The 576,716-nt window shown below is 44.9% G+C and overlaps 2 long non-coding RNA genes across 5 annotated transcripts in view; both read right to left on the bottom strand.

Annotated features, from left to right (window-relative positions):
• Window positions 1-280,734: 280,734 nt before the first annotated feature.
• On the bottom strand, window positions 280,735-537,479 carry LOC134935521 (uncharacterized). Of its 4 annotated transcripts, XR_010180217.1 has the most exons (5): window positions 536,665-537,479; window positions 532,900-533,044; window positions 503,872-503,970; window positions 473,186-473,259; window positions 472,230-472,455 (listed from the first exon to the last, which is right to left on the bottom strand). It is a non-coding gene; the product is annotated as an uncharacterized LOC134935521 (long non-coding RNA). The 4 variants fall into 4 exon arrangements; XR_010180216.1 differs by lacking the exons at window positions 472,230-472,455; window positions 473,186-473,259 and adding an exon at window positions 280,735-281,935 and having other exon boundaries at window positions 536,665-537,471; XR_010180218.1 differs by lacking the exons at window positions 472,230-472,455; window positions 473,186-473,259 and adding an exon at window positions 503,092-503,329 and having other exon boundaries at window positions 536,665-537,472.
• A 27,264-nt stretch (window positions 537,480-564,743) lies between these two features.
• Window positions 564,744-576,716, bottom strand: part of LOC134933120 (uncharacterized) — a 22,288-nt gene continuing 10,315 nt past the window's right edge. The window contains exons 2-3 of the long non-coding RNA XR_010179616.1: window positions 575,100-575,196; window positions 564,744-564,877 (exon numbers count right to left, since the gene is read on the bottom strand). This is a non-coding gene — a long non-coding RNA (uncharacterized LOC134933120). The remainder of the gene's footprint in view (window positions 564,878-575,099; window positions 575,197-576,716) is intronic.

Raw genomic sequence — 576,716 nt, 5'->3', positions numbered from 1 at the left:
CGTACCACGTGCAGGACTCTGTACGCAAATAGCGTACAAAGTGCGTAGCACGTGTATTCAGGCTAGCGGCCATAGCAGCTCCACGGTAATAGTGTATCTAGAGGTATAGCTTTTAGGTCTAAGATAATATCGACATTATCACCCCCTTTCAGAAATAATTCACTGTGGTGTCGGAACCCAGCAGTTAATCACAATTGGTGTCGTGTGCTCATTGCCCTGCTAAGGTTTAGAGTGTATTAGTATTGTTATTATCGCATTGCATTGCTGTAGAAGATTTTAAGTGTATCTCTGGGTGTGTACGCGCTGAGAGTACTTTGTATCGTCAGCGCAGCGTGTGTACGCAAAGTCCGTACACTGTGCGGGACTCTGTCCGCAAATAGCGTAAGAGGTGCGTAGAGTGTGAACTAAGTATAGCGGCCGCAGCGGCTAAAGGTATAAAGTGTATTGACATTGTGTTTAAGGTATAGCTTTTATTCCTGTAAAGATAATCGACATTATCAAATGACAGCTGGGGTAGCAGCAATGACAGCTGGAGTAGCAGCAATGACGGTTGGGGTAGCAGCAATGACGGTTGGGGTAGCAGCAATGACAGTTGGGGTAGAAGCAATGACAGTTGGGGCAGAAGCAATGATGGTTGGTGTAGCAGCAATGATGGTTGGGGTAGCAGCAATGATGGTTGGGGTAGCAGCAATCACCATTGGGGTAGCAGCAATGATGGTTGGGGTAGCAGCAATCACCATTGGGGTAGCAGCAATGATGGTTGGGGTAGCAGCAATGACGGTTGGGGTAGAAGCAATGACAGTTGGGGTAGAAGCAATGACAGTTGGGGTAGAAGCAATGACAGTTGGGGTAGCAGCAATGATGGTTGGCAGCAATGACAGTTGAGGTAGTAGCAATGATGTTTGGCAGCAATGACAGTTGGGGTAACAGCAATGACAGTAGGGGTAGCAGCAATGACGGTTAGGGTAGCAGCAATGACATTTGGGGTAGCAGCAATGATGGTTGGCAGCAATGACAGTTGGGGTAGCAGCAACAACAATTGGGGTTGCTGCAATGAAGGTTGGGGTAGCAGCTATGACATTTGGGGTAGCAGCAATGAGGGTTTTGTGGTAGCAGCAATGACGGTTAGGGTAGCAGCAATGACATTTGGGGGTAGCAGCAATGATGGTTGGCAGCAATGACAGTTGGGGTAGCAGCAATGACAATGTTGTTTATCCTGATAGAAGGAGCAGGTCTTCCATACGGAATTTGGGGGAAAGCATCAGTAATGCATTTGATTCTGCCACAAAATACACAAATATTTTCTAATGGCTCTCTAAAGAACCTATTTGGACATGCAAAACAACTTAAACCTTCTATATTACTGAAGTGCATCGATTTGTTTTTCTAGGTTAATGTTTGTACAGGTTACATACATTACTATCCACAGTAAATAAAACATCCTAAATTACAAATGGAACACATGGTTAATACTGTCACAATGGTTTGAAACATAAATGAGTCCTCAACAAGCAGTAAAGAGGTTAAAATAATAAATTAAGGGGGTGATAGACAAATCACCAAAGAGATGATATAGCAGCTAGCTATCATTTTATCGAATGTACTTGACAAATGATATCACGCAGTTGATCAGTTGCTATGGGCAACTTCTCTTTAGAAGGTTTGGTACATTTTCCCTGGGAACCAACTTTTTCAAATATCTGAATGTTCTCTCATTTCACCTACCATATAACTCGGAAATGCTATGAATACTGTATATTTGAACTGGGGAAAACACAAATAATAAGAATTTACTCACCGGTAATTCTATTTCTCGTAGTCCGTAGTGGATGCTGGGGACTCCGTAAGGACCATGGGGAATAGCGGGCTCCGCAGGAGACTGGGCACTCTAAAGAAAGATTTAGTTCTATCTGGTGTGCACTGGCTCCTCCCTCTATGCCCCTCCTCCAGACCTCAGTTAAGGAAACTGTGCCCGGAAGAGCTGACATTACAAGGAAAGGATTTTGGAATCCAGGGTAAGACTCATACCAGCCACACCAATCACACCGTATAACTTGTGATACACTTACCCAGTTAACAGTATGAACAAACAACAGAGCATCAACCAATGGATGCCAACATAACATAACCCTTTATTAAGCAATAACTATATACACGTATTGCAGAAAGTCCGCACTAGGGACGGGCGCCCAGCATCCACTACGGACTACGAGAAATAGAATTACCGGTGAGTAAATTCTTATTTTCTCTAACGTCCTAGTGGATGCTGGGGACTCCGTAAGGACCATGGGGATTATACCAAAGCTCCCAAACGGGCGGGAGAGTGCGGATGACTATGCAGCACCGAATGGGCAAACACCAGGTCCTCCTCAGCCAGGGTATCAAACTTGTAGAACTTTGCAAATGTGTTTGAACCCGACCAAGTAGCAGCTCGGCAAAGCTGTAATACCGAGACCCCTCGGGCAGCCGCCCAAGAAGAGCCCACCTTCCTTGTGGAATGGGCTTTTACTGATTTTGGATGCGGCAATCCAGCCGCAGAATGAGCCTGCTGAATCGTGTTACAGATCCAGCGAGCAATGGTTTGCTTTGAAGCAGGAGCACCCAGCTTGTTGGATGCATACAGAATAAACAGCGAGTCAGTCTTCCTGACTCCAGCCGTCCTAGCAACATAGATCTTCAAAGCCCTGACTACATCAAGCAACTCGGAATCCTCCAAGTCACGAGTAGCCGCAGGCACCACAATAGCTTGGTTCAGATGAAAAGCTGACACCACCTTTGGCAGAAACTGCGGACGAGTTCGCAATTCTGCCCTGTCCATATGGAAAACCAGATAGGGGCTTTTATATGACAAAGCCGCCAATTCTGACACACGCCTAGCTGAGGCTAGGGCCAACAGCATGACCACTTTCCACGTGAGATACTTAAGTTCCACCGTCTTAAGTGGCTCAAACAAGTGGGATTTCAGGAAACTCAACACCACGTTAAGATCCCAAGGTGCCACTGGTGGCACAAAAGGAGGCTGAATATGCAGCACTCCCTTAACAAACGTCTGAACCTCAGGCAGTGAAGCCAGTTCTTTTTTAAAGAAAATGGATAGGGCCGAAATCTGGACCTTTATGGACCCTAATTTCATGCCCAAAGTCACTCCTGGCTGTAGGAAGTGCAGGAATCGACCCCGTTGGAATTCCTCTGTAGGGGCCATCCTGGCCTAACACCAAGCAACATATTTTCACCATATACAGTGATAATGTTTTGCGGTCACGTCCTTCCTAGCCTTTATCAGCGTAGGAATAACTGCTTCCGGATTGCCCTTTTCTGCTAGGATCCGGTGTTCAACCGCCATGCCGTCAAACGCAGCCGCGGTAAGTCTTGGAACAGACAGGGCCCTTGTTGTAACAGGTCCTGTCTGAGAGGCAGAGGCCACGGGTCCTCTGTGATTATTTCTTGCAATTCCGGGTACCAAGTTCTTCTTGGCCAATCCGGAACAATGAGTATTGTTCACACTTCTCTTCTTCTTACAATTCTCAGCACCTTTGGTATGAGAGGAAGAGGAGGAAACACATAGACCGACTGGAACACCCACGGTGTTACTAGTGCATCCACAGCTATCGCCTGAGGGTCCCTTGACCTGGCGCAATATCTTTTTAGCTTTTTGTTGAGACGGGACGCCATCATGTCCATCTGTGGCAGTTCCCATCGATTTGCAATCTGCGTGAAGACTTCCTGATGAAGTCCCCACTCTCCCGGGTGGAGGTCGTGTCTGCTGAGGAAGTATGCTTCCCAGTTGTCCACACCCGGAATTAACACTGCTGACAGTGCTAGTACGTGATTCTCCACCCACCAAAGAATCCTGGTGGCTTCTGCCATTGCCACCCTGCTTCTTGTGCCGCCCTGGCGGTTCACATGGGCCACTGCCGTGATGTTGTCTGACTGAATCAGCACTGGTTGGTTTCGAAGCAGAGGCTCCGCTTGACTCAGGGCGTTGTATATGGCCCTTAGCTCCAGGATATTGATGTGCAGACAAGTCTCCTGACTTGACCACAACCCTTGGAAGTTTCTTCCTTGAGTGACTGCCCCCCACCCTCGGAGGCTTGCATCCGTGGTCACCAGGACCCAGTCCTGTATGCCGAATCTGCGGCCCTCGAGGAGGTGAGCACCTTGTAGCCACCACAGAAGAGATACCCTGGCCCTGGGGGACAGGGTGATCATCCGATGCATCTGAAGATGCGATCCGGACCACTTGTCCAGCAGGTCCCACTGAAAGATCCTCGCATGGAACCTACCGAAGGGAATGGCTTCGTAAGACGCCACCATCTTTCCCAGGACTCGTGTGCAGTGATGCACTGACACCTGTTTTGGCTTTAGGAGGTCTCTGACCAGAGTCCCGAGATCCTGAGCCTTCTCCTCCGGGAGAAACACCTTCTTCTGGTCTGTGTCCAGAATCATGCCCAGGAAGGGCAGATGCGTCGCAGGAATCAGCTGCGACTTTGGAATGTTCAGAATCCAGCCGTGCTGACGCAACACTTCCTGAGAGTGTGCTACACTGATCAGCAACTGCTCCCTGAACCTCGTCTTTATGAGGAGATCGTCTAAGTATGGGATAATTGTAACCCCTTGCTTCCGAAGGAGCACCATCATCTCCGCCATCACTTTGGTAAACACTCTCGGTGCCGTGGACAGGCCGAACGGCAACGTCTGGAATTGGTAATGACAGTCTCGTACCACAAACCTGAGGTACTCCTGATGAGGCGGATAAATGGGGACATGCAAGTAAGCATCCTTGATGTCCAGCGACACCATAAAATCCCCTTCCTCCAGGCTTGCAATGACCGCTCTGAGCGATTCCATTTTGAACTTGAATTTCTTCAGATAAAAGTTCAGGGATTTTAAATTTAAAATGGGTCTGACCGAACCGTCCGGTTTCGGTACCACAAACATAGTGGAATAGTAGCCCCTTCCCCGTTGAACGGGGGGGACCTCTACCACCACTTTCTGGAGAAAAAGTTTGTGAATTACCTCCACCACTATCTCCCTTTCCATGGGGGAAGCTGGTAAGGCCGATTTCAGGAAACGGTGAGGGGGCATCACCTCGAATTCCAGCTTGTATCCCTGAGACACAATTTGTATAGCCCAAGGATCCACCTGTGAGCGAACCCACTGGTGGCTGAAATGTCAGAGACGCGCCCCCACCGCTCCTGGCTCCGCCTGTGGAGCCCCAGCGTCATGCGGTGGACTTAGTGGAAGCGGGGGAAGACTTTTGTTCCTGGGAACTAGCTGCGTGGTGCAGCTTTTTTCCTCTACCCCTGCCTCTAGCAAGAAAGGACGCACCTCTGACCTTCTTGCTCCTCTGAGAATGAAAGGACTGCATTTGGTAATACGGTGCTTTCTTAGGTTGTGGAGGGACATAAGGCAAGAAATTTGACTTCCCAGCCATAGCTGTGGAAACGAGGTCCGAGAGACCGTCCCCAAACAATTCCTCACCCTTATAAGGTAAAACCTCCATGTGTTTTTTAGAGTCGGTATCCCCTGTCCATTGCCGAGTCCACAGGACCCTTCTGGCAGAAATGGACATAGCGTTAACTCTAGAGCCCAGCAGGCAAATGTCCCTCTGGGCATCCCGCATATATAGGACCGCTTCCTTGATATGTGCCAGGGTCAGTAGAACAGTGTCCCTGTCCAGGGTATCTAACTCCTCAGACAGAGAATCCGTCCATGCAGCTACTGCACTACACATCCAGGCAGAAGCAATTGCTGGTCTCAGCAGTGTGCCAGAATGTGTAGAAACTGACTTCAGGATAGCTTCCTGCTTTCTATCAGCAGGATCCTTTAGGGCGGCCGTATCCGGAGACGGCAGTGCCACCTTTTTAGACAAGCGTGTCAATGCCTTGTCTACCCTAGGGGATGATTCCCAGCGTAACCTGTCCGTTGGTGGGAAAGGATACGCCATGAGTAATCTCTTGGAAACTATCACCTTCCTGTCAGGGGAATCCCATGCTTTTCACATCATTCATTTAATTCATGGGAAGGGGGAAAAGTCACTTCATGCTTTTTCTCCCCATACATATAAATCCTCTTGTCAGGGACAGGATTTTCCTCAGAAATGTGTAATACATCCTTCATAGCTACAATCATGTAGCGGATGGCTTTAGTCATTTTAGGCTGCAACTTTGCCTCATCGTCATCGACACTGGAGTCAGACTCCGTGTCGACATCTGTGTCAACTATCTGGGATAGTGTGCGCTTTTGGGACCCTGAGGGCCTCTGCGCTGCAGGAGCAGGCATGGGTTGAGACCCTGCCTGTCCCCCGGTTACAGTTTTATCCAACCTGTTATGCAAGGAGTTTACATTATCATTTAACACCTTCCACATATCCATCCAATCAGGTGTCGGCACCGTCGGCGGCGACACCACACTCAGCTGCACTTGTTCTGCCTCCATGTATCCTTCCTCATCAAACATGTCGACACAGGCGTACCGACACACAGCACACACACAGGGAATGCTCTGACTGAGGACAGGACCCCACAAAGGGCTTTTGGGGAGACAGAGAGAGAGTATGCCAGCACACACCCCAGCGCTATATAACCCAGGGATTACACAGTTCCTTAGTGTTTACCCTGTAGCTGCTGTTAATATATGTATATATAATGCGCCTAAATTTATGTGCCCCCCCTCTCTTTTTTACCCTCTAATGCACCTGAATACTGCAGGGGAGAGCCTGGGGAGCGTCCTTCCAGCGGAGCTGTGAAGAGAAAATGGCGCTGGTGTGCTGAGGAAGAAGGCCCCGCCCCCTCAGCGGCGGGCTTCTGTCCCGCTTAAATGTATAAAAAATTGCGGGGGCTCTGGCATATATACAGTCCCAGACTGTATATATGCCTCTTTTTGCCAAAAAAGGTATTTAATTGCTGCCCAGGGCGCCCCGCCCCTGCGCCCTGCACCCTACAGTGACCGGAGTGTGCGGTGTGCTGTGGGAGCAATGGCGCACAGCTGCAGTGCTGTGCGCTACCTTAAGTGAAGACAGGAGTCTTCAGCCGCCGATTTCGATGTCTTCATGCTTCTGCTGCTTCTGTTATTCTGGCTCTGCGAGGGGGACGGCGGCGCGGCTCCGGGAACGGACGATCAAGGTTAGGAACCTGTGTTCGATCCCTCTGGAGCTAATGGTGTCCAGTAGCCTAAGAAGCGCTACCTAGCTGCTGTGAGTAGGTTTGCTTCTCTCCCCTCAGTCCCTCGTAGCAGAGAGTCTGTTGCCAGCAGAAGCTCTCTGAAAACAAAAAACCTAACAAAATACTTTCTTATCTAGCAAGCTCAGGAGAGCCCACTAGGAGCACCCAGCTCGGCCGGGCACAGATTCTAACTGAGGTCTGGAGGAGGGGCATAGAGGGAGGAGCCAGTGCACACCAGATAGTACTAAATCTTTCTTTAGAGTGCCCAGTCTCCTGCGGAGCCTGCTATTCCCCATGGTCCTTACGGAGTCCCCAGCATCCACTAGGATGTTAGAGAAATTGGGGATGCTTCAACATCCAATGCACCCACACAGCTACCTCCTATGTATCTCACCTATTATGTGCAAAGGCCTGCAAGCATCATGCAATCCCCAGAGTCTGAGGGTCTAATTCAGACCGCTAGGCTGCGTTTTCGTACAGCCTGCGATCAGGTCTAAACTGTGCATGCATATGCATTGCAATGCGCAGGCGCGTCGCACGGGTACAAACGGATCACCGCTCAGCGATGGGTTTGTGCAAAGAATCCGCTCGCACGGCCGTTCACAAGGAGATTTACAGGAAGAAAGCGTTTGTGGGTGGCAACTGACCGTTTTCATGGATTGGTTGGAAAAACGCAGGCATTCCCAAGCATTTGCAGGGCGGGTGTCTGACGTCAATTCCGGTCCCGGACAGGCTGATGTGATCGCAGTGGCTGAGTAAGTCCTGGGCTGTGCAGGGACTGCACAAGGTCTGTTTGTACAGCTCTGCTACATATGCGATCACACACTTGCAAAGCTAAAATACACTCCCCCTGTAGGCGACGACTATCTGTTCGCAGCAGCGCAAAGCAAAAATCGCCTGCTAGCGATCAGGTCTGAATTAGGGCCCTCATTCCGAGTTGATCGGTCGCAAGGCGAATTTAGCAGAGTTACACACGCTAAGCCGCCGCCTACTGGGAGTGAATCTTAGCTTCTTAAAATTGCGACCGATGTATTCGCAATATTGCGATTACTAACTACTTAGCAGTTTCAGAGTAGCTCCAGACTTACTCTGCCTGTGCGATCAGTTCAGTGCTTGTCGTTCCTGGTTGACGTCACAAACACACCCAGCGTTCGCCCAGGCACTCCCACCGTTTCTCCGGCCACTCCTGCGTTTTTTCCGGAAACGGTAGCGTTTTCAGCCACACGCCCCTGAAACGCCGTGTTTCCGCCCAGTAACACCCATTTCCTGTCAATCACATTACGATCGCCGGAGCGAAGAAAAAGCCGTGAGTAAAAATACTTTCTTCATAGTAAAGTTACTTGGCGCAGTCGCAGTGCGAACTTTGCGCATGCGTACTAAGCGGATTTTCACTGCGATGCGATGAAAAAGAACGAGCGAACAACTCGGAATGAGGGCCAAGGTCCCAAATCTTGCTGTGGAACAGAGGCAAGGTTCTGACGTGTGAAGTCACAGTCTGGCTGTGTAAGGATGATTATCATGCAGTTTTAGGTTTAACTCCCTGGCTAAGCATCTATTTTCGGTACACATTGTACAGTTTATGAGCTGTTTTTAGACTTGACAGTATAGAAGGCTTCTTGTTTTCTATGTATGAAATTGACCTGAAAGTACAGTATGTTTATATCTACTCATTCATCCATATACAGTTCTGCTAAATAATAAAAAAAACTGGTTGTGTTCTACTAGCTTGGATAATTGTAAGAAGGTTAATGGCAAACTCAGGCTAAATGAACTAATGTTTATAACATGGTAATAAATTCAATATACTGCCCTGCAAACAGAAAAGATGCAGCTTTATGTGATACTTAGAAGACAAGCACAGGTGTTCACTAAGTGGGGAATGAGAACAATTGGAAAATCACATCTGTTCCACTAAGAAATGTTGAAAATAATCGTAACAATTACCACAAATCATTTCAGGAGATGACAGCCTTAGCTAGCTATGTACAGTACAAAATTAGACATCTGGAAATTGTAATAACAGTATTTGAATGATGTCCTGACTGTAGGTACTGTGGGGCTTATTCAGCTAACCAAAAAAGCACAAGGACAAAACCATGTTGTACTGCAGGTGGGGCAGAGAGAGTTAGATTTGGGTGGAGTGTGTTCAAACTGACATCTAAATTGCAGTGTAAAAATAAAGCAGCCATTATTTACCCTGCACAGAAACAATATGAATGACCCACCCAAATCTAAATCTCTCTGCATGTTACATCTGCCCCACCTGCAGTGCAGCATTGGGGGGGGGGGCGGTGTGTGTGTATTCTGACCCTCTCCATGAGGGAAAAAATGCTCTGTTCCTGGACTTTCCTGGTAATGTATGATTGCCATCACCTGTGGTGAGCTAGTTAATTGATAAGAAAGGTGTTTCACCACAGGTGATGGCAATCATACATTACCAGGAAAGTCCAGGAACAGAGCATTTTCTCCCTCATGAAGAGGGTCAGGTAGGCAAGTATGGTATAGTGTACATCAGGGGTATTCACCATACGGCCCTCCAACTGCTATAGAACTACATTTCCCAGCATGCCCTACCACAGTTTTAGCATGCCCTATATCAGGCCTGACCAACCTGTGGCTCTTCAGCTGTTTTGAAACTACGCATCCCAGCATGCCCTGCCACAGTTTAAGCTTTAAGGTATGATGGGACTTGCAGTTTTGCAGCAGCCACAGGTTAGCCAGGCCAGCTCTAAATTAAATTTGTTGTTGAATATCTGTTAGGAAATTGTAACTTTCTACTTAGATTTTGAGTGTTTTTATTTGATTGATGTCTACTTTCAGTTGTTCTACTGTGAGCAAAGTTCCAGCAGTTCGGTTATGGGGGCTAGGCTTGGACTGCACATTCTAATTTTAAACACAATGAGAGGTGCTACAAATGTACACTCTAAGGGGGTAATTCAGATCTGATCGCTGCTGTGCGTTTTCGCACAGCGGGCAATTAGATCCGAACTGCGCATGCACCACAATGCACAGGCGCGACGGACGGCTGCAAAGGGGAACGCCCGTCGGCGACGGGTTTGTGTGAAGGATCCATTCACACAGGCATTCGCAAGGAGATTGACAGGAAGAGGGCGTTTGTGGTTGTGAACTAACCATTTTCAGGGAGTGTCTTGAAAAACGCAGGCGTGTCCAAGCATTTGAAGTAAGGGTGTCTGACCTCAAATCCGGTCCCGAACAGGTTGATGTGAGATCGCAGCCAGTAACGTGCGGTGGGGTGAGGCAGGTGAGGCAGAGCCTTTCCTGTCATACTAACGTTTGTGCCAGAGTTTTGACTGTATAAAGTGTATGACAAATACAAAGAATATGTTTTAAATATCTTCTTTGCATTATTCTAATCATTTTTATAGCCAAAAACTAAAACGTCTATGTCAGGGGAGGCACTGTCTATCTTTTCCACACATCTCTGATCAAAACTCACCAAATTTCCAGGAGTTTATACTTCTGCACCTGTGTATAATGCCCACATGTACCCTTTGGCTCATATATTGCATGTAAATTTGGCTCAGGTGCAAGCTAGGGCCTCCTGAGCCATTTAGCTCACCGCACGTTCCTGATCGCAGCGGCTGAGTAAGTCCTGGGTTGCGCTGAGACTGCACAACATCAGTTTGTGCAGCTCTGTTACACATGCGTTCGCACACTTGCACAGTGAAAATACACTCCCCCTGGAGGCGGCGACTATCTTATCGCAGGACTGCAAAAATCGCTACCCAGCGATCAGGTCTGAATTACCCCCTAAATACTAATCACTGCTAACCAAAATAATTATAATAAAAGCTGCAATATAACAGAGTAAATTTGAGGTGCTTAGCATAATTTTGGCCAAAAATATGGTCCATCCAAATGCAAACAAGTGACCTCATCTCCTGGGTACCTAGTGCTAAGGTTCAGGTCCAGAGCATGGGACCCCCTTCCAGGCCAACACAAGCCAACCTCCCCAAGGCATCAAACTAGTGATAGGTTTAAGTCTTAAAAAGTGTTATATTAGTAGGAAGCAGCAGCTATGTGTTAACAGTGTTACATAGGTGTGAGGTAATAATTAGAGTGTTAAAAAGTATTCTACCAATGTCACACTTTTAACACTATTCTGATTAGCAGTGTTTAACATTTACAGTTTGCACATGCAATTTCTTTTCCCAGGAGAAGGTTCTCAGCCAGAACCGCGTTCAGTCCAGCCAGGTGCGGACCGTCACTGTGGAGGCCAGCTGTCCAACACAAGGATAATGCAAGCAGGAGAGAAGACAGCCCCAATGTACTGTATGCAGGTTAGTGTGCAAAAGTTGTGAGGGGAGCAGGGATTGGGTGTGGTGGGGGTGGAGTTTGGGCAGTGTGATCTGGAAGAGGACAGGTGAGAGGGCAGCGTGAATGGTAAGGGGGCAGTGTGGGCTGTGAGGGGGACTATGAGTTGTGAGTGGAGGTTGGCAGTGTGAAAACAGCAGCAAGCTCTGAGGAGGAGCTGTGACAGTGTTAGGAATGCAGTGTGAGTGGTGGTGGGGGGGGGGGGCAGTGTAAGCTGTTAGGGGGATAGTATGAGTAATGGTGTGACAGTGTGAGGGGAGCAGTGTGGATTGTAAGGGAGGTTAGTGATAGCCCCTCCTGACTGTATCCTCTTTCCATGCTACTGTAGTTCCTTGTTCATGTTAATTACTCCTGGACATTTCATGTATTGCTGCCTACAGGTGCTAACATCATCTCCAGCTCCCTGAAACTTGTGGTGTATTCTACCATTATTTCATTTATTCACTTCACCATCGTTATATTATTGCCATTTTATGCCACTGTGTTTTGTTCTGTTATTTTAGCAGTGTTCTCATACTGTAACATTATTGCTTATCAACTTTTACACTGCGTTACTTCCTGTGTCATTGCCCCCAATTTTTCAGAATCTTTTGCTCCTTCACCTTAGATCTTTCTGTCTCTGCCTAGGCTACAGTATACTTTCTTGACCTTTCTTTGTCCTCCCTTGCTTTAACTGTCATTACTTTCCTGCTCCCTCCATCCATTCATCCCAATCCCCAATACCTCACCCTTCTTTCCCTTTCACTACTGCTTTCCTCAACTTCTACCTCCAACCTCCATACCTGTGTGTCTCTTCTACCACCTGGTTAATTAGCTAGCCTGCTGTGCCTTGTATTTCTCACATACACTGTCCCTGCCTCCTATGTACCCACTGAATTGATTAGTTCACATTATTATTTAAATTACTAGGTACCATCTATGATTGGTTAATTATGTCTCTGACAAACTACTGCCTGACCATCCACCCCTTCAACTTGCTACTGTCTGATGCCTTTTCTCCCATTGAATGCACTGCCTGCTGGATGTACAGTAGCTATTTGATACAAACTATTGCATTCAGCCAATTGTGTACTACCCTGCAGGTTGTTACTGTGTAGCATCTCATATGCTACAATCTCTCAATATCTTCCTTCTCTTCCCCCAATCAACATCCTAGTACCAATGCACCTCTTTGCACACTCATTTGCTCATCCATCCATTCATCCCCTCCCCTTCTTTCTTCCCACTTTCTACACACTTACTCTGCCACCATGTCTCCTTATTCCCGTCCAATACCCATTCTCACCCCCTGCCTTCATATGCATCCTGGAGCCAGCCCACCCCTGCGCACCAGCAACCCTGCCAATCTCATCCATATCTCCCCACTTTCCTCTCTCCCTTGTTCCTGTGCCCCCTAGAATTCCAGATCTATCTGCGATAAGTCTGGATGAACTTGTCTTCCCAGCTGTGACCTCATTGGGCCAGTGGTGGATGCAGAGAAGTGAAACCTAGTGTTAGGCGCCGGGGTCCGCAATGTCCGCGCGGCCCGGCGCCTAGCAACTAGGGACGCCGTGCGCATTCAGCCGCCGGCTTCCTAGCAACGCTAGACGCCGGGCGCGCTGAGCCGCACGGACTCTAGCAACGGGGACGCCACGGGCGGACCGCGTTCCCCGTTGCAGGGTCTAGTTACACACACACGCACACACTTGTCTTCTGGCCGTGCAGCAAGGCAGCTGCACGGCATTAATACCAATCAGGCTCTGAACAGCTGATTGGAGGACTCCCTGCTAAATACCTGCTCAGTGCTGCACACAGACGCCGGTAATAGCTTCCTGCATGCTGCTTTGGTTTGCTGAACGTCTGTTCCTGTCCTGCTGTATCCGGTCATTCCTGTCCTCAGAAGTTCTGTATCTTGGAGTTGTCATCTCATCCCAAGAAGTCGTTTGGTCCCCTGTTGTCCTCAACGATCACCAGAGAATATCGTGTGGTGTTTGTGAGTTACGGCTCTGCCGTATGTTGCGGCTCAGCTGCTTTATCTTTATATTCTGTTTCGGAGCATTTGTGGAGGGTTCCGCTTCCACAAGTCCTCTCCGGAACTCGGCGGTGCTGGGTAGGAGAGTGGACAAGTGGATATTTTGGTTGTCCTTTTCCCTGGCGGTTTTTCCGCACATATTCTAGTTTTTAGTTTCTTGTAGCCCCTGGCCTGGTTGTTTAGTCAGAGGGCCCCTTGTTATCACCCTGTCTCGGATTTCCCTTTGTCTCCCATTAAGACCTGAGGGGGCATCGGAGTTGGGCAGACATAATCCGCCCTTCAAACGCGGCTGCCATGGGCTCAAGCAACCATAGTCTCGCAGGGGATTTCTGACAGCACGGGCAAGACAACGGAGTTAGGGCGCAAGGGGCTATTTTCCATTCCCGCTCCCTTCCCCAGCATTACGTTCCAGTGCTCCGGTCCTCGCATTAAGATCTCCTCAGACCAGAGTGCTGGAATCATAACATTATTACCGGCCAAACCAAAAAACTAAAATTAAACAGGGTTTAATTTTTTCTCATTCAGTTTTTGTTAAAGTTTTTTGGCCTCATGAATCCGACAGGTTTAGGGCCAGATCCTGGCCAGCTCTTAGTCAATCAGATTCAAGAACTTACTCAGATTGTTCAGGATCTTTCTCTTCGGGTGAGGTCGCAGGAAGATCTTTTGCGAGCCTCCCCAAAGGTAGTCCCTGAACCAAAGATGCATTTGCCCGACCGTTTTTCTGGTGATAGAAAAGATTTTTTTAATTTTAAAGAGTCCTGTAAACTTTATTTTCGTTTAAGACCTACTTCCTCTGGTACTGAATCTCAGCGGGTTGGGATTATTATTTCTTTACTCCAGGGGGATCCTCAGACCTGGGCATTCGGTTTAAGAGCAGAGGATCCTGCGTTGTTGTCAGTAGACGCTTTCTTTAAATCTTTAGGGCTTTTGTATGATGACCCAGATAGAGAGGCGTCCGCTGAAAGTCAGCTGCGCGCTCTCAAACAAGGTCGAAATCCTGCAGAGGTTTATTGTACTGAGTTTCGCCGTTGGTCGAACGACTGTGGCTGGAATGACCCAGCCCTGCGCAGTCAGTTTCGCCTCGGCTTATCAGAGTCTATTAAAGACAGTCTCCTTCAGTACCCCGCTCCTGAGACTCTCGATAAACTCATGGAGCTTTCTATTAAGATTGATCGTCGTCTCAGAGAGCGGAGAGCTGAAAGAGGAACATCTGTAAGGTCAAGTCCTTGTGTTTATTCCATTCCAGAAGACGTCGAGGAGCCCATGCAGATGGGTCTCTCCCGGCTGTCTCCTGAGGAAAGGACCAGAAGGCAAAATTCTGGTCTTTGTTTGTACTGTGGTGGTAAGGGACATTTTGCTCGTAACTGTCCGAACAAGTCGGGAAACGCTTTGACCAGGTGAATTGTGAGGGGGTTCACCTAGGTCTGCAGCTTATCTCCTCGAATAACTCTCTTTTAGTTCCAGTTAAGGTTTCCTTTGACAGCCTCAGTTCTTTGGTGTCGGCTTTTGTTGACAGTGGAGCTCCAGGAAACTTTATGGATTTAATTTGGGCTAAGGCCTTAGGCATTCCACAGTTACCATTGGATAGGTGTGTCACCATGCATGGCTTAGATGGGAGTCCGCTTTTCAATGGGGTTATTACCCACCGTACACCTCCCGTAGTACTTACAGTAGGAGCCTTACATTCCGAAAATATCGAATTCTATCTAACACATTGCCCAGCAGTTCCAGTTGTTCTGGGTCACCCTTGGCTGGCCTTTCATAATCCCACCATTGATTGGCGGTCCGGGGAGATTTCCCAATGGGGTACATTTTGTGCTAAGAAGTGTATTTCGTTTCCAGTCAGAGTCGCAGCTATCATTTCAGAACTCATTCCTGGGGAATACCAGGAGTTTGCCGATGTATTCTCCAAAGGCAATGCGACATTCAGCCTCCCCATCGGCCTTATGATTGTGCTATTGAGCTAGTTCCTGGTGCCGCATTGCCAAAGGGGAGATTATATGCATTGTCCGGGCCAGAAACTTCGGCTATGAATGACTATGTTCAGGAGAGCTTACAGAAAGGATTTATTAGACCATCAAAATCCCCTTTAAGTGCTGTTTTTTTCTTTGTGGAGAAGAAGGATGGCTCGCTTAGACCATGCATAGATTTTAGAGCCCTGAATAAGATCTCAGTTAAAAACACCTATCCTTTGCCGTTGATTTCTGTACTCTTTGATCAGTTACGTTCTGCTGTGATTTTTTCTAAAATTGACCTGAGAGGAGCTTACAACCTCATCCGAATTAAATCTGGAGATGAGTGGAAGACGGCTTTCAGTACTCATCGGGTCACTACGAATACCTGGTGATGCCGTTCGGCCTGTCTAATGCTCCAGCAGTTTTTCAAGACCTCATAAATGATGTGCTCCGTGACTTCTTAGGGAAATTCGTGGTCGTTTATTTAGACGACATCTTGATTTATTCTGAATCGATGGAACAACATATCACCCAGGTGCGTCTGGTTCTTCAAAAGTTACGTGAGAATCATTTATATGCCAAGCTGGAGAAGTGTGAATTTCACGTCACGGAAGTATCTTTTTTAGGGTACATAATTTCCCCTCAGGGATTTTCGATGGAACCTTAGAAGCTCCAGGCCATCCTTAATTGGGCGCAACCCACCAATTTAAAAGCAATTCAGCGCTTTTTAGGGTTTGCGAATTATTATAGGAGGTTCATTCATTCTTTTTCTGACCTGGTTGCTCCCATTGTAGCTCTGACAAAGAAAGGAGCGGATCCTACCAACTGGTCGCATGAAGCTGAGTTATCCTTCCGGGCCCTGAAACAAGCCTTTGTCTCAGCTCCAGTCCTAAGACATCCTAATCCGGAATTGCCCTTTGTTGTGGAGGTTGATGCCTCAGAAGTTGGAGTGGGGGCCGTCCTTTCTCAAAAGGATCCAGAGTCTCTGGAGTTATATCCTTGTGCCTTTATGTCCAGGAAATTCTCCTCTGCTGAATCCAATTACGACGTTGGTAATCGGGAGTTACTGGCGGTAAAGTGGGCTTTTGAGGAGTGGAGGCATTGGCTGGAAGGAGCGAAGCATACTATTTCGGTATTGACTGACCATAAGAACCTGCAATACATTGAATCAGCTAAACGGCTTAATGCCCGGCAGGCACGTTGGGCATTATTTTTTACTCGTTTCAAATTTATAATCACTTTCATACCTGGTTCCAAGAATACTAAAGCTGATGCCCTATCACGTAGCTTTCTTCCGGTTCACAATAACAATCCTGTTGTTACCCCAATACTTCCATCTTCGGTCATCCGGGCAGGCCTCACACAGGATTTATTTACCCAGTTAAACCAACTTCAACATCAAGCTCCTAGATTTACTCCTGCTGGTCGTCTTTACGTTCCTGAATTTTTGAGAGCTACTGTTTTAACTGAATTCCATGACAACAAAGTTTCAGGGCATCCGGGAATCACTAAAACATTGGAGTTAGTCTCTCGCTCAGTATGGTGGCCTAGTATTTCTAAAGACGTTAGGGAATTTGTTTATTCATGTCAGGTTTGTGCACAGCATAAGGTTCCCCGTTCCTTGCCTATAGGGCAACTTATGCCCTTAAGTGTCCCTCTCAGGCCATGGTCTCATATTTCCATGGATTTTGTGGTTTACCTTCCCCTTTCAGCTGGATTCCGAGTCATATGGGTGGTAGTGGACCGTTTTAGTAAAATGGCTCATTTTATTGCTCTTCCCCGATTGCCTTCTGCTCAAGGGTTGGCAGTTTTGTTCCTCCGCCATGTGTTCAGGCTTTATGGGTTGCCCACTGATATTGTTTCTGATCGGGGTCCACAATTCGTCACACAATTCTGGAAATGTTTTTGTGCTTCATTAAAGATGAAACTGTCGTTAACATCCGGTTACCACCCACAATCCAACGGGCAAACCGAACGAGTTAACCAGTCATTGAAACAATATCTGCCCTTGTATTCAGCCAAACTCCAGAATGATTGGTCCGAGTTTCTTCCTTTGGCTGAATTTGCTTACAATAATTCTTGTCATTCCTCCACTAAAGAGTCTCCTTTCTTTTCAGTTTTTGGTTTTCATCATTCTCCAGTCTCCTCGCTGGCATTGACCTCCCATCTCAGAGCAATTTGGAAAAAAGTGCACCTTGCTCTCAGAAAAGCGGCCTTTCGAGAGAAGAAATTTTCTGACAGGCTCCGACGTCCTTGCACTTTTAAGGTGGGAGATAAGGTGTGGTTGTCAACTCGCAACATCAGGCTTCGACAATCCTCGGCTAGACTGGGACCCAAATTTATTGGACCATTTCTTATTATTAAAAGAGTCAACCCAGTTGCCTTTCGGCTACGTTTACCAAGATCTCTCAAGATTGGAAATACGTTTCACTGTTCCCTGTTGAAACAATACGTTTCTTCCAGTAGATTTCCTCGGAGGATCTCTCAGGGTAGATCTCCAGTGGATGTACAGGGACAACAGGAGTTCTTGGTAGAGAAAGTTCTTGATTCCAAATTGTCCCGGGGTCGGCTTTATTTTTTAGTTCACTGGAAAGGCTATGGTCCGGAGGAAAGGTCTTGGGTCCTAGATAAGGATCTTCATGCCCCTAGGCTCAAGAGGGCATTTTTTCAGGAATTTCCTCAGAAACCTGGCTTTAGGGGTTCCTTGACCCCTCCTCAAGGGGGGGGGGTACTGTTAGGCGCCGGGGTCCGCAATGTCCGCGCGGCCCGGCGCCTAGCAACTAGGGACGCCGTGCGCGTTCAGCCGCCGGCTTCCTAGCAACGCTAGACGCCGGGCGCGCTGATCCGCACAGACCCTAGCAACGGGGACGCCACGGGCGGACCGCGTTCCCCGTTGCAGGGTCTAGTTACACACACACACGCACACACTTGTCTTCTGGCCGTGCAGCAAGGCAGCTGCACGGCATTAATACCAATCAGGCTCTGAACAGCTGATTGGAGGACTCCCTGCTAAATACCTGCTCAGTGCTGCACACAGACGCCGGTAATAGCTTCCTGCATGCTGCTTTGGTTTGCTGAACGTCTGTTCCTGTCCTGCTGTATCCGGTCATTCCTGTCCTCAGAAGTTCTGTATCTTGGAGTTGTCATCTCATCCCAAGAAGTCGTTTGGTCCCCTGTTGTCCTCAACGATCACCAGAGAATATCGTGTGGTGTTCGTGAGTTACGGCTCTGCCGTATGTTGCGGCTCAGCTGCTTTATCTTTATATTCTGTTTCGGAGCATTTGCGGAGGGTTCCGCTTCCACTAGTCCTCTCCGGAACTCGGCGGTGCTGGGTAGGAGAGTGGACAAGTGGATATTTTGGTTGTCCTTTTCCCTGGCGGTTTTTCCGCACATATTCTAGTTTTTAGTTTCTTGTAGCCCCTGGCCTGGTTGTTTAGTCAGAGGGCCCCTTGTTATCACCCTGTCTCGGATTTCCCTTTGTCTCCCATTAAGACCTGAGGGGGCATCGGAGTTGGGCAGACATAATCCGCCCTTCAAACATGGCTGCCATGGGCTCAAGCAACCATAGTCTCGCAGGGGATTTCTGACAGCACGGGCGAGACAACGGAGTTAGGGCGCAAGGGGCTATTTTCCATTCCCGCTCCCTTCCCCAGCATTACGTTCCAGTGCTCCGGTCCTCGCAATAAGATCTCCTCAGACCAGAGTGCTGGAATCATAACACCTAGGTGGCTTCAGGCAGTTCTTGCGCATGAGCAGGATGAAGGACTACTGATTGAGTGGAGTCTGCAGAACTGAATATGCTGATGAGTCACAGGTGGGCACTTGGCAATTGGCAAATGCCCTGAGCAGAGGTGCAGAGTCTAATCGGCTGCTGGTCTTCTCCAGTGACCCTACAAGGGGATTTGGGTTCTGCTGCAACCGACGAGAATGTCGCGGTCCACTTCTTGGGTTTCCCAGTGGGAAACCCAAGAAGTGAACCACAGATGACTTGAAAGTTGCTGGTTCTAGACGGAGAAGGTGAAACTGATGATACAATTTTATTATTCTGGAACTGATAATGCAACTTTATTAGACTGGAATTGTTGGTACAAATAACAGAGGAGAACCGATCATCCAAAAAATTGGATTGGAACTGATGATTGGATTATCAGGCTGGAATGAATGGTTAGGATATTGGACTGGAAATGATGGTCAAGCTATCAGACTGCAACTGATGATCAGCATATTGGAATGTAACCGATGGTTAGAGTATTGGACTGGAATAGGTGGAAAGTGTATCGGACTGGAAACAATGGATAGAGTATCGGACTGGAACCAATGGTTAAACAAAGTACTACCACAAGCTGCAGGAGTCTGGAGCCCAGAGATGTAGCCCAGTGAAGTGACTTTGTTCAAGGCCCTGGTAACTTGTCTGTGCAATCCTTAAATTCTCCCAGGAGAACAGTGATTGGAGGATCTGGTCAGATGTCCATTGCTAGTCCAGAGATTGGCCAGACAGAATACTGCAGCAGATAGGTGCATAGAGGTGACTGCTGCTGAGCATGTGGCTGGAGAATCTGTGATCAGCTGATCACAGGTGTCATGGTGGCACCCCACATTGCGTGGATCACCCACCGACATTGGGGACCCAGCCAGCTGACCTCAACAGCAGAACATACTAGCGCGCAGGTAAATTGTGCTGTGTCACATTGCGGTCCTTGACAGCTGTCCTCTATCCAAGATCACTTCATCTCCAACTCTCTTAAACTCCTTGCTATTGCTAAAACCTGGCTGTCTTCCACTGACATTGCTTCCCACGCTTCCCTCTTCTAAGGGGGGGAGGGGGGGAGGTCCGTCTGAGGGTAACAGCAAGTAATTACTGTACAGTGAAAAACACTTAAAATAAAATGGCGCACCACAGTCTATGATAAATATGTCAATTTATATTAACAGGCTATATCTTGGCAGGGTTTGACCCAACATGATTACCTTTCTGATAGTAGGTACATGTGTATATCTGTTTTGCATAAAGGACACTTTGGTCTAGGTACTGTAGAGGCGCACTCCTTAGAAAGTAGACAGAATAGCAAGGTGGCTTCTGCTTTCTACTGTTATATCATGGACAGTCAACGGTGGATGAGAGAGTCCCCTATGCAGCTATGCTACATTATAGTATGGGAATAGACACAGATGGGAAGGGGACAGACTCTTGTGCAACAATTCTGATTAGAGTGGGAGAAGACAGAGAGAGAGAGAGAAAAAATGTTAGAATTGAAAATAAAAATATAACAGCAAATTTGTAGAGGTTGCACTGTATATCAAATTAACAGATAATTAACAGATAACAGACGTTGGGGAAAAAAGCACACTGGATATTGTATATAATCAAACAGCAAATATAATCCAGACTGGATAAGTAGTAGCAGTGGTACAAATAAGAAATAACAAACATATTGACTAGCTAAATTAGTCTGATCTCAAAATAATTGTCAAGGTACACAGATATCAATATATCACTTAGAATTAAACATACTGTATATTTAGTCGCTGCTGTTAGCTGATTAAGAATACAGTAGTAGAGCATTTCTTTCTTCATTTCGAATATATTGGCCCGGTTACCACATACAGGCTGATCCTGCTGAGAGCAACATGACCACTGTCCAGTTAAGACAGGTCACTTCCAGCTGGAGCTGGGGCCCTAGCATTTGGAAGAACGTCATTGCTGGCACTGTGCTTATTTTGGGTACACACATTCCATGTTCTTGGGCCAGTTGCCAGGGAACGTCGCCAGATGTAGTCCATCACTGCAGAACACACAGAAGGCCTGATTCATGTTTGTAAGTAAAGCATACTTGCCTACCTGACCCTCTCCATGCATTTTCTCCCTCATGGAAAGGGTCAAGTATGCAAGTATGAAGTAAAGCAATAAAAAGCAAGCAAGTAAGTTTGTGTCTGGAACAAACCATGTTGCTATGCCAGGGAAACAAATACATTTATATTTTTTTATAAGCAGGCTATACTGTCTGCTTTTGCATGTAGCTGCTTGAATACACCCCGCCCAAAATCTAAATCTCTCTGCACGTGTTACATCTGCCACACCTGTAGTGCAGCATGGTTTTGCCCAGTTGCTTGGTTTTTAGCTGTACTTACAAACATGAATCAGAGCCAGGACATACTTGCCTACCTGACCCTCTCCATGAGGGAGAAAATGCTCTGTTCCTGGACTTTCCTGGTAATGTATGATTGCCATCACCTGTGGTGAAACACCTTTCTTATCAATTAACTAGCTCACCACAGGTGATGGCAATCATACATTACCAGGAAAGTCCAGGAACAGAGCATTTTCTCCCTCATGGAGAGGGTCAGGTAGGCAAGTATGCTTTGCTGTACACTTTGAACACCCCTAAGTACTGCTGATGTATGGATTTATATATAGTGAGGGGAGGGGGGATCCAAGCACAGGGTGCAAGTAGGCAAGTATGGAGCCAGGATCAGTTGCATTGTCAGAGGTTAGCATTGCTGCTCCGAAGGACACACAAGCTAATCAATGTGTAAAAAAAAAAAAAAAAAAAACTTGCCTGTCCAGGGAGCCAGTGTCCGCTGCTCCGGTGAGTGCTGCCGGGCGTCGGGTCCCCCATGTACTGCAATGTGACCCTGGTACAGTAAAGTGACACTGCAAAATGGCAGCGCACTTTACAGCGCCGGGGGTCACAGCATAGGAGGAGGACCCGGCACCCGGCAGCCTCCTGAAGCAGCTCGGACCGGCTCCATGGACAGGTGAGTACATTATCCTGATGGGAGGGGGGCGCAGCATGCGGGGGTAGTTGCGACGGAGGGGGGGGGGGTGTAGAACAGGCAGCGGTGGTAGCACCAATGATGGCTGGGGTGGCGCATGCGCAGCAGGACATCGGAGTATTTTTCACGAAAAATACCACAATGATGCTGCAAAGAGGCATCGCAGGGACAGAGCTTGACCGCAAGCTCTGTTCCTGCATGCGATAATTGATACATCCCTGCGATGTAATCAATTATCGCAGTGTGAGTTTGGGCGATTATATCACCTGTCATCCGCATCCTGGATGCGGATGGTGATAAATAGGCCCCTTAGACTGTAAGGGAGAACTTCAGATCAGCCCAGTCTGCTGCCTGGTTGTTTGCTTGCTCAAATTACCACTTAATAAATTGAGATACCCAAGCTTTATTAATTTTCCTGCACACTTCTATGGGAAATAAGGGAAAATAGCAATGTTACTGGACTGCAAGGGGTATATTTACTAAAGTGCAGGTGTTTAGAAGAACAAATGTTGCCCATAGCAGCCAGTGAGATTCTACTTATCATTTATCTAGCACCTCTAGAAAATAATAGCCAGAATCTGATTGGTTGCTATGGGCAACATCCCCCACTCCTAAAAACCTGCACTTTAGTAAATAAGCCCCCTAGTGCAGTGGCGTAACTACTGCCCCCGCAGCCCTCGCGGTGGCTTGGGGGCGAGGGGCTGCGGGGGCGCCACTGACAGAACAGATTGACATGCGGACGAGCGTCCGCATGTCAATCTGCGGTCTCCTCTCCCTCCTTCCCTCCGCTGCTGCCTACTGTGTACGGAGGGGCACGGAGCGCACATCGCGCGCCTCTCCTGTGTCCCTCCTGGCTCTCCCCCGGCCTGTCTAATAAAGGAAGTGCCGTTCGTGAGCTCTGATTGGCTCACGAACCGGCACTTCCTTTATTAGACCGGCCGGGGGAGAGCCAGGAGGGACATTGGAGAGGCGCGCTATGCGCTCCGTGTCCCTCCAACACAAAGGAGGGGGAGGGGAAGCAGGCACTGGGGGGGCATATACCTGGCACTGGGGGCATATACCTGGCACTGGGGGGGCATATACCTGGCACTGGGGGGAAGCAGGCACTGTGGGGGAATATCTGGCACTGGGGGGGCATATACCTGGCACTGGGGGCATATACCTGGCACTGGGGGGGCATATACCTGGCACTGGGGGCATATACCTGGCACTGGGGGGGAAGCAGGCACTGTGGGGGAATATCTGGCACTGGGGGGGCATATACCTGGCACTGGGGGCATATACCTGGCACTGTGGGGGAATATCTGGCACTGGGGGCATATACCTGGCACTGGGGGGGAATATCTGGCACTGGGGGGCATATACCTGGCACGGGGGGGCATATACCTGGCACTGGGGGCATATACCTGGCACTGGGGGGGAATATCTGGCACTGGGGGCATATACCTGGCACTGGGGGGGAATATCTGGCACTGGGGGGGAAACAGGCACTGTGGGGGAATATCTGACACTGGGGGGGGGCATATACCTGGCACTGGGGGCATATACCTGGCACTGTGGGGGAAGATCTGGCACTGGGGGCATATACCTGGCACTGGGGGGAATATCTGGCACTGGGGGCATATACCTGGCACTGTGGGGGAAGATCTGGCACTGGGGGCATATACCTGGCACTGTGGGGGAAGATCTGGCACTGGGGGCATATACCTGGCACTGTGGGGGAATATCTGGCACTGGGGGCATATACCTGGCACTGTGGGGGAATATTTGGCACTGGGGGGAGCAGGCACTGAGGGGGAATATCTGGCACTGGGGGGGGGGGGGCATATACCTGGCACTGTGGGGGAAGATCTGGCACTGGGGGCATATACCTGGCACTGTGGGGGAATATCTGGCACTGGGAGCATATGTGGCACTGGGAGCACGGCCCTAGCAACAAGCACTACCCCCTAGCAACGAGCATGACACCCAGTGCATGAAACCCCTGGCAACGAGCATGACACCCTGAGCATGAAAACCCCTGGCACCGTGCATGGAACCAAGAGCATGAAACCCCTGGCAACGAGCAGGTAATTTAAAAGTAATTGGAAGCCTTACTGTATAACTTAATGTGTAATGGGCATTACGGTGTGGTATACTATATCACGGGCATTATGTGGTATAATGTCTCAGGGTCACTGCAGTGTTTGGCATAATGTATCACGGACATTGCGGTGTGTGTCATAATGTGTCAGGCATTACGGTGTGTTGTATACTATATCACGGGCATTGTGGTATGTGGTATAATGTCTCAGGATTATTGTGGTGTGTGTCATAATGTGTCACAGACATTGTATGTGCTATAATGTATCAGGGGCATTGCAGTCTGTAGCATAATGTATAACGGGCATTGCGATTCCTGTCATAATGTGTCACAGGCATTACGGTGTGTGGCATAATGTATCATGGACATCGCGGTGTGTGTCATAATGTGTCAGGCATTACGGTGTGTTGTATACTATATCACGGGCAGGGCCGGTTCTTTGCCTTGTGGCGCCCCGGGCAAAATATAGGGGCGTGGCTTCAAATGGGGGCGTGGCCACGGCGCTGAAAGAAAAAATAAAATAAAAAAAAGTATACTTACCATCCCCGTTCCTGATCCAGACCGCCTCCGCCGCCGCTCTTCTCCTCTCTTCGATCTATGGGAGAGACGTTATTACGTCTCTCCCATAGAACAGCATAGACACTAGAGGTCAATTATGACCCCTAGTGTCTGTGCCAGTATGTTGTGCGGTGCGCGATGACGTCATCGCGCATCGCACAGCAAAGGTCCTCTTCATGAAGGGAAACTAGACCGTAGCGTCTAGTTTCCCTTCATGGAGAGGACCTTTGCTGTGTGGTGCGCGATGACGTCATCGCGCACCGCACAACTAAGGTCCCCTCAATGAAGGGAAACTAGACGCTACGCGTCTGGTTCCCTTCAAAGCGGGGGGGCACAGCAGGGGGCACAGTGGCGGATCTTGCCCTAGTGCGGCGCCCTCCGGAAGGCGGCGCCCCGGGCAAAAGTACCGCTTGCCCGTGGCAAGAACCGCCACTGATCACGGGCATTGTGGTATGTGGTATAATGTCTCAGGATTATTGTGGTGTGTGTCATAATGTGTCACAGACATTGTATGTGCTATAATGTATCAGGGGCATTGCAGTGTGTAGCATAATGTATAACGGGCATTGCGATTCCTGTCATAATGTGTCACAGGCATTACGGTGTGTGGCATAATGTGTCGGGGGCATTACAGTGTGTGCATATTGGAGGTCATTCCGAGTTGTTCGCTCGCAAGGCGATTTTAGCAGAGTTGCTCACGCTAAGCCGCCGCCTACTGGGAGTGAATCTTAGCATCTTAAAATTGCGAACGATGTATTCGCAATATTGCGATTACACACCTCGTAGCAGTTTCTGAGTAGCTTCAGACTTACTTGGCATCTGCGATCAGTTCAGTGCTTGTCGTTCCTGGTTTGACGTCACAAACACAACCAGCGTTCGGCCAGACACTCCTCCGTTTCTCCGGCCACTCCTGCGTTTTTTCCGGAAACGGTAGCGTTTTTTCCCACACGCCCATAAAACGGCCTATTTCCGCCCAGTAACACCCATTTCCTGTCAATCACATTACGATCGCCAGAACGATGAAAAAGCCGTGAGTAAAATTACTAAGTGCATAGCAAATTTACTTGGCGCAGTCGCAGTGCGGACATTGCGCATGCGCATTAAGCGGAAAATCGCTGCGATGCGAAGATTTTTACCGAGCGAACAACTCGGAATGAGGGCCATTGTGTCATGTGCATTATTGTGTGTGGAATAATGTCTTAGGGCCATTGCAATATGTGGCATAATGTATACTGGGCATTACTATAAGGAGGAAAAATGACAAATAATGTAAGGGGCATGAATCAGGATTATTTTTCTTTCCTGTGGTGGCTAACGTCTGGGCGTGCAGGTTGCAAAACTGGGGTATAAGGTAGTCTTTTCCTGCAATGCCACGCCCCTTTACGGGAAGCCAAGCCCATGTTAACGAAGCCACACACCCTTTTTGCCGGCGCGCGCCTGCGGCGCGCGCATATTTGTCCCTTTACTAGGGCCAATTATGGTGGGTATGGGGGGGTAGGGGGGGCGCCGAATGATTTTTTGGCTTGGGGGAGAAAAATTTCTAGTTACGCCACTGCCCTAGTGTCTTTGTTCAACCCATTCCAGAAGCACTTTGCAGTCATCGTGTGGAATTCATCTCCACCCTAAGGTGCAAATTTGCAAAAGTTTTTTTTTTTTTTAAGGAAGTGGATATGACATGCATTGCAACCAATCAGAATCTAGCAATTGTGTTTCTGGTAAATTTTTAGAAAATAATGGCTACAATCTGACTGGTTGATAGGGGCTACTCTTCTACTTTCCCTTTTTAGAAACACAGATTGTACAATGGTTAGCATTACTACCTCACAGCACTGAGGTTGTGAGTTCAGTTACAACCATGGCTGTGTGGAGTTTGTATATTCTCCCTGTACTTGCATGGGTTTCTTCCGGATACTATAGTTTCCTTCCAAATATACTGGTAGGTTAATTGGCTCCCAACAAAAATTTACCCTAGTGTGTATTTTTGTGTGTGTACAGGTGACAGGGAATATAGATTGTAAGCTCCACTGGGACAGGGACTGATGTGAATGGGCAAATATATTCTGTAAAGCGCTGCGGAATATGTGTGCATTATATAAATAACTGGTAAGACAAATAATAAGTAATGATAATCTCCACTGATTTCAATGATTACACGTTCCCAGTAAAGTTTTGCATAATATGTTGACACTATATTCATTTTATTACTAATTAGAAGAATGATAACAATAGTTTGCAAAGTCTATGTAGACCTCAGTACAACCACATTATTGCACAATTCTCTGGTTCTCCAGAGATTTATTATCTGCTTTAGATTTATTATCACAGACAGTAATACAATGACATTAGTATGTTAGAACTGGGATCCGGTCTGAAGGTCGACAATGTTTAGGTCGACCACTATAGGTTGACAGCCACTAGGTCGATATGGATGGAAGGTCGACAGGGTTTCTAGGTCGACATGTGCTAGGTCGACAGGTCTAAAGGTCGACATGAGTTTTTCAATTTTTTTTCTTTTTTTTATTTTTTTCATACTTAACGATCCACGTGGACTACGATTGGAACGGTAATCTGTGCCGAGCGAAGCGAAGGCACCATGCCCGAAGCATGGCGAGCGAAGCGAGCCATGCGAGGGGACGCGGCGCACTAATTGGGATTCCCGGTCACTCTACGAAGAAAACGACACCCCAAAAAAAATTAAACCTCATGTCGACCTTTAGACCTGTCGACCTAGCACACGTCGACCTAGAAACCCTGTCGACCTTCCATCCATGTCGACCTAGTGACTGTCGACCTATAGTGGTCGACCTAAACATTGTCGACCTAGATACTGACGATTTGATGAACCACACCCGTTAGAACTATCCTTACGGGGACCATGTTTTCCACCTATTACATGTCATTGTATGCAATTAGTTGTAATGTAAACCTCACTGTACAGTGCTGTACAATATGTTGGCACTTTATAAATAATAAGCCTAATAAATCTACACCCTTAAATTACGACATCGGAGAATGCTTGCCTGCGTTTTGGAACTAGTCCCAAGGGGTTTAATTATGAAGAGTTGGGTTGTAAAGTAAACCCCGGTACTTCTGATGGCGCTTTGTGCCCATTATTTAAAAGGGCAATGCTTTTATTAGCCGCTTCGTACAGTAAATAAGCCTCCAAGTGATAAATGCTGAGAGCGTTGAGATACAATTCATATCACTATGGCCCCACAGCATGCTGCACAATGCAATGTGGCCATAATAATATGATTGCCAGGGAATTCATTCAATCCCCCGCCAAGGCCACTTCACTAGGGAAGTTGGCAGGATCTTGGAGGGGGACCTGTCTTGAAAGGAGTACAGAGAACTCACTGAAATGTAGGAGATTCCAGGTAATTCTGGGAGAGAAGATTAGTATGCACTGGAGGAGGTGACAAAAATAATAGCTCCAAAGTATAAGTATAGATTTCCAACATGGGGTCGGATGTAATGGCTTGTGATATGACCGGAGCCGAAATCTCAATTTACTGATTCAGTTTTTTTAAAGCAGCAAACATTTGCAAGGCAAAACCAACCAGGTTTTTTTAAACTCAATGCGTTTACACACTATCACGCCTTGACAAAGGGGCTTACGGGCCCCGAAACGTTGGAAAAGTCCATGTGATTTGTATATTTTAATACACTTCCATTTTTTGCACAAGACCTGGAATGACGGCGTTCTTTCTCGACTCTATATATATATATATATATATAGACGCCTTGCTGCCCCGGCACTCCCAGTATCCACTGCGGGATATGTCCTGCTCCGGTGCCCTCCTCCGCAGAGGGCTTTGCTAGGGCCCCCTGAAATATTTCAACCAAAGAAAAGGTGGCACTCGGAGACTGTGAAATAATCATATATTGGTGCAAAAAGCAATCATCAACGTTTCGGGGACCAGTTCCCCTTCTTCAGGATAAGTGTTAACAGTGCACTACAAACATTTAAATACTTAGAGGTAGTACTTACCCCCCAACACACACCCATTCACCTGGCGTCTCCAGCCGGTCACGCCGCCAGTCTCACCGCCCGACGCCTCCGGGCGCGTCAGTCGCAGCCGGCAGTGACGTCGCGGGAGTCAGCCGCGTAACCATGGAGACGCTGGCAACAAAAACAGAAAAAACACAGCCAATGTCATGCTAAAATAATGTGCAAAATACCAACTGGTTAAAGTGCTGATGCAGATATAAATGCAATACTAATACATATCTAAAAACGGTGCTTATTCACATTTTCTATCAGTGCATAAATAAACATGCAGCGTGCTGCTGCTATTACAAAATGTAGCTACTAGCTGTCCTGAATCTAATCCATATCACAAATAAATATAAATACAATGTAATACATATTCTTGAATATATTGTACTTAAAGGAAACTACTCTCTAACTATATGTCAGCACGGTCGTCCACTAACTTCATAAACCCAGACAGGTTGGTCTATACGGTCCCATATACCTGCAGCATAATCAGCTATGGTCATACTGATATGACTCCTCCTAACCTGACCGTGCTAAAAAACAGTCAAGGTATAGTAAACTCTGGACTCTGTGTCCAGCACACCACCGACCCCATTACTCATATACATTAGAGAAAATTAATGAGCCCCAAATTCTCATTAAGTCCCCCCGGTTTCAGGGTTTGCAGCCTATGTATCCACATGGATTCTAGCTTTCGGCTGCGACTGACGCGCCCGGAGGCGCCGGGCGGTGAGACTGGCGGGCGTGACCGGCTGGAGACGCCAGGTGAATGGGTGTGTGTTGGGGGGTAAGTAGTACTACCTCTAAGTATTTAAATGTTTGTAGTGCACTGTTAACACTTATCCTGAAGAAGGGGAACTGGTCCCCGAAACGTTGATGATTGCTTTTTGCACCAATATATGATTATTTCACAGTCTCCGAGTGCCGCCTTTTCTTTGGTTGATATATATATATATATATATATATATATATATAAAATAGAAATAGTGAAGGTGCTCATATACTTATGTACAGTTTCCAGTACAGCAACAACAACAGGAACACCTGAAGCATAAGTGCACCAATGTCCTAAAGGATTATGAAGGACCGCTGCTCCCCTTTCCAAGTAACAGTTCCCCAGGATCCTTGGGTCCATTACCTAGCAAAAACAAGAAAAAAGGGGGCGCTTCATGCATAAAAGCTTTAATTCAACAAGCAGGTAAAAACGCACTTCCCGTAAGATGAAACTTGTACCAGAATAATTAACACTGTGGGCTGGCTACCACACGACATAATATATAAACCACCAGGCAAAACTTGTCCCGCAGACTAGCATATACATTATACAACAAGCATATTCATACAAAAATATATAAAAATACATTTGAACATACATTTCAAAGTATATAAAATCTCTCGGGTGTTACACGGGATTACTACTGTGTACATAATAATCATTAAACCTTTAAATGACATGCAAAGATTTCGTTCAAAGAATACACAGAGAATACAGAATAATAAATAAAAAAATAGACTGTCAGAACACTAGATATGGATATATGATAAATTGAACCAGATCCATTGATCTGGTTATCATATAATCTATATAAACTGTATAGTCTATACCAACACAGTTGTTACATAACCCGAATACATAGGTAATATACCAGTATCAGTCTCACTAAATCAGAATCCAATAGTGATACAATAATAAAATCTCTAACATAGTGAGACATCTTTATAGTTTCTCAATCTTCAATAAAAGGGGTTATTTCATAACCTTCATTTAGCCCAGTCTGTACTAAAGTATTCAAGATCAATATCCAGTAGGTTTTCCTTTTGAGTAGTTGTTTTTCCCTATCGCCACCTCTCTTATTAGGGGTCACCACTTCAATACCTTTTATTTTCATTCCACTTGGATCCATATTATGGCATGCTTTAAAGTGTCTAGGGACACTGGGTGTAAGCACACCTTCTTTGTTATTTCTATAGTGTTCTAGTGCTCTTATTTTTAGTGGACGTTTAGTTTTTCCTATATAGTGTCAATTGCAGGGACATGTTAATAAAAAAACAACATACATCGTATTGCAGTTTATAAAACTTTTTACACTCAAAAGTGTATCACCTATGTGTAAATTAATATTAGGTCCCCTCTCTATGAAGGGGCAGATCTTACATTTGACACAAGGCAAACAGCCACCAGTGTTTAAGAAACCTTGATTAGTCATAGATGTTTGTGGAATTTTTTCTAATTGACTTTTGGACAGAAAATGTTTTCATATTTTTCGCTTTTCTATATACAATATTAGGGGTATTCGAAATTTTACCAGCCAACATGGGATATAGTTGTTAAGTTTCCTTTTTTTTTTTTTTTTTTTTATATTTTGGAAATTTCTTTTTCGTTCTCATTATATCATGTGGTAAACAAACAATCTGAATCTTTTTGATTTTTCACATAACAAATCATTTTCTTAGATGCCTCTATATTATATGTTTCGGATAGCCTCTCTCCTGAAAGTGTTTCTCATATATCTGTTATTGTTTATCATAAGTATCAATATCAGTACAATTACGGAGCAAACTAAGAAACTGTGAAAATTAAATGTTATCTTTCCACTAATTGGAGTGACAACTAGTAGCTATTGCTGTCAACATTCTTAAAGAATGTAGATGTTTCAATATGTTGGATCTTTGGAAAATTTTTGACACTTAAGGCCCGTACACACTGGTCGATGTATCGGCCGTTCTCTTGAACGGCCGATACATCGCGGGACCGTCGGCCAGTGTGTACGGGCGATACGTCTGTGAACTCCGTCGTTCACAGACGTATCGCGTCGGCAGCACAGCCGACAGCCAATATATCTAACGATATATTGGCCCGTCGCTGTGTGTGTACGGGGCGGTCGTCCGACCGCCCGTACACATGCTGCGGCGGCCGGCGGTGATTGACAGGTGAACTGGGCGGGCGCGAACGCCCGCCCGCCCAGTTAATGACGTCAGTCCCCCGACGGATCGGGCTGTGTGTATGCACAGCACACTGCCCGATCCGTACATAGATATATCTGCAGATCAATTGATCTGCAGATATATCTAATAGTGTGTACCCACCTTTAGTGTTTTAAGAATTCTATTTGTTTACACTGAAAATTGGACATACTGTAAATGAAAGGTAATAGTTATTAACATTAAGTCTCTCAACAAACTTGTTAAAACCTGTCTGATCTCTCTCCCTTCAAAATTACTATATATCATCGATGTATCGTTTAAACAATATGACATCATCAAGAACATTACGAGTGATAGTCTCTGATTCCCACTTGCACATATAAAGGTTCACCAGACTCTGTGCACAAATTGTCCCCATAGCGGTCCCCCATATATGGAGGAACCACTAGCCAAGAAATTCAAAATAATTATGCTTTGACACAAAATTAAGGCAGTCACACACACAATTTATCAGTGCAGGATCAAGTTCAACATCACGGTTGAGGACAGTTCTAATAGTTTCAATACCTTTATCATGAGGAATTGTATATAATGATTGTATATTGTTCACACCAAGTAATGTAACTCAATATTTGCAATGCATAAGTGGATTCTTTTATATAAGAAGTACATATTTCTTTATAAGCACATTAACATATTCTGACAATACGGAAGTTAATGAACCAATGCCTGCTACAATAGGCTGACCCAGTGGCTGTTTTAGATCCTTATGAATTTTAGGCAATTGATAAAAGGTATCCATGTTTGGTGTAGTATTATGGAGATATTTAAGCATTAGAAAGCATTATTTAATTCTTGAAATGGCTTCAGGCTTTCATAGAAAGAATAGCAGCATTTATAATCATCCGAAATTCAAGGATGTAGTAAGCATATAGGCCCTCATTCCGAGTTGTTCGCTCTGTAATTTTCTTCGCATCGCAGCGATTTTACGCTAATTGCGCATGCGCAATGTTCGCACTGCGACTGCGCCAAGTAAATTTGCTATGAAGATTGGTATTTTACTCACGGCATTACAAGGTTTTTTCTTCGTTCTGGAGATCGGAGTGTGATTGACAGGAAGTGGGTGTTTCTGGGCGGAAACTGGCCGTTTTATGGGAGTGTTTGAAAAAATGCTACCGTTTCTGGGAAAAACGCGGGAGTGGCTGGAGAAACGGAGGAGTGTCTGGGCGAACGCTGGGTGTGTTTGTGACGTCAAACCAGGAACGACAAGCACTGAACTGATCGCAGATGCCGAGTAAGTGTCGAGCTACTCAGAAACTGCTTAGAAATTTCTATTCGCAATTTTGAGAATCTTTCGTTCGCAATTTTGCTAAGCTAAGATTCACTCCCAGTAGGCGGCGGCTTAGCGTGTGCAAAGCTGCTAAAAGCAGCTTGCGAGCGAACAACTCGGAATGACCACCATAGACACATGGCCATCCCTACGGCCGGTTTCGGTTATTACACCTTCCTCATGGGGTCAGCCACCACATGAGGAAGGTGTAATAACCAAAACGGGCCGTAGGGATGGCCATGTGTCTATATGCAGACTACATCCTTGTTTTTTGTATGAGAATAAATGCTGCTATTTTTTCTATGAAAGCCTGAAGCCATTTCAAGAATTATATACTGTTAATCATGGATTTAACCCATACAAGTGTGTGCGATCTCATTCTGGAAGATATAAATATATATAGCGTGGATGTGCGGCGGCACTCAAGCAGACTCATCTATATGAATAATCAGGTCATTTATTTAGACCATTGCAATGGTCTAAATAAATGACCTGATTATTCATATAGATGAGTCTGCTTGAGTGCCGCCGCACATCCACGCTACATAATGTGACCTAGAGTCACCCGGAGGGCACTGCAGCAGCTACACTTCAGGCTCATAGGAGTGCCGGGCCACCCACAGCCAGTTTATATATATATATATATATATATACATACATACATACATACATACATACATACATACATACATACACACACACACACACACACACACACACACACACACACACACACACACATGCCCACACACACAATCAAATACGTACATGCACTAGATCTTATGCTCTTGCAGCTGCTAGATGCACTCCTCTGACTAATGCACAGAACACACACTACAGCTTCACAGTTTAGTGCAGTCGAGTGTCTGCCACTCTAGAGTCCAGTTCAGCCAACTTGCCGCCACCCCCACAATCCTGCCTGCATCTCTAGATGTCAATCTCACTGCCAGCCAGAGGTTAAAGTGAGCCGGAATGGGGCGGAACTGCGTTCCGCCAGTTCCATTTGGAGACGGAACGCAGTTCCGCCTCCTTCGGCTCACCTAACCTAGGGAAATGCCGGGCGCCCGCTGAGTTTGTTAGCAGTGGGCGCCAGCTCTTTCCCCCTACGCGCTGCCGGAAGCCAGAGCCGCTTCCGGCTCAGGCAGTGTGTGCGGCTGTGCACTATGGGAGAGACGTCATGACGTCTCTCCCATAGCTGCAAGGAGCGGGCGCCAGACGGAGGCTGTGGTCCGGAAGCAGGAGCGGGGCAGGTGAGTATTGTGGGGTTTTGTTCTTGATCTTTTGTATGTATAAGCAGCGCTACTAGAGGGGGGAACTGGGGGCATATCTACTGGGCAGCAAACAAACTGGGGGCACACCTACTGGGGGCATATCTACAGTGGGCATAACTACAGGGGGCACATCTACTGGGACATAACTATGGAGGCACACCAACAGGGGGCATAACTACTGGGGGCACACCAACTGGGGGCATAACTACTGGGGGCACAACTACGGTGGCAAACCTACTGTTGGAATATCTACAGCAGGCATAACTAAAGGGGGGCACATCTACTTGGGACATAACTACGGGGGCATAACTACTGGGGGCAAACCTACTGGGGGCATATCTACAGCGGGAATAACTACAGGGGGCATAACTACAGGGGCATTACTAATGGGGGCACACCAACTGGGGGCATAACTACTGGGGGCAAACCTACAGGGGGCATATCTACAGCGGGCATAACTACAGGGGGCACATCTACTGGGGACATAACTACAGGACATTACTACTGGGGGCATAATTACTGGGGGCACATCTACTGGGGACATAACTACGGGGGCATTACTACTGGAGGCACACCAATTTAGGGCATAACTACTGGGGGCACACCAACTGGGGGCATATCTACAATGGGTTTAACTACAGGGGGCATATCTACTGGGGACATAACTACAGGGGGCATAACTACAGGGGCATTACTACTGGGGGTAATACTAATGGGAACATTGCATAGGGGGCACTTAATAAGGGGCATCACTACTGGGGACATAAGGGGCACTACTACTGGGGGCACTGAATAAGGGGCACCAATACTATGGGCTCTACATAAGGGGCACTACTACTGTGGGCACTACCACTACAGTGGGTATTGCATAAGGGGCACTACTGACGTGGGCATTATGTGTATTAGGGGTGCTACTACTATGGGCTTTGTGTATAAGGGGCACTAATGTGTGTCATAACATGAATAAGGGACAATACTATGTGGTGTAATGTGAATAAGATTGTGCTACTGTGCGGTGTAATTTGAATTGGGGATACTACTGGGTGACCACGCCCCCCTTTTCGAGGCCACGCTCCTTTTCTACAGCGTGCGCAATCCCTTTCTTTCACAAGCATTGAGTTCCACCACCTCTCTAGGACCACTTTAAGCACTGCTGCCAGCCACTTGTCACCACTGCGGAATGTCTGCATCCTGCTTTCCTTGGCCATCTCACTCAATGCCGCTGTCAACCACTGCCTGAAGCTCTACCAGGCCATCTCCTGTGCTTTACAAAGCACAGAGAGCTGTCCTGAGTGCAACTACAGCTGTCACTATAGAGATTGAGGCAGAGCTGTCTCCATCTCAAAGAAAAAAAAAAAAGACTTGGCTCGTCAGGGGGGGTTTCCAGGTACTCGGAAACCCCCCTGCATGCGCCACTGCTAATGATGCAATGGACACCTTTCCAGGCAGCAGGATACCATTCAAGACACCCAGAGAGAGATGTACTAAGTCTTGGAGAGCAAAAAAATAGAGAGAGATAAAGTACCAGCCAATCAGCTCCCAACTGTCATGTCACAGAGTTTGAAAAACAATAAGCCAGAGACAGGTGCCATGTAGGTAGCGACAGTGCTGCTCCATTGGCCTTGCATCCTGATCACATAGTCCTAGTTACTGCCGTATTTAGGAATATGATCTAGGTACCTGTACTACCTGTAAACAAAGACAACAGTGTGTAATGTAAATGATTTTACACACATTTTTTATACCTAATACGGGCCATGGGCCTTTTTTCCCGTACACCAAATACTCCTATTATAATATGCCTTACTTTACAGTGTTTTTGTTTCATTATTACATTTTTAACAGGGTGGGGGAATGAACAATTAGACAGAGTGAGCTTTAATATATTTATGCAAATAATGTAGAGAAAGACTGAGATGTATCTGATGCATTATACATTAAAGGTTACATATTTCAGTTTATATTAGTCACAAATGAAATTACTGTATACTTGGCAGATGCCATGGCATTGTAATGGTCTGTCATTGAAATTAGAATAAAGGTGAAAGTTAAACATAGGAAGTCAAGGCAGAGCTCATAAATATTCTGGTGCAAATATCTGTGTAGCTGAGCCACACAACAGACTTGTGGGTGACATTCCTAGTGCCTGGTTCTCATGAGAAATGGTTATTATATGAATGGTTATTATATGAATCCTTTAAAGGATTTTGTGGAATTTTCTGTGCAGCCCTGATTCTAAGCATAGCCTTAAAAATCGAAGTAACATATATGGATACATGGTGTATATAAAAAAGTATCACAGCAATGCTAAGCTTCAGGAGAAATATAATTTCCGATAATAAACTATGTAATACAGTGAAATTACTGTTTTAACAGTGATTTAAACATATCTTCCATTTTAATTGATTTCCAATAAAAACTTTTATTGCGGTTACGAAACTGTTTGTGCCCAAAGAAAATAAAAAGTAATCATTTTCCATTGGTATATAAGGACTGCATGTGTATATCTTGCAAAATAATCAGGTGTGTCCAATACAAGCACAATACAGTGCATACCCTACCCGGTAAAATTATGAGTTATAGATATCTTTAAAAGTATGTTTCTTAGAAAGCATAAAATCTGTATCTCCAGAGTACAGGGACAGTTCTTCATCTCTGATTGCAGCAATTTTACGGTGGACGCATCTGTGTACAAATTTTAAGTCTGCACTATAACCCTCATACACATGTGGTTGGAGTAGCTGTTGGTGCTTCTTACATGGAATCAGAATTGATAGCTCTAATATGGTAATGCGGGTGTGATACACTTTACCGGAGGTCGGGATGCCTGCCGTCACATGACCGATAATGGCATCCCGACAATGAGAATGCCGACAGGGGACGGGGCAATTATTTTACCCCACCCCTGTCCCCATTGGAGTTTCTATCATGGATGCAATGCACCCGGAGTCTGCACTGGGGGGCTTCTGCTTCTCTTAAAATGGATAGGGCTAAGATTCGGGTGGTGTCGGCTAGGGCTAAGACTTTGGAGGTGGTGGCCAGGACTAAGATGCGGGGTGTGTGTGGCGGTTATTACTAATCCCCTTCTAGTACCTAACCCTAACCCCCCCTAACCCTTACCGAGACCCCAATACATACCTTGGGAATGTAGGTGGCTTGAGTTCCTGCATTGGTATTCCGTGTGGTGTCTGAATTCCGGCATCAGTCACATGACCGCCGGCATCCTGACTGCCAGGATGCTAACCAAATCCCGGTAATTCAGAAGTAGGCATCACTGGGGAATTACGGTTCCTCCAGGGAAATGTATCTGCAGGGGTCCACTGAAGGGGTGTTATCAATCACTGGTAGGTTTGGTCATCAACATGAGAAGTGTAACCATCCCACAAAGGACATTACGATTTCTCCGATTTTCCCAGAAACAGGACTGTGTCCAATTTAGTCTAATCCATTTTACCTGTGCCTGCCTTAGTCTATTATTAATAATAATCAGTGGCTGTGGCCGGAAACCCGACCCATGTGGAGAAGAGGGCCACTTTGGCACTGTAGGGGTTAACTCTTGTGCCATGGTGCCATCTTTAAATGGACCAATAGGCGCTAAGCAACCATTTTTAAATGTTACTGGTGCTAGGTGCCATATCTGAATCTACTGTAATGCTGGCTGCAGGCGCGGATTGTATAAAATTTTATTTTTAAAACTGTGTGATCTGCTCTCCAGTGGCCATAATGTGTTTTAATCCCTGGTGTGCTGCACAGGGGTACCCATTGTAGGAAGGCGTAGTCCAAGGGCTGCAGGGCTATGTGCCGGCCGCTGGGGGCAGGGAGCTTTAGAACGCAACAGGGCGGAGTCGCTGCATACTTGGGGGAATGGGAGAGCCAGCTCCCTGTAATCCTGGAGCTCAGGGGGATCTGTAGCAGATTGAAGCTCCCTACTAGTGAGACTGGAAAAGCCAGCTCCCAGTGCAGCGCTTCAAGCTGTTAACCCTCGGGGGGCTGCACTGCAGTTGGAGAGAGCCCAGAGAGGCGGTAGACGTGACACACTCAGTCAGACAGGTGGACAAGATGCAGGAAGAAGACTGGTAGGTGGATGTGACCCAGTCAGCAGACAGGCAGGTAGATGTGACACAGGTGGGCAGACAGGGAGGTGGATGTGATGCAGCTGAAGTGGTTCCAGGTGCTATTTGTAGGAGCCTGCTGGTGACAGGGAGTTACTCGCCCACTACGCTGTGGGTGGAGTCAGTAACAGGTGGTTACTGATGGTAAGAGGAAATCCCCTATTGGCCCAGATCCTGTGGGATCAAACGTGATCACTTGGCGCAGCGAGGCGCATCTGGTCACAATGGCAACATTTGTATACTACTACTACTACTACTACTACTATTACTACTACTACTAATAATAATAATAATAATATTAATCAGTGTCGTCTTCACTTAAATATAGTCTTGCCCTCTTTAGTCTACTACTAGTACTACTACTACTACTACTACTACTACTACTACTACTACTACTACTACTAATAATAATAATAATATTATTAATAACCTGTACACATTTTAGTCTAAAGATAATACAGTATGTACCTCTGACACACTCTCTGTGCCTGTCACACACACTGACATGCCCTTTATGCCTCTCACACACTGAGACACACTATGGGGCTGATTCTTGTTTGTAAGGAATTGCACAGAAGCTTCCTTGCGACTGTGCAATTCCATGTAAGTAAAATTCCAATGCAGCAGGAGACGTCTGTAGATGATAGATGCCTCCTGTTTGCATTAGAGAGGATCTGAGTGCTGCGTTTGAGGATGCAGCCTTGGATCACCATCGCAATCATCGATCATGAGTCCCGATGGTTTTAGGTACTGGCCAGCTTACATAAGATGAAGCTTATGCAGACTAGCCTTTGGATCCTGACACACGGGTCCAGGAAGTCTGTGTCCTACAATACAGACCCTGGACCTGTCACGCCTGTCAGGAAGTGGAATCAGTGCTGTATCACCCCGACAAAGCCCACCGCCACCTCTGTGCATGGACAGGTAGCAGCTGTAGCTGTTCTCCTCCCATGCTGACGTCATTCCGCATATTCCAGAAAAAAGAATCAGTGCAGATGCTGCTCCTGCAGTACACGCTGACAGCCTGCTGCCTCTAGCCATGTCAGCAAATGCAGCATGGCCCCTGATATAGTAAATGCTGCTGGCACCGTAGGCCCCACCTCTCGTTAAAGAGGGTGTGGCTAAGATTCGGTTGGGCACGCTAGTCATTTTCCTGGCTCCCCGGTGGCCCAGTCCGAGGCTGCACAGAAGAGAAAGCCAGGAGCAGGACGCTGGACACCTGTCCTTCTAGAAACCCTACTTGCTGGATGTAGCTGCCACTGGGGCAGCAACAGTTCCATCACCTCCACCTTGTACACTAGGTGGTGGCACTAGTCACACACCCCTAGTTATGGCCTTGTTGATAAAGCGTTTGCATTTACAGACATATGGGGGACATGTACTAAGCAGTGATAAAAGTGGAGAAGTGAGCCAGTGGAAAAGTTGTCCATGGCAACCAATCAGCTACTCTGTATATTTTTATAATGTGCAAATTATAAATGTTACATGAATGCTGATTGGTTGCCATGGGCAACTTCTCCACTGGCTCACCTCTTCACTTTTATCACTGCTTAGTACATCTCCCAAAGTGCTGTAGCATCCATGGTCATTTTTTTTTTTATCACTATGCGGCGACACAGATATTGCAGCAATTTATTAGTGACATACTGTACTGTATCAACGAGGCAGCAGTGCGGTGATAATCTGCCACTGCGATACTTCATATAAGTACAGTGGAACTTAATAAAAAAGGTAATATAATAAATATGTAAAAGAAAAATATTTTATAAGTACTGCTGATTGCACAAGTTCTGTATTCCCAGAATAAAGCATTTTTCCTTTTATTGTCTGTTATCATCAGTATTTTCGCCAGCAGTGAACCAAGGGGCGAAGCTTTCTGTCATAGGATCAATATGTCTCTGGAGCCCAAATGTAATAGTTCTCGGGACGCAGGCTTCGGCAATGTAGCCGCAAGATTTAGATTTTTCATTTTTTTATAATGTGTAACAAGTTTAATTTTGCCTTAAAACATATTGCTGCTTTATATCTAGCGGCTATACTGCTGAAATCTCACCATTGCCAGCTTCTTACAGAATATTTCATTTGGGCATATGTGTTAAATAACACAGCTTGATAAATTGTTTCTTACTTTCACCCTCATGGTTCTGCAGCAGAGGCATTATGAGAGATATAACATGACAGCTTCCAGCCCTCTGATTAATATTATTCTCCCATTGTGCGTATAATATATACACTGCTCTTGTCACTCACTCTCTTCATTACTGTGAAAGCTGGATTGATCTCTCCACTCTATTTATCACCCATTATCCCAGCCGAGGAAACGGAAGCACAATACTGTTCTTTACAGGAGCTAATCAAACACATTAAATTGGGAGTGAAGAGAGGTACTATCATTACTGTTGCCGTATACATGAGAACATTTCAAAAATTATTTATATAAGTCACATTTCAAGGCTAAAGATTATGTGACATAAGCAAAAGTGTTTTGTGAGGTCAGCTACTAACACAAGAAAATTCTTTAAGGCTGGAAAGCATGTAAGGACTGGCAACATTTTTCTTGAGAGGCCAGAACAGCTAGGTGACTTAACAATCATTGTCCTTGGCCCCGGTGGTGCCGAGAGAGGGGGGGGGGGGTACACATTACCCACGTCTGATGGAGAGGCCCAGTGAAGGGGTCCAGTAGGGGCCCAGGTTCCCTCCCCATTACCTGGCAGCAGCTGCAGCTCTTCTCCTCAGCCCAACACACTCTGCTGTGTACTGGGCTGCAGTGTGGCCATGGAGGTGCTTAAAATACATTTTTTCAGTATTTTTTCTAAGGGTAAATGGCCACACCTCCTGTGATTAGGCCATGCCCCCTGAAAAGTACCTGGGCCCGGCCCGGCTCTTGACTGCCCTGCTTGGCCCATACATTAGCATGAATACAAACATATATCCAGTTTCCAGACATTTGGAAAAATGGAGAAGAAAATAGAATGAATTGACTTTTACAATACAGTAGTAGTACTATTTCCCTCACAGTGTTACTGCATATGTGCCATATATTCGATGAAGCATTTTGCATTTTCATCTGTCTCAGATTCTATATAGATGTGTTTTTCATGCTCCCATGAGCCTAGGATGAAGACAGGAAATAGCCATGTCACCACACTATAAAGTGCAGTGCCAATTTTATAGCATACATTGCCAGTATTCCCTTGGCTGTCGGGATTCCAGCGTTGGTATCCTGACCGCCGGGATCCCGACAGCCTGGGAACTAACTGCTTCCCATTACCAGTCCCATCCCCTGCCCTCAGTATGTGGAGTCTCTTCTGCCTGCCCTGCTACTCACTCCTATCTCACAGCATCCCCTTGTCCCTTCCACCTTTCTTTCACCACTGTCCTCCACTTTCTCTCTCTTGCTCCCTCTGTCTTCCAGTCATCTTGCCTTATGGCTGCTCTTATCCTGTCAACCTCTTGCACTCCACGTTTCTTTTCCCCACTGTCCCCTTTCTTTTTTATTCTTTCTTTAAGAAAAAAAAAAAAATCAAGAAAAGGAAATATTTTGCTCCTTCTATTTTCTTATTCCACCATTTCTCCCACTTATCTGTCTCCCTGTTTATCCATTCTATCTAGCATGCCTTTATGTCTGTCTATTCTCATATTATATATCTGCTTAACATTACCTAATGTCTCTTGTGTGCACCTTATTTTGTTGTCTCAACCATAGTCCGTCCTCCTTTTCCTCCCAGGATCATTTGCTGTGTATACCTATTGCATATGTTTGTCTGCACAGTCACAGTAACCAATCAACATGTGGAAATTCAGAATGTTGATACCAGAATGTTGACATATGAAAGGTCAAGAGATACATTTATATCAGCCTTTAGAGTTAGCATTGGGGTTACCATTAGGGATATGGTTAATGTCAGCATCAGCAATAGAACTACACGAAAAATAAAATACACTGTTGACATTTCAACAATGCTGACATTACATCAATATTACATCAATATCGGTATGCTGAATGTCTAAATGGTTAACGGCAATATTATGAACATGTTGCATGTTTAATGTCAACATAGTGAGTATCTGAACATTATCATGATGACTTAATGAACATTATCATTTTGTACGTCTGCATAATATACCACACCTTCTGCACCTATGTTACCCTTTCATACTTTTTTCCTCCGTCTGTTCTTGATTCAACCATACTTTCTATATGTCCCCATTATTGCACTGCTTCCTGTGCCCTTATCTGCCTACATTATTTGCCCTCATGTTGCCTGCGCCCTGCCTTTAGGGGCATACACGCATACAGTATCAATGTTTGCTTAAAGAAGCACCCATCTCTCCATGTGTATGCCCCATAGTGATAGCGATGCACGGCCCCATGCAGCGCTATCGCCGGTTCTAGATTAGATCTAGTTAGATCGCTCACTTCACTGCAATCTAGTCAGATTACTTAGAATTTAAGCACACATCGCTACAGGTGTACCCCCCTTTACTCTCTTATCCTACCTCTAGGTGACTGTGATGAAGTCATGCTCCTGTACCTAGCAGGAGCTCTGCAGCATCATTATTCAAGGTAAGAGAAGAGGAAGGGAATGAAGAAGAGCAGCGTGAGCAACAATGAAAATGATGGGGTGGTTACCTGGGTGGTGATAGATAAATAAATAAATAAATAAATAAGAGAGGTGGTTGTGAGGATATGGTGGAGTACACAAAGTCACTCCTGTTCATATAGACCAGGCATGTCCAACCTGCGGCCCTCCAGCTGTTGCGAAACTACACATCCCAGCATGCCCAGACACAGCTTTAGCATTCTCTGACAGCAAAACAGTGTCAGGGCATGCTGGGATATGTAGTTTCACAACAGCTGGAGGGCCGCAGGTTGGACATGCCTGATATAGACTATTCCCTCCAGTCACCAAACGTACCATAATAGAGCCAAAATAATTAACACTCTTTCTTTACACATAAATAAAATAAATATGTTTTGTTTAATAAGATAAAGTGAAAAGAGAACTAAATTAAAAAATATTATAAAAAAGATGCTTTATTTTAATAATAGTACAGTATTTATTGTGAGAACCACTGGGTAATGCTAACCAGAGAGGACAGCATCCTTGATAAAGTGGTAGTATCCTCTGACGATGGCTGTGATAGCCGCAATAGGCTTTGGTGGGTGTGGATTATTAGATCTACACTAAAAAGGTCTACAGTCACTAGCAATATAGAAAATCGAAGTGGTTCTATTTGGGCACACCCTGCAGCTGAGAAATATATTGCTCTAGAGATCACCAATCTCTAATTAGACAGAAATAGGTACAGATGGGGGCAAACACATATCATCAAGTGCTGAGAAATTAATAGAAAATAATGAAAATTCAAACCTTCCCTTTTGAATATGAAGAGAGAGATTTCTGTGGAAGACACTTCCCTTTAGTTCTAAATTGGAGACTCCATTCACATTAGGAATGATAACATGTAAAAAAAAATACAATACAATAGTGTAATATGTCTTCACAGGATCACACTCCACCCCAGTGATGTTGATTAGGTAAAATATGAGTGTTGAACCTCCACCAGGTCTTCATGCAGTTAAATCTTTCAACTAAATGAAGGACAGAATGTACCCCAACTCACAATAGAAAGTGGGTGTTGCAAGCATGTAAAGGTATCTTTATATGGATATAAAACCAAAGAAAGCAGTCTGATGGGCGTACCCCAACTCACAGTGACTAGGGGTGGGTGAAACCTATAAAGGTTTCTTTTAGTGTGGTACTTCAAATCACAGCGTACCCCAACTCACAGTTCAACAGATGTTTATAAGCATATAACGGTTTCATTCATTCTTCAGAAAGCCAAACAATAAAGTTGACATCAACAAAAGGATTTATTCCATAAAATGAAAAAGTTCATAAAATATTCCCGCAAGGAATAAACATGTAAAAAACATAAAAAAAGGAGCAATAATGAACAATCACACCACCTGGCTTGGACACCTGGGGCAATATTTACTAATATTCGTGTTTTGGCCGTTTTGAAGGGTGTTTGAACTCGAATGGTATCGGGTGCATTTTACTGCAACTTTTTGAATCCTGATACGATCATTCACTAAGCTGCCGAGTTTTGCACATTAGTTTTTTCCGATGTCGATGTGATTCGTAATATCAGGCAGTGTTTTACGGGAGTGATGAGTAAAACACTGCCTGAAAAAACACAAGGAATCCCTGTGAGATCCGTGCAGGGCTTCATTGTGTACCTTAAAAAGTTGATTAAAGTCTTTAAAAATCTGATAAAAATTGCATGGGGTCCCCCCTCCTAAGCACAACCAGCCTCGGGCTCTTTGAGCCGGTCCTGGTTGAAAAAATATGGGGGGGAAAATGACAGGGGTCCCCCCATATTTAATCAACCAGCACCGGGCTCTGCGCCTGGTCCTGGTTCCAAAAATACGGGGGACAAAAAGCGTAGGGGTCCCCCGTATTTCTGAAACCAGCACCGGGATCCACTAGCTGGGGAGATAATGCCACAGCCGGGGGACACTTTGATATCGGTCCCTGCGGCCGTGCCATTAAAACCCCAACTAGTCACCCCTGGCCGGGGTATCCTGGAGGAGTGGGGACCCCTTCAATCAAGGGGTCCCCCCCCTCCAGCCACCCAAGGGCCAGGGGTGAAGCCCGAGGCTGTCCCCCCCATCCAAGGGCGGCGGATGGGGGGCTGATAGCCAAGTGTGAAATTGTGAATATTGTTTTTAGTAGCAGTACTACAAGTCCCAGCAAGCCTCCCCCGCAAGCTGGTACTTGGAGAACCACAAGTACCAGCATGCGGTGGAAAACCGGGCCCGCTGGTACCTGTAGTACTACTACTAAAAAAATACCCCAATAAAAACAGGACACACACACCGTGACAGTACAACTTTATTACATACATGCACACCAACATACACACATACTTACCTATGTTCCCACGAGGCTCGGTCCTCTTCTCCATGTAGAATCCTAGGGGTACCTGTGAAAAAAATTATACTCACAAAATCCAGTGAAGAATCCGGCCTTTGAATAATCCACGTACTTGGCAAAAAAAAAAAAAAAAAAAAAAAACGCAAACCCAACCATGCACTGAAAAGGGTCCCATGTTTACACATGGGACCCCTTTCCCCGACTGCCAGGACCCCCCTTGACTCCTGTCAAAGAGGGTCCCTTCAGCCAATCAGGGAGCGCCACGTCGTGGCACCCTCCTGATTGGCTGTGTGCTCCTGTAGTGTCTGTCAGGCAGCACACGGCAGTGATACAATGTAGTGCCTATGCTGTGATTTGAAGTACCACACTAAAAGAAACCTTTATAGGTTTCACCCACCCCTAGTCACTGTGACTGCTTTCTTTGGTTTTATATCCATATAAAGATACCTTTACATGCTTGCAACACCCACTTTCTATTGTGAGTTGGGGTACGTGGAGTCTCCAATTTAGAACTAAAGGGAAGTGTCTTCCACAGAAATCTCTCTCTTCATATTCAAAAGGGAAGGTTTGAATTTTCATTATTTTCTATTAATTTCTCAGCGCTTGATGATATGTGTTTGCCCCCATCTGTACCTATTTCTACAGTCACTATGTCTACCACTAATGGTAGACATGTATTAGCTCCACAGGGTCAAAAGGTCGACATAGAATAGGTAGACCGTAAGAAAGGTCGATAGGATCAAAAGGTCAATAGGCTCAAGATGTCGACATGGCAATGGTCGACACACATAAGGTAGACGCAAGTGACTGGGAACCCCAATTAGTGCACCGTGTCCCCTAGCATGGCTCGCCTTGCCCGCCATGCTTCGGGCAAGGTTCCTCGCTACGCTCAGCACAGGTTACCGTTCCCAGTTTGTAGTCCGCGTGGATCGTAAAGTATGAAAAAGTTAAAAAATGTAAAAAATTGTGAAAAAGTCATGTCGACCTAGAACATGTCAGCCTAGGGACCATGTTGACCAAGAAACCCTATCGACCTAATGCATGCCGACAAATAGTGGTCGACCTAATGACTGTTGACCTAAGTGTGGTCGACCTAATGACCATATACCGGTCACAATATGTAGCATAACTCTCAGAGGTCCAGAGCAGGAGGAGGAGGTCCGTTCTGCATATGAGCAGAATGAGTTTCCTCTACACAAACAGCCGGCCAAAGCATAGTGGCATCAACAACGTATAGGATGTGACCTGGCCAGGTAACGCACTCCTGGCTGCAATCACATTCCATATAGTACATTAGCGCCAGGCATGTGATTAAGTGTTATCACTCCCACCCCAACAGAATGATTTGCTCAGTGCCGTACTGCTCTATTAAAAGGCTATTATATTAAATGTGATTTAACAGTAAAAGTTAATTTGGGAAGGAGAAGCTAAAGCAAAACTTATCAGAACTTCACACCTCTGCAGAGCAACATGCTCTGACACCAAATTCAATCTGCACAACGTTTTGCACATTCTGTCTGAGCTGTAGGAGAGAACTCCGTTGCAAACAGAATTTAAAAACGTTAGACTTTCAGCTCACAATTAGATAACATTCCAACAACTTTCAGATGTTTTCTACCAGAACTCCACAAGAGTTAATAGTGATAATGGGGGTCATTCTGAGTTGATCGCTCGCTAGCTATTTTTTGCAGCGCTGCGATCAGATAGTCACCGCCTATAGGGGGAGTGTATTTTCGCTTTGCAAGTATGCGAACACTTGTGCAGCCGAGTGGTACAAAAAAGTTTTGTGCAGTTTCTGAGTAGGTCTGAACTTACTCAGGCGATGCGATCACTTCAGCCTGTCCAGTACCGGAATTGACGTCAGACACTCGCCCTGCAAATGCCTGGACACGCCTTTGTTTTTCCAACCACTCCCTGAAAACAGTCAGTTGACACCCATAAATGCCCTCTTCCTGTCAATCTCCTTGCAATCGGCTGTGCGAATGGATTATTCGTTAAATCCATCGCTCAGCACCGATCCGCTTTGTATCCGTACGACGCGCCTGTTTTGACCTGATCACAGCGCTGCAAAAAATAGCTAGCGTGGGATCAACTCGGAATGACCCCCAATGTTCAATGTATTTTTATCTGTTGTCAAAAATTTATTTTAAAAAACAAAAGACAGAGGAATTACCTTTAAGGCTTTACCTGACCACATTAAGTTTCTGATACCTGTCAGTACCTGTGTAACCACATTGTAATGCTATAAAAATGGATGGTACTCTGATGCTTAAATATTGAGTATTGTGATATTGTTAAATAAATGTTATATTTTGTGAGCATATGGAAAATAGGACAGGTCATGTTAGCAAAGCAGCTAATAAGCCATGTGTAAATAGGTGCTTCAAGCTAATTATTAAAATGTTTAACACAGTACAATGTAAAACTAAAGATGTAATTAACATTCTTGTGTCCATAAAGGAAAGGTTAACTGGTTCGCATAGGCAGACAATATGAACACAGTTTATACTACGAACATCTGGGCACCTGTTATTGGGCAATTATCATTCTTCTGAGTACAGTCACCAGAAGTGATGCAGGACAGGGAGAAAGAGGAAAGGCCATGAGAGCACTATAAAAACACAGATAGACATTGTTTTCTTTTTAATTATGAAATTATCCCAGTACTGAAAGAATTGTTAGTCCTGTCTGCATGTATAATTCCTCATGTTTGCTTTAGAACTCATTAGAGCTGTGTGAAACATTCTTGGCTTCTCTAACCCTGGGTTACTTGGGCACTAAAGCACATAAATCTAAATAATGTCCAGCTGACTTTAAGCCGCTATGCACTCTCATGGAAGAATAAAAATTTAACTGATGATTAAAAGAGTTGCTTGTATATCCTTTTATCTTACCTGTCTTGAGTTACTGAGAACTATGCATTTCACTATGAAACATATTACAACATACATCACACAAAGAAGTCAGACCGCTTTGATGTGACTAGCTGGTACTAAGCAGAAGTCTGCAAAGCTAGCGCTGGGAACCAGAAGATGCTGAAGGGTACCAAGGCAGAAGCCAAAGGAGACATCAGGAAAATTCAGAATTACATGGGGCTACATGTAATGGAATGTGATTTGGTCAAAAATGTGAGTTCAGCGCTAACCTTGCACGTTTTGACCATCTTGCAAATGTAATGGGGCGTGGGAACATGTAAACGTGCATGTTTCCTGCAATCGTAAAACCCGCAATGGCAAAACTTGCATTTAGATGTCTTGCTATTGCAAGCATACAACTCGGGCAATGTAATAGGATGGGCGTTTACAACTCGCACCTAAAACATTACCATAACCTCTCCTAAAAACAGACCAGCTTCTGGCTGGCAAGTTTGCCAGAAGCATGCACAGATGAGTGTGCTTCTGTCTGAAAACATGTTGAAACAGCTTAAAAAAAAAAATGTGCAAGAACCCCCCCCCCCCCCAAGTATAACCAGCTCCAGGATCTTTAAGCTGGTCCTGGTTGCTGGTTGATAAAATACAGGGGAAAGAAGTATTTTAACAACCAGCAACAGGCGCTTGGACCATTCCTGGTTCCAATAATACGGGGAGGGGGGGGGGGATTCTTGTGGGTGACCTCAATTAACCTTGCGGTCTGCAGTAGATCGCAGGTTCCCACCCATAGACTTCAATGGGGATTTCCCCCCCCCCCCATTAAAGTCTATGGGCTGTGCTTCAGTAACCAGTCAGGAGCTCATAGTAATCAGGAGCGCTATGATGTGGCACTCCCTGATTCAGTGGTGAGTCTCCAAGTGACGCAAGAGGATCCAAGTGTGTATACATGGGTGGTCATTCCGAGTTGTTCGCTCGTTGCCGATTTTCGCTATATTGCGATTAGTCGCTTACTGCGTATGCGCAAGGTTCGCAGAGCGCATGCGCTTAGTTATTTTACACAAAAGTTAGGTATTTAACTCACAGCATAACGAGGATTTTTCAACGTTCTGGTGATCGTACTGTCAAAGTCGAAAAATATCATGATTCACATGCCTGGTACTAACCCCAATGCACATGCCCGCTGCTCGTGCACCCCCCCCCCCCCGTACGTACACATCCCCGCAGGTTGCGTAAGGGACGCTCCAACGTCTCGTGCGCATGGAGATGTGTATTTACGGTGGAGTTTGTAAGCGTCTAGCGTGCGACTCGATCGTAACATATTTAACCCAAATAGCGTATATTATAGTTAATATTCCCCTAGACAACGTCAGCAAGTATGTTTAGTTTAAACTGTTCCTGGACAGAGAGATTCCTCTTTGCATGATAGGAAGGGTCAGACAAAGGTTGAACGGTGGTGTCTAGTATCCAGCTGTAGGGTATTTTAAGGGTAATATTCCTATTATAGTTAGGAAAGATTCGCATGTTCCTGCGCAGAAGTAGAAAATAGATATAAAATTGTATTTAAAATATATTACGAATGGGGAGAGGATGAGAATGGAATTCACACATAAATTTCCCACAGACTGAGATACAATGGCCTTATTTACACTAAGCTTTGAGATTCTATGAAGAGGGCATACACCTTTGTTTATGAATAGGGCCAGGTTTCTCCCCAGAATAATGAGTGCTGAGTTGCCATTGTCTCAACTGAAAGAGACATAAACAAGGGTGAACAATATCTAGGAACAGAGTTTGTTTGGAAGATCCAAAACAATAGCTTTCCACAACATAACCAGACAGAGAGGAATTTAGAATACTAACAAGTCCTAGCCATCGCCCACTTCTTGAGCTAACCAATGATCCCTGGTGCAGGACATGTCCCACCCCCTAACCAATGGAAGAAGAGCACATAGTGTCTATTGTATTATGTCTTGAGCTAGTGAATAAATATAGCTTGCAGCAGGCTTTGACACACAAGACTCTCTCCAAAAGGCTTTCTCTTTGAATGCTGAGGGCTGGAATCCAGGACGCACTTGCGAATCATCCCCACGTATGTATATTTCTCTGTAGCCATTTTATTATCCTTAGTGTTTGCCATTTATTCTCATTCTGTTTGCTTGTGTTTGTAATTGTATGCTATTGTTCATATTATTCCTTGTTATTCTGTTTAGATTTTGATGTTAGTTTTGTAGTGTATAAGCTGTACTGTTTTTCCCTTTTTACTCTAAAGAATCATCCACGAAGGTGTTAGAGCTGGAGTGGTTTTTAAATCCAAATCAGGTCTTGTGTTTTCACTAGTTACTGTAAAGGGTTTTCTTAGCGTCTCAATCGCTCAAACAGCTTTCATATTATCAAGGTTAATAAGCGTTACATCATTGTAGTATTACATTGCTAAGGTTTTGAGTATAAGCATACCCTTACTGTGTGTTGTTAACAAGGTTTACTGTGTGTCATTCTGTGAGCGTCTGCGCCGCTCGTGTCTCACTCGCACGGCGCAGCATCCGCTACGCCGATAGCGCAGCATTACGGTACTCGGGGCGCCTTTAGCGTGTTCGATACTAAGCGTGAGTCTTTGAGCGTATGTGTCGCTCGTGCGTCGCGCCCACGGCCTAGCGTCTGCTACGCTAAGTGCGTACCCTTACGGTACTCTGTGCGTCAATAGCGTACTTAGTCCGTAAATAGTATATAGCTTATGTTTAAAGGTAATATTTGACATTATCAATTGGGGGCAATCGTCCGGTTCTCCTCATATCCGCAGCCTAGCAGGACAAGGCAGACTTTTATCTATCAGCAAAGGCCGGAAAGGTAGTATCCCCTGTTAACCGTTTTGTGGACAGGGATAGATTGGTTCTGATTAGATAAGCGTCTGCTCTGCTTGGTTTGTAGGGATGCTGGTGGGATCCGGGATCCGAAAGGTAAGAACGTAAAGCTATTTTTTTTTTTTTTTAAATCTGTGAAATTTCTGTTTGGTGCCAACTGCGCACGCAACACATGTAACACACGCACACACCTGTACTCTGCATATCTGATTATATTGTCGCAAAACAAGGTTCAAATGAGTCATATTGTGTTTGATTCAGATTGGATTGCTTATCTGTTTAAGTAGGTTTAAAAGTATATTTAAAAGTTGCTGCAAAAGCCTTGATATAGTGTTGTTGTTTTTTTAACTCAGGCCTAAAATAACTTCAGGGGCTTGCATGGTGATTTTTTTTGTGACAAAGGAAGCCGCATGGTCTGTCCTCCATTTTGTGTAACCCTCATGGATGTGGAAGGGGGAGGAGCAGCGCCCATTTTGGGAATATAAATTTTCCCCCCTAAATGGCTGATTTTCAGTCTGCTCAGGAATAATCAGCCGTCCTTGGTCAAAAAGAAATCACCATTTATGAGTTACCAATGCATTTATTTAACCCATGCCATAGTCAATTACAAATAGATTCAGATGGGGCTTAATAAAAGTTAATAGTAAGATGAATATTTGATGTAAGAACCACATACAGATAAACAAAGTTTTTTTTTCTCTTTACCTCTAGGATTCAGTTAAACTCTGCTTGTTGTAAAATAGCCATTGAAATGCAAATTAACCTGTGTGGCTGCTTTTTCCTGGCAGTGAAAAATCACCTTCACAGACAGTCAAAAGCACATTCATATGCAAATTAGAAGCACTTAATGAGTAAATGAGTCTCAGGAGACCAGTGAATAGTACATGGATATAATATTATAATTATGTGTGTGTGTTTATATCAATGTATGTTCTGCAAGATAGCTATCCAATATGAATCATATTATCGGAAGCATTGATTACTAGATTCATTTAGAATTGTATTTTGTGTATTCTGCATATCTACGCGCTTGTTGCCATTAGCATTGATTATTAGATACATTTTGACCCGTGCTGAGAAATTTGTTGCTATTTAGTTAAAAATATAAAGTAATATTTAAGGGAGTACATGTAAAACACACACGCAGCCTGGCCCAGTTATGAAGGTTTATACAGGAGATACTGTGTGGTGTGGGTAAGCGATTATAGTTGAATATCGTTTACATTTATAGAAGAGTGTTATTTGTATTGCGGCGGACGTATCCGGCCTTTGCATACGTGTCTCGGACCACGTGCGAGATTGCGTACGCAACGCAAAGGCCTACACACGTGGCGTATATTACGCAACGTGCGTATGGATACGCCCACTAAATACAAATCACACGATAGCATTATTTTAGTTTAGGCGATACGGTAGCCACGCGATAATAGCACAAATTGATCAGTATCCAATATTTAGTTTAAAAACACCTTTTTTTCCGTATTACCTCTGGGGAAAGCTATCAGTTAACAAGAAATTATTTTTCTGATCAGAAAACTATAGTTTGATAGTGTGGGCTGAAAAAGGTATGAGTGTATTGAATCCCGCTTGGTGGTCTTGGTGATCTTGGTGAAGCTTGGTGATCTTGGTGAAGCTTGGTGAAGCACGGTCTAGGTGAAAACGTGCGAGCACGGTTTTGGTGAACATGTGCGACGGAGTGTGATAAAAGTTTTCGTGGTATTACGCTCCGGTTGTTGTGGAGCACAGACGGAAGAGACTCCAATGATCCTACCATTTATAGATAACAAGTGTCTATAAGTGGTACAATTGGACCACACGGTTGTATGTGTAAACAATTGACGCAACATGATATGAGGTTGCATATTCGTGCGTAAATCTTATCCTCATACGCGTTGTAGTGAGCACATGCAATCGTGATTTGTGTAAAATAGAGGTAGGGCCTGCAACGGCTACACGAGTCTGCTAGAAGGCGGACCGGGGATACCCGGAGCAGAAGAAGCTGGTGGAAGAGCTTGGAGAATTTCCACCGTAGACTTCTGTGTTTGGTGCATTTTAGGAAGTTTTTCTGTGTTAAAAAGGTCCACAATGGAAGCCAAGTGCACAACACAGGGACGTTTAGCAGTCAGGGTTCAGACTGCAGAGATTTGCAGACCCCGGGGGTCTGCTCGATTAGTAATGTGGGGGAAGTATGGTCCCCACACTGAGACCTTTTGTGATGAATGGACACGAATGACTGTGGGGGATAAAGCACCATTTCCTGGGACAGGTAGTTTTGACTCAGAGGTATTGCATAATCTAAGGCTTAGGATCTGTCTGTTAAAGTCCCAAAAACAAAGGATCAGACACACAAACTGTTTACATTTATGGCAACGAGAGAGTGATATACAGAAGGAATTAGGTTACACAGCTGGTTCTAACCCTAACAGGAAACTGATGGCAACTGGAGAAACAATGGCTACAGAGAATGGCATACTGGGATATGATGATAATAGTGCACTTAATAAATGTATTAATGATGATAATAGTAAGCGTAATAAATGTGTTAATAACGATAGAAGTAAAACTGATAAATGTACAAATTCTAACCCGTGCAAGTTGCACCCCATGTTAAACTTCCCTCAGGAATACAAGCAAGAAAGTGAGCCCAGCACGATGTCGACACCTTCTCCAGCAGCCATCATACGAGACACCCAGGTGGGCACGGCCCAATCGGTAAAGGCAGTAGTAAAGCCCCCTTACGGAGGGTCAGGTGAGGTCGTGTCCACAGGTAAGTACGGTATTGTATGTTATGCACAGACAATTGCACCTCACATTGTAGAGTATAGAGAGGTAGCGGTTTCTGTATTAATGGATGGTTTAAAGGAAGTGTTGAGAACAAGGGTACAGACCACTCAACCTAACTGGAGAGGTATGTCGGTGGCTGCTTTGAGAGAGACCGCTATTGAGCATGATCGGAACATCGTAAAACACAGGGAGTCACAAGGGGGTAAGCAAATGACAATAAGTAGACAGGCCCTGACAACGAAGCCACATCAGCTTAAACCCCAGACCTCTGTTGGTAAGTTGAATGTGATAACATGTTATAACTGCCAGAGGGAAGGGCATTATGCACGGAGTTGTATGTTTAGAGACCCACATAAGGTATATCAACCCCCTAGACAACGACATAACGCACGTAATTGTAACCAGGGATCATATAGGAAAAATTTTGGGCCGCACCTGTAATTTGCAGCCAGTGAAGTTGATTATTAGCCTTGATAGTAAGCCTGAGGTTACAGTCGATGTAATTGGTAGGTCAATCCTTGTAGACACAAGGGCGGCCAGGTAAACTCTGTAATTATCTTTAAATATTTCCTTTCTCATCTCTGACGTTCACCAGCAGAACTACAGCTCAAACGTCACATGGCTACTTGGTCTTTTCAGAGGTCTACTCAACCCCAGTATATCTTACCAGCATCGTTGTGCCTGGCCACGCACAAAGGGTGGAGAGTGGAAATACTGGTGTGGGAGACTGTGCAGAGATACCGATGGACATGTTGGTGTGACAGCCTGATGGTGAACGGAAATCTGACAATGTTTTTTTCCTATTGTTCTCTCTCTTTTTGTTTTTTTTCATGTTCTACGGATGGTATGTCACACAACAGTTAAACAAATGGTAATGCAAGATTTATGCTCCTTACAGAAAGGTCGCTGATTCGGAAAGAATATAGTATCACTGGAGTGTTCGTTTTGGGAAGACTGAGAGGCAGCACTGTTGAGACGGCATCTGAGCAAGAAGAACAACAAGACTAGAGGACAATTATCGTAACAATTTTCTTTCCCTCCTAATTATTTTCTTTACCCCCCATTACCACTTTGTCTTTCTCCTCCTGCAAGATGGACTTACCCCAAGAGACTGCGTTCCGGGTTTTCCTGTTGACCCTGTTGTTGACCAGAGAGGTCTGTTTCGGTGAGAGTACCAGTGAGGTCGAGAAAGGATCTGGAATGGGTTCTGATGACCAGGATGGATTCGTAGAATTCCGAGAGCAACACAATCACCGAGCAAAGGCGAGTATCAGAAAATGATCTGGTAGCCATGACACTAACAGACATTGTGAAGGATTGTTAGCTGAAGAGAATTGTATCTGTAGGAATTGTGAAAATATAGTTGAGGACGGGTGCATCCAGAGATGTCAGTCCAGCATTAATATCAATATGGACCGTCATCCATTGAGTGACTATCACTCATTAGTGGGTAAGGTTTTAAACCAAACGGAATGCTGGGTGTGCTCACGAGTACCTCAAGGTCATAGAAAGTCAGGACTAGTGCCATACGCTTTAACGATAGATGAGGTACTTGAATTAAGGGATGGGAGACCGGTGGACAAGAAATTTAATATTTCTAAGCCTCCTAGTTTGAAGCTCCACCAATATCATGTGGATAGGTCCTTAACATGTTTTAACATTTCCAATCCCCGAAAGCCGGGAAATTGGGAAGTGACATGGAACAACCAAACCATGACATTCTCACACAGAGCCGATAGAATGCCCATAGACTCAGAGCTTTTACGCCAAATAGCCAACGGTGGGAGATATTTTCAGTATAGGTACACTCTTGGAAGTAGGACCATGCGAGAAGTATCACCAGGATACTGTGCGCATATCATACAGCCTGATACGTGTACTAGACAAATGAGAGAGTTAGGGATAGGATTTTTCACCTGGAAGGTTTGTAATATGGTGATGTCATATTCTGTCCCATATGTCCTCCCCGATGATGCATATTTCATATGTGGGAGGAAGGCGTATAAGTGGCTTGCCCCAAACTCAGAGGGAGTGTGTTACATTGGAAGAGTGTTGCCAGAAGTAATGACCATTAACCATGAAAAGATGAAAGACGTTCACCGCAATGCTCAAGCTGCTTACACTCACACCCATTACGAACACATTGTAAAAAGACACCTTATAGATAGGACAGAGCATGCAGTCTCTGATTTGATCCACGAATCCACCGGGATTCAACTCATATTCGCGCTAGATATCACCCGTACCGCCAGAGGATTTATAAATTTTAGGTATATAACTGCGCTAGCGAACCTGATAGACAATATCACCGAGATGTATGATGACACCTTTAGGTATACTGGGAGAGAATTGCAAGCTTACAAAACGGAACTGATCCAGCACAGGATGGTTCTAAATTACATCACAGCAGTGACAGGCGGGCAATGTGTCACCCTAGCAACTCAGTATGGTGTAAAGTGCTGTACGTATATCACAAACAGCACTGATGACCCAACCGAGGTCATAGATCAAAAGATGGACGATATCTTGCAATTGAAGTGGGAGTTCCGAAGGAGGCACAACCTTACCCTTACTTCTGTGAGTAATGAACTGACCGGCTGGGTATCATGGTTGGACCCACGCAATTTGGTTCTCAGGTTTAGGAGAATGGGCCCAAAATGTTATCGTTAGTGTAGGGAAATTCCTCTTATGTATCCTAGGAGTTGTCATAATGATTGGATTGATATTTAGATGTGTTCGGATTTCAATGAATTGCAAGCGCAGTACCAAATTGATGAGTTTGAGGAGCGAGGGCATTGTAACAACAACTGGTTTCATTTATGACCCATCAATCGAGACAATGCTGTGATAAAATGTGATTCCACGGTCCGTTTCTTTCACCTGTTTCTCCTTTGTTTTTCTCCAAGGTAAAAAGACACCGACTCGGAAGAAGATTTTGATGACCCTTTATACAAACCACTGATGAACTTTTATACAGACATTTGATGAACTTTTAGAGACTTTAACTTTATGGACACTTGAAAAACTTTGCTTGCCATTTACAGCAAAGATACAGCAACCCAGACAAGACATCAACAAGACATCAACAAGACTTCAACAAGACATCCAAGGACAATCACATACAATATCATATGAATGCATTTATAAAGCATGTTTCTTATCTTCATCTCTACTATCTTCAGGTAGTGACACACATAGTCGACAGGTAATATAGGCACATATATTAGCACTCACATATTTTCCCCCCTTCATGTATCATCAACTAATGTGCACCCCATTTGTTGGAACTAAAAAGCCGAAAAGAGCTCGGTAGAGTTTGTTAGCCCACTTACAGACCCTTAATACGGGATAAGAAGGATTCAATGTATACTTCGCAATACCTCGAAGCTTATTTTAGAACATGTACGGCACGATGATACATGACCCCTCAGACATGAATTTCATACATACATGCTTTTACTATCTCACTAGGTCATACATTTCCCACCTTCTCCTCTCCTCCCTACTCCCAACCATAAATAGATAGTTCATGGTATTATATATTTTTCTGCTTAATTGTTTAGATAAGTGGCAGTTATTGGTGACTGCCAAAGGGTGGACTGTCAAAGTCGAAAAATATAATGATTCACATGCCTTGTACTAACCCCAATGCACATGCCCGCTGCTCGTGCACCCACCCCCCCGTGCGTACACATCCCCGCAGGTTGCGTAAGGGACGCTCCAACGTCTCGTGCGCATGGAGATGTGTATTTACGGCGGAGTTTGTAAGCGTCTAGCGTGCGACTCGATCGTAACATATTTAACCCAAATAGCGTATATTATAGTTAATATTCCCCTAGACAACGTCAGCAAGTATGTTTAGTTTAAACTGTTCCTGGACAGAGAGATTCCTTTTTGCATTATAGGAAGGGTCAGACAAAGGTTGAACGGTGGTGTCTAGTATCCAGCTGTAAGGTATTTTAAGGGTAACATTCCTATGATAGTTAGGAAAGATTTGCATGTTCCTGCGCATAGTTATGCACAGAAGTAGAAAATAGATAGAGGATGAGAATGGAATTCACACATAAATTTCCCACAGACTGAGATACAATGGCCTTATTTACACTAAGCTTTGAGATTCTATGAAGAGGGCATACACCTTTGTTTATTAATAGGGCCAGGTTTCTCCCCAGAATGATGAGTGCTGAGTTGCCATTGTCTCAACTGAAAGAGACATAAACAAGGGTGAACAATATCTAGGAACAGAGTTTGTTTGGAAGATCCGAAACAATAGCTTTCCACAACATAACCAGACAGAGAGGAATTTAGAATACTAACAAGTCCTAGCCATCGCCCACTTCTTGAGCTAACCAATGATCCCTGGTGCAGGACATGTCCCACCCCCTAACCAATGGAAGAAGAGCACATAGTGTCTATTGTATTTTGTCTTGAGCTAGTGAATAAATATAGCTTGCAGCAGGCTTTGACACACAAGACTCTCTCCAAAAGGCTTTCTCTTTGAATGCTGAGGGCTGGAATCCAGGACGCGCTTGCGAATCATCCCCACGTATGTATATTTCTCTGTAGCCATTTTATTATCCTTAGTGTTTGCCATTTATTCTCTTTCTGTTTGTTTGTGTTTGTAATTGTATGCTATTGTTCATATTATTCCTTCTTATTCTGTTTAGATTTTGATGTTAGTTTTGTAGTGTATAAGCTGTACTGTTTTTCCCTTTTTACTCTAAAGAATCATCCACGAAGGTGTTAGAACCGGAGTGGTTTTTAAATCCAAATCAGGTCTTGTGTTTTCACTAGTTACTGTAAAGGGTTTTCTTAGCGTCTCAATCGCTCAAACAGCTTTCATATTATCAAGGTTAATAAGCGTTACATCATTGTAGTATTACATTGCTAAGGTTTTGAGTATAAGCATACCCTTACTGTGTGTTGTTAACAAGGTTTACTGTGTGTCATTCTGTGAGCGCCTGCGCCGCTCGTGTCTCACTCACACGGCGCAGCGTCCGCTACGCCGATAGCGCAGCATTACGGTACTCGGGACTCCTTTAGCGTGTTCGATACTAAGCGTGAGTCTGTGAGCGTACGTGTCGCTTGTGCGTCACGCCCACGGCCTAGCGTCTGCTACGCTAAGTGCGTACCCTTACGGTACTCTGTGCGTCAATAGCGTACTTAGTCCGTAAATAGTATATAGCTTATGTTTAAAGGTAATATTTGACATTATCAATTGGGGGCAATCGTCCGGTTCTCCTCATATCCGCAGCCTCGGAGGACAAGGCAGACTTTTTATCTATCAGCAAAGGCCGGAAAGGTAGTATCCCCTGTTAACCGTTTTGTGGACGGGGATAGATTGGTTCTGATTAGATAAGCGTCTGCTCTGCTTGGTTTGTAGGGATGCTGGTGGGATCCGGGATCCGAAAGGTAAGAACGTAAAGCTATTGTTTTTTTTTTTTTTAAATCTGTGAAATTTCTGTTTGGTGCCAACTGCGCACGCAACACATGTAACACACGCACACACCTGTACTCTGCATATCTGATTATATTGTCGCAAAACAAGGTTCAAATGAGTCATATTGTGTTTGATTCAGATTGGATTGCTTATCTGTTTAAGTAGTTTTAAAAGTATATTTAAAAGTTGCTGCAAAAGCCTTGATATAGTGTTGTTTTTTTTTTTTTTTTTTTAACTCAGGCCTAAAATAACTTCAGGGGCTTGCATGGTGATTTTTTTTGTGACAAAGGAAGCCGCATGGTCTGTCCTCCATTTTGTGTAACCCTCATGGATGTGAAAGGGGGAGGAGCAGCGGCCATTTTGGGAAGGTCATTTTCCCCCCCTAAATGGCTGATTTTCAGTCTGCTCAGGAATAATCAGCCATCGTTGGTCAAAAAGAAATCACCATTTATGAGTTACCAATGTATTTATTTAACCCATGCCATAGTCAATTACAAATAGATTCAGATGGGGCTTAATAAAAGTTAATAGTAAGATGAATATTTGATGTAAGAACCACATACAGATAAACAAAGTTTTTTTTCTCTTTACCTCTAGGATTCAGTTAAACTCTGCTTGTTGTAAAATAGCCATTGAAATGCAAATTAACCTGTGTGGCTGCTTTTTCCTGGCAGTGAAAAACCACCTTCACAGACAGTCAAAAGCACATTCATATGCAAATTAGAAGCACTTAATGAGTAAATGAGTCTCAGGAGACCAGTGTATAGTACATGGATATAATATTATAATTATGTGTGTGTGTTTATATCAATGTATGTTCTGCAAGATAGCTATCCAATATGAATCATATTATCGGAAGCATTGATTACTAGATTCATTTAGAATTGTATTTTGTGTATTCTGCATATCTACTCGCTTATTGCCATTAGCATTGATTATTAGATACATTTTGACCCGTGCTGAGAAATTTGTTGCTATTTAGTTAAAAATATAAAGTAATATTTAAGGGAGTACATGTAAAACACACACGCAGCCTGGCCCAGTTATGAAGGTTTATACAGGAGATACTGTGTGGTGTGGGTAAGCGATTATAGTTGAATATCGTTTACATTTATAGAAGAGTGAAAAGATAATGAGTGGAAGGAAAGATCAAAGGCGCTGCTATACAAATGACGAATATAGTAAAGGAAGGTGTGATATACTTGCAAAACCTCGTAGTCCTTCGTTAATCTTTTTCTATTAATCCAATGATTACCAGATGTTTACATGCAATAAAAACAAAAATAAACAACAAGTGTGTAGTATTGTCTATGATAAGTTCAATTTTTTAAATTTTTGTGTGTTCTCCGATGAAGCAGAGCCCTATGATGTGGAAGTTTTTCTTGATAGAAGATAAGGATAGTTTCTCACCACCACTTCACAAACATAGGTACACATACCAAAACTCACTTAGAGTTAAATATCACCATACACATAAAGGTTTCTTTTCTACTTCTGATCATAACACGTGAAACGAGCTCTGTTCAATGAAACGTACCACACTCACGTTTTCAGCAGATGGTATTCCACACGTAGCGGTTTCTTTAAATAGATGAATAACTCTTCTCTTGGATTGGTGTGAATATAGGAGAATTAAAAAAAGCACTGTCTGATATCACCAACGCCGTTTCGACACAAAGTCTTTTTCAAGGTCCACCTTGAAAAAGACTTTGTGTCAAAACGGCGTTTCACACCAATCCAAGAGAAGAGTTATTCATCTATTTAAAGAAACCGCTACGTGTGGAATACCATCTGCTGAAAACGTGAGTGTGGTACGTTTCATTGAACAGAGCTCGTTTCACGTGTTATGATCAGAAGTAGAAAAGAAACCTTTATGTGTATGGTGATATTTAACTCTAAGTGAGTTTTGGTACGTGTACCTATGTTTGTGAAGTGGTGGTGAGAAACTATCCTTATCTTCTATCAAGAAAAACCTCCACATCATAGGGCTCTGCTTCATCGGAGAACACACAAAAATTGAAAAAATTGAACTTATCATAGACAATACTACACACTTGTTGTTTATTTTTGTTTTTATTGCATGTAAACATCTGGTAATCATTGGATTAATAGAAAAAGATTAACGAAGGACTACGAGGTTTTGCAAGTATATCACACCTTCCTTTACTATATTCGTCATTTGTATAGCAGCGCCTTTGATCTTTCCTTCCACTCATTATCTTTTCACTTGTATCTCTTTGTGATCTGGATTTGGGCAGATCATAGGAAGGTTAGGATTGGGCAGCTAGCTTTTGCGCCAGAACTCACACACATTTATATTTTTGTATTTATAGAAGAGTGTTATTTGTATTGCGGCGGACGTAGCCGGCCTTTGCATACGTGTCTCGGACCACGTGCGAGATTGCGTACGCAACGCAAAGGCCTACACACGTGGCGTATATTACGCAACGTGCGTACGGATACGCCCACTAAATACAAATCACACGATAGCATTATTTTAGTTTAGGCAATACGGTAGCCACGCGATAATAGCACAAATTGATCAGTATCCAATATTTAGTTTAAAAACACCTTTTTTTCCGTATTACCTCTGGGGAAAGCTATCAGTTAACAAGAAATTATTTTTCTGATCAGAAAACTATAGAATGATAGTGTGGGCTGAAAAAGGTATGAGTGTATTGAATCCCGCTTGGTGGTCTTGGTGATCTTGGTGAAGCTTGGTGATCTTGGTGAAGCTTGGTGAAGCACGGTCTAGGTGAAAACGTGCGAGCACGGTTTTGGTGAACACGTGCGACGGAGTGTGATAAAAGTTTTCATGGTATTACGCTCCGGTTGTTGTGGAGCACAGACGGAAGAGACTCCAATGATCCTACCATTTATAGATAACAAGTGTCTATAAGTGGTACGATTGGACCACACGGTTGTATGTGTAAACAATTGACGCAACATGATATGAGGTTGCATATTCGTGCGTAAATCTTATCCTCATACGCGTTGTAGTGAGCACATGCAATCGTGATTTGTGTAAAATAGAGGTAGGGCCTGCAACGGCTACACGAGTCTGCTAGAAGGCGGACCGGGGATACCCGGAGCAGAAGAAGCTGGTGGAAGAGCTTGGAGAATTTCCACCGTAGACTTCTGTGTTTGGTGCATTTTAGGAAGTTTTTCTGTGTTAAAAAGGTCCACAATGGAAGCCAAGTGCACAACACAGGGACGTTTAGCAGTCAGGGTTCAGACTGCAGAGATTTGCAGACCCCGGGGGTCTGCTCGATTAGTAATGTGGGGGAAGTATGGTCCCCACACTGAGACCTTTTGTGATGAATGGACACGAATGACTGTGGGGGATAAAGCACCATTTCCTGGGACAGGTAGTTTTGACTCAGAGGTATTGCATAATCTAAGGCTTAGGATCTGTCTGTTAAAGTCCCAAAAACAAAGGATCAGACACACAAACTGTTTACATTTATGGCAACGAGAGAGTGATATACAGAAGGAATTAGGTTACACAGCTGGTTCTAACCCTAACAGGAAACTGATGGCAACTGGAGAAACAATGGCTACAGAGAATGGCATACTGGGATATGATGATAATAGTGCACTTAATAAATGTATTAATGATGATAATTGTAAGCGTAATAAATGTGTTAATAACGATAGAAGTAAAACTGATAAATGTACAAATTCTAACCCGTGCAAGTTGCACCCCATGTTAAACTTCCCTCAGGAATACAAGCAAGAAAGTGAGCCCAGCACGATGTCGACACCTTCTCCAGCAGCCATCATACGAGACACCCAGGTGGCCACGGCCCAATCGGTAAAGGCAGTAGTAAAGCCCCCTTACGGAGGGTCAGGTGAGGTCGTGTCCACGGGTAAGTACGGTATTGTATGTTATGCACAGACAATTGCACCTCACATTGTAGAGTATAGAGAGGTAGCGGTTTCTGTATTAATGGATGGTTTAAAGGAAGTGTTGAGAACAAGGGTACAGACCACTCAACCTAACTGGAGAGGTATGTCGGTGGTTGCTTTGAGAGAGACCGCTATTGAGCATGATCGGAACATCGTAAAACACAGGGAGTCACAAGGGGGTAAGCAAATGACAATAAGTAGACAGGCCCTGACAACGAAGCCACATCAGCTTAAACCCCAGACCTCTGTTGGTAAGTTGAATGTGATAACATGTTATAACTGCCAGAGGGAAGGGCATTATGCACGGAGTTGTATGTTTAGAGACCCACATAAGGTATGTCAACCCCCTAGACAACGACATAACGCACGTAATTGTAACCAGGGATCATATAGGAAAAATTTTGGGCCGCACCTGTAATTTGCAGCCAGTGAAGTTGATTATTAGCCTTGATAGTAAGCCTGAGGTTACAGTCGATGTAATTGGTAGGTCATTCCTTGTAGACACAAGGGCGGCCAGTTAAACTCTGTAATTATCTTTAAATATTTCCTTTCTCATCTCTGACGTTCACCAGCAGAACTACAGCTTAAACGTCACATGGCTACTTGGTCTTTTCAGAGGTCTACTCAACCCCAGTATATCTTACCAGCATCGTTGTGCCTGGCCATGCACAAAGGGTGGAGAGTGGAAATACTGGTGGGGGAGACTGTGCAGAGATACCGATGGACATGTTGGTGTGACAGCCTGATGGTAAACGGAAATCTGACAATGTTTTTTTCCTATTGTTCTCTCTCTTTTTGTTTTTTTCATGTTCTACGGATGGTATGTCACACAACAGTTAAACAAATGGTAATGCAAGATTTATGCTCCTTACAGAAAGGTCGCTGATTCGGAAAGAATATAGTATCACTGGAGTGTTCGTTTTGGGAAGACTGAGAGGCAGCACTGTTGAGACGGCATCTGAGCAAGAAGAACAACAAGACTAGAGGACAATTATCATAACAATTTTCTTTCCCTCCTAATTATTTTCTTTACCCCCCATTACCACTTAGTCTTTCTCCTCCTGCAAGATGGACTTACCCCAAGAGACTGCGTTCTGGGTTTTCCTGTTGACCCTGTTGTTGACCAGAGCAGTCTGTTTCGGTGAGAGTACCAGTGAGGTCGAGAAAGGATCTGGAATGGGTTCTGATGACCAGGATGGATTCGTAGAATTCCGAGAGCAACACAATCACCGAGCAAAGGCGAGTATCAGAAAATGATCTGGTAGCCATGACACTAACAGACATTGTGAAGGATTGTTAGCTGAAGAGAATTGTATCTGTAGGAATTGTGAAAATATAGTTGAGGACGGGTGCATCCAGAGATGTCAGTCCAGCATTAATATCAATATGGACCGTCATCCATTGAGTGACTATCACTCATTAGTGGGTAAGGTTTTAAACCAAACGGAATGCTGGGTGTGCTCACGAGTACCTCAAGGTCATAGAAAGTCTGGACTAGTGCCATACGCTTTAACGATAGATGAGGTACTTGAATTAAGGGATGGGAGACCGGTGGACAAGAAATTTAATATTTCTAAGCCTCCTAGTTTGAAGCTCCACCAATATCATGTGGATACGTCCTTAACATGTTTTAACATTTACAATCCCCGAAAGCCGGGAAATTGGGAAGTGACATGGAACAACCAAACCATGACATTCTCACACAGAGCCGATAGAATGCCCATAGACTCAGTGCTTTTACGCCAAATAGCCAACGGTGGGAGATATTTTCAGTATAGGTACATTCTAGGAAGTAGGACCATGCGAGTTGGGAAGTATCACCAGGATACTGTGCGCATATCATACAGCCTGATACGTGTACTAGACAAATGAGAGAGTTAGGGATAGGATTTTTCACCTGGAAGGTTTGTAATATGGTGATGTCATATTCTGTCCCATATGTCCTCCCCGATGATGCATATTTCATATGTGGGAGGAAGGCGTATAAGTGGCTTGCCCCAAACTCAGAGGGAGTGTGTTACATTGGAAGAGTGTTATAAAGAAAAAACTGATGAACAGAGTGTCACTGGCGCTCAATCCGTAAGGATGTGTGAGGGCCCCCAATGACGGGGTCCTATATCCCTGAAATGGGACTAGGTCCTTTCGGTGGTAAAAAGTAGCTCAATGACAATTAATATAAAATCACATGAAAATATTTATTGTTAAAAACATACAATACGTGAACACTGAAAGTGCATGGTGGTCATGAACAATCCAAAAAAGTGACTTGTGCTTTTTTAGTCCACAAAGATGCTCTCACCCTCTTACTGTGGTGCGGTGGGCTAGCTTATAAAATAAGCTGGTGTGGTCCTGGGCTGAATTAGCCTAGCACCACCGCAGAAGATTTATCAGCATGGATTCACTTCCAGTTCACATGTGCTTCTCCTCAGTCCAAAAACAACGCGTTTCGGTTCCACAGAACCTTTTTCAAGAATTGGATGAGGATTCCTATCCTGTAGTGTCTTTTATACCTGGTTAATGAGCTACTGAATTGATTAATTAGTTATGATGTCACTTCCTGTTTTTCAAAACGGAAGTGCTATGTTTGCGTTCCAGTGCCGGTCTTACAAGAATTCCTTCCCTTAAAATACTTCTCTCTATTCATATATAATATGCTACCTCATTGTGTAACAACACCACTTCATTTTATTTAAAAAATATCCAAAGAAGCCAAAGTTCCGCCGCGTCTGTGCTTCCGTTTACGCCAACCGGAAGTCACATGGGCGCTGTCTCGCATCCGCTTCCTGTCGTGGCCGAGCCGCATGCATCTCCTCCCTCCGGAAGTGACGGAAATGCGGTCCACACTTGCGTTCCACACGGGGAGGCGGGGATCTATCACAATGAAGTATGTTCAGCCATCTTGTTTAATGGATAAAGTGCTGGTATGCATATACTTTGGAGCGGCCGGGAGCACCCACTCGTTACCTTTCTTTGTGGTACTTCATATTCCCAGCCAGTCCATCCCTTTTACCCGAGTGGGGTCCCAAACCTGCTCCGTTGATTCCACATTATGATGCTTGTGTAAATGATGTTATAGGCATAAAAAGGATAAACAAGAAAAATATATATTAGAACCATGACATAGGAAAACTAAAAAAGACTAAAAAAGACATATAATGAATCAATACATTATTTATAATATTTCAAATGCCATTTAAAATACCAGCAAATCATTAAAATACCAGCAAATCATTAAAATGTCAGTGGAAAACTATTAGTGGATAATTTATGATAGCTCCAGGGACATGCACCTCGCCTAAGAATATTAATCTAAAAACCACTTTAGCTCGAAGTCTACATTATGCCCCCTGGGTTTCAAAGTATCTAAATTAAAAATCCACTTCATTTCACATTGTGCAAGACGCTTTTCTAAATTTTTGTTCTTCCAATTCGGTTTGATTTGCTGTAGTCCTAAAAATCGTTTTATATGTCCTTCACATTTGTTGTGTGTGGTTCTGAAATGGTCAGATAGTGGATGGGTTTCCAACCCCTTGCGGATATTATATATATGCTCCGCAGCACGAGTTTTCAAAGGGCGCGAGGTCTTTCCTACATATATCAGTCCGCATTTACATTCCAGTAAATAAACAATATTTCGGGAGTGGCATGTCACAAAGTCATTTATCCTATATTTTGAACCATTCACTTCAAATTCAGTGATTTTACGCGATATGTCCTCCTTACTGGTGGTGCGGCACATCAGGCATTCCCCACACCTGTGGAAACCTTTGTTACAACTTCTGACCCCTATATTTTCCGTGAGGCTACTCTTGACCAGATGGTCCTTCAAACATTTGGCTTTTTTGTAGATAAACACCGGTTTGGGTGGAAGATGATCCCCAAGCACCGGGTCATCTTTCAATATGCGCCAATTGTTCCTGAAGATGTTTTCAATCTTCTTATGGTAGCCCCCATATCTCGTAATGAAGGCCCATTGATACGGATTCTCTCCTTGCTGCTCCTTCACTTTCTCTACAAGCAAGTCCTTTCTATCTATTTTTTGGACCTTCTCTTTCGCTTTTTCCAAAAGTCCTTCATCATATCCTTTTTCCCGGAAGCGATCTGTCATTTCATCCATCTGTGTGTCCAGAATCGCCTTGTTTGTACAATTTCTTTTCAATCTTTTGTACTGGCCAACAGGAATATTCTCTAGCCACCTATGGTGGTGTTCACTATTTATGTTCAGGTAGGCATTAGAGTCCGTTGGCTTTCGATGGGTTTTAGTACAAATCTCGTTGTTTTCTATGTATATGCTCAAATCCAAAAAGGATAATTCTTCATTACTCTGGGTATAGGTTAGGATGATATTAAACTGGTTACAATTGAGAAGGTCCTGAAATGCACGAAGGGATACCTCACTCCCTTTCCACACCATAAAAATATCATCGATGAACCGCCACCAGCAAACCAGGCCCGCCCCCAGCTCTCTCAAAGGGTCCACTGTGGATGCCTCCCAGTAGGCCATATAGAGGTTGGCATAGCTGGGGGCAAACCTGGTGCCCATGGCGGTCCCCCTGATCTGCAGATAGTAGGTACCTTGGAAATAAAAATAATTATTTCTCAAAATGAGGTCAATTGCTTCCAAGATGAATTCCTTTGTGGTGTTATTGTAAGGGCTTTTTTCAAGGAAAAATTCCACTGCTTCCTTTCCTTTATCCCAATCGATGATCGTGTAAAGTGAGCTTACGTCTGCACTCACTAGAGTGCAGTCCGTGCCCCAATCCACACAGGTTAATTTTCTAAGCACATCTCCTGTGTCCTTTAGGAACGCTGGTGTATTGGTGACCAATGGTTGTAAAAAGGAATCCACCATAGCGGACAAGTTGGATGTAACACTGTTGGTGCCCGTGATAATGCCTGATATTAGAATTGTATACTTTAGCAAACTAACTCTGCAATTGTAAAACAGTTTGTGTCACCACTTGAAATTTATGTGTTAGCAGAATAATCCTGCATCATACGATAACTCGTGTCACAAATTTCTTGGGTATCTCCAACCAGGTTAATGTTTAAAAAAAGAGCACAGTGTGACACAACTCAGTGACATTTATTTAATGCCTGTTATTTGATAGAAAGCAACCACTGTTCCTGTCTAACTCATTTCGACTAGCAAGTGACAGTCTAACCAACAAGGGATTCTCCTTGTTTCCAATTACTGTACATGTCATTATTTCCTCCTTTCAGCACCCATCCTCCCACTCTATACCCCCTCCAATTTCCATCTGCCTTCCTTCTGTGAACTCTCATCCACGATTCTGGGGAGCGTGCCCCCCAGGGGACACGTCTCCTCTGTCTAACGTGGACAGCAGATTCACACCCATCCAATCGCTGCAACCTCCTTCTTACTGCAGCTACCACCCAATCTTATTCCAAACTCTTCTCTGAAGAGTGCTCTATCTTTCCGTTTTGGTGCACTCTCATTGGTGGCACAGGGTCAAATCTTTCTACGACCATACCCCTGCGCTCACGCCCAATCTCGTCCAATCTTGGAAGCTAAACGAAGGCTGGATGGGTCAGTACCTAGATGGGCGACCTCTAGGGAATACCCAGTGGAGTAGGAGGTTTTTTCTTCCTTGTTAGAAGAACACCAACAGCAGTATCACCACTTATACTTTATTTCTATACCTTTGTATCCTCAATCATCATGAACTATCTATGACAGGGGTTGACTATCAGATTTTCTTATACTGTGGGTTTTCCCACCCACTTACACAACCCAATAAAGGGTGCATTAATACAAACACAGTGTCACGATCCGGGTATCTGGACGCCATTTCTTACCTATCAGATGCCTCCTAAGGCTGGCTCAGCGCTCCAGGACCGGATCCCATCTGTCATCCTGATGTGCACATTCCCGCATCCTCGCCTGTCTCTCTGGACGCAGTCACAGTAACGCCTTATACATCTGGCATGGCGTCTCCCGCGGCCTCCGCCGCCGTCCCTGAGCTTCTTCATTCAGAGTGGCGATTACGTCAGCCGCGGCCTCCGCTGTGTCCACGTGGTTGGATGTGCATCTGTCAGCCTGGCATCTCCTGTCTCCGGTGGCCGGCGCCGCCATTACTGTTTTCCAGACCACATGGATTACAATCCAAACTTCCCTCCAAGTGTCTGCATGGGCGCAGCCATCTTGGATTCTGTCAGCTGATCTTTCCTACCAATCCGTTGTCAGTATTATTAATTTGCATAATTGCCTAGCCAATGCCTTCCTTGCTGCAGGTATAAATAGGTTGTGCCTGAGCAAGGAAGGCGTCAGTGCTTTGGTTGTCAAACCTAGTTCCAGTTTGTCTCTCTTCTGTGAATGTCTTCCAGGTTCCAGCTCCTGTCTCCAGACTTCTGCTATAGAGACCCGCACCAGCATTCCACCTGCGGTGTAGCCTGACTCTCCGATCCATTCTGGACTCACCTGTTTCCAGCTACAACATCACCTGCTTCCAGCTCAGCTTCCAGCAGTGTACAGCTTCTCTTAAAGGGCCGGTGTCCTTTCTGCAGTTTACCACTCTCCACCGGTATTATTATTTCTCCGCTCTCAAATTCTACATTTCATCTATATTGCATCGCTCTCAAGCTTTATTTATTATTTAACTGGTTCCAGCCAGTATCCACTCCGTGCCAACACCTGTCTGGTTCTAACCAGTACCCACAGCAGCATTTTATCTACAGCAGTCCAGCTTTCCCTGGAACACCAGCTGGTACGACCCTGGGCTTTCCTCATTGCTACAGTTGAGCCTGGTAAGGACTTTCCAACTTGCAGATAATAAGAACTGTCTCATACCACCAGAGCTCTGTGGCCCCTGCCACCCTGTAGTACCCAGGAACTGTATTATTATTTCTCTGCTGATTTTTATGTTTCTTTTACTGCTACTGTGATGCATGGAGTTTGTCATGAATAAATATCATTGACTTTTACTCAAGTTGTCGTGGTCACGCCTTCGGGCGGTTTCTCTTCATGTTACTTACATGTCCAGGGGTCTGATACAACCTCCCAGGTTCCGGTACACCTCAGCCCCTACAACTGAGGCTGCCTTCCGTCAGCTCAGGCCCTCAGTTGTGACAGTAAGCACTGACCTAATGAATCCAGCCGGAGACCAGGATCAAGCGGCCAGGCCGATGCAAGAACTGGCAGCCCGACTTGAACATCAGGAGGCTGCACAGGGCCACATCATCCGCTGTCTCCAGGATCTCTCTACTCGGCTGGATGGGATTCAGACAACTCTCCGTGGATCAGGCGCATCTGGGGCGTCAACCACAGTGACTCCAACTATAACCCCACCCACCTTACCCGTTTCTGCTCCACATCTTCATCTTCCAACGCCAGCAAAATTTGACGGATCTCCAAGATTCTGCAGGGGATTTCTCAACCAGTGTGAGATTCAGTTTGAGCTACAACCTGGCAATTTTCCCAGTGACCGTACAAAAATTGCCTACATCATCTCTCTTCTCAGTGGCTCAGCCCTTGACTGGGCATCACCGTTATGGGAGAGGTCCGACACCCTGCTATCTTCTTACACTGCATTCGTGTCAACATTCAGGCGCATCTTCGACGAGCCAGGCCGGGTAACTTCAGCTTCGTCTGAGATTCTCCGTTTACGCCAGGGATCACGTACTGTAGGACAATATCTTATACAGTTCCAGATCCTGGCATCTGAACTGGCATGGAACGACGAGGCCCTGTATGCTGCATTCTGGCATGGTTTATCCGAGCGTATTAAAGATGAGTTAGCTACCAGAGACTTACCCTCCAAGTTAGATGAGCTAATCTCACTTTGTACGAAAGTTGACTTACGTTTCAGAGAGAGAGCAACTGAGCGTGGAAGATCATCTGCTCCAAAATCTTCTGCTCCTCCTCCTCACCAACTGTCACCAACTAAAGATGAACCCATGCAAATTGGCCGTTCCCGTTTAACTCCTGCTGAGCGCCGAAGACGTCTCTCTGAGTCTCTCTGTCTGTATTGTGCAGCTCCGTCTCACACTATTAATGCCTGTCCCAAACGTCCGGGAAACTCCAAATCCTAGCTCGCCAAGGAGAGGGCCGGCTAGGAGTAATGATCTCCTCTCCATCTCCTCAAGATTGTAATCTCCCAGTCTCGCTTCAAGTTGCTCAACGTTATCGGAACGTCACTGCCCTCCTTGATTCCGGAGCAGCTGGGAACTTTATTACCGAAGCCTATGTTAAACGGTGGTCCCTACCCACCGAGAGACTTCCTTCCTCCTTTTCCTTAACTGCCGTGGATGGCAGTAAAATTTTTGATACAGTTATTGCTCTAAGGACTCTACCAGTTCGTCTGAGAGTGGGAGTTCTTCATTCCGAACTTATTTCACTTTTAGTGATTCCAAGAGCCACACATCCTGTGGTCCTGGGCCTTCCATGGCTCCGTCTTCACAATCCTACAATTGATTGGACGACTACGCAAATCCTGGCATGGGGTCCCTCCTGTGCTGAGACATGTTTGTTTAAAGTGTTGCCTGTCTGTTCTTCCTCCCCCAGGTCGTCTGATGTTCCACCTCCTCCATATCAAGATTTCACGGATGTGTTCAGTAAAGCTTCTGCTGATATCCTTCCTCCTCATAGAGAATGGGACTGCCCGATTGATCTCGTTCCAGGGAAGGTTCCACCTCGAGGCCGAACTTATCCGTTGTCTCTGCCTGAGACGCATTCTATGGAGGAATACATTAAAGAGAACCTAGCAAAGGGGTTCATTCGACCTTCTTCTTCTCCAGCCGGCGCAGGCTTCTTCTTTGTAAAAAAGAAAGATGGTGGTCTGCGGCCGTGCATCGACTACAGAGGTTTGAACGACATTACCATCAAGAACCGCTATCCTTTACCCCTGATTACTGAGCTCTTTGACAGAGTTAGCGGAGCTACCATCTTTACAAAGCTGGACTTGAGAGGTGCATACAATCTCATCCGGATCCGTGAGGGTGACGAGTGGAAGACCGCATTTAACACCCGTGACGGACATTATGAGTACCTCGTCATGCCCTTCGGATTGAGCAATGCTCCAGCTGTCTTCCAGCATTTCGTCAATGAGATCTTCAGAGACATTCTATACCGTCATGTCGTGGTCTATCTAGATGATATCCTCATTTTTGCCAACAATTTAGAGGAACATCGTTTTTGGGTAAAGGAGGTTCTGTCCCGTCTCCGTGTCAATCATCTCTACTGCAAATTAGAGAAATGCGTCTTTGAAGTCAAGTCCATTCCGTTTCTAGGGTACATTGTGTCCGGTTCCGGACTAGAGATGGATCCGGAGAAACTACAAGCAATCCAGAATTGGCCGGTACCCTTAACCCTCAAAGGGGTCCAGAGGTTCTTAGGGTTCGCCAATTATTCCCAAAAGTTTATACGAGACTTTTCCACCATTGTGGCGCCTATTACTGCTTTCACCAAGAAGGGTGCTAACCCGTCCAAGTGGTCTGAAGAAGCCATGCAAGCTTTTCATCTTTTGAAACAGAGGTTCATCTCTGCGCCTGTCCTGAAACAGCCTGACATCGACTCGCCTTTCATCTTAGAGGTGGATGCCTCCTCCGTTGGCGTAGGAGCGGTGTTATCCCAGAGGGCTAAAGATGGCCATTTACATCCTTGCAGTTTCTTCTCCCGGAAGTTCTCCCCAACGGAGCGCAACTATGCCATTGGCGACCAGGAGTTGCTAGCCATCAAGCTCGCTCTAGAGGAGTGGAGATATCTGTTGGAGGGAGCTTCCCATTCAATTACTATACTTACAGACCACAAGAACCTTCTATATCTAAAAGGCGCACAATGTCTCAACCCTCGTCAGGCCAGATGGGCACTTTTCTTTTCCAGATTCGACTTTAAACTCCAGTTCTGTCCGGGCTCTCAGAATCGCAAGGCCGATGCCCTTTCCCGCTCATGGGAGCAAGAAAATGAGTCAGAGTCTTCAGACAAGCATCCTATTATAAATCCGTTGGCATTCTCCACGGTAGGGATGGACTCTACGCCCCCATCAGGGAAAAGTTTTGTGAAGCCGACACTAAGGAAGAAGCTCATGCATTGGGCCCATGCTTCCCGCTTTGCCGGACATACAGGTATCCAAAAAACCCTGGAGTTTATCTCTAGGTCCTATTGGTGGCCAACTCTGAAAAAGGACGTTTTGGAGTTTATTGCATCTTGCCCAAAGTGTGCCCAACATAAAGTATCCCGCCAGTCGCCTGCGGGGCAACTGGTTCCACTATCTGTTCCCCGTCGACCATGGACCCATTTGTCGATAGATTTTATTACAGATTTGCCCATGTGCAACAAGTTCAATACCATCTGGGTGGTAGTTGACCGGTTCACCAAGATGGCACACTTCATTCCTCTCACCGGTCTTCCGTCAGCTTCCAAGTTGGCTCAAGTATTTATTCAAGAGATCTTCCGACTCCACGGTCTTCCAGAAGAAATTATCTCAGATCGAGGAGTTCAATTCACAGCCAAATTCTGGCGAAGTTTATGTCAAGTCCTCCAAGTCAAGCTAAAGTTTTCCACGGCTTACCATCCTCAGACCAATGGTCAAACTGAGAGGGTGAATCAGGACTTGGAGTCCTTCCTCCGCATCTATGTGTCCTCCTCTCAAGATGACTGGGTTCAATTACTTCCCTGGGCCGAGTTCTGTCATAATAACCAGTATCATTCTTCATCTTCTTCAACACCATTCTTCACCAACTTTGGATTCCACCCTAAAGTCCCTGAGTTCCAACCGCTTCCAGCAACTTCTGTTCCCACAGTGGATATCACCTTGCATCAGTTTGCCAATATCTGGAAGAGCGTACGATCAGCTCTGCTCAAGGCATCGTTCAGGTACAAGAAGTTTGCGGATAAGAAGCGTCGAGCAGTTCCTGCTCTCAAGGTGGGTGATCGGGTATGGTTATCCACGAAGAATTTGAGGTTGAGAGTTCCCAGTATGAAGTTTGCACCTCGCTTCATCGGTCCTTTTAAAATTGATCAAGTCATCAATCCTGTTGCTTACAGACTCCAGTTACCTCCTTTATTAAAAATACCCAGGACATTCCATGTTTCCCTGTTGAAACCGCTAATCTTGAATCGGTTTCATTCCTCACTTCCTCCAACTCCGAAAGTCCAAACTCAACGAGGCGTTGAGTATGAAGTGGCCAAGATCCTGGACTAACGTCACCGTTACGGTCAACTTCAGTATCTTATTGACTGGAAGGGTTATGGCCCTGAGGAACGTTCATGGACCAATGCTTCTGATGTCCATGCTCCAGCCTTGGTCCGGAGATTCCATTCCAAGTTTCCTCAAAAGCTAAAGAAGTGTCCTGGGGCCACTCCTAAAGGGGGGGGTGCTGTCACGATCCGGGTATCTGGACGCCATTTCTTACCTATCAGATGCCTCCTAAGGCTGGCTCAGCGCTCCAGGACCGGATCCCATCTGTCATCCTGATGTGCACATTCCCGCATCCTCGCCTGTCTCTCTGGACGCAGTCACAGTAACGCCTTATACATCTGGCATGGCGTCTCCCGCGGCCTCCGCCGCCATCCCTGAGCTTCTGCATTGAGAGCGGCGATTACGTCAGCCGCGGCCTCCGCTGTGTCCGCGTGGTTGGATGTGCATCTGTCAGCCTGGCGTCTCCTGTCTCCGGTGGCCGGCGCCGCCATTACTGTTTTCTAGACCACATGGATTACAATCCAAACTTCCCTCCAAGTGTCTGCATGGGCGCAGCCATCTTGGATTCTGTCAGCTGATCTTTCCTACCAATCCGTTGTCAGTATTATTAATTTGCATAATTGCCTAGCCAATGCCTTCCTTGCTGCAGGTATAAATAGGTTGTGCCTGAGCAAGGAAGGCGTCAGTGCTTTGGTTGTCAAACCTAGTTCCAGTTTGTCTCTCTTCTGTGAATGTCTTCCAGGTTCCAGCTCCTGTCTCCAGACTTCTGCTATAGAGACCCGCACCAGCATTCCACCTGCGGTGTAGCCTGACTCTCCGATCCATTCTGGACTCGCCTGTTTCCAGCTACAACATCACCTGCTTCCAGCTCAGCTTCCAGCAGTGTACAGCTTCTCTTAAAGGGCCGGTGTCCTTTCTGCAGTTTACCACTCTCCACCGGTAATATTATTTCTCCGCTCTCAAATTCTACATTTCATCTATATTGCATCGCTCTCAAGCTTTATTTATTATTTAACTGGTTCCAGCCAGTATCCACTCCGTGCCAACACCTGTCTGGTTCTAACCAGTACCCACAGCAGCATTTTATCTACAGCAGTCCAGCTTTCCCTGGAACACCAGCTGGTACAACCCTGGGCTTTCCTCATTGCTACAGTTGAGCCTGGTAAGGACTTTCCAACTTGCAGATAATAAGAACTGTCTCATACCACCAGAGCTCTGTGGCCCCTGCCACCCTGTAGTACCCAGGAACTGTATTATTATTTCTCTGCTGATTTTTATGTTTCTTTTACTGCTACTGTGATGCATGGAGTTTGTCATAAATAAATATCATTGACTTTTACTCAAGTTGTCGTGGTCACGCCTTCGGGCGGTTTCTCTTCATGTTACTTACATGTCCAGGGGTCTGATACAACCTCCCAGGTTCCGGTACACCTCAGCCCCTACAACTGAGGCTGCCTTCCGTCAGCTCAGGCCCTCAGTTGTGACACACAGTTTGTACAGATCTTTGGCAGACTGAAGCAGTTTAATATGTAGCTACCTTCCAATATGCGGTTATCCAGGCATAACTAAGATCTGAACATTTCATCATTTTTTCATACATAGGTCCTTTAGGGCATACTGAGTCCCTTTGTATCCCAAAGAGCAGAAACAAAGACTACCTTCCTATTTTTTGGTTATCAGTTACCTATTAACATTTAGATACTAAAACAAGAGTGCGCCCAAACAAGAGTCATACTTCTTTTCTTGTGCATATACAATTGTTTCTTTTTTTGACTCTGGGCGCACCGCCATACGGACAGATAGGAATTTCCATAAACTAAATCCATTTCTGGCTACTATGTGATTAATAACGTATTTTGAATCTAAGGTTGGCGCAGGATCAAAAACCCTCTCTTTTTTTCAGATAGGACAGAGCATGCAGCCTCTGATTTGATCCACGAATCCACCGGGATTCAACTCATACTTGCGCTAGATATCACCCGTACCACCAGAGGAGTTATAAATTTTAGGTATATAACTGCGCTAGCGAACCTGATAGACAATATCACCGAGATGTATGATGACACCTTTAGGTATACTGGGAGAGAATTGCAAGCTTACAAAACGGAACTGATCCAGCACAGGATGGTTCTAAATTACATCACAGCAGTGACAGGCGGGCAATGTGTCACCCTAGCAACTCAGTATGGTGTAAAGTGCTGTACGTATATCACAAACAGCACTGATGACCCAACCGAGGTCATAGATCAAAAGATGGACGATATCTTGCAATTGAAGTGGGAGTTCCGAAGGAGGCACAACCTTACCCTTACTTCTGTGAGTAATGAACTGACCGGCTGGGTATCATGGTTGGACCCACGCAATTGGTTCTCAGGTTTAGGAGAATGGGCCCAAAATGTTATCGTTAGTGTAGGGAAATTCCTCTTATGTATCCTAGGAGTTGTCATAATGATTGGATTGATATTTAGATGTGTTCGGATTTCAATGAATTGCAAGCGCAGTACCAAATTGATGAGTTTGAGGAGCGAGGGCATTGTAACAACAACTGGTTTCATTTATGACCCATCAATCGAGACAATGCTGTGATAAAATGTGATTCCACGGTCCGTTTCTTTCACCTGTTTCTCCTTTGTTTTTCTCCAAGGTAAAAAGACACCGACTCGGAAGAAGATTTTGATGACCCTTTATACAAACCACTGATGAACTTTTATACAGACATTTGATGAACTTTTAGAGACTTTAACTTTATGGACACTTGAAAAACTTTGCTTGCCATTTACAGCAAAGATACAGCAACCCAGACAAGACATCAACAAGACATCAACAAGACTTCAACAAGACATCCAAGGACAATCACATACAATATCATATGAATGCATTTATAACGCATGTTTCTTATCTTCATCTCTACTATCTTCAGGTAGTGACACACATAGTCGACAGGTAATATAGGCACATATATTAGCACTCACATATTTTCCCCCCTTCATGTATCATCAACTAATGTGCACCCCATTTGTTGGAACTAAAAAGCCGAAAAGAGCTCGGTAAAGTTTGTTAGCCCACTTACAGACCCTTAATACAGGATAAGAAGGATTCAATGTATACTTCGCAATACCTCGAAGCTTATTTTAGAACATGTACGGCACGATGATACATGACCCCTCAGACATGAATTTCATACATACATACATGCTTTTACTATCTCACTAGGTCATACATTTCCCACCTTCTCCTCTCCTCCCTACTCCCAACCATAAATAGATAGTTCATGGTATTATATATTTTTCTGCTTAATTGTTTAGATAAGTGGCAGTTATTGGTGACTGCCAAAGGGTGGACTGTCAAAGTCGAAAAATATCATGATTCACATGCCTTGTACTAACCCCAATGCACATGCCCGCTGCTCGTGCACCCCCCCCGTGCGTACACATCCCCGCAGGTTGCGTAAGGGACGCTCCAATGTCTCGTGCGCATGGAGATGTGAATTTACGGCGGAGTTTGTAAGCGTCTAGCGTGCGACTCGATCGTAACATATTTAACCCAAATAGCGTATATTATAGTTAATATTCCCCTAGACAACGTCAGCAAGTATGTTTAGTTTAAACTGTTCCTGGACAGAGAGATTCCTCTTTGCATTATAGGAAGGGTCAGACAAAGGTTGAACGGTGGTGTCTAGTATCCAGCTGTAGGGTATTTTAAGGGTAATATTCCTATGATAGTTAGGAAAGATTTGCATGGTCCTGCGCATAGTTATGCGCAGAAGTAGAAAATAGATAGAGGATGAGAATGGAATTCACACATAAATTTCCCACAGACTGAGATACAATGGCCTTATTTACACTAAGCTTTGAGATTCTATGAAGAGGGCATATACCTTTGTTTATGAATAGGGCCAGGTTTCTCCCCAGAATAATGAGTGCTAAGTTGCCATTGTCTCAACTGAAAGAGACATAAACAAGGGTGAACAATATCTAGGAACAGAGTTTGTTTGGAAGATCCGAAACAATAGCTTTCCACAACATAACCAGACAGAGAGGAATTTAGAATACTAACAAGTCCTAGCCATCGCCCACTTCTTGAGCTAACTAATGATCCCTGGTGCAGGACATGTCCCACCCCCTAACCAATGGAAGAAGAGCACATAGTGTCTATTGTATTATGTCTTGAGCTAGTGAATAAATATAGCTTGCAGCAGGCTTTGACACACAAGACTCTCTCCAAAAGGCTTTCTCTTTGAATGCTGAGGGCTGGAATCCAGGACGCGCTTGCGAATCATCCCCACGTATGTATATTTCTCTGTAGCCATTTTATTATCCTTAGTGTTTGCCATTTATTCTCATTCTGTTTGTTTGTGTTTGTAATTGTATGCTATTGTTCATATTATTCCTTCTTATTCTGTTTAGATTTTGATGTTAGTTTTGTAGTGTATAAGCTGTACTGTTTTTCCCTTTTTACTCTAAAGAATCATCCACGAAGGTGTTAGAGCCGGAGTGGTTTTTAAATCCAAATCAGGTCTTGTGTTTTCACTAGTTACTGTAAAGGGTTTTCTTAGCGTCTCAATCGCTCAAACAGCTTTCATGTTATCAAGGTTAATAAGCGTTACATCATTGTAGTATTACATTGCTAAGGTTTTGAGTATAAGCATACCCTTACTGTGTGTTGTTAACAAGGTTTACTGTGTGTCATTCTGTGAGCGTCTGCGCCGCTCGTGTCTCACTCGCACGGCGCAGCATCCGCTACGCCGATAGCATAGCATTACGGTACTCGGGACGCCTTTAGCGTGTTCGATACTAAGCGTGAGTCTGTGAGCGTACGTGTCGCTCGTGCGTCGCGCCCACGGCCTAGCATCTGCTACGCTAAGTGCGTACCCTTACGGAACTCTGTGCGTCAATAGCGTACTTAGTCCGTAAATAGTATATAGCTTATGTTTAAAGGTAATATTTCACATTATCAGTACTGTGATTGACAGGAAGTGGGTGTTTCTGGGCGGAAACTTGCCGTTTTCTGGGCATGTGCGAAAAAACGCTGGCGTTTCTTGGAAAAACGCGGGAGTGTCTGCAGAAACGGGGGAGTGTCTGGGCGAACACTGGGTGTGTTTGTGACGTCAAACCAGGAACGAAACTGACTGAACTGATCGCAATGGCTGAGTAAGTCTGGAGCTACTCAGAAACTGCTAAGAAATTTCTATTCGCAATTCTGCTAATCTTTCGTTCGCAATTCTGCTAAGCTAAGATACACTCCCAGAGGGCGGCGGCTTAGCGTGTGCAATGCTGCTAAAAGCAGCTAGCGAGCGAACAACTCGGAATGAGGGCTATGGTTCCCCTTACAGTCGTTGGTTCGGGTAAATGCGGTTTGTTTGTTTTTAACCCATGGATGCCTACATGGACCCAAGAGGACCAATTTAAGCCAGATATAGGTGAGGTTTTTTTTTTCAGGTAACCTATGGATTACTACTAGACAAGGGGACTGGGAGGCTTTGTGGGACAGTAGGTAAGTATGTAAGTGTGTCTGTGTATGTAAGTAAGTGTGACTGTGTGTGTCAAGTACTGTATGTTTGATTAAACTTATACTGTGTATCAGGGGCGGATTGGCCCACCAGGACAACAAGACAGATTCAGATGGGCCGGTCCCATACCCCCCCTCAGCCAGGCTTTTTTACACTCAGGCTGGGCTGGCTTACACTGCTTCCAGTACTTGCGTTTCATTGGAACGCAATCCGGAAGTTAGGCTAGAAAAGACTTCCGGGTGCCGCTAGCCGTGAAAAGTGGTGAAGCTGTTCTACCAACGAGGGACCTGGAGAAAGCATAGCGATGGTCAGAGCCGGGTTTTCTATACCCGCCGCCACCTTAGCTCCCGCACTCTCACTGGACTGGCCAGAGCGGCATCTGAGCACTGAAGGGGATCCAGCAGAGAGGTTATTTTTAATTACATTATTTCCATTATCATGATGGTGTAAAAGTTAGGGCATTCCCGGTCACAGTGTATGGTTTGGGGACTGGACAGGAGCAGGATGTATCTTGTTCTCAGGATGTCAGCTAATCAGGCTGCACTCACAGCCAGCCCTGGGACAATCTCTAATGCAAAGTCCTTCAGCCCTATAGCTGCCCAATGTCTGTCCATGATAATGGGCCTATTTATGTAATGCAGTGGCTACATATGTAATGTGGTGCTATTTGTATAATGCGGTGCTATACATGTAATGTGGTACTATTCGTGTTATGTGGTGTTATTTGTATAATTTGGTGCTATACGTGTAATGTGGTGCTATACGTGTAATGTGGTGCTATTTGTGTTATGTGGTGTTATTTGTATAATGCGGTGCTATACGTGTAGTGTGGTGCTATACATGTAATGATGTGCTATACATGTAGTGAGGTGCTACATGTGTAATGTGGCACTATTCGTGTTATGTGGTGTTATTTGTATAATGCGGTGCTATACGTGTAGTGCGGTGCTATACATGTAATGCAGTGCTATATGTGTAATGTGGTGCTACTTGCATAATGCGGTGCTATTCGTGTTATGTGGTGTTATTTGTGTAATGCAGTGCTATACTTGTAGTGCCGTGCTATACATGTAATGCAGTGCTATACGTGTAATGTGGTGCTATTCGTGTAATAATGTGGTGGCTATGTATGTAATCAGGGGCAGATTGGCCACTGGGACAGATTCCACTGCACTGGTTCTCTGTGTCTGTGTTTCACTACTTGTGTGTGCTCCCTCCCTGTACTGTGCTGTATGTAGTGTGTGCTCCCCCTCCCTGCACTGTGCTGTATTTAGTGTGTGCTCCCTCTCCCTGTACTGTGCTGTATGTAGTGTGTGCTCCCCCTCCCTGTACTGTGCTGTATATAGTGTGTGCTCCCTCCCTGTACTGTGCTGTATGTAGTGTGTGCTCCACCTCCCTGTACTGGGCTGTATGTAGTGTGTGCTCCCTCCCTGTACTGTGCTGTATGTAGTGTGTGCTCCCCCTCCCTGTACTGTGCTGTATGTAGTGTGTGCTCCCTCCCTGTACTGTGCTGTATGTAGTGTGTGCTCCCCCTCCCTGTACTGTGCTGTATGTAGTGTGTGCTCCCTCCCTGTACTGTGCTGTATGAAGTGTGTGCTCCCTCCCTGTACTGTGCTGTATGTAGTGTGTGCTCCCTCCCTGTCCTGTGCTGTATGTAGTGTGTGCTCCTCCTCCCTGTACTGTGCTGTATGTAGTGTGTGCTCCCTCCCTGTCCTGTGCTGTATGTAGTGTGTGCTCCTCCTCCCTGTACTGTGCTGTATTGTAGTATGTGCTCCATCCCTGTACTGTGCTGTATGTAGTGTGTGCTCCCCCTCCCTGTACTGTGCTGTATGTAGTGTGTACTCCCCCTTCTTTTACTTTAACATATAAGGTTAAAAAAAAGGGTTTTGTAGAATGAAAAATCAAAAAAATCAGCAGTAGATTAAAGGCATGACTGCAGTGTCAGTAGACACTGAAAGTGGGCATATAAGTCCTTCGCCCTGGCCCTTGGCTGCCTGTAGGGAGGAGGATCCCTTTATTGTGGGGTCCCCACTCCCCCAGGGAATCCCAGCCAGGGCTGACTAGTCAGGTGGAGTGATGGCGCAGCCAAAGGAACCTGTATAAATGTGTCCCCCAACTGCAGCATTATCACCTTGGCTAGTGGACCCTGGTGCTGGTTCAAAAAATATGGGGGACCCCTATATCTTTTTTCCCCCATATATATTTGGAAACCAAGGCCAGTCCAGGAGCCCAGTGCTGGTTATTAAAATATGGGGGAACCCATAGCCAGATTAAGGGGTGAATGCAGAGCATACTGTACCCCCGGGCCCCCCTTTGTCAGGGGCCCCCCATCCAGAGCACACTAACATCACTAGCTTTCCCTCTTTAGTAGCAGCAGAACCAGCAACCAGAATTATAAAAATGACCACAAAGAAGACCAAAAAAAACCCTGGTTGGAAGCACTCTTGTCTGAGGTAATGAGACAAAGATTTTTAAGAAAAAAAAGGAGATACTAATGAGAAATTATTATAAATATTAAGATTTCAAATTTTATTGGTATGCCTTAAAAATAATTTATATGGTTTTAAACAAGAGTCCTGACAGAGATATGGGGCACGGTTGCCTCAATTATTTGATCAATGACTAATCAAATGGTTGATTCAGCAGCAAACTGATAAATTGCTGAAGTACAAAGAGTTGTTATTTACTACCATGTCCAAACGAAAAAATGGAGGCACCAATCCCTCAATTCCTTTCAAAAGTTATCAGATGATCTCAAATACATGACAAAGGTATGCAGCATACAGAGTTTTGGTTCTTTTTTTGACCAATACCAAATGGTTCAATATCAGAGGTATGAGGCACCAATACCTCAGTATATACATAAATGTCAAAAATTGAGAAATTAATTTAATTACTTAGCAGAGGTCATTAACCCAAAAACTTCTAGTCTTACCAGCAGCTACTGGTGTATCTCGCTAATTTATGATCATAATATACTAAGCACATAGAGGTATGAAGAGTGGCCAAGATATAAGCAGACTCCCTTCTGCTGTTCTCCCGTCTTGCCAACAGGTATAGGACGAGGAATGAGAGAGGGTGGGTGCGTCCAAATTGGCCAGAAAGAAGAGGAAGAGGAGGTATCAAGCAAGAGGACTCAGGCGGGTATTCCCTGATGCCTTATAACAGGTAGTGCAGAGATTTAAACCTGCACATTTGTCTCTGGTGCGGTACACTCCAGAAAAGTCAATTGAGATTATAATTACTATAATAACTGGTCAATATCATCCAAATTACATGATAATATGCTTATTCTCACTTTACCCTAAACTCCTCCCATAAATACCCCAACACATGAAGGATTATTGAGAATTGAACAAAACTGAAAAAAATGAAAAAGTAAATAAAGATAAAAATATAAATATGAATGAATGGATGACTATCTTCACAGTGCCTGACAAAACCCGTTTGTCATATAAAAATCAGCTGTTCTCTCTAATACAATGTAGCTGCTGCTGCCAGTGTGGGTGACCACTGTTTTCATTTATTAATTATGACAATGGGTAGCTCCCATAGGCTCATGAGCATGTCATAATGAGCTGTTTTCTCTGATACAATTTTGTTGCTGCTGTCAGTGTTTGTAGCTGATATTGATACTTTGTCAGAAATGTTGTATCAAATGGATATGATACATCTATCAAAAGACATGTAGCTATTTTCTATTGTCCTAATCTTTTGCGGTGGAAGCAAAGAGTTTGATTGTCACGTATAAATTACACATGTATGTAATCACTGGCCACCACTCTGTCAAATATAGTTACCACTCCCGGGACAGGGTGCGGAAAGAAAGGGGGAAATGTCACCCCGGAGTTTCACATGTAGACGGCTGTACTCGTGAATAATCCCCGCCGTCTATCACCGCGCGGCGTCCCGTTCTCCTGCGGCCGCTCTGGCCAGCGGCAGGCCGATACTTCCTCCGTTCCCAGCTGCCGCACTACTGTTCTGCTGACGGACCGGTGGGTCACGTGTGCGCACCACGTGACTCACCCTTTAGACGACCTGACGTACGTTTCACAAGGCTTGATCACAGGTCATGCCTTGACCTCTCATGTCTTGAAAGAAACCACTACATAGATACTTTCTCCACGTTAACTGGGCCACACGCTGATACACAATTGACCCAACTCAAAAACAATCCCTCCAGTGACCTATGATTCAAAACTACTGCCCTGAGAATCTGTATATGGGCACATATATGACAAAGATGATGGTCACACTATCTAAATTTTGATTTATTATTTATTATATTTATGAGTAGGGAACTACCACACTGACGGACTCAAATAGAATCAACTGTCTTTGACTGAGGTCAATTAGATTAGACCATAAATATTTTTTTCATATTTTTGCAAGTAGATCACATAATTACTAGTTCACTCACAAGAAGGATATATAAATTATTTTTAAGGCATACCAATAAAATTTGAAATCTTAATATTTATAATAATTTCTCATTAGTATCTCCTTTTTTTCTTAAAAATCTTTGTCTCATTACCTCAGACAAGAGTGCTTCCAACCAGGGTTTTTTTTTGGTCTTCTTTGTGGTCATTTTTATAATTTGTATCTCTATACCCTTGGGAGCACCACTGACCGTCAGAATTCATTGTAACCATTATACCAATAGGCTAGAGGTATACAAATGATTAACAAAAGGGAAAGCAATATCCCAATAGTGTCAGTTTTTCTGAGGTAATTATAATCTGCTAAATAATTATTTTTCCTGTGCGGCCTATATCCCCAGTCCCTTTTCCCCTTTGTTCTTTCCAGCAACCAGAATGCAAGCAGGACAGTATGCGGTGCAAGCAGAGACACAGGAATATCATGTTTCATGAGCTACTGATGAAGCTTTCTGACCAGAGGAGAGATAGGAGGGTAGAGAGTGCTATAAATTATATAGGGATGGTGTGAAAAATCCAATCCTACGGGCGTTCGCAAGGTGATTGACAGGAGGAAGTCGTTTGTGGGTCGCAACTGACCATTTACTGGGAGTGTCCGGAAAAATACAGGCATTCCCGAGCGTTTTCAGGGAGGGTGTCTGAAATCAGCTCCAGCCCTGATCAACCTGATATGATCGCACTGTAGGAGTAAGTCCCGGGCTGCGCAGAAACTGCACAAAGTGGATTATAGCAGCTCGGTGTACACATAGGGGGTAATTCCAAGTTGATTGCAGCAGGACTTTTTTTTAGCAGATGGGCAAAACCATGTGCACTGCAGGGGAGGCAGGTATAACATGTGCAGAAAGAGTTAGATTTGGGTGGGTTATTTTATTTCTGTGCAGGGTAAATACTGGCTGCTTTATTTTTACACTGCAAATTAGATTGCAGATTGAACACACCCCACCCAAATCTGACTCTCTCTGCACATGTTATATCTGCCTCCTCTGCAGTGCACATGGGAGGTCATTCCGAGTTGTTCGCTCGCAAGGCGATTTTAGCAGAGTTGCTCACGCTAAGCCGCCGCCTACTGGGAGTGAATCTTAGCATCTTAAAATTGCGAACGAAGTATTCGCAATATTGCGATTACACACCTCGAAGCAGTTTCTGAGTAGCTTCAGACTTACTCGGCATCTGCGATCAGTTCAGTGCTTGTCGTTCCTGGTTTGACGTCACAAACACACCCAGCGTTCGCCCAGACACTCCTCCGTTTCTCCGGCCACTCCTGCGTTTTTTCCGGAAACGGTAGCGTTTTTTCCCACACGCCCATAAAACGGCCTGTTTCCGCCCAGTAACACCCATTTCCTGTCAATCACATTACGATCGCCAGAACGATGAAAAAGCCGTGAGTAAAATTACTAAGTGCATAGCAAATTTACTTGGCGCAGTCGCAGTGCGGACATTGCGCATGCGCATTAATCGGAAAATCGATGCGATGCGAAGATTTTTTCCGAGCGATCAACTCGGAATGAGGGCCATGGTTTTGCCCATCTGCTAAAAAAAAGTCCTGCTGCGATCAACTTGGAATTACCCCCATAGGAAGGCACACTTGCACAGCAAATATACACTTTCCCTGGGGCGGTGATTATCTGAATGCAGGACAGCAAAATTAGCAGCCCAGCGATCAGATCTGCATTAACCCCTATATTTTCACCAGATCTCTCATGCAGGTAGGGTTTTTTAACTAAAAACTAAAAACAATGCATTACATTTGTGAGTTTCGGCACCAACTTGTACCTTCTCAAAGTACGAGAAGGTGTGAGCTGGAATTTGCCTGAAAACTTGCATTACATCTGGCCCATGGAGTGAAGAGCTAAATCAAGATACTGATTCATGTTTAAGAACAAGCCAAGAACAGGATCTCTGAACTGAAGCACAAGAAAGCTACAGTACAGTGAAAGGAATGCTAGAGGTAGTGTCACTAAATGAGGAGTGACTGAGACATTGCTTTTACAGACAAGGCAGGTTTGAAAATTGGTGCCCTGGTAGTGTCAGCAGTCAGCTGAGCATAATCATCAGTAAGCCTGGAAGCCACTTGATTATGCTGCACAACATGGGTCATGGTACAAGATGAACATTAAATTGTATTATAAACCAAAACGTACTTAAGGGGTACACAATATTTTATGATAAATGAATTGTTCCTTGACTTCTGTTTATCTCCTGTAGTATAGCAAACCCTCCTATACAGGTTGAGTATCCCATATCCAAATATTCCGAAATACGGACTTTTTTTGAGTGAAAGTGAGATAGTGAAACCTTTGTTTTCTGATGGCTCAATGTACACAAACTTTGTTTAACACACAAAGTTGTTAAAAAATATTGTCATTTAATAACCTTGAGGCTGTGTGTATAAGGTGTATTTGAAACATAAATGAATTGTGTGAATGTAGACACACTTTGTTTAATGCACAAAGTTATTAAAAATATTGTATTAAATGACCTTCAGGCTGTGTGTATAAGGTGTATAAGAAACATAAATGAATTGTGTGAATGTAGACACACTTTGTTTAATGCACAAAGTTATTAAAAATATTGGCTAAAATGACCTTCAGGCTGTGTGTATAAGGTGTGTATGAAACATAAATGCATTCTGGGCTTAGACTTGGTTCCCATCCGCCTGGTCCCAAGAATTTTGGATAAGGGATACTCAACCTGTATGACACTTTCCATCAGGTACACAATGATCTGCTCATGGACTTCCCTCTTAATTTATTATTGCTGCATCACCTTTCTCAGAAGTAGTTCTACACAGGTGACAGCAATCATAAATTAAGAGGGAAGTCCATTAGCAGATCATTTTGTACGTGATGGAATGTGTCATGTTGGAGGGTCTGGTATAGGTATAGCACAGAATCCATTAAAGATATATAAAAAAAAAACCATCATTCTTGTAGACACACATCTTTGAAAACTGACTAGTATATATTAGAGATGAGCGGGTTCGGTTCCTCGGGATCCGAACCCCCCCGAACTTCACCTATTTTACACGGTTCCGAGGCAGCCTCGGATCTTCCCCCCTTGCTCGGTTAACCAGAACGCGCCCGAAAGATATCATCCCGCTGTCGGATTCTCGCAAGATTCGTATTCTATATAAGGAGCCGCGCGTCGCCGCCATTTTCACTCGTGCTTTGGAGATTGAATGGAGAGAACGTGGCTGCGTTCTCTCCCTGAAAAGCTCCGTAATCTGTGCTCAGTGTGCTACAAATATCTGTGCTCAGTGTGCTGCAAATATCTGTGCTCAGTGTGCTGAAAATATCTACGTTCTCTGCCTGAAAACGCTCCATATCTGTGCTCAGTGTGCTGCAAATATCTGATCAGTGTGCTGCATTGTGGGGACTGGGGACCACCAGTATATAATATATATATACTTTTCTATAGCTTCTACACTGCTTGTCAGGACACATGGTCACAGTTACACCGCTCTGTACTGATATATACAATAATATATATATATACTTTTATATAGCCTCTATACTGCTTGTCAGGACACATGGTCACAGTTACACTGCTCTGTACTGATATACAGTAATATATATACTTTTCCATAGCTTCTATACTGCTTGTCAGGACACATGGTCACAGATACACCGCTCTGTACTGATATATACAATAATATATGTACTTTTCTATAGCCTCTATACTGCTTGTCAGGACACATGGTCACAGTTACACTGCTCTGTACTGATATATACAATAATTTTAAATCATTTTCTATAGCTTCTATACTGCTTGTCAGGACACATGGGTCACAGTTACACCGCTCTGTACTGATATATACAATAATATATATACTTTTCTATAGCGTCTGTACTGCTTGTCAGGACACATGTGTCACAATTACACCGCTCTGTACTGATATATATACAATAATATATATACTTTTCTATAGCTTCTATACTGCTTGTCAGGACACATGTGTCACAGTTACACTGCTCTTTACTGATATATACAATAAAATATATACTTTTCTATAGCTTCTATACTGCTTGTCAGGACACATGTGTCACAGTTACACCACTCTGTACTGATATATACAATAATATATATACTTTTCTATAGCTTCTATACTGCTTGTCAGGACACATGTGTCACAGATACACAGCTCTGTACTGATATATACAATAATATATATACTTTTCTATAGCTTATATACTGCTTGTCAGGACACATGTGTCACAATTACACCACTCTGTACTGATATATATACAATAATATATATATACTTTTCTATAGCTTCTATACTGCTTGTCAGGACAGATGTGTCACAGTTACACTGCTCTGTACTGATATATACTATAATATATATACTTTTCTATAGCTTCTATACTGCTTGTCAGGACACATGTGTCACAGTTACAGCCCTCTGTACTGATGTATATACAATAATATATATACTTTTCTATAGCTCTATACTGCTTGCCAGGACACATGTGTCACAGTTACAGCCCTCTGTACTGACATATATATACAATAATATATATACTTTTCTATAGCTTCTATACTGCTTGTCAGGACACGTGTCACAGTTACACCGGTCTGTACTGATATATATACAATAATATATATATACTTTTTTATAGCTTCTATACTGCTTGTCAGGACACATGTGTCACAGTTACAGCCCTCTGTACTTATATATATACAATAATATATATATTTTTCTATAGCTTCTATACTGCTTGTCAGGACACATGTGCCACAGTTACACCGGTCTGTACTGATATATACAATAATATATATACTTTTCTATAGCTTCTAGTATTACAGTGCAGCATTTTGGTGATCTACAGTATACATATATAGTACAGTACAGTAGGCCATTGCTATTATATATTACTGGCATATAATTCCACACATTAAAAAATGGAGAACAAAAATGTGGAGGGTAAAATAGGGAAAGATCAAGATCCACTTCCACCTTGTGCTGAAGCTGCTGCCACTAGTCATGGCTGAGACGATGAAATGCCATCAACGTTGTCTGCCAAGGCCATGCCCAATGTCATAGTAGAGAGCATGTAAAATAAAAAAAACAAAAGTTCAGTAAAATGACCCAAAAATCTAAATTAAAAGCGTCTGATGAGAAGCGTAAACTTGCCAATATGCCATTTATGACACGGAGTGGCAAGGAACGGCTGAGGCCCTGTCCTATGTTCATGGCTAGTGGTTCAGCTTCACATGAGGATGGAAGCACTCAGCCTCCCACTAGAAAAATGAAAAGACTTAAGCTGGCAAAAGCACAGCAAAGAACTGTACGTTCTTCTAAATCACAAGTCCCCAAGGAGCAGAGGCGTCACTCACCTCTGTGACACCCGGTGCGGCAGCGAGGATAAAGGGGCGGGGTTTCACTGGAATGGGCGTGGCTTATACAGAGGGGCGGGGCTTCACGGGTGGAACCCGTTTTAGCCCGTTGCAGGCACGCAAAGGGGGCGAGGCTTTGTGGAGGGGCGGGGCTTCGCGTCCCGACACCCGTTTTTTTTTCCACTGGGGGGTGTGGGAGGTGAGGGCTGACTCTCGGGAGGTGCTGTCCCTGCAGTGCTGGCTGCTACACAGTTACAGGAGCCGAGTGCTGCACATAATATAACAGTGCAGCACTCGGCTTCTGTCACTCTGCAGGAGCCGGCATTTTGGTGTCACCCCTCGGCGGGTGACACCCGGGAGCAGGCCGCACCCCCCGCACCCCCCTTGTGACGCCACTGCCAAGGAGAGTCCAATTGTGTCGGTTGCGATGCCTGACCTTTCCAACACTGGACTGAAAGAGGTGGCTCCTTCCCCCATTTGCACGCCCCCTGCAACTGCTGGAAGGAGTACCCGCAGTCCAGTTCCTGATAGTCAAATTGAAGATGTCACTGTTGAAGTACACCAGGATGAGGATATGGGTGTTGCTGGCGCTGAGGAGGAAATTGACAAGGAGGATTCTGATGGTGAGGTGGTTTGTTTAAGTCAGGCACCCGGGGAGGCACCTGTTGTCCGTGGGACGAATATGGCCATTGACATGCCTAGTCAAATTACTAAAAAAATCACCTCTTCGGTGTGGAATTGTTTCAACAGAAATGAGGACAACAGGTGTCAAGCCGTGTGTTGCCTTTGTCAAGCTGTAATAAGTAGGGGTAAGGACGTTAACCACCTAGGAACATCCCTTATACGTCACCTTGAGCGCATTCATCAGAAGTCATTGACAAGTTCAAAAACTTTGGGTGACAGCGGAAGCAGTCCACTGACAACTAAATCCCTTCCTCTTGTACCCAAGCTCCTGCAAACCACACCACCAACTCCCTCAGTGTCAATTTCCTCCTTAGACAGGAATGCCAATAGTCCTGCAGGCCGTGTCACTGGCAAGTCTGATGAGTCCTCTCCTAAGTGGGATTCCTCCAATGAATCCTTGCGTGTAACGCCTACTGCTGCTGGTGCTGCTGTTGTTACTGCTGGGAGTCAATCGTCATCCCAGAGGGGAAGTCGGAAGACCACTTCTACTGCTTCCAGTAAGCAATTGACTGTCAAACAGTCCTTTGCAAGGAAGATGAAATATCACAGCAGTCATCCTGCTGCAAAGCGGATAACTCAGGTCTTGGCAGCTGCGGTGGTGTTAAACGTGTGTCCGGTATCCACCGTTAATTCACAGGGAATTAGAGAATTGCTTGAGGTACTGTGTCCCCGGTACCAAATACCATCTAGGTTCCATTTCTCTAGGCAGGCGATACCGAGAATGTACACAGACGTCAGAAAAAGAGTCACCAGTGTCCTAAAAAATGCAGTTGTACCCAATGTCCACTTAACCACGGACATGTGGACAAGTGGAGCAGGGCAGACTCAGGACTATATGACTGTGACAGCCCACTGGGTAGATGTATTGCCTCCCGCAGCAATAACAGCAGCGGCGGCACCAGTAGCAGCATCTCGCAAACGCCAACTCGTTCCTAGGCAGGCTACGCTTTGTATCACCGCTTTCCATAAGAGGCACACAGCTGACAACCTCTTATGGAAACTGAGGAACATCATCGCAGAATGGCTTACCCCAATTGGACTCTCCTGGGGATTTGTGACATCGCACAATGCCACCAATATTGTGCGTGCATTACATATGGGCAAATTCCAGCACGTCCCATGTTTTGCACATACATTGAATTTGGTGGTGCAGAATTTTTTTAAAAACGACAGGGGCATGCAAGAGATGCTGTTGAAGAATTGCGGGCCACTTTCGGCATTCAGCCACCGCGTGCTGAAGACTGGAGCACCAGCAAACACTCCTGAACCTGCCCCGCCATCATCTGAAGCAAGAGGTGGTAACGAGGTGGAATTCAACCCTCTATATGCTTCAGAGGATGGGGGAGCAGCAAAAGGCCATTCAAGCCTATACATCTGCCTACGATATAGGCAAAGGAGGGGGAATGCACCTGACTCAAGCGCAGTGGAGAATGATTTCAACGTTGTGCAAGGTTCTGCAAACATTTGAACTTGCCACACGTGAAGTCAGTTTAGACACTGCCAGCCTGAGTCAGGTCATTCCCCTCATCAGGCTTTTGCAGAAGAATCTGGAGAGATTGAAGGAAGAACTAAAACGGAGCGATTCCGCTAGGCATGTAGAACTTGTGGATGGAGCCCTTAATTTGCTTAACCAGGATTTACGGGTGGTCAATCTGTTGAAATCAGAGCACTACATTTTGGCCACCGTGCTCGATCCTAGGTTTAAAGCCTACGTTGTATCTCTCTTTCCGGCAGACACAAGTGTGCAGAGGTGCAAAGACCAGCTGGTGAGACACTTGTCAAGTCAAGCAAAATGTGACCCGTCAACAGCTCCTCCTTCACATTCTCCCGCAACTGGGGCTGCGAGGAAAAGGCTAAGAATTCCGAGCCCACCCGCTTGCAGTGATGCAGGGCAGTCTGGAGCGAGTGCTGACATCTGGTTGGGACTGAAGGACCTGCCAACGATTACTGACATGTTGTCTACTGTCACTGCATATGATTCTGTCACCATTGAAAGAATGGTGGAGGATTATATGAGTGACCGCATCCAAGTAGGCACGTCAGACAGTCCGTACGTATACTGTCAGGAAAAAGAGGCAATTTGGAGGCCCTTGCACAAACTGGCTTTATTTTACCTAAGTTGCCCCCCCCCCCTCCAGTGTGTACTCCGAAAGAGTGTTTAGTGCAGCCGCTCACCTTGTCAGCAATTGGCGTACGAGGTTACTTCCAGAAAATGTGGAGAAGATGATGTTCATCAAAATTAATTATAATCAATTCCTCCGTGGAGACATTCACCAGCAATTGCCTCCAGAAAGTACACAGGGACCTGAGATGGTGGATTCCAGTGGGGACGAATTAATAATCTGTGAGGGGAAGATGAATCGGACGATGAGGAGGAGGTGGACATCTTGCATCTGTAGTGCCAGTTTGTGCAAGGAGAGATTATTTTATTTGAATTTCACTTTTTCATGAAGCTGTTTTTTTTTATTTTAATCCATGTTTAATTATGAACATATTTCTATATTACAGGAAGCCTATATGTTGCTCTAAACGAGTGCAATATTATATGTACATTTTTTTAAATAAAGCAATAAAACAAAACAAAAAATCTACCTATAGTTTGTGTACAAGAATAAATAATTTTACCATAAGATGATCCTAAAGTCATAAATATCAGTATTTATACTTTGAAGAGTTAATACTTTTAGGATGAAATCCAATTAGCCACTGTAATTTACAGTGGCTAATTACCTTACCTGGGGCTATTTGGTTAGCCCCTATGCTGGCACTTACAGTGGATTTTGAGGCAGGCGAAACAAAATCCGTGATAGGCAACCATTTTTTCCAAGATTGCAGATGCGAAAACACACAGGTCCAAAAAATTTTATAGATCCTATGGAGGAGATTAAATTGTTTGAAAAGTCAGTTGGGTGTCTATTTTTTCCTATCTAATAGACAGGAAAAAACAGACACCCAACCGACTTTTCAAACGTTTGAATTCCCCCCTATGTGTTTTCACAAGACACAAAATTGGTGATAAAAACTTTTTTGCAAAAGATTTTTTTGCGACTAATTGGATAACTCGTTTAGCATCGTATCTAAATCATACACTACCAAAGGACATTGGGAGTATCTATAAACTAGAGCTGTGTGCTGGACCATTTTTGTTGGATTCGGATTTGACTCTGATTCGTTCTCCAGCTTTGGATTTTTTTGATTTTTCCAAACCACCGTGACTGGTTTTGGATTTGGATTTTTTTTTTTAATTGACCAAAAAAGTTAAAATCACATAGTTTGGGCCTTTTTTGTTTCTAGACTACTATTAACCCCAATAACATTAATTTCCAGTCACTTCCACTCAGTTTTGACCACCTCACAGCTCATAATATTGTTTTCACCATTATTGGCCAAAGGCTGGCTGGTTACTAAGCAACAGAGCAGTGGCACAAACACACAACAATTTATAGCGCATCTATGAAACTTTGCCATATGAACAAAAAAAGAACGGCTGTGCTGTGCATCGGGAGATAATTAGAGAGTGAGAGCCGACGTATAAAAATGCATGAATTTATTAGCAATACATGTGAAATTAAAAAGTCATATTAGAGTATTAAAAATGGTATAAAAAAGCACCCCTAAATTATCTTAAGTTATTGAATATCTCATTTAGCATTTGCTGATATTAGCTGATGTAAGTGCTTTCGGTGAATGTCCGTACTTCACAAAATTGCCGGTAATAGCTGAGATGATGGGGGTAATTCTGAGTTGATCGCAGTAGCAAGTTTGTTAGCAATTGGGCAAAACCATGTGTACTGCAGGGGGGGGGGGCAGATATAACATATACAGAGAGAGTTACATTTGGGTGGGTTATTTAGTTTCTGTGCAGGGTAAATACTGGCTGCTTTATTTTTACACTACAATTTAGATTTCAGTTTGAATACACCCCACCCAAATCTAACTCTCTCTGCACATATTATATCTGCCTCCCTTGCAGTGCACATGGTTTTGCCCAACTGCTAACAAAATTCCTGCTGCGATCAACTTGGAATTACCCCCGATAATAACCGGTAAGCAAATTGCAATAGGTGCAATCCCGGAAATTCAATTGCTTGGTATCACCCAATTATGTAGATATAAAGGTGTTTTACCTCTCTGGTGGGCTGGGATCCTGCCTCTCAGCACACCTTTTCTCAGGTTTTTGCATTAGGTGGAACCCGAACTGATCCAGTGTGATCCCTATCTGATCCGCTTACCGCTGCAGGCTGCCGCCTATCATCATACCGCTCCAGATATACCAACCCGGCGGCTATTTCACCTCCTCTCCGCTGCATAGTGTTAGTGGGCATCGCAGGACACTTTGGCCGAGGATGCTCTGCTTATGACCAGCCCACCAGAGATTTAAAACACTGAAAGCACTTACATCAGCTAATATCAGCAAATGCTAAATGAGATATTCAATAACTTGAGATAATTTAGGTGTGCTTTTTTATACCATTTTTAATACTCTAATATAACTTTCTCCCACACTACTTCATGGCAGCCCTTACTCTTGGGATTGTATCCCATACCTAACTTTAGACAGGGAATTTTTTACTCACTTAGGGACCACCCACTTTGGGTATATAGCCCTGCTCCTCCCCTTCCTCCATTAGTCTTTTTCCTGTCTCCTAGCTTGACAGGGTAATGTTTTTTTGCTACAGGATTTACCTCTATTTCCCAGTAAATACGCCTCATTGCAGCCGTACTGGAAGAGGGTGGCTCCCTGGGGAAGGCTGTGTGTGCTTGGGGCAGTCACGTAAGTCCCCGCTGTCAGCTAAAGGTGTCCGCCCGCTCTGTAATGCTGCTGGTCCCTCTCCCTCCCGAACCGCTGCCTAGAGCCGTCTCCCCGGGTTCAGGTTTCCTCCGCTCGCCGCAGCGCCCCATGTCTCCGGCGGACCCGGAAGTAGCGGTGGCCGGAAGGGCAGCGCAGTGAAGGGGATGTACGGCTGGCGGGCGGAAGCGCTGTAAGGAGAGGCAGCGTGCGGCGGCTGGCAGGCGGAAGTGCTGGAGCGGCCGTCCTGGTTAGGCTGTGGGACGGTCTGCTCAGCGCCTCTGTCTCTGTGGTTTTGTTTTAAAATAAATGGCGCTGCACACCAGGAGTGATGAGAAACTCCTATGAGCTGGGCAGGATATATGTGCTTACCAGCAGGATGGAAAGAGAGCCTTCCCCCCAAAAGCCTGTCAGTGTCCAAAAGAGGTAAGTCCTCATAGAGGGCATGTTTTTCTAGATTTTCAGTTTTGTTTTCTATGTTTTAAATTTTTTATCTGGAAAGCTTGGTTAGTGTAGGTTTTTTCAATAGTATTTTTTGGTGTTATTTTGTAGTGTGTCTCCGCCTAAGAAGAGACTGTGTAAAAATAGGCAGTGTGCAGCCTGTGATAAAATTTTTTCCTCTACTGAGAAGGTGAAGTTCTGTGAGGACTGTACACAGAGTGATATTCAGCAGGCTAATCAATCCAGACAGATACAGGTGTTAAAGGACTGGATGAAGAGATCCTTTGTTACTAAGGAACAGCTGGCTGATTTGCAGGGAAATAAAAGATCTAGATCCCTGGCTAGTACTGATTCTCAGGATGAATCAGCCTCTGGTGATTGCAACTATGTTGATTATCAGGCTTCTAGTACGGAGTCAGAGGAGAAAGAGGAGGATAGAAAATTTAACTTGGAACTTGTGGGCAGTCTCTTAAGGAATATATTTAAGACCATGAATTATAAGCAGGCGGATAAAGGTGATGATGATGAGGATGTTCTGTTTGGGGACAAATCCAGAAAGAACAGGTGTTTTCCGGTTCACAAAGCATTGAAGGAGGTAGTGTCTAAGGAGTGGCAAAACATTGATAAGAGACTTGGCAATATTAAACGAGTTGATCGTATGTTCCCGATAGAGGATGAGCAATTTGTGGGCTGGTGTGCAGTGCCTAAAGTCGATGCGGCAGTGGCAGAAATGGTGTCCAAAACTACTATTCTGTTAGAGGACGGGGCAGTCCTGAAGGATGACATGGATAAGCGTATGGAGAGTGTAATAAAGAAATTACACATGTCCTCAGTGGGGTCTTTTAAGTCTGGTGTGGCTGTTGCGTCTGTTTCCAGAGCATTGAGAGTTTGGGGATCAGTGTTGTCCACAGATGTGGGGGAAAAGATCTCAAAACAATATTTGCAAAGAAGTCTAGGTTTCATGCTTAAAGGCATAGAGTATTTGTGCAAAGCCTCTTTGGATATGCTGGATTTTGCAGCAAAGTCCATGGCGGCAGGTGTATTGGCCAGAAAGGCCCTGTGGCTTCGGTCGTGGTCAGCAGGTATGCATTCCAAAAACCGACTGGTGCCCTTACCGTACGAGGGTTCTCTATTATTTGCCAATAAACTAGAGGCCATTATACAAAAGATGTAAGGAGGTAAATCAGCGAGGTTACCTCAAGACAGAAGAAATAGATTTCCATTTCCTTCCTCCAAACAGCAGTTAAGAAGGCAAGAAGTTATAGGCCAGGACGACCTTATACGGGAAGATATTCCTCGGGGATGAATAGGCAGCCCTTTTGTCGGGCTTACAGGAAAGGTGGACGAAGACAATGACTATTGCAGGGTCCCAGTATCCTTTCCAGTAGGAGCCAGACTCCAGAAGTTTGTCAGTCAGTGGCAGAGTTCAATTCGGGATACGTGGGTACTGGACGTGATATCTCAGGGATACCGGATAGGGTTCTCCGAGGTCCCAAGAAAGGACAAATTCGTAATCTCGGAAAGACCAACTGTGAGTCTGGAATTAAGAGCCCCGGAGGACAGTTTAGAAAAACTAATCAGGGCAAAAGCAGTAGAGACTGTCCCGCCTTCAGAAAGAAAGAGCGGGTTCTATTCCAGGAATATTCCTGATAAAAAAGGCGTCTGGAGACTTCAGGACTATACTAGATCGCAGACAATTTAACAAACATTTTCAGTTTACGTGCCTTCCTTGCAGTCTGAAGACGTATCCAGGGATATTTACCAAGGTCCTGTCGGCACTGGTGACCGTGATAAGAGGATGAGGAATAGCGATCTGGTCATATCTGGACGACCTACTAGTATGTGGAGAGTCAGTTCGGAAGGTAAAGGAAGCATTGGAGGTGACGCTGCAGATCCTACAAGAGCATGGCTGGTTAATAAACTGGGGGAAAAAAAAAGTCAGCTAGAACCAAGGCAAAAGATCCAGTTTCTCGGAGTACAGGTGGATACTATCAGTTATCGATAGGTATTTCGGAAGAAAGGTGCTCAAAAATTCGGGATCTGGCTTCTCTGCTAAAAGAGTGCAACAGCGTGACACTGCGCCAGGGGATGCGTCTTTTGGGGATGATGGCCTCCACCATAGACGTGGTCCCTTGGGCGAGATGGCGAATGAGGGATCTTCAGCTAGATATCCTAAGCTACTGTCGGAGACGTTATTCCCTGAATTATCGCATAAAGTTATGTCAAAAAGCAAGGCGCTCCCTAGACTGGTGGATGGAGACTGAACTGGTCGACAGACTGCTTTGTCAGATCGTCACTATCTTATTCTAATGACAGATGGAAGTGCAGTCGGATGGGGGGCACACCTGTTGCAGCAGAACTGCCAAGGCAGGTGGAACCGGGAAGAAGAAAGACTGTCTTCAAACCACAGAGAAATGAGAGCCATGTGGAAAGCGATTAAGTATTTCCAGGAGCAACTTCAGGGGAGACATCTCAGGATATTTACAGACAATGTAGCAGTGGTAGCCTATCTCAATCGGCAAGGTAAAATTGGAAGAGGTGTCAAACATACTACGTTGGGCAGAGGGTCATTTCGAGTCCCTGTCAGCGCTACATGTTCCAGGAGTAAACAATTCTGTGGCGGATTTCCTCAGCAGACAAGAGGTGCTACCAGGACAATGGGAATTGAACGACAGTGTTCAGGCAGATTGTACAGAAATTCGGCCAGCCTCAGGTAGATCTAATGGCCACGCACATCAATGCGAAAGTTCCTCTGTTCTTCTCCCGATATCGTCTCCCAGGATCAGGCGGAGTGGATGTCTTTTATCTCCCGTGGAGATTAAAGCTTGCATATGTTTCCCTCCGTTTCCAATGATCGCACGTATTCTAAGAAAGATCAGGGAAGAAAGGGCGCAGATCATAATGGTTCTCCCATATTGGCCGAAGAGAGTGTGGTTTCTCTCAGTACTGAGGATGGCAGTAGGAGAACCTTGGACGTTGCCGCTAGTAACGGATCTGTTACGTCAGGGTCCATTGCTGCACCCAAAATCTACAGCAACTTCATTTGACGGCATGGAAATTGGATGGCAATTATTGAAAAACAAAGGTTTATCTGAACAAGTCGTGAGTTTGCTGATTCAGTCGAGAAAAAAGTATCCTCTAAGGTCTATTATAGAGTCTGGAAGACTTTCATTTCTTGGTCCGGCTCAAGATTTAGCCCGCAGAAGGCAGGGACGTCTCAGGTCTTACAATTCTTGTTTGATGGCTTTGAAAAGGGGCTGGCAGTGTCCACTATCAAGGTCCAGATAGCAGCTCTGAGTGTCCTGTTGGAGCGAAGATTGTCCGACGAGGGCCTAGTGAAGAAGTTCTGTCAGGCAATTAAAAGGATAAGACCTCTGATTAGGTCGGTTCTCGCTCCATGTGATTTAAATTTAGTTTTGAATTAATTAATGTTGTCCCCGTTTGAACCGTTACAGGACGTCTCAATGAAATTTCTAACTTGGAGAGTAGTGTTTCTGGTAGCCATCACCTCAGCCAGAAGAGTTGGAGAGCTACAGGCTCTATGGTCCGAGGAGCCCTATCTCAATTTCTTTCCGGATAGACTTGTTCTAAGAGCTAATCCAGATTTTCTGCCTAAAGTGGTGTCAGATTTCCATTTTGAATCAGGACATTGTGTTACTATCATTCTACACGCATCCGCAGAATGAGGAGGAGAGAATGCATATTTTGGATCTAATAAGAGCAATCTCAGTCTACTTGGAGAGAGTTGAGGAGTTTCGTAAAACAAAGCACCTGTTTTGTATTCAGGAGCAAGAAAGGGCGAGAAACCTACGAAACAAACCATTTTCAGATGGATTACGGGACTCCTGACGTTTTATTTACAAGCAGAATGGTCGTGAGGTTCCGGAGGAGCTAAAGGCACACTCTACCAGGGCTGTGGCAGCTTCTAGGGCTAGGAAGGCACGGCACTCGGCGAAAGATATATGTGCAGCAGCTACATGGTCTTCCATACATACATTCTCTAACCATTATGTGGTAGATGTTGTAGACGTCCACTTTGGAAAACGTATCTTTAAGGGGGCATTGAATTAAATGAGTTATGCTTTTCAGCATTAGGACAACGTCTCTTGTGTATTTATATTGCCCTCCCTATATTGAGCGTTGGTATATCCCAAGAGTAAGGGCTGCCATGAAGTAGTGTAGGAGAAAAAAGTAAATTATACTTACCGATAATTTAATTTCTCCGAGATACTTCATGGCAGCCTACAATTTACCCTTCCTTGGTAAAGTCTTAATATAGCCTGGTCGCAGGAGACACTCAAAAGACTAGTGGAGGAAGGGGAGGAGCAGGGCTATATACCCAAAGTGGGTGGTCCCTAAGTGAGTAAAAAATTCCCTGTCTAAAGTTAGGAATGGGATACAATCCCAAGAGTAAGGGCTGCCATGAAGTATCTCGGAGAAATGAAATTATCGGTAAGTATAATTTGCTTTTTTTAATTTCTCATGTATTGCTAATAAATTCATGCATTTTTACACGTCGGCTCTCATTCTCTAATTATCTCCCGATACACAGCGCAGCCATTCTTTTTTGTTCATATTGCTCTATATACCACTTCACATAGTGTTTACAGCTGCGCAGTTTCTCAGGAGAAACTTACCATTTGTATTAACATTTATATTTTGTTGCTGAGGCGCTGTATAGCAGTTATTCGTTTTTTCTTCTCTATGAAACTTTGCCACACAGCAGTGGCAGAAATGAAAGGTGGTGCAAGATGGAATTATCCTTGGACCCTCCCACCCACCATTATGTTGGATGTTAAAAAGAACATGCACACTTTAACAAACCAAGCACTTCAGCAACAGGGATTGACACTTTTGTGGTTGAAGTGCTTGGTTTGTTTGTGCCCCAACAAAACAAGTTATCAATTGGCTTATGGCAACAGTGGCTAGATGTAATCACCATTGCCATCCTCACCCTTATCAGTGTGTACATCATCATCACATAATATTAATTCATCCCCGTTGGAATCCACCATTACAGAAGTCTCTGTACTTTGACGTAATTGACAGGGAAGGCCTTCCTCATGGTATTTCCTGTTCATTTTGACGAGCATCATCCTTTCCACATTTTGAGGAAGAAGCCTCCTATGCCATTCACTCACAAGGTTCCTGGCTGTGCCGAAAACTCTCTCCAAGTACAAACTGGAGGGTAGGCAGCTTAAGTAATGTAAAGCCAGTTTGTACATGGGCCTCCAAATTGCCTTTTTGTCCTTCCAGTGCTCAAAGGGACTCTGTGACATGTTTATTTGTATGGTGTGATGAAAATAATCCTGCACCATTCTTTGTATGGTGATTGTATCATATAGAGTTACGGTAGAGGTGTCACTAATGTTGGGCAATTCTTTTAGACCTGACCAGATATCAAAATGTTGGGTTGACTTATGTGCATCACCACTGGGTCTTTTTTTGAAAGCTGAATATTTTTCTGGCTGCTGCTGAAGAAACTGAATGCGGAAACATCATAGTGCCATGTGTCACTTCGGCTGCCAACTTTTTCACCATGAGCTCTTTGCATCTCTTAAAATCTGGATCTGTTGGAAACAAAGACACAGCATAAAACCTAAATTTAGGATTAAGCATGGGTGCTAAAATGTAGTGATCAGATTTCAAGATACTGGCAACCTGTGAACCCTGGTGAGGACTTGATCTACAAGTCTGGCATATTTTGCAGATTCACTTTGTTTAATCTCCTCCTTTAAATTCTTCAGCTGATTTTCCAAAAGCCTAAGTAGGGGAATCACCTCACTCAAGCTAGCAGTGTCAGCACTCACTTCACAGATGGCTGCTTCGAAGGATTTCAGCTCCTTGCACAAGACAGAAAGTACTCTCCACTGTGCTGGGTTAAAGTACATTACTTTTTGCTGTTTCTCCATTTACTGAAGCATATAAAGGGTGGCATTCCACCCCGTTATAACCTCTTGCTTCAGTTGTTGACAGGACAAATTAATTAAACTGTTCTTGCAGGTGCTGCAATCTCCTGCATGCTCAATGCCATAAAATGTCCCAAAATTTTTCAGGCCACAGACAGCATCTCCTACACGCCTCTGTCATTTTTAAAAAAAAGCCCTGTACCACTGAGTTGATCGAGTGAGCAAAACAGGGGATGTATTGGAATGTAATGCTTTCACAATATTTGTGGCGTTATCAGAATTCATAAGTCCTGAGCAGAGTCCAAGTTGAATAAGCCATGTTTCCATAACAGCCCTTTTCTAAGAGGTTGTCAGCAGTATGCCTCTTATTGAATCTGGGGATACGCAGAGTAGCCTGTCTCTGAATGAGCTGGCAGTGTTTGTTAGATAATGCGTTTGCTGCTGCTGAAGGCAATTCACCCACCCAGTGGGCTGTCACAGTCATGTAATCTTTAGTGTGCCCACTACCGCTTATCCACATATCTGTAGTTATGTGGACAGTGAGTGCAATTGCATTTTGTAGGCCAATAATTAATTTTTTTTAACATCCTGGTACAGCCAAGGAATGGCTTTTCGGCTAAAATGGAACTGAGATGGAATTTGGTAGCGGGGACACAGGACCTCAACTGTGTAAACCCCACTGCATTAATGGCGGATATTGGATGCAGATCTAATACTAGCATAACAGTCATGGACTCAGTGTCTGCTGTGCGACTGGGTGAAAGCTGTCATACAGTACTTGATTCCCCTTGCAAAGGATTGTTTCACAGTCAGTAGATTTTTACAATACTACTACTAGTCTTATTGGTCCCCTTCTGGGATGAAGAACCACCCCCAGCAAAAGCAGCAGGCCTAGCGCTCAAGGATTCCTCTGAGGAAACCTGGAATAGGGAGTAGTCACCTAGCCTTAACAAACTGGATGCAGGACTGCCTCTGATGATTACTGAGGATGAAGGTGTTGGCTGTCTGGGACCCACCTCCTCGTCTAGGGATAAGGTTCCAGACTGTGCTCTTAAACTATACATTATACATATGTTACCGTATGTGTGTATACATATATATATACGGTATTTTATGAAGGAGCCCAGCTCATGCACTTTCTAATGGTTAGGAAAACCAATTAGGTGTCTGGCCACTCCCCCTTCTGGAGACTGGTCACACCCCTAAACACGGGCCCATACTACTCCATTCCCACGGTGAGCCCTTCATGCCCCAGTCCGACACTCCAGCCAGCCCAGAGCACAGCACCCCCACTTCACTGCTCACTCTCTGATCCGATCCCTCCATCAGCTGTGCCGTAGATATACTTCTGGTCCCGGATTCACAAGATGATTTCATCACCATCTCGCGAGTCTTCCCAACAAAAAGTAGGCTGCGGGCACACATTGAGGATGGCTCTCCCGGTTGGCGGTGACACACCTTCCCCACCGTCCCTCCTTCTAGGAAGTAAATTGCGGGCTCCGAACCCAGACGGCGCAATACTAAATATAAAAAATAAAAAATTGTGCAGTGGGATTGCTTGCTGGACCTTCGGGCCCACCAAGTGGCTGGGCCCCATAGCAGGTGATTCCCCTGACCCCTCTATAGTTAAGCCACTGTCTCCACCCAAGTATATGTGCATGGCTTTTACAGAATCAGGCATTCTTGGGGAAACCCTAGCTTGTGGCTGTATGAACTGACTTAATGTAAATAAAATAACATTTCAGATTGATACATGGTAATCACTTGTACTTTTGAGTACCACAAACGTACGTACTGTATATTGATTTCTTGAACTCTTCTTCTATGAAGTCAGGAAAATATGTAAGCAACCTGCTCACCAACTCAAAGGTAAGTATTTAGCAGCCTTATATAAATCAAAATACAAATAAGATTTGCAACAGGCAAGTATACTTTATTTTATTGCCAGTCTTTGCAAAGTGAGTAGGAAGGAATATATGTTATGAAAATATTACATTTACAAATAATAATGCCAATTCATATACACTGTGAAGCGCTGGAACAAACCCTTTTTGCAAATGTACTTTAATGGGAACTTTGTTGAATAGTTCCTAAGATTCCTAGCTGCATACTTTGGTTACCAGAGACTCTGACGCAAGTTTTTCCCTTTCTTTAAAACACTGTATACAAGCAGACTCAAGGAGAAGACGAAGGATGGGTCAGAGAAAGGAAAGAATTCGTAAGTACTGATTTCTTTAGCTTTCCAACTGGGTGTTGATATTAGGATGTGCCCAGCTGTAGGAGATGGTATCTCAGTCAGATAACAGAATGGTTTCTAATTTGACCATATAGATTAGAGCACAAAACTGTAGGCCCTGGACAAAGTTGACAAAACATCTAAACCAAATACCAAAGATGATTGCACCTTATAAAACCCCTAGCATTCTTTACAATGGGGATGGCATTGTGAAGCCACACCAAAGAATACACCAAAATAGAGACAGGCTAAAAATCTCAAGGTTTTTAGATTGAAGGAGATTTAGGGCTATAGGATGAGTAAACGATCCCGACAGCCGACATCCTGCTGACTGCTAGGGTTAGGCCATGGGGTGGGGGGTTTTAGCATTAGGCACTAAGAGGGGTAGGGTTAGGCTGTGGGGAGGGTAAGTATAGTTACCTAACTGCTGATGGTATTTTATCGGGATGCTACAGTCAGTCTTCTAATTGCCCATCCCATAGCAGTTTCCCATTACCCCCTCCATAGCCCTCTCTCAATGCCAGTTCCTTTCATATAACACTATGCCCATCGCAGTAGACACTGACCTCACAGCACTCACGGACTGCTCACATCTCATTCATTGCCTCCCAGAGCACATACAGATTGCTTCACTGCCCAACTCACTCTCCTCAGTACTCATACTATCCACTTCAGTGCACTCACTGACCTCCCTAGCAGCACTCACTACCTTTCACTGACACTCTCCCTCACTGACCCTTTCACAACTCACATGTTGCCCCTCACAGAACACACTAACCCCCTCACTCCCCCTCTTTACAGTCCACCTCAGAGAATTCCGCCCTCCCTTCAATGTCCACCTCAAGGCAAACCCCCTTCAAAGTCAACCTTAGGGCACTCCACTCCCCTTCGCTGTCCACCTCAAAGCACTCCCTGCCTTCAATGCCCCCCCATACAGCACTCCACCTCTCACTTAATTGTCCTCCTTGCCGCAGTACCCCCCCCCCCACACACACACACACCACTTCACCACTCCCAGCACCTTCAATGTCCATTTCACAGCACTCCCATTGACCCTCTTACTGTACACCTAACAGCCCCCTATACCCCTTCAAAGTCCACCTGACCCTATAGTACCGTTAGGGGGAGTTGTACTAAGCCTTGAAAAGTGATACATTTCACAGTGATAAAGTACCAGCCAATCAGCTCCTAGCTGGTACATTACCACTGTGAAATGTATCACTTTTCAAGGCTTAGTTCATCTCCCCCTTAATGTCAACCCTACACTACTCTTCCCGACATCGTCAGAAAAACCACCTGGTCTCAGGTACTTCAACTGCTGTTCCCCTATCCTGTGATCTGCTCTTCTGGCTTTACGGCAGCTATAGCCCCTGCAGTGGAGCATGCACAGTCACAACTACTGAGAGGAGCTCAGGGAGGCGGAGCCAGAGCCGACCATAGCTATAGGCAAACTAGGCAATTGCCTAGGGCATTTGATATGCCTAGGGGCATCAGCAGCTTCTGCTGATTAAAATGATATGCGGCATGCCTATATTCTGTGTGTAGCATTTCATATGCAGATACAGCCACAGTCTCACACAGTATATAGGCATGCAGCATATCATTTTAATCAGCAGAAGCTACTTGTGCATCCTAGCCACATACCAATGCATTGCAAATAAGATGCATTTTCATAAAAAAAAGGTGCCCAATGTTAGCATTGATGCAAGATTTGTGAGGACACATCTGTATCCAAGCAGAGGCAGAGGTCACAGTGTTAGTGGCAGTGTGAGTGCTGTGTGCATGTGAGTGGGTTGGTTGTGCAGTAGTGTTCAGAATATGTGTAAGGAGCATTATGTGTGTCATGTAAAAATGCATTAATAATGTGCAACATATGTGTAAGGGGCACTGTGTGTCATCACGTGTATAAGGGCATTAATAATGTGCAGCATATGTGTAACAGGGTACTACTCTATATGTGTCATTATGTGTATAGGGGCACTAATAATGTGCAACATATGTGTAAGGGGCACTGTGTGTCATTACGTGTATAAGGGCATTAATAATGTGCGGCATATGTGTTACAGGGTACTACTGTATGTGTGTCATTATGTGTATAGGGGCACTAATAATGTGCAGCAAATGTGTAGGGGGCACTATACATGTCATTATGTGTATAAGGGCATTCATAATGTGCGGCATATGAGTAAGGGACATTATGTGTAAAAGGGCATTAATAAAGGTTGTCATAATGTTTAAGGCACATTATGTTTATAAGGACATTAATAATGTGTCTCATATGTGTAAGGGGCATTACTGTGTGGAATTATGTGTATAAATGCATTACTAATGTGTGGCATTATGTGTATAAGGTGCTCTACTATGTGGTTTTGCGTATAGAAAGGGTACTACTGTGTCATCTAATGTGAATAAAGAGCAATAGGGTGTGGTGTAATGTGAATAAGGAGCAATTCAGTGTGATGTAATGTGAATAAGGGGCTCTACTGTGAGGAGTAACGTTTATAAGGTAAAGTGATACTACTGTGGGATGTAATATGAATTATGGACACTATTGCATAATAAAATGTGAATAAAGTTGCAGTACTGTGTGGCGTAATTGGAATTGGGGTTACTATTGTGTGGCCATGCCCCTTGCCATCAAAATCACACCCCTTTTTGGGCTGTGCGCCAAATGTGCGAACTGTTCCTATTTAAAATATAGGGGGTACAAACCCCAAAATAAGGACTGCTATGGGTGAGGGGTGATGGTGCTGGGAAAGAGGTGCAAGGTCAGAGGCGGAACCAGCGGTGGTGCTAGGGGGGCACCAGCCAAAATCTTGCCTAGGGCATCATATTGGTTAGGGCCGGCTCTGGGCGGAGCTGCCCAGCTGCTCCAAGTGTATTATATTATAGTGAGAGAGCGGCTGGGAGCATCTGCAGCAGCCGCCATTCTGGGTGTCTCTCACAGCCGCCATTCTGTGTGCCTCCCGCAGCCGCTATTCTGCAGCCAGGCACATATACAGTATGCAGAGCACGACTGCTGGACTGCCCCTGCTGGCATATGGCATATGTAAGAAAGGCCGGTGGTCTGGTGGACCAACACCCCCTTTCACATGCGCTCGCTCTCTCACGTGTGTGCACAAAAATACCAGGGCCGAAATGTGGCCCTAGTCCGTCTTTGCCTGTATCACTAAATGTGTTCTGACCCAGGCAGGGAGGGGCAGATGGCACTCCTGCTCCTGCCAACTCCTTCCTTGGGAAAGGCCACACTTACCTGACATTTAAATGTGATTAAGCATGTTTTTAAATTGCCATCTGTATCAATCATATGGGCTGCAGCAATTTTACTGTCCCCAAAAGCTGCTGGAGACATATAGCCTGCCTTATAATATGTCACCTCAGATTACAATAGGATTATCTTAATATATTTAAGAAAATCAGAAATATTTATAATATTCTTATTGTCATGGATACTAAATTTCAGGTACTTATCTGAAGTGAAGATATTTAAGACAACTTTTTCACCAAGCTGACATTACACATCCAACCATGGGGGTCATTCCGACCTAATCGCACGCTAGCTATTTTTTGCAGCGCTGCGATCAGATAGTCGCCGCCTATGGGGGAGTGTATTTTCGCTTTGCAAGTGTGCGAACGTTTATGCAGCCAAGCGGTACAAAAAAGTTTTGTGCAGTTTCTGAGTAGGTCTGAACTTAGAACAGATAGAGAGGAGGGGGGTGCAAATCCCCACCCCTAAATTCTCTTCCGCACACTGAAAATTACCTGTAACCATCCCTGAACCTATCTGGTAATAAAATTCAGAGAATTAGTCACAAATGTTTGCAAACACATGTTTAGCTGCTGGCCACGTCACGGCTTCTCCGATACAGCAGTCCTAACCTACATAATAGCAGTGCCCACATAGGGCCATGTAATTTATCACAGTAGGCCTCATGATAAAGGCTATTACTAAAACACTTCCAGACAGAGAGCCAACTTACCCAGGAGCCACCCCCAGGATCTCCCATTGGCACTACAAGGAACAACATGCCTTCCAAATGCTGCTCCCATTCAATGCCTCTTGCACACAAGCAGACAAACAATTTGGCAGTTGTTCAATCATACCTGGAGATAATTATATATCAGGTGCTGGAAGGGGGAGGGGTCACAGACAACAGATAGAGAGGAGGGGGGTGCAAATCCCCACCCCTAAATTCCCTTCCGCACACTGAAAATTACCTGTAACCATCCCTAAACCTATCTGGTAATAAAATTCAGAGAATTAGTCACAAATGTTTGCAAACACATGTTTAGCTGCTGGCCACGTCACGGCTTCTCCGATACAGCAGTCCTAACCTACATAATAGCAGTGCCCACATAGGGCCATGTAATTTGTCACAGTAGGCCTCATGATAAAGGCTATTACTAAAACACTTCCAGACAGAGAGCTAACTTACCCAGGAGCCACCCCCAGGATCTCCCATTGGCACTACAAGGAACAACATGCCTTCCAAATGCTGCTCCCATTCAATGCCTCTTGCACACAAGCAGACAAACAATTTGGCAGTTGCTCAATCATATCTGGAGATAATTATATATCAGGTGCTGGAAGGGGGAGGGGTCACAAACAACAGATAGAGAGGAGGGGGGTGCAAATCCCCACCCCTAAATTCCCTTCCGCACACTGAAAATTACCTGTAACCATCCCTGAACCTATCTGGTAATAAAATTCAGAGAATTAGTCACAAATGTTTGCAAACACATGTTTAGCTGCTGGCCACGTCACGGCTTCTCCGATACAGCAGTCCTAACCTACATAATAGCAGTGCCCACATAGGGCCATGTAATTTGTCACAGTAGGCCTCATGATAAAGGCTATTACTAAAACACTTCCAGACAGAGAGCTAACTTACCCAGGAGCCACCCCCAGGATCTCCCATTGGCACTACAAGGAACAACATGCCTTCCAAATGCTGCTCCCATTCAATGCCTCTTGCACACAAGCAGGTCTGAACTTACTCAGCTGCTGCGATCACTTCAACCTGTCCGGTCCCGGAATTTACGTCGGATACCCGCCCTGCAAACTCTTGGACAAGTTTTTCCAATCACTCCCTGAAAACGGTCAGTTGACACCCATAAATGCCTTCTTCCTGTCAATCGGCTGTGCGAATGGATTCTTTGTTAAATCCATCGCACAGCAACGATCTGCTTTGTACCCGTACAACGCACCTGCGCATTGCGGTGCATACGCATACGCAGTTTCCGAGTTTTCACCTGATCGCAGCACTGCAAAAAATAGCTAGCATGTGATTAGGCCGGAATGGCCCCCTATGTCTGTAAATATACCTATATAGGGGCAGATCATTGTCAAGGGGCCAGATCTATGCTGGATTCTGACCAGACAATGACAGCACTAATTCCGAGTATGTTGTACCCTAAACAGTTTCTGATTAGCTGTTGATGGACAGTCAATGCAGGCCCATACAGTACATGGTGTTATCTGCTAGGAATAGCTCTGAAATGACTTCCCCATTGAGACATACAGCAAAAACATGGAATTTTGCCTGTCAACGTGCATCGTTCCGGGTCCACAACCCTGTACTGTACCAGGGTTATTTCCAGGTGAGACCCGGGTCACCTCTAGGTTGACCGCATCCAACCTCTGTTTTTAGGCCAGGGTTGGAAGAAAAGTGTCTGATTGGCTGATCAGCTAATGGCTATAACATAACCCAGCTAAGTTTAGACTATTACACAGCAGACTGGGCAAATGCTGTATACTTACAGGAAGTTCACACATGAGAAGGGCAGATCTGAAACTAAGGAATGGTAATACTGGATGCGTTAATAGGGATGTGACTGGGAGTCAAGTAAGAAAAGAAAAGAAAATAATTACCTAGTAATACCCCTTTTCCACTAGCTCTAGAAACACTGGTAAATGAGCGGGGGCGCGCATTTACCCGTGTTTTTTCCTAGCGGAAACGGCCCCCCTGCAATTTCCCGGATCAAGTGATCCGGGAATCCTACCCGGGTAGCTTGCCGGGTTGAACATGTGTTCAAACCGGTAAGCTGTGTAGTGTGAACGGAAGCCGTGTTGAGGCGACGCGGCTCCCGTTCACAGTGAATGGAAGGACGGCGCTGGGAGATCAATGTGCCGGGTTGGTGAGCACTGTGGGAAAGGGGGCTGTAGCTCGGGTCGCAGCCATGTCAGGCTCCTGGCTGCGACACGTGCTACAGATGGAAAAGGGGCTCATGAAGCACAGCTTTAAAGCAAAATGTATTTAAATAGGAAATAAAAACACAAATTTGTCATTAACAAATATCAAACGCTGAATAATATACATGAAAGCGTCCCATTTAAATATACACCAAATTCCAGGGCAGTCCTGGGTTCAGTGTGAATGCATCTAATGGGAATTTCCTGGGTTTTTGGTGTAGTGTGAATGGGAGTCTCAGACTGAGACCCGGGAAATTCCCGGGTTGATAGACCTGGGTCATACCCATATATTTCCCAGGTCTTATGGGGGTCATTCCGAGTTGTTCGCTCGTAGCCGATTTTCGCTATATTGCGATTAGTCCCTTACTGCGCAAGGTTCGCAGAGCGCATGTGCTTAGTTATTTTACACAAAAGTTAGGTATTTGACTCACGGCTTAACGAGGATTTTTCATCGTTCTGGTGATCGTACTGTGATTGACAGGAAGTGGGTGTTTCTGGGCGGAAACTGGACGTTTTCTGGGCGTGTGCGAAAAAACGCTGGCGTTTCTGGGAAAAACGCGGGAGTGTCTGAAGAAACGGGGGAGTGTCTGGGCGAACGCTGGGTGGGTTTGTGACGTCAAACCAGGAACGAAACTGACTGAACTGATCGCAGTGTAGGAGTAAGTCTGGAGCTACTCAGAAATTGCTAAGAAATTTCTATTCACAATTCTGCTAATCTTTCGTTCGCAATTCTGCTAAGCTAAGATACACTCCCAGAGGGCGGCGGCTTAGCGTGTGCAATACTGCTAAAAGCAGCTAGCAAGCGAACAACTCGGAATGAGGGCCTATGTCTGAAAGTAGTATGAAGATACTGTGGACAGCCTCTGGACAAATTGAATATCTTCTAATTGTAGTAGATATGTATGTACTTGGCAAATACTTAAAATAGTATTAATGCAATCTGAAACATATAAAGTTTTCTCAACATATGCAAATCTCTGCTATAGAATAGATTCACAGTGGTACTTTAAGTTGATAAGTCAATAACAATGTTGTCTCATTCCCCTGCCCCGCCCCAACCCTCCAATAAGGCACATTGTGAATTATGACTCCCTACAGAGTTGTACAACATCGAACCTAAACTGTGCATGTACTAATTGATATACAAGTACTAGAGATGAGCGGGTTCGGTTCCTCGGAAACCGAACCCGCCCGAACTTCAGTTTTTTTTACACGGGTCCGAGCGACTCGGATCTTCCTGCCTTGCTCGGTTAACCCGAGCGCGCCCGAACGTCATCATCCCGCTGTCGGATTCTCGCGAGGCTCGGATTCTATCGCGAGACTCAGATTCTATATAAGGAGCCGCGCGTCGCCGCCACTTTCACACGTGCATTGAGATTGATAGGGAGAGGACGTGGCTGGCGTCCTCTCCGTTTATAGAGAGTGAGACTACTAGAGTAGAGAGAGACACAGTATTATTTACTTTAGTAATTTTGGGGAGCATTAGGAGGAGTACTACTACTTGCTGAAGTGATAGTGTGACTGTATATCTGACTTGTGGGGGAGACAGTGGGGAGCAGTTAGAGTCTGAGAGCAGGAGTACATATTTTAACGTACAGTGCACACTTTTGCTGGCACTCTGCTGCCAGAGTGCCACACTGCCATTGTGACCACACTGACCACCAGTATATATTGTGATTGTCTGCTTAGGAGTACTACTTGCAAGTTGCTGATAGTGTGACCAGTGACCTGACCACCAGTTTAATTAATCACCACCAGTTTAATATATATATATATATATATATATATATATATATATATTTGTATATAATATATATATAATTGTATATGTATACCACCTACCCGTGTTTTTTTCTTTTCTTTCTTCTTGATACATACTACTATAGTAGCTTACTGTAGCAGTCTGCGGTGCTGCTGAGCTGACAGTGTCCAGCAGGTCCGTCATCAGTCATTACATAATAAATATATATACCTGTCCGGCTGCAGTACTAGTGATATTATATATATATATATATTAATTTCATCTCATTATCATCCAGTCTATATTAGCAGCAGACACAGTACGGTAGTCCACGGCTGTAGCTACCTCTGTGTCGGCAGTCGCTGGTCCATCCATAATTGTATACCACCTACCCGTGGTTTTTTTTTTCTCTTTCTTCTTGATACATACTACTATAGTAGCTTACTGTAGCAGTCTGCGGTGCTGCTGAGCTGACAGTGTCCAGCAGGTCCATCATCAGTCATTACATAATAAATATATATACCTGTCCGGCTGCAGTACTAGTGATATTATATATATATATATATATATATATATATTAATTTCATCTCATTATCATCCAGTCTATATTAGCAGCAGACACAGTACGGTAGTCCACGGCTGTAGCTACCTCTGTGTCGGCAGTCGCTGGTCCATCCATAATTGTATACCACCTACCTGTGGTTTTTTTTTTCTCTTTCTTCTTGATACATACTACTATAGTAGCTTACTGTAGCAGTCTGCGGTGCTGCTGAGCTGACAGTGTCCAGCAGGTCCGTCATCAGTCATTACATAATAAATATATATACCTGTCCGGCTGCAGTACTAGTGATATTATATATATATATATATTAATTTCATCTCATTATCATCCAGTCTATATTAGCAGCAGACACAGTACGGTAGTCCACGGCTGTAGCTACCTCTGTGTCGGCAGTCGCTGGTCCATCCATAATTGTATACCACCTACCCGTGGTTTTTTTTTCTCTTTCTTCTTGATACATACTACTATAGTAGCTTACTGTAGCAGTCTGCGGTGCTGCTGAGCTGACAGTGTCCAGCAGGTCCGTCATCAGTCATTACATAATAAATATATATACCTGTCCGGCTGCAGTACTAGTGATATTATATATATATATATATATATATATATATATTAATTTCATCTCATTATTATCCAGTCTATATTAGCAGCAGACACAGTACGGTAGTCCACGGCTGTAGCTACCTCTGTGTCGGCAGTCGCTGGTCCATCCATAATTGTATACCACCTACCCGTGGTTTTTTTTTTTCTCTTTCTTCTTGATACATACTACTATAGTAGCTTACTGTAGCAGTCTGCGGTGCTGCTGAGCTGACAGTGTCCAGCAGGTCCGTCATCAGTCATTACATAATAAATATATATACCTGTCCGGCTGCAGTACTAGTGATATTATATATATATATATATATATATATTAATTTCATCTCATTATCATCCAGTCTATATTAGCAGCAGACACAGTACGGTAGTCCACGGCTGTAGCTACCTCTGTGTCGGCAGTCGCTGGTCCATCCATAATTGTATACCACCTACCCGTGGTTTTTTTTCTTCTCTTTCTTCTTGATACATACTACTATAGTAGCTTACTGTAGCAGTCTGCGGTGCTGCTGAGCTGACAGTGTCCAGCAGGTCCGTCATCAGTCATTACATAATAAATATATATACCTGTCCGGCTGCAGTACTAGTGATATTATATATATATATATATATATATATATTAATTTCATCTCATTATCATCCAGTCTATATTAGCAGCAGACACAGTACGGTAGTCCACGGCTGTAGCTACCTCTGTGTCGGCAGTCGCTGGTCCATCCATAATTGTATACCACCTACCCGTGGTTTTTTTTTCTCTTTCTTCTTGATACATACTACTATAGTAGCTTACTGTAGCAGTCTGCGGTGCTGCTGAGCTGACAGTGTCCAGCAGGTCCGTCATCAGTCATTACATAATAAATATATATACCTGTCCGGCTGCAGTACTAGTGATATTATATATATATATATATATATATATATATATATTAATTTCATCTCATTATTATCCAGTCTATATTAGCAGCAGACACAGTACGGTAGTCCACGGCTGTAGCTACCTCTGTGTCGGCAGTCGCTGGTCCATCCATAATTGTATACCACCTACCCGTGGTTTTTTTTTTTCTCTTTCTTCTTGATACATACTACTATAGTAGCTTACTGTAGCAGTCTGCGGTGCTGCTGAGCTGACAGTGTCCAGCAGGTCCGTCATCAGTCATTACATAATAAATATATATACCTGTCCGGCTGCAGTACTAGTGATATTATATATATATATATATATATATATATATTAATTTCATCTCATTATCATCCAGTCTATATTAGCAGCAGACACAGTACGGTAGTCCACGGCTGTAGCTACCTCTGTGTCGGCAGTCGCTGGTCCATCCATAATTGTATACCACCTACCCGTGGTTTTTTTTCTTCTCTTTCTTCTTGATACATACTACTATAGTAGCTTACTGTAGCAGTCTGCGGTGCTGCTGAGCTGACAGTGTCCAGCAGGTCCGTCATCAGTCATTACATAATAAATATATATACCTGTCCGGCTGCAGTACTAGTGATATTATATATATATATATATATATTAATTTAATCTCATTATTATCCAGTCTATATTAGCAGCAGACACAGTACGGTAGTCCACGGCTGTAGCTACCTCTGTGTCGGCAGTCGCTGGTCCATCCATAATTGTATACCACCTACCCGTGGTTTTTTTTTTCTCTTTCTTCTTGATACATACTACTATAGTAGCTTACTGTAGCAGTCTGCGGTGCTGCTGAGCTCACAGTGTCCAGCAGGTCCGTCATCAGTCATTACATAATAAATATATATACCTGTCCGGCTGCAGTACTAGTGATATTATATATATATATATATATATATATTAATTTCATCTCATTATCATCCAGTCTATATTAGCAGCAGACACAGTACGGTAGTCAACGGCTGTAGCTACCTCTGTGTCGGCAGTCGCTGGTCCATCCATAATTGTATACCACCTACCCGTGGTTTTTTTTTTTCTCTTTCTTCTTGATACATACTACTATAGTAGCTTACTGTAGCAGTCTGCGGTGCTGCTGAGCTGACAGTGTCCAGCAGGTCCGTCATCAGTCATTACATAATAAATATATATACCTGTCCGGCTGCAGTACTAGTGATATTATATATATATATTAATTTCATCTCATTACCATCCAGTCTATATTAGCAGCAGACACAGTACGGTAGTCCACGGCTGTAGCTACCTCTGTGTCGGCAGTCGCTGGTCCATCCATAATTGTATACCACCTACCCGTGGTTTTTTTTTTCTCTTTCTTCTTGATACATACTACTATAGTAGCTTACTGTAGCAGTCTGCGGTGCTGCTGAGCTGACAGTGTCCAGCAGGTCCGTCATCAGTCATTACATAATAAATATATATACCTGTCCGGCTGCAGTACTAGTGATATTATATATAAATATATATATATATATATTAATTTCATCTCATTATCATCCAGTCTATATTAGCAGCAGACACAGTACGGTAGTCCACGGCTGTAGCTACCTCTGTGTCGGCAGTCGCTGGTCCATCCATAATTGTATACCACCTACCCATGTTTTTTTTTTCTCTTTCTTCTTGATACATACTACTATAGTAGCTTACTGTAGCAGTCTGCGGTGCTGCAGAGCTGACAGTGTCCAGCAGGTCCGTCATCAGTCATTACATAATAAATATATATACCTGTCCGGCTGCAGTACTAGTGATATTATATATATATATATATATATATATATATTAATTTCATCTCATTATCATCCAGTCTATATTAGCAGCAGACACAGTACGGTAGTCCACGGCTGTAGCTACCTCTGTGTCGGCAGTCGCTGGTCCATCCATAATTGTATACCACCTACCCGTGGTTTTTTTTTCTCTTTCTTCTTGATACATACTACTATAGTAGCTTACTGTAGCAGTCTGCAGTGCTGCTGAGCTGACAGTGTCCAGCAGGTCCGTCATCAGTCATTACATAATAAATATATATACCTGTCCGGCTGCAGTACTAGTGATATTATATATATATATATATATATATGTAGCAAACGGCCGGCACTCTCTCCTTAGATATGTATATGCCTGGGTGCCTTCCAGAATGGTTTGGCAACCAAATACAGAGTCACAGATGGTGGCACTCGCAGGGCTTATTTCCAAGAATAAACGACACAGCGGTCAGGAATATTCAATCAACGTTTCGTTAATTTAATAACGTCATCAGGATACAAATAAAGCATAAGACAAACAATATATAGCCACTTACCCCACCTCGTGTGTCCCTGTATGCGCCGTCAGCGGCGGGTCCTGCGACAACACCCACCGGCGCTACGCACTTCCTGTGCGCCCGGCCGCGTCTGGCGGTTGCTAGGGAACGAAAAAACAACAACAACAGTGACAGTATGAGTGAATGTCATGCATCGGAGCTCTAACTTGTACTTCTCCCCTCCTAATGTTAGATAACTAGCATGATATACAGTAGTCCAGATGTGGAAAAGTGTCCGTAACTAAACTACAAGAATAATACTCAGAAATAGCTTGTTTTACCCACGTTGCCCCGTGTTACTAGATGTACTTAATTGTATTGTGATTGCATATCCTTGTTTTCAGATTTAATTCTTGTAGTTTAGTTACGGACACTTTTCCACATCTGGACCACTGTATATCATGCTAGTTATCTAACATTAGGAGGGGAGAAGTACAAGTTAGAGCTCCGATGCATGACATTCACTCATACTGTCACTGTTGTTGTTGTTTTTTCGTTCCCTAGCAACCGCCAGACGCGGCCGGGCGCACAGGAAGTGCGTAGCGCCGGTGGGTGTTGTCGCAGGACCCGCCGCTGACGGCGCATACAGGGACACACGAGGTGGGGTAAGTGGCTATATATTGTTTGTCTTATGCTTTATTTGTATCCTGATGACGTTATTAAATTAACGAAACGTTGATTGAATATTCCTGACCGCTGTGTCGTTTATTCTTGGAAATAAGCCCTGCGAGTGCCACCATCTGTGACTCTGTATTTGGTTGCCAAACCATTCTGGAAGGCACCCAGGCATATACATATCTAAGGAGAGAGTGCCGGCCGTTTGCTACATAGAGATTTGGTATGGGACTATCACAGGACGTTCTTTGGGACTGACAGTGTCCTCCCGATACCTTTTGGCAAGGCATCACCAAGCATTTTTGGAAATATATATCATCAGCTGCTTTTTACCTGAATACCTTATTCCGGTTTTTAAACGTCTTATGTTTTGAGTATGCAAGAGAATTCTGGCATCAGAAATATTGCTCTACCCGTGGGGGAAACCCTGAGCTTTTCTGATGTGGATGCGGACACCATCCGGTTCAAAGAACATTTTGAGCAATCAGAAGGGGGTGAATCAGCGGAACAACTGTATGTGCAACTATTGAGGCTGTCAAAAAAGGAAATCGATTTTTACCTACATGGGGTAACACTCTCGGATTATCACCGCAGTGGCCAGATCCCCAGGGGTTTTCGAATCAGAAATTCCCCCACTATAGGCAAATACAACGCGGAGTTCTGCCGCAAGTGGGCAGCCATTCTGAACAAGTGCAGTCTGGACCTGATCCTACTGGTAATAGCGGAGTCAGCGAGAGAGCTGAAAGAGATTAAGAAGAAAAAGGAAGAATTTGAAATTAAACATCTTCCTACGTTACAATTGGAGCAGGGTGCAGACTGGCTTGGCAAATTAGCAACTCAAGTAGAGAATTACCGGAGAGACCTGGTAAAGTTCAAACGGAACAAGCTTGGCCTGGTACAGAAGGATTATGCCGAAGGAAGAGTCTACCCCTGGGCATTAAATCCCAGCTATAAACGGACGTACAATCCACGACAAAGGAAGTTTAGGAGATTTGCGGGAGATACCGAAACATCTAGCGGCGGGCAGTCTTCACAAAGTGATACCGAGACAAACAGCAGATCCACCTCAGGTAAACCCCCTTTAGGGGTCAGTACCCGCGCACAGCGGGAAACAAGAGGAGACCGTTTACCCGAAGAGGAGGACAGTGGCAAAGGATCCTCAAAGCGAAAGAACAAGGCTGCAAAGAAGAAATAGTTTTCAATCTCTCCAGCAGGAATTTATCTCCAGATGAAATAAAACTACTCAATAGAGGACTTTCCTTTGTACCATCATGCCAGTTTAATGAATTCCAGTGGAAACTTGACGCATTCAGGTTTAACAGAAAATTGAGGCTACGGGAACACTTTGGGGATACGGAATCAGCTGACACGCAGACCGTTAATCCACTGATTAAAATCAAAGGTGCATCAAGCTTTGATCCTGTCAGTATGAACACTTCCCTTAGATGTTTTAATCGGTCATTAGACAAACAAGTCATGAGTTCAACTCAGTCTTTCAAGTCGGGTCACTCTAACATGTCCAAGGCTGAGTGGGACATATTGAAAACCCTCAGTCAAGACAAGAGTATAGTCATACGCCCCGCAGATAAGGGGGGCGGGATTGTCATTCAGGACTTATCACAATACAAACAAGAGATAGACCGACAATTAGAAGACCCCCAAGTGTATCTAGAATTAACGACCGATCCTACCCCAAGGTTTGAAACAGAGCTGAAATCAGTATTGGAAGAGGCGACAGGTAATGGCATTATCACCGCTGCAACAAAGAAGACTCTGATACAGCAGCACCCTGTGGCACCGGTGCTTTACACGTTGCCAAAAATACACAAAAATCCTACTGTCCCCCCTGGCCGCCCAATCATAGCAGCCAGGCAATCAATTTACTATAAAGTGTCTCAATACCTTGATGTTTACCTCCAACCTGTAGTCCAATCTCAAAAAACCTATTTAAAGGATACCACCTCATTGATAATACGGTTACAGAGCTTACCTGCCCTTCCACCAAATGCACTTCTTTGCACTTTGGATATAGTGAGTCTATACACCAACATACCGCATGCGGAAGGTTTAGCAGCTGTAGCTACGCTTTTGTCTACCAGTCCTTTATACACTGGGCCCGAATTGTCATTCTTCGTTAAACTGCTGGAACTCACCCTAAAAAGAAATTATTTCTTATTTGATTCTCGCTGGTATGTCCAGCGACAAGGCTGTGCGATGGGGTCCTGTGTGGCCCCGGCATTCGCCAACAGCTATATGTTTGGAGTAGAACAACAGGCATTTTTTGATGACACAGATGTTGCGGAAAATTTTTTTTTCTTTGTGCGCTACATCGACGATCTGTTCCTGATCTGGTTAGGAACAGAATCCGAGTTCAGTGACCTGATGACAAGGGTCAATGCCATGGACAACACGATTAAGTTCACCTATTGTACCAGTACACAACACGTGAACTATCTGGACGTGCAGATTTCCGTGAAAGAAGGTCATTTACACACCTCACTATTTAAGAAGAGCACCGACCGCAACACCATTCTGCATGCGAGCAGCCAACATCCTGCCTCCACGAAGAAGGGACTCCCATTTTCGCAGTTCCTGCGGATACACAGGATCTCAGATGATCCTGCTAATACCACAAAGGAGATCGACATGATGATCCGCCAATTCTTGATTAGAGGGTACAATCTCGATGATTTATTAGAGGCCAAGAAGAGGGTCCTGGAAATTCCACGACCACACACCCTGATTTCAACGAAGTCTAAGAAGAAAGCCACCGGTATGGACATTATCCCATTTGTCCAGCAATACAACACTGCCAGTCCATTGATTACGAAGGCCGCTAAAAATCTGTGGCCAATTGTAACTTCGGATCCGGATCTGAAGATGCTGAGTAAAACCAGATTGTTACCAAGTTACACAAGAAACAGAAACTTTAAAGACTGGCTAGTGAAAAATGATGTTTCATCCATACCAATGGGTGGCCCACATACCTTTCTGTCTAGGAAACCAGGGTGTTACCGCTGCACGGGCTGCACCACCTGCAGTTTTATGGAGTATGGGGACTCGTTCGCCCATCCACATTCAGGGGAACGTATCGCCATACGCCATATTTTGTCTTGTAGCAGTACTTTTGTTATATACATCATTCGCTGCCCGTGTGGTCTCCTATATGTGGGGAAAACCACAAGACAATTTAAAGAACGCATGGCGTTGCATAGGTCTGCCATTCAACAGGCACTGGAGGGTGGTAAAAGTGGGTTGAACCAGCCTGTAGCGAGACACTTCAAGGCATCTAATCATGGTCTCGCAACCCTGAGATATAAAATCATTGACACTGTCCCCAAGAACCTTCGTGGGGGGATAGGGGCAGGGCTCTGCTGCAGAAAGAGGCCCGCTGGATTTTTCGTTTAAGTACGATTACTCCTAAAGGCCTCAACGAGCACCTCCCTTTGAATTGCTTTCTGTAAATTATTACATCTTCGACTACATATTATTATAACAGTGTGCATCATTCTGTAATACTCAGAAATAGCTTGTTTTACCCACGTTGCCCCGTGTTACTAGATGTACTTAATTGTATTGTGATTGCATATCCTTGTTTTCAGATTTTATTCTTGTAGTTTAGTTACGGACACTTTTCCACATCTGGACTACTGTATATCATGCTAGTTATCTAACATTAGGAGGGGAGAAGTACAAGTTAGAGCTCCGATGCATGACATTCACTCATACTGTCACTGTTGTTGTTGTTTTTTCGTTCCCTAGCAACCGCCAGACGCGGCCGGGCGCACAGGAAGTGCGTAGCGCCGGTGGGTGTTGTCGCAGGACCCGCCGCTGACGGCGCATACAGGGACACACGAGGTGGGGTAAGTGGCTATATATTGTTTGTCTTATGCTTTATTTGTATCCTGATGACGTTATTAAATTAACGAAACGTTGATTGAATATTCCTGACCGCTGTGTCGTTTATTCTTGGAAATAAGCCCTGCGAGTGCCACCATCTGTGACTCTATATATATATATATATATATATATATTAATTTCATCTCATTATCATCCAGTCTATATTAGCAGCAGACACAGTACGGTAGTCCACGGCTGTAGCTACCTCTGTGTCGGCAGTCGCTGGTCCATCCATAATTGTATACCACCTACCCGTGGTTTTTTTTTCTCTTTCTTCTTGATACATACTACTATAGTAGCTTACTGTAGCAGTCTGCGGTGCTGCTGAGCTGACAGTGTCCAGCAGGTCCGTCATCAGTCATTACATAATAAATATATATACCTGTCCGGCTGCAGTACTAGTGATATTATATATATATATATATATATATATATATATATATATAAATTTCATCTCATTATCATCCAGTCTATATTAGCAGCAGACACAGTACGGTAGTCCACGGCTGTAGCTACCTCTGTGTCGGCAGTCGCTGGTCCATCCATAATTGTATACCACCTACCCGTGGTTTTTTTTTCTCTCTTTCTTCTTGATACATACTACTATAGTAGCTTACTGTAGCAGTCTGCGGTGCTGCTGAGCTGACAGTGTCCAGCAGGTCCGTCATCAGTCATTACATAATAAATATATATACCTGTCCGGCTGCAGTACTAGTGATATTATATATATATATATATATATATATTTAATTTCATCTCATTATCATCCAGTCTATATTAGCAGCAGACACAGTACGGTAGTCCACGGCTGTAGCTACCTCTGTGTCGGCAGTCGCTGGTCCATCCATAATTGTATACCACCTACCCGTGGTTTTTTTTTTCTCTTTCTTCTTGATACATACTACTATAGTAGCTTACTGTAGCAGTCTGCGGTGCTGCTGAGCTGACAGTGTCCAGCAGGTCCGTCATCAGTCATTACATAATAAATATATATACCTGTCCGGCTGCAGTACTAGTGATATTATATATATATATATATATATATATATTAATTTCATCTCATTATCATCCAGTCTATAATAGCAGCAGACACAGTACGGTAGTCCACGGCTGTAGCTACCTCTGTGTCGGCAGTCGCTGGTCCATCCATAATTGTATACCACCTACCCGTGGTTTTTTTTTCTCTTTCTTCTCGATACATACTACTATAGTAGCTTACTGTAGCAGTCTGCGGTGCTGCTGAGCTGACAGTGTCCAGCAGGTCCGTCATCAGTCATTACATAATAAATATATATACCTGTCCGGCTGCAGTACTAGTGATATTATATATATATATATATATTAATTTCATCTCATTATTATCCAGTCTATATTAGCAGCAGACACAGTACGGTAGTCCACGGCTGTAGCTACCTCTGTGTCGGCAGTCGCTGGTCCATCCATAATTGTATACCACCTACTCGTGTTTTTTTTTTCTTCTCTTTCTTCTTGATACATACTACTATAGTAGCTTACTGTTGCAGTCTGCGGTGCTGCTGAGCTGACAGTGTCCAGCAGGTCCGTCATCAGTCATTACATAATAAATATATATACCTGTCCGGCTGCAGTACTAGTGATATTATATATATATATATATATATATATTAATTTCATCTCATTATCATCCAGTCTATATTAGCAGCAGACACAGTACGGTAGTCCACGGCTGTAGCTACCTCTGTGTCGGCAGTCGCTGGTCCATCCATAATTGTATACCACCTACCCGTGGTTTTTTTTTTTCTCTTTCTTCTTGATACATACTACTATAGTAGCTTACTGTAGCAGTCTGCGGTGCTGCTGAGCTGACAGTGTCCAGCAGGTCCGTCATCAGTCATTACATAATAAATATATATACCTGTCCGGCTGCAGTACTAGTGATATTATATATATATATATATATATATATTAATTTCATCTCATTATCATCCAGTCTATATTAGCAGCAGACACAGTACGGTAGTCCACGGCTGTAGCTACCTCTGTGTCGGCAGTCGCTGGTCCATCCATAATTGTATACCACCTACCCGTGGTTTTTTTTTTCTCTTTCTTCTTGATACATACTACTATAGTAGCTTACTGTAGCAGTCTGCGGTGCTGCTGAGCTGACAGTGTCCAGCAGGTCCGTCATCAGTCATTACATAATAAATATATATACCTGTCCGGCTGCAGTACTAGTGATATTATATATATATATATATATATATATATTAATTTCATCTCATTATCATCCAGTCTATAATAGCAGCAGACACAGTACGGTAGTCCACGGCTGTAGCTACCTCTGTGTCGGCAGTCGCTGGTCCATCCATAATTGTATACCACCTACCCGTGGTTTTTTTTTCTCTCTTTCTTCTCGATACATACTACTATAGTAGCTTACTGTAGCAGTCTGCGGTGCTGCTGAGCTGACAGTGTCCAGCAGGTCCGTCATCAGTCATTACATAATAAATATATATACCTGTCCGGCTGCAGTACTAGTGATATTATATATATATATATATATTAATTTCATCTCATTATTATCCAGTCTATATTAGCAGCAGACACAGTACGGTAGTCCACGGCTGTAGCTACCTCTGTGTCGGCAGTCGCTGGTCCATCCATAATTGTATACCACCTACTCGTGTTTTTTTTTTCTTCTCTTTCTTCTTGATACATACTACTATAGTAGCTTACTGTTGCAGTCTGCGGTGCTGCTGAGCTGACAGTGTCCAGCAGGTCCGTCATCAGTCATTACATAATAAATATATATACCTGTCCGGCTGCAGTACTAGTGATATTATATATATATATATATATATATTAATTTCATCTCATTATCATCCAGTCTATATTAGCAGCAGACACAGTACGGTAGTCCACGGCTGTAGCTACCTCTGTGTCGGCAGTCGCTGGTCCATCCATAATTGTATACCACCTACCCGTGGTTTTTTTTTTTCTCTTTCTTCTTGATACATACTACTATAGTAGCTTACTGTAGCAGTCTGCGGTGCTGCTGAGCTGACAGTGTCCAGCAGGTCCGTCATCAGTCATTACATAATAAATATATATACCTGTCCGGCTGCAGTACTAGTGATATTATATATATATATATATATATATATATATATATTAATTTCATCTCATTATCATCCAGTCTATATTAGCAGCAGACACAGTACGGTAGTCCACGGCTGTAGCTACCTCTGTGTCGGCAGTCGCTGGTCCATCCATAATTGTATACCACCTACCCTTGTTTTTTTTTTCTCTTTCTTCTTGATACATACTACTATAGTAGCTTACTGTAGCAGTCTGCGGTGCTGCTGAGCTGACAGTGTCCAGCAGGTCCGTCATCAGTCATTACATAATAAATATATATACCTGTCCGGCTGCAGTACTAGTGATATTATATATATATATATATATATATTAATTTCATCTCATTATCATCCAGTCTATATTAGCAGCAGACACAGTACGGTAGTCCACGGCTGTAGCTACCTCTGTGTCGGCAGTCGCTGGTCCATCCATAAGTATACTAGTATCCATCCATCTCCATTGTTTACCTGAGGTGCCTTTTAGTTGTGCCTATTAAAATATGGAGAACAAAAATGTTGAGGTACCAAAATTAGGGAAAGATCAAGATCCACTTCCACCTCGTGCTGAAGCTGCTGCCACTAGTCATGGCCGAGACGATGAAATGCCAGCAACGTCGTCTGCCAAGGCCGATGCCCAATGTCATAGTACAGAGCATGTAAAATCCAAAACACCAAATATCAGTAAAAAAGGACTCCAAAATCTAAAATAAAATTGTCGGAGGAGAAGCGTAAACTTGCCAATATGCCATTTACCACACAGAGTGGCAAGGAACGGCTGAGGCCCTGGCCTATGTTCATGGCTAGTGGTTCAGCTTCACATGAGGATGGAAGCACTCAGCCTCTCGCTAGAAAAATGAAAAGACTCAAGCTGGCAAAAGCACCGCAAAGAACTGTGCGTTCTTCCAAATCCACAAGGAGAGTCCAATTGTGTCGGTTGCGATGCCTGACCTTCCCAACACTGGACGTGAAGAGCATGCGCCTTCCACCATTTGCACACCCCCTGCAAGTGCTGGAAGGAGCACCCGCAGTCCAGTTCCTGATAGTCAGATTGAAGATGTCAGTGTTGAAGTACACCAGGATGAGGAGGATATGGGTGTTGCTGGCGCTGGGGAGGAAATTGACAAGGAGGATTTTGATGGTGAGGTGGTTTGTTTAAGTCAGGCACCCGGGGAGACACCTGTTGTCCGTGGGAGGAATAGGGCCGTTGACATGCCAGGTGAAAATACCAAAAAAATCAGCTCTTCGGTGTGGAAGTATTTCAACAGAAATGCGGACAACATTTGTCAAGCCGTGTGTTGCCTTTGTCAAGCTGTAATAAGTAGGGGTAAGGACGTTAACCACCTCGGAACATCCTCCCTTATACGTCACCTGCAGCGCATTCATAATAAGTCAGTGACAAGTTCAAAAACTTTGGGCGACAGCGGAAGCAGTCCACTGACCAGTAAATCCCTTCCTCTTGTAACCAAGCTCACGCAAACCACCCCACCAACTCCCTCAGTGTCAATTTCCTCCTTCCCCAGGAATGCCAATAGTCCTGCAGGCCATGTCACTGGCAATTCTGACGAGTCCTCTCCTGCCTGGGATTCCTCCGATGCATCCTTGCGTGTAACGCCTACTGCTGCTGGCGCTGCTGTTGTTGCTGCTGGGAGTCGATGGTCATCCCAGAGAGGAAGTCGTAAGCCCACTTTTACTACTTCCACCAAGCAATTGACTGTCCAACAGTCCTTTGCGAGGAAGATGAAATATCACAGCAGTCATCCTGTTGCAAAGCGGATAACTGAGGCCTTGACAACTATGTTGGTGTTAGACGTGCGTCCGGTATCCGCCGTTAGTTCACAGGGAACTAGACAATTTCTTGAGGTAGTGTGCCCCCGTTACCAAATACCATCTAGGTTCCACTTCTCTAGGCAGGCGATACCGAGAATGTACACGGACGTCAGAAAAAGACTCACCAGTGTCCTAAAAAATGCAGTTGTACCCAATGTCCACTTAACCACGGACATGTGGACAAGTGGAGCAGGGCAGGGTCAGGACTATATGACTGTGACAGCCCACTGGGTAGATGTATGGACTCCCGCCGCAAGAACAGCAGCGGCGGCACCAGTAGCAGCATCTCGCAAACGCCAACTCTTTCCTAGGCAGGCTACGCTTTGTATCACCGGTTTCCAGAATACGCACACAGCTGAAAACCTCTTACGGCAACTGAGGAAGATCATCGCGGAATGGCTTACCCCAATTGGACTCTCCTGTGGATTTGTGGCATCGGACAACGCCAGCAATATTGTGTGTGCATTAAATATGGGCAAATTCCAGCACGTCCCATGTTTTGCACATACCTTGAATTTGGTGGTGCAGAATTTTTTAAAAAATGACAGGGGCGTGCAAGAGATGCTGTCGGTGGCCAGAAGAATTGCGGGACACTTTCGGCGTACAGGCACCACGTACAGAAGACTGGAGCACCACCAAAAACGCCTGAACCTGCCCTGCCATCATCTGAAGCAAGAAGTGGTAACGAGGTGGAATTCAACCCTATATATGCTTCAGAGGTTGGAGGAGCAGCAAAAGGCCATTCAAGCCTATACAATTGAGCACGATATAGGAGGTGGAATGTACCTGTCTCAAGCGCAGTGGAGAATGATTTCAACATTGTGCAAGGTTCTGCAACCTTTTGAACTTGCCACACGTGAAGTCCGTTCAGACACTGCCAGCCTGAGTCAGGTCATTCCCCTCATCAGGCTTTTGCAGAAGAAGCTGGAGGCATTGAAGGAGGAGCTAAAAGGGAGCGATTCCGCTAGGCATGTGGGACTTGTGGATGGAGCCCTTAATTCGCTTAACAAGGATTCACGGGTGGTCAATCTGTTGAAATCAGAGCACTACATTTTGGCCACCGTGCTCGATCCTAGATTTAAAACCTACCTTGGATCTCTCTTTCTGGCAGACACAAGTCTGCTGGGGTTCAAAGACCTGCTGGTGACAAAATTGTCAAGTCAAGCGGAACGCGACCTGTCAACATCTCCTCCTTCACATTCTCCCGCAACTGGGGGTGCGAGGAAAAGGCTCAGAATTCCGAGCCCACCCGCTGGCGGTGATGCAGGGCAGTCTGGAGCGACTGCTGATGCTGACATCTGGTCCGGACTGAAGGACCTGACAACGATTACGGACATGTCGTCTACTGTCACTGCATATGATTCTGTCACCATTGAAAGAATGGTGGAGGATTATATGAGTGACCGCATCCAAGTAGGCACGTCAGACAGTCCGTACTTATACTGGCAGGAAAAAGAGGCAATTTGGAGGCCCTTGCACAAACTGGCTTTATTCTACCTAAGTTGCCCTCCCACAAGTGTGTACTCCGAAAGAGTGTTTAGTGCCGCCGCTCACCTTGTCAGCAATCGGCGTACGAGGTTACTTCCAGAAAATGTGGAGAAGATGATGTTCATTAAAATGAATTATAATCAATTCCTCCGTGGAGACATTGACCAGCAGCAATTGCCTCCACAAAGTACACAGGGAGCTGAGATGGTGGATTCCAGTGGGGACGAATTGATAATCTGTGAGGAGCGGGATGTACACAGTGATATATCGGAGGATGATGATGAGGTGGACATCTTGCCTCTGTAGAGCCAGTTTGTGCAAGGAGAGATTAATTGCTTCTTTTTCGGTGGGGGTCCAAACCAACCCGTCATTTCAGTCACAGTCGTGTGGCAGACCCTGTCACTGAAATGATGGGTTGGTTAAAGTGTGCATGTCCTGTTTATACAACATAAGGGTGGGTGGGAGGGCCCAAGGACAATTCCATCTTGCACCTCTTTTTTCTTTCATTTTTATTTGCGTCATGTGCTGTTTGGGGAGTGTTTTTTGGAAGGGCCATCCTGCGTGACACTGCAGTGCCACTCCTAGATGGGCCAGGTGTTTGTGTCGGCCACTAGGGTCGCTTAGCTTACTCACACAGCTACCTCATTGCGCCTCTTTTTTTCTTCTTTGCGTCATGTGCTGTTTGGGGAGTAGTTTTTTGGAAGGGCCATCCTGCGTGACACTGCAGTGCCACTCCTAGATGGGCCAGGTGTTTGTGTCGGCCACTAGGGTCGCTTAGCTTAGTCATCCAGCGACCTCGGTGCAAATTTTAGGACTAAAAATAATATTGTGAGGTGTGAGGTATTCAGAATAGACTGAAAATGAGTGGAAATTATGGTTTTTGAGGTTAATAATACTTTGGGATCAAAATGACCCCCAAATTCTATGATTTAAGCTGTTTTTTAGTGTTTTTTGAAAAAAACTCCCGAATCCAAAACACACCCGAATCCGACAAAAAAAATTCGGTGAGGTTTTGCCAAAACGCGGTCGAACCCAAAACACGGCCGCGGAACCGAACCCAAAACCAAAACACAAAACCCGAAAAATTTCAAGTGCACATCTCTAACAAGTACATGCAGTGACTGAGAGAGAGAGAGGCATTCCCTGCCTACAGCAGCTTAGTGTTATCAGCAAGTGAACAATAGGATTATGTCGAAATGGATTCATTATTTTGTCTAAATACCTTCGGGAAGCAGAGGTGCCTGAGCTTTTTAATTAACATGTGAATTTAATTAACTGCAATAAATCTTATTCATAATTACATTTTACTTTAGTCTATAGCCAAGAGAGTGCTATATTCAAATGACTTTATATGCTAGGAGGTTACACTAAAACAACACAACTATTTATTGTCTGGTTGTATGGCGTATATGGAGTACACAAAGTATTTTCAAAGCAGGGGAATACTTTAAACAAATGGCTTTTATGAGTTGACTTTCATATCAAGGTGTGTTTTGGCTTCACCGGGGACCGTGTACAAGGCTAAAATATTTGTTGGCATAACATGTCTTTTATACTCAGCCTTGGCCATTTTGCTTCCTTGGGTTTTTGTTATCAGCCGCGGCGAGGCTCGTGTAGGAGGCAGGTCCCGGCCGTTGCCAAGCGACCGGGACACTGTACTTCCTCCAACAGCCAGCGCTTACAGGTCCCGCCCTGCGAACGCTACTGCAGGGGGGACTGGGAGCCACCAAGCACCTAGCAATCGGGACGCTAGACGCAGGCAGCATTCCCGGTTGCTGGACAACTAGCCTGGCAGTGACTTTGTGGATGTGCAGCAGCGCAGCTGCACGTCCTTTCCTTTATTATCTCCTCTCTTATTCCTGGGGCTGATTGGAGCAGCCACATACTGTATATATTCCCTTCCTGGTCACTCCCAAAACGCTGGTGATAATTCATGCTCTCAGCGAGAACCTGTCAGCCTGTGCATATCTCTGATTCCGAGACCCTGTCTGACTGCTTTCCTGATTGGATCCAGCTAGCCTTGTATTCAGGTTTTGGTGTAGAGTTTCCACACAGGCACTGTCTTTGCCTGTCTTTCTTTATCCCCAAGGAGAGTCCAATTGTGTCGGTTGCGATGCCTGACCTTCCCAACACTGGACGGGAAGAGGTGGCTCCTTCCACCATTTGCAGGCCCCTTCAAAGTGCTGGAAGGAGCACCCACAGTCCAGTTCCTGATAGTCAAATTGAAGATGTCACTGTTGAAGTACACCAGGATGAGGATATGGGTGTTGCTGGCGCTGAGGAGGAAATTGACAAAGAGGATTCTAATGGTGAGGTGGTTTGTTTAAGTCAGGCACCCGGGGAGACACCTGTTGTCCGTAGGATGAATATGGCCATTGACATGCCTGGTCAAATTACAAAAAAAAAATCACCTCTTCGGTGTGGAATTATTTTAACAGAAATGTGGACAACAGGTGTCAAGCCATGTGTTGCCTTTGTCAAGCTGTAATAAGTAGGGGTAAGGACGTTATCCACCTAGGGACATCCTCCCTTATACGTCACCTGGAGCGCATTCATCAGAAGTCATTGACAAGTTCAAAAACTTTGGGTGACAGCGGAAGCAGTCCACTGACAACTAAATCCCTTCCTCTTGTAACCAAGCTCCCGCAAACCACACCACCAACTCCCTTAGTGTCAATTTCTTCCTCCTTAGACAGGAACGCCAATAGTCCTGCAGGCCATGTCACTGGCAAGTCTGACGAGTCCTCTCCTGACTGGGATTCCTCCAATGGATCCTTGAGTGTAACGCGTACTGCTGCTGGCGCTGCTGTTGTTGCTGCTGGGAGTCGATCAACATCCCAGAGGGGAAGTCGGAAGACCACTTGTACTACTTCCATTAAGCAATTAACTGTCCAACAGTCCTTTGCAAGGAAGATGAAATATCACAGCAGTAATCCTGTTGCAAAGCGGATAACGCAGGCCTTGGCAGCTGTGTTGGTGTTAGACGTGCGTCCGGTATCCGGCGTTAGTTCACAGGGACTTAGAGAATTTCTTGAGGTAGTGTGTCCCCGGTACCAAATACCATCTAGGTTCCACTTCTCTAGGCAGGCGATACCGAGAATGTACACAGACATCAGAAAAAGAGTCACCAGTGTCCTAAAAAATGCAGTTGTACCCAATGTCTACTTAACCACGGACATGTGGACAAGTGGAGCAGGGCAGACTCAGGACTATATGACTGTGACAGCCACTGGGTAGATGTATTGCCTCCCGCAGCAAGAACAGCAGCGGCGGCACCAGTAGCAGCATCTCGCAAACGCCAACTCGTTCCTAGGCAGGCTACGCTTTGTATCACCGCTTTCCATAAGAGGCACACAGCTGACAACCTCTTACGGAAACTGAGGAACATCATCGCAGAATGGCTTACCCCAATTGGACTCTCCTGGGGATTTGTGACATCGGACAACGCCACCAATATTGTGCGTGCATTTCATGTGGGCAAATTCCAGCACGTCCCATGTTTTGCACATACATTGAATTTGGTGGTGCAGAATTTAAAAAAAAAAAATGACAGTGGCGTGCAAGAGATGCTGTCGGTGGCCCAAAGAATTGTGAGTTACTTTCGGCATTCAGCCACCGCGTGCCGAAGACTGGAGCACCAGCAAACACTCCTGAACCTGCCCATCATCATCTGAAGCAAGAGGTGGTTGCGAGGTGGAATTCAACCCTCTATATGCTTCAGAGGATGGAGGAGCAGCAAAAGGCCATTCAAGCCTATACATCTGCCTACGATATAGGCAAAGGAGGGGGAATGCACCTGACTCAAGCGCAGTGGAGAATGATTTCAATGTTGTGCAAGGTTCTGCAACCCTTTGAACTTGCCACACGTGAAGTCAGTTCAGACACTGCCAGCCTGAGTCAGGTCATTCCCCTCATCAGGCTTTTGCAGAGGCAGCTGGAGAGATTGAAGGAGGAGCTAAAACGGAGCGATTCCGCTAAGCATGTGGGACTTGTGGATGGAGCCCTTAATTTGCTTAACCAGGATTCACGGGTGGTCAATCTGTTGAAATCAGAGCACTACATTTTGGCCACCGTGCTCGATCCTAGGTATAAAGCCTACATTGTATCTCTCTTTCCGGCAGACACAAGTCTGCAGAGGTTCAAAGACCTGCTGGTGAGACTTATCAACTCAAGCGGAACGTGACCCGTCAACAGCTCCTCCACATTCTCCCGCAACTGGAGCTGCAAGGAAAATGCTAAGAATTCCGAGCCCACCCGCTGGCAGTGATGCAGGGCAGTATGGAGCGAGTGCTGACATCTGGTCCGCACTGAAGGACCTGCCATTGATTACTGACATGTTGTCTACTGTCAGTGCATATGATTCTGTCACCATTGAAAGAATGGTGGAGGATTATATGAGTGACAGCATCCAAGTAGGCACGTCAGACAGTCCGTACATATACTGGCAGGAAAAAGAGGCAATTTGGAGGCCCATACTAAAACTGGCTTTATTTTACCTAAGTTGCCCCCCCTCCAGTGTGTACTCCGAAAGAGTGTTTAGTGCAGCCGCTCACCTTGTCAGCGATCGGCGTACGAGGTTACTTCCACAAACTGTGAAGAAGATGATGTTCATCAAAATGAATTCTAATCAATTCCTCCGTGGAGACATTCACCTGCAATTGCCTCCAGAAAATACACAGGGACCTGAGATGGTGGATTCCTGTGGGGACGAATTAATACTCTGTGAGGAGGGGGATGTACACAGTGAAAGGGGTGAGGAATCGGAGGATGATGATGAGGTTGACATCTTGCCTCCGTAGAGCCAGTTTGAGCAAGGAGAGATTGATTACTTCTTTTTTTGGTGGGGGCCCAAACCAACCAGTCATTTCAGCCACAGTCGTGTGGCAGACCCTGTGGCTGAAATGATGGGTTTGTTAAAGTGTGCATGTCCTGTTTATACAACATAAGGGTGGGTGGGAGGGCCCAAGGACAATTCCATCTTGCAACTCTTTTTTTATTTTATTTATCTTTGCATCATGTGATGTTTGGGGCCAATTTTTTTAAGTTCCATCCTGTCTGACACTGTAGTGCCACTCCTAGATGGGCCAGGTGTTTGTGCCGCTCACTTGGGTCGCTTAGCTTAGCCATCCAGCGACCACAGTGCATCTCTTTTTCTCTTTTCTTTGCATGATGTGCTGTTTGGGGACTATTTTTTTAAGTGCCATCCTGTCTGACACTACAGTGCCACTCCTAGATGGGCCAGGTGTTTGTGCCGCCCACTTGGGTCGCTTAGCTTAGTCATCCAGCGACCTCGTGCAATTTTAGGACTAAAAATAATATTGTGAGGTGTTCAGAATAGACTGGAAAATAAGAATTTACTTACCGATAATTCTATTTCTCGGAGTCCGTAGTGGATGCTGGGGTTCCTGAAAGGACCATGGGGAATAGCGGCTCCGCAGGAGACAGGGCACAAAAAGTAAAGCTTTAGGATCAGGTGGTGTGCACTGGCTCCTCCCCCTATGACCCTCCTCCAAGCCTCAGTTAGGATACTGTGCCCGGACGAGCGTACACAATAAGGAAGGATTTATGAATCCCGGGTAAGACTCATACCAGCCACACCAATCACACTGTACAACCTGTGATCTGAACCCAGTTAACAGTATGATAACAGCGGAGCCTCTGAAAGATGGCTCACAACAATAATAACCCGATTTTTGTAACTATGTACAAGTATTGCAGATAATCCGCACTTGGGATGGGCGCCCAGCATCCACTACGGACTCCGAGAAATAGAATTATCGGTAAGTAAATTCTTATTTTCTCTATCGTCCTAGTGGATGCTGGGGTTCCTGAAAGGACCATGGGGATTATACCAAAGCTCCCAAACGGGCGGGAGAGTGCGGATGACTCTGCAGCACCGAATGAGAGAACTCCAGGTCCTCCTTAGCCAGGTTATCAAATTTGTAGGATTTTACAAACGTGTTTGCCCCTGACTAAATAGCCGCTCGGCAAAGTTGTAAAGCCGAGACCCCTCGGGCAGCCGCCCAAGATGAGCCCACCTTCCTTGTGGAATGGGCATTTACATATTTTGGCTGTGGCAGGCCTGCCACAGAATGTGCAAGCTGAATTGTATTACACATCCAACTAGCAAAAGTCTGCTTAGAAGCAAGAGCACCCAGTTTGTTGGGTGCATACAGGATAACAGCAAGTCAGTTTTCCTGACTCCAGCCGTCCTGGAACCTATATTTTCAGGGCCCTGACCACATCTAGCAACTTGGAGTCCTCCAAGTCCCTAGTAGGCGCAAGACACCACAATAAGCTGGTTCAGGTGAAACACTGACACCACCTTAGGGAGAGAACTGGGGACGAGTCCGCAGCTCTGCCCTGTCTGAATGGACAAACAGATATGGGCTTTTTTGAGAAAAAAACCACCAATTTGACACTCGCCTGGTCCAGGCCAGGTCCAAGAGCATGTTCACTTTTCATGTGAGATGCTTCAAATCCACAGATTTGACTGGTTTTAAACCAATGTGTTTTGAGGAATCCCAGAACTACGTTGAGATCCCACAGTGCCACTGGAGGCACAAAAGGGGGTTGTATATGCAATACTCCCTTGACAAACTTCTGGACTTCAGGAACTGAAGCCAATTCTTTCTGGAAGAAAAATCGACAGGGCCGAAATTTGAACCTTAATGGACCCCAATTTGAGGCCCATAGACACTCCTGTTTGCAGGAAATGCAGGAATCGACCGAGTTGAAATTTCTTCGTGGGGCCTTCCTGGCCTCACACCACGCAACATATTTTCGCCACATGTGGTGATAATGTTGTGCGGTCACCTCCTTTCTGGCTTTGACCAGGGTAGGAATGACCTCTTCCTGAATGCCTTTTCCCTTAGGATCCGGCGTTCCACCGCCATGCCGTCAAACGCAGCTGCGGTAAGTCTTGGAACAGACATGGTACTTGCTGAAACAAGTCCCTTCTTAGCGGCAGAGGCCATAAGTCCTCTGTGAGCATCTCTTGAAGTTCCGGGTACCAAGTCCTTCTTGGCCAATCCGGAGCCATGAGTATAGTTCTTACTCCTCTACGTCTTATAATTCTCAGTACCTTAGGTATGAAAAGCAGAGGATGGAACACATACACCGACTGGTACACCCACGGTGTTACCAGAACGTCCACAGCTATTGCCTGAGGGTCTCTTAACCTGGCGCAATACCTGTCCCGTTTTTTGTTCAGACGGGACGCCATCATGTCCACCTTTGGTAATTCCCAACGGTTTACAATCATGTGGAAAACTTCCCCATGAAGTTCCCACTCTGCCGGGTGGAGGTCGTGCCTACTGAGGAAGTCTGCTTCCCAGTTTCCATTCCCGGAATGAAACACTGCTGACAGTGCTATCACATGATTTTCCGCCCAGCGAAAAGTCCTTGCAGTTTTTGCCACTGCCCTCCTGCTTCTTGTGCCGCCCTGTCTATTTACGTGGGCGACTGCCGTGATGTTTTATCCCACTGGATCAATACCGGCTGACCTTGAAGCAGAGGTCTTGCTAAGCTTAGAGCATTATAAATTTACCCTTAGCTATATTTATGTGGAGAAAAGTCTCCAGACTTGATCACACTCCCTGGACATTTTTTCCTTGTGTGACTGCTCCCCAGCCTCTCGGGCTGGCCTCCGTGGTCACCAACATCCAAAACTGAATGCCGAATCTGCGGCCCTCTAGAAGATGAGCACTCTGTAACCACCACAGGAGAGACACCCTTGTCCTTGGATATAGGGTTATCCGCTGATGCATCTGAAGATGCGATCCGGACCATTTGTCCAGCAGATCCCACTGAAAAGTTCTTGCATGAAATCTGCCGACTGGAATTGCTTCGAAGGAAGTCACCATTTTTTTACCATGGCCCTTGTGCAATGATGCACTGATTTTAGGAGGTTCCTGACTAGCTCGGATAACTCCCTGGCTTTCTCTTCCGGGAGAAACACCTTTTTCTGGACTGTGTCCAGAATCATCCCTAAGCACAGGAGACTTGTTGTCGGGATCAGCTGCGATTTTGGAATATTTAGAATCCACCCCTGCTGTTGTAACAGTATCCGAGATAGTGCTACTCCGACCTCCAACTGTTCCCTGGACTTTGCCCTTATCAGGAGATCGTCCAAGTAAGGGATAATTAAGACGCCTTTTCTTCGAAGAAGAACCATCATTTCGGCCATTACCTTGGTAAAGACCCGGGGTGCCGTGGACAATCCAAACGGCAGCGTCTGAAACTGATAGTGACAGTTCTGTACCACGAACCTGAGGTACCCTTAGTGATAAGGGCAAATTTGGGACATGGAGGTAAGCATCCCTGATGTCTCGGGACACCATATAGTCCCCTTCTTCCCGGTTCGTTATCACTGCTCTGAGTGACTCCATCTTGATTTGAACCTTTGTAAGTGTTCAAATTTTTTTAGATTTAGAATAGGTCTCACCTAGCCTTCTGGCTTCAGTACCACAATATAGTGTGGAATAATACCCCTTTTCTTGTTGTAGGAGGGGTAATTTAATTATCACCTGCTGGGAATACAGCTCGTGAATTGTTTCCCATACTGCCTCCTTGTCGGAGGGAGACCTTGGTAAAGCAGACTTCAGGAGCCTGCGCAGGGGAAATGTCTCGACATTCCAATCTGTACCCCTGGGATACTACTTGTAGGATCCAGGGGTCCTGTACGGTCTCAGCGTCATGCTGAGAGCTTGTCAGAAGCGGTGGAACGCTTCTGTTCCTGGGAATGGGCTGCCTGCTGCAGTTTTCTTCCCTTTCCTCTATCCCTGGGCAGATATGACTCTTATAGGGACGAAAGGACTGAAGCTGAAAAGACGGTGTCTTTTTCTGCAGAGATGTGACTTAGGGTAAAAAACGGTGGATTTTCCAGCAGTTGCCGTGGCCACCAGGTCCGATGGACCGACCCCAAATAACTCCTCTTCCTTTATACGGCAATACACCTTTGTGCCGTTTGGAATCTGCATCACCTGACCACTGTCGTGTCCATAAACATCTTCTGGCAGATATGGACATCGCACTTACTCTTGATGCCAGAGTGCAAATATCCCTCTGTGCATCTCGCATATATAGAAATGCATCCTTTAAATGCTCTATAGTCAATAAAATACTGTCCCTGTCAAGGGTATCAATATTTTTAGTCAGGGAATCCGACCAAGCCACCCCAGCTCTGCACATCCAGGCTGAGGCGATCGCTGGTCGCAGTATAACACCAGTATGTGTGTATATACTTTTTATGATATTTTCCAGCCTCCTGTCAGCTGGCTCCTTGAGGACGGCCCTATCTATAGACGGTACCGCCACTTGTTCTGATAAGCGTGTGAGCGCCTTATCCACCCTAAGGGGTGTTTCCCAACGCGCCCTAACTTCTGGCGGGAAAGGGTATACCGCCCATATTTTCTATCGGGGGGAACCCACGCATCATCACACACTTCATTTAATTTATCTGATTCAGGAAAAACTACGGTAGTTTTTTCACATCCCACATAATACCCTCTTTTGTGGTACTTGTAGTATCAGAAATATGTAACACCTCCTTCATTGCCCTTAACGTGTGGCCCTAATAAGGAATACGTTTGTTTATTCACCGTCGACACTGGATTCAGTGTCCCTGTCTGTGTCGACCGACTAAAGTAAACGGGCGTTTTAAAACCCCTGACGGTGTTTTTGAGACGTCTGGACCGGTACTAATTGTTTGTCGGCCGTCTCATGTCGTCAACCGACCTTGCCGCGCGTTGACATTATCACGTAATTCCCTAAATAAGCCATCCATTCCGGTGTCGACTCCCTAGAGAGTGACATCACCATTACAGGCAATTGCTCCGCCTCCTCACCAACATCGTCCTCATACATGTCGACACACACGTACCGACACACAGCACACACACAGGGAATGCTCTGTTAGAGGACAGGACCTACTAGCCCTTTGGAGAGACAGAGGGAGAGTTTGCCAGCACACACCAAAAACGCTATAATTATATAGGGACAACCTTATATAAGTGTTTTCCCTTATAGCATCTTTTTTATATATTTCTAACGCCAAATTAGTGCCCCCCCTCTCTGTTTTAACCCTGTTTCTGTAGTGCAGTGCAGGGGAGAGCCTGGGAGCCTTCCCTCCAGCCTTTCTGTGAGGGAAAATGGCGCTGTGTGCTGAGGAGATAGGCCCTGCCCCTTTTTCGGCGGCCTCGTCTCCCGCTCTTAACGGATTCTGGCAGGGGTTAAATATCTCCATATAGCCCCCGGAGGCTATATGTGAGGTATTGTTAGCCAAAAATAGGTTTTCATTGCCTCCCAGGGCGCCCCCCTTCCAGCGCCCTCAGTGACTGCCGTGTGAAGTGTGCTGAGAGGAAATGGCGCACAGCTGCAGTGCTGTGCGCTACCTTAAGAAGACTGAGGAGTCTTCATGCCGCCGATTCTGGACCTTCTTCTTGTTTCAGCATCTGCAAGGGGGCCGGCGGCGAGGCTCCGGTGACCATCCAGGCTGTACCTGTGATCGTCCCTCTGGAGCTAATGTCCAGTAGCCAAAGAAGCCAATCCATCCTGCACGCAGGTGAGTTCACTTCTTCTCCCCTAAGTCCCTCGTTGCAGTGATCCTGTTGCCAGCAGGACTCACTGTAAAATAAAAAACCTAAGCTAAACTTTTCTAAGCAGCTCTTTAGGAGAGCCACCTAGATTGCACCCTTCTCGGCCGGGCACAAAAATCTAACTGAGGCTTGGAGGAGGGTCATAGGGGGAGGAGCCAGTGCACACCACCTGATCCTAAAGCTTTACTTTTTGTGCCCTGTCTCCTGCGGAGCCGCTATTCCCCATGGTCCTTTCAGGAACCCCAGCATCCACTAGGACGATAGAGAAATGAGTGTAAATTATAGTTATTGAGGTTAATAATACTATAGGATCAAAATTACCCCCAAATTCTATGATTTAAGCTGTTTTTGAGGGGTTTTTGAAAAAAACCACCCAAATCCAAAAGACACCCGAATCCGACAAAAAATTTCCAGGGAGGTTTAGCCAAAACGCGTCCGAATCCAAAACATGGCCGCGGAACCGAATCCAAAACCAAAGCACAAAACCTGAAAAATTTCCGGTGCACATCTCTACTTATTACATCCTACCCAACCCAACCTAGAGATCATATTTTGATTTTGTTAAGATTATATTCCAACCTGTGCATTGTTGCACTCACATGCACTCTTTATATATTTCTCTGTCTCCCTGGTGTGATCTCCACTTCCTTTGACACGATCCTCTTGTTGGTGCTGTGACTGCCTACCAGTACAATGCCTCACCTACTGTTGTGATCTCCTCCTTCTGTGACACAATCCTCCTGCTGGTGCTGTTGTTACTGCCTACCAGTGCAATGCCTCAGCTACTGGTGTGAACTCCACCTCCTGTGACAATATCCTCCTGCTGGTGCTGTGACTGCCTACCGGTACAATGCCTCAGCTACTGGTGTGATCTCCACCTCCTGTGACATGATTCTCCTGCAGGTGATGACTGCCTACCAGTGCAATGCCTCACCCACCGGTGTGATCTCCACCTCCTGTGACACGATCCTACTGCTGGTGCTGTGATTGCCTACCATGCTGCATTAGCCTTGCTTACTACCACTGTGGGTAATACTAACAAGTTGCTTAAGCCCAATTTGTGTTGGGCCCCACTTATGGCTGACTTGCTCCAACCTACATGAGGCCACTTTACGTTCCCAATCCGCCCCTGTCTGGCATAAAATAAATAATTTGCGCACCCTGTGAAATTAGCATTCAGTAAAGACGGGAGACTCAGTTAATGAATACATAAAACATTTTTAAGTTTATGTTAAAATATAAAAAGTTTAAGTGGAATATTTAATAAATAATATTTGCGAGACATCTCCAAAAACACTCGGTTTTGGGGGCTGCCCACAAATATTAACTAGCCCCTGAATGTATGTATTGGGGACTGTAATTGATATTTGAGATATCTATTGCGTTCCTCCTATTTTAAACACAAAAGCAGCCACCAAAAGTTTCTACGGCAGATGGTAAACTGTGAAACTCACCAAGCTCCAGAATGCAAAGCATTTCTGAGCTTGGCCCAGCAGCTAATGCCATTTCTAAATGGCTTTTGTAGCCTGTGGGCTACATTATGCAATAATTCCCAGGAGAAGGATCCTTGGGATCCCTCAGCATTACTGTCTGCTCTCACATACGCAGTCTGATGATTGCACATGTGAACTAGCGCAGCCGGGGTCTAAATCCAGAAGTAAAGTGATCACATTAGCAATTATTCTACTACATATACATTGCAGGGATGGACATGAGATTGGTATTCATTATGGCATAAAAGCTACACCTCTGGACTCATGAAGAGTCATCCTTCAGCACTCAGGAGAGGAAAAAAACCCTTGGGGGGAAACCTCTGGGGAACCATGGCCTCAGAATCACCCTTCCCTCTGGGCATTAAGAGGTGTACTAATAGAGGGGTCAGTATGCTATCCCAGCGCATGGGATCCCAGTGGTTGTCATACCGATGCTGGGATCCCAGTACAGAAAAGACAGACAGGGGTGATTAAGGGGTGTTCTCTCTTCTACCCACCCCCCTAACCCTGCCTGTCTGCAGTCTAACCCTAACCTCCCCCATTTGTGCCTAACCCTCCCGCGGAGGTGCCTAATCCTAACCTCCATCCCTGCTGCCTAAACCTAACCCTCCCTTCCCCGCAGCCTAACCACTCCCAGGGGTACCTAACTTACCCTACCCACAGCCTAACCCTAACTTTCCCCCACCCGAAGCCTAACCCTTTCCGCCCCCCACCCGCATCCTAATCCTAACCCCCTGCCTGATGCCTAAACCTATCCCCCCTCCTGATGCCTAAACCTAACCCTCCCCACCTGATGCCTAAACCTAACTCTCCCTCCCCCAAAGCCACCTCTGGGGGTCCCTAAACCTAACCCACCCTACCCACAGCCTAACACTATCCTCCCCCCACCCGCAGCCTAACCCTTACCCCTCCACCTGATGCCTAACCCTCTCCCCACCATCTAACCCCGCCTGTCTGCAGTCTAAGCCTAACCTCCGCTATTTGTGCCTAATCCTAACCTCCATCCCTGCTGCCTAAACCTAACCCACCCTTCCCTGCAGCCTAACCACTCCCGGGGGTGCCTAACCCACTCTACCCACAGCCTAACCCTAACTTCCCCCCACCCGCAGCCTAATCCTAACCCCCTGCCTGATGCCTAAACCTAACCATCTGCCTGATGCCTAAACCTAACCCTCCCTTCCCAGCAGCCTAACCACCTGGGGTGCCTAACCATAACCAACCCTAACCGCTGCCTAACCCTAACCTCCCCCAACCAACAGCCTAAACCTAACCCCTGCCTGACTACTAAACCTAATCTCCCCACCTGATGCCTAAACCTAACCCTCCCTCCCCCACTGCCTAACCACCCACAGGGATGCCTAACCCTAATCCACCATACCCGCAGCCTAACCCTTTCCTCCCCCCACCCACAGCCTAAATTTAACCCCCCCAACTGATGTCTAATCCTAATCCCCCTGCCAAAACCTAACCCTCCCTCCCCCACAGCCAAAACACCCCCTGGGGTGCCTAACCCTAAACTCCCCCCACCCGCAGCCTAAACTTAACCCCCCTGCCTAATGCCTAATCCTAACCCTCCCGCCTGATGCCTAAACCTAACCCTCCCTCCCACGCAGCCTAACCTTTCCCGGGCATGCCTAGCCTACCCTATCTGCAGCCTAACCCTAACCTCCCCCAACCTGCAGCCTAACCACCCCCCCCTTGCCCTCCGTGCCTGTTGCCTAAACCTAACCCCACTTGCCCAGCCCTAAACCTATGATCGTGGGGATATGGGCGTCGGTATCCTTGCCCATTCGGAGTTCCAACGTCGGGTTTCTGAAGAGTGTTGGGATCCCAGTGTCAGTATTCTGACTGCCGTAAACCCGACAGCTGGCATTTTTACCGCATCTCCTAATAGGTAATGGATATGTCCCAACTTTTGGAGCATATGTCCGCAGCTCTCCTCCCAGGTCATCTATTCAGGGATCACCCACTGCGTGTAGACAAAGAGGAAGAGAGGAAAAATCATTGTTAGTGGATGAACAAGCAGAGAGACAAACTGCAAACAGTGGTGTGGTTGTGTAGAGAGAAAATTCTCTCTATGTAAATATGTTACTCTAACTACTAAGGAGATGGAAAATACCTAAAATAAGGATAGTTAACCCAAAGGGTCCATTGTTTTTATACAATACACACATTGTGGGGGATAAGTCCCTCTCCTATAGTAATTAGTGGGTACCTTCAGAAAAGATATTTGACCAGTAAATAATAAAAGCTATAAATTGCTAACATTTAGGGGTTAATTCAATTAGGTACGAGTTACCATTTCTGCAACGTTTCAACAGCATCCAAACTCACACCCTTCGTGGCCAGATTCAGCCTATGGGGCTTCCGGAAAGTGCGGCTGTTGTAAGACAAACTCGCACCTAATTAAACTAACCTCTTAGTTGTTAAATGTGATAAAATAGTAAAATATAATGGTGTAATTGTGGGCCTGATTCAGATGTGATTGTTGAAGCGATCGCTGCTGCAATCTTGCCGTTCACAATTGCATCGTGAGTCTGAGCAGTCGTAGGCTGAGCAAGTCTCCTAGACACAGGGGGCTCTCCAGCAGCAACACAGGTCGCAATGGGTAATTTATGCACGCACATGGAACGGCGTTTGAACGGACCTGACATGCCTGTATACAGTTAGCCACCCCCGTTACCACCTCAAACACTGACTTCCTGTCAATCACTCTGTGATGGGATCCTCTATGTGAGCTTGATTTCATTTTGTGCGCAGTGCAGCTTACACGCATGCACAGTGAAAAAGCATTGAGGCACTTGGTGCAACAGCAGCTCTGCGTCCGCATCTGAATCAGGCCCCCTGAGTGGTAAGGAGAAGGACTCAAGGGAAAGGACTATGTCACCTTTATTACATGTAAAGATAGGGAAACAGTCACTTGTTACAGCTCCAATTCACATCATTTATACCATTCTGTACCATTTCATCATTTGGTTATTCTATGGGGGAGATGTATTAAGCCCTGCAGAGTGATAAAGTGGAGAGAGGTAAAGTACCAGCCAATCAGCTCCTAAATGCCATGTTACAGGCTGTGTTTAAAAAATGACAACTAGGAGCTGATTGGTTGTTAATTTATCTCTCTCCACTTTATCACTCTCCCATGCTTTGTACACCTGCCCCCAGTTCATTGATATACTGTAAATGTCAGCCATTTCACTATCTCCCCCGATCTGTATTGTTCTTCCCCCGATCTGTATGATCTGTGTCATGATCTCCCCACCCTTCCTGTTTTTCTGTATTACAGTATGTTCTACATCTCGCAACCCCCAAAAGTGTATGTCCTTCCTCTATATGTCCTATAGAGTACACCACAATTTCTATGTTTTTGTATTGTGCCCCCACACCATCTGTATGTGCTATACCAAGTTGCCCCCTTCTGCATGTTTTGTATTGCCCGCTCTCCCCACCACAGTCTCTATGTTTTGTACTGTGCTCTCAATACCCCCCACCACACACACACACACAATTACACAAGTATGGTAACTTACCTCCTGTATGCTATTCTCCAGTCACTAATTCCTCTGCGACCCCTCCCGTCGTCTTCAACTGACACTTTGCAGATCTCTTTGCCGGTCACCCGACGCTCTGTAAATCTCTTTGCCAGAACTTTGCCAAAGGATGATCTAAATAACCAGAATTTCCTGGTCAGACATACTATGTGTATAATTATACTACTACATTTTGTTACGTACTTTCATTTTTATTCATTTGCAATTTATCTATTTTATTGACTTTTTATCCAAAACCCAAGATCCTTTCTCATAGAGACCCAAGTTATCTGCTTCAGGTTTTATCTTCTCTAGTGCTAGGACCGTGTTAGTATCATACACTGGGCCTAATTCAGACCTGATCGCAGCAGCAAATTTGTTATCTAATGGACAAAACCATGGGGGTAATTCCAAGTTGATCGCAGCAGGATTTTTTTTAGCAGTTGGGCAAAACCATGGTGGTCATTCCGAGTAGTTCGCTCGGTAATTTTCTTCACATCGCAGCGATTTTCCGCTAATTGCACAGGATGTCAGCTGACCAGGCAGAACTCACAGCCAACCCTGGGACAATCTCTAATGCAACGTCCTTCAGCCCTATAGCTGCCCAATGTCTGTCCATGATGATGGGCTTATTTATGCAGTGTCTACGTATGTAATGTGGTTGAAATGTATGTAATGTGGTGGCTATGTATGTAATGTGGTGCTAATCATATAATGCAGTGCTATATGTGTAGTGCGCTGCTATACTTGTAATGTTGTGCTATTTGTGTTATGTGGTGCTCTACGTGTAGTGCTATACATGTAATGCAGTGCTATTTGTATAATGTGGTGCTATTCGTGTAATAATGTGGTGGCTATGTATGTAATCAGGGGCGGATTGGCCACTGGGACAGATTCTGCTGCGCTGGTCCCCTGTGTCTGTGTTTCACTACTTGTTTGTGCTCCAGTGCTTAAAGTGGTCATAGAGAGGTGGTGGAACTCACCCCTCCCCCTGGCGCCCATGTAATAAAAGTATTGCGCGCGCCTCAAAAAAAAGGGCGTCGTCTCAAAAAGAAAAGAGCATATTCACAAAATAGTAATAATGCCCACAGTAGTAGCACCCTTAATACCCATAATGCCGTCAGCAGTAGTGCCCCTTTTACAATGCCCACAGTAGTAGTGCTCCTTATGCAATGTCCACTGTACTGGTAGTGCCCACAGTGGTAGTGCCCCTTATATAGAGCCCATAGTAGTGGTGCCCCTTATGCAATGCCCCCAGTAGTAGTGCCCCTTATGTCCCCAGGAGTGATGCCCCTTATGAAGTGCCCCCTTTACAATGCCCTCATTAGTGTCATATCACCGCCGCGGCCACCGGGCTTGTCCCTCCGAGGCTGCTGGCTGCCCGGGCGGTCGTCCCCGCTGGCGGCCTCTGCCTTCCGGCGCTCCGTCCGGCGCCCGTAGCGAGGACGTCGCGGGTGCGCCCGACGATCACTGGGGACGGGTGAAGTCATCAGCGCCTCTCCAATCGGGTGCTGGCGGGAAGTACAAATTCAGACGCTGGGCAGAGCTCCGGTGCCTGAGTATCATCGCTACTACTGCTGTACCTGTGATCTCCAGACCTCCGTGCCTCAGCACCTCCGTGCCTCAGCATTTCTGTGCCTCAGCATTTCCGTGCTTCAGCATCTCTGTGCCTCAGCACCTCCGTGCCTCAGCATCTCCATGCCTCAGCACCTCCGTGCCTCAGTATCTCCATGCCTCCAGCACCTCCGTGCCTCAGTATCTCCGTGCCTCAGCATCTCCGTGCCTCAGCACCTCCGTGCCTCAGCACCTCCGTGCCTCAGCAACTCCGTGCCTCAGCAACTCCGTGCCTCAGCAACTCCGTGCCTCAGCAACTCCGTGCCTCAGCAACTCCGTGCCTCAGTATCTCCGTGCCTCCGGCACCTCCGTGCCTCAGCACCTCAGTGCCTTAGTATCTCTGTGCCTCCAGCACCTCCGTGCCTCAGCATCTCTGTGCCTCAGCATCTCCGTGCCTCCAGCACCTCCATGCCTCAGCACCTCTGTGCCTCCAAGCACCTCAGCGTCTCTAAGCGCCTTCAAAACACCTCAGTACCTCTTGCATTTCAGTGCCTATAGCACCTCAGTGCCTCTAGCACCACAACACCGCTCACAGCGAGCTTTTGGTACTCACCACCAATTTATCAGCACCTTTACAAGTCTTGTCTTTCAGGAGTCCTTCAAGCGCCCACCCGTACCTTCTGTCTACCATCCGAATCCTGCATGAGGAAGACCTACATCCGGCCTTCTCTTCTGCGACCCAGTAGTGGTTCCTCTTCCCGGTCACCGGAAGAAACCCCGAGTCCACAACACTTCCAAACCAGGTCAGTGATAATTAGTAGTGCCCCATCAGTAATGCCCCTGTGTAGTATTGCCCCCAGTAGTAATGTCACCTGTAGTAATGCCCCCAGTCATTTAGCCCATGTAGTTTGCCCCAAGTAGTAATGCCCCCAGTAGTTTAGAACCTGTAGTTATGCCCCCAGTAGTAATGCCCCCTGTAGTTTGCCTCCTTGTAGTTTAGCCCCCCTGTAGTAATGCCCCCAATAGTTTAGCCCCCCCTGTGATTTGCCTCCTTGTAGATTACCCCCCCCCGTAGTTTAGCCTCCCAGTAGTTTAGCCCCCAGTAGTAATACGCCCCTGTAGTTACGCCCCCAGTATTAATGTGCCCCTGTAGTTATGCCCCCAGTAGTAATGCGCCCCTGTAGTTTGCCCCCAGTAGTTAGCCACATGTAGTTAGCCCCAAGTAGTAATGCCCCCTTGTAGTTTGCCCCCATGTAGTATAGCCCCCAGTAGATTGCCCCCAGTAGCTTGCTCCCACAAGATTGCCACCAGTAGTTAGCCCCCCCTGTAGCTTGCCCTCAGTAGATTGCCCCCTGTGCTTTTCCCCCTGTAGCTTGCCCCCTGTGGTTATCCCCTTGTAGCTTGCCCCTGTGATTATCCCCCTGTAGCTTGCCCCCTGTAGATTGCCCTCAGTGGTTAGCCCCCTGTAGCCGCGCTGCTAATAGTCACACGTTTGTTTTTTTAAATCCACCATACTTACCAAGCCCCACTCCCGCGTCCGACCGCTGTGATCTCCTGGCATCTGGGTCCCCAGCACTATGGCAGAGATGTAATGACGTCTCTCTCATAGTGCGCACTGAGCCAGGAGCCGGAAGCCGGAGCTCAGTACTGAGCTCCTGCCGCCGGCTTCCGCTATGCAGGGAGAGCTGGGTGCTGCTGGTAACACAATCTCAGCGGGCACCCGGCATCTCCCTGTGCGGTGCCGGCACACATCGGGTGAGGTGAGCCGGAGGAGGCTGTAACTGACGGAACGCAGTTCCGCCCCGTTCCAGCACACTTTAACCCCTGGTGTGCTCCCTCCCTGTACTGTGCTGTATATAATGTGTGCTCCTCCTCCCTACACTTTGAAACATATAAGGTTAAAAAAAGGGGTTTGTAGAATGAAAAATCAATAAAATCAGAATTAGATTAAAGGCATGACAGCAATGTCAGTAGACAATGAAAGTGGGCATATCAGTCCTTGTATATTCAGACGTACAGATGTGCATCAGGGAAAGGTATTGTAGCAGCATATGCATAAAGGGGGTCATTCCGAGTTGATCGCTCGCTGCCGATTTTCGCAGCGCTGCGATCAGGTAAAAAAATGGCAAAACTGTGCATGCTTATGCGCTGCAATGCGCAAGTGCGTCGTACCGGTACAAAGAGCATCATTGTTATGCAATGCTTTTAGCGATGAATCCATTCGCACAGCTGATCACAAGGAGATTGACAGGAAGAGGGCGTTTGTGGGTGGCAACTGACCATTTTCTCGGAGTGTATGGGAAAACGCATGCGTATCCAGGCGTTTGCAGGGCGAGTATCTGACGTCAATTCCGGGACCTCTGTTGCTAGGATCATTGCACAGGATAAGTAACTACAGGGCTGGTCTTGTTTTGCACAAAATGTGTTCGCTCGGCTGCACATGCGATCGCACACTTCCAAAGCGAAAATACACTCCCCCGTGGGTGGAGACAATGCATTTGCACGGCTGCTAAAAGTAGCTAGTGAGCTATCAACTCAGAAAGAGGGCCACAGTCACAGGTAAACAATAGCGTTACGTAAAGCAAAGGAGGCCCCAACTGTGTCTATCTCAGAATCAGGACCTCTGAGGAGTGACCCCGCCCTCTTGACAGGTCCCTCCCCCTCAACAGACTCCGCCCCCATTAAGGGCTGCTTCCATAAATTTCCCGAGCTGGTGTTCGATCCCAATCCGCCCCTGGTTACATACCTCTAGCCTGCACGAGAACGGTGTGTATATTAGGTCATCAAGAGAGAATAAAATTTGAAGTTTAAAGTTTCTTTTTCTCTTTAAAAATCTGCTTGGAAATGTCTTTTTAAAAAAGGGTATGAAAATTAGTTCTGTTTTTAAATATTCACACTCACAGCATAAACTGCAGGTTAGAATTACCATATAAACGCCAAAAGCAAATATATAAAACTGATACAAATAGTACAAATATGAAATGAACAGAACTGAAAAGGCATAGGCCCTCATTCCGAGTTGTTCGCTTGCTAGCTGCTTTCAGCAGCCGTGCAAACGCTAAGCCGCCGCCCTCTGGGAGTATATCTTAGCTTAGCAGATGTGCGAACGAAAGGATCGCAGAGCGGCTACAAAATATTTTCGAACAGTTTCAGAGTAGCTTTAGACCTACTCAGCGCTTGCGAACACTTCAGACCATTCAGTTCCTGTTTTGATGTCACAAACACGCCCTGCGTTCGGCCAGCCACGCCTGAATTTTACCAGGCACGTCTGCGTTTTTATGAACACTCCCTGAAAACGGTCAGTTGACAACCAGAAATGCCCCCTTCCTGTAAATCACTCTGCGGCCAGCAGTGCAACTGAAAAGCTTCGCTAGAACTTGTGTAAAAAACCATCGGCTGTTGTGAAAGTACGTTGCGCATGCGCATTGTGCCGCATTCGCATGCGCAGAATTGCCATTTTTTTGCCTAATCGCTGCGCTGCTAACGAAAAACAGCTAGTGAACAACTCGGAATGACCACCATAAAACAGTGGGGCATAGCACCCAAATGTAGCACCCAAACTGGAGCAAAGTCCTGATTGTTGGAAAGTCCCCTTCAATCCACCTAAATTGGGACAGGTGGATATTATGGTGAAGGGAAATGTAAACGTCCTTCCACTATCATGTCTAATTGCCTTCCTTCTTCAAATATACATATCAGCATACACTAATAACACCTGAGAAATAAAAAAGTACTGCCTAGTAGTTGTTATGTTACATCTGTCCAAATTTAAGGTTCACCTATCCAGCTCAGGGACAAACACAGGATTTCAGCATGTTTCTAAATACTTTACAAATTATCACAAAAACTTTTTTGAGTGTAGAAGAACATCACCTACAGGGATCCGGTGAAGATGCCGGCTGTCCCAAAAACTGTCAGAATACCGACGCTGGAATACCGACAGACAGCATCCCGACCGTGAGAATGGTGGGAGGTCTTAGGTTTAGGGCAGAGGGTGGGGGGGTTAGGTTTAGGCGACACCCCGGGAGGTTAGGCTAAGGAAGGGGAGTGGTTATGATTAGGCTGTGGAGTGGGGCTCATTGGGTTATGCACCACCTAGGGGAGGTAAGGGTTAGGCACTAAGGGGGAGGGTTAGGTTTAGGCTGTGGGAAAGGTTTTTTTTGGTTTAGGCACCAAAGGGAGGGTTAGGGTTAGGCTGCTGGGAGGGAGGTATAGTTAGGGTTAGGCGGTAGGGAACGGGGAGAACGTAGGTAGCTCGTCCCTGTTGGGGTTAAATTGTCTGGATGCCAGTGTCAGTATACTGAATGCTGGCATCCCGACCACTGGTCACTCATACCCAACCTAGAGATCCCCTCAAATACCCCCAACCTCTCTGTTATGTGTGCAATGCAACCTCAATGAGATGTTTCATGCTCAATGAGATTGGTTAAGTGACATGGAAGGGGATGAAGATACCCAACATTTAAACTTGCTATCCATGGCAACTATTATAAATTATACTCTTTTCACACCGAGCCCCTGACCTGGGATATTGATGGGAAAGGGGCATAAATAAATATCAGGTAACATTAAAGGAGACATGTAGAACATGCTATTATCTGTAGAGACTGTTGGGGAAGTTTGATCCTGGTCTGTAATACCCTTTTCACATTGAGGCAATGAGCAGGGAATAACCCAGGCTGCGTGAATGGTTCAATCTGGTTATGTGACTCATTTCCATGACCCTGGTCTGAGCCTGATAAGCTGCGGTAAGAAAGGGTTTTCAGGTGGACTATAACTAGTTAAGTCCAATTTAGATCTTCTTCATGGGATGGGCACTCTCTAAAATCAAACATTTAGAAACCCCTGTCAGGGACCTCACTTTATCCCTGACTTTTTCGTACGGACCCTGCACTCTAAGTATTGGTCAGTGCTCAGTAATTCAAGCCATTTAGTTGCCCCCACCCATGATAGCATTAAATCAATGGTCACTGGTCCCCAAGCACATTTTTGACCATTGCGCATACGTCTTTGTGATATCCACATACATGCAGTCAGATCTAACACTCCCTACTTCTGCAATTTATACCATTGTATTACTCATATCCCCAATTGCACATGCTCAGCAACACAGACACATCAATGCAGGATTGTTGTGTGCCTACTGTTTCAGAAATTAATAACACCTTTGTATGATAATTGCGCCTAGGCTCTGCGAACAAACGTCCACGCAGTATGCTATCGAACTCTACTTGCAATTAATCAAAATTTATAACATGTATTTAGTGGTCTAACAATCTTCACAGTTCTGGGAACATATATGACAGATTTACAAAGGAACGCTTTATTTACAAAAAAGGTACAATGCTTATTTAGAAAAGAATGTTAACAAGCAAATGGTTACAAAAGTACATACATGTAGCAATTAAAATAAAAATTGCAACCCTTCAGAGCTAACACGCAGCTAATCTGTCCTGGGAGAAATGGATGGAAATTGCAAAGACTGCAGGTTGAAAACATCTATGCAGGTGTTTGGTGTCCCCCTGCAAACTATAAATTTGCGCCCTCCCATACTTTATAAGGGACAGTGCACGCTTAAAGTGCGCACTGCAAAACAGAGGTTTGGTCTCACAAGGAAAAGGGATGGCCACACAATAGTACCCACATTTCAAATTACACCACACAGTAGCACAATCTTATTTACAATCTGACAGTTAACTAATAGATTCATAACTCACTTTTAAACTAAACATAACTTACTGTACAAGTCCTAATATTTATATTCTCTCCTTCATATCTATGATTGTTCACCCCCCCCCCCCCTTCCTCCACCCACTTGAAATCCGTTTTTTGCTTCGTTAAAGGTTACAAAATAGATGCTTAAGGTTAAATATTTATTTGTACATTTAGCTTCTGCGCAAGCATTCAGGCATTTTGTTAACCACTTATGACCAGCAAATTATTATTTATTTTACTTTATTTTTGTTATAAAAGAGTTTTTTGGTGACTTTTTAGATTTTTTTTTTTATTGTACTATTGATCAAATGTTACGACTGATAAAAGACAATCAAAGAAAAAATATTTTTCAACATTAATTTTCTATTTTTTTATTTTTTTTGCTTTTTAGATTGGTTTATAATATTAGTTAATGATTTCATACAATTTACAGTTCCTAAAAATGTACTAAATAAAATAACTGTCTCAGACGTTACATTATAATTTTGCATATAATCATTTATGTGGAACAAATGTACTGATTATAACCTTCTGACCTAAACATTATAAATAGATCAGCCAGCCTCTGTGTCTAAATATAGTTTATTATAAACTGATTAAGCAGTTCACTTACTCCTGGTGAGTGATATTTAAGTGTTGTTATTTTGGGACTTGAAGGGTAAGGCGTCACTGTTACATTAGTCCACTTTATCCACTAGAGAGTGTAATTACGGTATGTCCCTGAATGTTTTAATTTTCATACATATTTACTGACAAATACAAACTCTAATAAATCTTAGACGTAGTTAATGTGCTATTTCTCTTTGACATAAAAAATATTTTTTTCAAGAGTGCCCCAAACAATAGAGTTGTCTTTTCTTCTCCTCAATTCTAAAGGTATTATTTACAACTCTGGGGAACACCGCCAGTTTCTCAATTTTTGCATGATAATTAATCAAATGGATATTCTACCCACATACCGGTTCAGTTATTAAGATGCATATTTTCTTCCCCCTCAAGGGACCAACCCAGTGCGCCAACTTTCATCCCCACATCCCGCTTCCCCTCAGGGGCGCTTTAAGAGAGGAGGAGGCCCGTGTTCAGCCTCCTCCGTTCGGGCCACCTCCTCTCTGCCCAGACGCTGTTGAGTCTGAGCTCTAGAGGGCTCAGACTCTACTGCGCATGCGCAGATCTCCGGGAAAATGGCGCAGCGGCTATTTTCCCAGAGATTTCTCTACTGCGCATGCGCAGAACTTCGTGAAAATGGCAGCTGAACCATTTTCACAGTGTTCTAACAGTACTGCGGATGCCTGCGCTGGACTTCGGAGGGGTGAGTATTTTAAAAATTGGTGCAGTGTGTGCGGTGGGGGCCCCCTCTGGACTCAGGGGCCTGTGTGCACCGCACATACTGCACCCATTATAGAAGCTTCCCCTTCCTTATCTATTTTTTACATAAAACATAATAAGCAGAAACAGTTTATCCATAAGTTTTCATTCAATCTTGCAGAAGGAGGTAGGGAGAAAAGGGGTCATTCCGACCCATTCGCATGCTGCTTTTTTTCGCAGCTATGTGAACGGGTCCAGAATGCACATGCGCAGCGGGCGCAATGCACAGACAGGTCGCTGCCCGGCGATGGGGAACGCCGGGCAGCGACTGAATCAACGAGGAAAACGATCGCTGCCGAGATCGCAATGAGATTGACAGGAGGAAGGCATTCCGGGGTGGCAACTGACCGTTTTCTGGGAGTGGAGTGGAAAACGCAGGCGTGTCCAGGCGTTTGGAGGGCGGATGTCTGACGTCAATTCCGGGACCTGACAGACTGAAATGATCGCAGTAGGTGAGTAAGTCAGGACCTACTCCTAAACTGCACAAAATGTTTTTGCATAGCTTGGCTGCACAAGCGATCGCAGCCTTGCTATGCAAAAATACACTCCCACATAGGCAGCGTCTAGTTGATGACACGAGCTGCAAAAAGTTCCATCGTGCGATCAACTTGGAATGAGGGCCAATATGCAATCAAAATTAGAAATCACTTGGATTCATTGGTTTGTAGTATTGAATTAAAATATATGGATAAAATATTTCTGATAAACTTAGTTTTCAATTTTATTTTGTAGATCCTCTAATATACTTTTATTTTTGATTGTTATTTTTCTCACAATTATTTGTGTGTCTATCCTTGCAGCTTATTGCAGCTTTTTTACTTTTTAATTACTGTTTAGACTTTACTCTTTTCATGTTTTGTCTTCATTTTCTCTGGTGGTAAGTTTCTTCCATTCACGCATCTGGCATTGGTGAGTCTGGTGTCTTCACAAACAATAAGAGATTAAATACAACAGCATATGAGGTGCAACATTTATGTAATTTGTAAACAATCACTGTGGAACTGTTAGGGTCCAATGTTTCAGTGTTGTTATTGAAGTGACACTGTCATCAAGGGTAATAAGAATAAAATAACTCTCACCTTAAATACCATCTCCACCACATAGACGCCAATCTCTGGACACAGGATATTTTACCCACCAGGTGGCGCACCTATTATGTATGACATCATCACATTAACTATATACAAGTATCCTAATGAAACCAATTTAAGGCTAAATGTATCATCGCTTGGAGAGTGATAAAATGGAGAGAAAAAGTACCAGCCAATCAGCTCCTATCTGCCATGTCACAGGCCCTGTTTGAAAAATGACAGTTAGGAGCTGGTTGGCTAGTAGATTATCACTTTCTATTTTATCACTCTCCACGCAATGATGCATCTAGCCCTTAGTCCTAAATGGTCATTAATCAACTTAGGGGATATGTACTATTTGCCAGCAGATGGGATGTCGGCTATCATGATCCCGACAGCGGGATCCCATCTGCCAGAATTCCGCCAGCGGGGTGGCGGCATTTTATCCCCAGTTGGGATTCCAGCATTGGTATTGTGTCTGCCGGGATCCCGACTAGCGGTATTTTATCCGCTTCTCAACTGAAGAACTAAGGTACCTAATCGATCTAGTTTTTAATTGTAATAGCGCGGACGTTGGGGATATCTGCATAAAATAGTGAATAGTAATACATATGTCCATCTATGAGTTAAATCAGGCATGTCCAAACTGCGGCCCTCCAGCTGTTGAGAAACCACACATCCCAGCATGCCCTGACACAGCTTTAGCATTCTCTGACAGCAAAACTGTGTCAGGGCATGCTGGGATATGTAGTTTCACAACAGCTGGAGGGCCGCAGTTTGGAGATGCCCGAGTTAAATAAACAAGAAAAAGAAAAACATATAATACTATTCAATGTTTTACACATGCCAAACAAAATCGAGACAATTCTCCAATCATACAGTAGTTTAAATGTATAATTATTAATACCCCTTTTCCACTTACGAGCACGGGTCGCAGCCGGGAGCCTGACACGGGAGCTGCCCCCTGCTGCGACCCGTGCTTGGCCCCTTTCCCATCAGCAGTCACAACCCGGCATATGCCGGGTTGGTGACGCTTCTAGTGACGCGGCAGGGGCGGCGCAGGGAGATCACATGATCTCCCAGCGCCGCCCTTCCATACAGTGTAAACGGGAGCCGTGTCGCATCGACACGGCTCCCGTTTACACTACATCCCTACCCGGATCATTCCCGTGTCCTACCCAGGTAAATAGCCGGGTAGGATTCACGGGTCACTTGATCCGGGTTTACCCTTTTCCACTTGCAGAAAACACGGGTAAATGCGCGCCCCCGTGCATTTACCCGTGTTTTTTGAGCTAGTGGAAAAGGGGTATTAGTAACTACCTAATTGAACAAAAGCTACATTAATCTTACTTTTCAGTTGCAAAATTTAGGACATAGTGGAACAAAATATAAATACATTATTATTGATAAATCTGCCATTCAAATCTACTTATTTAACTTTTACATTTGTCCACACCAAATGAACATAGAGTGACACTGGTGTTATAGACCTTACAGCAATATTTCCACCATTAACCCTGACAAACTAAACCCTGCTTCTGGTCCAGACAAGACACCCCCCAAATTCACTCAGACAGCACCCCAATAAGCCCAGTCACCAATTCCCCAATAGAGGTTAGTTATTTGTGACTTTGCCTCAGAAATTGAGGCACAGAGGAGGTAAAACGTGTAATACAAATAGTATCCCAGGGCAGTATCAGATACCCTGGCAAGAAGTAGCAAGTAACCATTTTATCGATACATATATACAGTACACAAACACCATAGATGTTGTGACTTGTGGGAGTCTCAAGGGAGTGTAGCCAGAGCAACAGAAATCACCAGCAAAATGGTGCGGTGGCCATTTTCCCAGAGATTTGCACATGTGCAGTAAAGAAGTCAACAGGAACATGGTATAGGCGCCATGCTCCCACTGACTGGGCCTTGTGCAGTAGATCTGGCACATAGAGCGGATCTGTCACATAGTGCGGAACCAGCATGGAGCCTGCACATGGGCCCCCTCCTTTCTTCAACCACCCCTGTTCAGAGATGTACCTAAGAAGAGAGGACACTCATTTCGGGATGCGGTCAATTTACCTACAGTCAAAATCCTGATGGTCAAAATACCGACATCCACTGACCCACGATCAAAATCCCGACAAGGCCAAAATCCCAACATTTAAAATGTCGACAGGTCAAAATGTCAACATGAGTTTTTCATGATTTTTTCATAGAAATCAACTTGTTCATACTTTATCATCCCAGTGGACCTGGAGGGGAAATATAATAGTGTGTCGAGCGCAGCGAGGCACCATGCCCAAAGCATGCCGAGCGCAGCGAGCCATGCGAGGGGACGCGGTACACTTATACGGTGTCCATATCGAGCTATGTCGACATACACACCAAACAGCAATGAAAAACTCATGTCGACTTTTGATCTGTCAACATTTTAAATGTTGGTATTTTGACCTTATCGGTATTTTGACCTTGTCAGGATTTTGATTGTAGGTATTTCATACTAAACCCCTCATTTCAGCCGTATCTTTTGAACCTAGCCTGGGGTGGGTGTAAGTGCAGATGATAGGATAATAGCTGCACTTGTGTATGGAAAAAGTGTGATGGTGCAAAGAATATACATCAGGCAGAGCCAGATTAAGGGGGGGGCCCAGGGGGTCAGTACCCCAGGCCCCCCGTCATAAGGGTCCCCCTTACCAAAGCTGCTCTGTCCCGCTCTGATACAGGCAGCAATCTCCAGCCTCCACCGCCAGCAGCAGCTCTCCTGGCAGCAGCGGAGGCTAGAGATTGTTGCCTGTATCAGTCCCTGACCCGTGCTGCCCGTGAGGAGGGAGCCGCACGCACAGTTGCGAGCGAGACACTGCACGCCCGCTGGCAGTGCGGAATCCTCCTTCCCCGGCAGCCGGGAGTCTTTCTCCTCCCCGCTGCTTTGTGTGCGTGCGTGCGTGCGGGGGGGGGGGGGGGGGTCGGGTTTGGGGGGTCCAAAGTTTTTTTTCCAATGGCCATGGTCCTATGGCCGGCATTCGGAGCCCCGCCCCCTCGTGGCTGTGTGCCGCAATTCACGTCAGAATGGTGAACTGTGCCCCTGGCTCCCTCCCAGCAATATGTCCTGCGGCATCCTCACCCCTTTCCTCAGGGCAGGCTTCAGTGAGTGTAAGTGTGGACACAGTTTGTGCTCTATGTGTGTGTGTTTGTGTGTATATGTATTTGTGTATATGTTCTATTCGTTTATATGTATGTGTGTATATTTTGCTATATGTGCATATGTGTATGTATTTGTGTGTATGTGGGTGTCTATGTGTGCATTTGTGTATATGTGTTCTATGTAACGTGTGTGTGAGTATTATATACTGTGTATTATATGTGTGTGTGTGTGTGTGTATTATATACTGTATATCTAAATATACACACACACACACACACACACACACACACACACACACACACAAACATACGTGCGTGTATCAAAGGAAACCTCCCTTCCCACTCCTGCGTTTGCCCCTGCGGGGGGAGGTTGCTGGTGGGGGCCCCCCTGTCTTTGGAGCCCTGGGCCCCCCGAGGGCTTAATCCGGCCCTGACATCAGGACCTGCGTACATTCACACTAGCATTTTATTTGCCATCCATTCGCATTATGATAAACTATCCTAAATCATAGGCTATCATAAACAATTTGTTACAGTCATCTAATTTTCTTACCAAGAAGACATTAAATCAAATTTCTTCTCTGTTCAGTTCTTGGGAAAAAAGTTTAGAAAAATGTACTGAAATGCATTTTTCACATACACAATAATAGAAATGGAAATTGATGGAAAATAAGAAACATCTGGTCCATCAAGTCAGTTTATTTTATTTTAAAGCTTAAGCAGCATGTAAAGCCCACTATAAGACATTAATATACATATCAAAGCCTGTGCATTACTGAGCAGAAAAATATGCATGTACAATATTCATTACCAGAGAATTATATATAACTAAATCTGTCCATCATGCTTTATTCCTCTCCTCAGCAGCAGGCAGCAGGTTACCATATTAGGAAGAGGTGCTGCTAAACTAAGACAGAGACAATGTAGGTCATTTATAAGGTGCACATGATGTGCAACACAAAACACCTTGGGCCCTCATTCCGAGTTGATCGGTCGCAAGGCGAATTTAGCAGAGTTACACACGCTAAGCCGCCGCCTACTGGGAGTGAATCTTAGCTTCTTAAAATTGCGACCGATGTATTCGCAATATTGCGATTACTAACTACTTAGCAGTTTCAGAGTAGCTTCAGACTTACTCTGCCTGTGCGATCAGTTCAGTGCTTGTCGTTCCTGGTTGACGTCACAAACACACCCAGCGTTCGCCCAGGCACTCCCACCGTTTCTCCGGCCACTCCTGCGTTTTTTCCGGAAACGGTAGCGTTTTCAGCCACACGCCCCTGAAACGCCGTGTTTCCGCCCAGTAACACCCATTTCCTGTCAATCACATTACGTTCGCCGGAGCGATGAAAAAGCCGTGAGTAAAATTACTTTCTACATAGCAAAGTTACTTGGCGCAGTCACAGTGCGAACATTGCGCATGCGTACTAAGCGGATTTTCATTGCGATGCGATGAAAAATACCGAGCGAACAACTCGGAATGAGGGCCTTGGTTTTGTATCATTGAGTCTGAATCAGTGTATCTCAATCTCGCCCCTCCAAGGAAAACTAAGGCCAGTGTTCAATTACCCCCGATCAGTTTTCTCCTGAAAAAAATAGGCTGGTTTATGACCAATGGTCATTATCGGACTATCCAATAAAAGCCCGTTTTTTTCCCGGGAGAAAAATGTCCCATTTTTGTGCGACAACACATGGGATCTGTGATAAGTAACCAGATCCATGTGTTATCGGGGCTCTGAGGGCTGCTTATCAGAGATTATGCTTCCTGAGGCAACCGAAGCATAATCCCCGATAATGCCAGGTTTTGGGGCCGCCGGTGAGTCAATTAGCTGCAGTAAATTATATTGGCTAATTGAATACCGGCCTAAGTGGTATATTTACTAAAGTGCGGGTTTTTAGAAGTGGATATGTTGCCCATAGCAATTAGATTCTACTTATCATTCATGTAGCACCTTCTGGAACCTGGACTTGGGAAACAATGGTTTAGATGGTCCACCTCGAGAGTGAAAGCTAACTGCAGTATCTGCGTTTGGGAGAAACCTTTAAATATTAAAACATGGCCCAGGTGTATGGTGAGGCAGACAATACTGGAGAGCCATGCTATGCAAAAGTTTAGGAATTGCATTGAAAGTCCAACCTTCTACCATTTTATAACCATACTTTTAATTAATGAAACATTTAAATTCCTTTCCTAAAATGTGTGCTACAGTAGGCTTAGCTTTCTTTATTGTGTATATCATGACATGGAGGGGAGTTTGGTGATGTCTTTATTATATATAGAACTTTTGTGTGCTGAAAGCACTGCCTCACACTGTGTAAAGTGCACCTAGAAGGTGCAGCTAGAAGGAGCTACCTAGCAAAATTACTACCACCTTACTTCCTAAAACCATGTGCTTTAGTGGAAATATAGGCTCACGTGATGAATTTGGAGCACAAGGCACTATCTAATTTTGCACTGCCCCTCGGCCTTACTGCTAAATGCTTCTGATTTGCAGCATCATTGCAAGCAGAGCCAGATAAAGGAAGGCCTGCTCTCAGTTTCAGTGGGCCTTTCTCTCTTATGGGGCTCCCCTCTCCCAGGGCTGCATGCAGGGTGCAGTAAGGGGGGACAGGTAGAGCGTGTGCCCTGGGTGACAGAAGGAACGTAGCCCCGCCAACTGGGGGATTCAGAGTTGAAGCTGTCTAAGCTGTGATGCTGGAAAGCAGGAAGAGGAGGGAGAGGGATGGGGACAGCACATTTATTTTCTCCTAGCTGCACGGCCCCTGTCTCCAGTGGCGTAACTAGACATTTTAGCACTGTGTGCAAGAAATGGCATTGGCGCCCCGCCCTTAATGTAAAGTGGCGGCAGCGCGTGCAAAAAATATAGGGGTGTGGCTTCACGGGAAAGGGGTGTGGCCACAAAATAATACCAATTCATATAATGGTGCACAGTAGTCTCCATTATTCAAATTACGCCGCACACCACTTACACCAGGTAGAGCCTCTTTTTACACAGTACGGCAGACAGCGTCCCCTTTTTACACATTACGGCAGTAGTTAGTCCAGGGGGCCCAGGGCACTTGAGACAAGGGGGCCCTATCTCACTGCTGTGCCTGCTGCGGGTTCAGGGGCGCGGCCTAATTGCGGGACGCGTGGCCACGCCCCCTAATGCAAATTCCTGGGGGGGGGTTATTGGGATTTTGGCCCCTCAGCTAGGGGTAAATCCAGTGGGGGGAGCGATCAGTGTGAAGCACCAGCAGCCTCCCTGCAACACCACAGACCTGCCAACACGCAGCAGCATGTGCTGACTGTAGCACAATGCTGCTGCTGTTGCTGACAGGACCGGGAAGCTTCAGAGCTGGGACAGAGCCCCTAAAACTGTGGGGTCCGGGGTACGTACACCCTGCCCCCCCTACCCCCTTAATCCGGCTCTGGGAGGGGGACTGGTCACTGCTCTGCTGATGCTGCTCTCACTCTGCTCCCGGACGCTAGCAGCGCCTCCTCTGGGAAGGAGGAATGAATGAAAGTTTAAAGTAACACAGGGGTAAGAAGCAGCAGCAGAGGGGGTTGTTGTGGGTTCCCTGTAACTGCGCTTTGAGCTCCAGCTTGGGGAGGTGGGAGGCAGAGCTGACACTCAGGCACCGGAGCTGCCTTGTATAGATAGCTGCTGGTTGCGCCCCAGCTCATCCTGCGATGTGTGCAAGGCACACAGCGCACATAGCTAGCTACGGCTCTGCCTGTCTCCCATGTCTGTCTGTGCATGTCCCTGCCTCCTCCTCACAAATGGTTGGGTAGAGTTTATGGTAGGTAATACTAAGAATAATTAGAGATAAATGGTTAATTATTTAATGGGGTTTATTAAGATTAAGGTTTACTTAGACTGAGGTATGTAATGCTGTCTGCAGAACACTATATGGCGGTCACTAATGCTGTTTATAGTGTATGAGGGTAACTAATACTATCTGTAGTATACAGCAAGTGCTGTCTGTAGTATAAGTGGATAATTGATGCTGTCTGTATTATATGGCAGTCACTAATGCTGTCTGTAGTATATGGCGTTCACTAATGCTGTATGTAGTACATGGCTGCCTGTAGTATATGGTGGTCATTAATGCTTTCTTTATTATATGCAGTCACTAATGCTGTGTGCAGTACATGGTAGTCACTAATGCTGTGTATAGTATGTTGCGGTCACTAATGCTATCTGTATATACAGTGAACCAGGGCCGGCTCCAGGCCTACTAGCACCCTGTGCGAGAAAATGTAAAAGCGCCCCCCAACCCAAGTGGGCGTGGCCTCCTGGGAAAGTGGGTGTGGCCTCGTAACTTCATATTATTAAACTATAAATAAATATATTTTTTCACACCCCCTCTATGCACACAATTAGCAGCCTTATGCAGAACAGCCACAGTAGTGTTCCTTACACACAATGTCTCCAGTGTAGTGCCAGCTACACATGACATGCCCCGCAGCAGTGCCAGCAACACATGACGTGCCAGCTACACATGACATGCCCCGCAGCAGTGCCAGCTACACATGACATGCCCCTCAACAGTGCCAGCTACACACAATAGACCCCCAGCAGTGCCAGCTACACATGATAGTGTTCACGTTTTAGGGCAGGGTGCTGATCACAAGGAGGGCACATTTTTAAGTAAGGAGGGCAAAATGATGTACATACTGTAATGCTTGGTGCTCCTCCACCCACATGCTGAAGCAGGGACAGTGCGCGCCGAAGGCGCGCAGCAAAAATTTAGGGCCGTTGCTTCGTGGGGAAGGTGCATGACCACAGAGTAGTGGCAATTCGCATTACACCACATAGTAGTGCAGCTAATACACATTGCACCAGGTAGAACCTCCTATACACTTTGCGCCAGGCAGAGCACGTTAGACACTTTGCGCCAGGCAGAGCACGATAGACACTTTGCGCCAGGCAGAGCACGATAGACACTTTGCGCCAGGCAGAGCACGATAGACACTTTGCGCCAGGCAGCGCACGATAGACACTTTGCGCCAGGCAGCGCACGATAGACACATTGCCTAGCCACAGACGCCTAGTAGATACACTACATGATATGCCCCCCAGCAGTGCCAGCTACACGTGACATGCCCCCCAGCAATGCCAGCTACACGTGACATACCCCCCAGCAGTGCCAGCTACACGTGACATGCCCCCCAGCAGTGCCAGATACATAAATGGCCACACAGTGCAGATATGCCCCCAGTGCCAGATACATAAATGCCCCCACAATGCCAGATACATAAATGACCACACAATGCCAGATACATAAGTGCCCCCACAGTGCCATATGCATCAATGACCCCACAGTGCCAGATACATAAGTGCCAGATACATAAATGCCCCAGTGCCACAAAACATAAATGCCCCCACAGTGCCAGATAAATAAATGCCCGCCGTGCCACAAAACATAAAAGCCCCCACAGTGCAGATATGCCCCCACAGTGCCAGATACATAAATGCCCCCAGTGCCAGAAACATAAATGCCCCCACAGTGCAGATATGCCCCCACAGTGCGAGAAAAATAATGCCCCCACAGTGCAGATATGCCCCCACAGTGCCAGAAAAATAATGCCCCCACAGTGCCAGAAAAATAATGCCCCCACAGTGCCAGAAAAATAATGCCCCCACAGTGCCAGCAAAATAATGCCCACAGTGCAGATATGCCCCCACAGTGCCAGAAAAATAATGCCCCCACAGTGCCAGAAAAATAATGCCCCCACAGTGCAGATATGCCCCCACAGTGCCAGCAAAATAATGCCCACAGTGCAGATATGCCCCCACAGTGCCAGAAAAATAATGCCCCCACAGTGCCAGAAAAATAATGCCCCCACAGTGCAGATATGCCCCCACAGTGCCAGCAAAATAATGCCCACAGTGCAGATATGCCCCCACAGTGCCAGAAAAATAATGCCCCCACAGTGCCAGAAAAATAATGCCCCCACAGTGCAGATATGCCCCCACAGTGCCAGAAAAATAATGCCCCCACAGTGCCAGAAAAATAATGCCCCCACAGTGCCAGAAAAACAATGCCCCCACAGTGCCAGAAAAATAATGCCCCCACAGTGCAGATATGCCACCACAGTGCCAGAAAAATAATGCCCCCACAGTGCCAGAAACATAATGCCCCCACAGTGCAGATATGCCCCCACAGTGCCAGAAAAATAATGCCCCCACAGTGCAGATATGCCCCCACAGTGCCAGAAAAATAATGCCCCCACAGTGCAGATATGCCCCCACAGTGCCAGAAAAACAATGCCCCCACAGTGCCAGAAACATAATGCCCCCACAGTGCAGATATGCCCCCACAGTGCCAGAAAAATAATGCCCCCACAGTGCAGATATGCCCCCACAGTGCCAGAAAAATAATGCCCCCACAGTCCCAGAAACATAATGCCCCCACAGTGCAGATATGCCCCCACAGTGCCAGAAAAATAATGCCCCCACAGTGCAGATATGCCCCCACAGTGCCAGAAAAATAATGCCCCCACAGTGCAGATATGCCCCCACAGTGCCAGAAAAACAATGCCCCCACAGTGCCAGAAAAATAATGCCCCCACAGTGCCAGAAAAATAAACGGCCCCACACAGTGCCAGACAGATTTTAACTTACCTGTCTGTCACTGACACTGCGGTGCTGCTGGGAGCCGGGAATACTGCTGTGGGCGGGCCGCGGACGGAGGAACAAAACTGTGTGCGCGCTATGCACGCTGCGCGGCGCCGGCGTCTAACGTCAGACGCCGGCGCCGCACAGCGCGCTGCATAGCGCGCACACAAGCGGCCGGGAGTCGGAGTCGGACACACAGAGGCTGGCTCCAGGCAGGAAAATGGCGGCCGCAGCGTGCGGCGCCCTGTAAGAGTGGCGCCCCGCGCGGCCGCTCTAGTCGAACATGCCTGGAGCCGGCCCTGCAGTGAACACTAATGCTGTCTGTATTATGTAGTAGCCACAAATGCTGTCTGTAGTATACAGAAGTAGGTCCATAGCTATTTTTAGGCCAGAACACCCCAGAATGCCATTCCTGAAGGTCGTTTCTAAAATGATGTAATCAGGAATGGCGTTCCGGATGTCTGCGGCCTGCCCACAGCAGCAGTGTCTGGAAGAAGGGGCATGCAGCCATTTTAAATGTGACTTTTGCTGTCAGCCAATGAAAGCTCGCAGACTGGCAGCGGTGGCTCCTGATTGGCTGCCGGGCCGCAAGCTTTAATTGGATCAAAAGCCAGTCGCTATATTTTCTATGCCTGCTGGAGATGGGACATAGTGAGGTGCAGGATACACACTGCACTCTCCTCCCCTCAGACAGGGAAGTTAGCGGCAGCAGCAACAGCAGCAGCAGAAGAGGAGTGAGCGCTACTGGGGCAGATTGTGTTACTGGTAGTACTGGTGGCATTGTGTATCTTACACTACTGGTGGCATTGTTTATCTGGCACTACTCTGGGGGCATTGTGTATCTGGCACTATACTGGGGGCATTGTGTATCTGGCACTATACTGGGGGCCATTATGTGTGTATATATATATATATATATATATATATATGACTACAGGGGGCATTATGTGTATATATGTCACTTGTGGGGGCATTATGTGTATATATTGCACTACTGGGAGCATTATGTTGTTGTTGTTGTTGTTTTTTTTTGTATAATGGTTTTTATTAGTTTTGAACACAAACAAAGCCAAGAACAATAGTACACAATACAGGTGATATCCAAGAAAGTTGACTGAATAGAGTAACCAGCACAATTTACATAATACAGTAACCGTACAACGGGATATTCAGTTTACTAATAATGTACTACCGAATTCGGCGATGAACAGATATAGACCAAAGAAAGCAACAGATAGAGCAAGTAAGAAAGTAAAACAAGAAAAGAAACAATACAGTGACACAAATAGGGAGACATACAGACACGGCCAGATTCTACTTATAGAAGTGTTCCTAGAACGGCATAGTGAAGCATAGATATAAAGTTGAATAAGAAATATCAAGTGTAATCAGGTAGCATCAGATTGTGGGGAATGCAATTGTGACAGATCTGCAGAGCCAGTAATAGCCATGGTTAATCCTCTCCGCTCCTGAAATTCCTTCCATTTCAACCAATTTTTCCACAGCGAGGGAGGCGATATCGAATATCGAATATATACCTCCTGCTGTTTCAAATAAAAAATGCTTATGGGTATTATTGACAATAGCTTGGATGGTGGGTACAGTCTGTGACTTTCACAGCTGTCCAATTGCCGCCTTGGTGGATATAAGTACATGGCCAGCTACATATCTGTCACAATGCAATAGTTCAAATGGTGAATAATGAAATAAAGCAAACATAGGGTTTATTGGCACTTCCACCCCCAACACCTCCCAGATAAAAGAAAACACTTCGGTCCACAGCGGTCTCAGAGCCGAGCATTCCCAAAAAATGCTCAAAATATTACCAACATGGCCGCAGTTTCTCCAGCAAAGCCGGGAGACCGAGGGCCAAATGCTATGAAGCAATTTGAAGTACAATTCAGAATGTTGGAGGCATTTCGAAATCCTAGAGCACATTGAGGAAATGGAGTCCCACTCTTCCTCTCGCGGAACAATAGAGAGATCGCTTTCCTATTTCAGCTGTGAGGGAGTCTTACCCTGTTTAGAAAGAAGAATAATATACTGATGCCATTTAGAAATCCCACCGCAATGCTCAGGGGAAGACATTCTAATACGTAAATAAGCAGGAAGGGGGACGGGACCCACAGACCCACCGGCACAGGACTGAAGCCAATGTCGTATCTGCAAATATTTAAAGAAGTCCTGCTTTGAAATACCTGAATGACTTTGTAGTCTAGAGAAGGGCACCAAACCTCCCTCCGAGCATAGATCCCTCAAATGCACAATCCCAGCATCCATCCAAGCATCCAACACAAGATTAAGTATGATACAAGCGATAGTTTCAATCTGCAGATCGGCCGACGGCAACAAAATAGTCGAGTCATATGCAACAACCGCCTGCCAAAGCTTCAAGGTGCATCTAACCGCTACCCCCGGGCCCTGCCATTTTGGGACGCTATGGGCGGGCAACAAAAAAAGATCTCTCATGTCTATCGGATCCAAAAAGGACCGTTCAATGAGGACCCATGGTTTGGTATTGTGCATATTGAACCAATCTTGAGCCTGACTGAGAAGGCAGGCGGAATGGTACACCTCTAAATTAGGGTAGGCCACACCTCCGACAGTCTTAGGTAACATCAAAACCTGTCTAGTAATACGGGGCCTAGACCCCTTCCATACATAATGGGAAATTATCTTGTTAGCCCTTATGGCAAGAGGTTTGGGGAAGTTACGAGGGATAGCCCGGCACAGGTATAGAAGTTTAGGGAGTAAAATCATCTTAGTCGCGGAGATGCGTCCTAACCAGGAAATTTCATGAAGGGACCATTCTTTAATTAGTTTTTCAAAAGCGCTTAAAAGGGGCAAATAATTACAGTCATACAAGTCTCTGTCTAAGGAGAGATGAATACCCAAGTACTTGATAGATCTCTCTTGCCAAGCGTATCGATATCTGTCTTTGAGCAAGGTCACAGTGCACAGTGGAGTGTGTAGCAGTAGAGCTTCAGTTTTGGAAGTGTTTAACTTATAGTAGGAGATTCTGGAATACCGATCCAGGATAATATGGAGAGCGGGCAGAGAGGTGTCGGGGTGGGTTAAACAAAGTAAAATGTCGTCAGCGAATAAACTGATCTTGTGAGTCAGACCTCCTATCTCTGGACCTGTAACTGTCGGTTCAGACCTAATGGCTTCGGCTAAAGGTTCGATAGCTAAGGCGAATATGAGGGGCGACAAGGGGCAACCCTGTCTAGTGCCGTTCAAAATATCGAAGTCCCCTGACAAACAACCATTGACAAACACCCTTGCAGAGGGGGCAGAGTATAAAACAAAAATAGAGTCCAAAAACCTCCCAACAAACCCAAATTTATCGAGAACAGCTCTCAGATATCCCCAGTGAAGTCTGTCAAATGCCTTTTCGGCATCCAGTAAAAGTATGAGAAGGGGCGTTTTATGTACATCACAATATTCCAGTATTTTATATACTCTCCAATTGTTGTCCGGGGCCTGCCTGCCCGGGACAAAGCCAACCTGGTCAGCAGCTATGAGAGAAGGGAGCAGCGTGGAAAGGTGATTGGCGATATGCTTTGCAAAGAGCTTAACATCTGTGTTCAGAGTCGAGAGTAATACTCTGCAAAGGTGTTTGCAATACCGTAAGGGTCAGACACTCTAGATCCCGTGGAGGAACAAACATAGTGAATCCTAGCTCTAGCTCGCCTACCCCATAACTTCTGAGCCAAGAGGCGACCCGCCTTATTACCAAGTACATAAAACCTCTGGTTCAGACGAGCAATGTTACGTTGCACATCCCGAAGGGAGAAAACGTTAACCTTTTCCCTAGCAGCTAGCAGAAGTTTGAAAGTAGATCTATTGAGAGGGTCAGCTTTATGCAGCAATTCAAGTCTGGCAGCCTCACTTTCAGCTAACAAATGCTCAGCATATTGAGAACGTTTAATTCTGGAAGCTGTTTGAATGGCAGAACCTCGAATTACTGCCTTAAAGGAGCACCAATTATTAAAAATCGAGGTATCTTTTGGCTTATTTGTGTCTAGGTATAGCTGTATAGAGCGTCGTATGGTGAGAAATGCATCGGGGTGGTTAAGTAAGAACTTCCCCAGTCTCCAGGGCCCTGGGGAAAGTTTACAGGCCTCCAGTTGCCATACTACCAATAATGGGGAATGGTCAGACCAAGTCATCTGCAATATAGTAATTTCACGAATGGCCGTCAGAGTTTTTTTATTAGTCAAGGCAAGATCTATCCTAGAATACAAGGAGTGAACATACGAGTAGAAAGAGTAGTCTCGCATAGTGGGATGTTTAGTTCTCCATGCGCCATAAAGATCGTATTCACCCAGAAAATGGCGAAGGCCAGTCCTCCCATCCTGAATGTTTGGATTCCCAGACAGGGTACTCCTAGTAGCACGAGATCTATCTAGTAGAGGATCCACAACCAAATTGAAATCCCCCCAAATCATAACAGCCCCCTTAGTGTGCTTTTGTATTAAGGAACATAGTTTCTTACAGAACGTAAGCTGACCAGAATTCAGAGCATAGCATGATACTAAAGTGACCATAACGTTGTCCAGTAACCCTATTATTATGAGATACCGACCCTCAGGGTCTACAATTTGGGACTCTAGTGTGAAAGAGCAGTTCAGGGAAAAGAGTATCACTACCCCAGCCTTTTTTGTAGGACCATTAGCCATATAGCATGTAGGGAAACGGTTATCATGAAATCTAGGGGGGTGCAATTTCCTAAAATGGGTTTCTTGAATTGCCACCACATTCGCCTTCATTTTATAAAAGGAGGACAGAGCCAATTTACGTTTCTGTGGGGAGTTCAATCCTTTAACATTTAGTGAGACTATCCTGACCATACCAAATTAAACAGGGAGCAAAATAGCCGCTGAAACCAACAGATGCGGTCAGAAGAAATACCGTAACTTGAACATAGCATCACAGTAGAAACAAAACCCTGGGGGAGACAAAACACATAAGGGTACTCACAGGGGTAGAAAAAAGAGAAGCAAGAAAGAAGGAAAGGAAACAGACCCTGTAGAGATATGGAGCCATAGTAAAACGCCAAAACATCCAGAGTCTCACACTACAAAATAGAGAGGTTGGTGGCCATCCTCCCCGCAACCAAAGAGCTGAGGTTAGTGTATCTCGGTATTTATAAACTCACGCGACATACAAAACATACAACATATAAGTGCAGGACTACAGAGACATGCAATCCTAAACAAAACTTTGAGATCTAAAGTAAATAGGTTAACCTAAAGACAACAAGAAAAAGATAATCAGAATGAGGCATAAGACGAAGTCACGACTCTTTAAACTAGAACTCTAAACTACTCATGTATGAGCAAACCTAAGAAAAGGAACATCAAAAAATAGTTTCAATGGTAGTAATCAACATATATAATAACTATAGCAGTCTCTGCAGTTAACATCCTGTAAACGTAATGGCCTCCAAATGATGGTCGCTCATGGCAACTAGGCGTTACAGAGGTATAACTCTACTTCTCGACCGTCGACCAGTCCTGCTGGAGTCGGCGGTCAGGAGAGCCAGATCCGCAATCTCCCCCTAAATTCCATTTACGGAGAAGCTTCATACCATCGTCCACCGAAGAGATAGCAATAGTGGAGCCATCTCTGGAAATCAACAGGCGAGTGGGGAAGCCCCATCTATAGAGAATGCCAGGCTTCCGAAGAGCTGTAGTAATAGGTTGGAAAGAGCGTCTTTTGTTAAGAGTGTACTGCGACAAGTCTCCAAATAATTGAAGCTGGCCCAAAGCCTCTGCTGAATCAGAAGAAGGTCGAGTCGCTTTGAGCAGGGATTCTTTAATATGGAAGAAGTGAACTCGTATCAGAACATCCCTAGGTGATCCTTCTGGAGTACTACGGGCCTTCGGGATCTGATGAATGCGGTCTATAAGCAGATCTGAGGAACTGGCAGATGGTAGCAATTTCTTGAAGATCTCTATAGTGTAATCATGAAGACTGCTATTGGAAACCGAATCAGGGACCCCTCTGAGTTTAAGCTTGTTTCTGTGCAAGCGATCTTCCAAATCCGCTCCTTTATCGCACAGAGCAGCCACTTCACCCTCGAGGGTATCATGGGAGTCAATGAGTGAATTATGCGAGCCCACCACTTCGCTATCTTCGTTTCCAGCTGGCCGGTCCTCTCGCCCAATTCGTCAATGGAGCTCTGGCAGGATTTCAACATGGCTCTGAACTCAGATGTAACTTCGTCTTTAAACTGATGCAGCAAAAGCTTCATACTGCCCACTGTCAAAGCTTCACTATCCTCAAGACTCGGTGGAGAGGGTGGGTCAATGGAAGGGGAAGCAGGTGCCAAAGAAGAGGTCAGCATATTCTGGGGTGACGAGCCAGCCACAGGAGCTCCAGCCTCTTGAGGCCTATTTCGAAAGGGAGAAAAAAAAAAAGGCTTTTAAAAAGGCGACTTGAGAGACCGGTTTGGTTTGCTTCTTCGGAGGCATGACTCCAGACTTCCCAGAGAAGCACCTATTACAGTAGAAAGTGGGAACAGCGGGCCTCAATCCAACAGAATAACGACTATGCCGCGTGTAGGTATGTATCGGCTAGAGTGATTGCGGGGTGGCACTAGGAGATCATAATGCAAGAAGGGTCACATCAGCACAGCAGTGACAAGGCCGATTCTCAAGGGCGGACAGGAATCATCCCCATCAAAAGGGCCTCAACCACGGGAAGCAGCCTATCCCCACACCAGTTGATTCAGACGCTCAATGTGAAGTGACCGCTGCACAGGGCTCAGCGGCGAATGACGCTGTAGACAGGGTCTGAACTGTAGTCCACGGTTGAAGGGCCCCTTCCTTGCTTCCAAATAATATGTGCCAGGGAGCAAGGGAAGGTCTGACTAAGTAACCCAGGTAGAGCTTGGTATATAAAGCAGTCCCCGGGGGAAGACTAAGAGCCAGCCCCAGGGCAAGCACAGAGGAGGATTGGCACTGCTTCCAACCCGGCGTCTCAATCAGGGCTGCTAATGGCGGCTGCCTGCATTCAACAAGTGCGAGGCTACAGTGGAGGGAGATGCCACAGGTAAACTGGGCCAGGGGAGCAGCTCACCTTATCAGGAGGGGGAGATCCCCCGCACCAAGCATCCGCCGCATCCCCCCCCAGCTCCCGAGATCCAAGATGGCTGCCGCCGGGGCTCCTGACCACCCGCTCCGGTGTCCAGCCGGCCTCTGCTCCCTCCTATAGTGCTGCTGATCTCAGCGACACAGGCGAGACAGTCCGATCGCAGAAGTCCAGAACGAGGGTCCCCGTCAGGCGCTCCAGAGGTATGCACTGCGCGGCTGGTGGCGCCGGCCACAAATCGAGGCCCCGGCTTCTAGGTGGTGGGCAGGCCGCAACCCGCAGGAGCCAGAATACTGGCTCCCCGATACCACAGCGCTAGCCCACCACTGTGAGGACACACTTCCACTACAGGGGCTGATAATATAAGGCTTCTGAGGCACTGGGGGAGGATAACAAAGAAAATATCCCCTCAATATTAACGGAGCTCACTGCTCGTGCTGCTGCTCAGTTCAGCCTCCAGGCCACGTCCCTCTGTTTTTTTTTTAAGTTATGCTCCAATTGATGACCCGCCTGTTTGGTAGGCCCACCCACATCACGGCCCACCTCTGCCCTGCCCACAGCTCCTTAACCCATACAAAATTGCACTGAGTAGGTCACCGATTGTGAAGATACCGGGTTTCAAATCACTCAGGCACAGTGGTAGATGAAAAACCAACAGTGGTTTATTGAACAGAATGGGTTGTAATCAGCTCAGCACACCTCTGTAATCCAATTCCACATGACAATTCCCACTACAAACTCATGACAGAACATTACTTCTTAGTCAAGGAGAATAGAAATTTCTCTTGCAGCTCTCTGGGTAGCTCTACTTATGGGATCCGGTCTGAAGATCAACAGTATCTAGGTCGACAATGTTTAGGTCGACCACTATAGGTCGACAGTCACTAGGTCGACATGGATGGAAGGTCGACAGGGTTTCTAGGTCGACATGTGCTAGGTCGACAGGTCTAAAGGTCGACATGAGTTTTTAAAAAAAAAAATCTTTTTTTTTATTTTTTCATACTTAACGATCCACGTGGACTACGATTGGAACGGTAATCTGTGCCGAGCGAAGCAGTAGCGGAGCAAAGGCACCATGCCCGAAGCATGGCGAGCGAAGCGAGCCATGCGAGGGGACGCGGTGCACAAATTTGGGATCCCGGTCACTCTACGAAGAAAACGACACCAGAAAAAAAAATCCTCATGTCGACCTTTAGACCTGTCGACCTAGCACATGTCGACCTAGAAACCCTGTCGACCTTCCATCCATGTCGACCTAGTGACTGTCGACCTATAGTGGTCGACCTAAACATTGTCGACCTAGATACTGTCGATTTGATGAACCACACCCCTACTTATACCCCCAGAAGCTTCATATTGCAGGGGTGTGTGTGACTTCTTTGTCTTAGGATCTTACAGCATTGGAATATAATTAATATTCTAATCAAGGTGATTACATCAGCCAGAGAGCCACCATGTCTGGTCAGCTCACTTTTGGACAATAGGGAGTAAACAAAAAGGGACAATGGTACCTTATATGATTCACCCTTTGAGTGTCCACTGTGGTGTTTGTAAACAATGGGAAACTAGGTCTAACATGAATACATTATCTAAACTAAAGGGTAACAGATAACATAACACAATTGCATATGTTATCAGTATTAAGATTGATTTAAACACAATATTGGGTGAGCAGCAATGGACATGTTATGGAGAATGAACAAACAGATTAATTGAATGTATACGGATATGGGTATAAAAAGTACATATTTGACATGTGAAATGAGGCATAGCTATATTAGTTGTCACAGACCTCATTTCCTCACACCGATGCTGTCTGTATTTTATGGCAGTCATTAATTCTGTCTGAATTATATGGTAGTCACTAATGTTGTCTGTAGTTTAAGAGGTTCACTAATGCTAACTGAAGTATATGGTGGTCACTACTGGTGTCTGTATTATATGTAAGTCACTAATACTGTGTAATATGGTGGTCATGTTGGTAGAGCGTGATTTCAATCCATGTGACGGGGTGGGCGGGTAGGGGGTCACTGTTATCAGTCTTTGCCCCCCAGTGATAGAAAGGATAGTTTTACCTCTGGCTGCAAACCATACTTTAAAAAAGCAGGGGGTGGAACTTGCACAAGATACAGTATTTCCCTTAAATTTCAAACTCAACTGAGGTTTTTTGTGTGAATAACAAGGGGTGGGGGGCGTTATATTTCAAATATAAAGCCAACTAAGTCTGTGCAACAGTGGCGTGCGGTGAGGTCAGTGGCTGGTGAGGCACTGCAGCCATAATGTCTGTCGAATCCTGCTGATGACCCCTACCGCCGCTGCCACCAATGCCAGCTGCCTGCCTGCTCATTATACTTGTGATATATTGTACATTTTCATAGAAAAAAATAATAATAATTAGTGTTTGGGACTGAGAAGGGAGTGGGTGGAGGACATGAATGCAATTTTGTTGGCCAGGGCTTCCATTAACTTAATAGCACCGTGGATGCGGCGCTATTAAGTTAATGAAAGTCCTGGACAACAAAATAGCCAGCAGTGGGTGACAGGTAGAGGGTGACAGCAGTGGGTGACGCCAGAGAGAGGGTGACAGCAGTGGGTGACAGGTAGAGGGTGACGCCAGAGAGAGGATGACAGCAGTGGGTGACAGGTAGAGGGTGACGCCAGAGAGAGGGTGATAGCAGTGGGTGACGCCAGAGAGAGGGTGACAGCAGTGGGTGACAGGTAGAGGGTGACGCCAGAGAGAGGATGACAGCAGTGGGTGAAAGGTAGAGGGTGACGCCAGAGAGAGGGTGACAGCAGTGGGTGACAGGGAGTGGGTGACACCAGGGAGAGGATGACAGGAAAAGCATGACACCAGGGAGAGGGTCACCAGGGAGAGGGTGGCAGCAGTGGGTGATGCCAGGGAGAGGGTGATGGGGAGGGTGACGCCAGGGAGGGGGTGACAACAGGGAGAGGGTGACGGGGAGGGTGACGCCAGAGAGAGGGTGACAGCAGTGGGTGATACCAAGGAGAGGGTGACGCCAGGGAAGGGGTTACATCAGTTGGTGACGCCACGGAGAGGGTGGTAGCAGTGGGTGATGCCAGGAAGAAGGTGACACCAGGAAGAGGGTGACAGCAGTGGGTGATGCCGGGGAAAAGGGTTGTTGGATGTTCTATTTCTTAAAACTATGTGATTTCGGGAAGAGAGAGCAGTGATTGTGACGAGCGAAAAAATGTGTGGGTCCCAGGGACCCATTACGTTAAAAAGTTGGGGTCCTACTCCACAGTTTCTGGGTCACAACACTGATTGTGGGGGGAGAGGTAGGAAAAAGCTGATTAGAGTGGGTAAGGGCAGGCAGTGTTGGAGGTAGAGAGGGAGTAAGTACAGCAGACAGTACTCGGGGTAAGGAGGAGGAGGCAGCCCTGGCCTCTGTTGGGGGGCGGGGGGCAGAGGAGTGTGTATTACTGTAATGTAGTGTGTCGACACTATCTGACCCCAGGGACTCACCACCACCTCGGCTGTAGTGTCTGTAGCAGCTCCTAGTCGGTATGAATGGAGCACAGGCAGGGGAGTTACAGCGGGATGCAGCCCACCTCGTCACCGGAGACCAGCAGGAGCAGTCAGGACGTCTGCACTAGCGGGCATCATGATCACAGCAGCACCTCATCCACGTCGGAGTCGCGTCGACAGTACTCCACTCTGGGCGGCAGATGCAGGAAGACTCCGGTCCCCAGCTCACGGCAGCATTATAGATGCCGCCGCGTCCCCTGCAAATTCGAGGTCCCGGCATATTGCAGGGCTGTAGGCCACACCCCCCGGCTCCGCAATCTACACTGCCACTAGAGGTAGGGGAGGGAGGGGTCACCACGTCCTCCTCAGCCAGCTGACAGCTACAGGTTTAATGAATGATGTCTCTGCAGCGGACAAGGGAGACATCATTCATTAAACTTACAGCCAATCCAAGTGGAGCCCGTCCCTGGGAACACACCCTTTTTAAAAAACCGAGTGCCTGGTCCTCAAGATCGAGGTTACCGGGCCGGGGGACAGAGTGACACAGGAGGGGGAGGAGGAAGTCTCCGCATGGCGCACATGAAGGTGGAACCCGCCAGAGTAACGGAGGACGTGGAGGAGAGGGAGGTGAGCACGCATGCTGCATCATGGGTGATTGGACCAGCGGATCCAGCCCTGGATCCGCTGTCCAATCAAATCTGCCCCTGTCAAAGCGGCACTTCTACTAGTGCCGCTTTGACGAGTTTTTTCAATGGGCTTTTACAGCCCCATGCTTGGCCCCGCCCCCCACTTGATTCTCATTCCCAGTCACAACAGGCGGCACTGATATCAGTGCCTCCTAAATTCTTTTTATGTCTCACAATGAATACAATAATATAACGAAGATACTTATGACACAGAATCTGTGTCATAAGTATCTTCCTTGTATTATTTGACTCATTAATGACAGGGGAGGCACTGCCTCCCCTGCCTCCCCTGACTGCACGTCCCTGCTGTGCAATCGCAAATGATATGTTGCAAACTTTGGCAGTGTTCCCTAGAGTCAGATATGGGTTATCTTGAAATAGAGAAAAGAAGACTCTTTGTCAGGGACACTCAAGGTTAATCCTTCTGTTTATAATATGGGGGGTCATTCCGAGTTGATCGCACGCTGCAACTTTTGCAATCAACTAGACGCCGCCTATGGGGGAGTGTTTTTTTGCATAGCAAGGCTGCGATCGCTTGTGCAGCCCTACTATGCAAAAAAAGTTTTGTGCAGAACAAGCCCAGAGTATGAGTTACTTACCCTGTGCGATGAATCCAGCGTTGATGGTCCCAGAATTGACGTCAGACATCCGCCCTCCAAACGCCTGGACACGCCTGCATTCGCTGCACCACTCCAAGAAAACGGTCAGTTGACGCCCTGGAACGCCTTCCTCCTGACAATCTTCTTGCGGTCACCGCTACAACCGCTTTCTTCGCTAGCGGTATCACTGCCCGGCTACGGAACGACGTACCTGTGCAATGCAGCCGCAGTACGTGTGCAGTTCCGACCCGATCGCATAGCTGCGATGAAGCGCAGCGTGCAATCGGGTTGGAATGACCTCCATGGTACGTAATATTAAGACTTCACTGTTTTTCTTCTGTATGTAAAAGATAAAGGAGAAACAAGATTTATTTTTGCTTAAAAAAGTGTGTATAGCTGGAGATATGCATGTCCGTACACTGCAATGTGCAGAAAAATTGTACTGCTATAATTTATTTATTAAAGAGGATGTATATAATAAATAGATAGATCACAAAAGAAAAACACACAAAAAGATACCAAGTATCACCTGGCGCCAATTATTTGCTCAATCTTTAAACTGTCTGCTGCTATTCTATATCGAAGGGGCTACTTTCCCCTTCAAACACCAAACAACTCCAAAAAGATTCAGAAAGCGCTGACAGAGTTATTTAAAAGTAAATCTTTTTTATTTATTAATAAACTATTTTTACTCACTAAACGAATACATGTATATACTCATAAAAATATCTCCCTGTGGACCAATTACACCAAAGATAAAAAAGCAATTTCTACACAGTCTATGATTATTCACTAACTCAATTTATCCTTTGCCTTCACATATTCCTTTATTTATCATATATAACCTGCATGATATAAAACCACTTTTAATAAATCACAATATCTCCTGATCACATTGATTGCGGCATATATATTTCTAACTTAATTATAATCAGTCCTTCAATATAGATATTCCGTGCTTGGAAACAGTCCTTTCCTGCCAGGTTAATACTTGGTCTGTAAGTTGGTTTTGTACTCTGCCAAGCAGAAAGCGGATTTAATTGTTAGTTTGCCGACCAAGAAGGAAATATGCAAATTAACTTGGAATAGTTCCTGTGCTGGTTTAATATAAGCAGATCTTGTTTATGCATGCATATATATATGGATAATTTTCTGCAGAGTTTAAAATATGCAATTGCTTTTAAGCATGGCCATGCTAATTTAAAACAGGTGATTTACCACATCCTCATTGTAGGCACGGATTTTCGTTTTCTCCCGGCTCTGGTGCTATGAACCCTTATTGTAAGCCTTATCCGGAGGTCTGTCCAGTACCAAGCTTTAGAGGTTGTGCGGCCGATCTTAGCAGTGTGGTCTCACCGAGCAGTTCAAACTGAGACGCGTTTCCCCGCCTTACGAGAGCTCCGTAATTCAGCGGCTTCTTCAGTCAGTGTTTGTATAGCTCTGCCCAGCTGTTTTTATTCAGGAAACACGGACATGCGCGCATGCGCCCTCATTTTGCGGTCCATGGGGTATATTTACTAACATTCGTAATTTTCGGAAAAAGGTCAAAGTTCAATCACGAATGACATCGAAAGTGTAAAACTGCAACTTTTTGAATTTATTACGACTAATTTACTAAGCTGTCGTATTCGGATTTTTCATTTGTTCCGATGTCGATGTCATTCGTGTTTTTTTTTACCTTTTTTACGGCAGTGATTAGCAAAACACTGCCGACTTTTTCAAAATGAATCTCGGCCGGATCTGTGTGATCCGTGCTGGGGTTCATTTTTTTTTTTTTAAATAAACACTGTAAAACGGAGAAAAAAAATGCGTGGGGTCCCCCCTCCTAAGTATAACCAGCCTCGGGCTCTTTGTGCTGACCCTGGTTGCAGAAATATGGGGAAAAAAATGACAGGGGTTCCCCCATATTTAAGCAACCAGCATCGGGCTCTGCGCCTGGTCCTGGTTCCAAAAATACGGGGGACAAAAAGAGTAGGGGTCCCCCGTATTTCTAAAACCAGCACCGGGCTCCACTAGCTGGACAGATAATGCCACAGCCGGGGGTCACTTTTATATAGTGCCCTGCGGCCGTGGCATCAAATATCCAACTAGTCACCCCTGGCCGGGGTACCCTGGGGGAGTGGGGACCCCTTCAATCAAGGGGTCCCCCCCCCAGCCACCCAAGGGCCAGGGGTGAAGCCCGAGGCTGTCCCCCCCATCCAATTGGCTGCGGATGGGGGGCTGATAGCCTTTTGTGAAAATGAAAAGATATTGTTTTTAGTAGCAGTACTACAAGGCCCAGCAAGCCTCCCCCGCATGCTGGTACTTGGAGAACCACAAGTACCAGCATGCGGCGGAAAAACGGGCCCGCTGGTACTTGTAGTACTGCTACTAAAAAAATACCCAAAAAAAGACAAGACACACACACACACACCTTGAAAGTAAAGATTTATTACATACATCCACACAAACATACAAACATACTTACCTATGGCCCCATGCAGGTCGGTCCTCTTCTCCAGTAGAATCCAAGGGGTACCTGTTGAATAAATTATACTCACCAGCTCCAGGGTCCCAGGCTCCTCGTAGCATCCATTTGTAATCCACGTACTTGAATAAAATAAAAAAATGGACACCCGAGCCACGCACTGAAAGGGGACCCATGTTTGCACATGGGTCCCCTTTCCCCGACTGCCAGAAACCCACTCTGACTTCTGTCTAAGTGGGTTTCTTCAGCCAATCAGGGAGCGCCACGTTGTAGCACCCTCCTGATCGGCTGTGTGCTCCTGTACTGACTGACAGGCGGCACACGGCAGTGTTACAATGTAGCGCCTATGCGCTCCATTGTAACCAATGGTGGGAACTTTCTGCTCAGCGGTGAGGTCACTTTCGGTCAACCGCAGGGCAGAAAGTTCCCACCATTGGTTACAATGGAGCGCATAGGCGCTACATTGTAACACTGCCTTGTGCTGCCTGTCAGTCAGTACAGGAGCACACAGCCGATCAGGAGGGTGCTACAACGTGGCGCTCCCTGATTGGCTGAAGAAACCCACTTAGACAGAAGTCAGAGTGGGTTTCTGGCAGTCGGGGAAAGGGGACCCATGTGCAAACATGGGTCCCCTTTCAGTGCGTGGCTCGGGTGTCCGTTTTTTTATTTTATTCAAGTACGTGGATTACAAATGGATGCTACGAGGAGCCTGGGACCCTGGAGCTGGTGAGTATAATTTATTCAACAGGTACCCCTTGGATTCTACTGGAGAAGAGGACCGACCTGCGTGGGGCCATAGGTAAGTATGTTTGTATGTTTGTGTGGATGTATGTAATAAATCTTTACTTTCAAGGTGTGTGTGTCTTGTCTTTTTTTGGGTATTTTTTTAGTAGTAGTACTACAGGTACCAGCGGGCCCGTTTTTCCGCCGCATGCTGGTACTTGTGGTTCTCCAAGTACCAGCATGCGGGGGAGGCTTGCTGGGCCTTGTAGTACTGCTACTAAAAACAATATCTTTTCATTTTCACAAAAGGCTATCAGCCCCCCATCCGCAGCCAATTGGATGGGGGGGACAGCCTCGGGCTTCACCCCTGGCCCTTGGGTGGCTGGGGGGGGACCCCTTGATTGAAGGGGTCCCCACTCCCCCAGGGTACCCCGGCCAGGGGTGACTAGTTGAATTTTTGATGCCACGGCCGCAGGGCACTATATAAAAGTGACCCCCGGCTGTGGCATTATCTGTCCAGCTAGTGGAGCCCGGTGCTGGTTTTAGAAATACGGGGGACCCCTACTCTTTTTGTCCCCCGTATTTTTGGAACCAGGACCAGGCGCAGAGCCCGATGCTGGTTGCTTCAATATGGGGGAACCCCTGTCATTTTTTTCCCCATGTTTCTGCAACCAGGGTCGGCTCAAAGAGCCCGAGGCTGGTTATGCTTAGGAGGGGGGACCCCACGCATTTTTTTCCCCGAAAATAACCACTTTCCCACCCCTTCCCACTGATATACATGCACGGATCTCATGGATCCGTGCATGCCTATCCAATCACGGGGAAAAAAAGCAGGTCTGTTTTTTTTTAGCACTTTTTTACGAGTTGTAATTTTTCACGGCAGTGTTTTTTTTTTTTTTTGCTTTGCACTTCTTAGTAAATTACCGAGATTCATACTTAAACAGCCGCGTTTTGACCGATGGTGTATTCATTCGTAATTTTTTTCTTGGACTTCCAAAAAATTACGAATGCCCTCATCACTGCCGTGATTTGAGTTTAGTAAATTACCGAGATGACACTTTGAAGAAAAAACGGCATCTCGGTCAAAATCGGGACCTTAGTAAATATACCCCCATGTCTCTCTTTCAGATTGTCCTGTGCGGCTGCATAGTAATTATTACCTCATTCTTCCAGCCGTGTAGTGTCAGATTCAGATGATACATTGTAAGCGGTTCACACCGCACTCCATTACCAAGTATATACTTTATAACATTCTTCATTCTAGACACTTACTATCTTATTCCTTAAAAAACTCTTTTATAGCTTATATCTTTTGCTGGACATAGCGCAATCCATAACTACATTTTAGTTTATTATTTGTCATTTATCAGTATATATATATATAATTACACAAGTTTCTTCATATAGACTGAGCATATTCAACATTTTTTCTTCTATAATTACTATATAAAACAGCAAAACATTTATATAAAAAGACAGTTTTTTTACTAGATGGAAAGAAGGACTTCCCATATATACCCAAATCATTATGTCACCTATCTTCCCATTCAAACATTCAAATATTTATTAATTCTGTGGATTCTATATTTTAAATTTATTTATTTTCATTTTTTATTATTTTTTATTATTATTTTCATTTTTATTTTTATTACTATTATTATTATTATTATTATTATTATTATTTTTGTTCCAAGAATCAGTATTTTTATTTGTATTTATATTTCAGATTACTTTATTCCAAGAGTCAGTATATTCCATTACTAATATAAATATTTTAAACCATTCTTCTCAGTATTCCCAATTATTATATATTCAATTAGTGCCAATTACCCATTATTACCAATTATTCTATAGCTCTTATTTGAGTACTGTAGTCTAAATAGCCGTTAACACTAACTTCTATGCCATTATATTATATGGCATATACAAATAGGGAGACCCCTTTTATCTCAATTATTATTATTTTCCCTAAAACATGGACCTATATATTCCTAAATTTCCCTTCACATAGTTTTATCTCTCCTTTAATGCTTAGGATTCAGGTATAAGACCCAACCCGACATCCAGTATCTAGTATCACTGGCCTTGATAGATCTGCTGATAGAAGGCACTAGAATAGCAAACCCACTTAGTTGATATGGTTAAGTTCCACTGTGTCATTTAGACCATTCGGACATAGTGTATTTAATCGGTATATCCAAAACGCCTCTCTACGACACAGGGTGTTAAATCTATCTCCACCACGTGGAGTTACTTTAATTTGTTCAATACCCATCAGTTTAATATTTTCAATTGCATATTTCTCACACTGTGCAGTGTGGCGTGACAATGGATGCACACTAGATCCCTTTCTCATATTCCTAAAATGTTCCATTAATCTAGTATGCAGCATACGGGTAGTTCGTCCCACATACTGTTTGCCACAGCCACACTGCACAGTGTAGATCACAAAAGTGGATCTGCAATTAATAAAGCTCTGTATTCCAAACTTTTCTCAGCTGAAGTGGGAAGTGAAATCAATTTCTTTTCTATTTGTATATATACATGTTTTGCAGAGGGGATTACCACACCTGTGGAAACCCATAGGTCTAGTGGGTATCCATATATTGGCCGGTTGTAATGATGAGGTACTCCGTTTAAAGTGACTGCTTGTTAATCTCTGTCTCAGATTTTCTGCTCTTCTAAAGATTACTTTGCCTTCTAGATTCACTGTATCCTTCAGTATTACATCTAGTTTAAGCAGTTCTGAATTTTTCCTAATAATGGTTTTAATATCATTAGCATAATTATTGTATTTTGTTGTAAAAAGTGATGATCTATCATTAACTTAGTTTTTCTGTTTCCCCCTATTTAATCCCCCCTCATTACTGTCGATATTTTTCTGTTTTTCTTTCTCCACCATTATTAGTAAGTCACTTCTCTCTAGTTTTTCCACTTCCCTTAGTGCTTTCTGTACAATACCTACAGGGTAACCCTGCTCTATAAATGAATTGAACAGGGAATTTGCCTGTCTGTCAAATGCCTCCTTTGATGAACAGTTACGTTTTATACGAATAAACTGTCCCTTCGGGATATTTTCTTTCCATGATTTAGCATGAGAACTTCTAAAATCAAGGTACCTATTCTGATCCACTGTTTTTATGAATGTTTCAGTATTTATTATCTCTCCCTCCACCTGTATTGCCACATCCAAAAAACTAATACAAGTTCGACTATGATTTGAAGTGAATTTTAATCCATAATCATTATTATTCAAGCTCTGAATAAACAAATCAATAGAAGGTGTATCCCCCTCCCAAATAAAGAATAAATCATCTATAAATCTGCCATAGAGGACGAGATTCGCCCCGAACTTCCCGCCCCACACAAACTCCTCCTCAAAACACCCCATGTATAGGTTGGCGAAGCTCGGGGCAAATCTCGTCCCCATGGCAGTCCCCCGTGTTTGTAAAAAAACCTTAGTGTCAAAAAGAAAATAATTGTGTTTTAAAATAAATTCAATTGACTCTAGTATAAAGCCACGCAGGGAATCCGACATGTCCACATCTGCATCTAAATAGTGTTTCACTGTTTCTATTCCTCTTTCATGAGGAATATTTGAATAAAGTGCTTCCACGTCACAAGTTAATAGAGAGTAATTCTCTTTCCATTTTATTGATTTTATTAAATTTAGAAAATGTTTTGTATCCTTATGTAAAAGAGGCCTATAGACAGTTGAATGACGATAGATTTTATGAAAATCTGGGTCACAATCCCACCGCCCAATATCAGAGGGAATATATGATCCTGCTTGACAATGCCCTCTTTAGTGGTGCAATTTCAAGGGAGACTTTACAATTTTTAATGAATACACACCCTGTCACACCCACTTTTTATTATTTACCCAAAATTCACAAGTCACTTACCTCACCCCCGGGTCGTCCAATAATTTCTGGTGTTGGGTCACTTACTAATAATTTATCTTTTTTTGTTGACTACTATTTGCAGAGCCACGTGGGGAAACTAAAGTCCCACATCAAGGATACAAAACATTTTCTAAATTTAATAAAATCAATAAAATGGAAAGAGAATTACTCTCTATTAACTTGTGACGTGGAAGCACTTTATTCAAATATTCCTCATGAAAGAGGAATAGAAACAGTGAAACACTATTTAGATGCAGATGTGGACATGTCGGATTCCCTGCGTGGCTTTATACTAGAGTCAATTGAATTTATTTTAAAACACAATTATTTTCTCTTTTTGACACTAAGGTTTTTTTACAAACACGGGGGACTGCCATGGGGACGAGATTTGCCCCGAGCTTCGCCAACCTATACATGGGGTGTTTTGAGGAGGAGTTTGTGTGGGGCGGGAAGTTCGGGGCGAATCTCGTCCTCTGTGGCAGATTTATAGATGATTTATTCTTTATTTGGGAGGGGGATACACCTTCTATTGATTTGTTTATTCAGAGCTTGAATAATAATGATTATGGATTAAAATTCACTTCAAATCATAGTCGAACTTGTATTAGTTTTTTGGATGTAGCAATACAGGTGGAGGGAGAGATAATAAATACTGAAACATTCATAAAAACAGTGGATCAGAATAGGTACCTTGATTTTAGAAGTTCCCATGCTAAATCATGGAAAGAAAATATCCCGAAGGGACAGTTTATTCGTATAAAACGTAACTGTTCATCAAAGGAGGCATTTGACAGACAGGCAAATTCCCTGTTCAATTCATTTATAGAGCAGGGTTACCCTGTAGGTATTGTACAGAAAGCACTAAGGGAAGTGGAAAAACTAGAGAGAAGTGACTTACTAATAATGGTGGAGAAAGAAAAACAGAAAAATATCGACAGTAATGAGGTGGGATTAAATAGGGGGAAACAGAAAAACGAAGTTAATGATAGATCATCACTTTTTACAACAAAATACAATAATTATGCTAATGATATTAAAACCATTATTAGGAAAAATTCAGAACTGCTTAAACTAGATGTAATACTGAAGGATACAGTGAATCTAGAAGGCAAAGTAATCTTTAGAAGAGCAGAAAATCTGAGACAGAGATTAACAAGCAGTCACTTTAAACGGAGTACCTCATCATTACAACCGGCCAATATATGGATACCCACTAGACCTATGGGTTTCCACAGGTGTGGTAATCCCCTCTGCAAAACATGTATATATACAAATAGAAAAGAAATTGATTTCACTTCCCACTTCAGCAGAGAAAAGTTTGGAATACAGAGCTTTATTAATTGCAGATCCACTTTTGTGATCTACACTGTGCAGTGTGGCTGTGGCAAACAGTATGTGGGACGAACTACCCGTATGCTGCATACTAGATTAATGGAACATTTTAGGAATATGAGAAAGGGATCTAGTGTGCATCCATTGTCACGCCACACTGCACAGTGTGAGAAATATGCAATTGAAGATATTAAACTGATGGGTATTGAACAAATTAAAGTAACTCCACGTGGTGGAGATAGATTTAACACCCTGTGTCGTAGAGAGGCATTTTGGATATACCGATTATATACACTATGTCCGAATGGTCTAAATGACACTGTGGAACTTAACCATATCAACTAAGTGGGTTTGCTATTCTAGTGCCTTCTATCAGCAGATCTATCAAGGCCAGTGATACTAGATACTGGATGTCGGGTTGGGTCTTATACCTGAATCCTAAGCATTAAAGGAGAGATAAAACTATGTGAAGGGAAATTTAGGAATATATAGGTCCATGTTTTAGGGAAAATAATAATAATTGAGATAAAAGGGGTCTCCCTATCTGTATATGCCATATAATATAATGGCATAGAAGTTAGTGTTAATGGCTATTTAGACTACAGTACTCAAATAAGAGCTATAGAATAATTGGTAATAATGGATAATTGGCACTAATTGAATATATAATAATTGGGAATACTGAGAAGAATGGTTTAAAATATTTATATTAGTAATGGAATATACTGACTCTTGGAATAAAGTAATCTGAAATATAAATACAAATAAAAATACTAATTCTTGGAACAAAAATAATAATAATAATAATAATAATAGTAATAAAAATAAAAATGAAAATAATAATAAAAAATAAAAAATAATAAAAAATGAAAATAAATAAATTTAAAATATAGAATCCACCAGAATAAATAAATATTTGAATGTTTGAATGGGAATATAGGTGACATAATGATTTGGGTATATATGGGAAGTCCTTCTTTCCATCTAGTAAAAAAACTGTCTTTTTATATAAATGTTTTGCTGTTTTATATAGTAATTATAGAAGAAAAAATGTTGAATATGCTCAGTCTATATGAAGAAACTTGTGTAATTATATATATATATATATATATATACTGATAAATGACAAATAATAAACTAAAATGTAGTTATGGATTGCGCTATGTCCAGCAAAAGATATAAGCTATAAAAGAGTTTTTTAAGGAATAAGATAGTAAGTGTCTAGAATGAAGAATGTTATAAAGTATATACTTGGTAATGGAGTGCGGTGTGAACCGCTTACAATGTATCATCTGAATCTGACACTACACGGCTGGAAGAATGAGGTAATAATTACTATGCAGCCGCACAGGACAATCTGAAAGAGAGACATGGACCGCAAAATGAGGGCGCATGCGCGCATGTCCGTGTTTCCTGAATAAAAACAGCTGGGCAGAGCTATACAAACACTGACTGAAGAAGCCGCTGAATTATGGAGCTCTCGTAAGGCGGGGAAACGCGTCTCAGTTTGAACTGCTCAGTGAGACCACACTGCTAAGATCGGCCGCACAACCTCTAAAGCTTGGTACTGGACAGACCTCCGGATAAGGCTTACAATAAGGGTTCATAGCACCAGAGCCGGGAGAAAACGAAAATCCGTGCCTACAATGAGGATGTGGTAAATCACCTGTTTTAAATTAGCATGGCCATGCTTAAAAGCAATTGCATATTTTAAACTCTGCAGAAAATTATCCATATATATATGCATGCATAAACAAGATCTGCTTATATTAAACCAGCACAGGAACTATTCCAAGTTAATTTGCATATTTCCTTCTTGGTCGGCAAACTAACAATTAAATCCGCTTTCTGCTTGGCAGAGTACAAAACCAACTTACAGACCAAGTATTAACCTGGCAGGAAAGGACTGTTTCCAAGCACGGAATATCTATATTGAAGGACTGATTATAATTAAGTTAGAAATATATATGCCGCAATCAATGTGATCAGGAGATATTGTGATTTATTAAAAGTGGTTTTATATCATGCAGGTTATATATGATAAATAAAGGAATATGTGAAGGCAAAGGATAAATTGAGTTAGTGAATAATCATAGACTGTGTAGAAATTGCTCTTTTATCTTTGGTGTAATTGGTCCACAGGGAGATATTTTTATGAGTATATACATGTATTCGTTTAGTGAGTAAAAATAGTTTATTAATAAATAAAAAAGATTTACTTTTAAATAACTGTCAGCGCTTTCTGAATCTTTTTGGAGTATATAATAAATGATTTTAAATATGATATCTGTGATATATTCAGTGTATATTAAAGTTGGTATGTCAAACAACATTGGACTACAATGGCACATCAATATAATAAGTAACGAGTGTTAATAACCAGCTCACTCCAAGAGAAATGCAATCCTTTTCAGTTCAGTGATCTATCAAGTATAAATGTTTTTGCTGCTTCACCACTGATACTGTAACTTCTAGTTTAGTCATTTAGTGAAAACATATGGCAGAAAAATCCAAATATGTATCCAAACATAAATAGTAAAATCTGACAATAATTGCCAAAAAAGGACAGTGCAGATGTCCCACAGAACAGTGACCCTGTAAGTTGCATCGTACACAGATACGGTTCACAAAAATGAAAGTGTGATGATGGTACTTATCACATGATATATTGCATATTCAATTTCAAATGAAGTCATCATCACATGTGCTACAAAGATAAATACTGAAGCTGTCAACAATATTTAGTCAAATGCACAATTATGTGCCAGGATGTAAACTGAAGAAAAAAAACACAGAAGTATGCCAATCAAATTAGAGCAGCACATTATGTAGCGACCAGTATACATTTGTATATTTGTAGAACCTTTCCGTCAGATGAGACTGCGTATAAATAGAATGGTGAAAGAAAATTAAGCAAATGTTCCAGTTTACAAAGGTCCCTCTGTTTCTGCTGTCCAGCCATCTTGGGCTGGACAGCAGAAACAGAGGACGACAGATGAGAGAACAGGAAATAGTTCAGAGGGTCACCTCTGCCGTCAGTATGCTCATAGCTTGTATCCTGTTATCAGATGACATTGCAGGACACGAACTACTGCCAGTGATGAGAGAGTGAGTTAGATACCTTTACAGGTGAATACGTGGTATGAGAGGAGATGTATACTCACCCAGGTCCACATGTGCTGCAGCACTAGCGACACCTGATGCTGACTGATGATGATGTACGTTTCACCAGCTATAAGCACAACTTTTTAAGCAAAAAAATCTTGTATCTCCCTTATCTTTCACATATAGAAGAATTAAAGTTAAGTATTATTATTACCATAGTACAGATGTGTTCTCATACATCTAGCCTCAATACACCATGCAGTGCGAGTTGCCTGTTGTGAGTGAGCTGCCAGGTCTTGTGCAACTCTGCACAACTGAACTTGTATTGGAAAAAGCTGTGACTGCTACATTGTAGCACTTCATGTACGGATTCAGAAATTCAGTCGCACTCAGATATACAAGTGTCATATATCAAGATGCCCCATGCTAGAAGATTCTCATGCAACTTGGCGTGCCAAGAGGGGCTGTTTGGCGTGACTGCAGCAAAAATGTATGTGAGTATATCTGTATCACCCTTAATAAATACAAAAGACTAAGGATGCAAACGAGTCCTGCCAACTCTCCTGGAAGGTCAGGGTGAGTCCCGAATTTGATGGAGCTTTGCTGGCCTCATGGCAGAGATGGCCAATCTCACGGTGCTGCCCAACTCACAACTGTAATGGGCAGACACAAGGTTGGTTGACGTGATTTGCATTAAACAGCTTCATCCTAGCACCGCCTCTGTAATAAATTGGTGCGAACAGATGGTGGGGCCATCGGCTGATTAAAACAGAAGAATGAGGGGGCCACACTCCTAGCCCGTTGGAGTAGATTTACTTAAAGTAGATAAGTATGCCACACACTTCTTAATGTATCTATATGTATGTACCTGCCTGCCTCCAACTCTACTTCACCAGCTTCATCCACTGCTCCGTGTTCTACTCACAAAGTGTTTGGTTAGCAGTGTGCTCTCTTTTATATATGAATGGAACATAGTTTTGTATTATTATTTTCTGGACTAACAGAATGAGAGGATGAGACAGATAGTAGGCAGGTAGTGGGAGAACTCAGAACATCAAATATAGTATATTTAAGGAAAGTATGTGTTTCCTGCAGGGGGAATTGTTGTACCCTCAGCACAGTGGGGAGCTTTGTTTTGATGTAAAAATAAAATAAATAAATAAGATTTGCTGCAGAATATGTATCAATTCAACACACCAGTCACAGTTTGCACAAATAATGATTTTGGTATAGATTAAAATTTAATTTACAGGGAAAAAAAGTATACATTATGAGGGGTCAAGTTTGTGTTTGTCACAACACTAAAAAGTTATTGTGATACAAAGATACAAAAATAGAAACCACAATGAAAATGTATTTATTTTTTCACACAGTGGTCTATTTACTAAGCCTTTGTAGAGAGACTAAGTGGACAGAGATAAAGTATTAGCCAATCAGCTCCTGTCATTTTTTAAACACAGCCTGTAACATGACAGCTAGATGCTGGTTGGTACTTTAGTTCCATCCACTTTAGCTCTCTCCAAGGCTTAGTAAATAAACCCCCCAAAAATCTGATAAAATACAATAGAGTAGACCCTTTGATTCAATGAATACACAATGCTATTGAGGCAAAAAATAAATGCAATATCATTAGAAACTTTACACTAGTATTAGGGGAACCAGTGCAAAAATATTATGTACTAGAAACAGGTCATAGATAGTGTAACTAAATATTACACAATTAAGGGCCTAATTGAGACCTGATCGCTCCTCTGAGAATTTGCAGAGGTTTGCGATCGGATAGTCGCCGCCCAAACAGTGAAAAACTGCCCCATGCAAGTCTGCATACACCGTGCGAAAAGCTGTGCAGACGCCGGTTATCTGCAAATCCGTTTGCAATTCACTTATCATCTATTGTTTTTTCCAGTCTTTGCAGTGTGTGCTTAGCCCAGGACATACTCCTACAGTGCGATAGAATCAGGCTGATCGGGGCCGGAGCGGACGTCACACACCCTCCCTGAAAACGCTTGGGAACATCTGCGTTCTTCTGACACTCCCAGGAAAACGGGCAGTTATCACCCCAAATGTCAGGTTCCTGTCAATCAGCCTGCGTACGCCTAGCAATCAAAGAAGACGCTGATTTTTTTTTTGCAGTTTGTCCTTATGAGTGCACATTACGATCCGTATGCATGCGCAGTCGATCGATAATTGTCTGCCTTGCGAATTCGCACAACAGCGATCAGGTCTGAATTAGGCCCTAAATAAAAATATTAGGGAGTCTGATCCGGCAATTTAGCAGCAGGAGAAATCAAGATACTGCTGGGATCCTGATGCCACTCACAGTGGTGAATAACAAAGTGTAAAGTTAAAAAATAGTACAAATATGCAAATATGTGGATCAGAAAATAGCGCTTAGTGGAATAGAAGCCACCCAGATATATTCTGGTGATTCCCAATCACCAATGACAAACAATAAGAAGACAAGGTTTGAATATAACTTAGGCGTTGCCACCCTAGGTGTGGTAACAATGTTGGAAAATAATTGCAATATAGGAGAATAATGAGAGAGTCTGTTCAAATGTCCAAGAAAGTTTTCTTTGAGTGACTTTATATTTCCACAGATTTGCTTTCCTCCAAAAATTCTTCAAAACAGAGGATTCCTTATAGGCAAGTATCCATGCAAATAGAAAGAAAAGGTCGCATATGGTGTAGTATTTTTGTTTAAGGATTAACAATTTATTTTCATATTAAAACAATTCAAAGAATGTATAAAAATAACTTTTTTGTCCAATTAAAAGTGAGGTCCTTCACTTTACATAAATAAAATTGGAACCGTACCGTGCCAAGCTCCCAGCATGGAGCAATGGAAAGAGCAAAAGATTGGAGTTTCCGGAATTCCTCCTTACTCCCTCCAGGCTAAACACCGGCAGCTGGACCAGGTAAGTTCCTTTCCAGGTGTGGATGCAGGTAGATAGATCAATGAGCCTCCAACGCGTTTAGAGTTATCATTAACTCTTCCTCAGGGCAGAATGTTTTGAAGTCTCTAACACATACTATGCACCATTTATTCTGGGTCCCCCTAAAGGTGGAAATCCCCAATTACTAGACTCTGGATACTGCCATGGTCTCCTACTCTAGCGTTCTTATCCTTATGTGCCCTTCTGTGCTAACAACAATCCTCCTCTTGTTCTTTGCCAAGGTTTCTAATAAGTTGGAAGAACTAATAAGTTGGGGGGAGGGGCTGACCTCCCCCTGCACACCAGTACAAATGTCACTTACACCCCCTTTCTGACATTATTGTGGCTTCCTAATTGAGTATGTCCTTGACTTATCAGCTGTATCCACTCTTTTGATTAATATTATTGTAGCCTGTGCAGCCCCCATGTACTTCCCAAACAACTGGGTAACGCCAGACCTCTGTGCTCTCATCCCGTAGCCCCAGTTATAGCTCAGGAAATTTGGGTCCTCACATGGGCTTAACCTCAGAGGGGCACTGTGCCATTAGGATGTACCCCTAGCAGTGACACAGGTAGTCTACACCACTTTGCTGGTGCCCAGCTCTCTTTCCCCCTGCCCCCACCGCCCCTCCTCCAGTGACTGACCCCTGACATCACCAGTAAACAGGAAATGGGACTTAAACCTGGCCACTTTGAGTGGCATTGCACTACCCCTTACCCTCCCAGTGACTGACAGCTGACATCACTGGGAGCAGGTGCCGGGTGCTACACCTACTGTACATCAGTTGACTGCGGGTGGGGAAGTCTTCTTCTACATGTGTTAACAAGCTGTATGTTGACCTGTTGAGTTGCCTGATGGACATGTATGGGGCTTTAGGGATATTTGATGGAATGTGTGAATGGGCATGTACGGCTCATTTGTAGTGGCCTGATAGCATGTGGGTAGCTGTTATTGCTTTGAGTAGATCCAAGAGACTTATGGTAGGTCTAAGGAGCATGTTAGATGGATCTCTTGCACCAGGCATAGGACTGGCACCAGTGCACACTTACGATGCTGATGTTGGCTATTTGAACAAACATATGTCTTAAGGGCTGTACAGACGAGAGATGAGGAGGGAGATGTGTGATGTGCGAACCGCTCAGCACACATTTCTCCCCCCGCTCAGCACAGTGCGATGTGCTGAGCGAAGGGGGACCGGACACGGGGGGGCGCTCATTTCACCCAGCGGTGAAATGAGCGACCTGCCCATCTAGCACCAGCGATAACGACGCGCGGGACCGCGCATTGCTGTGACCTACACACAGAGCGATGTGATCTTAATTTCTAAGCACTGCCCAATCAATGTGTATCCACATCCTACTGCTGGAAACTCTCCTAGTAAAATGATTCTATTGTTATGGGATTGCAGCTACAGCTGGAAATTGAAGGGTGGAAATTGTAAAAAAAATATTTTTTTAAAGTCTAGAAACATTGAAACGTTCTTTTTCCTCATTTATATATTAAATTAATCATCGTGCAAGTGTAGATCAGGACTGTTTTTGTCACTTTGGTAGAACTGCACCTATCATTTTATATATTGTACCTGATAGCTGCAACTTCTAAGGTCATATAATAAAATAGAAGTTATTTTCTAGTTCATATCTCATGCCTATGAACACAATAAAGGGCACCCAAGTCACTGCATAATATGTCCATCAGAAGATGTAAAACGTTGCAAGATTGCATTAAACCTTAATGTAATATAAGGGTGATTGTTTCTCGTACATATATATTGTGACAGGACAGATCCCTTACTATGCAGAGAACTATTTAATAGTACATCATTCTTAAATGAGATTCAAATGGATCAAAATGTTCACCAATAAGATGAGCCATTTATTAATGGAATGGCAGCAAATTACTGTCATGGAAAAACACATTTAAAATGGGACCAGTATGAAATACCTACAATCAAAATCCCGACGGTAAAAATCCCGACAAAACTTTGACCGACGGTCAAAATCCCGATAAGGTCAAAATCCCAACATGTAAAATTCTAACAAGGTCAAAATACCGACAGGTCAAAAAGTCGACAAGAATTTTCATTGTTTTTGGTGTGTATGTCGACATGGACACCATATAAGTGTACTGCATCCCCTCGCATGGCTCGCTGCGCTCACTATGCTTCGTGCACAGTGCCTCACTGCGCTCGGCACACTATTACATTCCCCTTCCATGTCCACTGGGATGGTAAAGTATGAACAAGTTGGTTTCTATGAAAAAATCATGAAAAACTCATATCGACTTTTTGACCTGTCGACATTTTAAATGTCGGTATTATAACCATGTCGGGATTTTAACCTTGTCGGGATTTTGACTATCGGTCAATGGTTGTTGGTATTTTGAACCGTCGGGATTTTGATTGTAGGTAAATTGACCGCATCCCCTTAAAATAAGGTCTTACTAGTAAAGGCAATAAAATTACATTAAAAAAAGTAAAAACAAGTTGCATAAATTAAAGTATCACAAGATAAAAAGAGTGGCATAAAAATGAAAACCTAATAGATAAAATGAAATGAAAAAATCTCAGAGTTGTTGCAATGCATTTCATAGCACCTAGCTACTTGTTCAGACTGCAATTGTAGTTGTTCCTTGGTTCCATCCATGTTATCTTAAACAAGCATACTGTCCACCTAAGAACCCCACATTACATTAATAGCATACCTCCCAACTTTCCAAATAAGTAAAGAGGGACACACGCGTGGCCTGTGAAAAATGGGGTGTGACTTCGTGGGAGGGCCCGCGTTTGTGATCCACGCCCTTGTTTTCGTCACTGAGGGGACATGCCCAGCGCTCTGTGAGCTGCTGGCATGTCCCCTCTACTCCTGTCTCCACTGAATAGATGCTGTGTGCATGCAGGAACCTCCCAACTACCCCCCATCCCCACCGCGGGACACTGCGGCCCGCAGGTGGGACAGCCCCCAAAAAACGGGACTGTCCCACGAAAATCGGGACAGTTAGTATGAAATAGCTCCTACCAATCCCATCCTATATGAAAAAAAACTTGCTCCTCACCTCAATGGCAGGAATTTAAGGGTGTTGTGCACTGGCGGCCACTAGATGGTGCCCAACGGAGCAATTCAAGTGTTGCTCCGTTTAGGCATGCACAGCCGCTGGTGCTGACATTACTGTTATGTTGTTCTGTCATTTTGATGGGCTGGTAACTAGGATAACATAAATACCACAAGCCCCCGTGTAACATTAAACTTACACACCAATCTCTACATACAAATAACAACACATAAATTAAGGTATATAGGGGGATATCCAATTATCCCCGGTAAAATATTTGGCCTGAAAAACGTCCGGAGACGGACGGTTTTTGGACTTTTTTCGATGTTTCACCGATTATTTTTTTTACAGGCTATCCAGATTGATCACCTGTAAAAAAAAAAAACTTTCTCCTGAAAACACACAGGTTCAGTGAAACCTGTGTGTTTTCGTGTGAAATAGTGTTTCCAGGGATTCTGCTTGGCCTGCCAGAGAAGGTGAAACAAAATCCCAGATAAACTGCGGCATGCGCCGGCTTATCGGGGCTTATTAGCTAGCCCTGAGCGGGACAATTAGCCCTGGTAAATTACCGGGGCTAATTGGATATCCCCCATAATATGTATTCAGATATTATTTTTCTGGAATGTAGGGAAATACAGGTATGTCTACTTATTTTAATCAGGTGATGACTGAAATAATAAATTATTTAACTAGTTCTATCAATTCTCTCATTCTCTAAGTACCATCCTGGAATGGTGTTTAGTACAAGCAGCAAAGGGGTATAAGTGCAAAACAATGTGTAGGTCTCTTTCTGATAAGACAGCATATTGCCTGCATACAGAGTTACCTGCAGAAGTTACACCCTTCCAGGCCCGGCTTGGCCATTGGCCTCTTTCGGGAATACACCGGTGGGCCAATCGGGGTGTGGGGCCGCCTGTCATATGCGGCACCGCCCCCCCTCCACATCACCTGCTAACTGTTTAATGAATTAACTGAGCGTGCTGCGCTGAGGACAGTGGTCGCTGTCTGGAGAGCCGGCCATCCCCCCCTCCTCCCAGTCACCTGCGTACTGGTGAGCGCTGCGGCCAGCGGCCGCTGTCAGGAGAGCCAGCCACCCCCCCTCCCCATCACCTGCTTACTGGTGAGCGCTGGGGCCAGCAGCCGCTGTCAGGAGGGCCGGCCATCCCCCCTCCCCGTCACCTGCTTACTGGTGAGCGCTGCGGCCAGCGGCCGCTGTCAAGAGAGATGGCCCGCCCTCCACGTCACCTGCTTACTGGTGAGCGCTGCGGCCAGCGGCCGCTATTGGGAGAGCCGGCCCGCCCACCGACCCCTCCACGTCACCTGGTTACTGGCTGCATTGTGAGCGCTGTGGCCAGCTGCCGCTATTTAGAGAACCAACCCGTCTTGATCCGGCTGACCAGAAGAGGAGGTCTGCTCACCTACAGGCCACTGACGTAATTGACGCGGACCTTGCCGTAATAGAAGGTGCAGGTGAGGTGAGTATGAGTGTACAGTACTCCCCTAAATGCATGTTCCTCTCCTGTGTTGCCGCTGTGAAATGACCTGACTAGGAGCAACATGCTGTTACAGTAATATGTCTGGGTATAAGGTATGGGGTGCATACCTCCCAACATGACCCTCTCCAGGAGGGACACAATGCTCTGCTTCTGGACTTTCCTCTTAATCTATGATTGCCGGCACCTGTTTTGAACAGGTTAATGGATAAGAAAGGTGTTTCACCATAGGTGATCATAAATTAAGAGGGAAGCCCAGGAGCAGAGCATTCTGTCCCTCTTGGAGAGGGTCATGTTGGGAGGTATGGGAATATAAATTTATCTTGGTGGATTCTAGATATGAGGTGTTATATGTCTGGGGTATGAGGTATGGGGTGTAATATGTCTTGAGGTATGAGGTGTAATATGTTGTCTTCGGGTGTGAGGTGTACTATTATGTCTGGGGGTATGAGGTGTACTATTATGTCTGGGGGTTGCAAGGTGTACTATTATGTCTGGGGGTTGCAAGGTGCACGTTTATGTCTGGCGGTGTGAGGTGTACTATTATATCTGGGGGTGTGAGGTGTACTATTATTCCTTGAGGTATGAAATGGACTATTATGCTTGGCGGTGTGAGGTGTACTATTATGTCTGGGGGTATGAGGTGTTAGGTTTAATATTATGTCTGGAGGTGTGAGGTGTAATATGTCTGGGGGTTTTTAGGTGTAATATGTCTGGGGCTATGAGATGTAATATGTCTGTGGGTATGAGGTGTAATATAATATTTGTAGGTATGAGGTGTTAGGTGTAATATTATGTTTGGGGCTGTGAAGTGTAATATTATGTCTGGGGTGTGAGGTCTAATATTATGTCTGGGGGTGTGAGGTGTAATATTATGTCTGGGAGTGTGAGGTGTACTATTATGTCTGGGGATGTGAGGTGTATTATGTATGGGGGTATGATATGTAATATGTCTGTTGGTATGAGGTGTAATAATAAGAATTTACTCACCGGTAATTCTATTTCTCGTAGTCCGTAGTGGATGCTGGGAACTCCGTAAGGACCATGGGGAATAGACGGGCTCCGCAGGAGACTGGGCACTCTAAAAGAAAGATTAGGTACTATCTGGTGTGCACTGGCTCCTCCCTCTATGCCCCTCCTCCAGACCTCAGTTAGGGAAACTGTGCCCGGAAGAGCTGACACAACAAGGAAAGGATTTAGAATCCAGGGTAAGACTCCTACCAGCCACACCAATCACACTGTACAACTTGTGATAACCATACCCAGTTAACAGTATGAACAACTGAGCCTCCTTTTACGGATGGCTCATAACAATAACCCTTTAGTGAAGCAATAACTATATACATATATTGCAGAGAGTCCGCACTTGGGACGGGCGCCCAGCATCCACTACGAGAAATAGAATTAACGGTGAGTAAATTCTTATTTTCTCTGACGTCCTAGTGGATGCTGGGAACTCCGTAAGGACCATGGGGATTATACCAAAGCTCCCAAACGGGCGGGAGAGTGCGGATGACTCTGCAGCACCGAATGAGCAAACTCAAGGTCCTCCTCAGCCAGGGTATCAAACTTGTAGAATTTAGCAAATGTGTTTGAACCCGACCAAGTAGCAGCTCGGCAAAGCTGTAAAGCCGAGACCCCTCGGGCAGCCGCCCAAGAAGAGCCCACCTTCCTTGTGGAATGGGCTTTCACTGATTTAGGATGCGGCAGTCCAGCCGCAGAATGTGCCAGCTGAATCGTGCAACAGATCCAGCGAGCAATAGTTTGCTTTGAAGCAGGAGCACCCAGCTTGTTGGGTGCATGCAGGATAAATAGCGAGTCAGTTTTCCTGACTCCAGCCGTCCTGGAAACGTAAATTTTCAAAGCCCGGACTACGTCCAGCAACTTGTAATCCTCCAAGTCCCGAGTAGCCGCAGGCACCACAATAGGTTGGTTCAAATGAAACGCTGATACCACCTTTGGGAGAAATTGGGGACGAGTCCTCAATTCTGCCCTGTCCATATGGAAGATCAGATACGGGCTTTTACATGACAAAGCCGCCAATTCTGACACACGCCTAGCTGAAGCTAAGGCCAACAGCATGACCACCTTCTACGTGAGATACTTTAGCTCCACGGTCCTAAGTGGCTCAAACCAGTGTGATTTCAGGAAATCCAACACAACGTTAAGATCCCAAGGTGCCACTGGAGGCAGAAAAGGGGGCTGAATATGCAGCACTCCCTTTACAAACGTCTGAACTTCAGGCAGTGAAGCCAGTTCTTTTTGAAAGAAAATAGATAGGGCCGAAATCTGGACCTTTATGGACCCCAATTTTAGGCCCATAGTCACCCCTGACTGTAGGAAGTGCAGAAATCGACCCAGCTGGAATTCCTCTGTTGGGGCCTTCCTGGCCTCACACCAAGCGACATATTTCCGCCATATGCGGTGATAATGCTTTGCTGTCACATCCTTCCTAGCTTTTATCAGCGTAGGAATCACTTCATCTGGAATGCCCTTTTCCGTTAGGATCCGGCGTTCAACCGCCATGCCGTCAAACGCAGCCGCGGTAAGTCTTGGAACAGACAGGGCCCTTGCTGTAACAGGTCCTGTCTGAGAGGCAGAGGCCATGGGTCCTCTGAGATCATTTCTTGTAGTTCTGGGTACAAAGTTCTTCTTGGCCAATCCGGAACAATGAGTATAGTTCTTACTCCTCTCTTTCTTACTATCCTCAGTACCTTGGGTATGAGAGGAAGAGGAGGGAACACATAAACCGACTGGTACAACCACGGTGTCACTAGTGCGTCCACAGCTATCGCCTGAGGGTCCCTTGACCTGGCGCAATATTTTTTTAGCTTTTTGTTGAGGCGGGACGCCATCATGTCCACAAGTGGCAGTTCCCAGCGATTTACAATCTGTGTGAAGACTTCTTGATGAAGTCCCCACTCTCCCGGGTGGAGGTCGTGCCTGCTGAGGAAGTCTGCTTCCCAGTTGTCCACTCCCGGAATGAACACTGCTGACAGTGCTAGCACGTGATTCTCCGCCCATCGAAGAATTCTTGTGGCTTCTGCCATTGCCATCCTGCTTCTCGTGCCGCCCTGGCGGTTTTGTCCAGAATCATGCCCAGGAAAAGCAGACGCGTCGCAGGAATCAGCTGCGACTTTAGGATATTCAGAATCCAGCCGTGCTGTTGCAACACTTCCTGAGAGAGTGCTACGCTGACCAACAACTGCTCTCTGGACCTCGCCTTTATGAGGAGATCGTCCAAGTACGGGATAATTATAACTCCCTTCTTCCGAAGGAGTATCATCATTTCGGCCATTACCTTGGTAAATATTCTCGGTGCCGTGGAGAGACCAAACGGCAACGTCTGGAATTGGTAATGACAGTCCTGTACCACAAACCTGAGGTATTCCTGGTGAGGTGGGTAAATGGGGACATGCAAGTAAGCATCCTTGATGTCCAGCGACACCATAAAATCCCCCTTTTCCAGGCTTGCAATAACCGCCCTGAGCGATTCCATTTTGAACTTGAACTTCTTTATATAAGTGTTCAAGGATTTTAAATTCAGAATGGGTCTCACCGAACCGTCCGGTTTCGGTACCACAAACATTGTGGAATAGTAACCCCTGCCCTGTTGAAGGAGGGGGACCTTGATTATCACCTGCTGGAGGTACAGCTTGTGAATTGCCGCCAGTACTACCTCCCTTTCTCTGGGAGCAGCTGGCAAGGCTGATTTGAGGTAACGGCGAGGGGGAGTCGCCTCGAACTCCAGCTTGTATCCCTGAGATACAATTTGTACAGCCCAGAGATCCACTTGTGAGCGAACCCACTGTTTGCTGAAGTTTCGGAGACGCGCCCCCACCGCACCTGGCTCCGTCTGTGGAGCCCCAACGTCATGCGGTGGACTTAGTGGAAGCAGGGGAGGATTTTTGTTCCTGGGAACTGGCTGCCTGGTGCAGCTTCTTTCCTCTACCCTTGCCTCTGGCCAGAAAGGATGCTCCTCTGACCCGCTTGCCTTTCTGAGGCCGAAAGGACTGCACTTGATAATACGGTGCTTTCTTAGGCTGTGAGGGAACCTGAGGTAAAAAAGTCGACTTCCCAGCAGTTGCTGTGGATACGAGGTCCGAGAGACCATCCCCAAACAATTCCTCACCCTTATAAGGCAAAACCTCCATGTGTTTTTTAGAATCAGCATCACCTGTCCTCTGCCGAGTCCATAATACTCTCCTGGCAGAAATGGACATTGCATTAATTCTAGATGCCAGCAGGCAAATGTCCCTCTGGGCATCCCGCATATATAAGACGACGTCTTTTATATGTTCGATGGTTAGCAAAACAGTATCCCTGTCGAGGGAATCAATGTTGTCTGACAGGGTATCAGTCCATGCTGCTGCAGCACTACACATCCAGGCTGAAGCAATAGCAGGTCTCAGTAGAGTACCAGAGTGTGTATACACTGACTTCAGGATAGCTTCCTGCTTTCTATCCGCAGGCTCCTTTAGGGCGGCCGTATCCTGAGACAGCAGTGCCACCCTTTTAGATAAGCGTGTTAGCGCCTTGTCCACCCTAGGGGATGTTTCCCAACGTAACCTATCCGTTGGCGGGAAAGGGTACGCCATCAGTAACCTCTTAGAAATCACTAGTTTCTTATCAGGGGAACTCCACGCTTCTTCACACAAATCATTTAATTCATCAGAGCTTTTCTCCCCAAACATAATACCCCTCTTGGTGGTAACCGGGTTAATATCAGAAATGTGCAATACATCTTTCATTGCAGTAATCGTGCATCGGATGGCTTTTGTAGACTGTACATTTGTCTCATCCTCATCTACACTGGAGTCAGACTCCATGTCGACATCTGTGTCTACCATCTGAACTAGCGGGCGTTTATGAGCCCCTGACGGCTTCTGAGTCGCCTGGGCAGGCGCGGGCTGAGACCCAGGCTGTCCCAAGGCTGCTGCGTCATTGAACCATTTATGTAAGGAATTGACACTGTCGGTTAAGACCTTCCACATATCCATCCAATCAGGTGTCGGCCCCGTCGGGGGCGACACCACACTTATCTGCCCCTGCTCCGCCTCCACGTAACCCTCCTCATCAAACATGTCGACACAGCCATACCGACACACCGCACACACACAGGGAATGCTCAGACTGAGGACAGGACCCCACAAAGTCCTTTGGGGAGACAGAGAGAGAGAGTATGCCAGCACACACCACAGCGCTATATAACACAGGGATTTACACTATAAAAAGTGATTTACCCAATAGCTGCTTAAATATCTTATTTGCGCCTAAATTTATGTGCCCCCCCTCTCTTTTTTACCCTTCTTGTATCAGGATACTGCAGGGGAGAGCCTGGGGAGCTGCTTCCAGCGGAGTTGTGAAGGGAAAATGGCGCTGGTGTGCTGAGGAAGAAGGCCCCGCCCCCTCAGCGGCGGGCTTCTGTCCCGCGTTTTATGTAACTTAATGGCGGGGTTTTTTACACATATAATACAGTCTGAAAACTGTATGTGTATTTTAAGTGCCAAAAGGTATTATAATTGCTGCCCAGGGCGCCCCCCCCAGCGCCCTGCACCCTACAGTGACCGGAGTGTGTGGTGTGCTGTGGGAGCAATGGCGCACAGCTGCGGTGCTGTGCGCTACCTTAATGAAGACAGGAGTCTTCTGCCGCCGATTTCATCGCTTCTCTTCTGTCTTCTGGCTCTGCAAGGGGGACGGCGGCGCGGCTCCGGGAACGGACGATCGAGGTCAGGCCCTGTGTTCGAACCCTCTGGAGCTAATGGTGTCCAGTAGCCTAAGAAGCACAAGCTAGCTGCAAGCAGGTAGGTTTGCTTCTCTCCCCTCAGTCCCACGTAGCAGTGAGTCTGTTGCCAGCAGATCTCACTGAAAATAAAAAACCTAACAAATACTTTCTTTTCTAGCAAACTCAGGAGAGCCCACTAGGAGCACCCAGCTCTGGCCGGGCACAGATTCTAACTGAGGTCTGGAGGAGGGGCATAGAGGGAGGAGCCAGTGCACACCAGATAGCACCTAATCTTTCTTTTAGAGTGCCCAGTCTCCTGCGGAGCCCGTCTATTCCCCATGGTCCTTACGGAGTTCCCAGCATCCACTAGGACGTCAGAGAAATAATATTTGAAGGTGTTAGGTGTAATATTATTTCTGGGGGTATGAGGTGTTAGGTTTAATTTATGTCTGGGGGTTTTGAGGTGTATTATGTCTGTGGCTATGAGATGTAATATGTCTGGGGGTGTGAGGTGTAATATTATGTCTGGGGGTATGAGGTGTGAGGTGTAATATTACGTTTGGGGACGTGAGGTGTAATATTATGTCTGGGGGTGTGAGGTGTAATATTATGTCTGGGGGTATGAGGTATACTATTATGTCAGGGGTATGAGGTGTAATATTATTTTGAAGTATTAATCCTGCCTACTTTGGTATTGGCTCTGCCCATAGGCGTGCGCAGCTAATTTTATTAGGGGGTGCACCGCCTTTTGGGCATGTCTAGCACTATTTTACATTCTCTTAGTAAAATCACATGGCTTAATCTAATTTCTCCCTAGTTCTAATAATACAAGTGGATATATACACCCCAGAGAAATAAAATGAAACATAATAATACAAGTGGATATATACACTAGTGATGAGCACCGGAAATTTTTCGGGTTTTGGTTTTGGGTTCGGTTCCGCGACCGTGTTTTGGGTTCGAACGAGTCTTGGCAAAACCTCACCGAATTTTTTTTGTCGGATTCGGGTGTTTTTTTCAAAAAACCCTAAAAAACAGCTTAAATCATAGAATTTGGGGTTCATTTTGATCCCAAAGTATTATTAACCTCAATAACCATAATTTCCACTCATTTTCAGTCTATTCTGAACACCTCACAATATTATTTTTAGTCCTAAAATTTGCACCGAGGTCGCTGGATGGCTAAGCTAAGCGACCCAAGTGGCCGACACAAACACCTGGCCCATCTAGGAGTGGCACTGCAGTGTCACGCAGGATGGCCCTTCCAAAAAACACTCCCCAAACAGCAGCACATGACGCAAAGAAGAAAAAAAAGAGGCGCAATGAGGTAGCTGTGTGAGTAAGCTAAGCGACCCTAGTGGCCGACACAAACACCTGGCCCATCTAGGAGTGGCACTGCAGTGTCACGCAGGATGGCCCTTCCAAAAAACACCCCCCAAACAGCACATGACGCAAAGAAAAATGAAAGAAAAAAGAGGTGCAAGATGGAATTGTCCTTGGGCCCTCCCACCCTCCCTTATGTTGTATAAACAGGACATGCACACTTTAACCAACCCATCATTTCAGTGATAGGGTCTGCCACACGACTGTGACTGAAATGACGAGTTGGTTTGGACCCCCACCAAAAAAGAAGCAATTAATCTCTCCTTGCACAAACTGGCTCTACAGAGGCAAGATGTCCACCTCATCATCATCCTCCGATATATCACCGTGTACATCCCCCTCCTCACAGATTATCAATTCGTCCCCACTGGAATCCACCATCTCAGCTCCCTGTGTACTTTGTGGAGGCAATTGCTGCTGGTCAATGTCTCCACGGAGGAATTGATTATAATTAATTTTAATGAACATCATCTTCTCCACATTTTCTGGATGTAACCTCGTACGCCGATTGCTGACAAGGTGAGCGGCGGCACTAAACACTCTTTCGGAGTACACACTTGTGGGAGGGCAACTTAGGTAGAATAAAGCCAGTTTGTGCAAGGACCTCCAAATTGCCTCTTTTTCCTGCCAGTATAAGTACGGACTGTGTGACGTGCCTACTTGGATGCGGTCACTCATATAATCCTCCACCATTCTTTCAATGGGGAGAGAATCATATGCAGTGACAGTAGACGACATGTCCGTAATCGTTGTCAGGTCCTTCAGTCCGGACCAGATATCGGCATCAGCAGTTGCTCCAGACTGCCCTGCATCACCGCCAGGGGTGGGCTTGGAATTCTGAGCCTTTTCCTCGCATCCACAGTTGCGGGAGAATGTGAAGGAGGAGATGTTGACAGGTCGCGTTCCGCTTGACTTGACAATTTTGTCACCAGCAGTTCTTTGAACCCCAGCAGACTTGTATCTGCCGGAAAGAGAGATCCAAGGTAGGTTTTAAATCTAGGATCGAGCACGGTGGCCAAAATGTAGTGCTCTGATTTCAACAGATTGACCACCCGTGAATCCTTGTTAAGCGAATTAAGGGCTCCATCCACAAGTCCCACATGCCTAGCGGAATCGCTCTGTGTTAGCTCCTCCTTCAATGTCTCCAGCTTCTTCTGCAAAAGCCTGATGAGGGGAATGACCTGACTCAGGCTGGCAGTGTCTGAACTGACTTCACGTGTGGCAAGTTCAAAAGGTTGCAGAACCTTGCACAACGTTGAAATCATTCTCCACTGCGCTTGAGACAGGTGCATTCCACCTCCTATATCGTGCTCAGTTGTATAGGCTTGAATGGCCTTTTGCTGCTCCTCCAACCTCTGAAGCATATAGAGGGTTGAATTCCACCTCGTTACCACTTCTTGCTTCAGATGATGGCAGGGCAGGTTCAGGCGTTTTTGGTAGTGCTCCAGTCTTCTGTACGTGGTGCCTGTACGCCGAAAGTGTCCCGCAATTCTTCTGGCCACCGACAGCATCTCTTGCACGCCCCTCTCGTTTTTTTAAATAATTCTGCACCACCAAATTCAAGGTATGTGCAAAACATGGGACGTGCTGGAATTTGCCCATATTTAATGCACACACAATATTGCTGGCGTTGTCCGATGCCACAAATCCACAGGAGAGTCCAATTGGGGTAAGCCATTCTGCGATGATCTTCCTCAGTTGCCGTAAGAGGTTTTTAGCTGTGTGCGTATTCTGGAAAGCGGTGATACAAAGCGTAGCCTGCCTAGGAAAGAGTTGGCGTTTGCGAGATGCTGCTACTGGTGCCGCCGCTGCTGTTCTTGCGGCGGGAGTCCATACATCTACCCAGTGGGCTGTCAGTCATATAGTCCTGAGCCTGCCCTGCTCCACTTGTCCACATGTCCGTGGTTAAGTGGACATTGGGTACAACTGCATTTTTTAGGACACTGGTGAGTCTTTTTCTGAGGTCTGTGTACATTTTCGGTATCGCCTGCCTAGAGAAATGGAACCTAGATGGTATTTGGTACCGGGGACACAGTACCTCCAACAAGTCTCTAGTTGCCTCTGCAGTAATGATGGATACCGGAACCACGTTTCTCACCGCCCAGGATGCCAAGGCCTCAGTTATCCGCTTTGCAGCAGGATGACTGCTGTGATATTTCATCTTCCTCGCAAAGGACTGTTGGACAGTCAATTGCTTGGTGGAAGTAGTAAAAGTGGTCTTACGAGTACGACTTCCCCTCTGGGATGACCATCGACTCCCAGCAGCAGCAACAACAGCAGCGCCAGCAGCAGTAGGCGTTACACGCAAGGATGCATCGGAGGAATCCCAGGCAGGAGAGGACTCGTCAGAATTGCCAGTGACATGGCCTGCAGGACTATTGGCATTCCTGGGGAAGGAGGAAATTGACACTGAGGGAGTTGGTGGGGTGGTTTGCGTGAGCTTGGTTACAAGAGGAAGGGATTTACTGGTCAGTGGACTGCTTCCGCTGTCGCCCAAAGTTTTTGAACTTGTCACTGACTTATTATGAATGCGCTGCAGGTGACGTATAAGGGAGGATGTTCCGAGGTGGTTAACGTCCTTACCCCTACTTATTACAGCTTGACAAAGGCAACACACGGCTTGACAAATGTTGTCCGCATTTCTGTTGAAATACTTCCACACTGAAGAGCTGATTTTTTTGGTATTTTCACCAGGCATGTCAATGGCCCTATTCCTCCCACGGACAACAGGTGTCTCCCCAGGTGCCTGACTTAAACAAACCACCTCACCATCAGAATCCTCCTGGTCAATTTCCTCCCCAGCGCCAGCAACACCCATATCCTCCTCATCCTGGTGTACTTCAACACTGACATCTTCAATCTGACTATCAGGAACTGGACTGCGGGTGCTCCTTCCAGCACTTGCAGGGGGCGTGCAAATGGTGGAAGGCGCATGCTCTTCACGTCCAGTGTTGGGAAGGTCAGGCATCGCAAACGACACAATTGGACTCTCCTTGTGGATTTGTGATTTCGAAGAACGCACAGTTCTTTGCTGTGCTTTTGCCAGCTTGAGTCTTTACATTTTTCTAGCGAGAGGCTGAGTGCTTCCATCCTCATGTGAAGCTGAACCACTAGCCATGAACATAGGCCAGGGCCTCAGCCGTTCCTTGCCACTCCGTGTGGTAAATGGCATATTGTCAAGTTTACGCTTCTCCTCTGACAATTTTATTTTAGATTTTTGAGTCCTTTTTTTACTGATATTTGGTGTTTTGGATTTTACATGCTCTATACTATGACATTGGGCATCGGCCTTGGCAGACGACGTTGCTGGCATTTCATCGTCTCGGCCATGACTAGTGGCAGCAGCTTCAGCACGAGGTGGAAGTCGATCTTGATCTTTCCCAATTTTTGGAACCTCAACATTTTTGTTCTCCATATTTTAATAGGCACAACTAAAAGGCACCTCAGGTAAACAATGGAGATGGATGGATACTAGTATACTTATGGATGGACGATCGGCTGCCGACACAGAGGTAGCTACAGCCGTGGACTACCGTACTGCGTCTGCTGCTAATATAGACTGGATGATAATGATATAAAAAAAATATATATATATCACTACTGCAGCCGGACAGGTATATATTATATAATGACGGACCTGCTGGACACTGACAGCAGCACTGCAGACTCCTAAAGTAAGCTACTAGTAGTATCAAGAAGATAGAAAAAAAAAACACCACAGGTAGGTGGTATACAATTATGGATGGACGAGCGACTGCCGACACAGAGGTAGCTACAGCCGTGGACTACCATACTGCGTCTGCTGCTAATATAGACTGGATGATAATGATATAAAAAATATATATATATCACTACTGCAGCCGGACAGGTATATATTATATAATGACGGACCTGCTGGACACTGTCAGCAGCACTGCAGACTCCTAAAGTAAGCTACTAGTAGTATCAAGAAGATAGAAAAAAAAACACCACAGGTAGGTGGTAAACAATTATGGATGGACGAGCGACTGCCGACAGCCGTGGACTACCGTACTGCGTCTGCTGCTAATATAGACTGGATGATAATGATATAAAAAATATATATATATCACTACTGCAGCCGGACAGGTATATATTATATAATTAATGACGGACCTGCTGGACACTGTCAGCAGAATGCGTTTATAGAATAAAAACACCACACGACGAGTGTTTAACTTTTTCAGGCAGACAATCACAATATACTGGTGGTCAGACAGTGGTCACTGGTCAGTCACACTGGCAGTGGCACTCTGGCAGCAAAAGTGTGCACTGTTAAATAATATGTACTCCTGCTACTGCTCCCCAGTCTCCCCCCACAATTAAGCTGTGTGAGCACTCAGCACAGTCAGATATACATAGATGATGCAGCACACTGAGGCTGAGCACAGATATGGTATACTGTTACTGTGTCACTGTGTATCGTTTTTTTTCAGGCAGAGAACGGATTATATTAAATAATATAATAAAAAAACTGCACTGGTGGTCACTGGTCAGTCACTAGTAAACTCTGCACTCTCTGAGTACTCCTAAGCTCCAGTAAATCAAGTGTCTCACTCTCACTCTCTCTCTTCTAATCTAAATGGAGAGGACGCCAGCCACGTCCTCTCCCTATGAATCTCAATGCACGTGTGAAAATGGCGGTGACGCGCGGCTCCTTATATAGAATCCGAGTCTCGCGATAGAATATGAGCCTCGCGAGAATCCGACAGCGGGATGATGACGTTCGGGCGCGCTCGGGTTAGCCGAGCAAGGCGGGAAGATCCGAGTCTGCCTCGGATCCGTGTAAAAAGGCTGAAGTTCGGGGGGGTTCGGATTCCGAGGAACCGAACCCGCTCATCACTAATATACACCCCAGAGAAATAAAATGAAACATAATAATACAAGTGGATATATACACCCCAGAGAAATAAAATGAAACATAATAGTGTGACCACTGGCCGGTCCTGACTGTCCACTACGGCATAACCCTGAGTCCTAGATGCCGCTGCACCTCATCGCTGCTTCCACTTCCCCAAACTATCACTGACCCAGTCACGGAACTAAAGAGTGGTGAGTCTAGGTGTATATGCATTCCCCACCACTTGCACCCCCCAGCACCTACACCCTGATTTTGAGTGGGCCACTCTGAAAAGTACAGGAGATTTAGGGGGCCAAACATTTGAGCTTTAACATAACACAAGTTTAAAATTTACACATGCCATCAGAGCCATATTTGACTGTTTCTATGCATTCAGATTCTCTATATATGCAGGACACCAGCATTTGTCACACATGTCCCCATGCTCACAGTTACTGACAGTAGTGCCCCTTATTCACATGACGCCACACAGTATGAGCCGAAATTCACATTGCACAACACAGTATGAGTCAAAATTCACAATACGCCACACAGTGAGACGAAATACACATTACGCCAAAGTATGAGCCAAATTCACAATACGCCACACAGTATGAGCCGAAATTCACATTATAGCACACAGTATGAGCCAAATTCACATTACGACACAGTATGAGCCAAATTCACATTACACCACACAGTATGAGCTGAAATTCACATTACGCCAAAGTATGAGCCAAAATTCACAATACGCCACACAGTATGAGCCAAAATTCACAATACGCCAAACAGTATGAGCCGAAATTCACATTACGCCACAAAGTATGAGCCGAAATTCACAATACGCCACACAGTATGAGCCGAAATTCACATTATAGCACACAGAATGAGCCAAATTCACATTACGCCACACAGTATGAGCCAAATTCACATTACGCCACACAGTATAAGCCAAAATTCACATTATGCCACAAAGTATGAGCCACATTCACATTACGCCACACACCACGTGCCTCAGGTATCTTATGGCAAATTCACCACTGGTGGCATAAGTATAACAGCAAGACAAAAAAATTATACTTCCAATGCTGATGTATTATTTATTATCTTTGCACTTTTTGTTTAATGGGATATCTAATACAGTGAAGGATATTGATGGATTTGGCCATATAACTGTGGCTATTGCTAATGGAACCCAAGATGCCATGAATAGTGACTTACAGTCTGTCTCGGTGAAAGAGTCTCTGCTGCTGAACTGCATCAGCAGAATGTGTCCTTCGGTGGTGGTTCCGAGTCCCCATGAGAGGAACTCTGGCTGTGGCCGCACACATGATTGAGAGCACGGACGGGAGGAGAGCGCAGGCGGGAGGAGAGCGCGGCGGCTGGGCTGGAGAGTACGGTGGATGCACGGTATAACGTCATCAGGCGACGGCAGTCCCCCACTGTGAGGCCGCCGCACATAATGTACATTCATGTCAGCATGTATTAGCGGGTGCCGGGTGCAGTGGTGGGGGGGGGGGAGCAGAGGAATGAGCTGCAGGCTTGGCGATCACTGCGCTGCAGCAGGCAGTGTGAGGGTGCCGGACATTAGGGGGTGCCTGTGCGCACCAGGCACCCCCCGTGCGCACGCCTATGGCTCTGCCTACAGTTGGTTTGGTGCCACCCACATGAGGCCACTTTTAGAAAGTTTTCCAGGGCCACTTTTGTTTCCCAATCCGCCCCTGCACCCTTCCCATATTTATTGCTTACTGTATAATCCAAATATAAAAGTCGAAATTTACCATTTACAGTATGTGTGTTACTTAAATCTTTACACTATAGCCATAGAGGTTGCAGTAGATGTTTATATTTGTGCATTAACAATACTGGCTAGGCCTGAATTTCTTTCTCTCGTATTCACATGCCCGCATTTTGCATCTAATTTTCCATTATTGAATGATCTGACATACTGAGCCCTGGGCCTTGATGTCTGCTGTGCCTGCTGGATCTGTCTACTGTCTGAATGCTTCTGACATGTGAAAACTGGTATACAAGGCTATGAAGCCTGAAATATTCGAGGGAGAAAATGATCTATTCTATTTAAATGGGATGCAGTCAGGGAAGCCTTAGGGCTTAGACTTTGACAACTTTGCAGAATAACAGAAATCATTACACCTAATGTACTGTAGTTAGAGAAACACCAAACTATTTAAATGTGAGTCACTGAGTTCACATACCTTTACAGTGGATGCCAGCAAGCCATACTTACCTGCTTTCGAAAAAGCATTTCAGAGAGACTGTGGAAGTAACACCTATCAGTGTGGACATGTACTGCTACATCTGACAGGCGGGTCATAAAAATGACTTATAGCCAAATATAAATGAGCCCCAAAGTTAGTAAGATATACTTGTTGAAGAAAAGACACTGATATTTTTCAAGATTTGTCTGTGTATTGTGTTTTACAAGAGGATCCATATACTGTAAGTGGCCACGAGAAACCTTATTTAAAATGCATGTATCCATAGGGATCAATAACCAATGCAGATAAATGGCACTGGTGAATCCATCTGAATGTATGTATCTCTGATTTCTTCCCCCCCCCCCCCCCCCCCAAGAATGTAACAGCTACATAATGGGAGTAAGGTGCAATCAGGGAGATTGCTGGTCTATTTAGGGCGTTTGCTACTATTTCAGGGAGTCTCCTGCAGAATGCGGGAGGGTAGGCAACTATGCAAGCATTTAAATGATTTGGTAAGGTCAGGTTCAGTTGGAGCCCACTTGGGAGGATTTTTAGCATCAGTGGCAGGCTGGGCTGGGGGGCAGCCACTTGCCCCCTGAGGCCGGTACACTTTAAGTGGTAAAAGAGCCAACGCAGCAGTGCGCTGGATATATGTGATTGGCTGTGGGAGGCTATCAGAGTGGCAGCTACTGTGGGCTGTGACAGCTCCCAGTCCACTCTCATTGTCATACTATCGGCGCAGCTGGGCAGCTCTGCCTCACTGAGTCTCTCGGCTCAGTATGACAGCAGGCAGCTTGCTTTATATCCAGAAGAACAGCTTGGGTGCGTGTCACTGCAGGGGAGAAAGAAATAAACACGAATAAAGGTAACTGTGCTGCCGCCACTGAGGAGAGTGCTGTGTCTGTGTGGGGGTGCGACAGTCAAGGGGCTGTAGTGTTGACATTGAAAGTGCTGGGAGGAGGGGGGATGATAGCAATTTATGGTGGACATTGACAGGGGAGGGTGAGTGATCTGAGGAGGATTGTGAAGGGATCAGTGGGAGTGTTGTGAGATGGAAGTTGAAGGTACTTGGGAGGAAGTGATATGGGGTGAACGCTGAAGTAGTACTGTCAGGGGGGTTAGTGAGTGCACTGGGGTGGACGGTGAGTGCACTGAGGGGGACAGGGAGCGATGTTAGGGGGCAAGTGAGGGGTCACTGTGTGCAGTGATAGCCACAGAGTTATATGTAAGAAACTGGCATTGAGAGAAAGCTTTGGAGGGGGTAATGAGGGACAGGGCACAGAAGTATCTCAACAGTCAGAATCACGGTGGTAAGTACTGTGGTTAGGTATAGGGTTAGGCAGTAGGGAAGGGTTGGGGCTGGGGGGGTTGTGTTTGTTTTATGTAAGAAGGGCAGGGGTAGGGGTATGGTTAAAATACTCATTGGGATTCATCGGGATTCTGAATGTTGGAGTGCTGCTGTCGACATCCTGACTGTCGGGATCCCAATGGCTGGGATTGCAGTACTATTCCAAGAGCCAGCTATGGACATTGTCGGACTGGGGCATGAAGGGCCCACCGGGGAATGCAGTGGTAGGGGCCCATGTTTAAGGGTGTGGTCAGTCTCCAAAGGGGGTGTGGCCAGCCACTACATTGGATTGCCTAACCATTAGTGAGTGCATGGGCTGGGCCCCTTGACAAATATATAAATACTTCTAGTGCGTGCATGATAATGTACCAGATAAATATTGTCAATGCACTGTAGAGAATACATTATAGTCCTGTGCAGTATATGGTAACATACATTTTGACTGGTACTGTATGTATAATGTATAATTCAAGAACACAGTCTGGAACCTGATCACTAGAGGAGAAGGAGGGCCCCCAGGCATTGGGGCCCACCGGTGGTTTCCTCTGTACCACTGTGGGCCAGTCCGACCCTGGGTAGGTTTGTTTGTAACTAAGGAGTCCATGTAGGTAGCTTGTGTGTCACTAAGGAAGCTGTATAAGTACTGTTTGCTAGTTATCTTTTATCGTGGATGGCATTTAATATTAGTCTTATTTTACCTGTTTAAAACAGTTCTCAGATTTTGCTCACTGAACCAATTTCCAATCAAATACTGATATCTTTATGTACACTGCACAGTGGTTGGGTAAGGTTCTTCCTCTCCAAGCAAGCACAGGTGAGGCAGACTGGTGACCATGCAACCCCTCTATTTGGTAGACCTACCTACCTACCTACATAGCCGCCTTTGTGAAAGTTATTTACATGACCTTCATGCTGATAGACCAGTTACCTACTTAGTGCCAAAGAAGCTATCTCATGGCTCCTTGGTGACATACAAGCTATCTAAATGACCTCCTTAGTGACACACAAGCTATCTACGTGGCCTCCTTGGTAACACACAACCTAACTACACGGTCTACTTGGTGACACATAAGCTATTTACACAGCCTCCGAATTGACACACAGCCTATCTACATGGCCTCCTTGGTGACACACAAGCTATCTACATGGCTTCCTTGGTGATACACAAGCTATCTACATGGCTTCCTTGGTGACACACAAGCTATCTGCATGGTCTCCTTTGTGATGCACAAGCTACCTACATGTCCTCCTTAGTGACACACATTCTATCTACATTGCCTCCTTGGTGACACACAAGCTATCTACATGGCCTCCTAATTGACAAACAACCTATCTAATTAGCCTTCTTGGTGACACACAACCTATATACATGGCCTCCTTATTGACACATAACCTATATTCATAGCCTCCTTGAAGACACACAACCTATATTCATGGCTTTCTTGGTGACACACAACCTATATACATGATCTCCTAATTGACACATAACCTATATTCATAGCTTTCTTTATGACACACAAGCTATCTACATGGCCTCCTTAGTGACACCACTTGTGGGAAAATGCAGAACTAGTGCCAAGTCTGTTTTCATCAGTTAGCATGATAACTAATAAAATATCTGCCAAACAGCAACTCAGAGTTTGCAATTGACCAAAGAAATGCCCACTAAGAACATATGGTGAAACACAGTTGATTTTATTTTTTGAATTATTCAAAAGTGACTTGTTCTTTTCTCATATATCCCCCTTTAGCTGTCTTTCCTTATTCCAGTGGTTCTCAAACTTTTTTGAGTAACGGCACCCTAGAGTTTCAGAATTTTTTTCACGGCACCCCTAGGCCAAAAGTTTCTTAATGAGAAATTCAGAATAAAATACAAAATTAAGTAAACTGTGTTTATATGTCATCCTTACATTTAGTTATGTGGTAAGGGACAGGATTCACTTCTGTTTGTCCACATTTAATGATTTAAGCCAAAACACTGGTTTTGTCTATTACGTTGACCGTAGATAATTTTAATTGGTCTGGGACCGCCAACCCAGGACCCCCTGTAAGTGCTCGAGGCACAGCAGAGTGCTTAAGCACACAGTTTGAGAACCACTGCCTTATTCCAACCTTTAGTAATGTAACAGAAATTCTGATTGTAATATTGATGGCTGATAATGCTCCTGTCTTATAGAAGCCTTTCACACCAGCTATAATTGTTATTCCACTTCCTTGGGGCAGATACCAATTGAGCGGCAAACATATCAGCCTACCAGAAATGGCAGATAAATGCATAGCGTGAGCTGCTGTAATGGAATCTGCACCTTTATGAGTGAATTTTTCCCAATGACACATACTGTAGATTGTAAACTCATTTGGGCAGATATATATTTACCTTCTATTTAATGTATTTTATTTATTTGTATAATGATTAATGGACAGTGCTATGTAATAGGAAGGGGTTTTTATAAATAAAGGACAATAATAATCACTATCTGGTGATGACCATTGATGTCACTTGTTTTTGAGTCAACATACGCAAATAATTATATCTGACAAAGCCTGGAATCAATTGTGAATTTAAAATATATAGACACAGGCAGATATACAGCTATGAATATATATATAATATTCTGCTATAGACTATCTAAAGATCTACATGCAAAGTAAGCCCCATACCCATTACCCTGGCAATGCTGTGGGGGACAGAGAAAAGGGGTGAGGCAAGGGGAGGCCCAGAACCAAACGAAAGATGTTGAGACAATGGTAAGTAAAAAGGAGGGGGATTCTATATTTTCAGTTCAACAGACATTATATATCTATAGTGTCTTGAGTCAACATTTATATAAATATGTAAGTAAGAAAGATGAATAGAAAGCAGTGAAGAGAGCTATATGATTTCTTATGCTCAGACGTTAGTAAATTTTTGACGTATTATTTGCTCAAAGTCATCTCTCATATTTGGGATTAGGTGGGTGATTTTCTCCATGTTCACTATAAATCTTAAACATTTTCATGCAGCTCCCCGCTCTATGTAAGTAGTAGACAGACAGGATTGTTATTCATAAGAGTGAGTAGCACAAATAAGGGCAAATATAATTCATTAAGAATTATTACAAATGAAATGCAAAAAAATCCCCAGAATAAAAGGAAAGTCTAAAACGGAATGAAAACTTTTTATGTTGTATACGAATAAAAGAACACCCTACATTTCTTGAGCTATTACCAACTAGTTTGAGCCATATGCCTTTATAGATTTAGATTTCTTATTATATGTAATCATTTTATTACATATTTTTCTATATTTCTTCAAACCTTCAGACCACAGACATAAATTATGACAGAACTTTAACATATGTTATTTCACTTCCCTTTTCAAGCTGGGAGCCAGCAGACATGCTCAGTGTACATTACAGGTAAGTCAGTGTGTATGTTTGAAGAGTAGAGGGAGCAGAAACCCATATTTGTATCCGTGTTTGCATTTACAAAACTTAAACCACAAAATACAATCAGGTGAGTAGTATTTAATACAAGTGAATAACGAGTTTTATGGTAAGAACTTACCTTTGCTAAAACTCTTTCTGCGAGGTACACTGGGCTCCACAAGGATAGACATAGGGGTGTAGAGTAGGATCTTGATCCGAGGCACCAACAGGCTGAAAAGCTTTGACTGTTCCCAGAATGCATAGCGCCGCCTCCTCTATAACCCCGCCTCCATGCACAGGAGCTCAGTTTTTAGTTAACCAGCCCAATGCAGTAGCAGGAAAAGAGACGACAACAGTTAGTAGCCACATACACCACACTCTCATGACAGGAGAAGTGTTCGCAGCAAATGCTATACCAACCCAAAGAAGCTAAGTGCGTCATGGTGGGTGCCTTGTGGAGCCCAGTGTACCTCGCAGAAAGAGTTTTAACAAAGGTAAGTTCTTACCATAAAACTCATTTTCTGCTGCGGGGTACACTGGGCTCCACAAGGATAGACATAGGGGATGTCCTAAAGCAGTTCCTTATGGGAGGGGATGCACTGTAGTGGGCACAAGAACCCGGCGTCCAAAGGAAGCATCCTGGGAAGCGGCAGTATCGAAGGCATAGAACCTTATGAACGTGTTCACAGCTGACCACGTAGCCGCCTTGCACAATTGTTCAAGGGTCGCACCACGGCGGGCCGCCCAAGAAGGTCCCACAGACCGAGTAAAATGGGCGTAATGTGAGCAGGAGCCGAGAGGCCAGCCATCACATAAGCATGTGCAATCACCATTCTAATCCATCTGGCCAAAGTTTGCTTGTGAGCAGGCCAGCCCCGTTTGTGAAATCCAAACAGCACAAAGAGAGAATCAGATTTCCTAATAGAAGCAGTTCTCTTCACATAGTTACGGAGAGCCCGTACCACATCCAAAGACCTCTCTTTGGAAGACAGATCAGGAGAAACAAGTGCCAGAACCATAATCTCCTGGTTAAGGTGGAACGAAGAAACCACCTTAGGTAAGTATCCGGGACGAGTCCTAAGAACCGCCCGGTCACGGTGAAATATCAGATATGGGGAACTACAGGACAAGGCATCCAAATCCGACACTCTTCTAGCAAAGGCAATAGCTAGCAGAAACACCACCTTAAGGGAAAGCCACTTAAGATCTGCTGAACCAAGAGCTTCAAACGGAGACTCTTGTAACGCCTCCAAAACCACCGACCAGTTCCAAGGAGCCACAGGCGGGACATAGGGATGTTGGATACGCAACACACCCTGAGTAAAGGTATGCACATCAGGTAAGGTCGCAATTTTTCTCTGAAACCAAACCAACAAGGCAGATATTTGAACCTTGAGGGAGGCCAGACGCAGGCCTAAGTCCAGGCCCTGCTGAAGAAAAGCCAACAACTTGGCTATACTAAACTTGGAAGCGTCATAATCGTTAGATGCGCACCAAACAAAGTAAGAATGCCAGACCCTATAGTAAATCCGAGCCGAAGCCGGTTTCTGGGCCCGCAACATAGTTTGAATAACCGCCTCAGAAAACCCTTTAGCCCTTAAGACGGAAGCTTCAAGAGCCACGCCGTCAAAGACAGCTGGGCTAGGTACTGTTAGACACAGGGGCCCTGAACAAGGAGGTCTTGGCGTTGTGGAAGTAGAATTGGACGCTCTGACGATAGGCCTTGCAGGTTTGAGAACCAGTGCCGTCTGGGCCACGCTGAAACTATGAGAAGCAGAATTCCTTTTTCTTGCTTGAACTTCTGAATTACCCTGGGCAGGAGTGACACCGGAGGGAACACGTACGGCAGCCGAAACCTCCACGGCACCGCCAGCGAATCCACGAATGCTGCTTGAGGATCCCTTGTCCTTGCTCCGAAGACCGGAACCTTGTGATTGTGTCGAGACGCCATCAGATCTAGGTCTGGAAGGCCCCACTTTTCCACTAGGAGTTGATCCACTTCTGGATGGAGGCCCCACTCGCCGGCATGTACGTCCTGACGACTGAGAAAGTCCACTTCCCAATTCAGGACTCCCGGAATGAATATTGCCAATATGGCCGGTAGATGGCGTTCCGCCCAATGTAGAATCCGTGAGACTTAATTAATTGCCAAACGGCTTCAAGTGCCGCCTTGATGATTTATGTAAGCCACTGTGGTGGCGTTGTATGACTGTACTTGAACAGGACGGTTCTGAATTCAATGCTGGGCCAGGTTCAATGCATTGAAGACCGCCCGCAATTCCAGAATGTTGATTGAGAGGAGAGACTTCTCCTTGGTCCACCGACCCTGAAGGGAGTATTTCTTCAGCACCGCGCCCCAACCTCTTAGCCTGGCATCCGTCGTCAACAGGACCCAGTTGGATATCCAGAAGGGACGGCCCCTGCACAATTGTTGGTCCTGGAGCCACCAGAGCAGCGACAGACGAACCTCCGGAGTCCATGAGATCACGTGAGACCTGATCCGGTGAGGCAGGCCATCCCACTTGGCTAGAATTAGCTTCTGGAGGGGGCGAGAATGGAATTGAGCATACTCCACCACGTCGAATGCTGAGACCATGAGGCCCAGCACCTGCATCGCCGAATGTATCGACACTTGCGGACGAGAAAAGAAGCAACGAATCCTGTCCTGAAGCTTCAGGACTTTCTCCTGAGACAAGAACAACCCCTGGTTGTGAGTGTCCAATAGCGCTCCCAGGTGCACCATGCTCTGAGCAGGGACCAGGGAGGATTTCTTCCAGTTGATGAGCCACCCGTGGGCTTGTAGAAACCGGACCGTCATATCCAGATGACGTAGGAGAAGTTCTGGGTAATTTGCCAGGATTAACAAGTCATCCAGATACGGCAGTATCCTGACCCCTTGACTGCGGAGTACCACCGTCATCCCCGCCATGACTTTGGTGAAGACTTGAGGAGCCATAGTTAAACCAAAAGGTAATGCCCGAAACTGGTAATGGAGGTTGCCAATCGCAAACCTCAGGTATTTCTGATGTGACGCTGCTATAGGAATATGCAGGTAAGCATCCTGTATATCCAGGGAGACCATGTAGTCCCCAGGTTCCAAGGTCAGAATTATAGAGCGAAGGGTTTCCATACGGAACTTGGAAACCTTCACAAACTTGTTCAATGCCTTGAGGTTGAGAATGGGCCGGGAGGACCCATTCGGTTTCGGGACTAGAAACAGCGGAGAATAGTACCCCCGGCCCCTCTGCGCAAAGAGGCACCTGTACTACGACTCCTGTATCCAGGAGGGTCTGTACCACCGAATGTAGAGTGTTTGCCTTTGGTCCAACGGGATGTCTGTCCGGCAAAATCGATGAGGTGGTCGGTTTTTGAAGGCTATGACGTAACCTTGAGTGATGACTTCCCGTACCCAGGAATCTGAAGTGGTCTTCAACCATTCCTGGGTATACCCTAGAAGCTGGCCCCCCACCCTGGGAACCCCAGGGGGAGGCCCGCCCCGTCATGCGGCAGGCTTATCGGTCTAGAAAGCTGGCTGACGGGCCGCCCAGGCTCTTTTGGGCTTTGGCTTACCAGGTTTGGAAGTTTGGGTCTGCTTGTTGTACGCCTGACCTTTTGCTTTACCTGAAGGGCGAAAGGAAGTACCTTTAGCCTTCGACACAGAAGGAGTGGTACTTGGCAGACAGGCAGTTTTGGCAGTAGCCAAGTCAGCCACTATCTTATTTAAGTCCTCCCCAAACAGAATATCTCCCTTTGAAAGGGAGTACCTCCAGGGTTTTTCTAGAGTCCAGATCCACAGACCAGGATCTCAGCCACAATATCCGGCGAGCCAGGACTGACGTAGTAGAAGCTTTGGCTGCTAGGATACCGGCATCAGAAGCTGCCTCTTTAATATAGCGAGAAGCTGTGACAATATATGACAAGCATTGTCTAGCATGGTCAAAAGAGATTTCAGCTTCTAACTCCAAGGCCCATGCTTCAATAGCCTCTGCACCCCATGTTGCTGCAATAGTGGGCCTGTGTGCAGCACCCGTAAGGGTGTAAATCGCTTTCAGACAACCCTCCACACGTTTATCCGTAGGCTCTTTTAGAGACGTGACGGTAGTGACAGGTAGAGCTGAGGAAACCACCATCCTAGCCACATGTGAGTCTACTGGAGGAGGCGTTTCCCAATTTTTAGACAGCTCTGGTGCGAGGGGATAGCGAGCCAGCATCTTCTTTTGAGGCACAAACTTCTTACCCGGGTTTTCCCAGGGTTCTTGACGTATATCCACTAGGTGGTCAGAGTGAGGTAAAACTTGTTTAAACACCTTCTGACGCTTGAACCTATCTGGTTTCTTAGGAGGGACGGATGGCTCGGGATCATCCGTAATCTGTAAAATCAACTTACTAGCCTCCAAAAGATCAGGAACATCCACATGTGAACCACCCTCCCCATCAGCCGTATCTGAGTCAGAATCTGTGGGGTCAGTGTAAGTGCCGTCTTCATCAGACGAGGTGTCAGTGACAGCAGTGGATTGTGAGGAGATAAGAGCTCACTTAGAGGACCCCTTAGGCTTGGGCGAGCGAGGGTCAGACTTTTTAGTAGTCAGGGACTGGTTCAACTTCTTCAATTGAGCAGATAAATCGTCCGCCCACGGCGGGTTAGCTGCAGGGACCACATACGGTTGCACCGGCATAGGGGGTCCCATAGGAGGTGTTAGTTTATTAACTAGCGTATGTAGAAGCGTGGAAAAAGCGGCCCACGTGGGTCATTATGTACCTCTGTTGCCACAGTCCCACTGGGGGGCAAGGAGCCCCCAGAACCAGAGCCCACGGCTGCTATATTCTCCTCATAGGGATCTGTGGCTTCAGCAACACCGGCAGTGTGTTCAGCCCCAGAGCCGTTACCCTCAGAAGCAGACATGATATAACTTGCAGTATCAGGTAACACAGTACAATTGGCAGCAGCACAATACCTCTTACCCAAATTCCTGCGTAGTCAGCACTAGCAGAGATAAAGGAGAGATATGGTGACTAAAATCACAGAGAAAAATACGTATTAAAGTATATCTTTGTGAAAATCCTATATAAATATAAAACCTGACGCACCAAGCCCCCTCAGGTTATAGAATATAGGGATAGCAAGTTGAGTGAGAGACACGAAATGGACACCACTCAGCGAGCTAATGCACACACAGATAGTCACAGTTTGTACAATGCAGAGGTTATTACTCACAATAATACTGCACTGGACTAGCTTATATATAGCTATGTAGTCAATAGATATAACACTGCACAGCAAGAACTGGATGTATTCACAGGGTAATTGTACTAGAAAACCCTGACTAAATGCACTCTTTCTTAACTAACACTGTCTAAAAGGCAGGTAGAATACTTAAGTGTCATGTAAAGTCACAGCCCTGACAACCAGGCAGCTTTACACAGGAGGATTTGCCCAAGCAGTCCCAGGAACAGTGTAGCTGAGAGAAATAGCGCCCAGACACTGACAGGGAGTGAGGGAGAGACAGATATGCAGCTCCAGGGCAGGAACATTTGCGGGAAATGGCGCCCTGGGGCTGGGGGAGGGGCTTCAGGTCTAAGCCTTATCCCCCTACTGGCAAAACCACCGGGTACTGTGGGCTACTATTAAAATGGTTTAGAGAGAAAACCTGACCTGCACCCATGCCCTGGTGATCTAGTGGGATCGCCTGTACTGCCACAGTGTCCACCGCCAGCGCGTGCGGCCCGCCTCCCACTGACCGCGCCGGATCACGATAAGGTACGGGTCCCGCAAGCGGGACCCACTCACCACCTCCCGAAGCACGGCCACGCGATCCCCGAGAGCCCCCGTCGTGTGTGCCTGACCATGAAGAACACCGGAGCCTCCTGCTGTAGTTACCCGGCAACCAGGGTTCGGGAGTGTACAGCGCCGCTGGGGAGAGCTGGAGCTGCAGCAGTGAATGTCTCTGACATTTACACACCGCTGCTGCCCTTGTAGTCTTCACTTTTTCTTCAAAAAAGCTCTTCTTGCGGCACCAACTAAAAAACTGAGCTCCTGTGCAGGAAGGCGGGGTTATAGAGGAGGAGGCGCTATGCATTCTAGGAACAGTCAAAGCTTTTCAGCCTGTTGGTGCCTCGGATCAAGATCCTACTCTACACCCCTGTGTCTATCCTTGTGGAGCCCAGTGTACCCTGCAGCAGAAATATGGTTACAATATATAAGATGTGCCAGTTGTCAGATAATAAATAATAATAATAATAATAATAAAAAAATGACAGACTCGAAGATGGTAACTTACAGTCACTTAGATAATTAACTTTCAAACAAATTTTGCCATGGTGGCTGACGGGGCCTGAAATAGATGCTGTATTGATTGATTTGCAGCGATATATGTCTATAGTATATGTATATACATATACAGTAAATAAGGAGTGCCAAGCAATGGGAACATAATCATTGAGACTGCATTTATGTCATCACAAAGCAATAACTTAACTTGAAACATTATATCTTGTTTCACTCATTTCTGTGAGAAAGAGAACGGAGGACATTTCATATGTCCATAGTGACATAAAATTCTGAGTAGTATGCTGCATGAAGCAGCAAGGACAGGTGTGGGGTTACTATGGTAACAGGTTGACCTATGGGCAGGCTGATGAATCAGGCGATGGGAGGGGCTTAGTACTTATGAGGCGAGGATTGATTAGATTCTCTCTCTTTTCCTCAGTAAATTTGATCCTCCCACCTGCCCTATTGAGAGTTTTTATGGGTGTCGGCTTGGTGGTTCGGACGGCCTGAAATTGTGGCTGTAACTAAAAAGGGTTTATAGGTGCTCAGGATGTGAGAAGGTGGTGGAGTTTTATCCATAACGGGGAATTGGAGTACCATCGGACCAGATGGGCTTCGGTCTCCGGTGGAGTGGGTAGATACCTGAGCACCTTTTGGTTTGGAGTTTGGGAATACCTTGAGTGGAGAGTTGGCCACGGTATTCCCGGTAAAGGTTAATCAACACAAGGGGTGGCAAATGGCCCCATATTGCCCCTTGTTATGCGATGGAGGCAGTGCTGTAGTTGGGCCCTTGCCTCTTCTTGTGGTTTGGAATTTAGAACTTGTTTGGTCAGCCACAGTAAAATGTCAGGAATCGGCGTTCAGTGGCTTCTCACTTACCAGTGCGCTGGTGTGCAGGCCTCCAGAGGTCACGGCCCCAGTTGCGGCTGCATGAAATCTCTGTCCGCGAGCGCAATATCCATTGTCACCGTGTACCCCTGAAGACCATCCAGTGTGAACCCCGCGGAGTGGCCGGCATCTGTACAGCATGGGTGCCGTCATGACACTTGCGGTCAGCTGACCTGAACACCCAATCCTGCGATATGTTTGCACACATGATTCCAGCATCCAATGTCTGCTGAGCAAGGGGTAGAAATTCAGGACATCGGCTCAGTCTCATCGCCTTGGACAACGCGTTACATCTAGAGATGAGCGGGTTCGGTTCGTTGAGATCCAAACCCCCCCCGAACCTCACCTATTTTACACGGGTCCGAGGTAGCCTCGGATCTTCCCGCCTTGCTCGGTTAACCCGAACGAGGTCGAACGTCATCATCCCGCTGTCGGATTCTCGCGAGATTCGAATTCCATATAAAAAGCCGCGCGTCACCGCCATTTTCACTTGTGCATTGGAGATTGAACGGAGAGGACGTGGCTACGTTCTCTCCCTGAAAAGCTCCGTATCTGTGCTCAGTGTGCTGCAAATATCTATGTTCTCTGCCTGAAGAGCTCCATATCTGTGCTCAGTGTGCTGCAAATATCTGTGCTCAGTGTGCTGCAAATATCTACGTTCTCTGCCTGAAAAGCTCCATATCTGTGCTCAGTGTGATGCAAATATCTGTGCTCAGTGTGCTGCATTGTGGGGACCACCAGTATATAATTATAATAGTACAGTACAGTAGGCCATTGCTGTATCTTGCAGCTCTTTGTCAGACTCAGTTCTAGACAGTATCCTGATCATCAGTGCTCAATATCTGCTGCGTTGTTGTGTGACCAGTGTATACTATATATATATATATATATATATATATATATATATATATATATATATATATATATATATATATATATATATATATATAGTAGCACAGTGCAGCATTTTGGTGACCACCAGTATAGTAGTACAGTACAGTAGTCCATTGCTGTATCTTGCAGCTCTGTGTCACTTCAAGTATCCATATCTGTGCTGCATTATTGTGAGCAGTATATATAGTAGTACAGTGCAGCATGTTGGTGACCAACAGTATATAGTTGTACAGTACAGTAGGCCATTGCTGTATCTTGCAGCTCTGTGTCACTGCAAGTATCCATATCTGTGCTGCATTGTTGTGAGCAGTATATATAGTAGTACAGTACAGCATTTTGGTGACCAACAGTATATAGTTGTACAGTACAGTAGGCCATTGCTGTATCTTGCAGCTCCATGTCACTGCAAGTATCCATATCTGTGCTGCATAGTTGTGAGCAGTATATATAGTAGTACAGTGCAGCATTTTGGTGACCAACAGTATATAGTTGTACAGTACAGTAGGCCATTGCTGTATCTTGCAGCTCCGTGTCACTTCAAGTATCCATATATGTGCTGCATTGTTGTGAGCAGTATATAGTAGTACAGTGCAGCATTGTGGTGACCACCAGTATATAGTAGTACAGTACAGTAGGCCATTGCTGTTTCTTGCTGCTCTGTGTCACTTCTAGTATCCATATCTGTGCTGCATCGTTGTGACCAGTATATAGTAGTATAGTGCAGCAATGAGGTGACCACCAGTATATAGTAGTACAGTACAGTAGGCCATTGCTGTATCTTGCAGCTCCATGTCAGACTCAGTTCTATTCTCCGGATCAGTGCTCAATATCTTTGCTGCATTGTGGGGACCAGTATACTACAGTACAATAGTCCAGTGCTGTTCTCGCTGCTCAGTGTCAGTTCTCCGTAGTATCATCAGTGATCAGTATAATCCGTTCTCAGTATAATCAGTGCGCTGTTAGACGTGCGCCCGTTTTCCGCCATTAGTGCATTGGAATTTAGACAATTGATGAAGTTATTGTGTCCCTGGTACAAAATCCCGTCTAGATTCCACTTCACTAGGCAGGTGATAGCGAGATTTTACCAATTAATATCAGTGATTTATAATTATTAATTACAGTGATCTTGCCAAATAATTACAGTGATTTTGTCATTTTCTTCCAGTGATTTGGTCCAATAATACCATTGATTAGAACTAATAATTCTTGTGATTTTGTCATTTTTCTTCCAGTGATTTGGACCAATAATGCCATTGATTTGAAGTGATAATTCCTGTGATATTGAGGTGTTTGTGTCGCTTATCTTAGCCGTCCAGCGACCACAGTGCACCTCTTTTTCTCTTTTCTTTGCATCATGTGCTTGTTTGGGGACTATTTTTTTAAGTGCGATCCTGTCTGACACTTCCGTATATGTCCAGTGGTACTGCCAGTTGATATAATTCCCGACATTACTGCCATTTAATTCCAGTGATTTTGTCATTTTCTTCCAGTGATTTGGACCAATAATACCATTGATTAGAACGAATAATTCCTGTGATTTTGTAATTTTCTTCCAGTGATTTGGACCAATAACACCATTGATTAGAACGAATAATTCCTGTGATATTGAGGTGTTTGTGTCGCTTAGCTTAGCCATCCAGCGACCACAGTGCACCTCTTTTTCTCATTTCTTTGCATCATGTGCTGTTTGGGGACAATTTTTTGAAGTGCCATCCTGTCTGACACTGCAGTGCCACTCCTAGATGGGCCAGGTGTTTGTGCCGGCCACTTGGGTCGCTTTGCTTAGTCATCCAGCGACCTCGGTGCAAAGTTTAGGACTAAAAATAATATTGTGTGGTGTTCAGAATAGACTGGAAATGAGCGTAAATTATGGTTATTGAGGTTAATAATATTATAGGATCAAAATTACCCCCAAATTCTATGATTTAAGCTGTTTTTGAGGTTTTTTTTTTTTAAAAACACCCGAATCCAAAACACACGCGAATCCGACAAAAAAATTTCAGGGAGGTTTTGCCAAAACGCGTCCGAATCCAAAACACGGCCGTGGAACCGAATCCAAAACCAAAACACAAAACCCGAAAATTTTCCGGTGCACATCTCTAGTTACATCCAGTGTACAGTTCTCCTGGTTCCTGTGTTCCTGTTTCCAGTTACTTCCATTGCTCCTATTTCTTTGTGGAACTACAGACTTCAGCCATCCAGCTTTTCTACGAACTCCTTCCACAGTCAGCCTCCACACTTCTTTCAGTAAGAGACTCTCTCCAGATGTTTCCTCACCATTCTCACCTGTGCATTATTTACCAGCATTCAGCACTGTGCAATTGCATTCAGCACTTAATCTACCAACTTGATGTGTTATAAAATATCTCCTGCTTGGGCCTTGCTTGGCTTAGTGGACATGTGCCTATATACAGACTGAGTGTATTCTCATTGTTGGTTTCTCAACCTTCCATCGGAGTTACGTACTGCTTCATATTTTTGTCATCAGTTGCATCTGCTTCAGCTGCCTATTGTTTCTGTTATTATCAACTACCAAGTCAACCATCATTGTTGTCTGATATTAGTGACTTTCAAAAACCATTCATCTGAGTTATTTACTGCCTGTTATTCATGTCATCAATTGCATCTGTTTCCATCCGCATATTATTTCTGTTATTACTGACTTCCAAGTCAATCATCATTTTGTTATTCTCATTGACTTTCAAACCACCAGCATTCTCATTGTGTTCCAGTTACTGTCTATGGGATCCGGTCTGAAGATCGACAGTGTCTAGGTCGACAATGTTTAGGTCGACCACTATAGGTCGACAGTCACTAGGTCGACATGGATGGAAGGTCGACAGGGTTAGGTCGACAGGTCTAAAGGTCGACATGAGTTTTTCACATTTTTTTTTCTTTTTTTGAATTTTTTCATACTTAACGATCCACGTGGACTACGATTGGAACGGTAAAGTGTGCCAAGCGAAGGCACCATGCCCGAAGCATGGCGAGCGAAGGGACGCGGTGCACTAATTTGGGATCCCGGTCACTCTACGAAGAAAACGACACAAAAAAAAAAAACCTCATGTCGACCTTTAGACCTGTCGACCTAGCACATGTCGACCTAGAAACCCTGTGGACCTTCCATCCATGTCGACCTAGTGACTGTCGACCTATAGTGGTCGACCTAAACATTGTCGACCTAGACACTGTCGATTTGATGAACCACACTCACTGTCTATACCCCTGTGTGCTAATAAACATCAATGCGCACACGCGCAGGAATTTTCTACAGCCTCCTCGTTTTCTCCACCGCACCACCACTGACCCACTAGTGCCCCCTCTGGGAACAGACAGAGTTACAGACCTGACATAAAAGGTGTAAAGGTTAGAATAAATAGGGACTTGAATTAAATAGGCCGTTCCTCAAGTTGTCACCATACCATTTCTGATTAATAAAGCTGACAGTTTTGTTTGGCAAAATTTATTTCAGTTGTCAGTGTCCGTTATTTCTTTAGAGTATGTTTGGAGTATGCGCATGAATGCAGGATAGTCTACAATAGACATTTTAAAACAGTATACTTTACAATACCTATCACTATACTGTATATGGAAATACAATCCGTGCATTTAAATTACGTCACTTGTTATTTTTTCTTGCAAGTGGAGTACATTGTATATGAAAACCTCAATGGTATAATATGTGCATAATGATGCAAACTGGGAGTTAGATTTAATACAAGAGGCCAAACTCTTTTTTCAAGGCTCATTCACTTAAATTTTCTGTCCTGTTGTCGAAAGCGTCATACAAAATAGGAGATGTATCACAGGGAACTCTGCACACAGGCCTGTTCTGTATTACAGGGAACTCTGCGCACAGGCCTGTTCTGTATCACAGGGAACTCTGCGCACAGGCCTGTTCTGTATCACAGGGAACTCTGCGCACAGACCTGTTCTGTATCACAGGGAACTCTGCGCACAGGGCTGTTCTGTACCACAGGGAACTCTGCGCACAGGCCTGTTCTGTACCACAGGGAACTCTGCGCACAGGGCTGTTCTGTACCACAGGGAACTCTGCGCACAGGCCTGTTCTGTACCACAGGGAACTCTGCGCACAGGCCTGTTCTGTACCACAGGGTATTCTGCGCACAGGCCTGTTCTGTATTACAGGATACTCTGCGCACATGCCTGTTCTGTACCACAGGGTACTCTGCGCACAGGCCTGTTCTGTATTACAGGATACTCTGCGCACATGCCTGTTCTGTACCACAGGGTACTCTGCGCACAGGCCTGTTCTGTATTACAGGATACTCTGCGCACATGCCTGTTCTGTATCACTGGGTACTCTGCGTACATGCCTGTTCTGTATCACAGGGAACTCTGCGCACAGGCCTTTTCTGTGGGCCTGATCCAGAGATAAACACTTAAGCAATTTCAAGTTCGATTTTCTCAGCTTCGCAACTGCTGATATCAACAACTCATTCTCAATTGCGTACACATTCACAGACTATACACAAGAACAAGGATAGCCCTAAGGGTAGCCTTATGGATACGCAGACCATAAACAGCAGTGGCAACGCAAACGGTTACTTCCTGTCAAACACTGGCCCTCATTCCGAGTTGTTTGCTCGCAAGCTGCTTTTAGCAGCTTTGCACACGCTAAGCAGCCGCCTACTGGGAGTGAATCTTAGCTTATCAAAATTGCGAACGAAAGATTAGCTAAATTGCGAATAGACACTTCTTAGCAGTTTCTGAGTAGCTCGGGACTTACTCGGCAACTGCGATCAGTTCAGTCAGTTTCGTTCCTGGTTTGACGTCACAAACACACCCAGCGTTCGCCCAGACACTCCCCCGTTTCTCCAGCCACTCCCGCGTTTTTCCCAGAAACGGCAGCGTTTTTTCACACACACCCATAAAACGGCCAGTTTCCGCCCAGAAACACCCACTTCTTGTCAATCACATTACGATCACCAGAACGAAGAAAAAACCTCGTAATGTCGTGAGTAAAATACCTAACTTAATAGCAAATTTACTTGGCGCAGTCGCACTGCGGACATTGCGCATGCGCATTAGCGACTAATCGCTCCGTTGCGAGAAAAATATAACGAACGAACAACTCGGAATGACCCCCATTATGCGATAAAATCCTCATTGCGAGTGGTATCGCAGCGGCACCCCGACGCATGCACAATGAGATCTCGGCACATGTACAGTCTGCCGAAAACAGTTCAATTGCATTGAAAATCAGCATTGCACCCAGCTCTGGATCAGGCCCAGAAAGCGTATAACACTCCATGGTAGTGGCTGGTGGCCTGTCATATTAAGGAGTATATTTATAAAAATTTGATGTTTTCAGGGGTGTAGTATGATTCGCCGGCGCTTGGGATCCCGGCGCCCAGCATACCGGCGCTGGGATCCTAACTGCCGGAATGCCGGCAGTGGGGTGAGTGCAAAAGAGCCCCTTGCAGGCTCGCTGCGCTTGCCACGCTGCAGGCACGGTGGCGCGCTACGCACGCCACGCTATTTATTCTCCCTCCAGGGGGGTCGTGGACACACCAAGAGGGAGTATAGTTGTCGGTATACCAGTAGTCAGGATTCCGGCGCCGGTATGCTGAGCGCCGGGATCCCGAAAGCCAATACAGGTTGAGTATCCCATATCCAAATATCCGAAATACGGAATATTCCGTAATACGGACTTTTTCGAGTTAGAGTGAGATAGTGAAACCTTTGTTTTTTGATTGCTCAATGTACACAAAATTTGTTTAATACACAATGTTATTAAAAATATTGTATTAAATGTCCTTTAGGCTGTGTGTATAAGGTGTATATGAAACATAAATGAATTGTGTGAATGTATACAGTTTGTTTAATGCACAAAGTTAGTAAAATATTGGCTAAAATGACCTTCAGGCTGTGTGTATAAGGTGTATATGAAACATAAATGCATTCTGTGCTTAGATTTAGGTCCCATCACCATGATTTCTCATTATGGTATGCAATTATTCCAAAATACGGAAAAATCCGATATCCAAAATACCTCTGGTCCCAAGCATTTTGGATAAGGGATACTCAACCTGTATATCAAGTGCCACCCGTTTCCAGAAATATTAAAGATGTCCTGAATGTATGTACAGGAGCATATACTGTAGATATCTACTATGGTCCCCGTCTGCTCAATCAACAATTTTACCCCAACTGGATCCCTCCCCAGTACTGTCCTGCCTACATGCAGTCTGATGGCCACGCATGTGCAGGAGATCAGCTTGGACCGCAACTGGATTTCTTACACATCACAGGGATGGGCTATTATCAGAGCCGCTATCCCTGCTTGTGAATAATGGTAACTACTTATTACTGTGATAAGCGGTTGTAAGAAGCTATAATTATTTGGACCAATTCCTGATAAATAATAAATATGCCCCTAAGGGTTATGGAGTGTGCTTCATATCATAAACTCAAGGGACACAAAGTAAGAGAAATTGTTGATTGATTGATGATTTGCACAGTGTGCAATCAGATGCTAGCACGAACCTTGGTGAGTTTTCTCTAGCATCCATATGGGATATTGGGGGAAACTAGTACGATGGAGTTTAGAAAAAAGTGCCCTCAGGAGAGGATGCACATCTCTGCAGATCCAGAGAGTATTATTCAATTTCTTTTACATTTTTTATTATTTTCAGTATGCTGTCTGGGCAAAAGCATACCTGCGCCATGGGAGTTGGGGGTGTGGGGGGGGGGGGATGGTCACCGGCCTTACGAGGTGCTAAGCCGCTTCCCCGCTGCAGGACCACGGTCCTGAGGGGTTGTTGTTCAGTGTGGCACTGCACCTTGGCTGTCACAGCCGCAGCACGCCGCACACCCCTAACGCTGCCTGAAGGTGACATCGGTGGTGAGTACAAACTGGGGTCCCCGCTAGGGGTGTCCCCCGGCTCAAAGTGCGGCTGACCATAGGCGCACGTATGGGACCCTCCTGGTGGGGTCCCGCTAAGATCCCCCATGTAGAACTGGCACAAAAGGGCTTGACTAGCACTTGTGTGATGTTTTAAGCTCAAAAGAAGACTTTTGCCAGTATAATCTATGTATGTAACTCTGGCACCATAGGAGGGGAGGAGCTACCTCAGAGCGGGACCTGAGGCGTTTTGGTGCCTTCTTCTGCTTACTGCAGCACAGGCAGCACACACAGCGCTTCCTGATCCTCAGACACACTGGAAATGTGGTACAGGGTGTAGCAAAGGGGGAGAGCCACTTGTGTACCCTATCCTGATCTTATCTAGGACAATAATTGCTAGTGTTTACTGTGTAATAGGGAGCTGACAGTCTCACTGGACTGTGCAGCACAGGGTGTGCTGGTGTCCTCTCTTCTCTGTGTCTCCTCTCACATACGGTACGGCGGGCTTGCATTATAACGGTCCGTGTGTGTGTATGTTATTGTTCTTACTGTGAATATGGGTAAACACAAGCTGTGCAGTATATGTAACACTAGATTTTCTCCCTTATATAATGACTCTCTTTCCTGTGAACAATGCAGTCAATCTTCACAAATCAGTGGAGGGGCTGGGGGAGAGGGTCAAGAGCCCCACTGGTTAGGGTCTCTAAAAACTATGATGTCAGCTATGTCATCCCAGCTCAATGCTATTGTGCAGAAAACTCAGCTACTACAACAAGCTGTTGCAGATTTAGCTGCTAGGACAGATGCACAGCCCCACTCTCTCATGCAGGTCCCCAGAAGCGTGATTTACCTGCTATTCTATCTGATACAGATGATGATGTACAGGATGATGGGGATGACCTGGACCCCGTTAGTGGGGATCCCGATGCTGCTCAGGGTATTGAACCCCTCATGTGCTACAGCTCCCTCTAGAGGATGCTGCCTCACAGCAGTCGTTTTTCTTTGTACAAAACAAGCCTCCTGTCACTTTCCCTGATTCTACAGAGTTAGATGACTTATTCAAACAAGCCTGGAAAAATCCAGACAAAAAATTCCAAGTGTTCAAAAAGTTTTTGCGCACTTTCCTTTTTGCCCCTGAAGGTAGAAAATTTTGGGAGGTACCCCCTGCGGTGGATGTCTCAGTATCTCGCCTGTCTAAATAGGTGGTGCTACCTGCCCTGGGCTCCTTTACCATGAATTATCCAGGGTATTGGAAGATTGAGGCTACCCTAAAATCTGTATACACAGCAGCCGGAATATCGCAAAGACCGGTTTTTGTGGGTTGCTGGATGACCCATGCTATTCATTCTTGGACCACTCAAATTCAGGGGATCCTCTCAAGAGATATACCCTTAGATACTATGGTAACCCTCCTGGAGTACATTCAGGACACTACCCGTGTCCTCTGTGATTCGCTCAAGGAGATGGGGAACATTAATGCTCGTACTTCTGCCATGACAGTGTCGACACGCAGGGCCTTGTGGTTGCGAGCACCAGTTCTCAGGAACAGTCCACCGGTTCTGCTTCCACTAAGGCCTCAGCATGACGGTGCCCACCGACTTCGAGGGGATCTCGAGGTGGGAGCTCGACTGCGCCACTTCAGCCGCTTCTGGGAGACCTCTTGCCAGGATGCCTGGGTCAGAGATCTCGTTTCTCAGGGCTACAGGCTGGAGTTTGACAGTACTCCCCCTCAATGATTTTTCAAATCAAGCTTACCAGCTTTGGAGGATATGCAAGTTACTTTGCAACAGGCAAACCGAATGTTGGTTCAGTGCCGCGTCATTGTTCCAGTACCACTACCGCAATGCGGCATGGGGTTTTACTCAAACCTGTTTGTGGTGCCGAAACAAGGCGGTTCGGTCAGACCCATTTTGAATCTCAAATCCCTGAATCCTTACTTGAAGGTTCAAGATGGAGTCCCTGCAAGCAGGATTGCGGGCCTGGAAGAATGAATATTTTTGGTCTCCTTGGATATCAAGGATGCCTATTTCCATATTCCAAATTGGCCGCCTCATCAGGCGTACCTGCGGTTTGCCCTCCTGGACAATAATTTCCAATTTCAGGCACTACCCTTTGGCCTGTCCACAGCCCTGAGGGTATTCACAAAGGTGATGGTGGAGATGATGTTCCAACTCCGGGTCCAGGGGGTCAATGTGGTCCCTTATCTGGACGATCTTCTGATAAAAGCACGATCCAGGGAGCTTTTGTTGCTCCATATCGACTGCACCATCCATCTTATTTCGGTCCATGGGTGGATCCTCAACTTGCAGAAGTCTCACCTAGAGCCAACTCAGAGGCTCCTGTTCCTGAGGATGTTGCTGGATACTGTTGCCCAGAAAGTGTTTCGACCAGAGGACAAGGCAAAAACACTTCAGGATATGGTCCACATGGTGCTCCGGCCTACTCGAGTTTCCATCCATCCAGCATTAGTTTGCTGGCAAAAATGGTTGCCTCATATGAGGCGATCCAGTATGGGAGGTTCCATGCCAGAACATTTCAATTGGATCTCCTGAGCAAGTGGTCCGGATCACATCTCCAGATGCACCGGATGATTTAGCTGTCACCTCAGGCCAGGATTTCCCTCCTGTGGTGGCTACAGTCCTCCAATCTCCCGGAGGGCCGAATTTTTGGGATTCAGGATTGGACCCTCCTCACGACTGATGCAAGTCTATGGGGATGGGGAGCTGTCACCCAAGGGGCGCAGTTCCAGGGCAGGTGGTCAGCCCACGAGGCCCTCCTTACGATCAACAGTCTGAAACTTCGGGTGATCTACAATGCTCTGCTTCAGGCCTCTCCTCTGCTCAAGGATCACACGATCCAGGTACAGTTGGACGCCACAGCAGTGGCGTATATTAATCGTCAAGGAGGGACAAAAAGCAGAGCCTGCATGTGAGAGGTGTCAAAGAAACTCCTCTGGGTGGAAAGACACGCAAGAGCAATGTCAGCAATATTCATTCCGGGTGTGGACAACTGGGAGGTGGACTTCCTGAGTCGTCACGATCTCCACCCAGGGGAGTGGGGGCTCCACCATCTGGTGTTCCATCAGATCATCGACCGGCTTCTCGTCTCAACAAGAAACTTTCCTGGTATTGCTTACGGACCAGGGACCCTCAGGCGAGGGCAGTAGACGCACTGGCATCGCCTTGGCCGTATCAGTTGGTCTACCTGTTTCCTCCGATTCCGTTGCTCCCAAGGGTGCTAAAGTGAATCAGGAACCAAGATGTCTAGGCAATTCTGACATGTCCATTGGCCTCTACCACTAAGAAGCGATCTTTATCAACAAGGACCATTCGTCTACCCGGACTTATGGCAACTTCATTTGATGGCATGGAGGTTGAGTGGAACATCCTAGCTCACAAGGGCCTTTCCAAGTAGGTTATTGCTACCATGGTTCTGGCCAGGAAACCTGGGGCGTCAAAACACTATCATCATATCGGGAGGAGATATGTTTCTTGGTGCGAGGAATGCACGTATCCGCCTGCTGAGTTTCACTTGGGATGTTTCCTACAGGCTGGTGTGGATAAGGGCTTATGTCTGGGTTACATTAAGGTCCAGATTTGAGCCCTCTCCATTTTCTTCCAGAAGAAATTAGCAGTGTTGCCTGAAGTTCAGACCTTCTTGCAAGGGGTACTCCACATACAACCACCTTTTGTGCCGCCTAAGGCACCCTGGGATTTGGATGTAGTGTTGGAATTTCTACAGTCCTCCTGGTTTGAACCTCTAATGATGGTAGAAGACAAGTACCTCACGTGGAAGGCAGTGATGTTACTGGCCCTGCCTTCTGCTCGATGTGTTTCAGAATTGGGGGCCTTATCGTGTAAAAGTCCCTACTTGGTCTTTTACGAGGACAGAGCAGAGCTCCGGACTAGACAGCAGAGCTCCGGACTAGACAGCAGTTCCTGCCGAAGGTTGTCTTTGTGTTTAATCTGAATCAACCTATTGTGGTTCCGTCCATTTCTGACGCTTCTGCTCCTCTGGAGGCACTGGATGCTGTGCATGCCTTGAAGATCTATGTCAAGTGTACAGCTTGGGTCAGAAAGATGGATTCCTTGTTCGTGCTCTATGAAGCGCAGAAGAAGGGTTGCCCTGCTTCAAAGTAGTCCATTGCTTGTTGGATTAGCCTTACTATCCACCAGGCCTATGTTTCGGCAGCCTTACCTGTTCCTAAGTCTCTAAATGCCCACTCTACAAGATCAGTGGGTTCTTCCTGGACGGCTGAGTGTGGAGTCTTGGCCTTGCAACTATGCCGAGCTGCTACCTGGTCGGGGAAGAACACTTTTTTGTGAAGTTCTACAAATTTGATACCCTGGCCAAAGAGTATACCCAGTTTGGGCAGGCGGTGCTGCAGCAGTCTCCACACGTTCTCGCCCATTCTGGAAGCTTTGGGACGTCCCCATCATACAAGTTTCCCCCAATATCCCTTTATAGATGCTAGAGAAAATAGGATTTTAATACTTACCGGTAAATCCTTTTCTCGTAATCCATAAGGGATATTGGGCGCCCGCCTCAGTGTGTGGACTTTTCTGCAGGTTCTTGTTCTTAAGTTACCTGTTCAGCTGTTGCTGTCGTTACCAGCCGTTGCTGGTTGTCGTATGTTAGTCGTGTGCTGGTGTGTCAATCTTACCACCTTTTCTGTTATAATGTTCCTTCTCTCATATGTCCTTTCTCCTTCGGGCACGTTTTTACCTATAACTCCATCGTACTAGTTTTCCCCCAGTATCCCTTATGGACTACGAGAAAAGGATTTACCGGTAGGTATTAAAATCCTATTTTCATGCTGTATTCGGCTGAATCAAGCCACTAATATGGCAGTGTCTTGTGTGAGATGTGTTAGTTCTGGATACAGTATGTTGCAGATTGCACATTTCAGGTTAGTTTGGGATTGATACATGTAGTAGACAGAAAAGATGATAGAGACTTCAGCATCGTTTTTGGAAGAGAAGAAAAAGTGTCAAAGGATGAAGAGAAGCACTGAGGAGGTTGTTGCTCTGGGGGGTGGGCAACATTTTTTTTTAAATAACAGATCGTTTTCGTTCTTAATTTAGTAAGCAAGCGAGCTGAGATTGATATGCACTGAAAATGCGTTTGGAGCTAGAATAATCTGTAATCAGTTCTTCTCTGAGCAAGTTTACATTTTGAACTACAGTACAGAATGAAAAGCAGTGTAGTGAGGGGATAATATGGATAAACGAGTTTGACATTGGTGCAGTGTATGATAGGGTTTTAAGAGTCCAAGGAAAATAAGCATATGGAAGGAATGTCACCTCCCCATATCCCCATCCACATATCCCCATATCTCCATCCACATCACACTGACCTCCCTCCCTGCCCACCTCCTGCAGTTTCCCCTCCTAGCTCAGGCACCCGTACCATCACTACTCTCTCATCATCCCTGCCCTCAAAATTAATCTCACCTCATCGCTACAGCAACCCTGATAATCTCATTCACATCTCTCCCACAAACTCATACCCCCTATCCTGTGCCCTCTGGAATGCCAGATCTGTTTGTAACAAACTGGTCCCCACTCATGAACTTTTCATTTCCAACTCCCTACACCTACTAGCCATTACTGAAACTTGGATTACGCCCTCTGACACTACTTCTCCTGCTGCTCTCTCTGCTGGGGGCCTCACATTCACACACACACCCCGACCTGGGGGTCGCCATGGGGGTGGTGTTGGGGTCCTTTTACCTTCTAGTTACTCCTACTAACTCATACCACCAGAACCATCCCTTACATTCTCAACATTTGAGGTCCATGCCATACGCCTCTTCCAACCAGTCCATCTTAGAGTAGCTGTCATTTACCGCCCCCCTGGCACTGCTTCCAAATTCATCGACAACTTTGCTTCCTGGCTTCCTCACTTCCTCTCTTCTGACATTCCCTCCATTATCCTAGGCGATTTCAACATCCCTATTGACATCCCCACACAATCCCCTGCCTCTAAACTCCTTAACCTCACCTCTTCACTTGGTCTCTCCCAGTGGACCTCCTCACCCTCCCATGTGAATAGGAGCTCACTGGATCTGGTCTTCACTCACCGCTGTGATATTTCTGATTTTTCCAACTCCCCATTTCCCCTCTCTGACCACCACCTGCTCTCCTTTAACCTATCTCTCTCGACTTCCCCATCTCTACCTCCTAAGGCTACCATCACTAAGCGTAACATTGAAGCTATTGACACTACATTCCTTTCCTCCCTGTTTGACTCACTTCTCTCTCCTATTCTCTCTCTCTCATGCCCTGAACAAGCCACTTTCACATACAATGCATCCCTTACTTCTGCTCTTGACTCTGTTGCTCCACCAACCACTATTCACCCTCGCAAATTAACACCTCAACCCTGGCACACCAAATGCACCAGATATCTGCAAAAATGCTCACGTACTGCTGAGCGACACTGGAGGAAATCACGCTCTAAGGCAGACTTCCTCCATTTCAAACTTATGCTCTCATCCTTCAGTGCTGCCCTTTCTCTTGCTAAACAGTCATAATTCAAGAACCTCATCTCCTCCCAGTCTTCCAACCCCCGGCGCCTCTTTGCCACTCTCAACTCACTCCTCTGCCCACCTCCACCTCGTCTCCCTTCCTCACTCTCTGCTCTTGACTTTGCCAATTATTTCACATCCAAAATTGACTCCATACGTCAGGACATCACATCACACCAGTCCATCAGTAACCAGCTTTCTCCTATCCCTTACCAACCCTCCCCATCCCTCGCACCTACTCTGACATCTTTCTCCCATGCATCTGGAGAGGAAGTCATGGCCCTCATTTATTCCTGTCCCCTCACCACCTCCCCACTTGACCCTATCCCCTCCCGCCTCCTCCGCTACCTCTCTCCTTCTGCTTGTTCCCAACTTTCCCACCTTCTCAATCTATCCCTCTCATCAGGCACTGTCCCCTCTGCCTTCAATCATGCACTCATCTCTCCTATTCTTAAAAAACGTACACTTGATCCAAACACTCTCTTCAACTACCGACCCATCTCTCTCCTCACTTTTGTCTCCAAACTCCTTGAGCGTATTGTCTACAACCGTCTTACTTCCTTTCTTTCCTCACACTCACTGCTTGACCCATTCCAGTCTGGCTTCCGTCCTCTCCACTCCACTGAAACTGCCCTTACAAAAGTATGCAATGACCTCCATGCTGCTAAATCTAAGGGACACTACTCTATACTTATTCTACTTGATCTCTCTGCTGCTTTTGACACTGTGGACCATCCTCTCCTACTGCAAATTCTTCACTCCATTGGTCTACGTGACACTGCCCTCTCTTGGCTGTCCTCCTACCTTTCTGACCGTTCTTACTCTGTCTCCTCTCATGACTCCACCTCCCCCTCACTTCCACTAACTGTAGGGGTACCCCAAGGTTCTGTCCTTGGTCCTCTTCTCTTCTCTCTCTATACGTCCTCACTAGGTAAGATCATCAGTTCTTTTGGTTTCCAATATCATCTCTACGCTGATGACACCCAAATCTATATTTCCTCTCCAGACCTCTCCCCTGTTCTCCTCACTCGTATCTCCAACTGTCTCTCTCTCTGCTACCTTTTCCTGGATGTCCCAGCGCTTTCTTAAACTTAACATGTCTAAGACCGAGCTGATTATCTTCCCTCCCTCCCGCATAACCTCACCTCCTACAATCTCATTATCTATTGATGGCACTACTATCTCCTCTAGCCCCCAAGTGCGCTGTCTTGGAGTAATCCTTGACTCCTCCCTCTCCTTCAAACCACACATTCAGCACCTCTCACAAACCTGCCATTTTCATCTAAAAAATATTTCCAGGATCAGACCCTTTCTGACCCAGGATGCTACTAAGACTCTTATCCACTCACTGGTCATCTCCAGACTGGACTACTGTAATCTGCTCCTGACTGGCATTCCTGACAAATACCTCTCTCCACTCCAATCTATCCTCAATGCTGCTGCCCGGCTCATCTTCCTCACCAAACGCACTACGTCCACCTCTCATCTCTTACTAGACCTTCACTGGCTCCCCTTCCCTTTCAGAATCCATTTAAAGCTTCTCACACTCGCTTACAAAGCCCTCACCCACTCCTCTCCCATCTACATCTCTGACCTTATCTCCCTTTACACTCCCACCCGTCCTCTTCGCTCTGCTAATGCACGCCGACTCTCCTGCCTACGGATTACTTCCTCCCACTCCTACCTCCAAGATTTTTCACGTGCTGCACCACTTCTTTGGAATTCCCTACCTCTCCCCCTCAGACTCTACACCTCTCTACAAAACTTCAAACGGGCTCTCAAGACCCACTTCTTCACCAAACCCAGCCAAATCTCATCCTAACCCTCTGTTCTACGCTCTCTATGTACCCCAACTGTGTCACCCCTTTCTTTCTACCCCTCCCCTTTAGAATGTAAGCTCTAACGAGCAGGGCCCTCTTCCCTCATGTGCTTATCCTTTCTTACTTTAATAATCTTCAACTGCACCAATTCCATCAGTCTTCTGCCACCTGATACTTATTCCAGTGTCATCTGCTGATGTAACTATGTTTATTTACCCTGTACTTGTCCTATACTGTCATCAACTGTAAGTTGCTGTTTTCCTGTTTGATTATTTGTTTATGTACTCTGTAATTGGGCGCTGCGGAACCCTTGTGGCGCCATATAAATAAAGGATAATAATAATAATAATAATAATTTTACATTTCCAGGGATGTGAGATGGGGAATGCATCTTCTGGAAGTAGAAGATGAAGAATGCTGCTTGTGGTCTTCAGATCTTGTACAAACCCTGTTCATTCATTGGGAGGCAATCAATTTGCCGGATGTCGGGATCCCGGCGGTCAGGATCTCAATGCCGGAATTCCAACGGCCGACAATGTCGACAGCTGAAATACCAGCTCACAGGGGTTATGCCCACTTGTTGGTATCCAAGACACCCATAGAGTAGGAATAGATCCTGTGGTGAGTGCAGCGAACCACAGAGCCTGCAAGGAGACTCATAGCGCTCGCCATGGTGCCGGCATTCTGGCAGGTGGGATGCCGCTGTTGGGCATCCAACAATGACATCCAAACCCACAGTCTACGGTTCATTCCACTGCCCAACACTCTTCTCCCCTGGAACAATCTTACCAGTGGTCACTGGAGATCGCCATTGTGGGCCTAGGGCCCGTTGGGGTACACTTAATAGTTCTTCAGCTGCATGCATGGCTCACCCTCTTGCGCAGAATTTAAGGTAGAGACTGTAGGTATCGATCCATAATGACTCTTTCCATGATTAATGGTCCTATTGGAGACTCCAGCTGTAGCTACATTGTGGTAAGATAGATGAGGTCATGCATTTGAGGTTAGGGAGTGTTGCCAGATAGGTGAATGTTCACATATAATATAATTTACAAAGAGATATTGTCTGAATTAAAATATTGTTAATGATGAGCGGTGATTTTAAACATAGTGAATGGTATAGATATATATTTATCTTACGTCCTAGAGGATGCTGGGGACTCCGTAAGGACCATGGGATAGACGGGCTCCGCAGGAGACATGGGCACTTTAAGAAAGACTTTAGGTATGGGTGTGCACTGGCTCCTCCCTCTATGCCCCTCCTCCAGACCTCAGTTTACTACTGTGCCCAGAGGAGACTGGGTGCATTACAGGGAGCTCTCCTGAGTTTCCTGTCAGAAAGTATATTTGTTAGGTTTTTTATTTTCAGGGAGCCTGCTGGCAACAGACTCCCTGCATCGAGGGACTGAGGAGAGAGAAGCAGACCTACTTCTGTGAGTTTCAAGGCTCTGCTTCTTAGGCTACTGGACACCATTAGCTCCAGAGGGATCGGTACGCAGGTCTCACCCTCACCGTCCGTCCCAGAGCTGCGCCGCCGTCCTCCTCACAGAGCCGGAAGATAGAAGCCGGGTGAGTATGAGACGAAAAGAAGACTTCAGAGGCGGCAGAAGACTTCATGATCTTCACTGAGGTAACGCACAGCGGTGAAGCTGTGCGCCATTGCTCCCATACACCTCACACACGGCAGTCACTGTAAGGGTGCAGGGCGCAGGGGGGGCGCCCTGGGCAGCATATAAACCTCTCTTCGGCAAAAATATCTATATATACAGCTGGGCACTGTATATATAAAGAGCCCCCACCAGCTTTTAGTATATTTGAGCAGGACAGAAGCCCGCCGCCGAGGGGGCGGGGCTTCTCCCTCAGCACTCACCAGCGCCATTTTCTCCACAGCACAGCGCTGAGAGAAGCTCCCCGGACTCTCCCCTGCTTACCACGGTGAAAGAGGGTTTTGAAGAAGGGGGGGGAGGGCACATAATTTGGCGCATATATATACATATATGTACAAACAGCACTACTGGGTAAACATATATTTATATAGTGTTTTTTCCTGGGTCATATAATTCTGGGTGTGTGCCGGCATACTCTCTCTCTGTCTCTCCAAAGGGCCTTGTAGGGAACTGTCTTCAGATAAGAGGATTCCCTGAGTGTGTGGTGTGTCGGTACGCGTGTGTCGACATGTCTGAGGTAGAAGGCTTTCAAGGGGGGGAGGAGGAGGAGGAGAAAATGAATGTGGTGTATCCGTCAACAACGCCGACACCTGACTGGATGGATATGTGGAATGTTTTAAGTGCTAATGTAAATTTATTGCACAAAAGATTAGACAAAGCTGAAGCTAGGGAACAACCAGAGAGTCAACCCATGTCTGCCCTTATGTCGCAGGGACCTGCAGGGTCTCAAAAGCGCCCACTATCCCAAATAGTAGACACAGATACCGACACGGATTCTGACTCCAGTGTCGACTACGATGATGCAAAGTTACAGCCAAAATTGGCTAAATGTATTCGATATATGATTGTTGCAATAAAAGATATTTTGCATATCACTGAGGAACCCCCTGACACGTGGGTACACATGTATAAGGGAAAGAACCTGAGGTAACCTTTCCCCCCTCACATGAGTTGAACGAATTATGTGAAAAAGCTTGGGAATCTCCAGACAAAAAACTGCAGATTCCCAAAAGGATTCTTATGGCGTATCCTTTCCCGCCAACGGACAGGATACGGTGGGAATCCTCCCCTAGGGTGGACAAAGCATTGACACGCTTATCCAAAAAGGTAGCACTGCCATCCCAAGATACGGCTACCCTCAGGGATCCTGCTGACCGCAAGCAGGAGGTTACCTTGAAGTCCATTTACACACATTCTGGTACCTTACTCAGACCGGCGATTGCGTCGGCCTAGGTTTGTAGCGCTGTAGCAGCATGGACAGATACCTTATCAGCAGACATTGACACCCTAGATAAGGATACCATTTTATTGACCCTAGGGCATATAAAAGATGCTGTCTTATATATGAGAGATGCTCAAAGAGACATTAGTCTACTGGGTTCTAGAATCAACGCTATGTCGATTTCTGCTAGACGAGTCCTATGGACCCGGCAATGGACAGGTGATGCCGACTCAAAGAGGCATATGGAGGTTTTACCTTACAAGGGAGAGGAATTGTTTGGGGAAGGTCTCTCGGACCTGGTCTCCACAGCTACAGCTGGTAAATCAAGTTTTTTGCCTTATATTCCTTCACAGCCTAAGAAAGCGCCACATTATCAAATGCAGTCCTTTCGATCACAAAGAAACAAGAAGGTACGAGGTGCGTCCTTTATTGCCAGAGGTAAGGGCAGAGGGAAAAAGCTGCACAACACAGCTAGTTCCCAGGAACAGAAGTCCTCCCCGGCCTCTACAAACTCCACCGCATGACGCTGGGGCTACGCTAAAGGAGTCCGCCCCAGTGGGGGCACGTCTTCGAGTTTTCAGCCACATCTGGGTTCACTCACAGGTGGATCCCTGGGCAATAGAAATTGTTTCTCAGGGTTACAAGCTGGAATTCGAAGAGGTGCCTCCTCGACGGTTTTTCAAATCGGCCCTACCAGCTTCTCCCCCGGGAAGGGAGATAGTGTTAAATGCAATTCACAAATTGTATATTCAACAGGTGGTGGTCAAGGTTCCCCTGCTTCAACAAGGGAGGGGATATTACTCAACCCTGTTTGTAGTCCCGAAACCGGACGGTTCGGTCAGACCCATTTTAAATTTAAAATCCCTGAACCTATACTTGAAAAGGTTCAAGTTCAAGATGGAATCGCTAAGAGCGGTCATCGCCAGCCTGAAAGGGGGGGATTTTATGGTCTCTCTGGACATAAAGGATGCATACCTTCATGTTCCCATTTATCCACCCCATCAGGCGTACCTGAGATTTGCGGTACAGGATTGTCATTACCAATTTCAGACGTTGCCGTTTGGGCTTTCCACGGCCCCGAGGATTTTCACCAAGGTAATGGCGGAAATGATGGTGCTCCTGCGCAAGCAAGGTGTCACAATTATCCCGTACTTGGACGATCTCCTCATAAAAGCGAGATCAAGAGAGCAGTTGCTGAACAGTGTCTCACTTTCACTAAAGGTGTTACAGCAACACGGCTGGATTCTCAATATCCCGAAGTCGCAGTTGGTTCCTACGACTCGTCTGACCTTCTTGGGCATGATTCTGGATACGGACCAGAAAAGGGTTTATCTTCCGATAGAAAAAGCTCAGGAACTCATGACCCTGGTCAGGAACATATTGAAGCCAAAACAGGTGTTAGTGCATCACTGCACTCGAGTCCTGGGAAAGATGGTGGCGTCTTATGAGGCCATTCCCTTTGGCAGGTTCCATGCGAGGACTTTCCAATGGGACCTACTGGACAAGTGGTCCGGGTTACATCTACAGATTCATCAGTTGATCACCCTGTCCCCCAGGGCCAGGGTATCTCTACTGTGGTGGCTGCAGAGTGCTCACCTTCTAGAGGGTCGCAGGTTCAGCATTCAGGATTGGATTCTGGTAAGCAGGGACGCGAGCCTCCAAGGTTGGGGAGCAGTCACACAGGGAAGAAACTTCCAAGGTCTTTGGTCAAGCCAGGAGACTTGTCTCCACATCAACGTCCTGGAGCTGAGGGCCATATACAACGCCCTTCGTCAAGCGGAGAATTTGCTTCGCGATCGACTGGTTCTGATTCAGTCAGACAACATCACCGCAGTGGCTCATGTAAACCGCCAAGGCGGCACAAGGAGCAGAGTGGCAATGGCAGAAGCCGCCAGGATTCTTCGCTGGGCGAAAAATCATGTAAGCGCACTGTCAGCAGTGTTCATTTCGGGAGTGGACAACTGGGAAGCAGACTTCCTCAGCAGACGTGACCTGCATCCAGGAGAGTGGGGACTTCATCAGGAAGTCTTCGCACAGATTGCAAGTCAGTGGGGACTGCCCCAGATAGACATGATGGCGTCCCGCCTCAACAAAAAGCTACAGAGGTATTGCGCCAGATCAAAAGACCCTCAGGCGGTAGCTGTAGACGCCCTAGTGACACCGTGGGTGTTCCAGTCGGTCTATGTGTTTCCTCCTCTTCCTCTCATACCCAAGGTGTTGAGAACAATAAGAAAAAGAGGAGTGAGAACAATTCTCATTGTTCCAGATTGGCCACGAAGGACCTGGTATCCGGATCTGCTGGAAATGCTCACAGAAGATCCGTGGCCTCTTCCTCTATGACAGGACCTGTTGCAACAGGGGCCCTGTCTGTTCCAAGACTTACCGCGGCTGCGTTTGACGGCATGGCGGTTGAACGCAGGATCCTAGCGGAAAAAGGCATTCCGGATGAGGTCCTTCCTACGCTGATAAAGTCTAGGAAGGACGTGACAGCTAAACATTATCACCGTATATGGTGAAAATATGTTTCTTGGTGTGAGGCCAGGAATGCTCCTACGGAAGAGTTCTATCTGGGCCGTTTCCTTCACTTCCTACAGACTGGAGTGAATTTGGGCCTAAAATTAGGCTCCATTCAGGTTCAGATTTCGGCCTTATCCATTTTCTTTCAAAAAGAATTGGCTTCTCTCCCAGAAGTACAGACTTTTGTGAAGGGAGTGCTGCATATTCAGCCTCCTTTTGTACCTCCGGTGGCGCCTTGGGACATTAACGTGGTGTTGAGTTTCCTTAAGTCGCACTGGTTTGAACCACTTCAAACGGTGGAGTAAAAATATATCACTAGGAAGGTGGTCATGTTGTTAGCCTTGGCTTCGGCTAGGCGAGTGTTGGAATTGGCGGCTTTGTCTCATAAAAGTCCCTATCTGGTTTTCCATATGGATAGAGCAGAATTGCGGACCCATCCTCAATTCTTGCCTAAGGTGGTGTCATCTTTTCATATGAACCAACCTATTGTGGTGCCTGTGGCTACGCAAGACTTGGAGGATTCCGAGTCCCTTGATGTAGTTAGGGCTTTGAAAATTTACGTGGCCAGAACGGCTAGAGTCAGAAAAACAGAAGCACTGTTTGTCCTATATGCAGCCAACAAGGTTGGCGCCCCTGCTTCAAAGCAGACTATTGCTTGCTGGATCTGTAACACGATTCAGCAGGCACATTCTACGGCTGGATTGCCGTTACCAAAATCGGTTAAGGCCCATTCCACTAGGAAGGTGGGCTCGTCTTGGGCGGCTGCCCGAGGGGTCTCGGCACTACAACTATGCCGAGCTGCTACTTGGTCGGGTTCAAACACCTTTGCAAGGTTCTATACGTTTGATAACCTGGCTGAGGAGGACCTCCTGTTTGCTCAATCGGTGCTGCAGAGTCATCCGCACTCTCCCGCCCGTTTGGGAGCTTTGGTATAATTCCCATGGTCCTTACGGATTCCCCAGCATCCTCTAGGACGTAAGAGAAAATAAGATTTTAAACCTACCGGTAAATCTTTTTCTCGTAGTCCGTAAAGGATGCTGGGTGCCCATCCGAAGTGCGGACTACTTCTGCAAGACTTGTATATAGTTTTGCTTACATAAGGGTTATGTTATAGTTTTCATAGGTTTTGGACTGATGCTATGTTGTTTTCATACTGTTAACTGGTCAGTATATCACAAGTTATACGGTGTGATTGGTGTGGCTGGTATGAATCTTGCCCTTGGATTAACAAAAATCCTTTCCTCGTACTGTCCGTCTCCTCTTGGCACAGTTTATTTAACTGAGGTCTGGAGGAGGGGCATAGAGGGAGGAGCCATTGCGCACCAATACTTAAAGTCTTTCTTAAAGTTCCCATGTCTCCTGCGGAGCCCGTCTATCCCATGGTCCTTACGGAGTCCCCAGCATCCTCTATGGACTACGAGAAAAAGATTTACCGGTAGGTTTAAAATCTTATTTTTATATCAAGAAATAGTTCAAATAAGTTTGAATGTATGAGGTAAATGTTTAGATGATTTACAAAATAATGTTTTGTATACTGTATGTGTGAATTTAGATGTGTATTTGTGTTTACTTTAAGGCATTGTGTAGGGAACAGGTTTATACAGCTCAAGACATAAATGAGGCTACAGAGGTCACAGTATAACAAATAATGTGCTTAAAATCAAATGGACACTGGAATCCACAGGTGTTCATTTAGAACATAATCAAGATTTGCAATACAGTACCTTCAGGAAGTGTATAAACCATCTGGCATTTTGTCCAGTTATATTGCAGGCCAGAGACAATGGCAACACAAGATCTATTATACATCTACTATACCAACAAGTCCCAATTGTTGATGCTAACACCCGAGGCAAGCAAATATAGTTACACTTCAAATAACTTAAGGAAGATCTTTGATGAATAATGAAGTAACAAATTTTATGACCCCCAAAAATACATGTCCTGTTTGCCACCTTGGGGTTGAACAATTGGACATGTTTTACAACACTTTGGAATCTGGCAGTTATCAGGTACAAAGGAAACCATAAGAATATGCCAGTTTGAAATGGTATAAATGTAGATAAGTTCAGTCAATAAGTCAGTTGGAGTAACCAGATGAAGCAGATCAGAAGGACAGAGGAAGATTCAGAGAAAAAGCTAAGTGCAGGAGGAAGATGACACAGTAAGACAGAGTAAAGGATCTCTAGGATGGCAACTATGTACTTGCAAGTATAAACTTTGTTAGTAATTGTCTATGTTTATAAAACTGTTTGTGTTTTGTTATGTATGTACCATAGTTAAGGAAGCATAAATATTATTAGTATATTTGCCACCACTGTGTATATCTTATTTTGTATGATTTGATTTTGCCTGTAAATAAAAAAAATCAGATGATAAGATTGGTAATCTCAAATCTGAACTCTAAGGAATCATAACTTCATAATTTCATAATTCATATGTAAATGGACTTCATATATTTATCAGCCACCTGGATTGTAAGCCTGACATAATATATTTTCAGATATATATATCGTAAACGCATATTAATTTAAAAAAATTATATATATATATATATTATATATGGTGAAGCATGTACAGGTGCGCTGGTGACTCTTTGATATACAATCCACAGACCAATGATCCGGGCTTGAGGCACAGGTAATAATTAATTACCGCAGCAGTCTCTCCTATAGTCACTCCGAACTCCGGGAGAAATGTTTTCTAAAAATAAAGATGAGGAGAAAGTGCGCTCATAGTGCAAATCAGTACTTTAATGGATATAACACCGGTATGTACAATCCAGCACAGGTAGTTAAAAACTCGTACCCTAAATACCCACGCTGTGGGCTGATTACCACATGGTTTAGTAAATGCTCCACAAGGCTGTAGCTGTAATCGCCTACCGCAGTCCGGGACAAAGCACCGTATCCGGCCGTGAAATTAGCCAGGACCCGTCAAGCCACCGTGCCGATGAATCGAGCAGATCATGCAGCACACTTGCAGGAAAGGATCGTCTGACAGACCACGCCCCAACGCGTTTCGTGTATCACTTCGTCAGGAGCCTCCTGACGAAGTGATACACGAAACGCGTTGGGGCGTGGTCTGTCAGACGATCCTTTCCTGCAAGTGTGCTGCATGATCTGCTCGATTCCTCGGCACGGTGGCTTGACGGGTCCTGGCTAATTTCACGGCCGGATACGGTGCTTTGTCCCGGACTGCGGTAGGCGATTACAGCTACAGCCTTGTGGAGCATTTACTAAACCATGTGGTAATCAGCCCACAGCGTGGGTATTTAGGGTACGAGTTTTTAACTACCTGTGCTGGATTGTACATACCGGTGTTATATCCATTAAAGTACTGATTTGCACTATGAGCGCACTTTCTCCTCATCTTTATTTTTAGAAAATATATATATATATATATATATATATATTAATAACCATATATGATATATTAAATATTAATATAATTTATAAATATGATTCCATAAATCAATATTGGCGACCATGAAAGGACTGATACAGCTGTATCTGTTTATCTGATTATAATATTTATAAGGAGTAGCAGACGCTATAAGCTGGCTACAAAATCTGCATAATCACAGTGGAGATATATCTATGAAAACTTATTGCAAGATCACAGTGGAATAGGTTGCAAATAAAGACTTAAGAATTTATAGGCCTAGAATAAAAAAAAAAAAAAGAATGTGCACAGTGGAAATGATTATTCCCAAATAAATAAATAAATGTATGTACCAGATGTAATAGGAACCTTAAATAAACCAGTCAATCTTAGGGAGAGGATATCTTGAGTACTAAAATAAGGAATATATAAATAAAGCATTGTACAATGAATGCAATTTCAAATATAGACAAAGTTGTAGCATACAGAAAAATGCACAGAAGTGCTGAACAGAAATGTAAGAAGAAATCAGTTTCATGTCTTTACAAAGCATGCCTGGCAATAAATGCAAACATGCATTCACTATTAAAGACCCTTAAAGGTAAGAAATACACTCAGAAGAATATTGAAGCGAAAGCAAAAAGCCTGTCAGTTTTTAATCAAACTGTCAAGATCTCTCATTGAGAGATAACAGAAACACCCAGCAAACATTCTGAGATTGTAGGAACACCCAACACTACAAAGAGAAATAGTGTAGCTGTAGTTGAGACTCTGTACACAGAGTCTACTGAAGTCAGGAATGACTTAATCAGACAAGTTCCTGAAATGGAGAATGAAAGATAAATGTTGCAGGACTGCATCAATGTGCAGCCTACAGAGTGTGTTATGGTCACAAATACCATAAAGAAAGAAGCCTCTTTGGTACAGGAAAGGAAAAACATGATGGAGGATGTATCTATCCTAAAAGAATGCATTGATGCAAAGAGGGTAAAAGCATTAGGAGATGTCCCCTATACTGTTTCTAACAAGAGGGAAGATCATTGTAACTCAGAATATGTGTGTTCTACTGAATACACTCTCAGAGTTCCCAATAACGAATTTGTTATGCCCTTAGACAAAAGTGAGCAGACTATAGTCTTAAACAGAGATAGCAGCAGTGAAGTGCATACAGGGGTGGAGAAGTTCTCCATGGTACAAACTCCAATAGTAACCAGAGTTGTTATACTTGCAAACTATGAAATGTATTCACCCACAAATGTGTTTAAAGGGAAAATCCATTCAATGAATTCAGGGGTGCATGTTCACATGCAAAGTTCCAACACCTTTGTAAACCCCATCCAGCAGTCAGAGCCATCTAGCGGCGGAGCAACTGTTTACAGTCTCTCAGAGAGACCACATGCAGAGTGTCATTCTGAAGACACCACACAAAGTTCTATGACACATGTTTTTGTGCCCTGGAACAATAACAATATTTTTGGAGGTCTGTACAAACAGAAAGCCCTCCTGGGGCCTACAAAATGCATCTGTCATGGTTTAAGAAGCATCTCTACCCACAAGAGTATTTTTCAGAAGCTCCAAGATTCTTCGAGACTAAGGAGCCACGCCAAACAGCAAACACTACAGTTGAAGAAGAGCTGGACCCCAACTATGTCACAAGGGAGTATGATAACAAGTGAAGACGGTAGTATCATTCCTATACTTGCTGGATCTAATGTAGCCATTGTTTGGTTTGAGAAAACCCCACATGTTCAAATAACCAAGGTTTCCAAATTAAATTTAACCAGAATCATATCTGCAGTGAAGTTTGTGCTGTCAATGATACACAATACTACAGAAAGGAAAGACTGGTACAGACCAGGAACAATTGCTAGCTACAAAATCTTTAAAGCCACAGATCTGTAAATTCTGTACCTGACAACATGCAGCAGATAGGACAGAATGTATATCAAGCAATACTAAATCAGTTTGTAAATAGCCATGATATTCATTGCATGTCTTTTTGTTTGAATCGTAGTCAACCTGGCAACCTGTATACCGAATGATGCAAGACTCCAAAAAAGGCTCCAAGTTACAAGGGAAAAGGTTTCCATTAACCCTTTAATCACTGAAATCCAGCAGAATCCACATAGCAGCCCTAAAGACTGACATATTGGACAAATTCAAAAGTTCTCCAGTCTCACAAGAAATGGAAATATTGTCATTAACCTATTCATCACAGCAATCATTGTCTTTCAAAATACATGTACACAGTGTACATCCCACCACTGCAATTATGCAGAATTATTTTATTTGTACATATACCTCCAGTCACAGATAAGTTCACCTGTCTCATGTACATTTCTTATTGTCACAATATATATTATACATTGTAAATATTTTATGTTTTATATTATACAGTAATTATTATTTATGTTTCCTTCATAAAAGCTTCAAATGAAATGAAATATCTATTAATGGATACCCCTTTTAACAAATTGGGTAAAAAATTATAAGTTGTGATGAATAACTGTCTTAATACAGACTGCACCAAGTCTAAGAGAATTAATTATAGCACAAAAAGCGTCACTGTAGGAGCACAAAAAGCGTCACTGTAGTTATGGTATATGTACATGGCTGCATATTACATACAGTGCATCCGGAAAGTATTCACAGTGCTTCACTTTTTCCACATTTTGTTATGTTACAACCTTATTCCAAAATGGAATAAATTATTTTTTCCCCTCAAATTCTACACACAATACCCTATAATGAAGTGAAATAAAGGTTTTTTTAGATTTTTGCTAATTTATTAAAAATAAAAAACTAAGAACTCACATGTACTTAAGTCTTAAGCATTCACAGCCTTTGCTCAATACTTTGTTGATGCACCTTTGGCAGCAATTACAGCCTCAAGTCTTTTTGAATATGATGCCACAAGCTTGACATACCTATCTTTAGGCAGTTTCGCCCATTCCTCTTTGCACCACCTCTCAAGCTCCATCAGGTTGGATGGGAAGCATCGGTGCACAGCCATTTTCAGATCTCTCCAGAGATGTTCAATCGCATTCAAGTCTGGGCTCTGGCTGGGCCACTCAAGGACATTCACAGAGTTGGCCTGAAGCCACTCCTTTGATATCTTTGCTGTGTGCTTAGGATCGTTGCCCTGCTGAAAGATGAACCATTGCCCCAGTCTGAGGTCAAGAGCGCTCTGGAGCAGGTTTTCATCCAGGATGTCTCTGTACATTGCTGCAGCCATCTTTCCCTCTATTCTGACTAGTCTCCCAGTTCCTGCCGCTGAAAAACATTGAATATCAAAAAATGACACACTTCAATTAAGCGCAACTGAATGAACCTGGCAGCCTTGTTGATTCTCACAACAGGGACAAACACTAGTTCCCTTATTAAGTACAAACAAAAACTAAAAGTGGATCAGCACTGGCGCTTAGGTTCATAGACATTTACACTTGGATTGTGCTTCAAAGAACATCACAGGCAGTGAATAAGAAACACAATTTATTTTAGACAAACAATGTTTAAAACACATATAAGACATATACTAAAATACCCAGATGTGATTGGGAAATCGGTGACTAACGATACAAGTGTATGGAATACCTCACCCAGCATAGGTGGTGCGGTGGGCCTAGCTGATTTAAGCAATTGAGGTCCCGGGCTGTAAAGCCTGGCACCACCGCACAGAGATTTTTCTTAGACACACAGTCACTCGTTCCTTGTCGATCCTCACAGTTTGTCATCCAAAGCTTCAACGCGTTTCGGTCACTCCATGGACCTTTTTCCATTTCTTGAAAAAGGTCCATGTTGTTCCACTAGGAAAAAACATGGATAAATGCGCGTCCCCGCGCATTTACCCGTGTTTTAAAAGCTAGTGGAAAAGGGGTATAATAGGAGTAGGTTTTATCTACCCCAGGCATTTGTATACTATTGCCAGAAGACAATTAAGACCTATTATCAACAAGAAAGGAAAGAAAAAATAAGGACTTTGTTTCATATATATACCTGCTGTATTCAACGTCACAACCTGTTTCGTGCAAAATAAGCAAATATGGATTTAAATCTAAAAACACTTGCCATGACAGTTGCATTGGATAAACCTAAGATGCACAGCGCACAATTACAAAAGACTGCATAAAGACTATGGGGGTCATTCAGACCTGATCGCTCGCTAGCAGTTTTTTGCAGCGCTGCGATCAGATAGTCGCCGCCTACAGGGGAGTGTATTTTAGCTGTGCAAGTGTGAAAACGCCTGTGCAGCCGAGTGGTACAAATAAACTTTGTGCAGTTTCTGAGTTACCCATCACTTCAGCCAGTGCAGGACTGGAATTGACATCAGACACCCGCCCTGCAAATGCTTGGATACGACTGCGTTTTTCCAACCATACCCTGAAAATGGTCAGTTGCCACCCACAAACGCCTTCCTCCTGTCAATCTCCTTGCGATCGGCTGTGCGAATGGATTCTTCATAAAACCCATCACACGGCAACGATCCGCTTAGTACCTGTGCGATGCACCTGCGCAGTGCTGCAAATTACCCCATATATTACTGAAGGTCACCACGGTTACTGAGTTGTGAAACTGTGGTGAAGAAACAAAGCAAGACCACAGTACTCAAAGTATACATCCCTCTGTGGCAAACAGCAAAGTAGAAAACAAGGGGGCAGCCTCTATGAAGAATCCTACTTCACCAATGGCAAGCAAACCACGCAGCTGTCAGTCCTTTCCAAGCAAATTGCTGCGAGCAACAATACAGGGAACATACCTTCCATCCATGGATCTACAATTAGCTACAGGGCCAGATGCAGCATCGCTTGGAGAGTGATAAAGTGGAGAAAGAAAAAATGCCAGCCAATCAGCTCCTGACTGCCATGTTACAGGCTGTGTTTGAAAAATTTAAGTTAGGAGCTGATTGGCTAGTACATTTTCACTCTCCATTTTATCAGTTTCCAAGCGATGATGCATCTGGCCCACAATATGGTATGGTATGGTATCCCAATGCCTGCATCAAATATTGTCCTCATGAATACTGACTAAAACCTCAGTCATGGTAACATTAGGTTAGAATAAAGTAAATAAGGTTCATTTAAGCTAAGATACTTTAGATATTTAAAAAAAATTACAATGGTTATTACACTTATGGTTAAAATTATGGTTAGAACAAAAGGCTTGAAGAAATATTTTGAAATTACGGTACATTTTAATGTGTGGCCAATCAAAATAATTTTCCATGGCCACAAGGGGGCGACTGTTGCCAGATAGGTAAATGTTCGCAGATAATATAACTTACAAAGAGAAATTGGATTAAAATATTGTTAATGATGAAAGCTGATTTTAAACATAGAGAATGGTATAGCTACAGTATATATTTTATAGCAAGAAATAGATTAAATAGGTGTGAATGTATGAGGTAAATGTTTAGATGATTTAGAAAATAATGTTTTGTATATGCGTGCATATTGATGTGTATTTGTGTTCACTGTAAAACAGGGAACAGGTTTATACAGCTCAAGCCATAAATGAGGCTACAGAGGTCACAGTATAACAAAGAATGTGTTTACAATCAAATGGACACTGGAATCCACTGGTGTACATTTAAATCAGTATCAAGATTTGCAATACAGTACCTTGAGGAAGTGTATAAACCATCTGGTCTTTTGTCCAGTTATATTGTAGGCAACACAAGATCTATTGAACTTCTACTGTTCCAACAAGTCCCAATTGTTGATGCCAACACCGGAGGCAAGCAAATATAGAAGGGAGAGTTACACACTCGCAGAGATGTGTGCTGAGTGATCTATCACAGATCGCACAGCACACATCTCTCCCCATACTCAGCACAGTGTGATGTGTGCTGAGGGAGGGGGGGGTTGGGGGAGTGATGGCGGGGGTGCTCATTTCACCCAGGCCAATCTAACACCGGCAATAGCAACGCGCGGGGCTGCGCATCGCTATCACTGGGGGGCATCCACACGAGAGATCCGTGCTTAAAAACTAAGCAATCTAGTCATATTGCTTAGATTTTAAGAATGGATCTCTCTGTATGTACCCCCCTTTACACTTCAAGTAACCAAAGGAAGATCTTTGATGAATAAGGAAGTAACATTTTTCCTACACCTCCATATAGCCTTCTGTAATATGAAGGTGAACTCCCTACCTCCTATGCTGGTGTTCTCGCAATCCAGGCCATGCTTCTCTACATAAGACTACAATATGTCACGGCCTCTTTAGTTATACTAGGAGTTTTGGCAGGGACATTAGATTCAAACTTGGACATAACTGAATCTGGGATATTTGGTTTAATAGGTCTTGATCCCTCTGCCGTTGCTGTGTAGATCACTCCTTCAGTGTCTTTTTCCCGGTCGGTGGTACCTGAATCTGCTTGATTGGGCCGCAGTGGAATCAGTGTGTTCCACTCTTGGTTTGCTCTCCTGTACTGGCTCTGGAGGAGGTTGTGGCCTGACTATGTCCTGCAGGCTCTGCTGCATAATTTCACTCTGACCTTCTATGTGTTGTTCGTTAGTTCACCCCAACGATCACTTGGTTTTGGGATGTCAGGTTCTTGCTGTCTGGGTTCATCTGGTCTCATATGGTAATATGTTAGGTGACACCTCTAGCAAGACCATTGAGGATTTGCATGTCTTCTTTCAGTTGCACTTTCAACTTTTCTTGGTCTCTCTCCACCTTTGCTGTATCAGTCATATCGCTGACAGCTGTGTGGAGGACCTCCAAGATGTGGATAACGCAAATGTTTATTGAGATCCATTGCAAATTTGCTGCCTTGTACCAGATACCCTTCTTTACATTTACCAATTCAAAATCAACCATCTTGCCATTCCAAGGCTGTGAAAGCATTATTCGGGGTAGTATTCTGAATGGCTGTACATATACTCTTATTTTGGTGTCTATTCTTGTTATAAATCATAATTACATAGTTTCTGAGGTTGAAAAAGACAATTTGTCCATCGAATTCAACCTGCTAGTGCTCTCCTACACTGTAATATTTTTAAGACTAATTTTAACTGTGGTGAATGTTTAGCCGTTATGTCAAATACTCCATTTTTTTAATTTAATTTTATTACTATAGTGCATGATTTACCCACCATAACCATGTATATCCTGGTATCCGTTTACATGGTCGACCATGTTATGGTCGACAGTCATTAGGTCGACCACTATTGGTCGACATTGACATGGTCGACATGGACACATGGTCGCCACATGAAAATGGTCGCCACATGAAAGGTCGACACGTGAAAAGGTCGACATGAGTTTTTTAACTTTTTCTTTTTTCTTTTGGGGAACTTTTCCATACTTTACGATCCACGTGGACTACGATTGGAACGGTAATCTGTGCAGAGCGAAGGCACCATGCCCGAAGCATGGCGAGCGAAGCGAGCCATGCGAGGGGACGCGGTGCACAAATTGGGGTTCCCGGTCACTTTACGCAAAAAACAACACCAAAAAAAGTTAAAAAAACTCATGTCGACCTTTTCATGTGTCCATGTTGACCATGTCAATTAGAGATGAGCGGGTTCGGTTCCTCGGAATCCGAACCCCCCCTAACTTCAGCCTTTTTACACGGGTCCGAGGCAGACTCGGATCTTCCCGCCTTGCTCGGTTAACCCGAGCGCGCCCGAACGTCATCATCCCGCTGTCGGATTCTCGCGAGGCTCGGATTCTATCGCGAGACTCGGATTCTATATAAGGAGCCGCGCGTCGCCGCCATTTTCACACGTGCATTGAGATTGATAGGGAGTGGACGTGGCTGGCGTCCTCTCCGTTAGAATAGATAGAGACACTTGAGTTGATTTACTACTAACTTAGTAATTTTGGGGAGCATTAGGAGTACTCAGAGTGCAGAGTTTTGCTGATAGTTACTAGTGACCACCACCAGTTTTATTTATTATTTAATATATTCCGTTCTCTGCCTGAAAAAAAAACGATACACAGTCACATACCATATCTGTGCTCAGCCTCAGTGTGCTGCATGATAATATCATCTATGTATATCTGACTGTGCTGAGTGCTCACTGCTCACACAGCTGAATTGTGGGGGAGACTGGGGTGCAGTTATAGCAGGAGTACAGTGCACACTTTTGCTGCCAGTGTGACTGACCAGTGACCACCAGTATATTGTCTGCCTGAAAAAGTTAAACACTCCTGTGGTGTTTTTTTTTTTTATTCTATAAACGCATTCTGCTGACAGTGTCCAGCAGGTCCGTCATTCATTATATTATATAAATATTTACCTGCAGTAGTGTTATATTTTTTTTGTTCAGCTCTATCATCTTTATCATCTCTATATTAGCAGACGGCGTACGGTAGTCCACGGCTGTGGCTACCTCTGTGTCGTCAGTGCTCGTCCATAATTGTATACCTACCTGTGGTGGGGTTTTTTTTTCTATCTTCTTCATACTAGTAGTTTAGGAGTCTGCTGACAGTGTCCAGCAGGTCCGTCATTATATTATATATACCTGCAGTAGTGATATATATATATTTTTTATATCATTATCATCTCTATACTAGCAGACGCAGTACGGTAGTCCACGGCTGTAGCTACCTCTGTGTCGTCAGTGCTCGTCCATAATTGTATACCTACCTGTGGTGGTTTTTTTTTTTCTATCTTCTTCATACTAGTAGTAGGAGTCTGCTGACAGTGTCCAGCAGGTCCGCCATTATATTATATATACCTGCAGTAGTGATATATATATATTTTTAATATCATTATCATCTCTATACTAGCAGACGCAGTACGGTAGTCCACGGCTGTAGCTACCTCTGTGTCGTCAGTCACTCGCCATCCATAAGTATACTAGTATCCATCCATCTCCATTGTTTACCTGAGGTGCCTTTTAGTTGTGCCTATTAAAATATGGAGAACAAAAATGTTGAGGTTCCAAAAATAGGGAAAGATCAAGATCCACTTCCACCTCGTGCTGAAGCTGCTGCCACTAGTCATGGCCGAGACGATGAAATTCCATCAACGTCGTCTGCCAAGGCCGATGCCCAATGTCATAGTACAGAGCATGTAAAATCCAAAACACAAAATATCAGTAAAAAAAGGACTCAAAAATCTAAAATAAAATCGTCGGAGGAGAAGCGTAAACTTGCCAATATGCCATTTACCACACGGAGTGGCAAGGAACGGCTGAGGCCCTGGCCTATGTTCATGGCTAGTGGTTCAGCTTCACATGAGGATGGAAGCACTCAGCCTCTCGCTAGAAAAATGAAAAGACTTAAGCTGGCAAAAGCACAGCAAAGAACTGTGCATTCTTCGAAATCACAAATCCACAAGGAGAGTCCAATTGTGTCAGTTGCGATGCCTGACCTTCCCAACACTGGACGTGAAGAGCATGCGCCTTCCACCATTTGCACGCCCCCTGCAAGTGCTGGAAGGAGCACCCGCAGTCCAGTTCCTGATAGTCAGATTGAAGATGTCAGTGTTGAAGTACACCAGGATGAGGAGGATATGGGTGTTGCTGGCGCTGGGGAGGAAATTGACACCCGGGGAGACACCTGTTGTCCGTGGGAGGAATATGGCCATTGACATGCCTGGTGAAAATACCAAAAAAATCAGCTCTTCGGTGTGGAAGTATTTTAACAGAAATGCGGACAACAGGTGTCAAGCCGTGTGTTGCCTTTGTCAAGCTGTAATAAGTAGGGGTAAGGACGTTAACCACCTCGGAACATCCTCCCTTATACGTCACCTGCAGCACATTCATCATAAGTCAGTGACAAGTTCAAAAACTTTGGGCGACAGCGGAAGCAGTCCACTGACCAGTAAATCCCTTCCTCTTGTAACCAAGCTCACGCAAACCACCCCACCAACTCCCTCAGTGTCAATTTCCTCCTTCCCCAGGAATGCCAATAGTCCTGAAGGCCATGTCACTGGCAATTCTGAAGAGTCCTCTCCTGCCTGGGATTCCTCCGATGCATCCTTGAGTGTAATGCCTACTGATGCTGGCGCTGCTGTTGTTGCTGCTGGGAGTCGATGGTCATGCCAGAGGGGAAGTCGTAAGACCACTTGTACTACTTCCACCAAGCAATTGACTGTCCAACAGTCCTTTGCGAGGAAGATGAAATATCACAGCAGTCATCCTGCTGCAAAGCGGATAACTGAGGCCTTGGCATCCTGGGCGGTGAGAAACGTGGTTCCGGTATCCGTCATTACTGCAGAGCCAACTATAGACTTGTTTGAGGTACTGTGTCCCCGGTACCAAATACCATCTAGGTTCCATTTCTCTAGGCAGGCGATACCGAAAATGTACACAGACCTCAGAAAAAGACTCACCAGTGTCCTAAAAAATGCAGTTGTACCCAATGTCCACTTAACCACGGACATGTGGACAAGTGGAGCAGGGCAGACTCAGGACTATATGACTGTGACAGCCCACTAGGTATATGTATTGCCTCCCGCAGCAAGAACAGCAGCGGCGGCACCAGTAGCAGCATCTCGCAAACGCCAACTCTTTCCTAGGCAGGCTACGCTTTGTATCACCGCTTTCCAGAATACGCACACAGCTGAAAACCTCTTACGGCAACTGAGGAAGATCATCGCAGAATGGCTTACCCCAATTGGACTCTCCTGTGGATTTGTGGCATTGGACAACGCCAGCAATATTGTGTGTGCATTAAATATGGGCAAATTCCAGCACGTCCCATGTTTTGCACATACCTTGAATTTGGTGGTGCAGAATTATTTAAAAAACGACAGGGGCGTGCAAGAGATGCTGTCGGTGGCCAGAAGAATTGCGGGACACTTTCGGCGTACAGGCACCACGTACAGAAGACTGGAGCAACACCAAAAATGCCTGAACCTGCCCTGCCATCATCTGAAGCAAGAAGTGGTAACGAGGTGGAATTCAACCCTCTATATGCTTCAGAGCTTGGAGGAGCAGCAAATGGCCATTCAAGCCTATACAACTGACCACGATATAGGAGGTGGAATGCACCTGTCTCAAGCGCAGTGGAGACTGATTTCAACGTTGTGCAAGGTTCTGCAACCTTTTGAACTTGCCACACGTGAAGTCAGTTCAGACACTGCCAGCCTGAGTCAGGTCATTCCCCTCATCAGGCTTTTGCGGAAGAAGCTGGAGACATTGAAGGAGGAGCTAACACAGAGCGATTCCGCTAGGCATGTGGGACTTGTGGATGGAGCCCTTAATTCGCTTAACAAGGATTCACGGGTGGTCAATCTGTTGAAATCAGAGCACTACATTTTGGCCACCGTGCTCGATCCTAGATTTAAAACCTACGTTGTATCTCTCTTTCCGGCAGACACAAGTCTGTAGGTGTTCAAAGAACTGCTGGTGAGAAAATTGTCAAGTCAAGCGGAACGCGACCTGTCAACATCTCCTCCTTCACATTCTCCCGCAACTGGGGGTGCGAGGAAAAGGCTCAGAATTCCGAGCCCACCCGCTGGCGGTGATGCAGGGCAGTCTGGAGCGACTGCTGATGCTGACATCTGGTCCGGACTGAAGGACCTGCCAACGATTACGGACATGTCGTCTACTGTCACTGCATATGATTCTCTCACCATTGAAAGAATGGTGGAGGATTATATGAGTGACCGCATCCAAGTAGGCACGTCAGACAGTCCGTACGTATACTGGCAGGAAAAAGAGGCAATTTGGAGGCCCTTGCACAAACTGGCTTTATTCTACCTAAGTTGCCCTCCCACAAGTGTGTACTCCGAAAGAGTGTTTAGTGCCGCCGCTCACCTTGTCAGCAATCGGCGTACGAGGTTACTGTTATGAACCACAGGTAGTGGTTCATTCCTATTTTATGTTTATAAAGTTGTCTTGCATGCCAGGATTTCCTGTTGCTCTGTTTTAGAATACTCTTGTCTGCTGCCGCTGGTGAGTCTGTGTAATTGCAGCTTGTTCCCTTGTGTTCAGCCTCACCTGGCTGCTAATTGCATCTGGTCAGTTTGGAATCATGCAACAAGGCAGCTGCATGGGATTATTAATTAGGCCTCTCTGTTATATGCTGGCTGTTTGCAATTCACAGATGCTGGTGATATTCCTGGGTTTTCAGTCTGCTTGAGTTCTGAGCTTGGTTCCTGCTAGTTCCTGAGCTTCCTGTGTCGATTCCTGTGTCAGTCCCTGTGTCGATTCCTATGTCTGATCCCGTGTCCTGCCGTGAGGCGTTCCTGTCCTGAGGTCCAGTACCTTTGCCTGTGCAAGTTTCTGGCTTCTTGGTGTCCACCGGTCTGTCGTTTGGGATTCTGCCTGTCCTCCAGTTCTGAGAGTCTGTGTCAGCAGCATTGGGAGTTCCTGTCCGTTTGCCAGTATTCGTACCGGTTCCGTGAGTAGCGGCACGGCCGCGTCTGTTGGCTTAGGCCGCTGTATTCCCTTATTATTTCTGTCACTGGTGTTTTGCAGAGGGTTCTGCTTATGCTGTCACCGCCGGTACACAAGAGTATTGTGTCGGTGTGTGGTCAGCATTTCCTTTGTTGTTCTTTTCCTTTGGCGGCAAGCCGCACATACTTTGGTTTTAGGTTTGTTAGTAGCCCCTGGCCTTGTTGTTTAGTCAGAGGGCCCCTTGTTATCACCCTGTCTCTGTTCACTCTTTGTCTCTCATTAAGACCTGAGGGGGCATCGAAGTTGGGCAGACGTAATCCGCCCTTCAAACGCGGCTGCCATGGGCTCAAGCAACCATAGTCTCGCAAGAGTGTACTGACAGCACGGGTGAGACAACGGAGATAGGGCGCCAGGGGCTATTCCCTTTCCATTCCCCTTTCCCAGCATTACGTCCTGGTGCTCTGGACTCGCTTCATAACATCTCCCTTGTTCTGAGCACCAGGAACCTAACATTATCACCAGCCATACCACAAAAAAGAAATAAAACTTTTTTTTCTTTTTTGGCCCAGTCCAGTGTCTAGTCTAGAATCCAGTCCGGTGTTAGAATCCAGTCCAGTGTTAGAATCCAGTCCGGTGTTAGAATCCAGTCCGGTGTTAGAATCCAGTCTTGTCTAGAATCCGGTGTTTAGAATCCAGTCCGGTGTTTAGAATCCAGTCCGGTGTTTAGAATCCAGTCCGGTGTTAAAAAAAAAAAAAAAAGTCTTGTTTTGTTTAGCAAAATTTAGCCTTGCCTTGCCTTGCCTTGTCTTGTCTAGTTTTAAATCCTCCTATGTCTACTATGCAAGCCCTGCAGGCATCTCTCGCAGCCCTGAACTCTGTATTCAGTGCTTTGAGACCAGAGCGACTAGAAGTTTTGCAGCAATCCCTAAAGCAACTGCAAAACCTTCTGACTAAAATCTTGCTCATTTTGCCAGAAGTCGTTGAGAGTACATCTATCTCTAAAGAGACTCTTGTTCACAGTATGGTGACAAGAGAATCCTCTGGTTTAATTGAAGAGAAAAGGTTTAAAAGTTTTCTGCGGCCCAGGCTCTCAGAAGAGGAGCGTCTGCGTCGCAGAAACTTAAACTTATGCCTATATTGTGGGGGTTTAGGCCATTATCTGCAGACCTGTGAGTTGCGCAAGCCAAAGTGTGGTGACGAGTCTTGCCCTCTGGCCAAGTTGAGTCATGATACAAGACCTACTCCTGTCTCTACTGTGGCAGAGGTACTTGTCACACAACCCACACAAAAAGGCTCTCTGTCCTATAATTGGGGTCCTTGGGCAAGGGAGCCCCATTATAGATTCAGGAATCAAAAGAGAATGTTTCTCTCCTCTCTTGAGGTTCCTGTGGAAGCGGAGTTGCAAGTCCCTGGAGTGGTGCCTGATGCCCAGGTTCCTGGAGTGGTGCCCGATGCCCAGGTTCCTGGAGTGGTGCCCGATGCCCAGGTTCCTGGAGTGGTGCCCGATGCCCAGGTTCCTGGAGTGGTGCCCGATGCCCAGGTTCCTGGAGTGGTGCCCGTAGCCCAGGGTCCTGGAGCGGTGCCCGTAGCCCAGGGTCCTGGAGTGGTGCCCGTAGCCCAGGGTCCTGGAGCGGTGCCCGTAGCCCAGAGTGCTGGAGCGGTACCCGATGCCCAGAGTGCTGGAGCGGTACCCGATGCCCAGAGTGCTGGAGCGGTACCCGATGCCCAGAGTGCTGGAGCGGTACCCGATGCCCAGAGTGCTGGAGCGGTACCCGATGCCCAGAGTGCTGGAGCGGTACCCGATGCCCTAGCTTATAGAGGGACATCAAATATTATAGTTCAGGTGTCCATACCGGAAGGGGTCTCAGAAGCTGTTACCCCAGGTAGGGACTTGAAAAGCGCAACCCTAGAAAGGGTCTCTAAAACCATAGTTCTTGAGGGGAACTCGAGAAGCAAAACCCCAGAAGGGATCTTTGAAGTAATATCCCCAAGTGGGGTCTCGAGAGACGCAGCCCCAAAGAAGGGTCTAGAAGTCGCTTCCCCAGGAAAGAACTTAAGAAGCATAGCATTAGTGGAGGATCTGAACGTTATTGCTTCAGCAAAAGTCCCGGAAGTCATAGTCCCGGGAGAACTTTCGATAATTATCGACTCAGAGAGGGAGGCCGATGGCCCGATCCCAGTCAGGGAGGCCAACGGCCCGGTCCCAGTAAAAGAATCCGAGGTGCTGGCCCCAGCGGGGTTCTCGGAGGCCACTGCCCCAGCGGGGTTCCGGGAGCCCACTGCCCCAGCGGGGTTCCCGGAGGCCACTGCCCCAGCGGGGTTCCCGGAGGCCACTGCCCCAGCGGGGTTCCCGGAGGCCACTGCCCCGGGTGGGGTTCAGAAAGTCACTGCCCCGGGTGGGGTTCAGAAAGTCACTGCCCCGGGTGGGGTTCAGAAAGTCACTGCCCCGGGTGGGGTTCAGAAAGTCACTGCCCCGGGTGGGGTTCAGAGAGTCTCAGCCCCGGGTAAGGTCAATAGTGACCAGGTCCTAGCAAAGCACTCCAGTCAGTCAGATGAGAAGGAAACAGATCCTGACTCTGATATCTCAACATCCATAACCTTTGATGGGGACTTCGCCCAATTTCTGGCGCTTTTCAAACACTATTACACTATTATGTTGTCTAGACCATTTCTGGGCATCACTTCAGAAAACCTTGGGCTCTATCTGATTTATTCTTTTAGAGGAGAGCCTTCTGAGTGGGCGACCAGTCTAATGAAAGCTGAAGATCCCATTCTTCAGGATCCCCTAGCATTCTGTGATGCAATTGTTAAAAGATACGGTTCCAAAGAAATTGGTTCAGATTCCTCTAAGTCACCCGTCTTGTCTGCTGAGAGTCCACCAAATACTGTAAACTCGGCACAAGACTCCCAGCCCGTTGTTTTTACTGCAGGATGTGCTTTTTTGACTTCTTCTAATAATAGTACTTTACCAGAAAGTTCAGCTCCCAAGGGTAAGAGACCTGTCTCTGATTTGAACGCAGCCTTGCTGGGTGGTACCATCAGTTCAGACAATGTTTGGGGAATTACCTTGGTCAGACCTAAAGAGCTTTGTAAAAAGAAGAAGAAGAAAAAGAAATAATTTTTGACTCTTGCCTTGATAAAAAAAAAAAAAGATTTTTTTTTTCCTTGTCTCGTGTCCAGTGGCCACCATCAAGGGGAGGGCACTGTTACAAGTTGTTGCTACAACTTGTTTTTTTTTTTGTTGTTTTCTTGTCTGTTAGACCAGTGTGTCAGGTTTTTTTTTTTGTATCCCTTGTTCTGGATAGTCTGAATTTTGGGGTCTTTTGACCCCTCCTCAAGGGGGGGGGGTGATGTTATGAGCCACGGCTGTGGCTCATTCCTGTTTTGCAGTTTTGTTCTGTATTTCATGTTATACTTCTGTTTATGTTCCCCGTAGGTGTCATGGGGTGCTCGGAGCTCACCCTTAAGGAGGGGATACTGTTATGAACCACAGGTAGTGGTTCATTCCTATTTTATGTTTATAAAGTTGTCTTGCATGCCAGGATTTCCTGTTGCTCTGTTTTAGAATACTCTTGTCTGCTGCCGCTGGTGAGTCTGTGTAATTGCAGCTTGTTCCCTTGTGTTCAGCCTCACCTGGCTGCTAATTGCATCTGGTCAGTTTGGAATCATGCAACAAGGCAGCTGCATGGGATTATTAATTAGGCCTCTCTGTTATATGCTGGCTGTTTGCAATTCACAGATGCTGGTGATATTCCTGGGTTTTCAGTCTGCTTGAGTTCTGAGCTTGGTTCCTGCTAGTTCCTGAGCTTCCTCTGTCGATTCCTGTGTCAGTCCCTGTGTCGATTCCTATGTCTGATCCCGTGTCCTGCCGTGAGGCGTTCCTGTCCTGAGGTCCAGTACCTTTGCCTGTGCAAGTTTCTGGCTTCTTGGTGTCCACCGGTCTGTCGTTTGGGATTCTGCCTGTCCTCCAGTTCTGAGAGTCTGTGTCAGCAGCATTGGGAGTTCCTGTCCGTTTGCCAGTATTCGTACCGGTTCCGTGAGTAGCGGCACGGCCGCGTCTGTTGGCTTAGGCCGCTGTATTCCCTTATTATTTCTGTCACTGGTGTTTTGCAGAGGGTTCTGCTTATGCTGTCACCGCCGGTACACAAGAGTATTGTGTCGGTGTGTGGTCAGCATTTCCTTTGTTGTTCTTTTCCTTTGGCGGCAAGCCGCACATACTTTGGTTTTAGGTTTGTTAGTAGCCCCTGGCCTTGTTGTTTAGTCAGAGGGCCCCTTGTTATCACCCTGTCTCTGTTCACTCTTTGTCTCTCATTAAGACCTGAGGGGGCATCGAAGTTGGGCAGACGTAATCCGCCCTTCAAACGCGGCTGCCATGGGCTCAAGCAACCATAGTCTCGCAAGAGTGTACTGACAGCACGGGTGAGACAACGGAGATAGGGCGCCAGGGGCTATTCCCTTTCCATTCCCCTTTCCCAGCATTACGTCCTGGTGCTCTGGACTCGCTTCATAACATCTCCCTTGTTCTGAGCACCAGGAACCTAACAGTTACTTCCAGAAAATGTGGAGAAGATGATGTTCATTAAAATGAATTATAATCAATTCCTCCGTGGAGACATTCACCAGCAGCAATTGCCTCCACAAAGTACACAGGGAGCTGTGATGGTGGATTCCAGTGGGGACGAATTGATAATCTGTGAGGAGGGGGATGTACATGGTGATGAATCGGAGGATGATGATGAGGTGGACATCTTGCCTCTGTAGAGCCAGTTTGTGCAAGGAGAGATTAATTGCTTCTTTTTTGGTGGGGGTCCAAACCAACCCGTCATTTCAGTCACAGTCGTGTGGCAGACCCTGTCACTGAAATGATGGGTTGGTTAAAGTGTGCATGTCCTGTTAATACAATATAAGGGTGGGTGGGAGGGCAGGGTGGGTGGGAGGGCCCAAGGACAATTCCATCTTGCACCTCTTTTTTTCTTTCATTTTTCTTTGCGTCATGTGCTGTTTGGGGAGTGTTTTTTGGAAGGGCCATCCTGCGTGACACTGCAGTGCCACTCCTAGATGGGCCAGGTGTTTGTGTCGGCCACTAGGGTCGCTTATCTTAGTCACACAGCTACCTCATTGCGCCTCTTTTTTTTCTTCTTTGCGTCATGTGCTGTTTGGGGAGTATTTTTTGGAAGGGCCATCCTGCGTGACACTGCAGTGCCACTCCTAGATGGGCCAGGTGTTTGTGTCGGCCACTAGGGTCACTTATCTTAGTCACACAGCTACCTCATTGCGCCTCTTTTTTTTCTTCTTTGCGTCATGTGCTGTTTGGGGAGTATTTTTTGGAAGGGCCATCCGGCCTGACACTGCAGTGCCACTCCTAGATGGGCCAGGTGTTTGTGTCGGCCACTAGGGTCGCTTAGCTTACTCACACAGCTACCTCATTGCGCCTCTTTTTTTCTTTGCGTCATGTGCTGTTTGGGGGGTGTTTTTTGGAAGGGCCATCCTGCGTGACACTGCAGTGCCACTCCTAGATGGGCCAGGTGTTTGTGTCGGCCACTTGGGTCGCTGAGCTTAGTCATCCAGCGACCTCGGTGCAAATTTTAGGACTAAAAATAATATTGTGAGGTGTTCAGAATAGACTGAAAATGAGTGGAAATTATGGTTATTGAGGTTAATAATACTTTGGGATCAAAATGACCCCCAAATTCTATGATTTAAGCTGTTTTTTAGGGTTTTTTGAAAAAAACACCCGAATCCAAAACACACCCGAATCCGACAAAAAAAATTCGGTGAGGTTTTGCCAAAACGCGTTCGAACCCAAAACACGGCCACGGAACCGAACCCAAAACCAAAACACAAAACCCGAAAAATTTCCGGTGCACATCTCTAATGTCAATGTCGACCAATAGTGGTCGACCTAATGACTGTCGACCATAACATGGTCGACCATTCATACCGGAACCGTATATCCTTATCCATTAGGAATTTATCTAGCCCTTTCTTAAAAGTAATGATCGAGTCCGCCATTACTACTCTCTCAGGCAGGGAATTCCAAATACGTATTGTCCTTACTGTGAAGAAACCTTTCCATCTTTGTGTATGAAATCTCCTCTCCTCTAACCTAAGCAGGTGTCCATGTGTCTTTTGTGATAATCTTACAAAAAAAAAATCCCCCGCTAGCTCTGGATATTGACCCCTTATATATTTGTAAATGTTAATCATATCCCCTCTTAATCTCATTTTTTCCAGTGTAAACATGCCTAGCCTAGCAAGCCTTTCTTCATATTCTAGCGTCCCCATCCCCTTAATCAATTTGGTTGCCCGTCTCTGAACCTTTTCTATTTCCAGGATATACTTTTTGCAATATGGTGCCCATAATTGTGCACAGTATCGAGATGTGGCCTCACTAGTGTTTTATATAATGGAAGTATAAAGGGGGATTCACACCTAGAGATGTGTGCTGAGCGATCTATCACGGACTTCTCAGCACACATCTCTCCCCCCGCTCAGCACTCAGTGCGATGTGTGCTGAGTGAGGGGGGGATGGGGGGCCGCTCACTTCACACAGCGCTGAAGTGAGCGACCTGCTAGATTGAGCCTGCATGCAGGCTCAATCTAGCACCGGTGATAGCGATGTGTGGGGTCGCTCATCGCTATCGCTGGGGGGCATCCACACAAGAGATCTGTTCTTAAAAACTAAGCAATCTAGTCAGATTGCTTACATTTTAAGAACGGATCTCTCTGTATGTACCCCCCTTTACACTTCAAATAACCAAAGAAAGATCTTTGATGAATAAGGAAGTAACAAATTTTATGACAGCAAAATACATGTCCTGTTTGCCACTTTGGGGCAGAACAGTTGGACATGCTTTACAACACTTTGGAATCTGGCAGTTATTTGTTACAAGGGAAACAATAGGAATATGCCAGTTTGGAATGGTATACATGTAGTTAAGTTCAGTCAATAAGTCAGTTGGAGCCAGCAGATGAAGTAGATCAGAAGGACAGAGGAAGATGCAGAGAAGAAGCTTAGTGCAGGAGGAAGAGGACACTGTCAGTCAGAGGAAAGGATCTCTAGGATGGTAACCATGTACTTGCAAGTATAAACTTTATGTTAGTAATTGTCTAAGTTTGTTAAATTGTTTAACGTTGTTTTATATTCTATGGTTAAGGAAGCATAAATATAAATATTATTAGTATATATATGTCACCACTGTGTATATCTTATTCTGTATGATTTGATTTTATCTGTAAGTTAACAGTCAGATGATAAGAGCTGTGAATTCCATGTTTTAACTCACTTTGGAATCATAATTTCATAATGCATATGTATGAGAACTGCATATATGTATCAGCCGGGTGGTCTTCAATATGCCGGCGGTCGGGCTCCCGGCGACCAGCATACCGGCGCCGGGAGCCCGACAGCCGGCATACCGACACTTATTCTCCCTCGTGGGGGTCCACGACCCCCCTGGAGGGAGAATAAAATAGTGTGGCGCGCGTAGCGCGCAACCGTGCCCGTAGCGCGGCGAGCCCGCAAGGGGCTCATTTGCGCTCACCACACTGTCGGTAAGCCGGCGGTCGGGCTCCCGGCGCCGGTATGCTGGTCGCCGGGAGCCCGACCGCCGGCATATCGTAGTGAACCCGTATCAGCCACCTAGTTTGTAAATCTGACATAATATATTTGCAGAAATATATGAAAAATATATATTATAAAGTATACATATATTATTATTGAAGAGTACCCTTTTCAATAATTGGCACCCCAGACATTAATATAAAAATATAATATATTATAAGATTCCTCAACAGGAGGCTTTTCTGTTTAGTATTCCCAGCGGTAAACTTGTTGGGCATGAACAAACACTGTGACTTCTAATCAAGTTAGGATTTCTTGTTTTAATTTATCATAATCTTGGTCATCTGTCAGACACAAGTCAAAATATGCTTTTTGCGGTTCTCCAGAAAGGAAGGGTGCCACAACACTTGCCCACTGATCTCTAGGCTCTCGCTATCAGCTGTACTTTTAAAAGTAACAAGATAAGCTTCAAAATCATCACTCTGGCAGAAAGTCACTGGCCCGTATGGAGCGACTGTTATTTGGAACATCAGTGGAAGCATCTCCAGACCGGGATGCTAGCTGCTGTACCACATCTTTTAAAACCTGGTGGTTTTCCACTATGACTACTTTTTGTTGCCTCTGAGCTGCCTCAAAGGCCAATAGTTACACCGTCATGGCTTGCTGAGCCCTGGTAGCTTCCTGGTGAGCCCTGATGGGTTCTTTCTGAATCTTGTTGGTTTCCTGCTGAGCTGACGTAGCCTGCAGCAAGGCTTTAACAATGTCTTCCATATTCTCTCTGGGTGTAGATTTGAAGCAGAATCTGGCTTCCCTAAGCATCTGCTAATGCTACCACCATGGATTTCACAGTATATGAGTTGATGTCCAAAACAACAGATTGGTGTCTGTCACTTTCAATTTTAAACATAAAGTTTTCCTATTGTAATTTTCAGTGTGTTGCTTAAATTCACTTTAACCAGAATTGAGGAGATCAGGGTAGGTGTGCTCTCATGGAGTAGATGGGCACCTCCAAACACACAGCAGCCAGGAAAACAACACACCAATCCAGGGTTTTTGCGCAATCTAGCCATGGCTAATTTTTATTAGTACAGTACATAAAACATAAATCCTAACACATCTGGGCAGTAACTAAACATAATAGATTCCCTCTCACGGGGTGGTAGGACCTAATGCCCCTACCACAGACAGACATATGCACAGTACTAACAGTCAGTAATCACAGTGTCTCACAACAGACCTTCTGCCTGTTTCCCCAGCTAGTGAGACCCTGAGTCAAGCCCCAACACAGCTTTTCTCAGCCTCTTACAGGTGCAGGAACTAATTAGCCTGCTCTCAGGCTGAAGGTCTAAAGACCCAAAATTGGCCTTGTGGATGGTGTCCTCTCTTCTATCTCACATCCACAGCCCAGGAACCCTTCTTTGGTTTTCACCAAAAGCTCTCAGCAGAGCAATGACAAACAGAGGTGAATTTGGGGTTCAGGTCTCCCCTAGGCACTACATTATCAGTCAACCCCATCATGTCACTACCCTCTTCATTTTGGGGCCTCCCACCTGCCAGTCAGACACTCTTCATTGAGCTATCTGCCCTTACATACAAAGCTAGAGAATTCTAACTATTTGAAGCATACTTTGTAATTTGTGAAAACATGAGCAGCATTGCACCTGAGCAGATATATGTAGGGTGTGGCTGCAAGGGATTGGATATGTTGTTGCACACTACATAGATCTGCTCAGTTGCAATGCTGATTGTTTAGTTATGAAATACAAGTAGCTTGATATTGTTAGAAATCTGGTAGTTTTTATGCAGGACTAAATAGCTCAATGATTAGGGTGTTTGACTGGAATGCAACAGGTTATGGGATTGAATCTTGGGTATGGCAGTATATTGAAATGTGTTATTTAATAAAGGGTATTGTAACTGAATACAAAGAGCTCTCAAGTCTAGTGGATGAACATGGTATAAAGAGGATTTGTGTCCAAATCCACTATCTTGCAATGTTTTAGAAATATGTGTGTGTGTGTGTGTGTGTGTGTAACAAGTAAAAATGGGAGGAGCACTAATAATAGTTATGGCTCTGTGGTATGGTAACAGTTAACTGGAGACTTGACTGTGGAATAATGTGTTCAGGGTACTGGTGCTAGGTGTGGCAGAATTTTCTCGGCGTAATGATAGACTGTGGATGTAGGATTAACCATAAGAGAGTAATGTGTAACCTGGAATGCAGCACAATACTTTAGCATGGGTGAGAAGCAGCTGCTGCGTGAGTACATGGATTAGAACCAGGACTTGAATGTAGTACAAGAATGCAGCACTAGGACTACTGCTGCTGCTAATGAATTTCCACAGAAGTGAAGATGTCCTTAATATTTTATTTTGGCAGCAGAGTAATAAAGTATAACACAGGAATCCACAGTAATAATCCAAGGTACAGGATATGCAGAATTAACAGCAGACCAGCATGAAGTAGTAATGACATTGAGCCCGTAATCCCAGCAAGGCACAGGTAAAATCCACTGCAATAATTACTGCACAAAGCACTGGGCAGATACTTGAGCAAACTAGACAGGGAATATGTGACAGAGACACTTAGCTGTGAGTCTTTAAGGGGGTCATTCAGACCTGATCACACGCTAGCTTTTTTTGCAGCGGTGCGAATGGATCTGAACTGCGCATGCGTATGCACCACAATGCGCAGACACGTTGGCTGCCGGCAACAGGGATCGCCGGACAGCGATGGAGTCTACAAAGAAAGCAATCGCACCGGCGATCGCAAGAAGATTGACAGGAAGAGGCCGTTTGTGGGTGTCAACTGACCGTTTTAAAGGAGTGTCCGGGTGAACGCAGGTGTGTACAGCCGTTTCAAGGGAGGGTTCCTGACGTCAGCTCCTGTCCGGATCATCGCAGCGGCTGAGTATGTCCTGAGCTGTGCAGAGATTGCACAAACTTTTGTTTGTGCAGCTCTCTGCACAAGCGATCACACAACTGCAAAGCGTTTACCCCCTCCCCCTGTAGGCGGCAAATACCTGATCGCAGCACTGCAAAAAACCGCCTGCGTGCGATCAGGTCTGAATAACCCCCTAAGTACTTAGCTGGCAATGCAAAGCAAGGCTAGGTAGAATTCAGTGACCGGTTGTCAAGGCTTCCAGACTATGGGGGTCATTGTGACCCGATCTCACGCTGTAGTTTATCGCAGCGGTGCGATCGGGTCAGTATTGTGCATGCGCCGGCGCCGCAGTGCGCCGGCGCATGCCAGATGGCCAAAGGCCGTCATTGCCTAGCGATCGTCTCTGCCTGATTGACAGGCAGAGGTCGTCGATGGGCGGGAGGGGGCTGGACGGCGGAGTTAAGCCGCCATTTAGGTGGCATGGTGCATCCAACGCAGGCGTGGCCGGACAGTTGGGGGGGCAGGCCGCGGCGGCTGCGTGAAGTCACACGCAGCCGCTGTTACCCGGACCGCGAAGAGGTTCACCTGGCCAGCCGCAGGAGCTGCGCTGTCCGGGAGCTACTTCTGAAATGCAAAAGCATCGCCGCTGTGCGATACTTTTGCACTTCTGCGGGGGTGGGGAGGGGGGCGGCACTGACATGCGGAGCGCACTAGCCCTGTGCTGGGCCTCCTTCCACATGTCTGAGTGCCTGATCGTAGCTGTGCAAAATTTAGCATAGCTACAATCAACTCAGAATGACACCCTATATCTTAGACACAAGAATAAGATACTGGAAACAGGAGTTCATGAACACAGCACTTAGTCACAGCAGACAGGAATTAATTAACTCAGCTAGAGCACACAGGATTTTGGCAGGACAGGGTTCTCAGGACAGGGGATAAGGGCCAGGCTTAAAGACGGAGAAATGGGGGCAGCGATTGGCAAACGGTGGGGGTGGCCACAGGCAAACTGTGGCCGCGATGGGGGCATGATCAGGGCAGCTGCTTGATGTCACACGCAGCCTCTGCGATCACTAAAATGGCAGCGTTGGCAGGTGGCTACCTTATTTTTAGCAATCACGCTGAAATTGCAATGCGACCGCAATTTCAGCGTGGTCAAATATAAATTCAATACAAATTTAAAAACAGCTGTTTAGACTCTATAAGGAGCCTTTATCATTTTTCTTAGACCTCCACATAACCTGCTGTAATATGAAGGTGAACTCCCTACCTCTTATGGTGGTGTACTCGCAATCCAGGCCATGCTTCTCTACATAAGACTACAATATGTCACGGCCTCTTTAGTTACACTAGGAGTTTTGGCAGGTACATTAGATTCAAACTTGGACATAACTGAATCTGGGATATTGGGTTTAATAGGTCTTGATCCCTCTGCCGTTGTCGTGTAGATCATTCCTTCAGTGTCTTTTTCCTGGTCGGTGGTACCTGAATCTGCTTGACTGGGCCGCACTGTGGTTTGCTCTCCTGTACTGGCTCTGGAGGAGGTTGTGGCCTGACTATGTCCTGCAGGCTCTGCTGCATAATTTCACTCTGACCTTCTATGTGTTGTTCGTTAGTTCACCCCAATGATCACTTGGTTTTGGGATGTCAGGTTCTTGCTGTCTGGGTTCATCTGGTCTCATATGGTAATATGTTAGGTGACACCTCTAGCAAGACCATTGAGGATTTGCATTTCTTCTTTCAGTTGCACTTTCAACTTCTCTTGGTCTCTCTCCACCTTTGCTGTATCAGTCATATCGCTGACAGCTGTGTGGAGGACCTCCAAGATGTGGATAACACAAATGTTTATTGCGATCCATTGCAAATTTGTTGCCTTGTACCAGATGCTCTTCTTTACATTTACCAATTCAAAAATCAACCATCTTGCCATTTCCAGGCTGTGAAAGCAATATTCAGGGGTAGTATTCTGAATGGCTGTACATATACTCTTATTTTGGTGTCTATTCTTGTTATAAATCATAATAACATAGTTTCTGAGGTTCAAAAAGACAATTTGTCCATCGAATTCAACCTGCTAGTGCTCTCCTACACTGTAATATTTTTAAGACTAATTTTAACTGTGGTGAATGTTTAGCCATTATGTCAAATACTCCCTTTTTTTATTTTATTACTATAGTGCATGATTTACCCACCATAACCATGTATATCCTTATCCATTAGGAATTTATCTAGCCCTTTCTTAAAAGTAATGATCGAGTCCGCCATTACTACTCTCTCAGGCAGGGAATTCCAAATACATATTGTCCTTACTGTGAAGAAACCTTTCCATCTCTGTGTGCGAAATCTCCTCTCCTCTAACCTAAGCAGGCATCCATGTGTCTTTTGTGATAATCTTACCAAAAACAAATCCCCCACTAGCTCTGTGTATTGACCCCTTATATATTTGTAAATGTTAATCATATCCCCTCTTAATCTCATTTTTTCCAGTGTAAACATGCCTAGCCTAGCAAGCCTTTCCTCATATTCTAGCGTCCCCATCCCCTTAATCAATTTGGTTGCCCGTCTCTGAACCTTTTCTATTTCCAGGATATCCTTTTTGCAATATGGTGCCCATAATTGTGCACAGTATCGAGATGTGGCCTCACTAGTGTTTTATATAATGGAAGTATAAAGGGGGATACACACCTAGAGATGTATGCTGAGTGATCTATCACAGACTGCTCAGCACACATCTCTTCCCCCCGCTCAGCACTTAGCGCGATGTGTGCTGAGCGAGGGGGGTAGGGGGTGGAGGTCCGCTCACTTCACACAGCGCTGAAGTGAGCGACCTGCTAGATTGAGCCTGTATGCAGGCTCAATCTAGCACCGGTGATAGCGATGCGTGGGGTCGCTCATCGCTATCGCTGGGGGGCATACACACGAGAGATCCGTGCTTAATTTCTAAGCAATGTAGTCAGATTGCTTAGATTTTAAGCACAGATCTCTCTGTGTGTACCCCCCTTTACACTCTCATCCCTTGCATTAATTTCCTGCTTTATGCATGCTAATACCTTGTTTGCTGCATTCCTACTCTGGGTACTATTGCTAAGTTTTCCTATGTGAACACCTAAATCTTTTCCAGTACAGAATCCCCTAGTTTTACACCATTTAGTATGTAGGTAGTATTTTTGTTCTTGTTACCAAAGTGCATCTGTCTATATTGAACCTCATTCTCCATTTTGCTGCCCATGTTTCCATTTACCACCATTTGCTGCTCCCTTTTATCCAACCAATTTCTAACCCAAGTGCATATTGTGCTCCCTAGCCCAAGTTCTCTTTATTTGTAGGTAAGTCTCATGTTAGGTACCATATTGAAAGCTTTATCAAAGTCTACATCCACCTCTTTACTCTGATCAAGATTCACACTAACTGTTTCATAAAAACCTATTAAGTTAGTTTGACATAATCTATCCTTCACAAATCCATGTTGGTTCCTATTAATAACCTTATTGGTTTCAAGGAACTCCTGTATACTATCTCTTAAAATACCTTCCAGTGCTTTCCCCACTATAGATGTAAGACTTACTGGTCTATGATTACCCAGTTCAGATTTACTTCCCTTTTTAAATATCGGCACTACTTCCGCTATACGCCAGTCTTGGGGAACCATGCCTGATGTAAGTGAGTCATTGAAAATCAAATATAGGGATCTTGCTTATTCATAGTGTAGCTCCACGAGAACCCTTGGATGAATTCCGTCGGGACCAGGTGACTTATTATCTTAATTATTTTTAATCGTTCGCAGACTACTTCCTCACTTAAATAAGCATTTAGTAGTGGGACATTATCATTGCTGAGATTATGGGGTATATTTACTAAGATTCGTATTTTTCGGAATTTGTTTGAAGATTAAACACGAATGACATCGGGAGTGATAATTGGCAACTTTTTTTTTTTACGCCTCATTTACTATGCTGTCGTATTTTTGTTATTCGTATTTTCCGATGTCGATGTTATTCATATTTTTTAAGGTCCTAAAGCAGCCGATTTTTGTTTTGCGGCCGTATTTTTTTTTCTACGGTTTCGTATTATTTTTGTAACAGCCGAGATTTTACTCCCTTCCCGGCCGTGTTTTTTTTACTTTCGTTTTCGTCACTCGTCCGTGATTGTTTGGGTTTGTGATGGAGGAGTGTCTGTGCAGCATAGTATAAATATGCCCCAAACCGGACGGACCTCATGGGTTTAGCTAGTGGAGAGAGGTAGTGTTGTTTGCGGTACGAGTTGTGGAAAGTTGGTTAGGTGAGTTTAAGTGATTGCTGAGTGGTGTATTTGGTTTGTAAGTCGTCTTGTGATTATTGTTGTGGTGTTGTTTTGAAGTGTGTCATATTTTTAGTGGTTGTTTTTTATTTCAGTCTATTATTTGTGTGTGTGTTTGGTGTGTGGTGTGTAGTGTTAGTGGAGGAGTGTGTTTTATGTATTTTGTTATTCGTGTTATTTGTTGTTTGTGTCAATTATGTCTCAGTCAGAGGTCAGTGAGGTGGGGGAGGTGAGTGAAGTGGAGGTGTTGAGTCAGGCTGAGGGGGTTAGTTTGAGGGAGGAGGTGAGTGAGGCTGAGGGTGTTAGTGAGAGGGATGAGAGTAGCGAGTCGGAGGGTGAGGTTGCTGCTGCAGACTCTAGTGAGAGTGATGGTGCTGTGGCTTCGCAGCCACGCACCACTACGAAGACCGGGCGCAACGTGAAGTTTTGTTATGCAGAAAATGTTGCACTGGTTGGTGAGCTGATGCGCCGTTATCGGCAGCTCTTTGGCGCTGAGGCCTCCAAAGTCACTTCTTGCAGAAAGAGTGCTATTTGGGCTAAAGTTGTAGCTGCAGTGAATAGCGAGGGAGTTGTTCGCAAGACAGAGGACACATGTCGTAAACGTTTTTACGACATAAAGCGCCGTGTCAAGGCCAAGATGGCCAAGGAGGCCAAGTCTGCCCGTCAAACCGGTGGTGGGCATCCGTATATCGCAACTTATGCGGAGTGGGAGGAGCCAGTGTGGAGCTTAATTCCTCGCAAAGTGGTTGGGGCCACTTATGTGCGTGATTCAGATCGGCCCAGGCAGGATGGTGAGTAGTTTTTATGGTTTTGTTATTGTGTACAATTGTTTTGTTGATAAAACTTCGGAGTCCTGCTATGTGTTATATTTGGACTATGCTAGTTTAGTGTGTATTAGTGTGTGTAATTGTGTCTATCATTATTGTTTGTGTAAAATCTCCTGTGTGTTACTATTGTGTGTTAGCAATTATTTAAGGCCCTTAATAATGTATCTGGTGAAAGGTACCTTATGAAGAATTGATTGTATTGGTAATTGGTGGGACACACCATTTATCTGCAAAGGTGTAAGTGTGGTGTCTTCATGATTTATTGGTTAAGGACACATGTTCGCATGATGTTTAGTGAATTTTAAAGCAAAGACGCTTTTCTAGGTGGTGTTTTGTGGTTTCACAAATAATTTTTTTATTCCTAAGTTTTTTTTAAATGTAATGTATGCATTTTGTATGTAGTTTGTTTTTCAGTCAAAATTGTATGTGTTCAGATTTGTGTTTGTAACATTAATCTTTTTAATTTTGTATGCTACGCACGTGTCGCCATGTGTGTTGCCTAGTTGTTGCCACATTGTGATGAAGTTGCATTACTCTTTTGTGTTTTAGTTTTGAGGATTTGTTTTATAATGTATGGTTATGCATGTGTTTGTAACTAATTTTTGAGAAATGCTGTTTGTTGTTATTGTTGTTTGCAAATGCATTTGTGTGTACAAATCATATGTTTCTTTGTATTACAGTGGCTCGGAAACGCACACGCCAAACCAATCCTTCAAATGTTGAACATGGTGCTGATGTTGCAGAACGTAAATGTGAAACACATTAACACTTGAGGAGTTAAAATCATTGTAAAATTTAGACAAGTAAATTTGTTTCACATAGGTCCATCCCGCCATCATCCGACTGCGCAAATGCGCACAGGCCACGGATCCACAATGCGTCAACACGTGGCACAGAAAAGACCACGACAGGATCTTCCCAGAGCACAATCTGCCTCTCCACCAACGCGACGCATCAGTACGGTTGCATCAAGGCCACTGTCCGATTTGCTGGCGCCCTCCCCACCACTTCAACTACAGTCCCCTCAAATTCCAGGTGAGTCCAAAAATAAACACACACAAAAATAACCATTACAAATATTTTTTATACATACAAACACACACAGTAATCTTATTAGATTAGCCTTTACACTGATTTCAGAAAATGCTTTTGACATGGGCAACCCTTTATAAGTTACATATAAAGTTTAGGATTTTTCTGTCCGTACATTTGAAGCAAAAACTAGCATATTGTGCTGAAGTATACTACCAAATGTGAATTTAACATATGCACACAGAATAATATTGGGACCTTGAGTAAATATTTAAATATAAAATATTAACAATTAGTTTAGTATAGCCATCACAGATGTACTGTAATATACTAACCAAGTTATTTAGTCAGAATCACACTAAACCAGGGTTTGAACTTGACATTATGTTTAGGCTTAAGGTTGTGAAGGTTAATATATTGAGACAAAATAACAACAATATCAGGCCATAATGCAGTGGTATCCAAACTGTATGTAATCACGGTGCCCTAGAGTTATCTAAATTTAAACATGGCACCCCTAGCCAAACAATAACTTCTTGAAAAATTTTGCATGAGAACTTTAAATAAGTAGATTGTGTTTATATGACATCCTTAGCCTCAATTGTGTGTTGTGTGAAAATATTTACTTCTGTTTGTCCCCATATTTTATGACTGACAGCTACTAGCACTAGTTTAGCTTATTATATTGAGCAAAAAAAAAAGTTTTGGTCGTGGACCACTAACCCAAGCCACACCTGCAAGTGTCCCTAGACACCACAGGGAGCCACGGCTCACAGTTTGAGAAACACTGGCATAATGGGTAGCCAAAATTTCTGCTTATGTAGGTATGGACTTGTTGGTGTTATTTAAAAAAATATGTACAAAAGATAATTAATACAAAACCAAAAAAACTAAAATATGATTCCATTCATACACACACAGATCAAGGCAACATGTCCCCCCGCACACCAGTCAGATGAAATGGAGGAAACTTATGTCCTTAACCTGCAGCCTGTAGACCCGACAACACCAAGCACGCCACCTATGGCTGGTCCTCTGCCTCCAACTACTCCACCACCACAATTGAGCACAGCAACAACACCACCACCACAACACATTTCAGGCATTTTGTGACAGCTGGACAACCCAGCAACCACAACATATGGAGTGTCTTCGCAGACAGACCCAGCTGCTGTCAAGTCTTCCCCATTATCTCCCCAGATTAAGTCACACTATGTGCAGACAAAATTCTGAACTCAGCAGAATTGCCACATGCATGGAACAAATGCGAGCTGATACCAGCAACATGATGCTCACCATGGCCAGGATTATGGATGACCAAATGAGGCAACATCAGAACTACCTCAATCTCCTTGATTCAAACAATCGACTATGTGAAAGTCTAGCCAGAATAATAGAAAATAACACGGCATCAAACATCCAACTGAATGCAACATTAAGCAACCTCAGCCACAATATTGCCAACATACACAACCAACAAGCCAGCATAAGCTCTGAAACCACAACACCGTTAACTACACCTATTTCATCCCCAGTTAGAAGATTAAGAAGAAGAGTTAATGTCCTTGGCCCTGATCTAAGGGCCACACCAAAAAATAATTTTGAGCAGCAACAGGTGTTGGGTTGTTAGGGGGGTAAAGTTTATCTGTGTTTCTATTTTATATTTTTAAATATTTTCTAACCAAAAAATAAACACATTTGTTTGCACAATATATACCTGATTTGTGGCCAAAATTAATATAGTTATAATGAGTTAAGACATATGTTATTATTGATAAAATGTGTAACACATACATTTTTAAAAATGAACACATAAATTTAATGCAACACAGGGCAACATCCATTTGTGTGTGTGGGATTGTAATCATGTAGTTAGGTACTGTTTTGTGTTTCCACAAATGTAGGCTGATCTTAGGTTTTACATGAAACACATCTAAACACGCTTCTCAAAAGCAGGTCTATTTGAAAAACGTATTTTTTTTACGAATCTCTAAATTTCACGGATGAAATGGTCCTTTCACGGTGGTAATTAGAAATATGAATTTTTGATAAATGACGAGTTCTATTTTTAAACAGCCGTGTTTGACCAATGGTGTATTCATTCGTATTTTTTTACACAGCCCACCAAAAAAATACGAATGCCCTCATCACTGCCGAGATTTGAGTTTAGTAAATTCCCGAGATGACACTTTGAAGAAAAAACACCAACTTGGTCAAAATCGTGACTTTAGTAAATATACCCCTATGCGTAAATCCTGCCATCTGGTCCTCTTTTGTTAATACAGACGAGAAAAACTTGTTTAATTTTTCCGCTATGTCATTGTCGTCTTTGATTAGGATGCCCAACTTGCCTTTTAAAGGGCCTATACTCTCTTTAATCTTTTACTGTTGATGTATTTAGAAAACTTTTTGGGGTTTGATTTACTTTGCTATTAGCTTTTCTGTTTCTATTTTAGATGAACTGATTTATTTTTTGCATATTTTGCAATCCATAACCATGTGGCACTGTACACTGAACCACATGACTTGACCCGAAATTCATTGTGGGCTGGTTTGCTTATCGTCACTGGAATACGGTACACCAGACACTTTAACTTGGTTCTGTATTACTGTTTTAGGTCCTGTATCTCTGGGTTGTCATTCTCAGGGTGGCCCTCCTTCAGTTAAATTTGACCACTTTTTCTGCATTAATATATAGACCTCCTTTGAGTATCAAACTGGTCTGTCAGATGTCCTTTAGGCTCTTGTGGAACATCTCAACGTGAAGAATTTTTCCCTCTATGATCAGAGCACCACTCTCTATGCTTGGCTTCAGTTTACCCTTGTCTGATGTTCCTTAACTCTACCCATTTCCATATTTCTGTGATAATGTTGTTGCCCTGATTGAAACATGATTAGACTGTACCTGCGTTTGTTGCGTTATCACTTCCCTAGGTGCCAGGGGTTCTGATTTTGTACCCTGGCTGGACTGGCCTGTGCTCCTATTCTCTAATTGTTCTGACAGTGTATGGTATTTTATCTCCATACTCTGGCTAAGTCTGAGAATCTTCATCACAGTTTCCTTGAATTCCAGGAAGGGGTTATCTGGTTTTTGGAATTTACACATCCTTAATTGTGTGCACACTGCTTCATTGCATTCTCCCTTGATGAATAAATAGTAAGGGTAGACCCCTGCCTATGTAGCCTAGCTGCGAAGGCAGATGGCAACCCGCCATGTTTAGGTTTGCAGCGGCTGTGTGTGACACACAGCCATTGTGGCCCGCCCCACAAAAAACGTCCGGACATGCCTCTGTTATCCAGACTGCGCCTCCTAAATGGTGTGTCAATGCCCACAAAATGCTGAGTTGATGCCCCGTCACTGCTCCCCCCCCCCCCCGCCAGGACTTTGACTGCGCTCGTTAAAGAGAATGCAGTTTATGACCTTGCACATGTGCGCACCAAGGTTTGCTCATAGCACATGAGCAGAAATCACACAATAGCGATCCATGCTGAATCAGGGCCACAGTTGGAACACAGATTGTAGCATGTCTTTGATTTTTTGGAATGAGCTGGAGCCTACTGTGCATGCATCTCTGGAGCAGTTCAGTAACCATGGAGCCCTAAAATAGTATGGCATTGTGATCGGTGAGTCAGTTGCCATAAGCAGATTTCCTTCACTGTGCCACTTTGCTTGATCTGACATTGCTGTGGAAGTCTGGTGTTCTGAGATCCTATTGTTTGGAGAGAATCCACTTGTCTTTTACTCTGTGGTTGATCTTCTTCGTGATGCCAAGTTGTAATACCCCTATTGTTGGCTGTATCATTTCAATCTATAAAATCAATTAATGTTCAGGAATAATGAATAATATATATGGATCTGTATGTAAAAACAAACTTTATTAACATATTTATATAGTGGAAGCTAAAATAACAGACCAATTCATATGGTGGATCACATGAATCAGAATCAGCTTTATTGGCCAGGTGTACTCACGTACACTAGGAATTCTTTGTGGTACAATGCATCGCCAAGCAGCAACATGAAGGGGGAGTACATGGCATAAGAAGGGGGAAAAACATAGCACACATTACAAACATTACACATATGAGTTCATACTGCACATTGCAACTGTACAATAGACCTGACATATTATACATGTAAGACTAAAAACGAAAGCTGCTTGGCAGAGCAGCACCGAGGCAGTCATCTGCGGCGCCAACTAGAACTCAAACAATGCACATAATACAGAAGATTTAAGTATTACACATCAAAAGATAAACCACACAGACAAAAAAAGACACAGAAAGAATAATGCATGATTGGTGTAGGCATTTTGGGTAATAACTTCCATGGGCTGTGTATACCACCCTCACAGGGTACCAGGTGCAGCAGCCATCTTCGGTGCACTGCGTAGGATTACCCTGGGTGGAGTAGTCCATCCTTTGAGGGGTAGGCCTGTAAGGCACTACTGATGTTCTCTGCCAGAGAGTTAGTGGGCATAATCCTGGTAAATTTCATTTCAGAGGTTTGATGAGTCCACATAATGTTCTGGATTTCTTTCTTGATGTTGTTCAATGTTTGTTCAGCTGTTTTTTTTAACTGTTAATTTTCAAAACGCTTAGAGATAGGAATGCTTTGAGTATTGGAACGCACAGCTGACACGCACAGCTGTGCATGGCTGAAGCTACAGATATACTATGGTAAATTGACACAACTACAGCTGAGGCAAATGTCCCACCAATCAAAGGAGCTAAATTACCCAGTGTTTGACTAAGCAAACACCAGCCCAGTCTGCCTTGATTAAATATGCGGCACTGACCAAACTTTGAAACACAGGTATTTTAAATTACACACAAAGCCAGAAATCACAAAACTATCTAACAAGAGATTTGAACATACATTTAGAATAGAGATGTTTTGCTGAGGTTCAGATTGCAATAGCAGATTACAGGGTGATATTTGAACATACATTTAGAATACAGATGTTTTACTGAGGTTCAGATTGCGATAGCAGATTACAGGGTGATATTTGAACATACATTTAGAATAGAGATGTTTTGCTGAGGTTCAGATTGCAATAGCAGATTACAGGGTGAGATTTGAACATACCTGAGGATGAGAAGAAAAGGAAGATGGTTAAGTCCAGGCCAATGCAGGAACTGTTATTTTTAACTGTTAATTTTCAAAATGCTTAGAGATAGGAACGCTTTGAGTATTGGAACGCACAGCTGTGCATGGCTGAAGCTACAGATATCTAGGTATGAATATAAAAATAGAAAAATTTGAATAGTGAAGATCACAATAGATTGTTCAAAATACTAGATATGAGCATATGTCCCAAAATATCAAAAAAAGAAGTACCAAATTGGACAATCATGTACCAGTATAGTTGTAGAAATTATTACCAAGAATGTCCAGTCCAATGATGTTGAAAGTGGATAAACAGTACCATAAGGGTCTTTCCGGGATACTAGTTTTAATGTACTGATTGATGCTTCCACTGATATCTCCAAATGACTGTACATGGAATCAGGTAAACTGAAAGATGGTAAGGAAACTGACTGTTCCTCTGAACTATGGGGCCGATTCAGACATGGACGCTGCTACGACAGCGGCCACAGATTGAAGACTGGTGAAGTGTGCACATGCGCACACATCGAGAAGTGACAGTATCTAACTTGTGGGAACATCTCTGCCTGATTGACAGGCAGAAGGGGGCGTTGCAGAAGCAATAAAGGGGCATTGGCTCAACGTTGTGGGGGCTCAGTCCGCACAATGGAGTCTTGTCCGGACCATTTGCGGGGTGGGCCACGGTGACTGCGTGGCATTACATGCAGTGCTGCAACACAAAACATGGCGGGTAGCTGCCTTCCATCGCAGCTAGGCTGCGTAGGCAGAGAGCTACTCGAAACATGCAAAAGCATTGTGCAATGTTTTTGCATGTCTCTGGGGGGGGGGCGGATCAGGCATGTGGGACGGACTAGCCCTGTGCTGAGCGTCCCCCCACATGTCTAAGAATCATTCGTATTTTTTTACACAGCCCACCAAAAAAATACGAATGCCCTCATCACTGCCGAGATTTGAGTTTAGTAAATTCCCGAGATGACACTTTGAAGAAAAAACACCAACTTGGTCAAAATCGTGACTTTAGTAAATATACCCCTATGCGTAAATCCTGCCATCTGGTCCTCTTTTGTTAATACAGACGAGAAAAACTTGTTTAATTTTTCCGCTATGTCATTGTCGTCTTTGATTAGGATGCCCAACTTGCCTTTTAAAGGGCCTATACTCTCTTTAATCTTTTACTGTTGATGTATTTAGAAAACTTTTTGGGGTTTGATTTACTTTGCTATTAGCTTTTCTGTTTCTATTTTAGATGCACTGATTTATTTTTTGCATATTTTGCAATCCATAACCATGTGGCACTGTACACTGAACCACATGACTTGACCCGAAATTCATTGTGGGCTGGTTTGCTTATCGTCACTGGAATACGGTACACCAGACACTTTAACTTGGTTCTGTATTACTGTTTTAGGTCCTGTATCTCTGGGTTGTCATTCTCAGGGTGGCCCTCCTTCAGTTAAATTTGACCACTTTTTCTGCATTAATATATAGACCTCCTTTGAGTATCAAACTGGTCTGTCAGATGTCCTTTAGGCTCTTGTGGAACATCTCAACGTGAAGATTTTTTCCCTCTATGATCAGAGCACCACTCTCTATGCTTGGCTTCAGTTTGCCCTTGTCTGATGTTCCTTAACTCTACCCATTTCCGTATTTCTGTGATAATGTTGTTGCCCTGATTGAAACATGATTAGACTGTACCTGCGTTTGTTGCGTTATCACTTCCCTAGGTGCCAAGGGTTCTGATTTTGTACCCTGGCTGGACTGGCCTGTGCTCCTATTCTCTAATTGTTCTGACAGTGTATGGTATTTTATCTCCATACTCTGGCTAAGTCTGAGAATCTTCATCACAGTTTCCTTGAATTCCAGGAAGGGGTTATCTGGTTTTTGGAATTTACACATCCTTAATTGTGTGCACACTGCTTCATTGCATTCTCCCTTGATGAATAAATAGTAAGGGTAGACCCCTGCCTATGTAGCCTAGCTGCGAAGGCAGATGGCAACCCGCCATGTTTAGGTTTGCAGCGGCTGTGTGTGACACACAGCCATTGTGGCCCGCCCCACAAAAAACGTCCGGACATGCCTCTGTTATCCAGACTGCGCCTCCTAAATGGTGTGTCAATGCCCACAAAATGCTGAGTTGATGCCCCGTCACTGCTCCCCCCCCCCCCCGCCAGGACTTTGACTGCGCTCGTTAAAGAGAATGCAGTTTATGACCTTGCACATGTGCGCACCAAGGTTTGCTCATAGCACATGAGCAGAAATCACACAATAGCGATCCATGCTGAATCAGGGCCACAGTTGGAACACAGATTGTAGCATGTCTTTGATTTTTTGGAATGAGCTGGAGCCTATTGTGCATGCATCTCTGGAGCAGTTCAGTAACCATGGAGCCCTAAAATAGTATGGCATTGTGATCGGTGAGTCAGTTGCCATAAGCAGATTTCCTTCACTGTGCCACTTTGCTTGATCTGACATTGCTGTGGAAGTCTGGTGTTCTGAGATCCTATTGTTTGGAGAGAATCCACTTGTCTTTTACTCTGTGGTTGATCTTCTTCGTGATGCCAAGTTGTAATACCCCTATTGTTGGCTGTATCATTTCAATCTATAAAATCAATTAATGATCATGAATAATGAATAATATATATGGATCTGTATGTAAAAACAAACTTTATTAACATATTTATATAGTGGAAGCTAAAATAACAGACCAATTCATATGGTGGATCACATGTATCAGAATCAGCTTTATTGGCCAGGTGTACTCACGTACACTAGGAGTTCTTTGTGGTACAATGCATCGCCAAGCAGCAACATGAAGGGGGAGTACATGGCATAAGAGGGGGGAAAAACATAGCACACATTACAAACATTACACATATGAGTTCATACTGCACATTGCAACTGTACAATAGACCTGACATATTATACATGTAAGACTAAAAACGAAAGCTGCTTGGCAAAGCAGCACCGAGGCAGTCATCTGCGGCGCCAACTAGAACTCAAACAATGCACATAATACAGAAGATTTAAGTATTACACATCAAAAGATAAACCACACAGACAAAAAAAGACACAGAAAGAATAATGCATGATTGGTGTAGGCATTTTGGGTAATAACTTCCATGGGCTGTGTATACCACCCTCACAGGGTACCAGGTGCAGCAGCCATCTTCGGTGCACTGCGTAGGATTACCCTGGGTGGAGTAGTCCATCCTTTGAGGGGTAGGCCTGTAAGGCACTACTGATGTTCTCTGCCAGAGAGTTAGTGGGCATAATCCTGGTGATTTCATTTCAGAGGTTTGATGACTCCACATAATGTTCTGGATTTCTTTCTTGATGTTGTTCAATGTTTGTTCAGCTGTTTTTTTTAACTGTTAATTTTCAAAACGCTTAGAGATAGGAACGCTTTGAGTATTGGAACGCACAGCTGACACGCACAGCTGTGCATGGCTGAAGCTACAGATATACTATGGTAAATTGACACAACTACAGCTGAGGCAAATGTCCCACTAATCAAAGGAGCTAAATTACCCAGTGTTTGACTAAGCAAACACCAGCCCAGTCTGCCTTGATTAAATATGCGGCACTGACCAAACTTTGAAACACAGGTATTTTAAATTACACACAAAGCCAGAAATCACAAAACTCTCTAACAAGAGATTTGAACATACATTTAGAATAAAGATGTTTTGCTGAGGTTCAGATTGCAATAGCAGATTACAGGGTGATATTTGAACATACATTTAGAATACAGATGTTTTACTGAGGTTCAGATTGCGATAGCAGATTACAGGGTGATATTTGAACATACATTTAGAATAGAGATGTTTTGCTGAGGTTCAGATTGCAATAGCAGATTACAGGGTGAGATTTGAACATACCTGAGGATGAGAAGAAAAGGAAGATGGTTAAGTCCAGGCCAATGCAGGAACTGTTATTTTTAACTGTTAATTTTCAAAATGCTTAGAGATAGGAACGCTTTGAGTATTGGAACGCACAGCTGTGCATGGCTGAAGCTACAGATATCTAGGTATGAATATAAAAATAGATAAATTTGAATAGTGAAGATCACAATAGATTGTTCAAAATACTAGATATGAGCATATGTCCCAAAATATCAAAAAAAGAAGTACCAAATTGGACAATCATGTACCAGTATAGTTGTATAAATTATTACCAAGAATGTCCAGTCCAATGATGTTGAAAATGGATAAACAGTACCATAAGGGTCTTTCCGGGATACTAGTTTTAATGTACTGATTGATGCTTCCACTGATATCTCCAAATGACTGTACATGGAATCAGGTCCACTGATAGATGGTAAGGAAACTGACTGTTCCTCTGAACTATGGGGCCGATTCAGACATGGACGCTGCTACGACAGCGGCCACAGATTGAAGACTGGTGAAGTGTGCACATGCGCACACATCGAGAAGTGACAGTATCTAACTTGTGGGAACATCTCTGCCTGATTGACAGGCAGAAGGGGGCGTTGCGGAAGCAATAAAGGGGCGTTGGCTCAACGTTGTGGGGGCTCAGTCCGGACAATGGAGGCTTGTCCGGACCATTTGCGGGGTGGGCCACGGTGACTGCGTGGCATTACATGCAGTGCTGCAACACAAAACATGGCGGGTAGCTGCCTGCCATCGCAGCTAGGCTGCGTAGGCAGAGAGCTACTCGAAACATGCAAAAGCATTGTGCAATGTTTTTGCATGTCTCTGGGGGGGGCGGATCAGGCATGTGGGACGGACTAGCCCTGTGCTGAGCGTCCCCCCACATGTCTAAGAATTTGATCGTAGATGTGTGTTTTTTCGCACATCTACAATCCGGTCTGAATTACCCCCTATAACAGTAAAACTGCTCAATGCATTTTGCTTCTTCAGAAGCATGTGGTGCGGATCCTGGCCTGGATGGTCTTTATATTCTATGAGTTAATGAGATCATCAATAGCAGCTGGTTCACATACAATCATTACAACAAATTAAACATAAACATATGCGAATATCTATTATAATGGAAAATCCATTCTGATCCTCCATATTCATTTGTATCTTTATTTATATTTGTCAGTTTTATATATTGAACTAGCGCTGTTTTTTTTAGTACAATGAAATTTTTCTGCTGTGCATATATTCTACAGTTTGATTCCTACTTGTGCAGAAATGTGTGCACTGGTGTATTTGTGTACATGTACCACGTACTTGCCTACAGAGCCGAATTATGGCAGTCATTCCGAGTTGTTCGCTAGCTGCTTTCGTTCGCTGCGCAGCGATCAGGCAAAAAAACGGCACTTATGCGTATGCAGCGCAAAGCGCACGCATGTCGTACTATTACAACGAATGGTGTAGTTTCACACAAGGTCTAGCGAAGCTTTTCAGTCGCACTGCTGGCTGCAGAGTGATTGACAGGAAGAGGGCGTTACTGGGTGTCAACTGGCCGTTTTCAGGGAGTGTTCGAAAAAACGCAGGTGTGCCATGAAAAACACAGGCATGGCTGGGCAAACGCAGGGCGTGTTCGTGACGTCAAAACAGGAACTGAATAGTCTGAAGAGATCGCAAGCGCTGAGTAGGTCTGAAGCTACTTTGAAACTGCACAAAATATTTTTGTAGCCGTTCTGCGATCCTTTCGTTCGCACTTCTGCTAAGCTAAAATACACTCCCAGTGGGAGGCGGCATAGCATTTGCACGGCTGCTAAAACCTGCAAGCGAGCGAACAACTCGGAATGACCCCCTATAGGTGGGCAGGCGGGGCGGTAGTCCAGGGGCCCCCAAAGATTGAGGGCCCCCACACTACAGCAAACTCTGTCCCGGATCGGACGCCCTGCTACCTTCCTGGACGGTTTCCGTGTCCCGGCAGCACAGGAAGGAAGGAATATCTTTGAGACTGAGACAGCATTATCTCCATCTCTACTGTGAGCCTAACACTTCCCATTTTCCGCCACATGCCGCCTATTCACCTAACGGTTTCTCAATAATCTAAACGGGCGCCCGAGTGAAAGAGACCAGTACTGGGACTTTACACATCACAGCACTTGTGATTATACATCGCACTGCGGTTGCTGTGTGTTCCATTGAGACTGGAGCTCAGACCATGGCAGGCCGGCCAACAGGTGATGTTAATCCTGTTCAATGTCCAGGAACAGTGCAGTCAGGTGTCGTAAGTACGCCAATTGATTCTATACATGCACAATCAATATCTTGGTGTGCGGAATATGCTGAAAGGGTACTGAGCCTATAGACACATTATATTCAATAACTACATATCATTTTATTTTATTTTATTTATTTATCCAACTTGGTTTTTGGGAATATTTCTGGAAAAATTAATCACAAAAGGGAGCTGGGCATTCCGTGCTGAAGACTAATATGGAGAGGGTTTTTCTGTGTATACTATTCTAAACTCTATGCCCATACAAAGTGAAATATATATTTCTGTGCTGTGATAAAACATCATATGATTACAAATGGTTTAATAATCTTTAGGCACGGTCTCCATTGGATAAAACATTTATTCCCGTGATGACACTTTTTCCGAGAAATTTTTAACAGTTTTTTTAAACTTTCTTAACCAACAGGATACAGTAGCAATTTATGTTATGTTTCTTTCTTGACACAATTGCAGCTGTTTATGATACATTGGGGGAATCCAATTAGCGCAATCGCTAATGTTATCACACCAATCGCCTAAACAATCGGCTTATTGCAGCCAATTTAGGGGACTTTAAAGCACCCCAATATACCTGTCCCATACCTTGGACCCCATTTTACATCACTTTGACCCCAAAAGTGACATGACATTATTGGCTAATTAAAAATAATAAAAAAAACTTAAACTAAGTGCCTATTTAGTCATTCGGGGGGGGGGGGGGGGGGGGGGTGTTCTGGACCAAATGTATGCTATCACAGCTAATTTGATACCCCCGTTGTGTCCAGGGTCCTGCACTATTTTACTGCTTACCAAATATCAGTCCTTTGTAGTGGCTTTGAAGGTGTATGCAAATATTAATTGGGATTATATTCACTATGAATTATATGTTTTCAAATTAAAATTGATTTTATTTTACCCATCTTTATGCGCTCTCTCTTTTTTCCTGTTTTTTCATGTCACCCTCTCTCTCTCTCTCTCGCCCTCTCCTCTCTCTCTCTCTCTCTCTCTCTCTCTCTCCCTCCCTCCCGCTTCCTGACACACTCTCTCTCTTGCTCCGACACCCCCTCTCTCTCTGACCCCCCTCTCTCTATCTTGTTCTCCCCCCTCTCTCTCTCTCTCTTTCTCTTTCCCTGACGCACTCTTTGTCTCTCACTTTCCTCACTCTCTCTTAATCCGCTAAGGGGCAAAGTAGAGTCAGTTTTATTGGTGGGGGCCCCCACACATTTGTTGCCCCGGGCCCCCACTAGCCTTAATCCGGCCCTGCTTGCCTACTCTCCTGGAATAGCCAGGAGGCTCACGAAAAATCAAGGGGCACTCCCGGACACCCAGGAAAAAGGGGCATGTCTCCTGCAACTTGATGGCACCCCCTGCCTACCCCTTCAGCCACCCGCAGCGAGAGGAAAAGTGGAAGAGACAATAACGTGAATCGTGCTAAATCAGGTTCAGGTCATCATAGCCCCGCCCATTGCTTTGCAATACCGGTAATGTGGACATTGGATAGCGGGTGACGGGGCCGTAATCACGCATTCGCATCTCCATGCCCTCTGACCGTCCCCTTTTTCCAAGCCCCGCCCCCTGGTGAGATGACCTGGCTGTTTCCTCCCAGATTACTCATACCTTATTGCCTGCCGCTTTTTACACATTACTCTTTATGTGTGAAGCATTACTTCTAATATTTAGACTTTACCCATCACACAGTTGTTTGGGCATCACGAATGAGGATGTTTGAATCTAACAAATGATAATGACTTCTAATATAATTATAATGTTTAGCTTCGGCATCTATCATGTGGATACTTACAAACAAGATGTTGTTCTCAGTTATTAGTCCTTCCAATGAGAAGGCTACAGACTGTGGGGTAAATTTACTAAAATGGAAGTTTTTCCCTGCAAAATGCATTTTCTCATACTGCGCATGTGCAGTAGCATGGGCTATGGGCCTGATTTATGTTTGTAAGTAAAGCAAATTATCAAGCAACTGGGCAAAACCATGTTGCATTACAAGTGGGGCAGATGTAACATGTGCAGAGAGAGTTAGATTTGGGTGGTTTTATTTTTTCTGTGCGTGGTAAATACTAGCTGCTTTATGTTTACACTACAATTTAGATTTCAGTGTGAATACACCCCACCCAAATCTAAAGCTCTCTGCACATGTTACATCTGCCCCACCTGCAGTACAACTTGGTTTTGCCCAGTTGCTTGATAATTTGCTTTACACACAAACATGAATCAGGCCCTCTGTCGCAGTCTGCATTCAAACTGAGACTTACAGTATATCCCCATTGTGCCTCTCTGCATTTTTTAAATTAAACAAGGAGGGTTGGACTGAGCAAGCATAAGTACAGTACGAGCATGCTATATTGCATCTTACTAGGGATTCAGAATGAAAGGAAGTCACAGATACTTCTCTTTACTGGTATATCAGTTGCAGGGGGGTAGTATGGTATGCCGGCAGCTGGGCTCCCGGCGGCCACCATACCAGCGCCAGAATCCCGACCGCTGGCATACCGACAGGTGGGTGAGCGCAAATGAGCCCCTTGTGGGCTCGCTGCACTCACCACGCTGTGGGCACAGTGGCGCGCTACGCACGCCACGCTATCTATTCTCTCTCCAGGGGGTCGTGGACCCCCAAGAGGGAGAAAAGGTGTCGGTATGCCGGGTGTCGAGATTCCGGCGCCGGTATGCTGTGCGCCGGGATCCCAACAGCCGGCAACCTAAACACCACCCCAGTTGCACAGTTGCAGCTGCCTCTTTACTGGTGCAAGGTCTGTACAGATGATGATGATGATGATAATGATCACTGGCCTACGAGTACTAGGCATCCTCTGTCAGGTCTGCAGGCTCTACAGCGGTTAAATCTACAACCCCCCCCCCCCCCTTCCCCCTCCCAATGCCAAAGGACCCCTAGACTTTTCAGTAGGTATTTCCTAGGAGATTTGGGCCTGCCAAAGAAATCCACTCCTCCTCTTCCCTATGAATAACCAGTTCAATGCTGGTAGAACTAGGGCTCTTCTGTGGGTGTGGGAAATAGAATTTACATAAATAGGATACCAATTTTTTTTTCCTGGCAAATTACAGGCCCCAGCAAGCCCTGTCATAGCTAAATTTAATGGAGTCCAAGACATGTCAGCACTTGGGAACCTGTGGTTTATCTGTAAATTATTGAATTATTGAGTTACAAAAGAATACACAATTAAGATTGAAAACATCCATCATATATTTAAATTGCAATCTTCCTATTGCAATTTATTTTTCACCTAATCCCAAATATGGGGCTCCTCTTCATTCAGCACAATATCTCAGATCCTTGGAACCACTTAGAATGTAAAAACATTTACACTTCATTTATTTACATATGCAGCGTGGCGCTTGTCTGCTTTCTGCATCACCAGCAGCAGTAGTTCAGGTACAAGCCGGGCAAAGTGGTCTGGCAGAGGCGGAACAGCTCTGCCTCCAAAAGCAGCCCATTGCGGTCCACTTTAACCCCTGCAACCATGTGACCCACGACTGCAGGGGGAGAAGCAAGGTCAGTGAGCTAACAGTTTCACTATCCACGTCAACATCTATTCCCTTTAGTAAGCGTGGCGAGCAAAATGAGCCCATGAGGGTACATTTTGAGTTCCATGTTTCCACTGTGCTCCTCCCCCTTGCTGTCGTGGGTCACTCACATGGTTGTGACATCAGCTGTCCTTTAGCCTGGTAGAATTTAGCCTCAACCCTGCTTTAAAGCTTACAGTCTTTAGGAAAATAACAGTTTGATACATGTTTGCCACATGGGACATATTGGTTCCCTTAATGTGAAAAAATGCTTAGCTGAGCTATACAGTATGACCCAGCCACAGTTAAAAATATAACTATTACTGTTATTAGTATTTAGCTATTCAGCATTAGCCCTGAAATCTAGGGGTCATCACCAAGCAGGTCATACTCAGTTCAGATAATGTAGTGATTAAGCATGAGAATAAAATGAAGAGAGGACAGAGCCTTGGGGCATAAACACACAGACGGCTTAATTATTGTGAGACAATAGGTATTATTGTTTCCTTTAGTACAGATTATGCAAACAATTTGCAGCTCTAGAATAGGATATAAACCAATACTGTATAGTTTTATTTTGCACAATCTGTATAGATTTGCACTGTAATAAAAAGGTAAGAGGCATATTTATTAAAGCATATTTGCTGTCCCTATAGTGTTGTCTGGGGGTACCAACACATATTAATGCTCTACTGGATGTAACAAGGAGTGTCCACAGCAGATATCGCCAATATCTGCCACAGTCCCTCCATTTCCAAGGGGACTGCTAAACTGTCTTATTTAACAACCTACAGGCTACTTTATGTCTGATTTTTTTCAGAGAGGGATCCTCCCCTATGCCTGCTCCTACTCATGACATGAATGCGCAGTATGTGCACCAAGTACGACCCCAGAAGCAGACTGATAGCATTAGCTGTAACTCTGCTTCCTGCCAGGATGAGCTCTTAATCAGAGAAATATGTTGCTAACTTTGCAAGAAAATTTCCATTTTAACAAGCAGAGAGCTGCATAGGCTTGAAGCCACATAAGCACCCTGAGTTTTTTGGGACTATTTGGTTGAGTATAGGCAGGGCTAGCCTTAGAGATGGACAGGTTGGGGTTAGGTGACCCAGTGTGCCTATCAGGCATTGTGTAGGAGGAGTGTATACAGTGTATATACAAAGGAGGAGTGTATATACAAATATATATATATTTGCAGGACTGGCAGCCATCTTCCTCTTGCCTTTTTGGATGTCCTGAGGTACAGTGTCTGTCAGTGTTGCTGTTTATACTGTAATTTGTTCTTTAATTTGCCCCCCCCCCCCCCTTCTACTGTTATTCCCCAGTTCTTTTTCCAGTTCTTCTTCAGATACTAGGTCTTGCGGGTCCCCTAGGCGCCCGCGTAAATTAGCCAGGCTTATCGCATCGCATACATAAGAAGGATAGGAAAGCAAAGCGTAAGGGGTCCCCCAGGCGCGTCGGAGCCTCCCCTCTTTACGGAGATGGTCCACTGCGCGAACACGGCAGTCACAAGGGGTTTGCGGAAACGGATGAGGGAAAAGATCAGGAAGGGTAAATATGTTGACATGTTCACCCTTACGGATGACATGAGGAAGGCTTTCGATAAGGCTAAGAAGGTTGGGGGCATTTGTGAAAATGCATTTCGCAATTTCCATCAGTGGCTCCGCGGGTTTTTGGTATTTACGGCGTGCTACGAGGCCTTCTGAGTATCACAACACCTTCAAATATCTGTTCCTGGTACACTAAATGTACTTAACCTCCAAGGGTTACGCGAGGCGGGATTATGACGAAAAGTTCCGTTGCAATCAGGACGGCTACCCGACCTTACCCTTGGGGTTTAAGGACGTTGAGGTGTGGCTGGAGGTCACGCAACACGGTAAGCCCCTTACTGATTCCCAAGGCAGCAAACCGGACTCGGGCGTCCGTCTGAGTCCGGCCTCTGGGAATAAAGGAAAGTGCTTTGTCTTCAATGACGGCAAGTGTCCCTGGGGGTCGAGTTCCCATTTTCGCCACTCCCGCAAAGTGTACGGGGGTCACTTGGCCAAAGATTGTACTTCTGCTCCCGAGTCCCGGTCCGCTGAGGCTGCCGAGGTACCCGGAAGTGGAAAATAAGGCATTTTCTCCTGTTAATGTGCCGGAATTAACCAAATGTTTGGTTTCTTATCTGGATACCCCTTCCGGTCTATTTTTGTTAGACGGTTTCCGTTATGGTTTTAGGCTTCCCATTGCGGATTCGATCCTTGTTGTCTCACGTCGCAATTTGAAGTTGTTTGGTCTTCTTGGGGTGCCTGTGGCCCCTGATAAGACCGAGGGGCCCACGGGTTGCCTCAGTTATTTGGGCATTGAAATCGATTCAGGGGCCGGTTGCTGCCAGCTGCCCGCTGATAAGGTGCACAAATTGTTGGGTCTTATAGAGCAATGCCTCCTCAGTTGTAGGGTCAGATTACAACGGGTGCAATCATTGCTTGGATCTTTTAATTTTGCGTGCAGGATCATACCCATGGGGCGTGTTTTCTGCCGTAAACTTGAGAGGTCCATGGTGGGTGTTCGCAAACCTCACCATACGGTGTATATTTCAAGATTAGGGAGGATTTACAGGTCTGGTCCACTTTTTTGGTTTCATTTAACTGGGAGGTGTTATGGCCAGTCCGAGCGTTGTTCCAACGCCGCATTACAGCTTTTTATTGATGCTGCCGGCGGTTCAGGCTTTGGGGCGTTTTTTAGGACTGAGTGGTGCACTGCGCCTTGGCCTCTTTCATGGGTTACACGCGGTTTCACAAAGAATTTGCTTCTATTGGAACTGTTCTCATTGATTGTGACTGTGGAATTGTGGTCACCCAGCTTGTCGGATCGGAGTTGTGTTCCGCTGTGACAATCTGGGTGTGGTACATGCTGTTAATAACCAGCGCACGTCCTCTCCGCGGGCTTTACGCTTGTTGCATTATTTAGTGCTTAAATGCCTTAGGCATAATATTCATTTCACGGCTGCACATGTCCCTGGTATAGACCATAGAATCGCTGATGCGCTGTCTCATTTTGAGTTTGCACAGTTCCGTGAGCCTGTTCCTGATACGCCCTTGTGTGGGTTACCGGTTCCACCCTTCCTGTGGAAGCTCGTTGACTAGGTTTCGGGACTGGTGAGATACTTTATGGCTGGTTGTCTCTGTTCGCTGAAGGACAGTATGCTGGCGGGCGTCAGTAGTGCGCCCTACCACGGTGAGTGGGTCCTGTCCATGCGGGGAGGACTCCTGCTTAGGTTGCGGAAGCCCGGCTTTGATTGGCTGGTCTTGCGACCTGGTTGCTGGAGGGTTTCAGTATGTTGTTCAGTTTTTGTTTGTTGCGCATGTTGCGCTAACCCAAAAATGTGTTTTACCCGTCGGTTCTTGAATGGCTAGCGTTCAGGAATGGAGGGTGTGAAGTGAATTTTTAAATTTTCCTCCGAGGGGGCCGAATTACAATCATTCATGGTCCTCGGGAGGTTTTTTGAGTTTTCGCCTTCACTTGGGTTCTTCTTTGTGCATGTTTTCTTTGTGTCTCAATGTATTTTGAATAGTTGCTGATGTTAGGAATTTTCTTTTGCAGCTGCATTGGATGTCTCGAAACAGATTTGACTTATTGGCCATTCTTACATCTTTTGGGCGGAGAGGCATCCTATGGCGTGGCGAATATGTGACTTCTTTGGGGACAGAGTAGTCAGATGGTTGGGGGTTAGGGGCTTGCGTTGGGTTGGCTTGCTTCGGCTGCTGTTTCGCCACGAACGAAGGTGGGGTCGGCCCGGCTGGATCGTCATTCACCTTGGGGGGAATGACATGGGTCGAGTCAAAGGCATCGACCTTATCCTGAGTGTCAAGGCGGACCTGGTTGTGTTGCGAGCATCCTGGCCTCATGTGACAGTGGTATGGTCTGACATTGTGCCCCGTTTTCACTGGCGGGGTGCCGTTAATTTTTCAGCAATTGAGAAAGCTAAAAAAAAAGTTAATTCTGCAGTGTCAGTGTATGTGCACTATTTCTTCGTAATTCACAGTTTTATAGGGAGGACGGTGTTCACCTTTCCCCTGCGGGTATTGGTGTGTTTTTAGAGAGAATTTTTCGAGTTTTGTTGGGTTGAGTTTCCTTTTGTTTTTGGTTGGATGGCGGTCTGCGGTTTTTGGGAAACCTTGTGGTGGCGGAAAGTCGCTACCAGCCAGCGGTCAAAGTTTACATAATTGGTCATTGTGGGGCAGTCCCTTTTGGTAGAACAGCGAGTGTGTCATCCCCTTGCGGGTGCACTACGGACGTTCCCGTGCGGTTTCGTACAAGGCTCTGCTAGAGTAAAGGGGGTGAGTTCTGCACGGTGCGGTTTATGTTTTAGGAGGCGGTTGCGAGTCCCCTCCTAGTTTTATTGGTTTATTATAGTTGACTAGTGCTGGTGAGTTGGTAGCGCCTTTTCTTGCCATCCTACAATATTTAGTTTAAAATCTAGGTCATCAAACAATAAATACCAGTTTGACCTTTTAACTCTAGCTGTTGGTGTCCGTGTGTTTATTTCATAGTGTTAAGCTACCTAAGTTATAAATGTAAGTGTGTCACAATAAAGTTATGGGTGACTTATGTTTTGCAGATTTTGGATCTTATTCAGGTTTGTTAGCAAACCAAAACAGTTAGCATTTGGGTAAAACCATGTTGCATTGCAAATGGGGCAGAGTGGGTCCGAAGTAACATGTGCAGAGAGATTTAGATTTATATATAATACTGCAGCTTTTTAAAGGGGAATTAATATAGTTTTGATAACAAATGTGCGAGGGAAACAGGACAGACCTACTTTAGCACCGCAGAATAGAAGGACCTGGCTGGCTGCCAGAAATGGGGTAAGTATGGCAGCAGCGGGCAGGATAGGGTGGAGGAGGACGGGGCTGCAGGGTGAGATGGAATTTTACAATCCTGCATGAAGAGAATATAGCAGCAAATGGTGGTTGTTCTTGTGGATTACCCATTACTGCTGAATGGTAGAGGGGAGTGTGGCTACAGTAAGCACAGGCCAGTCAGTGTGTGGCTGGGAAAGAAGTATGGAGGACCACAGCTGCCCTGAGCTCAATAAGCTTGTGCTGTAGGACTAGGAATATTGCCTTCCTGAAGCCTGAGGGAAGGGGGGGCAATAATGTTAGGATCACTCACCACTGTAGCTGGGCAGGAGGAAGAGACTGGGGAGGGTGGCAGCAGGTGTAGAGGGCCGGGCACTGTTCTCTGAAACTTGGGGATGTAGGAAGATTTCCTTCCAGCAGCCGCCGGTGTCATTTCTTGAATTTTAACTGGGCACTACTGATGGTCCTTAATCTGTGGATTAAGAGAGTGGGAGTACATACCTTCCAACAATCGAGATCCCGGATTCGAAACTCCCAAACAGGGAATAGTGAATAGACGCTGTGTGTTTGCACACAGGGTCTATTCACTGCTGCAGAGCAGCAGCTTCATTAGTGACAGGAACCTCACAACTGTCCCCCCCACACCATGAGATACTGTGGCCCTCAGGTGGGACAGCAGTACAGTCCCAAAACTGGGACTATCCCGCGGAAATTGGGACAGTTGGGAGACATGGGAGTATGAAGAGTCAGCAGCTGCTTCAAACACCGTAGTCCTTGGTTTTGTAGGACTTTAAAAGTAAGTAAAATTAATTTTAAAAAGATTTGCCATCTTCGAGGTGGCCTGTAGAGGGAGTAGGGAATGGGTGTTATGTGGCATGAGCCACCAGGTACACATGGGGGGGCTGGGGGAGGGGTTAATTTACATTTCCCCAGCACGGCAGGACCCACCACTCAGCGGCTGCAGACATTAGCTGCAGCCTCTGGGTGGGGGGTCCTGCCATGCTGACCTTTCAGCAATAATCGGCAGCACTGCAGACACTGAGGGAGGATGACGGGAGATTGATCTGAGAGCAGCAGTTCCTGTTGGATTTTGAAAAAGGACGCTGTGGTCAGGACTTAACATAATTTCATGTTGTTCTCAGGAATGCTGCTGTATGCTACACTGTGCTCTGCTGGTTCATAAGCCTGTGTCCAGACTCCATACAACTATAAAACTGGCTGTGCTGTGTCCAGTGACAGTGACAATAAAAAGTGTCTGTGTTATGTCCATACAAGCGGCTGTACTGTATGTCCAGACTCCAGACAAGTGGCTGTGCTGTGTCCATCTAAAGTGTCCGTGTCCTATGTCCATTAAGTGGCTGTTCTGTGTCCATCCACAAGCTGTGTCCATTCCCCAAGATGATGGTCAGACAGCAGTTTTTACACGGGCTACATAGTCCTGGGTTGAATACAGAAGTCTTCTGTATTTGACACTTATCTCGGAAAAGGCGCTGCAGGGCACTGAAACGCGCTGGTTACAGTGTCTGATTTTATGAGGTATCATATTGTGTGTGTCCCTGCACGGGTCCTTTCAATTACCCGGGTTCCATCTAAGTTGGCCCATGCTTAGGTTGAACTACAGTGTGTTTATGCCTCAGTTTTTTTAAATATTGGCTTTATGTGTGGATTAAGTACATCTATCTATAAGTGGAAGACCAAAAGATACCTTTATGTGCACAGAACCTGTTTGTTTCAGTAAGCATACGTGTGAGCATCTTTTTCGTCCATCACTTGTGGGGTGCACTGCCTTTAGGAAGGTAAGCGGGATTCCTAATATGTTGGATCTGACTTTTTCACCAGACTTTATATGACATCTCACATGGGGTACTATTAATCGACAATATTATACCATTGTATGTTCCTTGTTGTTCTTTTTGCATGGAATCTCGCAAGAGAAAGTGAGGACATTTTCATTCACCTGTTATTTTGACCATTCAGTTTGCTGGAATAACTTATAGCGCAAGTAAAGGGGGGTACACATGGAGAGATCTGTGCTTAATTTCTAAGCAGTCTGACTAGATTGCTTAGAAATTAAGCACATATTTCTGTGTGTGTATGCCCCATAGCGATAGCGATGCACGGCCCTGTGCGGCACTATCGCCGATACTAGATTGGCCTGCATGCAGGCACAATCTAGTAGATTGATCACTTCACCGCTGTGTGCTGAGCAGGGGGAGAGGTCTGTGCTAGATCGGTCAGCACACATCTCCCCGTGTGTACGGACCTTAAGACTGTTCTTTGTTTTGTACTGTCTTACCCAAGACTCTAGTACACGATCTCATTATCTCCCGCATTGATTATTAAAATTGTCTTCTAACTGGTCTTAACAAGAACAGACTCTTACCACTACAATCCATTTTCAATACGGCTGCAAAACTATTCTTCCTTGCTAAACATTAATTATCTGCTCATCCACTCTGTCAGTTCCTTCTTTGGTTACCTGTTTTTGCCGTATTCAAAATAAAATACTTTAACTTTCACACAAGGCTATTAACCAAACTAAACCATCATATTTCTCTTATCTGAAAATATCTACCAACCTGACCTCTCCGCTCTACATAAGATCTGCAAATCTCATCCACACACATTGCTGGCTTCGCCTTCCATTCACAATTGCAGGACTTTCTTCAAGCTGCACCCACTGTGTGGAAAACTCACCTCTTCAGGCTAGATTATCAAATTCTGGATCTGCTCACATAACCTTCATAAGCTACCTTACTCCAGTACATCCCCTCTATACAGTCCACACGTAACCTCACATATTTTGTCTTTATGTACTTCACTTCCTTCTGACTCCTGGCCAACATTGCTGTGTGCTTATATCATACAGCCCTTTGCAATCTGGCTGGACCATTTTGCAATAGATATTGTAGCACCTGTCCTTGTGTGTCAATGCCTATTCTTCCTATGTATTGTAAACTAGCGAGCAGGGTCTTCCTACCTCTGTGTCTGTTTGTTATTACCTGGTTTGTTGTATCACTGTTTCCAATAGTAAAGCACAACAGAATATGCTGCACTTTATAAGAAACTGTTAATAATAAATACACATGTAGTAATTTTGGAATTGAGGAGCCTGCACACTGCACATGCTGAGTGTCATGCACCTGGTTTTCTCTAACGTCCTTGAGGATGCTGGGACTCCGTAAGGACCATGGGACTCCGTAAGGACCATGGGGAATGGACGGGCTCTGCAGGAGATAGGGCACTTTAAGAAAGCTTTGGATTCTGGGTGTGCACTGGCTCCTCCCTCTATGCCCCTCCTCCAGACCTCAGTTTTTACACTGTACCCAAAGGAAAATGGGTGCACTGCTGGGAGCTCCCCTGAGTTCTCTGCCTAGAAAGCATTTTTGTTTGGATTTTTTCTATATTTTTACAGGGAGCACTGCTGGCAACAGGCTCCCTGCATCGAGGGACTGAGGAGAGAGGGGCAGACCTTCTTAAATGATAGGCTCTGCTTCCTCGGCTACTGGACACCATTAGCTCCAGAGGGGGTGAACACAGGTTCGTCCTGGGCGTTCACTCCCAGAGCCGCGCTGCCGTTCTCCTCACAGAGCCAGAAGAAACGAAGTCAGAAGACGTCTCAGGCGGCAGAAGCCTTCAGAGCTTCACTGAGGTAACGCACAGCACCGCAGCTGTGCGTCATTGCTCCCATTCACCTCACACACTCCGGTCACTGTAAGGGTGCAGGGCACAGGGGGGTCGCCCTGGGCAGCAATATAACACCTCTCTGATGGCAAAAGACAATATACATGTACAGGTGGGCACTGTACATGTATATAAAAGAGCCCCCGCCATTTTTTAATAACTTTGGGCGGGACAGAAGCCCGCCGCCGAGGGGGTGGGGCTTCTCCCTCAGCACTCACCAGCGCCATTTTCTCTCCACAGCACCGCTGAGAGGAAGCTCCCCGGACTCTCCCCTGCTTTACACACGGTGAAAGGGGGTTTGAAGGAGAGGGGGGGGGGGGGGGGGGCACATAATTGGCGTTTGATTACTACTCAGCGCTTCTGGAAAAGGGCATTCTGTGTTTTTTTTCCAGGGGTATAGCGCTGGGGTGTGTGCTGGCATACTCTCTCTCTGTTTCTCCAAAGGGCCTTAAAGGGGATACTGTCTTCAGAAAAGAGTTTCCCTGTGTGTGTGAAGTGTGTCGGTACGCGTGTGTCGACATGTTTGACGAGGAAGGCTCGCTTAATGTGGAGGGGGAGTGCTTGAGTGTCACGTCGGCAACGCCGACACCGGAATGGGTGGATATGCTGAATGTCTTAAATGCAAATGTCAATCTATTGCATAAAAGGTTAGACAAGGCTGAAGCTAGGGATCAGTCAGGTAGCCAGACCATGCCTGTCCCTGTGGCGCCAGGACCTTCGGGGTCTCAGAAGCGCACCATATCCCAGATCGATGACACAGATACCGACACGGATACTGACTCTAGTGTCGACTACGAAGATGCAAAATTACAGCCGAGGGTGGCAAAAGGTATTCGGTACATGATTATTGCCATTAAAGAGGTTTTGCATATTACTGAGGAACCCCCGGTCCCTGACACAAGGGTACACATGTATAAAGGGAAAAAGCCTGAGGTCACCTTTCCGTCCTCATTTGAGCTGAGCGAATTGTGCGAAAAGGCTTGGGAATCTACAGATAGGAGACCACAAGTTCCCAAAAGGATTCTTATGGCGTATCCTTTTCCACAAATGGATAGGATACGATGGGAATCTTCGCCTAAAGTAGACAAGGCGCTGACACGCTTATCCAAAAAGGTGGCACTGCCTTCTCAGGATACGGCTTCCCTCAAGGATCCTGCTGATCGCAGGCAGAAAATTACCATGAAGCACATTTACACTCATTCAGGTACTATTGTTATACCGGCAATGGCGTCGGCCTGGGTTTGTAGTGCTGTTGTGGCACGGGCAGATTCCTTATCTACGGAGATTGACACCTTAGATAGGCAGGGCCGGCGCTACCATTAGGCAGCTTTAGGCAGCTGCCTATGGGCGCCGGCTCCTGAAAGGCGGCACTGAGTGCAATAACAAAAAAAATAATTAAGGAACGGAGCTGCTGGAGGCCGAGCAGGAGGCCGCGGCCAGTGGCGGATTCAGGGCGGACTCAGGATGGGCGGGTGCATAGCCTGGAAATACATTTTTTATTTACAATGCCGCCCAGCACCCGCTGGCAGGAGTCCACAGCACTGAGAGGCGGATGACGCTCAGGGTGCTACGGAGGCTGTCTGTGAGCCGGCTCCAGGGTACACTGCTGGAGCCGGCTAAGATTACCATGCACTTACGGGTGGCTGGCTGACCCCTCCCCAGGGACCAGCGGCCGCCTCTCTTTGCAAGCAACTGAATCTGACCCTGATCATCCGTCGGCAATGATTCCGCCCCGCATAGGATCTTCCACGGGGAGTGGACATTATGAAGCCTGAGCACTGAACACAGGAGGCCGGGGGAAGCTGGACTGGCGCTGCTGCTGCTGTTTCAGGTCAGTCACCGTCTCTGCTTGCCTGATGTATACCCGCAGCAGGTCACTAGTACAGCCCCATTCCCTACAATATGCTGCACCCGTAATTGCTCCCTATGTCCCATATACACTGCTGACTGAGCCCTATGCCCCTGATTGCTCCCTAAGTTACTGACACATCCCTAACTGCTCCCTATGTCCCTGACTGCTCCCTATGTCTCTGACTGCTCCCTATACCCCTGATTGCTCCCTATGTTACTGACACATCCCTAACTGCTCCCTATGTCCCTGACTGCTCCCTATGTCTCTGACTGCTCCCTATACCCCTGACTGCTACCTATGTCCCTGACTGCTCCCTATGTTACTGACACATCCCTGACTGCTCCCTATGTCCTTGATTGCTCCCTATGCCCCTGACTGCTCCCTATGTCCCAGATACACCCGACTGCTCCCTATGCCCCTGACTGCTCCCCATGTCCCAGATACACCCCTGACTGCTCCCTATGCCCCTGACTGCTCCCTATGTCCCAGATACACCCGTGACTGCTCCCCATGTCCCAGATACACCCCTGACTGCTCCCTATGCCCTATGCCCCTGATTGCTCCCTATGTTACTGACACATCTCTGACTACTCCCTATGTCCCTGACTGCTCCCTATGTCTCTGACTGCTCCCTATAACCCTGACTGCTACCTATGTCCCTGACTGCTCCCTATGTTACTGACACATCCCTGACTGCTCCCTATGTCCTTGATTGCTCCCTATGCCCCTGACTGCTCCCTATGTCCCAGATACACCCCTGACTGCTCCCTATGCCCCTGACTGCTCCCCATGTCCCAGATACACCCCTGACTGCTCCCTATGCGCCTGACTGCTCCCTATGTCCCAGATACACCCCTGACTGCTCCCTATGCCCCTGACTGCTCCCCATATCCCAGATACACCCCTGACTGCTCCCTATGCCCCTGACTGCTCCCTGTGTCCCAGATACACCCCTGACTGCTCCCTATGTCCCAGACTTCTCCCCATTAGCGGATTTACTGTTAGGCAACCCAAGCGGCCGCGGGTCCCTGCGGGCTCACTGACAGTATTGAATCATAGTGCATTGGAGGGTATTTCTATTTTTTGGTGGACCATGAGCGCCGCCAAAAAAGTCCCAACGCTGGACTGTTTGAGTCCCGGCAAGCTGACAGTGATTAGATAGCTGCCGGGTGCCCATCTAGCGCACCTGAAGGTGGGCCCTTCATAGTGGAAGCACATCCCACTCCTCAGAATCCGGCTATCAATACCCGGTATGCTGCAACTCTAGTATCCTGATCCCCTGTGACTCACTGTGATGTGGTATATAATCAGGGCAGGCGCTACCGCCACTTGAAGGGTGGTACTAAGTGCAACAAAAAAAATGAAGGAAGTGACTGTTCTCTGTGATCGCCATGAGGGATGTGAGGCACCCGCTCCCGGCTCACCTGGTGTCGGATCTGAAGGGTTGGAGCCACATATTTGGCGCTGTTCCCACCTCCCCTCTCCTGCACTGCACGCTTTTCCCAGCCTGCACAACCTGATGACCGTGCAGATTTACAAGATCTGCTATCTCCGCCGGGACCACAAACCATGCAATAAGGCCACGGAGCTGCTGGACCCTGGACTATCCCCAGCCCATACCATAACTCAAACCGCTAAATTATCAGGAGGTGGCTATGGAACTTATAAGAGATGCTGTGTCCGCATTTTTTCATCTGAGGGGCTCTGTATTGTGGTGGTGGTGGTGGTGGTGGTGGTAAGGGATGGGGGGGACGGGACGCTGCTGATTTGCCTAGGGTGCTGGGAAACCTTGCACCGGCCCTGTAGATAGGGATGCCATTTTAATGACCATAGAGCATATCAGAGATGCTGCCTTGTATATGAGAGATGCTCAAAGAGACATTTGTTTATTAAGCTCCAGAATAAACGCTATGTCTATTTCTGCTAGGCGGCTCTTGTGGACCCGACAGTGGACGGGAGACGCCGATTCAAAGCGGCATATGGAGTCCTTGCCTTACAAAGGGGAGGAGTTGTTTGGAGACGGCCTCTCGGACCTTGTCTCTACTGCTACGGCTGGTAAGTCGAATTTCTTACCTTATGTCCCCCCGCAGCATACAAAAAAGGCACCTCATTATCAAATGCAGTCCTTTCGTTCCAATAAGAGCAAGAAGGTACGGGGATCGTCCTTTGTTGCCAGAGGAAAAGGCAAGGGAAAAAAGCTGCACACAGCTAGTTCCCAGGAGCAGAAGTCCTCCTCTGCATCTGCAAAGTCCACCGCATGACGCTGGGGCTTCCCGGGGGGAGGCAGATCTAGTGGGGGCTCGTCTTCGGTTTTTCAGCCACGTCTGGGTTCACTCGTAGGTGGATCCCTGGGCATTAGAGATTGTTTCTCAGGGATACAGGCTGGAATTCGAAGACTTGCCTCCTCGCCGGTTTTTCAAATCGGCTCTGCCGGCTTCCCCGTCAGAGAGGGAGCTAGTGTTGGCAGCAATCCAAAAATTGTATATTCAACAGGTGATTGTCACAGTTCCTCATCTCCAGCAAGGAGAGGGATATTACTCAACCCTGTTTGTGGTCCCGAAACCAGACTGTTCGGTCAGACCCATTTTAAACCTAAAATCCCTGAACCTGTACTTGAAGAGGTTCAAGTTCAAAATGGAATCACTCAGGGCGGTCATCGCCAGCCTGGAGGGGGGGGATTGGATGGTGTCCCTGGACATAAAGGATGCTTACCTTCATGTTCCGATATTCCCCCCTCACCAGGCGTTCCTGAGATTTGCAGTGCAGGACTGTCACTACCAATTTCAGACGTTGCCATTTGGGCTTTCCACGGCCCCGAGAATTTTCACCAAGGTAATGGCGGAAATGATGGTGCTCCTGCGCAGGCAGGGTGTCACAATTATCCCATACTTGGACGATCTCCTCATAAAGGCGAGATCTCGGGAGAAGTTGCTGGACAGCGTGTCTCTGTCCATGAAGACGTTGCAGTTACACGGCTGGATTCTCAATATACCGAAGTCCCAGCTAGTCCCTACAACGCGTCTGACCTTTTTGGGCCTGATTCTAGACACAGACCAGAAAAAGGTTTTTCTTCCGATCGAAAAGGTTCAGGAGCTCATAGCCCTGGTCAGGAACCTATTAAAGCCAAAAAAGGTTTCAGTGCATCATTGCACACGGGTTCTGGGGAAGATGGTGGCTTCATATGAGGCCATCCCCTTTGGCAGGTTCCATGCGAGGACTTTTCAATGGGACCTCTTGGACAAGTGGTCCGGGTCCCATTTGCAAATGCATCAAAGGATCACCCTGTCTCCCAGGACCAGGGTATCTCTCCTGTGGTGGCTGCACAGTGCTCACCTACTAGAGGGTCGCAGTTTCGGCATTCAGGACTGGGTCCTGGTGACCACGGACGCAAGCCTCCGAGGCTGGGGATCAGTCACACTGAGAAGAAATTTCCAAGGTCTCTGGTCAAATCTAGAGACTTGTCTCCACATCAACGTCCTGGAGTTGAGGGCCATATACAACGCCCTGCGTCAAGCGGAGGAATTGCTTCAGGGAAAACGGTTCTGTTTCAGTCAGGCAATGTCACGGCAGTGGCTCATATAAACCGCCAAGGCGGAACAAGGAGCAGAGTGGCCATGGCAGAAGCGACTAGGATTCTACGCTGGGTGGAAGGCCATGTAAGCGCACTATCAGTAGTGTTCATCCTGGGGGGTGGACAACTGGGAGGCGGACTTCCTCAGCAGGCACAACCTGCATCCGGGAGAGTGGGGACTTCATCAAGAAGTCTTCGCACAGATCACGGGTCGGTGGGGACTGCCTCAAATAGACATGATGGCATCCCGTCTCAACAAAAAGCTAAAGCGGTATTGCGCCAGGTCAAGGGACCCTCAGGCGGTAGCGGAAGACGCTCTGGTGACACCTTGGGTGTTCAGATCGGTCTATGTGTTTCCTCCTCTTCCTCTCATACCCAAGGTGTTGAGAATAATAAGAATAAGCAGGGTCAGAACAATCCTCATTGTCCCAGATTGGCCACGGAGGACTTGGTATCCGGAGCTTCAAGAGTTGCTCACAGAAGATCCGTGGCCTCTTCCTCTAAGGCAGGACCTGCTGCAGCAGGGGCCCTGTCTGTTCCAAGACTTAACGCGGCTGCGTTTGACGGCATGGTGGTTGAACGCCGGATCCTAGCGGAAAAAGGCATTCCGGAGGAGGTCATTCCTACCCTGATCAAGGCTAGGAAAGACGTGACGTTGAAACATTATCACCGTATATGGCGAAAATATGTTTCTTGGTGTGAGGCCAGAGCTGCTCCTACGGAGGAGTTCCATTTGGGCCGTCTACTTCACTTCCTTCAAACAGGAGTGAATTTGGGCCTAAAATTAGGGTCCATAAAGGTCCAAATTTCGGCCTTATCCATTTTCTCTCAAAGAGAATTGGCCTCTCTTCCCGAAGTACAGACTTTTGTGAAGGGAGTGCTGCATATTCAGCCTCCCTTTGTACCTCCGGTGGCGCCTTGGGATCTTAACGTGGTGTTACGTGTCCTCAAGTCACCTTGGTTTGAACCACTCAAAACAGTGGAGTTGATATAACTCACGTGGAAAGTGGTCATGTTGTTGGCATTAGCTTCGGCAAGGCGTGTTTCAGAATTGGCGGCTTTATCACTAGAAAGCCCATACTTGGTTTTTCACGTGGATAGGGCAGAGTTGTGGACTCGTCCTCAATTTCTGCCAAAAGTGGTCTCATCTTTTCATGTGAACTAACCTATTGTCGTGCCTGTGGCTACACGGGACTTGGAGGATTCCGAGTCCCTGGATGTGGTCAGGGCTTTGAAGATTTATGTGACCAGAACGGCTAGGACCAGGAAGACTGAAGCTCTGTTTGTTCTGTATGCGGCCAACAAGGTTGGCACTCCTGCTTCAAAGCAGACTATTGCTCGCTGGATCTGTAACACGATTCAGCAGGTGCATTCTACGGCAGGATTGCCATTGCCTAAATCGGTTAAGGCCCATTCCACTAGGAAGGTGGGCTCTTCTTGGGCGGCTGCCCGAGGGGTCTCGGCATTACAGTTGTGCTGAGCAGCTACTTGGTTGGGGTCAAACACCTTTGCAAAGTTCTATAAGTTTGATACCCTGGCTGAGGAGGACCTCCTGTTTGCTCAATCGGTGCTGCAGAGTCATCCGCACTCTCCCGCCCGTTTGGGAGCTTTGGTATAATCCCGATGGTCCTTACGGAGTCCCAGCATCCTCAAGGACGTTAGAGAAAATAAGATTTTACTTACCGGTAAATCTATTTCTCGTAGTCCGTAGAGGATGCTGGGCGCCCGTCCCATGTGCGGACTTCTTCTGCAAGACTTGTTTATAGTTATTGCTTACATAAGGGTTATGTTATAGTTTATCGGTTGACCCGAGGCTATGTTGTTGCTCATACTGTTAACTGCGTAGGTTATCGCAAGTTATACGGTGTGATTGGTGTGGCTGGTATGGATCTCGCCCTTAGGTTTACAAAAATCCTTCCTCGTACTGTCCATCTCCTCTGGGCACAGTTTCCCTAACTGAGGTCTGGAGGAGGGGCATAGAGGGAGGAGCCAGTGCACACCCAGAATCCAAAGCTTTCTTAAAGTGCCCTATCTCCTGCGGAGCCCGTCTATTCCACATGGTCCTTACGGAGTCCCAGCATCCTCTACGGACTACGAGAAATAGATTTACCGGTAAGTAAAATCTTATTTTTACCATTATTGCTCCCCTACCTGATGTCACATCGAGATCATACATACCTCCAGCTTCTTTCTAGGTCAATAAGCTATACAATAGTGAAATGCAATCCAAATTAATTCAGTAGTTTTTGTGTGATGCGAGAATGAACAGACATAATTTCTGAAAAACAATTTCATCTCCATAGGCAATTAACAATCCCTAGAAGTATATTTCTAAAAACAATTAATAAAAAAAATTGCTATGTACGGACACAACCCTTACAGTTTTATTAGGGTGTAGTATGTGTTGACGGCGGTCGGGCTCCCGGTGGCCAGCATACCGGCAACGGAATCCTGACCGCCGGCATACCGACAGCTGGGTGAGCGCAAATGAGCCCCTTGCGGGCTCGCTGCATTTGCCATGCTGCGAGCACAGTGGCACGCTACGTGCGCCACGCTATCTATTCTCCCTCCAGGGTGGTCGTGGACCCCCAAGAGGGAGAAAAGATGTAGGTATGCCGGTGGTCGGGATTCCGGCGCCGGTATGGTGGTCGTCGGGAGCCCGGCAGCCGGCAACCTGAAGATCACCCGTTTTATTATATGTATAGATGATACATATTTTGTGGGTGAGTGTAATGTTACTGTAGCTGCAGCACCTGTGCTTAAACATATTTTCCTGAAAACTAATCATTTTTCATCCACAATTTTGAACATGGTATATGAAGAACAAAGCTATTAAATAACTGAGCTGCCAGTGATTCCTATGAAGGGGCCTGCATCATAGCGCATGGCTTGAATATATTGAAAATCTTTATGAATTTAAATGCATTATTTGGATTACTGATTATTATAGAAATGTGTATCTTTCGTTGTTGACCTAAAGTCTTTTTTACTGCAGTATGTTTAAATTATTTTTCTGGATTTACAAAAAAAAGTCTGTGAATACGGCACCATTTCAGCCAGGTAGAGGGAGATTTGAAATCACTGATTTAAGTGGAAGGACAATGGCCCTCATTCCGAGTTGTTCGCTCGTTATTTTCCTTCGCATCGGTGCGATTTTCCGCTAACTGCGCATGCGCAATGTTCGCACTGCGGCTGCGCCAAGTAAATTTGCTAAGAAGTTTGGTATTTTACTCAAGGCATTACGAGGTTTTTTCTTCATTCTGGTGATCGGAGTGTGATTGACAGGAAGTGGGTGTTTCTGGGCGGAAACTGTCCGTTTTATGGGTGTGTGTGAAAAAAAACGCTGCCGTTTCTGGGAAAAACGCGGGGGTGGCTGGAGAAACGGAGGAGTGTCTGGGCGAACGCTGGGTGTGTTTGTGACGTCAAACCAGGAACGAAACTGACTGAACTGATCGCAGTGGCAGAGTAAGTCTCGAGCTACTCAGAAACTGCTAAGAAATTTCTATTCGCAATTTTGCGAATCTTTCGTTCGCAATTCTGCTAAGCTAAGATTCACTCCCAGAGGGCGGCGGCTTAGCGTGTGCACTGCTGCGAAAAGCGGCTAGCGAGCGAACAACTCGGAATGAGGGCCAATGTGACATCTACTGTATATAATGACAAGTACCTAAAGGAAAAAAAATATCTTTATTAATTGAAATATATCAAACAAACATTTTCCATAGCTATTTAGTATATGCTGATGTCGTCCCAGGGCTCCTGCTATGGAAAAGTGGGGTATAATAAAATGTAATGTGTATTCTGGCTGGGCAAGAGATGTTGTCACTGATGGCATTCTCTTACCTTATTCTCTGCTTTTTGATTGATTTTCTGCTATTGTCACCAAAAACCCAATTTTTGGAGATTTTGCCCTCCCCCTCCCCCCTCTTTCCCCCATACACACACATATTGCCTATTTGTAAAGCATTGTTTTGTAAATAAATCCCTATATCTCCTTTTGAGAGTCATTTTAGTTTCATATATTATGTTTGATCAAATTTAACATTTTTATCGACAGCATAGAAGGTTGCTAGAAACTAAGCATTAAGGACCTAATTCAAGGTTGATTGCAAAACAACATTTTCCTCTAATGGGCAAAACCATGTGTACTGCAGGTGGGGCAGATATAACATGCACAGAGAGTTAGATTTGGGTTGGTTATTTTGTTTCTGTGCAGGGTAAATACTGGCTGCTTTATTTTTACACTGCAATTTAGATTTCAGTTTGAATTCACCCCGCCCAAATCTAACTCTCTCTGGACATGTTCTATCTCCCCCCCCCCCCCTCCCCCTTGCAGTGCACATGGTTTTGTCAGTTAGAGGAAAATGTTGTTTTGCAATCAACCCTGAATTAGGCCCTAAGAAGAACCCATTTTTGTGCCATCATTATTTGTTCATACTGTATACTGGGGGATGTAGTCTTCCCACCAGCTGATAGCATAAAAGCACAAGACTCCTATGGCTGTCCAAGGAGATGCCTGTCCCTAAATTTATTACACAGTCGATACAGAAAAGGCACTAAAGGTTACCATTTGCATGTACACATTCGATAACATTAGAAACAAAATAATATTGAATACATTGTAACATAGATATAAAACAACACAACACAACACACTAAGCACGTGGCAATACACAGGGCAGATGTGATAAGGTTTATCTGTAAACAGTAAATATATATAGAGAGAAATAAATCAAGATCAGTATTCTAAGTAAAAGTTTTTTGTAAGGGGCTATATCAGTGGTTCTCAAACTCGGTCCTCAGGACCCCACACAGTGCATGTTTTGCAGGTAACCCAGCAGGTGCACAGGTGTATTAATTACTCACTGACACATTTTAAAAGGTCCACAGGTGAAGCTAATTATTTTACTTGCGATTTTGTGAGGAGACATGCAAAACATGCACTGTGTGGGGTCCTGAGGACCGAGTTTGAGAACCTGTGGGCTATATAATATATATAATCGATTAAGCGCTTTATGTTGGAGGATAAAAATCAGTAGTCACATGATCATGGGCTTGCGTTATTGTTTCTTAGTGCTCTCAATGGTCTGCACTTCAATCTGTTGACTAGACTCAAAACCTTGTCAGGAGGTTGGCGCACTGAATCTACATCCTGGGGAGGCTGAGTGATGAAGTTGGCTGTGGATTGGATATAGGGGACTGTGTACTGGGAAGGGTGAGGGTATGGGGATGCAGTATATTGGGCAATAATGAATGATATATTGGAGAGACTGAGTGTTATTGGAGCAGCATATAGGGAGAGTGAATGAATAGGGGGTTGTGTGTTGGGTGTGTTAATGAAGAGGAGGCTGTGTATTGGGAAGATTGAAAGAAATGTGGTCAGTGTATAATGGAGAGTGAGGGAAGAGAGAGTGTGTGTTGAGAAAGGGAAGGAAGAGGAGAAGTGTTTTGGGGAGCATGAGGGAAGAGGGGGTGTATTGGGGAGAGTGAGGACAGAGGAGAAGTGTATTGGGGAGCATGAGGAAAGGGTGGGTGTACTGGGGAGAGTAAGAGAAGAGGTCTGTATTGAACAGACTTGGCCTGCAGCACTAATTAGTTTTGTTATTCCTCACCTTAATGATAGCATCACTCACCTTGGATCCTGCAACACAAAGACCACCCACCCACTTGACTGCACTCTCCCCAAGAGGATAGCTAATCCCAGCCACAGTGTTTAACTAACAACACTCAGGCACTATTACTGACCCCCTAGTGTGCAATACAAACTAGACGCTACAGTATGTATGTGCACTATCCCTAACTAACAAAACAGGCTAATGTGATACCCCACCAAAAGGAACCTTACCTGGACTTATAGGTGGTGTCCTGTTTTCAAGTGGAATGGTGGATGCTGCTAGAGGAAGGCATTAGGACTCAGGGAATAGACACTGGGGGTGGGGGGCGTGGAGATTGGGAAACATCTGGGGGATTTGCCAGAGGACATTTTAAGTGAGGACAAAAGTGGGGAGGAGTGGAAGTGCTGATTTGATTGCAAAGAGAAAGCGCTGCTACAGGGTGCTGTCTGTGAGAGTGCTGGAGAAAGGAGACTGGCAGCTAGAGACCTACTGACAGTGGCAGTGTGAGCCGCTTCCCAGCAACTGCAACTGACAGCGGAGGATGACCCAATCCCTCTTACTCTGCAGGACAGTGGAAGGCACCAGAGAGCGATGGCTGACAGCACAGAGATCCTACATACACTGTGAGGCAGTATTCCAGTGCTGAAGACCCACAGAGGCCAAATCTGTTTACAGCAGAGAGAACTGAGGCACCACCTAGGAGGGAGAGAGCAGCACTGTCAGTGCCTGTGTAGCAAAAGAGACACACAGTCCTTCTAGCAAGTTAAAGGAGGACAGACAACCCCAGTCGAGACCGCTTCAGTCCAGCCAACTCTAGTCAGTGGGAGAGACTATCAGCCACCTTCAGAAAGTGAAGGGAGCAGGTCCAGCAGTGACAAGTGACAAGCAGTTTGCATATCAGTGGTGAGTCCGGAACTACTAATACTTCACACCAACCACATACAATGTTCCTATTGACCCAACTCTGACCGCATCTATATACCGCCTGTTGGATAAGGAGAACTCCAGTCCCTTCTTAAGCTCAATATACAACAACTCCCTGCACCTCCTTTATATTATGTGCACCAACGTAAGCCTGTACAGTAAAGAATAGAGACATTACTCAAGGGTGCACAGAGAGGGACATGATGTTTCTTATTGGTTATCTAAAGAAAAGCATTACCAGTTATAATTATTCAGATATTGCATTGTGATGCACTGATGTTTATTGATATTTAAAGTAGAGATGAGCGGGTTCGGTTTCTCTGAATCCGAACCCGCCAGAACTTCATGTTTTTTTTCACGGGTCCGAGCGACTCGGATCTTCCCGCCTTGCTCGGTTAACCCGAGCGCGCCCGAACGTCATCATGACGCTGTCGGATTCTCGCGAGGCTCGGATTCTATCGCGAGACTCGGATTCTATATAAGGAGCCGCGCGTCACCGCCATTTTCACACGTGCATTGAGATTGATAGGGAGAGGACGTGGCTGGCGTCCTCTCCGTTTAGACACTTGATTTACTAATTTTGGGGAGCATTAGGAGTACTCAGTAGTGTACAGTGCAGAGTTTTGCTGATAGTGACCAGTGACTGACCACCACTTTTATTTATAATCCGTTCTCTGCCTGAAAAAAGCGATACACAGCACACAGTGACTCAGTCACATACCATATCTGTGTGCACTGCTCAGGCTCAGGCCAGTGTGCTGCATCATCTATTATCTATATATAATATTATATATATCTGTCTGACTGCTCAGCTCACACAGCTTATAATTGTGGGGGAGACTGGGGAGCACTACTGCAGTGCCAGTTATAGGTTATAGCAGGAGCCAGGAGTACATAATATATTATATAGTGAGTGACCACCAGACACACAGTGCAGTTTATTTAATATATCCGTTCTCTGCCTGAAAAAAGCGATACACACAGTGACTCAGTCAGTCACATACCATATCTGTGTGCACTGCTCAGGCTCAGGCCAGTGTGCTGCATCATCTATATATATTATATATCTGTCTGACTGCTCAGCTCACACAGCTTATAATTGTGGGGGAGACTGGGGAGCACTACTGCAGTGCCAGTTATAGGTTATAGCAGGAGCCAGGAGTACATAATATTATATTAAAATTAAACAGTGCACACTTTTGCTGCAGGAGTGCCACTGCCAGTGTGACTAGTGACCAGTGACCTGACCACCAGTATATAATATTAGTAGTATACTATCTCTTTATCAACCAGTCTATATTAGCAGCAGACACAGTACAGTGCGGTAGTTCACGGCTGTGGCTACCTCTGTGTCGGCACTCGGCAGCCCGTCCATAATTGTATATACCACCTAACCGTGTTTTTTTTTTCTTTCTTTATACATACATACTAGTTACGAGTATACTATCTCTTTATCAACCAGTCTATATATTAGCAGCAGACACAGTACAGTGCGGTAGTTCACGGCTGTGGCTACCTCTGTGTCGGCACTCGGCAGCCCGTCCATAATTGTATATACCACCTAACCGTGGTTTTTTTTTCTTTCTTTATACATACATACTAGTTACGAGTATACTATCTCTTTATCAACCAGTCTATATATTAGCAGCAGACACAGTACAGTGCGGTAGTTCACGGCTGTGGCTACCTCTGTGTCGGCACTCGGCAGCCCGTCCATAATTGTATACTAGTATCCAATCCATCCATCTCCATTGTTTACCTGAGGTGCCTTTTAGTTGTGCCTATTAAAATATGGAGAACAAAAATGTTGAGGTTCCAAAATTAGGGAAAGATCAAGATCCACTTCCACCTCGTGCTGAAGCTGCTGCCACTAGTCATGGCCGAGACGATGAAATGCCAGCAACGTCGTCTGCCAAGGCCGATGCCCAATGTCATAGTACAGAGCATGTCAAATCCAAAACACCAAATATCAGTAAAAAGCCTCTTTTTTTCTTTGCGTCATGTGCTGTTTGGGGAGGGTTTTTTGGAAGGGACATCCTGCGTGACACTGCAGTGCCACTCCTAGATGGGCCCGGTGTTTGTGTCGGCCACTAGGGTCGCTAATCTTACTCACACAGCTACCTCATTGCGCCTCTTTTTTTCTTTGCGTCATGTGCTGTTTGGGGAGGGTTTTTTGGAAGGGCCATCCTGCGTGACACTGCAGTGCCACTCCTAGATGGGCCCGGTGTTTGTGTCGGCCACTAGGGTCGCTAATCTTACTCACACAGCTACCTCATTGCGCCTCTTTTTTTCTTTGCGTCATGTGCTGTTTGGGGAGGGTTTTTTGGAAGGGACATCCTGCGTGACACTGCAGTGCCACTCCTAGATGGGCCCGGTGTTTGTGTCGGCCACTAGGGTCGCTTATCTTACTCACACAGCGACCTCGGTGCAAATTTTAGGACTAAAAATAATATTGTGAGGTGTGAGGTATTCAGAATAGACTGAAAATTAGTGTAAATTATGGTTTTTGAGGTTAATAATACTTTGGGATCAAAATGACCCCCAAATTCTATGATTTAAGCTGTTTTTTAGTGTTTTTGGAAAAAAACACCCGAATCCAAAACACACCCGAATCCGACAAAAAAAATTCGGTGAGGTTTTGCCAAAACGCGGTCGAACCCAAAACACGGCCGCGGAACCGAACCCAAAACCAAAACACAAAACCCGAAAAATTTCAGGCGCTCATCTCTAATTTAAAGTGAAGGTAGCTATTGTCAGTCTGCCCTGGTAACTGAGAAACAAGTATTCTAAAACCACTCAAGCATCTGTATTTATCATTGGTATTACATGATCTTACTAACTTTTACCAAAGTCAGTACTAGTGTGATGATGTGCTCCATTACAATAAAACGTAACGTCCCCTCCCTAACATGTGATTACCATGTTGGGTGCTGGGTAGGTCTACTGTCTCTGCCATGGTAGGAGGAGTCCAGAAGAGGAACAGCCCTGATTCATCTGGCAATACAGTTGCAAGCAGATCCCAGAAGAAGCAGGTGCGATCCCCCCACAAAAACACCCACTCACTAACACCCCACCAATGGGAAGCATTATACTAACAGACACTACAAAACAAACATTGCAGCAAACACTGAAATGTAAGGCCAGTATTAGCTAATTAGCAATAGTCCCCTTGTCACCAGGACTTAAGAATCGTGACTATTTTTTTGCTTGACCTTGCATCTTCTCTGTTTATTGTAGCATCTCCTCTAGTACTGTAGTTAAGTTGACAATGCTATTACAGGAGCAACTGAGTAATTCCTGAGCATCTGAGTAATTCCTGAGCATCTGAGTAATTCCCTGCATGTCAAGGAGTGGTCCATGTGGGCTTCCAGGTTATTTTTTTACCAACTCAAAAGCCACAGATCAGATAAGAAAGGTTGTTCTATTGAGTTGTTTTACTGTCCCCAGCAGCATCCAGCTTAATAGATATTCCTATGGACTTGCTGAAATATATCTGATTTGGTTGGTGGCAATCTGACAATAAAATGTTCTTTTTAGTTTTTTACATTTCTTTTCTACATCTATTATTTGTGCAGTGAGGTGATGACTTATCGTGCAACAAAACAACCAGTTTATATTGTGTAAAGCACCACAAATTGTCATTGATAACATACGATCCATTAGACAATAAAGACATGACATGTCCATAACAGTAGGTATACACACAAGTAGCTAATTACATCATAAAAAATGTAAGTAGTTGAAAGTAGATAATCAAAAAAATGTAATAATCTTGCACATATCCATAGTAAACAAATTTACAGACATCAATATACCGTAAATCATTACAATGTATGAAAATGAAAAACAGCATCAATGTGAATATTGATATCATAGCATAAAACAAGGGTGGGGGCTAGGGGGAGATGGTGGTGGTGATGAGGGTAAGAAGTAGCCACGCAGCATAGCAGACCACAGTCACCAGGGGTCTCCTCATGATAATTTGAATCACAAACAACTATTAAATATTAATGGGAGGGTCTACCGAGGCCTTCCTCTGTTCATATCAAGTAGTATTTTTCAGAGAATGTGTGTATAGATTCTGGGAGGCTTTGAATGTTTCCCAAGCCAATTTCTTGCCATAACCAGCATATGAGGAAGTTGTGTCACTTCCAGTGAATGCATGGAAAAATGGAAGAGACTAAGCTTTTTCAATTCCAAGCTTGCTAATCAGGAGATGAATTGCAATGTATTCAGAATTCTTTCCAGTTGCAAATACAATCCATATGAAATCGACTTGTATGCCATTGAATGGGATGCAGTCAATTTACCGACAATCAAAATCCCAACAGTTAAAATACCGACAACCATTGACCAACGGTCAAAATCCCGACAAGGTCAAAATCCCTACATGGACAAAATACCGACATTTAAAATACAGACAAGGTCAAAATACCGACATTTATTTGTCCATGTTGGGAGTTTGACCTTGTCGGGATTTTGACCATCAGTCAATTGCTGTTGGGATTTTGATTTGAGGTATTTCATACTGATCCCCATTGAATGATTTAATAGCACTACAACATCTGTGTCTACTGTCCTTATAATGATGAACTTGTGCCCAACTTCACTCGCCACTTTGCATGAGTAAAATCTTGTACAGTATCTGCAATCTCTTGACTTCATGCGTACACACAGGCATGTTGCATTGGATTGTTTCTCAAGTTACAAGCTTCTCTGCAAGCAGATCAAACAATTTCCCTTTGTTTTCATCATACAGTAGCACAAACAGTTCTTCCAGTTTCTTGGAACTGGTGTGTTAATAGAAACATTTCACCTTATGCCAGCACCTCTGAACATTCTGGTCTCTGATTTCAAAGTGTCAGACCTATAGTCATCCCTGACAATGTCCACTTGGTCTACATCCTCTCATTCAACAACCACTTTGTTAACAAATGCATCTGCATAGTCATCAAATGTCTTGGCATCTCCAGTAGGTATCATGTGTACTATGGCTGGGCAATCAAATACTGCACATGATGCTGAAGGCTTTTCAGTGTTTTCACTGACATACAGACACATTTCTAAAACACTGGAGTTTCTTAGTTTTTATAAGGTGTCCATAGCCTGACAAAGAAGGTGGACATGGCTGATTTTCTTATTTGCAGAATTTGTCAAGATTAGAGCCTCGCTGTTAACAACCTAAGTACAGTGTTAATAAAAAGACTGACATCATTCATCATGGCTCTCATTGCCAACTGGGCTTTGTTTTGTACAGAAGTTTTTGAGTAAACAATTTCAATTGATTGCATTTATATGGCGCCACAAGGGATCCGCAGCACCCATTACAGAATATCTAAATAAATTAGCAAAACAAGAAAAAAGCACTTACAATTTTAGATACTATAGAAAAAGTTAAAGGTATATACAGAAAACCAGGGGTTAGGTGTCATCAAAGGGAGTACTGAGTATAAGATAGTGTAAGTAAGAGAAGGAAAGGTACACGAGGGGAGAAGGCCCTGCTCTTGCAAGTTTACAATCTAAAATGGATATTGTTTGGTCTTCAAGTCTATGATGAACAAATTCCTTAAACTACTGAATACCAAGATCTTTTAGTTGCCTTAAATCTTAAAATCCTGTTTGAGAAACAATGATATTATCGTAGGCCAGGGCTGGCCAAACCGGTCCTTGAGATCTACCAACAGTTCATGTTTTCCAGGCCTCCTGGGGATCTGTAGAATTGTCAGTTAGGAATGAATGCAGCACATCTTAATTAGTAATGACTACACCTGTGCACCAGCTAGGTGGTCTGGAAAATGTGAACTGTTGGTACAGTAGATCTCGAGGACTGGTTTGGCCAGCCCTGTCATAGGCTATGGAGATCTTGGCTACTGTTTTGAAATTCATTTCCTAAATCTTTTAATGTGTTTATTAAAGCCTAAGGGGGTATGCAATTAGTTCCGATCATTTCAGAGCTAATGAATTCGCCCCACATGAGTATTCAATTAGGGCCGTTTTCGGCCATTTTGAAGGCATTTTCGCCAATGCCTTTTCACCTTTTTTATTAAGTGAAAAGGCATTGTCGAAAAATACCTCAAAATCGGTGAAAATGGCCTGCATTTTTGACAGAAAACAAGTGGATTCGCCAATCCACGTGTTTTCCACCCTGCCACATTTTTTGTCTAGGCGAAAATCCAACCCTGCTATTGCATAGGGTAAATCTCCATTCATACTAAAAACAGTGACAAAGCTCCGTTTTTTTCACCTAGGTGAAAAATGGAGCTAATTGCATACCCCCATTATTATGTCTAATTAATGAAGTTTTGAGTACTGGCTGAGCTTCATGGCATTAGTAATAGTATGCATGTTATGTTTTTTAAATAATTCTTCAGCTCCTGCATTACCCTTGCTACTTCAAGCCCATCTACCATCGTTCATCTCAATGCATCAGGGTTCTCTGTCAGTCTGAATGCTCTTCCATCTCCCTTTACTTACAGTATGTGCCTAATCCAAAGCCATTGCAAACATTTTTTTCCAGCTCATATTAGATGGAAACTTCCCTGCTGTAATTCCTGAAGAATTTCAGGATAAAAATCTGGTAGATTTTTCATATCTCACAGAAGGACTGGAAGTCACCTAGCATAGTTATGGTGGTTACATGAAAAACCATCAAAGGAGCAAATCTTGTGAGAAGCTTCACGTACAGTTCAAAGTTGTAACTTCTGATTGATGTCAAGAATTCAATAAGTGAGTCTTCCACTTACATCACATTACTCAATTCAAACTGTGGGATTGCATAGTATTGTTTTTGCATGATTCCTAAAATGAATGAGGTTTTTTGTCAGTATAATTTTTCACATCATACTCAAGTAGAACAATGCACACAATGTCACCTCGTATGCATATCTTGTCCCTGTTATATGACATACTGATTGTATGACTGAGCTCTACCAGAAGATGTTATCCCAGCTTCAGTCAGCCTTTCCACCTACCCACTTCCCTCTGAAAGATCTCCAAGTATACTCATAATGAGCTTCTCCACATGGAAGCCTGCCATCATGATTATGTACCTGTCTTCCACAAATGTTTCCGGAAATGTCCACTGTATGTACTTTGCAATGTAATACAGGGCAGCATCACATGTCATTACCATTACTGCCATTTGTCTTATATTTAGATAATTTACAGAGTTTGCTCTGTTAATTAATCACCATTGTTTTTAAAGATGGCGCCCACTTTCCAATATAGCAGCCAAAATGTTTGACTAACTGCCACTGACTTTGCCTCCTTCATCTCCAAAATTGAAGAAATCCGACATGATATCTCCTTCCGTCACTCCGCTGCTGCACCTCTGCCCCCATCATCCTTCCCCTCAATCTATCCCACCCTGTCCTCCTTCTGTCCAACCACAGACAAGGAAGTCCACTCCCTCATCTTATCCCCCCTCAACCTGCACCCTGGACACCCGCCCATCTTCTCCGCCTCCTCTCTCCCACTGCCTGCTCCCACCTTGCTCACCTCTTCAACCTATCACTCTCTACCGGCATCTTTCCCTCACCATTCAAACATGCTCTGGTCTCACCTATTCTCAAAAAAACCCAACCTGGACCCTTCATCACCCACTAGCTACCGCCCCATCTTTATTCTCCAATTCACCTCCAAATTACTTGAATGACTGGTCTACAGCCATCTCACAAGTTACCTCTCTGACAACTCCATCGTTGATCAACTACAATCTGGCTTTTGCCCACTCCACTCCACTAAGACTGCCCTGGTGAAGGTCACCAATTACCTGCTTTCGGCCAAATCCAGGGGCCACTTCTCTCTATTTATCCTTCTGGACCTCTCTGCTGCCTTTGCCACCATGGATAATCCTCTCCTCCTCTGCAAACTCTAAAACATTGGCCTCTCTAGCATTGTCCTTGACTGGCTTACCTCTTACCTCACTAACCGCTGCTTCTCTGTGTTTGCCTCCAGCAGACCAGCACACCTCATAGAAATATATGAAACATAGAATTTGACGGCAGATAAGAACCACTTGGTCCATCTAGTCTGCCCCTTTTTTTTATCCTTTAGGTAATTTCAACCCTTTTTGAACCTTAATTATTTGTCTGGATATTCATATGCCTATCCCAAGCATGTTTAAATTGCTCTACAGTCTTAGCCTCTACCACCTCTGATGTGAGGCTATCAGAGCCTCCCACCCTCCCATCCTTCCTGTTGGTGTACCTCAGGATTCTATCCTCGGCCCCCTTCTGTTCCCCCTTTACACATCTTCCCTGGGTGCGCTCATTAACTCCTTTGGCCTTAAATACCCCCTCTATGCTGATGACACACAACTCTACCTCTCCTCTCCTGATCTGTCCCCCTCTGTCCTCTCAGGTTTCCAGCTGCCTCTCCGCCATCTCCTCCTGAATGGATGAGCATTCTCTAAAGCTCAACATGGACAAAACTGAACTCATTATCTTTCCCCCAGCCAGAGTAACACCCCCTACCAATATCTCTAACACTGTTGACAACACCATCATCTCTCCCGCTCCCCAACTCTGTTGCTTGGGCGTCACTCTTGACTCCTCCCTCTCCTTTGCACCCCACATCCAAGCTCTGATGCAATCCTGTCTGTTCCAGCTACACAACATTGCTCACATCAGGCCATTTCTCTCCCAGAGTGCAACTAAACTTATCATCCACTCACTGGTCATCTCACGACTCGACTACTGCAACGTTCTCCTCACTGGCCTCATTTGCTCCCATCTTGCTCCCCTCCAATTTGTCCTCAACTCTGCAGCTAGGTTTATGTCCCTCTCCTACCACTCCACCAGTGGTGGAACTAGCGAGCGGTGGGCCCAGGTGCGACAAAATGCTTTGGGGCCCCCCATCCCATCCAAGTCCACCCCCTCACCCCTGGAGAGGATCTGGTGAGGGGGACCTGCTCAGGGCCAGAGAAATGGATACCTAGCAACAGTGCCGTCACTGTGTGCAAGAAACGGCATCGGAGCCCCCCCACCTCCATGTAAGACAGGGGCAGTGCGCGCCGCAGGCGCGCAAAAATATATAGGGGCATGGCTTTGTGGGGAAGGGGTGTGGCCACAAAATAGTACCACAGCATCCTCTTTTTACACATTATGGCAGACAGCATCCCCTTTTTACACATAACGGCAGACAGCGTCCCCTTTTTACACATTAGAGGAGACAGTGGGGGTCATTCCGAGTTTTTTGCTCGTTGACGATTTTCGCAATGGAGCGATTAAGGCAAAAATGTGCATGCGCATGATACGCAGTGCGCATGCACTAAGTAATTTAGCACAAAAATTAGTAGATTTACTCACTTCCAAACGAAGAATTTTCAACGTTGAAGTGATCGGAGTGTGAATGACAGGAAGTGGGTGTTTCTGGGCGGAAACTGACCGTTTTCTGGGAGTGTGCGTAAAAACGCAGGCGTGCCAAGATAAAACGCGGGAGTGTCTGAAGAAACGGGAGAGTGGCTGTCCAAACGCAGGGCGTGTTTGTGACGTCAAACCAGGAACGAAACGGGCTGAGCTGATCGCAGTGTAGGGGTAAGTCTCGAGCTACTCAGAAACTGCTAAGAAATTTCTATTCGCAATTTTGAGAACCTTTCGTACGCAATTTTGATACGCTAAGATTCACTCCCAGTAGGCGGCGGCTTAGCGTGTGCAAAGCTGCTAAAAGCAGCTAGCGAGCGAACAACTCGGAATGAGGGCCCATGTCCCATTTTTTACACCTTAGGCAGACAGCGTCCTCTTTTTACACAGTACGGCAGACAGCGTCCCCTTTTTACACAGTACGGCAGACAGCGTCCCCCTTTTTACACATTACAGCAGACAGCGTCCCCTTTTTTCACATTCCGGCAGATAGCGACCCCCTTTTTACACATAACGGCAGACAGTGACCCCCTTTAACACATAACGGCAGACAGTGACCACCTTTTTACACATAACGGCAGACAGTGACCCCTTTTTACACATAACGGCAGACAGTGACCCCTTTTTACACATTACGGCAGACAGTGACCCCTTACACATTGAGGCAGACAGAATATAAAGAAAGAAAGAAAGAGAATTATACTTACAGTTTCCGCTGGCTCAGGCTCCTCGTGCAGCTTCTGGTAGATGATGATCCCGGGCAGGAGATAAGGAGGAGGAGGGAGGTGGAGGAGGGAGCCGCAGCAGCGCTGTGTTATTGGTGGAGGCGCTGCTGCTGCTGTCCCTTTCCTTCCCCATTGGCTGTCCTCCGCCGCTGTGAATGCTGGGATGCGCTTCCCAGCATTCACAGTGGCGGAGGACAGCCTATGGGGAAGGAAAGGGACAGCAGCAGCGCCTCTACCAATTACAGTGTGCTGTTGCGGCTCCCTCTTCCACCTCCCTCATCCTCCTTCACCCCCGTAGCCGCTGCTCCTCTCCTGTCCTCGGCGGCAGCTGTGTGCTGCGGGCGGCGGTTGCCCGCAGCACACAGCGGCATGTAATGAGTCCGTTTGACTCATTACATGCCGCGCTGCTTTGGGCCCCTAGACAGTGGTGGCCCCAGTGCAACGCACTGGTTGCACTGGCGGTAGTTCCGCCACTGGAACACACACAATGAAAAACTAAATATACTAACCCAAAATAGACAAGGCTAAAAGTAATAAACGTTCTCAGCAAAGCTCTGCAAACAATAAAACACAGAGTGCAATAAATGCATCAATGCTATTAATCTTTATCATCATATTACTATTCTGACTGTACTCTCCTTTAGCTCATATCAGTGACAATTAGGAAATCGGAAGCTATTTAAGCATGACCTCAGACCTTGAGGTTACTACATTGTATCTAGGGTAGCCAATTGAAAATGGCCCAATAAGAATGAATGTTTGCTTCACTTACAGTTTTACTGCACTGTCTACTACAGTGGTTCAACTGTCTTTTTAATACAAACTGCACTTTGGGGGTCATTCCAAGTTGATCGCTTGCTAGCTACTTTTTGTAGTCGTGCAAACGCATAGTCGCTGCCCACTGGGGAGTGTATATTTGCTATGCAAGTGTGCGATCGCATGTGCAGCCGAGTGGTGCAAAAATAGTTTGTGCAGTTTCTGAACAGCTCAGAACTTACGCAGCCCTTGCAATCACTTCAGCCTGTCCGGTCCCGGAATTGACATCAGACATCCGCCCTGCAAACACTTGGACACGCCTGCGTTTTCCAAACACTCCCAGAAAACAGTCAGTTGCCACCTACAAACGCCCTCTTCCTGTCAATCTCCTTGCGATCGGCTGTGCAAATGGATTCTTCGTTAAATCCATCGCACAGCAACAATCCGCTTTGTACCTGTACAACACGCCTGCGCATTGCGGTGCACACGCATGCGCAGTAGTGACCTGATCGCTGCGCTGAAAAAACATCAGCGTGCGATCAGGTCGGAATGACCCCCTAAGTGTTTTCAACCAGCATTTGGTAAATGCTATATGCAGGGGTACCACAACAAAGTTAGGTTGGGGAGTGGGGGGGGGGGGGGGGGTGGAGGATTAAGATATATTTTAATTTTGGCTCCCCTAAATCTGAAAGTTGCTCCCTCAGAGGCAGCTGGACTTACCCATACCATCTATCTATCTATCTATCTATCTATCTATCTATCCATCCATCCATCCATCCATCCATCCGACACTATGAAGATAATAGTTTGTTAGAATAAGAATACAACAATAAGGGGTCCATTTATTATTTATTGACAATGGGGGAAATGTAATAGGGTCCGAGTTTGCCAGGACCTGGGATTTTGGTTGAGATTGCACATATTTTTTAAGCGGAAATCCTTTACAAGGCAACACCAGGATGCTATAGATATTATTATCACTGCTATTTGGTCGATAAGAAATTAATTTCTGCTCAAATGTATTAAAAATCACATCCAGGAACAAGCGCTGTGATAGGAGTCTGTCCCACGATGTGTAAATCGATGTGATCATATCAGCGATCACTTTACTTTATGTTGCAGACCTACTGCGCAGGCACGGTCATTAGACAGTACGTGCACCAGTAGCTGTTACTGATCAAGGGATCCGGAGGATCACCCTCCAGGTAAATGATGCTATTGCGATCGGAGACAGGGAAAGTGCAGCAAACATCTTTGATATCTGCCTCAGAAACCCTGTAATACTTTCAAGTGATACTTACATTTTAAAGATTTCCCACAAAATGGGTATAATAAATGTGCCCCTAAAATACAACTGTAACATGTGAGTGACTTACCTTCATCATGCTTCATGCAGAAGATGAAGAAACAAGTTCCACTTACAGCTCACATCCTCACTTAGGCACTGCATGGAGGGTAATGAGACTTTACAGATTACATTTTCAGCTGGGAAGGCGGAGAAAGGGGCGTGATCGAGTTTTTTTTAGGTTGAGCTGCAAGGAGAGGTGGGGGTGATTGGGTCCAGGGTGGGGGAAGAAAGGGGGAGCTGAGGGGGATGTGGAGGTGCCAGGCCTAGTGGCATAACTACAGGTGGCTAGACTTGCAAATGTTCAATCACCCTCAAGGTGACAGATGCCCTCCGAGGTCCGATGTCAATACTCAGGCGTCTGTGATAGGCCCAAAGCTGTAACCTTGATATCCAGAGTCCTGGATCATTTCCTGCCACTACCACACTGATGCTGCTGCCTGCTGGGTCCGTCTGACCCCCCCCCCCCCCCCCCCCCAGTGTCTGACACTAACCTGAGGAGCCTCCTCTGTTGTTGGGGTCCACCTATTCAGGTTGGTGTCCCTGTGAGCTGTCCGTACCTCTGCAACGTGTCTGTCCCCAAGGAGTGCCTCTGACCCACATTCTGTACAGCATCCTCCTCATGGGTCAGTAGGGCCGTAACTGTGTTGGTGCCGAGTGTGCTTGGCACGCAGCTCATATGCAGTGCCGAGTGGATGGTGAACCTGCCACAAACCTGCATCCACCCGGCACCCATGATTGCATCCACCTGCTACTGCCCACTATAATGTATGTAGTGCTACATACATTACAGGGGGCAGTACTGTATCTAATGTGCTTCGCCCCCTCCTGGATTCTCTGTCTCCACCTGCAGCATCTCCACACTACAGTGACAGTTATTGCTGGTGGGAATAGTGAACAGTGAAGCCGCTCCATAGCCCCGTGCAACAGGGAAAGGTACTGTAAGAAGGACAGCAGCTCCCGGGGAAGAGAAGAGGGGTTGTGGAAGGAGAAATGATGAAGGAGCAATGATGAAGGGGAATGATGATGATTTCCAGCAGCTGGGTGGAATAATGAGGAGGAGGAGGAGGAGGAGGAATGATGTGTATGAAAGATGGGTTGCAATGATAATAAGGAGGAATGTTGATGATGATAATGAAGCACAGCAGCTGAGGGAATGATGAGGAATGATGAGGAGAAATGCAGAGGACTAGGAATGACCAGGAGGGGCGAGCTCTACTGTAGTGTAAAGTGTATAAGTGTCTCTACTGTGCATTGTAACGAGTATAAGGTATCACTGTGTGGTGTAAGGTGTATAACGGACACTACTGTGTGGTGTAACATGAATAACGGACACTACTGTGCTCTGTAATGGGAATTGGTACTATTCTGAGGCCTCTGTGTGTTCACACCCCTTTATTTTTGTCGCGCTCCTGCGGCACGTGCTATCCCTGTCTCGAATGTGTGTGTGGGGGGAGGGGGGCACCAATTTCTTTCTGGCACAGGGCACCAAATTGTCTAGTTACCACACCGTCTGTCAGTTCCCTGTTTGGCTCCATTGGTACCTACACAGCTGCACATGTGGTTTATGGAAATCAAATAGAAGGACCACCTTTAGAGTTTGCCAGTGGCCTTCAAGCCTTTAGTTACACCAGTGGCCAGTCCACAGTAACTAGCCACACATTGTAGGGGTTGAAGCTGGGTTCAGGAGGAAGGAGGGCTCTGGAGGAAGGCATAAAAGGGCTGTGAGGAGGTGGAACATCCGGAAAGGGGATTATCCCTATCCTGAAACTGCCCATAGAAACCAAAGACAGCAGCCTCACTGCTCCTTATGAATCAGCACATTGATTGGTGACTCACAAATGTTTGTGGTGGGATGAGCCACCACCTTATTCCCGCACCTATAGATTTATGATGGTTTTAAAACTGCTTTTAAAAAAACTTTAAACCCTATATCTAGAAGCCCTCAGCGAGCATATTACAATTAACAGGTTTGCCCAAAAATTAAATTTACCTTTATACATATACAAATGGGATGTGGTAAAGATGCTGATACCAGCAGTCGAAATACCGACGCTGTCGCCCCGACACTAATCAGAATACCGACATCGGAACTCCAAATGGGGCAGGATCCTGAGGCCAGAATCCCGACGGACGCCATCCCGACTGTAAGCATCCCCACGATCTGAGGTTTAGTGCCGGCATCAGGAAGGGGATAGGTTTAGGCGTCAGGCACGGGGGTGTGTTTATATTTAGGCTGCGGGGGGTGGGGGGAGGGGGTTAGGCTGAGAGGAGGGTGGGTTAGGTTTAGGCACCCCAGGGGGAAGTAAGGGCTATGCTGTGGGGGTGGGTGGGTTAGGTTTAGGCAACAAGGATGGGTGTTCGGATTAGGCACCCCCGACGGGGGGATTAAGGTTAGGCACTAAGGGGGACGTTAGGGTTAGGCTGTGGGAAGGTGGGTAAGAGATAGGGGATGGTGGAGAGAGCGGAATCCCAGCGTTGGTATTACGACTGTCGGGGGTTCCCTCCACCGGCATATCATACTGATTTCATGCAGATGTGTCCACAAGCACCTTTGCTCAAATCACAGACTTTGTAATTTAGCAGCAAAAAGAGTCTTGCAAGTAAATGTTATTTACTTTGCATTACTAATGAAACAAAATTACAATGTAAGGGTATACTGACAACCTGACTGGCATTTCATGTACTTCTGTCTGCAACTAACTCACCAATCTGGGCAAAAAAGGTAAAATATAGACATCTGATACAAACACAATACCTCGCGCCATGTATCTGTTATGAGCCACGGCAGTGGCTCATTCCTCTTTTGCATTTTGGGTATGTATTTTATGTTATACTTTTGTTTCTGTTCCCCTTGGCTTTTATGGGGTGTCCGGAGTCCACCCTTAAGGAGGGTGTACTGTTATGAACCACAAGCAGTGGTGCAATACTGCGGAGTGCCGAGCCGCTTAATAATCCTTGGATACATCTGTGGTAAATACTGTCGACGTCCGACTATTATTTGGGTCCATGGACTTTGAAGGGGATTGCACCATAGGAACAGATCTTATTATCTCCACCATTTTAGACAAATGCGAATAAGAGTTTTGCTCTATATCCCTATTGGTTTTTTTTATATATCTTTGTTTTATTCCATATGTATGTTATATTGTTTTAATATGAATTAAATGTGTGTATATTGACCTACTTATCTCATCTATGACCACATAGCGCTATTAATATATTTGTTTGCTTCTTGTGTATGAGGTCTGACCAACCTCTTTATATAGCTGCTGTGTTTAACCTCCATAATCAACGCCTGGAGAGAATTACCTTTGGGTAATTTCCTTTTTCTTTGCAAATTCTGGTCCAGTGATCCTGTACCTTCAGCCTTGGGGTCTGTTCCTTCTGCATACACCCTTCGTGGTGTCGTGAGTAGCGGCTTTGCCGCACTGTTTGGCTGAAGCCTTATTTTCTTTATTTGTGTTTGGTTGTGTCATTTTTGCGGAGGGTTCCGCATCGCTGCCTTTGCCTTATTACTACGGTTTTGTATTTGGCGGTTAGGCTGTGTTACGTCGGTTACGGTTTTCTTGGCGGCCGCGCCACACATAAATTAGCTGTAGTTTTTCAGTAGTTCCCCTTTCTCTTTTGTATCTGTCTTAGTTAGGTTTTCCCCTTGTTCTCTCTCTCTCGGTTAATGCCTTGTCACCTACTAAGACCGGGGGGCATCGGAGTCGGGCAAACATAATCTGCCCTTCAAACGCGGCTGCCGTGGGCCCAAGAAACCATAGTCTCGCAGGCATTGACCAACCACTTGAGAGAGACAACGGCGTTAGGTTTTCCGTTAGTTATTGCTACGTACCCCGGTTCTGTCGCAGCTTCACGCATCTGTACTTGGAACTCTTCTGTTGCCACCCTATATCCTGAGTTCCAAGTACAGAGAACATAACAGTATCATTATGCTTAATTTGTAACTTTATATCAATTCCTTAGCAACAAAATTCCAATTGTCCACCTCCCCGGGGAGGCAAGGAGTGGCACTTGATTTTCTGGAGCCTTAAGCCAGGGAAAGTATGCAAGTATGAGCTATTCACATGCGCAGATGGCTGAAAAGAAGATTGTTGAGATGTTACACACTATTTTGTCATTGGACAGAGAAGTATTCATAAATACTGGTGATATAATTAATCATACACATCGCTGCATGGGTCAGCATACTAAACACTATGTTCCAATGGTTATGATATTGATAACCAGATCTTTTGGTAGGATAGAAAAGGAATGATTAATTTGAGGGGGAACCTTTCTGATTATACATATCTAAATTTTTATGTAGATCAATATGACCTGACTTGTGCTTCCAGCTGTAAGCAGATTCAGATTCATGTTGCTGTATGACTCCATTCATTTAGAGAGGCAGAAGGGTGCTGGTGTGTGGGTAGTGTTGCCACCTCATGCATCATCGATTCCTGGAGATCCACCCCCACCCCCTGACACCAAGCAATATTCATGTAATTAAAATGATGTACCATATTTATAAAATAGCAAATACGCACTTTATTGGAAATACACCAAATTTAAAAAAAAACTACTTTCATAAAGACAAAGTGCAGAACAGTTTGGTACGCACCCTGGAATTTTGTATGGTCTTATGGGTGTTTGACTAATGGAGATATACTATACCATCATTTTTTATTTTTGTTTTTCATTTATGATTCTCCACCACACAATGGAGTGATACTCCATATCTTTAAAGAGACATTGCACAGCGTGTGAGGAACAAGACCTATACTTATGGCTATGACATAATGACACAGGAGGATGCCACACATAAATCAGAGGTGCACATGAAATTGTAAGAGAAGAGAAAATAGCTGAAAATGGAGCACAACTTGCACAAGTGTGTGACAAACTAGTGTGATAACTTAAAAGCAGCGCATCCAGTGAATGCTAAATCGAGAAGGTCATGAGGAGTGGTATATAAGACACATCAAGTAAGTTAGGGAAGGGTGGGTGGAGCGGGACAATGTAATTAACTTTACCAAAAATGCCAGCGCCTGTGGTGCGGATGCGGATGCCGCCTATGCCAGGCTGTGCTCAGCAGCTACAGAGAGGCTGTAACGTGCAGTCGTGTAGTGCCAGTGAGTGAGAGGCGCCGCTCAGTCCCAGGGCGCGCCTGCACTGCACATTCTGGTGGCCGACGTGACGTCCATCCCCTATGTGCGCACCGGCGCCGCCCCAGCAGTCCCTCCGCAAGCACTGATTTGTGGACTGGAGGTGGAGCTCTCCGTGCTAAAACTGACAGGTCTGTGTGTTGCCGGCCACGCACTGTGCCTGCGCTCCGCTGCCAGGGTCCCAGCCTCCTTGAGGATTGCCACCAAGTCCTGGAGAATCCTGGAAATCCAGGAGAGGTGGCAACCGTATGTGTGGGTGTATGTGTGTGTGTGTGTGTGTGTGGGGGGGGGTGTCATGCAAGCGTATACACAGTACTTGGTCTGGTAAAGGCAACTTAATTAGATCAAAACAAAGACGCATATGTGCCTGCCAGGATTGCAGGTCTTGCAATTCCTCAAACCCTCTAACAAAATAAGCACTTATGATGATGATGATGACAATCTGCAGCGACTTCTGATTGGCTGAGTTCTTTTTAATACCTCCCACAGTATAAAAGTATGATTACAGCTGTTTATTTTTTTTATTTTTTCATCAAGTCCACAACAGGAATGAAGATTCCCATTTGTTTTTTTAAAGGGCAAGAGAGCAGTTGTTTGTATTTATTTGAACTTTACATATATATTTTACATGATAAATATGACTTCAGTATTTAATAATATATTATTCTTTTCTAAAGCAAGTATATTGTGTGCAAATTGTGTACTGTAACCGTAACATTTTGTAATACCACTGTCAAGTCACTTACATTTCTTTGTATAAACCAGTCACACATGTTCTCCCCTTGTGTAAAACTAGCGCATGTGCTACCACCGCAGTGGCAGTGCCGATGGAGGATATATATATATATATATATATATACACACAGAGAAAAAACCACAGCACTCACCACACCAGAAGCGGGGCACAGCTATGCACTTACCACTCACAGGGTGGGGTGCATGTAACACAGCACTCTCCACCACAAAAGCGGGGTACACAGCTGTACTTACCACTCACAGGGCGGGGTGCATGTAGCCCATGACCACATCGCTCTAATAAATACAAACAAAGAACCCAGCACTCACCAAAGTAAACTCACTTATCCTCAACAATTCAATAAATAAATGATGGGGGTTTAGTTGGTGGATTGGCCAATGCACGGAAGCCTGCATACCGATTTTCAAGGTACCCCATCTTCATGCAGGTCCTACACTATCACAGAGTCTTAAAACCTGACTACTTCACTGCTGTTACACAACTCATCTGCCTGCTAGATTTAATGTGTACCTGCCACAGACTTTATGGCTTTTAAAGGCACACTAGTCACCTATTGCACTGGCTCAAAGATGATTGCTAAGAAACAGCTGAGACAGGTTCAGGATAATAAAGTCCACACAGGGGTGCATGAGAAAGCTAGTGGCCACGGTTAATAAGAGCTAACCATAGATTAACCCCATCGTATACACACAGAGAAAAAACCACAGCACTCACCACACCAGAAGCGGGGCACAGCTATGCACTTACCACTCACAGGGTGGGGTGCATGTAACACAGCACTCTCCACCACAAAAGAGGGGTACACAGCTGTACTTACCACTCACAGGGCGGGGTGCATGTAGCCCATGACCACATCGCTCTAATAAATACAAACAAAGAACCCAGCACTCACCAAAGTAAACTCACTTATCCTCAACAATTCAATAAATAAATGATGGGGGTTTAGTTGGTGGATTGGCCAATGCACGGAAGCCTGCATACCGATTTTCAAGGTACCCCATCTTCATGCAGGTCCTACACTATCACAGAGTCTTAAAACCTGACTACTTCACTGCTGTTACACTACTCATCTGCCTGCTAGATTCAATGTGTACCTGCCACAGACATAAAGTCTGTGGCAGGTACACATTAAATCTAGCAGGCAGATGAGTTGTGTAACAGCAGTGAAGTAGTCAGGTTTTAAGACTCTGTGATAGTGTAGGACCTGCATGAAGATGGGGTACCTTGAAAATCGGTATGCAGGCTTCCGTGCATTGGCCAATCCACCAACTAAACCCCCATCATTTATTTATTGAATTGTTGAGGATAAGTGAGTTTACTTTGGAGAGTGCTGGGTTCTTTGTTTGTATTTATTAGAGCGATGTGGTCATGGGCTACATGCACCCCGCCCTGTGAGTGGTAAGTACAGCTGTGTACCCCTCTTTTGTGGTGGAGAGTGCTGTGTTACATGCACCCCACCCTGTGAGTGGTAAGTGCATAGCTGTGCCCCGCTTCTGGTGTGGTGAGTGCTGTGGTTTTTTCTCTGTGTGTATACGATGGGGTTAATCTATGGTTAGCTCTTATTAACCGTGGCCACTAGCTTTCTCATGCACCCCTGTGTGGACTTTATTATCCTGAACCTGTCTCAGCTGTTTCTTAGCAATCATCTTTGAGCCAGTGCAATAGGTGACTAGTGTGCCTTTAAAAGCCATAAAGTCTGTGGCAGGTACACATTAAATCTAGCAGGCAGATGAGTTGTGTAACAGCAGTGAAGTAGTCAGGTTTTAAGACTCTGTGATAGTGTAGGACCTGCATGAAGATGGGGTACCTTGAAAATCGGTATGCAGGCTTCCGTGCATTGGCCAATCCACCAACTAAACCCCCATCATTTATTTATTGAATTGTTGAGGATAAGTGAGTTTACTTTGGTGAGTGCTGGGTTCTTTGTATATATATATATATATATACTTTACTTAGAGGGAACTTCTGTAGTTTCAAAACCCTGTTCTATAAATTGTTATTACTATTGTGACATTATCAATTTGACATCCTTTGGAAAAGGATCTTGCACCCCCCTCCCTCATTAGTTAGTACTCCCCCATTGCTACATTGTCAGCAGTAGGAGTAATACACATTGGTCTATTCACAGTGATTACCTCACCATTGTTAAATGCACGTCCAATGCTGATAACAACAGAGCACAAAAAATTGCTCATGAGAATGAAATGGCATTGCTTGGTACATTGATGAGTGTAACGGTTTACATAGTTGCAGCATACATGGAGTACTAGACAGGTATACTGATGAAACCCATTTCACACTCTGGTTTTTGCATAGAACAGTGTAATGTATGAATGTGATCAAGCATGGTCCAAGAACAGTTATGCAAAAAGCGGGTAGAAAACTTGTCACTGACCAGATGATCAATATTGTCAACTTCTTCACTACAAACAGGCCACGTGCAGCAGTCGGATGTGATCCCAGTACACAGTCATGCAGTACAGGAGTACTGAGGCTCTGGGCAGGCACCCAGGACTGCCTGTTGACTTTGGCTTAGAACTTTTTAAATAATTAAAAATCAGTTTCCTTTGCATCCCAGACCAGACTAATTATATACTGACTTTAAAGAATGTCCTCAATCTTCCAGGTGTTGTGTCGGTAAACTTGTCCATAAGGTCTATAGGCTAATCATTATCCCCTCATACTTTACTCTTGTAACTATACACACTCCGCTCCTTCCACCTGGCACTTTTTCAGAGTCGCTTCCTCTTTTACAGCATGTAATATATTTTTGATCAGATGCCCTGAACTTAAGGATAAGTATAACCATGGCAGCACATTTATTCCTTGTCCTCTTCTGCACAGTGGTGACACCAAACTGTGTTGAGAGGGAAGTGCACTTTGTACACTATCTCTTCCTCTGTGTGGCTGCCAGGTCCAGGGCTCCATGCTTCTGTGACAGAGCGTGACCTCCAACGCCCCAACCTAAAGAGATACTGTGCATTATTGGCTTGTCTGCATCTGATACAAGTAAATCTACATAGGATGTGAAGGTGGCAAGTATATACACCGGGCGCTGTATTGTTTTTCAATAAAAATGGGTTTTTTTAATACGTAAAAATTTTTGTTTTTTTAATACAATTTTTTTTGTTTTTTAATTCATAAAACATTAAAAATTACATCACAATAGGAACATGGAAAAAGGTTCTTTGGAGGAAAAGAGGGCGGTATTAGTAGATCCTCCCTTAAATAACTCATACCACAGGATGTCCTTATTGTGTGGAGCGTGAGTATGGTAGATAAATGCAATTGAAGAACAAGTGTCCTTACCCGATTTCTGGATATGGAGCCGCAGGTGGTATTGCAGTGTGTAGTCTGGAGTATACAACCCGCTTGGCTCCAGAGCTTTCAATCGGCAGTCACTGGTAGTCCTTGGTAGCCTGGCGTCACCGCTTTTCAGACCTCCTTGAGTACTTTATCAAGGCTGAGTGACTACTTCAATATCCAAACGTCCTTTTTAAATGTTTTAAAAGCCGCAGCCGCATTAACCGGAAGTGCGCGTTACTGGTATTTCCAGTATGGGCGGCTGTGCATTCGGTTGGCAGAAGTCCCTGGTGGTTGGTAGCCATCATATTCATCCTGCGGCGGCCAGAAGTTGGCCTCGGTTGGCGGAAGTTGTTATATATGTCCCGCGGTTGGCAAGAAGTTCACTGGACCGGAATCCTCACTGCTGGTTGGCGGAAGTGCTGTCCCATGATTGGCAGAAATCCTGCATATCACAAGTGGCAATGAAACTATGGTGGTCATTCCGAGTTGTTCGCTCTGTAATTTTCTTCGCATCGCAGCGATTTTCTGCTAATTGCGCATGCGCAATGTTCGCACTGCGACTGCGCCAAGTAAATTTGCTATGCAGTTAGGAATTTTACTCACGGCATTACGAGGTTTTTTCTTCTTTCTGGTGATCGTAATGTGATTGACAGGAAGTGGGTGTTTCTGGGCGGAAACTGGCCGTTTTATGGGTGTGTGTGAAAAAACGCTGCCGTTTCTGGGAAAAACGCGGAAGTGTCTGAAGAAACGGGGGAGTGTCTGGGCGAACGCTGGGAGTGTTTGTGACGTCACACCAGGAACGAAACTGACTGAACTGATCGCAGTTGCCGAGTAAGTGTGGAGCTACTCAGAAACTGCTAAGAAGTGTCTATTCGCAATTCTGCTAATCTTTCGTTCACAATTTTACTATGCTAAGATTCACTCCCAGTAGGCGGCGGCTTAGCGTGTGCAAAGCTGCTAAAAGCAGCTTGCGAGCGAACAACTCGGAATGAGGGCCTATATTCTTAAAATAAAGAAAAGTTTTTTTGATGATTCGTTGTAGATACCTCACAGTTGTTAATGACGGGATTTATTAGAATTTGTGTTATCTTCCTTTCTGTGATATTTAATTGCTTGTAAACATGGAAGAAAAGAGAAAAAAGGGGAAAACATGATAATAGTATGGTAATTAATTAAATGATAAAACTTTTATCAATATCATTATATGAAAATAGCGAATGGGGAGGAAAAGTTGCGGATGGGGTGGAGAAAAATTGCGAATGAGGAAGAAAAATTGGCAGGACAGGCATGGGTGTGGGCACTGGGGATATAGATGAAAATTAATTAGATGTTTTATAGGAACCTTTTAAGTTCGAATTCCTTATTTAGTTTAGACCATTAGAAATGAGAGTCTTAAGTCTAAATATCTATTCCATCTTCATTTGTGCCAGTCTTGATTCACCATCCCTATTCCTCCACGTATTCTTGATGGTCTGAATCCCCAGGAATTTGCTTATATGATCTGTGGAACAGCAGTGATGTTTCTTTAAGTGTTTCGATAGGGAATGGATTTCCACACCTTTTTTTATATTTCTCAAATATTCGGCTGTTCTTTTTTTAAAGCTCTAGATGTCCGTCCTACATAGGCAAGACCACACGAGCATTCGATTTCAAATAAACAAGGAAATCCGACAAAAGTATTGTGATTGTGAATAGGATCTGGTACGAAAAAGAGATTACCAATCAACTAGAAAGTGTGACTTACCAAAAATTGAGAGGAGATCCGATGGTGAGAATAACTAGTAATTACAGGAAACTAATAGAAAATAATCACCTAAAAAAAGCAATCATGGAAGAAGAAAAGGAATTCTTGACACCAAAAAATTCTACTATACCGACCATTTACATTTTACTGAAAATCCATAAAGATTCAGAAAATCCCCCCCCCCCCCCTCCCAGATGACCCATCATATCAGGCACAAACAGTTTGACCAATAATCTATCATCATTTGTCGATCATCACTTGCAACCAATAGTAAGTACCACTCCCTCTCACTTGAAAGATACTACAGATACACTGCTTAAGTTGAAAGAAATAACATGGAGGGAAGAAATGTTCATGGTATCTGCAGATATAACTTCCTTATATACCATCATCAATCATGAAGATGGCTTGAAAGCCATCAATTGATACCTCAACCAATCAACCTTAACAAAGGAGAAAATTGATTTCTTACAAGAAAGCATTTTGTTTATTCTGAACAACAATTATTTTTATTTCAATGGGGACTATTTTTTGCAAAAGATTGGCACTGCCATGGGTACAAGGTTTGCCACCAGCTATGCCAATCTATTCCTGGCCAAGTGGGAGTAAGAAACCATCTGGCAGGAGCAGGAGCAGGATTGGGGGGCAAACCTGGTATCATGGCACAGATACATAAATTACATACTTTTTTTCTGGAAGGGCACAGAGGAAGGACTGCATTCCTACTGCACATCACTAAACATCAAATCACTGAAAATAAAATTCTCAATTCAAGTCAGTAAGGAAAGCATTAACTTCCAAGATCTCACAATTTATATAAAAAATGGAAAAATACACACTAAGACATATCAGTTTCTGCCAACCATGGGATAGGACTTCCATCAACCAAACAGTGAGGATTCCGGTCCAGTGAACTTCTTGTCAACCGCGGGATATATATGACAACTTCTGCCAACCGAGGTCAACTTCCCCCCCTGATGGTTGGCTGCCAACCACCAGGGACTTCTGCCAACCGAATGCACAGCCGCCCATACTGGAAATACCAGTATCTTCTGGTTAACTGGGCCGTGGCTTTTAAAACATTTAAAAAGAACGTTTGGACATTGAAGTAGTCACTCAACCTTGATAAAGGACCCAAGGAGGTCCGAAATGCATTGGCACCAGACTACCAAGGACTACCAGTAACTGCCCAGTTGAAAGCTCTTGAGTCAAGCGGTGTGTATACTCCAGACTACACACTGCAATACCACCTGCGGCTCCATATCCAGAAATCAGGTAAGGACACTTGTACTTCAATTACATTTATATACCATACTCACTCACCACACAATAAGGACATCCTGTGGTACGAGTTATTTAAGGGAGGATCTACTAATACCGCCCTCTTTTCCTCCAAAGAACCTTTTTCCACGTTCCTATTGTGATGTAATTTTTTATTTTTTATGTTTTAAGAAACTAAATTTTTATGTATTAAAAAAACACAATTTTTTTTGTATTAAAAAACTCGATTTTTATTGAAAAACAGTCCAGCGCCCGGTATATATACTTACCACCTTCACATCCTATGTGCCCTTGGTCTTGGGCAGACCATAGTATCCAACACAGGCAGCATATGAGGGTTGCGCTAGTGTACCATCTTAGCTTTGTGTTTCAAGTAAATCTACATGTTGTACACTACATTAACCCTGTGTTATCCTGCATCCTGTTATTTGCCAGGTAATAAGACATTGCCTGGTTAAGTTACTCATCACATGAACTGACATCCGTCACACACCGCTGACACCTATCAACTGGCATAGTTTCTGCAACAAACTGGTCTGTGGAATCCTCCTTGATGCTGCCCTAATTAAACTGTGGAGAAACTGCAGCCACCGGGAAACCCTATGTCATATCTGGTGGAGTTGTCCTATACTTGCCCCTCACTGGACAGCAGTCCATAACCTCCTGCATAGCCTATTTGAGTCTCCAATACTAAAGGATCCATGGATCTTTCTCTTATGCTAGCCCACCCAGACCTCAGTAAACTTTCCATCAAATTGGCAGCCTGTATTCTAGTCTCCACTAAAAGTCTTGTCGCAAGAAATTGGATGAACTCTCTTCCACCACCCTTCCCTTCCCTGAAAGCCCAAATACAACATATGCCTATGGAAAGCATCACCTATTACCTACATAACAGAGGTCATATGTTTGCCCAGGACTAAGCCCCTTGACTCCCCCCACCCAGGGCTGGATTAAGGGTGGGGGGGGGCCCCGGGCAACGTAGATTGTGGGGGGCCCCACCTATGATTTTGTGGCAAAGTCCTCGACCCCCCTCCTCCTCCTCCTCCTGTTGCCATGGGCACTCACACATACATACACACATACACACACACACACACACATACATACGTACACACATACACACAAACGCAAATGCAAACACATACACTCACACATCTTCACTTACACTGCAGCAGGGAGCGCAGGCTGTCTGGCGGCTTGCAGTCACTGTCTCGCGGGATTTCCCTGTCGCACAAGACTGACTGTGCAGGAGCTTCTCGGTGGCCACTGTTACTGAACAGCTGAGCTGCCAAAGGAAGACTCCTACAAAATGTAGGGTGTGGGGGCAGCGGCGGATTGGGAACAAAAAGCGGCCCTGGAAAAATTTGTACTAGTGGCCCCACATAGGCAGCACCAGAGGTGTAAGGTCTAGCCATGGGCCATGGCAGCAGCACCCTACCCCCAAGACTTTCCAGATAGTGGGCATGTCCAGCATCAAGGGGGAAGTTAAAAGGAAATAAAATTAAATGTTATGAGCACATTATATGATACACCTTCAGAATTTAGGAAACTATATAATTCTTTAGAAAGATATATTTTCTTGCTTATTACACCAACCATATCCCAATCACTATTCACTCAATCTTATATGTCAGCCAAGCAGGCAGACAGAGCATACACTAGATCATCTGCAATCACAGGCTAAGTGGCAAAGTAATTTTCATATATGCAAATTATTTTGCATCTTCATTATGTCTATAAAAAGGACCACATGTCCTCAAACAAAACAGGCCCCACGGGTGCGTCGGCCCACCGGGAATCTTCCCTGTGAACCCTATGTCCAATCCGCCTCTGTGTGGGGGCCACTAATGTGTGGGGGCCCCGGGACAGCCACCCCTCTCACCCCTGCCTTAATCCGGCTCTGCCCCCACCAACATACCTTTGCTCTCACCCACAGTGATTCCATTTGATTCATGCGCAATGTAATGGTATGTATAATGTTATTTTTAGTTTCTCTTTCCTTCACAACATATGGCACCTCTCTTCAAGGGCATACCTATAATTTGTGCAGGGGATGCAGCTGCTATGGGGCCCGGGCCATCTCTGGGGCCCTGCCCTTCCCTTTCACCTAGCTGCTGAGCCATGCTGACAGCTTTTACCTCTTTGAAGTGTGCTGCTGCACTGTAGCCACACCTCACCTAGCTGGCTACACCTCTCCTGTGCCCAAACTACTGCTGGGAGGAGTCATGGCTGAGTCTACAGGGACATCCCCAGACCACGGCCATGCCTCCTCCCAGCATCTATGAGGAGAGAAGAGACGGAGCTGGCCAGGAGAGAAGATGTGGCTCTAATTGTTTTACTTACATCTAGTGAGAACTCAAAATAAAGAATAAAAAAAAAGGTATTGTTGAGACAGCCGTGGGGCCTGCGCACTAAAGTGGAAGTGGCCAAATCTAGGAGGCATGCCCCTTATGGGAAAAAATATTATGGAAAATACTATGTACTGTGAAGCAGCGCCAGACATTTATTCCGCTAGGCAGATAGCCCATGTACCTTTGGGCCATTAGTACCCCCCGCCCCCCCCTGCATCCCTTGACCAATTTACCAAAGGAGAAAAAGCATTATTATGCGCAAAATCAGAAAACACCCGTGAAGTATATCCAGCTCAACAAAGGCTTTCCCATGCTATTTTCATGGACGAGAATATTTATATATTGCAACAGTACTTGTACCACTGTTATATCCATTCTGTGAAGTGAATATTACTGCATGATGGTGTTAGTTTAAAATTAAATGAAATAAACAATTACTTATTAATTAACTTAGTAATTAATATATTATAACATATATATATATATATATTCACTTTTGTGTTTTTACAAAAAAAAGCTATTAAAAAAGTTTATATGTAAACCTCCACACATCTACCTCGCTTAGCTGCCACAGTGTTAATATTATATTACAGCCATACGATATGTAATTTATATCACCGCCATAAGTGCATTTTTGATAAATGGACCGCTAAGTGCATTGTGCAATCGTAATTACATGTAAAGTTATATTTGTGTGTTTTGGGGATATATGACAGAACCCAATATCTGTGATTTATGAGCACATTTGGCTGGCACTAACGAGTGCCAATTCATAAAAGTTTATTTCATCGCATCTGCAATTAATGCTGACAGAGAGTTGGCACTCACTCGTGCAGTGTTTTGAACCCTACCTACCAATACTGAAAAATTCATCATACAGACACTCCAGGATTATGTAGAAAATTAGTATGTGCATGAAGAAATTAAGAAACAGCATGTTTGTCCAAATTATTGGCTTTGCAAAACTATACTTCCATTAGGTGGACCTGGCACCAGTTTGGTGTGCAGTTTTTAACCCCCCTCCCCAAAAACATTTCCCTTCTTTCCCCTCTTTCATCTCGATGGAGGTTCCTGAAATATTGTAGTATGCTGATAACAAAATTGGATTACCTCTCCTTTTCCTACAGTACATCGCCTCCTCTCCTGCATGGAGCTCTGACCCTAAGATGCATAGATGGGCACAACACTGACCAGCAGTGACTGTCACATGCTATTCACTATGTGCCACTCCAGCACCACTTCACTCATACACATCACAGAGTGCCAAGTTCCAGGTGCCTATTGTCACTCTCTTGCTGATACTGACTGTTGTAGACACAAGTCAATGTGATTTGCATCAGTGCAATAGCAGGATTGTTCAGAATGTACTTCCCTGTGCTAGAATCTAAAATTTCATTATGACAAGGACAAAGCCGCAATGTTCCCAAGTAAAAAATAACAAAAAGTACCTGTTGTGCTTATTTCTTTGTAACTCTTTCTGTTCCCTCATAGTGAGATGTATCAAGCCTCGGAGAGACATAAAGTACCAGACAATCAGATTCTAGCTGCCAATTTAAAGGCTGTGTTTGAAAAATGACAACTAAGAACTAATTGGCCTGAATTGATTGGTACATCTCGCCTGCAGTATGTATTAGTAAAATATTAAACTGCTAGCCAAACTTCCATTATTATCTCAGCAACTATTAGACTATTTTATTTATCTTTAATTTGTAAAGCACTTACCCACTCTATGCCAATGATCACTTGTTCTGTTTCAGTCCATGTTTATGCATTTGGAATTAACTTTAAAGCACATTGTAGCGGGATGCGGTTAAGAAGCAATTACATGTGCACTTCCATGCATTCTGTTTGATTACAATTTCCTTTAAATCTGTGGGATGCCCACATTTGGAAACATCTGCCTCTAAAAAGTGAGGGCATGAAATCTGTCATCTAAGTGGGTGCAGTGGGCCTCCAAGTCTTAAATTGGGGGACTTATGTAATAGACTGCAAGCTGCACACTCAATGGAAATTCCAGTGACCCTGCCCCTTTTTTTAAAGTGACAGTCATTTACAAGGAAAACCATCCTAGTTTTGCCTTTTAAATGATTGACGCTTAAAAAATTGGGGCAGACTTACTGGAATATCCACAGAGAGTGCATCTTGCAGGCTATTACATAAGCCCTTGGGCCTGATTCTGAGTTGGATGTAGCCTCATCCATGTCTGTGTCCAAAGGCGTGCGCAGACGACGACATGGGGGTGCCAAGCCGGACTTCCCCCCTCCACCAGGTAAAGGACTACCTCCTCCACCCCTCGCTCTGGGACATAAGACTGCTCCCCTGGGCTGCCAGGTAAGTGGCTTATGTCCTGGACTGGTGGGGCAAAGTAGACCATAATGTGGCAGAGGGGGGAAGTCCGGAGCGGCACCCCTGTGTCGGTGTCTGCGCTTGCCTATGTCTGTGTCTTTCATCGGACAATGCTGCTACAGTCCCTTCAGGGTTTACATTCATGCGCTTAGTAAATGTCCCCCTTAGTGTCTGTGGGGGTAATTCAGACCTGATCGTAGCAGCAAATTTGTTAGCAGTTGGGCAAAACCATGTGCACTGCAGGGGGGCAGCTATAACATTTGCAGAGAGAGTTAGATTTGGGTGTGGTGTGTTCAATCTGCAATCTAAATTGCAGTGTAAAAATAAAGCAGCCAGTATTTACCCTGCACAGAAACAATATAACCCACCCAAATCTAACTCTCTCTGCACATGTTATATCTGCCACACCTGCAGTAGGGGCTAATTCAGACCTGATCGCTGCTGTGCATGTTTGCACAACAGTGATCAGGTCTGAACTGCGCATGCGCCTGTGCTGATGTCTGTCTTAGCCCTGCGATTGCCTCTGCCTGATTGACAGGCAGAGGTGGTCCCTGGGCAGGAGAGGTCGGGCCAGCGGCATTTGGCCACCGTTTAGGGGGCATGGCCCGGGCAATGCAGGCGTGCTCCAGACCGTTGGGGGGGGGGGGGCGTGGCGGCTGCGTGACATCACACGCAGCCGCTGCGACCCGGGCAGCGACGAGTAGCTCCCTGTCAGTGCGCAGGAGCTGCACTGGCTGGGAGCTACTCTTCAAGTACAAAAGCATGGCTGCTGAGTGATGCTTTTGTACTTGTGTGACAGGGCAGGGACTGACATGCGGGGCGGACTAGCCCTGTGCTGGGCGTCCCTCCGGATGTCAGGGAAGCTGATTGTAAAATTTAGCACATCTACGATCAGGTCTGAATCACCCCCATGCTTTTGCCCAACTGCTAACAAAGTTGCTGCTACGATCAGGTCTGAATTACCCCTTGTGTACACTACCACTTCAGCGACACGCTCCAGCACTCCCTACATGCCCATGAGACGGACCATCTCCTTGCATCTGAATAGCTACCTCCCTGTCACTGTACAGGAACCACAAATACATTTTCAATGCACTTCTCCATACATGCGTTTGGAACTGCACCAGCAACTCTGTAGTCTGTACAAATACAATCAAGATGCTTGTGTGGTCTGACATCCATATATAGTGCAAATCATATTCAGACCTAATGAGTCACGTCAACCTGCCACCACCATGCTGTTGCTCCTTTTATGCGAAAGTCCTAGCAAGGGCCCTCATTCCGAGTTGTTCGCTCGGTAAAAATCTTCGCATCGCAGCGATTTTCCGCTTAATGCGCATGCGCAATGTCCGCACTGCGACTGCGCCAAGTAAATTTGCTATGCACTTAGTAATTTTACTCACGGCTTTTTCATCGTTCTGGCGATTGTAATGTGATTGACAGGAAATGGGTGTTACTGGGCGGAAACAGGCCGTTTTATGGGCGTGTGGGAAAAAACGCTACCGTTTCCGGAAAAAACGCAGGAGTGGCCGGAGAAACGGAGGAGTGTCTGGGCGAACGCTGGGTGTGTTTGTGACGTCAAACCAGGAACGACAAGCACTGAACTGATCGCAGATGCCGAGTAAGTCTGAAGCTACTCAGAAAGTGCTACGAGGTGTGTAATCGCAATATTGCGATTAATTCGTTCGCAATTTTAAGATGCTAAGATTCACTCCCAGTAGGCGGCGGCTTAGCGTGAGCAACTCTGCTAAAATCGCCTTGCGAGCGAACAACTCGGAATGACCTCCAATAATCGTAACCACATTGGGATTTTCCCTTATAATAACTATATTAAGCTTCATGGCTAGCTTAAGGCAAAAACTTATAGCAAGATAAATCATATAAGCTGAATGACACTAATAAACAAGTTAAAGTGGATTCTGTTTTGACAGTGACATCACCATCACATGACCTATAAATCAGCCCTTACTTAAGGGTATAGTGTGATCATGATCCATTACATCACTATTACCTTAACTATATTTGCTGTTCCCATAACAAATACACAGTTGCTTACAGTTGCTGCAGTAGGTTGCAAAGCCTGCAACATATCCAGTTACAGTTTTGGAAACCGTATGTTGTATAACTGTGTCCTTTTCCTCTTTTAGAGCAGCCCTCTAAATATATGGTATGTTTTTTATAGGATAGAATAAAAATATTTTCTTCCTGGTACAACTACTTTGTTGGTGTTTTGCTAACCTCAAACCACTTACTCCCCTGCAACATGCATATAATTTCACGGGACATTATATAATCAACCACAATGGGAACATACTGTATTAATCCAATAAAGAAGGTGTCTGTAAAAATATGAATTGAAGAAAGCAAATCAAATAAAAAAGCCAGAGAATAAACTTTTTAGGGGAAGTTATAGATACACAATGGGAATGCTTTGTTTGATACTCAGTAATTACTTTTTTTAAATAATACCACATTACATCTGTGATGATTCTTAGCTATTAAGGAGAGAATATAAATATTAGGGCATTGTAAGTTATTTTTCGTTTAAAACTAAGTTTTGAATGCCACACACTGATCAAAAAGTGGTATTCCTATCACTAAGGATGCTGGCTCTGTTACTTAACAGTCAGATATAACAGCTAAAGGGAAGCTTTCTTAGCCATAGAAGATAGTCATTAGCATGTTACTACACTTAGGGCCTAACTCAGACCCAGAGCCGGATTAACAAAGGGGCAGGTGGAGCTGCAGCTCCAGGCCCCCCCATGAAATAGCAATGGACACTGGAGGGGTTTACGTAATAATGGCACGGGGGGGGGGGGGGGGAATAATAACGGACAGAGGGGGGGACACATATTAATGGACACGGGGTGGGGGGTGGAGTGGGACATAATAATGGACAGAGGGGGACAACAACATAATAATGGACACGGGGGGCATAATAATGGACAGAAGGGGAACAAATAGCAATGGACACAGAAGGAGATGACATTATGATGGACACAGAGGGGCATAATAATGGACAGAGGGGGACATATAGTAGTTGACACAGAGGGGGGCGACATAATAATGGACAGAGGGGGACATATAGTAGTTGACACAGAGGGGGGCGACTTAATAATGGACAAGGGGGGACACACTGTAAAATATTACTGATATATATTTGCAATTTATGAAAAATTTATAGGAGGCTTCTCTTTATACAAATAAAACAATATTTATTATCCTAAACACATAAAACCTATACAAAAACACAAATAACAAAGCCCTTTTTAACTAAATTAGCTTATTCATATGGGGTGTAAATGATTTCATCCGTTGTAGGAAAAATATATTATAATAAGTTCATACAAAAAAATCCACTTATATATATTGTAGATTAATAATACAGGATAAGTTACCAGACCAATTTTAGTTCATTAGTAGGAGACTCTTAGATGGAAATCGTCTCAAAAAGTTTGCATGTTCAGGTACCGGCCGGCTACACTAGCTCCCGGCACGCTTTTGGATTGTTGCCCCGCCGAGCAAATATGGTACTGTAGGTTAATGAGACGGAGAGGATGAAGGTATCACCACAGATACGTAACTGGAGATCACTATATCTGCTTAAGCTTTCCAAGCACCACCATACCTGCTTGAAGTGGTGCGCTACTACGGGCGGAGGTTTGTTCAAGACAACAATACATTGGGAATATCCTTATTCTGCACTATCCGGCACACTAACAATCCACAAGCGTGTCGGGTGCCGATGTGGCGGGCCAGAACCTGAACTTACTAATTTAAGAGCCAATTTCAAGCTAAGAGTCTCCTACTAATGAACTAAGGGAGTCATTTAGAGTTGATCGCAGCAGCAAATTTGTTGGGCAAAACCATGGGGGTCATTTCGAGCTGATCGCACGTAGCAACTTTTTGCTGTTCGTGCGATCAACTAGACGCCGCCTATGGGGGAGTGTATTTTAGCATAGGAAGGCTGTGATCAGTTGTGCAGCCCTGCTATGCTGAAAAGGTTTGTGCAAAACAAGACCAGCCCTGCAGTTACTTAACCTTTGCAATGGATCCAGCGATGAAGGTCCCGGAATTGACGTCAGACATCCGCCCTCCAAACGCCTGGACACGCCTGCGTTCGCTGCTCCACTCCCAGAAAATGGTCAGTTGAACGTCTTCAGTCTGTCACTCTTTTTGCGATCGCGTCAGCGATCGCTTTCTTCATTATTCTTGTCGTTGCCCAGTGACGGCCGTCGCTGGGCAACGACGCTCGTGTGCATTGCGGCCAGCGCACATGCGCAGAAACAACCCGTTTGCACCGCTGCGACAAACAGCAGCGTGCAAATGGGTCGGAATGACCCCCCATGTGCACTGCAGGTATTTCAGATATAACATGTGCAGAGAGAGTTAGATTTGGGTGGGTTATATGTTTCTGTGCAGGGTAAATACTGGCTGCTTTATTTTTACACTGCAATTTAGATTTCAGTTTGAGCACACCCCACACAAATCTAACTGTCTCTGCACATGTTATATCTCCCCCCCTGCAGTGCACATGGTTTTGCCCAACTGCTAACAAATTTGCTGCTGCGATCAACTCTGAATTACCCCCTAAACGTGGTCTGGTAACTTATCCTATATTATTCATCTGCTATATATATAAGTGGATTTTTTTTGTATGAACTGTTATTGTAATATATTTTTCCTACAGCAGGTGAAACCATTTAAACCCTATATGATTAAGCTAATTTAGCTAAAAAGGGCTTTGATATTTGCGTTTTTATATACAGTATGTCTGTGTGACTTTTGTGTAGGTTGTATTTGTGTTCAGGATAATAAATATTGTTTTATTTGTATAAAAAGAAGATTCCTATCAATTTTATCGAAAGGCAGATATATACCAACAATATTTTGCATTTGGGGTTTTATTTTTTTTGTCAGATCTTTGAAAGGGTATTTATGTGTCTGTTATGTGGTTAGGGCATGATGGCGAGTGAGGGGTACAGTATTTGTGTGTCTGTTGTGTCGTCAGGGCATGATGACAAGTAAGCGGTATTTCTGTGTTTATTGTGTGGTCAGGGCATGATGGCGAATGAGGTGTGTATCAGTGTGTCTATGCATGGTCAGGGCATGATGGCGAATGAGGTGTGTATCAGTGTGTCTATGCATGGTCAGGGTATGATGGCGAATGAGGTGTGTATCAGTGTGTCTATGCATGGTCAGGGCATGATGACGAGTGAGGGGTATTTGTGTGTCTGTTGTGTGGTCAGGGCATGATGGCAAGGGAGTGGTGGTGAGAGGAATTACAGATGCTTATGGGTTTGGGAGTGTTGGTGAATAAGGGATATTTCAGCATTTGTGGGATGGTATCTATGAGTAGTAGGTAAGAGGTTCTGTATACAGCATTAATTGTTGGGCGACAGGTATTCAAATGGGTGGTGGGTAAGGTAGTGTAGCACAAGCAGCAATACTCACAACTGTGCCTGCCTTTGTGCAATATGTGCCTATTACCAAAGGGGACTACTATCAACCTACCAAAATGTGTTTGTGGAGGAAGGGGCATATATATATATATATATATATATATATATATATATATATATATATATAAAGAGGGGAGGGACTTTGAGGTTGCCGAAGGTAGCCAGTACTAAACCCATCATGGTGCTAGACATACCTCCTGTACAGATCATTCCCTAAAGCGTTGGTTATCCCCTCCACATAATTAGTCACAACCCCGTGGTGTTGGTCACACCCCTTTTGGTGGCACACAATAGGACTAGAGATGAGCGCCTGAAATTTTTCGGGTTTTGTGTTTTGGTTTTGGGTTCGGTTCCGCAGCCGTGTTTTGGGTTCGACCGCGTTTTGGCAAAACCTCACCGAATTTTTTTTGTCGGATTCGGGTGTGTTTTGGATTCGGGTGTTTTTTTCAAAAAACCCTAAAAAACAGCTTAAATCATAGAATTTGGGGGTCATTTTGATCCCAAAGTATTATTAACCTCAAAAACCATAATTTCCACTCATTTTCAGTCTATTCTGAATACCTCACACCTCACAATATTATTTTTAGTCCTAAAATTTGCACCGAGGTCGCTGTGTGAGTAAGATAAGCGACCCTAGTGGCCGACACAAACACCGGGCCCATCTAGGAGTGGCACTGCAGTGTCACGCAGGATGTCCCTTCCAAAAAACCCTCCCCAAACAGCACATGACGCAAAGAAAAAAAGAGGCGCAATGAGGTAGCTGACTGTGTGAGTAAGATAAGCGACCCTAGTGGCCGACACAAACACCGGGCCCATCTAGGAGTGGCACTGCAGTGTCACGCAGGATGGCCCTTCCAAAAAACCCTCCCCAAACAGCACATGACGCAAAGAAAAAAAGAGGCGCAATGAGGTAGCTGACTGTGTGAGTAAGATAAGCGACCCTAGTGGCCGACACAAACACCGGGCCCATCTAGGAGTGGCACTGCAGTGTCACGCAGGATGGCCCTTCCAAAAAACCCTCCACAAACAGCACATGACGCAAAGAAAAAAAGAGGCGCAATGAGGTAGCTGACTGTGTGAGTAAGATAAGCGACCCTAGTGGCCGACACAAACACCGGGCCCATCTAGGAGTGGCACTGCAGTGTCACGCAGGATGGCCCTTCCAAAAAACCCTCCCCAAACAGCACATGACGCAAAGAAAAATAAAAGAAAAAAGAGGTGCAAGATGGAATTGTCCTTGGGCCCTCCCACCCACCCTTATGTTGTATAAACAAAACAGGACATGCACACTTTAACCAACCCATCATTTCAGTGACAGGGTCTGCCACACGACTGTGACTGATATGACGGGTTGGTTTGGACCCCCCCCAAAAAAGAAGCAATTAATCTCTCCTTGCACAAACTGGCTCTACAGAGGCAAGATGTCCACCTCATCATCATCCTCCGATATATCACCGTGTACATCCCCCTCCTCACAGATTATCAATTCGTCCCCACTGGAATCCACCATCTCAGCTCCCTGTGTACTTTGTGGAGGCAATTGCTGCTGGTCAATGTCTCCGCGGAGGAATTGATTATAATTCATTTTAATGAACATCATCTTCTCCACATTTTCTGGATGTAACCTCGTACGCCGATTGCTGACAAGGTGAGCGGCGGCACTAAACACTCTTTCGGAGTACACACTTGTGGGAGTGCAACTTAGGTAGAATAAAGCCAGTTTGTGCAAGGGCCTCCAAATTGCCTCTTTTTCCTGCCAGTATAAGTACGGACTGTGTGACGTGCCTACTTGGATGCGGTCACTCATATAATCCTCCACCATTCTTTCAATGTTGAGAGAATCATATGCAGTGACAGTAGACGACATGTCCGTAATCGTTGTCAGGTCCTTCAGTCCGGACCAGATGTCAGCATCAGCAGTCGCTCCAGACTGCCCTGCATCACCGCCAGCGGGTGGGCTCGGAATTCTGAGCCTTTTCCTCGCACCCCCAGTTGCGGGAGAATGTGAAGGAGGAGATGTTGACAGGTCGCGTTCCGCTTGACTTGACAATTTTCTCACCAGCAGGTCTTTCAACCCCAGCAGACCTGTGTCTGCCGGAAAGAGAGATCCAAGGTAGGCTTTAAATCTAGGATCGAGCACGGTGGCCAAAATGTAGTGCTCTGATTTCAACAGATTGACCACCCGTGAATCCTTGTTAAGCGAATTAAGGCTCCATCCACAAGTCCCACATGCCTAGCGGAATCGCTCCGTGTTAGCTCCTCCTTCAATGTCTCCAGCTTCTTCTGCAAAAGCCTGATGAGGGGAATGACCTGACTCAGGCTGGCAGTGTCTGAACTGACTTCACGTGTGGCAAGTTCAAAGGGCATCAGAACCTTGCACAACGTTGAAATCATTCTCCACTGCGCTTGAGACAGGTGCATTCCACCTCCTATATCGTGCTCAATTGTATAGGCTTGAATGGCCTTTTGCTGCTCCTCCAACCTCTGAAGCATATAGAGGGTTGAATTCCACCTCGTTACCACTTCTTGCTTCAGATGATGGCAGGGCAGGTTCAGTAGTTTTTGGTGGTGCTCCAGTCTTCTGTACGTGGTGCCTGTACGCCGAAAGTGTCCCGCAATTCTTCTGGCCACCGACAGCATCTCTTGCACGCCCCTGTCGTTTTTTAAAAAATTCTGCACCACCAAATTCAAGGTATGTGCAAAACATGGGACGTGCTGGAATTTGCCCATATTTAATGCACACACAATATTGCTGGCGTTGTCCGATGCCACAAATCCACAGGAGAGTCCAATTGGGGTAAGCCATTCCGCGATGATCTTCCTCAGTTGCCGTAAGAGGTTTTCAGCTGTGTGCGTATTCTGGAAACCGGTGATACAAAGCGTAGCCTGCCTAGGAAAGAGTTGGCGTTTGCGAGATGCTGTTACTGGTGCCGCCGCTGCTGTTCTTGCGGCGGGAGTCCATACATCTACCCAGTGGGCTGTCACAGTCATATAGTCCTGACCCTGCCCTGCTCCACTTGTCCACATGTCCGTGGTTAAGTGGACATTGGGTACAGCTGCATTTTTTAGGACACTGGTGACTCTTTTTCTGAGGTCTGTGTACATTTTCGGTATCGCCTGCCTAGAGAAATGGAACCTAGATGGTATTTGGTACCGGGGACACAGTACCTCCAACAAGTCTCTAGTTGGCTCTGCAGTAATGATGGATACCGGAACCACGTTTCTCACCACCCAGGATGCCAAGGCCTCAGTTATCCGCTTTGCTGTAGGATGACTGCTGTGATATTTCATCTTCCTCGCAAAGGACTGTTGGACAGTCAATTGCTTGGTGGAAGTAGTAAAAGTGGTCTTACGACTTCCCCTCTGGGATGACCATCGACTCCCAGCAGCAACAACAGCAGCGCCAGCAGCAGTAGGCGTTACACGCAAGGATGCATCGGAGGAATCCCAGGCAGGAGAGGACTCGTCAGAATTGCCAGTGACATGGCCTGCAGGACTATTGGCATTCCTGGGGAAGGAGGAAATTGACACTGAGGGAGTTGGTGGGGTGGTTTGCGTGAGCTTGGTTACAAGAGGAAGGGATTTACTGGTCAGTGGACTGCTTCCGCTGTCACCCAAAGTTTTTGAACTTGTCACTGACTTATTATGAATGCGCTGCAGGTGACGTATAAGGGAGGATGTTCCGAGGTGGTTAACGTCCTTACCCCTACTTATTACAGCTTGACAAAGGGAACACACGGCTTGACACCTGTTGTCCGCATTTCTGTTGAAATAGTTCCACACCGAAGAGCTGATTTTTTTGGTATTTTCACCAGGCATGTCAACGGCCATATTCCTCCCACGGACAACAGGTGTCTCCCCGGGTGCCTGACTTAAACAAACCACCTCACCATCAGAATCCTCCTGGTCAATTTCCTCCCCAGCGCCAGCAACACCCATATCCTCCTCATCCTGGTGTACTTCAACACTGACATCTTCAATCTGACTATCAGGAACTGGACTGCGGGTGCTCCTTCCAGCACTTGCAGGGGGCGTGCAAATGGTGGAAGGCGCATGCTCTTCACGTCCAGTGTTGGGAAGGTCAGGCATCGCAACCGACACAATTGGACTCTCCTTGTGGATTTGGGATTTCGAAGAACGCACAGTTCTTTGCGGTGCTACTGCTTTTGCCAGCTTGAGTCTTTTCATTTTTCTAGCGAGAGGCTGAGTGCCTCCATCCTCATGTGAAGCTGAACCACTAGCCATGAACATAGGCCAGGGCCTCAGCCGTTCCTTGCCACTCCGTGTGGTAAATGGCATATTGGCAAGATTACGCTTCTCCTCCGACAATTTTATTTTAGGTTTTGGAGTCCTTTTTTTACTGATATTTGGTGTTTTGGATTTGACATGCTCTGTACTATGACATTGGGCATCGGCCTTGGCAGACGACGTTGCTGGCATTTCATCGTCTCGGCCATGACTAGTGGCAGCAGCTTCAGCACGAGGTGGAAGTGGATCTTGATCTTTCCCTAATTTTGGAATCTCAACATTTTTGTTCTCCATATTTTAATAGGCACAACTAAAAGGCACCTCAGGTAAACAATGGAGATGGATGGATACTAGTATACAATTATGAATGGACTGCCGAGTGCCGACACAGAGGTAGCTACAGCCGTGGACTATTGTACTGTACTGTGTCTGCTGCTAATATAGACTGGATGATAATGAGATGTAGTATGTATGTATAAAGAAGAAAGAAAAAAAAACCACGGGTAGGTGGTATACAATTATGGACGGACTGCCGAGTGCCGACACAGAGGTAGCTACAGCCGTGGACTACCGTACTGTGTCTGCTGCTAATATAGACTGGTTGATAATGAGATGTAGTATGTATGTATAAAGAAGAAAGAAAAAAAAAACACGGGTAGGTGGTATACAATTATGGATGGACTGCCGAGTGCCGACACAGAGGTAGCTACAGCCGTGGACTATTGTACTGTACTGTGTCTGCTGCTAATATAGACTGGATGATAATGAGATGTAGTATGTATAAAGAAGAAAGAAAAAAAAAACACGGGTAGGTGGTATACAATTATGGATGGACTGCCGAGTGCCGACACAGAGGTAGCTACAGCCGTGGACTACCGTACTGTACTGTGTCTGCTGCTAATATAGACTGGATGATAATGAGATGTAGTATGTATAAAGAAGAAAGAAAAAAAAACCACGGGTAGGTGGTATACAATTATGGATGGACTGCCGAGTGCCGACACAGAGGTAGCTACAGCCTGGACTACCGTACTGTGTCTGCTGCTAATATAGACTGGTTGATAATGAGATGTAGTATGTATAAAGAAGAAAGAAAAAAAAAACCACGGGTAGGTGGTATACAATTATGGATGGACTGCCGAGTGCCGACACAGAGGTAGCTACAGCCGTGGACTACCGTACTGTACTGTGTCTGCTGCTAATATAGACTGGATGATAATGAGATGTAGTATGTATAAAGAAGAAAGAAAAAAAAACCACGGGTAGGTGGTATACAATTATGGATGGACTGCCGAGTGCCGACACAGAGGTAGCTACAGCCGTGGACTACCGTACTGTACTGTGTCTGCTGCTAATATAGACTGGATGATAATGAGATGTAGTATGTATAAAGAAGAAAGAAAAAAAAACCACGGGTAGGTGGTATACAATTATGGATGGACTGCCGAGTGCCGACACAGAGGTAGCTACAGCCGTGGACTACCGTACTGTGTCTGCTGCTAATATAGACTGGTTGATAATGAGATGTAGTATGTATAAAGAAGAAAGAAAAAAAAAACCACGGGTAGGTGGTATACAATTATGGACGGACTGCCGAGTGCCGACACAGAGGTAGCTACAGCCGTGGACTACCGTACTGTACTGTGTCTGCTGCTAATATAGACTGGATGATAATGAGATGTAGTATGTATAAAGAAGAAAGAAAAAAAAAACCACGGGTAGGTGGTATACAATTATGGACGGACTGCCGAGTGCCGACACAGAGGTAGCTACAGCCGTGGACTACCGTACTGTACTGTGTCTGCTGCTAATATAGACTGGATGATAATGAGATGTAGTATGTATAAAGAAGAAAGAAAAAAAAAACCACGGGTAGGTGGTATACAATTATGGATGGACTGCCGAGTGCCGACACAGAGGTAGCTACAGCCGTGAACTACCGTACTGTGTCTGCTGCGACTGGATGATAAATAATGATATAAAAAATATATATATATCACTACTGCAGCCGGACAGGTATATATTATATAATGACGGACCTGCTGGACACTGTCTGTCAGCAGAATGAGTTTTTTATTTTATAGAATAAAAAAAAACACCACACAAGTCACACGACGTGTGTTTAACTTTTACAGGCAGACATTCACAATACAATATAGTATACTATATACTGGTGGTCAGGTCACTGGTCAGTCACACTGGCAGTGGCACTCCTGCAGAAAAAAAGTGTGCACTGTTTAATTTTTTAATATGTACTCCTGGCTCCTGCTATAACCTAACTGCTCCCCAGTCTCCCCCACAATTAAGCTGTGTGAGCACAGTCAGATATTATACATAGATGATGCAGCAGCACACTGGGCTGAGCACAGATATGGTATGTGACTGAGTCACTGTGTATCGTTTTTTCAGGCAGAGAACGGATTATATTAAATAATATAAAACTGCACTGGTGGTCACTGGTCAGTCACTAGTATAACTAACTAATACTATCAGCAAAATTCTGCACTCTCTGTCTGAGTACTCCTCCCAAGCTCCAGTAAATGAAGTGTCACTGTCTCACTCTGTCACTAGTATAACTAACTAATACTATCAGCAAAATTCTGCACTCTCTGTCTGAGTACTCCTCCTAAGCTCCAGTAAATGAAGTGTCACTGTCTCACTCTCACTCTCCTATCTATTTCTTCTCTAAACGGAGAGGACGCCAGCCACGTCCTCTCACTATCAATCTCAATGCACGTGTAAAATGGCGGCGACGCGCGGCTCCTTATATAGAATCCGAGTCTCGCGATAGAATCCGAGCCTCGCGAGAATCCGACAGCGTCATGATGACGTTCGGGCGCGCTCGGGTTAACCGAGCAAGGCGGGAAGATCCGAGTCGCTCGGATCCGTGTAAAAAAAGCTGAAGTTCGGGCGGGTTCGGATTCCGAGGAACCGAACCCGCTCATCTCTAAATAGGACCTTCATAAATTTCAGCTCCAGGCCCATGTTGACCTGAATCTAGCACTGCTCAGACCTGATCGCTGTGCTGCAAATGACACTGTCCTACGATCAGATAGTCGCCGCCCAGGGCAAGTGAAAATTCACCCCGTTCAAGTGTGCGATTGCATGTGTAGGCTGTGCGAAAATTCCCCTCAGTCAGTGGACAGCTGCAAAACCATTCACATCACACTCACCATAGAATATTTTTCCCAATATTCATAGAATATTTTTCCCAAACACAGTCTGTGCGTAGCTCATTACTTACTCCTCCAGTGTGTATAAATCAGGCTGTTCGGGGCCAGAGCTGATGTCACACACCAACACTGAAGACGCTTGGGAACACCTGCGTTTTTCCAGAGACTCCCAGAAAATGTCAGTTTACGCCCACAAATGTCTGCTTCCTGTCAATTACCTTGCGAACGCCCATGCGATCTAAATCTTCACACAATCCTGAAGCTGTTTGGCGACGCGCCTGTACTTTGAGGCAGGGCTGTCTTTTTGTATGGGCTCAATGGGCTCTTGCGCAAGGGCCCCAGGAGTATAAGGGCCCTAGGCTGATAGCTGAGGGTCTCCTCTTTCTAGAGGTAACAGATTCTTGAAAATCGGCCCTAGGGAACCGGAGATATCCAACTTGAAAGCAGTGGTCCCCATCCCAGCCTCTTAATTGCTCTTCCCAGCCAGATATCTCTGTTATGTCTGACTTTGAGTTTTTCTGAGGGCATATTCCAAAAGCTGGGACTCTCCCCTTGTGTTGGATACTGTCAGCTTGTCGCTATTATGCCCAGAACCAGAGATATCAACCTTCAAGTAGCTGGTCCCTGCTCCAGCTCCAGCTTCACATGCCTAATATGCAGTTTTCTATTTTCATTGGTGGATTGCTCCGGCTCCTGAACTCTGATCCCCAAGTCCCCAGTACCTCCTGAAAATTGTGACTCTCTAGTTTTTTTTATCCCATTCAAAGCTAAGAAATATACTTTTAGGAACTTGAGATATCTTCAGTCAAGCAAGATGCCCTCCAACCAGAAAATGAAGCCCACTCCACTATCCACTCTTACCCTACGTATCAAGCACCCCCTACCACCCTGGAAGTCATGTACCAGGGCCCCTTCATTCAGCCCAATGCCCCCTTCTACAGTTTAGCCCCATCTGTGCAGTAAAGGAGTAATTAGTAGAAATGACTGCTCCAGGTCCTACATGCTGAGCGGAAGTTAGAACACCCCCTACCACCCGCGGCACATCAAAGCTGGTGCTGATAGCACCCCCCACCCCTACTGCTGGAGGATGAGTAGGGGGCCCAGTGCATTGATGTGCCCAAAGGCCTGCATTGAGGTACATACGCATGCAGTTCGATAATCGCCCGCTGTGTGAAAACACACAGCAGCGATCAGGTCTGAATCAAGCTCGTAGGAAGTGCTGAGATAAGCCTGTATGGTCATTAGAAAGCATAGCAGGGTATCCTGGGCAGGATGACCATTTGACAAGTAGATGTTACCAATTGCTGTATGTGCTTGAACAGCCTGTCTTCACACTTAGGAGGCAACTCTTAATTTTAACAATTGTTAATTGGACATAGGTTGAGCCAGGAGCTGAAAATCAGATTAACAACTGACTGTCACAGTTTAAACCAAATAATGCTCCAGTCTGCTGGAACTAGGGACCATTTCAAAGGTAATTCGTTTAGTTATTCAGTGGATATCCTCTCTGCCACTCTCAAAGGGAGTACCCAGTAGGGGGTGATCAGGCCACATGTGCATTGAGATGTCCGCAAAAAGATAACTACACTAGATTAAAGGCACATCACATTGGATATGGTTTATGAAGTAAAATTAATGTTTGCATAATCACGTAGAACGTTCAATTTTCCATAAAGATATAATCTGGTCTATTTACAGGTGGAGTGCATAGTTGTATATCTCTAAAAACCATAGTTTCCAAGATATGAAGTATCTAGGCCAATCCCAACTCGCAATGTATCATGTTTAGTGTAATTTTGTAGCTAAAACTGCAGAGAGTAATATGGCCATCAGATATTCTAGGTCATCATTTCGCCCAAGTATGTGTATTTGAGGTATGTTATATGATCAAGTCAAGGAGGATCCCAGCCTCAATCATCTATCCAGCCAATCAGCAGAGACTTATGTGACCTCACCCAAGATGTGATAGTCTGCTGGTATGGATGTGTGCAACCTGCAGTCTCTGCAATCTCCTTCCGTTTCTCCAGGGATAGATTAGCTGCATTTTAGCTGTAAGGTTTGTCATTTTAATTGCTTGCCTGCATGTTTTTTGTAACCATTTATTTTTAACATTCTTTTCTAAATAAGCATTGTACTTCTTTTTGTAAATAAAGTTTTTCTTTCTTTAGTTAACTCATATTGCTTCTAGAACCCAAACCTTTGAAAAGATTGTGAGACCACTGAAATATGATATAACTGTTATTAATTTCTAAAGCAGGAGTCAAACTGTGTACTGTATGGTTGTTGGGTTGTTGTGCCTGTGCACAATTGTCATAAAGGTGTTGGGAACCTGTGAACATTTTTTAATGTTTATCACAGGTGGTGGCAGTGGAGTGTGTTGAATTACTGTGCTCTGACCAATAGTTAGAACACAGGGTCCTTCCGAACAGATCAGGGATTAAGTGAGGTCCCTGACAACATCTAACGCTCAGGCATAAGATTCATTGTTTATTTGCTGGGCATGTGTTAAACAATGTGAAATTAGAGTGTACTTGCCTTTTCCATGGACATGGACCCTATGGACCATGTCTATGGACCTGTGAGAATCCCATAGGGGGGCAAGGATAGAAGGTCCAAAGAGGAATTCACAATGAGAGAATTCACAGCAATTTAAAGCATTGTACAATGGGCGACGAGGACACCTGGGAAATGGGCGGCATGCAGAAGGCTGACCTTCTCTTTTGAAAGTTTGTGAAAGCCCCCAAAATGTTGACGTCACCTGGACATTCCAGTAGAGTATGTACAGTAAGTATGGCTTACAGTACATTAGGTTCAACTTATAGCCCCCATGCCTGGGTAGGCGGGTTGGGAATGTACAACTGCAAATGATTTACAGCAAGAATGTGTACACATAACTGTGATAGTCGCTTGGAAAGCTTGTACTCCTGTAAGCAGGTGTATATTTTGCAGAGTCCATGTGTAAAGATACACGATGATGATGATGATGATGATGATAAGAATGATGACCATCAATTTGTATCTTTAATAGTTTTATATATATATATATATATATATATATATATATACTGTAAATAAAAAAGCAGCACTCTTTCACTAAGAACTGGAATGTGTCTGATTATAGGCAGAGTCAGCCCTAACCAATATGATACCCTAGGCAAGTTTTTGGCTGGTGCCCCCTAGCACCGCCACTCATTCCAACTCTGACACCGCTTTCCCAGCACCATCACGCCTCACCCATAGCAGTCCTCATTTTGGTGCACCTAACCCCCTATATTTTAAATAGGAACAGTGCGCACATTTGACGCACAGCCCAAAAGGGGCATGTTCTTGCTGGGAAGGGGCATGGCCACACAATAGTACCCGCAATTCAAATTAGGCCACACAGTTGTGCAACTTTATTCACATTTTATCATGCGATAGTGTCCCTTATTCACGTTACATTACACAGTAGTAACACTTTACCTTATGGGGGTAATTCCAAGTTGATCGCAGCAGGAATTTTGTTAGCAGTTGGGCAAAACCATGTGCACTGCAGGGGAGGCAGATATAACATGTGCAGAAAGAGTTAGATTTGGGTGGGTTATTATTTTATTTCTGTGCAGGGTAAATACTGGCTGCTTTATTTTTACACTGCAAATTAGATTGCAGATTGAACACACCACACCCAAATCTAACTCTCTCTGCACATGTTAAATCTGCCTCCCCTGCAGTGCACATGGTTTTGCCCAACTGCTAATAAAATTCCTGCTGCGATCAACTTGGAATTACACCCCATATACGTTACTCCTCACAGTAGTGCTCCTTATTTACATTTCACCAAACCATATTGCTCTTTATTCACATTAGACCACACAGCAGTGCCCTTTCTATATGTTACACCACACAATAGAGCACCTTATACACATAATGCCACACTTTAGTAATGCATTTATACACATAATACTACACAGTAATGCCCCTTACACATATGACACACATTATTAATGTCCTTATAAACATAATGCACCTTACACATTTGACAACCTTTATTAATGCCCTTATACACATAATGTCCCTTACACATATGCCGCACATTATTAATGCATTTATACACATGACACACATAATGCCCCTTAAACATATGTAGAACACTATAGCACAACCAACCCAACCACAAACACAGCACTCACACGGCCGCTAACACTGTGACCTCAGCCTCTACTTGGATACAGATGTGTCCTGTCCTCATACATTTTGCCTCAATACGCCATGCAGCGGGAGATGCCTTTTTTGATGAAAAGCCGGGCGCCGTTTTTACCAAAAATGCATCTTATTTCATTGCTATTTCTATATGCTAGGATGCACAAGCAGCTTCTGTTGATTAAAATTATATGCAACACGCCTATATTCTGTGTGCGAGTGTGGCTGTATGTGCATACGAAATGCTACGTTACAGTGATTTCCAGGAATACACTGTAATGTAGCATTTCATATGCAGATACAGTCACACACAGAATAGAGGCATGCCGCATATCATTTTTATCAGCAGAAGCTGCTTGTGCCCCTAGGCATTTGTTTAGTTTGCCTATGCCTAGGGCCAGCTATGATAATAGGTCAAAGTGTTTACAGTACATTGAGCTACAACTCTACTGCTGTGTCTTATATGAGGAACGAAAGGAGACCAGTTTAAGAAAATGCATTCATTATTATAATAAAACTTTTAAGGGTCAGTATTTATCAAAGCATGGAGAGAGATAAAGTAATGACCAATCTGCTTCTGTCATTTTTCAAACACAGGCTGTAAAATGTAAGGCAGAAGCTGATTGACTGGTGCATTATCCCGCATGATTTTATCTCTCTCCAAGCTTTGATTAAACCCCTCCTCAGGGCTCTATTTATTATCATCTGCAGCCAGCACCCGTAAATAAAGATTCCCTAATTATCTGCAATAATAAAATTTATTCTCCCAGATGTACCATTGGAAAGTGGCTGGTACATCAGCACATGTGCAAGTCGGAGCCACTAAGGGGAAGGGGGGGGGGGGGGGGGCACCACCTTCTATTTTGCCTCTGGGTGCCTGGCATGAACTTATGCCCCTGCATCAGGATATACCATCATGCCATAACCAGCGAGATCTGCAGGATTAAGTCCTTCTGTCATAGTGGGAGTCAGCACCAATCTTGTCAGCAAGCCGCTCCCCAGGTAAATAGCACTGGGGCTCTTCCTTACACCCTCAGGGTTGGTGAATTGAGTTCAAGTTAGAGAAACATAAGCATAGTGGAATTAGAGTTCCCAGCAATCCCCGATAACAATGTGGACTAGTGTTCCATGGAAAAGAAAAGTAAATGCACTATTTGCATCACTTGTTCTTTGCTTCTCAGTGAAATGGCTGGTTCTTCCACAAACTCTGTTTTGTTTTTGTTTGTTTTTTTGTTTTGTTGTGCAGTCTATTTGTCTTTGCCATTTAACATTGCTAAAATGCTTAAGGCATATATAGGTGCATATAGGCATGCAGATAAATAAGCACTCAGCAGGGGTTCTTCAAAGAAATGTTCTTAATTCCCGTGTGTTTTAGTTTTAGTACTCATTCATCATTGCGTTATGGTTTGGGTTTTGGCAAAACCACTCTCAAGTGTCGTGGTTCTGATTCGGATTTCAGTTTGGTTTAAAATTTATAAAAAAAATGCTAATCATTGATAAAAATGGTTAAAAATCAATAAAAACAACTAAAATCATGTAATTTGTGCAATACCAAACCCGAAATATGGATTTCAAATCTAAATTCCGAACTGCTGGAAGATTCAAACTGGGACATAGTTTCGATCGGATCTCCTCAAGGGATCCCGACCGGTTTTAGTTCAATTTGGATACACAAAATTTCGGGTGAATTTGAATTTATTGAGAACCGAACTGAACATATTTGGTTCTACAAATGCAACATTTTTTCTAAATTACTGCAGTTTGTAGCATACAGATTGTTATAAGATTGGGCATAATCTGAACACTGCACACGCTGATAAGGAAAGCATTCTTCTATTTTACAATTGTTTCATTCTTTTACTGGTTAGAATTCCCCACAATTTCTCTATGTGATAGCAGCCAAATAAAAGGCTAGGGGGAGGGAAGGTTAGGGTTAGGCTGCTCGGAGGGTGGGTTAGGGTTACGCAACCCAGGGGGAGGTTAGGGTCAGGCTGCGGGGGAGAGAAGGTTAGATTTATGCAGAGGGGGTGTTAGGTTTAGGCACCTCCAGTGGTGCAACTACAAATATTTTCTTAGTGGTACTGAGTGTACAAAAAAATGGACGTGGTCACGTGTCATGAGGGGGCATGACCATGTGACACTAGGGGGAGTGGCTACATTACACTAAGGGTGTGGCCACACAGCATTGTCTCTTTTCTTTTCACTCTGGAGGCAAGGCTAGAAATATATAGTACTGCCTCCAGTATAATAGAAATCAGTCCTGGCGCTACCCACTCAGCAAAGGGATGCAGAGCAGGTAGGCACTAGGCTGGAGAGGCGCTCTCCCTGCTCTGCATCCCCGCTGCTGCGCCTGGCCTCCCTACTGCTACCGGCTGCTGTGCCTGTCACTGTATGACAGGCAGCGGTGCCGGCAGCTTAAAGCCTCCTCTCCCCCTCCTGTGGCAGTGACTGATTGGATGAAAAGGGAGCAGAGCTATATGGGCGGAGGGGGCATAGCTACAGGGAACCAGCAGATTGCAGTGCCACAGAGGAAAACATGCTGCTCCAGATCCTGCCTGTCATGGAGAGTGAGAAAGTGTGTGTGTGTGTGTGTGTGTGTGTGTGTGTGTAATTACTGTACGTGTGTGTATTTATGTACATGTGTATGTGTGCGGGGGTGGGGAATTTTAATAAACTGCACTTCTGTGGGCATTATATGTAAGCAGTGCTACTACTGGGGCGTTACGTGTAAGCTGCGCTACTACTGGGGCGTTATGTGTAAGCAGCGCTACTACTGGGGCGTTATGTGTAAGCTGCGCTACTATTGGGGCATTACGTGTAAGCTGCAATACTACTGGGGCATTACGTGTAAGCTGCGCTACTACTGGGGCGTTACGTGTAAGCTGCGCTACTACTGGCGTTATGTGTAAGCATCGCTACTACTGGGGTCGTTATGTGCAAGCATCGCTACTACTGGGGTCGTTATGTGTAAGCAGCGCTACTACTGGGTTCGTTATGTATAAGCGGCGCTACTATTGGTGGTGTTACGTGTAAGCTGCGCTACTACAGGGGGTGTTACGTGTAAGCTGTGTTACTACCAGGGTATTATGTGTAAGCTGTGCTACTATTGGGGTCTTTATGTGAAAGCTGCGCTACTAGTGGGTTCATTATGTGTAAGCGGCGCTATTACTGGGTTCGTTATATGTAAGCGGCGCTACTACTGGGGCATTACGTGTAAGTGGCGCTTCTACCGGGGGCATTACTTGTAAGTTGCGCTACCACTGGGGGTGTTACGTGTAAGCTGCGCTACTACCAGGGCATTATGTGTAAGCGGCTCTACTACTGGGGTCATTATGTGCAAGCGACGCTAGTACTGGGGTCATTATGTATAAGCGGCGCTACTACTGGTGGCGTTACGTGTAAGCTGCGCTACTACTGGGGGTGTTACGTGTAAGCTGTGCTACTACTGGGGTCTTTATGTGTAAGCTGTGTTACTACTGGGTTCGTTATGTGTAAGCGGCGCTACTACTGGGTTCGTTATATGTTAGCAGCGCTACTACTGGGGCATTACATGTAAGTGGTGCTTCTACTGGGGGCGTTACATGTAAGTTGCGCTACCACTGGGGGTGTTACGTGTAAGCTGCGCTACTACCAGGGCATTATGTGTAAGCGGCTCTACTACTGGGGTCATTATGTGCAAGCGACGCTAGTACTGGGGTCGTTATGTATAAGCGGCGCTACTACTGGTGGCGTTACGTGTAAGCTGCGCTGCTACTGGGGGTGTTACGTGTAAGCTGCGCTACTACCAGGGCATTATGTGTAAGCTGTGCTACTACTGGGGTCTTTATGTGTAAGCTGCGCTACTACTGGCATTATGTGTAAGCATCGCTACTACTGGGGTCGTTATGTGTAAGCGGCGCTACTACTGGGTTCGTTATTTATAAGCGGATCTACTACTGGTGGCGTTATGTGTAAGCTGCGCTACTACTGGGGGTGTTACGTGTAAGCTGCGCTACTACCAGGGCATTATGTGTAAGCTGTGCTACTACTGGGGTCTTTATGTGTAAGCTGTGCTACTACTGGGGTCTTTATGTGTAAGTTGCGCTACTACTGGCGTTATGTGTAAGCATCGCTACTACTGGGGTCGTTATGTGTAAGCGGCGCTACTACTGGGTTCGTTATGTATAAGCGGCGCTACTACTGGTGGCGTTACGTGTAAGCTGCGCTACTACTGGGGGTGTTACGTGTAAGCTTTGTTACTACCAGGGTATTATGTGTTAGCTGTGCTACTACTGGGGTCTTTATGTGTAAGCTGCGCTACTACTGGCATTATGTGTAAGCATTGCTACTATTGGGGTCGTTATGTGTAAGCGGCGCTACTACTGGGTTCGTTATGTATAAGCGGCGCTACTACTGGGGGTGTTACGTGTAAGCTGCGCTACTACCAGGGCATTATGTGTAAGCTCTGCTACTACTGGGGTCTTTATGTGTAAGCTGCGCTACTACTGGGTTCGTTATATGTTAGCGGCGCTACTACTGGGGCATTACATGTAAGTGGCGCTTCTACTGGGGGCGTTACTTGTAAGTTGCACTACCACTGAGGCGGTATACGTAAGCTGCGCTACTACTGGGTTTATTATGTATAAGCAGCTCTACCACTGGGGTCATTATGTGCAAGCGACGCTAGTACTGGGGTCGTTATGTGTAAGCGGCGTTACTACTGATGTCATTATGTGTAAGCGGCGCTACAACTGGAGCGTTATGTTTAAGCAGCTATACTACTAAGAGCGTTTTAAATGGGGGTACTATTGTGTGGCCATGCCCCTTCCTTGTGAAACCACATCCCTTTTTTGAGGCGCGATGTCCGTTTGTAAAGTATGGGAGGGCACAAATTTATAGTTTGCAGGGGGGCGCCAAACACCCTAGCACCGGTCCTGATAGAAATATATTTTAATAACGCCAGTATAAAGGAAATATATTGTAATGCCGCCAGTATAATAGAAATATGTTGTAATGCCCCAATTTAATAAAAATACATAGTAATGTCCCTATTATAACAGGTATATATACTGTAGTAGTGCCCCCAGTATAATAGAAATATATAGTAGTGTCCCACATTACAATAAAAATATATAGTAATGCCCCCATAATAATAGAAATATATAGTAATGTCTCACATTACAATAGAAATGTATAGTAATAACCCCATAATAATAGAAATATATAGTAGTGTCCACATTACAATAGAAATATACAGTAATGCCCCATAATAATTAGAGATGAGCGGGTTCGGTTCTCAGAGAAAAGAACCGTACCAGACTTCACCACCCGAGCCCGTCACAGAGTCAGGCTCGGGTTTTCCAGAACGAGGAAAAACGTCATCATCCCGCTGTCGGATTCTCGCTGGGTTTGGATTCCATATAAGGAGCCACACGTCGCCGTCATTTTCACTCCGGCATTGGAGAGTGTAGAGAGAGGACGTGTCTCCGTCCTCAGTGTCCGTGTCTTGTGCTGCATCTGTCCAGTCACAGTGGTTGTGTCCTCTGCTGCCATATGTCCAGTGCTGCTGTATAAGTACAGTCCAAGGGTGCTGTGTTGTGCTGCATCAGACCCGTGGTGGTATCTTGTACTGCATCAGTCCATTCACAGTGGTGGTGTCCTCTGCTGCCATATGTCCAGTGCTGCTGTATAAGTCCTGTCCAGTGGTTCTGTGTTGTGCTGCATCAGTCCAGTGGTGGTGTGTTGTGCTGCATCAGTCCAGTGGTGGTGTCCCTGTGCTGCCATATATGTCCAGTGATCCTGCCATATATGTCCATTGATACTGCCATATATGTCCAGTGGTACTGCCGTTTAAGTCCAGTGATCCTGCTATATAATTCCAGTGATCTTGCTGTATAATTCCATATAAATCCATATAATTCCGAATAAATCCAGTCCAGTGGTGCTGCCATATAAGTTCTGTGGTGCTGTCCTGTGCTGTATATTTTTTAATCCAAATAAAGGGGTTATTAATATTGAATCCAAATAATTTTCACAGGGTTTGCCCTGTGTGGTGTAGAGGTACGCTCTCCTGTAACGCATATTGTGATATAACTCCAGAAAAATAATGGAGAACAAAAATTTGGAGGATAAAATAGGGAAAGATCAAGAACCACTTCCTCCTTGTGCTGAAGCTGCTGCCACTAGTCATGACATAGATGATGAAATCCCATCAATGTCGTCTGCCAAGGCCAATGCCCAATGTGATAGTGGAGGGCATGTGAAATCCAAAAAGCCAAAGTTCAGTAAAAAGACCCCAAAAAAGAAATTTAAATCGTCTGAGGAGAAACGTAAACTTGCCAATATGCCATTTACGACACGGAGTGGCAAGAACGGCTAAGGCCCTGGCCTATGTTCATGACTAGTGGTTCAGCTTCGCATGACAATGGAAGCCCTCACGCTAGAAAAATGAAAAGAGCTAAGCTGGAAAAAGCACAGCAAAGATCTGTGCATTCTAAGATGGTATTACAAATCCCCAAGGAGAGTGTGTCGGCGGTTGCGATGCCTGACCTTCCCAACACTGGACGGGAAGAGGTGGCTCCTTCAACCATTTGCACGCCCTCTTCAAGTGCTGTTTCTGATGTCACTGTTGAAGTACACCAGGATGAGGATATGGGTGTTGCTGGCGCTGAGGAGGAAGATGACAATGAGGATTCTGATGGTGATGTGGTTTGTTTAAATCAGGCACCGGGGAGACACCTGTTGTCTGTGGGATGAATAAGCCCATTGTAATGCCTGGACAAAAAAGCCACCTCTTCGGTGTGGAATTATTTCTCCACAAATCTGAACAACAGGTGTGAAGCCGTGTGTTGCCTCTGTCAGTTTGTAGTAGGGGTAAGGATGTTAACCACCTAGGAACATCCTACCTTATACATCACCTGCTGCGCATTCATCAGAAGTCAGTATCAAGTTGTGAAACTTTGGGTAAGAGCTTAAGCAGTCCACTGACACCTAAATCCCTTCTTCCTCTTGTACCCAAGCTCCTGCAAGCCACACCACCAACTCCCTCAACGTCAACTTCCTCCTCAGTCAGGAACGTCAGTAGTCCTGCAGGCCATGTCACTGGCAGGACTGAGGAGTCCTCTCCTAACCGGGATTCCTCCGGTGGATCCTTGAGTGGTACGCCTACTACTGCTGTTGCACCGCTGCTGTTGTTGCTGCTGGGAGTCGATCGTCATCCCAGAGGGGAAGTCAGAAAACCACTTGTACTACTTCAAATAAGCAATTGACTGTCCAACAGTTATTTGTGAGGAAGATGAAATATGACAGCAGTCATCCTTTTGCAAAGCAGATAACTGAGGCCTTGACCGCTATGTTGGTGTTAGACGTGCGTCCGGTATCCGCCATTGGTTCAGTGGGACTTAGAGAATTGTTTGAGGTAGTGTGTTCCTGGTACCAAATCCCATCTAGGTTCCACTTCACTAGGCAGAATGTACAGAGACGTCAGAAAAAATGTCCTCAGTGTCCTAAAAAATTGCAGTTGTACCCACTGTCCACTTAACCACGGACATGTGGACTAGTGGAACAGGGCAGACTAAGGACTATATGACTGTGACAGCCCACTGGGTAGATGTATGGCCTCCCGCAGCAACAACAGCAGCGGCACTAGTAGCAGCATCTCACAAACGCCAACTCGTTCCTAGGCAGGCTACGCTATGTATCACCGCTTTCCGTAAGATGCACACCTCTGACAACCTCTTACGGAAACTGAGGGACATCATTGCACAATGGTTTACCCCAATTAGACTCTCCTGGGGATTTGGGATATCAGACAACGCCACCAATATTGTGTGTGCATTACATGTGGGCAAATTCCAGCATGTCCTATGTTTTGCACATACAATTAATTTGGCGGTGCAGAATTTTTAAAAAAAATGGCTGGTGCGTGCAGGAGAGGCTGTCAGTGGCCAGAAAAATTGGGGGCCACTTTCGGCATTCAGTCACCGCGTGCCAAAGACTGGAGCGCCGTCAAACACTCCTGAACCTGCCCTGCCATCACCTGAAAGAAGAGGTGGTAACGAGGTGGAATTCAACCCTCTATATGCTTCAGAGGATGAAGGAGCAGCAAAAGGCCATTCATGCCCATACATCCACCTACGATATAGGCAAAGGAGGAGGAATGCACCTGACTCAAGCGCAGTGGAGATTGATTTCCGTCTTGTGCAAGGTTCTCCAACACTTCAAACTTGCCACACGTGTAGTCAGTTCAGACACTGCCAGCTTGAATCAGGTCATTCCCTTCACCAGGCTTTTGCAGAAGCAGCTGGAGAAATTGAAGGAGGAGCTAAGATGGAGTGATTCTGCAAAGTGTGTGGGACTTGTGGATGGAACCCTTCATTCACTTTGCCAGGATTCAAGGGTGGTCTATCTGTTGAAATCAAAGCACTATATTTTGGCCACTGTGCTCGATCCTAGGTTTAAAGCCTACATTGTATCTCTTTCTGGCAGACACAAGTCTGCAGAGGTTCAAAGACCTGCTGGTGAGAAAATTGTCAACTCAAGCGGAACGTGACCCGTCAACAGCTCCTCCTTCATTTTCTCCTGCAACTGTGGCTGCGAGGAAAAGGATAAGATTTCCTAGCCCGCACGCTGGCGGTGATGCAGGGTAGTCAGGAGTGAGTGCTGACATCTGGTCCAGACTGAAGGACCTGCCAACGATTACTGACATGTCTACTGTTACTGCATATGATTCTGTCACCATTGAAAGATTGGTGGACGATTATATGAGTGACAGCATCCAAGTAGACATGTCAGACCGTCCGTACGTATACTGGCAGGAAAAAGAGGCAATTTGGATGCCCTTGCACAAACTGGCTTTATTTTACCTAAGTTGCTCCCTCTCCAGTGTGTACTCCGAAAGATTTTAGTGCAGCCGGTAACCTTGTCAGCGTAGGAGGTTACTTCCACAAAATGTGGAGAAGATGATGTTCATCAAAATGAATTATAAATTCCTCTGGGAAGACCTTGACCAGCAATTGCCTCCAGAAAATACACAGGGACCTGTGATGGTGGATTCCAGTGGGGACGAATTAATACTCTGTGAGGAGGAGGATGTACACAGTGAAAGAGGTGAAGAATCGAAGGATGAGGTGGACATCTTGCCTCTGTAGAGCCAGTTTGTGCAAGGAGAGATTGATTGCTTCTTTTTTGGTGGGGACCCAAACAAACCAGTCATTTCAACCACAGTCGTGTGGCAGACCCTGTCGCTGAAATGATTGGTTTGTTAAAGTGTGCATGTCCTGTTTATACAACATAAGGGTGAGAGGGAGGGCCCAAGAACAATTCCCTCTTGCACCTCTTTTTCTTCTTTGCATCATGTGCTGTTTGGGGACTAGTTTTTTTAAGTGCCATCCTGTCTGCCACTGTAGTGCCACTCCTAGATGGGCCAGATGTTTGTGCCGCACACTTGTGTCGCTTAGCTTAGGCATCTAGCTACCTCACAGCACCTCTTTTTCTTATTTGCATCATGTGCTGTTTGGGGCCTAGTTTTTGAATAGTGCCATCCTGTCTAACACTGCAGTGCCACTCTTAGATGGGCCAGGTGTTTGTGCCGCACACTTGTGTCTCTTAGCTTAGTCCTACAGCCACCTTGGTGCAACCTTTTGGCCTAAAAACAATATTGTGAGGTGTGAGGTGTTCATAATAGAGTGGAAATTAATGTTATTTAGGTTAATAATACTGTAGGATCCAAATTACCCCCAAATTCTGTGATTTTAGCTGTTTTATGTTTTTTTCAAAAATCATCACGATCCAAAACCAAAACACGAAAGGGTGGTTTTGGCAAAACCAACCCAAAACCAAAACACGAGCGGGGAACTAGAACCAAAACCAAAACACGAAAAGTGCCCGACGCACATCTCTAGAAATATATATTAGTGTCCACATTATATAAAAAAATTAATGACCCCTCACAGTGAAGCCAGAGACATGGCCGGCAGCCCAGCCTGTAAAGAACAAAAGCCGCTCAATGCTGATGCGTCACTCGAGCAGAGTGAAGGGAAACAGCTGGACACTGCAGGAATAGGCACTCAGCCCAGTCCCCAGGCTCCTCTCTTCGTGCCAGCCGCGGCTGCCAGGAGAGGAAGGGTGATGTGATCTCATGACATCACCGTTACGCTCCCTGTAGCCCTGACAAAGTGTGAGGTGTCATCATGCTGCCGAACACCATGGTGCAAAGTGTGCCAAATTCTTAAGGGTACTCCGTACCTGCATGCTTGCACCACTGGGCACCTCCTGGAGGGTGGTTAGGTTTAGGCACTAAGGGGGGAGGTTAGGGTTAGGCTGCGGGTAGGGAGGGTTAGGGGGTGTGCAGAAGGTAGAAAACCCTTTACTCACCCCTGTTGGTATTTTAAACTTTGGGATCCCGGCGTCTGTATTTTGAGCGCTGGGATCCCAAGCGCCAGCATAACATACTGATTCCGTGAGGGACTTTGTGCGAGTCTGCTCATATTTTTAAAGCTGCAATCATTTACAAGGCAAAACCAAGTTGGTTTTGACTTGTAAATGATTGCTACTTTAAAAATGCTGGACACACCTCTGGCAACTCGCGGGCTATTACATTTTACCCCTGGGATCTATATATCAATATGACCTTGCAGACTGCAGTACTTACCATTCTGAATCACCTCTTACCGCAGCAAAACAGAATGTTGTTGCATAATGCCTAATTCAGAGTTAATCGCAGCAGCAAATTTGTTAGCAGTTGGGCAAAACCATATGCACTGCAGGGGAGGCAGATATAACATATGCAGAGAGAGTTAGATTTGGGTGTGGTGTGTTCAAACTGAAATCTAAATTGAATTGTAAAAATAGCCAGTATTTACCCTGCACAGAAATAAAATAACCCACCCAAATCTAACTCTCTCAGCAAATTGTATATCTTCTACACCTGCAGTGCACATGGGCCCTCATTCCGAGTTGTTCGCTCGTTCTTTTTCATCGCATCGCAGCGATTTTTCGCAAACTGCGCATGTGCAATGTTCGCACTGTGACTGCGCCAAGTAAATTTGCTAAGAAGTTTGGTATTTTACTCACGGCATTACGAGGTTTTTTCTTCGTTCTGGTGATCGTTGTGTGATTGACAGGAAGTGGGTGTTTCTGGGCGGAAACTGGCCGTTTTATGGGTGTGTGTGGAAAAACGCTGCTGTTTCTGGGAAAAACGCGGGAGTGGCTGGAGAAACGGGGGAGTGTCTGGGCGAACGCTTGGTGTGTTTGTGACGTCAAACCAGGAACGAAACTGAGTGAACTGATCGCAGTGGCAGAGTAAGTGTCGAGCTACTCAGAAACTGCTTAGAAATTTCTATTCGCAATTTTGAGGATCTTTCGTTAGCAATTTTGCTAAGCTAAGATTCACTCCCAGTAGGCGGCGGCTTAATGTGTGCAATGCTGCTAAAAGCAGCTTGCGAGCGAACAACTCGGAATGAGGGCCATGGTTTTGCCCAACTACTAACAAATTTGCTGCTGCGATCAACTCTGAATTACCCCCATTGTTAGACCATCCATTGCAATGTATTGCAAAGCCTAAAATGGCATTCATATTGATTTTCCTTTACTGCGCATGTGCAGACCAGAGCGGACACCCATGCGCGCTCAGCAGGTAAGGCGAGAGCAGGAAGAGGTGAGTATTCTCTGCTGCGTCTCCTCTCTCCAGTGGTTACACTGCGATCGTTCTGCCAGCCTGAGATTCATTATATTTATATCAAAAACTGCACAATGCTTGGCGGGGAAAAGGGGCTTACAAATGTCACTGCTTGATAAATAGACCAATATGTACAGTTGATCAGAGGTCATAAACAAGGAATATGCTAGTCAGGTAAAACATTGTAGAACTTGCTCTGATGTGCTATGCTGTTGTGTTTTTACATTATAGTTGTATACGTTCTAGCTTTTATATACAACAAACTACATTATTGGACTAGAGGTTAGTGATGAGCGGGTTCGGTTTCTCGGAAACCGAACCCCCCCGAACTTCACCCTTTTTACACGGGTCCGAGCCATACTCGGATTCTCCCGTATGGCTCAGGTAACCCGAGCGCGCCCGAACGTCATCATCCCGCTGTCGGATTCTTGCGAGATTCGGATTCTATATAAGCAGCCGCGCGTCGCCGCCATTTTCACTCGTGCATTGGAAATGTTAGGGAGAGGACGTGGCTGGCGTCCTCTCCGTTATTGTTGAACTTGATTGTGCACTATTGCTTAATTGTGGGGAGGGCTGGGGAGCAGCTGTATAATATAGGAGGAGTACAGTGCAGAGTTTTGCTGACAGTGACCACCAGTATACGTTGTCTGCCTGAAAAACACTCCATATCTGTGCTCAGTGTGCTGCTTTATTGTGGGGACTGGGGACCACCAGTATAATATTATATAGGAGGAGTACAGTGCAGAGTTTTGCTGACCAGTGACCACCAGTATATAATATATAGCATTACGGTACAGTAGGCCACTGCTGTACCTACCTCTGTGTCGTCATTAAGTATACTATCCATCTAGATTCTATACCTGTGGTGCATTTTAGTTTTGCAGTTTGCTGACACAGTGACCACCAGTATACTATATATAGCAGTACGGAAGGCCACTGCTGTACCTACCTCTGTGTCGTCATTAAGTATACTATCCATCTACATTCTATACCTGTGGTGCATTTTAGTTTTGCAGTTTGCTGACACAGTGACCACCAGTATACTATATATAGCAGTACGGAAGGCCACTGCTGTACCTACCTCTGTGTCGTCATTAAGTATACTATCCATCTACATTCTATACCTGTGGTGCATTTTAGTTTTGCAGTTTGCTGACACAGTGACCACCAGTATACTATATATAGCAGTACGGAAGGCCACTGCATTACCTACCTCTGTGTCGTCATTAAGTATACTATCCATCTAGATTCTATACCTGTGGTGCATTTTAGTTTTGCAGTTTGCTGACACAGTGACCACCAGTATACTATATATAGCAGTACGGTACGGAAGGCCACTGCTGTACCTACCTCTGTGTCATCATTAAGTATACTATCCATCTACATTCTATACCTGTGGTGCATTTTAGTTTTGCAGTTTGCTGACACAGTGACCACCAGTATACTATATATAGCAGTACGGAAGGCCACTGCTGTACCTACCTCTGTGTCGTCATTAAGTATACTATCCATCTATATTCTATACCTGTGGTGCATTTTAGTTTTGCAGTTTGCTGACACAGTGACCACCAGTATACTATATATAGCAGTACGGTACGGAAGGCCACTGCTGTACCTACCTCTGTGTCGTCATTAAGTATACTATCCATCTACATTCTATACCTGTGGTGCATTTTAGTTTTGCAGATTGCTGACAGTGACCACCAGTATATATAGCAGTACGGTACGGAAGGCCACTGCTCTACCTACCTCTGTGTCGTCAAGTATACTATCCATCCATACCTGTGGTGCATTTCAGTTGTGCGCAGTATATATAGTAGTAGGCCATTGCTATTGATAGTTACTGGCATATAATTCCACACATTAAAAAATGGAGAACAAAAATGTGGAGGTTAAAATAGGGAAAGATCAAGATCCACTTCCACCTCGTGCTGAAGCTGCTGCCACTAGTCATGGCCGAGACGATGAAATGCCATCAACGTCGTCTGCCAAGGCCGATGCCCAATGTCATAGTAGAGAGCATGTAAAATCCAAAAAACAAAAGTTCAGTAAAATGACCCAAAAATCAAAATTAAAAGCGTCTGAGGAGTAGCGTAAACTTGCCAATATGCCATTTACAACACGGAGTGGCAAGGAGTGGCTGAGGCCCTGGCCTATGTTCATGGCTAGTGGTTCAGCTTCACATGAGGATGGAAGCACTCATCCTCTCGCTAGAAAATGAAAAGACTTAAGCTGGCAAAAGCACAGCAAAGAACTGTGCGTTCTTCTAAATCACAAATCCCCAAGGAGAGTCCAATTGTGTCGGTTGCGATGCCTGACCTTCCCAACACTGGACGGGAAGAGCTTGCGCCTTCCACCATTTGCACGCCCCCTGCAAGTGCTGGAAGGAGCACCCGCAGTCCAGTTCCTGATAGTCAAATTGAAGATGTCAGTGTTGAAGTACACCAGGATGAGGATATGGGTGTTGCTGGCGCTGGGGAGGAAATTGACAAGGAGGATTCTGATGGTGAGGTGGTTTGTTTAAGTCAGGCACCCGGGGAGACACCTGTTGTCCGTGGGACGAATATGGCCATTGACATGCCTGGTCAAAATACAAAAAAAAAATCAGCTCTTCGGTGTGGAATTATTTCAACACAAATGCGGACAACAGGTGTCAAGCCGTGTGTTGCCTTTGTCAAGCTGTAATAAGTAGGGGTAAGGACGTTAACCACCTCGGAACATCCTCCCTTATACGTCACCTGCAGCGCATTCATCATAAGTCAGTGACAAGTTCAAAAACTTTGGGTGACAGCGAAAGCAGTCCACTGACCACTAAATCCCTTCCTCTTGTAACCAAGCTCCTGCAAACCACACCACCAACTCCCTCAGTGTCAATTTCCTCCTTACCCAGGAAAGCCAATAGTCCTGCAGGCCATGTCACTGGCAAGTCTGACGAGTCCTCTCCTGCCTGGGATTCCTCCGATGCATCCTTGAGTGTAACGCCTACTGCTGCTGGCGCTGCTGTTTGAGCTGCTGGGAGTCGATCATCATCCCAGAGGGGAAGTCGGAAGACCATTTGTACTACTTCCACTAAGCAATTGACTGTCCAACAGTCCTTTGCGAGGAAGATGACATTTCACAGCAGTCATCCTGCTGCAAAGCAGATAACTCAGGCCTTGGCAGCCTGGGTGGTGAGAAACGTGGTTCCGGTATCCACCGTTAATTCAGAGCCAACTAGAGACTTGATTGAGGTACTGTGTCCCCGGTACCAAATACCATCTAGGTTCCATTTCTCTAGGCAGGCGATACCGAAAATGTACACAGACCTCAGAAAAAGACTCACCAGTGTCCTAAAAAATGCAGTTGTACCCAATGTCCACTTAACCACGGACATGTGGACAAGTGGAGCAGGGCAGACTCAGGACTATATGACTGTGACAGCCCACTGGGTAGATGTATTGCCTCCCGCAGCAAGAACAGCAGCGGCGGTACCAGTAGCAGCATCTCGCAAATGCCAACTCGTTCCTAGGCAGGCTACGCTTTGTATCACCACTTTCCAGAAGAGGCACACAGCTGACAACCTCTTACGGAAACTGAGGAAGATCATCGCAGAATGGCTTACCCCAATTGGACTCTCCTGGGGATTTGTGACATCGGACAATGCCAGCAATATTGTGCGTGCATTACATCTGGGCAAATTCCAGCACGTCCCATGTTTTGCACATACATTGAATTTGGTGGTGCAGAATTATTTAAAAAACGACAGGGGCGTGCAAGAGATGCTGTCGGTGGCCCGAAGAATTGCGGGCCACTTTCGACATTAAGCCACCGCGTGCCAAAGACTGGAGCACCACCAAACATTCCTGAACCTGCCCTGCCATCATCTGAAGCAAGAGGTGGTAACGAGGTGGAATTCAACCCTCTATATGCTTCAGAGGATGGAGGAGCAGCAAAAGGCCATCCAAGCCTATACATCTGCCCACGATATAGGCAAAGGAGGGGGAATGCACCTGACTCAAGCACAGTGGAGAATGATTTCAACGTTGTGCAAGGTTCTGCAACCCTTTGAACTTGCCACACGTGAAGTCTGTTCAGACACTGCCAGCCTGAGTCAGGTCATTCCTCTCATCAGGCTTTTGCAGAAGAAGCTGGAGACATTGAAGGAGGAGCTAAAACAGAGCGATTCCGCTAGGCATGTGGGACTTGTGGATGGAGCCCTTAATTCGCTTAACCAGGATTCACGGGTGGTCAATCTGTTGAAATCAGAGCACTACATTTTGGCCACCGTGCTCGATCCTAGATTTAAAACCTACGTTGTATCTCTCTTTTCGGCAGACACAAGTCTGCAGAGGTTCAAAGACCTGCTGGTGAGAAAATTGTCAAGTCAAGCGGAACGTGACCCGTCAACATCTCCTCCTTCACATTCTCCCGCTACTGGGGGTGCGAGGAAAAGGCTAAGAATTCCGAGCCCACCCGCTGGCGGTGATGCAGGGCAGTCTGGAGCGAGTGCTGACATCTGGTCCGGACTGAAGGACCTGCCAACGATTACTGACATGTCGTCTACTGTCACTTCATATGATTCTCTCACCATTGAAAGAATGGTGGAGGATTATATGAGTGACCGCATCCAAGTAGGCACGTCAGACAGTCCGTACATATACTGGCAGGAAAAAGAGGCAATTTGGAGGCCCTTGCACAAACTGGCTTTATTCTACCTAAGTTGCCCTCCCTCCAGTGTGTACTCCGAAAGAGTGTTTAGTGCAGCCGCTCACCTTGTCAGCAATCGGCGTACGAAGTTACTTCCAGAAAATGTGGAGAAGATGATGTTCATCAAAATGAATTATAATCAATTCCTCCTTGGAGACATTCACCAGCAGCAATTGCCTCCACAAATTACACAGGGACCTGAGATGGGGATTCCAGTGGGGACGAATTAATAATCTGTGAGGAGGGGGATGTACACAGTGAAAGGGGTGAGGAATCGGAGGATGATGATGAGGTGGACATCTTGCCTCTGTAGAGCCAGTTTGTGCAAGGAGAGATTGATTGCTTCTTTTTTTGGTGGGGGCCCAAACCAACCAGTCATTTCAGTCACAGTCGTGTGGCAGACCCTGTCGCTGAAATGATGGGTTCGTTAAAGTGTGCATGTCCTGTTTATACAACATAAGGGTGGGTGGGAGGGCCCAAGGACAATTCCATCTTGCACCTCTTTTTTCTTTAATTTTTCTTTGCATCATGTGCTGTTTGGGGACAATTTTTTTGAAGTGCCATCCTGCCTGACACTGCAGTGCCACTCCTAGATGGGCCAGGTGTTTGTGTCGGCCACTTGTGTCGCTTAGCTTAGTCACACAGCGACCTTGGTGCGCCTCTTTTTTTCTTTGCATCATGTGCTGTTTGGGGACATTTTTTTTAAAATGCCATACTGCCTGACACTGCAGTGCCACTCCTAGATGGGCCAGGAGTTTGTGTCGGCCACTTGTGTCGCTTAGCTTAGCCATCCAGCGACCTCGGTGCAAATTTTAGGACTAAAAATAATATTGTGAGGTGTGAGGTGTTCAGAATAGACTGGAAATGAGTGGAAATTATGGTTATTGAGGTTAATAAAACTATGGGATCAAAATGACCCCCAAATTCTATGATTTAAGCTGTTTTTTAGGGTTTTTTGTAAAAAACACCCGAATCCAAAACACACCCGAATCCGACAAAAAATTTTCGGTAAGGTTTTGCCAAAACGCGTCCGAATCCAAAACACGGCCATGGAACCGAATCCAAAACCAAAACACAAAACCCGAAAAATGTCCGGTGCACATCCCTATCCCTACTAGTGGTCAACATTGTTGTTTCACAGTGCAGGGAACATGCTTCTCCTGTGCATTTTGTGTCTGTGTTTAAAATGGTTTCATCAGGTTCTTCCTAGCTCTCAGTATAAGTATTCTTCTTATATGATGCCATATATTGTATAATAGAATGGTACCCTGCAGAAACCTGCACTGGGACCAATGAGTAGTGCCCAGCACTGGATCCAATTATCCCCAGAAAGGAGATAGAGTTGTGTTTGGTGAGGGATGAAGACACTCAACTCAAGGAGACCGCCACTAGACCTGAGGACATTGCTGAATGAAGGAGTCTGGGGAGGCAAGCTATTATCTTCCACAGTGTTGGTGAGTTGGCACCATCTTCTGGTTTTGGCAGGCTTGAATCTGAAAAGATTTGGGTCCAGCTAATTGTAATGACCGAGAACAGGGGTAAGTGATAGTTGAGGAATAATACCTTGTTTTCCACAGGTCTCTTCTCTGGTCCACAGACAGAATGGGAATAGGTGCCTGTATCGGAGGTTCTTGGATGCCGCTATACGTTCACCTCCACTTCCTCTGTTTACTCTACATGAGTCAATAATTTTGACCGTGTTAGCCAACAAAATTATTTTATTAGACTGGAACCTTGGTTGGAATTCTCATTCTAACTGCATCAGATTATATTCGTATAGATTGAACTCAACTTTTCGGTTACAATTTCACTACATCAATACTATCAATCAAATACAGTTTCACTCAAATCACTGAATATAAACACTTTAGAATGGTTAAGTGGTAACTGTCCCTTATTCGCTAGCGCAACAGTCCCTGTATGTCCATCCCTCCCTTAGTTCAGCTGAATGAAATAACGTTGGTGCACGTTGGGTACCTTATGTGAATTAGTGACAATAGCCGAAATGACTGTAGTCAAGGCCGGTCCTGGATAGGAGAAAGGGCCTGCTATACCCTGCGGCGGTAATAGAGACTCAACTCACATCAGGGGTGTCTGGTTTTGTCGGAGGCACGGGGGCATCTACTGACGGCTATTTCGTATGCACAGGAGAGATGTACTAGTTCCCTGTCGGTAAATAGATAACGTGAGAGATTCTCCTAGTGGCTGTTTGCCAGTCACCGCGTTGGTTGGGCCTCCACTTGGGTACCTTCTCTATCGATGCTGGCTGACTGAAGCAGGGGGGAGGTAAACAATTTCACTGTTAGAGGGGTGCAGACCCAGTTTATAATAGCTGTCTAGTGGTGAAGACGACAGATTATTATTGCTGTAGGGTAGTCACTATGCTGCTTTATCCTTATACACAGACAGCTGTCTTCTCAAATATCTGAGACGGAGCTTTATTCTGACGTGACCACTGATGGTTTTTCTCTATTTCTCTCTCTAGGACTGATCTGTCTCTATCTCTCTCTCTTTAGGACTGATCTCTCTCTCTGTCTCTCTCTCTCTCTCTCTCTCTCTTTAAGACTGATCTGTCTCTCTCTCTTTCTCTCTTTAAGACTGATCTGTCTCTCCCTCTTTCTCGTACTGCTTAAAAATGTTATGCAGGGCCCTAGCAGTGTTTGGGGAGAAGAATGCAGTGCGCTGGTACCTTTCTAGGGTCTGTGTGTACGGCTCCCGGTCAACTGCAGCTGTCCCTGTTGTCTCCGCAACAGAGCTGTCACCAGGGATCTTCTCCGGGGAAGGTTTGGCCGTCTGGTCCCCACAGTAAGCTCCACCCGCTGCCTTTTTGATGGGCAGGTACTGAGGGCGTCCTCCTTGTGGTCGGTTCGGGTCCGCCTCTCCACTCAGCTGCGGCGGCTCCGTCTCTGTCCCTGCAGCGTCTCCGTCCCCGCTGCCGCTTGTCGTACACCGCTGACACCGCTGGGTCTAACTGCAAAGAGGTGAGCTGAGAGGGGGAGAGAAATAGCGCTGATCACACTGGGCGCTGGATCCGTCGCACACCGTCCTCGCCGGTCTCCTCAGTCTCTCAACTGTCGCTGCTACGCACTTCTAACCCCTTCCTTTAGGTTCCCGGATGCTTCCCGCCGCAGCCGCGGGACCCTGCAGGGCGGGCGTGTGAGAGAGTGTCCTCGTTCAACCCACATGCAATCTGGGTCCTTTATGTCTCCTTTTACATTGAGCATCACCCTCTCTCTTTTTTATGTAAGAGGGGGTGTTCAGGCTGTCTCTAGGCTAGTTCACAGTGATGCTTCATGTAGCAAGGGGAATTTAGGGGTTGTTTATACTAGCCAGGGACTATATCTTGTTGAGGCATCACATAATGATACTGTAGCAATCTGTATTTGTGCCAGCCAAACAGAAGCAGCAGCAGGGGCGGATCCAGAAGAAAATGATAGGGGGGGCACCATGGAAGGGGCAAGTACATTTGCGTGCGGCTTCGGTGCATGTGAGGTGGCGCTTCTTATACAATGCCCACAGTTGTAGCGCTCATTATGCAATGTCCACTGTACTGGTAGTGCCCCTTATATAGACCCCATAGTAGTGGTGTCCCTTATGCAATGCCCGTATTGCCCCCAGTAGTAATGTTGCCTGTAGTAATGCCCCCAGTCATTATGCCCCCAGTGGTAATGCCCCTGCAGTTATGACCCCAGTAGTTTAGCCACCAGTAGTAATACCCCCCTATAGTTTGCCCCATTGTAGTTTAGCCCCTGTAGTTATGCCCCCCTTATAGTTTAGCCACCAGTAGTAATGCCCCCCTGTAGTTTGCCCCATTGCAGTTTAGCCCCTGTAGTTATGCCCCCCTTATAGTTTAGCCTCCAGTAGTAATGCCCCCAATAGTTTGGCCCCTGTAGTTATGCCCCCAGTAGTTTGGCTCCCCCTGTAGTTTAGCCCCCAAGTAGTAATGCCCCTGTAGTTTAGCCCCCAAGTAGTAATGCCCCCTGTAGGTGCCCTCCAGTAATAATGCCCCCAGTTGCTGCCCCCCCCAGTAATAATGCCCCCAGTAGCTGCCCCCCCAGTAGTGATGCCCCTAGTTATAATGCCCCCAGTAGTAATGCCCCCCCTCAGTAGTAATGCCCCTTGTTGATGCCCCCCCAGTAGTAATGCCCCTTGTTGGTGCCCCCCCCAGTAGTAATGTCCCCCCGTAGTTTCCCCCAGGAGATGCCCCCGCTGCATTAAGGAAGAAAAAAACATAATACTTACCGAGCCCCGTTCCCGCGCCGCTGCAGTCCTCCTTCTGGCTGGCGTCCTCTCCTCAGTACTATGAGAGAGACGTCATGACTGACGTCTCTCCCATAGCGCACGGCGCAGTGACAGCGCCGGAAGCCGGAGCTCAGTACTGAGCTCCTGCCTCCGGCTACCGCTGTGCAGGGAGACGGGCGCCCGCTGGTAACACAATCTCAGCGGGCGCCCGTCATCTCCCTGTGTGGCGCCGACGCCGCGGGGGGGGACGGGGGATCGGGGGGGAAAGCCACAAATGACAGGGGGGGCACGGGCCCGAGTGCCCCCCCCCCTGGATCCGCCACTGAGCAGCAGTGTCGTAGCTCTATTCCACTGTGACAGTTTGTATTTATCACTGTGAGTGGGAGAGAGTCAGTGTGATAGTGGAGATGGATCAGAGAAGAGCTTGCAAAGACTGCAATCAAATGCTGCAAGCCAGAACAGGAGAAGAGGGAGGAAGCAGACAAAAGATGCTGCCTGGAAGAAGATCAGAATACTGGGGAGGTTAGCATAATTGTGTACTTTTGTTAGAACATTGAAACTTTCGGATATACATCGATAGACATGGGTAAATAAATTCTGTGGTAGTGTCCAAATTTTTTGCCCGCCATATTGGAAAATGGCCACCATCTTTAAAAAAACAATGATGATTTTTATACATTTTAAAAAGTCTAGTCATTTGTTCAACTTGTGTTAATTTGACTTGGTTTCTTATTGTTGTTTAGCACATTATTGTTTTTATTATTATTATTATTATTATTATTATTATTATATTTTATTTATAAGGCGCCACAAGTGTTTCGCAGCGCCATACAAAGGACAGCGCAGGGAGACAAAACTTAACATTACAGTAAATAAATAAATAAATAAACAAAAATAGAGTACAGGTAAAAAAAGAGCACCACAATTCTCAAAACATAATACAGCTTAAATGTAAGCAGCGAGTGAGTGATCAGCGTACTACTAGGAGCTGGTGGCCATAGATAGAGATGAGCCTTTACCAGCAGGAAAAAAAGCGGGTAAAGATGGTCAATGAGTAGGAGACGGCTGTGAGTGAAATGGGTCCAGAAGAGGGTTTTGACAACAAGAGGAAAGAGGGCCATGCTCTGAGGAGCTTACAATCTAGTAGGAAGGGGAGACAGACAGATGACATGAGGTTTAAGGAAGCAGGAGGTAGCCTGATGGCAAGATGTAAGCAAAGCAGAGATGGTCAAGGTATGAAACAGGGGGATGGAGGAGCAGCCTCAGGACTAGGTTATGCATCAGAAGGATACAATTTGATGAATAGGTGGGTTTTCAGTGCCTGTTTGAAGCTCTGCAAGGTCGGGGAGAGTCTAATGGAGTGGGGCAGCGCATTCTGCTGAAGGGGTGCAGCACGGGCAAAATCTTGAGCTCGAGCATGGGAAGCAGTGACCAGGGTAGAGGAGAGGTGCCAGTCATTGGCCGACCGTAAGGGGCAGTAGGGAGTATGAAGGGAGAGGAGGTTGGAGATGTAGGGAGCAGTGGAATTAGAGATGGCCTTGTATGTGAGGGTGAGAAGTTTGAAGAGGATTCTGTAGGAAAATGGGAGCCAGTGCAGATTCTGTCGAAGGGGAGTGGCAGATGTGGAGTGCAGTGGCGGAACTACCGCCAGTGCAACCAGTGCGTTGCACTGGGGCCCGCCACTGTTTAGGGGCCCAAAGCAGCGCGGCATGTAATGAGTCAAACTGGCTCATTACATGCCGCTGTATGCTGCGGGCAACCGCCGCCCGCAGCACACAGCCGCCGCCGAGGACAGGAGAGGAGCAGCGGCTACGGGGGTGAAGGAGGTGGAGGAGGGAGCCGCAGCAGCGCACTGTAATTGGTAGAGGCGCTGCTGCTGTCCCTTTCCTACCCCATAGGCTGTCCTCCGCCGCTGTGAATGCTGGGAAGCGCATCCCAGCATTCACAGCGGCGGAGGATAGCCAACGGGGAAGGAAAGGGGCAGCAACGCCTCCACCAGTAACACAGCACGGCTGCGGCTCCCTCCTCCACCTCCCTCCTCCTCCTTCACTCCTGCCCGGGATCATCATCTGCCAGAAGCTGCACCGAGGAGCCTGAGCCAGCGGAGACTGTAAGTATAATTCTCTTTCTTTCTTTCTTTCTTCCTTTATATTCTGTCTGCCTCAATGTGTAAAAAGGGGGTCACTGTCTGCCGTAATGTGTAAAAAGGGGGTCACTGTCTGCCGTTATGTGTAAAAAGGTCTCACTGTCTGCCGTTATGTGTAAAAAGGGGGTCGCTGTCTGCTGTAATGTGTAAAAAGGGGGCGCTGTCTGCCGTACTGTGTAAAAAGGGGATGCTGTCTCCCGTAATGTGTAAAATGGGACGCTGTCTGCCGTTATGTGTAAAAAGGGGACGCTGTCTGCCGTAATGTGTAAAAAATGGGACGCTGTCTGCCGTAATGTGTAAAAAGGGGACGTTGTGGTACTATTTTGTGGCCACACCCCTTCCCCACAAAGCCATGCCCCTATATATTTTTGTGCGCCTACGGCGCGCACTGCCCCTGTTTTACATGGAGGTGGGGGTGCTCCGATGCCGTTGCTTGCACACAGTGACGGCATTCATTTCTCTGGCCCTGAGCAGGTCCTCCTCACCAGATCCTCTCCAGGGGTGAGGGGGTGGACTTGGATGGGATGGGGGGGCCCAAAGCATTTTGTCGCACCTGGGCCCACCGCTCGCTAGTTCCGCCACTGGTGTGTTCCTTTGTGTTTCTCTGTGTTTTGTGCTGTAAGGTGAGTATGGAAAAAGAAAGTTTAGGGGCAGAAAGAAAGTAGGAGAGGAAGTGGGAGAAGCAGTGGTAGAAGGTCAGAAGGGTGTAGCGGTGGTAGGGGTGATGATAATAGTCAGGTGACTAAAACAACATTCCATTCTCTCATGATGAGAATTAAGTTCCCTTCAATGCAACAGTGGCCCTTTTGGTGGGATGTCACATGGAGGTACAATATAACTTTGTCTTGTTTGAGATGAAGTGACTGTGCAGAGTGCAGACCAATAGCTTGGTCCCCATCATCACCATGTACCAGGCTCTGTGCATTGTGTAGTGTTACCACCTTTTCATGTTCAGATTCCCAGACAGGGGCATCACCAGGGGCATGTCCTAAACTGCACTTAATGCTCAATCATGTATAACTAATGCCCTTAAATATATTATCATATAGCTACAGATTACTAGGGACTCAGGTAACACAGTGCTATAGAAGAAGCAGGGAGTGCACATTGCTCTATCTCATCTTCTACCTCTGATAAGTTATACTGCATTGTGCAGAGGAGGTCATGTGACCTGAAAATCAGCTGCTACCAATCAGTCTTATGTTGGGTACATGCTAGGCGATATACAGTATCGGTTGTTTGAGCGAACGGTCGCTATATAGCTAGCGGGAGTAGGCTAATGATAAGTCTGTGAACTGTGTAGTTCATAGACATAGCGAAGCAGCTGTGCAGCACAGATATATTGGTACACCTGGCTGGGTGGGCAAATTCAACTGTCCAACCACCTGGATATCCTGACCGACACATTGAGCGCTCGCTCGGTAAGTGTATATACTTACCGGGATCGTCTGCTCTATCGGTGTGATGGCAGGTCTGCCATCAATTTGTGATGGTGTGTACTCAGCCTTACTCTCTGCTTTGTACCAAAACAGAAGAAGTGAGATCAGGAGCAGTCAGCTGGGGACTGTGCAGCTGTTACTTAGGAGTTACATTTACAAGTTCATAGATCTATGGCTTATGAGCTGCATGTAGGCTAGGCATCAATGCATAGCCGTAACCAGACATTTTGGTGCCAAAAAGAGACCTGGTGGGCACCCCCACACAGACATATTCCCAATAGGGACATAAGATGCCTCATGTGGAAGGGGCATGACAAAACTGATCCCAGATATGTATATATATATATATATGTAAATAGAAGAAGAATGGAGTGCGCAGGTATGAGAAAAATATCACAAATTCATTTATTGAACAATAATGCTCACATACATCTTAGCTCTTGAAGATCAGCATGGTCAGTCGTTTGGCTGTAAGTATCCACGGGTGTCTCCCACTGGGACTCGCTCAGGACGGCACACCACACAGCGCGGTCAGACGTTATTCATCCGACACATATATATATATACATAGAAAATGACAATACTCAGTCCAAACAAAATGTTTTGGCATTAGTGTGGTGCCAGGTCAAAAAGTATTATAATATCACTCACTTTTTCATAGAGAAAAAATGCAAAAACCAGCACTCACGATTCAGTTGAAAGCAGAAGAGGATTTATACTTCAATACAAATCCATTAGTGATACATCCAACAACTGTGGCCACAGTTGTTGGATGTATCACTAATGGATTTGTATTGAAGAATAAATCCTCTTCTGCTTTCAACTGAATCGTGAATGCTGATTTTTGCAAAAGTGAGTGATTATATATATATATATATATATATATATATATATATATATATATATACACACATACATATACACACATACATATACACACTGCTCAAAAAAATAAAGGGAACGCTAAAGTAACACATCCTAGATCTGAATGAATGAAATATTCTTATTAAATACTTTGTTCTTTACATAGTTGAATGTGCTGACAACAAAATTACACAAACATTTATTAACCCATGGAGGTCTGGATTTGGAGTCACACTCAAAATTAAAGTGGAAAAACACACTACAGGCTGATCCAACTTTGATGTAATGTCCTTAAAACAAGTCAAAATGAGGCTCAGTAGTGTGTGTGGCCTCCCTACAACGCCTGTATGCCCGCCCTACAACGCCTGGGCATGCTCCTGATGAGGTGGCGGATGGTCTCCTGAGGGATCTCCTCCCAGAACTGGACTAAAGCATCTGCCAACTCCTGGACAGTCTGTGGTGTGGTGGATGGAGCGAGACATGATGTCCCAGATGTGCTCAATTGGATTCAGGACTGGGGAACGGGCGGGCCAGTCCATAGCATCAATGCCTTCGTCTTGCAGGATCTGCTGACACACTCCAGCCACATGAGGTCTAGCATTGTCTTGCATTAGGAAGAACCCAGGGCCAACCGCACCAGCATATGGTCTCACAAGGGGTCTGAGGATCTCATCTCGGTACCTAATGGCAGTCAGGCTACCTCTGGCGAGCACATGGAGGGCTGCGCGGCCCCCCAAAGAAATGCCACCCCACACCATTACTGACCCACTGCCAAACCGGTCATGCTGGAGGATGTTGCAGGCCGCAGAACATTCTCCTTGGCGTCTCCAGACTCTGTCACGTCTGTCACATGTGCTCAGTGAGAACCTGTTTTCATCTGTGAAGAGCACAGGGCGCCAGTGGCGAATTGGCCAATCTTGGTGTTCTCTGGCAAATGCCAAATGTCCTGCTCGGTGTTGGGCTGTAAGCACAACCCCCACCTGTGGACGTCGGGCCCTCATACCACCCTCAAGGAGTCTGTTTCTGATCGTTTGAGTAGACACATACACATTTGTGGCTTGCTGGAGGTCATTTTGCAGGGCTCTGGCAGTGCTCCTCCTGTTCCTCCTTGCACAAAGGCGGAGGTAGCGGTCCTGCTGCTGGGTTGTTGCCCTCCTACGGCCTCCTCCACATCTCCTGATGTACTGGCCTGTCTCCTGGTAGCGCCTCCATGCTCTGGACACTACGCTGACAGACACAGCAAACCTTCTTGCCACAGCTCGCATTGATGTGCCATCCTGGATGAGCTGCACTACCTGAGCCACTTGTGGGGGTTGTAGACTCCATCTCATGCTACCACTAGAGTGAAAGCACCGCCAGCTTCCAAAAGTGACCAAAACATCAGCCAGTAAGCATAGGAGCTGAGAAGTGGTCTGTGGTCACCACCTGCAGAACAACTCCTTTATTGGGGGTGTCTTGCTAATTGCCTATAATTTCCACCTGTTGTCTATTCCATTTGCACAACAGCATGTGAAATTGATTGTCAATCAGTGTTGCTTCCTAAGTGGACAGTTTGATTTCACAGAAGTGTGATTGACTTGGAGTTACATTGTGTTGTTTTTAAGTGTTCCCTTTATTTTTTTGAGCAGTGTGTATATATATATATATATATATATATATATATATATATTATACAAACACATTTATAGAAAACTGCCAGAAAGTGGATTTGTACACAATTCGTCTTTATACTGCATTCATGCACTTAACCCTTTGTTAAGTAGCACATTTCAATATACTGCCATACCCGGAATTTAAACCCATGACCTTTTGCATTCCAGTCAAACACACTACTCATTGATCTATTTAATCCTGCAAAAAAAGATGAGATTTCTAACAATATGAAGCCACTTTTACTTTGTAAAAAAATAATCACCATTGCAATGGAGCAGATCTATGTCGTGTGCAGCCACACATCCAATCCCTTGCAGCCACACACTACACACACTACATAGATCTGTTCAGCTGCAATGCTGATAATTTTTTCACAAAGTACATGGTAAGCTTCAAAAAGCTAGAATACTCTAGCTTAGAATTCTCTAGCTTTCTATGCAAGGGCAGATAGCTCAATGAATAGAGTTTGTGAATGCAATGCCACAGGCAATGGGTTTGAATCCCAGGTATGTCAGCATCTTGAAATGTAATAAAGTACAGTGTGATTGAATAACAAAAAGCTCTCAAGTTAACTTCATAAATGTTGTATAGGTATTAGGGATGGATGGAGTGGGTATAGGAGACAGCGGTGGACAGGAGTTACTGGGCTTCAAAAAGGGGGAAGCTGCAAGTGAAAGTAATTAAAACAGATAACTGATAAGTGCCGCCAACAGTGCCACCGAGCCTGCAGCGATATGTGCGGTAGCACACTCTGCACACACCTTGTTACGGCCCTGCGCCAGTGGTCTAAAACATATTGTTTGTTTCCGTTTTTTATTATATAAATAAGTAAAACAAATATACTTAAACACAAGTATTGTGCAATGATTTGTTTGCTTCATGTAATTGGGCTTCATGGTTAGGTAAGTAGACATATGTAGGCACCAGTCCTTTTATTACACTTAACACTTTAGTAAAGTGCCAATAAACTATCACCAGTGTAATGCCTATCACATTGTAGCACACATATTGTAGTGATCTTCTGGCTATGAAGCATAAAGCTTAGAATCATTTGTGCAGAGGAGAAATGTATTTTGAGGATTCTGATAAATACTCCAATTTAAGCAAGACCTGATATTAGAGCAATGAATGCCAAAAAGTTTACCAGTGATCATCATGTTGACAGATGAACAGTATCAGTTACTTTGTCCTTTTATAGGCATTGTATGATTTAAGCCGTTTCATCAACCACATGAAATAAATCAATTTTTTTTAACTGTTTGCCATAAGGTTTAGTAAACTTTAAATGTATTTGATATATTATACTGTTTGAAGAATAAGCTCTTCAACCCAGTAATATTAACAGGAGTCGTCAGTGTCAGTGATTTTTATTAATCACAAGGTTATTAATATTTGATTACACCAGTGCTTGTGAGTAGTCTCAGTCCTGTAGCATAGTGCAGAATTACAGCAATAGTGTAAATGCCAATACAGGGAATGAGGAAAGCTATTAACTCAATGTTCATGGTGGAGGTTAGTGTAATCTTCATGTTTGATCACTACCTTTCAGGGTAAAGTGATTTGTTCATACCTAAGTAATACTTGGTAAACATAGTAACATAGTAACATAGTATCGGAGGTTGAAAAAAGACAATTGTCCATCGAGTTCAACCTATTTGTGGTGTCCTATGCATGATGATTTGACTAAAATTTCTGACTGATGCTGCTGTCAGCCGTTACATTTTATCCCTATTTATAGTAACTATAATGCATGACTATGCACCATACCCCTGGATATCCTTATCCAATAGGAATTTATCTAACCCATTCTTAAAGGTGTTGACAGATTCCGCCATTACAACTCCCTCGGGCAGGGAATTCCAAACATGTATTGTCCTTACCGTGTATTGTCCTTACAGTAAGTACATACATAGATTAAAAAACACGGGCGATCAGCAGAACCAGGCAGTTCCCGACAACACAGTTCACTGTGTTGTCGGGAACTGCCTGGTTCTGCTGATCGCCCGTGTTTTTTAATCTATGTATGTACTTACTGTTTAGTTATGTGATTTCAGTGTTACATTTGTTTGTTTTGTTATGCCTTGAGGACAGTGTACAAGACCAACCCACGGGTCGGTTTTGATTACAGTGGTTACCTAGTAACACAGACTTCACTTCTCCGGATTGGCTCCTTGCCCGGCGCTGTCTCCTGACGTCATCGTTCCGGGACGAGTACACACGCTCTGACGGACGGGGCGCCGGCGGCAGCGCGGGACAGGTGAGTTTAATCCAGGTACTGAGTACCTGTCTGGGTGGGTATATAAGAGTGCTTTGTATGGATTGTATTTGTGTATGATTTGTCCCTGAACACGGGGCGCAGTCCCCGAAACGGCGTAGGACCGGATTAAAGATTTTTTATCTTATCACAAGTCTGCTGAGTGCCGCTGATTTCCTTCTGTCTATATTGGATCTTGCTTTTGATCCTCGGAGGGCACCGCAGCAAGTAATTACAACCCTACCTCTGAGTGCCGAACCACAGCCGCTACCTATATATATATATATATATATATATAAAAAGAAACCAGGGGTGCACTCACCAGTCTTCATTAATCAGTATTTATTCAATCAATTCTAGGCATATGGCAAGAAGCATCAATGTTTCGGTCCTACATCTGAACCGTTGCCATCTAGTATGTACTATACAGAGGAAATGGGTCTAGACTGCACACCCTAGTGGTTGTAATGAAAGGTGCTATCTGCTGAGATTTTATGGTAATACAGGGGAAGAAATGGGTGCAGATGCACTATACAATCATTACTATAAATTACAGTATATAATATACTAAGAGGTTGTTAGCATATAATTGGCCAATGATACGGGCTTGCTCACCGCGTCGAGGTCACCTCTATCGAGCAAGTCCCTAACACTTTTGGGGTTCACACTGGGATGCAGGGCACCCCCAAATCAGCCCAGCCATGAACCCCCCCAAGGCATCACACTAGTGGAAAATCGTGAGGTGTAATAAAGTATAAGAGAAGCATAGGTAGTTACGGAGTGTAGAAAGTGTTTTAAAATTAGATATAAAGTGGGTGAAAAAAACACATGGATAAAATGACACACTTAGGAGGTAGTGAAAAAATAGTGACTATAAGTGTTAGGGTGTGATGCCCTGGAGTGGCCCAGACAGAACAGTTCAGGGGACCCCACATCCCAATGCTTACCCCCAAATAGACTGACACTGTATGAAAATAATAGGACTTACTTTGTATTACGCCTGAATCATTGATGTGCAGTCAGATGTAGGTCCCTGCTTAAAATCAGTTTGGTAGGTGGGGGAGGGGTGCTAGTCAGAATGAAGTAATCTCAGACTTCAGGTGTGTATTTATACTGTAACACTGTAGGGGTGCAAGGTGCCTTTTCCTGGGGAATATGGCAGCACGCAGCAGCTGAGGAACAACACAAGTCCAGTTTCTGGTACAACTGACCCCGGCCAGTTTTATTGAAACAGAAAATAAAACAAACCCCAAAATAAAAATACCTTGCCTGTCCGGCACTAACTAAACATAAGATGTTCCTAACTGTCACTAAACAAAACACAGAGTTCTTCAGTACATACTGTATAGCTTACTTGCATCAGAAAGCGTGTCTCTCACACACAGATCCTGCAGCCTTCCCAGGCAGTCTGCCCATACTAATCAGGTTAGAAGCACTATATCACTCTTACACAGCTGAAACCCTGATTAGCCCTCTGTGAGGCCAAAGACCCGAACTGGGCCCAATGTCTAGAACTCGCCTTATCTCTCTCTCAGAGCCTTTACCCAGCTTTTACAGCAAACTGAAAAGGTTCAGACAAAACAAAAAGCATTTTTCCTAGAAGTTAACATTTTCTAAAACATGTAAGACAAGAACCTGGGACAAATATACCTGCCCTCAAACACTATCCCAGTGTTCTTGTCACATATCCCCCTCCCCTGTTTCGACCTAGGGGCCGGAACACTTGTAGCCCCCAAACAGAAGATGCGAGACAATGCATCTGCGTTGGCCAATTGTGTTCCCGGTCTATGTTCGACAGTAAACTTAAAGTCCTGCAACGCTAGAAACCATCTAGTTACACGAGCATTCTTGCCTCTATTTACATACATCCATTTTAAAGGGGCATGGTCTGTCACTAGTCTGAATTGTCTACCCAAGAGGTAATATCTCAAGGTATCTAGTGCCCACTTAATGGCCAAAGCCTCCTTTTCCACAATGGCATACCTTTTTTCATGCTCATTGAGTTTCCTACTCAAATAAATGATAGGGTGTTCGTCCCCATCTCTGGTTTGGGACAGCACAGCACCTATCCCTACCTCTGAGGCATCTGTCTGTACCACAAATTCTTTTGAAAAATCTGGTGTTATCAACACCGGTTGTGAACACAAAGCCACTTTTAACGCTTGGAACGCCTTTTCTGCATCAGGGTTCCATTTCACCACATTTGACTGCTTCCCTTTGGTAAGGTCTGACAACGGCACCGCTGTGGTCGCAAAATTAGGAATAAACCGTCTATAGTACCCAGTAATTCCCAAAAAAGCCCTTACCTGTTTTTTATTCACTGGACGAGGCCAGTTTTGAATAGCATCAACTTTATTCAATTGGGGCCTAATCAGACCTCTGCCTATGGTGAAGCCCAAGTATTTGACCTCCTCCATTGCGAGGCAGCACTTCTTTGGGTTAGCAGTTAACCCTGCCTCTCTGATTGAGTCCAGTACTGCTTGTACTTTAACCAAATGTGACCCCCAATCTGTACTGTGAATTACCACATCATCCAAATAGGCAGCTGCATATTTTCTATGGGGCCTCAAAATTTTATCCATCGCCCGTTGAAAGGTTGCTGGAGCCCCATGCAACCCAAAGGGTAACATCTTATACTGGTACAGCCCCTCCGGAACCGAAAAGGCTGTTTTTTCTTTGGCGCTATCAGATAAAGGTATTTGCCAGTAACCTTTGGTCAGGTCCAATGTGGTGAGAAACCTGGCTGTTCCCAGCCTTTCTACAAGCTCATCCACACGGGGCATGGGGTATGCGTCAAACTTGGATACCTCATTTAACTTACGAAAGTCATTACAGAAGCGTATGCTACCGTCGGGCTTCGGGATGAGCACTATGGGACTGGACCACTCACTGTTAGACTCCTCTATGACTCCAAGTTCTAACATGGTTTTAACTTCCTTAGAAATAGCTTCTCGCTGAGCTTCAGGAATCCTATATGGCTTTAAATGAACCCTGACCCCTGGTTCTGTGACAATGTCATGTTTTATTATGGTCGTTCGGCCAGGCAGCTCTGAAAATACCTCCCTATTTTGGATGAGAAATTCTTTAACCTGATTGTTCTGATCAGCTGATAATGTCTCTGACACCTTCACTGCGGGAAGCAACCGGGGTGAAGACACCGAAGGGCAAGGCTCCGCTGACAGAGACAACCTATCTTTCCAGGGTTTGATTAAGTTAACATGGTAGATCTGTTCGGGTTTTCTCTTTCCCGGCTGGTATACTTTGTAATTAACCTCATTCACTTTTTCCCTAATCTCAAATGGACCCTGCCATTTAGCTAGGAATTTGCTTTCCACAGTGGGTACCAAAACAAGAACTCTATCTCCAGGAGCAAATTCCCGTATCTTGGCACTCCGGTTATAGACCCTCTGTTGAGCACTTTGGGCCTGTTCCATGTGCTCTCTGACAACAGGTACCACGGCTGCAATCCTATCCTGCATTTGTGTTACATGCTCAATAACGCTTCTATAAGGAGTGGGCTGTCCTTCCCACGTCTCTTTGGCAACATCCAACAGCCCTCTGGGGTGTCTACCATACAACAAATCAAATGGAGAAAACCCCGTAGAGGACTGAGGAACTTCTCTGATGGCCATTAACAAGTAGGGCAACAAACAATCCCAGTTTTTCCCATCTCTCTCAACAACCTTTTTTAACATACTTTTTAATGTTTTATTAAACCTTTCCACCAACCCGTCAGTTTGGGGATGGTAGATGGACGTCCTGAGGTGAGTGACCTTAAATAACTTGCACAATTCTTTCATGATCCTTGACATAAATGGAGTACCTTGGTCAGTCAAAATTTCTTTTGGTATTCCCACTCTACTAAATACCTGCACCAGCTCCCTAGCTATCGCCTTGGTTGTGATAGTGCGTAAAGGGACAGCCTCAGGATATCGAGTGGCATAGTCCATAATTACCAGGATATACTGATGGCCCCGAGCAGACTTTAACAAGGGCCCCACGAGATCCATGGCTATTCTGTCAAACGGGACCTCTATAATAGGCATGGGAACTAGTGGGCTCCTGAAATGGGGTCTAGGGGCATGATACTGGCATTCAGGACAGGAAGAACAATATTCAGACACTTCTTTATAAACCCCTGGCCAAAAGAACCTTTGTAAAACTCTTTCAGTGGTTTTTTCTGCCCCTAAATGTCCTGCGGTAACGTGACTATGAGCTAAATCTAGTACCGTTCTCCGATAAGGCTGGGGAACTACCAGCTGTTCCACCACATCCTCACCCCTTTTGACAATGTGGTACAAGAGCTCATTACAGATGGCCATGTGGGGATACGTAACCCTGTCACCTGGTACCACAGGTTCCCCATTAACAATCTTAACATTCTCTCTAGCCTTTATTAAGGTAGGATCCTTTAACTGTTCAGACGCAAACAGATCCTTCTTTACCTCCAGGTCAGGCACGCTTTCAGTTCTAACTACTATGTCTCTGTTCCCGGCAAGAGGGTCCTCACTGGACTCCCCATCTGTCACTTCCCCAGCCAAACTAGCAAAAGGCAAAGGGCCAGAAAGTTCCGAAGACCCACGTACATCCAAAAAATCACCGGTATTATCAACTGGCTTTTTACTTCTCACATCTGTTGATAACCGTGATTCCCACAGTTTCCAAAAATGAGGAAAATCCCTCCCTATTATGGCCTCATGCACCAAGGTAGGGACCAGTCCCACTTTAACCATTGCTGACCCACAACAAGTTTCTATATTCACCTCAGCAGTGGCATAATATTGGGTATCCCCATGTATGCAAGTTACCCCAATAGGTATTTGCTGGACCTTTAAGGGGTTCACTAACCCAGCTTTCACGAGGGTAACTAAACTTCCTGAATCTAGCAAGGCCTCTACCCGGTTACCTTCTAAGAACACATCACACATTTGTTTTTCCAGCTCAGGTGAAGGTACCACAGTACAGGCTAACCTAGCAAAGAAAGACATTCTGCGACATTCAAAGGCAGCATCACATTGCATGGGTTCTTGCGTGACTGGGCAATTGGCAATAACATGACCTGGCATACCACACCTAAAACATTTAACCACACGATTATCAACCCATTTGGGCAGCATAGACCGTTCTAGCCCCATTGGCCTGTTTCCAGGGCCAGTGTTTACAGTCTCTCCAGCCTTGCGTTCTCTTAACCGCCCAGCAACGTTTTCCCACGGAACAGTCTTACCAGTCTTTACTGAAGGGCGCTGTCGAGGATCTATGGGTTGCTGGGTGGTCATCAGTAGTTCCTCTGCTGCCAAATACCTCTCTACCATGTCCACTAATTGGTCAGCAGTACCCGGGTTTCCATGGCTCACCCACTTGCGCAGGACCATGGGCAAAGATCTCAAGTAGCGGTCCATGACGACTCTTTCCACCATCTGGGGACCAGTTAATGTCTCTGGCTGCAGCCATTTTTTTGTTAGCTGAATAAGGTCGTGCATCTGGGAGCGCGGAGGCTTCTCCATGGCGTACAGCCAACGGTGCACCCGTTGCGCTCGTACTGACAGCGTGACTCCCAGGCGGGTCAGGATCTCAGTCTTTAGTTTATCATAGTCCCGAGCCTCAGCAGGGCTTAAATCAAAGTAAGCTTTTTGGGGCTCACCTGACAGGAAAGGTGCCAGCAGACTGGCCCACTGTGCTTTCGGCCAGTTCTCACGCTCGGCAGTCCTTTCAAACGTGGTCAGATAGGTCTCCACATCATCAGCCTCTGTCATTTTCTGCAGGAAGTGACTGGCTCGTATAGAACTAGAGCTGGTTGGAGCACTGACGGCCACATCTCCAACCCGAGCTGCAAGTCTCTGCACCACTTCTGCTAAGGCCTCTCTATCCTGACGCTGTAGTCTCCAATTTTCCTCCATTGCCACCTGCTGCTGTCGGTTGGCCTCCTGCTGAGCCGCTGTAGCTTGCAGCAAGGCTTTAAGCAGATCCTCCATGTCAACAGATTTTTCAGGCGGCTTTGCAGCTGCTTTCACCCAGGACATATATCAAACCCTCAGGGGTGAGTCTCAGTAACTTCACACTGGGCTGTATCTGCATAAACCACCGTTTTCTGCAGGCCTCACAAAGCTGCTGCTTTCACTTATGCGCAGAACGGCCTGCTCGCATTCTCCACCAAGTTGTAACACTGTAGGGGTGCAAGGTGCCTTTTCCTGGGGAATATGGCAGCACGCAGCAGCTGAGGAACAACACAAGTCCAGTTTCTGGTACAACTGACCCCGGCCAGTTTTATTGAAACAGAAAATAAAACAAACCCCAAAATAAAAATACCTTGCCTGTCCGGCACTAACTAAACATAAGATGTTCCTAACTGTTACTAAACAAAACACAGAGTTCTTCAGTACATACTGTATAGCTTACTTGCATCAGAAAGCGTGTCTCTCACACACAGATCCTGCAGCCTTCCCAGGCAGTCTGCCCATACTAATCAGGTTAGAAGCACTATATCACTCTTACACAGCTGAAACCCTGATTAGCCCTCTGTGAGGCCAAAGACCCGAACTGGGCCCAATGTCTAGAACTCGCCTTATCTCTCTCTCAGAGCCTTTACCCAGCTTTTACAGCAAACTGAAAAGGTTCAGACAAAACAAAAAGCATTTTTCCTAGAAGTTAACATTTTCTAAAACATGTAAGACAAGAACCTGGGACAAATATACCTGCCCTCAAACACTATCCCAGTGTTCTTGTCACAATACACATAGTATAGACTATAAAGAGGAAATGGGTCTAGACTGCACACCCTAGTGGTTGTAATGAAAGGTGCTATCTGCTGAGATTTTATGGTAATACAGGGGAAGAAATGGGTGCAGATGCACTATACAATCATTACTATAAATTACAGTATATAATATACTAAGAGGTTGTTAGCATATAATTGGCCAATGATACGGGCTTGCTCACCGCGTCGAGGTCACCTCTATCGAGCAAGTCCCTAACACTTTTGGGGTTCACACTGGGACGCAGGGCACCCCCAAATCAGCCCAGCCATGAACCCCCCCAAGGCATCACACTAGTGGAAAATCGTGAGGTGTAATAAAGTATAAGAGAAGCATAGGTAGTTACGGAGTGTAGAAAGTGTTTTAAAATTAGATATAAAGTGGGTGAAAAAAATACATGGATAAAATGACACACTTAGGAGGTAGTGAAAAAATAGTGACTATAAGTGTTAGGGTGTGATGCCCTGGAGTGGCCCAGACAGAACAGTTCAGGGGACCCCACGTGCCAATGCTTACCCCCAAATAGACTGACACTGTATGAAAATAATAGGACTTACTTTGTATTACGCCTGAATCATTGATGTGCAGTCAGATGTAGGTCCCTGCTTAAAATCAGTTTGGTAGGTGGGGGAGGGGTGCTAGTCAGAATGAAGTAATCTCAGACTTCAGGTGTGTATTTATACACATAGTATAGACTATACAGAGGAAATGGGTCTAGACTGCACACCCTAGTGGTTGTAATGAAAGGTGCTATCTGCTGAGATTGTATGGTAATACAGGGGAAGAAATGGGTGCAGATGCACTATACAATCATTACTATAAATTACAGTATATAATATACTAAGAGGTTGTTGGCATATAATTGGCCAATGATACGGGCTTGCTCACCGCGTCGAGGTCACCTCTATCGAGCAAGTCCCTAACACTTTTGGGGTTCACACTGGGACGCAGGGCACCCCCAAATCAGCCCAGCCATGAACCCCCCCAAGGCATCACACTAGTGGAAAATCGTGAGGTGTAATAAAGTATAAGAGAAGCATAGGTAGTTACGGAGTGTAGAAAGTGTTTTAAAATTAGATATAAAGTGGGTGAAAAAAATACATGGATAAAATGAACCCCAAAAGTGTTAGGGACTTGCTCGATAGAGGTGACCTCGATGCGGTGAGCAAGCCCGTATCATTGGCCAATTATATGCTAACAACCTCTTAGTATATTATATACTGTAATTTATAGTAATGATTGTATAGTGCATCTGCACCCATTTCTTCCCCTGTATTACCATACAATCTCAGCAGATAGCACCTTTCATTACAACCACTAGGGTGTGCAGTCTAGACCCATTTCCTCTGTATAGTCTATACTATGTGTATAAATACACACCTGAAGTCTGAGATTACTTCATTCTGACTAGCACCCCTCCCCCACCTACCAAACTGATTTTAAGCAGGGACCTACATCTGACTGCACATCAATGATTCAGGCGTAATACAAAGTAAGTCCTATTATTTTCATACAGTGTCAGTCTATTTGGGGGTAAGCATTGGGACGTGGGGTCCCCTGAACTGTTCTGTCTGGGCCACTCCAGGGCATCACACCCTAACACTTATAGTCACTATTTTTTCACTACCTCCTAAGTGTGTCATTTTATCCATGTATTTTTTTCACCCACTTTACATCTAATTTTAAAACACTTTCTACACTCCGTAACTACCTATGCTTCTCTTATACTTTATTACACCTCACGATTTTCCACTAGTGTGATGCCTTGGGGGGGGTTCATGGCTGGGCTGATTTGGGGGTGCCCTGCGTCCCAGTGTGAACCCCAAAAGTGTTAGGGACTTGCTCGATAGAGGTGACCTCGACGCGGTGAGCAAGCCCGTATCATTGGCCAATTATATGCTACCAACCTCTTAGTATATTATATACTGTAATTTATAGTAATGATTGTATAGTGCATCTGCACCCATTTCTTCCCCTGTATTACCATAAAATCTCAGCAGATAGCACCTTTCATTACAACCACTAGGGTGTGCAGTCTAGACCCATTTCCTCTGTATAGTCTACACTATGTGTATAAATACACACCTGAAGTCTGAGATTACTTCATTCTGACTAGCACCCCTCCCCCCACCTACCAAACTAATTTTAAGCAGGGACCTACATCTGACTGCACATCAATGATTCAGGCGGAATACAAAGTAAGTCCTATTATTTTCATACAGTGTCAGTCTATTTGGGGGTAAGCATTGGGACGTGGGGTCCCCTGAACTGTTCTGTCTGGGCCACTCCAGGGCATCACACCCTAACACTTATAGTCACTATTTTTTCACTACCTCCTAAGTGTGTCATTTTATCCATGTATTTTTTTCACCCACTTTATATCTAATTTTAAAACACTTTCTACACTCCGTAACTACCTATGCTTCTCTTATACTTTATTACACCTCACGATTTTCCACTAGTGTGATGCCTTGGGGGGGTTCATGGCTGGGCTGATTTGGGGGTGCCCTGCGTCCCAGTGTGAACCCCAAAAGTGTTAGGGACTTGCTCGATAGAGGTGACCTCGACGCGGTGAGCAAGCCCGTATCATTGGCCAATTATATGCTAACAACCTCTTAGTATATTATATACTGTAATTTATAGTAATGATTGTATAGTGCATCTGCACCCATTTCTTCCCCATCTAGTATGTAGCCAATTTAGTGACAGGCTTGTGACACTATGATGACATGCCCATAAGATGGACCATCTCCGTGTGTCTCCATAGCCCCCTCCCAGTCACCTCTCCCTGCCCAGGAACAGACATTTTTGAGACCGTGCTTTTCAATCCCAATTGCGACTCTGTATGCATAGACCCTGGACGCATGCATAGTAGAAAATAATCAGTCAACTGCATCCGACACCAGCAGTGCATCTGACAAGGAATCAGGGCTATTGTGTGAAAATTGGTAGTCATTATAATTATCAATTATTGCTATGCCATATTTTGCAAATACACATACTCTACTGTAAGCTATAATGATATTAGACGTATCCATGTAATTCTGCAACCATGTAAAAGCAGAAATTGGCAGTCAAGGTTCTCTTCAAAAATTCCAATTCTCGTTGACACTATGGATACCCATCTCCTCCTGTAAATCGCACACTCCTTTGGACTGCATAACACTGCCCCCTCCTAACTTCTCTTCTACCTCTCTAATTGCTCTTTTTCTGTCTCTTCTCATAACTTCAACTCCTTATCCCTTTTCTCGCTACTGGTTGGCATCCGTCAACCTTTTGTTCTTGTCTCTTTTGGCCTTTTATTAATACCATCTCTTTGCTGATGATATTCAGATCTGACTCTCCTCCCATTACCTTTCCCCCACTCTCTCTTGTGGCTCCAGCTACCTTTCAGTTGCGTTCTCATGGATGTCCCAGCTCTTTCTTAAACTAAACATGTCTAAGACTTAGCTTATCAGCTTGCCTTCCAACCACGTCTCTTCACATCCTGTTTTCACAATATATTGTCAAGATCAAGAGCACTTTCATTTCAATTTTCATTTTCTTTAAGAAAGAAGTCTGGCCACACCTCCCCCATTAGTCATGCCCACATCCATGTAGTAGGGCCTGGCAGAGCTGTTGGCATCCATGAGCACTCTGTTATCCATGCTTCATAATATGTACGTGATCACACAACCTGTCTCACTATGGATGAAACTAAGATCCTCATCCACTCACTGGACATATCTGAACTGGACTACTCACACATCTCTTCAGTTCCGTCCACTCTCAATGCCATCACTGGACTCTTTTTTTTGTTACAACTGTACTGTATCTGCCTCTTTCCTATCAAACTCCACACACTTACTGGTAAGCCTGTACTCAATCCCCCCCCCCCCCCCTCTCCCCATACATCCCGCTTGCCCACTGCACTCTACCAATGACTGTCACCTTTCTAACTGATTAACTTCTCTTTTCACTCCCACCTTCGGGACTTCTTCCATACTGCTCCCCACCACTGAAACTCACTCCCTCTCTCTATCTATCAGACTCTCCCACAAACAGACTTTCTCCTAGCATGCCACTCTGCTGTTTACACATAGACTCATCCTTCTGTTTCACCCATATCTGACTGATATAGAGTGTAAGCTCTATGGGGGTTATTCAGATGTGGAAGCAAACCAAAAAAGCAAGCAATTAAGCAAAACCATGTTGCACTGCAGGTGTGGCAGAAGTAATATGTGCAGAGAGAGTTAGATTTGGGTGGGGTGCGTCCAAACTGAAATCTAAATTGCAATGTAAAAATAATGCTAACGTGTTGGCGACATGCAAGAGAAGACAGTATTTACCATGCACAGAAAAATATAAATATATTTCCTCCCCTTGCATTGCAAAATGGTTTGTTCCAGATACAAACTTATGTGCTTTTTCTGCTTTGCTTCCAAATCCAAATCAAGCCCAATGTGCAGATAGACCCGGCTACAGGTGGGGGGTACTAAGGGGGCACAAAACAAAAACATCAGTGGTTCTGAACCTGTCTGCTTCACCCATAATCTAGGGTATAGGTTAAATTAGTGCTTGCTTTATAGATCTGATGATTGTATACACATAGATGTGTACCATGTATATATTGTTTTACATCTGTTATGTTTGTACAGTGATATGGACTCCTTGTGGCCTATAAGTAATTATTATTATTATTATTATTATTATTATTATTATTATGTTTCTCCATTTATCCAAAATAACACTCAACAGAAGTTACGGATTATTAGGGATAACATCAAACTTGACCATTTTCCAGATATTAATTAGAGGAGTTTATACATATCTTAACATAATTAGTGTATTATAGTTAGAAAAAAGTGTCGATAGATATAACTGTCTGTATGTATATCTATCTACTATACTTTATTTTTATAACTGCTAGTTGTTAGATTACATTATTTGCCTGCAGCGCATCACAATGTAATTAACCTATAGTGCCATTCTAACATAACTCTATGTTTTTACAATCAAATAACAATGAACTTCTGCAGAACTTATAAATACTTTTGAATTGCTGCCAGATATTACCATGTATTATTAAGAAGTGACAAATGCAAATGAAAAATCTGGTTTGCTATAGTTTACAGTATATGCCCTTTTTAATTAAGAATATATTTTTAAAATGTTATTAAGCAAGTATTATAGTTAATGTAATAAAAAAGGCATTACCAGAGAAATTACAACATACATTAAAAATCCCATAATTGAGAGCAGTGCTCTGTGTATTGTGCGGTACATCAGGTGTAGGTTTGGTTACTTTGTTGTGGTTTTGAGGCATGCGCTCATTATGACTTTTCCGTACTTTGCTGATACGTGTATCCAGTTTCAGGGTCAGTGTTACTGTACTGTATAGTTTTGCCCTTTTATCTTTTGATCCTTGTACTATTCATGTCAGTTTGTTAGCAGCTGTGTATTGCTATGATGCTTTATGCCTGTGAACATTTTGGCTTTCAGAATCACTCCCCTGTTTAATATGCTTATTGTTATTATATTATATTAATATATTATAATAAAATATATTACAATATATTGCTAATAATATTTTATTATACCTTATTGTTTCCACTTTGTAGGCATTTGGTCTACCCTGGATTGTTACTGATTGTACAGTACTTAGTACATGCACTGTAAGGGTTATTTCTCAACAGCCGACATGTTTGTCAACTTGGTCCATTTTATTGTGTTTTATTGCAAACTCTTTCTAAGTGTTATTTTCTTTTTCTTGTCTTTTGTTATGCTATCATGTATGATATGATATGGGTGATGAGGTTTATGGTATTTCCTGTTTACTTTTTATTTGTATCGTGAGCAACCTGATGAAAATGTCATTAATACATTGAAACATCACACACACACACACACACACACACACACACACACACACACACACACACACACACACACACACACACACACACGTTTATTACCTACTTTGTTTAGGCATTGTTAACTAGGCCTAATGTACTGTATGTTAGGCAGTGTTGAAAATGATGTCACTAGTGACTTGTAACAAGTGAGATATGACATCCGGTGAGGTGTGATTTTGTTTTCTGTTGATTTACAATGTTATTTTGTGGCAACAAACAGGGCTAATTACCCTGCCTGGCAGGTGGGGGTGTTGTTACACCCACTATATTATCTGGTGGCTTCATGTGTTTCTGGGTGTGCTCCTGGTGGTATGGTCACAACATAAGGGGGCACTGCCATAGCATAATGTGGGAGTGACTACGCCAATGGGCTGAGGGCTGCAGCCGCCTCCCCCCAGTAAAATCCAAAACTCAAGTGAAAGGTTACATGACCATGGCAGTGGCTTTCCATTGGAAGAGCTCCCTGCTAATCACAGCCAGAGAGGCAGTACTAGAAGGAGGTGTTTTCTCCCCCTGGGACTGCTAATCCAAACTGCATTTAGCAGAGAGAGAGATCTTCCAATGGGAAGCAACTTCCCTGCTATATGGTCATCAGCCATATCTGGCTTCTGCAGTCAATGTGGTCTTCGAAAGCCTGGGCTTCTTGTTAATTTGTGGGCATGTGCAGGTTTGCAATCTTGTGCATGTGCCAACCTTTTTCAGAATGGGAGACTCAGCAGAACTCCCGGAAATGACTGGTCGGAGCTGCTGCTGTTTAAAACTCACATATTCATTGTAATATTTTGATTTGTAGGAACTGAAGAAGCATAAAGTATTTACCACTTTACCTAAATGCATTGAGGCATTGTATATAATGCCTAGGCCAGTGGTTCCCAGTGGAGTGCCAGAGGATGCCGTGGCACTCACACTTGCAGGACTGCCCCAGGTTGGTTGTCCAAAATCAATTACAATTATTTATGGTCATTGTAAAAGGCAATACCAGTGCTTGTGGCTTCCAATCATAAAATATGTGGACAAACAGAAGGAAATCCTGTCCCTCGTCACATAAATCAACCTAAGAATGATATAGAAACACAATTGACTTAATTAAATATTTTGTTTTAAATTTTTCAATAAGAAAATTTCTGATACTCTAGGGTGCCATGATTCAAAAACGTTTGGGAACCATTGGCCTAGCAAAAGTAGGTAACAGTTCCTTCATTTCTTACTTTACCTGAAAGGCTTATGCATTGCTCACAATGCCTGGATTTCCCACTGTGCCTTATGGTGTAGTAAGTTTAATGAACCATGTTTCGATAAGCATTATGCATACATTTTTCAAACGTAAAATTTTAACTTGTCTGAATATGTTTTCCACTGTAGATGTTATTTTTTACTGCTTCAATCCTTCTTCTACAATGTCTATTTGTGAGCTTAGTGGGTTTCTTATTCCTTTAAGGGTATCCTTCGTTCAAATCCACCCAAGACACATGGCCCGCCGCCAGTTATTGAATAATATACTAGAGATGAGCGGGTTCGGTTTCTCTGAAACCGAACCCGCACGAACTTCATGTTTTTTTTCACGGGTCCGAGCAGACTCGGATCCTCCCGCCTTGCTCGGTTAACCCGAGCGCGCCCGAACGTCATCATGACGCTGTCGGATTCTCGCGAGACTCGGATTCTATATAAGGAGCCGCGCGTCGCCGCCATTTTCACACGTGCATTGAGATTGATAGGGAGAGGACGTGGCTGGCGTCCTCTCCATTAGAAATTAGATTAGAAGAGAGAGAGAGATTGTGCAGAGTCAGACAGAGTTTACCACAGTGACCAGTGCAGTTGTTGTTAGTTAACTTTTATTTATTTTAATATAATATATCCGTTCTCTGCTATATCCGTTCTCTGCCTGAAAAAAAACGATACACAGCAGCAGCCAGTCACACAGTGTGACTCAGTCTGTGTGCACTCAGCTCAGCCCAGTGTGCTGCACATCAATGTATAAAAGGCAAAGCTTATAATAATTGTGGGGGAGACTGGGGAGCACTGCAGGTTGTTATAGCAGGAGCCCCCAGGAGTACATAATATTATATTAATTTAAAATTAAACAGTGCACACTTTTGCTGCAGGAGTGCCACTGCCAGTGTGACTAGTGGTGACCAGTGCCTGACCACCAGTATAGTAGTATATTGTTGTATGTATTGTATACTATCTCTTTATCAACCAGTCTATATTAGCAGCAGACACAGTACAGTGCGGTAGTTCACGGCTGTGGCTACCTCTGTGTCGGCAGTCGGAACTCGGCAGGCAGTCCGTCCATCCATAATTGTATTACAATATATACCACCTAACCGTGGTATTTTTTTTTCTTTCTTTATACCGTCGTCATAGTGTCATACTAGTTGTTACGAGTATACTACTATCTCTTTATCAACCAGTGTACAGTGCGGTAGTTCACGGCTGTGGCTACCTCTGTGTCGGCAGTCGGCAGGCAGTCCGTCCATCCATAATTGTATTATTATTATAATATATACCACCTAACCGTGGTTTTTTTTTCATTCTTTATACCGTCGTCATAGTGTCATACTAGTTGTTACGAGTATACTACTATCTCTTTATCAACCAGTGTACAGTGCGGTAGTTCACGGCTGTGGCTACCTCTGTGTCGGCAGTCGGCAGGCAGTCCGTCCATCCATAATTGTATTATTATTATAATATATACCACCTAACCGTGGTTTTTTTTTCATTCTTTATACCGTCGTCATAGTGTCATACTAGTTGTTACGAGTATACTACTATCTCTTTATCAACCAGTGTACAGTGCGGTAGTTCACGGCTGTGGCTACCTCTGTGTCGGCAGTCGGCAGGCAGTCCGTCCATCCATAATTGTATTATTATTATAATATATACCACCTAACCGTGGTTTTTTTTTCATTCTTTATACCGTCGTCATAGTGTCATACTAGTTGTTACGAGTATACTACTATCTCTTTATCAACCAGTGTACAGTGCGGTAGTTCACGGCTGTGGCTACCTCTGTGTCGGCAGTCGGCAGGCAGTCCGTCCATCCATAATTGTATTATTATTATAATATATACCACCTAACTGTGGTATTTTTTTTTCTTTCTTTATACCGTCGTCATAGTGTCATACTAGTTGTTACGAGTATACTACTATCTCTTTATCAACCAGTGTACAGTGCGGTAGTTCACGGCTGTGGCTACCTCTGTGTCGGCAGTCGGCAGGCAGTCCGTCCATCCATAATTGTATTATTATTATAATATATACCACCTAACCGTGGTTTTTTTTTCATTCTTTATACCGTCGTCATAGTGTCATACTAGTTGTTACGAGTATACTACTATCTCTTTATCAACCAGTGTACAGTGCGGTAGTTCACGGCTGTGGCTACCTCTGTGTCGGCAGTCGGCAGGCAGTCCGTCCATCCATAATTGTATTATTATTATAATATATACCACCTAACCGTGGTTTTTCTTTCATTCTTTATACCGTCGTCATAGTGTCATACTAGTTGTTACGAGTATACTACTATCTCTTTATCAACCAGTGTACAGTGCGGTAGTTCACGGCTGTGGCTACCTCTGTGTCGGCAGTCGGCAGGCAGTCCGTCCATCCATAATTGTATTATTATTATAATATATACCACCTAACCGTGGTTTTTTTTTCATTCTTTATACCGTCGTCATAGTGTCATACTAGTTGTTACGAGTATACTACTATCTCTTTATCAACCAGTGTACAGTGCGGTAGTTCACGGCTGTGGCTACCTCTGTGTCGGCAGTCGGCAGGCAGTCCGTCCATCCATAATTGTATTATTATTATAATATATACCACCTAACCGTGGTTTTTTTTTCATTCTTTATACCGTCGTCATAGTGTCATACTAGTTGTTACGAGTATACTACTATCTCTTTATCAACCAGTGTACAGTGCGGTAGTTCACGGCTGTGGCTACCTCTGTGTCGGCAGTCGGCAGGCAGTCCGTCCATCCATAATTGTATTATTATTATAATATATACCACCTAACCGTGGTTTTTTTTTCATTCTTTATACCGTCGTCATAGTGTCATACTAGTTGTTACGAGTATACTACTATCTCTTTATCAACCAGTGTACAGTGCGGTAGTTCACGGCTGTGGCTACCTCTGTGTCGGCAGTCGGCAGGCAGTCCGTCCATCCATAATTGTATTATTATTATAATATATACCACCTAACCGTGGTATTTTTTTTTCTTTCTTTATACCGTCGTCATAGTGTCATACTAGTTGTTACGAGTATACTACTATCTCTTTATCAACCAGTGTACAGTGCGGTAGTTCACGGCTGTGGCTACCTCTGTCGGCAGTCGGCAGGCAGTCCGTCCATCCATAATTGTATTATTATTATAATATATACCACCTAACCGTGGTTTTTTTATACCACCTAACCGTGGCAGTCCGTCCATAATTGTATACTAGTATCCAATCCATCCATCTCCATTGTTTACCTGAGGTGCCTTTTAGTTCTGCCTATAAAATATGGAGAACAAAAAAGTTGAGGTTCCAAAATTAGGGAAAGATCAAGATCCACTTCCACCTCGTGCTGAAGCTGCTGCCACTAGTCATGGCCGAGACGATGAAATGCCAGCAACGTCGTCTGCCAAGGCCGATGCCCAATGTCATAGTACAGAGCATGTCAAATCCAAAACACCAAATATCAGAAAAAAAAGGACTCCAAAACCTAAACTAAAATTGTCGGAGGAGAAGCGTAAACTTGCCAATATGCCATTTACCACACGGAGTGGCAAGGAACGGCTGAGGCCCTGGCCTATGTTCATGGCTAGTGGTTCAGCTTCACATGAGGATGGAAGCACTCAGCCTCTCGCTAGAAAAATGAAACGACTCAAGCTGGCAAAAGCACAGCAAAGAACTGTGCGTTCTTCGAAATCCCAAATCCACAAGGAGAGTCCAATTGTGTCGGTTGCGATGCCTGACCTTCCCAACACTGGATGTGAAGAGCATGCGCCTTCCACCATTTGCACGCCCCCTGCAAGTGCTGGAAGGAGCACCCGCAGTCCAGTTCCTGATAGTGAGATTGAAGATGTCAGTGTTGAAGTCCACCAGGATGAGGAGGATATGGGTGTTGCTGGCGCTGGGGAGGAAATTGACAAGGAGGATTCTGATGGTGAGGTGGTTTGTTTAAGTCAGGCACCCGGGGAGACACCTGTTGTCCGTGGGACGAATATGGCCGTTGACATGCCAGGTGAAAATACCAAAAAAATCAGCTCTTCGGTGTGGAGGTATTTCACCAGAAATGCGGACAACAGGTGTCAAGCCGTGTGTTCCCTTTGTCAAGCTGTAATAAGTAGGGGTAAGGACGTTAACCACCTCGGAACATCCTCCCTTATACGTCACCTGCAGCGCATTCATAATAAGTCAGTGACAAGTTCAAAAACTTTGGGTGACAGCGGAAGCACTCCACTGACCAGTAAATCCCTTCCTCTTGTAACCAAGCTCACGCAAACCACCCCACCAACTCCCTCAGTGTCAATTTCCTCCTTCCCCAGGAATGCCAATAGTCCTGCAGGCCATGTCACTGGCAATTCTGACGATTCCTCTCCTGCCTGGGATTCCTCCGATGCATCCTTGCGTGTAACGCCTACTGCTGCTGGCGCTGCTGTTGTTGCTGCTGGGAGTCGATGGTCATCCCAGAGAGGAAGTCGTAAGACCACTTTTACTACTTCCACCAAGCAATTGACTGTCCAACAGTCATTTGCGAGGAAGATTAAATATCACAGCAGTCATCCTACTGCAAAGCGGATAACTGAGGCCTTGACATCCTGGGTGGTGAGAAACGTGGTTCCGGTATCCATCATTACTGCAGAGCCAACTAAAGACTTGTTGGAGGTACTGTGTCCCCGGTACCAAATACCATCTAGGTTCCATTTCTCTAGGGTTGCGATACCGAAAATGTACACAGACCTCAGAAAAAGAGTCACCAGTGTCCTAAAAAATGCAGCTGTACCCAATGTCCACTTAACCACGGACATGTGGACAAGTGGAGCAGGGCAGGGTCAGGACTATATGACTGTGACAGCCCACTGGGTAGATGTATGGACTCCCGCCGCAAGAACAGCAGCGGCGGCACCAGTAGCAGCATCTCGCAAACGCCAACTCGTTCCTAGGCAGGCTACGCTTTGTATCACCGGTTTCCAGAATACGCACACAGCTGAAAACCTCTTACGGCAACTGAGGAAGATCATCGCGGAATGGCTTACCCCAATTGGACTCTCCTGTGGATTTGTGGCATCGGACAACGCCAGCAATATTGTGCGTGCATTACATCTGGGCAAATTCCAGCACGTCCCATGTTTTGCACATAACTTGAATTTGGTGGTGCAGAATTTTTTAAAAAACGACAGGGGCGTGCAAGAGATGCTGTCGGTGGCCAGAAAAATTGCGGGACACTTTCGGCGTACAGGCAGCACGTACAGAAGACTGGAGCACCACCAAAAACGCCTGAACCTGCCCTGCCATCATCTGAAGCAGGAGGTGGTAACGAGGTGGAATTCAACCCTCTATATGCTTCAGAGGTTGGAGGAGCAGCAAAAGGCCATTCAAGCCTATACAACTGACCACGATATAGGAGGTGGAATGCACCTGTCTCAAGCGCAGTGGAGAATGATTTCAACGTTGTGCAAGGTTCTGCAACCTTTTGAACTTGCCACACGTGAAGTCAGTTCAGACACTGCCAGCCTGAGTCAGGTCATTCCCCTCATCAGGCTTTTGCAGAAGAAGCTGGAGACATTGAAGGAGGAGCTAAGACAGAGCGATTCCGCTAGGCATGTGGGACTTGTGGATGGAGCCCTTAATTCGCTTAACAAGGATTCACGGGTGGTCAATCTGTTGAAATCAGAGCACTACATTTTGGCCACCGTGCTCGATCCTAGATTTAATACCTACCTTGGATCTCTCTTTCCGGCGCACACAAGTCTGCTGGGTTTCAAAGACCTGCTGGTGAGAAAATTGTCAAGTCAAGCGGAACGCGACCTGTCAACATCTCCTCCTTCACATTCTCCCGCAACTGGGGGTGCGAGGAAAAGGCTCAGAATTCCGAGCCCACCCGCTGGCGGTGATGCAGGGCAGTCTGGAGCGACTGCTGATGCTGACATCTGGTCCGGACTGAAGGACCTGACAACCATTACGGACATGTCGTCTACTGTCACTGCATATGATTCTATCACCATTGATAGAATGGTGGAGGATTATATGAGTGACCGCATCCAAGTAGGCACGTCACACAGTCCGTACTTATACTGGCAGGAAAAAGAGGCAATTTGGAGGCCCTTGCACAAACTGGCTTTATTCTACCTAAGTTGCCCTCCCACAAGTGTGTACTCCGAAAGAGTGTTTAGTGCCGCTGCTCACCTTGTCAGCAATCGGCGTACGAGGTTACATCCAGAAAATGTGGAGAAGATGATGTTCATTAAAATGAATTATAATCAATTCCTCCGCGGAGACATTGACCAGCAGCAATTGCCTCCACAAAGTACACAGGGAGCTGACATGGTGGATTCCAGTGTGGACGAATTGATAATCTGTGAGGAGGGGGATGTACACGGTGATATATCGGAGGATGATGATGAGGTGGACATCTTGCCTCTGTAGAGCCAGTTTGTGCAAGGAGAGATTAATTGCTTCTTTTTTGGTGGGGGTCCAAACCAACCCGTCATTTCAGTCACAGTCGTGTGGCAGACCCTGTCACTGAAATGATGGGTTGGTTAAAGTGTGCATGTCCTGTTTTGTTTATACAACATAAGGGTGGGTGGGAAGGGCCCAAGGACAATTCCATCTTGCACCTCTTTTTTCTTTTATTTTTCTTTGCGTCATGTGCTGTTTGGGGAGGGTTTTTTGGAAGGGACATCCTGCGTGACACTGCAGTGCCACTCCTAGATGGGCCCGGTGTTTGTGTCGGCCACTAGGGTCGCTTATCTTTCTCACACAGCTACCTCATTGCGCCTCTTTTTTTCTTTGCGTCATGTGCTGTTTGGGGAGGGTTTTTTGGAAGGGACATCCTGCGTGGCACTGCAGTGCCACTCCTAGATGGGCCCGGTGTTTGTGTCGGCCACTAGGGTCGCTTATCTTTCTCACACAGTCAGCTACCTCATTGCGCCTCTTTTTTTCTTTGCGTCATGTGCTGTTTGGGGAGGGTTTTTTGGAAGGGACATCCTGCGTGACACTGCAGTGCCACTCCTAGATGGGCCCGGTGTTTGTGTCGGCCACTAGGGTCGCTAATCTTACTCACACAGCTACCTCATTGCGCCTCTTTTTTTCTTTGCGTCATGTGCTGTTTGGGGAGGGTTTTTTGGAAGGGACATCCTGCGTGACACTGCAGTGCCACTCCTAGATGGGCCCGGTGTTTGTGTCGGCCACTAGGGTCGCTTATCTTTCTCACACAGTCAGCTACCTCATTGCGCCTCTTTTTTTCTTTGCGTCATGTGCTGTTTGGGGAGGGTTTTTTGGAAGGGACATCCTGCGTGACACTGCAGTGCCACTCCTAGATGGGCCCGGTGTTTGTGTCGGCCACTAGGGTCGCTTATCTTTCTCACACAGTCAGCTACCTCATTGCGCCTCTTTTTTTCTTTGCGTCATGTGCTGTTTGGGGAGGGTTTTTTGGAAGGGACATCCTGCGTGACACTGCAGTGCCACTCCTAGATGGGCCCGGTGTTTGTGTCGGCCACTAGGGTCGCTAATCTTACTCACACAGCTACCTCATTGCGCCTCTTTTTTTCTTTGCGTCATGTGCTGTTTGGGGAGGGTTTTTTGGAAGGGACATCCTGCGTGACACTGCAGTGCCACTCCTAGATGGGCCCGGTGTTTGTGTCGGCCACTAGGGTCGCTTATCTTTCTCACACAGTCAGCTACCTCATTGCGCCTCTTTTTTTCTTTGCGTCATGTGCTGTTTGGGGAGGGTTTTTTGGAAGGGACATCCTGCGTGACACTGCAGTGCCACTCCTAGATGGGCCCGGTGTTTGTGTCGGCCACTAGGGTCGCTTATCTTTCTCACACAGTCAGCTACCTCATTGCGCCTCTTTTTTTCTTTGCGTCATGTGCTGTTTGGGGAGGGTTTTTTGGAAGGGACATCCTGCGTGACACTGCAGTGCCACTCCTAGATGGGCCCGGTGTTTGTGTCGGCCACTAGGGTCGCTAATCTTACTCACACAGCTACCTCATTGCGCCTCTTTTTTTCTTTGCGTCATGTGCTGTTTGGGGAGGGTTTTTTGGAAGGGACATCCTGCGTGACACTGCAGTGCCACTCCTAGATGGGCCCGGTGTTTGTGTCGGCCACTAGGGTCGCTTATCTTTCTCACACAGTCAGCTACCTCATTGCGCCTCTTTTTTTCTTTGCGTCATGTGCTGTTTGGGGAGGGTTTTTTGGAAGGGACATCCTGCGTGACACTGCAGTGCCACTCCTAGATGGGCCCGGTGTTTGTGTCGGCCACTAGGGTCGCTTATCTTTCTCACACAGTCAGCTACCTCATTGCGCCTCTTTTTTTCTTTGCGTCATGTGCTGTTTGGGGAGGGTTTTTTGGAAGGGACATCCTGCGTGACACTGCAGTGCCACTCCTAGATGGGCCCGGTGTTTGTGTCGGCCACTAGGGTCGCTAATCTTACTCACACAGCTACCTCATTGCGCCTCTTTTTTTCTTTGCGTCATGTGCTGTTTGGGGAGGGTTTTTTGGAAGGGACATCCTGCGTGACACTGCAGTGCCACTCCTAGATGGGCCCGGTGTTTGTGTCGGCCACTAGGGTCGCTTATCTTACTCACACAGCGACCTCGGTGCAAATTTTAGGACTAAAAATAATATTGTGAGGTGTGATGTGTTCAGAATAGGCTGAAAATGAGTGTAAATTATGTTTTTTGAGGTTAATAATACTTTGGGATCAAAATTACCCCCAAATTCTATGATTTAAGCTGTTTTTTAGGGTTTTTTGAAAAAAACACCCGAATCCAAAACACACCCGAATCCGACAAAAAAAATTCGGTGAGGTTTTGCCAAAACGCGGTCGAACCCAAAACACGGCCGCGGAACCGAACCCAAAACCAAAACACAAAACCCGAAAAATTTCCGGCGCTCATCTCTATAATATACCAGTTCTTCAATGTAAAATATTTGAGCACAATACTGAGCTCGTGTTAACAGCCTGAGATGTTAATTACAAGTCTATTGGAAACCCTTTGATGCACATTTCCTTTATAACTTTCGGCTTGTGTACATAAATTTGTCACGAGTTTCACCCAACATGTTTTGTCATATTATCAACTTCTTCAATGGTGCAAGATATGTGGTTTCTGCACAATGTTTAAATTAATAATTCCTTCATCATGCAACGCTGCTTCCTCCGCAACAGACTACTTATCCTGTTGTAGAAAAGCAGTGTTGCATGTGAAAGAAGTAATTTGTTGTGCAGAACATTGGGAGTAATTTAGATCTGGTCGCACGCAGGCTATTTTTTGCACTGCTACAACCAGGTAATCGCCGCCCACAGGGGAGGATAGATTTGCTTTGCAGGGCTGCAAACGCTTGTGCAGAGAGCTGCACAAACAAAAAGTTTGTGCAGTCTCTGCACAGCTCAGGACTTACTTACCCGCTGCGATGATCCTTCCTGGAGCTGACGTCAGGATCTCTCCCTGGAAACGGCCAGGCACTGCTGCATTTTCCTCGACACTCCCAGAAAACGGTGAGTTGACACCCCCGGACAGCCTCCTCCTGTCAATCTTCTTGTGTTCACCGCTGTGAACGCTTTCTTCGCTGTTTCCGTCACGGCCCATCGCGGGCCAGTGTCGCACCTTCGCATTGTGGCCCCCACACATGCACAGTTCAGACCCGATCAAACGGCTGCAAAAAACTGCTCAGGGTGCTAACAGCATATTTTAACGCACTCCAGGATCAGTAGCCAGATTCTTGTTGTGGAGGAAGCAGTGTTGCATGTAAAAGGAAATTATTTGTTTGAACATTGTGCAGGAAACCTATCTTGCACCCCTGAAGAAGTCAGTGATACGATGAAACGTGTTGGGTGATACAGGTGACTGACAAAACCCTGAAAGTTCTAGAGGAAATGGGCATCTTAAAGGGTTTCCCAATGAACCTATAACAAATAAAGCTGTTGCACAAGTTCAGTATTGTGCTAAAGTATTTTAAATAAAAACACTGTAGCTTGTTTTAAGGGTTGTATTAAAGAATTGTTATATTATTCAATAATTGTCTGTGAGCTGTGTTTCTTGGGTGCATTCAGTGGAAGGATACCCTTACAGGTATACGAGTCCCACTAAGCTCACAAATAGACATTGTGGAAGAAGTATTGAAGCTGTAAAAAGATGACGACTACAATGGAAAAGATTTTCAGATATGTTCCCAATTGCTCATCCCTTGTAGTCTCTCCAGCAAAATAGCTAGTTTCACTCACTTAGACTTTAATAATATATTGTGGCAATAACAGATTTTCTATTACAGCAATAAGCAGTGAAAAAAATCATATTCTTGTTAGACATAAACATGATTTGCCTTTTTTAGGCAGCAAGTTGCTTTTCTTAAATGCATATTCACAAATTTGAGCAATGCACAATTTTTTCATGTGTACGCCTGACATGCAACTGCGTACTATTACTGGGCCAGGAGGACAGGGGCTGGAATGAGCATGTAGTCATGCAGTGTGACTAAAATTGGCAGTGAACGTTGCAAACATAGCTCCCTGGAGTGACCTGGCTCGTGGGTGCTATAACCCTTGTGTCCTTGTGTAAGTCGACATTAGCTGCACACATTTAAAAAATGCTCCTTACTCAGTTGTGGAAGGGGAAGCCTGCAAATGTAAAATAATGTTATATTTATATATATATATATATATATATATAAACAGCACTCTTAAATATATTTGCATAGTTTAATCTAAATGTTTTTTTTTTTTAAATAAAGAGACAAAATAGAAAAATGTATTATTATGCTGTGACTACAGGCACGGTGCCGTGACTTTTTAAAAACAAAGAACTAGTTATACAAAAAAACTAGTGTTTTTGCTCAAAATGTTTAATGGAAGTGGCATGTCCAGTGCTAATGCTTTACCCCTTTTTTTTATAATATTTATTTCTTGAAGCAAAGCACTGTATACAGTTTTGCAACATAAAAGCATATGATTTAGGCATAAGAAATATTACACATAGTGAGAAGCAACACATTATAAAGCATCTCCTAGAACACGTCCAGGAGCAACAATTGCAATACACAAACATCTATACAGCTCAAGACTTGTGTAGAAGACAAACATGTACATAATGCTTGAATAGAAGTGTAAGTTAGGCACAATTAAAGGAAAGAAGAAAATAAAGGGGGACCAAAGTAAATAAAAAAAAAAGAGTGTCTGGCATTCACCTGTTAGGCAATGTAATGGGGGGATCACCCAGAAGAATTTGTGTTTTGTACCACTGTGTCAGACGCATGCTATGATAGATGTGGGATATGGATATATTATACACTGAATATGGCCGTCAGTGTGTAGTCTTGTGTGGGTTTCCTCCGGGTACTCCAGTTTCTTCCCACACTCCAAAAATCTACTGTAGCTTAACTGGCTCCCAACAAATTTACAGAGGTCTGCAATCAGATGGTCGACGCCCATAAACAGTGAAAACCCAACCCCCCTGCAAGTGTGCGAATGCATGCGTATGCCATGCGAAAACTTCTCCAGACAGCGGACATCTGCAAATCCGTTTGCAACTCACTCACCATCTGATGATTTTTCCAGTCTGTGCGTAACCCAGGACTTACTCCTAGAGTGTGATACAGCAGGCTGATCGGAGCCGGAACTGACGTCACACACCCCTCCTGAAAATGCTTGGTAACGCCTGTATTTTTCCTGACACTCCCAGAAAATGGTCAATTACCACACCCAAACATCTGCTTCTTGTTAACCACCTTGCGTATGCCTAACGATCAAAATTTTCGCACCATTCTGTCACTGTTTGGGCTCGCACCTGCGCATTGCGGTGCATACGCATGTGCAGTCATTTGATAATCAGTCGCTGTGCAATTTTGCACAACAGCGATCAGGTCTGAATTAGGCCCATAGATTGTAAGCTCCACTGGGGCTGGGACTGATGTGAATGGCCAAATACTGTATTCTCTGCAAAGCGCTGTGGCATATGTGTGTGCTATATAAATAACTGGTAATTAATAAATAAATAAATAAATAAAAAATAGTTCTTAAAACTGTAATACTGTGGTTTACTTTACTTTAGGGACAACTTTGTGTATTTATCTCTGAAACTAGCTGTATCAAAAACTGGCTTCAGAACATGACAGCTGACTGAACAGTGACTGTGGTCTTAAAGTCCTGTGGGAGCTGAGACAGTTGTTCTGTCTTTGCGATGTTGCAACAATTTATTGTATGAGTATAGTGAGCAGTGTTTAATTAAATAGGTTGATCACATACATAAAGAATCACACCTTGTAGCTGCCAACTAGCGTCTGCATTGTAAGACAGGTTTAACGAGTCCCAGTTTTACTCATTCTTTCATAACAGAACAAAACAGACCGGCTAATACTATAATTGAAGCAGCCACACAAAAAATTATTGCAGGATTGGAAGAACCTAATGTGATTTCTAAGACACGGTCATCTTGGAGAAATTACATTATGACATAACACGTCATAAAATGCTGTCGGTAGTATGAATCACATTAGAAGAGATTCAGGTGATCATCAGTGTGTATTCTGTATACACGAGGCAACTATGGAAACAGAATGGACGCAATGCCAGTCTACAGCCAACTGTCTGCAAATACAGATAATTACGTTTGTTAAACAAATGTTATGCCCAAAATTGAATGTCACTTATAGTTGCTATGCATATCCGTATTCCAGTTAGTATGAATATCAAATATCTGAACATGTGGACTAATACCCCTTTTCACATCGCAAACCCATGTCAGATCCGGGATTTGAACACTGCTCCAACCTGGCTCCGACCCGGGTAAGAGATGTTCACATCGCAATATTGACCTGGGTTATTCCCGGGTTATTGCCGTTTTGGTGTCTTTTTGCACAACCCGGGTCACCCATGTTAAAACCAGTGTGATGTCATTTTGAAAGGACTTGATTGGTTCCCAGTTTTCAACAAGAAAGGGTGGGGGCTGGGGAATGCTCACAGTGCAGCAATCATGGCTGACAGAGCACATGTCCCAGTATAGAGCCTCGTTAACCTTGTGAAATTGTTTCCTGAGTGCCTTCAACTTATTGACTTATGTTACTGATGTTGTGTTATGTTATCGCAACCCTGACTGTACCTGTTATCTGCCGACGTATTTCCTCTTCACCCCTGATCCGCAGCAACTCCCTGACTTCCTCATCACTCCAGTTTGCCATGGCTAATGAGGTCCAAAGGAGTGCAGGACTGGTCCAAAGGAGTGCAGAACTGTGCAGATTGCTTTTCAACACCTGTGATCACAGTGCAGTACAGTAAACAGACCTCAGCTGACTACAAACAGCCAATCAGCGCTATTGCTTCAGAGCCGGGTCGAATATCCCGGGACTGTAGATTTTTAGAGCACAATAATCCGGGTCCGACACGTGTTCAACCCTTTTTTTCACCTGGGAAGAAATACCGGGTTGGACGTCGCGGGATATTCAGACTGGCGCTTTCACACTGCACCTCTACCCGGGTCGACTCGGCAGCAACCCGGTAAAGACCGGGTTATTTTGGCGATGTGAAAGGGGTATTAGAGTGTCATACACCTGACAAATATCTTGGAGTATCTTGTTTCATGTAATAATCGTTTGAAACTATTATAATCTATTGCCCTAAATTATTGAGGGCAATTGATTACAATAGTTTCAAATGAATATTACATGGAAATAGATGCCCCAATATATGTGTGTAGGGCTATGAACTATACATTTTGGCACTTGTGGGAATATGTGGAAGTGTATGGCTTGTGGATGCAAGTGTGGCATTGTATCAGAAATACTCTGCGAGTACTTCCCTGGTGTACCCCAATGATTGTTCATTTAGGGGTGTCCTTGGAAACAACCCAGGGAAGCCTGCCTCATGTGCTACTCTACTTGTCACAATCCTGGGTACACCAATCTGAGAATATTTACTAGTTACCTCAGCGCGGGATTATTCTAACCCTACCATGACCATAATTGATTGATTGTACTACAGGGTCCTCTGGTCACCTGAGCAAGGGTAGATGCTATTACAGTATCTATATTACTGTTTGGAGACCAGGCTTGTGTTAACAAACTTTAGCCATGTTCTGCAGCAGGCCAGGAAGATAGTTTCACACCTTTGTAGAAATTGGGGTGTATTCAATAGATGTCGGATCCTTTCTGACGGAAAGGATCCGACATCTCAGTATTCAATGAGCGGCCAAATTCTATTGGATTTGGCTGTTCTCGACAATGTCAATCCGACTTTTTTTAAAGTCGGATTGACATTGTCGGAAACGGGGCAAAAACCTGTCTGATTTGGCAGCGTTTGACAAAACATGTGGATCTGCAGCTATTCCGCCGATCCACGTGTTTTCCGACAGGTCGGTATTCCCGACTTGTTGGAACAACAGAGGGAGAATTGAATAGGTCGGAACACCTTTCGACCTAAAAAAGTCAGAAACTGCCGTCTTTCCGACACGACGGCAGTTTCCGAATGCAATTGAATACACCCCATTGTGTCTTTCTCTGGGTAGTAGGTTTGACCCATGTGGTGTTATAAACAAACCCCCAGTCTCTGATTAATGTTCCACATAGAATACAGGGTCATTAGCATTTTGTCTCTGGGGTGAGTACATACCAGCAAAGAAATTAACTTTCCAACCATTTGTCATCCAAAGACATTTTCCTCTATACAATATATGTGACTAGTTATGGCATATGAAGATGACATGTTCATAACCTGGGGTACGCTATACCTTTCTCACCTTAATTAGAGTTTGTCAGTGACATTTACCTTGTACAATATACATTGATATATCACTCAATTCGAATAATACCTTTATTTAATTATGCCCAGTCCGATGTGAACTTGGTGTTCGCTACACTACTTCTCATGCTTTATTGTGTACACTGAATAGTAGTTTATTGCTTTGTCCTTGGCTACTGTACATTATAGTAACTGGAGTTACTACATGGTCGAGTCACATTAATATGACCACTTGCTACTACCCAGAGTAACTGTCATGTGCAGCACAGTCAGCAGCTAGATGGACTGAACTGTTGTTCTAGACACACGTCTGCTAGTCCCCAGGTCCATTTTGATGGTGAGCTGCTCATCATGCACCTTCGTAGCCGATGTTCACCTCTCACACCAGTGGCATGTGGTGCTCCACAGTTTCCACGTCCGTTATTCGCGATGGTGCCATTTGTCCACTCACGATACACCTTCACCACAGCAGCATGAGAACAGTTCACAATCTGCACTATTCCATAAATACTGCCACCCTTGGCCTGACAGCTGATAATCATCCCTTTTTGCAACTTGGATAATTCACCCATTTTACCCATGACAGCAACGAGTGATATGTGTACAGACAGCCTATCACACACATTATATACCCACCAAGCCAGCGCCCGACACGTGACATACTTCATGGGCTATACACTGTCTACATTTAATGTAGGAAGTGGTCATATTAATGTGCTCGACCGTGTATAATTTGTACAAACTATTAAACCTCACTGCTATGTTAAATCAAAGATTGTTTGCTGATTTCTTATGTGTAAAACGTTCACAAAATAATACTAATATACTTTCACAATACTAATAATACTACTACTAATAATAAATTATAAAAATAATAATAATAATAATAATAAATATATGAATTTTATTTTTAAAGAAAAAATTATTAAAATGCTTTATTAGGTAACATGCTTCAGTCCAACAACATTTTATATAAGCTTAAATCCTAGCAAATACAGATAAATATTGCCCTTGCGTATTATCCTCCTGTCTACTGAGCCCACCAGTGGTGCAACTCCGGAGGCAATGGGAGCCAGGGCTGCCATCAGAAATTGTAGGGCCGGACTAACAAAATAGTCAGGGCCCCTTTGTGGGTAGAGCTGTGGATAATGTGGGTGGAGCTACAGTGGGAGTGAGGCATCAATTAGCTCTTAAACCAGTTTTTTTAAATGTCAAAGTTTGGGCTTGGGGGTGTGTATTATTATAACATGTCAATGTATTCTATCATATAAATGATATGATACCCTAGTCCTGCCTCAGCCACCTCATTATGATACATATTGTAAATAACCTCATGGTAGCTCCACATCACTCACTCACTCACTCACTCACTCACTCACTCACTCACTCATCACTCACTCCCACACACAAACAAACAAACAAACAAACAAACCTACACACATATACCCTAACCACCTACCTCTCACACATACCTTAGCCCTGCTACCCTTTCTCATGCGTGTTCTGTTTTGCTTCATTACCCTGTGTGGATAAAGTCACAGCCCAGCGTCTGTAGTACACTGTGAGTGGTGATCGATGTGTCTTCAATGCAAATAAGTTGCAAAATTTGAAGAGAAAGCCCAAGTCTTGCAGTAGCTCAGCTGCGGCAGGCGTCTCGTGTCGTATTTCATTATGCTCCTGAGGAAGCTGGATGCTCTGGAACCAGCAAAACGCGTAGAGCCTGAGAGCCTGAGCCCATGCCACTAGTTGATATCCTGGACTCCTGGGTGTATATTTACTAAGGTCCCGATTTAATTTAAGTTAGTATTTTTCTTCTAAGTGTGATCACGGGAATTTACTAAACACAAATCACGGCAGTGTTGGGGATATTCGTATTGTTTTTCCCGGCAGAGTTCACAAATACGAATAAATAGACCATCGGTCATACACGGCTGTTCTTTTATACAACTCGGTAATTTACGAAGAATTCTTATTCTCAATCACTGCCGACAATAGCCAAACACTGCCAGGGAAAGCATAGAATTCGTACAAAAAAGGAGAGTTTCAAATAGACCTGCTTTTTGCTGACGTGTTCAGATAGGCATGCACAGATCAGTGCGATCCGTGCATGCTTATCTGTGTAAAAGGGTAAAAGGGTCTAAAATAGTTAAAAATCATTAAAAAAATTGCGTGGGGTCTCCCCTCCTAAGCATAACCAGCCCCGGGCTCTTTGACAGGGCCGGCCCGAGCTTACTTTTTTTTGGTAAGCAAATTTAGAATTTAGCACCCCTTGATGGGATCAAATTTTAAAAGAGGTGTGGTCTCACAAGGAAGGGGCGTCGTCACACAATAGTACCCCCAGGAGTCCAGGGAGATTGTCAGTGACAGGGAGAAAGTGCGTGACTGGGTGGCAGAGGTGATGGAGATAGTGGGTGACTGAGGAGGCTGGGGTCACAGGGAGATAGTGGGTGACAGGGAGATAGTGGGTGCCATGTGCCCACAGTGCTAGATACAGTGCCACATATGACCCTACAGTGCCAGATACAGTGCCATGTGCCCACAGTGCCAGATATACCCCCACAGTGCCAGATACAGATATGCCCCCACAGTGCCATGTGCCCACAGTGCCAGATATGCCCTCACAGTGCCAGATATAGATATGCTCCCACAGTGCAATGTGCCAGATATGCCCCCACAGTGCCAGATATGCCCCCACAGTGCCAGATATGACCCACAGTGCCACATATGGCCCCACCGTGCCATGTGACAACAGTGCTAGCTATGCCCCCACAGTGCCACATATGACCCCACAGTGCCACATATGACCCCACAGTGCCATGTGCCAACAGTGCTAGCTATGCCCCCACAGTGCCACATATGACCCCACAGTGCAACATATGCCCCCACAGTGCCATGTGTCCACAGTGCTAGCTATGCTCCCACAGTGCCACATATGCCCCCACAGTACCAGATATGCCCCCACAGTGCCATGTGCCAGATATGCCCCCACAGTGCCAGATATGCCCCCACAGTGCCAGATACAGATATGCCCCCACAGTGCCATGTGCCCACAGTGGCAGATATGCCCCCACAGTGGCAGATACAGATATGCCCCCACAGTGCCAGATATGCCCCCACAGTGCCTGATACAGATATGCCCCCCACAGTGTCATGTGCCAGATATGCCCCCACAGTGCCAGATACAATTATGACCCCACAGTGCCATGTGCCCACAGTGCCAGATATGCCCCCACAGTGCCACATATGACCCCACAGTGCCAGATAGAGATATGCCCCCACAGCGCCATGTGCCCACAGTGCCAGATATGCCCCCCACAGTGCCAGATATGCCCCCACAGTGCCATGTGCCAGATATGCCCCCACAGTGCCACATATGCCCCCACAGTGCCACATATGCCCCCACAGTGCCACATATGCCCCCACAGTGCCACATATGCCCACAGTGCCACATAGGCCCCCACAGTGCCAGATACAGATATGCCCCCACAGTGCCATGTGCCCACAATTCCAGATATGCCCCCACAGTGCCACATATGCCCCCACAGTGCTAGATATGCCCCCACAGTGCCACATATGACCCACAGTGCTAGCTATGCACCCACAGTGCCACATATGCCCCCACAGTGCCACATATGCCCCTATAGTGCTGCTCACCGTTTTGCTGCTGTGTGTGTGGAAAGTGCAGCGCGCGCCTCTCCTTCCTGCCGCCCTGCCCCTCAGTCTGGTCTCCGGCGGTGACGACAGCGTGTATATCTCAAATCAGGCGCCGGTCCGCGAGCTCTGATTGGCTAACGAACCGGCACCTGATTTGAGCTATACACTCCGCCGTCACTGCCGGAGACCAGACTGAGGGGCAGGGCGGCAGGCAGGAGAGGCGCGCGCTGCGCTCCCCTCGCCTATTGTGGATGGGTGGCAGATTGCGATCGACTGGTCGCAAGTCCGCGAACGACCAGTCGACCGCGATCGACTGTTTTGCCACCCCTGCCGGTGCCTTCAACACTGTGGCACCTTACCCGTGCGCGTACCCCGCGTAACGGGCGGGCCGGCACTGCTCTTTGAGCTGGTACTGGTTGTTATAATACCGGGGAAAAATTGACTGGGGTCCGTCCGTATTTAGACAACCAGCACCGGGCTCTTTGGCCGGCCCTGGTTTCAGAAATGCGGGGGACAAAAGACGTAGGGATCCCCCGTATTTTTAAAACCAGCACCGGGCTCCACTAGCCGAGAAGATAATGCCACAGCCGTGGTACACTTTTATACTGGTCCCTGCAGCCGTGGCATTACACCCCAACTAGTCAAATTAAGCCCCCTCCAGGCACCCAAGGGCCAGGGGTGAAGCCCGAGGCTGTCCCCCATCCCTGGGCGGTGGGTGGGGGGCTGATAGCCTTTTTGTGTGTAAAAAAAGAATATTGTCTTTTGTTTTAGAACTACAAGTCCCAGCAAGCCTCCCCCACTTGCTAGTACTTGGAGAATCACAAGTACCAGCATTCTGGGAAATAACGGGCCCGCTAGTACCTGTAGTTCTACAACAAAAGAAATACCCAAATAAGGACAAGACACACACACCATAATAGTACAAATTTATTAAAACACACTTACACACTCATACATACTTACCTACATCCCACGCCGCCCAATCACGTCCCCTTCTCCATGTAGAATCCAAACATTGACCTGTAAAACCAAAATTCCAATATACTCACCTATTATCCAGTGATGATCGGTCCTCTTCTTTCCTGAAGTAATCCACGACCTTGTCTTAAATAGAAAAACGAAAGCCCGATCCACTCCACTAAAGGGGTTCCATGTTTACACATGGAACCCCTTTCCCCAAATGCTGGAACCCCCCGTGACTCCAGTCACTGGAGATCTTGTGGGTGACCACAATTAAGTTCACTGTTAACCGCAGACTGCAAAGTCTCCCATCATAGGCTAGAATGGAGGCGTGCGATCCCCCATTCTAGCCGGTGCGCTACTCCTGATTGACAGGCTAGTAGTGCACAGCCAATCAGGAGAGCGCCATGACGTGGCGCTCCCTGATTGGCTGCTGGGATCTCCAGTGACAGGAGTCACGGGGGGTCCCAGCAGTCACTGGATAATAGGTGAGTATATTGCAATTTTGGTTTTACAGGTCAATGTTTGGATTCTACATGGAGAAGGGGACGTGGTTGGGCGGCGTGGGATGTAGGTAAGTATGTATGAGTGTGTAAGTGTGTTTTAATAAATTTGTACTATCACGGTGTGTGTGTCTTGTATTTATTTGGGTATTTCTTTTGTTGTAGAACTACAGGTACCAGCGTGCCCGTTATTTCCCCGCATGCTGGTACTTGTGGTTCTCCAAGTACCATCAAGCAGGGGAGGCTTGCTGGGACTTGTAGTTCTAAAACAAAAGACAATATTCTTTTTTAATACACAAAAAGGCTATCAGCCCCCCATCCACTGGCCACGGATGGAAGGGACAGCCTCGGACTTCACCCCTGGCCCTTGGGTGCCTCGAAGGAGGGACCCTTTGATTTAAGGGGTCCCCACTCCTCCAGGGTACCCCGGCTAGGGGTGACTAGTTGGGGGGGTAATGCCACGGCCGTATGGAGCAGTATAAAAGTGTCCCCGGCTGTGGCATTATCTTATCGGCTAGTGGAGCCTGGTGCTGATTTTAAAAATACGGGGGACTCCTATGTCTTTTGTCCCCCATATTTTTGGAAACAGGGCCAGACTAAGAGCCTGGTGCTGGTTTTCTTAATATGGGGGAACCCCAGTCAATTTCCCCCTGGTATTTAAACAACCAGGACCGGCTCAAAGAGCCCGAGGCTGGTTATGTTTAGGAAGGGGGACCCCACACATTTTATTTTTACACTTTTAACTGTTTTAACTCTTTTAATACTGTACACAATGAAGCCCTGCACGGATCTCACTGATCCGGCCAGGCTTCATTGTGTTATGTCCGGCAGTGTTTTACTCATCAATCCCCGTAAAACAGTGCCGACAATACGAATAACATTGACATTGGAAAAAAATGAAAAACGAAAACTCTGCAGCTTAGTAAATTCCCTAAAATGATTACAAAAAGTTGCAGAAAAATACGTCTGATAAAATTTGAGTTTAAAGTCCCACCAATTCGGCAGAAACACAAATCTTAGTAAATATACCCCCTGCTGTTCATCTTTAGCGATATTTGGACACTTGCTCCATTATTGGACTCAGCACCAAAGCACTCTTCATCCGGATTCTCCCTTCAAGCCATCATTGGATTACTGTATTCCTAAGGCTGAGACACTAACAAGGGACAATTGCCAACCTACATCCGGTAAACTACACTGTTTGCATGTTGACTGCATCTTATTGGAGGAGGTCTTAGCCAATCCACTCAGAATGTTCCTCACTTGGCTATCAATTGATCATTCCGTTTGGTGGCATTAGCTATTTTTATTAGTTTTTTAATACATGTAATTTTCTTAAAAGTTTTTTATGATGTTTAAAGGTGAATAAATTGTGATCAATATTCTTTCTACAACAAGCCATCCATTTTTGTTGTTTGATTACAGCCAGCACTGGTACACTCTACCAGCTGCTGCTGACAGCGCACTTGTACTATCTTTTACATTTTGGTATTTCATATAGATGCTAGGTGTGCAAGGACACATCTGCAGGGCAGTAACTAGATGTGTGCCTGAGATGCCTTGCTCTTAGCACATATGCGCTGTGGGCGCACTGCCAGGCAACACCCATAGGGCCTCTGGCCGCCACCGCCACTAGCAGCAGCGCTGCCCGCTGTCATGTATACTTTGGTGTGCTTAGCTTCTTCTCTGCCAAGCACACCACTACATTCAAGACAACGGGCAGTGCTTCAGCTCCCCCTGCCTGCTCTGCCCTCTCCTGGCTTACCCAATCTTCGGTGCAGCGTCATCATCTCTCTCATCCCACAATGCATGAGGAGCCACGGCGTTTGGGCGGTTGTTTGGGTGGGAAAGCAGCCAGTAGTGCAAGTATGCGGCGGGTACCATGGTGCCACACACTTTGTACTTGTGACCCAGTCCACAATTACCACTGCCTCCTACTTTGCCAGGCTTCCAGGAGGCAGGAGCCAGGGAACTTGATGCTGACATTACTGACTACTGTGCCGTCCTGGCTTCGCCATCCACTGCTCACAGGGCAAGAGGGTTGCTGAAAGACACAGAGTGTTGGGGTGGGGGGATGCTGAGAGACATAGGGTGCTAGTGGGGATTCTGAGAGACAGAGAGTATGAGGGGGGTGCTGAGAGACACATACTGGTGGGGGGGATGCTGAGAGACACAGAGTGCTGGGGTTGGGGGATGCTACGAGACAAAGGGTGCTTGGGGGGATTCTGAGCGACACAGAGTGTGGGGGGGATGCTGAGAGACACAGAGTGATGGGATAGGGGGGTGCTGAGGGACATAGGGTGCTGGAGTGGATGCTGAGAGACACAGAGTGCGAGGGGAGTGGGGATGCTGAGAGACACAGAATGCTGGAGGTGTGTGTGGGAGGGTTGCTGAGAGACAGAATAATGAAGGGGGTGGGAGGGTTGCTGAGAAACACTAATTGACAGGGTTGGTGAGAGGGTTGCTGAGAGACACAGAGTGAGAGGGTGGTTGCATGGTTGCTGAGGGACACAGTGTGATGGGGGTGTTGCTGAGAGACACAGAGTGAAGGGGTGGTGGGGGTGTTGCTTAGAGACAGAGTGAAGGGGTGGTGGGATGGTTGCTGAGAGACACAGAGTGAAGGGGTGGTGGGTGGGTTGCTGAAACACATATTGAAGGGGGGTGTTGCTGAGAGACATAGAGTGAAAGGGTGGCAGGATGTTTGCTGAGACACAGATTAATGGGGGTGGGTTGCTGAGAGACACAGAGTGATGGTGGGGAGGGTTGTTGAGAGACACGGAGTGAGGGGGTTGTGGGATGGTTGCTGAGACACAGATTAATGGGGGAGGGTTGCATAGAGAAACAGAGTGATGGTGGGAAGGGTTGCTGAGAGACACAGAGTGAGGGGGTTGTGAGAGGGTTGCTGAGAGACACAGAGTGAGGGGTGGTGGGACAGTTGCTGAGAGAAACAGGATGACTGAGGGAGGGGTTGCTGAGAGACACAGGGTAATGAGGGGAAAGGGATACTGAGAAACACAGAGTGTGAAGTGGCAGGAGGGTTGCTGAGAAACACAGAGTGATGGGAAAAGGGATGCTAAGAGATGCAGAGTGAGGGGGGCAGGCTGAGAGACAGTGAAGGGTATGAAGCTGAGAAACAGAATGAAGGGAGGCAGGCTGAGAGACACAGAGTGTTTAACCTGACATAATGTGTGTAAGGGGTTCTACCTGTCATAATGTGTATAAGTGCTCTACCTGGCGTAATGTGTATAAGGGGATCTACTTGGCGTAATGTGTGTAAGGGCTCTACCTGGTGTAATGTGTGTAAGGGCTCTACCTGACTTAATGTGTATAAGGAGTACTACTGTGTAGTGAAAATTGAATAACCGACACTACTGTGTGGTGTAATGTGAAATGGTAGTATCCTGTGGCCATGCCCCTAATTTTTTTAAGCGCCGTCGGCGCGCACTGTCCCTATTTTAAATATGGGGGTGGGGGTGGCAGCAATTCTCTTTCTGGCACAGGGCACCAAAATATCTAGTTACGGCATCGCACAGCTGTATCTGCTCAGGCTTATTTATCAACACACTTTTACAAAATTGGGGTTCTGTCAATATTTTCAGAAGTATGTTGAAATTTCAAAATACTATTTTACAAGTGTCTTTGTATGATATTTTGTTTTGTAGTGTTCTTACAAACAATAACATAGCTGTTGAAAGTTTGTTGTATGTTTCTTCACAAATTATGACACCAACATTATTTTTAGTCCTTAGCGATTAACTTCATTTTGAACACTTGTACTTTGCTATCCAAATTTATCTGACCAACTCATTAGACATCAATTTGGGTCAGTGCCTGTTGGACAATGATTTACAAAACATACTTAGTGTTTCTACCCTAGTGACAGACGAGGGTGGGTGAGGATCAGGATGCCTGCCAATGATCACTGTAGCAGAAGGCATCATATCACGTTTGCTCATTGCTTTAATTTACTTTAATGATTAAAAGGAAATACAATATTTTTTTACATGAACAAAATATTATGGTTTATATAACAATATGTTTTTGTTTATTTTTAATATAAACAGATGGAGCCACGCTACGCGCCCCATTCACTTGAATGGGATCGTTTCTGTGCGCTCCCGACGTGACTAGGCGGACGGATCGCCTAGTGATGCCGGGAACACTGGTATGCGATGGAGCCGCATCAGATGAGCGCAGCTCCATCTGTATTTAGGAAAGGTGATGTTACAGGTCCACTGATATAGGTGTCTACAGGTTAGGGTTACATGGGCGACTGACCATCAATCAGTCACATGATGTGGCCATTATCTGAAATCAGGGAATTATAGTATTATTGTAATGTATCACACAGCCACCTATGACTCCACCTTCGTTTGTTCACTTCAGCAACCAATGTGAGGGAACAGAGGGCCTAATTCAGACTGAAACGCTGCAGCGGCAGTGTTCACAGTCTGATGCCCAGTGCAGTTTGCGCACGCGCAGAAGTCGCACTGCACGTGTGAACACACAGTGAGATGCGCCGGCATCTCACTTGAGTAATCGCCTCTGCCGGATTGACAGGCAGAGGCGGTCGTGGGGTGGGAGAGGGTGTTTCGGTGGCATTGTGGCGGCAATGGGGGGGTGCGGTCTGGACTATGCAGGTGTGTCCAGAACAATTGCGGGGCAGGCCGCGGCGGCTGCATGATGCTGCTTGGCTGCATGTGCAGGGAGCTACTCGGCAGGTGCAAAAACATCACCGCTGTGCGGTGCTTTTGCACGTCTGCGGAGGGGGGGGGTAGAGCCTAATATACGGGACGGACTAGCCCTGTGCTGGGCGTCCCCCCGCATGTCAGAGATTTTGATCGTAGATGTACGTTTTTTTACACGTCTGCGATCTGCTCTGAATCACCCCCAGAGCACACTGCAATTGTTTCGTACCGTCACAAGATTGCACAAAGTATTTAAGGTGTGGTTACGTAATTGACTGAATATTTGCGGTTTTGGCTCACTGCTACTTAAACTGATTGTGGAGCAAAATGTCTAATATGCATCATTTATATTTGATAATATTTTTTACAATGTGACCAACACTTTCAGATAAAGTTAATAATATGTGTCACATGGATATTTTGTTTTTCCTTTTTGTATTCCATTTCAGGGAAATTCTGTGTATGTTGTTTGTGTGATTTGTGTACAAAAACTGTGATTTATTTTCTTGCTTCTATGAAAAAAATGTTATGGAAAAAGAGTTAATAAATATTTTTAATACCTTCTTTAAGAAAACTAATAAAAGGGAAAAAAGAAACAATATATAAAACAGAAAGTATTTGTTTCTGTGAAGTATGAAAGTAAATTAACAAATGTTTCTTACAATGTGTTTTTCGTTTACATTTTTTTTGTCAGCGATTACAATTTATTTTCATTCTTTGCTTTGCACTGATCATTTTTGTTTTCTTTAAAAATAAAAAACAAGATATTTAAATGTAAATCCTTGCTTGAGACATTAAGGGTGGAGATTTATTAAGCCTTAGATAGAATTAAAGTGGAAGAGAATAAAGTTCTAACCAATCAGTTTCTGTGCTAATAAAATTAGGCTGTGCTAGAAAAATGACAGAAGATGGATGGTACTTTGGGGGACGATACACTATCCTCAAAAATTCGGTCAAAATTTAAAAATTATATTTTCAGAGGCTTGACAACATTCCCCTTATCAAGCGCCGGAAAGCTTGTTCCCGATAGGCAATGCCATCTATAGATGGCCTTCATTCTGCAGATGGTGTTTCCTGCGCAGGCTCATGGGCTGGCCAACTGCCATGCCAGCGCAGAAGTACTCCCAGGTCATAAACTTGGAATTCCTCACACCACAAAGGAAGAGCTGTCCTTTTGCAGTTTTATTGCAAATCTTCATACATACGGTATTAATAAATGCTGCTATGCATGTAATAAGGTGTGGGATGTATCACATTAAAATGTGATGCTTGATTCATCCTGCCCTTTATCTCTGTCCACTTTATCTGTTTTCAAGATTCGATAATTCTCCCTAAATGCAGTAAATTATAGCATTAAGTACATCTCTGTGTAAATATGTGTCTTGGGCAGGGGTGTATCTACCTATTGGCCAGGATGGCACTCGCCAGGGGCGCCAGGCAAGGAGGGGGCGCCGCCTGGCTGTGCCACCCGCGGCCAAAAGATAGAAAAGCAGTACTGTCAGACTGTACCTGGGTGAGAGTCTGTTACTGCTGGAGCGGCGCTGGTGTCCGGCAGCACCGCACTTGTAATCAGACTCAAAATAAACTACAGCTCCCAGCAGCCCTTGTTGCTGGGAGCTCCCGGCAGCAAGGGCTGCTGGGAACTGTAGTTTATTGTGAGTCTGATTTCAAGTGCGGTGCTGACTGACACAGTGGTGTAGATCTATTTGTTGTTGAAGAGAATATAAAAGTGGCAGTGTTTGGGAGAAGGGACTGTAGTACCTGGAAAACTACACAATTTTCATGCATGTTAGATGTAAGTAAGTAGTAAGGGAAAACCTTAACTATTTGAGTGTAATAAAGAAAATACATATCTTACCTATTTCAAGGCCAGGTTCAAGGAAATGTATGTCAGTTAATTGTATAATTGATCATTTTATCTTGGAAGTGATGGCACCCTGATGTTTTTTTCTAACAGGAAGCACTTCTACCATCCAACTAATGGAGTTTGGTTAATGGCTGGGTCCATATGAAGCTCATCTCACGGCAGCTCATTAGCATTTCATTCAGGATGCAGTCAAGATGCCGGCGTTTGGCATCCCGGCGGTCGGAAAGCTGACGCCAGCATCCCGAAACTGCTTGGAATGCTGATGCTGGCATCCCAACATAGATAGAGATGCAGAATGCCAAAATCCGGATCAAGTTGGGGCCAAAGTCTACACTAGCAAGCCACGTGGGAGGGTTAGGGTTAGGCTGCGAGGACCGGAGGGCTAGGGCTAGGCTGCAGGGAGGGAGATTAGGAAGGGTGGGTTAGGGTTAGGCACCACTTAAGAGGCTTTTGGAGGGGAGGCGGGGTTAAGGTCAGGCTGTGGGAAAGGTGGGTTAGGGCGGAGGGATGGTGTATCGTGAATACGAGACACTACTGTGCGGTGTAATGTGAATAAGGGATACTACTGTGTGGCATAATTTTAATTGGAAGTACTATTGTGTCCACGCCCTTCCCCCACAAGACCATTCCCCATTTCCAATACTCACACCTTATTCCAAATGTGTGTGGGGTGGGGGCGCCAGCCCCTTACTTTGCCAGGGGTGCTCAGACCCCTAGATACACCCCGCATATGTGCACAGTTTGTCCTTGCGATTAGAGAGGTGGATCTAAGTCATTTGTTTTCAAGGGCAGTGTAGTAATGGCCAGGGCCAGATTAAGCCTTGGGGGTGCCTGGGGCACTTAAGACAGGGGGGCCCCGATGGAAGGTGGGGGATGTATATTAAATTGTGCATACCTCACAAAATAACACATTCCAGGAGGGACAAAATGTTCTCTATCTGGACTTCCCTCTTCACCTGTGTTGAACTATTTAATTGATAAGAAAGGCATTTCAACACCGGTGATTGCAATCATAAATTAAGAAGGAAGTCCAGGTATAGAGCATTTTGTCCATCCTGGAATGGGTCATGGTGGAAGGTATGGATTGTGTCTATATTACATTTAAACCAATGGCATATATTAGTTTTAACTAATAGTTTAACAATGCCTAGGTAATGTTTATAGCTCTACCTAACTGAAAGACAACTATTTTATAAAGTTTTCTTGTAGTGGAACAAAGACAACTTAACCTTAAAATACACACAGAAAAATAAAATAATTTATCTTATCACATGCAAGAATAGCAGCAGCCTCTGTACAACTTACACACTGGGACAGGACTCAGGAGGACCCTCTGTGTGTCTCTATTTCTAGACCCAAATGGTTTAGTTGCATAGGAGAAGCTGGGATCCCTGTGTCACTTACAGCTGTCTCCACCCTCCTATCTCTCCTCTGGTCAGAAAGCTCTGTTGGTAGCTCATGAAACATGATATTCCTGTGTCTTTGCCTGCACTGCATACTGTCCCGCTCACATTCTGGCTGCTGGTTCTGCTGCTGCTTAAGTGGGAAAGCTAGTGATGTCAGTATGCTCTGGCCGGGGGGCCCCTGACAAAGGGAGGCCCGGGGTACAGTAAGCCCTGCATCCCCCCCTTAATCTGGCTATGGTAATGGCGTAGTAATGGGTAGATGCCAGTTAAGCAGTTCAGTTAAGCAGCATTAAGATGCGTCTTATTTGGGGTTACGCTTATGATTGTAAATTTTCACTCTGTATCAGATTTTTTAGATGATCACTAGTATTCATCTATAGTTTCTCTCAATGAAATCACTCCACGTATTTTTTTTTAAATATATTATTTATAATGATGCACCATGTCAAAGACAATATAGCATCATGGCCAAGAATGAAAGCAGTACAGTACTACAGTTACAGTACAGGATTTTCAAATTTGTACAGGTTGAAACAAAATTTGAAGCTGTGTTGAAACTAGTGTTCATACTCTTTTGTTTACGTGTGTTAGCATATGTAAATTGGTGGCAAGCTATTTATATTTATGCCATTTATCAGGCTGAGCGATGGAATGAAGACAGTTAAGCAACACAAAGATACTTCTCTATTTGAAATTCCCTCACATGAAATGCCAACACGCTCTATTCATAAAGACATTTGCTTACAGCTCATGCAAGGGATGTGCTTTTCTCGTGAATAATGTTAGCTGTGAAGGAGACTTTTATTGACAATTGAATTAAGTTTATGCAAAGAGTCAATATTTGCAGTGTTGACCCTTCTTTTCCATGACTTCTGCAATTCGCCTTGACATACTGTCAATCAACTTCTGACTGAGGGCCGCCCATTCTTGCCTAATCAATGCTTGGAGTTTGTCAGAATTTGTGGGTTCTGTTTGACCACCCGCCTCTTGAGGATTGACCACAAGTTCTCAATGGGATTAAGGTCTGGGGAGTTTCCTGGGCATGGACCCAAAATGTTTATGTTTTGTTCCCTGAGCCACTTAGTTATCACTTTTGCCTTATGGCAAGGTACTCCATCATGCTGGAAAAGGCATTGTTCATCACCCAACTGTTCTTGGATGGTTGGGAGAAGTTGCTCTTGGATGTTTTGGTACCATTCTTTATTTATGACTGTGTTTCTTAGGAAAAATTTTGAGCAAGTCAACTCCCTTGGCTGAAAAGCAACCCCCTACATCAGTGATGGGGAACCTTTGGCACTCCAGCTGTTGTTGAACTACACATCCCAGCATGCCCTGCTACAGTTTTAGCATGGCCAAATAGCAAAACTGTAGCAGGGCATGCTGGGATGTATAGTTCAACAACAGCTGGAGTGCCAAAGGTTCCCCATCACTGCCCTACGTGAATGGTCTCAGGATGCTTTACTGTTGTTATGACACAAGACTGATGGTAGCGCTCACTTTTCCTTCTCCGGACAAGCAATTTTCCAGATGCCATAAACAATCTGAAAGGGGATTCACAGAAAATGACTTCAACCCAGTCCTCAGCAGTCCAATTCCTGTACTTTTGCAGAATATCAGTCTGTCTCCGATTTTTTTTCATGTTGAGAAGTGGCTTCTTTGTTGCCCTTCTTGACACCAGGCCATCCTCCAAAAGTCTTTGCCTCACTGTGCATGCAGACGCACTCACACCTGTCTGCTGCCATTCCTGAGTAAGCTCTGCACTGGTGGAACCCCAATCCCACAGCTGAATCAACTTTAGGAGACGGTCCTGGCATTTGATAGACATTATTTCTTTGGTGCCCTGAAGCCTTTTTCACAACTATTGAACCTCTCTCTGACGTTCTTGACGATGTCATAAATGGTTGATTAGGTGCAATCTTACTAGCAGCTATATCCTTGCCTGTGAAGCCCTTTTTGTGCAAAGCAATGATAACTGCACGTGTTTCCTTGCAGGTAACCATGGTTAACAGAGGAAGAACAATGATTTCAAGCACCACCCTCCTTTTAAAGCTTTCAGTCTATTATTCTAACTTAATCAGCATGACAGAGTGATCTTCAGCCTTGTCCTCGTCAACACTCTCACCTGTGTTAACGAGAGAATAACTGACATGATGTCAGCTGGTCCTTTTGCGGCAAGGCTGAAATGCAGTAGAAATGTTGTCTTTTGGCATTAGGTGCCTAATTCAGACCTGATCGCAAAATCAAAATCTTTCTCTAATGTGCAAAACCATGTGCACTGCGGGTGGGGTAGATATAACATTTGCAGACAGAGTTAGATTTGGGCGGGTTATTTTGTTTCTGTGCAGGGTAAACACTGGCTGCTTTATTTTTACACTGCAATTTAGATTTCAGTTTGAACACACCCCACCCAAATCTAACTCTCTCTGCACGTTATATCCCCCCCGCAGTGCACATGGTTTTGCCCATTACAGAATATTTGCTGTTGCAATCAGGTCTGAATTAGGCCCTAAGTTCATTGTCATGGCAAAGAGGGACTTTGCAATTAATTGCAATTCATCTGATCACTCTTCCTGACATTCTGGAGTATATGCAAATTGCCATCATAAAACTGAGGCAGCAGACTTTGTGAAAATTAATATTTGTGTCATTCTCAAAACTTTTGGACATGGCTGTACTAAGGGCCTAATTCAGACCTGAACGCTACTCTGCAATTTTGCAGAGGGCTGTGATCAGATAGCCACTGCCCATACAGAGTGAAAACCCTCCCCGTGCAAATGCATGCGTATGATGTGCAAAAACTTCCCCAGACAGCAGACATCTGCAAATCCGTTCGCAAATCACTCACCATTTAATAATTTTTCCATTCTGTGCAGTCTGTGCGATACAAACTGGCTGATCGGGGCCAGAGTTGACGTAATACACCTGTTTTCTTGACACTCCCAGAAAATGCCCAGATACCATCCACAAATGTCATCTTCCTGTCAATCACCTTGCATACGCCTAGCTATCAAAAAAAATGCAGGATTCTTTTGCAGTTTGGCCTCGCGCATGCACACCATGGTGCATATGCATGCGCAGTCTATCGAGAATCAGCCACTGTGCGAATTCGCACGACAACGATCAGATCTATCATCTGAATTAGGTCCAAAGATTACAAGTATTTGTCTTATGTGATCATATGCTTAAGATTTTTGTTTCGCTGCCACAGAATGTGTCCTGGCAGGAAATTGTAGGTTTGGTCTGATTGGCTGATTGGTGTGAAGTGTGAACTGACCCATGCAAATATAAATTGTATTTCTCGGGCGTGTACTGTCTGAAATGGAAAGGGGTTAGTGTATATATATATATATATCCCCTTGATGAAGTCTGATGGACGAAACGCGTTGGGTGTACCTCTAAACTGACCCTCCATTTTAAAGATAAGCATTGTATTTTTATCTTTTTAGAATATTGATGTTTTTTATTCTCATGTTTTGTGTATCCGTTTTTTAAAATTTTTTTTGATGTATTCTTAAATATTACCCTATGCTTGTAAACTTTTATCCCACCCTTTTCTTTTATAAATTAAATTGAATTTTATAATTTTATCTGAACGTATCCAGCCACTTCTTCATCTTATCTAAAAACCATTAGACACCGTTGGTCGCTGGCGCCCCCATCCCCCTGTTTTTTCACTTTTAAATCCTAGACAGCTTATCCCTGCCTAATCTGCTTGGAGGCTAGCTGACACCTTATACCTATAAAGGAGTGTCTACGGTTGGGTCTATTGTTATAACCCTATATATAATCTACTTACATAAACCTGTGGCGTCGTACTACCACTATTTCATATATATATATATATATATATATATATATTTATTTCATACGTCCTAGAGGATACTGGGGATGCTTCAAGAACCATGGGGTATAGACGGGATCAACAGGAGACATGGGCACTTTAAGACTTTAACAGGGGTGTGAACTGGCTCCTCCCTCTATGCCCCTCCTCCAGACTCCAGTTAGATTCTGTGCCCAGTGAGACTGGATGCACACTGAGGAGCTCTCCAGAGTTTCTCAGAAAAAAGACTTTCTTAGGTTTATTATTTTCAGGGAGTCCTGCTGGCAACAGGCTCCCTGCATCGTAGGACTGAGGGGAGAGAAGCAGACCTACTTCTCTGAGTTCAAAGGCTCTGCTTTTTAGGCTACTGGACACCATTAGCTCCAGAGGGTCCGATCACTTGGTGCACCTAGCTGCTCGTTCCCGGAGCCACGCCGTCACCCCCCTTGCAGAGCCAGAAGATAGAAGCCGGGTGAGTATTAGAAGATCAGAAGACTTCAGTGACGGCAGACGACAGCTTGTTGAGGTACCGCGCTGCGCGCCATGCTCCCTCATAAGAACGGCACTACAGGGTGCAGGGCGCAGGGGGGTGCCCTGGGCAGCATAAATCTCCAATTTAGCCACTGGCAAAAAGAGTATAACATGCCTGGGCACTGATTACGGACCCCCACCAGTATAAAGATATAAAATTAAGCGGGACTGAAGCGCGCCATTAAGGGGGCGTGGCTTAGCCCTCACAGCTCTGACCAGCGCCATTTTCTCTTCACAGAAGCTGCAACGCTGAGCCTGGCCTCCCACACTGCTGTATAAGTAACAGGGTGCAAAACGGGAGGGGGGGGGGCACACGAGATTTGGTGCATGTTTTGAATATAAAAGCGCTAACAGGTCTGGCCAGTATTTTACTCGTTTCAGAACCGGGATAGGCGCTGGGTTGTGAGCTGGCAGAACTCCCTCTGTGTGTCTCTAACAGGCTTTGTTGTGGGTCTGTCCCCCATAGCCCCAGTGTGGTTGTGGGTGTCGGTATGTGTGTGTCGACATGTCTGAGGCTGAGTGCTCTTCCCAGGAGGAGGCTGGAGTGGGGACATAAAAGGCTGTGGGAATGACCATGTCGGCACCGCCGACGGCTGATTGGGTAAATATGTTGAGTGTTTTGAATGCTAATGTGGCTCGGTTGATGAAGAGATTAGATAAATCTGAGTCTAAAAGCCAGACATGGAGAAAATCCATGGAAGATGCATTGTCACAAGCTCAGACTCCTTCGGGGTCACAGAAACGTGTATTTACCCAGATAACAGATACAGATAACGACACGGACTCTGATTCCAGTGTCTACTATAGTGATGCCAGATTAAATCCTAAACTGGCTAAGAGCATTCAGTACATGATTGTGGCAATAAAAGAAGTGTTGCATATAACCGAGGACCCTGCTGTTCCTGATACTAGGGTCTGTATGTATAAAGGAAAGAAACCTGAGGTAACGTTTCCTCCCTCTCATGAACTGAACGCTCTTTTTTGAAAAGGCTTGGGAAAATCCTGACTAGAAAATCCTGACTAGAAGATACAGGTTCCCAAAAGAATTCCAGTGGCATATCCGTTTCCTTTTGGGGACAGGGAAAAGTGGGAGTCAACCCCCACGGTGGATAAAGCTCTGTCGCGTCTATCCAAAAAGGTGGCGCTTCCGTCTCCTGACACGGCAGCCCTAAAGGATCCTGCGGATCCATTTATGTCACTACGGGTTCGCTACTCAGGCCTGCTGTTGCTACGGCATGGGTGAGTAGCGCTATTGAAAAGTGGGCAGATAACTTGTCATCTGAGATAGATACCCTGGACAGGGATAACGTGCTTTTGACTCTGGGTCATATCAGGGACACTGCAGCATATTTAAAAGAAGCTGTAAGGGATATTGGCCTTTGGGATCAAGGGCCAATGCCATGGCAGTCTCAGCTAGGAGAGCATTGTGGATTCATCAATGGAATGCTGATGCTGACTCTAAGAAGGCGATGGAGTCTTTGACGTTTAACGGTAGTGTCTTGTTTGGTGACCGCCTCACTGACCTGGTATCTACGACTACAGCGTCATTTTTACCTTATGTTCCTGCACAATAGAAGAAAACGCCCCACTATCAGATGCAGTCCTTTCGGCCTAATAAATTCAAAAAAGGATGAGGGTCCTCCTTCCTTGTTGCGAGAGGAAGAGGAAGGGGAAAGAGGTCACAGGCTGTGGCAAGTTCCCAAGAGCAGAAGTCCTCCCCGGCTTCTACCAAATCCACCGCATGACACTGGGGCTCCTCTACGGGAGTCCGCACCGGTGGGGGCACGTGTCAAACTCTTCAGTCAGGTCTGGGTATACCTGGATTTTTCAAATCGGCCTTGCCAGCCTCTCTTCCAGAAAGGGAGGTAGTATGCATGGCAATACTAAAGCTGTGTCAAAATCAAGTCATTGTCACGGTACCCCCGTCACAATGGGGGGAGGGTTTTTATTAAAATCTGTTCATGGTCCCGAAGCTGGATGGCTCAGTCACACCGATTCTGAACCTAAAATCCCTCAATTTCTTTCTGAAAAAGTTCAAATTCAAGATGGAATCTCTCAGAGCAGTGATCTCCAGTCTGGAGGAGGGGGATTTTATGGTGTTGGTCGACATAAAGGATGCCTACTTACAGGTCCCCATATATCCTCCACATCAGGCATACCTGAGGTTTGCTGTTCAGGATTGCCATTACCAATTTCAGACGTTGCCGTTTGGTCTGTCCATGGCTCCGAGGATTTTCACCAAGGTTATGGCGGAAATGATGGTTCTCCTGCGCAAGCAGGGAATCACAATTATCCCGTACTTGGATGATCTCCTGATAAAAGCGAAATCCAAAGAGCAATTACTGAAAAACGTTACGCTCTCCCTGACAATTCTGTGACAACATGGTTGGCTTCTAAACTTGTCAAAATCACAGTTGGTTCCGACAACACGGCTGTCATTCTTGGGTATGATTCTGGATACAGAATTACAGAGAGTTTTTCTTCCAGTGGAAAAGGCTCTGGAAATACAGAACATGGTAAAACAGATTCTGAAACCGGCAAGAGTGTCGATTCTTCAATGCACTCGGTTGCTGGGGAAGACGGTGGCGGCCTACAAGTCCATTAAGTTTGGTAGGTTCCGTGCCAGGGTATTTCAGTGGGACCTCTTGGACAAGTGGTCCGGGTTTCACCTGTACATGCACCGGAAAATAATCTTCCAGGACCAGAATCTCTCTCCTGTGGTGGCTGCACAGTTCTCACCTCCTAGAGGGACGCAGGTTCGGGATTCAGGATTGGATCCTGGTGACCACAGATGCAAGAGGCTGGGGAGCAGTCACACAGGGGAAAAATTTCCAGGGAAAATGGTCAAGCCAGGAAGCTTGTCTGCACATAAACATTCTGGAATTAAGGGCCATTTACAACGGTCTTCTGCAAGTGGAACATCTTCTTCGCGGTCTGCCCGTCTTGATTCAGTCAGACAACATAACAGCAGTGGCGTACATAAACCGCCAGGGCGGAACAAAGAGCAGAGCGGCGATGGCAGAGGCCACAAAAGTTCTTCGCTGGGTGGAGAAACTAGCAAGCGCTCTGTCATCAGTCTTCATTCCAGGAGTGGACAACTGGGAAGCAGACTTCCTCAGCAGACACGATCTCCATCCAGGAGAGTGGGGTCTTCATCAAGAGGTCTTTGCAGAATTGACAAGTCATTGGGGAATTCCTCAAATAGACATGATGGCGTCTCGCCTCAACAAGAAACTTCAGAGATATTGTTCCAGGTCGAGGGACCCTCAAGCAATAGCGGTGGACGCCCTGGTGACACCGTGGGTGTTTCAGTCGGTCTATGTGTTCCCTCCACTTCCACTCATTCCAAAGGTGATAAAGATCATAAGAAGAACAAGGGTTCAGGCGATACTCATTGTTCCAGACTGCCCAAGGAGGGCCTGGTATCCGGATCTTCAAGAATTACTCATAGAAGATCCCTGGCCTCTTCCTCTACGAGAGGACCTGTTACAGCAAGGACCGTGCGTGTATCAAGACTTACCACGGCTGCGTTTGACGGCATGGCGGTTGAATACCAAATCCTAGCCCGAAAGGGTATTCCCAGTGAAGTCATTCCCACACTAATTCAGGCGAAAAAAGCAGTAACAGCAAAGCATTACCACCGTATTTGGAGAATATATGTGTCTTAGTGTGAATCCAAGAAGGCAATTTCTGCCAAAAGTGATTTCATCGTTTCACGTAAACCAGCCTATTGTGGTGCCTGTGGCTACTGACGCCTTGGCGGAATCGAAGTTTCTCGATGTGGTCAGAGCTTTGAAAATCTATGTGGCCAGAATGGCTCAGATTAGGAAAACAGAGGCTTTGTTTGTCCTGTCGGCTCCCAACAAGATTGGGGCTCCTGCTTCCAAGCAGACTATTGCACGCTGGATCTGTAATACGATTCAACAGGCTCATTCTACGGCGGGATTGCCGTTACCGAAATCGGTGAAGGCCCATTCTACCAGAAAGGTGGGCTCATCCTGGGTGGCTGCCCGAGAGGTCTCGGCATTACAGCTTTGCCGAGCTGCTACTTGGTCGGGATCAAACACCTTTGCAAAGTTTTGCAAGTTTGCTACCCTGGCTGAGGAGGACCTCTTGTTTGGTCAATCGGTGCTGCAGAGTCATCCGCACTCCCCCGCCCGTTCTACAGCTTTGGTATAAATCCCATAGTTCTTGAAGCATCCCCAGCATCCCCTAGGACGTTTGAGAAAATAGGATTTTAATACCTTCCGGTAAATCTTTTTCTCTTAGTCCGTAGAGGATGCTGGGTGCCTGTCCCAGTGCGGGCTGTATCTGCAGTTATTGGTTATGATTACACACATGTTGTGTTGAGTTCAGTCAGTCTGTGGCTGATGTTATTCATGCCGTTGCATGCGTTGTTGTTGAATGCCATGTTGTACGGCGTGTTTGAGGTGTGAGCTGGTATGTATCTCACCTTAGTTTAAAAATTAAATAAATCCTCTTCCTCGAAATGTCCTTCTCCCTGGGCACAGTTCCTATAACTGGAGTCTGGAGGAGGGGCATAGAGGGAGGAGCCAGTTCACACCCCTTTTAAAGTCTTAAAGTGCCCATGTCTCCTGCGGATCCTGTCTATACCCCATGGTTCTTGAAGCATCCCCAGCATCCTCTACGGACTAATAGAAAAGGATTTACCGGTAGGTATTAAAATCCTATTTAATATATATATATATATATATATATATATATATATATATATATATATGAGCTTTTTCAGAGATATTGCTGCAGTGAATGACTAAAAACAACTGCAGGGGCTCTGCTGATTGACATTAGACACATATACTGAAGATGAGCTGGTACTTGTAGTGAGAGACAATGTGACTCCACAACTCTATTCCCAGGAGCAGCAACTGGAGAAGTGGTTATTTGAAATTTTCTAATTCCTGCCTGACCTAACATGGAGTTGTTCAGTAGAGTGACTTTTTGGAGTTAATCCGAAGCAACTGTTTTCTGGCCTCACCCATGTCACTTAGCAAGATAAGAAAACCTATTTCTAGTTCTATCACACCACACATATCACAGCAAGATCCGTAACCTTTGGGTGACAAAACTAACCTAACCACAAAAAAACAGAAAAAACAAACTGACTTCAGCTTATTACTGAGCCTTGTAGTGTGGTTCATTATTCAGAAATATTATATAATGTCTTTAAAACTATGTAAAACAAAGGGTGCTCTGGTGGCTTGTCCGACATTATGGCAACAGAGCTCAATTTAGGTTTCTACAAATACATTTTACTAAGACCTTATTAAATAATAGTAGTTTAATGTGGTTTACGTTCCTCATCATTCATTTTATATAGCAGAGTCCCACTACTTACATAAAACTGGAACCGCTGCTGATCACCTCTCCTCTTAATAGACGAAGTCTCGCAAATGGCCCCCAGATCTATTGTAGCTCATCACAGTGATAGCTTTTTTTCCAGGCTATTAAGGCTATTGGGGGCTTTTTACCTGTCTTACGATTAAAGCTTTACAGGTGCTTAGATCTCCCCCTTCATAGAAGGAGATAAGCGCCAAGGTCATGGCTTTTGTAGGTACTGGGATCATGATAAATACAGCGACAAGTATTCAAAAAACAGTACAAGGCACTTTTTTTAAGGAAACGGATTTTTGAAAAATTGATTTAAAAAAAATGATTTTAAAGTCGAAAAAATTTAATAATGTATTTCTTACAGCTCAGAGGGGAGGCAATCACATTGTTGGCTGTTGGGATCCCGGCGGTCAGGATACCGACGCCGGAATCCTGACACCTGGTGAAATGCCAGCAGTCAGAATCCCGACGGCCCACCGGATACCCTAACTTGGGTGGTGGTCCACGCCACCACCTGAGGAGGAATAGATTAGTGTGGCCACCTAAGGTCACCACCAGGCCCTCAGCATGTCCCCTCGCAGGCTCGCTGCACTCGTCAACGGTATTCCAGCTGTCGAGATTCCTGCGTCTGTCTGCTGACCGCCAGGATCCCGACAGCCGGGATATCATACTGATTCCGCTCAGAGGACAGCAAGGCTCTGACATAACCCAGACAAATAACAATGAACATGATCATATTCATGCATGGCTAAAGGGAACATATTAAAGTGAGACATCTGAAGCAATGTAATTAGGAGAGGTTGCTGGATGGCATGAATTACGCAATACTTTAAGGTCATCTACAGGTGGACAAAGCATACAAGTTAATTTTCACTTGGGTGTATGTACACATTATTTATTTAGTAGTCATACTAAAATATACACAGTGCTTAAGTATGAATACAGGAATTACCATATGTGTTCACATACTGTACAGTGGCAACATATACAGTACAGGGCATCGGCGAGATCCCTGCAAGTCTGTCCAATTTTTCATAGTTATTTTTTTTGCCTTGTAAATTATTGCCGCTTTGAAAAAATGGGCAGACTCGCCGAGATCTTCCTGATGCCTGCATCTTGCAGGTTACCCATACCGCCCAACTGTACTGATTCCAGCGCACCAGCTCCCGCATACCAGGTTTATGAAGTTGTGAGGTATGGGCTACTTCATTTCCCTCATGGAGAGGATCCGACATCAGTTGAATATACCCCTAAATCTATTTTATAATCTCCACTCTGGTAAAAATATCATTTAATTGACAGTGCATTATAAAGTGATTCATTAAATAAAGTACTCCATCACAAGACATATCTGAATAGTTAAACATTTTAATGAGTAAATAGCATCCGCTGCACTAATGTAAAGATGTGCCCTGTGGGCACATCTGTGTTGTCCCTAGCTGGGGGCAGCGCTGGGGCAGCTTGTCTGTCCCCAGCGCTGGGTGCGTGGCGGCGGGTGTCCGGTGCAGGGATTACCCTATTCCCTGCACCGGACAGGAGGCTGCTGGAGGATTCGAATGTTGGCGCCCTCCGGGAGCCAATCGCGGCTCCCGGAGCGGCAGCCAGTCAGAGAGGGACGTGGCGAGCCAATCGGCGCTCGCCGCGTCATAGGCCCCGCCCCCGGCGTCCGACGTCAGACGCCGGGCGGGAGCCGAAGGGACGGAGCGCGCGGAAGAGCACGAAGAAGAAAGAAGACGCCGCGCGGAGGAGAGAAGAAGAGCCGGACGGGGAGCCAAGACGGCGAGGAAGAAGACGACGACGGCCGCGGGGAGAAGTGCTCCGGTGGCCGCTGAAGAGGCCGGAAGACGTCGGGCCCCGGGAAGGAGATGTCCAGCGGCGGCTGGACGCGGAGCAGCGGAGGCGACGCCGCTGGCCAGGACGGGTCAGCGGCAGAAGAGAGTGCCGGAGACCCCGCGGATCAGGTGAGGCCTCGGTGAGGCAAACTTCACCCCCTCCCCTCTTCCACCCTCGACCACCAGGGACGGGCATTAGGCCCGAGGGCACAATCCAGGCACTAGGCCTGTGGCGCAGTTAGGAGTTTGGGGGCCCCAATATTTGATTAGGTGGTTTGGGCATTAGGCCCAAGCCACCCTACCCCTGCGGCACCAGTTAGGCGGGCACTAGGCCCGGGGGCATATCAGGCGATAGGCCTGTGCGGCGTTAGAGGGCATTAGGCCCTAGTGTATTGTGGCCGAGAAGGTACATATAAGGTGACCCTGGGCACAAGGCCCAGGTCACCCAACGGGCAGCAAGTTAGGCGGGCGCTAGGCCCGTGGGCGAAGTCAGGCCTCCGGCCTGTGTACAGTTACGGGGCGCTAGGCCTGGCGAATCAGTGTTTCCTGAGGTGAGTACAGGTGGCCCTGGGTGCTAGGCCCAGGCCACCCCGAGGTATTTAGGAAGGCAGAGGCCCACCTCCTCTATTCGGCTGGTAGGTATTTCAAGGGACAGTGCTGTGTTATGTGTATTCCGATGTGTGTTGTTACCGTGCAGGGCAAATTGCGGTTATAAGGTTTGTGCTTAGTTATGTTGCACCACACCCACAGAGCTAGTTTGAGGGCTCTGCCGTTGTAGTTAATATAGGGTGTGACACTAGGACAGAGCTAGGCCCTGCACGGCTGTTTTCTTTCTTTTTGCCTCCTTACAGGGACCTGTACTGGAGAAGATCGGAGTACCGGAGTGTAAGCCGGTGAGTAACCCCGGTCTGAGTGTTTGTGTGTTGCTTTCTATCTCCCTTCCTTCAGGGCAACGGTGAGCCTTGCACGGCTGTGCAAGGCGGAATTTCCACCTGGTGCGAAAGTGCCGATAGGTGAAATTCGGGCTCTGAGGCGGACGCCGGTGATGACCCCCACCTAGCCCGAAGGAGCTATTTCCCTCAGCCCCATAGGGTGTTGCGGTCCACGGTTTGGGGAACGGTATTCAACGGTCTCCTTCCTCTTAGGTCGTTGGTGCCTGGGTCGTCCGGAAGCGTTTCCAGGACTGTCGAGAGTTTCGGCACCTGCAAGTGAGAGCGTGCGACGTCCGGTAAGTGGTACGCCTACACCTGCACGGCAGCAGGCCCTATACGCCCCGACGTTGCCCTCTCACACTAATGTTTTTCTCAGAGGAAGTTGTTTGTGCAGAAAGAGGAAATTGTTACACATCACACAAAGCCACATTCTGCACCTGTAAAACTAGCATTTTTGTGTACCTAAACCGGGGAAAAGTGTAAAGTAGGAGTAATTACATCACAAGGCATATACAGAGAACCCCGGGGCTAATGAGAATAGTTTCTCTAAGATCCTTTACAGATGATTGAGACAGTCAGTCTCACAAATATACAGGGTGTCAAGTTGATAGATCAACAGTAAAAAGAGTCAATAGGTCGACCCCAGATGATCGAAATGCAAAAGGTCGACAGGTAAAAGGTAGATAGTGCTTCAGGTCGACAGGTTCAAAAGGTCGACATGACAATTTAAAAAAACAAAAAACCCTGCATTTACCATCCACGTGGACTACAATTGGGAATAGTAACCTGTGTCGTGCGGAGCGTGGCACCATCATCCACAAAGTGTGTAGAGTGAAGCGAGCAGGCGAGGGAACAAGTTTCCAGTAAGTTGGCTCAGTTATGCAAAAACAGGCTGCCATTAGAAATTGTGGGGCCCAGGACTGACAAAATTATATTTATATATGTATGTGCAAACTTCTTGCTCATTGTAAGGGCTTGTATTTTAAAGTGCTGCTTGGATTTGTAAGTGTGAGTTGGTAACAGCAAAAGGTGAGTTCTGATTATTCTCTGTCTATCCATATAGAGATAGTAATATTGTGAGAGAAAGTTAATCTGAATCTGATTGTTTGTATCTATACTGTTTTTTTTTGTTTGTATCTGTACTGGGTTTTTTTTTGGGGGGGGGGTTTTGGAGGGAAAAAAAAGTGTGAGGAGAAAGCCAGGGGGAGGGGGTTGAATCAGGTGTGAGTAATCAGGAGGAGGAAGGGCTGACTAAAGCAGCTGGCTGAGCCTATATAATCAGTGTTTAGACTCATTGGAGCTTGCTCATTGTAAGGGCTTGTATTTTAAAGTGCTGCTTGGATTTGTAAGTGTGAGTTGGTAAAAGCAAAAGGTGAGTTCTGATTATTCTCTGTCTATCCATATAGAGATATTAATATTGTGAGAGAAAGATAATCTGAATCTGATTGTTTGTATCTATACTGTTTTTTTTTGTTTGTATCTGTACTGGGTTTTTTGTTTGTTTTTTGGAGGGAAATAAAAGTGTGAGGAGAAAGCCAGGGGGAGGGAGTTGAATCAGGTGTGAGTAATCGGGAGGAGGAGGGGCTGGCTAAAGCAGCTGGCTGAGCCTATATAATCAGTGTTTAGACTCATTGGAGCTTGCTCATTGTAAGGGCTTGTATTTTAAAGTGCTGCTTGGATTTGTAAGTGTGAGTTGGTAAAAGCAAAAGGTGAGTTCTGATTATTCTCTGTCTATCCATATAGAGATATTAATATTGTGAGAGAAAGATAATCTGAATCTGATTGTTTGTATCTATACTGTTTTTTTTTTGTTTGCATCTGTACTGGGTTTTTTGTTTGTTTTTTGGAGGGAAATAAAAGTGTGAGGAGAAAGCCAGGGGGAGGGAGTTGAATCAGGTGTGAGTAATCAGGAGGAGGAGGGGCTGGCTAAAGCAGCTGGCTGAGCCTATATAATCAGTGTTTAGACTCATTGGAGCTTGCTCATTGTAAGGGCTTGTATTTTAAAGTGCTGCTTGGATTTGTAAGTGTGAGTTGGTAAAAGCAAAAGGTGAGTTCTGATTATTCTCTGTCTATCCATATAGAGATATTAATATTGTGAGAGAAAGATAATCTGAATCTGATTGATTGTTTGTATCTATACTGTTTTTTTTTGTTTGTATCTGTACTGGGTTTTTTGTTTGTTTTTTGGAGGGAAATAAAAGTGTGAGGAGAAAGCCAGGGGGAGGGAGTTGAATCAGGTGTGAGTAATCAGGAGGAGGAGGGGCTGGCTAAAGCAGCTGGCTGAGCCTATATAATCCGTGTTTAGACTCATTGGAGCTTGCTCATTGTAAGGGCTTGTATTTTAAAGTGCTGCTTGGATTTGTAAGTGTGAGTTGGTAAAAGCAAAAGGTGAGTTCTGATTATTCTCTGTCTATCCATATAGAGATATTAATATTGTGAGAGAAAGATAATCTGAATCTGATTGTTTGTATCTATACTGTTTTTTTTTTGTTTGCATCTGTACTGGGTTTTTTGTTTGTTTTTTGGAGGGAAATAAAAGTGTGAGGAGAAAGCCAGGGGGAGGGAGTTGAATCAGGTGTGAGTAATCAGGAGGAGGAGGGGCTGGCTAAAGCAGCTGGCTGAGCCTATATAATCAGTGTTTAGACTCATTGGAGCTTGCTCATTGTAAGGGCTTGTATTTTAAAGTGCTGCTTGGATTTGTAAGTGTGAGTTGGTAAAAGCAAAAGGTGAGTTCTGATTATTCTCTGTCTATCCATATAGAGATATTAATATTGTGAGAGAAAGATAATCTGAATCTGATTGATTGTTTGTATCTATACTGTTTTTTTTTGTTTGTATCTGTACTGGGTTTTTTGTTTGTTTTTTGGAGGGAAATAAAAGTGTGAGGAGAAAGCCAGGGGGAGGGAGTTGAATCAGGTGTGAGTAATCAGGAGGAGGAGGGGCTGGCTAAAGCAGCTGGCTGAGCCTATATAATCAGTGTTTAGACTCATTGGAGCTTGCTCATTGTAAGGGCTTGTATTTTAAAGTGCTGCTTGGATTTGTAAGTGTGAGTTGGTAAAAGCAAAAGGTGAGTTCTGATTATTCTCTGTCTATCCATATAGAGATATTAATATTGTGAGAGAAAGATAATCTGAATCTGATTGATTGTTTGTATCTATACTGTTTTTTTTTGTTTGTATCTGTACTGGGTTTTTTGTTTGTTTTTTGGAGGGAAATAAAAGTGTGAGGAGAAAGCCAGGGGGAGGGAGTTGAATCAGGTGTGAGTAATCAGGAGGAGGAGGGGCTGGCTAAAGCAGCTGGCTGAGCCTATATAATCCGTGTTTAGACTCATTGGAGCTTGCTCATTGTAAGGGCTTGTATTTTAAAGTGCTGCTTGGATTTGTAAGTGTGAGTTGGTAACAGCAAAAGGTGAGTTAGAATACAGAAAAAGGTGAGTTTTATAATACACAATCAGGAACACACATATTTGCAGTACCATTAAACTTCTGGTGAGGCTGCAAGGGGCTGACCTTGTGAGTGAGTGAGAGGGTCTCTTACTTGGAGTAGCAGAGGGGCTGTGATAGTGCGTGGGTGAGGGGCATTTTTTTTTTACAGGAGCTGTAAGCCGAGTGAAAAGGAGGTGTAGTGAGCTGGAACAACTGCAACTGTTAAGTGGAGTATCGGTGCCGCAGGAGAGAGTACTACGGCTGCATAAAAGTGAAGGACCAAGAACCGCACAAAGATAGATAAGTGTAAGCCAGCTTAATTATTGTATAAGTGAGATTGTTTGTCTTCTACTTTTTCTTTTTGCTTCTTTTCTTTGAGAGTAACAGGGAGTTAGACCTTACAAACAATATGGGAGGGGCTGTGATTGGGGACCTCACTCAGTGCATGTCGTGCAAGATGTATGCACACCTGGAGCTACCGGCCCAGTGTGATTACATCTGCATGAGGTGTATGCGAACGGTTGCCCTGGAAGCCCAGGTAACTGATCTAGAGCAAACCGTTACACGACTGAGGGAGATTCACAATCTCGAGCGAAGTTTAGACAAAACGGTGGAGGAGTTGCGGGAGGGGTCACTGGTAGTAGAGGATGATGATCAGGTAGCCAGCTGGGTCACAGTTAGAAGGAAGAAAAAGAGGGGGAGGCTCGACATCTCCGAACTATCAAACCCGAACAAATTTGCCCGACTGGACGAGGAATCGGAGGATGATAGTGAAGAAATGACGGTGCCGGAGGAGACTGCTACCTCTAGCATCCAGAGGAGTGGTCCCTCTGGTGCAATTGGGATAAAAGATAGTGAGGTACCTAGTCAGATGGTGGTGGTAGGGGATTCTATCATCAGGAAGGCAGATAGGGCAATCTGCTACCGGGACCATGATCGCCGTACAGTCTGTTGTATCCCGTGTGCTCGGGTACGGCACATCGCGGACCGGGTAGATAGATTGTTGGGAGGGGCTGGAATAGACCCGGCGGTCTTGGTGCACATTGGCACCAATGACAAAGTTAGCGGAAGGTGGGATGTCCTTAAGAAAGACTATAGGGACTTAGGAAAGAAACTTAAGGCAAGGACATCTAAGGTAATAATCTCCGAAATATTACCCATGCCACGCGCTAGTCCAGGGAGGCAGAGGGAGATTAAGGAGGTAAATGTGTGGCTTAGGGATTGGTGCAGGAAAGAGGGGTTGGTGTTCCTGGAACACTGGGCGGACTTCTCAGTCAGGCGCCATCCTTGTCGTGACGGATTGCACCTGACTGAGGAGGGGGCAGCGGTGCTGGGGGGAAGGATGGTTAGAAGGTTGGAGGAAATTTTAAACTAGGAGCCTGGGGGGAGGGTTTAGCTAGAAACTACGGGTCATGCAGTGAGAATAGTGGGGATGGCGGTAGTAAACGAAATGGGGGAGAAGTTGGGGGGAGGATAAGAGCAGGCGGTAAGGTTACTAACATGGGTACTAAAAGAGATTTTACCAAAGCACTAACCAATGACGATTACAGGTCATCATTGCTACATAAGGTGAAAGATGTCTCTAACGCAAGGGAAAATACTTATCTTAGTTGTATGTATGTAAATGCTAGAAGCATTACTGGTAAAAAGGGCGAACTAGAAATACTTGCAGCAAGCAAACAGTATGATATTATAGGCATTACTGAAACTTGGTGGGACAAATCTCATGATTGGACAGTCAATCTAGAGGGCTATACACTGTTTAGGAGAGACAGACTAAATAAAAAGGGTGGAGGGGTGTGTCTTTACGTAAAGCCGTTTTTAAAACCTGATATACGGGAAGATATTCAGGAGGGGACTATAGACACTGTCGAGACATTATGGGTAGAAATTGCATTCGGGAAAAAAGGTTTAAAAAAATTAGTATTGGGTGTATGCTATAGGCCACCTGGTATCAACGTATCTGATGAGGAATTGTTACTAAAGCAAATTGAAAGAGCAGCAGGAGTAGGAGCCATAGTAGTGATGGGAGATTTTAACTATCCAGAGATAAACTGGAAAAACGATTCATGTGATACTGCTAGGGGCAATATATTTTTAAACACACTTAATGATAACTACTTAGTTCAACTAATTGAGGAACCAACTAGGTACAATGCAATCTTAGACCTGGTATTAACAAACAATGGGGATTTGGTATCAGGTATTATAGTAGGGGAACCCATAGGAAACAGCGACCACAATATGGTCACATTCAATATCAGTTTTCATAAACAGCCCTATACTGACTCAACTAGGACTCTAAACTATAGCAATAAGAATTTTGAAAAGATGAGGGTATTTTTCAGGGATATTGAATGGGAAGGTTTGTTTTTAGGAAAAAATACTACGGAGAAATTGGAGGTGCTAAAATTCCTGCTAGCTAAAAATACACTCAAATTTATTCCTACGAACAGCAAAAAAAAGGAATAAAAATCATAAACCGATGTGGCTTAACAAAAAGATAAAGGAACTTATGGGCAAGAAAAGGAGAGCATTTAAAAAATACAAATCTGACGGGGAAGCAGAGTCATTTCAGCAGTATAAGGAATGTAACAAAATATGCAAAAAGGAAATAAGAGCGGCTAAAGTAGAAACTGAATAACTAGTAGCAAAGGAAAGCAAAGCGAATCGCAAAAAAATCTTTAAATACATTAATAGCAAGAGATTAAAGAAGGAGAGTATAGGCCCTTTAAAAGACAAGTTGGGAGTCTTAAGCAAAAATGATAATGAAATAGCGGACACACTAAATGAGTTTTTTTCAACAGTATTTACTAGAGAGGACCCAATTCAGGGACTAACACATAATCTCAATAATGAGAATATCCCACTGATAGGTACTTATTTATGCGAGGAAGTAGTCTGTGACCGATTAAAACATTTAAAGATTAATAAGTCACCAGGTCCCGATGGTATTCACCGAAGGATTCTAATGGAGATTCACTCTTAACTTGCAAAACCGCTATTTTTGATCTTTAAGGATTCAGTAATATCAGGTATGGTTCCCAAAGACTGGCATATAGCAGAAGTAGTGCCTATATTCAAAAAGGGAAGTATAGCTGAACCAGGTAATTATAGACCAGTTAGTCTTACATCTATAGTGGGGAAAGTATTGGAAGGTATTCTAAGAGATAGTATTCAGAAGTTCCTTGAAATCAATTAGTTCAATAAAAGGAATCAACATGGGTTTATGAAGGACAGATCCTGTCAAACCAATTTACTTGGCTTTTATGAAACAGTAAGCGCAAACCTAGATCAGGGTAAAGAGGTGGATGTAATCTTTTTAGATTTTGCCAAAGCATTCGACACTGTACCACACATGAGACTTATCTATAAGCTACAAGAATCAGGGCTAGGAAGCACAATATGCACTTGGGTCAAAAACTGGTTAGATAATAGGGAGCAGCGCGTTGTGGTTAATGGATCTTTTTCAACTTGGACTGAAGTGCTAAGTGGTGTGCCGCAAAGCTTAGTATTAGGACCGCTATTGTTCAATATTTTCATTAACGAACTAACAGAAGGTCTAGAGAGCATGGTGTCAATTTTTGCAGATGATACCAAATTGTGTAAAGTTATAAATGCGGAGGGGGATGCTGAGTCGCTTCAGAACGACGTAGTTAAATTAGAAGCTTGGGCAGCGAAATGGAGAATGTGCTTCAATACAGACAAGTGTAAGTTAATGCACTGTGGTAACAAGAACAAAAATAACACCTACCTACTAAATGGGGTAAATTTAGGGGATTCTGTACTGGAAAAGGACTTAGGTGTCCTTATAGATAGCAAACTAAGCAGTAGTACCCAAAGTAGGACTACAGCAAAGAAGGCTAATAAGATATTAGCATACATAAAATGGGGAATTGATGCTAGGGACGAGAGTATTATACTCCCGTTATATAAATCACTTGTGAGGCCACAACTTGAATACTGTGTACAATTCTGGGCACCTTACTACAAAAAGGATATCCTGGAGCTAGAAAAGGTTCAAAGGCGGGTGACCAAACTAATTAAGGGTATGGAGAAGCTGGAATACGAGGAAAGGCTTGCAAGACCAGGCATGTTTACACTGGAAAAGAGGAGATTAATAGGGGACATGATCAACATTTACAAATATATAAGGGGACATTATACAGATCTTGCGCAGGACCTGTTTTTGGTTAGATCAACACAGAGATCTCGTGGACACTCGCTCAGGTTAGAGGAGAGGAGAAACCGCACAATACGCGTAAAGGCTTTTTTACGGTAAGGACGATACGTGTTTGGAATTCCCTGCCTGAGGGAGTTGTAATGGCAGACTCAGTCAACACCTTTAAGAATGGGTTAGATAAATTCCTAATGGATAAGGATATCCAGGGCTACGGGGCATAGTCACGCACTATGGTTATTATAAAAAAGAGGGGTAAAACGTAACGGCAGTCATCAACTTCAGTCAAAATTTTCTACAAAATAATCGTGCATAGGAGACCACAAATAGGTTGAACTCGATGGACAATTGTCTTTTTTCAACCCTAGATACTATGTTACTATGTTACTATATATATATATATATATATATATATATATATATATACTGTATATAATATTTCCTGTGCACATACTCTCAGCAACACCTTATTACGCTCCACAAAGTATTGCCCCTTGCACCATATGGGTGCAAGGGGCACTATATTATGCCCACATAGTTTTAATGCTCTATGCCACAGTACAGGGCCGGATCTAGACTTTGTGGCACCGCAGGCGAAAAAATTGGGGCATGGCTTCACGGAGAAGGGGCGTGATCAGTTATGCCCCCTGTAGAGTTGTGCCCCCAGTAGAGTTGTGCCCCCTAGTTGCGCCATGCCCCCTGTAGAGTTGTGCCCCCTAGTTGCGCCGCTTAAAAAATAAAATACTTTTTTTTTAAATTAATACTTACAATCCCCGCTCCTGCTTCCCGACCTCTGCTGCCCTCCGTCTCTGGCCGCCGGCACCGCTTCTCTGAGCTATGGGAGAGACGCCATGACATCTCTCCCATACATAGCACCGCATATACACTAGAGGTCAATGATGACCCCTAGTGTCTATGTGCCACTACCACAATGCAGTGCGGTGCGTGATGACTTCATCGCGCACCGCACAGCACCACATCTACCAAGCACCGGGGGGCACCAGTAGCGGATCTTGCCACGGCAGCAGCACCCTCTGGACAGCGCCCTCCAGAAGGCGGCACCCCGGCAAAAATTCTGCGCGCCGTAGCAAGATCCGCTACTGCCACAGTACCTGCTCATTGTCAGTGGTTCTGCTTGTTGTCAGGTGATCCCAGGTCTAAGGTCCCGGCGGGGGCCGCTATCCGCACCTGCTCCCTTCAAACTATTGAAAATGTCCCTCACAATATGGCCACCTTCTACCTAAGCATCTTGAATAACTGGGTAAAACCATGTGCACTGCAGGTGGGGCAGATATGACATGATGTGCAGAGAGTTAGATTTGGGTGTGGCGTGTTCAGACTGAAATCTAAATTGCAGTGTAAAAATAAAGCAGCCAGTATTTACCCTGCACAGAGACAATATAACCCACCCAAATCTAATTCTCTGGCTGCCACACCTGCAGTGCACATGGTTTTGCACATTAGAGGAAAATTTTGTTTTGCAATCAACCTTAAATTATGCCCTTTACTGTTATAATTAACCTTGGCTCTCTTGCAGTTTTGCATGAGATTCACCAATCAAAACATAAAATGAATGCTCATTTTAAGTGCTACCTACTGTATGGGCCTGAATCAGCTCACAAAGTACCAATGATCAGTATGTTGTGCATGCACCTGACATGTACTGCGCATGTGCAGTACAGCTCAGCGACGTTGAACGCAGATCAGCAACAGACTGTTAGTTATTGACAGTCTGCTACTGTTTGGGGGTTGGGAGGTGGGGTGTCGCCGTCATTTTGGGGAAGTGACTAGGCAGGATCTCCGTCAGAAGATGGAGATTTCCTGGTTTCTTTGTTGGTGTCGCAGGTGATCCGATTTTGCATCCCTGGACAAGGCAAGGCAAGCAGTAGGTGTGACGCCACCCACTGCCATATTGCCATATTACTGCTATTGCTGTTTCATGTAAGTAGCAGCCATAGCAACTCCAACCACATCTGAATTAGGCCCCATACCATACTTACCTACTCTTCCGGATTCTGCGGGAGACACACGGTTTTCGGGTAGTCCCCCGCAGCCCCCGGAAGAGTGGGCACCCCTCCTGCATTCTGCCCACTTCCTAGTGAAGTGGGCAGAATAGGGAGAATAACACCGTAAAATCAGGGACCCGGCAGGGGCGGAGCCTAATGACGCGATCAGATGCTAATTGCGTCATTTTAGCCCCGCCCCTAGCCAAATTTCATCCAATTACCATCTTTTCCCAGTGGGTGGGCGGGGCCTGCTGATGTAATCAGCTTGGCTCCTCCCTCATCACCGCCCACCTGCTTCTCCTCTCCGGTCATCTCCCGGAGAGGAGATTTAAAATATCGGTAAGTATGCCCCATACAGTATGTGAACTTCATTCTCTATATCCACAAAATATGCACACTGGGGGTTGTTGCTAAAATGTAAGAAAGGCACAGCAGCAGATTGTTTTATTTGTCACCAATGTGCTTACATTACAGTAAGAGAGTGCCAGTTGCATACTTTCATTTTCTTTCCTATTCAGATTTTTTCCTATTCATCCCCATATGCAACATTATGTGATCTTCCTCCATGCTATTGTAAAAATATCACATTTGGAACATTCCCTTAATTAATTAAGGACATCACACTTCTACATTTTATAATTTTGCTTACTTTAGATTATGTGTGCATATTCTGGTTTCATACATATAGATATTAGCATATATTGTATAGACTGTTTTTTCTTCATATATACAGTAGCAAGATATAAATATAAGATTTAATTCTTCCGCCTTATGTTAAAAAAAATATATTTGTTCGGTGGCACACTCATATTTGTGGTTCTAGATAGGTTTATATTACAAAAGGTAACTGGATAGTAGATAGACAGTATATAGATAGACAGTAGGTCAACACCAGATGGTTGACAGGCAATAGGTCAATAGGATCAAAAGGTCAACAAGGTCTAAAGGTCGACACTTAAATAGTCAACAGGTTCAAAAGATCAACATGCAAATGGTCTACACAGAAAAGGTTGACACTAGAGATGAGCGGGTTCGGTTTCTCTGAATCCGAACCCGCACGAACTTCATGTTTTTTTCACGGGTCCGAGCAGACTCGGATCCTCCCGCCTTGCTCCGTTAACCCGAGCGCGCCCGAACGTCATCATGACGCTGTCGGATTCTCGCGAGACTCGGATTCTATATAAGGAGCCGCGCGTCGCCGCCATTTTCACACGTGCATTGAGATTGATAGGGAGAGGACGTGGCTGGCGTCCTCTCCATTTAGATTAGGGTTGAGAGAGAGAGAGAGAGATTGACCTGAGGCTGTGATACTGTAGAAGAGAGTGCAGAGTTTAGTGACTGACGACCACAGTGACCACCAGACAGTGCAGTTGTTTGTTTTATTTAATATATCCGTTCTCTGCCTGAAAAAAACGATACACACAGTGACTCAGTCACATACCATATCTGTGTGCACTGCTCAGCCCAGTGTGCTGCATCAATGTATATATATATCTGACTGTGCTCAGCTCACACAGCTTATAATTGTGGGGGAGACTGGGGAGCACTGCAGTGCCAGTTATAGGTTATAGCAGGAGCCAGGAGTACATAATATTATATTAAAATTAAACAGTGCACACTTTTGCTGCAGGAGTGCCACTGCCAGTGTGACTAGTGACCAGTGACCTGACCACCAGTATATATAATATTAGTAGTATACTATCTCTTTATCAACCAGTCTATATTAGCAGCAGACACAGTACAGTGCGGTAGTTCACGGCTGTGGCTACCTCTGTGTCGGCACTCGGCAGCCCGTCCATAATTGTATATACCACCTAACCGTGGTTTTTTTTTCTTTCTTTATAGTCATACTAGTTACGAGTATACTATCTCTTTATCAACCAGTCTATATTAGCAGCAGACACAGTACAGTGCGGTAGTTCACGGCTGTGGCTACCTCTGTGTCGGCACTCGGCAGCCCGTCCATAATTGTATATACCACCTAACCGTGGTTTTTTTTTCTTTCTTTATACATACATACTAGTTACGAGTATACTATCTCTTTATCAACCAGTCTATATATTAGCAGCAGACACAGTACAGTGCGGTAGTTCACGGCTGTGGCTACCTCTGTGTCGGCACTCGGCAGCCCGTCCATAATTGTATATACCACCTAACCGTGGTTTTTTTTTCTTTCTTTATACATACATACTAGTTACGAGTATACTATCTCTTTATCAACCAGTCTATATATTAGCAGCAGACACAGTACAGTGCGGTAGTTCACGGCTGTGGCTACCTCTGTGTCGGCACTCGGCAGCCCGTCCATAATTGTATATACCACCTAACCGTGGTTTTTTTTTCTTTCTTTATACATACATACTAGTTACGAGTATACTATCTCTTTATCAACCAGTCTATATATTAGCAGCAGACACAGTACAGTGCGGTAGTTCACGGCTGTGGCTACCTCTGTGTCGGCACTCGGCAGCCCATCCATAATTGTATATACCACCTAACCGTGGTTTTTTTTTCTTTCTTTATACATACATACTAGTTACGAGTATACTATCTCTTTATCAACCAGTCTATATTAGCAGCAGACACAGTACAGTGCGGTAGTTCACGGCTGTGGCTACCTCTGTGTCGGCACTCGGCAGCCCGTCCATAATTGTATATACCACCTAACCGTGGTTTTTTTTTCTTTCTTTATACATACATACTAGTTACGAGTATACTATCTCTTTATCAACCAGTCTATATATTAGCAGCAGACACAGTACAGTGCGGTAGTTCACGGCTGTGGCTACCTCTGTGTCGGCACTCGGCAGCCCGTCCATAATTGTATATACCACCTAACCGTGGTTTTTTTTCTTTCTTTATACATACATACTAGTTACGAGTATACTATCTCTTTATCAACCAGTCTATATTAGCAGCAGACACAGTACAGTGCAGTAGTTCACGGCTGTGGCTACCTCTGTGTCGGCACTCGGCAGCCCGTCCATAATTGTATATACCACCTAACCGTGGTTTTTTTTTCTTTCTTTATACATACATACTAGTTACGAGTATACTATCTCTTTATCAACCAGTCTATATATTAGCAGCAGACACAGTACAGTGCGGTAGTTCACGGCTGTGGCTACCTCTGTGTCGGCACTCGGCAGCCCGTCCATAATTGTATATACCACCTAACCGTGGTTTTTTTTTCTTTCTTTATACATACATACTAGTTACGAGTATACTATCTCTTTATCAACCAGTCTATATTAGCAGCAGACACAGTACAGTGCAGTAGTTCACGGCTGTGGCTACCTCTGTGTCGGCACTCGGCAGCCCGTCCATAATTGTATATACCACCTAACCGTGGTTTTTTTTTCTTTCTTTATACATACATACTAGTTACGAGTATACTATCTCTTTATCAACCAGTCTATATATTAGCAGCAGACACAGTACAGTGCGGTAGTTCACGGCTGTGGCTACCTCTGTGTCGGCACTCGGCAGCCCGTCCATAATTGTATATACCACCTAACCGTGGTTTTTTTTTCTTTCTTTATACATACATACTAGTTACGAGTATACTATCTCTTTATCAACCAGTCTATATATTAGCAGCAGACACAGTACAGTGCGGTAGTTCACGGCTGTGGCTACCTCTGTGTCGGCACTCGGCAGCCCGTCCATAATTGTATACTAGTATCCAATCCATCCATCTCCATTGTTTACCTGAGGTGCCTTTTAGTTGTGCCTATTAAAATATGGAGAACAAAAATGTTGAGGTTCCAAAATTAGGGAAAGATCAAGATCCACTTCCACCTCGTGCTGAAGCTGCTGCCACTAGTCATGGCCGAGACGATGAAATGCCAGCAACGTCGTCTGCCAAGGCCGATGCCCAATGTCATAGTACAGAGCATGTCAAAACCAAAACACCAAATATCAGTAAAAAAAGGACTCCAAAACCTAAAATAAAATTGTCGGAGGAGAAGCGTAAACTTGCCAATATGCCATTTACCACACGGAGTGGCAAGGAACGGCTGAGGCCCTGGCCTATGTTCATGGCTAGTGGTTCAGCTTCACATGAGGATGGAAGCACTCAGCCTCTCGCTAGAAAAATGAAAAGACTAAAGCTGGCAAAAGCAGTAGCACCGCAAAGAACTGTGCGTTCTTCGAAATCCCAAATCCACAAGGAGAGTCCGACTCCAATTGTGTCGGTTGCGATGCCTGACCTTCCCAACACTGGACGTGAAGAGCATGCGCCTTCCACCATTTGCACGCCCCCTGCAAGTGATGGAAGGAGCACCCGCAGTCCAGTTCCTGATAGTCAGATTGAAGATGTCAGTGTTGAAGTACACCAGGATGAGGAGGATATGGGTGTTGCTGGCGCTGGGGAGGAAATTGACCAGGAGGATTCTGATGGTGAGGTGGTTTGTTTAAGTCAGGCACCCGGGGAGACACCTGTTGTCCGTGGTAGGAATATGGCCGTTGACATGCCTGGTGAAAATACCAAAAAAATCAGCTCTTCGGTGTGGAAGTATTTCACCAGAAATGCGGACAACAGGTGTCAAGCCGTGTGTTCCCTTTGTCAAGCTGTAATAAGTAGGGGTAAGGACGTTAATAGAGATGAGCGCCTGAAATTTTTCGGGTTTTGTGTTTTGGTTTTGGGTTCGGTTCCGCGGCCGTGTTTTGGGTTCGAACGCGTTTTGGCAAAACCTCACCGAATTATTTTTGTCGGATTCGGGTGTGTTTTGGATTCGGGTGTTTTTTTCCAAAAACACTAAAAAACAGCTTAAATCATAGAATTTGGGGGTCATTTTGATCCCAAAGTATTATTAACCTCAAAAACCATAATTTACACTCATTTTCAGTCTATTCTGAATACCTCACACCTCACAATATTATTTTTAGTCCTAAAATTTGCACCGAGGTCGCTGTGTGAGTAAGATAAGCGACCCTAGTGGCCGACACAAACACCGGGCCCATCTAGGAGTGGCACTGCAGTGTCACGCAGGATGTCCCTTCCAAAAAACCCTCCCCAAACAGCACATGACGCAAAGAAAAAAAGAGGCGCAATGAGGTAGCTGTGTGAGTAAGATTAGCGACCCTAGTGGCCGACACAAACACCGGGCCCATCTAGGAGTGGCACTGCAGTGTCACGCAGGATGGCCCTTCCAAAAAACCCTCCCCAAACAGCACATGACGCAAAGAAAAAAAGAGGCGCAATGAGGTAGCTGACTGTGTGAGTAAGATTAGCGACCCTAGTGGCCGACACAAACACCGGGCCCATCTAGGAGTGGCACTGCAGTGTCACGCAGGATGGCCCTTCCAAAAAACCCTCCCCAAACAGCACATGACGCAAAGAAAAAAAGAGGCGCAATGAGGTAGCTGACTGTGTGAGTAAGATTAGCGACCCTAGTGGCCGACACAAACACCGGGCCCATCTAGGAGTGGCACTGCAGTGTCACGCAGGATGTCCCTTCCAAAAAACCCTCCCCAAACAGCACATGACGCAAAGAAAAAAAGAGGCGCAATGAGGTAGCTGTGTGAGTAAGATTAGCGACCCTAGTGGCCGACACAAACACCGGGCCCATCTAGGAGTGGCACTGCAGTGTCACGCAGGATGTCCCTTCCAAAAAACCCTCCCCAAACAGCACATGACGCAAAGAAAAAAAGAGGCGCAATGAGGTAGCTGACTGTGTGAGTAAGATTAGCGACCCTAGTGGCCGACACAAACACCGGGCCCATTTAGGAGTGGCACTGCAGTGTCACGCAGGATGTCCCTTCCAAAAAACCCTCCCCAATCAGCACATGATGCAAAGAAAAAGAAAAGAAAAAAGAGGTGCAAGATGGAATTATCCTTGGGCCCTCCCACCCACCCTTATGTTGTATAAACAAAACAGGACATGCACACTTTAACCAACCCATCATTTCAGTGACAGGGTCTGCCACACGACTGTGACTGATATGACGGGTTGGTTTGGACCCCCCCCAAAAAAGAAGCAATTAATCTCTCCTTGCACAAACTGGCTCTACAGAGGCAAGATGTCCACCTCATCTTCACCCTCCGATATATCACCGTGTACATCCCCCTCCTCACAGATTATCAATTCGTCCCCACTGGAATCCACCATCTCAGCTCCCTGTGTACTTTGTGGAGGCAATTGCTGCTGGTCAATGTCTCCGCGGAGGAATTGATTATAATTCATTTTAATGAACATCATCTTCTCCACATTTTCTGGATGTAACCTCGTACGCCGATTGCTGACAAGGTGAGCGGCGGCACTAAACACTCTTTCGGAGTACACACTTGTGGGAGGGCAACTTAGGTAGAATAAAGCCAGTTTGTGCAAGGGCCTCCAAATTGCCTCTTTTTCCTGCCAGTATAAGTACGGACTGTGTGACGTGCCTACTTGGATGCGGTCACTCATATAATCCTCCACCATTCTATCAATGTTGAGAGAATCATATGCAGTGACAGTAGACGACATGTCCGTAATCGTTGTCAGGTCCTTCAGTCCGGACCAGATGTCAGCATCAGCAGTCGCTCCAGACTGCCCTGCATCACCGCCAGCGGGTGGGCTCGGAATTCTGAGCCTTTTCCTCGCACCCCCAGTTGCGGGAGAATGTGAAGGAGGAGATGTTGACAGGTCGCGTTCCGCTTGACTTGACAATTTTGTCACCAGCAGGTCTTTCAACCCCAGCAGACCTGTGTCTGCCGGAAAGAGAGATCCAAGGTAGGCTTTAAATCTAGGATCGAGCACGGTGGCCAAAATGTAGTGCTCTGATTTCAACAGATTGACCACCCGTGAATCCTTGTTAAGCGAATTAAGGGCTGCATCCACAAGTCCCACATGCCTAGCGGAATCGCTCCCTTTTAGCTCCTTCTTCAATGCCTCCAGCTTCTTCTGCAAAAGCCTGATGAGGGGAATGACCTGACTCAGGCTGGCAGTGTCTGAACTGACTTCACGTGTGGCAAGTTCAAAGGGCATCAGAACCTTGCACAACGTTGAAATCATTCTCCACTGCACTTGAGACAGGTGCATTCCATCTCCTATATCGTGCTCAATTGTATAGGCTTGAATGGCCTTTTGCTGCTCCTCCAACCTCTGAAGCATATAGAGGGTTGAATTCCACCTCGTTACCACTTCTTGCTTCAGATGATGGCAGGGCAGGTTCAGTAGTTTTTGGTGGTGCTCCAGTCTTCTGTACGTGGTGCCTGTACGCCGAAAGTGTCCCGCAATTTTTCTGGCCACCGACAGCATCTCTTGCACGCCCCTGTCGTTTTTAAAAAAATTCTGCACCACCAAATTCAAGGTATGTGCAAAACATGGGACGTGCTGGAATTTGCCCATATTTAATGCACACACAATATTGCTGGCATTGTCCGATGCCACAAATCCACAGGAGAGTCCAATTGGGGTAAGCCATTCCGCGATGATCTTCCTCAGTTGCCGTAAGAGGTTTTCAGCTGTGTGCGTATTCTGGAAAGCGGTGATACAAAGCGTAGCCTGCCTAGGAAAGAGTTGGCGTTTGCGAGATGCTGCTACTGGTGCCGCCGCTGCTGTTCTTGCGGCGGGAGTCCATACATCTACCCAGTGGGCTGTCACAGTCATATAGTCCTGACCCTGCCCTGCTCCACTTGTCCACATGTCCGTGGTTAAGTGGACATTGGGTACAACTGCATTTTTTAGGACACTGGTGAGTCTTTTTCTGACGTCCGTGTACATTCTCGGTATCGCCTGCCTAGAGAAGTGGAACCTAGATGGTATTTGGTAACGGGGGCACACTGCCTCAATAAATTGTCTAGTTCCCTGTGAACTAACGGCGGATACCGGACGCACGTCTAACACCAACATAGTTGTCAAGGACTCAGTTATCCGCTTTGCAGTAGGATGACTGCTGTGATATTTCATCTTCCTCGCAAAGGACTGTTGAACAGTCAATTGCTTACTGGAAGTAGTACAAGTGGGCTTACGACTTCCCCTCTGGGATGACCATCGACTCCCAGCGGCAACAACAGCAGCGCCAGCAGCAGTAGGCGTTACACGCAAGGATGCATCGGAGGAATCCCAGGCAGGAGAGGACTCGTCAGACTTGCCAGTGACATTGCCTGCAGGACTATTGGCATTCCTGGGGAAGGAGGAAATTGACACTGAGGGAGTTGGTGGGGTGGTTTGCGTGAGCTTGGTTACAAGAGGAAGGGATTTACTGGTCAGTGGACTGCTTCCGCTGTCACCCAAAGTTTTTGAACTTGTCACTGACTTATTATGAATGCGCTGCAGGTGACGTATAAGGGAGGATGTTCCGAGGTGGTTAACGTCCTTACCCCTACTTATTACAGCTTGACAAAGGGAACACACGGCTTGACACCTGTTGTCCGCATTTCTGGTGAAATACCTCCACACCGAAGAGCTGATTTTTTTGGTATTTTCACCTGGCATGTCAACGGCCATATTCCTCCCACGGACAACAGGTGTCTCCCCGGGTGCCTGACTTAAACAAACCACCTCACCATCAGAATCCTCCTGGTCAATTTCCTCCCCAGCGCCAGCAACACCCATATCCTCCTCATCCTGGTGTACTTCAACACTGACATCTTCAATCTGACTATCAGGAACTGGACTGCGGGTGCTCCTTCCAGCACTTGCAGGGGGCGTGCAAATGGTGGAAGGCGCATGCTCTTCACGTCCAGTGTTGGGAAGGTCAGGCATCGCAACCGACACAATTGGACTCTCCTTGTGGATTTGGGATTTCAAAGAACGCACAGTTCTTTGCGGTGCTTTTGCCAGCTTGAGTCTTTTCAGTTTTCTAGCGAGAGGCTGAGTGCTTCCATCCTCATGTGAAGCTGAACCACTAGCCATGAACATAGGCCAGGGCCTCAGCCGTTCCTTGCCACTCCGTGTGGTAAATGGCATATTGGCAAGTTTACGCTTCTCCTCCGACAATTTTATTTTAGGTTTTGGAGTCCTTTTTTTACTGATATTTGGTGTTTTGGTTTTGACATGCTCTGTACTATGCCATTGGGCATCGGCCTTGGCAGACGACGTTGCTGGCATTTCATCGTCTCGGCCATGACTAGTGGCAGCAGCTTCAGCACGAGGTGGAAGTGGATCTTGATCTTTCCCTAATTTTGGAACCTCAACATTTTTGTTCTCCATATTTTAATAGGCACAACTAAAAGGCACCTCAGGTAAACAATGCAGATGGATGGATTGGATACTAGTATACAATTATGGACGGGCTGCCGAGTGCCGACACAGAGGTAGCCACAGCCGTGAACTACCGCACTGTACTGTGTCTGCTGCTAATATATAGACTGGTTGATAAAGAGATAGTATACTCGTAACTAGTATGTATGTATAAAGAAAGAAAAAAAAACCACGGTTAGGTCACTGGTATATACAATTATGGACGGGCTGCCGAGTGCCGACACAGAGGTAGCCACAGCCGTGAACTACCGCACTGTACTGTGTCTGCTGCTAATATATAGACTGGTTGATAAAGAGATAGTATACTCGTAACTAGTATGTATGTATAAAGAAAGAAAAAAAAACCACGGTTAGGTGGTATATACAATTATGGACGGGCTGCCGAGTGCCGACACAGAGGTAGCCACAGCCGTGAACTACCGCACTGTACTGTGTCTGCTGCTAATATATAGACTGGTTGATAAAGAGATAGTATACTCGTAACTAGTATGTATGTATAAAGAAAGAAAAAAAAACCACGGTTAGGTCACTGGTATATACAATTATGGACGGGCTGCCGAGTGCCGACACAGAGGTAGCCACAGCCGTGAACTACCGCACTGTACACTGGTTGATAAAGAGATAGTAGTATACTCGTAACAACTAGTATGACGACGGTATAAAGAATGAAAAAAAAACCACGGTTAGGTGGTATATAATACAATTATGGTTGGACGGACTGCCTGCCGAGTGCCGACACAGAGGTAGCCACAGCCGTGAACTACCGCACTGTACACTGGTTGATAAAGAGATAGTAGTATACTCGTAACAACTAGTATGACGACGGTATAAAGAATGAAAAAAAAACCACGGTTAGGTGGTATATAATACAATTATGGTTGGACGGACTGCCTGCCGAGTGCCGACACAGAGGTAGCCACAGCCGTGAACTACCGCACTGTACACTGGTTGATAAAGAGATAGTAGTATACTCGTAACAACTAGTATGACGACGGTATAAAGAACGGAAAAAAAACCACGGTTAGGTGGTATATATTATAATACAATTATGGATGGACGGACTGCCTGCCGAGTTCCGACACAGAGGTAGCCACAGCCGTGAACTACCGCACTGTACACTGGTTGATAAAGAGATAGTAGTATACTCGTAACAACTAGTATGACGACGGTATAAAGAACGAAAAAAAAACCACTGTTAGGTGGTATATATTATAATACAATTATGGATGGACGGACTGCCTGCCGAGTTCCGACACAGAGGTAGCCACAGCCGTGAACTACCGCACTGTACACTGGTTGATAAAGAGATAGTAGTATACTCGTAACAACTAGTATGACTATGACGACGGTATAAAGAAAGAAAAAAAAAACCACGGTTAGGTGGTATATAATACAATTATGGATGGACGGACTGCCTGCCGAGTGCCGACACAGAGGTAGCCACAGCCGTGAACTACCGCACTGTACTGTGTCTGCTGCTAATATAGACTGGTTGATAAAGAGATAGTATACAATACTACTAATATACTGGTGGTCAGGCACTGGTCACCACTAGTCACACTGGCAGTGGCACTCCTGCAGCAAAAGTGTGCACTGTTTAATTTTAATATAATATTATTTATCATGTACTCCTGGCTCCTGCTATAACAACCTGCAGTGCTCCCCAGTCTCCCCCACAATTATAAGCTTTATATACAATACATTGATGTGCAGCACACTGGGCTGAGCAGTGCACACAGACTGAGTCACTGTGTGACTGTGTATCGTTTTTTTCAGGCAGAGAACGGATATATTAAATAAAACAAACAACTGCACTGTCTCTGGTGGTCACTGGTCACTGTGGTCGTCAGTCACTAAACTCTGTCTGCACTCTGCACTCTCTTCTAATCTACAGTATCACAGCAATCTCTCTCTCTCTCTCTCTTCTAAATCTAATCTAAATGGAGAGGACGCCAGCCACGTCCTCTCCCTATCAATCTCAATGCACGTGTGAAAATGGCGGCGACGCGCGGCTCCTTATATAGAATCCGAGTCTCGCGAGAATCCGACAGCGTCATGATGACGTTCGGGCGCGCTCGGGTTAACCGAGCAAGGCGGGAAGATCCGAGTCGCTCGGACCCGTGAAAAAAAAAGTGAAGTTCGTGCGGGTTCGGATTCAAAGAAACCGAACCCGCTCATCTCTAGACGTTAACCACCTCGGAACATCCTCCCTTATACGTCACCTGCAGCGCATTCATAATAAGTCAGTGACAAGTTCAAAAACTTTGGGTGACAGCGGAAGCAGTCCACTGACCAGTAAATCCCTTCCTCTTGTAACCAAGCTCACGCAAACCACCCCACCAACTCCCTCAGTGTCAATTTCCTCCTTCCCCAGGAATGCCAATAGTCCTGCAGGCAATGTCACTGGCAATTCTGACGAGTCCTCTCCTGCCTGGGATTCCTCCGATGCATCCTTGCGTGTAACGCCTACTGCTGCTGGCGCTGCTGTTGTTGCTGCTGGGAGTCGATGGTCATCCCAGAGGGGAAGTCGTAAGCCCACTTGTACTACTTCCAGTAAGCAATTGACTGTTCAACAGTCCTTTGCGAGGAAGATGAAATATCACAGCAGTCATCCTGCTGCAAAGCGGATAACTGAGGCCTTGACAACTATGTTGGTGTTAGACGTGCGTCCGGTATCCGCCGTTAGTTCACAGGGAACTAGACAATTTATTGAGGCAGTGTGCCCCCGTTACCAAATACCATCTAGGTTCCACTTCTCTAGGCAGGCGATACCGAGAATGTACACGGACGTCAGAAAAAGACTCACCAGTGTCCTAAAAAATGCAGTTGTACCCAATGTCCACTTAACCACGGACATGTGGACAAGTGGAGCAGGGCAGGGTCAGGACTATATGACTGTGACAGCCCACTGGGTAGATGTATGGACTCCCGCCGCAAGAACAGCAGCGGCGGCACCAGTAGCAGCATCTCGCAAACGCCAACTCTTTCCTAGGCAGGCTACGCTTTGTATCACCGCTTTCCAGAATACGCACACAGCTGAAAACCTCTTACGGCAACTGAGGAAGATCATCGCGGAATGGCTTACCCCAATTGGACTCTCCTGTGGATTTGTGGCATCGGACAACGCCAGCAATATTGTGTGTGCATTAAATATGGGCAAATTCCAGCACGTCCCATGTTTTGCACATACCTTGAATTTGGTGGTGCAGAATTTTTTAAAAAACGACAGGGGCGTGCAAGAGATGCTGTCGGTGGCCAGAAGAATTGCGGGACACTTTCGGCGTACAGGCACCACGTACAGAAGACTGGAGCACCACCAAAAACTACTGAACCTGCCCTGCCATCATCTGAAGCAAGAAGTGGTAACGAGGTGGAATTCAACCCTCTATATGCTTCAGAGGTTGGAGGAGCAGCAAAAGGCCATTCAAGCCTATACAATTGAGCACGATATAGGAGGTGGAATGCACCTGTCTCAAGCGCAGTGGAGAATGATTTCAACGTTGTGCAAGGTTCTGATGCCCTTTGAACTTGCCACACGTGAAGTCAGTTCAGACACTGCCAGCCTGAGTCAGGTCATTCCCCTCATCAGGCTTTTGCAGAAGAAGCTGGAGACATTGAAGGAGGAGCTAACACGGAGCGATTCCGCTAGGCATGTGGGACTTGTGGATGGAGCCCTTAATTCGCTTAACAAGGATTCACGGGTGGTCAATCTGTTGAAATCAGAGCACTACATTTTGGCCACCGTGCTCGATCCTAGATTTAAAGCCTACCTTGGATCTCTCTTTCCGGCAGACACAAGTCTGCTGGGGTTGAAAGACCTGCTGGTGACAAAATTGTCAAGTCAAGCGGAACGCGACCTGTCAACATCTCCTCCTTCACATTCTCCCGCAACTGGGGGTGCGAGGAAAAGGCTCAGAATTCCGAGCCCACCCGCTGGCGGTGATGCAGGGCAGTCTGGAGCGACTGCTGATGCTGACATCTGGTCCGGACTGAAGGACCTGACAACGATTACGGACATGTCGTCTACTGTCACTGCATATGATTCTCTCAACATTGATAGAATGGTGGAGGATTATATGAGTGACCGCATCCAAGTAGGCACGTCACACAGTCCGTACTTATACTGGCAGGAAAAAGAGGCAATTTGGAGGCCCTTGCACAAACTGGCTTTATTCTACCTAAGTTGCCCTCCCACAAGTGTGTACTCCGAAAGAGTGTTTAGTGCCGCCGCTCACCTTGTCAGCAATCGGCGTACGAGGTTACATCCAGAAAATGTGGAGAAGATGATGTTCATTAAAATGAATTATAATCAATTCCTCCGCGGAGACATTGACCAGCAGCAATTGCCTCCACAAAGTACACAGGGAGCTGAGATGGTGGATTCCAGTGGGGACGAATTGATAATCTGTGAGGAGGGGGATGTACACGGTGATATATCGGAGGGTGATGATGAGGTGGACATCTTGCCTCTGTAGAGCCAGTTTGTGCAAGGAGAGATTAATTGCTTCTTTTTTGGGGGGGGTCCAAACCAACCCGTCATATCAGTCACAGTCGTGTGGCAGACCCTGTCACTGAAATGATGGGTTGGTTAAAGTGTGCATGTCCTGTTTTGTTTATACAACATAAGGGTGGGTGGGAGGGCCCAAGGACAATTCCATCTTGCACCTCTTTTTTCTTTTCTTTTTCTTTGCGTCATGTGCTGTTTGGGGAGGGTTTTTTGGAAGGGACATCCTGCGTGACACTGCAGTGCCACTCCTAGATGGGCCCGGTGTTTGTGTCGGCCACTAGGGTCGCTTATCTTACTCACACAGCTACCTCATTGCGCCTCTTTTTTTCTTTGCGTCATGTGCTGTTTGGGGAGGGTTTTTTGGAAGGGACATCCTGCGTGACACTGCAGTGACACTCCTAGATGGGCCCGGTGTTTGTGTCGGCCACTAGGGTCGCTTATCTTACTCACACAGCTACCTCATTGCGCCTCTTTTTTTCTTTGCGTCATGTGCTGTTTGGGGAGGGTTTTTTGGAAGGGACATCCTGCGTGACACTGCAGTGCCACTCCTAGATGGGCCCGGTGTTTGTGTCGGCCACTAGGGTCGCTAATCTTACTCACACAGCTACCTCATTGCGCCTCTTTTTTTCTTTGCGTCATGTGCTGTTTGGGGAGGGTTTTTTGGAAGGGCCATCCTGCGTGACACTGCAGTGCCACTCCTAGATGGGCCCGGTGTTTGTGTCGGCCACTAGGGTCGCTTATCTTACTCACACAGCGACCTCGGTGCAAATTTTAGGACTAAAAATAATATTGTGAGGTGTGAGGTATTCAGAATAGACTGAAAATGAGTGGAAATTATGGTTTTTGAGGTTAATAATACTTTGGGATCAAAATGACCGCCAAATTCTATGATTTAAGCTGTTTTTTAGGTTTTTTGGAAAAAAACACCCGAATCCAAAACACACCCGAATCCGACAAAAAAAATTCGGTGAGGTTTTGCCAAAACGCGGTCGAACCCAAAACACGGCCGCGGAACCGAACCCAAAACCAAAACACAAAACCCGAAAAATTTCCGGCGCTCATCTCTAGTTGACACATGGTTTTTCATGATTTTTTGGCTTAAGGTAGGCAAATAGGGGAGGGTTAGGCTGCCGGATAGAACAAATAGGGTTGGGTACTTGGCAAAGTGTTATGGTTAGGCTGCGGAAGGAGACAGTTAGGGTTAGGCTCAAGGTGGGTGGTTAGGGTTAGGCACTAGGGAAGGTTGGGGTTATGCATTAAAGGGAGGCTCAGGGCAAGGATTAAAATAACAAAGAAAAATGTGTTGAACTTTTCTGTGGCGACCATTTGCATGTCGACATTTTGACCCTGTCAACCTATTGACTTTGACAATCTGGTATTAAACTTACTGACTATTTACTGACGATCTTTTAATCTACACCAATAAAAATATTCTTAACTTTCAAATTCACATATCAAAACCCTTATGGATGCCAAAGGTAAACAGAATCACTTATTTAACTAATTTATTTTTTTAAACATTGAGTTAGGACTCAACTAATGCAGTACATCATTAGCTGACTACATAAGCCTCCTAATCAACATTTGTATTAATAACCTCTTTGATCTCTGCTTCACCTATCAGATGTAAAGCTTGGTCTTGAGACAGAATTTGTTCTCTGCTTGTCGATGATAACATTTTGCCACCTCGGTCAGTTTTACATAACACAGATGTACTTTTGATACAGAACCTGGATATCACTCAATTTCCTATACTGTTTCATCCATAAGGGACAATGAAGTCAGCGACTGCTACTAGTATACGGTCTACTCCTATCTCATGGATAAATAAATACTGTATCCCTGCCAGCCGTTTAAGTAGTAGTTTGTGCTAAAAATCTAATGACTATCAACACTCCAAAACGAACAGTAGAATAAAAGCAGAGACTCAGAGGGTGATTGAGACCTGGGCTGCTAATTTTGCTGTCCTGCGTTCAGATAGTCGCTGCCTCCAGGGGGAGTGTAAATTCGCCGTGCAAGTGTGCGATCACATGTGTACGCCGATCTGCAAAAATCCACTGTGTGCAGTCTGTGCGCAGCCCAGGACTTATTCCTCCAATGCTATGAAAACAGGCTGATCGGGGCCGGAGCTGATGTCAATCACCCTCCCTGAAAACCGTTGGGAATGCCTGCGTTTTTCCGGACACTACCTGTAAACGCTCAGTTACCACCCACAAATGGCCTCCTCCTGTCAATCACCTTGCAAACGCCTGTGCGATCGTATTTTTCGCACCATCCCGTTGCTGACCGGTGATGCCCTTTGTTGTTGTCCGACGCACGTGCGCATTGCGGTACATACACATCGCAGTTATGACCTGATCGCCCGCTGTGCGAATATGCACAGCAGTAATCAGGTCTGAATCACCCCTTAAGTACAGTAAATTGTGCATCATATACAGTACATGTAATTAAAACTGTAGTTATCTACTAAACAGACACTGAAAGTATTTTATATTTATATTTTCCTCACCACAGCTCTGGAATCATTTTCCCTGCCGCGGAGTCATCTTTGTCTTGTCTCACATGTATAATATCTAATCTGTGTAGTGAGTGTATTACTAAACACATGCTGGGTCTGGTATGATATACCGGCAGACAGGAAGCCGGCTGTCAGTATTCCGACAGCGGCATCCCGTCTCCCTGAATACTGGCAGCGAGTCCTCTTGCGAGCCCAGTGGCGAGTTTCGCTCGCCATAGGTTCTATTCCCACTCGGTTGGTGCAGTGGATCCACCAACCGAGTGGGAATTAGGAGTGGGTGTTGGTATGCCGGGCATCATCAAAATGCCGGCTGTGGGGATTCCGGCGCCAGTCTCCTGAGCGCTGGGATCCCGACTGTCGGCATTTTGACTGCATCTCCACATCATAACGTGCCGGAATCAGGTGTCCACCCTTTTGCAGAATGGAATGGATGGAGGTGCATTTTGGGCAAAAAGGAAAATATCACTTCAATGTCACTACCTGCTATAACATTTGGACCAGTCCTTTCATTCATTTACTTTATTCTCCCAAAATACAGCCTTTCGGAATCTTATTAGTATGTACTGTAAATAATTTTATCATGAGTAGAATTACACTTGGCTATTCCATTCCTGTACAAAGTGCACCTGTTGTGTACAAACATCAGACCAAGGACATGTAAAAATCATGGGAAGGGCAGCACTTTCTGCAGATCCTCTCTCATGAGAGGGAAAAATATTTTTCCACACGTGCAGTTGACAGCTTCTAGACGTGCTAATCCATGAATTTACCTGTATCAGTGGAGCAATAGTTAATAACATGTCCCTAAGACCAGACCCACCCCCTTCATTCCCTCAGCCCACCCCCTTCCCCTCTATCATGCTATCTCCAGGCCAGGCCAGGTCCCTCCTTCCCCTTTACCCTGCTCTCTTCCAACTTGAGGACCAGACGAACCCCTTCATCCCCTTGTTCCACCCTCCTCCCCTCTACTCTGCTCTCTCCTGGCCAAAGGACTAGGCCTGCCCCTCCTTCCACTCTACCCTGTCACTCTGTTAGACAGAGGACCTCATCATGGTAAGTGTATGTGGTGGGAGGTAGTGGGATGTGTTATTTTAATGTTATGGTAGGGAATGGAATACAGTGCTGTTATGTAGTGTGGCGTATAGGGGAGATGTAGTGTGGCGTGTATGGGGGATGCAATGCAGGGATATAGTGCAGTGTGTATAGGGGATGTAGTGTAGTGATGTTGTGTGGCATGTAGGGTGGATGTAGTGCAGGGATGTAGTGCTGTGTGTAGGGTGAATATAGTGTAGTGATGTAGTGCAGCATATAGGGGGATGTAGTGTAGTAATGTAGGGAGATGTAGTGTAGTAATGTAGTGCGGCATGTAGAGGGATGTAGTTTAGTGATGTAGTGCGGCATATGAGGGGTATGCACTGTAGTGATGTAGTGTGGTGTTGTGTAGGGGGATGTAGTGTACTGATGTAGTGTAGTGTGGCATATAGGGTAGTGATGTAGTGCGGCGTGTAAGGGGGATGTAGTGTAATGATGTAGTGCGGCATATAGGGATGTATAGTAGTGATGTAGTGTAGTGTGTAGGAGGGATGTAGTGTTGTGATGTAGTGTGGCATATAGGGAGTATGTAGTATAGTGACGTAGTTCTGCATATAGGGAGATATAGTGTAATGATTTAGTACAGTGTGTGGGGGGATGTAGCGTAATGATGTAGTGCGGTGTGTAAGGGGGATGTAGTGTAGTGATACAGTGTGTAAGGGGGATGTAGTGTAGTGATACAGTGTGGCATATAGGGGGTATGTAGAGTAGTGATGTAGTGTGGCATATAGGGAGGATGTTGTGTAGTAATATACTGCAGTGTGTAGGTGGAATGTAGTGTAATAATGTAGTGTGTCATATGGGGGACTGTAGTGCTGTCTCTGTTAGAGTACAGCACTTTCAACCACAACAGCAAAGAAAGGGTTAGCGACAGCAGACAGAAACCTGACAGCAGAGGGAAGGCTAGTGGTAGAGGTTTGCTGAAGTCCTGGGGTATTCTAATCTTGCCAGCTCCTGATACAATGCTATTCTGGTTTCCAGTGGCAGAGCGGCACCTAGAACACCAAATGACAGAAGGAAGGCTAGTGGTGGATGTTTTGCTGAAGTCACAGGGTAGATTATATCTGTTGGCTCATATTGTACACACTGTGTTACCTTGGCTTCCACAGGTCAAATGAGCATACTGCTTTCATTCAGGGCTCAGTCTGTCTCATTTCTGCTTAGAGGAAGTTGATATGCTTATGTAACTTTTTGGAATGATTATCATGTGTGGATTTTATATAAGAAGAAATAAACGTTAGTTACATATGTCTTTTCATATAAACATTTTGAAGGTGCCCTTTCTCCAAGCTAGAGAGATGCCTCTCATCACACAAGTGTTTATTGTATGCCCCATAGTAGTGATGTAGTTAATTTTATGAAGTACAGTGCCCACAGTTCATATTATATCACGTTGTAGTTAGTGATGAGCGGGTTCGGTTCCTCGGAATCCGAACCCCCCCGAACTTCAGCCTTTTTACACGGATCCGAGGCAGACTCAGATCTTCCCGCCTTGCTCGGCTAACCCGAGCGCGCCCGAACGTCATCATCCCGCTGTCGGATTCTCGCGAGGCTCGGATTCTATCGCGAGACTCGGATTCTATATAAGGAGCCGCGCGTCGCCGCCATTTTCACACGTGCATTGAGATTCATAGGGAGAGGACGTGGCTGGCGTCCTCTCCATTTAGATTAAAAGAGAGAGAGTGAGAGTGAGACACTTGATTTACTGGAGCTTAGGAGTACTCAGAGAGTGCAGAGTTTACTAGTGACTGACCAGTGACCACCAGTGCAGTTTTATTATATTATTATTTAATATAATCCGTTCTCTGCCTGAAAAAAAACGATACACAGTAACAGTATACCATATCTGTGCTCAGCCTCAGTGTGCTGCATCATCTATGTATATCTGACTGTGCTGAGTGCTCAGTGCTCACACAGCTTAATTGTGGGGGAGACTGGGGAGCAGTAGCAGGAGTACATATTATTTAACAGTGCACACTTTTGCTGCCAGAGTGCCACTGCCAGTGTGACTGACCAGTGACCACTGTCTGACCACCAGTATATTGTGATTGTCTGCCTGAAAAAGTTAAACACTCGTCGTGTGGTGTTTTTATTCTATAAACGCATTCTGCTGACAGTGTCCAGCAGGTCCGTCATTAATTATATAATATATACCTGTCCGGCTGCAGTAGTGATATATATATATATTTTTTATATCATTATCATCCAGTCTATATTAGCAGCAGATGCAGTACGGTAGTCCACGGCTGTAGCTACCTCTGTGTCGGCAGTCGCTCGTCCATCCATAATTGTATACCACCTACCTGTGGTGTTTTTTTTTTTTTCTATCTTCTTGATACTAGTAGCTTACTTTAGGAGTCTGCAGTGCTGACAGTGTCCAGCAGGTCCGTCATTATAATATATACCTGTCCGGCTGCAGTAGTGATATATATATATTTTTTATATCATTATCATCCAGTCTATATTAGCAGCAGACGCAGTACGGTAGTCCACGGCTGTAGCTACCTCTGTGTCGGCAGTCGCTCGTCCATCCATAATTGTATACCACCTACCTGTGGTGTTTTTTTTTTTTTCTATCTTCTTGATACTACTAGTAGCTTACTTTAGGAGTCTGCAGTGCTGCTGACAGTGTCCAGCAGGTCCGTCATTATATAATATATACCTGTTTGGGGAGTGTTTTTTGGAAGGGCCATCCTGCGTGACACTGCAGTGCCACTCCTAGATGGGCCAGGTGTTTGTGTCGGCCACTAGGGTCGCTTATCTTACTCACACAGCTACCTAATTGCGCCTCTTTTTTTCTTTGCGTCATGTGCTGTTTGGGGAGTGTTTTTTGGAAGGGCCATCCTGCGTGACACTGCAGTGCCACTCCTAGATGGGCCAGGTGTTTGTGTCGGCCACTTGGGTCGCTTATCTTACTCACACAGCTACCTAATTGCGCCTCTTTTTTTCTTTGCGTCATGTGCTGTTTGGGGAGTGTTTTTTGGAAGGGCCATCCTGCGTGACACTGCAGTGCCACTCCTAGATGGGCCAGGTGTTTGTGTCGGCCACTTGGGTCGCTTATCTTACTCACACAGCTACCTCATTGCGCCTCTTTTTTTCTTTGCGTCATGTGCTGTTTGGGGAGTGTTTTTTGGAAGGGCCATCCTGCGTGACACTGCAGTGCCACTCCTAGATGGGCCAGGTGTTTGTGTCGGCCACTTGGGTCGCTTATCTTAGTCACACAGCTACCTCATTGCGCCTCTTTTTTTTCTTCTTTGCGTCATGTGCTGTTTGGGGAGTGTTTTTTGGAAGGGCCATCCTGCGTGACACTGCAGTGCCACTCCTAGATGGGCCAGGTTTTTGTGTCGGCCACTTGGGTCGCTTATCTTACTCACACAGCTACCTCATTGCGCCTCTTTTTTTTCTTCTTTGCGTCATGTGCTGTTTGGTGAGTGTTTTTTGGAAGGGCCATCCTGCGTGGCACTGCAGTGCCACTCCTAGATGGGCCAGGTGTTTGTGTCGGCCACTTGGGTCGCTTATCTTACTCACACAGCTACCTAATTGCGCCTCTTTTTTTCTTTGCGTCATGTGCTGTTTGGGGAGTGTTTTTTGGAAGGGCCATCCTGCGTGACACTGCAGTGCCACTCCTAGATGGGCCAGGTGTTTGTGTCGGCCACTTGGGTCGCTTATCTTACTCACACAGCTACCTAATTGCGCCTCTTTTTTTCTTTGCGTCATGTGCTGTTTGGGGAGTGTTTTTTGGAAGGGCCATCCTGCGTGACACTGCAGTGCCACTCCTAGATGGGCCAGGTGTTTGTGTCGGCCACTTGGGTCGCTGAGCTTAGTCATCCAGCGACCTCTGTGCAAATTTTAGGACTAAAAATAATATTGTGAGGTGTGAGGTGTTCAGAATAGACTGAAAATGAGTGGAAATAATGGTTATTGAGGTTAATAATACTTTGGGATCAAAATGACCCCCAAATTCTATGATTTAAGCTGTTTTTTAGGGTTTTTTGAAAAAAAAAACCGAATCCAAAACACACCCGAATCCGACAAAAAAAATTCGGTGAGGTTTTGCCAAAACGCGTTCGAACCCAAAACACGGCCGCGGAACCGAACCCAAAACCAAAACACAAAACCCGAAAAATTTCCGGTGCTCATCACTAATTGTAGTGCCCCAAGTCAACAATATGCCCCTAGGTGTATCTAGAGAGGAGGAGGCCCATGTGTAGGCTTCATCTGGGCCCCTTCCTCTCTAGCCGGCAGCGCTGTAGCTCTGGGCAATAGGGTCCCAAGAGGACCCTAGTGCTGTCCCAGCTCCTAGAGCGCATGTGCAGATCTCTGGAAAAATGGCATGGTGGCCACTTTCCCAGCGATTTTCCTACTGCGCATGCGCAAAACACTGGAAATTTCCCAGTGATTTCTGCAGTGCTGTTGCTGTGGCGTGGGACTTCGGAGGGTAGTAAAAATAATGGGTGCAGGGTGTGCGCGCACTCTGCACCCATTATAAATACGTCAGCGAATATACCACATTGTACTGCTGCCAGTACACATACCACACAGTTCCCCCAGTTCACATTCTGCTACATAGTGCTTGTTGGGCAATTCCAGGAAACTGGTAGACAACTTTTTGACCTGGATGCTGTTAAATCAGGCACCAGAGATAGGCACCCTAAGCCCCTAGGCCCCATAGCAATGGCACTCCCTGCACGCCCTATAGCTATGTCCATAGATCCCACTGCAATGATGCTGTAACCTATAGGCATTAGTACTGAGGATCAAGCTCTAAACCCTTAATAAATTGGTGAAGACCACAAACTCCATATATGATTATGGGGATTATTGGATATAGAATATACCTGTCAATCATCTAGAATATTCCCCTTCCATATATAAGTTATTGCCAATGTCAGTTGACAGTTGAGTGGTTTGGGTTGTTTATAGGCCCTCATTCTGAGTTGATCGCAGCAGCAAGAAAGTTAGCAGTTGGGCAAAACCATGTGCACTGCAGGGGAGGCAGATATAACATGTGCAGAGAGAGTTAGATTTGGGTGGGTTATTTTGTTTCTGTGCAGGGTAAATACTGGCTGCTTTATTTTTACACTGCAAATTAGATTGCAGATTGAACACACCCCACCCAAATCTAACTCTCTCTACACATGTTATATCTACCCCTCCTGCAGTGCACATGGTTTTGCCCAATTGCTAACTTTCTTGCTGCTGCGATCAACTCAGAATGAGGGCCATAGTGTTTTTCTTGTTTCTCATCCATGTATAGAAACAATTTAGAGCCAATCTAGCAAAACCGATGTCATACATGGACTCAGCACAACAAAGTTACCCCAAAATATCTCTAATGATTGGCAATAAAATTAGTGTTGCTCAGACTTTGACATAGTTAGATTGTAAGCTTAAAAGAGCAGGGTCCTCTCCCCTTTATCTTCTCTATATAACTGCTTACTGTAATTGTGTATTTATGTGAATTTATATGCTGTCTGGGATGTTTTTAAAGGGGCAGTCGTGTACAAGGCTAAATCATGCCTTGTATATAATTGCCCCTTTAAAAAAAACATCCAAGTATGTCCGGCATCCCACATTCCGACTGCTGAACTCGGACTTCATTACATCCCGCCCACTGTCTGTATTTGTCTGTACTATGTATCCCCTTGTAAGGAACTGCGGAGTCCTTCTGGGGGCCTTAGAAATAAATACATAAATAAATAATAACTGTTAGCTGTGGCTTTTGTCATTTACCATGGTAACAGTACATAGTGTTATTTCTACCATTAAATAACTGTGACTTAATCTTCAGCTACTTCCTCTTTTAGTTGTGGCAGGTGACCACGGAAATGAACAGAACTCATATGACATTCAAATAAAGTCACACAATGACACTCAGTCACACAATGGATAGACCACCCAGAAGTTAATATTCCACTTTCTGAAGCAGCTGACTTCTCATTAAACTGTCATTTCAAGAAGTCTCTCCTAGTCTTATTTGGGAAGCGCACAAAGCCACTATCCGTGGTCACTTCATGTCCAAGGCCTCCGCTATACGTAAGAAAGCAGCACAGGAAGTTTCCTCATTAGAATCAAAAATATCTGCACTCTTAGCCCAACATAAAAATGCCCCGAGCGACTCCCTACGCTCCCAGATTGATAATCTCAGAGGTCAATTAAATGCTCTTTTATCGCGACGCGCAGCTGCTATACTACAGAAGCTCCGTCAGAAATTCTATGATAAAGCGGATAAAATTGATAGTCTCTTAGCCAATAAATTGAGAAGTTAACGAGCTACGGGAATGATAGAAAAACTACACTCCAATACATTGAATATGCCTACTTATGACCCAAAACAGATGGTAGAGGAAGCCAGGGGTATCTCCAGGTAAGCTGGCTCTCAGATGCTGTAGGAGCCATTACCATGTGGCCTTACACTGGGAATTTAACCCAGACATATTTGTAATTATTTATGGGGTGGGTGTGGGGTGCGGTGGCCCCTGTGTTGGTATGGCTGGGCTGCTTCAGGTCGGCACACCCTAACACTTTATTAACACTTTTGATTTTCCCTATCACTTTGTATATATTATTTTAATCACACCACTACATAGCACTTCTGTGCTTCTTATTAACCCTTATTAATTCTCACCTGTGTGCTGACCTGGGGTGGCCGACCTGTGCCGACATCATGGGGTCCTGCACCCCAGACCCATACCTAGTATTAGGGACCCCCAGTGATGGAGAAGCCTTGTCGATCGGCCTGGGGGCTTAACCCTATATCTGCAGATATACGCAACTAAGATCTCCGTATTATCTGACTATTATGTAGTAATATTTTTCACTCGGTGTGCATTAGGGAACACATTGTTTTTTCCTACACAGAATTACCCCTCCCTTTTAGCACCTGAGTGACATTACAATCTGATTGAGCAGCTTTCCGTTTTGTGCATTGTCTCTACTCTAAGCACTCAGGTTATAAAATCAATGCGAGTAAAACCGAAGTGTTGAATTTTTACATTCCTGGCCCAGTTAAGCTCTCTTTAGAAAAATCCTTTCCGTTTCAATGGCACAAACAAAAGATTAAATATTTAGGCATTTTCCTAACACATAGCCACCACCAACTATACCAGGCTAATTTCCCTAGACTTTTAGACCGCATTAAATCGGATTTGTCTTCTTGGTCTAGCCTTTTTATCTCTTGGATAGGTAGAGTGAATTCAGTGAAAATGAACGTGCTCGCTCGGATACTATACCTATTCCAAACTCTCCCGATATTTATCCCTCCATCTGCCTTTAAATTCTTACAGTTTCACACATCACAATTTATATGGGCAAATAAGCGTCCCCGAGTCCTACTGAAACTATTGCAGCGTCCCTCATGTAGTGCCGGTTTGGGCATCCCTGATTTTAAAAGATATTATTTAGCCACGCAGCTTTCACATTGTGTGCAATGGTGTAATCCAGAGTCTCGGAGGGTCTGGGTAACTATAGAAGCTGCTGAATTAGGTCTCTCTACTCTTTCTTCTCTTCTTTCGCTCCCGAAACCCTGCCGCCCTAGAAATGTGGCCTCTCACCCCCTGGTGTCCCGCTCACTGACGGTTTGGGACTTTGCCAATAAGAAATACAGCTTGGCCCCGGCCCCCTCCCCCATCATCCCTATATTACACAACCCAGCATTTTCCCCTGGTACACACAAATCACTATTTGCCCCCTGGCAGGATAGAGGTATCTTATATCTGAATGATATCACCAAAGACACTAGTTTTCCTCAGATTTCCCAGATTCAGGAAGGTATCGACATCCCCTCCAAATATTTTTATCAATATTTACAACTTAGGCACTTTCATTCCGCAATGAGCCACGTCCTCTCTAGCAGACCCCTGACTACGTTTGAGGCAGTGTGTTTCAGACATTTCAACCAAAGGTTTAATCTCCCTCTTATATGCTACTCTCGATGGAGAACCACCTTCTCAACGTGATCCTCACGAGAGGGCACTGGAACTGGATCTAGGCTCGGCCTTAGATGATGAGGAATGGTCTGAGGCCTGGGGTAACGCTGCATCTAGCTCCATCTGCGTTAGAATCAAAGAGAACGTCTACAAATTATTATATAGATGGTATTATGTACATCTCGCTTAAGCAGAATGTACCCGGATACATCGGATAGATGTTGGAGAGGATGTGGCGCAGAGGGCTCTTTTCTGCATATATTGTGGTCATGCCCTAAAATTGTAAATGTTTGGAGAGATGTGATTAACCTTATTACTAATTTGTTGCAGATTCCCATTCCTTATGATCCTAAATACATTCTCCTCCCCGTAAACATGCCAACGCTGACAAACCATCAAAATAAATTACTACGTCATATAGTTTCGACAATGACATGTCAATTGGCCGCAGACTGGGAAAACCCTATTCCGCCCTCCATGCAGTCTATAATCGCCCGCATATGGTACGTCTACCGTATGGACTATATGACTAGTATCATTAATTGCTCCTCCAAGTCATTTGATAAAATATGGAGTCCTTGGCTGACTACACAACATGCCCCTTCACCTTTCATCTAATAATGCCCTATGTTTTATCTGATGGAACCCTCCCGGAGACTTTACCCTACCATATTCTATCCTTATGTATCTTCCTTTCTCTCTTCTCCTTCTCTCTCCCTTTTATATCTTATCCTATACTATTTCTCAATATTAGTCGGTTGGACTTTCGGCCGACTGCTATTCTCTCTGTCTTATTATACCCGCTCTTTGGGTCAAAAATGGATCATCTCTTCTTGATTATCTATATACGTACCAACTGTTAGGTTATGTTTGTACTGCATTATGCTATAATTGCCATCTGTTGGTTCCTGTTTGCTGTCTGTGATCCTATGAATAAAAATTATGTTTTAAAAAAAAAACACTGTAATTTCATGCCGCCTTCCAGCATTTTTTTTGTCTCTTACTAAATCTACCTCCTCATGACATTTACAGTAATTTTGCCCTAATTCTGGTAATAGATATAACCCAGCAAGTTCATTATATGAACACTTTAGACTTCTGCTCTCACCTGAAAGGCTTTCTGTCTTCCTTGGCTCATGTCAGACCTGGATATAACATCAGACACTGGCAGTGGAAACCTGTGTCTCGCACTCAGCAGTAGATTTACCACAAGTAAATTCCAGGGGGCCCGCCAATAAAGCTTTATAAACGACAGTTCCTGCAGACAGCGAGCTCCAATGAAATTGTCCGAGAGCTGGGTTGGCTGAATACTCCCGATAGGCTGTCAGTGATTAGACAGCTGTTGGGTGCCAGCGCACGCCTGTGTCTCCAGTCCTGCAGTATTGTGCATGTGACCTGTCATGACACACGTGTATGATGTCAGATGGTTAGAGAGAGGAGCCGAGATGTACATAGAGAAAAACATGGAATCTTCCAGTGTACTTTATTACAGTATGTATTTAAAGTACAGTGTATAACATCCGCCTGCTACAATTATGGCTGAGGGGTGGGGGTGGGGGGTACACACATTGACTGGTGATATATCAATATGCTATTATACTCTATTTTAAGTACTACAGTGTATAGTAGATTTCCTGCTACATTCAGTGGGGAACTGATATATAATCAATACAGTCACATGGACTGAGGTGTGTAATAATGAGTATTATCAGGGATGGGGACCTGTTACATTCAGTGAGGGGAGCACTGATCTAAAATGCAGTAACTGGGTGGTGTAATAATGAAAATTAGAGGTGAGGGGACATGGTGCAATCAGTGAAGGGGGGAAGTAATATACTGTAATAGAATATAAGGAGGAAAAACAACAAATAATTTAAGGGGCATAAAAGAGGAATGAAAATATAGTCCTATGGAATGTTTGAGGGTGGGGGGGCCCTAATTGGTATCTTGCTTGCTTAGGGCCCCATGAGATCTAAATCCACCTCTACTCAGACTATCAAAGACTGCAAGTCAGCTTTATCTGTGCCACGTGCACAAAATGTATATAAGACTTTTATTGCCAGCAGCAATGAAAAAGGCACTAATGGATTTATAAAATTTTATTGATATTGATTAAAGTGAAGCCTGGAGATTGAACATGAGGAGGCGGAAAGGTATAACCAAGGAATATAAATTAATTGTAATAATTTTCCTCCTTGACCTGACCAGCAAGAATAGACAATATTCTATATGAAAGTGTATATTGATATAAGGGATAATAGGATTTTACTTACCAGTAAATCTATTTCTCGTAGTCCGTAGAGGATGCTGGGGACTCCGTAAGGACCATGGGGAATAGACGGGCTCCGCAGGAGATAGGGCACTTTAAGAAAGCTTTGGATTCTGGGTGTGCACTGGCTCCTCCCTCTATGTCCCTCCTCCAGACCTCAGTTAGAGAAACTGTGCCCAGAGGATATGAACAGTACGAGGAAAGGATTTATGTAACCTAAGGGCGAGATTCATACCAGCTACACCAATCACACCGTATAACTTGTGATAAACTACCCAGTTAACAGTATGAACAAGTAACATAGCCTCGGTTCAAGACCGACCAACTATAACATAACCCTTATATAAGCAATAACTATATATAAGTCTTGAAGAAGAAGTCCGCACTTGGGACTGGCGCCCAGCATCCTCTACGGACTACGAGAAATAGATTTACTGGTAAGTAAAATCCTATTTTCTCTAACGTCCTAGAGGATGCTGGGGACTATGTAAGGACCATGGGGATTATACCTAAGCTCCCAAACGGGCGGGAGAGTGCGGATGGCTCTGCAGCACCGATTGAGCAAACAGGAGGTCCTCCTCAGCCAGGGTATCAAACTTATAGAACTTTGCAAAGGTGTTTGACCACGACCAAGTAGCAGCTCGGCACAGTTGTAGTGCCGAGACCCCTCGGGCAGCCGCCCAAGAAGAGCCCACCTTCCTAGTGGAATGGGCCTTAACCGATTTAGGCAATAGCAATCCTGCCGTAGAATGCGCCTGCTGAATCGTGTTACAGATCCAGCGAGCAATTGTCTGCTTTGAAGCAGGAGCGCCAACCTTGTTGGCCGCATACAGAACAAACAGAGTTTCAGTCTTCCTGATCCTAGCTGTTCTGGTCACGTAAATCTTCAAAGCCCTGACCACATCCAGGGACTCGGAGTCCTCCAAGTCTCGTGTAGCCACAGACACGACAATAGGTTGGTTCATATGAAAAGATGAGACCACCTTGGGCAGAAATTGAGGACGAGTCCTCAACTCTGCCCTATCCACGTGAAAAATCAGGTATGGGCTTTTATATGATAAAGCCGCTAATTCCGAAACACGCCTTGCAGAAGCTAAGGCCAACAACATGACCACGTTCCAAGTGAGGTATTTCAACTCCACTGTTTTGAGTGGTTCAAACCAAGGTGACTTGAGGAAACTTAATACCACGTTAAGATCTCAAGGCGCCACCGGAGGTACAAAGGGAGGCTGAATATGCAGCACTCCCTTCACAAAAGTCTGTACTTCAGGAAGAGAAGCCAATTCTTTTTGAAAGAAAATGGATAAGGCCGAAATTTGGACCTTTATGGACCCTAATTTTAGGCCCAAATTCACTCCCGTTTGAAGGAAGTGAAGCAGACGGCCCAAATGGAACTCCTCCATAGGAGCAGCTCTGGCCTCACACCAAGAAACATATTTCCGCCATATACGGTGATAATGTCTCGATGTCGCATCCTTCCTAGCCTTGATCAGGGTAGGAATGACCTCCTCCGGAATCCCTTTTTCAGCTAGGATCCGGCGTTCAACCGCCATGCCGTCAAACGCAGCCGTGGTAAGTCTTGGAACAGACAAGGCCCCTGCTGCAGCAGGTCCTGCCTTAGAGGAAGAGGACACGGATCTTCTGTGAGCAACTCTTGCAGATACGGATACCAAGTCCTCCTTGGCCAATCTGGAACAATGAGAATTGTTCTGACCCTTCTTAGTCTTATTAATCTCAACACCCTGGGTATGAGAGGCAGAGGAGGAAACACATAGACCGATCTGAACACCCATGGTGTCACCAGAGCGTCTACCGCTACCGCCTGAGGGTCTCTTGGCCTGGCGCAATACCTCTTTAGCTTTTTGTTGAGACGGGACACCATCATGTCTATTTGAGGCAGTCCCCACCGATCCACGATCTGTGTGAAGACTTCTTGATGAAGTCCCCACTCTCCCGGATGCAGGTCGTGCCTGCTGAGGAAGTCCGCCTCCCAGTTGTCCACCCCCAGGATGAACACTGCTGATAGTGCGCTTACATGGCCTTCCGCCCAGCGCAGAATCCTGGTCGCCTCTGCCATGGCTACTCTGCTCCTTGTGCCGCCTTGGCGGTTTACATGAGCCACTGCCGTGATATTGTCCGACTGAATCAGAACCGGTTTGTTCTGAAGCCACTCCTCCGCCTGGCGTAGGGCGTTGTAAATGGCCCTTAACTCCAGGACATTGATGTGGAGACAAGTCTCTAGGCTTGACTAGAGACCTTGGAAATTTCTTCCCAGTGCGACAGCCCCCCAACCTCGGAGGCTCGCGTCCGTGGTCACCAGGATCCAGTCCTGAATGCCGAACCTGCGACCCTCTAGGAGGTGAGCACTGTGCAGCCACCACAGGAGAGATACCCTGGCCCTGGGAGACAGGGTGATCCGTTTCTGCATCTGTAGATGGGACCCGGACCATTTGTACAATAGGTCCCATTGGAAAGTCCTCGCATGGAACCTGCCGAAGGGTATGGCCTCGTATGAAGCCACCATCTTCCCCAGAACCTTTGTGCAATGATGCACCAAAACCTTTTTTGGCTTTAAAAGGTTCCTGACCAGGGCTATGAGCTCCTGAGCCTTCTCCACCGGAAGAAAAATTCTTTTTTGGTCTGTGTCTAGAATCAGGCCCAAAAAGGTCAGACGCGTTGCAGGTACTAGCTGGGATTTCGGTAAATTGAGAATGCAGCCGTGCATCTGCAACGTCTTCACGGACAGAGACACGCAGTCCAGCAACTTCTCCCGAGATCTCGCCTTTATAAGGAGATCGTCCAAGTACGGGATAATTGTGACTCCCTGCTTGCGCAGGAGCACCATCATTTCCGCCATTACCTTGGTGAAAATTCTTGGGGCCGTGGAAAGACCAAACGGCAACGTCTGAAATTGGTAGTGACAATCCTGTACTGCAAATCTCAGAAACGCCTGGTGAGGGGGGAAAATCGGAACATGAAGGTACGCATCCTTTATTCCAGGGACACCATCCAATCTCCTCCCTCCAGGCTGGCGATGACCATTCTGAGCGATTCCATTTTGAACTTGAACCTCTTCAAGTACAGGTTCAGGGATTTTAGATTTAGAATGGGTCTGACCGAACCGTCCGGTTTCGGTACCACAAACAGGGATGAATAATAACCCTCTCCTTGCTGGAGATGAGGAACCTTGATTATCACTTGTTGAATGTACAATTTGTGAATTGCCGCTAACACTAGCTCCCTCTCTAACGGGGAAGCCGGCAGAGCCGATTTGGAAAACCGGCGAGGGGGCATGTATTTGAATTCCAGTCTGTATCCCTGGGAAACAATCTCTATTGCCCAGGGATCCACCTGTGATTGAACCCAGACATTGGCTGAAAAGACGAAGACGTGCCCCCACTTGATCTGACCCCCCCCCCCCCCCCCCCAGAAAGCCCCAGCGTCATGCTGTGGACTTTGCGGAAGTAGGGGAGGACTTCTGCTCCTGGGAACTAGCTGAGTGCAGCTTTTTTTCCCTTGCCTTTACCTCTGGCAACGAAGGACGATCCTCGTACCTTCTTGTTTTTATTGGAACGAAAGTACTGCATTTGATAATGCGATACCTTCTTAGAATGCTGCGGGGGAACATAAGGTAAAAAATTAGATTTACCAGCCGTAGCAGTAGAGACTAGGTCCGAGAGGCCTTCTCCAAACAACTCCTCCCCCTTGTAAGGCAATGACTCCATATGCCGCTTTGAGTCGGCGTCTCCCGTCCACTGTCGGGTCCACAAGAGCCACCTAGCAGAAATAGACATAGTGTTTATTCTAGAGCTTAGTAAACAAATGTCTCTCTGAGCATCCCTCATATACAAGGCAGCATCTCTGATATGCTCCATGGTCATTAGAATGGTATCCCTATTTAAGGTGTCCATCTCCGTAGATAAGGAGTCTGCCCATGCCACGACAGCACTACAAACCCAGGCCGACGCCATGGCCGGCCTAACTATAGTTCCTGAATGTGTGTAAATGTGCTTCATGGTAATTTCCTGCTTGGGATCAGCAGGATCCTTGAGGGAAGCAGTATCCGGAGAAGGCAGTGCCACCTTCTTGGATAAGCGTGTCAGCGCCTTGTCTACTTAAGGCGCAGATTCCCATCGTATCCGATCCTTCTGTGGAAAAGGATACGCCATGAGAATCCTTTTGGGAACATGGAGTCTCCTATCCGGAGATTCCCAAGCCTTTTCGCATAATTCGCTTAGCTCAAATGAGGACGGAAACGTGACCTCAGGCTTTTTCCCTTTATACATGTGAACCCTCGTGTCAGGGACAGGGGGTTCCTCCGTGATATGCAAAACCTCTTTTATGGCAATAATCATGTACCTAATACCTTTTGCCACCTTCGGCTATAATTTTGCATCCTCATAGTCGACACTAGAGTCAGTATCTGTGTCGGTATCTGTGTCAGCGACCTGGGATATGGGGCGCTTTTGAGACCCTGAAGGTCCTGGCACCACAGGGACAGGCACGGACTGGCTACCTGACTGATCCCTAGCTTCAGCTTTGTCTAATCTTTTATGCAGGAGATTTACATTTGCATTCAAGACATTCAGCATATCCACCCAGTCTGGTGTCAGCGTTGCCGACGGCGACCTGACATTCAAGCACTCCCCCTCCACATTCAGTGAGCCTTCCTCATCAAACATGTCGACACACACGTATTGACACACTGCACAAACCCAGGGAAACTTTTTCTGAAGACAGTATCCCCTGAAAGGCCCTTTGGAGAGACAGAGAGAGAGTATGCAAGCACACACCCCAGCGCAACAACCTGGAGACCAACACAGAATTATTTTCCCCAGCAGCGCTGTATTATACTTTATCCGCCAATTATGTGCCCCCCCCCCTTCCTCTCTTTTTAAACTCCCTTCACCGTGTGTAAGCAGGGGAAAGTCCAGGGAGCTTCCTCTCAGCGTTCTGTGGAGAGAGAAATGGCGCTGGTGAGTGCTGAGGGAGAAGCCCCGCCCCCTCGGCGGCGGGCTTCTGTCCTGCTCAAAATCGTGTAAAATGACGGGGGCTCAATTATATACATGTACACTTCCCAGCTGTACATGTATATACCTATTTGCCATCTAAGAGGTGTTATTATTGCTGCCCAGGGCGCCCCCCCTGCGCCCTGCACCCATACAGTGACCGGAGTGTGTGAGGTGATGTGGAGCAATGACGCACAGCTGCAGTGCTGTGCGTTACCTCTGTGAAGCTGAAGGCTTCTGCCGCCTGAGACGTCTTCTTGCTTCTGTTCTTCTGGCTCTGTGAGGAGAACGGCGGCGTGGCTCCAGGGGTGGACGCCCAGGACGAACCTGTGTTCACCCCCTCTGAAGCTAATGGTGTCCAGTAGCAGAGGAAGCAGATCCTATCAGTTAAGTAGGTCTGCTCCTCTCTCCCCAGTCCCTCGATGCAGGGAGCCTGTTGCCAGCAGTGCTCCCTGTGAAAAAGTAAAAATCCAAACAAAAATGCTTTCTGTAGCAAAGAACTCAAGAGAGCTCCCTGCAGTGCGCCCTTCATCCTCTGGGCACAGTGTAAAACTGAGGTCTGGAGGAGGGACATAGAGGGAGGAGCCAGTGCACACCCAGAATCCAAAGCTTTCTTAAAGTGCCCTATCTCCCGCGGAGCCCGTTTATTCCCCATGTTTCTTACGGAGTCCCCAGCATCCTCTAGGACGTTAGAGAAATATGAATTAAAAGCATACAGCCACCAATTGCTGCCAAGAATCTGAATATGTTACATTTCAATGGGAAGCAAAGATGTTGCTCAAAGCTTCAGTGTCTATCAATTAAAATTGGTAAATGGAGGAAGGCAGCATGTGCAAATAGCTGGTAGATATCAAAATAATAAGAGTCAGTAAGGATACATGTTCAGAAAAGTAATGATACAATGGGGGTAATTCCAAGTTGATCGCAGCAGGATTTTTGTTAGCAATTGGGCAAAACCATGTGCAGTGCAGGGGAGGCAGATATAACATGTGCAGAGAGAGTTAGATTTGGGTGGGGTGTGTTCAATCTGCAATCTAATTTGCAGTGTAAAAATAAAGCAGCCAGTATTTACACTGCACAGAAACAATATAACCCACCCAAATCTAACTCTCTCTGCACATGTTATATCTGCCTCCTCTGCAGTGCACATGGTTTTGCCCAATTGCTATAAAAAAATCCTGCTGCGATCAACTTGGAATTACCCCCAATATACACTGCTCAAAAAAATAAAGGGAACACTAAAATAACACATCCTAGATCTAAATGAATGAAATATTCTTATTAAATACTTTGTTCTTTACATAGTTGAATGTGCTGACAACAAAATCACACAAAAATTATCAATGGAAATCAAATTTATTAACCCATGGAGTTCTGGATTTGGAGTCACACTCAAAATTAAAGTAGAAAAACACACTACAGGCTGATTCAACTTTGATGTAATGTCCTTAAAACAAGTCAAAATGAGGCTCAGTAGTGTGTGTGGCCTCCACGTGCCTGTATGACCTCCCTACAATGCCTGGGCATGCTCCTGATGAGGTGGCGGATGGTCTCCTGAGAGATCTCCTCCCAGACCTGGACTAAAGCATCCGCCAACTCCTGGACAGTCTGTGGTGCAACGTGGCGTTGGTGGATGGAGCGAGACATGATGTCCCAGATGTGCTCAATTGGATTTAGGTCTGGGGAACGGGCGGGCCAGTCCATAGCATCAATGCCTTCATCTTGCAGTAACTGCTGACACACTCCAGCCACATGAGGTCTAGCATTGTCTTGCATTAGGAGGAACCGAGGGCCAACCGCACCAGCATATGGTCTCACAAGGGGTCTGAGGATCTCATCTCGGTACCTAATGGCAGTCAGGCTACCTCTGGTGAGCACATGGAGGGCTGTGCGGCCCCCCAAAGAAATGCCACCCCACACCATGACTGACCCACTGCCAAACCGGTCATGCTGGAGGATGTTGCAGGCAGCAGAACGTTCTTCTTGGCGTCTCCAGACTCTGTCACGTCTGTCACATGTGCTCAGTGAGATCCTGCTTTCATCTGTGAAGAGCACAGGGTGCCAGTGGCGAATTTGCCAATCTTGGTGTTCTCTGGCAAATGCCAAATGTCATGCACGGTGTTGGGCTGTAAGCACAACCCCCATCTGTGGACGTCGGGCCCTCATACCACCCTCATGGAGTCTGTTTCTGATCGTTTGAGTAGACACATGCACATTTGTGGCTTGCTGGAGGTCATTTTGCAAGGCTCTGGCAGTGCTCCTCCTGTTCCTCCTTGCACAAGGGTGGAGGTAGCGGTCCTGCTGCTGGGTTGTTGCCCTCCTACTGCCTCCTCCACGTCTCCTGATGTACTGGCCTGTCTCCTGGTAGCGCCTCCATGCTCTGGATGCTATGCTGACAGACACAGCAAAACTTCTTGCCACAGCTCGTAGTGATGTGCCATCCTGGATGAGCTGCACTACCTGAGCCACTTGCGTGGGTTGTAGACTCCGTATCATGCTACCACTAGAATGAAAGCACCACCAGCTTTCAAAAGTGACCAAAACATCAGCCAGAAAGCATAGGAGCTGAGAAGTGGTCTGTGGTCACCACCTGCAGAACAACTCCTTTATTGGGGGTGTCTTGCTAATTGCCTATAATTTTCACCTGTTGTCTATTCCATTTGCACAACAGCATGTGAAATTGATTGTCAATCAGTGTTGCTTCCTAAGTGAACAGTTTGATTTCACAGAAGTGTGATTGACTTGGAGGTGTGTTGTTTAAGTGTTCCCTTTATTTTTTTCAGCAGTGTATAACACTTACCACAGGTTGAATTGGCACATATTACTTTTGCTGATTTTATATTTCACACTGTATTCATGATTCCCATAAGTATTCAATCCCCACCATCGGAGGTCGCCAGGCTCCTTGTGCAGTCTGAGCTGCAGTTCTGGAAGATTCCAGAGGGCTGCTCTTTAACGTCTGTTCTGTGACCAGGTGTTAAGTAATTGCCTATTCATTACCAGCATGGATTACACCTGACACTTGGCCATTTGAGTATGATCCTGCACTCATGGATGGATCATCATTCCTGTGTACTTCTGTGTTTGTTGCTGCCAATAGCCAACTTCTGACTACTCATCAGGTTACCATCCTTTTGTTTATTATTCAGTTATCTAGGACTTTATTTGCTTATGCCATTGTGACCACTCTGCACTCTGATTACAGTGACTTTTGCATTCTGGTATTATTATAAGACTCTTGTGTATCAGCGTTTTGTGAAACATGTATGGGATCAGTGGCTGGAGGGTATGCTGTTCCATGTGGTGACATTTTAGAGGATCTTGGGTTGCTTTTAGGTAAGTTAGCTCTTAATTTAGAAATACATAATAATAGTAATGCTATTATCATGTACAGATGTGCCCTTTTCCAACTTTGTAGCATTCCCAGCTCTATGATACGTTAGACTGCCATGTGCATTCAATAGAAAGCTAATGGCAGCAGGAGCATGCGTACTCATTTACTCTGCTGCACTGCGATTTGCTTGTGCAAGGATGTAAAGAAACACATCTGTAGCATAAGGACCAAAGAACAGAAATTCCTTGCCGTTGATTTCAACTGAGTACTGGTGGATTTTTTCATAGAAACAAAATCTCTGCCTATATACAGTTTAACTTATCTGACAAATTTTATGTCACACTAACCCTTTGCATTTATTAGGCTACAGTGGTGTTTAAGGAATGGAAAGAGGACAAAATGGGAATAATAGATGAAAGGAATTGTATCAGACAGCTTGTGATTGACCAGGCTGTGCCAAAAGAAAAACAAGTCACCCAGAGAAAAAGAGCAGACCAAGCTGAAAATAATGCGGAATTCACATTTATGAGAAACTCTTAATAAAGAAATGAGTACGTTAAGAATTGAAATTCATATTCTGTATTTATATATTAACTCCTTTAATGATTTTAGTCTTTTGAAGTGGAACCAATAAGTGCTAATTTACAAACATGCTCCACTATTTACTTTCAGGGGGGTGGGGGGTAGGTTATGTTGGGTCCATATAATCCTTATTTTCCCATTCTCTAGCCTTTGGCCTTTAATATAGGCCAGAGCTGTCTGCAGGTCCATTCAGTGGCATATCTATAATGGGTGCAGGCTGTGTGGTACACATGGGCTCCTGGGTCCATATTGCCCACACTGCACACCTTGCACCCATGTTCTATAATACTTACCTCTCCATAAATCAACATTGGCAGCAGCAGCAGCAGCGCTGCACAAATGACTGGGAAATGGTGCAGTGACCATTTTCGTGGTGATCTGCGCATGTGCAGTAGACTCTGGTATAGTGCCAGAGTCTACTCGCTTGTGACGCCTAGAGAGGAGAGGGGGTTCAGACGAATACTGCACACGGGCTCCCTACGATATTTAATACGCTCCTAGGTCCATTGTAATATATCAGCATTGTTTCCTGATATATTCCTCAGCAGTGTTTTGCTGGGGAGTTTGAAAGTTAAACCCTGCACCACACTGGTAAATTGAAGCACCAAAACACTAGTGGTTTTTATGTGTTTTTTGGTGGTGACTGCAGTGAAACCGTAGCAAACCTTCCATAAAACCACTGCATCTACTTGGCCAAACAGATTAATCACAATACACTTATAATGAGGGCAATCATTATGTACTGAATAAGGGGGCACATACAGTACTGTGACATAATTCTCTTAGAAGGGAAATACACTTTGTCCTGTTCTTTATTATCTATTGCTTCCCTCATTTTACCCACATTCAACCACTTTGAAAAACTTTTCATATTTGTTTCATACTAGGGACAGAGAGATAAAGTGGAGAGAGCTACAGTACCAGCCAACCAGCTCCTAACTGTCATTTTTAAATGCAGTCTGTAACATGGCAGTTAGGAGCTGATTGGCTGTTACTTTGGGGTCTATTTACTAAGCCTTGGGTAGAGATAAAGTCGACGGAGATAAATTACCATCCAATCGGCTCCTAAATGCCATGCCACAGGCTGTTTGAAAAATGACAGTTAGGAGCCGATTGGCTGGTACTTTATCTCTGTTGACTTTATCTCTATCCAAGGCTTATACCCCTTTTCCACTAGCTTTTTAAACACGGGTAAATGTGCGTGGGCGCGCATTTTCCCGTGTTTTTCCCTAGTGGAAAAGGGCCCCCCTGCAAATTCCCGGATCAAGTGATCCGGGAATCCTACCCGGGTAGCTAGCCGGGTTGAACACGTGTTCAACCCGGTAAGCTGTCTAGTGTGAACGGGAGCCGTGTCGAGGCGACACGGCTCCCGTTCACAGTGTATGGGAGGGCGGCGCTGGGAGATCATGTGATCTCCCAGCGCTGCCCCTGCCTCGTCACTAGCAGCGTCACCAACCCGGCAATATGCCGGGTTGGTGAGCGCTGTGTGAAAGGGGGCTGTAGCACGGGTCGCAGTCGTGTCAGGCGACACGGCTGCGGCCCATGCTACACAGTGGAAAAGAGGTATAAGTAAACAGACCTTAATCTCCATTTTTTCACTTTACAAGGATCCCCTACACAGTATCTGTTACAGAATAAGATTACTTTAGCTCATTGTTGCTACGGTACTTTTTGTCTTATAATGATGCTTATTTGTTGTACAATGGTGTAGCACAAGCAGCTGTGGCAATTACTATTTGCTGCACATTTATTTGCTTGTATTGCCATAACATACAAAGTGTTTAAAATCTCTTCATAAAGAATAACAGAGTTTTAAATACTTGAATTTATAAATGTAAACATGCAACTTAGAGCATTGAATGCCTGAGGGTATTGTAGACTCCACTTACATTTCCTTTATGTCTGTAATTGTATATATTGTTTATTGATCTCAATATATGGAATTTGCAGATTTCTAAATATATGCAAGGACCTAATTATCACAGTTATTAATAATGAAATAGTCAAATAACATAAATTAATTTGTTAAATAGTTGTGATATTTAACAGTATAACACTGAGTAAATAAAATATAATATAGCACCTCATCATTCCCCCTCTACGATTCTCTTTTCTCTTCTGAACTCCCCTGTCCCATTCTACTGCAAGTACTTTTTTCTGCCTCTTCCCATACCGGACTTCCCAAATCACGCTAATAAGCTAGCCGACATGTTTTGATTGCAGCCACCTGTCTTCTGGCCAGTGCATGGAAATCTCCCACACCCCGTCTATGAAGTCTCTTCATCACAAAATCTGGTAAGTCTATGAAATGGAGCGCATGACTAGCATAATCCATGGCACCTAACGGATGGCTCATAAGGTATGGACGTTTTCCCATGGTGCTTCAGTGGGATCTAGCTCCCATTGGTTGGATTCTACTCTGCTCCTCTGCTATGCACTGTATCCCCTGCCCCTCATGTCCTTTCTTATCATCTAAACCCATACACATCCCAATTTTATTTGTTCTTGCATAGCCGTGAGGGTAATGTAATTTCTATTTATTTTTTTGGGCATCTTTGCCCTCTCTTATAACTAATTGTACAGTATATTGTTTTCATGAATTATATCTGTCTGTATTCTTGTTCTTCTGTGCAGGAGCATAGCACTTTTCTAGTCTAATTGTGGCTATGCCCTGTACATTGGTGTATGCCCTTAATAAAAGTTATTGGGAAAAAATTAATACAATGTCTTCCCCTGGTACTAAGTAACGTAATTAAACTACCATTGTCTCTAGTGACTGTGCTCAAACCATTGGCCCACTCTCCAATTGCTTTGTGCATATAATTGCTTGATAAACACAGTAAGTCTCTTATCACAAGTGTTTCATAAATGCAAAAAACCAGATAATCCCAGTGTTTGGCAACAATCACATCTGTCACAGAAAATAAAGTCTCCCTATTTTCAGTGGAACATATCGCACGCCCATCACTCTAGAGTTGAATGCAAAATTGCAAAGATACATCTTACTTTTCTGTTACTGGTTTTTGAGCTGCACATATTTTGAGATAATATAAATGCTTTTGATGCAAAGATGCTGTCATCATTCCGGGACAGGGGGTAGGTGGCTTCCTAGGGCCCCGGTAGGTTAGAGGCCCCTTTTCTAACAAGCCACTGAAAAAAAGACTCAAAACCAAAGACTAATCTTTAGGTTAGATTCTATAACTCTACTGGTAGGACAGCTTCCAAGAGGTGAAGGAGTGCACACAGCACCACTGATACCTTGATGTGTGTTTCAGGGGCATAACCCGCATTGTGACGCTAACAGTGGTGGCAGGGGAGGTCCCTTATGCTCTGATGTTCCCCTGCGTGGGATGTAAATTGGCGAGTGAGGAGAGCAGGAAGGGAGGGTTGTTGTGCAGTGAACATGCATTACACAAAAGTGACATAGCTGTCCTGAAGTGCGGGTGTGTGTAATCTGGAACCCTGATTGTGCCATTGGTGCCTTAATGCATATTGAATAAGTACTGTTACACATCCCTGTATTTTCCCAGCACCTTCATAGCTCTGCACGAAGACCGGAGAGAGAGAGAGAGAGCTACAAGGAGAGCTGTGGTTAGTAGGGTGGGGTGAAGTGTGTATAATTGTCATTTGTGGAAGAGGGAAAAGTTATGGGATAATTTACCTTTATTAACTCTTATTCTTCGAGGTCCATGTGTTCCACATGGTTAATCCTGAACCTTGGGTATGATACTAGTAGAGATCAGGGCTGGCACTGAACAGTAAGCTTGTGAGCCTCCCAGGATGCACCTCTCCATTCATACCCCGCCCTCATGCTCAGGAATTTCTGTTTTAGTAACAAGCACACAGCAGGAGTTGGAGAGAATAGAGAGAAGGGAGGATGGTATACACAGGAAACACACTCTCACATAGAGGAGAAGGGAACTGGTCACCTTAAAAGTAACCCATTGAAGCTACGTGCATCAGGGTGGGCACCCTGTGGATTCCATAGACATCGAAGAAAAAGAGTTAACAAAGGTAAATTTTACCATAACTCTTATTTTCTTCTTCATGGTCCATAGTCTCCACAGGGTTAATCCTTAACCTTTCAAAGTACCAAATCAGTTGATATAGGGAGGCAACGCTCCTAAGCTGAAATGAGGATATTGCAGACAAAGGGTGCATCCGAGAGGCAAATGTATCAAAGGCATAGAAGAAATGTGTGGGCAGTAAACCATGTAGCAGCCAATGTAGCAGCCTTGTAGAGATGTTCAGCAGATGCGTCACGGTGAGCTACCCACGAAGGACCCACAGAGCGAGTAGAGTGAGCAGAGACTGTACTTGGAACACGCATATCAGCAGTGGCGTAAGTTTGTCCCAGTTGCCTGGAGGCAAGAAAAATATTGGTGACACCCCCCCTATATATATATATATATAAGCAGAAATGAATCGGCACTCTTTCCTACCATAGATTATTGCCCTGGTGCCATCCGGAACAATCCAGTACATAGCACATCCAGCAGCGGCGGCACTCACGGGTCTTACTCACAAACAATAAAGTGCAAAAAGTGCTTTTAATTCATCACTTTGTGTCCGACGTTTCGGGGCCACAACGCCCCTTTTTCGAGGTGATACAACAAACATAAATAAACACAACATACCTTTTAAATAGAAGAAAAGACCCGCGAACGGGACGAGCTCCCGGCCCCGTGCATAGAACACGCCCCCGGCCTGGCTCTGCAGTGCTGTATGGTGACGTACTTCCGTCCCTGAGCCGTGGAGACGTCGGCTTCCTGGAGACCAGGGTTTGGTAGCGTCGCCTAGGCAACCAATGTATCCTGGCAACCGGGTGCATGACGAACCCCAGTGTCTCGGGCTGGAATAATACGAAAGTGCAATAATTAAAATAAACAGTGAACATGCTTGCGGAACCTTAAACACCATAGACCAGGCATGTCCAAACTGCGGCCCTCCAGCTGTTGAGAAACTACACATCCCTGCATGCCCTGATACAGCTTTAGCATTCTCTGAAAGCAAAACTGTGTCAGGGCATGCTGGGATATGTAGTTTCTCAACAGCTGGAGGGCCGCAGTTTGGACATGCTTGCCATAGACAGTATCAATCATAAATACAATTCACTGAACTCATCGACAACATTTAACCTAATATACTGTTGTATAATATATTCCAAATGCTCAATATTGAACCACAGAACTATGGATATGGACTAGCTGGATGATGACTGCATATACATTTTTTCTCTGTTTTACTGGAATGTGCTCCACAAAATCTTATCATTAAGCCCAGCCGGTTTAATGGTCCCGAGGGTATAAATCCACCTGGCCTCCATCTTTAAGAGGAGGCTCCCCCGGTCACCCCCCCTCACTGATTTAGGAACGTGATCTATAATTTGGAATTTTAAATCGCTTAAAGTATGTTTTTTCTCAGCATAGTGTCTAGCCACTGGTTGGTCAGACACCTTGCCTGACAACGCGCTTTTAACAGCTGATCTGTGTAATGCTTGTCTCTCCCTGGCAGTTCGCACAGTCTTGCCAACATACTGTAATTGACAGGGACATGTGATAACATATATAATAAAAGGTGTGGTGCAGGTAAGGACATGCTTGATTTTAAATAATTTACCTGTCGCACTTGAAGTAAACATTGGCCCTGCCACTAAGTTGCTGCAAGTTTTGCATCCTAGACACCGATAGCAACCCGGTGCTTTAGATAGGAAATTGGTAGCAGGAGAAACTTCAAACCCTGTGATGTATACAGACAGAGAGACAAGCATTACACAGATCAGCTGTTAAAAGCGCGTTGTCAGGCAAGGTGTCTGACCAACCAGTGGCTAGACACTATGCTGAGAAAAAACATACTTTAAGCGATTTAAAATTCCAAATTATAGATCACGTTCCTAAATCAGTGAGGGGGGGTGACCGGGGGAGCCTCCTCTTAAAGATGGAGGCCAGGTGGATTTATACCCTCGGGAACATTAAACCGGCTGGGCTTAATGATAAGATTTTGTGGAGCACATTCCAGTAAAACAGAGAAAAAATGTATATGCAGTCATCATCCAGCTAGTCCATATCCATAGTTCTGTGGTTCAATATTGAGCATTTGGAATATATTATACAACAGTATATTAGGTTAAATGTTGTCGATGAGTTCAGTGAATTGTATTTATGATTGATACTGTCTATGGTGTTTAAGGTTCCGCAAGCATGTTCACTGTTTATTTTAATTATTGCACTTTCGTATTATTCCAGCCCGAGACACTGGGGTTCGTCATGCACCCGGTTGCCAGGATACATTGGTTGCCTAGGCGACGCTACCAAACCCTGGTCTCCAGGAAGCCGACGTCTCCACGGCTTAGGGACGGAAGTACGTCACCATACAGCACTGCAGAGCCAGGCCGGGGGCGTGTTCTACGCACGGGGCCGGGAGCTCGTCCCGTTCGCGGGTCTTTTCTTCTATTTAAAAGGTATGTTGTGTTTATTTATGTTTGTTGTATCACCTCGAAAAAAGGGGCGTTGTGGCCCCGAAACGTCGGACACAAAGTGATGAATTAAAAGCACTTTTTGCACTTTATTGTTTGTGAGTAAGACCCGTGAGTGCCGCCGCTGCTGGATGTGCTATGTATGTATATATATATATATATATATATATATATATATATATATATATATATATATATATATATATATATAGCAAGCCTGCAGATTCTAAAACCATTGCATCTGGGCAGATCTTTGTAGGGGTCCAGCCACACAATACACAGATCTGCTCAGTCACTCACAATGCTGATTATTTCTCTGACAATTAATTTTCCAGTGTCATATCCAGGATTAGAACCCACAACCTATTACACTGGAAGCATGCACCTTACTGATGGAGATATTTGCTCTTGCATAGGAAGTATGAGAATTCTAACTATATGAAGTTACTTGTAATTGTCAGAGAAATAACTTCATATAGTTAGAATTCTCATGCTTCCTTTATAGGAGCAAATAGCTTCATCAGTAAGGTGTCTGCTTCCAGTGTATCTATAATAAAGAGGGTGTGATTTGTAGGTGTAGTGACTAGTGGGGAATTCGGCTACGGAAGAGATACCGGCTGCTGTCAATTAACTTAATTGATTAATGTCGCTGAACACACAGAACTGGAGAAGTGCCCCCCTTCAAAGCAGGAGCTCTGGGCAGTTGACTCCGTTGCCTCCCAGAGTTCTGCCTCTGCATATCAGCCTGCGTATACGCCTGTGAGATGGTCATGCGGAGCCAATGTTCCAATGTATGTTTAGTGGCTAGCCAGCCCCACTTGTGGAATCCGTAAAGGATGAATAGGGAATCCGACAGAATGAGGCTGCGCTATGTTTTAAATTTAAACAACAGTAGCTGATTTCAATGACTATAAAATTGACAATTTAATAAAAATTAAATACATACAAAGACATATAACATGAATTCCTGTGGAATCTTAAAAAAGGTAAATATTACCCTGGGTAATGGATCAGGAGGTATATAGAGGAATCTGAAGAAGAGCCCGTTCCAAACAGTGCCCTTATATGCAATATAGAAAAGGGTCTCTTGGCAGTGTAGAGAGTCCAATGTGGTATATTAACCAATGCACCATTAGAGGAAATGGCAAATGTGGGTAGTCCCATAGGTTGGTACCTCATGCAATACAGTGTCGATAGTGTGTCGGTATCACCTCTAGTTGTCCGATGCACCGTTAGAGGGAATGGCAGATGTAGATAGTCCCATAAGTTGGTGGCTTACTCATGCAATGCGGTGTCGGTAGGAATCAATATCCTTTTCTGGGACCCTTTTGGTAGATGGATGGGTGCCAAGGGCTGGTTCGGACCTAGATGTGTAAAACGTTCTGACCCAATGGAAAACACCTGAAGCGTTTCGCTGCATTTAGCATGCAGCTTTTTCAAAGGTACCTTTTGCCACATTTGCCATTTCCTCTAACGGTGCATTGGTTAATATACCACATAGGACTCTCTACACTGCCAAGAGACCCTTTTCTATATTGCTTATAGGCATTGTTTGGACGGACTGTTCTTCAGATTCCTCTATATACCTCCTGACCCATTACCCAGGGTAATATTTACATTTTTAATATTCCACATGAATTCATGTTATATGTCTTTGTATGTATTTAATTTTTATTAAATTGTCAATTTTATATTAATTGAAATCAGCTACTGTTGTTTAAATTTAAAACATAGCGCAGCCTCATTCTGTCTTTTTCTTTGTGTATGAGGGAGTGACTTCCCCTCAATCTTTGGCTGCAGCTTGACAAGGTGTCTCATACATTTAGCGCCTGAATATACCTCGGTATAATCTTTTTCTTGAATAGGGAATCCATCTTCCTAAGGGAACCAGTACGGTCTACGTAGAGCCTGAGAGCACAGACCACATTCAGGGATGTTTCCTCTTGTGAGAGGCCGGTTTCCTGAAAGGCGGATACCACAATGGGTTCGTTGCTATGGAACTTAGATACTACCTTAGGCAGGTATCCTTTTCTTGTTTGAAGGACCGCCCAGTCCTGGTGAAAGATTACGAATGGGGAGCGATAGGACAGAGCTCCCAAATCTGAGACCCTGCATGCTGACGCGACTGTCAGTAGAAAGAGGATCTTTGTAGTCAGCTACTTGAGGTCCACTATTTCCAGTGGTTTAAAAGGAGGTCACGATAAGGCCTGAAGAACCAAGTACAAATCTCACAGAGCCACCGGAGGGACAAATGGAGGTTGTATGTGGAGTACCCCCTGAAGGAAGGTATGTACATCTGGCAAGAGAGCCAGTCTTTTCTGGAACCAAACAGAATAGGCCCTTTGGAGCACCATTTATCATATTCGATGAGTTTTATTATGCACAATGAGTTTTATCACTCATTGATAAATGAGCCCCTATGTCTTCTAATTCAGGAATAGCATTATATGAAATTAATGAAACTAAATTTAGAAAAAAATAATAATTACACATTTCAATATTAACATATTATGGGAATGTAACAGGGTGTGAGAATCATGAAGTGAGAGATTGGGGTATATTTACTAAGGTCCCGATTTTGACCGAGATGCCGTTTTTTCTTCAAAGTGTCATCTCGGTAATTTACTAAGCAATAATCACGGCAGTGATGAGGGCATTCGTATTTTTTGGGAAGTCCAAGAAAATAATTACGAATGAATACACCATCGGTCAAAACGCGGCTGTTTAAGTATGAATCTCGGTCATTTACTAAGAAGTGCAAAGCAAAAAAAAATAAAACACTGCCGTGAAAAATGACAACTCGTAAAAAAGTGCTAAAAAAAAACAGACCTGCTTTTTTGATCCGTGATTGTATAGGCATGCAGGGATCCATGAGATCCGTGCATGTATATCAGTGGGAAGGGGTGGGAAAGTGGTTATTTTCTAAAAAAAAATTGCGTGGGGTCCCCCCTCCTAAGCATAACCAGCCTCGGGCTCTTTGAGCCGACCCTGGTTGCAGAAATATGGGGGAAAAAATGACAGGGGTTCCCCCATATTTAAGCAACCAGCATCGGGCCCTGCGCCTGGTCCTGGTTCCAAAAATACGGGGGACAAAAAGAGTAGGGGTCCCCCGTATTTCTAAAACCAGCACCGGGCTCCACTAGCTGGACAGATAATGCCACAGCAGGGGGTCACTTTTATATAGTGCCCTGCGGCCGTGGCATCAAAAATCCAACTAGTCACCCCTGGCCGGGGTACCCTGGGGGAGTGGGGATCCCTTCAATCAAGGGGTCCCCCCCCCCAGCCACCCAAGGGCCAGGGGTGAAGCCCGAGGCTGTCCCCCCCCATCCAATTGGCTGCGGATGGGGGGCTGATAGCCTTTTGTGAAAATGAAAAGATATTGTTTTTAGTAGCAGTACTACAAGGCCCAGCAAGCCTCCCCCGCATGCTGGTACTTGGAGAACCACAAGTACCAGCATGCGGCGGAAAAACGGGCCCGCTGGTACCTGTAGTACTACTACTAAAAAAATACCCAAAAAAAGACAAGACACACACACCTTGAAAGTAAAGATTTATTACATACAGCCACACAAACATACAAACATACTTACCTATGGCCCCACGCAGGTCGGTCCTCTTCTCCAGTAGAATCCAAGGGGTACCTGTTGAATAAATTATACTCACCAGCTCCAGGGTCCCAGGCTCCTCGTAGCATCCATTTGTAATCCACGTACTTGAATAAAATAAAAAAAACGGACACCCGAGCCACGCACTGAAAGGGGACCCATGTTTGCACATGGGTCCCCTTTCCCCGACTGCCAGAAACCCACTCTGACTTCTGTCTAAGTGGGTTTCTTCAGCCAATCAGGGAGCGCCACGTTGTAGCACCCTCCTGATCGGCTGTGTGCTCCTGTACTGACTGACAGGCGGCACACGGCAGTGTTACAATGTAGCGCCTATGCGCTCCATTGTAACCAATGGTGGGAACTTTCTGCTCAGCGGTGAGGTCACTTTCGGTCAACCGCAGGGCAGAAAGTTCCCACCATTGGTTACAATGGAGCGCATAGGCGCTACATTGTAAAACTGCCGCGTGCTGCCTGTCAGTCAGTACAGGAGCACACAGCCGATCAGGAGGGTGCTACAACGTGGCGCTCCCTGATTGGCTGAAGAAACCCACTTAGACAGAAGTCAGAGTGGGTTTCTGGCAGTCGGGGAAAGGGGACCCATGTGCAAACATGGGTCCCCTTTCAGTGCGTGGCTCGGGTATCCGTTTTTTTATTTTATTCAAGCACGTGGATTACAAATGGATGCTACGAGGAGCCTGGGACCCTGGAGCTGGTGAGTATAATTCATTCAACAGGTACCCCTTGGATTCTACTGGAGAAGAGGACCGACCTGCGTGGGGCCATAGGTAAGTATGTTTGTATGTTTGTGTGGATGTATGTAATAAATCTTTACTTTCAAGGTGTGTGTGTCTTGTCTTTTTTTGGGTATTTTTTTAGTAGTAGTACTACAGGTACCAGCGGGCCCGTTTTTCCGCCGCATGCTGGTACTTGTGGTTCTCCAAGTACCAGCATGCGGGGGAGGCTTGCTGGGCCTTGTAGTACTGCTACTAAAAACAATATCTTTTCATTTTCACAAAAGGCTATCAGCCCCCCATCCGCAGCCAATTGGATGGGGGGGACAGCTTCGGGCTTCACCCCTGGCCCTTGGGTGGCTGGGGGGGGGACCCCTTGATTGAAGGGGTCCCCACTCCCCCAGGGTACCCCGGCCAGGGGTGACTAGTTGGATTTTTGATGCCACGGCCGCAGGGCACTATATAAAAGTGACCCCCGGCTGTGGCATTATCTGTCCAGCTAGTGGAGCCCGGTGCTGGTTTTAGAAATACGGGGGACCCCTACTCTTTTTGTCCCCCGTATTTTTGGAACCAGGACCAGGCGCAAAGCCCGATGCTGGTTGCTTAAATATGGGGGAACCCCTGTCATTTTTTCCCCCATATTTCTGCAACCAGGGTCGGCTCAAAGAGCCCGAGGCTGGTTATGCTTAGGAGGGAGGACCCCACGCATTTTTTTTCTCCGTTTTACAGTGTTTATTTAAAAAAAAAAAAAAAATGAACCCCAGCACGGATCACACAGATCCGGCCGAGATTCATTGTGATAAAGTCGGCAGTGTTTTGCTAATCACTGCCGTAAAAAACGGGAAAAAAACACGAATGACATCGACATCGGAACAAATGAAAAATCCGAATACGACAGCTTAGTAAATTAGTCGTAATAAATTCAAAAAGTTGCAGTTTTACACTTTCGATGTTATTCGTGATTGAACTTTGACCTTTTTCCGAAAATTACGAATGTTAGTAAATATACCCCATTGTGTGAGAGTTCTCACTATTTTTTAAAGTGCCAATTATTTACAGGGCAAAATCAACCTACTGCTGTGCATCCTTTTCATCTGCAAGTGTACAACTGCTGATATAACGGTACCATCGTCGCAAATCGAGTCATGTTGCAGAGTCTGAGTACCTCTATAGACACGCAGGCTTAGCTGCTCCCCAGGGACGCAGAGAGCCCTCTATTAGCAAGTAAGATTGCAACTGCTAATTTATGCATTCAAGGAAAATGCCATCTGAACAGCCATGACACCCTGCATATACCCTATCATTCCCCGTTACCACCCCCAAATGCTCTCTTTCTCTCACTCACTTTACAGCAAATCCCATGTTGCAACCGCCATCCCAATTCACTCACTGCGCGTGCGCACTGCGGTTCAGATGCATTCCCAGTAAGATACCATTGACCGATTTGCGTACAATAGCAGCTTTGTGACCACTGCTGAATTAGGCCCCATATGATCTGAGCACTACAGCAAATAGTAAGAAAGTGGGGTTTATATAGGTTACCCTTATGGTAAAGATTTTTTATTGTTCCATATTTAAAAATTAAACAAAAATCTTTGCTTGGTTACTTACAGTAATCAGGAAAATAGGTATAACAGTAGCAGTGAAATGTGTACTGAATATATTGATCATGTGAGAAGTTATGTTAATAGTGCGGAGAAAGTGCTAAACTTATAAACAATATAACTTGTAACACTCTGTATGTTCCCAGCCAGGTGACATGTACAGTATGCCAGCGTTAGTAATTATTATACAACTGTAAATTGCATTCAATTTATCCTTAAGGACAATCTACTGTGCAAGGTGTCTGTACATGCCCTTCCCAACGCGGTTACTTTAAAGACACGTGTGCTCTGGACATATCAATCCAGAAGCGCCATCCTGCATTCCTAAGAGAAACTCTCATGTGTCATCCTAAGGGAAACTCTCATGTGTCTCACAAAGTTACGTAACTTGTGTTGAGAGGGAACACAAGGGATAGGCACCCCCCAAGGAGGGCTAGAGTTAAGCTGCGGGTGGTGGAGGGTTAGGTTTAGGCTGCGGGAAGGGGGGTTAGGTTTAGGCACCAACGAGGAGTGTTAGGTTTAGGCTGGGGCGTGGGGGAGTTAGGTTTAGGCTGCAGAAAGGGAGGGTTGGTGGGTTATTGGGGGAAGGTAAGTATACTTACCTTCCCCCTGTCGGGATTCTCACTGTCGGGATGCTGCGGACAGAATCCCGACCGCTGGCATTTCGAACCCAACCCATGTTATGATCAGTCATGCTGGATGTCTCTGGCCATATGGCATATTGAGGCAAGGTGTATGAGGACACATCTGTAAGTGAAAAGTTTATCAATATACATCCTTTATTTCTGATAAGAAGCACAAGGTTTCACTTCAAGTACATAGAAATTTAAAGCATAACAGCTACATTTCCTGGTACATATGTGGCTCATTGTTAAAATATGTTTAGTGCATGTCACTTCAAGCCTGCAAACATGACACTTAATGTGTCACGTGTATACCCTGAATAAAGGAAGTACAAAGTGGTGCTTTGTAGTATGATGTCATCAACTACTTGACCTCACATTCATGTGTACTTGGCGATGTTACATGCCATTATTACATAGTTACCAGAGTCAAGTTTAATGACACAGAAACTGAAAGGATGCTAAACAGAACCTATTATTAGGTTCTGCGTTGGCTTTGTAATAGGCAAATACTGTCACTCATCCAGAATTTGTCATGTCTCGTGCCGACAGCTAACACGAAGGTAAAGCAACCAGCAGCTTCTCACATTTGATACTTGCCTGCCCACGTCAGTGTTACACTGCAAGTGTGACGCTTGGCCATGATGTCCCAGCCAAATGCCACAGCCCCACTCTGAGGAGCCAAAAATGCCGCCCCCACCGCTAGCTTGCCAAGGTAAAAAGCCACAGAAATGGGGGAAGGAAAATCTAGAGTGCCCTAAGGGCATGTGCCGGTTTTGCTACTGCACCTATAATTTACAGTTCTGCAGTTGTAAGGCATCAAGGAAGCCTGCTGGAAAACAACATAGGCTGTGATCACAGAGGCACAATGTAATGAGAAAAAAAGAGCCTCTGTAGAATCTGGTTTACACATAGGCAGTATGAAGCCTGATAACTGGACACATACCTGAAGTCCAAGATGCATTGATTCAGGCTTCTCTATATTGAGTCGCACCAAGCATGTGTCTTAAGGGCCGTACATACTGGGAGATGTGGAGGGAGATGTGTACTGAGCGGTCTAACACAGACCGCTCAGCACACATCTCTCCCCCCACTCAGCACAGCACAATGTGTGCTGAGCGAGGAGGGATGGACGGGGGGGGGCTCATTTCACCCAGCGGTCAAATGAGCGACCTGCTAGATTGTGCCTGCATGCAGGCCAATCTAGCACCGGCGATAGCGATGCGCGATCGCCGGCACCCCTACACACAGAGCAATGTGTTTCCAACTTCTAAGCAACCTAGTCAGATTGCTTAGAAATTAGGTGAACATTGCTCCGTGTGTACCCCCCTTAAGTTGCACCATGCATATGCCTGAGTCATAGTGCCTGAGTGGCACCGCGCATGTGTCTGAGTTGCACCATGTATGTGTCTGAGTCGCACCGCATGTGCCTGAGTGGCACCGCGCATGTGTCTGAGTCGCACCATGCATGTGTCTGAGTAGCATCATGCATATGTCTGAGTCACAGCGCACATGTGCCTGAGTGGCACTGCGCATGTGTCTGAGTTGCACCACGCATGTGTCTGAGTGGCACCGCATGTGTCTGAGTGGCACCGTGCATGTGTCTGGGTCGCACCGCGCATGTATCAGAGTCGCACTGTGCATGTTTCTGAGTTGCACCGCTCATGTCTCCTGATTTTGTTCATACAGAGTGCCAGAATGAAGTTAGACGTAAGAGCTGTCCTGGACAGAGACTGGTAGGTACAGGGCTGTCTTTTCGTATGGGCTCAATGGGCACTTATCCAAGGGCCCCAGGAGTATAATGGCCCCAGGCTTATAGCCGAGGGTCTCCTCTTTCCAGCGGTACCAGATTTTTGAAAATCGGCCCAGGGAACCAAAGATATCTGACTATAAATCAATGGTCCCCATCCAAGCCTGTTAATTGCTCTTCCTTGCCAGGTTCTGTCTGACTTAGAGTTTTTATAATGATATTTTCCAAAAGCTGGGACTCTTCCTCTTCAGTACCCACTGGCAGCTTGTCTCTCCTATGCCTAGAACCAGAGATATCAGCCTTCCAGCAGCTGGTCCCTGCTCCCAGAGCCGGCCCTAACCAATATGATTCCCTAGGCAAGATTTTGGCTGGTGCCCCCTAGCACCACCGCTAGTTCCGCCTCTGACCCTGCACCCCTTTCCCAGCACCATCACCCCCCACCCATAGCAGTCCTTTTTTTTGTTTTCCTACCCCCTGTAATTTAAATAAGAACAGTGTGCACATTTGGCCTTACACATATGCCGCACATTATTAGTGCCCTTATAAAAATAATGACACACATGGTGCCCCTTACACATATGTTACACATTATTAATGCCCTTATACACATAATGACACATGTAGTTCCCAGCGTGAGTCAACTGGCAGCTCTGCTAACGTCGGGTGCCTATTTTTTATGAAAAATTGAAAATGCATCTTATTTGCATTGCTATGTGGCTAGGATGCACAAGCAGCTTCTGCTGATTAAAATGATATGCGGCATGCCTATATACTGTGTGCGACTGTGGCTGTATCTGCGTACGAAATGCTACACACAGAATATAGGCATGCCGCATATCATTTTAATCAGCAGAAGCTGCTGATGCCCCTAGGCATACCAGATGCCCTAGGCAATTGCCTAGTTTGCCTATACCTAGGGCCGGCTCTGCCTGCTCCAGCTCCACACGCCTGGTATGCAGTTTTCTATTTTTGTCAGTGGATTGTTCTGGTTCCTGAACTCTGATCTCCAAGTCCCCAGTACCTCCTGAAAGATGGGACTCTCTAGTTTTTTTTATCCCATTGACAGCTTAGAAATCTATTTCTAAGAACTGGAGATACCTGCAGTCATGCAAGCTGCCACCTCACCAGAAAATAATGAATATTAAGCCCACTTTACTATCCACCCCTCCCTACGTTTTAAACACCCCCTACCACCCTTGAAGTCATGTACCGGGGGCCCCTTTAGCCAGCCCAATGCCCCCTTCTGCTGTTTAGTGTTCTCCCCCTGCCGCCCCATATGTGCAGCAAAGGAATAAATAGCAGAAATTACAGCTCTAAGTCCTATATGCTGAGCAGAAGATAGAACACCCCCTACCACCCCCGGGACATCAAAGCTGCTGCTGTTACCACTCCCCACCCCTACTCCTAAAGGATGGGTAGGGGCCCTAGTGCATTGCTGTGCCCCGGGGCCTTCACTGGGGTGACTAAAAAGATGCACAGAAATGTTGTGCTTCGTGGGAGTGTCGCAGGCTGGTCAATGAAAGTGAACTGCTCACATAGGAGGCCATACTCAGATGGAGTCACAGCACAAGCACACTGTCTACAGATGCTAAAAGTGGGTGTCTCAGTTCTTGCACATTCGGACGCACAGGTTTACACCAGGGAAGGACTTTATACCGGAATTTGCATAGATATGCCAAAGCGTCCACAGAGTTGGGCCCACTCGGTGCACATGATACGACTGGAAAGAGGTATATTTAAACTTCCATCCAACTGTGTGGACAAACCCTCACTGAACATTGCCTACCTGAGTACATCACATTGCAGCCCAGTTGCTCCTCCTCAGTCATTAGTGTATATTTGACTCAAGATGGTACAAACGCTTGGTTCCGGAGCACAGGCAAAATACACTCCACAACAGTCAAATCAGGCATCAGGCCTATAGCATATTAACCCATTTACATTTCAGCTACATGCTCTTTCTATTAGTATATGGATCTTATTTTCCATAACTACTTTATGGGGCTTATTTATCAAATAATATTTGCAGGATATTTGCGGGAAAACTGGAGTTTTGGAGGATGCCTGCAGATATTAAGAAACCCTCAAATGTAGCATGGAGGGACCACAGCAGCATTAGCTGATATTTGCTGCAGTCCCATCAATTCCTATTGCCGTGAATAGTGACAACAAGAAATTCTAATTAGTGGGACTCAAACTCAAAAATCTAAAAATATTTCCCTATGGTATGTGTATTAAACAAGTCATGTTCAGTTTCTATAGCATGAGCCACCTTGGTAATTCACTTAGCTTAAACTGGAGCATGTAGTAATCCTGGATTTTGAATGTTTGACTATTGTTCTTGTTGTTATGTCATTCCCTAAATCTTAGCAGCGGCTCCTGCAATCTGACATAAGTAAGCAATACTGACAACAGAATGTCCTGCTATGACTGGTGTATCTGTTCTTCTTGCTGCCTTGTCCATTGGGTAGCTTCAAAATGGTGATTGATTGGACGGAGTGCTCACATATCTTCATATACCCCACCAATAAGCTATTGTCTGATATTTCCGAAGCCTTTGTGTTGTGTTATGTTATGTACTTGTTTATATACATGTTTACAAGTGCAGTCATTAGCACATCATAATTAGTTAATTAGTAGTGCCAGGGAAGACATTAATAAACAGTTGTATGCATCAATAACTAGGTCATGCAAGTTATCCCTGAGTGCCGCGATAAACTGCGCATGATCTATTTGTGTCTGCCTTCATTAGTGTGTATGTTAGTAACCCCAACCATTTTTTTCACAAAAAAATGTCTTTTTTCAAGTTTTTTGCCTATGGTAATTTTTGGGCTATCCAATCAAAGCCCTTTTTGTTTGCAACAAAAAATCTCCCATTTTCGGCCAATAACACATGGGTTCGGGGATATGTTCCTGGACTCATGTGTTATTGAGGCTTTAAGAGCTAGTTATCGGAGATTATGCTTCACGTGCCTGAGGCATGTGAAGCATAATTCCCAATAAGTGCCGGCTAACTGGGCTAATTGGATAGTCCTGGCGAATCCATTAACCGTGGTAAATTACCACGGTATCCGGTTGATAGATAGACAGTGTCTACTTAGACAGTCAATAGATAGACACCATATGTTAGACAGACATTAGGTCGACAGGGTCAAAAGGTCGACAAGAAAAAGGTAGACAGTACAAAAGGTTGACATGGTCAAAAGGTCGACATGAAAATGGTCGACATAAAAAAGATAGACAAATGTTGTTGTTTTTTAAATTTAACATGTTTTTGGACTATTTCATACCTTCTCTATCCATGGCAGCATAGAGATGGTTATAAACCTTGTGGCGAGTGCAGCGAGCCACCGAGCCCGAAGCGTGGCGAGCGAAGCGAGCCCTGCGAGGGTATGCCTTTCTACATCTGGGGTCCCAGATGACAAAACTATCCACACAAAACTATCCACACAAAACTATCCACACAAACCACAAAAATGCAAAAAACATGGTGTCTATCTTTATCTATCTAAGAAAGTCCCGGCACTCCCCTTACAAAAAAACAGCTGGCTGCGGTGCCCTCCTTGAGAAACAAGGCAATTCCTCTATATAGAGAGTAGGAGCAGGTGGCACTCATGCAGACCCTGAGGACTGGGGTCTCCCCGAAACATGTCGGAACAATAAAACTGACCGTTTTCTTCACTACCTAGGAGTCTGCATGAGTGCCGCCTGCTCCTAGTTTGTATATATATATATATACCCCTCAAAAGGGGTCTCCCCTATTCTCAAATGTTGAGGGTGTGCCGTATTACTAGTGACCCGCAACAAACACTTGAGACTGCTCTCACAGGTATGATTGAGAAATTCTTAGCCAGGGGCTATCAGAAGTCATTGCTATTAGCAGCTAAGTAAAAAGTTCTTCTATCTGTGCGAAATGATTTTCACTGTAAACCTTCTAAAGTAGAAGCTCAAAATAAGTTCATCTGGGTGAATCATTACCATGATCTCAGTACCAGTTTTAATAAAATTTCAAAAGCACAGTGGTCCATCATTAAATCTGACCCGGCATTATATTCACTCAACAACAAGCGATTGATGTCTGCATACCAACGAGGGAGAAATTTAAAAGACTATTTAGTCAAAAATTATGTCTCCAAACTTGGTTCAACAACAGCAAACCTTTCCTTTCTGGGCACACCACGTCCAGGATGTTTCAGATGTGTAAACTGCACAACATGCAGTTACATGATCCCAGGATACTCTTTTTTTCATCCATTTTCAGGAAAGAAATTTAAAATTTGACAACAAGTCACATGTACCACAAAACTTGTAGTCTATCTAATTAGTTGTCTGTGTGGCCGACATTATGTCGGCAAAACTGACAGGACTTTTAAGGAACGCATGTCTGCTCATCGCTCCTCGATAAAAGCTGCTATTGAAACTGGCCATAGTGACCAGCCTGTCTCTAGACATTTCTGCGAGGCCCGACATAGCCTGACATTGCGTTATCTTATCATTGAGCATATACCTGCGCCGACGAGTGGTGGAAATAGATCCCTTATGTTGTTGCAAGCTGAAAGCAGATGGATTTTTAGATTGGACACTCTGGCTCCACGAGGCCTTAACAAAAATTTGGGATTATCTTGTTTTTTGTAAAGTAATATTTTTTTTCCATACAGGTTTTATGATGGACATTGATATTACTCTATAGCCAGTGTCAACCTTAATCAACACACCATAGAAGCCTTTTGCATATACGTTTTTCTTGTAGTTTTACTACATTTATTATATACAGTACAGTTTTATTGGCTTTGTATCATGCAGATCGCATCAGTGTGGCTTTACCTTATCCTGCCTTAATGCAGCATGATCAGTGTTTATCTATTTCTTGTTGCCATGTTACCTCATATCCTGTTCTGATTGGTTACCATAGGTCACGTGGAGGAGGTTCTCTCCATGTCCCCGGACGCAGCGTGTGTCAGATGACGTCACTTTGATGCGCTGGAGCGCGCGGCGGGCGGTGACATGGACGGTTCCTAGGGTATATGAGGTAAGTGTTTGTATGATTGTTTTGACTTGCACCCTGCCGAAAATGCCACTGTCTGAGCATTGAAACATTGGTTAACTCATACCTGCCTGGTTTCTTCATTTTGAGTGCCGCAGTTTAAAGACATTGTATATAAAGAAGTCTGATGAGACGAAACGCGTTGGGCCTGTACTGACCACCCACTGTTTTCAAGTTAAGTCTGAATTCCTATCCTTTTATATTTTTCATATGGCCTTTTATATGAAAAAATGTTTTCTTGTATTTTAAACTATTTTTTTAACCTGTTTTTACTCTCATATGTATTAAAACTTGTTTTTATAATTTTATAAAAATTTTTGGCTTTTAATTTTAAGCACACTAAACCACTGTTTTTAGACGCACTTGTCACCGGTACCCCTATCTCCCCATTTCTTATATATATATATATATATATATATATATATATAGGATTATGAAAGAATACATAATCCACCAAGGTGTGACCAACATGTTTCATCGGGGCAATAAAAAAAAAATACATGAATAACTTACCATATATAGGTGCTCCCCCTCACCACCATAGCCGCGTCTCCAGGCGGCAGGTGTGGGGCAATGACATTGCACCCTTTGCACCCGTCATCAGCGTTACATCTGTGTATACAAATAGTGCATCTAAGTATATAGCACATAGTAACTAACATACATTGAAGCCTAACAAGCATATGCTGTGTATGCTGATGGGAGATACAATTAAACATACAAATATTGGTAAAAGTTTGTCATTGTTTAACATACACATCTAAATTTGTAGTGTATGTATTAATTTGTCCATGTGGGAAATATTATATCAGAAAAACCGATTGTCTTTTTACGGTCAGGATGGGCCTCTCTGATACTAGTGAACAAACTGCGTTGTGGTATTTTGCCAATGGCCATTAAACATAAAATTATTGACCATGTCCCTCCCCTTTTCAGAAGGAAAATAGGTCTAAATTACTCTTTAAAAAGAGGCCAAATGGATCTTCCTTTTAGAAACCATTAGCCCATGTGGTTTAAATAAAAATATGGGCATACATTGTTTTATTTAATTTGTACTATTATAATCATTAAACCTTTAGCGCCATGTCAAGTTTGGGATATCTTTTCCTACTTATACTCATGTTATTTGTATCCTTGTTTTATATATATATATATGTATATATATATATATATATATTAGAGATGTGCACTTGAAATTTTTCGGGTTTTGGGTTTTGGTTTTGGGTTCGGTTCCGCGGCCGTGTTTTGGGTTCGACCGCGTTTTGGCAAAACCTCACCGAATTTTTTTTGTTGGATTCGGGTGTGTTTTGGATTCGGGTGTTTTTTTCAAAAAACACTAAAAAACAGCTTAAATCATAGAATTTGGGGGTCATTTTGATCCCAAAGTATTATTAACTTCAAAAACCATAATTTCCACTCATTTTCAGTCTATTCTGAATACCTCATACCTCACAATATTATTTTTAGTCCTAAAATTTGCACCGAGGTCGCTGGATGACTAAGCTAAGCGACCCTAGTGGCCGACACAAACACCTGGCCCATCTAGGAGTGGCACTGCAGTGTCACGCAGGATGGCCCTTCCAAAAAACACTCCCCAAACAGCACATGACGCAAAGAAAAAAAGAGGCGCAATGAGGTAGCTGTGTGAGTAAGCTAAGCGACCCTAGTGGCCGACACAAACACCTGGCCCATCTAGGAGTGGCACTGCAGTGTCACGCAGGATGGCCCTTCCAAAAAACACTCCCCAAACAGCACATGACGCAAAGAAAAAAAGAGGCGCAATGAGGTAGCTGTGTGAGTAAGATAAGCGACCCTAGTGGCCGACACAAACACCTGGCCCATCTAGGAGTGGCACTGCAGTGTCACACAGGATGGCCCTTCCAAAAAACACTCCCCAAACAGCACATGACGCAAAGAAAAAAAGAGGCGCAATGAGGTAGCTGTGTGAGTAAGATAAGCGACCCTAGTGGCCGACACCAACACCTGGCCCATCTAGGAGTGGCACTGTAGTGTCACGCAGGATGGCCCTTCCAAAAAACACTCCCCAAACAGCACATGACGCAAAGAAAATAAGAGGCGCAATGAGGTAGCTGTGTGAGTAAGCTAAGCGACCCTAGTGGCCGACACAAACACCTGGCCCATCTAGGAGTGGCACTGCAGTGTCACGCAGGATGGCCCTTCCTAAAAACACTCCCCAAACAGCACATGACGCAAAGAAAAAAAGAGGCGCAATGAGGTAGCTGTGTGAGTAAGATAAGCGACCCTAGTGGCCGACACAAACACCTGGCCCATCTAGGAGTGGCACTGCAGTGTCATGCAGGATGGCCCTTCCAAAAAACACTCCCCAAACAGCACATGACGCAAAGAAGAAAAAAAGAGGCGCAATGAGGTAGCTGTGTGAGTAAGCTAAGCGACCCTAGTGGCCGACACAAACACCTGGCCCATCTAGGAGTGGCACTGCAGTGTCACGCAGGATGGCCCTTCCAAAAAACAATCCCCAAACAGCACATGACGCAAAGAAGAAAAAAAGAGGCGCAATGAGGTAGCTGTGTGAGTAAGCTAAGCGACCCTAGTGGCCGACACAAACACCTGGCCCATCTAGGAGTGGCACTGCAGTGTCACGCAGGATGGCCCTTCCAAAAAACACTCCCCAAACAGCACATGACGCAAAGAAAAAAAGAGGCGCAATGAGGTAGCTGTGTGAGTAAGATAAGCGACCCTAGTGGCCGACACAAACACCTGGCCCATCTAGGAGTGGCACTGCAGTGTCACGCAGGATGGCCCTTCCAAAAAACACTCCCCAAATAGCACATGACGCAAAGAAGAAAAAAAGAGGCGCAATGAGGTAGCTGTGTGAGTAAGCTAAGCGACCCTAGTGGCCGACACAAACACCTGGCCCATCTAGGAGTGGCACTGCAGTGTCACGCAGGATGGCCCTTCCAAAAAACACTCCCCAAACAGCACATGACGCAAATAAAAATGAAAGAAAAAAGAGGTGCAAGATGGAATTGTCCTTGGGCCCTCCCACCCACCCTTATGTTGTATAAACAGGACATGCACACTTTAACCAACCCATCATTTCAGTGACAGGGTCTGCCACACGACTGTGACTGAAATGACGGGTTGGTTTGGACCCCCACCGAAAAAGAAGCAATTAATCTATCCTTGCACAAACTGGCTCTACAGAGGCAAGATGTCCACCTCATCATCATCCTCCGATATATCACCGTGTACATCCCGCTCCTCACAGATTATCAATTCGTCCCCACTGGAATCCACCATCTCAGCTCCCTGTGTACTTTGTGGAGGCAATTGCTGCTGGTCAATGTCTCCACGGAGGAATTGATTATAATTCATTTTAATGAACATCATCTTCTCCACATTTTCTGGAAGTAACCTCGTACGCCGATTGCTGACAAGGTGAGCGGCGGCACTAAACACTCTTTCGGAGTACACACTTGTGGGAGGGCAACTTAGGTAGAATAAAGCCAGTTTGTGCAAGGGCCTCCAAATTGCCTCTTTTTCCTGCCAGTATAAGTACGGACTGTCTGACGTGCCTACTTGGATGCGGTCACTCATATAATCCTCCACCATTCTTTCAATGGTGAGAGAATCATATGCAGTGACAGTAGACGACATGTCCGTAATCGTTGTCAGGTCCTTCAGTCCGGACCAGATGTCAGCATCAGCAGTCGCTCCAGACTGCCCTGCATCACCGCCAGCGGGTGGGCTCGGAATTCTGAGACTTTTCCTCGCACCCCCAGTTGCGGGAGAATGTGAAGGAGGAGATGTTGACAGGTCGCGTTCCGCTTGACTTGACAATTTTGTCACCAGCAGGTCTTTGAACCCCAGCAGACTTGTGTCTGCCGGAAAGAGAGATCCAAGGTAGGTTTTAAATCTAGGATCGAGCACGGTGGCCAAAATGTAGTGCTCTGATTTCAACAGATTGACCACCCGTGAATCCTTGTTAAGCGAATTAAGGGCTCCATCCACAAGTCCCACATGCCTAGCGGAATCGCTCCCTTTTAGCTCCTCCTTCAATGCCTCCAGCTTCATCTGCAAAAGCCTGATGAGGGGAATGACCTGACTCAGGCTGGCAGTGTCTGAACTGACTTCACGTGTGGCAAGTTCAAAAGGTTGCAGAACCTTGCACAACGTTGAAATCATTCTCCACTGCGCTTGAGACAGGTTCATTCCACCTCCTATATCGTGCTCAATTGTATAGGCTTGAATGGCCTTTTGCTGCTCCTCCAACCTCTGAAGCATATATAGGGTTGAATTCCACCTCGTTACCACTTCTTGCTTCAGATGATGGCAGGGCAGGTTCAGGCGTTTTTGGTGGTGCTCCAGTCTTTTGTACGTGGTGCCTGTACGCCGAAAGTGTCCCGCAATTCTTCTGGCCACCGACAGCATCTCTTGCACGCCCCTGTCGTTTTTTAAAAAATTCTGCACCACCAAATTCAAGGTATGTGCAAAACATGGGACGTGCTGGAATTTGCCCATATTTAATGCACACACAATATTGCTGGCGTTGTCCGATGCCACAAATCCACAGGAGAGTCCAATTGGGGTAAGCCATTCCGCGATGATCTTCCTCAGTTGCCGTAAGAGGTTTTCAGCTGTGTGCGTATTCTGGAAAGCGGTGATACAAAGCGTAGCCTGCCTAGGAAAGAGTTGGCGTTTGCGAGATGCTGCTACTGGTGCCGCCGCTGCTGTTCTTGCGGCGGGAGTCCATACATCTACCCAGTGGGCTGTCACAGTCATATAGTCCTGACCCTGCCCTGCTCCACTTGTCCACATGTCCGTGGTTAAGTGGACATTGGGTACAACTGCATTTTTTAGGACACTGGTGAGTCTTTTTCTGACGTCCGTGTACATTCTCGGTATCGCCTGCCTAGAGAAGTGGAACCTAGATGGTATTTGGTAACGGGGGCACACTACCTCAAGAAATTGTCTAGTTCCCTGTGAACTAACGGCGGATACCGGACGCACGTCTAACACCAACATAGTTGTCAAGGCCTCAGTTATCCGCTTTGCAACAGGATGACTGCTGTGATATTTCATCTTCCTCGCAAAGGACTGTTGGACAGTCAATTGCTTGGTGGAAGTAGTAAAAGTGGGCTTACGACTCCCCCTCTGGGATGACCATCGACTCCCAGCAGCAACAACAGCAGCGCCAGCAGCAGTAGGCGTTACACGCAAGGATGCATCGGAGGAATCCCAGGCAGGAGAGGACTCGTCAGAATTGCCAGTGACATGGCCTGCAGGACTATTGGCATTCCTGGGGAAGAAGGAAATTGACACTGAGGGAGTTGGTGGGGTGGTTTGCGTGAGCTTGGTTACAAGAGGAAGGGATTTACTGGTCAGTGGACTGCTTCCGCTGTCGCCCAAAGTTTTGGAACTTGTCACTGACTTATTATGAATGCGCTGCAGGTGACGTATAAGGGAGGATGTTCCGAGGTGGTTAACGTCCTTACCCCTACTTATTACAGCTTGACAAAGGCAACACACGGCTTGACAAATGTTGTCTGCATTTCTGTTGAAATACTTCCACACCGAAGAGCTGATTTTTTTGGTATTTTCACCAGGCATGTCAACGGCCCTATTCCTCCCACGGACAACAGGTGTCTCCCCGGGTGCCTGACTTAAACAAACCACCTCACCATCAGAATCCTCCTTGTCAATTTCCTCCCCAGCGCCAGCAACACCTATATCCTCCTCATCCTGGTGTACTTCAACACTGACATCTTCAATCTGACTATCAGGAACTGGACTGCGGGTGCTCCTTCCAGCACTTGCAGGGGGCGTGCAAATGGTGGAAGGCGCATGCTCTTCACGTCCAGTGTTGGGAAGGTCAGGCATCGCAACCGACACAATTGGACTCTCCTTGTGGATTTGGGATTTCGAAGAACGCACAGTTCTTTGCGGTGCTTTTGCCAGCTTGAGTCTTTTCATTTTTCTAGCGAGAGGCTGAGTGCTTCCATCCTCATGTGAAGCTGAACCACTAGCCATGAACATAGGCCAGGGCCTCAGCCGTTCCTTGCCACTCCGTGTGGTAAATGGCATATTGGCAAGTTTACGCTTCTCCTCCGACAATTTTATTTTAGATTTTGGAGTCCTTTTTTTACTGATATTTGGTGTTTTGGATTTTACATGCTCTGTACTATGACATTGGGCATCGGCCTTGGCAGACGACGTTGCTGGCATTTCATCGTCTCGGCCATGACTAGTGGCAGCAGCTTCAGCACGAGGTGGAAGTGGATCTTGATCTTTCCCTAATTTTGGAACCTCAACATTTTTGTTCTCCATATTTTAATAGGCACAACTAAAAGGCACCTCAGGTAAACAATGGAGATGGATGGATACTAGTATACTTATGGATGGACGAGCGACTGCCGACACAGAGGTAGATACAGCCGTGGACTACCGTACTGTGTCTGCTGCTAATATAGACTGGATGATAATGAGATGAAATTAATATATATATATATAATATCACTAGTACTGCAGCCGGACAGGTATATATATTTATTATGTAATGACTGATGACGGACCTGCTGGACACTGTCAGCTCAGCAGCACCGCAGACTGCTACAGTAAGCTACTATAGTAGTATGTATCAAGAAGAAAGAGAAAAAAAAAAAACACGGGTAGGTGGTATACAATTATGGATGGACCAGCGACTGCCGACACAGAGGTAGCTACAGCCGTGGACTACCGTACTGTGTCTGCTGCTAATATAGACTGGATGATAATGAGATGAAATTAATATATATATATATATATATATAATATCACTAGTACTGCAGCCGGACAGGTATATATATTTATTATGTAATGACTGATGACGGACCTGCTGGACACTGTCAGCTCAGCAGCACCGCAGACTGCTACAGTAAGCTACTATAGTAGTATGTATCAAGAAGAAAAGAAAAAAAACCACGGGTAGGTGGTATACAATTATGGATGGACCAGCGACTGCCGACACAGAGGTAGCTACAGCCGTGGACTACCGTACTGTGTCTGCTGCTAATATAGACTGGATGATAATGAGATGAAATTAATATATATATATATATAATATCACTAGTACTGCAGCCGGACAGGTATATATATTTATTATGTAATGACTGATGACGGACCTGCTGGACACTGTCAGCTCAGCAGCACCGCAGACTGCTACAGTAAGCTACTATAGTAGTATGTATCAAGAAGAAAGAAAAAAAAAAAACACGGGTAGGTGGTATACAATTATGGATGGACCAGCGACTGCCGACACAGAGGTAGCTACAGCCGTGGACTACCGTACTGTGTCTGCTGCTAATATAGACTGGATGATAATGAGATGAAATTAATATATATATATATATATAATATCACTAGTACTGCAGCCGGACAGGTATATATATTTATTATGTAATGACTGATGACGGACCTGCTGGACACTGTCAGCTCAGCAGCACCGCAGACTGCTACAGTAAGCTACTATAGTAGTATGTATCAAGAAGAAAGAAAAAAAAAACCACGGGTAGGTGGTATGCAATTATGGATGGACCAGCGACTGCCGACACAGAGGTAGCTACAGCCGTGGACTACCGTACTGTGTCTGCTGCTAATATAGACTGGATGATAATGAGATGAAATTAATATATATATATATAATATCACTAGTACTGCAGCCGGACAGGTATATATATTTATTATGTAATGACTGATGACGGACCTGCTGGACACTGTCAGCTCAGCAGCACCGCAGACTGCTACAGTAAGCTACTATAGTAGTATGTATCAAGAAGAAAGAAAAAAAAAAACCACGGGTAGGTGGTATACAATTATGGATGGACCAGCGACTGCCGACACAGAGGTAGCTACAGCCGTGGACTACCGTACTGTGTCTGCTGCTAATATAGACTGGATGATAATGAGATGAAATTAATATATATATATATAATATCACTAGTACTGCAGCCGGACAGGTATATATATTTATTATGTAATGACTGATGACGGACCTGCTGGACACTGTCAGCTCAGCAGCACCGCAGACTGCTACAGTAAGCTACTATAGTAGTATGTATCAAGAAGAAAGAAAAAAAAAAACACGGGTAGGTGGTATACAATTATGGATGGACCAGCGACTGCCGACACAGAGGTAGCTACAGCCGTGGACTACCGTACTGTGTCTGCTGCTAATATAGACTGGATGATAATGAGATGAAATTAATATATATATATATATATATATATAATATCACTAGTACTGCAGCCGGACAGGTATATATATTTATTATGTAATGACTGATGACGGACCTGCTGGACACTGTCAGCTCAGCAGCACCGCAGACTGCTACAGTAAGCTACTATAGTAGTATGTATCAAGAAGAAAGAAAAGAAAAAAAAACACGGGTAGGTGGTATACAATTATGGATGGACCAGCGACTGCCGACACAGAGGTAGCTACAGCCATGGACTACCGTACTGTGTCTGCTGCTAATATAGACTGGATGATAATGAGATGAAATTAATATATATATATATATATATATAATATCACTAGTACTGCAGCCGGACAGGTATATATATTTATTATGTAATGACTGATGACGGACCTGCTGGACACTGTCAGCTCAGCAGCACCGCAGACTGCTACAGTAAGCTACTATAGTAGTATGTATCAAGAAGAAAGAAAAAAAAAACCACGGGTAGGTGGTATACAATTATGGATGGACCAGCGACTGCCGACACAGAGGTAGCTACAGCCGTGGACTACCGTACTGTGTCTGCTGCTAATATAGACTGGATGATAATGAGATGAAATTAATATATATATATATATAATATCACTAGTACTACAGCCGGACAGGTATATATATTTATTATGTAATGACTGATGACGGACCTGCTGGACACTGTCAGCTCAGCAGCACCGCAGACTGCTACAGTAAGCTACTATAGTAGTATGTATCAAGAAGAAAGAAAAAAAAAACCACGGGTAGGTGGTATACAATTATGGATGGACCAGCGACTGCCGACACAGAGGTAGCTACAGCCGTGGACTACCGTACTGTGTCTGCTGCTAATATAGACTGGATGATAATGAGATGAAATTAATATATATATATATATAATATCACTAGTACTGCAGCCGGACAGGTATATATATTTATTATGTAATGACTGATGACGGACCTGCTAGACACTGTCAGCTCAGCAGCACCGCAGACTGCTACAGTAAGCTACTATAGTAGTATGTATCAAGAAGAAAGAAAAAAAAAAAACACGGGTAGGTGGTATACAATTATGGATGGACCAGCGACTGCCGACACAGAGGTAGCTACAGCCGTGGACTACCGTACTGTGTCTGCTGCTAATATAGACTGGATGATAATGAGATGAAATTAATATATATATATATATAATATCACTAGTACTGCAGCCGGACAGGTATATATATTTATTATGTAATGACTGATGACGGACCTGCTAGACACTGTCAGCTCAGCAGCACCGCAGACTGCTACAGTAAGCTACTATAGTAGTATGTATCAAGAAGAAAGAAAAAAAAAAACACGGGTAGGTGGTATACAATTATATATATATTATATATAATTTTATATATATATATATATATATATATATATATATTAAACTGGTGGTGATTAATTAAACTGGTGGTCAGGTCACTGGTCACACTATCAGCAACTTGCAAGTAGTACTCCTAAGCAGACAATCACAATATATACTGGTGGTCAGTGTGGTCACAATGGCAGTGTGGCACTCTGGCAGCAAAAGTGTGCACTGTACGTTAAAATATGTACTCCTGCTCTCAGACTCTAACTGCTCCCCACTGTCTCCCCCACAAGTCAGATATACAGTCACACTATCACTTCAGCAAGTAGTAGTACTCCTCCTAATGCTCCCTAAAATTACTAAAGTAAATACTGTGTCTCTCTCTACTCTAGTCTCACTCTCTTCTCTATAAACGGAGAGGACGCCAGCCACGTCCTCTCCCTATCAATCTCAATGCACGTGTGAAAATGGCGGCGACGCGCGGCTCCTTATATAGAATCCGAGTCTCGCGATAGAATCCGAGCCTCGCGAGAATCCGACAGCGGGATGATGACGTTCGGGCGCGCTCGGGTTAACCGAGCAAGGCGGGAAGATCCGAGTCGCTCGGACCCGTGTAAAAAAACCTGAAGTTCGGGCGGGTTCGGATTCCGAGGAACCGAACCCGCTCATCTCTAATATATATATAAAACACAGAATGTCTAAGGGAGCTATATATGTTGATTATGTGGAATTGAATAGGTTAGATGAGGAGATAAAGAATATAGAAACATTGGCAGTCAAATTTGAAGAAAGTGAGGAGTTTAAGAGAGACGTTTATGATCTGCAGTATAAACTAGACATGGTGGAAAATGAGATTATTTCCCAGAAACATAAACTGGGAAGAAGATCTGCACTCTCCAATTATATGTTAAGAAATAGTGAAGTGAAAAAGATCACTTCTAATGACCCCAATATATGCTTTTAGGGATTAATAATATACATCAATCTCGGGGGTGCTACCTAAGACCACCAATTAGCAACACATAATATAGACAAAAGAGAGCCTCGACAAAGCTATATGCGAAATGCGCGCATCGGCATCTCTCTCCACTGAGATGCTTTTGCATTAACTACGTTATCTGTCAACCTCCATATATAATAGGGAGTTGGACTGCTGCACGGCCAAATGGGATTACCCGTTAATCGGACAAATGCCGATTCCTTAGGTGCCGCTGCAGCGTGTTCAGTCTCCCAGTTTCTCGTGTATTATGTCTATTTGTAAATTGTCCATATATAAGATCTGATGTATTGCTAAACGGCAGGCACGGGTATGCCAGATAAACAAATGAATGCTGATTCAATATATGCCGTGACAATATACTCACCTCTGTAACCTACAGCCACATGTGTCTCTCAGGATACTGATTACACTGATCATACCAGGTGCTCATTATAGGAGTAAAAAACACCAGTATACGATTAATAGAGCTATCAAAATACAATTACCTTTGTAAACCACAACCGTATGTGTCTCTCGGGGTACTGACAATACTGACTATACCAAATGTTTATTAGAGCAGTAAAAATATCAGTATATGATGAATAGAGAACACATACGCTGTCTTTATATATGCTGATTGAGTTAATCTCAAGTGCTCCCTGCTCCATTCATTTGATGTGGGCGCTAACATTTAGGGGTAGAACTGCTGTACCGAAATGGGAAAATATTTGACTCATTAGATGCTGATACAGCATGATCACCCATATAATGCCATGAATTCTATCTTTATAGCATGTACTCACCGGGTTTGATATTAGACTAGGTGAAATAAGTGGATAAATATTGACTGGGTATATGCCGCAGTAGCACATCTTTCCATATACCTTACAGTCACAAATGTCTTAAAAATCAGTCAATACGCAATAGGTTTACGATAATAAAGGATATCATTATATTGTGAATAGGAAGCATCCAATAATTGGATTACAATCAATTACACAAATCTATCTTCACGAGTGCCACCGTACACATTTTTTCATCTGTGAATACGGGGGGCTAATATATTTTAATGTGGTCAGCTTAGGACCACAAGGGATACCAACATTAAGAGTATCAAATTTGAAGGCAAATCAGTGGTCCAATGAGCTGTGTATCGAGCTGACAGTATATATCCTTTCTTCCACTGACAGGGACATTAAGTCAAAATAATCTGGATCTATAATGGATCTAATTGATTACTGAATCAGTTAATGCAGTTAAAGGGATATGCGACTATACCATATTATCACTAACAGGTATATTAAGTACCATTGAGGAGTGGCAAATAGTCTTTGGTAGGGATTAGAAATCATCCCACATAGGAGTACTAAAGAAGATACCATTATCTGTTTGCACACCTTAGATGAGCAATACAATTAATTCCATCTAGATACAATTGTTTCTCTGCCTTGGTGGGGTAGAGACAATAATTCCTGCGATTGCAGTATATACACAACAGAAGGACACACTTGTGATCAAGTTGTATTGTAACCAAATTGTTTAATATACTACTGATGACATGGCTATGTAATGGGAGTGATTGCCTGGGCGATATAGAACAGCAAATCCAGGGTATACAAATTGGTATACATATTAACCCCTTGCTTTATCTCAAATCTGAGTAATCTTGAGAAATCTTTTTGACACATATGGATATCTGAAGGTGTATGGTGTGAGACATATAAAAAATCTACAATAGAGACATATATCAGAAAGGACACCGAGAATTGGAAGTTTTCTGCAGCCATTAATTGTGGGTTTGATTTATTTATATGTTTATATAATAAACTTACTTGGAAAATTGAACAAATTCTTAATAATACCCATCCGTAGTTTTTGCATCCATCGAAGTGGAGACAATTTTAATCTCATCACTTTTCTATCTTAGAGCACTTTAATTTTTTTCTTTATACGTATTTTTAACCATATATTTCGCTATGCTGACCGACTAACGGCCTCTTAATGTGATAATAAAAGTTATATTTTATTTTACTCCTTGTGCACCTTACTAGTACAACCCCATTCTCTTTTGTCTATATTATGTGTTCCCAGAAACATAGCAAGTTCATTAGAGATAAAAATGACTATATTTCAGGACATGTTCACCATATACCTGTCCCTGAGGAAAGATCAGATAAGGGGAAAACACAGTCTCAATATATCAGGAATACACGGCAAGAGAATTATCCACGGAATTATCCTACACGTAATGAAGATTCACTCGTCAATCACGGAAACTGAGGTTGGCCATACAATTACAGAACATACCAATCTCCAAGACGACAATATAGACAACAGTATAGGAATAGAATTCCCTCGTATCGAGATGACAACAGACCACGGAGATATCAAGCTGATGTTAGAGAGAAATACCAATATGGTAGAGGACGTTATAGGAGTTTTAGGTCACCTACTCCAGAAGTTTATCCATCAAGACATTTTTTAGAAGAATGAAGGGGCCCTCGGCTTCCACATTTACAACAAACAGAATTGTTACATACCCGAATGAACTCCCCACAGGGTCTAAAGAGAAGTCTGGTTGGAGACAACGAGGAACCAGAGGGGGCAGAAAAAAGCCCCAAAAAAGACGGGCATTGTTTCACCAAGAAAAACCTCGTCAGGAATCATTAACACTACAACGAGAGAATTATCCACAGCGGAGGAATCATTATTGAATAAAGGCCTAAAATTTGCGCCTGACACCCATATCAATAAGTTTGATTTATTCATTGATCTAAATAAATATATATGAAAACTAACCATTCAGAGACACTTCATAAAAAACCCACAAGTGACACAAATTCAAAGTGGGAAAAAGCCAGTGGTTTCCTTGCCGTCTAAATTCTTCCCGGTAAAGTCTAGAGGTAGCTATCTAGAGATATTCTATGATACGGTAAAAAGCGATTTCAGGAAGATAAACATCAAGGAAAACAAATACAATGCAAATTTAAATCCCCAAGAGAAAAAGGCTATGAAAACTTTGATAGAGGACAAGGATTTAGTAATAAAGGGAGCAGACAAAGGTGGAGCTGTGGTCCTACAATCAAAAAAATCATATACAGATGAAGCCATCAAAATACTTTATGATAAAATCACATATGTAGAACTATCAGAGAACCCAACAGTGTTATATCAAGAAAGCTGTCAGTACTCCTATTGGGAGCCTTAAAAAATGAAGTAATATGTAAGGAAGAATTTGATTTCCTCAACATCAAGTATCCTACCATGTCCACTTTCTATCACATTCCCAAAGTACATAAGAACAAAACCACTCCTCCTGGAAGGCCTATAGTTGCAGGAATCAACTCATTATCATCAAATTTGTCCCACTATTTGGACATAAAACTGCAACCCTATGTTTCACAGTTATAATCCCATCTGAAGGATTCCACCAACGTCCTCCAAAAACTTAGCACAGTCATATGGACTGAGGACATGAGATGGCTGACCATTGATGTACAATCCTTGTACTCTACCATCCCACATAAAAAAGTTTGCAAACAATAGAGAAAATCCTTTTAGAAGATCCAGGAATAACTATGTTAAGCAGGGAATTTATGCTTGAAAGCATTAAATTCATTCTTGAACATAATTTCTTTGAATATAATCAGAAACATTACCTACAGGTACAGGGGACAGCCATGGGGACGAAATTCGCCCCGGCTTACGCCAATTTGTACATGGGTGTGTGGGAAGAGTCATTCATATACCAATCAGAGTATAAGGAAAATATACTGTTTTATCAGAGATATATAGATGACCTCCTATTCATTTGGCGTGGCGACCCCTCCAGTATAGATCAATTTCTCAGTTTCATTCATGAAAATGATTTCAATCTTAAATTCACCCATCAAACCAATACCACTACCATCGAGTTCTTGGATTTAGTATTGGTAGGCATTCCTGGAAAAGCAATACAAACGAAGACACATTTCAAAGAAGTCGATGCCAACAGTTACATCCCCCAGACTAGTTGCCATCTACCAAGATGGAAAGAGGGAGTACCTTATGCACAATTTTTGCGCATCAGACGTAATTGTACTTCCCTAAAGGACTATTGGGAACAGTCATCTATTTTAACAGAAAGATTCTTGGAACGGGGATATTGTAAAGAATTAATAGAAACAGCTAAGATTAAAGCTGGAAACAGAGAAAGGGAAACCATGCTAATTCCTAAGAACAAACCTGGGGGAGATAGATATCAACATTCCAGACCTTTCATAACCCAGTACAACTGTGAGAATTACAGTGTAAGAAAGATATTGGAAAAACATTGGGGAATTTTAAAAAAAGATCCCATCCTAGGTCCAGAATTACCCGATAAACCTGAATTCATATTCCGTAGAGCCAACAATCTGAAAAGCATCATAGCACCCAGTAAAGTGGAGGAAAAAAGGAAGATTACCCCCAATCAGGGAAGTTTCATCCCTTCCCTTCCAAAGGTTGCTTTCCTTGTTCAAAATGCATTTGTTGCAGCTATATGGAAAAAAAACCATTTAGCTGTGAGATACATACAGGTTGAACCTATAGGCTCAACCAACTGGTAAATTGTAATACGGAGTACGTGATTTATAGGATCACCTGCAGTTGCAAGTTATCCTATATAGGAAAAACAAAAAGACAAGTAAAAATTAGAATACAAGAACACATTAGAAATATCAAAAACAAAGTGTTCACGCATAGTTTACCCAGACACTATTGGGATAAACATGGGTCAAAAATTGATAAGAGCAACTTTTCTTGTACCATTTTAGAGCACATTCAGGTAGATCCAAAGGGTGGAAGTAGAGATCTTATACTATCCAAAAAAGAAACATTTTGGATTTACACCCTAGATACTCAGACCCCTAATGGACACAATGAAGGATGTGACATTGTTTCGTTCCTATAAAATCTCTGTAAGAACTGGCTTTTGAATATGAATGTATCAAACAATCCCTGTTGTAAGTGGATGGGCATGTATGTGTATACCCAGCCCATCCAGTGACTAGAGGAAAGATAGTTAGAGAACATCACTATAGATGGATTAAGTTTAGGTGATGGTGAATATACAATAAATAGGTAATAAAGGGTTTTTTATCCAATACAATAAAACAGATAAGTAATAGAATTAAAAATAGCACTAATTAGATGGTTGAACTAATTGGGGCGGACTCTTAGGAGGAATGATTGAATATATTCATACTTATTAAATTAACTAATAGGCACCAATTAATTATTAACACATAATTATTATAACACTATAGGAATATTTTTTTCTTTATAGTCATTGAATATGGGGTTAATAGAAAACAAATAGGTAAAAATAAAATTAATACGAGAAATAGGTACTCTCATTATCAATATTCAATAATCACTGAATAGATGAATTACTAGAACCAAATATAGCACTTATTAGATATAAGTATTTTGAGGGCAGATCCTTAAAGAAAGATATAACCAATGGATCGGATTAAATTATACTTACCATTTTAACCACTAATAGTTCACACTCACTGATTAAATTTTAATAAGAGAGGCATTAGGAGCACATATGGGGTTAAAAGAAAAAACGTATACTTTAACAAATAGGTACAATACACCATTTATTAAGTTCATTACACAATATATCAGGCAAGGATTAAATTTTTAGATGTAATAATAGCGGAATACATTAGTAAATAGCCACATTAGTTCCAGCATCACTCCCGTTGGATATAGCGGAAGTGATGTCAGTGAAACGCATTCGGAGGTGCCGTGGAACGCATAAAGGAAAATGCATTCACGGACCTATGTAGATCGGTACACACGAAAGTATGCCTAATGTGTAGGGAACATACAGGAGTGGGGAAAGTGTCTGTAATTGTCCCGTTCCATCAGAACCACTGCCGCACGGAGCCGTTCACACCGCCGCATCACTTCCGCCCAATATACCGGAAGTGAGGGCAGTGGAACGCACGCCGGGCCGCAGTGGAACGCATAGATAATTAATGCGTCCACCACTTATATTAATAGCTTTTAGCTTGAGCAAAGTCTCAAGCTATTTAAAAAAGATTTAAATAGGTCACGGATTTATATAAATAAACTGTAGGCACAGTAGAATAATAGATTTAGAATAGTTAGAAGTGGGAGACACACAGGAAGTGTGTTAATAAGACTAAGGGTATATAAACCCACCTGTTCAGCACTATGTTACACTGCTGTTCAGGAGAGCCTGTCATTTCACAAAGTAAGTCACAATGTTGCAGTTTTGGTGCCAGATATTGTAGCAGATTATGTACTTCACAGATTTAGGGGTATATGCAATTCACGGCGAATCGCGGCAAATTATCGCCGTTTTTTTATTCGACACAATTCGACAGGTGAATTCCGGCAGGTGGCTGCCGGAATTCACCATATTCAATGAAATACGGATTCGACAGTCCCGCGGGCGAAAATCGGCCGATTTGCTGGATTTTGCCGCGAATTAAAAAAACGGGAAAAAATGGGAAAAACCCGGAAAAAAATGGCGTGGGGTCCCCCCTCCAAAGCATAACCAGCCTTGGGCTCTTCGAGCTGGTCCTGGTCTAAAAATGCGGGGTAAAAATTGATAGGGGTTCCCCCATATTTTTAAAACCAGCACCGGGCTCCCCGCATTTTTAGAGCCAGGACCAGCTCGAAGAGCCCGTGGCTGGTTATGCTTTGGAGGGGGGACCCCACGCCATTTTTTTCAGGGATTTTACCATTCCATCCAAAAAAAAAAAAATATATTATTTTTAAAAATATATAAATAATACTTGTGCCTCCAAAAAAGACAAACCAAGTACCTAATCCCTTCTAATATAAATAGATATTTATAAGGAAAAAAAACACAAAAAAAACATGTTTTAATTTTTTTTTATTAGTTTCACCCTCCAAAGTGTGGCAGATTGAAAATGACGAATTTACTGTCTAAAAGCACTGTTGTCGAATTTCCAAACTTCCATTGAATAGGCTTTGGTCGAATTGCAGCATGTGTATCATTGCAAAAAAGTCTAATTTGTCAAAAGTCGAATTTCAAAAAGTCGAATTTTGAAAGTCCGTTTTTTTGTCGGAAAGTACTGAATTGCATTGTCGAATTTTTTTTTTGGGCGAAAAATTCCCGAAATTCGACAATTTCGGGAATTTGACCGCAATTGCATATACCCCTTAATATTTTCTATTAACACTGGAAGGCTGGGTTGATACTTAAATGCTTGTCCATATTAACAATTTTTTTGTCACTATGTAAAAACAGAGATTGATTATGGGAATTCCCTTTATGATCAAAGCCCAAATTGTTATTCTAACTGATCATATAATGAATGTAATAGAGAACCAATTTCTGTTGTATATAAAATGATGTTAAATAAGTCCTATACAAAAAATGTTAGCTTATAATGCATTTAGAAAAATACTATAAGGTACCATTAATTGTTTTATAGGCCGGATCATTATAAGTGTGGTTGTAGCTGATAGTGAATACAGCGGTACAACCCCCCAATTTGCACTTTTATGAGGGTATGTAATATGTATGATCAATTCCCCCCCCCCTTTCTTTGAAGTAATATACCATCAATCCTCATAGAGGAGAAAAAAATGATCCACATTTATACATAAAGTTAACATTTGTATTATAGGCTGGACCAATGGTGAATACTGGTGCACTTAGCGCTATTATTTATATGATTTTAATTCCTTGGTATGTATTAAGAATTATGTGTCACTTATTTAATTTCCATTTGATTACATGTATTTTATATATGGATCATTGTATAGATATATATGGTACTCTTTCCATAGGAGTCCTTTAATTATGGTAATATTACACACACTGGCAACAGTATATTACCAATATTCTCATGTCTACGGACTCTTCTCATATGAGTCCTTTAATTATTTTTGGTAATATTACACACACTGGCAACAGTATATTACCAAGATTATCATGTCCATATACAAATGTATTATGACCACTAAGGAGAGATTTAATATTCATCCATTCTGATTTATTCTGACCCCTACCCCCTCTTATAGCGTTAGATAATTTAATCACTTTAACTCTTACTATGATATGGTTCTTTCAGATTTTACTCGTGGGAACAACATTACCGTTAAATCGGTCTTTTTCCCCATAACTCTTCCAATATCTATTGGTATGTATATAAACACTACCTTAGATTATGATCACCATGGTATGTTGTATATAAATGTTCATTTGATTCATATCTATTACCTAGACATGAACCCCTGATGAAGTCCTTTGGGACGAAACGTGTCGGGTATGGTTTTTCTGTGAGAACATCAGACATCCTGTATAAAATATTATTGGATGGAACACACTGATTATATCATGTCTTCTACAAAATTGGAATCTGTATTTTAAATATGTTTGTTATTTGAATTTTATGTGGTAATCTATGTTCACTAAAGTATATTGTGCATAGATAGTATGTGAATAAATCAACTGTTTTTTTATCACATTGTGGTCAGAATCTGGAAGAGTATTCCACATAATCAACATATATAGCTCCCTTAGACATTCTGTGTTTTGTATTCCATTTTCTGTACTCTAGCTAACAGAGAGTACGTCATAAGGTTGTAGCTCACTCATAGCGCAGAATTAGGTCTATACCACATCCATATATATATATATATATATATACATTGCCTCTGGGCTCCAAGCACTAAAGGAGCACCTGCGTGTACAGCAGCACCTGTGTGCTTCACAGCTGGATCCAAGTGTGACCGCTGCTATTCCAACGGAGCTCTGCGGTGCACCCACTGCTACAGAGTTAGGGGTCTATTCATGTCACAGAGAAAAGCCCTATTTTGCGTTGAACAGGCCTTTTTTCTTCTAACCGCAATTCAGAGTGGATCACCATGGAGAAGTTCCTGACTTCTCCAGTGGCACCCCCACTCCGTGGCTGAATCACACTGCCATACTTTAGTATGGTGAGTGCGATTCATGAAGGAATGGAAAGCCTAGCTTTCCACTTCTCCATGGAGTTCAGATTTGCCACCTTAGGATGGCATAATTTGAATTTCGGTGCAGAGACAGCATGGAAACTCAGTGCTTCCCTGCTCTCTGCCCGGCACCCATGCTGACTCTGTCCCCATGACCTACCAGCAGCCACTACAGCCTCCCAGGAGATCAGCCGGCAGTGCTTGAGCAAAGGGACCCCCCAGCTGACTCCAACGCCGCAGAAGGGGTCTGCTGGAGAAGTCAGCGGCACTGGAGTTCTGGATACTGCATTGCATCACCGGAAAGGTGAGTATACATGAATTGCTACTTATAAAAGCTATACATCGCATCAAACTAATGCGATCTATAGTGATAAATAACAATTCATTTCTCATACGTCCTAGAGGATGCTGGGGACGACATCAAGACCATGGGGTATAGACGGGATCCGCAGGAGACATGGGCACTCTAAAGACTTTTCATTGGGTGTGAACTGGCAGCTCCCTCTATGCCCCTCCTCCAGACCTCAGTTTTATAAATGTGCCCAGGTCGACTGGATGCACTCTGAGGAGCTCTACTGAGTTTCTCTGAAAAGATTTATGTTAGGTTTTTTTATTTTCAGAGAGATCTGCTGGCATCAGACTCCCTGCTTCGTGGGACTGAGGGGGCAGAAGCAGAACCAACTTCCTCAGAGTTTCATGGCTCTGTTTCTGACTGACAGGACACTATTAGCTCCTGAAGGGAACTGAATGCTAGCCGTGTCTAGATGCTCAGTCCCACAGCACGCCGTCACCCCCCTCACAGAGCCAGAAGTCAGAAGACAGGTGAGTATGAGAAGAATGATCTTCAATCAAGTAAGTGACGGCTGAGGCACGGCTGGCGGGAGCGCAGTGCGCCATTGCTGCCCATACACACAGGCACTGCAGGGTGCAGGGCGCAGGGGCGCCCTGGGCAGCAAGAAAAATACCTCAAACTGGCTAAAAGGGGGCATAAGATGCGCTGGCACAGCCCTACCCCCGCCAGTATAAATAATAAGTCAATATACTGAGTGTAAGGATGCGCCATTGTGGGGGCAGAGCTTCTTCCTCAGGCAGCCAGCACACTACTCAGCGCCATTTTCTCTCTCCTCAGGCTGCAGAGAACACGCTGGTCCTCTCCTCCACTTCTGACAAGTACAGGGTGCTATAAAGGAGGGGGGGGGGGGCACAAAGCGATTGTGGTGCATTTGATAGTGTATATTACTATTTAACAGCGCTTTTGGGCTGTGGACATACTGTGTTCACAGGCAATACTGGCGCTGGGTTTGTGAACTGGCTGCTCCTATCCGGTGTCCCTCTGACAGATTTTACTGTGGGTCTGTCCCCAAAATAAGTCCCAGTGTGTCTGTGAGTGTGGTGTACACGTGTGAGACATGTCTGAGGCAGGGACTTCCTCCCCGGAGGAAGCCATTTTAGGGACACAGAGTTGTAATGTGGTGGTGCTACCAGCACACCAAGAGCCTGCATGGGTGAAAGAGCTACGTGACAGCATGCATCTGATTAACCGTAGATTGGATAAGTCTGAATCTAAGGCTGCATGCTGGAGAAAATCTGTGGAAGATGTGATTTTTCAGGATGCTATTATTCCTTATGCAGGCGGCCCCTCTGGGTCACATAAGAGACCATTTGCAAATGTTGTAAACACTGATACCGACACGGATTCTGATTCTCGTGTCGACAATAGTGTATCCAGAGATATAGATCATAAATTGGCAAAAAGTATACAATATATGATTGTGGCTATAAGGGACGTGTTGAAGGTTATAGAAAGCACTCCTGTACCTCAGGAGAAAGCTTATTTATGTAAGGAAAAGAAATCCAAAATCACGTTCCCTCCTTCACACGAACTAAATGCTCTGTTTGAAGGGATGTGGGTGAATCCTGATAGAAAATTTCGTATTCCCAAAAGGATTCACATACAGTAGCTTATCCTTTCCCGGTTGAAGACAGGAAAAAATGGGAGTCACCCCCTGTGTTAGACAGTGCACTTTCCAGGTTAAAAAAGAAGGTAATTCTCCCTGCTCCTGGCACGGCTTCTCTTAAAGAGCCAGCAGACAGCAAAATGGAAACAACATTGAAATCCATTTATGTTACCAATGGTACACTGCTCAGGCCCACTATTGCCTGCACATGGGTGAGTCGATCTATTGAAAAATGGTCAGAAAGCGTGTCATCTGAAATTGACACGATTGATAAAGATGAGATACTCCTTAAGTTAGGGAATATCAAGGATGCTGCCGTCTACATGCGGGAAGCAATGAAGGATATTGGACTCTTGAGTTCAGATGCCGCTACCATGGCAGTATCGGCTAGGCGGGCATTATGGATTCGCCAGTGGAACGCGGATGCAGATTCCAATAGAAACATGGAGGCTCTCCCATATAAAGGTGAGGCCTTATTTGGCAATGGCCTGGATGCGTTAGTCTCGGCGGCTACCGCAGGTAAGTCAACATTTTTGCCCTCTGCGCCTCCATCGGCAAAAAAGACCTGTCACCCGCAACTGCAGTCCTTTCGGCCCAATAAATACAAAAAGACGAGAGGTTCCCCCTTCTTTGCAGGTAGGGGAAGGGGAAGGGGAAAGAAGCCCACACCGGCTCCAGGTTCCCAAGAGCAGAAGTCTACCCCTAATTCTGCCAAATCCCCAGCAGGCCGCTCGGGTGGGGGCACGTCTCAAACTCTTCAGCCAGGATTGGATTCTGTCTGGCCTGGACCCCTGGGTGTTGCAGATAGTATCCCAGGGATACAAACTAGAGTTTCAAGACGTTCCCCCATGCCGATTTTTCAAATCGACCTTGCCAGCTTCTCCACCAGAGAGAGAAGCAGTAACAGCGGCAATCCAAAAATGATGTCAAGACCAGGTCATAGTCCTGGTACCGTTGTCACAACAAGGGCGGGGTTTTTATTCAAGCCTCTTTGTTGTTCCGAAGCCGGACGGCTCAGTCAGACCGATCCTAAATCTAAAAGATCTGAATTTCTTCCTGAAAGGGTTCAAGTTCAAGATGGAATCACTTCGGGCGGTGATTGCCAGTCTGGAGGAGGGGGACTACTTGGTGTTGGTGGGCATAAAGGATGCATACCTGCATGTTCCCATTTATCCTCCTAACCAGGCTTATCTGAGATTCGCGATTCAGGATTGCCATTACCAATTCCAGACGTTACCTTTTGGTCTCTCCACGGCGCCGAGGGTATTCACCAAGGTGATGTCGGAGATGATGGTCCTCCTTCGTCAGAAAGGAGTCAATATAATCCCTTATCTGGATGACCTCCTGATAAAGGTGAGATCCAGGGAGCAGTTATTACAAAACATATCCCTCTCCCTGTCAATACTCAAACAACACGGGTGGATCATAAATTACCCAAAGTCACAGTTGGAACCGACGACAAGGTTGTCTTTCCTCGGGATGATTCTGGACACAGAAGTTCAGAGAGTATTTCTTCCACTGGAAAAGGCTCTGGAAATCCAGAAAATGGTAAAACAGATATTGAAACCATCAAGTGTGTCGATCCATCAGTGCATTTGGTTGTTGGGGAAGATGGTGGCGGCCTACGAGGCCATACAGTTTGGAAGGTTCCATGCCAGAGTATTCCAGTGGGACTTATTGGACAAGTGGTCGGGGTCACACCTACACATGCACAGAAAGATAATCCTGTTGTCAAAACCAGGATTTCGCTCCTGTGGTGGTTGCACAGCTCTCACCTGCTAGAGGGACGCAGGTTCGGGATTCAGGACTGGGTCCTAGTAACCACGGATGCAAATCTCCGAGGCTTTGGAGCAGTCTCTCAGGGAGAAAACTTCCAGTGAAGTCTGCCTTCACATAAACGTTCTGGAGCTAAGAGCCATTTACAACGGCCTTCAACAAGCGGTACATCTTCAAGACCATCCCGTGCAGATCCAGGTGGACAATGTAACAGCAGTCGCATATCTAAACAGGCAGGGCGGAACGCAGAGCGGCAATGGCAGAGGCAACAAAAATCCTCCGCTGGGCAGAAAAACATCTACAAGCTCAGTCGGCAATATTCATTCCGGGAGTAGACAACTGGGAAGCAGACTTCCTCAGCAGACACGATCTCCATCCAGGAGAGTGGGGCCTCCACCAAGAAGTTTTCGCAGAGGTGACAAGTCTTTGGGGAGTTCCTCAAATAGACATGATGGCGTCTCGTCTCAACAAGAAGCTTCAGAGTGGATGCACTGTTTGACCCAGTGGGTGTTTCCGTCAGTGTATGTTTTTCCTCCACTTCCGCTGATCCCAAAAGTACTCAGGATCATAAGAAAGACAAGGGTTCGAGCAATCTTCACTGCCCCAGACTGGCCAAGAAGGGCTTGGTACCCAGATCTTCAGCAGTTACTCATAGGAGATCCTCGGCCTCTTCTTCCTCGGGAGGACCTGCTGCACCAGGGGCCGTGTGTATACCAAGACTTACCGCGGCTACGTTTGACGGCATGGCTGTTGAGCGCCGTATCCTAGCCAGGAAGGGTATTCCTAAGGAGGTCATCCCCACCCTTATTCAGGCCAGAAAGGGAGTAATGTCAAAACATTACCACCGTATTTGGAGAAAATGTGTATTGGTGTGAATCCAAGAAAGCTCCTACGGAAGAGTTTCACTTAGGACGTTTTCTCCACTTTTTGCAGGATGGTGTGGAGACGGGCCTACGATTGGGATCAATCAAGGTCCAGATTTCGGCCTTGTCAGTGTTCTCCCAAAAACAATTGGCCTCTCTTCCAGAGGTTCAGACCTTCGTGAAAGGGGTTCTGCACATCCAGCCTCCATTCGTGCCTCCAGTGGCACCATGGGACCTTAACGTGGTATTGCAGTTACTTCAATCGGATTGGTTTGAGCCTCTACAAAAGATAGAGTTGAAGTTTCTCACTTGGAAAGTGGTGATGCTTTTGGCATTGGCATCCGCAAGGTGGGTGTCTGAATTGGGGGCCTTGTCTCACAAGAGCCCTTACCTGATGAAGATAGGGCAGAGTTGCGAGCTCGCCAACATTTTCTTCCAAAGGTGGTTTCTGCTTTTCACATAAACCAAACTATTATAGTGCCAGTAGTTACTGACACATTCACTGATTCAAAGTCTCTATATGTGGTTAGAGCTTTGAAAGTCTATGTTGCTAGAACAGCTCGTATACGGAAAACAGAGGCTTTGTTTGTCCTATATGATCACAACAAGATTGGCTGTCCTGCTTCCAAGCAGACTATTGCACGTTGGATTAGAAATACGATTCAGCAAACTCATACTACGGCTGGATTGCCGTTACCGACGTCGGTAAAGGCCCACTCCACTAGGAAGGTGGGCTCATCCTTGGCAGCTGCCCGGGGGGTCTCGGCATTACAACTTTGCCGAGAAGCTACTTGGTCAGGGTCAAACACATTTGCTAAGTTCTACAAGTTTGACACCTTGGCCATTGAGGACCTAAAGTTTGGTCAATCGGTGCTGCAGGGTCATCTGCACTCTCTCACCCGTACTGGAGCTTTGGTATAAACCCCATGGTCTTGATGTCATCCCCAGCATCCTCTAGGACGTATGAGAAAATAGGATTTTGATAACCTACTGGTAAATCCTTTTCTCCTAGTCAGTAGAGGATGCTGGGTGCCCGTCCCAGTGCATACTTTACCTGCAGTTTAGTTATTACAGTTACACAAGTTGTGTTATCCTGGTTTCAGCATGTTGCTGCAATTAGTTCATGCCTGTTGGCGTGTGTTATGTTGAATGCCATGTGTGCGGCATGGTTGAGGGTGTGAGTTGGTAGATATCTCACCACTAGTTAAGTAATTCCTTTCCTCGAAATGTCAGTCTCCTTGGGCACAGTTCCTACAACTGAGGTCTGGAGGAGGGGCATAGAGGGAAGAGCCAGTTCACACCCAATGAAAAGTCTATAGAGTGCCCATGTCTCCTGCGGATCCCGTCTATACCCCATGGTCTTGATGTCGTCCCCAGCATCCTCTACGGACTAGGAGAAAAGGATTTACCGGTAGGATTTATCCTATTTTTTCTATTTCTTCATGAATAGACCCCATAATCTGCTAAAGGGTCTATATACTTTTGGACATTGCTATATGCCTTACCCAAGGTGCATAAGGGGATAAACCTTATGTCTAATAGTGTCTGCCAGAGATTCTTTCTTTCAGACCACGGCTGTATACCTGGACTCAATTCTCCAACCCATTGTACAATGTCAAAAAAACTTTTTATTGTATACAACCATGTTACGTAAAAAAATGGAAACTATTCAGCAAGTCCCATATGGATCTTGGCTAGTTTTGATGGACGTTACTAGCTTGTACACGATAATCACTCACACTGAAGGGATTGCTACTGTGAGGGAGTATCTTAACATTTACAGTAGCCTTACTGTCAATCAAAGGAACGTGGTTTGTAAACTATTAAAACTTATACTGAATGTGAATTATTTTCTATTTGACAATAAGTATTACGTTCAGGTGAGCAGATGTGCCATGGGCTCATTGGTAACCCCAAGATACGCCAATTTTTATATATGTTTAAGATCGAGGAACAGATCTTTTTTAAGAATCAAGATAGAGCATCAAAAATCGTATTCTATACTCGATTCATCGATGACCTGATGATGATATGGACAGGTATCCAAGATGAATTAATTGACATCATCGATGTACGTAATTCCTCTGGATCTGCAGTGAAATTTACTCACAATATGAGTCAGCATAGTCTGGCATCCCTGGATTTTCTGATTACTTTGTGAAATGGTGACCTAAGTACTACAGTATTTTCTAAGCCTACAGACACAAATACACTACTTCACTACAATAGCTGTCATCCGAGAAGCTTGAAATTAGTATGCTTAGAACTTGGAGGATTAACTGCATTAAGGAGACTGCCATTCAACAACTGAATTTGCTGATTGACAAGTTCATAGCCCGTGGATATGATCGTGACAACCTTCGTTCTATGGAAAAGAAAAAGTATTGAAACTAGACAGGACAATTGTTGGGAAAAAACAGATAAAACTAAGAACTTGAACAAAATACCTTGGATTAACAATTTTAATGTGCATTCACCAGATATTAACCAGATATCCAAAAAGCTTTGGAAGGTGGTTAAGTCAGATAAAGAGCTGCCTTTAACAGAGACAGAACTGATGCCATGTTATACAAGATCAAAAAACCTTAAAGATATATTAGTGAAAAGTTAACAAGAGGGTGAACTCGATGCCCTTGCACAACATGTAAATACCTCATTTTGTCATCCCCATAGGGGGAAGAAGTACACTATTGGAGATCATTTGACATGTAACAGACAGTAATTTAGTTGTGCATCAAATCGTTTGCCCTTGTGGATTATCATATGTCGGGAAGACTCAACGAAAATTTAAGGAACGTATGGCACCACACCACTCCTCAATCAAATTAGCCTTGGAGAGCGGAGAAAGCGATCAACCTGTCACCGAACGCTTTTTGGAGGCTCGACACAGTCTAGCCACTTTGAGATACCACATGATAGATCATGTTCCTACATTAAAAAAAGGCGGAGACAGAGGGGTGTTATTAATTAAAAAGGAAACGGAATGGATTATCCGCTTGCGAGTGATGGCACCAAGAGGACTTAATGACAAATTAATGCTGGGGACTATGTTATAATATAATTATTTAAGTTCTCGGTCTAATATAGATTTCTTATTATATAGTTGTTCATTTATTGGCTCAGCATATATTGTCATTGGTTGTCTTATCCTATAACAACATGAGTATTTGGTCAGGTTTTATCATTAACTTTGTCATGAATGGTTTCCATATATTGCATTGTTATGATTCAAATGTAATACATTCCTTTTTGGGGGGCGCATTATTATGTTAGTGCTTACCTTTAACATTCAGCTGCATGATTAGGTTGCTTTATATATATGTAGTTTATTTGTATCAATTTAGCCTGCTAGATAAATTTATGTATGCAGCATCTTGTAGAATATACACTCTTACTGCATATTTTTATTACCATCTAACTTGACATTGTACATTTATCAGTTATATCAAAATGTTCTGGTATTAGCACTTCATAATATAATAATTGCCCTTGTTATTGTCAGATCACTATGTATCTCCGGTTTCCCTGGAGACGTGTGTGGTGGACGTGTGTCACTCAGGTGCGCGATGACGTCATTGTATAGCGCCGCCGCTGGACAGCGCTCACATGGTGAAGGGATAGATATAAGGCAAGACGTTTACATTAATTAAGATTGAAACATTGTATACCTGGTTGTCGCCTGTTTCTTTTTCCTCTGAGCCCTGAGTGCCGCGTCTCTGTATGTATGCATTTACCTCCTTCAGTGAGGGCACCGGGACAAGTTATACTATCCTTGGACTTCCAGGCATACTGCAATATATATATATATATATATATATATATATATCAGAGGCGGAACCACCGCCAGTGCAGCCAGTGCGTTGCACTGGGGCCTGCCACTGTCCAGGGGCCCATAGCATGTAATGAGTCAAACTGACTCATTACATGCCGCTGTGTGCTGCGGGCAACCCCCGCCAGCAGCACACAGCCGCCCGGAGAGGAGCGCAGCGGACATGGGGGTAAGGAGGAGGAGGGAGGTGGAGGAGGGAGCCGCAGCAGCGCTATGTTATAGGTTGAGGCGCTGCTGCTGCTGTCCCTCTGCTTCACCATAGGCTGTCTTCCGACGCTGCGAAGCGCATCCCAGCATTCACATCGGCGGAGAACAGCCTATGTGAAGGACTGGGACAGCAGCAGCAGCGCCTCCACCAATAACACAGCGCTGCTGTGGCTCCCTCCTCCACCTCCCTCCTCCTCCTTCTCTCCTGCCCGGGAATCGGGATCTCTGGCACGCTGTCTGCTGTAATGTGTAACAAGGGCACGCTGTCTGCCGTTATGTGTAAAAAGGGGACGCTGTCTGCCGTTATGTGTAAAAAGGGGGATGCTGTCTGCCGTTATGTGTAAAAAGAGGGACGCTGTCTGCCTTTATGTGTAAAAAGGGGACGCTGTCTGCCGTTATGTGTAAAAAGGGGGACGCTGTCTGCCGTTATGTGTAAAAAGGGGGACGCTGTCTGCCGTTATGTGTATAAAGGGGGATGCTGTCTGCCGTTATGTATAAAAAGGGAGACGCTGTCTGCCTTTATGTGTAAAAATGGGGATGCTGTCTGCCGTTATGTGTATAAAGGGGGATGCTGTCTGCCGTTATGTGTAAAAAGGGGGATGCTGTCTGCCATTATGTGTAAACAGGGGGACGCTGTCTGCCGTTATGTGTTAAAAGGGGGATGCTGTCTGCCGTTATGTGTAAAAAGGAGGATTCTGTCTGCCGTTATATGCAAAAAGGGGGACGCTGTCTGCCGTAATGTGTAAAAAGGGGACGCTGTCTGCCGTAATGTGTAAAAAGGGGAATATGTCCGCCGTAAAGTGTAAAAGGGTCTCTACCTGGTGTAGTGGTGCTACTGTGTGGCGTAATTTGAATAATGGAGACTACTGTGCACCGTTTTATGAATTGGTATTATTTTGTTGCAACACCCCTTCCCCACAAAGCCACGCCCCTATGTATTTTTGCGCACGCCTACGGCGCGCACTGCCCCTGTTTTGCATGCAGGGGTGGGGCTCCGATTCCGTTTCTTGCACACAGTGCTAAAATTTCTAGTTTCGGCACTATTGCTAGGTATCCATTTCTCTGGCCCTGAGCAGGTCCCCTTCACCAGATCCTCTCCAGGGGTGAGGGGGTGGACTTGGATGGGATGAGGTGGGGCCCACAGCATTTTGTCGCACCTGGGCCCACCGCTCGCTACTTCTGCCACTGATATATATATATATATATATATATATATATATATAGTATAGAGAGAGAGAGAGAGAGAGAAACAAATGGTGCGGCACTCCAGGCGACTCATATTCAGAAGCAGTGAGGCATATATAATAGCAACAACGTTCCAATGCCTTTATTCCGGCATTTTCATCAGGTCAACAAACAAGTTTAAAAGTCACTCACCTAAATACCAAGTGTAATCACCCAGGAGCAGTATAGCGTCCGGAAGTCGGAACACCCGCCCGCCTCCTTCCGCGCATCCCGGTGATGTCAAAACTGATTGCGTTATCCGGCAGTGCCCGTTACCATTACAACATATGAACACATCCTGCAATGCATATCCATTAGTCAAAACATTACTGTCATTATATTATACATACAAAACATAAGAGACAAAGATTGTAACATTAAACAATACATGTCTTATAATCATATGCTCAATCTATCCGCCAACACTATATCATAGTTACAATATAACTATCAGTACAAGTACCGGTCTCATATTCCACTAAAAGAATATGTGTAATATTATAACCCACATACAGCCTAGCCACAATTAATTATATTGGCCCATTACATAAAGCTATTTAGACCAAGTTGCTCATTAAGGCCCCTTGGATATAGGGTCCCCAAGCGGTGAATCCACGTGTCTCTAGCTGAAGTAGTTTAATGCCGCGATCGCCACCTCTATGTAATACCGGTTCTTGGTCTATCATATGGAATCTTAAAGATACTAACGGATGTTGTGCCTGACAAAAATGTCTAGCCACTGGCTGATCGCTAGTACCCTTAGCAATGGCCGCTTTGTTGGCAGATCTGTGGGCTGCCATACGTTCTTTCAACCTACGTTGTCTTACCCACGTATGACAGCCCACAGGGGCACGTGAGTTGGTAAATCACAAACCTAGAGTTGCATGTAGTGTATGATTGATGTATAAAGTGCGTCCCGTAAGGGGATGCTGAAAAGTATTGCCACTGATAAGAAATTGGCAAGTAGTACACGTGCATCTAATACATCCCTTGGGCACAATATTTGTATGTAAATGAGGATCAGTGGTAATATCTGTTTTTACAAGATAATCTCGAAGATTTTTACGTTGAGTGTAGCAGGACATCAATTGAGTTTGATTCAGATTAAGCTGGGTTCACTTTGTACAATATGCCACAATTTCTTAGATATGGAATTTATACCAGAACTTGCAGGACTATACTGGCCCACCCATGGTAAAATCTCCCTCTGGGGTATATTTTTAGGTTTACAACTTAACAATTGTGATCGATCCAACTTCAAAGCTTTACTTTTAGCCTCCAACAATAATTTGATTGGATAGCCATGTGCCTGAAACTTGCCAACCATGGCATTCATCTAAACTTCCATTTGCAACGGATCCGAGGTAATTCTACGGATTCTCAGTAATTGAGAATAAGGAAGACCAAATTTAAGTGATGGTGGATGGAAGCTATTAAAGTAAAGCAAATTGTTACGATCTGTAAGTTTATTGAACAATGGGGGTAATTCTGAGTTGATCGCAGCAGCAAGTTTGTTAGCAATTGGGCAAAACCATGTGCACTGGAGGGGGGGCAGATATAACATTTGCAGAGAGAGTTAGATTTGGGTGGGTTATTTTGCTTCTGTGCAGAGTAAATACTGGCTGCTTTATTTTTACACTGCAATTTAGATTTCAGTTTGAACACACCCCACCCAAATCTAACTCTCTCTGCACATGTTATATCTGCCCCTCCTGCAGTGCACATGGTTTTGCCCAATTGCTAACAAAATTCCTGCTGCGATCAACTTGGAATTACCCCCAATGATGTCTGTATAATACCATCATGAATTGATATACATACATCTAAATAGTTAATAGCCTCTTTGCTCATAGTGTACGTCAATTTAATGGGATGATCACATTTGTTATGGTTATCGATGATCTGCGATAGTCAATCCTCTGATCCTTTCCACAATATCAAGAGATCGTTGATATACCGGCAAAACATTACTATATCATCAGAAACAGATGTATCATCAAAAAATTTTTTTGTTCAACACGAAACATAAATATGTTAGAATACGACGGGGCCACAGAGGACCCCATCGCACACCCTGTATGCTGGAGGTATATTCGAACATCATATAGAAAAAACTTTCTAGTCAAAATAAGCTGCAACAATTCCACACAAAACGATACATCTGGGCCCTTATATGCAGGATGCCCATACCGATATTGATAAACTGCCTCAAGGCCAAGATTGTGAGGAATAACCGTGTATAGGCTTTGAACATCTACGCTGCATAACATCACAATCAAATCTAGACAACCCAGCTAATTTCTGCAATAGAGAGCTAGTATCAAGCAAAAAGCTAGGATGAGTCTGTATATATGGCTGAAAAAAAGAATCTAAATACAGTGCTACTGGTTGAAATAATGCATTGGCTGCCGAAATTATAGGGCGGCCAGGCAGATTGACAACACTTTTATGTATTTTGGGTGTAGTATATAGCACTGGCATAACCGGAAATTTAGGCACCAGTGCATCACGTAACTCACTAGATATAGTACCTGATCTAACTGCACACTCAAGCAGGGCTGGTGCTAGGGTGTTTGGCGCCCTCCTGCAAACTATAAAATTGCGCCCTCCCTCCGCTAACTTAGAAAGGGACAGCGTCCATCACAAAAGAGGGGTGTGGTCTCACAAGGACGGAGTGTGGACACACAATAGCACCTTACAATAGTTGCTCCAATTCAAATTATGCCACACTATAGCACAATCTTATTCACATTATACTGCACGTAGTCCCCATGATTCATATGACACGACATAGGGGGGTATTCAAGTAGGTCGTTTTTTTTCGCCTAGGTGAAAAAACAGGACTTGTTGCCATTTTTAAGGCAAATGTGAATTCACCCTCTTCAATAGCAGGGCGGTTAGGCCTAGGCGAAAAATTCAGCAGGAGCAAAACAAATAATGATTGGCGAATCCACATGTTTTCTCACCTGCACCGGTGAAAAGGCTGGCCGTTTTTGACGACTTTGAGGCATTTTTCGCCAATGCCTTTTCAAACATAAAAAGGTGAAAAGGCATTGGCAAAAATGCCTTAAAAATGGGCGAAAACGTCCCGAAACTGAATAGGCAGGGGGCAAATTCAACAGCTCTGAGATTATGCTGATGGGGAGATAGAGGGAAGGTGAAGGCAGGGGCACTGACAGGGGAGTTAGAGAGATAGTGAGAGCATGGGCGCAGACGGGGTGTTAAAGGGAGATGGAAGGCAGGGGCACTGAGGGAGGAGTTAAAGGAAGGGTGAGGGCACCCTGAGGGGGGAGCTACAGGGAGAGTGAGGGCAGAAGCACTGAGGCGGGAGTTACAGGGAGGGTGAGGGCAAGGGCGCTGAGGGTGGAGTTACAGGGAGGGTGAGGGCATCCTGAGGGGGGAGGTACAGGGACGGTAAGGGTAGGGGCACTGTGGGGGGAGTTACAGGGAGGGTGAGGGCCGGGACGCTAAGGGGGGAGTTAGAGGGAGGGTGAGAGCACCTTGGGGGGGATGCTACAGGGGCGGTAAGGGTAGGGGCACTGAGGGGGGAGTTACAGGGAGGGTGAGGGCTGGGACGCTGGGGGGGAGTTAGAGGGAGGGTGATGACAAAGCTGTGACAAAGTGCGCATGCACAGACGGCCAGGGGAGCGCAGCGCAGCACAGACCGAGCACAACGGCGATAGGAGAATTCTGTAGTGGCCGCGGCAGTGATGAGGAGGGAGAAGAGAAAGCAGATGGGGAGCTAAGGGGCAGCGGGGCGGTGACTACTCAGATCGCAGTGAAAACGGCAATTAACGCAGCGGCGGAGGTTAGTACATCCCGCCCACAGAGAGGTGAGGACAAGAGAGAGAGAGAGGTGAGGACGAGAGAGAAAGAGAGGGAGGATGAGAGAGGGAGGTGAGGACGTCAGCCACTCACCCTGGCAGATCTCCTTTCCATGTTGATAGTGAGCTCATTCAGGCTGCTGATGCTGCAGCTGGCCCTGCTGCTAGGGGCCGGGATCCGGGACTGCCTGGGTGATGTGTCTCATCACGGCCAGGGACTCAGGCAGGCTGCTGCAGATGGGTGGGCGGACAGCCATGTGTTGAGCCACACGCCATCGCCCAACGTCTTGGTGCTGCTCCTCCTCCTCCTTCTCTCCCCTGCGGCTGTCCCTGCACTTATTGCAGCAGGCGCTGGCCATGGCTGGGTGTGGGGAGCGGAGTAGAGGACACAAAGACTCCCAGGAGCAGCGTGCACCAGACAAGTAGGAGATCAGGCCAAAGCTGCTGATCACTGAGAACTGCGCCGCACTGTTTACATGCACTGGCCATTCGTGATGGATTGCTTTTGCCTAGGAAGAGGTGGGGGGGTGAAGGGGGAAGCAGAGCAGAGGGGACAGACACTGGGACACGGGAGGGGCATGCAGCAGCAGACAGCCATGCCTCTACAAGATGTTGTGACCAGGAGGCGCACGCAGGCAGCAGATAGCTGCGGTGGGAGATGGCGTCATACGCAAATGCGTAGGTTGCGATATTGGCCGGCCGGCCCTGATCACTCCTCCCCGCAGCCCCCTTGCCCACCCCCCGTTCTGATGCCCCTGGCCGTTAGTAAAGAGGCAAGGAAGGGGGAGCTGGTCTTCATGCTGCCGGCGCAACTGCTGCCTGTCAGAATGACAGGCGCTGGCAGCCGGCAGCAACAGCATCAGTAAGGTCGCAGAGCGGAGAGAGCGCCTCTCCGACTTGGCGCCTCCCTGCTTTGCAGGACCTTGCTGAGCGGGTAGCGCCAGGCCTGCACTCAAGCTTAGACACAAGATCCTCTTTAAATCTAATCATAGGATCAACAGGAAGACAAGTATACGTATCCTGATCCTGTAACTGCCTTTCAATCTCATTTTTGTACTCAGCAAGATTTTGAATCACAAGGGCACCCCCCTTGTCGGCGGGTCTAAATACAAGGTCGGTGCGAGATGACAACTTAATTAGCGCTTGTTTTTCCATTTTAGACATATTGTATCTATTAACGGGCATAAAAGCTATGTATAGGTCATTCTCATTGTCCAATAAACGCATAATGTATAGATGCATAATGTGTTTGCAGTTCAAACGTTGATTTAGGCAAAATTTTCTGTAACTTGGGCAGGATCTCGTTATCTTTCCGAGATCCACTTGTATCTCTAGCAAAATGTTCCTTTAATTTAAGTTGTCTGTGTAAACGATATTTATCAGCCTTCCATTGCAATGGGTCTTGGCGACACGTAGGGATAAATGACAGTTCTCGTGAGAGCACATCAATCTCAGTCAGTGCTATATATATATATATATATATGAATAGTTTTCAGTTCTGTGCTGCAGTATTTATTTTTTTATTGAGTGCACGGATCGATAAACTAGGATGGGAAAATACATTCTCTCTCAATCATGCAGTAATTGATACACCAGTTGCACAGAAATAATCTTAAATGTAGCAGATTCACTGTTGAGCACTTACAGTATATAGTGATCTTTGCAGCAGATATTTAACTTACAGTTGAAAGTGCAACTTTCACCTATAGCAGATGCAGTGGGATGAGCCGTTTAATTAACGTAACTGCAGACCATAAACACTAGGATCTGGTAATGTACTGTAATGGCCGTACACACTGGCCGATATATCCACCGTTCTATTGAACGGCTGATATATTGCGGGTCTGTCGGCCAGTGTGTACGGGCAATATGTCTGTGAACTCTGTCGTTCACAGACATATCGCATCGGCCCTGCTGCACAGCCGATGGTCAATATATCTACCAATATATTGGCGCATCGTTGTGTGTGTATGGACGATCAGCCGACCGCCCATACACATGCTGTGGCAGACGGCGGTGATTGACAGCTGAACTGGGTGGGCGTGTGTACATGAATAATTGGAAATAGTGTTGCGCTCAATCCTGACTAGTGGGCTGATGTCTTAATTAATTAGTGATCTTGAACGATAACCCCTTGAAATTATGTAAATTAATTGATGTCGTGGATACCTCATTAACCAATAAATGAAGCAAACAAATAATGTGTGGTTCTCTGTTGGACAGAACAGTGATTATGACAAATTACAATTTGTAGAGTAAACAGGTACTAACTGTACTACTATTTATTAAGATCAGACTATCTGAAGATAATGCCACTGGTATAGATGAATTGTTGAATGACAACAATAATAATGTCTCTCTTGGTTAAGAAAATCAATAAGGGTTGCGGCGTCCGCAACTATGTTGTTTTAAAGTCTCTAATTACAGTGCACTGGACAGTCTATAGGTTTCTCTCATTAAGCGCTTTTATGTCTGAGAGTGGCCAAATATATGTCCTTCTTTTTCTTCACGGTGTGGAGCGTATAGCAGGTTAACATAGGGTATGATAAGGGAGGCTCCGGACCGGTCTTACTACCCGGCTTCAGCTACTCGTGGTACGCCCTGATGCAGACGTCCCCTGAGAGCCGATGGGCCAGATTAGTAGTCCTGTCTAGGGTAAGGGAGAATCTCAGATAGCGCTCTACGGAGCTGCTTGGTGAGTGACCCCCGCCGCATACGGAGACTCGCTTCTTACCTTCTCCTGTGTCTGCCGCGCTCCGTCACCGGCTTCCCGGTCCTCCGTCTTCAGTTGCTCAGCAACGGGTTCGGCTTCCAGGTTATCCCGATCACGTGACCGGGTCTTATTTCTTTGTTGATCGCTGTCTCTGGTGCTTGTAGTAGGTTCTGCAGAACTCCAGTGTCTATATGCTCATAGCTCCAACGCGTTTCAGCCTCTCAAAGGCCTTCCTCTGGGAGAAGTGAATGATTGGGATAATGGTCCAGTGGTTTTTAAGGAATAATTCCGTGACCTCATATGGTCATGTGATATGGATTGCTGATTTCTATTGGTCTTAATGAATGTATCAGTCTCAGTAACATAGTAACTTACATATTCACATTGATTTTAGTCTCTGTTCTTTCTTGTGCATGATGTAGTAATAATAATTTGGTTCAGTATTAAACATGATTATGAAGAACATATAGTCAGAGTTTAGTAAATATTCTGTATGTTTAAATGGGGACTAAAATTACATGCTCACTTGATATATTATTTGTATATGTGACAGTGATAATTGGACTTTAATGTGTATGTGTGGCTGATCTGCTAATTGTATATTGATTCTTAGGCTAGTGATAACACCTGTAGGTAATTTAACAAATGAATAGGGTCTTCATTTCTTGCATATCAATGATTTGACCTCATTGTCACTATTCAATCCTTTTGTAGCTAGTGTCTTTAGTTCGTACATCCATCTCAGTTCTACAGTATTGATTTTAGCAATATAATCACCCCCTCTCCAATTTGGATGTACCTCTTGAATCCCTATAAATCTCAGCGATGTGGGGTTACTGTTGTGATGGTCTTTGAAATGTTTTGATAAGTTGTGCTCTTCTAGTCCTTTTTTAATGTTTCGTATATGTTCGCCTATCCTTATTTTTAAAGGACGTGTGGTACGTCCTACGTATTGCTTAGTGCACCCACATTCCAATAAATAAATGACCCCTTTGCTGTTACATGTTATTCTCTCTTTGAAATTATAGATTTTGCGTGTGTTGGTAGAGCTGAATTGGGTTACTGGTTTTGTACTGTGTGATCCCCCATTTTTACATCCTACGCATGTTCCACAATAATAGAAACCTGATTTGGGTTTGGATTGATTGATGTATGATTGTGTCAATTTAATTGGCTTTATGTGATTGTGCACTAATTTCTGTTTCAAGTTAGGTGCTTTTCTGAATACAACTTTGGGTTTTGTGTCTAATACATCATTCAGAACTTCATCTTCCATGAGAAGTGGCCAGTGTTTTCTGAGGATATGTTGCAGTGATTTGGCTTGTTGTGTATAATCCGTTATGAATAGTACTTCCTTTAACTGTTCTCTATCCTCTTTATTTTTGTATTGAAGTAGCTGACCTCTATCTAACTCGCCCGCTTGGTTGTATGCCTCCTCTAGTTGTTCCTCTTTGTATTCTTTCCTCTGAACTCTGCCATCATTTCTCTACCTTGGATTGTATAGTCTGTTTTTTTTTAGCAGTTTCTCCTTAATCTCATGAATTGCCCTTTTGGGATTGATCTCAACCAATTGGGGTGATGTCCACTGGTGGATAGAATGTAACTATTAACGTCAACATTCTTTTTGAAGGTTTTTGTGTATAGCTGGCTATCCTCTATGAAAAAGCTCAGGTCTAGAAAATCTGCATTGTTCTTGCTATAGATGGTTGTGAAATGGAGGTTGTTTTTGTTATGGTTCATGGATTGAGTGAACTCAATGAGTGTTTCTTCCTTTCCCCGCCATACAAAAAAGATGTCATCTATGTATCTCGTCCAAAGCACGAAATTCGCCCCCAGCTCCGGCCTGTCCCATATAAAATGGTCCTCCCACCAACTCATAAAGAGATTGGCGTAGCTCGGGGGCGAATCCTGTGCCCATCGCGGTCCCCGTGGTCTGCAGATAGAATACATCCTCAAACCACACGTAATTGTGTTTCAGTATAAATTGTATACTGTCAATAATGAATTGTCTCTGTGTGTCTGGCAAGTCTTCATCTTTTTATAGATGGTAATTTATACTACGGATCCCTTGGTCGTGGTCTATCACTGAGTACAATGATGCCACATCTGAAGTCACTAACCACATTTCTTCATCCCACTTCATTCCTTGAATTTTGTTCAATATGTGTGTGCTGTCTCGTAAGTAAGACTTCTGTCTTTGTACATAAGGTTGTAGAAATGTATCCAGATATTCTGATAGGTGTGATGTTAATGAACCTGTTCCAGATATGATTGGTCTTCCAGGTGGATTAGTTGGGTCTTTGTGTATTTTTGGTAGGTAGTAGAATACTGGAATATTGGGGTGATGATTTTGTATATACTGATGTTCATGTTGGTTCAGGATTCCTATGTTTGCTCCTATCTGTAGGTGATGGTCTAATTATTTCTGGAATGTAGAGGTTGGTTCTCCGTGTAGTTTCTGATAGGTTTTTCCGTCATCTAAAATCTGGTGTGCTTCTTTAATATATTGAGATTTGCTGAGGATTACTGTACCGCCTCCCTTATCTGCTGGTTTGACGATCAGTGAATGGTTATCCTGTAGTTCCTGTAATGCTGTTTTCTCTTGCTTTGACAAATTACTAGTGAATTTGTTTGTGTTTAGTTTTTCAATGTCTCATTCTATCATTCGGACGTATGCATCTACTTGTGTACCTTTCAAGTGGCTAGGATAGAATGTAGATGGTGGTTTGAGTGTACTGTGTCTGAACCTGTCTGTGTCTTCTTGGTTTGTAACTGAAGCTGGTGTTGTAGTAGCAAAATATTTTTTAAGTGTTAACTTCCGGGCAAATTTATGTAAGTCAAGATATGTATTAAATTTGTTAAGTTTAGTTGTGGGCGCAAATTATAAACCTTTATCGAGGAGTTTCAGATCATTTTCTGTTAATGTGGTGTCACTTAAGTTGAACACTCCTTTCCCCAATTCCCCTGTTACTGTGGGTGGTTTGTTCTTGTTCTTTTCTCCCCCCCTTCTTGTTCCTCTAGTTTGCGTTTCCCTGTTTTGATCTGTGTACTGTTGACTTTCTCGTTGTGTCCCTCTATGTGGCTGACCCCTAAAAAAGGCTGGTTTGATGCACATGGTTACCTATCTAAGTCTCCTTTCTGTTTGTCGGATACTTGTTCTATCAGTAGTGTTTCTGGGTGGATCTCTTCCACTGTCCTCTTAATGGGTAGGTCTATGATTTTCTTCCTTGTATGTAATCTTTCTGTGATAAATGAACTAACCTGATTTTGATTGTTCCACCCTTTTTCTAATGATAATCTGGCTAATTCTTCATATTGTGGGTCATCATCGATTTCATGAATCGAGAATGAAACTTCTGATCCTGTGTCTTCCACTGAGGAGACAGATGAAACCTGTTCTAGATCCCCTTTTGTGTCTCTAATTCTTGTAATTTTGTGTAATTTTGTCATATATTGCTGATAAGTAAGGTTTAACCTCTTGTATATGGGACTCCTTATGTTCTTCCCTTTGGGAATTGGTTTCAGTTTTGTTTTGTCTTTCTCTTTCACTGACTCTGTGGTTTTATTTGTGGATTTTTTGTGGTTTTCTTACTCCAAATTTATCTCTGAGAATCTTCCTTTTCTTTGTTTCTATTATTCCATGTTCTCACCTTAAAACTCTTTGTGCAGTGATTTCTGAAAGATGAATGAATTCCTGTTCCTGTTTGTATGGATCTAATTGGGTATCTAATGTCTCAATGGTTTTATCTATGGATACTAATTCTGTTGTGTTTGTTTCTATCAGTAGTGTAATCAAGTTTTTTGAACAGTCATTGAGGATACTATTCCATTTTGTCATGAAGGAGATATTGTCTCTGTTGTGTGTCGGTGCTTTTTTCACCTTAAGTCCCCTCGGTATTAATTCATTTTGCAGGTACCAATGTTCTGGCCCTTGTATCCCTATTGTTTCTTAATTCGATCAATCCCATGTGTGATCTCTTGCTGCAGATAATGGTCAATGGTAAATAGTAATTATTGGAATTATCTGCGCACCGGGATCTATTGTGTGGACGAGCTGCTACACTTTCAGGTGACCAACCTGATTTTAAATACAGGAATAATTGGAAATAGTTTTGCGCTCAATCCTGACTAGTGGGCTGATGTCTTAATTAATTAATTAGTGATCTTGAACGATAACCCCTTGAAATTATGTAAATTAATTGATGTGGTGGATACCTCATTAACCAATAAATGAAGCAAACAAATAATGTGTGGTTCTCTGTTGGACAGAACAATAATTATGACAAATGACAATTTGTAACGTAAACAGGTACTTACTGTACCACTATTTATTAAGATCAGGCTATCTGAAGATAATGCCACTGGTATAGATGAGTTGTTGAATGACAACAATAATAATGTCTCTCTTGGTTAAGAAAATCAATAAGGGTTGCGGCGTCCCGCAACTATGTTGTTTTAAAGTCTCTAATTACAGTGCACTGGACAGTCTATAGGTTTCTCTCATTAAGCGCTTTTATGACTGAGAGTGGCCAAATATATGTCCTTCTTTTTCTTCACGGTGTGGAGCGTTTAGCAGGTTTAACATAGGGTATGATAAGGGAGGCTCCGGACCGGTCTTACTACCCGGCTTCAGCTACTCGTGGTGCGCCCTGATGCAGACGTCCCCTGAGAGCTGATGGGCCGGATTAGTAATCCTGTCTAGGGTATGGGAGAATCTCAGATAGCGCTCTACGGAGCTGCTTGCTGAGTGACCCCCGCCGCATACGGAGACTCACTTCTTACCTTCTCCTGCCACCGGCTTCTCTGTCCTCCGTCATCAGTTGCTCAGCAACGGGTTCGGCTTCCGGGTTATCCCGATCACGTGACCGGGTCTTATTTCTTTGTTGATCGCTGTCTCTGGTGCTTGCAGTGGGTTCTGCAGAACTCCAGTGTCTATATGCTCATAGCTCCAATGCGTTTCAGCCTCTCAAAGGTCTTCCTCTGGGAGAAGTGATTGATTGGGATAATGGTCCAGTGGTTTTTAAGGAATAATTCTGTGACCTCATATGGTCATGTGATATGGATTGCTGATTTCTATTGGTCTTAATGAATGTATCAGTCTCAGTAACATAGTAACTTACATATTCACATTGATTTTAGTCTCTGTTCTTTCTTGTGCATGATGTAGTAATAATATTTTGGTTCAGTATTAAACATGATTATGAAGAACATATAGTCAGAGTTTAGTAAATATTCTGTATGTTTAAATGGGGACTAAAATTACATGCCCGTGTGTACATGCCTGCTCAGTTCATGACGTCACTCCCCGATGGATCGGGCAGTGTGTATGCACAGCACACTGCCTGACCTGTCCATAGATATATCTGCAGATCAATTAATCTGCATATATATCTATCTGTGTGTACCCACCTTAACTGAGGCAGAATTCACATTTCTGATTGGCTACAGTGTGTCTCAGTTACATTACTAGAACCTGGTGAACAGATCAGGTGACTTGATTTTAATGAAGTCACTAGTACTTAAGTTACCTTGGTACATCATTTCTAACAAATTGATTCACTGCCTTCTTATATTGCTCCAAGTGTGTGCACTAAGTTAGGAGACCTGTGATCAAAATAATATTTACAGAAGCACATAAAATACTTTTACTTCAAAAATATTGTTTTCATATGTGTTTGTTTGTAATATGTTTAGCAATATCTTTTTATGCGCTGCAGCTGTTATTATGGCTATGGGTATTTACTAGAGATGAGCGGGTTCGGTTCGTCAAGATACGAACCCTCCCGAACTTAACCTATTTTACACGGTTCCGAGGCAGCCTCGGATCTTCCCGCCTTGCTCGGTTAACCCGAGCGCGCCCGAACGTCATCATCCCGCTGTCGGATTCTCGCGAGATTCGTATTCTATATAAGGAGCCGCGCGTTGCCGCCATTTTCACTTGTGCATTGGAGATGATAGCGAGAGGACGTGGCTGCATTCTCTCAGTTTCTGTGGTCAGTGTGCTGCAAATATCTGTGCTCAGTGTGCTGCAAATATCTGTGCTCAGTGTGCTGCAAATATCTGTGCACAGTGTGCTGCAAATATCTACGTTCTCTGCCTGAAAAATGCTCCATATCTGTGCTGCATTGTAGTATATAGTAGGAGGACAGTGCAGAATTTTGCTGACCACCAGTATATATATAGCAGTACTGTACAGTAGTCCATTGCTCTACCTCTGTGTCGTCAAGTATACTATCCATCCACACCTGTGCTGCATTTTAGTTGTGCGCAGTATATAGTAGGAGGACAGTGCAGAATTTTGCTGACCACCAGTATATATATAGCAGTACGGTACAGTAGTCCATTGCTCTACCTCTATGTCGTCAAGTATACTATCCATCCATACCTGTGCTGCATTTTAGTTGTGCGCAGTATATAGTAGGAGGACAGTGCAGAATTTTGCTGACCACCAGTATATATATAGCAGTACGGTACAGTAGTCCATTGCTCTACCTCTGTGTCGTCAAGTATACTATCCATCCATACCTGTGCTGCATTGTAGTTGTGCGCAGCATATAGTAGGAGGACAGTGCAGAATTTTGCTGACCACCAGTATATATATAGCAGTACGGTACAGTAGGCCATTGATATTGATATATTACTGGCATATAATTCCACACATTAAAAAATGGAGAACAAAAATGTGGAGGGTAAAATAGGGAAAGATTAAGATCCACTTCCACCTCGTGCTGAAGCTGCTGGCACTAGTCATGGCCGAGACGATGAAATGCCATCAACGTCGTCTGCCAAGGCCGATGCCCAATGTCATAGTAGAGAGCATGTAAAATCCAAAAAACAAAAGTTCAGTAAAATGACCCAAAAATCAAAATCAAAAGCGTCTGATGAGAAGCGTAAACTTGCCAATATGACATTTACGACACAGAGTGGCAAGGAACGGCTGAGGCTCTGGCCTATGTTCATGGCTAGTGGTTCAGCTTCACATGAGGATGGAAGCACTTATCCTCTCGTTAGAAAACTGCAGTGCCACTCCTAGATGGGCCAGGTGTTTGTGTCGGCCACGTGGGTCACTTAGCTTAGCCATCCAGCGACCCACGTGGCCGACAGCGTGTCGGTTGCGATGCCTGACCTTCCCAACCCTGGACGGGAAGAGGTGGCGCCTTCCACCATTTGCACTCCCCCTGCAAGTGCTGGAAGGAGCACCCGCAGTCCAGTTCCTGATAGTCAAATTGAAGATGTCACTGTTGAAGTACACCAGGGAGAGGATATGGGAGATGCTGGCGCTGAGGAGGAAATTGACAAGGAGGATTCTGATGGTGAGGTGGTTTGTTTAAGTCAAGCACCCGGGGAGACACCTGTTGTCCGTGGGCCGAATATGGCCATTGACATGCCTGGTCAAATTACAAAAAAAATCACCTCTTTGGTGTGGAATTATTTTAACAGAAATGTGGACAACAGGTGTCAAGCCGTGTGTTGCCTTTGACAAGCTGTAATAAGTAGGGGTAAGGACGTTAACCACCTAGGAACATCCTCCCTTATACGTCACCTGGAGCGCAATCATCAGAAGTCATTGACAAGTTCAAAAACTTTGGGTGACAGCAGAAGCAGTCCACTGACAACTAAATCCCTTCCTCTTGTAACCAAGCTACTGCAAACCACACCACCAACTCCCTCAGTGTCAATTTCCTCCTTAGACAGGAACGCCAATAGTCCTGCAGGCCATGTCACTGGCAAGTCTGACGAGTCCTCTCCTGCCTGGGATTCCTCCGATGCATCCTTGAGTGTAACGCCTACTGCTGCTGGTGCTGCTGCTGTTGCTGCTGGGAGTCGATCGTCATCCCAGAGGGGAAGTCGGAAGACCACTTGTACTACTACCAGTAAGCAATTGACTGTCCAACAGTCCTTTGCGAGGAAGATGAAATATCACAGCAGTCATACTGCTGCAAAGCGGATAACTCAGGCCTTGGCAGCTGCGGTGGTGTTAAACGTGTGTGCGGTATCCACCGTTAATTCACAGGGAATTAGACAATTGATTGAGGTACTGTGTCCCCGGTACCAAATACCATCTAGGTTCCATTTCTCTAGGCAGGCGATACCGAGAATGTACACAGACCTCAGAAAAAGAGCCACCAGTGTCCTAAAAAATGCAGTTGTACCCAATGTCCACTTAACCACGGACATGTGGACAAGTGGAGCAGGGCAGACTCAGGACTATATGACTGTGACAGCCCACTGGGTAGATGTATTGCCTCCCGCAGCAAGAACAGCAGCGGCGGCACCAGTAGCAGCATATCGCAAACGCCAACTCTTTCCTAGGCAGGCTATGCTTTGTATCACCACTTTCCATAAGAGGCACACAGCTGACAACCTCTTACGGAAACTGAGGAACATCATCGCAGAATGGCTTACCCCAATTGGACTCTCCTGGGGATTTGTGACATCGGACAATGCCACCAAAATTGTGCGTGCATTACATGTGGGCAAATTCCAGCACGTCCCATGTTTTGCACATACATTGAATTTGGTGGGGCAGAATTTTTTTAAAAAACGTCAGGAGCGTGCAAGAGATGCTGTCGATGGCCCGAAGAATTGCGGGCCACTTTTGGCATTCATCCACCGCGTGCCGAAGACTGGAGCACCAGCAAACACTCCTGAACCTGCCCCGCCATCATCTGAAGCAAGAGGTGGTAACGAGGTGGAATTCAACCCTCTATATGCTTCAGAGGATGGAGGAGCAGGAAAAGGCCATTCAAGCCTATACATCTGCCTACGATATAGGCAAAGGAGGGGGAATGCACCTGACTCAAGCGCAGTGGAGAATGATTTCAATGTTGTGCAAGGTTCTGCAACCCTTTGAACTTGCCACACGTGAAGTCAGTTCAGACACTGCCAGCCTGAGTCAGGTCGTTACCCTCATCAGGCTTTTGCAGAAGCAGCTGGAGAGGTTGAAGGAGGAGCTAAAACGGAGCGATTCCGCTAGGCATGTGGGACTTGTGGATGGAGCCCCTCATTCGCTTAACCAGGATTCACGGGTGGTCAATCTGTTGAAATCAGAGCACTACATTTTGACCACCGTGTACGATCCTAGGTTTAAAGCCTACGTTGTATCTCTCTTTCCGGCAAACACAAGTCTGCAGAGGTGCAAAGACCTGCTGGTGAGACACTTGTCAAGTCAAGCGGAACGTGACCCGTCAACAGATCCTCCTTCACATTCTCCCGCAACTGGTGCTGCAAGAAAAAGGCTAAGAATTCCGAGCCCACCCGCTGGCGGTGATGCATGGCAGTCTGGAGCGAGTGCTGATATCTGGTCCGGACAGAAGGACCTGCCAACGATTACTGACATGTCGTCTACTGTCACTGCATATGATTCTCTCACCATTGAAAGAATGGTGGAGGATTATTTGAGTGACAGCATCCAAGTAGGCACGTCAGACAGTCCGTACATATACTGGCAGGAAAAAGAGGCAATTTGGAGGCCCTTGAACAAACTGGCTTTATTTTACCTCAGTTGTCCCCCCTCCAGTGTATACTCCGAAAGAGTGTTTAGTGCAGCCGCTCACCTTGTCAGCAATCGGCGTACGAGGTTACTTCCAGAAAATGTGGAGAAGATGATGTTCATCAAAATTAGTGATGTGCACCGGACATTTTTCGGGTTTTGTGTTTTGGTTTTGGATTCGGTTCCGCGGCTGTGTTTTGGATTCGGACGCGTTTTGGCAAAACCTCCCTGAAAATTTTTTGTCGGATTCGGGTGTGTTTTGGATTCGGGTGTTTTATTACAAAAAACCCTCAAAAACAGCTTAAATCATAGAATTTGGGGGTCATTTTAATCCCATAGTATTATTAACCTCAATAACCATAATTTCCACTCATTTCCAGTCTATTCTGAACACCTCACACCTCACAATATTATTTTTAGTCCTAAAATTTGTACAGAGGTCGCTGAATGACTAAGCTAAGCGACCCAAGTGGCCGACACAAACACCTGGCCCATCTAAGAGTGGCACTGCAGTGTCAGACAGGATGGCAGATTTAAAAAATAGTCCCCAAACAGCACATGATGCAAAGAAAAAAAGAGGTGCAATGAGGTAGCTGTGTGACTAAGCTAAGCGACCCAAGTGGCCGACACAAACACCTGGCCCATCTAGGAGTGGCACTGCAGTGTCAGACAGGATGGCAGATTTAAAAAATAGTCCCCAAACAGCACATAATGCAAAGAAAAAAAGAGGTGCAATGAGGTCGCTGTGTGACTAAGCTAAGCGACCCAAGTGGCCGACACAAACACCTGGCCCATCTAGGAGTGGCACTGCAGTGTCAGACAGGATGGCACTTCAAAAAATAGTCCCCAAACAGCACATGATGCAAAGAAAAAAAGAGGTGCACCAAGGTCGTTGTGTGACTAAGCTAAGCGACCCAAGTGGCCGACACAAACACCTGGCCCATCTAGGAGTGGCACTGCAGTGTCAGACAGGATGGCACTTCAAAAAATAGTCCCCAGACAGCACATGATGCAAAGAAAAAAAGAGGTGCACCAAGGTCGCTGTGTGACTAAGCTAAGCGACCCAAGTGGCCGACACAAACACCTGGCCCATCTAGGAGTGGCACTGCAGTGTCAGACAGGATGGCAGATTTAAAAAATAGTCCCCAAACAGCACATGATAAAAAGAAAAAAAGAGGTGCAATGAGGGAGCTGTGTGACTAAGCTAAGCGACCCAAGTGGCTGACACAAACACCTGGCCCATCTAGGAGTGGTACTGCAGTGTCAGACAGGATGGCACTTCAAAAAATAGTCCCCAAACAGCACATGATGCAAAGAAAAAAAAGAGGTGCACCAAGGTCGTTTGTGTGACTAAGCTAAGCGACCCAAGTGGCTGACACAAACACCTGGCCCATCTAGGAGTGGCACTGCAGTGTCAGACAGGATGGCACTTCAAAAAATAGTGCCCAAACAGCACATGATGCAAAGAAAAAAAGAGGTGCACCAAGGTCGCTGGATGACTAAGCTAAGCGACCCAAGTGGCCGACACAAACACCTGGCCCATCTAGGAGTGGCACTGCAGTGTCAGACAGGATAGCAGATTTAAAAAATAGTCCCCAAACAGCACATGATGCAAAGAAAAAAAGAGGTGCAATTAGGTAGCTGTGTGGCTAAGCTAAGCGACCCAAGTGGCTGACACAAACACCTGGCCCATGCCCATCTAGGAGTGGCACTGCTGTGTCAGATAGGGTGGCACTTCAAAAAATAGTTCCCAAACAGCACATGATGGAAAGAAAAAAAGAGGTGCAATGTGGTAGCTGTGTGGCTAAGCTAAGCGACCCAAGTGGCCGACACAAACATCTGGCCCATCTAGGAGTGGCACTGCAGACAGGATGGCACTTCAAAAAATAGTCCTCAAATAGCACATGCTGCACAGAAAAAAAGAGGTGCACCAAGGTCGCTGTGTGACTAAGCTAAGCGACCCAAGTGGCCGGCACAAACATCTGGCCCATCTAGGAGTGGCACTGCAGTGTCAGACAGGATGGCACTTCAAAAAATAGTCCCCAAACAGCACATGATGCAAAGAAAAAAAGAGGTGCAATGAGGTAGCTGTGTGACTAAGCTAAGCGACCCAAGTGGCCGACACAAACACCTGACCCATCTAGGAGTGGCACAGCAGTGTCAGACAGAATGGCACTTCAAAAAATAGTCCCCAAACAGCACATGATGCAAAGAAAAAAAGAGGTGCACCAAGGTCGCTGGATGGCTAAGCAAAGCGTTCCAAGTGGCCGACACAAACACCTGGCCCATCTAGGAGTGGCACTGCAGTGTCAGACAGGATGGCACTTCAAAAAATAGTCCCCAAACAACACATGATGCAAAGAAAAAAAGAGGTGCACCAAGGTTGCTGGATGGCTAAGCTAAGCGACCCAAGTGGCCGACACAAACACCTGGCCCATCTAAGAGTTGCACTGCAGTGTCGCACAGGATGGCACTTCAAAAAATAGTCCCCAAACAGCACATGATGCAAAGAAAATGAGGTGCACCAAGGTTGCTGTGTGACTAAGCTAAGCGACCCAAGTGGCCGACACAAACACCTGGCCCATCTAGGAGTGGCACTGCAGTGTCTGACAGGATGGCAGATTTAAAAAATAGTCCCCAAACAGCATATGATGCAAAGAAAAAAAGAGGTGCAATGAGGTAGCTGTTTGGCTAAGCTAAGCGACCCAAGTGGCCGACACAAACACCTGGCCCATCTAGGAGTGGCACTGCAGTGTCAGACAGGATGGCACTTCAAAAAATAGTCCCCAAACAGCACATCATGCAAAGAAAAAAAGAGGTGCACCAAGGTCGCTGGATGGCTAAGCTAAGCGACCCAAGTGGCCGACACAAACACCTGGCCCATCTAGAAGTGGCACTGCACTTTTCTAATGAGAGGATGAGTGCTTCCATCCTCATGTGAATCTGAACCACTAGCCATGAACATAGGCCAGGGCCTCAGCCGTTCCTTGCCACTCCGTGTCGTAAATGGCATATTGGCAAGTTTACGCTTCTCATCAGACGCTTTTAATTTTGATTTTTGGGTCATTTTACTGAACTTTTGTTTTTTGGATTTTACATGCTCTCTACTATGACATTAGGCATCGGCCTTGGCAGACGTCGTTGATGGCAGTTCAACGTCTCGGCCATGACTAGTGGTAACAGCTTCAGCACGAGGTAGAAGTGGATCTTGATCTTTCCCTATTTAACCCTCCACATTTTTGTTCTCCATTTTTTAATGTGTGGAATTATATGCCAGTAATATATCAATAGCAATGGCCTACTGTACCGTACTGCTATATATTATATACTGGTGGTCAGCAAAATGATGCACTGTCCTCCTACTATATTTAGTGCGCACAACAACTAAACTGCAGCACAGGTATGGATGGATAGTATACTTGACGACACAGAGGTAGGTAGAGCAGTGGACTACTGTACCGTACTGCTATATATTATATACTGGTGGTCAGCAAAATTATGCACTGTCCTCCTACTGTATATACTGTGCAAAACTTAAATGCACCACAGGTATGGATGGATATTATACTTGACGACATAGAGGTAGGTAGAGCAGTGGACTACTGTACCGTACGGCTATATATTATATACTGGTCGTCAGCAAAATGATGCACTGTCATCCTACTATATATACTGCGTACAACAACTAAAATGCACCACAGGTATGGATGGATAGTATACTTGACAACACAGAGGTAGGTAGAGCAGTGGACTACTGTACCGTACTGCTATATATTATATACTGGTGGTCAGCAAAATTATGCACTGTCCTCCTACTACTGCGCAGAACTTAAATGCACCACAGGTATGGATGGATAGTATACTTGACGACACAGAGGTAGGTAGAGCAGTGGACTACTGTACCATACTGATATGATACTGGTGGTCACTGGTCAGCAAAATTCTGCACTGTCCTCCTACTTTATACTACAATGCAGCACAGATATGGAGCGTTTTTCAGGCAGAGAACGTAGATATTTTCAACACACTGAGCACAGATATTTGCAAGCACACTGAGCACAGATATTTGCAGCACACTGAACACAACTGAGAGAATGCTGCACACGTCCTCTCCCTATCATCTCCAATGCACGAGTGAAAATGGCGGCGACGCGCGGCTCCTTATATAGAGTGCGAATCTCGTGAGAATCCGACAGTGGGATGATGACATTCGGGCGCGCTCGGGTTAACCGAGCAAGGCGGGAAGATTCGAGTCCGCCTCGGAACCGTGTAAAATGGGTGAAGTTCGGGGGGGTTCAGATTCCGAGGAACCGAACCCGCTCATCACTAATCAAAATTAATTATAATCAATTCCTCCGTGGAGACATTCACCAGCAATTGCTTCCAGAAAGTACACAAGGACCTGAGATGGTGGATTCCAGTGGGGACAAATTAATAATCTGTGAGGAGGGGGATGTACACAGTGAAAGGGGTGAGGAATCGGAGGATGAGGTGGAGGTGGACATCTTGCCTCTGTAGAGCCAGTTTGTGCAAGGAGAGATTGCTTCTTTTTTGGTGGGGGCCCAAACCAACCAGTCATTTCAGTCACAGTCGTGTGGCAGACCCTGTCGCTGAAATGATGGGTATGTTAAGGTGTGCATGTCCTGTTTATACAACATAAGGGTGGGTGGGAGGGCCCAAGGACAATTCCATCTTGCACCTCCCTCTTTTTTCTTTAATTTATCTTTGCATTATGTGATGTTTGGGGACTATTTTTTGAAGTGCCATCCTGTCTGACACTGCAGTGCCACTCCTAGATGGGCCAGGTGTTTGTGTCGGCCACTTGGGTCGCTTAGCTTAGCCATCCAGCGACCTTGGTGCACCTCTTTTTTTCTTTGCATAATGTGCTGCTTGGGGACTATTTTTTGAAGTGCCATCCTGTCTGACACTGCAGTGCCACTCCTAGATGGGCCAGGTGTTTGTGTCGGCCACTTGGGTCGCTTAGCAAAGCCAACCAGCGACCTTGGTGCACCTCTTTTTTTCTTTGCATAATGTGCTGTTTGGGGACTATTTTTTGAAGTGCCATCCTGTCTGACACTGCAGTGCCACTCCTAGATGGGCCAGGTGTTTGTGTCGGCCACTTGGGTCGCTTAGCAAAGCCAACCAGCGACCTTGGTGCACCTCTTTTTTTCTTTGCATAATGTGCTGTTTGGGGACTATTTTTTGAAGTGCCATCCTGTCTGACACTGCAGTGCCACTCCTAGATGGGCCAGGTGTTTGTGTCGGCCACTTGGGTCGCTTAGCTTAGTCACACAGCGACCTTGGTGCACCTTTTTTTATCTTTGCATCATGTGCTGTTTGGGGACTATTTTTTAAATCTGCCATCCTGCCTGACACTGCAGTGCCACTCCTAGATGGGCCAGGTGTTTGTGTCGGCCACTTGGGTCGCTTAGCTTAGCCATCCAGCAACCTTGGTGCACCTCTTTTTTTCTTTGCATCATGTGTTGTTTGGGGACTATTTTTTGAAGTGCCATCCTGTCTGACACTGCAGTGCCACTCCTAGATGGGCCAGGTGTTTGTGTCGGCCACTTGGGTCGCTTAGCTTAGCCAAACAGCTACCTCATTGCACCTCTTTTTTTCTTTGCATCATGTGCTGTTTGGGGACTATTTTTTGAAGTGCCATTCTGTCTGACACTGCAGTGCCACTCCTAGATGGGTCAGGTGTTTGTGTCGGCCACTTGGGTCGCTTAGCTTAGTCACACAGCTACCTCATTGCACCTCTTTTTTTCTTTGCATCATGTGCTGTTTGGGGACTATTTTTTGAAGTGCCATTCTGTCTGACACTGCAGTGCCACTCCTAGATGGGCCAGGTGTTTGTGTCGGCCACTTGGGTCGCTTAGCTTAGCCATCCAGCGACCTTGGTGCACCTCTTTTTATCTTTGCATAATGTGCTGTTTGGGGACCATTTTTTGAAGTGCCATCCTGTCTGACACTGCAGTGCCACTCCTAGATGGGCCAGGTGTTTGTGTCGGCCACTTGGGTCGCTTAGCTTAGCCATCCAGCGACCTTGGTGCACCTTTTTTTTCTTTGCGTCATGTGCTGTTTGGGGACTGTTTTTAAATCTGCCATCCTGCCTGACACTGCAGTGCCACTCCTAGATGGGCCAGGTGTTTGTGTCGGCCACTTGGGTCGCTTAGCTTAGCCATCCAGCGACCTTGGTGCACCTCTTTTTTTCTTTGCATCATGTGCTGTTTGGGGACTATTTTCTGAAGTGCCATCCTGTCTGACACTGCAGTGCCACCCCTAGATGGGCCAGGTGTTTGTGTCGGCCACTTGGGTCGCTTAGCTTAGCCATCCAGCGACCTTGGTGCACCTCTTTTTTTCTTTTCATCATGTGCTGTTTGGGGACTATTTTTTGAAGTGCCATCCTGTCTGACAGCGCAGTGCCACTCCTAGAAGGGCCAGGTGTTTGTGTCGGCCACTTGGGTCGCTTAGCTTAGTCATCCAGCGACCTCGGTGCAAATTTTAGGACTAAAAATAATATTGTGACGTGTGAGGTGTTCAGAATAGACTGGAAATGAGTGGAAATTATGGTTATTGAGGTTAATAATACTATGGGATCAAAATGACCCCCAAATTCTATGATTTAAGCTGTTTTTAAAGGGTTTTTGGAAAAAAACACCCGAATCCAAAACATACCCGAATCCGACAAAAAATTTTCAGGGAGGTTTTGCCAAAACGCGTCCGAATCCAAAACACGGCCGCGGAACCGAATCCAAAACCAAAACACAAAACCCGAAAAATTTCCGGTGCACATTACTAGTATTTACAGAAAACTCTTGTGGGACTGTCCATGGAGTGCTGTGGGCATATAGCCAGAGTTGCATCCTATTCTGAGTTGTGCATATGCTGCAGCATGGCCGTAACTAGGTGTGTGCAGAGGGGGCACCACACATAGCACTGCAGGGTAGTGGGCGCTTTTGGTGGCACTTGTCAATTATTTGTTTTAATTACTTTCACTTGCAGCTTCCCTACTTTTTGAAGCCCAGCATCTCCTGACCTCCCCTGTCTCCTACCCGACCCCTTCTGTCGCTAATACCTTTAAAACATTCCTGAACTCATCTTGAGGTTTTTTGTTATTCAGTCACTCTGTCCTTTATTATATTTCAAGATGCTGATATACCCGAGATTCGAACCCATTGCTTGTGTCATTGCAGTCAGACAATCTATTTACTGAGCTACCCTTGCATAAAAAAGGTGGATAATTCTAAGCTAGAGAATTCTATTTGAAGCTTATTTTCTACTTTGTTAAAAAATTATCAGCATTTCGGCTAAGCAGATCTACAGATGGAGCCGCGCTCATCTGAGTCTGCTCCATCACATGTGTGCACTCCTGGCGTGACTAGGCGATCCATAAACCTAGTCACACCGGGAGTGCACAGAGACACTCCCATTGTGAGTGTCTCTGTCCGGGCATGTGGATGGAGACGCTCTCCATTCAAGTGAATGGGGCACCTCTCCGTAGCGGGCGTGCGCGCCCGGCTGGACAGCGATGCTCTTGACAATACGCGCGCCCTAGTCACAGGCGGAGCCACAACTAGCGTGGCTTCATCTGTATGTAGTGTGTGGCTGCAAGAGATTGGATGTTTGACTGCACACTACATAGACCAGCTCAATTGCAATACTGATTATTTTTTTTACAAAGTACCAGTAGCTTCCTATAGTGTTCATAGTTTTTATGCAGGATCAAATAGCTCAATGAGTAGGGTGTCTGATTAGAATTCAAAACGCTACAGGTTTAAAACCTGGGTATGCCAGTATATAGAAATGTATTATTTGATAAAGGGTATTGTAACTGAATAACAACAAGCTCTCAATTTAAGTGCAAGAATGTAGTATAAAGAGGATTTGTGTCCAAATCCATATTCTTGCAGTAGTCTACAAAAGTGTGTGTAATATATATTCTGTGTATATATATATATATATATATATATATATGTATATATACATACAGGGTGATTCAAAAGTAGCAGTACACCCTTTGATTTCCAAAATTGTGCAGGAAATGGGAAAACCGATTACTCTTTTTTTACTCGGCTTTTAGGGTATGTACAGAACAAGGGCGCCATCCTGAAATCGGCCATCTTGAATCTAAGTCACTTTTCCTATTTCCAGCACAGTTTTTGAAACAAAAGGGTGTACTGCGACTTTGACAAGGGGGTACTGCTACTTTTGAATCACCCTATATATATATATATATATATATATATATAGTGGTCGAAGTGGGCCAGTATACATTTTTTTTTAATTTTTCCATCTTCAACTTAGTTAAAAAATTATGTTCCGATGATATATCGTTCATTTGGCAAGGACGTAGGGAAGAACTAGACTTCTTTAGCACTTATTTAAATAAAAAAGATAAAAATATAGTGTTAATGTTCTATATTAGTAAAACTAACGTTCATTTTTTAGATTTAACTATTTATGTTGAAGATGGAATATTAAAATCAAAGAATTTTATTAAATCTAGTGATTCAGGAACTTACATTAAGAGAGACAGTTGTCATCATGAAAGATGGCTGGAATCAATCCCAGCAGGACAGTTTAAAAGGCTGAGGAAAAATTGTTCAGATGAAAAAGTGTTTGAAATTCAGGCAAAGGAGATGGAACATCGTTTTTATAAGTGGGTTATGATAAAATGAAAACTAATTTAGCAATAAAAGGAGTTATGGATCAGGGAGAAGAAAAGAATGATAGATATAAGTGGCCTTTCATAACAGACTTTTTATCCCAACATAATAAAGTCCAAAACATCCTTAAAAAGCATTGGAAATTTTTGAAAAAAAGTTCCTGCGATAAGCAATAATCTTCCGTCAAACCCAGTATGCATTTTTAGAAGAGCACCTAATATAAAATCTAAACTGGTACGGAGTTTATGTCCGACATCCCCAAAGGGCCCAAAAATAGTGACAACAGGGTTCTTTAGATGTGGGTCATGCATAGGTTGCAAGAGCATTACAAATCGTTTTGGAATGCAGTTTTTAGAGGTAGATATTAATGGAAAGAAAAACAAGATAACAGATTTTATTACATGTCATATATCCGATGTCATTTATGGCATTGAATGTACATGTGAAAAGTTTTATATAGGATGAACAAGTAGACCTCTGAAAATTAGATTAAGTGAACATTTGAGAAATATTAAAAAAGGGGTTCTAACACATGCATTGTCATCTCACTTCAGCGGAAATAATGTAGCACAGAAATTAGCTCGATGTGAAATGACAGTGATATACGATTGTAAAACCCTGATCCCATCAGAATTAAATAAGGACTTCGAGCGTAAATGGTTTTTATGGGGGAAAAAATTTGGGTTTACCTATCTCAGCACTTTACTCCATAAACCTTTGTTTACCAGTGCACTTTAATTATTTTAGTCATGTCACAAGAAATTTATGATAATTTTTTTTATATAAATATGTTTGGTTTTAGAATGGTTATTATTGTTTTTAATTTTTTCAAATGACTTCAACATCATGTCCATGGTGTAAGCGTAAGAATGAGGATCCACTGAAAAATGTCCACCCCCGTTACTGAAGGACATTTGATGTTATGTGATTAAGACTCTATTTTCATGTGGATGAACTTCCGGTAAATGGAGGACCATTTCCAATGGGTATTAAGATGTTTACTTCCGGCCGTGACAATACATACACCCATGGAGGGTCTTATCCGGCAATGGAATATGACAACTTCCGGGAGTGGCCCCGGAGACTCCACTTCCATCTGGCACTATGGAGATGATGACTTCCGGATGCGGTAAATTGGAGGGTGGCCGGGAGTCCATTTCCGGGATTGGTAATTGTGCTATTTTGGCTGGAGATGGAGGACTATAGTGATTTACCGGAGTGGCCATGTGGAAGGGATTGGTCAATGAGGACTCTTAGGGAAATAGATGTTAGGACATATGTGTCTGGAAATAGGCTTTACCCAACCATCAATTGATGGGGGTATATACGTAGGGACAGGATTTTACCCTCATTATGCCTTGAAAAAGACACCATTTAAGGTGTTGAAACACGTTGGATAAAAAGGGTTCACCTGACAGAGGGGAAGGAGGAGGACCACCATTCAGGTGAGCAGCTGGTTTCGGGGATGCCAGATGTTTTCTATAAAATCTTGCTGTATTTGTCTACTTGCTAGGTAGACCACTAAGGACGATGAGAGACTACTTAAGCCCTCTGCATGTGTTTTATGTTTTCTGTTATGTATAATAAAACGGTGTTATACTATAGAAACATCTTTGTTCTTTTAAACATATAACTCACTGAGAAAAGGACGGATACTGGGAAGAATAACAAAGAGGGATATTATCCATATTGGGTTGTACCCGCTTCCAGGCATGTTTACTGTCTACCTTAATAGTAGACAATATTTAATGGTACGAGGCTCATATTGTCTCTATATTGAGTACCTTAATCTGAATGTTTATAACATACTGCACTATATGGTTCTTTGTTGTTTTATTTTTTATGTTAGCGTCCATGGACCTTTATGGTGACTTGTGAACTGTTCTCATCCATTGAAGTGTAAGGTGACACTTTTCTTTTCCATTGTGGTCCAAGGAGCAGCCTTGGCGCACTTTATTTTATCTTATCTACTTCTATCACACTGTAGAGGCAGCGCTGTGCAGTAGGAGGCATGCCATTAGCTGCCAGCGCTGGAACCCACTGGATTCCCATGTGTGGTATGCCCAGTCCCTGAACTCAACACTGTTGGAGCCTACCAGGCGCCCACCTGGTGTGCAGTTGGTTCACATAGCAGCCAATGGAGCTGGCCAGGCACCCACGTGAGGCGCGCCTGGTTTTCCTACCTGCTGAATGAAAGGGAAGGAGAGGCACATAGAGTGAGAGAGAGGGAAGTAGAGGTATATGGCTGGTAGAGGGAAGGAGAGGTATGTGGCTGGTAGAGGGAAGGAGAGGTACATAGAGTGGGAGGGAAGGAGAGGTATATGGCTGATAGAGGGAAGGAGAGGTACATAGAGTGGGAGGGAAGGAGAGGTATATGGCTGATAGAGGGAAGGAGAGGTATATGGCTGGTAGAGGGAAGGAGAGGTATATGGCTGGTAGTGGGAAGGAGAGGTATATGGCTGATAGAGGGAAGGAGAGGTACATAGAGTGGGAGGGAAGGAGAGGTATATGGCTGATAGAGGGAAGGAGAGGTACATAGAGTGGGAGGGAAGGAGAGGTATATGGCTGATAGAGGGAAGGAGAGGTATATGGCTGGTAGAGGGAAGGAGAGGTATATGGCTGGTAGTGGGAAGGAGAGGTATATGGCTGATAGAGGGAAGGAGAGGTACATAGAGTGGGAGGGAAGGAGAGGTATATGGCTGATAGAGGGAAGGAGAGGTACATAGAGTGGGAGGGAAGGAGAGGTATATGGCTGATAGAGGGAAGGAGAGGTATATGGCTGGTAGAGGGAAGGAGAGGTATATGGCTGGTAGTGGGAAGGAGAGGTATATGGCTGATAGAGGGAAGGAGAGGTACATAGAGTGGGAGGGAAGGAGAGGTATATGGCTGATAGAGGGAAGGAGAGGATATATAGAGGGGAAGCAGTTAGCTTTCCAACATACGGGATCCCGGCGGTCAATATACCAAAGCTGGGATCCCAAGGGAGGACGCATTGCTGGTGTCAAGATACTGATACTGCTCGGGATGCCTACATCATATTACCGACAGCCGGCATTTCGATCATCCTCACAGCAGGACTGCCGCCCTGCCTCTAGGAGGGGAGGTTAGGTTCAGGCTGCAGAAGAGGGGTTAGGGTTAGAGTTTGGCACATATTGTAGAAGGGGAGGATAGGGTTAGGCATCAAGAGGCTAGGGTTAGGTTTGGGCAGCGGGAATGGAGGGTTTGGGCTAGGCACCAAGCAGGATGGGTTAGGTTTAGCCACCACTGGGGAGTGTTAGGTTTAGGCACCCACACGGGAGGGTTAGGGTAGGGGGAAGTGGAGGGTTAGGGGGCTTACTGGGGGGTTGTCGGGATTCTGATGGACGGGATTCCGCTGTTGGTATTCTAACCGCTGGCATCCCGTCCATCGGGAAAATCATACTGATCCCACATAGAGTGAGAGAGGGAGTGAAGGAATACAGAACACAGGTTAGATAACTTTAATCATAAAATATGAGCAGGAAATCCCTAGCAATGAGCATGGAACCCAGAGCATGAAACCCCTGACAACGAGCATTAGACCCCTGCAATGAGGATGAAATTAAAAAATAATTAGAGGCCTTATTGCGAGGCATAATTTGTAAGGGACATTGGGCCTAATTCAGACTTAAATTTAGCACATGTACAATCAGTCACACAGACATGCGGGGGGACGTCCAGCACAGGGCTAGTCCACCCCGCATGTCAGGCCCGACCCCTACCTGCACAAGTACAAAAGCATCACACAGCGGCGATGCTTTTGTACTTTAGGAGTAGCTCCCTGCCAGCACTGCTCCTGTGCTGGCAGGAGCTACTCGTCGCTGTGAGTGTCGCAGCGGCTGCTTGTGATGTCACGCAGCCACTGTGGCCCACCCCCCCAATGGTACGGGCATGCCTGCATTGCCCAGACCACACCCCCTAAACGGCGGCCAAACGCCGCCGGCCCGCCACCTTCGACCCAGTGACCGCCTCTGCCTGTCAATCAGCGGCACATGCGCAGTTCAGACCTGATCGGCTGCTGTGCGAAAACTCACAGCAGCGATCAGGTCTGAATTAGGCCCCTTATTGTGTGTGGAGCATTAAATGGTGTCAGCGGCATAACTGTATGTGGCATAATGTGTAATGGGCATTACAGTGTATGGCGTGTGTGAAATAATGTGGAATGGGCATTACGGTGTGTGGAATAATTAATGGGCATTATGGTGTGTGGCATAATGTGTTAAGAGCATTACCTTTATAAGGAGCAAACATGGCAAATAATGTAATGGGCATGAATATTTTTTTTCCTGTGTTTTTTCCCCCCCTGTGTTGTATATGGATCTCTACCTGGCATAATGTGTATAAAGGGTACTACTGTATGGTGTAATGTGACTGATGGACACTACTGTGGAGTGTAATGTGAATTGGTACTATTCTGTGGCCACACCCCTTCCCCGTGAAGCCGAGCCCCTAATTTTGGATGAGTGCCTTCGGCGCGCACTGGCCCTTTATATTTTCCATACTCCCACTTAAAAATTTCCACTTTGATCACTGTATATACCAATTGATGGTTTATTCCCACATATACAGTAAAAAATTGTACATGAATAAAATGTGTGTATCAGTGAGAAATATCCAGAGTATGATAGCAGGTTGTCATGAATTAACATCTAACCAATATAGCGCACTTGGGAATTGTGTTTTTATATATATATATATATATATATATATTCCAAGAGGCAAATTAAATATTTTTACTGGGGTTTAAGTATGTATTGTAAGGATGTGAGATAAGTAGCTCAGTAGAAGGATGTTCTTGGTGCCATATCCATTTTGATAGATCTACAGTAAACTGATAGACAGTCGACCTTTTGTACCTGTCACCTTTAAAGGTGTACCTTTTCACTGTTGACCTATTGACCCGGTCGACCTTATGACCCTGTCCACCTTTTGCATGTTGTCCTTTTGGGGTTGACCTATTGTCTATGAGTTTCCCGTAGAGCTAATGAACCAACCCCATTTTGTGCAGTGTCTAGGTGCTTAGGCAGAATCCACACACAGCTGCTACAGGAAAAAAATAAAATAATTCTTTATTGTCAGCAAAAAACATAAATGAACATAAAATAAGAAACAGCGAAGCCCCTGTGTAGGGTACTACCTCACTGGTTGACCCCTGTCTGACAGGACAGCTGGTCTGCATCACAAAGTGACAGAGTCTTTGCTACCTGCAGGATAACACAGGCTCCTGCCTGGGTTGGCTGGCTGCCACAATTTCCCAAATGCAGTGTCAAAGGTTTAGGGATCTCACTGCATTTTCTAGGATCTGACCCTGGCCATCCAGCCTGTTTCACACTGACTGCAGCCCCACCTGGACTGCCTGACTGTGTCTGCCTGGGCTCTGTGCAAAGGGCACACCTCCTTTTTCATCCTTGTGTGGGTGAATCCCGCCAGTCACACACTTAATAGCCTGTTCATCAATGCAAACATGGTCTGCCATTTCCGGTTTTAACAGAAGTGTGGCAGACATTGTAGAAAATGGATTATCTTTGAATTCCATATACCTTCAACCATCATCAGGAATGGAATAAAGGGATTGATTAATCGTGGGACTAATACTGTATGTCTTTTAATAGTGGCTAGTTGATCCATGTTTGGTATTAGATATTACACATATATGTTGTTAAGATAATTGATATACCTACCTAAGCTCACTCTCTTCTCATACCATGGAAAAGATGCCATCCAGGTATCAAAATACGTTGGTAAGGAGAAATATTGTGGACTCTGGAACTTGAGCACCTGGCTGTTTGACTGCACTATCCTGGGACGTCTGGATATCTTTCTCATTCATGCCTTTGTTGTCTACCCTTTATTTGTAGACAATACGATTCGATGAGTCCATTTTTATCCATTGTTTGTATTTGTTTGTTCCCTTTGGTTTTTAAATACAGTGTCACACTATTGGAGTCTCTCTCCTGTTCTCTCTACCATTTGAGGTTTTAAAGGTCCTTGGAGAAGGGAGCAGAGAGACAAAGTGGAATCTGGACATAATATGATCATTGTCCTCTCCTTTGAATGTGATTTGTCTGCTTACCTAGTAGACCATCTTATTTGGTATGAGTTCCTGCATATGAAGTATTATTGGACACAAAAGTTAATTACAGAGTAATGCTATGGAGATTTTGTTTAATGTGTTTTGTGTATTTTTACAGAACCTTTGAGGATAAGACTTACCCTCTGTATCACCATCCCTCAAAATGACATTTTTCTGTAGATTGATAGCACCAGATGATTCATTGGTAATATCTCTTGGTCTGTGTTATTGGTGTTATAGGCTGCTAAACACGAGCAGACACCTTTTCCATCATTTGTTTTGTTGTGTTCTTCAATGCCATCTTTTATGATACTGCCAGTAAATGTATATACAGTATATATACATATATAGATAGATAGATAGATAGATAGATAGATAGATAGTCAGATAGATATGTATGTATATATATATATATATATAAAATTATTATTATTATTATTAACAGTTTATTATATAGCACAGCATATTCCGTTGTGCTTTACAATTAGAACAACAGTAATAGAACAAAACTGGGCAAAAACAGACATACACAGAGGTTAGATGGCCATGCTCGCAAGCTTGCAATCTATAGGGAAATAGGCATTGACACAAAAGGATAGATGCGAACTATTGCATAATGGTCCACCAGATTGCTAGGTTCTTAATGGGTTGTATGATATGATCACCCAGCAATGTTGGAAGACAAAATCTGAGGTTATGTGTACTGTACAGAGAGGATGTGATTAGATAAGATTAGATAGGGAAGCATTGTAGGTTATGTGGGTGGGTCTGGAATGTGATAGGCTTGTCTGAAGAGGTGAGTTTTCAGGGAACATTTAAAGGTTTGGAGACTGAAGGTGAGTCTTATTGTGCTTGGGAGGGCATTCCACAGAATGGGTTAAGCCTGGATAAAGTCCTGTAATTTTGAGTGGGAACAAGAAATACGTGTGGATGAGAGACGCAGATCTTGTGCAGAGCGGATAGGTCTGGTAGAGAGATATTTTGAAATATATATATATATATATATATTTATTTGAGATATATATATATATATATATGTATATAGATGATGGAGTAGTGCCCACTTGATACTACCAAGAATATCTCTTATTTACTCAATAATTATGTATCTTATCAATGATGAGAATGATTCAGTATACCAAGTAACTTTATGTTTTAATACAGTTTTATTAAAAAATCAAATATTTAAAATTCACATTTGTGTCGTATTAATTTTTGATAGCAATTACTTAAATTCACTAAGCTTCATATTAGAACAAAGTTTTCAGTTCTTCCATCCACCCATAAGAATATACAGCATCACCCAATGCGTTTCATCCTATAGGGTTTCTTCAGTGGTATCTAAAATATGAATGTCTCAGTATTAGTAACAGAGCCAAACAAATGCAAACATATATCTTACAGGCAAGTGCATTTTGTACCAATTTGCATACCAATATAAACAGATAGAATAGTGTTAATGTTATTACAATCAAAAGTCTAAATATTTTTTCTACAGCCAAAGCAGTTCTCAAATTATTCAATAATGGTCAGTATCGGTATCCAAATATATTACAATGATCACATAATTATCCAGTGCTGGTCAGTTAGAGAAGCCACTTAACTGTACTTCTATTCCTTTGTAGATCAAGTCTAATAGGAATGCCTTTAGAGGAATAAATATTCCACATGATTTTTTCCTTTTTAGACTTTAAATGATATAGCTTCTGTTAAAAATATATACAGTATCCTATTGAACAAGTTTAATCTATATATGAATAACCCAGTGGTTAGTCTAATAGATTTGCATCATATTGGCCCATTATCTAGTAAAGGTATCTGCATACAATTAATAATTAGTTAAGCCTAGGTATTTTAGAACACGGGGGCTCATGAGCATAAGAGCTACTGTAACTCCATTCACTTCTGTGTCTTGGTTCCTATTGCCTAGCAACCGTGACACTGGTTTAAACGATGCAGTGGTCACATGACAGCATCAACGATTGCTCAGCTGAACTCTACTGTGTGGGTATGTTCTCACTGGATCCTGGGAATATAAAAGTAGAGGTATTCTAATCTCCTTGTCATTCATGGCTTCTGCTACAGTGGTTTTACCTGCGCTTAGGGTTGGATTTTATTGGCCGTCTGCCTCATGTGCCTAGTGGAATCTAGCTCTGCCTGTACTCCTGAATTTGGGGGGTAATTCCAAGTTGATCGCAGCAGGAATTTAGTTAGCAATTGGGCAAAACCATGTGCACTGCAGGGGAGGCAGATTTAACATGTGCAGAGAGAGTTAGATTTGGGTGGGTTATTTTATTTCTGTGCAGGGTAAATACTGGCTGCTTTATTTTTACACTGCAAATTAGATTGCAGATTGAACACACCCCACCCAAATCTAACTCTCTCTGCACATGTTAAATCTGCCTCCCCTGCAGAGCACATGGTTTTGCCCAATTGCTAACTAAATTCCTGCTGCGATCAACTTGGAATTACCCCCACGGTTCCATATACCACTCATCATTTTGGCTTAATCTTTATCCTTTTTACCATGATCGTAAACTGTCTGCCCTTACCTTTGTAATGTTTATGGATTACTATATTTATTTTTAACCTATATTTGGGGATTTTTTTTTTCTCCCTTATGTACATTGTTGTATCTGTCAAAACCATTACTTATATAATTTGTTGCATATTAGGAAATATACTATTTTATTATTAATCCGTTGCTACTATAACGGAGATGTACCAAGCAAGGTAAAGGGTGGAAAAGTGGACAACTGAAGAAGTTGACATAGCAACCAATCAGTTTGGAGGTAAAATATATCAAATACATTTTATACATTTATACAGTAGATAGAAGCTGATTGGTTTCTATCCTTCTCCACTTGTCTACTTTTTACACTGCTTGATACATATCCCTCCATATCTCTTTCTAGATAATCAGTTGATTATATTTTATGATAATGATTTTTTATTTGCATTTACCTTCTGACTGTTTTATATACTGCAGAACCACTTACCACCAGTACTGTGTATATGGTATTATAAATATTACAACCTATTACACATTTAGAGAACTACCCTTCAGGTTCTAATGGCGTGTCATATATTTATATTGTCAAATCACATAGGGGGTAATTCCAAGTTGATCGCAGCAGGATTTTTGTTAGCAATTGGGCAAAACCATGTGCACTGCAGGGGAGGCAGATATAACGGGATCCGGTCTGAAGATCGACACTGTCTAGGTCGACAATGTTTAGGTCGACCACTATAGGTCGACAGTCACTAGGTCGACATGGATGGAAGGTCGACAGGGTTTCTAGGTCGACATGTGCTAGGTCGACAGGTCTAAAGGTCGACATGAGTTTTTTTTTTTTAAATCTTTTTTTTTATTTTTTCATACTTAACGATCCACGTGGACTACGATTGGAACGGTAATCTGTGCCGAGCGAAGCGGTAGCGTAGCGAAGGCACCATGCCCGAAGCATGGCGAGTGAAGCGAGCCATGCGAGGGGACGCCGTGCACTAATTTGGGATCCCGGTCACTCTACGAAGAAAACGACACCCAAAAAAAATAAATCCTCATGTCGACCTTTAGACCTGTCGACCTAGCACATGTCGACCTAGAAACCCTGTCGACCTTCCATCCATGTCGACCTAGTGACTGTCGACCTATAGTGGTCAACCTAAACATTGTCGACCTAGATACTGTCGATTTGATGAACCACACCCGATATAACATGTGCAGAAAGAGTTAGATTTGGGTGGGTTATTTTATTTCTGTGCAGGGTAAATACTGGCTGCTTTATTTTTACACTGCAATTTAGATTGCAGATTGAACACACCCCACCCAAATCTAACTCTCTCTGCACATGTTATATCTGCCTCCCCTGCAGTGCACATGGTTTTGCCCAATTGCTAACAAAAATCCTGCTGCAATCAACTTGGAATTACCCCCATAGTGAACATATTGTTATATTGCCTAGTACATTGTAGTGTATTTTATTAGACTTGATTAGTATCTTATTTACACTCACAATATTACTAATCTGCAACAAATCCTTACTACCCATGCTGTTTAGTCTCCTATCAACATAGGAGTCTGTTTTGTTTATAAAGATCCGGCACTGGCTAACTTCAACAAAAGTAATGCATAACCCAGGCTTACAACATAACATGCCTAGTATGCCTGGTATGAGTCATACACTGCAGTGGTTTGTTTAGTGTGCTGGCAGTCATGTGTTTGTCAGGCTGCACATTTGCCGCAAATATTAAGTATCCTCCGAATGTATGTACTGCAGCGACAGCCCTGCAGTGCAGGCACAAATCACTTGGAAAATGGCTGCCACGGGTCCCCTCCTCTCTTAAAACACCCCTGGGCCGCTGTGCTGGACCACACATGTACAGCAGTCCCAGAACTACACTCAGCACATTGCAGGGACGGATTCCTTTCAGAGCCCCTGTCCCTGAGGGTGGAAAATAATACATGGTGCCAATGTGATCGCATTCTGCAATGAGATCTTGAGCACTAATATCTTGCCCAGATTGCATCATACTTGCCGACTTTATGGCTGCTCTCTCCGGGGGGCCGGGAGGGTCACCCGATTTTCGGGAGCCTCCCGGCCATTCCGGGAGAGTAGGCAAGTATGGATTGCATTGCAAATGCGATCAATGATAAATGGGCCCCTATCACTATGTGCTGTGTTTCTCCCTCAGGTATAATATCCTGTCAGCCTTTCATTGTGTTACACTGCTGCTGATCAATGCCTTGATCGAGTATTACTCCCCTAGGCATACGCTTATATTGCTTCCTTTCTCTGACTGCCTGTATAAATCTCCTTCTGAAACTCTTATTGGTCACTGTCTAAAGGGGGGGAGGGGGGTACACATGGAGAGATCTGTGCTTAAATTCTAAGCAATCTGCCTAGATTACTTAGAAATTAAGCACGGATCTCTCAGTGTGTATGCCCCCCAGCGATAGCGATGCGCGGTACCGCTCGTCACTATCGCCGGTACTAGATTGGACACTGCACTCGCCACTGGTTCTATTCCCACTCCATGGGTGTCGTGGACACCCAGGAGTGGGAATAGCTATGGCGGTACTGCCGGCATTCTGGCAGTCGGGATTCCCGCATTGGTATTCTGACCTCCGGGACCCTGACTACATCCCGTGGTATAGAATGCATTTAAAAATATATATATATATATATACACATACATTCAAGAGATTCTCCCCAAGCTTTAAAAACTCTGTCATGTAAATCTAAGAATACTGTGATTTGAGCAGAAGTTGACAACTAGGATTTGTAACTGTATCTTTTTATTTTTGCTTCAAATGGTAAATACTTAATGATTTCCATGATGCACTGATTTATAGAATATTGTTATATGCCCTTGTGATGGTGATTAGGAATCAGAGACAGTTATAACATTCTCTTTATTTTTACATTTTAACTTTTGTTTTTTTTTTAAGAAATGACTACAGAAGTTGGCCAGCAGAGGGCCCCTCTAATCGGAGTACTAGAATCCTGATAAATGTAGCAAATAACACAGGTTGGAGAGGAGGGTTTCCCAGTGAAATAGAAGTATGGGGGAGGGAGCGGAGGTTGGAAAAACTAGGTGGCATAGCATACCATTTTAACTATTTGGAAGGGTGTGGTAACAAATAAAAATTACAGAGATTCGCTGAAGGAATGAGCTGAAAATGAAGTCATGGAATCATTTCACACTTCTTTAATAAAAACCTACCAAAGAGTTTCAGTATACAGCAAAATGCATGAGAGAAACTAAAATGGAGAGCTCACCCACACAAAGGCAACATTGTAGTTTTATAGAGAGAGAGAGAACGAGAGAGAGAGAGAGAGAGAGAGAGAGAGAGAAAGAGAGAGAGAGAGATCACCTGACTAGTGTTGTTTTTGTTGATCGTCTTAGTGTATTGAAAAAATATTAGGTTTAGTGACCTGGAAATACTGTGTAGCAGTTTGTAATCTAACAGAATGAATGATCTTGAAGGAGTTGATCATATAACATCTCTATAATGAGCGCCTGGGATTGTTAGGTCAGGAAGTATCAAATTTATGTATCACCATATCACCATATATGGAACGACCAGACCGTCCATAAACTGTATGTAAAATCCAGAGCAGCTTCCAATAACTGTGATTAGCTGTCACTCACAGCACCCACATGTGTGATCCTCTGGAAGGGAAACTGCAGAGATTCTCAAGTGAGTAAACTAATAACACCACACCAGTCTTGAGATGATCTGTAGCCAATGAGGTAGGTGACTTCAAATCTAACAGTGTTCTCAGGTCCAGATTTGTGTATGTAGCAGCGGTAGAAACTGAAACTCCTGTAACTCCTCAAGAGATCTCTAATATGAGACGTTTTTCAAAATGTTTGTAATAAATCTTCAACCTCTTAAGAATTACTGGAAGTGTTTCTATTGGGCACTCCATGAAACCCTTAATAATTAAGCCAATGTGTGTGTTTTTGTACACACAATTCATATAAATATTTGCAATAAACATATTAAGTGATAATGAATACAAATACAATAAATATATAGAAATCCAACTTCGCTATAAATTGTTACATTCAACGTAGGCTATACACATATAAATAGGCCTTATCTAGAGTCTTACATACATATAATGGTTAGAATTCAGCTGCTTTTCAGCTGCCACCATCCCTCAGCTTATCACTACTTGGTATTACTTCAAAATTGCATGAAGATAACTCCTAACAAACTACTCTTAACTGTAAACTACATTGGAGATGGAGAATATCAAGAAAATGCATAGTTTATTTTCTGTTGCCTAATATCGTCAGTCAGTCCTCTACCTCTAATTCTATTGTATTCCTTTATTGTATGTTCACTATGCAGAACCTACATAAATTTACAGTACCTAACTCAAACATTCCCATCCACATTCCATTATCCAGTCTTAAAGGGGTAAGTGGAACATATACTGATCTAGTCATTCTCTACAGTAGTCACAAATGTATTTTGTCCTAAAGATTTTTAAGTTCAGTGTTCTCATTAACCCCCACCCCCCTTCTGCCATATGGTCTGTAAGCTGAAAATCTAACATTTTTAACTAGAACATAATTTCCTAAACCTCTAGAGATTTTAATATACAGGTTGAGTATCCCATATCCAAATATTCCGAAATACGGAATATTCCGAAATACGGACTTTTTTGAATGAGAGTGAGATAGTGAAACCTTTGTTTTTTGATGGCTCAATGTACATAAACTTTGTTTAATACTCAAAGTTATAAAAAATATTGTATTAAATGACCTTTAGGCTGTGTGTATAAGGTGTATATGAAACATAAATGAATTGTGTGAATGTAGACACACTTTGTTTAATGCACAAAGTTATAAAAAATATTGGCTAAAATTACCTTCAGGCTGTGTGTATAAGGTGTATATGTAACATAAATGCATTCTGTGCTTAGATTTATGTCCCATCACCATGATATCTCATTATGGTATGCAATTATTCCAAAATACGGAATAATCCGATATCCAAAATACCTCTGGTCCCAAGCAGTTTGGATAAGGAAGACTCAACCTGTATATTAAAAAATAACACAGACACCAGCAGTGGGATGTGATGGAGTCAGAGATCGCTGGGGGTGCGGGATGCCTTGGAAGTGATTGACCCTTTAAAAAACCTTCGAGATCGGCAAGCATCCCGCACCTCTGGCAATTTCGGACTCCATTACATCCCGCCGCAGTTGTATGATGAAGGAAGAAGAAGGAGAAGAAGAAGAAGAAGAGGAAAATAATATCTGGACTGTTTTCCCAAACTTCAGCTAATCAATATTAAACTATTCTGATTGGCTGTTGGCTCTAGTGCACATTGAGACAAAGTAGTTTTTTTGCTGCCTATATTTGGACCTATGTCCAACTGTAAATCAGGCTCTAGGTAAGAATCTACGTCATATTAATAACTGCTTCTGCCGTTCCCACTTTATTATTATTTACTAACAAATTCAGCCAAGGTTGTTGCAAAAGTAAAATAAGAAAAACAGAACAGTGAGGAGTCAGGTTTGCAGAAACACCATGAAATAGAAGATAGACAGTAACATATTACAAAACAATAGAAAGGATAGGTGATCAGAAATAGTCATTACCTTTCCCTACTAGGAAACAATAGCCAGCAGCAGAAGATGGGAATGTGAGTGACACTTCCGGTGACCCTTTGCACTTACACCAAAACTTTGTCGACACTTCTAAAAATGTGTTTATCAAGGACTCATAATATATGTGGTGTCATTCTACTTCATTGCATTAGGCAATGTTAAGAAGACAAGGACTACTGGATGAATGTTTCATCTGAGCATGTACTGTATTTGTAAACGGACTGCTGTGTAAATCATACTTGCATACTCTAAAAGGATTTTCCAGTAGACTCACACATTTCGGGAAGCTCTCCCAGACTCCTGGGACTCAGTAAGTGATGATGGGATTCACAGCAGATCCTGTCATGTGGCCCTGTTCCTGCCACGTACCTGCCACACAATGGGGAACTTTGCAGCTACATGGGAGGATCTTCACAATCTCCAGGAGACAGACACAGGAAAATCGGCAATTATGCTGTAAGTACACAACTTGCCAGCACTTAGATATGACCAGTTCCCGCAGGATGCAATGCCAGTTCACCTCTGAGTCTGTCCCACATCATTTAACCCATTATTGAGCTTTTTAGAGAAATTCACCTGAAAACTGTCCAAATTATGCTATTTATATCCCCCCAAGTGCATGATTATTCATTAGGAGGGGTGTTCCAGAGGTTCTGCACTGTGTCCCTACATTTTTACCATAGAAATGTTTCCCTACCTTTTCACCTGCTCAGGGAGTGTAACAAAAAAATGTCCAATTTAAGCTAGAATTTTTTTTTAACTTGGATTGCAAATGTAAATTGCAGTGCGATTTCCCGCTGAGAATGGCTTGCAGGTCCCAACTCACACCTAATTGGTTTGACTATTATGAGTTCAAATGCCAGTCATTTTTTCTATATTCCAGAAGACCAAAGGGCAATGTGACTACAGTATGAAATGACATTTTTATTCCTATATTCTGTATGCAATAGGGTTTCTTTTATATTTTCAGAGTATAGCATCATAAATTTAGTGAACAGCCCCCCGATGGTAATTATAATTTATATACCTTTCATGTCACACAATTCCACCATGTGACACATTTGGGACCATTTCTTGAACATAAGCAGTTTATTGAAGATTTGTCATATGGTATCAATACAAACATGTCTTGATAATCTGGAAAGCATGGACTCTGATAAAAATCAGCACAAAACAAGCTAGACCCTGGCACTCTGCAAAGATAGTGTGTATATTCTGATTCCAGCTATAGGATTGTCAGAGAAAAATAACATAAACTGCCTGAAGAAGCAGGCAACAGTCAAGTGAAATGCGTAACAGAGTTTATGCAGTTTATCACATGCTGTACCAGATGATCAAGACACATTTGTATCTTTGATCTTCAATAAACTATTTTTTTCAAATAAGTGGTGCTGAATATTCAATTGGTGGAACCTATGTCAAAAATAGGAGAATTTGTGGAATTTTCTTCTTTCAAGGCAGCAAAAAACACCAATCGCTTGGACCTAATTCCCGAAGCAGTTAGGGCGCTGGTCTGCATATTTCCACTCAACATTTGTGACCATACCACAAAGTCCCACAGTAACATAATAACAAGACCTCGTAACACAATGAAAATACAATTAAAAAGTACTATTAACTGCTGCCAAATGGAGTTAAGAAGGATTTATGATCAAACCAATCGCTGTGCTGGAAATTAAGGGATGCGGTTGATTTCGAGGACTTTGTGAAGTACCCCTCTAGGCCGTATCGGGGGAGGGGGGGGTCCATGAGGCACTAGTGATGCATATAGCAACATATGTGAATTTTGAGGCTGTAAGGTGACAAATCAGGCCCACATGATGGTATGTAAGATATATGTGGGCATAAAACAAGATCAGCTTCTGTTTTTTGCCTTACCACACATATTTATGTCTTCACAACAGTAAAAATAAATTATTTTTCTTGTAGTGCACATGTGTGTTTTTTACCATATCATATGATTTGCATATATATATATGTCCTGTTTTTAAATACTTCCTCAGCAAAGTAGTTAAAGTGTACCCAATGCCATGAATTTGTCAACACAAATGAACCATTTTTTTGTATTGAAAAGCACATAGAATTGCCTGTAGCTCTTTGTTATTTCACTATTTACTCTGGAAATGCTTGTTATTTATTACCTTTTTAATATGTCTACTCAATTTCAACCTGGCTTTTCCAGTCTAATAACAATGCATATACTTTGAAGAACACACATTAGGCAGTAAGATGGCCCCTGTGTTTTGGGTTGAGAATAATGCCACTGTTATCATAGACCCCTCTCATAAAGTATGATCTCCTCCCATTACACAACCTGTGAGTGACTACTGCCTGCCAAGCAGACTCCTAAATGAACTGTTGTTTTGGAGGCAGATTTGGCATACCTCCCAACTGTCCCGATTTTGGCGGGACAGTCCCGTTTTTTACGGTCTGTCCCGATGTCCCACCCGTGGGTTGCAGTGTCCCGCGGGTTGGGGGGGGGGCAGTTGGGAGATCCCCCCGTCACTCGCTGCTCTGAGTAGAGCAGCAGTGAATAGATGCTGTGTGCATGTGCACAGTGTCTTTTCACGGCAGAGAGGGACAGGGGGCATGGCCAGCGGGTCTCTGAGCGCTGTTCATGCCCCCATAATGATGAAAACGGGGCGTGGCTTGTGAGTGTGGCACTTGCCGTAAGACCACGCCCCCTTTCCGATAGACCATGCCCCCTAATTTCGGGCGCGCACCTTCGGTGCGCGATACTGTCCCTCCCTGGCCTGGACCAAAGTTTGGAGGTATGCATTTGGCCAGACCCCCATATGAAGACTTGTGGGCCGCATTAAAGAACAAGTGTCCAAATTCTTGCTTACTACCTATGTAAAGGAAAACTCATGCAATATTTATTACAGGTGGTCCTAACATATAAATACAGAATTTGATGGCACTTGGCCAATCTAGCGTGCCCCTTTTTAACATTATTGTAACGTAAATCCTATATGATATTTCTTTGTAAGAATATCCTTTTGTCTATCTCATGCATGTTTAAATTGTTCTACTGTATTAGCCTCTACCACCTCCGATAGGAAGCTATTCCACCTGTCCACTACCCTATCTGTGAAGTAATTTTTCCTCAAACTTCCTCTGAACCCCCGTCCCTGCAGTTTCTTGGCATGTCCTTGTGTTCTATTACTTCTCCTACTTGTAGCCAACAAGACTCCAGAAGATGTTTCACACCATTTCCTCCTTGTGATGGAGAAGTTGTGGTAAACTAGGCTCCTATTTGCACATCTGGTGGATTTGACCCCAAATTGCCTCCTTTTGGGACAACATAGCATCTCCTTTTTATAGTATTACACTTATGTGCATTAGTAAAAAAATGAATACAAAAAAATCCATTAGTCTTTTCTTTTAGGCCTGCCCATTGAATGTATGCTAGCGCCATCAGACAAGTTTACCTCTCAGATCCTCAATGCAGCCAGATGCTTCGTTGGCAGTAACTGGAAAAGGTGGTCCCCCCTCTTCAGCTGGAACACAAACGTTGGCACCTTACAGCTATGAAAAAAAGTCAGTGTATGTAAATAATATCTACCATAATTTTTTTCAAATTGCTGGGATCCTTGGGATTAGCTTCTTAACATAGAATTTGATGGCAGATAAGAACCACTGGGCCCATCTAGTTTGCTCTAGACAAATGCGCATGCACACACTTATAATTTAGGGTTCATTTATGTTGAGAGCCAGTGACCTACCAGTATATTTTTGTACTGCGGAAGAAAACCGGGGTACCCAGGGGAACCCGCAAGCACGGTTTAAACACACAGTTAGGACCATGCTGCTCATGTCCCCTCCATTCCACCCACCTTCCATATTTGGCACTGGGGGCATATGTGTTTCTGGCACTATGGGGGCATATTTTTATCTGGCACTGTGACGGAATATCTGGCACTGGGGCCATATGTGGCACTGGTAGCACAACCCTAGCAACAAGCAATACCCCCTGGTAACATGCACAACACCCAGCTCATGAAATCCCTGGCAACAAGCATTACCCCCTAGCAACGAGCATGACACTCAGTGCATGAAACCCCTGGTAATGAATATTACCCCTTGGCAACAAGCACATGATACCTCTGGCAAGAAGCATAACACCTAGCGCATGAAACCCCTGGCAACAAGCATAACACCCTGAGCATGAAAACCCTTGGCACAGTGCATGGAACCAAGAGCATGAAACCCCTGTCAACGAGCAGGTAATTTAAAAGTAATTAGAAGCCTTACTGTAGGGCAAAATGTGTAATGGGTATTGCGGTGTGTGGCATAATGTATCACGGACATTGCGATGTGTGGCATAATGTATCACGGACATTGCGGTGTGTGTCATAATGTGTCACAGGCATTACGGTGTGTGGTATACTATATCATGGGCATTGTGGTATGTGGTATATTGTCTCAGGAGTATTGCAGTGTGTGGCATAATGTATCACGGACATTGCGATGCGTGGCATAATGTGTCACAGGCATTACGTTGTGTGGCATAATGTGTCAGGGGCATTATGGTGTGTGGCATAATGAGTCAGGGGCATTACGGTGTGTGGCATATTGTGTAATTGGCATTATTGTGTGTGGCATAATGTCTAAGGGCAATTGCAGTATGTGGCATAATGTATACTGGGCATTACTATAACGAGGAAAAATGACAAATAATGTAAGGGGCATGAATCAGGATTATTTTTTTTCCTGTGATGGCCAACGTCTGGGCATGCAGGTTGCAAAACTGGGGTATAAGGTAGTCTTTTCCTGCAATGCCACGCTCCTTTATGCAAAGCCACACCCATTTCAGAAAGGGCACGCCCATCGGCGCAGATTCATCACTTTGCTAGTGGCAATTATGGTGGGGGGTGGGGGTGCCAGAGAATATTTTGGCTTGGGGGAGAAAATTTTTTGGTTACACCCACTGCCAGCAAACATCTTTTACTTATTCTATATTTTGGGATTTTGATGCAGGTCTCAATATTTAATATATTGTGCTACCTAAACTGTGATGAATTGCTGTCTGTATGTTCACTCTCATG

This window comes from Pseudophryne corroboree, chromosome 6, assembly GCF_028390025.1.
Source record: "Pseudophryne corroboree isolate aPseCor3 chromosome 6, aPseCor3.hap2, whole genome shotgun sequence".
NCBI lineage: Eukaryota > Metazoa > Chordata > Amphibia > Anura > Myobatrachidae > Pseudophryne > Pseudophryne corroboree.
The sequence above is the reverse complement of the archived record's forward strand: the minus strand, read 5'-3'. Positions and strand labels throughout refer to the sequence as shown.